Source organism: Manacus vitellinus, unplaced genomic scaffold, assembly GCF_001715985.3.
Source record: "Manacus vitellinus isolate BGI_N305 unplaced genomic scaffold, ASM171598v3 scaffold_0_pilon, whole genome shotgun sequence".
NCBI classification, from domain to species: Eukaryota; Metazoa; Chordata; class Aves; order Passeriformes; family Pipridae; genus Manacus; species Manacus vitellinus.
Genome location: NW_021938789.1, coordinates 31471418 through 32040241, shown reverse-complemented (window position 1 = coordinate 32040241; position 568824 = coordinate 31471418). Strand labels below are relative to the sequence as shown.

At 37.3% G+C, this 568824-nt stretch overlaps 3 protein-coding genes across 4 annotated transcripts in view; 2 read left to right on the top strand and 1 right to left on the bottom strand.

Moving 5' to 3' along the window:
* Positions 1-167519: 167519 nt before the first annotated feature.
* On the top strand, positions 167520-453883 carry GALNTL6 (polypeptide N-acetylgalactosaminyltransferase like 6). The gene is made up of 12 exons (XM_008933115.2): positions 167520-167606; positions 168456-168564; positions 187158-187296; positions 201308-201474; positions 369791-369976; positions 376738-376921; positions 407174-407291; positions 417927-418034; positions 432083-432304; positions 439295-439411; positions 445795-445944; positions 451800-453883. The coding sequence occupies exons 1-12, from the start codon at positions 167520-167522 to the stop codon at positions 451965-451967; spliced, it is 1755 nt and encodes a 584-aa protein (XP_008931363.2). The 3' UTR covers positions 451968-453883.
* A 26832-nt stretch (positions 453884-480715) lies between these two features.
* GALNT7 (polypeptide N-acetylgalactosaminyltransferase 7) lies at positions 480716-557332 on the top strand. 2 transcript variants are annotated; one of them, XM_018070841.1, is made up of 12 exons: positions 480716-480813; positions 515316-515770; positions 532061-532227; positions 538033-538163; positions 538408-538487; positions 540641-540823; positions 544459-544576; positions 546343-546465; positions 548485-548703; positions 550849-550947; positions 552238-552366; positions 555102-557332. In XM_018070841.1, exons 2-12 carry the CDS (start codon positions 515340-515342, stop codon positions 555237-555239), a joined length of 1818 nt encoding a protein of 605 aa, XP_017926330.1. In that variant the 5' UTR covers positions 480716-480813; positions 515316-515339; the 3' UTR covers positions 555240-557332. The 2 variants fall into 2 exon arrangements, with proteins under 2 accessions (XP_017926330.1, XP_017926338.1); XM_018070849.1 differs by lacking the exon at positions 540641-540823 and adding an exon at positions 540293-540475.
* Positions 557333-567101: 9769 nt separating this feature from the next.
* The window catches only part of HMGB2 (high mobility group box 2), a 3372-nt gene continuing 1649 nt past the window's right edge, over positions 567102-568824 (bottom strand). The window contains exons 2-5 of the mRNA XM_029959444.1: positions 568700-568818; positions 568384-568529; positions 568116-568290; positions 567102-567637 (exon numbers count right to left, since the gene is read on the bottom strand). Of these exons, the coding sequence (XP_029815304.1) occupies positions 567482-567637; positions 568116-568290; positions 568384-568529; positions 568700-568818 (596 nt within the window). The 3' untranslated portion in view covers positions 567102-567481. The remainder of the gene's footprint in view (positions 567638-568115; positions 568291-568383; positions 568530-568699; positions 568819-568824) is intronic.

Genomic DNA, 568824 nt, shown 5'->3' with positions numbered 1-568824 from the left:
CGCGCCGGGGAGAGAAAGTTGTGAGCGAACATCTGAGCCCGCCGGGCTGGGCTTCGCCGGCAAGGACGGGGGTGAGCAGTCACACAGGCTGCCTGTGAAATTAGGAGGAATTGGGATTTTGTGTGCTTCGTTGGTGAGCCGAGGGTGATGCTGGGCTCTGATTTTCATTACGAGAAGTGGAGGTCTTACGGCAACTTTCGTTTGCCTGTCTGCAATACTTCTCGAACTGATGTGTGGCTGTAGGTCCGCTGAAATTGCTCGAGATCCATCTAGGTGTCTTACCGCCGAGATTTTTTTTTCTTCTGTTGAAAACTCGACAGAAGTGACTGGCAGTATTTTTCTCTTCTGAATATTACTATTGTGACCTGATACAGCTACGCTGTGTGTAACTACTTGTCAGACTGATGTCACAACAAACTCCCGAATATTTTCAGTTTACTATTTCCTCGATCACTGTTATTAATAAGGGCAGTTGACATAAGCTGGTTTTTTTTCTTGAGTTATTCTTTGACTTGCTGGGTTTGTGTATGGCTCATAAATCACAGTATGACCTGCATTAAATGAAGTTTAGTTTTAAGGAGTTGTTGTAATGCAGTTCTTTATAACCTTGCCTGTAATTTACCAAAGCTTATGTTTGCTCAGTTCAACAGTGCTATGCTCCTACACTATAATTGTCAGTGTAATTTAAATTTAACATGATATTTCATAGATCATTAGTAAGAAATTAAGGAATTGTCTGGTCTTTTAACTTGTTTACCACTTGCATAGCCTTCATGTTAGAATGTATTAGGTGGCATAATTTATAATTTTATTGTATTAATAGTCTTCATTTCAAGGGTCATCACCCATGTATGTGATGCACTTCCTACATACTAAACTTATTTAAATCAATGACTTCAACTGAAGAGTAATATATTTGATTCTTTGTTAGTATAGCTATCCATTACAGAAGTTAGTCCTCCAAAATATCATAACTTTGGTTAATGAAATATCCTGAATATTACTAGAGGAGGAAGTTAGGAATAGCTTCTTAATTTGAAGCTTACTTTATCTGTCCATGGGTTTTAAAATGCAGTAGGTGTCAGGTGCTAGAATTTAGTTAGAATTAATTTCTGCTGAAAGAAAATTATACACAATCATAAGTGTCTGTCATTAGTTTACAAGGTGCACACTGCAGTCTTTTCAGTTTCCAATGCAAATAATGATTTCCATGTGTTGCATGGCTCTTAAGAACACACATGCCTTGACATAAGTTGATATTTCTAATGTTCAAGACTACCCTCTTAAGTAGAGCATGATTGGTTAGCAGTCAAAGGGAGATAACTTTTTTTTTAAAATAAAAAAAAAGAAAAAAGGGTTCTGGATAAAGTGGTAGAAGAAAACCTTGGAAATAAGCAGCTGAGCATACGTGAAGGGCTAGTGAGACTTGCTAATGAGACCCCAGAAAATTTTAAATTCTACATTTTCTAAAGAGGTCTTTTTACTAGCTTCCTTTTTTCTCTTTTTTTTTCTTTTTCCCCTTCCCTTTTCTCCCAACCTGAATACTAATTGAGGAGTAATGGGACTGTTTAATGGGAAAACAGTAAAAATGAGCAGTGCAACTTTGAACCTTACAACTGACTCTGGTGTTATTCTGTTATCACAGTAAGTATTGAAATCATGTTGGCAATGTCATTTACCCAGTGGGGAAAACAGGTTGAAGTACAGGTGAGTAATGCAGTTAGGTTACTTGTGTCTTTAACTGTGCACATTATAACCCAAAATACTTAGAAGGAACAAGAGTTGAAATACAAGTTTGAGTTCAACTCCCTTAAATACAAAGGAAATGGTAAGACTTCCTTGACACTTCACTAAAAATGAGGTCACGTGAGAAGATACTGCATTAGAAATAGTATCATAGTAGAACTGTTAACTTTCTTTTTCCCTAGTAATTTAGTAAGGCATGCAAGAATTTACACACTCAGCGCAGTCATTCTTTGCCCTTGAGGTGTTCAGTTACTTTATACTTAGTGTAAACTTAACACAAGTTTAGATGTCAGTTGTACTGAAACTGCAGCAGACTTTTCTTATGTATTCTAAGATTGTGTTAGGTTACATAGTGATGTGATAGTGATGTATAGTCAGTCTGCTGTGGTGTATCCTGACCAGGGAAGAGAGGTAGAGCTGTCTGTGACTTCAATAATTTGATTACAGGCTGAAGTGGTTTTGCCCTCATGGGTAAAATGTGTGTCTAGTGGTATTCTGATATTGACAGTAACGTTTATAAATGTGCCATCTTGTTTTAAGAACAATTAAATTCATGTTATTGATCATCAGGTGTTTTTGAAGAGATGGCATAGGGAAATGATGTTTTGCCTAGTTATAAATTAAATTTCCCAATTCATTGCTAAAACAGACATCCCCAGACTTCCCTGTGAATGAGGGCTCTGTCAGCCTCTCCTATCACTTCAGCTGCTTGCTACAGCACCAGAGCAAAGGAGGGATAGCAGGCTGATGGAGGAGGCATTGATACCCTGACAGCAGTAAGCATAGGAGCTGTTTGAAAGCAGTCCACAGTGCAAAAATAGGCTGTTTCTATCAATGGTAGAACAGTGTCCCCTGGGGACTGTGTCATTCCCAGTGCCTAGAAGAGGTACTTGTGTTCTTTAGTGCTATCTAGAAATTCTAATATGACAAAATAAGTTGACTTTTTTAATGCATTAAAATAGTGCCACAGTAAGTTACATAAGAGTATTTTTTGTCACTGTGCAAATTCTGTTTCTGAGCAGAGAAGCTCTTCTGTAGGAAAAACTAAAAGACGAGAAAATGGTATTGACAACTGTGATTTCAGACAACATTAACGATTTTGTTCACTTTCCATGAATTCTGTAAACATTATTAGTCTCTATGAATCTCTGTTTCACAGAAACATTCTATAAGCCTTTGTGATTTCGTAGGTTTTTCTCTTGAGAACTTAATAGGCTTGATCTTTATATTTTGATAATTGTTATTTACTTTTGGTTTCTCACACTATTTAAAGTGGAGCTTCAAGAGTAAAGGTACATATGTTAGGTTCTGAGTTACATGGTGCAGCAAGATCTTCATAAAATATAGTTTGATAGTAAAGTGGCACACATGAGGAAAAAAAAAAGATAATTTCTGGTTTAAATCTTTCTAAGTCAGTCTTCCTTGCTATATTGTGGGAATAAGGGAAGTCAAATAGGATATTTTTATTGCCTTTTTAAAAAAGTCTTATTCCTTAACACGTGTCCTTGAGTTTTGGTTAAAAAACTCTTTACAGGTAGTTTAATTTGGGGTATGTGTGTTCGTTTGTTTTTGTTTTGTGATTGAGATATTTTTTATATATATATATAAAGTCCTGTCTGATCTTTTGATAAGATTCTAAAGCCAGGTGTTTTTTTAATACTAAGTTATGCTAATAAAACTTAATTTCAGTTTCGTTTTCTGTGGAAGAAAAGCAATAATGCAGTACAACCAGTAGGATGTAATCTCGGTCCAAATCTGGGTGTTTCACACTATCTAAAGTCAGTGCTACTTTGTTTGGCTACAGTAAGGTTTTATCCTTGTCTGTTTATACACTTTCAGTATATGAAACATAACTTCATGTAAAAGAACCAACTTTCTTGCGGCAGCTTTCTAGTGTCTGTAGTGTAGGTATTTGGTGAAAAGTGTTGTGAGATATGTTTCTTTTGGTTTATATGGGATGCCAGTGTGGGTGACTGAAAGGAAGGCAGTCTAATGAAGTAACCCCTGATATAGTTCAACTTCATTTTGTACTTTTTTTCATTGATTTGTCATCTTCCTGCTGCCCAGTGTCAAATCTCCTCACTTAAAGTTGGATTAAACAACAGCATCTCTTAGTCACAGATGCTCTGTAATACATACTCAGTGTATTAATGAAATGCTTTATGATGTGTAAAGTAAGGAAGAAAGGTAGATTTCTGGCTTCATTTCACTTATACTTTGGTGCAGTGAGGCATGCAACTTTAACCCCCTGGTTAAGGCACTTCTGCTGGAAAAACTACTGATGATTTTGGCCCTTTTTATTTTGGTGCATGCATGGTGTCCAGAACAAAGAGCAAAATATAGCTATGCTGTGAGGGGAAAGCATTGTTCCATGGGATAGAGTCACACTCTCTTTCCTTTGTCCTGTGAAGTCCTTATTTCTATGTGGTTAGCCTCAGTTAGCCTCTTTCTCATGGGATACGTGAGGTATGGATTTAAATGAACTCCTTAGCATAAGGAGAACTTAGTCCTTGCAAATCATGTGGCCTTGTGTTATAGTTGGCAAATAGGCACAAAATTAACCTTCCACTGGCTGTGAAAGTACTGACTTTGCCTTCTGAATCCAGGAAGCGGTTTCGGCCTGAAATCTGTCTTGCAAACAGTCATTAGTTTCTGAAGTCTGTGAAAGAGGTGAAAATTTAAATTTACCCCAATAATGTTTAGCACACAAGTTCTGGTAATCATAAATTTTCCAGGACAGTTAACTCTGTTAACTTACTGTTGATTGCAGTGAAGTACAAAGTTTGGGTTGGTGAATTCTCTTTCTGGAGCTGCATAAAAGCTGTATCTTGAGAGAAAAATTTTCTTGCCCCCTTCCTCCCCCCCCACAACTTAGCTGTATTTCTCTTATTTCCTAGTTGATTTCAACAGCTGCAAAATGTTGTACAAATTATCATTGATTTAGGATACAAATACACACCTATTTTCTCTTATTACACTGTCAGGACTCTGTCAGTTACTTATGGATTTAGTTCCACTGTCTCACCTTTGCTTTCATTGCAAACTTATGAGGTGGGAGTTTGGTTTCTCTTTAGCAGAGGAGCAAATAAAGTATAGAATGACAAACAGTCTCAACTTTACAAAAGTAGCTGCTTGACTGTTGCTAACATTCATTTGTACTATTTTTGGAGAGTACCTGTCAGACCATAAGAAATACTGATAATATGAAGCCTCACTTTCTCTGCTCAGTTTCTATGCATGTGCTGTTGTTCTAAGCAAGTCCTCATTTCTCTCCCCAGAGCGGCAGCTGGGACCTGGTGTTTTCAATGCTCTTTTATACTACAGCCCTCTTCATTGCTGTGCTGGTGTGTCAGCTCCCAGAGCCCCTATACGTGGCATGACAAAACAGTGTCTTAAAATGCAGTGCATTGGCAATGTCAGTTTGCCTTTTAGGTGTTTAAGCCATACAGTTAACACTTCTGTAAGTCACTTCTTTATCTAAATTGTTCAAATATAATTTTATTCCCCTGTATATATTGGAGCCTGTGGAGGAAAATATAATTTGAGGTCTAAAATCTTTGTTACTTTTAAAATACAATATTATTTTTGGCAATAAACAGTATGCTGCTGTTGTATTCAGTATGCCAGAGGGAGCCCTCCTGTGGTTAATTTAATACGTATCAATTTTCAGGAATGTTACTAAACAGAGTATATCTTACAGGATAAAATGGACTGTTTTCTATATTTAATTTTCTTTCCATTTAACTCCAAATTTGTAATGCATTTCAGCTAATGTGTGTAGTCATTTTGGATTAATCTAAAATAAAACACAGGGTCAAGAAACCTCTGTGCATGCCAGCGGTTGGACTTGTAGAAAGACTACTGCGATGAGGGGGACTGCAGTGGAGTGCAAGGTTGCTCACTGACTAGGGGGGCACACCCCTCATTGGGACATGATGCTCATCAGTTCTTTCCTGAAATTCCGTATCTCCCTGTGCTGGGCATTTTTCTCTTTTGTTTGGCCCTGGAGAATTGCAGTGGCACTGTAGGTGCATCCTGGTCAGAAGCCAGACTGCACCGTGTGTACCATTCAGTGGAGATGCTACTGTGTGTGTAGGCAGATGTCTGTTCACATAAAGAAAGAACAATTCAGCTTTTCTTGTGTTTTTAATGCTTAGACGGGTAACTTATGGTCTTTGTCTAGCAATATGCTGATGCACACATTTATAGCAATTGACTTCAGCAAAACTGAGTGTATAGTAACTATTTTGATGGATTTGGGCCAAGAGTAGGCACATTTGGCTACTTTAAATAAAAAAATTAACTCAGAGATCAATGAGTCAGATACGATGCAACTTGGGAATCCCAAGCTAAAACTCCTGCATGTATTGTAAATGTTCCTCGTGGTGAAGAGACCAAATTACACTGACCGAAAGAAATAGCAGTTTTTAATGTTTCTTTAAAATATGTAAAGGCTTTATGAGGGCATGGCAACTTTCTGAACCAACTTTTTTTGAGAATTCCAGTGTGTTGTGGTATAACCCTGGCAGGCAACTAAGCATCATACCACTGCTTGTTCACTGCCGTCTTGGTGGGGTGGGGGAGAGAATCCAAAGGGTAGAAATGAGAAAACTCATGAGTTGAGGTAAATTCAGTTTAATAGGTAAAGTCCCCCACGAAAGGAAAAAAAAAAGGAAATAATTCACCACTTCCCAAGGGCAAACAGGTGTTCTTAGTGTCCCCCCTTCCTTCTTCCCTGAGTTTTATTGCCGAGTCTGATGTCAAATGGTTTGGCATGTCCTGTTGGTCAGATGGTTTCAGCTGTCCTAGCTGTGTCTCCTCCCAACTTCTTTTTTTTTTTTTGCACTGCCAGCCTCCTTGCTGGCAGGGCAGCACAGAAGCAAAAAAGGCCTTGACCATGTATAAACGCTGCTCAGCAACAACAAAAACATCCCTGTGTTACCAACACTGTTTCTAGCATAAATTCCAAACAAACCCTATACCAGCTACTGTGAAGAAAATTAATTCTATCCCTTTCACAATCAGCACACAATGTAAACTGGTTTTTAAGGTCAAGCTCTATAGTGATTCATTGGTTTCAAGCTGATTTTGACAATTGTCACATTTGGAGGAGTTTCACTGCGTGATATGCTTGTCCGGGTAATTTTTTCTTTCAAAATTTGTCTTCAACAGAGAAATCTTTCCCTCTTCTTTATGAAAAAACACCGTGGGAGACACCTGCTTCCGGAGCTTTGCTCAAGAGGTAAAGAAGAGGAAGAAAATCTATTGCAGGAATTTAACTACTTCTGAATTTGTCTTTCAAATTCTTTACTTTCATTTCCATGATTTTCACATATTTTTCTTCATCGAGAAGGTGACATGGCTCCAAGTCTATGCAGACACTTGGTGATTCAAGTCATGTATTTAATCACTGAACTAAGAAAAATATACTAAGAGAATATCAGGAAAAAAAAATGATGAAGTGTATGTCCTGCTAACATAGAAACTTGTAGGCTACAATATCCCACTCTTTTCTGGATGCTTGTACTCTGAAGGGTCACAACTGTCATGTTTCTGTTCAAGGCTGTGTTTCACAGGGACAGTTGTATCTTATGCTGTCGTTTTAAGATCTCTTGGAAGATCCTATTGAAGGAATTTCCTATAATCTCTTTCTTTTGGTCAAATCCTGTTTATTGAAAACCTCTGCCCTTAGGAAGCAGTCACTAGCTGGAATACGAGACTCATCTAGCCACATGTGGATTTAACAGATAACTACAGCATCCCTATCCCCACCATCACCTCCAGCTGTTGGTTACCCTCAGATGTCTGAGTTTTTCAGCCCTATCTCTGATGACAGGACACAATGGTCTTTGACAGATTCTTCATTAGATCACTGGAAACCACCTCCACAACAGTTCAAGCCTATCAGACAGACTTCTCCCTGAAGAAGTTGAAGAACATTTACGTGTTGTTTTCAGGGCCATATGAGTAGTATGCTCATATGAGAGCTGCAGCAGCAAGGAGTTTGGAGTTTGGTGCCATCTGGCAGTAGGGTAAACGTGCAGTGCCGTGACAGTTGTGTCAGGTTTGTGCCATCTAAGAGCTACCATATCCAGTGCAGTTTGCTGTGCTTTGCCATTTGTTGTTTTTTGTTTGTTCCTTTTAATGCCAAATTTACAGTGCAGATTTGACATAGTAGACTAGAAAATTTGGCCTATACAACCTAAATGTTTCATCAGTCAGCAATAGACCATTGATTCTGTGCTTAAGAAGCAGTGGCAATTTAACAGTTTACTTCTTCGCTACACAGCAGTTTATGACAGCATACGATACTGCTAAGAGATTTAGCTAGGCAGAGTAATTATCTGAACTAGAATTTTGTCAGGACACCAGTGCTTTAGAAATTGGATTGCTCACTGAAGTGTATAAGTGTAGATTTATCAGACTAACTTAAGGTGCTCATTTGCTTAAAGAAGCATAATTTTTCATACTTGTACTTAAAATAGAAAACCAGATGAATTTATTTAGAAAATTTTAGTGTGTTTACTTATTGTTGCTCTCTGAAAATAGTTTTCTAGGAGAATGCAAACAAATACTTAGGACAAGTAAGAACATATTATAGCTGCCTATGACAAGTTCTGTTTATAGATAAGGGTGGGGAAGAAGAAGGACTCCTTGTGTCTCTGTTCAGAGCCAGTGCCTGGGAAATACAGGCCCTGCAATGTTAACGTCTCTACTACTGTGAGATAAATATTTTATCCTCTGTGTTTTTGTCTCACTGTGATTAAAATCTTCCAATTTTGCATTAGATAAAATAATTTTCTGTCACCAGCAGTTTGTCTTTCTGTTTTGTCATCCAAACAGATGGGCTAAAAGTTGCACTTGTAATGTATCTTTTGGTTAGTGCTGCTGAAACTTCGTGTGGTTGTGTCCAAGAAGACAGGGTCAAACAGTGTGCAAGGGAGGTCTGAGACATTCCCACCCACAAGAGTTAACTCCAGCAGATACTGGCAACTGAAATCTCTTCTGCATAAATTAACTTCACCCTTGCAAAATTTTGCTGGTCCCTGACAAAGCCTGCACAGATGCAGCAGTAGTTTGCCAGAGCTAGATAACTTGAGAAGAGACTGTAAATCATACCAAATCTTGTGTTTAACTACCATCCTTCAATGGTTCTCCAGTTCTGAATCATCTGTCTTGCACAGAGTGTAATACACGGTTTAATGCAACAGTTGACTTTTTGAAATATATGTATATTCTTTTATATAAGAGCAAAATGCCTAATGTGTTCTCTCTGTGGGGAAAACCCTTTCATTTTAAACATAGCAGCACACCTCCATCTCTTGATTATTTTTCTCCTTTTTATTTGCTTTTTCTGGGGAAACCCCCTCACATTTCAGATTCTTTAATGTTTTTGGTATCTCACTTGGCTGCTGGGTAAATTAATATATTGGATTGAATCACGGAAATTTTTAGATTGCTTTTTCTATAGAGAGGTAGCTTCACATTAGCACAGAGAACACATGTAAAAGACACGTTAATGCCATCCTACAAGCAATAAATTTCTGTTTTTCTCAGACTCTGATAAATGACTACACTTTAAGTTGCATTTGTTATGGGTACAAAATGAATGACAGGCTTGAATGGATGTTGTTTTTTCAAAATTGCTCAATATAAACTAAAGTGACAGTCAAATTGCTAATCAAATTTTGCAATTATAACACTAGTGTAAAAATGTAAATTCAGAACTTTTATGATATTGAGTAACAAATTCTCCACTAAAGTTACTAAAGGATCATTAAAGATACAACATACAAGGGCATAAAAAATACTTGGGATGACTGTAAAAGGTAGCAGAAAACTAAAAAAATTACATGCAAAAGCCTCACAGCAAAATATTCCTGCAGTATATTTAACCTGTGTTTCACATCAGATTACATCTTTTTCAGCATAAGGGCATCCTTGACATAATTCCTAATAACGGTGAAGCAATAGGAATTTCTCCAGCTACATGGAGACACTCCTAACAATGGTTAGATTTTATTTTGAGCTATATTACTCGAACTTTATAGCCTGAGAAGAGTGTGGGTTTTTCTCTCCATTCTTCCTAAAGTAGTCCATTTAAGAAATACAAGCTCAATGAAAGTCCAGCCAGAATATATATATTAGCTTATGCTTTGCTAACATGAAAGTGAAGTTACATTCACCTCCACCAGCTGCCTCTACTGATGGAATTTAAAAGCAAAATTGAAAGCTGCCATCTTCAGCAATGCAAATAGATATGCCATGTGAGCAGGAATGGCTGCAGAGGAGGACAGGAAACTTCTGGGACTCCATCAGGGAAAAGCAGCAAAGCTGCAGAGGGGTGGGAAATAAATTTGACTGGAAACACAGTCTACAACTTTGTGTGATCTTTCCTCATCTTCCCTTTCTTCTTGCTCCATGAGGAGAGGGTGCACCTAGAGCAGTATAAATGGAGATGCTGAGATGTTGTTCAAACCATTCGTACACAAAGCGTTGAGAGAAACTGCTTGACAAAGAGTTGTTATTAATGTGAGACTTACTTTCTATAAAACTGAGGTGGTGTCTCGACACAATACTACTCAGAAATTCCAAGTACCGTAGTGTGTGCAGTCATGATTAACGTATTTTCTTTGAAGCAACTTCAGTATGAAAATGTGAGAGATATTTTTCTTTAAATACTCTAGACTCACAACAGATGTCTCCTTCAGAAGCAATGAAGAAAAATTGTATTTTATATTGGGAACAAGGAAATGGAGATGGGATCATGCTAAGCAGCAACCTGCTTCTGCATCTGGAATAGATGTGAATGACAAATGAACATGGGAGATCAAGGCCAGGACACATGTATTTACTATCTGTGCACTTTGTAACATCTTCCAAGATATAGACCTTGAAAAAATTTGCCACTTTCTTGTGTCATAGTAATGTTGGTTCTTTGACATACAAGAGTAAAATCTTACTGATAAAGCTTAAAACTAAAATTCCATCAGAATTGAAACTCTCATTCAATGAATTTTAAAGAAATCGTTAGTAGAAGAGATTCTTCAGAGGTCCTTATTAGTGTGGGCTATGAGTTTTTCCTTTTATTTATATATGTACGCATATACCTACGGACGTGTATGTTTGTTTATGGGCAGAAGGAGGTGAGGGGACCGTCTTTGCTTCCTACAGGGAGAGGGAATTTATTTTTCTTAATGTAACATGCCAACAATCTTGCAAGGAACGGAACAATTTTGTGAGACACCATGTAAATACATGGAGAAGCATATATTAATGGGTATGAATTCGGTACAATCTACAGCGTCTTTGGCATTTTCAAGGGTTTTTTTAATAAATATGGATTTTTTTCTTTTTGTGTCTTGTCCCTCTTTAAGCACAGATTGTATGTGAGCTGACCTTTGTTTTTGAACAGTGATAACTTTTTTCCCTCTCTGCTTCAAAGTCCTGAAGTATGTAGGAAATAATGATGTTGGCTCATTTAATTTATGCCTTTGTTTCTTTCCAATCTTTCCTGTGAGTCATTTCTACTCTTTAGACAGTGGACTTCCGTACAGATTTTTTAGGAGAACATACACAAGTTTGTTCAAAAACACTTGCCCAGCGCTGCCGTCCTTACAATACACTTTGCTAACCTGCTGTTCTCCTGACATATGTGATCTAAAATAAACAACTGACCTTCTCTTCATTTAGTAACCTCCTTTGTATTGCAGATTAATATCCACTTTACTGATCTGGTTGTTTGAAAGACTGGCTACTCTCTTTTAATGATAGTGGAGAGTGAGAAGCTGCCAGAATGCTAGGATGGAAGTGACGGGAAGGAAACATGAAAGTCAGACAAATGTGTACCCAGGAGAATAATAAGGAAAATACATCCCATCAAATATATTTCTTGAACTTCTGAGTCATGTTGCTATTGTGCCTTCTTTTTCATGTTGCTCTAATCTGCATGTCTGGCATATTTTGTTATCATATTATTATTTTTTTAAATGCATGCTAACTGCAACCTCGCTTCTCTGTTCTAATTTATTATAGCATATTAGTAAAGCTGCTTTAGAATACGCTGGATTAATGATGCATTTAAACTGTTTTAAAATGACCCTGGGCTAGGTCAATTATTGAAGTAATGCCAGTAAGGAATATTTTATTTTGATTGCGGTAAGCTCTTAGTTTTATGTTAACTGCATCATACAAACATGACCTGTGGGCTTTTTATGTTGTAGTGAATTGAAAATGTGTGAATAAAGCATGCTTTATATTTTTATGTAGCAAACTCAGGCTGTTTCTTGAGAGGAGACTCTATAATCGTGTTTTCTTCTGTTGTATATGGGGTCACCTTTTGTGCAAGTGCTCTGAGAAAACAGGGTTACCTTTTTGATATAAAAGGAAGACATAGTGAGGTGTGGGTGCTGCTTATAGCATGTTAGGTGTCAGTGCAATCGCCCCTTCTGTATCCCAAGTTTACACAGACCCATGCTATTACTCCTGTACTCTCCCTTTCTCTGCAGCATGAAGGTTGGAAGACCTGAGTAGTGCAGCATATTATTGTTATTTGTGGTGCAGGGTGGGAGAATTCTGTGATACCATTTATTTCTCAAAACTTCATTTGTAAAGGCAGTGCTTTTATATTTTTTTCTTGTAAAATTCACATTCTTAATTATTGCAATATTCCTTTCCTTTTTGGAAGTGTAAAGTATTACTTGCTCTGTTCTTTAAAATTGAGCTGGAATGAGGGGTTATTATATGTTTCTCAAAATGCAGGGATATGTTTTTTTGCATCCCAAATATATGTTTTAATGTAATCTGCTTTTCTGTGCAAAACTGCGCTATAGTTGCTGTATTAGTCTAAGATTACAGGCAGCTCATACTGCAAATTTAAAAAGCAAACAAAAATCAGCTCAGTATAACAAAATTTAGTAACACAGTCTTATGTCAGTAAAACTGGAATTGACCATTCTTCAGTGACATTGGACTTAACAAACTTGGCAGTGCTTTGGAAGCTTGAGTAACTTGTTACGTTTTACAAGTAGCTTTAGGCTGTGGCTGTAGTTTTTTGTTAAAAAAGTCTTCTGGAAGAGGAGCTGAAAACGGACTCCAGTCATAACCTTAAAGTGCACCTATATAGAACTTGTAGAAATTTGCTTAAAATAAACAGAATATGCACTTTGGCAGAACAATGTTTTCAAATAATTTAGAGGTCTATTAACTATCTAAAGAGGGGTAAAAACAGTTTTTAAAATAAAGGTGATTTGGCAGTGACTGCTCAAGGGATCAGCAGAGATCTTCAAAATCAAGCCACTTGCAAGACGAAAGAAAATGTAAAACAAGACCAGAAAGATTAATTCCAATTGCTTCTGAAGAATCATGGGAAAGAAAATAAAAACCTTTTTATGTTTTGGGGTTGTTATTAATCTGAGGTATGTCCCAGGTGCTTGAAAACTAAGATGTTCCATGCCTAGGAAACAGAAGCATAAACAAATGATCTGTGTATTCAGTGGCTGGTGTTTGGAAGATTCATTGTAATGGACAGAGTTTGTGTAATGGAATAGAGAGAAAATAAGGAAATGGGAAATTTGGGGTAGAATACAAGCAGAATTTTGCTGCTGTATTTCAGGATCTCTCCATGTAATCTTCTGTCTTTGTCTAGCCCTCTAAAGAAAAATGTGGATAAATTATAAAATAATGTATATGGGGAAGTAAATAATCCTAGGTTTATGTATGCCGCGATAACTTTTGACACGGTAATTGCTACTCAGGAAGGAGCTCTTGATGGCTATATTAGTTTTATGAAAATGTTAGCTTTCATTTCAAAGAGAATAACATTATTATGACTACTGCGTAAATTCATTGTGTACTCTCAAATACTGTATGCAGTTCTTGTGCAATCATAATCATTACAGATGGCATAGAAAAGATACCTATTAAGGGTGAGTGAATTAAGTAAAGCCTTCATTGTTGAGTGACTGATGAGAAGACTGAGAGTGTGATAGAGGTAACTTAGAAGAGAGTAACATGGAAAAGATATGCAGGGATCAGTTTATTGACTCTCTCTTTCATTAGACATAATAGCATCAAATTAAATACTGTACCAGTTTCAAAACAAATGGCAAGTACAGGTGTGTGTGCAATATGTTATTAAGCTGTGGAGCTTTCTGAACCAGGCATTGTGGATATTAAAAGCTTGCATGGCTTCAAGAAACAATTGAATATGTTCATGGAGGAAAAATACATTAGGGATAAAATCAGTGTGTCTGGTTTGCAATGTCCTTGAACCATCAGTTGCTGGAGACTGGAAGGGTATTGTAGGGAAGTGAAGTTGTTTGTTTGCTGTGTATTATATCTGTCCTTATGATTTGCTGTTGTTTGCTGTCAGAAACAAATAGTTAGCTAGATGGACCTTTTTGTGTGATTTATAAAAGTAATTCTTAAACTAATAATGTGTAAGATAAAGTCTTAGTATTTGCTGATACAAAATCAAGTTCTGGGGCAGGAGATGATTTTGAATCAGTTTCTTGATGACAGAGACTGTTCTGGTGAGCCAGAAAGAGTAATATTGCCAGATGAATTTGATGTTGCTACTCCACAATGAATTTGAGAGGTGGCACATGGAGAAAGCAGGTGCCCTAGACTAAGTATAACTGTAACAGTATGCGTTTTTCTATTATAAATGCACATCTTGGTGTATGAATTAATGTTTGAGGGAGACTAAAGACACAATTTCAGGATTCTAAATCGATACTTACAGGGGCACTGATCCTCCTACTCTCCATCCTCTATTTAGGTGCTAGTAGTAGGATCCTAGAGTCTTCTGTGTAGTTAGTTTGCTTTTAATTTTTATGTAACTTTTTCTTTATCTTAAATAATGTTAAATTTTTCCTCCTCAGGATAGAATATTGAACATGGACATATTGAATATGATAAAATATCATAAGGAACATCTTCAGTCTGAGATGATGGTGTTGTTCAATATATGTGAAACAGCTGGGAGGGGTTGTGGTTTTTGATGTAAGGGTTTTTTTAATATTGAAGGAAAATATTTTCTTAAATTGATACATTGCATATAAAGAGGAGATAATGACCTTAAAATATTCAAATTACTCTGTGGAATATCTGCAAAGCTGTACATTCATTACCCTGTAATCTGAACTCTTGAGTACATATAGATATGAAGATGGTGGTTTGCTATTTCCAAATGGTATTGAACTTTGTTTGATATCCAGGCTGTATTTTTGATTTCAACATGAATAAAATCTACCACAGGAATATGTGTCTTAACCATCTAGGACTAAAGAAAATTATCTTTTCTCCCCCTGCCTCAGCAGAGGTTGCTTACAGGAAACTTTATTCATTAGGATTGGCTGTGGTCCTCAGGGATTTGCCAGGTACTTACCAGAACATCACTTAATAGTTTGCTGACAGTAACTGGTGAAGATAAAAGCTCATCTCTTTTTTCCTTTTTTTTTTCTTTTTTTGTGGATAGCATAATGTGAAGTTGCTAATGCAAAGCAGCACATCTAAGAGGGAAAAGGTATTTTTAAAGAATCATAGTATCGTTTAGGTTGGAAAAGACCTTTAAGATCATTGACACTGCCAAGTCCACCACTAAGCCATGTCCCTAAGTGCCACATCTACATGTCTTAAATACCTCCAGGGATGGTGACTCCACATGTCCCTGAGCAGCCTGTTCCAATGCTTGACGACCCTTTAAGAAATTTTTCCTAATATCCAATCTAAACCTTCCCTGGTGCAACTTGAGGTTGTTTCCTTTTGTCATAGGAAAAGACTGTAACTCCCACTTGTTAGCTGGGAGAAGAGGCTGAACTCCTCTTGTCTACAGCCTCCTTTCAGGGAGTTGTAGAGGCGATAAGGTATCCTCTCAACCTCCTATTCTCCAGGCTAAACAACCCCAGCTTCCTCAGCTGCTCCTCAGAAGACCTGTGCACCAGACCCTTCACCAGCTACATTGCCCGTCTCCCCACACTTCAGCCCCTCAGTTCTGGTGTGGAAGGTGCAGCCTCATCAATACCCTGGTCCTACTGGTCACACTGTTTCTAATACAAACCAGATGCCATTGGCTTTCTTGGCCACCTGGCCACAGTGCTGGCTCATGTTCAGCCAGCTGTTGACCAGCACCCTCAGATCCTTTTCTGCTGGGCAGCTTTTCAGACACTTTTCCCCAAGCCTCTAGCGATGCATGGGGTATTTGTGACCCAAGTGAAGTACTCTGCAATCTCCTGGAATTTAGTTTTAGAATCATAGAAAGGAATGGGTCAGAAGGGATCTTAAAGATCATCTAGTTCCAATCCCACTACCATGGGCAGGGACACCTTCCACTAGACAAGGTTGCTCAAAGCCCCATCCAAGCTGACCTTGAACACGTCCAGGGATGGAGCATCCTCACTGTGGAGAATTTCTTCCTCATGTCTGTTGTGGTTTAACAATAGTCAGCAACTAAGAACCACACAGCTGCTTGCTCACTCCCCTCTTGGTGGGATGGGGAAGAGAATTGGATGAATAAACAGGAGAAAATTCAAGAGTTGAGCCAAAGATAGTTTATGAAATAAAGCAAAAGCTGTGCATGCAAACAAAGCAAAACAAAGAATTAATTTACTACTTCCCATGGGCAGGCAGGTGTTCAGTCAGGAACAGCCCAGGAAAAAAAGGGCTCCATCTCACATCGTTACTTGAGAAGGCAAATACCATCACTCCAAATGTCCCCCTTCCTTCTTCTTCCCCACCTTTATATGCTGAGCATGGTGCCATATGGTATGGAATATCCCTTTGGTTAGTAGGGGTTAGCTGTCCCAGCTGTGTCTCCTCCCTGTTTCTTGTGTACCCCCTTCACTGATGGGGCAGTATGAGAAGCAGAAAAGACCTTGGCTCTATGTAAGCACTGCTCAGCAATAATGAAAACATCCCTGTGTTATCAACACTATTTCCAGCACAAATCCAAAACTTAGCTCCATACCAGCTACTATGAAGAAAGTTAACTCTATCCCAGCTGAAACCAGGACATACCTAAACTCAAATCTACCCTCTTTGAGTCTGTAATCATTAGGACACTGCATGTCCTTTCAAAAGTCCCCTTTTGGCTTTCTTGTAGGCCCCCTTTAGATACTGGAAAGTGCTGTAAGGTCTCCCTGGAGACTTCTCGAGGCTGAACAACCTCAGTTCTCATCCTGTCTTCATAGGAGAGGTACTCCAGCCTGTGATCGTCTTTATGCCCCTCCTTTGGACTCCAACACGTTTACGTCCTTCTTGTGTTGGGGGCCTCAGGCTCAGTACTCCAGGTGGGGCTTCACGAGAGTAGAGTAGATGGGCAGAATTGCCTGTGTTGACCTGCTGGCCACGTTTCCTGTGATGGAGCCCAGAATGTGGTTGGCTTGTTAGGCTGCAAGGGCACATTGCTGGGTCATATCAAGCTTCTTGTCAACCAACATCTCCAGGGCTACTGTCAACTGATTCTCTGCCTCACCTGTATTTGTACTTGGGATTGCTTTCAAGAGTCCCTCTGGATGGCAGGGTCCCTTCCTTCCAGTGTGTCAACTGCACCACACAGGTGGTTGGTGGTGACAAACTTGCTGAGGGTGCACTCAGTCCCACTGTCCATGTTGCATACAAAGATGTTAAATGGCACCTGTCCTGATACTGACCCCTGAGGAACACTGCTCATCACCAGTCTCTGCTCAAACATTGAACTATTGACCACAACTCTTTGAATGCATCCAATTCCTTATGTGCTGAGTGGTCCATCCATCGAATCTATATCTCTCCAGTTTAGAGCCAAAAATTTCATGCAGGACAATGTGAAATGCTTTGCACAAGTCTGGGTCTTCCTGAACCATTGCATAGTTATTTGCTAAAGCCGGCTCCTGCACTGCACATTTACGTATGATGTAGAAATTTGTTTAATTTCTCTCTCTCTTAAATACATGATTGCTACGTAGTCCTAGATTTTATATACAAAGTTGCAATATGATCCAGTCAACTATACTGTTGACCAGGTGTTAGAACTGCAATTTAAGAATTCTTGTAAAGTATTTCATAGCAAAACAATAGGATTTTCAAAAAGATAGACTTCATTGCCATAATCCCCACTACTGGAGTAAAGCTCCTGTTGCCTTCAATGGGAACTGAGTTTTGTAATCAGTGCTGTCAGTCACCATCTGTACTGACAGAATCTTGCCATAACGAGAGTCCGTCCTTTCTGGGATACCATCTGTCAGGCAGTTTCTTTTGACTTGTTTCTAGCATCAACCTTTATGTTCTCTTTTGTGCTCCAAGCAACCTCTCAAATCTTCATTCTCCCCACTGTTTTCAAAATATGTTTTTGAACACTGATGAACACCATGAAGTACCCTAGCAATAATGTCTATTACCAAACTCTGGGCAAAATCACAGTCATCTAAAGAAAATTTGTCAGTAGGCTAAGGTGTAGAAGGAGTTGATCCCAAACCCTTTTCTCATCCCTACAAGTCGTATTTCAAAGTGGTGGCTGAGTGAGAAGTTTGAACCACTGAGTACTTTGAGTCTTTGCTGTGGATAAAAGAAATTGGTTAGTGTGACAGTTAACCTAATAATAGCTTACAAAAGTATCAGCTCTTACAGGTTTAAAAATAAGATTAAGTAGCATTAATCTAATGGTATAACTGTTTTTGAAGGGCTTTTACTGAGTAAAACTAGATTTATGAACTCTTAAATAAAATGTAGTTTTGAGCTGTTGGTTGCTAACAGTCTTGCACACAGTGCTTTCACCCAGTTATAGTTCAATGCCATCAATTTATTTGGCACTTCATAAGCAAACAGAATGAAAAGTGTGAACCTAAAACCTTCCAGTTTGAAAGGGAGAACAAAGCATAAGAATATATTAGAAATATTAATTACATAAGGGGTGCATGTTCTTAATAAAGGAGTTAGCATGTGGTTTAATGAATTTTAAATATAATTCACGCATAATATTCACTGTAACTCATGCATGGAGGAGATATGAATGTATCTGAACAGCAGCCTTTCTTCCAAGTGGTTTCAGAGGTGTGATTTTTCCAGACAAAATTTGAGTGAGCCTTCTTGGTTGATGAATTTGATTTTAACTGTAAACAGGGATGATTTAGAGTTTCAAAGAGATAAAAGAAGCAGTTACTTTTATAGTCATAACCTTTTTTTAGTGAATATATATATATATATATATATAAACCCTGTTCATACTGTATTTGTTCTCAGAGGAATAGTTCAGAGGTCAGAAAATGTGCAACAGATAATTATGTAACAGATAATTCAAGTAGATTTTACAGGATCAAGGCTTGCCAAAGCCTTACGATGCTATATTTGCTCATGGTTATTTTGCATAAAAATTAAGAGTAGAATACTGTGTTGCAAAAGTGTAACTACATTGCAGACTGATTAAAAACTGACATGCAATATCCGTAGATACTTTCATTTGTTTAAATGTATTGAAACAAGAATAAGCAATATGCTTTCTGAGAAGCCAAGATGGCATAAAGCACCTTCCTTTTGCCAAATATGAAATCCATTCCTTGCTGGGAAGTGGCGTGGATGACCAAATATTGTCCTATCCGCAGGTGACTATCTCCATGACTCTTCAGTCCTTCCATTTGCAGTGTCCAGCTTATTACTTTGTGTGATTAGGTTACCTTATTTTTAAGATGCGGCTAGGAAATCTTCCTCTGGAAAACAGTTCTCAATTGACAGATGACCAATAATTACTGTGTGACTGATGTTACTGCTCAGCTTTACCTTACAATGGTTTCTTGAAGGCTCTTTCCTCTCTGGTAGATGCTGAAGAGAGCTGACTGTGTCCTAGGATAAGATAGTTGTGTTTATCTTTCACCTCTAGCTGTAGGGTCTTATTCTTGTACTATTTCTCCTTGAGAGGAAAATAAAGAAATTAGTCTGACAGAAAACTTAGAGAGGTTTTTCACCCAGATTAATGACGCACTGAAGTATTTTTCAGTCTTAGAATAAACCTTCAAAGTCTCCAAGCAATCAGTTTGAACTACTTCTGTCTTGGAAAACTGTCCATTTCCTTCATTACCCTCTTTCTTCTAGGCAGACAAATAGATATGGGAGGGGAAAAAGTATCATTTAAACTTTGCCACCAGATTTACTTGGGATATGTTTCTGTGGAATAATAGTAGGTGGGAGCAAGCGTGAGAAATCTGGCTGCAGAACATCAGCTTTCACCAGCTCTGATAGGTCCCCACACTCATATTTTTCAATGTAAAGCTCTGGAAGCTCCTAATTTGGCTTTTTTGCAGTCCGTCTTGGAATTTTTCTGATTCAGTTCAAGCACTCTTAGCTGAAATTAAGTCTGTGAAACAACCGTTGTCCGATTGTCACCTAACTACCTCCCTATGCCCAATTAAATTCCACAGTGTGACGACAGCCCGCCCTCAAGTGGCCTGTGAGCTTGTAATGTCATAAGCTATGCAGAAGGAGCACATATATGGCTAGATTTTCTTTCCAGGCAGTGAAATGTATACAGTTAAAATCCTGCTTGAAATTGTAATAGGGCAATGCATGGGAGTTTTTCACGTGCACCACAAATATTTGGAGTCACTTCAGACTTTGCTGGATGTCTCTGTCTTGAGTGATCTCTTGAAATGCATTTTATCAGTGTGGGGGCTTTCATTATACTTACTTGGGGGCACAATTCCATCATTTTATCAGTTCTCCTGGAGGAGGCACTAAGCGGTTAAAAACCATGAATCAGTCTTCCCAAAAAAGCAGCTGATTTCAAACACCTTCTATTGGTTATCTTTTGTTTGTAAATATTTGCCTTTTTCACTTTTTTTACAAAGAATAATCACAGTATGTTTGCAAAATATGAACTTCTGTGTTGGGTACACTGGTTTTTGTATCTGTATCATCAGTATCAGCCCCTCTCCAGCCCTGTCTAATAAGAGGTGTTAGAGAGGATTATTTTTTTTTCTTGTGGTGGATGGTTATGGAATATCATGTTCACAGAGAAAATTATTTCTTTCTAATCCTTGTCAGTTGGCTTATTTCCTGTAGTCTAAAGACGTATATCCCATATTCTAGTTCATACAGTACTTAATTTCAGCTGACTTCAAATTTTGTTCATTACTGACTCCCCAGCTTGGGAATCTTATTATTCCTCATTGTCTGCACTTCTACAAGATCAGTCAAGATACTATCATTCTAACAGAAAACTGTGACTGATTGCTTTAAAAATAAATGATACTTGCACTGGCACAAGAGAGCAAAAAAGATTCATTTAAACTCATGTTGGAGAGCTCTCATCACTCTTTTCCCATTGCATTTGACATTGCCTGAAAGATTGTTATATATTACATTTATTTTAGGAGACTATTGTTCTCTTTATACCTGCTCTACAACTTGAGGAAAGCAATAATGCTTTCAAACAGAACTTAAATTTACAGAAGCAAGACATTGCATCTTTCTGTAATAATAAGTGGCTATTTCAGGAAATATCTCTTTTAAAAAAGTTTGAGTTTGGCAGGGAACAGAAAACACCAAAACATAAGGAGAATCACAGGCTGCTTTAGGGCATACAGATTGAAAACTTGTGTGCCTTTTTTCAAGCAGGTGATAACATTTGTGAGACTTTCAGCACCTCATGCTCATCCTAATAATTTCTTTTGAAGTGCTGAAAAGGCAAACTAGTTTCATTTAGTTTACTTTTTACCCCAAGATTGACCTACTCTGTTACTCAATGTCCTGCTAAGGTACAGAGCTCATACAAAACTAACATGTTGTATAACACAAAAAAGATGGACTGTTGGAAGGAGTCCAGAGGAGGGCCACTAAGTTGATCACCTCTCCTGAGAAGACAGGATGTTCAGCCTGTTCACCTGGAGAAGAGAAAGCTTCTGGGAAACCTTAGAGCAGCCTCCAGAGCTGGAGAGGGACTTTTCACAAGGATGTGTAACAATAGGACCAGGGGGAATGGTTTTTAACTGAATATTAGATATTAGGAAGAAATTCTTTCATATAAGGGTGGTTACACACTGGAACAGGTTGCCCAGAGGAGCTGTGAACTCTCCATCCCTGGAGGTGTTTAACGTCAGGCTGGATGTGGCTTTGAGGAACCTGGTGTAGTGGGAGATGTCCCTGCCCTTGGCAGGGGGGTTGGAACTTTAAGGTCCCTTCCAACCCAAACTATTCTATGATTCTATGAGAATCATACAGTTGGAAAGGCAAATACCCTTTCACAGTTAAATGGTTAGAATAAATGAATATTTCGGTTCCTTTTTTGAGACATTTAATATAAACCAGTAAGAAAATGACAGATTATTTTGGTTATATCGTAGACCAAAGCTAAAATACAACTAGTTTCCATTAAAGCATATTTAGATACACAGGAAAAAGAATATCGTTTGACCAGACAAATTGTAAAATGACAGATTTCTTGTATTTTCCAAATTGGTAAACAGATTTCAGGGAAAGTCACACATTTTGCATGTGTTTGCCTTGATTTCTTTGTCTTCTATGTTTTAATAACTAGTTACTTTGTGGGGAAAATATACTAGTTTAAAAAATGCATTAGCTATTACAGTGGCCTTGTTTCTCTTTTCAAGTACCTTGTGGGTTTGTCTCATACAGTAAACTTGAAATGGACTACAGGGTTGTGGTTTCCAGGGGCTGCCACTTCATCTTCGCAATCCCTTCATTTCAGCCCTCACAACTGACTTTTGGTCGGATGAACAGAACACATCATCCCTAAAATTTACCTGTAAAACACACTATGCTTCTCCTCTTTCCTGTTAGTACCGGGGCATCATGACTTTGCTTTCACCTGAAATGAACGTTTGGAGGGAGAAAGAGATTGGTAAGTAAATAAAAATTCAGTAAGTAAAGCTGTCATTATGTATTCTACATCGCTGAAACAGCTAACACATTAGAACAGCTGCCAAATTACCTGTAATGAACATCCACACAATAGAAAGCACTCTGCATACTGATGAATTTGTGATTAACACCCATTAACAGCATGGAATTTGTCAATGAAAAAGTAAAGATGATTCAGTGCAATATTCAGAAATAATTGCTGTCTCTGAACTTCACTGATTTGGGGCATAGTATTTTTAGATTGTTGTTGGAAAACTGCTAATGGTTTAAAAACATGCCTTGAAAAACTGTGTTCATAACTACTAAGAAAAGGAAATGTGTTGCAAAATGATGCTTTAATGGAAAAAATAGTGGGTCTGTCTGGTTCTTTCTCCCACTCGCACCCTGTCCCCACTTCTGACTATATTAAACAATCAGAAATTTTTTTGGGCATGTCAGTTCTCAAGTTTCCTTGGAACTTCTGTCCAGATTGTTTCTTTCTCCTTTTCCATATTTTATTCTGCATCCAAACTCTATAAAATTTGCTGTGGTAACCTGAGATAGAACGATACATTATTTACTGTAATACCAACATTGTTAATCCCCCTGGAATAATGTAGGGATCACATGAGCATCTCTATAGAATAATTAGTAGAAGCAGCATGTCAAGAAGATGTGATTTGCTTATGCTCTTTTTTTAATGCCCCCAAAATCTCAGGAGATAAGTAGGGCCACTGAATAGTGTATTTTAATTATTTCTCAAGTTGAACTTGTCTTGGGACTTTGTGACAGAAAAGTCAGCTTTGAAACCTGTTTTTGGGTTTTAACCAGCTTGGAACCCTAGAGTGGTGTCTCAACTTCAGTAATGCTGTAGAAATCTATGATTCTATGATGATGACTCTGTGAAATCCACCTTTGGAATTTGAGTTTGTGCTTTGACTTGTTTGACTGAAGGCTAGATCTGAAAAGAGGTCTGAATGTCAGAAGTGCTGGACTTTTCAACACTTCGTGCTTAAGGCAAGTGCAAAGTGATCCAGAAATCTGTTTGGCCTTGAGGATTAAATCTCTTGATCATATGCTTATTTGTGACCTGCATAACTTAAAGATGGGGGGAATGGGCTGTTATTCGCTGCTCCAGAAGTTCCACGTTTTTACTGTTTGTACACTTTAATTTCAGACTTCGAGAGATTTTGCCCACACAAACCCTTGCAAAGCCTTTGATTTTTTGATACCTTGAGTTCATGTCCAGAGAAAAACTACACATTTTTCTCTAGGAGATTTCTTTTAATCTGGTGAGAAAATAGGCATTTTGGCAAAAAGGGTTTTACAGAAATAACATGTAACTTTCCAAAAGCATTACAACAGATTACTGAGACTAGCAAGCATTACTATAGTGAGGGAACCTTTGTTACACCCAGCAAACACAAACTTCAATGAAATACAGAAAACAGGTGTTTAAGTTGCCCATAGGAGTAAAGGAAGGGAGATTAGGAGAAGAAAGAATTAAGAGAGAAAAAGAGGAGAGAGAGACGTATTTACCACTCTGGAGGTCACATGTTGGTAGGTTAGGAGGGCAGAGGCCAAGGGGGGATGGAGGCCACATGTGTGTCTTTTTATAGACTCTGGCCATTCCTCTTAGGTGGAGCTTTTGGCTCCCTGCCATTCGGTGTCCCCTCAGCCAAAGTGAGGGGTGCCACAGCCACTTAGAGGCTCCAGGGGATGTGGTGTGTGTGGGCCACCAGGCGGACCTTGAGAGACCAGCCGCATGGCTGTCCCTGCTATGTGCTCTTCATGGGCACAGCCTTGTTGGCTACAGACCTAGGCCTAGCCCTTCCCCTCCCCACCCCCACACCCCCACAGGGGGATTCTGACCCAGTGATCACTGATCTGGTGGCTAACGTGGACCGGCATGGAAGTAGCTGGAAAAAAGTACTGCGCAATGCTGCTCAACATGTAGTTCCTTCATGGCATCCTTCTTAAGAAGCCAAACTGATGGGAGATGTAGACACCTTTCATCAGTGGTGACCCTGGAGCCGTATTTTAACATTCTTTATCTAAAGGAGATGCAGTGGCAGTCTGTTTTTGTGTTCCCCCCCCCCCTTAGCATTTTTCTCTCAGAGGTAGCAATGAGAGCATGTGTAGGCTCAGGTTCAGTTCCCTCCTTTGCCTGAAGGGAGCTAAGGGTCCGTTTCCATCTCTCTGGAGAAAGAAACTACCTTAATTTTCAGTCAATTTTAAAGTAAGAATACTCGCTTTTCTCCCTTCTGAAGGTACACCTGAAGAGAATTCAACATTTGTTGGTTATCATCAGTCTTATCTCTCAAGTGGCTTAACTTTCAGGTATGCTCAGCATCCGTGTCGCTTAACTGGCAGAAGAAATAGGGGCTACTGGTCAACTTCCACCCTGTGTCTGGGAGTAAGAGGTTCAATGCAGCTGGGTTGGCTTCTGAGTAGTCAAGAGGTAGGTAGATTTCTGAACTAAGGAAAGCCTGCAAGTGAGGTCAGCACATTCAACATGAGTTCTACAAATATAGGATCAAATGTCTTTGTTTGGCAGCAAAAAAAATAGCTTATTTACAGGTATTTGTGCAACAGTAGGTATCGACAAAACCTGTCTTAAAACACCTTCATTGCATTCTACTGAGACATCTTGTGTCAAGAGTTCCTGGTTCGTTCTCTTTCTGCAGTGTATTTTGTCAGATATTATTTAGACTAATTCATTGACAAAATGGGCTTGTCAAATCACATCATGATTTAGAAAAGGAATAAATTTAGTAATTGTTCAGTTATTTCAAGATTAGTCGGTTTCTGTGATAGTCTGTGTTCTGCCAGCAGAGTAGGACCATTAGCCAATATTGGTCTTTGTTTCATCTGTGTAATCCCACTGATGCTAACAGAGGCATACAGCTGTAGCTAGGAAGAACAACTTGAGCCAGAAAATATAAAACCAGAAGTCATATGCAGAGAACTCTAATGGCAATGCTTTTTTTCGTCATTAAAGACTATGTAAATTTTAAACAGTTGTGAGGGGTTCAGTTGATTTAAGAATGCGGCAATTGAGATGGAAAATTTGCAGTGCTGTGCCTTTTTTTTCTGGTGACATGACAACTGGCAGAACTCATGTGCAGCTCTGATAAGACATTGCAGATAATTAACTTGGGATTTTGGGCTTTTTTAGTGGATATATCTGTCACTAACATTGAAGCTCGGAAACTGGAAAAATGTGGTTTATTAGTTTGGAAATATCTGAAATGTTTGCAAGGGACAGGGAAGAGCTGAGACTGAGGCTAAGTTATTAGATAAAATTGTATTGATGTAGTCCTTATATTTTTTTATAGATAGATATTTCAAAGGTACAAAGGAAAATTATTCCATGAAGTCAATAGGCACCCACATTAAAGGAAGATCACTTGAGGTTTTTATGTGTCCAGAGTTGTTCTATGAAAATGAAGGCTGATGTTTTTAGGACCACAAGAATTCTTTAAGCCTTGAAGGTCTGTATTTCATATGTGTACAACTTCTTAAAGAGACAAAAAGCATAATGTGGGGCACTTAAGAGCATCTAGCACTGTAACTGATGTTTTCAATGCTACCAGGACATAACACATAGTCTGAAATACATAGAATCTGCTGCCTCTTGTTTGTATGAGATTTGGTTCCCTTGCACCAGGTGCAAGGTCCTGTCATTGGACCTTGATGACCCCTAAGGCCTCAGTAACTTGAACCCCTTGGAGATATTTTGGGGTTATGCAGGGAGAAAATTTGAAGAGCACTGGTGAGGCCACACCTTGAATCCTGTGTTCAGTTTTGGGCCCCTCACTACAAAAAGAAGATGTTGAGTCACTGGAGTGTGTACAGAAAAGGGCAACAGAGCTGGTGAAGTGTCTTAGGTGGAATGGGTGAGGGAGCTGAAGAAGAGGAGACTGAGAGGAGACCACACTGTTTGGTGGGTATGGTGAGCACCTGCAGAGTTGCAAGGCTCTTGACTGTAGCTAAGCCTGCCTCTCTCCTCAGAGGCAGATTAATCTCTGAGCAGTGCCCTGTGCTTTAGCTGCTATGCTTATATGATTAACCTACAGTGGGAACAGTTTTGGAAACGGAATAGGCGTGATTCATATCTTCTGCATAACTGTTTTGGTGGTACTTGAATGAACAACCTTAAAGTGTCATGATTTCTACAATTATATACATTGATGTGTAGTAAAGTTTCAGACCTTGCATTGAAAGCTAATGTCTCAACAAGGTTACTGTTTAAGTTTACTGTTTTCTGCTCAGAATCAGAATTACATGCAATAAAGTAATGTACTTGTTTGGAAAATAATGTAAAACAGTGAAATATGAGATTCATCCAGCAAATGGAGGTAAGTGTATTGCAGAGAAGGTGATTGATTTGTTTGTTTTTTTTTTTTTTTAGTGCTTCCAAGCTTGGTTTTCAAGGTGATTTGACATTATTGAAAATTTTCTACCTATTTTTCAAGGACTAAAGGATTCAGTATTATTGTGCTGTGGGTGCCTTTCCCCCTTCCACCCCCCCCCGATTTTTTATATTGTTGTTGTTTTATTTTTGCTTTAATCTGCATTTTAAACCTAAGAGACCAGTTTTCTTATGTGTTGTCTGGATTTTGGTTTGATTTGGTTTTTAGCCTTGTGTTGTCACTTGTGTGCTTTTAAAGTAGGAATAAAATGCTATCAAAATAGAACAGCAGCATCTCACATCTGCTTTGCACCTGGTTCAGAAGGTATAAATCTTAACGCACAGTGCATATCATGCTTTTACTCTTCATTCTTGACCAGAATTTTTACTTTTTTTTTTTAATGGAAAATAGAGGAACCTTAAATATTTTTCTGTTTATTGCTGCAGGGGTTTTGCCAGATAAATATTTAGTTGTTTATAGCTGTAGTGGCAGGCCCTTGCTTTTGCTCAAATGAAAGTTCATATACTTTAAAATAAAACAAAACCAATCTGACCTAAGCATAGTATCTCACGTTTATTTTTGTAAAGAAATAAACATGACATGGAAATAAACACAATCAACACTTAAGTTTTATGTCATGATTTGATATATAGAACATACTGTCAGTTTGCACTGTGTGCTGACAAAACCAGAGCTATTAAAGATCATGTATAGACTGAACATCTGGGGCTTTTATGAAATTTGAGAAATTCTGTAAATTCGAATATTGCTGTCTGAACCCAGTGCAACAGTGTTACTTTTAATTTTTTAATCCTCTTGTAAGGATGATATGGGAGGATTGAAATCGTCTTTCTTCTTGTAATATCTGACTGTCTAGGTAGACTAACCATGAAATGATACTCACGGCATTACCTTTTGAAAGACAGCAGCTGGTATTTTCTTCTCTCTTAAAAGCTATGCCAGTCTCTTGCCAGATTGGGGTATTGTGCCTCTTCCTTTCAGGCAAATTTGGCTAGTTCATGAGTTTTCAGCTCTGGCGTCCATCACCTTTTTTAGTGGTAATCCCTCTACATCCATCTGTGCAGAAGTAAGAGGCTATTCAGGTATTGAAGTTAAAAGGAAACAAAATAGCAAGTTGGATTAAATGCAATTCACAAATTAATGTGAAATGAAAAAATCTACCTGATAAAGAAACCTCTCTGGTGGAGAAGAGCAGGAGGGAAATGAAGTTGTTGAAAGAGCACGAAAGGGTAGGGGTGGTAACTGCTAGGAGCAGACATGGATAGATTTTAATTTTGGTCCCTAACACCTCAGTAACTTACCAAAAAAAGAATGGGAGGAATGCCATCTCTGTTTACAGCCAGATATACTCCTTGTTTTTGTTTTTTTTTAATGGAAAAAAAAATGTATCATTCTGTAGACATCCTAGAACAAAATGTAATAATCCATTTCTGCTTTGAAGGGCAGCTTTTGAGCTGTATGCAAGTCCATGGCTTATAGAAATCTTAAACAAAATTCACATATTTCGGGAAATGTGAGTGGATTCACTCCATTGCTATTGGTGATTAACTAGAAATAGTGTGAAGGATGCAGAAAATTCATTATTTTAGGCTTTTTGTATCACCACGCAATGCAAGACAATAAATTAATCAAAATAATCCTGAGGAAAGTCTGAGACCTACATTTACCTTTTGGAATGTATTTTCTGAGGTAATTCTGTGTTGCTCATTATACTGGATTCTCATGTGAAGAAATTAGTAATTTTTTCTTGAGCTAGATATGATATTAACTACAACCCCCCACCCATTAGTTTCACTTACTTTATAATTTTGTGTTTTCATAAAAAGTTAGAATTTATGCAACTGATGTTCATAATTCAAGTTTTGCTTATCCTTAGCGATTTTCTCTGCTTGTTTCTTTGTTCTTTTTTTTCCTCTTCTAATTTTATAAAGAACTTGCACCTTTAAAGAAAGGTGCACCATTATGTAGCCTACAAGGTTCAGATGGTTTCTGTGTCTTTTTAATAAAGTTCTTTTAACCTCTGTTTTTATATTATTAGTATTAGTACTGTGTAGTACCTGAAGAATTTTAGTGTCCTTTATCATGATAACTCTAGATTAATTAAGAGTGATAAGCAAAAAGTATTTTGTCTTGCAGATCTTCAGTTGATTTAAAAAATTAACTTGTTTGTAGCAGTATTTTCGTGTATTTCATCTCTTTCTTTTGTGGATTCTTTAATTACAGCAATACGTCAAAGATGATTCTTTTTTTAAATGCAGTGGCAGACTACAGTGGTAGGAAGAGTGGTCAGCATCACAACTACCTGCCTTCTATGCCTCTGACATTACTTTCAGAAATATATCATAATCACAGAATCATAGAATGGCTTGGGTTGGAAAGGACCTTAAAGATCATCTAGTTTCAGCCCCCCCACCATCTTTCACTAGACCAGGTTGCTTACAGCCCCATCCATCCTGGCCTTGAACTAGGGAAGGGGTATCCACAGCTTCTCTGAGCAACCTGTTTCAGTGCCTCACCACCCTCACAGTAAAGAATATATTACTAATATCTGATCAAAACCTATTCTATTTCAGTTTCTATTTTTAGGCCATTCCCCATTGTCCTATCACTACACACGCTTTTGAAAAGTCCCCCTCCAGGTCTCTTGTAGGCTCCCTTTAGGTACTGGAAGGTTGTAATTAGGTCACCCCTAAGCCTTCTCCTCTCCAGGCTGAACAAACCCAAGTCTCGCAGCCTTTTCTTATAGGAGAGGTGCTCCATCCCTCTAATCATCTTGTTGGCCCTCCTCTGGACTTCCTCCAACAGGTCCTCTCTGTGTTGGGGACCCCAGAATTGGATGCAGTGTTCCATGTGGGGTCTCATGAGAGACCTGCTAGCCATACTTCTTTTGATGCAGCCCTGGATACACATTTGGCTTTCTGAGCTCCGTGCACACATTGCCAGGTCATGTCCAGCCTCTCACCCACCAGCACCCCCGAGTCCTTCTCAGCAGGGCTGATCTGGATTTGTTCATCCCCTAGCCTGTAATGATATGTAGAAATATATGCATATACACATAAATATAGATGTAAAAATATTTCTATATAAAAATATATATAAATAGATATACATATAGATACATATAAATATATTCATCAATTCCTATAGAAATGGAATTCAGTGGCTCTACAAACACTTAAGCATATGCATGGGTTTCCATATGATCAGTCTAAGGACTTCTTATGTTGAGTCTGTGACTTGAATGAAATATGGATCAAAAGGCGTATAAAGACAGATAAACCCTGTTGAAAGTCAATTGCAACAAAACAGTTCAGAGACATTTTATGTCATATTTTCTCAGAGTTTAAAATAATAATAATGAAAAAGCAATTAAGATGTCTGTCTCCCTCCCTTCAATCTAACTGAAATTTCTGAACTCGAGGTCTGTTTGCTCAGCTTGGCTCACTGGTCATTAAATCTCCATGAAACATCAAAAGCATTTGGGAAAGGTCTCAGTGGGGCAGTTTGAAATTAACCTATGCCAAGTACAGTTTGCTTATTCTATATTGTAGATTTTTTGGGTTTTACTGATTATGAGGCTGCAGGGTTGTTGTTGCATTTATAGTTCTGAGTTAATATATACTTTGGAAATATGCTTAATATAATTATTAACTGCTTAAAATAATTTATCAACTTATACAAGTTTTTTATTGCTTTAACGTTGAATATTAAATTCTTCTGCACCTGCCCATGTTTTAATATGTTTTGCTTGCCTCAGAAAATTATTTCCTGTTACTTGCATATTGGAGTGGCAGAAAAAGGCATTTTAAAAACAGTTTTCAGAGTACTTCACAACTACTTCTAGGAAAAAATCTAAAATACTTTAGGTTAAATTCAGTGATGTTTTACTGAGTTTTTGAAAATAAGTTTCATAGGATCTGCACAGATAGATCCCTACACCATTTCAACAACTCCTCCAATTATTTTTTTTCCTGTGTTTTAACAAAATGACTTGCCAGCGTTGAATCCTAGATTTAATAGTCCGAGCTTCTAGTGTTTGGCTGAGAATTAATTAATTTGGTCAGTGTCTGACAACTCAGTGTAATCACTGAGATTTTTAAGTATTAATCTTTTTAGTCATCACAAAGGTAGCCCTGCCTGTGGTACCTAGCTGTGGATAATTTCCTATACTGTTCTAATGGAAATAGTTGTGCTAACAGTGTTTCAGTGCAAGCCGAAGTCAATCCTATAGTTATGGGCTGTCCTGAAGATAGAAGGTCTCTTTTACAAGCAGAAAGTCAGCTGTCAGGAACATGGCTTTGATGAGAAAGTGTTGAGTCAAGAACTTCAGGCTGTTGACCAGCTCCTGGGGAAACACAGAGGGAATGGGTGTCTTGTGTTCTCCCCGTTACACCCTACCAGCTGGTGGAGGTGACAAGGAGGGAAGTGTTAAGGAGTAGTAAAATCCACAGCATGTCACCAACCATGCAAATCTGGTGGAAAGCAGGATCTGTGCCTGGTGCTATCCACAAAGCTGTTTGGACTATGCGCAGTGGTGTGCCAAGCAAAAGAAGCACCTGAAGTTACACACACACAGACCAACCAAGATCATTTAAATCAGGTGTGAACTATCAAAACCCATTTCAATAATCAGCAAGATGTGAATTACCTTTCTGCAGGCAAGACAATAGCTGGTGATACATAAAGCCCATTTCAAATAAAACAAACTCTTTTTCTAAAAGGTAGGAGCTTGAATTAGTCCATAAGTGCACTTCTGTTGAAAGGCAGTAAGTATTTGTATAGAAGTATTTCATTAAATGACTTTTTCATTAAATGAGTATTGACTGGGTTAAATTTGCAGTTTCTTAACCCTTTTACAGGTTTCTCCTATTTTAAGAATGACAGCAGTGACTGCATTTTGCACAGCTATCGACATGTTGTCACTGCACGTTTACTTTTAAACAAAACCTTTTTCCCTAAAGTTACTCAATGTTAGGGACTAAGTCTTTAACTCTGCTCTATAGCTTGTAATCATCCTGGCATTAGAAAGTAATTTTTAAATTGCCTTAACTGGAGCCATGGGATTTTTTTTTTTTCTGTGGTTGTACATTAGTGCTTAAGGGCTCATTACTGGTGTGGTCCTCACCTGCTGGAGAGTGGTAGTGTGACATAGCGGTTTGATCACTGTCAACAGTGCTTTAATTTGAGGATGCAAATTATGTGTTTTACCAGTTAGGGCAGAATAATGAGTCAGTTCCCTGATCACGCAGACAGTAGCAGCACCGTTGACTTCAACAGACCTGTGCTGTTATACATCAAGTGAGAATTTGACTCAAACCCTGACTAATGAACTCATTTAACTCCTGTGACTCAGAAATATGACTGTTTTTTCCAACTGTAGCTTAAAGCGTGAGGTATGTTTAAGCAAGTTTAATTAAGTTTAATTAAGTTGTCTAAATTTGATCATCAGACTAATAGGTGTTCCTGTTCATTTAGGGATGAGACAGAATTGTTGTATTTTCTAATTAAGGACTAAACTTAAGGTTCTGTGCCCATTTGAAATATGTAGTGTTTGGATTGGAAGGGGAGATTTGGAAAGAAAAAGCAAGTCATCTGAACACTTAATAGAAAGAAACTTGGCCAGGAAGGAAACATAACATTGCTGGTCCTTACTCCAAGATAACAAAAAATATATTAGGTACTGTGCTTTTTTTGTCATGTATTTTGCGATGGTCCTGTGTGAGGGCTTGCACACCCTGGTGTTTTACTTCTCTTTCAGACTTAGATCTCATTCGATTTCCTTTGTTCTCTCTGCAAGAACTGAGCTGTGGGAAGACTGAGTTTAAGTTTGTTTCTTTCAAGAGAGCTCTGATTCATCCCATCTATGAGTCCAGCTTAAATAAAACATTTGTGGTGCTTTATTAAAACACATGTGATTTTTGTCCCCATCCTTCTTGCTGCTCTTTGTTTTCCTTCCCTGTTCTCCCCAGTTCTTTGTGCCTGACAGCTCAAGGTCTCCTTGTCTCCTCTGCTGAACTTACCACATGCTTCCATGTCCTTACTTGTTTTACCAATTTCAGAGCTTCCATGGTATCTCTTGGAATCATGGGAAAATTATCTCTTTACTTCTCTCCCCTAGGGCATCTTCATTTTCCCTTCAATTCCATCTGTACTGCTCTTTTCCTCCCCCTGCTTCCAAAAACATCATCTTCTCCTCTGTGAGCTGAAGTGACTTTGTAAATGCTGTCTGTGTCTTGCTCCTGGTTGTTCTTGGTTCCCTCTTGTTACAGCTACTCTTCTTCCTACTGTTAATTCTCTCCAGGATGCTCTAGAACTATGAGGAAGGATACTTAGGACAACACAAATTAGGCATATGAACAAATCTTGATGGTGCTGTTCCATTATAAGCTGATCATGACCACCCTGATCAGAAAAATAAACTATCTCTGGCCTCTACAGACATTATGTGGTATGTTTGCATTTTTGTTACATAAAACCGATCTGAATTTCTACTTCTTAGAGCCACTTTTGCTTTGGATCCTTGTTTGCCATGCAGCAGTGGGAGGACTTTTCTGTTCTCTTTATTTGTCTCAGTTGGTGAAATTGATCTTATTGTACTGAAATTTGCTGTATTGAGTGCTTTATAGAGAATGGATTTTTCCAGTTTGTAGTGAATAATCCTCATTTTCCATATTGTTAATGATTTTTAGAGATTTTCAACATCTATCATGTTTTCTCCTCAGTCATTATCTTTCCAAGCTGGAGAATCCCAGGCTATTTAATCTTGCTTTTAAGAAGGCAGGTTGTGTGCTCGTGATCATTTGTTCCCAGTGGTACTATAGCTTATGAAATTTGGAAGAACTAAAATATCATGCATCCTTCAAAGCGTAGGTACACCGTGACTTACATAGCAGCACAGTAATGTTCCTTTATTACCTTTCTAATAATTCTTGGCATTCTGTGTTTTTGAATATCTGCTTGGCACTGTCTGTAGTATGTACTTTACTCTTCCCTATCACATATGATTTGTAATTCTGGGCAATAACTGAAGAGAATGTGTTCTTGCAATGACAATTGCAGGTAGGTAAAAATGCAAACCATGGAAATTGGGTAAAATACTGCAAATAATAGACTAGTATAACTGAGTTTGAGTATATATATATCAGCTAAGGAATTAGAGATGGCTGTGATGAGAAGTGTTTAGAAGACTGATGTGTCAGGCCAGTCCTAAACTTTAAAATTAAACTTTACTAAACTAGGCAAACACTAACAGCACACTTCCTGTTAATAGTTTCTTGTACATGATGAATCACTGTCACTATGTTTGAAGTAGTCAGCCCTTGAAGCTTGTATCGTGCGTAAGTTGGCAGTATACGATACGACAGAGCTGGTGCACTAGTAGATGACAAATGCTGGTTTCACAAACATCGTTAGTGTGAGCCAAGACAGCTTTAGGTTTTCTCACCTTCCCATTCTACTCTGACTTTTCACAGCAGGTGTGGAGGAATTTTTCGTTTTTCACTCTGAGTCATAAAGAGGTGCTCATCAGAGGGAAATACTCGGAGAAGCTGGGTGGCTCAGAAGAGCACTCAGGAATTCAGATAGGGTTGATCTTTGGATCCTTGTGACCTGACCCTACTCATAGCAACATGAGTAGAAAGATTCTTTTCCTTGGTGTCATGTGGGTCTTTACAGAGCTCTGCTGTTTTAGTGGTAGATCATATGAATCAATGCACCCAAAACCACAAGAGAGAAGTTCTCTTTCTCTTGGGAACTGTAAATCTCAACTCAGATAGCACTCATTCAAGGCCATCAGGCACTGGCTGTATGGTTTGTGGAGGTCAATATTAAATTTCTCTACAGTAATGACTGTGAACTCTGGAAAATCCTGCTAATTTTGAATTTGTCTCTGTACTAAACAAGTGAAACCTGTTCAGTGGGAATTCTGGATGTGATGAGAACTTTAGAATAAAAATCATATTTAGGCACTTGAGACATGAAATTAAAATAATCTGGCTATGTTCTTTGCCCCCCTCTCTCACATCTAATTCAGTTGCATCGGTCTAACTGCAGGATTTGACCAAAATTGCATGGTTTGCATTTACAAAATTAAAACTGTCAGATGGTATTCCTTTAATTGTATAATTCGTATAATATTAATATATCCACATATATGTAGAAATAGATGTTTTTAAGTAAAAGTGCAAAGCTGTGTTATACATTCTTAGTGAAGTCTTACCAGAACACTAGAATTACTGTATAGAGAATTTTACATATGCCCTGGAGAAATGAAGCCTTCAAAGTTAAAAGAAAAAAAGATGGTAGGGGAAGAGAAAAAGAAAGCATCAGCAGCTTGTCAATAATCCTTAATAAAGTACTTCAAATTTTTGCGAAATTTGTATTGGAAAAAATGGTACTTCTTCGTTCAAAATAGGGAGGATTCAAAAAGTGAGTTTAAAGTGTCAGCTAATGGTCTGTGGTATCTGGCAATAGTTGCTGTGACTTCAGACAAAATATTTCAGGTTGCTTGGTGGTCTAAAATATTTGCGTTTAGTTTAAAACAATTGTTAAGAAAAAATGCTGTAAATTTTCCATTTTCTAAAGCATCAACATAAAATATTCCCCAAAGGATAAAAAAATCAGCTTCTTGGAAAGCATTTTGAAAGCTTCCATTTACATTTAAATTTTTTTGTATCTCTGTTTCATTATGCATATTTACAAACCCATTTTGATACTGATATGCGGCCATTTTGAAACTCCTTTAATACTGTCAAATTGGTATTAGAGACTTTGACTTGAGTATAGAGCTCACCTGTAGCTTATTCTGAGTATACTGTAACTTTTGTTATTGGCCTCAGAATTGTTGTGGGGAGGGAGCCATCTGATTTCTACAAATACTATGAATTCTGCTTATACTGTTTTAGTTTTCCATGTTTTTTTCCTGTAGTCACACAGCACAAGCTCTACAGCATCTGTACATTGTAATCAAAAATGTTTACAAAATGGATAATATGGATGTACCTCTGAAAATTACTTGAACAAATTTTTCTATTCATGATACTGATAAACCACTAGAACTGTATCATATTAAAAATCTCATTGCAAAAATTGTAATGCTTCATCACTATGAAGAACTTAATTTTCTTGTGAAGTAAGGGGCTAGGAATTGAAATGAAATCATACTCTACAAAGATGCATAAGGTGTTTTATCTAAAACTTAAGAATTTCTTCTTTCAAAAAAGAGCTCATTGCCTGGAAGTGGCAGCTGAAAAAAGAACAAACCTAGTCTCATCAGATCATTAAATAATTGCAATCTACTAATGTGATTCAGTAGGAAAAAGGCATATGTAACTAATTTTATAAGGAAAGAGTAATGAAAGTGCTACCAGAACTCTGCTAATTGCTGTTAGAACTGTGTTCCCAAATGATGAATTTAAACACATGTGTAGAGGGACCTCCTGGGTGACCAGACTAGGGGAGATAGAGCATGCGAGAGGAGATCAAAAAAATCCTTTTGTGTTTTTCATTCTTGAAAAAAAAATAAATCAAACAACAGCAAAAAACCACAACCTATTTGCAAATATCCAGCACAACTGCAGACTCCAAAAATTTAAAAACTGCTCAGGAACACATTAAGTTGGAAATGTAAAGGGGGTCATTAAATGTAAAAATCATGCAGAAATAGTCTGTCAGAGCAGTAATAAATGGGTGAAGAATCCTTGAAGACAATGTTTGACTAGTTTATGAAGTAGATTAAGCAGTTTTTGAGGTAGTGAGCAGCAAGAAGTCAGTATCTTGGGGGATTTCCTTGCTGTTTCTACTCTACAGAATCTAAGTTTTATTGAAGACACACTCAAAATATATTCCAAAAAGTAGAGATATCCCAAAAATTCTAAAGGGCTAATCTATTTTAATATTAAAAAACTGAGTTGGACAACTTAGTTCAAAATACAAATGAGTTGTATTTTTAAAAGACTTTCTAAATCAGTGTTTTGGACCTTTGTATTGCAATATGCTGGATGCTTCTAATGCAGTTTTGTGGAAGTTCAGAGTGTCAGCCCCATGCATGGTTGTGCTTTCTTTCATTTCTTATTTGGCTTGATTTAATTATATTAGATTTCTTTGAAACTGCCAAGTTACTCTGTGTGATAATACAGGTCTCTTATGCGTAGGGGGTTGCAGACTTTGCATAAATATTCAGAAAGGGAATTTTAATAAGCAGATTTACTATGTGTACCATGAACAATAATTTACAACCTAATACCAACCAACTGTGTTTCAGGACACAGTTAGTGAATTAGATGTCAGTACTTGCATATTTCATTGATAGTTATGTACTTTTAAGAAGTCTTCTAAGCTCCTACATGCTGTTTAAATACCTAATTATTACAGGAAATCTGCCTCCTGATTTTTAAATCTATTCACTGACATTAGGAAATTCAGAAAAGGAATTAATTTATAAGAAATAGTCTAAGGTGTTTTTATGATAAAAGATTCAACTTGGTATGCATGCATGATTTTTGAAGCTCACAATGTCATTCTGACAGAACTACCTCATTAAAATGTATTATGTGAAGGATACCTCATACACGTTTCAGGTCTCTTAGACCCTCTAAAGCCTCCAAAGATGGCTGTTTCGACTTTGTTTGGACAGGAGAAGCAATGACAGCACTACAACATAGCTTCCACAGTGGCTGCAGAGGCTTCCTTACCGTGTGGGCGTTGCACCACCAGCGAGGCTTGGGCTCCCGGGGCAGTCGATCCTAAACATTGGTATCCTTGTACGCTGTAAGGGTTGAAACGTTTTTGTACTCAGAAGATACAAGGTTGTCTGTGGTAATAAATGTGCCTCATTTGAACAGGCGTTTGTGCTAACAGTGCAGGGCCCAGCCCTGGCCTTTTATTAGGCTCATTATCAACTAATTATGAGGACTTGCTCTGCGGTCAGTGTCCTGGTGCCCGTTGCTGTGAGGATGATGTACAGCCTAGGGACTGTGATAACAGCAAAGGCATGAGCATGGCGTGCCAGCAGAGGCCTTGCGGCTACTGTGCCCTGCTGATGGGAAACGAAAAGGCCACCCTGGAGATCCAGGAAATGGTTCGTTTTGTCTTAGCCAACCCAACAGGGTGAGGCAGCTTCTGTGGCCTGAGAAAGAAACCCCTGGCGAGCACCTTGCAGCAGGCAGTGCAGACCAGGGGGTGGCAGTTTACTGCAAAATCAGTTGTCTGACAAAAGGACAAGATCCCAAGTGCAAGAGGGGCACATCCCCCCTCTTGACTCTATCTCTCCTTCTGGATGAGCTCTCTTGAGTCTGTTTGCTTTGCCCTTGAGGGCTGAGACCACCAAAAGTGAGGTGACCATCATCTCAGTGGAATCAGAAGATCGGAACAGAAAAAAATACCCACCCCAAACCCTTTCTTCTGTGGTGTTAAAATGAATGTGTGATTTAATATGGATTCATTGATAGCGTCATGTTTGTGTAAGCTCTGTAATACATCAGTGTGGTGCCTTACTGAAACAATATCTTTAGCTCATATGTTGTGAGTTGTGGTTGGCACATTTCTGTTTGCATCAAGCCCTGGGTTGCAGAGTAGCAGCAGAATTATCTGAAATTCAACAGCAGCAAATGCAGGGTCCTGCACCTGGGGAGGAATAACCCAAGACACCAGTAAAGGCTGGGGGCTGACCTGCTTGGAAAGCAGCTCTGCAAAGAAGGACCTGGGGGTTCTCGTGGATGACAATCTGTCCAAGAGGCAGCAGTGTGCCCTTGTGGCTAAGAAGGCCAATGATATCCTGGAGTACATTAGGAAGAGCATTGCCACAGGTTAAGGGAGATGATTCTGCCCTTCTACTCAGCCCTAGTGAGGCCACATCTAGAGTGCTGTGTCCAGTTCTGGGCTCCTCAGGACAAACAAGAGGGATATGGAGCTCCTGGAGCAGATCCAAGGAAAAGGCAGCAAAGTTGATAAAGGGACTGGAGCATCTCTCCTTTGAGGAAAGGCTGAGGGAGTTGGGCCTGTTCAGCCTCGAGGAGAGATGACTGAGAGGGGACCTCATCTGAAAGGAGGGTGCCAAGAGGATGGATTCAGACTCTTCTAAGGGTGACAAGCAATAGATAAGAGGCAATGGGCAGAAACTGATATACAGGAAGTTCCACCTGAACATGAGGAAGAGCTTCTTTACTGTGCAGGTGACAGAGCACTGGAACAGATTGCTCAGAGAGGTTGTGGAGTCTCCCTCACTGGAGATATTCAAGAACCATCTGGATGCAATCCTGTGCAATGTGGTCTGGGATAATCCTGCTTGAGCAAGGAGATTGGACCAGATAACCCACTGTGTCCTTTCCAGCCTTACCCACTCTGTGATTCTGTGACTGTGGGGAACACAGACACATCTGTTAGAGCAACCTACACTATAGTAGTCTGTAACAGGCACACTAGTATACTGGTGAGTTATGAGAAATGTGTAACTGAGGAATAGCATACTGTAGCAGTTTGAGCCACATTAGAAATCTAAAATCCAATTTCCAGGCCTCCCCCCACCCCTTCCCACAATTATCCTAACACCAGAGAGAAACTTTCAGGCTAGAGACTTCTGTAGGGGAACGGGGAAGTATGTACATTTATTTACACAAATAAATACTATACAAACTAAAGGCAACTATATATATATATAACATTTCTATCAGTCAGTCCTTTCAAGCCCCTCCTTTAACTTTAGTCCAGGAGCAGCTTTTCAAGGCTGATACGTAACACAGTCTTTTGCTGTGGGAGTGTTCTGGGCTCCTGAACACTCCCCCCTCACCAAGTTCCAGTTGTTTGTTGCAGTTTCTCTCCTCACGAAGTCCAAGAAGATAGCTTTGAGTCCTTGCTCTTCTGCTGCTGGTGATTTCTCCCTCTCGGTGTCTCACCTCAGTTCGTAGGCTGCTGCAGTGTAGTTCAGCTTACCAAGCGTCCACATCCTGGAATGTTGATTTCTCCTCAGGTTTTTGGTTGTCCTGCATTTTACTTCATGGCAGAGATATCCTCCGGGCCCCTCTCTCTCTCTCTCTGGGAGTCCGTCTCCAATTCTTGCCTGGGAATTTTCTCCCTAGCAATCGAGCCTCCTCTGACCCGTCCACTTGGCTCTGCTCCAACGCTGAGCCTTGCATCCACTCACTAAACAGAGAGAGGGAAAAACACAGCCCTCCTCTACTAGAGGTGGAAAGGGGGGGAAGGTTGGCTGCAAAGGTGGGGGGGAAGAAGAAGAGGGCCTGGCCCCCCGGAGGGGGAGAGAGGGAGCCCAGCCAGCCCCTGGCCTTCAACACCTACACGCAGCAGACACCAACAGCAAAACAACCAAGACAGAACTGCCAACCGCTTCCGGTGCTGTGGTATATGATTTTGAGCAGAAGTGAACAACATGGACAGTGACTGGCTCTCCAGGGAACACTGCCCTGGCACCCAATCACCTCTGAGTCCCCCCCGGCCTCTCAGGGGGGCCAATTTCAAACTATGACACATACACAAAATGCAGTATATACAGGTGAGCCATAGGGCTGACTTTAAAATTCTGCAAAGTGCTTTGTTGTGGTCTAATACTAGTAATTCCAATGTGGAACCTTTTACCTGTAGGGCATTGAGTATTGGTCATTGCTTGCTGGCTACTAGCTGCAGGATGTACTGGATCCAGTTCGGCTTCCAAGGAACAAAACCTAGTTTGTGTAGAGAGAATTCCGAAGGTGTAGATACTCAAAATCACTAAAAATTACTCAACAACTTTCTTCTTTTTTTTTTTTAAGCGTAGTTTGTGCTATTTTCAATCATTTTCCTGTCCTAGATCATAGAAGAGAAGCTTATTTTTCAGCATGACTGAGAACCAGTTCATATTACTATAGGGAGTCTGACTAATAATTTGCAAGTGAGAAGCTGGAGAGATCTGAAAGGTTCAAGAAATGAGAGTACTTTTTCTTTATGAGTTACTGAATATAAAAGACTGATTATGTCTTTTGTTTTTGTGAGGGACAAAACTCATCATCACAACACTGCCAACACCATCAATCTGAACAACTCGACAATTTAAAAATATTCTGTCATAGCTTCTGGTTGCGTATTGTTCAGCTCCTTTCTCTAGAGTGAAATAATCTGGTGTAGTATTGAAACTGCCACTAAGAATTGTTAATGTATAATTTATCTTTGCAATTAAAAAGCATTTTTAACCAAGTGTCACAACACAGTGACAAGTAAATTAGGCGGTGATTTACATTACAGTGCTTTGCAACTTGATTTAGTGTCACCCTGGAGGAACTGACAAACAGCCCCAGTGGAGTAAGACAGTGCTTTCAGTTAAGAATGAATTCATTTCCTGTGTGTTAGCAAGGATTGAAAGATAGTTGCTACTTGATACTGGAACAATGATTCATATTTTTTTGTTTGTTTTCTAACATGTTAAGCAAAACTTTCCAGACAGAAAGAATACAGTCAGACACAGTGATTGATAACTCAGTGTTTTTATAAAATAAAACTTAATTTAATACTTTAAGGCTTTTTTTTTTCCTTGTTATAGTAAGAAAGGAAGATGGATCTGCGTATTTTATATTTTCCTTAGTTGTCTTATATTAGAAGCTTTGGAATGTCAGAATATGAAAACCATGAAGAAGTCAAGTTAAATATTGCTAACTGTAGCTCACCAAAGGTAACTTAGATGAAACACTGTTACCACTGAATTTAGAAAAAAATACAGTCCCTTAAATATCATTAGTAATATCAAATATTCACTACATTAGTATTTTGGGATATCATTCACTCTTGGTTTTGAATGATTCCATGTTTTCTTGTCTTATCTTCTTTCCAATGAGACAACAGCATTATCGAAAATAAGTGTGAAGCTATAATGATGATGAGATTTTTGCTGAGAAAAAAAAAATCTTACGCAATGAGATAAATGAGTAATTTATCAACTATAGTTAGCAGTTTCTAGGGAAACTATATGAACAGGGATAGAGTGAGGTTTACCAATTTGTTTACCACTTGCTTTGCTCCAGTTACTGGAAGTAGTTGAATGTACTTCTCGTTGTCCTGGCAATGTGAGAAATGTTCTTGAGTCTATAGGATGACTTGGTAGTTGCAGTCACTAGAGATGGCTAAGCAAAGACCAGTTCTGCAGTGGGAAGGAATCATAGAATCACAGAATATTCTGAGTTGGAAGGGATAAAGGGATCCACAAGGATCCACATCATAAAGAGATCCACAAGGAACTTGCATTACTGTGAGGTGTTCATAAGGGTCAGTCCTTCAATCCACAGTTACAGAGATTTTTCTCCTCAGGTTCCTTTAGATACCTGAGAAAGATGATGGAAAATTGACAAAAAATCAGTCTCATCCAAGCAGTTGCAAACAAGTTTAAAAAGGTAACACTAGTTCTGCATTCTAAGCACATTATCTGCCTTTTACAGTGACTCATCACAGTGGATATTCATACACAAATACACAAAGTCAGATATAAATCAGTAAGTATGAGCTCTGCAAGGCATGCTGTGACCTGCTTACTCTAAGGTCGTAAACTCACAAGAGTCTGCAAGGAAAGAAGTATTTCTCACAGTTTACAAAAGTTAATTTCCCCACCATTTTTTCAAATCAGAGTCTGAGCATATGATGTCAATTTTGACAAAAAGAGTAACCTTTGTATCACAAAGTGATTTGGCATTGCTGTGACTTAGTCTCAAGTGCCAGCTATTGCTGTACAAAACATAGGTAAAAAGAAGACAGGTCTAAGATCATTTTCTTCTTGGTGGGTTATTCCTGTTATTCTTGTTCATCTGCTGTAGCCTTAGTACCTTAATAAAGTGTACTCAAAGATATTGAAAAAAATAAACTAAATTTGGAAGAAATTGCGTGGCAGTTTTTTTTCCCCCATGGATTATTAATTCAGCCTTAAATACAAATTCTTAGCTGTGACTTATTATGTAAGGTTTTGTTAGACAAACGTCTGCAAGAAGAAGTACAGCAGGAAGAAGGCAAGATTATCTTTTGGTAAAGCTCAGCTTTGTTTCCTGATTTCTCAGAGTGAAGACTTGAGTACTTCGCACACGTGAGGTGATGTGTGCCTTGGTGGGGTCTGCTCCAGAACGCTGTAAAGCCAGTAATAAAAGCATCATAAAGTGAATTTATGTTCTTGAGGAAATTTGCTTCTGTTCTTCTCCTGCTATTAGTGAATTCAATAACAAGACTGAGTTCAGAGCTGAAAGTTCAGTCATTCTTTGGTCTCTCCTATACAAAAGTCAAGGAGCAGAAGAGCGATAAGACTGGAGCAAGAGGTATTTGTTATATACTGACATGTCTTTGTCAGGAGAGCTATGCACTCCTAACAGTCACAGTGAAGAAGGAAAACACTTCAGTGACCTGCCCAACATGAAAAACATTAATCTTGTTCACTTTTTGAAGCTCTTAAACGTTGCTAGGAATTTTCAAAAAGTGATTTTTTGGTTTTTAGATTTTTCCCCTCCTTTGAGTTCTCATAGGATTCTTATTTGTATGTTGATGGTAGAATAAATATATTGAAAAGATGCTTAACAGAAATTGAACAATGCCCCTTCAGTGCCTTTTTTTCTCACTGATCCAATTAAAGTACGAGAGGTATAAATCCAGATGTGAGGCAAGCTTTGCAAAGGGAGACCGTCATACTGAAAAGCTGAGTGGACCAATAACTGTTCTTTCCCAGTTTTGGTATTTTAAAGATATATTTTCTATTAAGAAAAAAAGTAGATAAGTCCTCTTTTCAAAAGGTGTGAATTACTGTTGAGAGCACAGGAGCTAAGTTTGATACTGCTGATTTTTATAGATATGACTTGAAAGGTAGCCAGACTTTTGGATTTTTTCTGCTTAAATTAATGAGTAACCTGCACTCATCTTGACTTGTGCCCTCCTTTCTTTCTCTCCATGGCATAGGTCAGCATTACAGAAAACCTCTTTTATGTCTGTCTAAAATGATTGTATTGTGCTATTGATTTATGCATGAAATATGTCTGTGTTATTGTCCAGTGTAAGCTATATAAGGAACATTACCTGAATGTACATTGTTTTCTCAAGGTACCTAATGATGTTGTTGCAGTGTTAAGACATCAGAACATGAAAAAGCAGAATATGGGTAGCAAGAACTATAGGGAGAAGGAAAATCTTGTAGTTTGTCTAAAGGAAAGAGGAGCTGCTGGAAAACCATAGCAAGGGAAAGGACTTACTTATTTATCTTTTTTCTGTGTGTGACATAGAGACAGAGATATTTGTGGACTTACATTTAGTACTGTACTTACAAAAATAAAATATATGAAATGTTGAAAGATAATCTGGTTGAAACTAGCTGGAGGCACAAATGTGTGTCTCTATTCCTTTCTCCAAAGATCTGAGAACTGTGTGGCATTTAGTAAGAATTAACTGCTTGGGCATGGGCTTCATACTTTCCATAAGAATGTGGGGGGTTTACATGTTTATATACAAAAATAATAACCAGGTTATCTACTGTGATTTACTTGAACTTATTTTTGGGTGCAGTTAGGATGGATTAAAAATAGAAAAGAGGTAGAGGGAAAGGGAAAAAAAGCAAAAGTGGTGGGGCAGAAGGCTTCAGGAGAAAGGTGGTGTGACAGTAGCAGGAAAGAATTCTTCCTAAAAAAAAGAACACATATTTATTACCAATGAAAGGCTAAAGATGCCGGGGACTGAAGAAGAGTGTTAAAAAAAAAAAGAAAATCAGAGTGGCTTTGAGTTTTTTGCTACAAAGGCAGTTACAGCACCTTTGTCACAGGACATGGTCAATGAAAAAGGAAGCATAAGGAAAGTGAAGCAATTTTCTCTCAGGATTGTTTTACTTTTTCTGGTTAGTGTTTTAAAATACACACCAAATACGCTAATTGAACTGTTACAAATATTGTTATAAGCAAGAAAAATCAAGAAGGTTTCTGTGATGCTTCTTTCCCAAACCAATTTGGGTAGGTGATAGAGGAAACAGGCATTTAAGAATTAATGAACAAAATGTTTTACAAAATATCTTAAATTACATATAATTTCCAAGCCAGCTTAACTTTAAATATTTGCACATTGATAATTTTTACCTAACCTCAGCTCAAGCAACCTAGAGTGCATAAACTTCCTAAAAAATTGTTAGATTATTCTTAAATTATAGTTTGCAATACTGTTTCGTGTGATAGGAGCTTAACTTACAGAAGACATACTGTGAATATCTTGTTACTTTATGAAATGATGTATCCTTGGACCTGCTTCATATGTGGGTAATGACAGAAATTTGAAGGCATTTAAGTTCATGCAATGTAAAGATAGACAAAAAAAGAATAAGGTTTGCATTATTAGTATGTGTATTTTAATAAGAAACAGCCTAACAATAGTCATTTGTAGGGAATAAAAAATTGATAAATCTTGTGATCAATTGTGGAATAATTTTTTTAACTCAGAAATTGGTATTGATTGGGATGAAATTGTGCTTCTTTACTCTCAAATCCTATGTTCTGGTCTTTCAGTCTTATCCAAGTAAACCTCTTCTATTCTAAAATTTCGCTGCATCCCCTTATGGCATGCAATAGAAGTCTTCAGGACTGCGTCATAAATGTTGCACCACAAGTTACACCACAGTCTTCACAGCGCTTCAAGTACATTAAATTGAAAAGCACAAAATTATGTCTTGCGCCATAGAGGGCTCCCAGTTGGGACCAACAACCATGTCATGAAGGTCCTTTGGTGAGCAGTGTGCATGTGAGCCACCCTGGCCTGGGAAGTCCCTTAGTTCTACTACCGGAGATTGTTACCAAGTGTGAAAACATGTGACAGGGTAGATACACCTTCAGAAAATCTTTGATGTAATCAGTTTGACTTTACACTGAAAGTGGAGAATTGTTTTCAAAGCCAAGAGCTGGTGTTCAGCATGGAGTTGGAAACTACCAGCACAGTGGAGCCTAAGTGAAATGTCTGCTGTGTCTCAGCTGATAGCAGTGCCTCTCTGGATGAGCTTTTTTTTTTCATCTACAGACAGTGTAAGTTAAAACAATTTGACATTTTTTAGAGCAGAGTAGAACTGGAAAAGGCAGAAAATAAGAGTTGCTTTTTGTGGGAAAATATGAAAGTATACAAATGTGCATTCAGGGACTCATCTTACTGAGAAACTAACTACAAGTAATAACATACAGAAAATGTTTACCTGTGTGAAAGAGCAATATTGTATGTTTTCAAGACCCAAGCTTACAATTACATTTGTTATGCAATCAAAATTGTGCCTTTTTAACTGCCATTCTTTCTAATTGTTCAAAATTTATAGTTTTGTTAGGTTTTAATAGTGTATCTGAACTCTCAGTGGTATTTTCAGCATTTGCCAGCTTATATTAAGGAGTAAGTGCAGTGTTTCATTCCCTTTTTTGTCCCCCTTTATGCATTTCCTTTATCTTCATTTATCTTTTTGAGAAAAACCATGGTAGGTTTTTTATTTATGTACTAAGTATTGTTCAGCTGTGATCAGAACATCTCAATCAAAAGAATCTGTAATATCTAATGCCACAGAGAAGTAATGAGTCAGGGATGGTTCTGTCTGTTGTGGAACTGAAACCCAAAAGATAGAAACAATTCATGTGTGGAATGTCTGTGATAGATATTTATGTTGGTATGTATAAGTGTGGTAATTATTTGGTTTATAAATAAATTTTTTTTTTTAGCTAAAAGAGAGAAATAAGTGCTAATAGGAACTACATCATAAAAATATCTGATCTTGAATTCCTATTTTTTAAATATACTCTTAATAATCTACTAGTTGTATTTTGGTTGCAAAATTGCAAATTCCAGCCATGTAAAAGAATATGACAGCCTGAACAGTTTTACACTGTTCACTTTCAATTAAAAAAAATCTTCCAAAGAGATACAAAATTGCAGACTAACACTTAAAACACCTGTATCAGATTTTAAGTGGCATAAAGTGCTGTAATTTTACTGACTTTAGCATTAATTCAAATTGTTTAGAAACTGTCTCTTTTCTTTGAATCTTCAGTAATTTATCACAATAGCTGAGTTTGTGGAAAATTGCTGTTAGATTCCACAAACCTGAAAGAAAATGAAAAAATTTCAAAATTATGTTTACAATAATTGATGTTTAATCTCCTGTTCATGAGCAAAAATGTTTATTGATGCAGTTTATATAATGGAAAAAGCTTTCTATTTTAAAACACAGAAGGACTCCAGAAACTGCCAAAGGAGACACTGAGCAGTTTATGGTGAACCTTCTTAGGAGGAGAAATTCTTAAATATTTGGTCTTTCAGTAGCATAAATCTTCTTCAAAGATTTATGTGCTGTTGCAATATAGTTTTTGATACACCATATTGAAAAAGCTATGGTGTATAGAGCATTTCATGCACTTTTGTAATTTATATAGTGTTATAGTCAGTGGCTAAGCAATATGGTCCCTGGAGCCTTTAGAGTGATTTAACTTATCCTAAGAATGATTAGGTCTGATAATCAACAGGAGAAAACAAAACAGGCAGAATAATGCAGTTGTAATTTGTGATCTGGATTATGTAGCAACTCCAGAGAGGAAATAAGTATGTTCTTCATAAGACACTTAGAAGTGAGTCAGTGCTACTCGTAGTAAAATCTAGTACACTGTAGAACTATTTTTAAAAATTGTCAGAAGAAAGAAAAAAAAAGAACTTTGCAGATAGGGCAGTTATTCTGTATGCTGTGATAATAAAAGATGATCGGCAGTGCATTAATGAGTTCTGAAGGGGAGAGAATGGCAAAGAAAAGCATTAACTTGTAGTTGCTACATGTGTAGGACTTTAATTGGGGCTTCATTCTTTACTTTCAAGGGTAATGAGTAAGGATTTAGTTCCTGGTTTTATAAAGACATCAGCTGGGATGCCTCGGCAATTTTATTTTGAATATTGTCTCTGCAGTTTTGTGCAATTGATTGCATTCTGTCTTTTCTCTTTTGATCTTTTTGTGGTCATGTCACTTCTTTCAGAGAGTAGAAGGACAATTAGGGGAGACAGGCACTCAGTGTAATGAAACTATCATTAACAAAGGTACAAATATTGAAAGGTTATAAACTAATACTTAGTATTTAAGTATTTTTGCTATGTGATTTTCCTCTTCTCCACCTTCCCCTCACAACGCCAATGGAATACTTTACTGAAGCCTATTCAGTAAATAAAGGTTACTTCATTTCTCTTTTAAAGTAAAAATAAATTTTTCAGTTTGAGATGGTCTGTACCTCATTAATACTCTGGCACACAAGCATGTGCTTTTTTTCTGTGTACAGATAATGTTGCAGTTCTGTGAGAATATGAAGTGTTCATTGTTGCACTGATTGCAAAACCAAACAAATAAAAAACCCAATCCGGACAGTAGCCTACATGATGATAGTAAAGGAATAGAGTTCTGAAACTGTAATACATAAATTTGATCTTCTCATTCTTAAAGATGTATTGATACTCCTGATTTGACTTTAAGGTCAGTGGGAGATCTGAATGGGAATCCCAATAAGAATCGGCTTCCTTATTTCTAGTGGCTAAGATTTTATAGGTTTTTGGAGAAAATCAGCAGAGACAATTTCACAGTGCTTTCAGTAAAAATTAAAAATACAACCTTTATATTTGGAGAGAGAAGGAAAAATAAAATCTCTGCAAACCACAATCTTTATTCCAAAGGAGTATAAGAGATTTGCATGCTGTGAATATATTAACTATGATGCTAATGCAGCACTATCAGTACAGTGATCTCTAGCATTATTGAAGTATGTTCCTCAGTTTGGGCTTATCTAAATTTGTTAATTAAATACTGCATTTAATATTTGAAAAATTATGTTTTCTGTGCATAAAGGTCTAACAGTTGTGACATACTGCTTATCTTCTAGTCATCAGCAATTTGTCTTAAACTAAATTGTGATGGAAGCCTCTGCTTTTCCCTGAATACTTTGGAAGGGGACTTTAAAGGTATAACTAGAAGCTGTAGCTAGAGCAACTGCTAAAATCAGCAAGGACCACCTGAAGAATTCTTGTCAATTCTGATATTCGAAAGTAGTTTGTATTCGTTATCATAATTAGGAATGTTAGATTTTTGACTTTTCTTAATAGTAGCAGCTGCAGAGACTTGGACTAGTAACAGTACATTTTTCTTTCATAATAAGCTTCTGTAAACAAGCATACTTTTTTTCACTTGAATAAAATCTCAGTGAATCCACTAGCATACAGCTAGTCCGTCTGTGTGCCATTTGGAGGCATGAGTTCTTTGAGATTCATATTTTATGAATCATTTCAAAACCTACTTACCTCTAAGCAAAGGATTTTCAACAGGTGTCTGAGTTTCTGCCAAGGACAGGGTTGATTTTTTCACAGTAGCTGTGAGGGGGTGGAGCCTGAAGCCATGTGGGTGTGACCAAGACATTGTGTTATTAGATACCATCTTACATCATGGCCAGGGGTGGGGGAAAGGGACTGTCACACTTCCAAGAAGTGTTGTGGTTTCTGGATGTGGACAAATGTGGTGCATGTAAGGTCCATTTGCCATTGTTCATTGTCTCAGCTTGGCGAGTATTTTGCATGTAAATCACACTCTTTTCTGTACACTGTTGCTATTATTGTTGTTGCAGTTACTGTTCCTTCTCTTATCCCATTGCTATTTCCAGTAAATTGTTCTTGTCTCAACACGTGACCTCTGCCTTTTGTGTCTCCCACCAGAGGATAGGGGAGGGGGAGCAAGTGGCATCCAGTTTGGGAGAGTCTCAGTGGAGGGGGCACTAAATTAGGGAGTGCGGTTCCAAAACCACAACACCAGGTGATTTCAAAGGGAGACAGCATGTCACTTCCAATAATAAAATGAGGTGTGAGAAATTTTAAGTTAAAAAAAAAAAAAAGGAGAAAACAAAAATTTATCTACTATTAAGATTCTGAAAGTGGCTCCTTTCTGAGCGTTGGTCTGGACATGAGCACTGCACCCTTGCTGCAGCTGAGTGGGATCCAAAATTGTACTTGCTCTATATTGCAATGAAACCAAAACCTTTTGCATGTTGTTTGTAAAATGCCATAATCTTTCTCCAGTCTTTTTATTTTAGCCTAGTGATAAGGGCAAATGTGTACCACAGAAGTGCTACAACTTGAACAAGTTCAAGGCAATGTCCTACTTGATTAAGATAAGAATTATTTACCTCAGCAGCTCGCCAAAAATGTAAGAGGTATTTGAGTTGATACTGCCCAGGTAACTAAGTATAACTGGCATCAGTAGAGATGATTGGAGATTCCTAATGATGTGTAACAGAAATTGCTTATGCTTCTGGTTTTGAAATTGCATCTGCTCTGCTTGTTTATGGTGTCACTTGGAGCCACCAGGTCACTTAGCTCTGATATTTTGGGACCATACTGTGTAAACTTTATTTGAGTGGGAATAGCAAAGAACAAAGTCTTCTCCAGCTGCACAACCATGATCATTGACGTTAAGGACAAAAAGCATTGTTTCAGGCACAACACTGAATAATTGCATGAGGCATTATGACTGTAACCTGTTAGTTTGTAGCAGGATGCATATAGTGTGTACGTTTTCCAAGGTAGTTGGAGAGAACACCGTTACACAAAATCTGTGATAGTGGAAACACTTTCTGAGTGCCACTGAACGTGATGGATGTTTTCCACGAATGGAGTTCTTGTCTCTGTATTGTAATGAACTTACCCTACCAACACTGAAATTATGTACCCAACTACTCTAAAGCGACCATTAATATGCCTTGTTAATTAAAATCAATGGAGATACACAAAAGAACACAGTTATTCATGTATGGGAGGATTTACATATCAAATATTCAACATAAATGTTGTGTTTTTTCTGAAAAAGTAGCAAAACTTCCCTGGTTTATGTGTACTTTAAAAGGAGGAAAAAGTGATTATGCCAAGTCTGGTGAAGTTTTTTGGTACTGAAGTACCATAGTAAAATCTGATCTCATCAGACGAAGTAATTGGTGGCATAAGGCATTTTGTCTCCACAAAAGAAAATCTGTTTAAAAGGTGTTACTTCCTTTAATATAGTTTAAAAAGAAACCCCATACACACCACAGTTACCTAGTGAAATTTTAGAAATACAAAGCCAAATTTTCATATACTTTTCAGTATCACTCTGATGTCCCTGATGATGAAATGGGTGTCTATGCCAAACAGCCAGCAGTTACCCAGATGGATGCACGCAGCTGTTTTCTCTGTAGGTAGCGACCTTCGGCAGAGAGGTATTTCAGACCCTCACAGATGTTTGTTTCATGACCCTGCTGTGGAAATAAAAGGTGCAAAAGGCAGATTTTGAAGAAGAAAGTACCATTCTTACAGAGTTCCAGAGTAAACTTTGTAAGTCATTGCTCCGCCATTTTAAACCATTATTTAATTAATCCATTAATTCAGCTAATTGAAATTATATTGAATTGTTTCTTAATAAGTTTATTTAATTCAATTTAGTGGAAAAAATGCGGTGTGGAAAAAGTATGTCTAATTAGGGAATGCCACTGCAGTTAAAATCCTCTCTTCGGATAGGATACCCTATACGTTGTGAAACAAGTTTTATTATCAAGAAAATTTCTGCCTTTTCTGACATAGGATAGGATTGTTCTTGTAATTTCTTAGATCTGTCATTTTTATAACTAAGTAACTTTAATGGACTTTAGCATTTTTGTTGTAAATTGATACATATGCATATCAGCCATCTTCTAAAATGTTTGAAGCACCAAGAACATCAGCTCTGAAATACCAGGGACAGATCAGTGTATAAAGTATGAATCTATGCAGTCCTTTCTAGTGTAGTCTTTAAAATCATTCATAATGCTTCTTGTGTATTATCAGCTATTGTCTGTAAAAGCACAACTCTGGCAAAGTTTTAAAATGTTTTTACAAATGACCCTCTTCTATATACACATATATCTGTGTATGTACATTCAGTGGTAGGTGGGGTTTGCACTAAGTTATTGCTTTTAGACACAAGGAAGTCACATTTTAAAAAGGTTATCTATGCCTAAATGAAAGTAATATGTATCCCTTATTCACAGGTGATTTAAACACAAAAGGTTCACATCCTTAGAGAACTAAATATTAATTTTTGGATTCAACTTGGTAATCTAAGTTCTATAAAGATCTGAATAATGAAAACCAAGAACTTATGTAAATCAGTTGGACTTACGATTTCAAGTGCTTTTGTTTATATAGATATAAAAATATTTTCTATATTTTATATAAATAATATAAATTTATTTTATCTTTAAACTTACTGAAAGATTGAGTACATTTGGTAGCACATAAATAAAGCTCTGCAAATCTTAAATCATGTTAATAAGTAATTAAATATAAGAGGGTTTTTTGCAGTTCTTGTTAATAAATGGTTAATACAGTATGTTAAGAAACCTCATCATTCTAACTGTATAAAACTATGCCATGCAATTTACAGTGTGGGAGTTTAAATTATGAATTCCGTCAATTGATTACCAATTATTACTAAAATGATTTTTTATAACTATCTATTTCTTACATTTCTAATTTTCTCAAATTGCTAGGTTTTTTCAAGAAATTTCATAGGAGTCTTAAGTGCCAATTGAAGCAGCTGTTCTTCCAGGGTACTAACACTCCTTCTTGTAAGTTTAATTTATTTTAGTTTGTGCTTAAAATTGTCTGTAGCCCAGTCCAATTATTTTAAAGGAATATTGCAAAGACCACAACTTTAAAATTGGAAATTTTCCAAATGTGTCTGTTGTTGAGGAAAATAATGGAGAAATGACATTATAATGTCTCTTATTGGTTTTATATTGGATAAGCAGAAAGATAAAATAAAGTTTTCCTACTGGTACCAACTTTTATCATTAGGACAAGATCAGTGTGGCTGATATTTTATATGCAGGTGTACAAGATTTGTTATTTAAGAAGCATTGTTGCCAAATGAGGGCTAAGATATAATGAGGGCATTACCAGTGTTGTCATTCATTTCCAGGTATAAGATGTTGTGTTCAATCTTAACTGACAGTAATTTAAATTAAACTTGAGATTTCATTGCATAAGTGGCAAAATCTTCACTAGAGAGAGACATCAAGTAGCAAAGGGTTTTCTGTTCTGCATTCAGACGCTCTTCTTTTCTCATGTACGGGTCTCTTAATTTTCAGCAGTAGTAATTATCAGGTGAGAAAAAGTGACCATTTTAGTTTATTTGTAATGTGGATATGTGTTCATAATTATCTGTGTGAAATGTATGTGTTTATGTACGTACACATTATTTAGCATAACACATATTTTCGTATACATAGAAGTAAATTTTTCCTTTATTGATCTATCACATTTCTGTGCTACCCACACACTTTATGGTTGATAGTATAATAATTTCACAAAAAAGCCAATTCAGTATAGCAGATACCCAACACAGGAAAATATGCTAATCAAAATGATAGAGTTTATGAATTAGAGTAACTGCACATTTTATTATATGATACATTTTACATTTTATTATAATACACATTTTAACGTTATTACAAATTTTACAACTCCTGAAATAATTGAAATGTTGATTTGCTACTGGTACTGAATTGCTCCTTACTTTTAGCTGATACAGCTACAGTTGTTACCTGTTCTATTGCCTGGTGGGAAAAGAATGAATAAAATAAATGCAAACAAAAGATTCTCAGACCCAGGCTAAGTTTTATATGTTCAGAATGCAGTGAAGTCAAAGTGAATAACGTTGTTTCCTGGCAGCGTAATGGCAACCTGGATATAGTTTGGTGGAGACTCCTGCAGCAAAGAAATCCAGAGATCTGAAGTGCCAGATTACCTAGTAAGTAGAGTAGTGAAGGGTCATAAACCTGTTGCTTAAAAGTCATCTTGGACTCATAATATTGAGTGTCAATATAGGAGAAAGTGTGATATTCTTCATTATTTGGTTTGAGCACAACTATGTGTGATGAATGTTTTAAGAGGAGACTGGGCTATTGCATACTGTCGATGTTCAAGCAAGAGTATCATTCTAGGAGTTAAACTCAGAATTTCTGTGTAAATAATTAATGTTTTCTACTGTTTCGAAGAATACTTGTATAGCTTTTTGTTTTCAGCAGAGACAGAGTGTCTCTAGTCACACTACTTTAATGAAATGCACTCTGATTTCTCCCTTTTGTGAGGATGATAGGTTCATATTTTTAAGAATATATTTAAATTTGGGGAGTCCTGATAAACAGTGTTCACTTTATCTCTCTGACTTACATAGCAGTCCTGTTTGTATCCCACTGCCACTGGATCCAACAAATACTTATGTTTGGTACTTGATGAAAGAATGTTCAAGAACTTTAAATTTAGATTAAATAATGTGAGATGAAAACTGAAGAGCAAGCAGGATGGAGCTTCTGCTTCTTAAATTATTTAACAAACAGGGTGGAAATTTGCTCTGGTGAAGTGTGAATCTGCTTTAATGCCACCTGCACCCATTGGCTTTCATGTCTTTATTAATATGGCATAGGATTCTCCCATTTCTAATCAGTGCAACATTTGTACAGTGAGCCCAGCGCTTCTGGTTTATTGTGAGTGAGCACATAGCTGCTAAATTCAGTGTGATCTGGGTTTGCAGGTTGAGCCTGCAAGTCTAAGGAGTTGTGATGGTGTTGGATTCAATATACAGGTGTCAGTTTTACTGCACAGTAAAGTCTTCTTGGATATGTTGGACTTGCTGTTAGCACACAGCTTCTGTAAATTGTGGCTTTATCTTCTCTACTCTGGACAAATTTCCGAGGGGAATAAAAGCAGACTGCATATTACACTTGTGACTTCAAACCCTTGGTGTAGTTGCATACATTTTTGTATTGTGAGCAAAACGCTCCTTTGTTGCAGAAATGAACTGGTAAAATGATACTCGATTTGATAATTGTAGACTATCAAAGAAAGTTGAGATGGCTTGTTGTGAACTTTTTGTTTAGAAACAAAGTTATGAATTGTTTCAGTCTTCATTCATGTAAAAATCTGGTCGAATGGTTTGCTTTATGACTTCAAGGATTAGTTGGCAATCCAGGACACTGAATATTTCTGATCAATGAAGATTTTTCTTATAAGAGGAAAATGTTTCTCATGCTCTCTCTAGATTTATGCATAACTTTATTTCCAGGTAGATTGCATAATACAAAGAGCATACGTATTAGGGAGAGTTCGAACATACTGAAAACTGTAAACTATACCACCATTGAAGCTCAACAAAAACCAATATTTATTCCAAAGAAGTGGCCAAAGTAAACGGGAACCCAGAGAAAGAGAAAACAAAGAAGGAATACGACACCCTACTCACTCAGATGTCATTTATGAGCTGATCTTACCAACTCTGAATGCCATAAAATCCTCTGCAGCAACTGTGTTTTTCGGAGGGTCAGAAGGCTCACACGTAGCAGGCATCCCCGCTAAAGACAACTTGGTCCTTTGTGTGGAGCAAGCTCATCCCAAAAAACAAGCTGTCTGCTTTTATACAATCAACTGAGTACGTCTGCCTAGGCAGGTGTGGCCACCACCGCCCCACCAGAGGTTCTCAGTCCCACCCCCTTGGTTATTCAAGTCCATCACTTCAGTGCATGCGTGAGTGTTTTGGAATTTCTTTCCACATGCGAAGTCTGCTTCGAGGGTCTTTCTTAATAGAGTTGGAGGTCATTACTTCATCCCCTCCTCTTCAGTTTCTCCTTCAAATGTCCTTGGCAGACAATGAACCAATCACAGAACACCAATTAATATAGTTTATACAAGAAACTCTCTTTCCAAGGACAAAGTTACCGTTTTATCAGTGAACTTGGCAGGGAAAATATAAACTCTTACAGGTGGCTGGGCGGAACACAGGCCAAAAGTATCAACATCCCTGAAACAGCATAACAAAGTAGTCTTTTGAAAGACTTATGCATAGGGTTTTTTTAGTGTATGTGAAGCGTTAGCATTACTGTATAAGGAATTAATGGGCCCAGATATTTGAATTTTCTAGAACTGGAAATGTATTTGAAAGGAGACAATCATAAGAGTGATACAGCTTAATGTCATAACAGTGAAAGAGGAGAATGTATCAAACCATAAATTGCCTGTGGGGTGGAATGTAAAAGAGGCTGCAAGGGAAATGTACTCTAGTTCTTTGGACCTATCCAGGTGTCAGAGAAAAGAGAAAGAAACAGGTGGGCAATAGATTGATTCCCCCTCAGTGAGTTTAGTGGGGACTGATTGTGGAACTGATAAATCTGGAGGAATTTCTGATATTCATTCATAAATAATTAATCTTTTTATAAAGTTAGGCCCTATAGTTAGTTTTATTTAAACTCTGCACCTGACATGATTTCATTAGTCATCTGATAACTCTAATCAGGGTCACAGTACTATGCAAAAAATGCGTATCCTTAAAGAAAATGAAGTTCTAGTCAGAACCAACAGTCACTGGGAGGTTTTTTGAATTATACAGACTTCTAATATTAAATGTCATCTCTGAGGGCCACTGAGCAGGGGAATAGTTTGTGCTTGACTTAGTGTATCTGTGGTTGTGCTGTGTATCCTCAGATGGTATTCCCTGGAGCTGAACAACTGTACCGCTCTGTTTCTGAAACGGGTAGAAACTGTGGCCATTTCTGACATCAGATGTAGTTCTTTATTTTAATTTTAAAACATGCCTTTCTAATTCACAAATGGAAAACATGAGGGAACATAGGATTAAAATATCAGGATCATTCCTGACTAGGATAATGGCTTGATGAAAAGAACTCCTGAGCCTGATGAAGTTACACTTTTGCATCTCTAGAAGAATGCATCAAAAAATTAGAATTTTAAATCGTGCAGGATAACTTCAGGTAGTTTCTTTCATCTTTCTGGAAGCGGCCAGAGAGATATTCAGGACCTCTCTTCTGGCTCTCCAAGTGCTTAGGGAGATTCAGAATGTCATGCTGACCCAGTTCTCTTAAGGCAGTTTGTAGCTTCAAAGGAGATGTGCCTCACTGCTTTTCCTTTTGAAGCACAGCTGAGCTGAGGTCAACTGTCTTTGAAGCCCCACAGTTACGAAGAACCCAAACTCCTGTCTGCCTGATCCGGCCTTTTCTGACCACTACCAAGCACTCCTGCCCATATTTGTGAATATGCATTTGCAAGTGGTCCTTGTGTAATGTCTGTTAATTCAATGTGTGTTAATATGTTAAATTGTTAAGCAATAAATTGTTGTTTTCTTTTGCTCTCCTTCCTTGCCCAGTATCTGAAGATATATATCCATCAAGACCATACTACTCTCCTGAGCAGTTAAGTGCTGGACAGTAACTCCACTTAAACATAAACATATAAACCTATCAACAATGTTTCCTGTCTTAAATAGAGAATTTATTTCCCCAGTGTTACATTTTGATTTAGAGTTAGAAGTCTTTGTGACTAGGTTATTAATTTCTTTAGGCCCTAGGTTGAAATGAGCGAGAAGCCTTTTTTTACAGTTTGAAAAAAATGGAGTTGTATTGTACAATTTAAAAAAAAAAAAGAAATTCTATTAAATATTTTGCTATAATTCCTGACCTTAAAATTATATTATATAAATTATATCAAAATCAGAGAGTTAAAAAAAAGAATTCCAATCAATACTGTATGCAAATTGTGTAGCAGATTGTTGAGCATTTTTTAGATAGTGTATGACTATGTCACTGAGTAATCTTCAAGAGATATTGGTGGGGAAGAGAAGCAAACAGTGTGAAAGTAACTTTACCACACAGTCAAGTGTCCTCTCCCCAGAGATCAGTGCCAAGTATTTGATTAGTAGTGGAAGTTTCATTTTTGTGGTAGATCACTTGTTTACACGTTGATGAAACAGTCATGTCCTTGAGCTTGTTCCATTCAGTCAGAGTTCTCAAAGTCAGCAAGCAGAGTCACAACACCTTGCAGAAGTGGGATGTTATGTGTAAATCCAAGTGACCTAAATTCTACCTAGATTCCTACTTCATCTTTTTTTTCTTTATTGACTGCCTGTAAAACTCCAGAACCAAAGGTCTCGGGAACATAAATAGAATTCAGACTATCTGGATCTGAGCTTGTGTCCTCCAGATAAAATGAGATTGATTGTGTGCACCAATTGGTGTTTGTGTCCTTTATCTGGTGTTCCATACACAAGTGAACTTCACCTTTTAAAAATGTATTAGTATATTTAGTTCTTAAAAGAGAGGTTTTCATCCTGAATTTTTGGGTTTTCTTTAAAAGCTGAATGGTAAACTTGTAGTAAGTAGGGAAAATTCTGCTTTCATCCAGTCTCATGTGACTTTTTTGTTGGTAAATAAGTAGACAGCATTGGCAGAACACCAAGGCTGTGCCCAAAACAGAGCACATTTAACAGGGAAACTTGGGATATCTAATCTTTCTACATATCACTTTTATAATTCCTTTATGGTTTTGGGGTTTTTTTTGGAGAGTTTTGTGATAACCTATTTAAGAAATGTATTTGTTTTGCATAGTCATGCCTGTGAATTCTCTCTTGAAAAGAACAGAGGAGTCATTATTCTGTTTTATATTTTAACTTACAGTGATCTTTTGAAAGGAGTTTAGAGTCTTCGACTTTTGCATCAGGAGTAAACTATTTTATTCTTGGTTCAGAATTTTGCACCAATTAAGTTTAGAGCCTGAACCAGCTAGGAAGAAGACATTGGAGTTGGAAGTAGAATATCATATGTTATCATATGATAGTAGACATACATATAAATATCTCAAAGGCAGTTGTCAGGAGGATGGTGCCAGACTCTTTTTGTTGGTGCCCAGAGAAAGGATGAGGATTAATGGCTATAAGCTAAAACACAAGAAGATTCACCTGAATCCCAGGGAGGTTGTGGAGTCTCCCCTTTTTGGAGACACTCAAAACCCACCTGGATGTGTTCCTGTGTAACCTTCTCTTGGTGACCCTGCTTTGGCAGGAGGGTTGGACTAGGTGTTCTCCAGAGGTCCTTTCCAATCCTAAAAGTTCTGTGATTCTGGGATCATTTCTGCTTTTTTCCTCTCTCCATACTCTTGTAAAACAAAACTCCATGTGGTATCTTTTTTTTCCTATAAAGTCTCTGTGCCTATCCCTTTTTTTCAGTAGTTTATCTGTGTCCTTTCCCACAGGCTCAGTCAGTGAAAATGACCATATGGAATAGCCTTTGAAAGAGAAATGATGGCGATGTCTTATATCACCTGACAGATGAAAAAGGAACAATAGAGAAATGGAATATTCTCCTACCCTACATCTTGGATCCTTACAGAAAAACCAAGCAGAAATCAGTCCTATGCTAGTATTTAATTTCTCTTTTATGTTATGTTATGTAGTGGATAGCTGCAGATGTTTCTTGACTGAATACAGGTGAAAGGAAAAAATACCTTTTTTTTCCTACATTTGCAGTAAATATTGCCTTAGTCTGCCTTCGGACTGCTGACATTAAAGAAATCTATTTTGCTTATCACATATCAACTGTGACAAAGTATGCCAGAATCTGTTCCGGAGATTCCAATGAATGAAAGGCTTTCATACGTAGTTATTTTTAAAACTATAGAGCTCTAGAACATTAGTAATAGCATTAGAAAACCATTTTATTTCCTTCTTCATCTTGCAGAATGTTTCCTTCTAAAGTGGGGAGATAAAGTACTTATAAAATGAGTTACTGTATTTTTTACAAGCAATAATGTGTAATTTTAGGTATATGTGTAGTGAATGCTGCAAGGAGGTTACCTGTATGTTCATAAAAAACTAGCAGGGAAACAAACATGTCTTGCCTTCCAAAGGTGCATAGGGACCTTTTTCTGAAAATCCCCAGTAAAAATCTTTGATCCTCAAATAGAAAGAAGAGGGAGATTTATATCCAGTATCTGTGTAATCTTTACTGTAAGATCAGCAAAGATCAAGAGTACAAAAATTACAGCATGGTTAATAACCAAAGAGAAATGTAATGAATTGACAGCAAGGAAGCAAAGACTGATAATGTGAATAAAGTTGAGTTATTGTAAAAGAGAGGCCTAAAATGCTGCATTGATTATAAATTGCTTAATCTCACTTTCGACCTAACTTATTCAGACTTAAATTCTATTCTTACACCTCAATAGTAATGATGAAACAAGGTGTAAAATTTAAGCTTTGTTAATATGGTTGGATGATTGACTATAAATGGAAAGGGAATGATGAGAAGTTTATTAATCTCCCATTATCTTTTCTACTATTATAATGAATTGACTTTGCCTCATAGTATGCCTAACAGTAAAGGATTATTAATACATTCTGAGTGAATAGAGGTGAAAATTGGTCATGTGCTTTTATTTTGCTATTGAATACTTATTTCCAAATAAATCTGCTGCAGAAAGACAATCGCTGTGAGTCAGCAGTTGCTGTTATTAATAAATAGAGACTGTTAGTGACTCTGAAGATAGAGGTTTCTGGTCTTTGTGAGATTTGCATAAATGTTTTTCTCAACAGGGTGAACATTTAGAATCTAGACATTTGTTGTTTTCATTGTCATCTTCCAGTCCCTTTCCCTTCTGCTAGACCTTTCACAAATCTACACAAATAAGTAAGAACAAGTCTTTTTCTTCAGCAGCTTGCATATAGGATCTGGTCTTTCTTATTGAAGTCACTGGCTATGCTTAGAGGTAAAAAAAGAAAAAACCCAAACCAGTAACAAATATGGAATTTAAATTCATGTCTTTTGTTCTTGTTGCTTTAGTGAGTTTGTTACACGAAAAGATGCATGGTCTGTGCTCTCAGCTGGTGTCAGCTTTCATAAAGAAGCTCCGGCTAAGACTCATATAATTGGAGCTTTTACAAGAGGATTTGCTTTTCTGTCGGTGTGGCAACCCCACAATAACTTGTAGCAGGTAGAGAGCGCCCTGGGAAGGTTCATGATCAATGGAGAGCAGCTGAACAAGGCAGCCCAGAGCCAGCAGGCTTGCTAAAACCTTTCAAAGGCAAAATCTGTCCTGCATGGGAAACAGCTGGTAAATGGAATGTCTCGTTTGTATGAAGGTCTCCTGTTTTACAGCTTTTCAAAGAAAGGGAAATGTTTTGGAGGCAAAATGGTTGTGGTGAATTTTTTAGCATTATCTATGGGTTAAAACTCATGAAAAGCTGAAGAAAATGAAATTAATATTGAAAAAAGAAATGAGATTTAAAGAATATTTTATTAATGTGAGGTATATAAGAATAATATGTGAAATATTCTTAGGTGTCTTTCTGCTGTGCCTTTTGTAATCAGACATGTCTACCTCGTATTGGCCTTATTAGCCACCAGTGTGCTTGTAAGAAATGTGGATAGAGCCTTTCCCAAATCTTCGTTCGCAAAGCCCAGCCATGATGATGATGCGAAATATAATTTGATCTTACTTTAATGTGTAGTAAAGCATAGATATTTAAAAATAATTAAATTAATCGTGTTTATTACAACAACACTTATGTCTTAGTGAGTTGCATGGTTTCATAGCTCTATAATCCTCATCCCACCATAACTGTAAACACAATAGTATACATAGAGAAAGATGTGGAGTATAGGAGGCTATATAACGTGCAGTAGAGTGATTATTACACATTTGAGGACTGTTGTCTCCTAAAGAGACTAGAAAAGCCTATTATAAGTTGTCACACAGGGCTTTTAAGGATGAGAGGCTGTGATTCACACCAGTGATAAGGGTGCAAAATACTCTCCCTTTATCTTCAAAGTACTTCCATGACAGATATCAACAATATTAAAGAGTACTATGTAATTTCAAAGTGAAAAATAGAATATTAAATAAATGTGTGGCTCAACTGAACATATTAAAGGATTATATTTATAATAAAATTATTTTTTATTATTTATTATATTTATAATAAAATTCCAGTATTAGCTTCAATTTTGTCTTGTCCCCTGTTGGTTAGCTGAATGATGATTTTTCTTCTCTTTGAAAGAATGTGTGTGTTCACAAACAGTTCAGGAAGGAATCATAAGACTTTTTTGTAATTTATTCTCTTCAGAATTTGGACTGCTACATTTTCATATATTCTTCACTAAGAATAAGTTATTTATGAAACTTATGCACATTACATATTTTATGTCTACATATATATACATACACACATATTAACTCCCTCTTAATTCTTGCACCTCTAACTGCAGTGCTTTCTTTGTTCATTGCACTGCTATTTTTGCAGAGCCAAGCCTGTAATTCTGATTAACTTCAATGTTATAATAAAAGGTATAGCTTTTTGTTGTTAGGTGTTTTTGTTAGTAGTATTCTTTCCCTTCCAAATGTAGAAGCGCTGCAGAAAAAAAATAGAACTGTGGATTTTTGTTTTTCTTGCTTACTTTTTTCTTTCTTTTACATTTCCATTTCCCTGCCACTGCAGTGTCTGTTACTTGTAGAATCAGAGCTTGAATTAATCATTGACTGAAATTGGTTTGTCTTTCCTAAGAAAATAAGAATTTTTTTTTTTTACTGCTCCAACTTTCAGTGACACTTGGGTAGGTAGGTCAATGTTTGTTTCATAGTCTTGTTTTTCCTAAACTCAGATAAAAAGTTTTCCAAGCAAATTATTTTTTCACAGAAGCAATGGATTAAAAGAGAGAAAAAAAGGACACCCTAAAATATGCAGTAGATAATATATATACTTTGCAACTTGTATCTTTTTTTTGCATGTAACTCTTTGCATGGTTTTGTGTGTATATAATTGCAAATGTGATATAAATAAGTGCTACATGCATACTGGAAAAAATACAATAATACTAGTAGAGTGATTGCAAACATTATTTTGCAGAGAAGAATTAGATATCTCCTTTTTCCTTTATGCTCCCAAGTATTTCATTACTTTGAATAACTAAAATTTGAATGAAACCATTTTGACAAGCTAAAATAAATCATAGTCTCTTCCTCTTTCTGTTCTTTTGTTGTATCTCAAAACTTCTACCTAACTAGGTCAGAAATTTCTGTCATATTCACTCTGATTTCTCCATGCAGTAAACTTTCTTTGTAGCTGTTGAGAATTTGAACAAAGAACAGCTGTAAGATCAGCCTACCTCTGTAGAAAGATTTTGCATCATGGAAGCAAAATAGCTGAGGATGTGGCTCACAGTTATTTAGAGGTTTTGTTGTGTTTTTTTGGTTTCAGGCAGCTCCACCACACTGTTTATTATAAATGAACACACCATGTTTAGTAGTAATAAAACAGATGGATGTAGAACTGTTATCAAAATGGACTATGTCAGAATGGAAGTTGTGTAGAACACCTTAGGCTAAGTACCTTTTTGTTCATTTGTAACTGAATATGCAAATATATTTTTCTTTTCCTGCAGCTGGCTTTTTTTGCTTTATCTACAAATCATTAACTAAGAAAATGTCAAAATCCTGAGATAAAAAGGCTTGATGGAAAAAATACTGTGTACTGCAAACATCTGTACTGACAAGATTTATGTATACTCACTGCAGGAAATTTTCTTTGTATTTTTTAAGGAGTAGCATTTGAGCAATTTGTTTACCTACTGGAGTAAATCAAAAAATGTGTTACTTCTATGAACAGATTTTGAAGTGTTCCCTGAACATAAAAAAATCTCATAGGTATTAAAAACCATTATGTTCTTAAACCATAACATATCTTGAACTTATTACACAAAAAAGTTATTAATGTAATCAGAGATGTTTGCTGTAGTCACAAAAAATTGTAATGTTAATTTAAAGATATTTTAAATTTTCCATGAAATATCTGTAAGTGGTTGAGGTTGCATTTATAATTACATAAAGTTTTTGGAAGCAAGTTTGTTTGTGTAACTTTGGCTCAGTTCTGTGCATGTCTGGGTTATATTCTTTAAAACATGATTTTCTGCTTTGTATTTTATGAATGATTGGTGTTCTATCTGCTCTCCCCTGCCCCTGCCCCACATGTCTCTATGCTGTTAACCTGTGATTACAAATCAAATACAAAGAATACTGCACTATAATCAGGTTAAAAAGGGAAACCAATATCAAGAGCTGTTGTAATTCAGTACCACCCCCTCTGATGCGAAAAGTGAAGTTTTCCATGTGAGAATGCAAAATTATACATTCTAATGTCACAAAACCAAGCAGTTATCTCTTAATACCCTATGAATTAAGAAGCTCCCTGTTTACTAATTAGTTGTGATTGATCCGTTTGACTTTCCCGTTAGTCACAAGTGGCAAAAGCAGCTGCTGTCCTGGTCAGGTTTTCTCTGTGCACACATATGGGTGCAGATGTGCATCTGATTCTGTGGAATGATTCCACTTCTGCTGTGGTGAAAAAAGTTATCTAGATTACTATCCTAAACATATTGCTTGACTGTTGTACCTTACACCTTTCCTGACTGGCTCCAAGATTGCTATAGAAATGCTTATGGGATTACTTACCATCCAGCTGCATGACATTGGATTGCAGTTCTCTTAGCACTAGTCTGAGTTTAAGGAACATGTTAAGTTGTCTTAGTTTTGTTGACTGCAATTGTCTATTTTAATGTGGGATGTTGGAATACTTTATTAGAGCATGTCCACAGAAGGGTAACAAAGCTGGTGAAGGGTCTGGAACATAAATCCTACAAGGAGTGGCCGAGGGAACTCGGCTTGTTTAGCCTGAAGAAGGCTTGTGAGACCTTATTGCTCTCTACAAGTACGTGAAAGGAGGTTGTGACGAGGTGGGTGTCTGCCTCTTCTACTGAGCAACCAGCGACAGGACAAGGGGAAATGGCCTGAAGATGCACCCAGGGAAGTTCAGATTGCATATTAGGAAAATTTCTCCAGTGAAAGAGTGGTTAAGCATTGGAACAGGCTCCCCAGGGATGGAGGAGTCAGTATTTCTGGAAGTGTTCAGAAAAAGAGTAGACATGGCACTTGGTGATATTGTTTAGTTGACACAGTGGTATTTGGTCAAAGGTTGGACTCGATCCTCACATAAAAAATCTATGCTGTTCCACATATATGCATCCTAGGCTATAACATTTGATTTCTTGTTGTGGAACTAATTTATTGGAAAAAGAAAGTCAAGCTTCATATTTAATGTTATTCCTGGTGAAATGCTATGCATTTGACAAAGACAGTAATCTTGGAGAATCAGAATTAGTATTCTTTTTCATTTTCCTAGACCTTGTAGCATTCTGTTTTCTGAATTATGGATAGCAGTGTCTTTTTATCACTAGCATTAGTTCTTTATTGCAAAACAGGTTGCACAAGGTGAAGCAGTCATTATAGCAACTCAAAGTCCCTATATAGTAACAAAATCTGCTTTCATGTTGGCTATGATCTCATCTGGCAGACAAGATAGAGACAGGAGCAAGACTCCTATGTGATGCTAAACTGTGTTAACAAATCCCAGCTTGGAGTTTAAAAGAAAGTGTAAATGTGTGTATTCATAAAAGTCATATGTGTACTTTAGAAAGTGATATAGGAATAAGTAACCTCCAAAATACGGTGCCATCTGCACACTCTAAAACGTTAAAGTGAAGATTGTATGAATTACAAGATGTGTAGATTTCAACATGTATTTAGGCTATGCCAAATTATTTTTTTTTTTCATAAATTTGCCAAATTACAAGAAATACCTTAGACAATTTTTTCAAAAACAATGAGCTGTTAACTAATCCCTCTATTCCCTATTGTGAATGCCAATGATGTGTCATTTTGTTTTAAAAGTTTTTCCCTCTGTTGTCTGGGAATTCTCCACAAGAAAATTTTTCCAGTGCTGCAGTAATATAAGCAGGTAGGTGTATTTTCATTTAATCATTCTGTAAAGAGACTTTACTGAATTATGCAGAGCATTGGGTAGAATGCCAGGGAACTGATTACAAAAATATCCATAAAAGAAAAATACCAGTCTCATAATTCTGTATTGATTACCTAAGCATTAATGACTGCTGCACACCATGTCTCATCACTGGATATGAAATGTGAATACTTTTAAAAATTTTGTTGGCTTCAACCTAATGGTTTTATTCTTGCATTAGTAAATTGTCTCAATAGTGCTGCCTTTTTTATGTGGAATGTCTAGAAACTCAGTTATTATTAACAGAACAAATGCTACATTGCAAATGTACTCTTAACAACAACTAATAAAAACATTATCTCCAAATGTCTAAAGCTGTGTAGGAGCCTGTGTGCCTGGCTGCTGAATAACTGCAAATGCTTTCTTGTAAATATTTCAGTATTGTTTATGAGGGTAAATGAAATCAGTTTCCCTTATTCCTCACACTCACCCACGCCCCAGAATCCTGTGGTGTGTGGTTTCCAAATGACAAATTATTATTATCAGTTTGTAGCTGCAGATCAAGTTTCCTCAACTGATTTCTGCTGATTTTCATTCTTGACTTCTGTTTGCTTCTATGGCTGCCAGATCGGTATGTAAGCTCTGGTTCATTCTGATGAACCAAATGCCATAATGTTCATTCTGATGAACCAAATGCCATCCCTCTTTTTGTGGTGAAGGCTTAGCTCTTTTCAAAGTAGCGCAGCTTTCTCACAATTTATGCCTTAAAAAGGTCTCCAGAAATGGCAAAATACTACTCCTGGTTTTCCTGCTCTCCTCTGTTGGTGGGTACCTGTCTCTTTCAGCTGAGAGCAGCCTACAACTACCCAGCTTCCTATTAACTCCCAGATACTTTGTATTTCAGTGTCAGGATAAAAATCGGTTCTTTTGCATGGCAGAAAAAGGTTCAAGTGAAACATGATTTATTTTTATTTGTGGTATCTGTTACTACAACACAGCTCAATAGGATTATAGTCAGTTCCTTTTATCCTAAACCAAAACCAATGCACCAGCATTATTGTTAGTAGAGATTTTGATCTAGATATGACCAGTAAAATGCACAAACCTAGTAAACAATTAAAAAAACCAGCATATCTGAAATCTCTGTGAGACTATGCAGCTAGACTTTAGCCTTGTAATTTTTATTAATTTTTAAGTACCACTTTTTTTTTCTTTTTTGTGTATGTGGTTAAGGAGATTGTTGGATTTTTCCTGGTGGTGGTGGTGGTTCTTTTTTTAAGCTGGGGGAAGAAGTTTCTCCATGGGGAAGAACTTACAAAAGAATATTTCCTTTTTCTCATCTTGTTTGGGAAGGCATTACAAGGAAAGGAAGGTTAAAAAATAAAATATAATTTCCTATGAAAGTGACAGTAAATGAGAAAGATATTTTGTTTATTTCTTTTGAACCAGTAGGAAACAGAAACAAAAAAGTAAGTATTACTTTGAATCAGTGTGTGGTAGTTGTCTTATGAAATAAAACTTTTCTGTAAGGTCTTTTTATTTGTTCTGACATTACAGAATTCTTCAATTTGAAACTAAAACAAGTAGCATATACAGTAATTTGTATATGCCAGTGGCTTCAATATTGAAAAACTGAAAAATTAAGAATGAGGTCAGAAAATGTATATTAGCAATGGTTAACTCTTTAATGAGTTTGCTAACATACACAATTTTTTCTTTGAATAAAGGAGTTTAAAAATTTTTCATTTAATTTTGTTGAGAATATTCATTCAGAATGCCTTAGTCTTTCATTTACATGGAAGAATGCATAAGAATAATAATTTTGAAATGCACTTTTTTTTTAAACCATGCTCAATTTCTAAATGTACTTACCTTGACGTGGTATCCACAGTGATTAAAGCCTTCATGTCATGAGTGTGTGTGTATTCCTTTGCACCTAGGGAGCAGTTATCCAGAATTTCAAAATGTGTGTCTGGAGCAGCAACGTTCTTCTCTTCTGTACTTGTAGAAGAAACTGGTTTACCTTCTCCATAAACTGCTTTTACCTTTGAAGGCTTTGTTTTTTTTTTTGTTGTGAGTTGCTGCCTGTGCCAGAACTGCTGTGCAAAGAGAGGATCCTTCCCCAAGTGCCTGCACTGGTGTGAATGTTCGCTTTTTGGATGAAGTGTGCTGCTTCAATGACACTCATTACTACCTCAGGTTCAGTGGGCTATCCAAGCATCTGTGTATTTTCAACTACAAATTTTTGTGCTTAAAATAAAATTGAGTGTTTGTTTTAACTGTTTTCTAAATATCACTGTGCGAGGTGATAAAAGGAGAGAGGAACCCAGGCCTATAATACAAGGTTAGTCCTTAGATCTTAGGAGTCTGGGGTGTGCAGGACCCTTGCAATTCTTTGGTTATAGGCATGATGGATCCTTGGAGTTTTCTGTTCACTCTAGCTGTGAGAGTGTGAAGAGTTTCATGAAGTTAGGGTTTGCTCAGAAGATTTATTTTCTGATTATTTTTTTTTTATTACTACTTCTGTGGATGTTGATATTTGAAAATGGTATCTGTTTCTTACAGATGTGTTTACTTCAAAGATAAGCACACTGATTTAATATCATTGGCATGTCATAGACAGAAGTATTTTATATTACCATTATTTGTGTTACAGGCAAAGCTTTTTGAGAATTAAAGTGTCATAATGCCTTTAAAATAGATAATGAAGAGAACATAGATGAAGCAAATTGTTTTCACTGTTGTTTCAAAAATAAATTAGATTGTGATCTCTGAATCAAGATTTCAAGGCTTGTTCATGTTATCTTATGGTATGTTCTTTTTTACAGACCTTTGTAAATCCTATAACTTTATATCATATATCATAAGCCAGATAATTTAGCTACTGTGCACTTGTGTGCTAGTATTGCAAAATGAGGAATACTCTGCCAAAATATCTAAGGATATTTTTACTCTATATTTTTTAACTGACAAAATAGATATAATTTAGGATAGACTGATTTCCTGGATGTTTTTGAAAGTCTTTACAGAAAACTAGTAGTGTTTTTTTTCTAAATAAAACAACTCTAAATGCTTCATTGCTGTTGTGTTTAGTTGGCAGACGTGAAGTGGAACAGATCTGTCCACATCTGTAGTCAAGTTCTGCTCTAGAGGCTGCAGTTTGCTGATTTCTTTTACTAGTGGAAGTAAGCAAGGCTGTTGGTTCAAAATTTTATTCTCCAGAGTCATCTTATTTAATGACATCATTGTTATGGTTCGAGTTTACCACTATTTCAGAATATTGTCAAATGGTGTTGGTTACTTGGTAACTTAGATTAATCCCTTACCAAAGCAGTGTTTAGGTTGGAGATAGAAATTTTTGGGGGTTTCATAATTTTTTTTATGATGGCCCAAGTACTTATTTTTTTCCCTGCAATTTTAGTAAACTCTAAATGGCAGCAGATTAGCAGTTAAGATCCTAACTAAAATGTGCTATACAAGATGACATTGATGATTTACAGTTGACTTCTTATTTAGTAAATGTAGTGATATATGTGCTGGGTCTTTTGTCTCCCTAAAAGTGAAGATGTGCTAACATGAAGGGATAAATTCACTTATTTTATGTTAGCTTTTTTTTATTTGTTTGGGGTTTTTTGTTTGTTTGTTTTTTTGTAAACAATTAACTTTTTCCAATTTAATGTTGAAGTTTCTCTCTATTCACCTTTACTTACTTCACTCCTTTATGTGAAGTAGGATCATCTTTTGCCCTCTACACATTAAGGTGCCCATATTGAAAGTCAGAGAAATCTTTTATGAGAAATTGTTCCCTTTTCATTGAAGGAAAAACACCTGGTAAAAACACTTAAAAGTAGAAAATAAAGTCAAGTTTCTTACATGGGAATATTGCACTTGGAGAGTCCTAGAGTAATGTTCTGTAATCTGAAAGCTTTTGCTTTTTAGAATATCTCAAAAAATAGAAGTTTCTACAAAACATAAGGTTTCTGCCTTCTAATACATTTTTACTGCTATCCAATATTTAGTAACCTTTTAATATATCTGGCTTCTACAGCATCCTACACTGACTGATTGGAAATACACTGCCTTTTGTTGCATGGTGCCTTGAAAGAGGGCCTTATAGGAATCTTTTCTCCAAACTAAACTTTTTAGGAACAGGCACCATCCTCGTCTTTAGCTCAGTGGCAAAAAAGAAATAGTATTTACCTTCTTTACTGAGAAGACCTTTAACTGTAATGTTCATTGATTAATGTCTATTCAGTGGTGCTTCTCCCGAGATTTCCAGAAGCACTTTGAATCTACAAAATAGAGTGGGTTCCACAGTTCATGTGATGTCTGAGAAAGAATTTTATCATTTCTGGTTGTATTTTTCTGTTACTTTAAGGGTGCTTGCATTATGAGAAACAGTAAATAATGTTTCCTCATTCAGCTTTTTTATACGATTCATGATCTCTGTAGCCAGCTAAGCTGAAGAATTCTGAAGCTTTCTCAGCAGCTTTTCATGTCGTTGATCACCTTTGTTGCCTTCCATTGTACAAGATTTTTAACTTTAGTTTAATATTACATTTTTGAGATGGGGTGAACAATCTGCAGTACTCAAGGTACTCAGCCACCACAGTTATGTAGTTAGTGACATAACGCTTCATTCTCTATAATAATTCCAGAAGTTTTTTTTATCCTATTGGCTTCTGCTGAAAAGAGGCTCCAATTCCTGTTTTTTCCTAAGCAATAATAACAAATTTAAAACTCGTTATCATAATATTAATGTAAGTTACTTTTTTATCAGCACTCAATTTCATTTCTTGTTTTATCAACTTGTCCCGCTTTTCCATTTAGCTTTACTTTTCATTATTATTAATAATTTCAAAGCATTATTAAACTTTGATATAACATTACACTTTTCCTCTTCATATCATTTGTTGAACATACTGAAGAATACAGAGCTCAAGACAGATACTGTAAAACTTAAGAATACAGTTTATTGTGGAAAGGATCATAAATTCTCTTAGGTTTCCCATCTCTAATACATAATCTTCCATGAGAATATTTTTGAATTTATTTCATGATAAGTTGGTTTCTTTAATAAATTTTAAAAAACTGAAAGCATTTTGGGAATTCAGATAGTCAGTAAGACCAGCTTATTTCTTTCTATAAATGTTTTACTTTTAAGAATACAAATATATTTGTCAAATACAACTTTCTTCAAGCCAGTACTTACTATACACCATGGCATGGAATGCTAACTGAAGTGCTTTTCTGATGGATGAAATTTACTTTTATGAGTACTTTATTAATTTTGTTTAGAATGTATGTAATAAATTGTTATTTGGTGCTACATAATATGTAAATGGAGTAATGATTATTAAAGATGATACTGTATGTCCACTTTCTAGAGGTTTCTGTCTGCTGGCCATGTATTTGCCTCACAAGGACAAGAACCAACATTATGACTTGACAGTTCTAGATAAATGTTGCGGTGAGGTCTCTTATTTCATCAGTGTCTCCAGTGAATTACACCAATGCCAATATAATCATTCCCATCTTCCGTAGTTCAGTCAGGACAAATAGGTTCTCAGAGCTTACCTGCAAAAATGTATGTCATGCACATTCTCTTGTGTGACTGAGTGTCTTTCATGGTCCTGATGTTGTGTTGCTGAAACATTGTTTGAACTCATTTGGGTTTATATGTTTGTTATATTATCAGGTGTTAAAGGACAGTGACTATAACCAGTCATTACAACAAAATCCTCCACAGGATGCAAAAGACTGTGAATGGTAAAGAAATGCTTTTTAAAATATGAAAACACTTTAACAGGATATAAATAAGGAATTGTCAGGCTCATAGTTAGATTTGTCTGCAGAAATAAACTCCTTTAACCTAATAAAACATTAATATCTCCTTCTCATTAACATTAAAGCAATACTGTAAATAATTAAAAACTGTAGATTGTCATCATCCTGTAACATGAAAATATTTTCTGTTTCTTTATTAGTAAATAGCAGTATAATAATCTTTTTACTTTTTTTTTCATTTCTGTCCGGCTAAAGTGCTCAGCATAGTTCTCTCCTGTCTCCGTGCAGTATTTTTGTTTTGATGGGTAAATAGGAGCTCTAAACCAGTGCAATTAAGGCCATAGCTCTAAGCTTACAGTTTCTGTAGCTCATTACTATTCTTTAGCAGCAAACATGCATATAACTGAAAGCAGGTATATTGCCTGTTTCACTGCATCTCTGCTTTATCTGGTGTCTTACTGTTAAGGACAGCTTCAAAGAAAAGACTATTTAGTGGATATATTTGGAAATGTATCATTTAAATTATTATTCTGGATATCATAAATATGTAGATCAGAACAAATAATTTTCCTATATAATCTATTTATGAGGGAGGGTTTTACATACAGATGGTCGGATATTTTAATCACTTAGGGCTACATTCAGTCAAAAATGTAGACAGACTATGCCATATTTGGTTAGCAGATTAAGGCGAGCTTCCTAACTTTTTCAGGTGGCTATAGCAAGAGAGTGAAGCACTGTGCCTTGCATGCCAGAGAGCAAAACAGGGAAATCGGCTCTGTTTGCCAGAACTTGTGAGAATCATCTTTAATTTTGTAATTCATAACAATATTGCTCATCCTGAAATATCTGAAACCATTGTACATAGAGTTGCTAAAGTTCAGGCCGTGGAAATGTCACACAGACACTGAATTTCTGATTTTCTTATAAGCAAAGTCTTGTGTAATTAAAATTGCGAACTTGTTTTACAATGCTGTTGTTCTAGTTCAGCATTTTTCACTGCTAAGAGCACTTGCTGTCTTTATAGCTTTCATTTTTTGGCATACTTCAACAAGTGTTGTATGAGTCTCAGCAAACTATATCAAATGTATATATCATTACCAGCTGAAAATCCTTTAACTTAATTAACTTCTGTGCAGAATACACAGAGCTTTTCACTTTTTGTTGCTCATTGTATGAGGCAGGTTAAATGCTACCTCTGTATGTACAGAGGCACAGTAAAGTTGTAATCTGGGAAGAATCTCTTTCCAGCCCATACTGTATGGCTGTTGTTTCAGGATCCTAGTTACTAACTGATGAGTCAAAATATACTGCTTATGGTGATCCTGGAAATCTCCAGGTTCACATCACTGTGATGTGTACAGAAATTCAGACACTGCAACAGAAATCTTGAGGTCACAGAGGATCACATGGTATTTGGGATGATAATCAGATCAAGATAAATCTGGGGAAGGAAGGAAAGTTTATGTTTCTGAGAGACGTAGGAGTAGTGACATTTTGTGTGGGGATAATTTACTCAGGTTAGCAGACTTAAAATCACAGATCTGAGGGAATTTTCGAAAGTGTTTTACTAAACCTGTGTCAAGAAGATAACAAAGTAAAAATAGGTGTTTTTTTAAATTATGATTTTTAATATATTTTACTCACATTTCAAGACCTGTAGAGGGTAGTAATTCTGATGATTGGGGGTGGGGCCTGTGTGTGTGTTTTGGAGTTTTTTTTCTTTGGGTTGTGAGTGTTTTGATGTATATCTTGGATAATCCAGAAAGTACATTTTTGTATCTGGCTATTGTAATACTATATGAGAAATTAGTTCTGCATTGACATTACAGGCATTTTAAATACATATGCTTTAAATGCTGATGCAAAAGTAGTACAGTTTTTGCTTTATGGGTGTTTTTTCTCCCTGTTCAAAAGAAACTATAATACATAATACTATTCATAATATTTGGTACTTGAAGCAGCTTGGAATAGAAGCAGAAGGGAGATTGGTACTCTTGCTGCTGATAATTAACAGTAAATAAAATAATGTGACAGGGTAAAACACATGGAAGCAGGACAAGAGTATTAGCATGGGATTCAGTGTGCTTGCAGTTTTTACCCGCCCAAATGGTCCAAGAGGGAAATCTGCCTACCTGAATTGAACTGCAGCAGTGACAGAGAACAGATAGAACTGCGTATAAATACACACCTTTGAAATAAGTTGGTTGTGTATAATGGAGGCCAGAGAAACAAGAACTATGTAAAACATTTCTTTACTGTGCTAAAACCGGAGTGATTGGTAGAATAATTAACTAGCAAAGGGTGGTGAAATGAGCACTGAGGAAACAGATGTTGTAGCAATAATCTGTTGGGAATCCAGAAACTCTTTAGAGTGTGTGCAATAATCCATTGGAAATGATTGAGAATAAAATGTAAATGTATTGCAGCACTCACTAGAGAACCACACACAGATTTTCCAGTTATTTTATCAAGTGTTGTCAAAATTTAGCAGTACAGTATCTTCTCTATGAGGTGTATTTAAGTTTGGTAATGAGCTGCTAGTTTATCTAAATGACCCCAATAGAGAATGCTGTGCTGAGTATCAGTAAGTGAACTAGTTTCAGGATTTGACAAAGCAATGTATGATATTCTAGATCACAGCGGTAATTAAGCGGAAAACCAACAATTAGACTGTTTGTGAGGGGGTAATTTTAATGCAGATTTTCAGAGATTTTTGAAGCTTTGGTCCTCTGTAACTAGGGCAAAAATTTAGAACAACTTAAAATTTTGCTCAGAAATTAGTTCATTATTATATCAGGACTGGAGACCTAGGCTTCAGAGAGCATCTTGCAGACCCTAAAACAGAACTCAGTTGTGCTGCAACACTGGATTAACTTCTCTTTTATCTGAACTACTGTTTAGCAGTAACAATAACAAATTGAAAAATATTTTTACTACTTGATGTGACAGAATAATCCAAAATAATTGTTACTTGGTTAATTCTAATCTGTTGCTCAGTTTAGGTGTTTTCCTGCTTTTTAACATGCTCAATAATTACTGAAAACCATAAGCAGAAGTTGTGTATGAACTGGTCTGCGTTATGTGCAATAAGCTTCCACAGTCTTGACAGATACAGTCCTCTCTGTCTTCTTTTCCCACTTAAATAGATTTATAATTAATAATAATCAATATTTGCATGTCAAAGGCTTTTCAGACCTTAGTTTGAAAGTCCGAAGCCTGCAACCCTCTACGAACTTTCAGGACTCCCTTAAACATTAGTCCCTGTTGGTGAATGCCAATTATTCTAGTAATTTTCCTTGTTGTGTTAGAGTTGTTGCTAATCTGAGGGAGATCTGTTGAAAAACAGCCAGTTTCTTGATTTCCTTCTCTGCTGTTCATGGAACTAGATAATTGTTTTGTAATTCTTCATGGTAGATGTCTGCATGAGTGAGAACTGCATGTCTGTGGCACGTTTGCAGCCGTGGTATTGAAATGGGACAGTGACATATTTTTAGCACTTGGTAGCAGTTACTGGCACCTTAATTCATATATATATAATATATATAATATATATATCCACAAATAAAAATAATAGAACAAAACTTCTCATTCTCCCTCTGCTGCATTCAAGTCCTCGGTGGTAGAAATTTCACAGTTTTCCATTTTTTTGTGTATCTTTTGTTTCAAACAAATGCTACCTTAGTAAGATTATTATGAGTTCTTAATAAATCTGCTTGCCCATGGCTATTCACTTGCTGCTGGTATTGCTGCCCTTGGCACATAAGGGCCTCTGTGTCACTGTCTAACCTGAAAATAATAAATTCCTCATATGCCTTTGCACTGATAAACTGATAGTTTTCTGTTCCAGTCCTCCTATGAAGAACTTAATTGGACTAATGTTACTTTTTTTATACTTTTTGGCAATGCTGTACTTGCTTTCTTGTGTTTTCATGTTCAGTTTTTAATCCTTGCAAAAACCGGCAAAGACAAGAACATATTGCCATTTTTTTGCACTTACTCCCAAATTGGAGCACTGTCTAGACTTGTATCACTTGCTGCAGTTTGTCTGTTGCAAAGGGGTGGAAGGTGGATTGTATTTTGTTTCATTTTCCAGACACAGTTTTAGACTTTGCTTATTTGTATGTTATTACTCCAGAACAGGTTTTTTTTACAACTCTTTTGCCCATAGCCTTCTCTTATCTCACAGGGTCTTGGGTTGCTTATGAGATTAGAAAATGTCGACACACTTGCCTGCACATTCTGGTGATTTTTGTCAGGATGACACTCAGGATGTGTCTTTCTGAGTGTTTTGGTCCAGGGCAGTCTAGTCATGTTTCATGTACTTCATAGTATTGAAGACTTTCAGGCAGATGGTAGTAATTCTGAAATTTGACACATTCTTTACATGTTGCTTTGAGTTAACTGATACCTTCCTATTGCCCATTAACAAAAAAAAAAAAAAAGAACCAGTTCTATGTTCATTGAGAAGAAGCATTATTTGTTTACTAGTGCTGAATAATAATTTGAAGTCCTATGTGAAATTGCTTTTTTTCCTACAAATATCTGGTTTTTTAAAGACTCTTATTTCATATTTTAGTGAATACTGTTTCAGCTTTCTATTTCCAGAAATTGCATAGAGTCATGAAGCTTGACTTAATAGTGCCTGTAACCTAATCTGTGTATCATAATTTCTGTGTAAGACAGGAACAAGTTCCGACAACTAGTTTAAATGTCCTAAGCCTTGTAATACACTTCTTGCCTTATATTCTAAGTGATCACAGGGTCAAAAGTATAAATTGTTTTGGTTTGCAGTGAGATTGTTGCTTAGACACATGCCAGTTTATGCATGGTAATAAGGCAATTTGTTATTGTATGTTAATCTGTTATTTTTCTATTTTAAAAGTATAATGAATGCTTGATAGGTTGAAATAAATTTGCATAAACTATTATGGGTCAAATTCATGGATCTTCTCTTTCAGAGTTTGTATTGAGACATGAAAATTTTAATGAGACATTCCAAAAGAAATAGGTTCTTAATATGTTTCTGTGAATCTGTCTGTAAAATGTGTTATGAGAAATGGAACAAAAAGAGAACAAGGCTCTCTATAGTGTTTTCTCTCATAAGAGATTTTTAAAAACAACCAAAAAACCTTTCATGACAGCTTCTTACACTGTATCTTCTCTGACTCAATCCAAACACCATTGAAGTGACCTTCGGAAAAAGATAAGAAAGGGAGAAACAAATTGGAAATTTACAAAATTTTATTAGTTTATGATGTGAGACAGGGAAGATATCTACAGGATCTCAGTCAACAGACAAAGGGATTTGCTGACTTAATGTAAAGAAAGGGCTAAGGCATGGCTCAGAGCACTAGCACCCAGAATATGGTGTTGCTTATGTCAGCTACCACTCTTAAACACTGCATGAACAAGATTCAGGTCTGGTCACCACTGCCAAGTTTGCCAAATTTACTGATTTGAGGACTTGGAGAGTTTGGCCTGTGTATCACTTAGTTTTGGAGGCAGAGAATGGTGTCTGACCAGATTTACTTAACAGTGTCGATACAGGTTAAATGACTGACTGAAATGAAATAATCAGCTCATCTTTGTTCATCTTTGTTAGCTAATGGTGAATTTATGTACTACTTATTCTAGCTCAGTGTACACAATGTAAATACTGGCTTCTTTGAACAGAATTTAAAACTAGGACCTGCTTGTGAATTTAGCTGATAATTTCCAAAAGTTATTGCTTACAGAATTATGTGCTTATGCAACCCATAGTAACAGAGAGAGAAAGAAAATTTAGGTATAGAGTATTTTTTAAAGTGCTGAGCAATAGCACAAAAGATAATAATTTCTTTTATAAAAGACTTGCAATTATAAGATATCAATCAAATTCCATGTTATAAATATTGATAGAGCAGTAATTTATTTTAAAATTAAGACATTTTGAAAGATTATACAAAATGACTGATAATATCAGAAAACCTGAGTTACTGGACAATTTTCCAGAAGCTTACCTGAAAAAAGAACTGATGAATCCATGCTGTCATCTCGTCTCAATGATGCCTGGTGTGCCAGCACAGCTAAAAGAGTACATTTATCTCCCTACACCTCATTTGAATCCTTTATTAATGCTGACATCTGTTCAAATCTTAATTACCACATTACCACAAATAGTCCCTTGTCAAATCTAACCTAATTTAAAAATAGCTCAAAACCAGAAGTGCAAAATGTGTCTCTATGTAATACAATGATGTTTTATTAATAAAGTAAATGGATACATCATTTGCATAGTATTAAAAACAACATTACAAAGATTTTTATTCAGTTTATGGCAATTTTTTGGCATGGAAATTTATATTGTTGATAACTTCTGAATATGTTAAAACTGACTCTAATGCGTTATGCTTGGAAATATGATCCATAATCTGCCTAGAAAAACTGTTTTGTATGACTCACAGTCATTTTCCAGTTATATGTCCCTTACTGATACTTTTTACAGAACAACTGCAAACATTATTATTTAAAAAAAAAGAGGAAAAAATACCCAGACTAAAGTATTTTTGTGCCTTTTTGATACCTAAATATTGAGCACATTATCAAGTGTTTGAGTATTTGGGTAGCAGAACCAGGATGTTAGAATATTTCCCCTCATCCAAAATAATAAGAGTAAATCAATGGCCTTTCTTTCTTGATGATCATGTTTCCAGAGGCATTGAAAGACCCTTAAAGGTCATTACCAGGTGTGTGTAGCTCCAGATGTGTTTGCCAAAAGTTATTACACTGTTTATCTTTCTTAATTATATTGTTCAAGCCTTTGCACAGTTATCGTGGCCTTTGACTGTCAGGTGAAGTGGCAAAATCTTGGAGAGTGAAAATCACAGCAAAAGTCAAAATTTGCCCCTTAGGCTTATGTAGATAAATTGTAGTGCTCTCAGGTGCATCTAAACCCTTGATCAGCTGTAAAAGCAATGTAAAAAATCTCAAAGATGTGTTAGGCTAAGAATAAAGGATGCCTTCTGGTATACTGCTCATCTGCTTGTAACTAAAAAAAAAACAAAAAAATGTGAAATGGACAGAAGAAAAGTATATATGTACATCTGGACCTTCTACCTGGGCATTTGAGCCTAGAGCTTGACTGCCAAGGCTAGTATCCAAAATGGGATTGTCAAGTATCATTTCACCACAGCTGTTTACAAAATAAGAACTATGTCTGAAGCTTATAAATTGGCCTTACTACATGGGTCATTGCTTTTGTGAGAAGTTATGAGGCAAAATCTACCAGATTGGGTTTGAGACTTTGATAATCCATAGGGTTTTCCTTGGGTATAGCTCATCTGTGCAAAGGGACTTTGTTAATAGTTATATCAGACCTAAGAGTAAAAAAAAAAAAAAAAATCACTTTGTAGACTGTAACGTTACAAAAAATCAGTTAGTCGTTCTTCTATCAAGATGAATGAAATTGCTTTAGAGTGGGAAATAAAGCTCTTCTGAGGTCTTGAAGGAATGCCAGAGGTTAAGCCTGAGAAGCAGTATCACCAAGCACTTCTGGACAGTGTGCTGAGGGAGTAGTTTGTGTTGAAATAATTCAGAAATTGTTTGACCTAGTGTGGGGGGCTGACCCTAGTAGGATACCAGGTGCCCAGGAAAGCTTCTCTGTCACTTCTCAGCTGGACAGGGGAGAGAAAACATAACGAAAGGCTCAAGTATCAAGATAAGGGCAGGGAGAGATCACTCAACAATTACTGTTATGGGCAAACCAGACTCAACTCAGAGAAATTACTTTATTACCAAAATAATCCCTTCCACAGGCTCCCATGTGGGCTCCTCTGTCCATGGGACCACAGGTCCTGACAGAAGCTTGTTCAAGCATGGGTTTACCGTGGAGTCACAGCATACTTTGGGCATCCGTCTGCTCTGGCATGGGGTCCTGCAGGTGGATACCTGCTCTACTGTAGAACTCTACAGGCTGCAGGGGCCACAGCCTGCCTCACCGTGGTCTTTGCCACAGGCTGAAGGGGAATTTCTGTTCCTGTACCTGGAGCACTACTCCACTTCCTTCTTTACTGACCTTGGTGTCTTCAGAGCTGTTGGTCTCAGATATTTTCACTCATCTTTCTGGCTGCAATTTTAACTTTTCCCCTCTTGCTACATCCCCTGTCCCAGAGGCGCCCCACCATCGCTGATAGGCTTAGCCTTGGCCAGTGGCAGGTCTGTCTTGGATCCAGCTGTAACTGACGCTGTCAGACTTGGGTGAGCTTCTGGCATCTTCTCACAGAAGCCACCCCTCTAACCCCTCCACTACCAAAACCTTGCTACACAAACCCAAATACATCCAGTCAGAAACAAAGATGTGAAGTATTTGCTCCTTCCCTTTCTGAAAAATCCCCATAATACAGAAAAGCAGTGGTCATTTAGTATGGGCACTGGAGGAGAAAATGAGGCTTCACACACAGATTTCTATTTCGGGACTTCTCCACTGACACTTTTCAGTGTTCCCCCTTTTTCATATTCTCTCGTAAACAGCACCCGGTGTTTTTCTTTTAGTCCACCAGAATTCCCAGGATCATTCCAAACCAGTGCTGTGATCCCATACATTCACACTCGCATCATGTGGTGGCTGTCTTCAGCCACAAGAGAAAAACACACGCTTATCATGCAGGCTGTTTAAAATGGTTTTCCACTTTGAGAAATAACATTCTTTCTCTCAAAGCACTTAGCCAAGATCAATCCTCCCTTTTGATTCCTATTAACTAAATGCAGGTGCAGAATAACTCAGTTCTCACAGTCTAGCAGTGTTGTTACTTCCATGCATTATGATGTCATTTTGTGCTTCTCCAGATAAGGCCCAGCTGTCTCACCTGGGCAGCAAATTTCTGTGGTGATCTATATGAGATTCAGAGCACTTGTAAGGTGGGGGATCTAAACCTTTGTGAGATGGGGGATTTTATACTCTGTTCTCTGAGTTGTTTTCAATCTGTAAAAAGCAATTAGTTTTTAGATACTTTTCTTGTACTGTTTTTGGTGAATTATATGATTGTGGTCATCAAGAGAAAGACAATGTTGTAAATCTGTTAGTGATGTAATCAGTAAGAATTGTTCACTTAGTATATTTGTGCTTTAAGAGCTCAGGCCAACACATGGTAAAAACTTTTGTGATTTTAAATATGTAAGCAGTCTTAATAACTTTTCTGATTATTTAATCTTTCCGCATAAATGCATTCAGTATTTGTATCTTGCCACTGGATAAGTTTCTAAATGCCCCCTTTTTTTTTTTTGTGAAAACAGTGTACAGGAAGCAATATAGGTACTGTAAAGAGGTAGATAGTGGTAACATTTATTGTGCAGTTTGAAATATAACAAGCTGTTCTGACATTAAAAGTTGTGCCCTCTGATTGCTCAGATGTTATTCCCCCAAAATGCAAGTTTTAATTGTTGTGCTTTAATTTAAATGTAAAGCACAAATAGAGTGTTATGTTCCAAGTTTGTGCATACTTGTGTATTTAGTTTGCTGATAAGACTCATGTGTTCCTATAAAGACTTAGGTAAAAAATATCATTAGGTGCGCTTGTGAAGAAAAGGAAAATCTAAACTTAGGTCTTACATTTTCAGTTCTCTGCAAAATGTTTTAACTTCATCTACCAGCTGACTATTAGAAGACTCAGATGATGATGTTCTCTTGGAAGGTTTATAAAACCAAAATCATGTATTTCAAGAGATCTGATGAATGTTGATATTTCAATAATCTCTTATGTATTGGAAATGCTGGCTTGTCATACATCAATAACACTGATTTTTTTTCAGTAATGCCTTTTGTGAATAAAAACTTGTAAGAATCTTTGGAAGTTTTGAATGAGAAACTCAATGAGCTGAGAAATCAAATAATGCCTTCCACCTAAAAATTACGTTCTCTTGAGGCATTAAGAATATGAAATTGTGACTAAAGCAGGCAGCTGAATTTGCTATTTTCTCATCTGTCAGTAGAAAAAGAAAGGATACATTCTCCTAATTTTTTCAAACTCTTGAGTTACCGGACATCAATGATTTTAAAAGACCTAAAGGAATGCAAATCTGCTGAATGTAAGGTGATGTATCTCAAACAGCTTTTGTTTATTCTAAAGGAGTAGCAAACAAGCATTTGCTTTTATTTTTTTCTGTCTTTTTGTTATGCAGAAATTAATTTAGGCTTGTGATCCAATGCATGTGAGATTCCTTCCTCCAAAACCAATACAAAACTCTGCTTTTTCACATCCAGATTAAGGTACTGAAGGGTGGTGCATGCAAGACAAGCAAGGTATCCTTATCCTTGGGAACCCTGATCCATACTCAGTAAAATTCTTTAGCTTAACATTACTCTGTTCTAGACTACTTGTGTAAAAATGATACCGGGCTATTGAATACTTTCTGGTTCTGGGTATTGCGTTACATTTAGTGATGAACTTTGTTTTATTGTTTTTGCTTATTCTAGCACAGTTTAACACCACAATACAGCATCATGTGAGTGGAATTCTTTTCTAGTGCAGGATAGCTTAACCAAAGCTAATGAGTAACATCTGTGAGGCTCAAGCAAAAGCAGCTGATGCTTAGAGTCCATTTTGGATTACCAAGCCTTTATTGTGTATAATCTCAGGATATCAAAAATTCCACTGATCTCTCCAGCCCACAGCTAGCTGCTGGGGGGAAATAATCTGGTTTTGTGTTTAAATGCAGCAGATATTTGAATAGCCAGTGGAAATAGAATGTTCAGTGATGGCATAGTTTAAGAGTTTAAACTTTCTAATGGGTATCTAGGTAATTGCTTGCTTTTCCCTCTCGGAAGCAAATGAATGACACGAGAATCAGGCAATGCTTTGCAAAACTGTTTTCTAATTAGTGAGCCAACTACCTCAAAATATACCCACAACTCTCAATCCCTTCCAATTTCTGTCACCTTGCATCTACTTTCTTAGTCCTGTCGACAGCATTTAAGAACAATTCTTTTTATCAGTTGCAATTTGATGTCTGTATCAGGAGTGCTCAAATCAATGTCATAGACAATACTTCCAGAAGAGATCAATGTATTTTATGCTTAAAACTTAGTGTGCCATCAGCGCTTTTATTTGAGAAATGGTATAAGCCTGTAGCTCCGAGGACCTGGCTGAAGGCTTACACACTTGAAACCAGCAGCAAGTCTGTTGCTGTAATTGTAGTGTGTTGTTGCTGATTGTTATGCCTCTTGAGTGGGTTGCTTTAAATGTGTGTTTTCTTTTCCATCTTTTTATTTATCAGTCTCTGAGAAGTTTGGAGAAACTTGAAAAACAAAGTGGGATTCAGTAAATGTGTAGATGACATTCAGTGACTTTTGATGTGTTAAAAAGGAGGTAAAGTTCTGAAATGGAATACGAAGCTTTAGATTTTCTTTCCCAGCAGTGAAGTATTTTGGTATCCTGGTCCTATTTACTCACTTTTACAAATACCGTACAAAGTCTCATATCATTATTTTGAGAAATACATTCTATATGTCTCAGCAACTAGTTGTTGAATTATCTTTTCATCTGCAGTGATAAAAATTGACGATGTGTAAAGTCAGGTTCTGGATATATGTTCAAGACTGGCTATCCAGAAGTTTTCTGAAATAGATGAGCTGACCATTGCAGTCCCTTGAACAAGAACAGGTTGCAGAGAGTGTTTTCCTGAGGAGCAAGCACTTTTTCAGGAGATTGTCTTAGATCTATCTCATTTTCCTTAGGTCTTAAAAATTAGAATGTCTAGGTGGTAAATAGTAAAGCTTCCTATTTCATTAACAAATTAGCACAGTAATTATATGGTCTGCGCATGCTTTAGGGAGATGAATTTTCTATGTTTGTGAGTATAACGCATCTCCTTGGTCATGACTGTCCTGTAGAGGTGTCCTCAGTGCTTATGTGACTCAGTTGATTGATTTCTGAGACAGTATCTGTACTGGGGCATGAAATATCTCTTGCTCCTCATTCTTTGATTGTGGTCACCTCTGTCTACTATACTAAAAAGGCTGTTTGATTTTAGTCCTGGCAATGATTTGTTTCCTATAAATTTATGTTCCACCCTGGTATCTTGGGTAATGTAACAGCACACACTCCCAGCTCAGTCTTCAACCATGTATCTTGTGTTCCTGGAATCACATTTCTGAAATGGCTGCTCATTCAGCATTGTGCACTGCTAAAGTAAGAGCAGTTCAAACTAATTATTCTTTGTTATTTGACTGTTATTTTGATTTGATACCACCTGCCCATGTTTATCATTACTCCATATTTGGCTTCTTTTCTACAGATACTCATTACCTTTCTTTCCGATTCAGTGCTTTCCCAGTGCCGGTGAATGTTCAGTCTCTTCGTTCTCTTCTAATTCTCATTCTTTCCTGAAGGGGAATGTCTATTCATTCATCACAAAGGCACAGTTGTCTTTGGCTTCTCAAAGGGGTATTGCTTTTCTTTGAATACAGAAAATGTGCATTCTAAATTCTTGTTCGCTGATGGAATCATACGTTTTTTGCTTGCGTATGTTCATTGGATCCCATCATCTTTGCTTCAGATTTTTTTTCTGAGTATCTACCTACCTGTGCACATGCATAATTGTAATTTATAGATGTTCCTACATAAAATATCTACACACATGTATTTTTTTTCCCAGTGCAAAACAGTGCCCTGTTATTCATCTTTGCTTTACCACTGTATATTCTTTGACTGCCTCTGGTCCCATCACTCTTGGCACTTTCTTTTAGCCTTTAAAGAGCATCCTTGTTGCCCAGACATAGATATGGACAGAGATCCATGAATTTCCATGAGTTCAGCTTATATTTATCTAATGGGGCATCTTTTTATTGTTGCTGTTCCTGAATTTTTTGTCTGTCCTTAAAAGGGTAGATTTTCTTTTCTTTTATCTCTGAAAGATGTGCATCTTTGACATTACAGTAAACAAATAACCTCAGGTTGGAAAGCATCATGAGATTTATATCCCAAAAAGAAATTTTCCACTCTAGGCATCAGATTCCTATTTGTTGCTGTCAAAGACAAAGTACTGCTCTTCAGGCAGTTGTATATATAAGCTTATTTCTCAAAAAAAAAGATGGAATTATGTTTTTTAGAATATTCTTAATAATGCAGTAATAATACTTGTTTGACCAGTTTTGTCAAAAGAATCAGTTTTTGGTGTCTCTGGAAGCTGGGGATACCATGCTTTCAGTTTAGATTAAATCCAGGTTTGGTTTTTCACTTCTGAGAAAAAAATCCTCCATTATATAACCAAAACCAATTAGCTCTATATTCTCTTTCCATATGTAGAACACCAGTTTTAAGTCATTATTTTTAACACAAAACATTAAATGTCAAGTATTACTATTCTTGAGTAGGTGTACAAATATTTAAAAAAAATGTGAAAGCAATAGCTTAAGCAAAAATGCTTTTACTTAGGGAAAAATAGGTGCACCAAAGCATCTTTACAAGCAACATTTTTCTCCCACCTATTAAAAAAATACGATTTTTGATTGCTGCAATGTATGTATTTTTTATTTCATGTAGTATATAATAGAATTATTGGTAAGGGGAAGCATATATTGCAGTTAGCTTATCAAGATTACTGTTTAAATTTCTGTAACTTTCAATGTGCAAACAGCACCATCCAACTAATGTTCTTTTCATTTCATTAGTGAAATGAGTAAAACTTATTTATGTTAAAATGTAAACAGTTTGCTAGAACAGTACCACTATATGAGCAGAATAAACTTAATTATATGCAAACATTTTTAGTTTTCATGCCCTTCTGAGTGGTATGAAATATTTTCTGAATTCTGTTTTATTTTAGAGATTATTTAGTTTTCATATTAAGGATCCATTTGCTATGTTTCTCTCTTCTGTTTGGCCATGATTAAGCAGTTCTGCATCCAGTACAACCATTGTTAGTTTTCTGTATGCAAAAAATTGCTTTTTACTGACTTGATTGATCGATGATGACTGATACTCTACAAGAAAATTTCTGTAGTTGTCAGCATTCACAAGCAGATTCAAATATCTGTGTATCTCCTTCCTCCTTTGTCCAGAGTGTTCTGGCTCACTGGAAGTCACAAAATAGTTTTCAACAGTTTAGAATGTAAGAAGAGAGTTTTTTGTGCAGCCTGCAAGTAATATGTGCTCTTTTCAAGGTAATTGATGTGCTTGTCTGTGTCCCTAAGCACATCATTTTAGTTCCACTTTAAAACTCTTTTTGTCCATCATAGCAAGCTTTTTTCTTCTGTTGAGAGTAATTTTGCTAAGTGTACTTCACTGAACATAAATGCAGTAAATCCCAAACAAGTGTTAGGAAGCTTTCCTTCTGATCTGTAATTTATGCTGATTTGTTTTTCTGGTGTGCAGAATGTTCTTTCATTGCAATATTGCAATAGGTTCTCCTTCATGGCAAGAAGTACACAATTCTGGATGTAAACTTATATTTGTGATTTTGGGAAATAGCAACTCCTAATTTCTTTTGGACATTAAGTTTATGAAAAATTTACTTGTCCATGACATAGACAAATAGAATGCCCATGGTATAGCACATGGTGGCTGTGGTTGTGTGGGTGCACAGTTTCCCATTTAGATTTGCATCCATTCTTTACAGTAAGCATATTTAATTCAGGTAGATAACATCATTTTATAGATCAGGGCAATGAAGTTGATGAAAGGTCTCAAGAGGAAGTCATATGAGGAGCTTCTGAGGGAACTGGGATTGTTTAACCTGGAGAAAAGGAGTCGCAGGGGGGACCTTATCACTCTCTGCAACTACTCGAAAGGAGATTGTAGCGAGGTGGGGGCCAGCCTCTTCTCCCAGGTAACTAGTGACAGGATGAGAGGAAATGGCCTCAAGTTGCACCAGGGCAGGTTCAGGATGGACATCAGGAAAAATTTCTTCACCAGAGAATTGTCAAGCATTGAAACAGACTGTCCAGAGAGGTGGTGGAGTCACCCATCCCTGGAGATGTTGAAGAAATGACTGGATGTGGCACTTAGTGCTGTGGTCTAGTTGACAAGGTAGAGATTGTTTAAAGGTTGGACTTGATGATCTTGGAAGTCTCTTCAAACCTGAATGATTCTGTGATGATTCTGTATTCTTACCTTTTTATGGCCGTTGCATTTGACATTATTACTGCATTGCCCAAATAAAAAGAACCATTTCTGTTATTCTTTGCTTTCATCACTTGAGTTATTTTAAAGAGTAAATGTAAATTGTTGTTGGAGTGTGCCACAGTTGACAGCCTTTAATTCTGCTCTCTTGTTTTTTCCTCAGATAAGCAGGAGCTGAATTATTTTGTTGACATTCTCTTTGTATTACATTTATTTAAAAATCAGTAAAGAGGCCATATTAAATAAATATTAAATAAATAAATAAATATTTTTTAAACTGTGTGCTTTGTTTTTTTTCTGTATTCTGTCTATGCTGACATTTTTTTCTAGGAAAACAAACAAACAACAACAAAAATGCTGTCTGTCCATTGCTACTTTGCAGTCATGTTGGTTAAGGAATTTGTTAGGAAGGCTTTCATGTAGGTGATAGAATTTCTGATACAGTAAAAGTCAGTTAAGTCTGAAGCCTTGTGAGATGGGAGAACTTTTTGAACTTTTATGTAAGCTGTACTCACAACTGTTTTGTAATAACTGAAACAGTGTGGGGATTATATGAGAGAGTTTTGTTTTAAAACTCTAAAACCTGAATAATATTTTTAGCTAACACACACTGTACTGTCAAAAGAAGGTTTTTTTTTCCTCTTAACAGCAACTGTATATTTTTAATTAAGCTTTTTCTTAAGCTAATTTATTTTTATAGAATAACATTAAAATGTAATGACAAATTCTTTTTTTAACTTATACTTTGATTCCATTAGCTGGCAACAGAATTTGGTCACTGGTGTTTCAAAAACATGTATCACAATTAAATGCTTTGTCTCAGGGCGATGTGTTTTCAGGAAATTGATTTTTGAGTTAAACAGTGAACATGGTAAATCTGGAAAGCTGTTATATGCTACTAGTGCTATTTATTATCTGTCAGATAGGGAATGGACTTCCTGGTTTTGGAATGAAGTCAACCTTTGCTTCCTGAGTGAAGAAAACCTGGATACAGTGATTTGAAAGCATAGTAGTAATCACATTGGGGTAAATCTTTCAAGCTGGTGCTTATGCTCGTGTATGGCTAAGAAACACCAGAGGAAAATTGCTTTCTCTTTTTTGTCTTGATCAATAGGAATGGGCTAAGAGACAGTGCATTAACCCCTTTCTCCATTGTATCTAAGAAATGGCATAGAACGTTACTGTTTGTTTTGGCAGCTGTTTTGAGTCTTTAATTCTGCATGGGTCTATGAATAACCTCCCTGGGCACTACTTGCTGATTTTAGGTGGTTTAGGTCACATAGGAACTGGCATTTTTTGAGCTCATTTTATTCTGTTAATTATACCGATTATATCATGACCAGTAAGCAAGAATACAAAGAAAGCAAAGTCTGTTCTGTTGAATCAACTGGAGGATTCAGCACCATGTTACTTGTTCACATTTTCAACTACCAAGAAAAAAATTGACATCTTCTGGTTTGAAATGTTTTTGACAATATTTTCTTGTGTATAGGAAGCAGAAGGACTTCAGATAATCACTATTTTAGATGTTTAACTTGAAAACAAAATTAAGTAAGAATATATGATTGTTTGTCTATGCTTTTGGATTAAAACATATTTCACTCAAAGTTCTTCACAGTGTGTCTGTTTGGATTTTTTTCCTGTCTTTCACACATTTTTTTATCATTGTGGGTTGTTTGTTTGTTTTTGTTGTTTTTGTTTTGTTGTTGTTTGATTTTGTGGCTTGTTTTGTTTTTTTGGTTTTGGTTTTTTTTTCTGATTGCCAGCTGCATTTGCTAACCAACCTATCAGGCTTCAGCTATTCATTAATTTCTGCAGATTTTTTAATTTTTTTTTTAATTAGGAAGAAACTTTCTTGTATTGATATTGAATTGATTTTAAAAAGTTCCCTGAAAGTATCCAATTTGTTTTACACTGAATCTCACAGTGTCTTAGGCTTACTGGTTTCTCATGATACTGTCACCTTTTAACAAAGGTCTCTACTTATGGGATGTAAGTAAATGTTCTGATTTTTTCCTGTGGGCAGCCTTATGTACCACAGTAAGTTGTCAAGCTGTTCAGATAATGGTCCATTTACTCTGGAAGTGGTAGCGAATGTGATACTTCATACACAGGAACTATTTTAAATGCACTATAAGCCCTTATCATAAGGTGTGGTAAAGAAAGGTGAGAGAGGAGCCTGGAATGGTTAGCAGGATTTCCGTACGGGAATTTCAGATGTTAGTCTGGACCTCTGAAGGCAGTAGATTGACTGTGAAGGGCTAGAGATGGCTTATTGAATGAATAGGGTCAACGTGCAGTGGAGCCTGTGAAGTCCTGAGCTGAATTCTCAGTAGTGATAATCCAAAACATTAAAACTCTGTTTATTAATTGTTCTAGAACTAATTTGACTTAAACACTGCTGCATGGAGGAACACCAGCAAAGTGACTTAGCTAGATTAAACCCAAGTGCAGTCATTCAGTTTAAATCTTATCACATTTCTGGTTTCGAGTTATGTATTGCTTTTTGTCTGCTTATACATCTTGTTCCTAATTACAGCCAGCTAGTAAGATTAATGCTTACCTTGAACAAGCAGTATTTGCCAGGTTTACCTTTTGTTTTGTCTGCCTGATGGATGTGCTGAAAAGACAAGGCTTACAGGATTCCCCCTCAGAAACAGGGAAGATTGATCAACTGTAATGATAAGAACAGCAGCATGTTTTTGGCTTTACCATGGGGTAAAAGCTTATCAAAATGATATAGCTAAACAAAAGTGAAAAACAGTTAGTCAGTGACTGTAGTTTTTCTGTAGGGATTTTGTTAACCTTTTATCACCTGATTAAATTCTGTTTCATACAGCTGCAGAAAACAGAAGGATTAAGGCAAAATGGCAAAAAAGCAGAAAGTTGTCAGGGCACTTTTTGAATATTAGACTTGTGAAATTTGGTGTTTCATTACTTTTCTGCGTTCTGCTTGTGTACAGAGGTTTGCCTTTCCTCCTTTCTTGTGAAGAGGTATGTATTGTGTAACAGGACAGTAATGCTGGTTTGTTCAGTTAGGCCATATTTGACTTTAATTATGGTGTCAGAAGTTAAGCTAAACTGATTAAAAATCTGTTGCTAGTGTATTCTTCAAGCTGAGAGACAGCTTGATCTTTAAAAAAATAACTGTAGTTAAAGAATCTGATTAAGTAATGATGTAGTCATAGATCTCCCTTACTCCCTTTTTAAAAAATGTTTTTATTGATAGGACTGAAAGAGTGAAATGAAGTAATGACTCAATCCTATTGAAAAGCTGCATCATTAACCCCATTGCCTATAAAGTTTAATGAGTAGGTGCAGTTGTCATGCTGATGCATGTGGGTAGCACTCCAGTGTTCATGACAGGTTTTTTTAGGGTTTGGCTGCTCATGGCCGGTGTGAGATACCTGTATCAGAGAGACCAGCAGCTCCTCTGGGGACAGGCAGTCTGATACTGCAGCATAGAGATGGCCATGCTAGAAATATCAAAAAAACTGCCTGTGGAAAGGTTTGAAGGAGAGGTTATAACTGTGGTGGTGTGTTGCTCGTCAGCCTGATGCAAGTGCGGAGGTACTTGGGATGCTCCAGGCAAAGATATTCTGAAAGGTGGCCCCTGCAGGAGGCAGCAAAGGTCAGTTGATTTTAATACTTCATGATATATCAAACATGGCTTATCAGTTCATAAACTCTTAGCTCTCAAGAAGAAATACTCTACTGTGTGGAATAGGAGACTGCTTACTACTGCTAAAGTAGTTCTTCTCTCATCTTCTTTATTGAAAAGTGGACACTCCCAAAAATCTTGCAGTTGTCCTGATCTAATATCCCATTTAATTAATTTTCTTGATTTGTTTAAAAATATTTTCTATTCTTCTATTGGATCACAAAGCATTTACTCCCCTAAAACTTGACATTGCCTACAAATTTAATAAGTTATAAATAAAAGCACTAAATAACATACCATCTTATTTCATAAGGAAACATTTTCAATGAGTTTTCAGGTACGTTTCCCACACTACATACGTGAAAGAGTTTGTTAATTGATTGCCCACCTCATTTTCTAAAGGTGATTCCTAACACATCTCAAGAACTTGTTGGGCAGCTGTTTTCAGCTGTGTGCTGTATCAAACACATACCTGGGTAGCTGACGCTTCCTATTCACACTAAGTCTGGAATTTTGTGTGCTTCTCTTTTATCATTTCAAAAGAAACTCCCACTCATGCTACCTTTTTAGATGATCTGTAATAAAACCTTATTATGAATTGTATGTATGTATTTATATATGGTGTATTTATATGTGCTTTGATAGAAAGAACAAACATAACACATCTGTAGGACAGGAAAAGTTTATTTTTGTGATTGTTGCCACCTCAAATTGATATGCACTTCGGAGATTATATTTTAAAAACACTCGTTTGTTGAAACTATAGTAGTTGAAATTCTGAATATTTAAAAAACGTTCCATCTGGAAAGTAAATACAGAAAAGAGTAAAACAAGTCCCCAGTTTTTCCTCTATAAATAATCTGCAAATAAAGCTTTTATCCATTTGAACACTTTTTAAATTTCTTTCAATACTTCATATTAAACAGGTATATTTGTATTGTAGTGGGGATGCTCAAATAACACTCTTGTTTCCTGAAATCCGGGCAAATCGGAAGTACTATATTGATATAATCTGTTAAAAGGAAACCTACCTGTTGGTTTGATGACAGGACCCTATTTTATTTAATCCACTTTTCTATAAATATTATATATGCATATGTTAAAACTAAAACGAGTTATGTAATAAACTACTAAAAAAAAAGATATTTTGGAAAAAGCTGAAATAAGCTTTTGAAAATTTATTCCAGCAACTATTCTTGCAGCAAATGTTCTTAATAAAAATCTAATCTGTATTGTTCCTTTTTATTGTCCTTTGTTTTTTCTCCCAAAGCTAAATGTGCCAGGCATTGTAATTAATTGATTACGCATAGATGTCAGAATTGGCTCTGACTCTGCACATTTGCTAACAGGTAATGAACTAGAACAACTGACAATCTATGCAGATTTCTTACTGCGAAGGCAGTTTCTTTAATTTGAACAGATTACCTGAGTACAGGGTCCATTAGGATAACCATAGATGGTGTGCAAGGGGTATTTAGCAAGAAGAGTTTCTTAGTATTTTTTCTTTTCTTTCTTTTGACAGAAATAGATGACGTTTAATTTTACAATTACTTAAAGCCAAGAACACTTTTGTCAAGGACAGTGCTTTGCTAACAGGAAACCCTAAATAATCTTGACACCAAAATCTAGAAGTATGAATTTTTCATGTGGAATATCTTTACTGATAAACTGTATAATGATCATCCAACAATATACCACGAATCAATTGTTTTTTGACTTAAAATAGGAAACACAAATTACAGAGCATAGGGATCAGAACTGGGAGTGTGACACCATCTTTTATATATAATTCTGTAGGAAACATAGAGATTTGTATCCTTCTCAGGCATTGTTTCCCTCCTTTCATCTGCAATCATCTTCATAATTTTCTATTTCTTTTTCATTGTTATGTAAGTGTAAGGATTTTCTTCCTACAATTCCAATCTATCCAATTTTATTTTGTTGAGATTGAATACAATTTTTTAAATATCAGTGAAAATATATGAAGTCATGTTTTGTACTTATAGGGTCAAAACTTGATGTGTGAATTGCACACTGAAAGGAAGATAAACATGACTATTAGAGTAAGTTTTTGAGTGCTGACAACATGATATAAAACAGGAAGACATGGCCCATGTTGTAAAACAGCTTGTAAGGGTTAATTGTTGCCTCTGACTAAGCAGGAATGCAAATGGAGAAAAAACCCTACAATTCACAGTTTGTAGTTAAAACTCTCTTTTGGTATTAGACGTCAAGCTTCTGTATAAGTGTTTGGGTAATACAAAGGTAAATGGAGGAAAAAAAAAGGAGGAATTGGAAGGAAAATAACAGAACAACAATCACCTAAAGGATTGTGGAGTTTCTGTGCCAAACCCTGTTTGTATTTCCCTGTTTCTAGGTGCCTTACATAAGTTCCTGACCTCTGTCTGTAAGCTGTGATACTGCTTCTATTGCCTTGTCCTTTTTTAAGTAGAAAAGTAAAACAATGAAAGCAAGTCAATACATTTTATTTCCCATGTTGTATAAATGCTAGGATCATAGGTGCCATCCTGTCCATGCTAGCCTCCAAGCTTTGGTGTCCAAAAGAGTTTAAAAAAGGGGGATTCTGCCTTTGCTATCCTATTCAAGATCTCAGAACCTTTTGCTAAATGAGGATGAGTGAGTACATTGTAAAGCTGAAAATCATTATGAGAAGACAAACTGGTTGTCTTCAATTAGTTCCTCTATTGGTGAAGTACTAATGTTGAAAATGATGGAAGAGGGCCTAAGTCACTAACACAAGCATGAAACTTACGGCTGAAGACATTTTGATAAAGGCTGGCTATTTTCAGTTCTTAAAAAGTGCTACCTGTGGGGAAAAATGACCACCCTCTTCATAAGCAGGCATATTTGAAGCCTGATGAAATATATTTTAAAGTGGAAGCAAAAAATTTCCATAAACACAATTTGAAATCCAGTAAACTGAATCTCCTTCCATTATTCAACTTTTTCTCATATTCCTTTGACCTATAATGAGTTTTTCTTCTCAGGTAGAATTTTGAGTGGTCTCTATGCTCCCTCTGGTGTTTTGCACCCAGCAAATAACTCCAAGTTTCCATTTTGTTCCCTTTCTTGCCCACATGAAGCAAAAAATCCATTCTCATACCCATGTGCACGTTAAAGTTCAAAAGGAACAAAAGCCTTTGCTTGCATCTCTTTCTGTCCTGAATTATCTAATTTTTCTGCTTTCCAGAACTGTTCTTTTTATCAATTTATTTCTGATTTTAAAAGTTCCTGGATATGCTGGAACAACAGAAGACATTTATTTTTATTAAACAAAACCTTGAATTATGTATGCTGCAGGTGGAATGCCTGATTTAAAACTCCATCTCATTCAAACATCTTGGTTTAGCAAACCTTAAGATTAAATGAAGTCTAAAGTAGAGATAGGTGCTAACTAACCATTCATCTCCTCAAACATAGTGGATAAACTGGAAAAAATTACTAGATGTAGGCTTTTCTATTCCTAACTCTGTGTTCCAGTTCTGAACAAATTGAGACTCAAGTAAAACACTCAACTTCATCAGTGTTAGTAATCAATTGATAAAAGAACTGAAACTTTCAGCAAAAACCACCAAAGAAATCAATAAGGAAGTAATTGTGGTAAAATTGAACTCTGCATTTATCTGTGGTTTGGGTCTTTCCATTTGTTTGTTTGTTTTTGTTTTAACTGTGTCCCCGTTGTATTTTTTCCAGTCTAAATGGATCACTACTGTTAAAAAAATATGACTTATTTGTTTCTTAATTTGTGGTTTACCCAGTTCCATTTCATCTGACAGTATAGTGTTTCCTATGTGGTGATGGGTGTTGAAGATTTTTCCTTGGCTCATTAATCACAGATAAAATAACAAAAGGGATCTTGTAATCTCTGTTTGACTCTGGAGCATACAATGGTTAAAACACATTACCAGTAAGGTGATAGTCTAAGTGTGCTTTTCTGTATATAGCCTTTGCAAATTTTCTGGTAACACTGTTCAAAAATATGCATTGTGATTCTCTACTATCCCTGATGGTGATGAGATGGTGCAATGATGTTCTTTTTACTGAGATAGGCTGAGACAGCTGCTTCAGTAAACTGTGGACTACTTATTTGTTCGAGTTTTTATCAACTTATAAATGGAGAAAGATTACTGCTGATAAATTGTTTAGATACACATTCGGAGAGGCTTCTTGGAAGCTCAGATCTTGCTAGCAATATTCTTGGGAATATAGAATTTATTAAGAAAAAAGCAGAGACTATTTATTTGTTATTTATTTAGCCTTAAGGTCTTATGAGCTGCAATAATTGCTTATCTCAACCCAAAGTTTAAATCCAGAGTTTATGTTCAAAGCAGGTGAAGCAGTTACACTGCTTTTGTGCTGCTGGTGGTAATAGAATTATGCTGTCAACAAACTGAGGACAGATAGCAGTAGTTAGGTGTGAAAACAAGCTGTCATTTCTCCAGGTCTTTATTTAGTACATAGTCACAGAAGGTCTGTTGTCAGGAGATTACAGAACTCTGTAAATGAAGCTAGAGAACGTGCCAAAAAAATTGCCATCTCTACACCAAATGTTAAAAGAAGTTTAAGGCTGTTTGTCTTGCATATTTTTCAAGGACTGAAATGAACATAAGAAAATCTTAAAAAGATTATTAATCCAGTTGGTGCAAGATTTGCTGAAAAAAATCATTGGGTTGCTAATTCATCTGCAGGTTAATTTTGTAACCCATATCCCATGGAAATGATTGGTCTACCTTACCAGTTTTTTAAAAGCAAACTGCATCAGGAAGCATTCATGAGTAATGCAAAATGGTGTAGCAAAACTATGAAAATTTTTCTTTTTTTAACATGGAGATAACTAGAGTAGTCATGCCAAAGTGCACTGCATGGAATTGACTCATGGTGGTAATTAACAAATGCAGTAACTAAGTGTGTGGACATCAATCATCCCAAAGAATTAAAGAAAAATCAATTAACAATTTAATTAAAAGTCATTTGATGACCTCAGTTATTCTGTTTAAATAAGATCATAATTTCACTTCCCAGTTTAGAATTTAGACCAATTATTTAATTAAAATGCCAATGAAATACTGACCTAGTGAAACCTTTGTTCTAGGTGTTTTAAATATAGATTATCAAATTATCTTTACAGCTACATATCCCATGAGATATGGTAGTGTTCCTTTTATTTTATGAAATACTTTTACTGCTGGGGAATTCTTATGCTCTAATATAGACACGTTTTCTGGAAGAAGGGCATTCAGACTATTTTTATCTGTTCCTCAAATTTTTAGCTGTCATCTGAAGGCTATTTTTCTTTTAGTCTCCTATAGTCCTTGTCAATTTTCTTTGACTTTCCTCTGATGAGAAGGCACACTGGGAGAGAATTTACTAGTTTTCGTTAATTCTTTTCCAAATATCTTTGCTGCTGTGGTTTGCCCCTTCCTTATACACAAGAGGAATCTCAGTCCTGGACTGACTTCTGTCTCTTGTCTGTGGAAATTTCTGTTTTCCTAGACTCATATTTTGCATATGCAACATGATGTTAACACTCAGTCATTTAGGTTATTTTTTTAGAGGCAACTGGATGAATTTTAAATAGAATATTGTACTCTTTAAGAAATGTAAATTAGTCAACTAGTGTGTTTTTGTTTGATTGTTTTTTAACTTTTTTTAATTCTGCAGAGGTGTAAACTTTCCTCTTGCACTTTCATCTACTAATATTTCTACTAGTAAAGGTTTAAAAAAAATATTAAGTTTTAAAAGAAACATTGAAACAATATTCTTTGAATGCTTTCATGTCTTGAGCAAAGAAAATGGAGGCGAAAAATACCGACTATAAAACAAAACAGTATATTAGCACTCCTGTCTTGCCAGTGATATAATTAAGATAGCGGGGGACCTAATATGAAAGAAATAATTACCACCCTCCCTGCCTTTGCATTTTGCTCTGGCACACACATCTGTGACAATGAACATGTCACTGCTGAAGTACAAGTTCCTGACAACAGATTATCAGCATTATCACTAGTTGTCATGGTTGGGAAGAGAGGAACTTGATCTTATTAATTTCCTAGGTGTCACTTGGTGCTAGGACAAGCACAAACATATCAAGCAGAAACGGGGCTGCTAGTTAATATAGGTCACTGCCACTGTAAAATGTATTACAAAACTTGGAGCAATCTTTATTCATTTCTCTTGAGTAAATTTTGGTAAATCTTCCTTGTTGAGATGTGTTGAGATATTTCTAATAGGCCCTGCTCATCAAATTCATGTGTGGGGGAAATAGACCATTTGGTAAACTTAGACTCAGGATGATCTACATTTTAAGTGTCCTTTTATGCTAGCGAAACCCATATGAAGGTTCTGTTTTTGTCGGTGGTCACCAGTAGGATATTGGAGGACACAGACTCAGTGTAACGCTTACTAAATTACTTGGAAAAATCACTGAATCAGTAATACAAATAGACCATCAAGTTCAGTGCCCTGTCTTCCCCTGTGCCTCTTGAAGGTGACAGTAGTATGCAGCCTTTCTATGTAAAGGCACTCTGTCCCTCCCCATTGTTCTATGCATAGCATGTTTTAGTAAGTGAAAAAAAGGCAGTTTACAGAATGTCAGTTTTATAACTCTCTTTGCTGACACAAGAAAGTGCAGATTTACTTTTTTTTCCAGATTAATATTGCAAAGCATGCTTGAACTATTTTTACAAAGCTCTAAAAGCAGCAACTGGTATCTGTGAGGACTTACATTAGAAAATGAAAAATTTGAATAGTGTTAGGGTTTTTTTTTAACATGGAAGTTATTCATTAAACTGACTTTTGAGTTTAGACTGTTAAAAATGGGAAAGATGCATAATGTGGTGTCTTAGTGACTGACATATTGAAAGTTGCATTAAATGTTTTCTGTGAACAAATTTTAAACGTTACTGAATGAGTGTCTTGGTCTTTCGGGACTAGGGTCTGTAACAGTTCGTTTGGATACCTGTCCAGAATAAAGACAAGTGCCAGAAACATTCAAACACACAAAGTATCTTTTATTACAGTGAGAATAATAATAATAATAAACTACAAAATAAATAATAAATACAAAATAACTACCTTATCAGGTGGCATTAAAACAAATACTACAAACAGCATTTAATACAATATTAACTAGTAAAAAGGGTGTAAAAGGGATACCAAAAAGGATCTTAACACGATATTATGGATGGATTTTAACACAATATTGGTTAGTAAAAAGGGAAATTAAAGGGAAATACTAAGAACAACTTATTTATATAACAATATTCAGTAATAAAAAGGGGAATTAAAGGGACACTAAAAGGATATTAAAAAAAAAATTGCTTTCTTGGTTGCTTCCTATCAATAAACTGTGCTTACCTACACAGACAGGCCAGAGCTGCCAGGACTTGCAGTAGCTGGTCGGTACCCATGCTTAGCGGGCATCCCCCGGAGCAACACAGTCTCGGTGGCAGGATGAGTATCGCTCAACTCAGCAGTCCCGACACCCCATTTTTATCAGTTCCACATTACACTACGTAGGGCCAGTACGCAGTATAAGGTGATGCCTGAATGGCAGCCAGACACTGCCTAGTCATTACGTAATGGCAACAGTCTGCGCATGCCCTACTTGTGGGACAAGGGGCGAGCGACCCCTGCCCACATAATCTTCCTCTCACCATCATCTTTCTCACCCCTATGTATGACCTCTACCACTGTGTTTCAAAGGTAGATGTATCTATCTTGCAATATGTAGCAAAACCAAGGAAGAACTCAGCTCTGATAATAGGGGATATCAAGCTGACTTGCTAAAAAGCACAATGGACCTTACAATTAGCTTGTGCCATGAAGTTACATTGTACCATACTCTAGCTGGTTTCACATCCTAATATGATTTCTTTCTCACGCCTCTATGCTCCATTGATCATCTAATTCAAAAGTACCCTCCTTACATGGGCCTCCATCCTTCAATCCACGAAAGCAAGCTCAACATCTAGAGCTCACCTTTCTTACATTGCAATAATATATAAAAATCCAACAGATACTAGAATATACAGCCAGAGAGCTAATGATTTTTTTTTTTAAATAAAAGTCAATAAGAGTGTAAAATTTATGTGAAAGCTATATGTACATACACAGTGCAATCAGTAGCTGGTACTACAGGGTGTATAAAACATCTATGCCATGGTAGATTTGGTACTTTGTATCAGGTGCTGTGTCCTAACTAAATCTTGCCCCCAGTATATGTAGTATTAATGTACAAAAATATACTTGAAATGTGATTAAATTGGTTGTCATGTGCTTTGAAACATTTTACATCCTCTTGTCTGTCAGTATGTCTTCTGGATATCCTCACCTTTGAACACTTTTAAGCATCTTGTTTCTCTTAAGCAATCATAGTCAACTGTTATATGTCCATTTTTATTTCACTTGTAGACCTTTATATTGCACCTTGTCATTATGTGCTGCTTCACAATTTATTTTATAACACTCAACTATAAGACAAGGACTGTATCTTTCAGTCTTTTACACTAATCCAAAATGATGTACTGCCTGATTTAATAGACTAGGTCATGAGCCAGGCTTGATTCTGCTAGCTGGAGTTTATTTATACTGCTTTAAAATGGGCATTTACCTGCGTCATTTTTTTTTCTACCTCTAAATGTAATGATTTTGTTAAGTTTAAAGCTAATCTTACTATAAGAATGAAAACTCAGTTTTTCTTTTATGATTTTTTAACTTCAATTCTATCCTACTCTTGGATGATTGAAATGTGATTTATTTGGGTTTTTTTTTTTCTTTGTTTTTTTCTGTCTAGATCTTGACTTTCTAAGTTGTTTTAATAAGCGTCTGGTCATGTTAAACTTGACTAAAGATATTTTTACGGTGTTGTATGTGATTTTTATAATGGTAATTTGCTGGTTGTTTCTGTTGTTTTGTTTGGTTGTAAATGTATTTTTACTTGTTTCTTTTAGTTTTGTGTTAACTCTTTCACAGTGAATTTTCACAAACACTGGAGATTGGTTTAGGTTCGTCTGGCAGAGGCATCAGCAGCACTAAAGACTGCAACTTACTTATCAGTTCTGCTGACAGTGAATGATTTTGACTAGTTTCTCTGTCATCTAGATTCATAACAGTACTGTGTGTAAAATATAGCAGTAGTTTATCATTGGAAGAACACAATCTTCTTGTTGATGCATGTCAGTTGCCCATGTAGTCCAGCCTCGGCCCTGTTTCCTGCTTCACCCCCTCCTATTTTGAGGCAGTTTGTGTATTATACTTCTCAAAATGACATGAATATTCTTTTTGTTTGTTTGTTTTTGCCAAACAAATTTATTCCAAATACAGTTTTAAATCCTCTTTTTTCTGCAATTTACTTAAATTTTTTTGTAACTTTGTTGTATACGACTAAGCATCTTTTCTTCATGGTTTCCTGAATTTGTGAAAGTAATGTCTGCTTCTACACCATGTCCAAACACAGAGTTTAAAATTTTTAGGTTTCCACGGGCCACAATATTGTGCTCTTTTTTCCCTTCAAGAAACTATAGATATATTTAGCAAAGTGAATGGTAGGTTTTTCATAAAACTGAATGATTCTAGGAGCCAGAGATTAATACATTCTTTGAAAAAGAATCACTAAAATTTTAGTGATTTTCCATGCCATTCCTTACTCTTGAACCTTTTCTATCACTTCTAATGGAGTCTGAATGTATCTCCTTTTATTTTGAACAGTTTTTATTCTGTATTAAGCTTAAACTTAGCCATTTATGCGTATTCATACTTTTTTTCATCATCTTAAAATATAAAAGGAGGGGATTTATTTGTAACCTGATCTTTTACATTCTTTATATTCCTTTTACCACTGCTATAAACGTTGATTTTGTGAAGTATTTTAGTATATGTTCTCTGTGAAAGATATAATATTGTATGAAATTTTATTGTTCTCCTTAAGATTGCGGAGACATCCTGTTAAGTGTAGTAAATTGTTTTAACGTATGGCAATGACTATTAAGACTAATATGGGAACATAAACCACCAGGAACATATATTTATAGTGGAAAGTTTGGTGATAATTATCTTTCATACGGTGTGATGAATGTTTCAGTATGTAAGTGATGGCAATTTCTGAGTGATAAATCTCTCAGGTATTATAAAGGCTAAGAGCAAAACTTTTGCATCAAAAGCTGTCATTCTCTTCTGGAACACCTATTTATTAAGGCACCCTGGAAAATAAGTCTTACTTTATAATGACATCTGAAGTTTCACAGCGTATTTTTATCAGTATTTCATTTTCTGAACAGACCATACCAAAGCTAGTTTATCTAACTTTAGCCTTATGTGAAGATCATTAGTGTGGAAAAAAAATGATAATGTGGCAAAGGTATCTGAGCTGTGGATTGTACTTTCAACACATAATGAGGGGTGACAACAGCTTTACCTTCTCACTACAGTTCTCCTTGAAGTGCATGTGAATTTTATTAATCCGAAGTTTTATGATACTCTTTTTGTATCGTCCTTCCTATAAGACAATACACATGACAATTTGGACATATTTAAAGTACATTTAACATAGGCAGAACTTTTCTGCATGAAGTCTTGACCTTGAAAACGTCTAGAACCAGTAGGGCTTTGTTACACAAAGGCCACTGCTTTTGCCATTAATCATAATAGACTGTGCCTACAGCTATTGTTGGCTGAATTATTAAAGATATAGGAACATGAGAAGTATTTATTGCAGATCATTTTATCAAGCCAAAAGGTCAGGAATCATTTTGTATGGAGTGCAGCAAAAGGGATGTTTTTCCTGTCTGCATTTATGATAGGCCTCTAACTTAGTGCTTTTAGGATATGTCAGCTTAAAATCAACGTAAGGAGTACATTTACAAGGAGTAAGGATTTGATAAACCAATTGCTAAATATTAGTGTCTTTATTCACAAAAGTATCTTCAGGGTTCTTTATTCCAATCCGTGTCATCTGAAATCTCCTTGCATATTTAAGCAACTCTCTCTTCTGTTTTTGTGTATTTTTGGTAACATACAGGATGTCATCACAAAGTCCTAGGGGCTGTTTGTTAGATAAAGGAACAAATACTTGATTGCCTTTTTATCTTAATTAAATCATCATTGATGAAATGATGTATTGATTTATAGCTCACAGACATGCCAGGAACTTGGGGGTTTAAGCTCAAATAACAATGCTGAAAATACTTTTTAAAAACAAAATTAAATGGTAATATTACTTTTCCAAAAAGCTCATTGTTCTCTTGCTGTTTGGTTTAATCAATTGAACTAAAGCCAGAAGAAAAAGAAACACAGTATAATCATCAATCGTAAGAAATACATCATTTATGTGTCAGATAAATACAGATAACAAAAAACCGCTGAGACAAGTCCAACTGTGGCCCCTTAATATGCATGCTCAACTTACTGAACAGGTGGACAGGATTTTCCTGGGAAAGGTATGCGTGCGAATGTTGGATGCTGTACCAGGATGCATCAGTTAGGAATTTCCAGTAAATTTCCAAAGTTCCGTTTACTGGAAATTCCTGATTGGTGCATCCAGTGGCCATGGCCATTCAGAATGGAGCACTGTAATTTAACGTTGACTTAACAGGATTTCCTGTGAAACAGCAGCTTGTTATAGGTATATCTGAAGATGTATATTTGCTTATTCAACTTCAGGTACTTCAGAGTTAGGCTTAGTAAAACTACATTGTAGGGCCAAGGGAAGACAGGTTCGTTCAGAAATTTCCAAATTATGGTGGTACCACAGAGGTGAGTTGATTTCTACAGAGAAGACTGGAGAAATTGTGAAAACCATTGCCGCCGGTGATACTCTAAATTCCGTTTCTTTGAGTTTGAAGAGTCAAGAGGTAAATTAGTGCAAGCACTAATTACATCATTTCTTTGTGCATCCATTGAATATGCTCAGATGACCTGTTGTGGTCACTTTATTATTTATATGTGTATAAAAATATATAGTTGTATGTTATATTTATATTATTACTATCTAATCTTTGTTCTTCATTGGTCGAATGCCATCAGTTCCACAATTAGATGCTGTTTCTGTTAGTTAATCCTTGTTATCAGGCTATGGATGCAAATGTTCCCCAAAAAAAGTTTATAATGCACTTTTTGCCAATGTCAAATCAGAAAGGTTTAAATTTATCATATATACTAAACAGTTAATTGCATAGATACTCGGAGATTATCTGCATGCAAGGATGCACCAATGGTATGATTGTGCAGAGAAAGATAGGAGCAAGGTGTACTCTTGTAGCATGGCAGGTTAAGTTTTTAGAATTTTTGTGTCACAACTACCAACTTTATTTGACCATCTGAAATTCACCTCTTGGGTCTAAAAGTTGATTGCAAGTGAGAATGTATGATTCATCTTTGGAATGAACTTTGAAAAAAGAATATTACAATATTCATAGTACTTAGCAGCTGCTAAGGCATAGATGCTCTACTTTCTTTGTGTCAGAGTAGAACTTGAGTTTGAAAAGTTTGTTGTGAACATAAGTTCAGTCCATTTTTTAAGATGTCTTTAATCTCAGTGTTTGGCTAATTTAAGAAGTTTCTTTTCACTTTGTTGGTGTGAAATCAAAGCTCATTTCTGTGGGATGTTGCTACTAATGTGTTTCAGGAAAAGCAGATTTTTTTCCCCCTGGAACAAGTAAAAAACTTAGTTTTCTTTCTTTTCAAGGTGATAATTTATACACAAGGTGTTGTAAACAGATACTTATATTGAATATAATAACTTGTAGATTTTTTTTTAATCTGAAAACCCAATTAAGCATTGGCCAGATAAGCTGCCAAACCCTCTTATGGATAAATATGATTTAAATTATTGCATACCTTCCTCTGAGAAGAAAAATCAGGAAAATAAATTTATTTATTTGTATTTATACAAATATGTACCTAATTTATTTGTACCTAGAAAGAGGACTGAAACGAAACATTGTAATACAGACATTGAAAGGAGATAGTAATGATTTTATACATTTGTTGTATTTTAAGCTGGATTTTAGCAATTGTTCAGTATTTAATTTTTGCAGTTTTTATGGGATTCCAGTGAATACTTTTGCTTAATAAGGACAGTGCACAGTGTTGAATGAAAATGAGAACACTGTTTTTCTGAGGGGAAAAACAAAAGAACATTAGAGAACCTTAGTTTTTCATACAGTATTAGCTTAGGAGCCCCTCTTCCAAAGGAGTCTAAATACACTGAACTTGACTGCTTAATTCCTGAGCTTGTGTAGTCTATTCCAGAATTTTATTAGAAGACCTTTCTCAAGGTCTAATGAATCGGTTTAAGGCCATTTCTTCTTGACCTGTTCATCAAAGATGTGTTTCTGCTTTACATGCTTTAAAATTGCTATGGAATTGCAGCTCAACTCTTATTTGTATATTAGAACTTTAATTTGGATATGAGAATAATTTAGTGAAGTTATCCAAAATAATGAACAGTAGCACAAAGATGGTGATGATGGTTAGAGACAGTATTTTGAAGCCTTGTCTCGGGCCCTTGGTGGGAAGGTCTGAGGTCTCTTGGAAGCATTACTGTTTTCTAGGATGCTTCCAGGTGTGTGTGAAGTCCAGGATATAATGTCAGTCTTCGTTTGTATTTCAGGTTTAAGTAAGTAAATTTAGAATACACAAGCTACTGGGACTGTGTGGGCATGGGCAGCAGGGCTCTGCCAAGTGGGGCACTGTTGCTTTCTGGGCCAGGCACATGCGTTACATGCTTTTAAATGTGAATTTGATAGGATATTTAGAATGTATTAAACGTGTGAGTGACAAAGCAGACATCCAGATTGTTTGCAAATTGCTTGCTAGTAGATAGATCAGATAACTACGTCAGAAGTCCTGTTATTGTGTTTAACCTATGTTATAAATTAGGTGACATGTTCAGGTACATAAACCAGGCAGAACCAGGCAGACTTGATTAATATATTTTTTATATCCTTAGAATTTGTATTTCTGAAATATTTTGCAGGTTGGAGCCAGCAAATATGTTCTGTGATGAGAATTTAAATTTTCTGAGAATTTTGCTGATTAAAAATGTGAGAACCAAAACACAGATAAAGTTGAGTCTGAACTTTAAAGAAGTCCCCTCTCCTTGTTGTATTCTGTGGTGTATTTTAATTGTAAAAAGAAATTAGGGGTTTTTTTAGAGCTAATCTAATTACTTAGTGTTAGAAGATATGAAAAGGAGCTGCATTAGAATTCTCTCTCAGCAGAGAATTTCCTAATAAATAAAAATATTCACTGGTCTTAGATAAGTGTATATATCAATATTAACAGGCATTTAAAATCTTGACTTTAATATGTTTCATAAATTTCTTTCAGCCAAAGACGGAAGTCTGTAAGCCACTAGTAATGCTTTTGGGGCAAAGTAGTACAGAAAATATAGTACAGCACTCCATGATGATGAAGGTGTGAATTTTCCCATACATCATCTTAATGGCAACATTTTCTACAAAATGACATGGGGCACTCCTTTCATATTTCATGACTTCTATTTGCCCAGCTTCAAAATGCCAAATGTGCCAGTGAACAGCACTTTAATATTCATGGGTTTCTGGGATGGCTTTGACAGTTGTCAGCTAGAAAAATGGCTTAATTAGAAGGAATATGACTTGTGATTTCTTCTTCATACTCAGCCACATACACAAACATGCAACATATATCTCCACGTCTGTCTTCTACAGAAAATAAAATATAATTCACAAGTGAGTATTCCTTTTCCCATCCCACTTGACTATGTTGATTGAAAATGCATTTTCATTTATAATAATTACTGGAATAATCCTTTAATGGAAAATATACTCTAATGCAAGGGAGGAAAAAATCCTGATCAACACTGAAACTGATGATTTAAAATTGTAAATATGATTAAAATAACATTATTATTAATTTCTGTTATCAAAGAGACAAACAGAAAGCTAAACTACAGGCAGCCATTTTCCAGATAGCTGAGCTATTTGTGTGAGAAACAGATTTTTGGAGAGATGAGAGGAAGTCAGAGTATTTTGAAAAAACAGAGGTTCTGGTGGGAGATCATGTTCATACTGAATTATTAACAGCAGGAGAAGATAAGCTAAACAAAAGCTTCAGAAATTAATTGGACTAATCTGTAAGGAAAATCAAAGGTAGTGGCAGAACATGTTGTTCTGAGAGGAAGAAACAGAGTGGGCTTAAGACTTACTGTAGTGGGTGAAGTCCTGTGAGGTCTGGAGTTTTTATAACTTCACACACACTTTAAAGAATAGGAAGCAGAGTATCAGTATGAAAACTTGGAAAGTATGTATAATATAACTCCTTCTAGTTCATCAGTTACTCATTAAGAGTGAGATCAAGTGCAGATTTTGTGATACAAATTGCATTGAAAATAATGAAATATATACATTTTAAAGTTATTCTCAACCCAGGTTGTTATTCCATTTCACCAGTACCTCTAACAGTGTATTTTCGCTGTACAGAGGTGGCTTTTTTGCTGCATTTTATTCAGTGCTTTATTTGGTCCTCATATCACTTATGGTAGATTCCTTAAGGAATTCTGTGAAATGATGTGTGTAAACTGCAGATGCTGTACGCTTTAGGCAAATTGCAAAACGGGACATGATCATCAGTTCTTGACCAAAAATAGTGCCCCGACTAAATTCACAATGAAATTTCTATAGTTGGAAATATACTATCCTTATGTTTCACTAGTAGTAGTAGACGATCTGAAGGCAATACAAATGTAAATTTATTGTATAGAAAGTTCTTCATCATTTCTTGTCCTTCACTGCTGTGTAAATATTGTTATTTGGTGGTAGATTCTGATGACTAAGTGCTTTGCTACGCTGAGTAGTCATATAGCTGAGAGAGTAGCTCTGTGGAGCTAATTTTATGCAAGACCCATTTCTGAAAAAGAAATAACATTTTCTTCAAATCCATCTGTAGTCAGGGAAGCACTTAAAAGTTTGTTTAAAATACCCAACTTCCTTAGTATTACCCAACTTCCTTAGCATTCAGTGAAAAGGTATGGCTCTTAAATTCTTAAATTCTGAACACAAGGTTTAGACTTGATGCGATGAGGGTCAATCCTGAACTTTCTCTTCAGTTGCAAAATCTGCAAAACAAAAATCTGATCTTTTCATTATATCGGGAGTGAAATCTGTGACAGTGGACATTAATCTATACAGTAATTCAGGCTTGTCTGGGTTACTTCATGATAATTTATTTGGATTTTAGTTACTCTAGGATTCTAATACATGCTTTTGTAACTTTTAGAAATGTTTTGGCTTTTTATTATGTGTATTCCCTGTAAAAATGTCTTTTTGAAGAAAGACATGTTTGATTTGTTTCATGTTTTGCCACAGGAGAACCTTTACTTGAATGCATGCGTTGTGGTCAGTGCTGCAAATAATTAAATCTGAGAGAGAGGAACAGCAGGGGATTAATTGTCTTTATTAAGAAATGAACATGAAGTTTGATAAATAATGATGAGGGTAACCATGAAATGTTACTATACTGACTTACTGTTTCCATTCATCAGTAATTACTGTTTTTTTCTGGTCTTAAATACTGATCCCCTGTATACTTTTGTTCATGTATATATAAATTCAAATGAACTTCCATTAACTTCTGAAGAGTTCTCTTAAAATTATATATTCATAAGCTTTGCAGAAGTGGCATTTCAGACTATTAATATTCTAGATAGAAACCAGAGAATTAACTTCCACCCAGCATTTGCTGAAATAAAACTATAGCTTTCCTTGAAACTGAAGTGATTTATGTCTCCTGAATTTTTTTCCTTAAAAGATTTTAGATTTGATGATTATAAAAAATTGGATTTAGTCAATCACTATTAGCAATATTCAAGGTCAGCTTTGCCACACACAGACATGGGAAGTCACAGAGAATATAAAGATACTGAGGTAACTGTATTTATTTTGGGATCACAAGTACGCAAGTACCCTGCCTTTTTCACATAACATAGCATTATGTTACGTAAGTAATACGTTATATACCAGAGTAATATATTACTTTTTTTTTAAATTTCAATTCTGTAGGTCTTGTTGTCTGATGTGAGATAATCAAGACATTTTTCAGTGCTATGGGTCTTTTAAATAAGGAATACTAATTGGACACTTTCATCATCTGGATGAGGAATAAGTCATGAAAGAATATAACATTCTCAGGTGACATGCCATTATACAACATGGACATCTCTGAGAAATTCTTAGACATGGCAGTATTTCTTAACATGATTTGCCCACAGTTGAAGTCAAATTTATTGTAGTCCTGCACAGCTAGTAAATCTGCCATCAGCCTGTCAGTTACATCAGTAAAGCTACCTTTTCCCAGGTGTCAGTCCGTAAATCCTTCATTGTTTTTATTGATTGAGTCACAGATTATTTCACTTCTGGCCTTCAGTTTCTGGTGAAAGAACAGCAAGGATTCGTTTCTTCCTCAAAAAGGATGTTAAATTTAAATTATGGATAGTATATGAAGAAAAAAAATCTATATCCTGTTCACACATATTGTCCTTGCTGTAATTCATCATATTTACTTCCCTTGCGAATAGAATTTAGCAAACTGTGGGAATTTTTCTTGAATTGACAAGTGATTTTGTGAAAAGAAGTAGTATACTTCAGTGGAAACTCTTGAAGTTTAAATTATAATCTGGTATGTTATATTTAGAGCACTTAATACTTTCTGCGTGTTCAGAAAACAGCATGAAAGTGAGAGAAGGAAAGATGGGACTTACTGCTGTTATGTGATGTATACAACAAAAAGTTATGAAAGTAATTACGGAAGTAGTGTAAAATGCACTGGACTTTTGCTCATTTTCAATTCACTATAAACTAATTTCAGTGTATCTAGAATCAGTTACAATAATCATGAATTGAAGGAGGGGTGAAAAAGACTGTACCAGTTAGCTGTGAAACAAAAATATAAAAAAGCTGTACTTTGAGAGCAGTTGCTCAGAGGGGTAACATTTTTAGTAATGTACATTTCCCATATGTAATTTTTCTCCAGGCTTTTGTCTGCCTTCATACTACTGCATCATAGACTTGATCAAGTTTGACATTATAGGATTTTGAACAGATCCTAAATTTTAGCTTATTTTACAGTGAAGTACAACTTGTGAATGGAGGGGATTTGATTTTTCAAGGACAGACAGTTAAATTACTGTTTAGCTATTCTTGGGTCATTCTCATGTTGTTTATATAAGTAATAATATATTATGGCACTAATTTTGTAAAGAATAAGAAACTGAAATGCATAGGAAACGTGAAATTTTAGGGAAAATATACCATGGAAACATCCTTTTAATCTTCTATATTATTAGGAAAAAGACATTTGTTTGAATATATTAATTTGAATATTAGCCAGCAGTGATAGATAACGATTCATGCTTGTGAATGGAGCACTAACATTACAGTGAGACAAGTCATCAGGTACAGCCTTCACCAGGGGCAGTTTTTGACCTTTTGTCAATAATGATGAGTTTGTTAAAACTGGATGGACGTGAGAATGCAGATTGCAAAAAAACAATTACAGTTTGCATATTTTCTTTCTCTCTGTCTTGGCAGCACCAGGAAGGGCTCTCGAAAAGTATCTAGGATGTTAGTAGCTCTGAAGTTAATGAAGATGAGAAGATGGACTTTGGTAATTGGGGTGAAGATGTAAATCCAAGCCAACACCTGCAGTGTGCTGAATTTAATATTGACAGACTCAACAGAATAGCACAAAAATATTGAAGTTTCAGTTTATGATGCTTGAGAAGGTTGTGCTGAAGACTCATCAAAAAACTGAATTCTAAATTTGGAGTAGTCCTGTATATACAATATACTGAAATATATGCCTTCTAGAAAGATGTGGTACAGGTTAATACGTGCTATGAGTCAGTAAAGAACTATACCATTTCAATTATTTATTGAGGTCCTCAGTCTTGATGGACTCCTCAAAGCCACATCTCTTGGCTCTTATTTCACCAGCTCTTCAGTCCTTATCCCCACCTCAACCATCTCTGGTCCCCATTGTACCACCCTTTGATGTCTTGCGTCCGTTCAGAACCTCCTGCTCACCCTTGATTATTTATTGCTTTTCAGTGTCCACTTATTGCTGTCGATCTCTGGCACAGTAATCCAAAGCAGTCTGCCAGGTTTTCCCCTTTTCTAACCGGAGTTCTTCAAAAGTTACATTGGCCTTTCCTAGCTGTTTCAGCATTTCCTGAAGCAGTTGGGACATCCCCATTACTGTAGAAGATGTATCATCCCTATTGCAAGGACACTCTGTGTCACCTACATGCAGAGATGTTTTTATGTGGCTGTGACCAAATTAGATTCATAGCAATTGGCAGAAAATCAGTAGAAAATAGAAAAAAAAATCCAATAAGCTGTTATCTTATGGCATCTCTCCTTTCTTGCCTTACCTGTGTGACTATTTTTAATTACTTCAGTATGAAAAAGTTTCTAGTACATTCTGACTTAATTTCTTTCTTTCAGGTTGTATCCTAATATTGTAGCTGGCTTGATACTACTAAATCTTCAAAATACCTTCTACCTTTCTACTTACTTAACTTTTTGTATCTCTGTATTTTCAGTTAATTCAGCTAGACTATTCATGATTATTAAGGGGCTTTACTTGTTAGCAGGGCAAAAGTTAAGCAATAAGTAATAAGCAAAGAGAGATGCAATAAAGAAGTTAGGAGAAGAAGTATAATTTAGAAATTTATCATAAAACCCAGATCCTGACATTATGCTGCTGAATTAAACTGAAAGGTCAATACTTTAATATTCTCTTTGCCTCATCAGATATGCTTTTAAATGTCAAGACTTTACTAAGGTGCATACTAAATTCGTCTCCAGTATGTTGGTCTCTCAGTCTTTGTCAAGGCTTGTTGTTTTTCCAAAGTGGGAGAAGACAGACCATTGTTTTAACAGTTCCAATAGAAATTTACTCAGAATTTTGGAGGAGAAAATGACGCATGGGTTTTATGTGGTTGTAAAAACCTCACTAGGGATGGTGTTTCGGAACATCCTTACGCTGAGCTTAAGCGTGGAAAGGGTACCTGCTGTCGTCCTCTGTTACTTAATTGACTGACCCATCATCTGCTGTTTTTCAATTGTGTTCCCTGCAGCTTTCTATTGATTTGCTGGTAAAAAAGGTTCACTGAGACAGCAGCACGTGAATTTAACATGATTTTTTTTTTGGTTTTGGACTTTGCTTTTGATTAATTTGAATTCGTCTGTTTAAACAAGGCAAGTCTGTGGGCCTCTCTTACAATGGATATATAGTATATAAATATATTAAACAATTGTGGTGGCCTAAAACATTAAAATCCAGGAGATATTTATTATATGAGCAATAGGAAGGTGCACACCACTGGGTAAATAACAAATGTGTCAAAAAGATGTACTAGTAGAATTTTATTTAGCTTTTTTCCTTGCCCTATAACCTGGAAAAGAAATTGCAAATCTCAAAATACTGGTTAGGAAAGCACCTGAGATAGACAGTGAATTGTTGAATGAATTATATTAAAAAAAGTATCTGTTGACTTCATAAGAATAAATTGCTAGAGTTTTTTTTCATTTATGGATTGCAGCCCGATGGTTTTATAACCAAAAATGAAATAATATTTTTCATTAATTTGTAGATTCCTTGGTAAAGGAAGTTCTATACAGTATTACCCTTCTTTTTGTTAAAATTATTAATAGTTTTTCAGAAAATAAAAGCATTTTGAACAGTTGGATTTTAATTTTAGTAGTTGAGTGATTGACCTCCCTTGGTCCATGGAATGGAAAAGTGGGTGTCTGACTTTGGCTCTGTAATTATCTCTTTGTACATGCCTAGCACCTCTGATCTAGATCAAGATGGCATTCAGGGTTAGACATGTCCATTTGGCATGTGTGAAAGAATTTGCTCTTTATCTGTCCACGTGTCCAATTTTTCCAAATTGCTAAGGCTTTGGAAAAGTACAAATCCAGTTCATTACGGGGCTGCAGAAAACCTCCCTCTGCCATCTCACAAATACTTTATTCTAGTCAGGACTGGAACACATGATCTCTCAAACCAGCATTACAACATTATCTCCTGGTGTAAAATCAGTTGTGTATCTAGGCCTTTGGATCAATAGAGAGTGTGAGCAGGGCAGTAAAGTTACTGATAGAGGGCAACCCAGATTAAATTAAATCAGGAGCCATTCAATTACGTTTAGCAGAGACATTTGGAGAGAACATGGCGTGGAAAAGAGCAAGAGAATTGTGATAACATCACATTGCTGCTGGCAGCTGATGTACACCATGACTGTCTTTTAGGTCTGCCTACAGAAATATTATTTATTGGTGCCTGGGCTGTGGTTTTGATGTGTATATGGGATGCAGTAGTAGTATAATTGCATATAAAAGCAAACAGTAATCTAACATTGGTAGAGTAGCTGTACGTAAAACACTCGGTTGTTTCAAAGCTGTAAGTTTATGAAGCCTGTCGAACAGTTCGGCCTTTCTCAAGCATAAAACCCTAAGGAATGTTACAGAATTATTTTTTCTGGAACTCTAAAACTTCATGCCAAATATAATATTTCAAAATAAATGAACAGAACAAAATGTAGCAATTGAAGTGTTTGTCTGTTTGAATAGAGGGTTGGAGTCTAGCCAAGAGCTTTTTCTTGATATGAGAGCGTGTGACAAAATTGCTCCATTGGCACTGGAGTGATTCTAACAAGAATTCCTGGTCCCTTGTATCCATTTAAAATTGTGCACTCCCTGCTATAAATTCTGATTTGATTAAAAAAAGTCATGTCATATTAATTTAAAGTGTAGCACATTGGAAGGAGAGAGAGAGAGACAGAATACCAACACATGATGATTCTCCTTTTTTCAGTTTATTTTGTTTTGGTGTTTTTCGTTTTGTGTTTTGGTTTGGTTTTTTGGTACTTGAATAGTAAAGCTTGGATTCGTTTAGAAGAAATGTTGAGGTCACAGATAATTCTATTCCTTTATGTAAAGAAGACTTTACAAAACTTTACTTACTACCGTCAAATAAGAATCAAATAAATCTCTTCAGTAGCTTCAAAAGGTTTTTGAAATATCTTTAGTATTTTAGAATAAAACTATCATAATGCACATTTATTTGTTGTCATTCACCACTACCTGTGGCCTCTGCAGCTAATTTTAACTAGTTGATGTCTGTATTTTGTATGAATATTATAAAATGTGACATCCTGACTAAACTCTTCAAATTGAGTTAAAATGTTTCTGCTTCCTCAGCTGTTGAATGACTAAAGTTGCATGAGGTCTTGAAACAGGCATAACCCTTGCTAAAGATTGTGTTATTTTGTAAAAGGATTGCCATGTTTTTTTATTAATTTTGTTTTTGTTTTTTTTTAAGATTGAGTTACATTATCATTACCTGCATTAAGTTTTACTACAATGTGGAGATAATTATGTCTCTACATTGCAGTATCAAAAAGTAGAAAGGCCACAGGCAGTTTTAAGGCTGGTAACACAGCACTGTACCAGCATCCTCCAGGGCACAATTGGCTCTGTCAAAAGGTTCTCCCTTGAGTTTTTCAAGGCTTGTAAACTAAGCTACTACATTATGTTATCATGTGTTTAAAGCCGTTGAGTCCTCAGCATGGGATATTCAGTGGAATTAAATACCAGCTCACTGGTGGACTGAAATTTGGGGTTGGGCTCCCAGCCTGGTCTGAGTTCCAGTCCCAGGAGTGCTTGCTACTTCAGTCTCCCAAAACATACTGATGTGTTTTCCCTTTGTACTCTTTCACACCCTTACTCTTCCCTGGTCTGAATGGTAAGGCAGTCTTGCTCTCGGTGGCACGCTGCAATAGGCGAGCTAGACACTGCATAATGATTCTGCAATAAATACTGTCGTAGAGTTTCATACGGATTAATTTCAATCCCATCTGTTTTTCTCAAAGAGTGTGTTTCTGAAAATGTTGAAGGTAAAAATCAAAATCCAAAAGAATTAGAATGATACAAAGTAATCATCTTTCATCCTCTTTGCTGCTGGAAGAGAGAGCTCTGATCCTGTCCTCCAGCTGCTGCATAACCCACTGCTGTCAGCTGGAAATGAGGATACAGTCTGTAGTTTATGTATTAGTATCCTATATGTAACACTTAACCCTTAGTATGTTGCCAAGACTCTCCTGAGCCTCTTGTTTCCCTACCTGGTTTATCAGACTTTGTTTTTTAACAGACCTCTTGGAAAACAGTTAATGCAGATCAGCAATCAGCTACATCTATAAACTCTGTGGACAGTAAGAGCCGGAAGCTTGGAGTTTGGATTTTCATTTCAGAAGTTTTATTCTGTAATTGGTAATGCACAGAGTTGCTTCTTTTTTACAGGGTAATTTTTAAGCAACTTCTTTAAAGAAGTAGAGGTTAAACGTTTGTAAGAGTCTTCATTATCTATAGAATTTTTGATTGGAGCCTCACTACCCTACACAACATGTGAAAATACTGAAAAATTGGCTGGACATTTTTAAATTATTAGTTCAACAAGAGAAAAAAGCCCTGATGTCCGAAGTGTACCCTGATCACAGCTAGAAACCATTTCAGTGTGATAAGTGTGTGAAATGAATAAGAAAAGATTAATGAAAAGAACGGAAAAGTTTTGGAGCAGCATTGATTTTAAATTTGTTCTGGGTACCAAATATGTAATTACAAGTACTGTAATCTTTTTTGCTATATTACATTCTAAAAATTAGAGGATAATTAGTGCTAAGGAACATTCCTTTTTATTTATTTCTTACTATATGCTTTTTACAACACTGAATTTAAAATGTGTAATCTATTCTATACTAACCTCAAGGTGCTTTTCATGAGCTGAAAACAAGGAAGGACATTCTTTCTGCCAAAAGGAAAAAAGCCAAAATGGGGTCTTGCATTGTATGTTTTCTTTCTTGGGGGAGTCTGTATGTAAAGTTCTGTAGTGGCTCCAAGGTGAGGAATTGTCGACATTCTGAAATGTAGCCAGGTCCTTTGTGAATCCTGCTTACCCAAAAATGTACCTATAAGGTACCATCTCCGTTATTGGCAGGAGAAAAGATCATTCAAAGTTAATTCTTCATTGAACTTGAAAACTGAAATCTCCTTATCCTGTATCCTTAGTTTGAATTGGAACACTTGCCCTGGTTGTCCAGTTCTATGAAAGAAAATTATCAATCACAACTGAGTTTTCTTCTGAAGAGTTATAGTCAGACATAGAAAATTTAGACCCAGATGCATAGGAATGCTACATGCTTCACTTCTAGTGACATCAACAGCAACGCCTTTTGAGAATGTGCCAGAGTGGAAGTTATGACATAAAATATTTTAAATACTAGAAGGTTTAGAACAATTTAGAAATACTTTAAATTATACAGTCACATTATTCAATATATTACTTTGAATTAGGTTATACTGTATTAATATAGTGTGATTAGTACACAGGAGTTGGTAACTGATGTCTCTTAGAAGAAAAAAGTTAAGCAGACTGGTTAAAGCATCAAGAAGAAAAATGTGTGCTTGTTGCTGATCAGGAAAAAAAGCACATATTAGAAGAATATCGTCTTCCAAATTTGGAAACTAATGTGCTTTACTTACTACATTCCATAATAGCTTAGACATTTAAGTATCTATAACTTTTTTTTTCCTAAGTTAGAACGGAGCTGGAATTTATGCTCTTCTTTGTTACTGTTTTCTGGGCATGTCTGGCAACTGAGCTGTTTGCTTGATCATAAGATCCAGAAGTCTGATGAAGAAAGAGGACAATTCATCTCTCAACCCCAAATTAAAGTCTTTCTGACATTTTGATGTAATACTTTGTGCCTCACTAAGTGAGTGTCGAGTGGAGGCATTGACACCTTGACACTAAAAAGACTAAAATATTCATGCATATTAAAAATAAATAATATAAGAAATAATGCTTTATATCCATGTTCACTGCTAGGAGTTAAGGCAAATATATTAATCTTCTCTTTGGCATCCCTCTGTACCTTCATTCACTTGCCCAAAAAACCAAAAATATGACATGCAGCTTTTCAGCAAGTTTTCATCTTTCAATGTTTTGAAAGCTGATCATGTTGGAAAAAGAAGGCAGAAAATCTCCATTTAAAATTTCAAGTATTTCATCCTTTATAGAATTCTCTTCAAGAATAACCTTTTAAAAGAAGGAAAAAGAAATTAAGTTTGTATTCTTTATTGTTTTAAAGTAATTATCATAATCACTTTTCTCTCTTAGTTTTGGCGAATTAGAAAATCTCACACAATGTAATGATTAGATGGAGGCATTCAGCATTGGCATATCCACTCCTCAAAAAATTTGTACACAGAGGAATTGTATCAATCTGAAGAATAGCTCTTGCGCAAGGGAAATTTTATTCCTTCTTTTCTGCTTTCTTATTTCTGGCACCTTTTAGTTTATCTTTGGAAATAAAGAGCCAATATTTGTTCTGTCTCTTCCTTTACTTTTGAACAGGTGGTGGGATAAGCAAGTCAACGTGCAGCACAAACTGTACTAGAGCTATAATTTTTACTACCCGTGGTTTCACTGCTCCAATAAAAATCTTCTGTGAATATTTCTCTAACGTGATAATACTTTTGTTCTGGCAACTCTTGTACTGCCTTTGAAATGCTTTACTATTTAGTATGCTTGTGGGAAGGAGCTGGAGTAAAGGGGAAGAGAAGGAAAGACATTGTTCTGCCCTCACTTGTGAATCTGTGTTTTTAGCTTAATGAGAGAACAGACAAAGCCTGTGATCCACAAAGACAAGAAGCATTCATTTGAAATGGTATTTCAAATATAAAGAAAATGCGAATTAATTTTTGTTTGTTTGTTTACTTCAGAAAGTTATATTTCTTTGCCGTATCTGTGATTGAAAAGAGAGGCTTTTTATAAAACTAATATTTTTTTTCATTTCTGGTTTCTGAATTCAGTTATCTGGTAGGTTTGTGCAAATGTCATGTTTCAGAATTAATTATATGTGAATGATTTAGATTTACCAAAGAAATTGATGAATTGAGCTGTATTGAATATTTCTCATGTAGTTCAACTCACTCACTGCCCAGTCAGTTGTTTTATGAATTTTTTTATGTTTTAACCATAGGTAATAAGGTGTCATTCTTTGTCTCAGTGTAAGGATTTAAACAGTTATGAAAGGGAAGCAGAGGAAGATAAATTCAGTTAGTTCAGAAAAGTATATTTTCCAGCTTGTGCTGGTTTTGTCTATTGTAGGGTTAATTTTCTTACTAGTAGCTAGTATGGGACTATATTTTGGATTTGTTCTGGAAACAGTGTTGATAGTTCAGGAATGTTTTAATTATTGCTGACCAGTGTTTACATGGCCTTTTCTGCCTCTCACCCCAACCTGCTAACAAGGAGGCTGGTGGCACACAAGGAGTTGGGAGGGAACACAGGAAGGACAGCTGATCCCAACTGGCCAAAGGGATATCCCATATCATAGGGTGTTGTGCATTGGTCATTGTTTTTCTGTTATATCATAAGTCTCTCTTGGGTCTTATTTCTCTCTCTTTTTTTGTTGTTCTTTTCCATTCCATTTAAATTTTTATTATCATCAGCATTACTATTATCATTATTTCAGTTATTAAACTGTTCTTATTTTAACCCATGAATTTTCTCACTTTAACCCTTTGATTCTTTATGGGGTGGGAAGTGAGCAAGTGGCTGCATGGTGCTTAGTTGCCATCTGGGTTTAAACCATGACACAGTTATGCACATAACTGAATCCCAACAAATTTAACGAGATGTTAATTTTTATTTGTTTTGTGCAGAACTGAAAGATGCTGAGCTTGCCAACATGATAAATTCCTTGATGCTCTTCCCTTTTTTTGATGATTCCTTGAAAACTGGTACCTAGATTTAGTGTTGTTGACATCAAGTTAGACTAATAATAAAAAAAACCAAAACAAACAAAACAAACAAACAAAAACTACAACAACAACAACAACAACAACAACAACAAAAAACAAACAAAAAAAACACCAAAAAAAACCCCAAAAAACCCCCACCTATACAAGTAATTTACTGTAATTCTGAAAACCTGAAAGAACATTTATAGTCAGTCAAAATCTGGATGACTAACTATAAAACTTCTGGATGACTTAAATATAAGAAGATTCCATTTTCCTAGAAAACTAGAAAAATAAATTAATTACACAGTGGAGTAAAAAAAAATCAATAAGTTTAAATAAAGAAGTATCAAAACGAATGACACTCAGTAAAGAACAACAGTCATGGCTGTTCTGCCACAAATTAAAAGAAAAAGTAATAAATTCACTCTGCATTTTTCAATAGAACCTTGATGTAAGCATACAAATCTAGAAATGTATTTGTAAGAACCATCTGTTTTGTCCCCGTGCCTACTCTAAAATTGTCTCTCTCTCAACTTCATTTTAAATACAAAAGGAAACCAATACCGTTCTCAGCTGGAACATCATCTTTGTATTCTCACCATATTTTTTTTCTTTCTTTGCCAAATGTCCTTATTATTTTCTTGTTTTATTATTCAAGGAATCATAAAAGTATGTTATCACTGTTAAGGGTTAGGGATATTTTTAAATTGTCTGCTGTTCTTTTGCATTGAATTTCTGTTCCACCAAGTAGGAAGATTTTCAAAATATTAAGCAGTTTCTGCTACTTTGAGACTAGCAGAGGAGCTCTGAGAGAGGAATAGGAATAGTAGCAAAGCCTAGATTACAATGATGAGATTGGTAAAACTATATAAATGAGACTTGTAAAAAACAGATTCTAGTGTTACCAGTTGACATTACAGTTTTAAAAAATTACTTTTCAACTTCGGATATTTAAGGGTCATAAAAATACTTATTTTGGTATACATGATTTTTGCTAGATAGTTTTGTAGTGCTCTTCGCCATGTGTCAAATTGACATTCCCAAAGAAGTTTAAATTGTAGCTTGAAAGTTATCTGTTGAAAAGTTAAATCAATACTTGAGAAATAAAAGACAATTATAACTAATATTATCTGTGCAGCTAATTATTTAAATTTCTAATTGTGCTTCTAAGATGGTTTCAGGAGTAATTATAGTCTCTCAACCAGTTACATTGTGAGCAGTACCATCTCTTATGGAAATGGGCTGAAATTCCAGAGACTGGGTATGATATAAACCTTTTGTTTCATGCTATCTCTGAAAGTGATTATCTTTCTGTGATCTGACATAGTGTTACAGAAAATACTTGCAGTGAATGGAGTGTGAAAGTAATTGAAAAACAAAGAAAAAACCCAAGAGGTTGTATTATTTCCACTGCTGAAATAGTTACTATACTTTAAGTTTGCTAAGACTCAGATAACAATGATAGCATATTATGTAATAACCTTCCTAAGAATGAGAAGTGCAGTTTCTTTACGGTATGTGCGCTGTCAGTGTAGTCATTTCATGGACTTCTCCCTTATAAATCCACTCCAAAACCACTTGTCTTGATTGGCAAACTGATTTGTTAGAGTGAACTTAAGATGTAAGTTTGTGACCGTTGGTAAATGTCACGTAAGGAAAACCCTAAATATTCTTTAACTAGAACATTGCTTTGAATGGCACAGCAGTTTTTATAGGGTTATTTCCATTTTTTGTTTTTAAGTTATTTAAACTATCGAAAGTTATTCTTTTTGTTGTTGCTATTTCTTTTGTCTGTATGACCAGTACAAGAAAATGTGTGGGTTTTTTTCATTTTGTAGGTGATCTTTAAGAACAAGCATTATGTTGTTTGATCTCTGTGTTGTGCAAAAAGTTACAAGCCAAGATTTATAACTATGAAATTTTGACTCTTCCCCCAAAATGTGTATACACTCAAGATGAAGTGATGGCATAGTGACTATGGTTCCATGGCACCATTTTCCTCATTCTTATATTTTAAGTTGGAGCAAAAAGAGCGGGAGGAGGGACTAGATCCTCAAAGATATTTAGAAACCTGTTTCCCTTTTAAGTTACCTGCCTCCTGGATTGAACTCTGAGCCTGAAATTCCTAGTCAAAATATGACCAGTGTCAGAAAATTAATTAAGGCCAGATGCAGAGTCTGACTAACCTTCTAAATAATGCTTCATTCACTTTAAAGAGTCACAGACATTTGGCTGTGAATATTTCTATAATTCAATTAAAAGATTCAACATGGGTATTTACATTTATTTCTAGATAGAACTTGTTACCTCATTTCACGTTACTGAAAACAGTTTCATGATTAATGTTACTGTGCTCTTTTCTTCATATTTTGCCTGTCCTGTTTTCATGCTACCATAGCCCATAGCAGCAGGACTGACCCTGTGTATTGTTTACCCCATGTTTATGACAACTTCACCTGTCTTTGAAGAGCCCTTTTTATCTTCATCCTCTGTAATTCAGTACTTGCATTTGTGGATGATGGGGTTGGAAGGAGAGTCTGGTTCAATGACTCCATTCCAATTCTTTGACGTTATTTATGACTTTCTACAGAATACTCATTAGACTCCCCCGCTGCCTCTTTCCAGATCTTTTGTGAACACTTTCCAAGATGGTGACCCTGTTGCCTTTCTTTCAACAAAATTAGCCAATTAGCTCCACTAAATATGCTTGCATTTAATTATGCTTGCATTTTATTTATGCTTGTTTTTCTCATACTTCAAGGGCCATTTCTTCATGTTCTGACAGTAACTACTATATATATATATTTTCATCATTTTCATTAGCTCTCTTTACATATTTATAAGAAGGTACTATACTCTTTAAATAGTATTTTTTAATCTAGTGTATATTAACTAATTTCCCCACCTGTTTCTTTATACCGTATGCCTTATAATTTTTATCACACTTGCTGCTCTTGCATTACAGCATAACTCTTTACTTTTCTGCATTCTTGTTATCACTATTTTAAATATACAGATTAACAGCATATTTACAGTACTTTGAGTTTATCTATATCAATACAATCAGAAAGATAATTGTCCCACTAAAAATCTCTGCACAGCCTCCCTATGTACAATCTTTAGCATATACTACTAGTTTTGTAATTTTGTTCACATTCAGTATATTTTATTTTTTTTCCTCATATCTTTTCCTGCAGTTAACACTGCAGTATTTTCTGTGGTTTATATTTATATAGTCAGTATTTTCTGTGGTTTGTATTTGTCCCTTAGAGCTTTTCTTCTCCAAGTGTATCTTGATAAAGTCTCACTGAAATTATTTTAATATATACATGTTATAGATGGTGTGTCTCCAGACCTCCTGACTGGAGGCCAGAGTAGACCAGTTATGTTGATCAATATGGCCAAGGCTGAGATGTTGTTTCGGGGAGTCCTTGTATCTCTTCTTCAGGGCTCCTCTCATGCAGCAGCCGGTGGCAAGTTCACCATAAAGCAAGATCTTAGGGAGGCGGTGGTCCTTCATCCTTGAGATGTGCCCTGCCCAGCGCAGCTGTGTTCTCAGCAACATGGCCTCAATACTTGTGACTGCTGCTTGCTCTAGAACAGATGTATTGGTCACATAATCTGACCAGTGGATGTTTAGGATTGTACAGAGGCAGCGTTGATGGAAGCGTTCTAGGAGTCGCAGGTGGTGGCGGTAGATGACCCATGATTCAGATCCGTATAACAGAGTAGAGAGCACAGTGGCTTTGTAAGCACTGATCTTTTTACTTCAAGTGAAACACTATGAGATGGTATGCAGAGGACCCAATTGCTGTACTTTTGTTGTATGAGATATTTCTTCTTGAATCATTAATTGACAGTTATAATATTGCAACATGAACTTGGACAAGAAATGGTAAGCTACAGAAAAACTTCAGAATAGTTTGTTTGCTGAAAAAAAATAAAGCATTATGTTGTTATAGTGAATTATTAATGCATAATTGATTCATAACTGACCCTTTCATTAATTATTTTTTTTCTCTTTTAGAATTTGGGAAGGTAACAGCTCTCCTTTGATGATTATATTATAGAATCATCATAAAATGGCTTGGATTGGAAGCAACCTTAAAGATAATCTAGTTCCAAACCCCTGCCATGGGCAGGGATACCACCCTGATGCTAGGTCAGGTTGCCCAGGGCCCCTTCCAGCCTGGTCTAGATCTATTCCAGGGATGGGGCATCCACAGCTTCTCTAGACAGTCTGTTCCATTGTCTCACTACCCTCTGAGTGAAGAATGTCCTCCTAATATCAATCTAAATCTTCTCTCATTTAGTTTAAAACCATTTGCCCATGTCCTATCGCATGTTGTGTCACACACTATATAACACAGAAAGTAAATATAAAAGTAGCTCTCTCTCTGTAATTTGCTAAGTGTAAGGAATATAGATGCAGAATCCCCATATTCATGTTTCTCATAGAGTTTATGTCAAGGATTCAATTATTCCTGTTATTTCCAGTAGAATAATATATGAAGAAGTATTTAGTCTTAAAAAAGTAATGAATTATATTACTACTTAATATAATGTGACATAGATTACAGTGGGGCAATAAATCATATGCATCCTTAGATGGGCTTTGAAACATTTTATGGCCAAGATCAGGATGTAAATTGAAAAACTGACATACCATTTTAGAATAATGGTATGGCTGCAGCAGGGAGAGAGATGGCCAAGGATAAAGAGGCAGCCTCATTTTCCGAAGTAATTGCACCTGTACTTCTCTTATGGTTTTTGACATTGCAGGAATGAGGCCTCAGAAAGTGATTTCAGTTTATTGCCAGTGGTTCTGTTCTTGTCTGGGACAGGAAAACTGTAAACCTGAGGTCACATGTCTGATGAAGTAACTTTTATTATAAAAAATATTTTAATGAATAAATTTGGATTTGTGGTGTGCCAAGAAGCTGTAGGCAGTAGAAAAGAAATATTTTAGTCTAATTATACAACTCTTTTTTGCTAATCGTTTTTTGTGCTTTTGGCTGTTCAGGTGGTTTCTTTCTCGCACACTCATTTTCTTTCTCTTTCCTCTGTTCTTGAGGTTAGGTAAATGAGGTTCATGTTGTTATATGACATTACAGATTATCTGTAGATTCAGATATTTTGATCAAGACCTACCAAAGTTTTTGCTTTAGGAAACTCGTAACTTTTAATTTTTTCATTTTGGGGGAATAGACTACTTGTCTTTCATTTTCTAGCTAACTGCAGTAACTGTGAATCAGTCGAACGAGTATTAAATAAGAACATCTATTGAGACCTTTTATCTTTTTTTTTAGTCCTAAGAAAATTTTAATCATTGAGTATGTCACCAAACACGATATATGAGATTACTATGGAGCTATGAGCCATTTTAAAAGTACCAATATTGTAAGAGATATTAATGATAATCATTGTGTTTAACAAGATGTCCATGTAAAGTTAACGCGTGTACGGTTTTATTTGCCTTGGAGAACAGTTTAAATGCAGATGAGCAACACAACCAACTTGCATTTGAAATATGTAAGTGGAGTTGCACTATATTCAGACTTAGGAGAAGACATCAATGCAGCATGACTCTTAGTATCTAATTTAGCAGGCTAAATTACCTCACTAATCTCCCTAGGATCTCTTCAAAGTATATGAGAGAACATGGCTTCTCCAGAGAGCAACTCTTGAGCAGAATCCTAATTTAAGGTGCTGAATTGTACTCTGGAGAAGTATATTGTTCTCCTTTGAATAAACCAGGAGCTTGATTAAAAATGCTAAGGTAAATATCAGAACAGGAATTCAAAATATATATGAAAAGTTGGCCTAGTTATGGAAATTTGTGAGAGTCTGTAATTTTAGGCAAAATGGTCCACCTTGGTCTCTGGAGTTTCTATAGCTCCAGACTTCTTGTTGAAGGAAAAAAAAATGCTTACCATTATATTTACCAAAACAGAAGATATGAAAACAGACCTCCTACCAAGAAATCACAAGAGAACTTCGCAAAGATGTTGAGCTAAATGCATGGAGAAAGACGAGAAGTATATTGAAAGAGGCTATTTAAAAGAACTCATCAATGCACAAATTCTTGGGCGTTACTAAGATGTATCTTACAAAGCCTGATTGGTCTGCCGCTGCCCCTCCCCCTCCATTGTCTTTCAAAGACAGTCTCTGCAAGAGATGCAGAGGTAGCAGCACAGTCATGAATATTACCTTCCTGAAGGTGTCTTTCCTGAGACCCCATAAATTGCCAAGTTGCAGCCAGAGAACTCATTTTGGGAGTTCTGCAACTATTACCTTGTAACGAGCAGAGACACTGTAGTGTTGGTGTGGAGATTTTGTTGATTTGCCTTAAAATTGCATCATGGTTGCATTAATTGAAATGAAATGTTTTCAGAAAGTCTTTAAATCGATGTAATAATTATAGGTCATTTTCTGCTTGATAGGTGTTTGTTCGCTGAACATATGCAAGGTCATATAGATGCAACATATGCATGTATATACAAGTGAATGAGCTCATCAAGCAAACCTCTGAGGTGAGTTCAGTTTCTAGGCTAGAAGAAACTTTAAGCAGCACTGAGCTTCCAAAAGCCAGAATAAGTGTCTTGAGATTGAGCCAGTTTATGGCCTTGTAGGACCTCCTAAATTGAATTTGATTGAATTTGAGCTAGCTCAACCTTCTGCTTAGACTGTTTGCTAAATTGGAGTAATTGCATTAGAACTGTGAAGAGATTTATTATCCCTTCAGTTCTTCCATCTAATTAATTCTGGCCTAATTGTATCCACCAGACTCAAAAAGATTTAAAAAAAAAAATAGAGACAATAAGTGGAATTACAATTAAGGGGAATTGCAATACTAGAGAAGTCTATTTTTTGTTGCTGATGTTTCATTCATTTGGGGTTTTTTTTTGAGTGGGTGAAAATGGGAATAGCTTTATGAAAACATTTAAAATATCACCTAGGCTTTACTGACTGTTGTGAGTATTTCTGTACTGCTGTCACAATGTATGACTACCAGATTAGTTAGGCATACCTGTTCTACCTTGAATTGACCTGTCCTGGATCATCAGTGATGTCATGGCTTTACAGATTTCTATGTGAGTTATACTGTCTTTATTAGACCTTGTATATCAATTTGTATGTATTCTCTGCTATTGCTCCTCATAATCATGGGATATCCCTGATGTGTCGGTGAAGTAATTAGATAAAACCTCCACTGGTGAATTTTTGGTATGTTGATTTGATGTAGAGATTTTTTTAGTGGATATTTAGTATGTTAAATGTTGGCATGTTCTGTTCATTCTCTAAAAAGTGAGAAACTTCTTGAATAAAGTTCGTTTAGGTTTGCATAACACAACAGAGAAGAGGTACTGAAGCTGGCTCAGCCTGGTGGAGCACTGTTTTCAGACAGCACATGGTAAGTGCACATAGCTGCAAGTTAGCAGCTAACACAGTACTCCATCTGGGTATATATTGCTCTGCTTGTAGCGTAGGTAATGAAATAAAGAAGAAAAGACTGAATAAAATTTCGTTCTTTTATATCTATAGGTTAATCTAAGTTCTTAGTATCCTGTTAAGTAAATACACTTTAAGTTGAAGTATTGGGAGCAATGAAACAAAAAATTGTCTAATAATGATATAATTAGTGCTATTATACATTGCTTTATGAGAAGATGCTCTTTTTGATGAAGATGAATAATTTTGACATTGTTATTTTGGCATGTTTTGTCACAAATAGCTGTGTTTTGTAATAAATTTAGTTTCATTTTCCTAATAAATCAAATATCACAATTTTCCTATTCTCTAACAGTTATAATTTCAGTTAGTATGCTCCAGTTCCTTATCACAATGCTTTCATTTACAGTTCTAACATGACCAATGCCAGTAAAATGTTCTAGTATATTATCTGGCAGTAAGTAAAACCTGTCAAAAAATCAATAAAAAGAACAGTGCTTAACAAAAGACATATGCCTCATAAATAACATGTCATGACAACTGGCAGCCCTAGTAACGTATTTGAAGGAAAATGCTGAAAGAAGTAACCAACCATAAGGAGCTAATGGGTTATTTTTGCTAGGAATCTGCCGTAGACTTTTCCTGTCACAATATTATTGCATAAAGCAAAAGGATTTGTACTCTGATTTTTCTAGCGTACTAGAGAAATTTCACTTAGCAAATGTCATCTCACATTTATTTTTATAAAAGGCAAATCTGTTACCCTATCACTTCTTCCTTTTATATATCAGTATTCAATTAATATTACTGCTCTGTTTTATCCCCAGATCTGGCTCATTGTTTCCCAAAAATATATGATACATTTATGTGAAAGGCACATTTAACGTTTTGGAAGAAACACATTCTGATAGTTTAGAAATGACAGTTGATGGATTTGAGAGAAATCTGTATATTTCATTTGAATTGACAAACTAACTAACTTTCAAATTTCTTGATACTAATCTGGGGATTTTTTGTGAGTTTTTTTTGGTTGGTTGGTTTTTTTAAATGAATATGCTGAAAATGTTTGTAGTGAAGGGGCATATTTGCTTTAATGCATCATACGATGGTGAAGTGTAATATTACAGTAATAGCATCAAAGAGCCACACGACCACCATGACCCCTCAGAAAAAAGCCACCCAAAACTGCACAATCCTGTCTCCCCAAAACAAGATATAAAGGTATCATGAAACACTAGAACTAAAAGTAAGCTTTTAGGGAGATTTCACAGCCCGATTTGATGTCATAGAAAACTTTGAATATGAAGGCCAAGTAGTTTTTAGAAGATGGAGAAGACATAATACAGGGGATAGGGTATAATGCAGTAGAAAACAGCTGTAAAATAGTAATAAAATAGAATTACAAAGGAAAGCAATTTTTGGAACCGTCATCTTGAATTGATTTAAAATTAGTAATTTAATTAAGACAGCCAAGGAGGAGGAGAGAAAGTAAGAGGAGACATGGTGTGGCATTAGTAGTTGCAGGAAGGGGAATGAATCATGACACTGGTGATTGCAAAGAATTTTTGTGCTTTACTCTTTGTTTTTATTTTTGTATCAGCCTTGCACTTAGCTGATAAATTTAAATGTAAGTCTTCCAGGTGTTCTCTGATGCAAAGAAAGTGTAAAGAAAGCTGTAACATAGATACACACGAGTTCTTTGAGTACTTAGTGGGCTGGTTTATTAAAAGTTCAGTACTTGTCTGATATATCCGCATTTACTCTGTGGGTGGCAGAACAGCTATTATGAAGTATTGTCTTCCAGTATTAACATTTAAAAAAAAACAACATGACATCTCAGTTAAGTCTGAGGCTTCGCTAATCTTAATACATTCATAGTTTTCTTTTTTTTCATTTGTGATTTTGCTGTACTAATAATTCAGTGCTCCTATTACTGCTGGTGAATTGAAAGTGTGTTATTACCACATCAGCCTACAGAAGCTGGTATGTGAAATAATGGTAGGAGCGTGACATCACAGCGCTCCTGATGTGTGATATGCAGAAGTCATGCTATTTGCTAATTATGTACCTTTTCTATTCTTCTGTGAGCAGAGATACTGAATAAGACCAGAAGTGATAAAGTGGCATTGACTACTTGTAGCATACTTTCATGAGAGCAGTGGATCACAGTTCAAACAGCAAAAGAGATCTCTTCTTCTTAAATTAGAAATTCTCCTTTAAGAATGAGAAACATTATTTCTGTTATTTCAGAAGAGAGGCAAAATGACCCAGTAGCTTCATAGGTTGTTTTGGATACTTTTCAAATGTGACTGCTTCAAAAATGCTGTCTGATGCTTTTGGTGGATAGGGTGGTATTGGACATGATTTCAGTGCTTCTGTTTATTTACCTAGTGAGGAGCATAGTGAAGAGAAATATATATAGAGAGAAAAAAACAGTTTGGGTCATGTGAATAATATAAAGAGGATCATCTCAACACTCAAACAGTCTGGTCTCCTGTGTCATTTAGGAAAAAACTCCAAGTAAAAAGGAATTTGGAAGGTTTTAGTATATTTCTCTTTTAATTCTCCATTGATGAGAAGATATATGATGAGTGGAAAAATATTTCTGGTAAAATATTACCAAGCATTACTTTGTGGTGTTACTAGATCTAAGGACGGATCTCACACTGCTTAGGATTTTCTGCTGTTATGAATACAGACATTTGTCCTACTCAAAACACTCTGTAGATCAGAGGGAAATATTAATTGTCTCTCTCGGAGTGGGACTGAGATTAATTATCTTCATTTCGACTTGTACTAGGTCTGCATGTGTCTAATGTCACATCTTGTGAGTGCTTACTAGCACCTTCCACTGTTATGAATGCAAAAACCCTTGCACACTTGTCTGTGCCAGTATTGGAAATCTAAATTAAAATATACTCTCAGCAAGCAGTGCTGTAGAGGTCAATATGAGAAAGAATATTCTGTCTGCAATTTGGGCAGCATGAATGATAGCCAAAGAAACCAGCTGTAGAAAACAAAAGAAAATATAAGCACATATTAAACCCCACAAAAATCATATTTGGGAACCTCAAAGCACAGAGTGGAACCATAAAAAGGGATTTATGATGTATCACTTTTAATTCTGATTTGCAGTCTGTTATTATGATATAATCTGTGGTTCTCTTCGGGGAACAGCAAACAGCATCTGGTAGCTCTTTGGATTCCCTCCAAACTGCTTTGAAATAGATGTGAATATAGTAAAGTAGTGTGAAGCATAGGCAGCTGGTGCACGTATCTGAACAATGAGAAGTTCTTGTTTTTCAGGATATTCTGTTCTTTACATTCTGGTAAGGTTTATTGTTACAAATACTGAGTTTAAAACTTAAGTAAGCTTCTTATTTCAAGTGCTGTAATACTGTTTTGCAGTGTGAATGTGTTCACAGCTGTCATTGAAGGTTTCTGTAAATTGGATAACAGAACTGCGGAGGCCAGCTGAGCTTACCAGTCAGTCTTGAGCACTGCACTGGAGTGATGGAACCATTCTGAGGCTGTGTGTCCTTTAGGTTCACTCTCTCTTCAAAGTGCCATTCATGCCATAGCATCACAGCCAGGGAAGTCTGTCTGGGGATGAGGCATCATAGGGAAAGCCCACCACAGCTGGCTGACTTCTGCAGCTACAGCAGCCTTTAAAGCCAATAACTCAAACTCTACTGACAGAAAATCCACATAACCTTTTACAGATTGATGTGAACTGACTCTGTCAGTAGTTTAGGCTGATGCAAATCAGTTTGCTCCTGAGAATAAAATAAAACTCTTTGGTTGTGTTTTCACAGTGCAGAATGCAAGCTTACATATGCCATTTTTTAGTTTTGGCTTTGATAGGTGGCCATTGGTGGCTAAGTTAACATCAACAAACAGTGTTGATAGCACAATAGATGCTGCTGAGCACTCAGTATCTAGTTACATGTGCTCCGAGGGGTTCACTCTGGAGTAGCTCTAAACTGGTCCCATGGACTGAATGCTCACTAACTTTTAGCTAGTAGAAGATCTGGAAAAGCTCAGATCTGTGAGCCTAGGCAGTTAGTTCTTGTCTCTCTCCACAAGCCCAAGCAGAGGAATACTACTGCGTAGATATACACATATACCACATTTTCCTTCCTTGCCTCCCTTGGTATTTTAAAAAATATAATCACTTCCTTTGGAAAATTATATTATAGTTTAATTAACCTAAGTGTTATGAAATGCCTTTTAGTGTCCTGTCCAATTTCTTTAAATTGTGTCATACCTTTAATTATTTCTTACTTACAATAATCACATACAAGTAATTATTCTCTGCTTTCTGTAAGATGACAGTGCTTAAATCTGTATAAAAGATTTATCTTCTGCACCATATGTGATTATTTTCAGTTTATAGTTATTTACTTTAAAAATATGAATAATGAATAAGTGATAAACAAGTATATAAGATATGTAATTATGTAGCAAGTAAAAACTTCACATAGAGTTTCTTATATTTTCCCTTCCAGGAAGTCTCATCTCATGCTTGCAGCATTTTTATTTTTGTTTAATGGTTTATTAATAGTTGCCTCACATAACAATCCTAATTGCCATTTATTTGGCTCACTCACTGTGCTGATCTCCAAAGATGCTGATGCCTATTCAGTGACTTGATGTCAGTGAGTGCCCAGTATTGGAAATAAGATTCTTTATAATGAAATCCCTATACCTTATGATTTGTTTTTACATTTATAACTTCCAACCTGCATGCTTAGATGATAAGTGCCATATAATGCAAATCAAAGATTCATGATAAAATCCATGATAAGAAGGATGTATAGGATTTTTCAAGCCTCTTAGTGATATCTCTGTTCTCCAAAAGTCACATTAATCATGAGCATGAATAGAACAGTTAAACTGGTTTTTGCCACATATGTCTTGTGAAAACACTTATAAGTATAGAAAATGTTACATTCGCGCTCATAGTGAAAAAATGCAAAGTGGTTATTTAATTATATGAAATGTTACAGAGCTGAAATAGCAAAAGACATCAAGAAAGAGCTATATTCTTTCTATATATTCTGTATAATGTTTTCGTCAGTCAACTGTTTCACAGATTTATAAAGAACTTTCCCATCAGCAGAATTATTTGATTATTTTTTGGTAAGGAGTTGGAGTCCCAAGCATGGCATGCAAACTAAAGATTTCATGAAATCAGGAAACGTTTTCTATGTCTCTACTATACAAATAGTTTGCTCTGAAATGTTTGTGGTTTTTTTTCCCCTCTCTTTCATTGCAGGACATTTAATCTATTAATGGTAGGGTCAAATCATTGAGAACTTCAGTCTCTCAGCCTTTGTGATTTGGAGTGTACTGAACAAGAGATTCACTTAATTATTTTTAAAAGCAAAGATATACACAGTGATTGGGAATATTTGTCTATATAACATAAGTCTGCTTTAAAGTAATTTGACAACAGAACACAGATCCCTGTTTGAAACGAAGGGATTTTTATCAGTGCCTGAATGTGTGAGAACGTGCATATAGCACTCCCCTCACAGAAGAAAAGAGAATAAGCCTTTGAAAAGCACAGTCATTAGTGTGGTCAAAAGTTTAACTTTCCAAAAATAGATGAGTGTATTTGTTGTCTCTTATTAGGGAAGCAGAGTGACAGAATCCCAGCTTATGTCTTCCACAGTGCTCTTGTAGGAACAAGACATTTTTAGTTACGTTTTTACTCTTAAAACCCACCCACCCATGTGTGAGTGAAAACTAGACTACTTCACTTTAATGCAGTGGAAGGCTATCTGTTCCTAAAAATCTTTAAAAATATATCAGAGATCATTAATAAAGGATTTCTATTTCAACTCTGCATTCAGAGCATTAGCAGTAAGCACTATCTGGATCAGTACCTTTGCAGTTTGCCCAGTGACACAAGCAGAACTGGTCCTAAAATGTGTCGGAATATCTTGGGTGGAGACTTCTGTAGGATTGTTTTTCTTCTTTGAAGCTTGTTGTTTTGGGGTTTGTTTTTTTGTTTTTGTTTCCTACATATAAAACATGCCTGCTTATAGTGTGCTATTATTAATTATATAACACCAGGCTGAAATGGAAGCTAGTAAATCTTACTTGTGACAAAAAAAGAAATTGCTTATTCTTTGTAAAATTGTGTTTATGTTTGTGGCACACAAGCAGTATAAGACATGATAGACTGAGCAAATTATTTTCTTCCTTTGAGAACTGTGAATATAGCAGGAACATTTGTGGGTTTAGCAATCTTTACCCAATTTTTAAGTTAAGTGTTTTAGGTTTTTGCAGCCCAGAAAGCCAACCAAATCCTGGACTGCATCAAAAGCAGTGTGACCAGCAGTTCAAAGGAGGTGATTCTATACCTGTAGTTTGCTCTTGTGAGACTCCACCTGGAGTACTGCATACGGTTCTGTTGTTTCCAGCATAAGAAGGACATTGACGTCCTTGTTGGAGCAAGTCCAGAAGTGAGCCACGAAGTTGGTAAGAGGACTGGAACACCCCCACTGTGAAGACACGCTGAGAAAGTTGGGCCTGTTCAGCGTGGAGAAGTGAAGGTTGTGTGGATACCTCATATCAACCTCCAGGGGCCTACAGGGAAGCCAGAGAGTTACTCTTCACAAGGAGCTGTGGTGACAGGACGAGGAGTAATGGGTACAAATTGGAAGATATTAGGAGTAATTTCTTTACTGTAAGAGTGGTTAGACACTGGAACAGGTTGCCCAGGGAGGTCGTGGATGCCCCAACCCTGGCAGTGTTCAAGGCTGGGTTGGATAAGGCCTTGAGCAACCTCGTCTAAAGGGAGGTGTCCGTGTCCGTGGTGGGGGGAGTTGGGGCTAGATGATCTCTGACATCCATTCCAACCCCTTAACATTCTCTGAATCTATGACTTTTTGAGAGTTAATAGCAACATATTTATTCAGGTTAGCTGAAGTAACTTAGATAATTTAAACAGATTAATTGATGACATTATTATTAAACTCTTCAGATTCATTATTACAAGTATTGTTTTTCTGTAAATCTTAAAGTGTTTAAGAGACAAATTTGCAAAAGGGATGCTGTTACCTAAATGTCCCTGCAGGCATCTAAATCAAGCATTTAAATGTCAATGTATTCATACCTCACCTGTCAAGTACTGACAAGAAAACTGCTTTGGATTTTTAGTTTCAAATTCCATAGCTGTATAAGGTGATAATTTGCTACTTCTCAGTTTTTGCATGTCTTACAAAATGTGGCCAGTGAGTTGAGCTGCAGGGAACCTTTGCACTGGCAACCTTGTTTGTGAAAAGAGTGGAAACTCAACGTGGATGCTCACATCTCTTTTTCCATGGCTATATGCAGACAATGTTGTAAAATGAGCTGATGAGAAAAGAGCTACCAGAAAGATGATGTAAAATGGTTTTGCTGAAAATATTTTGCTGAAATATTTGAGAGACTGGAGTCACTCTTCCTCCCTTTCTCTGAGGGTTTTGCATTCAGGTTTTCATGTTAAACAATTGACTAGTCCTTTCAGAGGCTTTCATGATGGAGCTGTTCTCTTACAATTAAGTACTTAAATGTCTTTTAAGCTAGAGAGAAGAACTCTGTAACCTAGTGATTAAGGCAGCCCTTTGGGATGGGAGAACAGGCCTGCAGATTCCGCAACAATGAACATTTCAGTATTCTAAATTAAGCATTCATTATAGCAGGGTCTTGAACTCAGTTCTCCATCCTCCCAAATGAATAACCTAATCGTGGAGCTATGGCAATTCCTGTGTGTTCACTGTGACCGGGGGGTATCTCAGGATTGCTTGTGGTGCCAGGGAGATGTGCTTCGAGGGTATGAGAATGAATGCAGAGTCTGTTACCACGAGCTCGCTGAGGCTGTCTTCTCAAAGTGGAGAGCAAGTATTCAAATGCCCTTATTTAGTGGGGTTTTGAACCCTGTGCTTTCTGTGATCTCACATGTACCTTGCAACTAGCAAGTGACCAGGTAAAACAGCATCACCGTCAAACCTATTTTGAAAGAATCTATGCTGATTAGAATTGTTGCTGCTTCCATGTGCTTAATTTTCAGATGGAAGCTCAGGACCCTGTTTCAGAGAATTTCAGAGTTAAAAATCAGGATAAAGGCCACCTTCTGCCAGAAGTGAGCTGCCTGAGCCTGTAGAAGGGAAAGAACTCAGCTTTCTTGTCAGCCTTTTATAGTGACTAGCAGAGATACTCTGTGCTGAGTGTGTTGACTGTAGTAAACTCCTTTCCTAGACATGTGCTTCTCCTTATACATCATGAAAGTGTAATAGTCATATATATATATACACATAAATTTGTCAGCCTTGTCTAAAAATAGAGGTACATTTTGCAATGTTTTTTTAAGAAAAATTATTCATTATTTTATATAACCTTCATGTTTTAAAATACCACACAAAAAAACCTCTGTATGTAATTTTCCCTATCATTCAGACCAGTAAATTAGTTAACTGAAGTAATGATAATTGAAAGCGATTTGTATGGCATAAGTGTATGCTGCTTTGTGAAAACAATTGCAGTTCTTGTGCCAAATACTTTTAAATCTCCACTTGATTTTTAATATTTTTGACAGAAGGTTCCTTTTGTCAGCTTTAACAATTAATATTGTAATAGAGCAACCTAGGAACTTACATAATTTAGCTCAAACACTTTAATACATTGTAGAATTTTGCATTCAATTAGTATAAGTAGAACTGATGAAATATCTGTTAAGTTTGTTCAGTATTTCTCAATATAATTTTCGATTTTAAGTGGCTTATGACACTACTGAGTATAGGGCATAATGGTTGGAATTCCTAATGTGAGGTATCTGCATCAGGTTGAATATTTGGAGAGACATTTTCAAGCAAAATGCATATTTCAGAAACCTCAAGTAGAGAAAACAGTATTTTGCTTATTTGTACATATTATTTTACTTTAAATAGTCTTACTGTCCTAGTTTGAAACAGGAAGGTAAATTACTTGGAGAAGGAGATTTTATCAAATCCATCCTTGTTGTCTGCTTCATAGGCCCAAATTTGGACAAGTTTTAAAACTTTTATTAATACCTCTTTTTGCATTCCCAGTGACAGTGTTTCAGTTCTTCCTAGGTAGCTAGATCTGTTTGTCACTTAGCATCAGTAACCTTGACCACTGTGGAACATTAGAGCAGAATCCTGTGGACTAGTATGTTGGAAACATGTCATGATGTCTGCTGAGGCAAACTTAGAATTGAAAATGTGGCACACAAGATTTGAGTCATAAATGACATGGGAAAAGGAAGGAAGAAAAATGGGTACAAAATCTGATAACATTAGGAGATAGGTATGGGGGATAGAAGCTAGGACTAAGCTGACAAAGGAAAGGTACCAGAACAAATCAAAATAAGGAGTGGGAAGAAAATATGTACAGTTTTTTCTGGTGATGATCACTGGGCTAGGTGAGGTGTTTTGGAAACAGGGAAGTGAAAGTGGGATGAAGTACAAATAAGAAAAGAGGCAGATGACTTTGTGGAGTCTTGATTTCACCTACATTGCTGGAGATTAGATTTGGAAGGTATTGTGGATTAATTCCCTTCTCTCCCTTACAAGATCTGATCCAAAGAATAGTCATTATGCACTGAAGATCGTTTGCATTCCAGACAGTATGAAAGAACATGTTTAAAGTTCAAGAATAATGTTGCCTCGTAATCAGGGCCACAGTAGACATGGAAAGGAAAAGACAGAAGTGAAATTACTTTAACTTGATGAAATTTATCATCAGTCCCTCCAGTCCTGTCCTTGTCTCTGGAGAGGTTAGGAACCATTAATATTAGGTATATATTCAAATGCGTGAATGGTACTTTATTGGCTGATGGTTTATTTGATTGCAGATGAGGATGTAAATATATTTACATGACAGAGATAATAGCTACAAGGTGTAGCTCTTTCAGCATGAATTTTAATTTGGTAGAGATATCTATTTTCTTATTTGATTTTAGAGATACACACTTGAAATTGATTATTTGGAATGTTAATGCTAGAGGAATCTCAAAATAGTTTAAAATAGGAAATAACATCTGTCTGTGTTTGTGATTTCCCAGCGGATGCAACCATCTCTTTTTCTTGCCTAATTTCAGGGGTAAGTTCTAGCAAAATTTCATCAGTAATAATTATTCATTATCTTTAAATGTAGTGAGGGCTTTGACAACCAATTTGACATCTAATCTTCAGATTCAGCGAATATGATTCCTTAAGATTTCCTTGAAATACAGGATTTGGAGGGGTGAGTGAGTTCATCTTGTTCATTTGGGAATGCTGGGAATGCTTACCTGACAGAAGGTAAACAATACCTTGATAAACCCATACTGCCATCACCTGGAAGCAAAACTGCACATTCCCTTGCTATGAAGAGCTGTGTGGGAGTTGGGCCACTTCCCCTTTCCTCACCTCCTCCTCCTCGCTTAAGTGGTGAAGTTGTTTTTATTTGATGTGTATCTGAAGCTATACTTGATAAGGTACCTAAGATACATTTAAAATGGTGCCTTTTCTGAAGTCATAGAACCTAATTTTATTTAAAAAAAAAGATACTTAATATATGTTCATAAAAATCTCATTGCTAATGAGGAGGCTTTAACCGTGATTGATAATTAGCACTACTGACTTGTTGTGGTGCCCTACATAATGTTTCCTGCCAAGACATCACAATCACCTTCTCTGAATGTTTAGTGTATAGTCTTGTTTCTTGGTTAAGTTTTCTGTAGAGGTTTCTTTTCCATAGAAGAGGTAGGAATTGTTTCTTTTCATTGTTCCTGTCTGTTCCCTGTAAGTCTTTAGAAGATACTAATTTTGCAAGTGTTGAAAGTTAGGCCAAAATTGGTGCCTTTTGCATTGTAACATAAAATCTATTGTAAATATAAATTAGCTAAACTGCTAATTTTCAATTAGTTCGTCATCAGGCAATTTAATAATGTTACTTTTGTTTGCTGTTTACAGCTTTAGACAGATTCTCTTTTTCTCCATTATTTTTGAGCCCTGAAAACTAGAAACTTTTTATAAATAAGCTTTTGAAAATGAGCTGGAATATTTTTTTTAAATGTGAAGGAAGCATTTCATAGTTGATTTAATAAACACAATTAATTTGTTATAGGGTTTTTTTTAAAGATAAAATGAAAGAGATCTGTGCATTCAAAATCAATACATATGGGACAGTATGTCAGTGGGCATTAATTCAGGTCCTGGAAGACAATTTAAGGAAAAATTACACTAAGGATGAAAAAAACTGAGTCCTTAAAAGAAAACTGCATCAGTGTTCCAAAGCATGGAGTACAGGTTTCCCAGGAAAGCTATGAAATACCCACCTTTGGAGGTGGTCCTGGGCACCTTGCTCTAGGTGGCACTGCTTGAGCAAGGGTTTGGACCAGATGACCTTCAGAGGTCCCTTCCAACATCAGCCATTCGGTGAATCTGTGATAACCATGTGTTACCTGTATTGCTTAGTGGCTTGATTTTTGACTGGATAAGGTCCTTGAAAGTGAAAAAGACAGCTACAAAACCCCACTACATTTAATTTTATTTATTTTTAATGACCTAGCTTAACAAATATTCATGGCTTTTATTTCCTTTTGCAAGAGTTCAGAGCACATATGAATCTAATTCCACATAAGGAGTTAATCTCTCTACTCTTGTTAGTCTCGATTTTCTCAGTGTCTTGCAAGTGAAGCAAATACACCTGCAGCCAGATCTTGGTATAATTTGGAAAAAGATTTAGTTTACTTTATGATTTATTTATTTGGGGGAATTGCATAGCTCAAGAGAATGGTAATGGGATGTATAATCTATCACCGTGAAATAACCAATGTGAATAAAGTCACCATGATTAGTGATCAGAGCGTTTTTGGCATTCCAGGGGATCAGTGAATACCTTTGTGAAATGATATTGGTCTCAGTCCAGTTCACAGAGTTTCAATATTGTTTTTTTACCTCAGGAGGCATCAGCTTTTGCTGACAGTTTCTACCAACAGATCAGGGACATGTGCAGTCAGTCTGTTTGAGAGAAGAGTTACAGATGTGACGTAGGTATGTTTTGGTGCTGTCTGATGCTGTATCTGTATAAAGTTGGTTGCTTCAGGGTCACCAGGTTAGATGTCTGTGGATTTTGTTTGTTTTTAAAAGTAAGAGTGGTACTAATTTTAAGCAAATATGTATAATTTTTAATGATGCCTTATCTTAAGGTTTTCTATTATAACAAATCAATTCAATTTGAAACAATTTAGTTACAACTTTCTTGCTAAGAATGTTTAATTACACACCCAAAGCTGATCAGTATTCCAAGCTTCTCTTTTATATGGTAAGTATCAGATATTTTTAAACTCCATGTTGCTGGTTCCACAACAATATACTGTCCAAACAAGATACTGTTTGCATTGTTTTGGACTGTGCACAAAGAGAATTTCAAGGATCAGTGGAAGCTCCTCCATTATGTCTTTCTCCTCATTCTCAATGAATTTATGCCTACTTCCCTGGTCTGTCCCCACTCTCTTTTTCATGCTTCACTTTCAGAGATCTTAGACTGACTTTATTACCACTAAAAAGTTCTAAAATGATCTTAATAAAATGTTTGATAACCATACTAAAGAGAGTACCTTGAATATTACTTGTACATTTCTTTAGCATGGTGTGTATCAAAAACACGCAGTATGTGAAGATTTTTCGTATTTCCACCATTGTGTGCTCAAAGAGAAAGAGGAAATAATAGAAATTTTAAAGTTTTTCTGCAGAGATTTTTGTGATGTAAACAAAAAGTGTAAGGTTAAGCTCCCTGTATTTTTCTACCCTCTGTGATATATACATAGTCGTGCACTTATCAGTTGCACTTCTTAGTTTCTATCTTGTTTTGTACTTTCCTTACACTAATTCTTTGCTAGTGTGTTGGCCAATAGAGCTTTGTTCCTAGGTTGATTCAGGCCTATGTAGAAGCAGACAGTTAAAAAACATTGCTTTGATCACTTTCTTTTAAAAAGAAATTGTCATTAAACTCCGTGTGCCCCAAAGTTCCATAATATCCAGGATAGTAATTTGATTTTTTTCAAGCATCCATGCCATTTCATTTTGTGCCAATACAAACTTGCCTTCATACTTGTAATCATAGAACAATAACATGGCTTGGGTTGGAAGGGACCTTAGAGAACATCTAGTTCCAACCCCTCCTTTTTTTGCAGCTGATACCTTCTACTTGCTGGGGGATGGATGGAAGTTCCTCTTGATCTTGTATTATTTCTGGTGGCTGCTCCTGTCTCAGAGAAACCAGAGCTTGTCTCCCTTTTTGATTCTCTAGTACTGCTTAACCTTTCTACCTCATCCTGTAGCTCTGCTACCAGGCTAAGCAGAGCCAGGTCATCCACCTGGTCACATATGATATAACTGCTGTCTCCGCTACAATCCAGTGAAAGGCATAGGCACTCCCTTCAGCCTGAAACATGGATGGCCTCACATGTTATTGGGAGCTCTGTCAGGATCACTACATCCTTTTTGGCAAGTGTAGATGACTTGGCTTCCTGCTGAATGGATACCATACCAGCGCTCCTCCCAGGAGGACAATGACACCAGTTGAGCTCTGGAGCCAGTAGGGTATCCACACCCTGCCTGTACAAACTGCCTACAGGAACTGTTGCATGCCGGGTCTCTCACGCTCCCTGGGGTTGGCTTATCTATGGATGAGGGTGGATGCTGTCCCTGCTGGCACCACCCACACTGCCATCTTCTGGGTCAGAGCTGCCTCTGAGTCCCAACTGCACTGCTTGCTGCTCAAGCGTGTGGGATTGGGGCATCTCTCTCTGTTCTAGTACCAAAGTCTTGCTGGGTAGGAAAGCTCACCTCCTTCCCTTGGTGGTATCCTCAGCTCCAGAGCATGTTTGTCTGTGCAGATCGCCTCAGAGTCTTCACTAAAGAAGATTTCTATTTGAGTAATAAATATACCAACTGTAATAAGTTCAACATTTTTGGGATAAAAGGAAGAAATCATGCATACCTGCCAAAACATGTAAGTCTTTATACACAGAACTCAAGCAAATTAAAGTACTTCAAATCTATTGGCACCACAGGTAGAAACGTTAATCCACCTCTCCATGTAGTACTCTGTCTCCTTGCTGCTATTATCCTACGATACAATTATCCAAATTTTCAATGTAGTGTATAGGTGTGAAATAAAGTTTATTTAACCCATCAAGGCAGACTACTCATAATTTATTTTTTTTGTGAATTAAGTTACAGCTCATATTATATGATATTTGTGATTCAGTCATCATAGATCTGAAAAAAGGTATGGTGCTCTTCATTTTCTTAAAGCGTTTGTTCATTTCTTTGGCAAGATAAAGCTTTTCTTTTAAGTCCTTAATGTGTGACAGTGTTGCAACTGTTGAACTTTGAAAAGAGAAAGTCAATGCCATGCAGAATGAAGAACTAAAAGGTCCTTGAGAAAAACTTACTGTGTCTTCTTTGCCTAACTAGAATACAGGAACCTGCGGGAATTGCTAGTTTCAAATATCTTCTGTGGATAAACTTCCTTTGTGTTGCAATAGAATGCAAAATAATGCCTATTAAAGGGACATTGAAGTGAAATTCATTCCTGATAGTTTTAATTATTTTCTTATTACTCTAATATTGGATTTGAAGAAAAGACTAACTAAAAGGTGAGAGTAATGCTTCAATCTGTCTGTCTACTCACAGTTTTCTAGTGAGTAAAAAAAGGGAAGAACTGTCAAAGTCACCTTGGTGGCATCTCTTTCTTATATAATTTTAAATAAATTCTCTGTATCAACTAAGTGTACCTAATTAAGATAAAGCAGTTACTATACTTTTAGACATAAACCCCACACTTACGTAAGCCCACAGATACAGACAGTCCTCTCCTAATCAATGTCAGAAGCAGGGGAGGATGAAAAGCAAGACAGGTTTTTGTGGTAGTGGAAATAGGATGAGTAATAGCAAGATTACTATTGAGAGAAACAGCTTATGCTATGGGGGATCAGTCTGTGGGAGACAGAAGCAGCTCTGAGAAAAACTCCTCTTTATATTACTTTTATGTATACCTAACTACAGTGCAGCTGCACAGATTTTTTTAATGTATAACCTCCAAACTCTAAATATGAAAATAGTCTAAAGTGAAAGGTAAGTCTGAAGGATAAAATCACCTTTAAAAAAGTGTGTATAGCTTTTCATTCATAAGATAACATAATGATCTAATTTACAACATGCACTAGAATAAAACAGTAAAGTGGGTATTGAAATTATGAAGAGTAGTTCTGCTCTTAACAGTTACCAGAGCACAGTTGCACACAATTCACCTACCAAGTGCCTCATGTCTTTTTTTGTGCTTTCATCATAACTATTTCTGATCTGCCTTTCAAACTGACCCTTTTGTGGAGTCACATGTTTAATGGACATTGTAGGCATTTCACAAATGAATTACTTTGTCACTGGAGTCTGTGCTACTGTTCTTCTAATATCCGTACTTTTATGTTGTATCCATGGCTGTGAACTACTTGTGTTCTGGAAAGTCTCCATGTTAATAAAACAAAATGGAATACAGACTAAGCAATTGAATATCCTACTAAGAAGCACTTTGTGGTGTTGGGAATAGTGTTTTTAATTGAAAAAGGAATGCTGAATAAAAGCTGCAGCTCTGTTTCTTAGAGGTGCTTTGAAGTGTCATCTCTAACGTTGTCTTTCAAAAGCCTTGACATCCAGCTTATGAATGTCAGACTTCACCATTACAGCAGGCTCATCTCTCTACACCTCAGTCTTTGCACTCAGTCATTTGTTGAGGGGTCTTCTAGCTTATTGGTCTTGTTTTGCTCCTGGTGGTCCATTTGGACTCCATTCTGCAAAGAAACATACCATTTGAAAAGCAAAATGGGATATGTCCCTGTTGCTCTGCTGCTGACATTTATCCAGTTTCCTATCATCAACTCCTGAGTAAATGGCTGTTCAGAGTTAATGGCCATGCTGGTAGGAAACATATTATTCCTGTACATTGGAACTGTTAAGTGTAGAAAGCTCTTGATTCTTCTGTCACAGATTCCCAGACAGAGAATGTCTGCTACTCATCAAGTTTTTGATCCAAGATGGGTACTATAATTTGCAGAGAGGGTTGCAGTCATAAATAGCTCTCTTGTATCAAAATCAAATTCATAACCTGAGACACGATATCATGAAAACTCCCATGAAAATTATGCTTGTTTGAATATAGGCAATTAAGATTGTAGAACTCAGTTAAGTTGTTGCCTTTGGCAGTGTAGTTTCTGTTATATTTTGTGGCTTTAGTTGTGTGTTGTTTTTTTTATTTTAGGCTTGCCATAGTGCCCAGAAGTCACTATATTCTTGAAGCATATATTCTTGAAGCATATATTTCTGTTGTAGGTAGAATAATGGTCCAAGGGCAGGTCTTGTGTCCTGTTGTATAATCTTCAGTAAAAATGATAAAACCTTTGTAATGATGTTATCCTATTTTCTTCTTGTTTTCTACCGTGATGCAATGTTTAGAACAATTCTCGGCTGTTCATCAAGGCATTAATAACTGATTTTAAGTAATTTTGTTATTGTTGCAGAAAAAGTAATATACGTTATTGCTCATAAGACCCTGCAAGTAGTATTCTTAATAAAATTTGGTAGTCATAACTATTGCAGTAAGCAATCACAGCTCTAATTATAATCCAAAAGCTATATTTTGTCGTAAGAAGTTGATGTTGTAACACATAAAATTTTTAGAGTTGAACCATACAAAGATTACTAAGATCTAAACAATTGCATTAGTAGTCCCTATAACAGATTTACAGTTAAGGAAATGATTGAAACCTGTTCCTCACAGAAAACCCAGTGTCACATGAAAAGGGGTGATTTCCCTTCATAATTTATTTGTCTGTCAGTACTCCAGGAAAGCCAAGACCCCTATGCCCGACCAGTCTGTCAGTGTCCTGTTGTGGGGACCCCTCACTGAACAGTCCTGCTGGATTGACCAACAGCATAAGGGAGATCCCTCAGTGGGTCTTTCCACTGTATTCGAGTGTGTTATCTGCTGCTGGTGAAGGATGCTCCAGTGCCCATGGAGGACTCACACTAACAGTTTGTGAAATAACACTCTTCATTAATAGAAAATTGTGACAGGTTAAGGTTTGAGGGCTGCTGGTGATAGTATCTGACTGCAAAAACAGATTCAAAGCAATACACAGACAAGCTCTAGTGCCCAATAAAAGTATTCAGTGAGCTTAGAGTACAATTCTTGCCCAAAGGCGTACCCATGGGGGAGAAGACAGGTTCAGCCCTGACTGATCCCAGCAGTTACAATGGAGTTTTTCCTAACTTTCCCCCCATTGTCAACTTACTTTTATGCTATTTCTTAATGTTTAAGTGGAGCTTGAGTGACTATAGTCGTGAACACCTTTGTTACTGATTGGTGTAAAATTTTCTCAGTTTGCTTTTAAAGACACAGTCAAAAATACAGGGTGTATGCTCAGTGGGGTGTGGTTCTACCTTGGAGGTGGGTAACTTTGGATTGGAGGTGTGCATTAGTGTTATGATTAAGCTTTAATGAACCAAGTTCATCCCCAGAGAGAGGTTTTGCCACAGTTGTTGGCTCAGCAGCAGGGCATCTTCTCTTATTTCCCTTGGCTGACAGGTGCTGTGCAGTTTATCAGCTGAAAAGTACCATTGAGTTCCCCTCCCTGCAAGGATTTCCACAGAGCCTGGTCATGGTGTCTCTGCTTTGCTCCACTCTCCGTTCCATCCCTCTTAGTAGGTACTTACTGTTGTATGGGAAATTGTCGTGGAGCTGCCAACCACATTCCATCCAGGGAGTAGCAGCTGCATTTTACTCTGTAATTTCCATACTGTTGTGGACAGTTATTAACGTCTGTTAGGATGTGAATCTAATTTCTCAATTTCTTCTAATTTTACCCCTAGCCATCTTTCTACACCCAGTCCAATATCCATTTTCAGTAGGTTTATGGTATCATTGTCTTATTTTATTTGTTATATAAGCCCTTAAAATTACTAGTCTTTTTTTTTTCTCAGTTTGATAGACTGACATTTCTTGCTGCTAATGTTAATAGGAATTAGGTGTAAGAGTTTAAACCAGTGTCTTATCCACTACAGGATGGGCTGAAAAGATCAGGGAAAATACCGAGTGAAAGAATCTATCATGAACTTCTAATACTAATATAAGGGAGTTCTTTCTCAGCATAGAGGTCTTGAAACATTGGATTTTGCAGTTCTTACTGTTTTCATTCTAGCAGATGTAACTTTTGAGACTGTCCTGAATTTTTAATATAAAGTTTTTAGATAGAAATATGAAAAACATCTTGATGATCATAAAATCACTTTGAGATAAACAATGGAATTTTTAAGTCAAAAGACTCCAAGGTGCAAAACTTAGAGGTTCCACAATACTTACAGAAAGGCATAATTTATTTTCATTACCTAAAATCTGCATTAGATAAAATGGTGTGGATCATTCTGGAATGTGACAGCTGAGGATAGAAGTATTTTCTCATGAGAGTATAGTAATGCTATCAGAGAAGGAAATAAGGCACCTGCAGAATTCTGATAAAGAAAATGGTGTATATTGATGATTTTAAGTCTATGGGAAAAGCTTGTCTAATCTATCTCAACAGCCGCTACAACAACTGAACTCATTATTGAAAGGTTGACCTATCTGCTGTACAGGCTATTCAGTTCTCTGTCTTTCAGGAATGGTTTTTAAAGGACCATCAGCATCACTGAGTTTTTGGTACAGTGATTATTACCAAAAGACCTAAACCAAAAAAATTCAAGTGCAATTCATCTCCTTCTGTGAAATTCTTCAGACACTATAGAAAAAAGTTACTCACTATTTGTATTTGCTCTATCTACAGTTCTTATTACAACTACTAATATATGTTATTTACATGTTATTTAATGTACATGCAAATAATAATATCAATATTATGGTGTATGAAGCTGGTAAGTTTTTCATTTAAACTATACTAGAGGTTATTTCGGTCAGATCACATTCTGTCAGCCAAACACAATGCATTTTCTCTTGTTATTTACTTATCTTCTTAGGTATAAGCCTGTGGGAATTTAGTCAACCTCAGATAGGATCATGACATCTAGGTCTTATCTGGGGATCATATGAATTAAATTAAGACAATTTGAATTACAGTTTCAACTTTGGAATCCCCTCGACTAAATATATTTCAATTTTATTTTTCAGATTCCAGTGTAAGTAGTATGATATACAGCATCAGAACAGAGCTGAACAAAATTGGTTTTGAAAGGTTAAAATGGTTCATTTTGACACCCCTGAACTCAAAGCGCTTTTCTTTATAATTATTTTTTTTTATTTCAAGCAATCTGGAATTTCTTTTGTGTTGTTTCGGGAAATGAACAGTGGAAAAAATGGTCACCATGTTTACATGCATAGTCATGTGTATTTTCACATCACATTGGTTGGAATATTCCTAATGATGATATCAGGAGTAGGAATAAGAATTTCTAGGTCAATGACAGAAAAATCTCAATTGGAAATAACTTTTCTGTATGTTCTTCTGTACTGTCAACACATGTAGGGCATATTCTTTTCTCTTCTTTTTTTTTGTCCCCCTTTACTTCCTGGAGCATCCACTGCATTTGGACTCCACTTTGGAACCTGATCTGCTCACTACTCTTATCACTGAGGGTGTCCCTTCACTTTCTGTGACACTGTTAGCTGCTAGGTCCTGGTGCAGCTGAGAACTAGACAGAACATCAGTGCTGAAACCTGAATGCATCCAGTGAACTGTATTCTGCTGCATGAATTCACCGTACTTGCAATAATAATTCGCTGTGCCCTGTTTATACTATATAAAAATAAACATCTGTGACATAATGAAGGAATATGTTATTTAACCTGTCTGTTTAGACAAAAGCACATACACAGAAATTAAACATGGACATATAATGCAAAGTGGTAGTGCAATTAATATGTCTTATTGTCAAAGAATATATTTATGATTGCTTGCTATTCTAGAAATACACATTCTTTGCATCAGCAATATTCACACTTTGTTATCTTTCCGCTGCAGGACTTTTTACAAGGGCAAGTAATGTCAGGAGAAGAGTTAATGACTTTACAGTGACAGAGGATAAGTTTAGATGAGGTATTAGGAAGAAATTGCTTCTTGTTAGGGTGGTCAGGTACTCAAACAGGTTACCCAGAGAAGCTGTGGATGTCCTGTCACTGGAAGTGTTCAGGGCTGGGTTAGATGAGGTTTTGAACAATCTGATCTAGTGGAAGGTGTCCCTGCCCATGGCAGAGAGGTTGGAACTAAATGATCTTTAAGGTCCCTTCCAACACAAACCATTCTGTAATCTTAGAAAGGTCATTTACTTGTCACAGTGTATAAGATTTTTTAATAACACCGGAAAGCTATTGTGCTTCAGTTTAAACTGTAGTGGTGCATCATCTCTTCTTGCTGAACTATAATATGTATTTTATAGTTCCATAAGCATTGATCATGTGTAGATTTTTGTTAGTTTACAGTTTAATATGCACCCCTGTAACAAAATCTACCAACACTCAACTTGATACTCTATAACAAGTAATTCACCATAAGCAAAGGTCAAACATAACTGACCTTTGTTAATAAAATATTTATCAATACTATATATATTATATATGCATATTATATGTATGTATAATCCATCTATGTAACAATCTGAATAATTTATTACATTAGAGTAATGTAGGTCTGTTACATAATACAATTTTTAAAGTAAGAAGATGTTTTAATAAAAAAACACAGTGGTCATGTCAAATAAAGCTTTTGACCATAACCGTCATGTTTCAGTAAACATCCTTTGAATTTTGCTCTGTCTTTATATATTACCAAATCCTCTGAAAGTGAGAGCATAAGTTTAGTCGTCCTGAAGTCTGCATAGGAATCCTGTGCTGCAATAAGCTTTAGACACTCAGAGGTGTTCAAGACAGTTTGGAGGAAGAGCAGGCAGAGAGGACAAGATCTGCTAATTAGGGTTGTCACAGCACAAAGTGGTATTATTAGCAGCTAAGTTATTTACATGGCTCCTGTTTAAAAGCTCCAAATCCACTGTCTCTCTATTCCTTACTCATTTGCTTGGCACATCTGAAAAGTAAATATAAGTAAATTCTTTTGACTCTAGTTTAATTCAAACAGAAAGAGTGGATTTAGTGATATGATGTGATGTAGTGTTGCACAATTATAAGTAAAAGAAACGTCTCAGAGCTGAAATTTAACCTAACTTGAGCAAAGACAAAAGTGATAAAAATCAAACTTTGACCAGAACTCCAGAGGCTGTGTGAGGGAAGCAGCAATAATATATGACAATTTGAAATTCATAATTCAAAACATGTCCATAGGTGTTACAGCCTGGCCTACAACCGTGTGGTCACGGGGCTGTTGGTCTGAAGTGTTCCAAAATCCTCAGCCTAAGGAGAGAAGCATTAGATGTTTCTGCTCTGAGTTTTTGGCTCTTGTAGTCTTGTGACTCTGGTCCAACATCCTTCCTTTAAACAAGGTGACTGCAATGTTTCATCTCTGAAATCCATGTCTTGGGTCTCCCACGTGTCTATCCAATGGTCACTCATGCACATGTTCCCTCAGCATTTGACAGCACTCAGGCGTCAAGTTTAACTCACTTCTGGATACAACAGATAGCAAATAGAATAGGCACAGCAGAGAAACCTTTTAGCAATAGTTAATTTTAAAAGCACTTGGAGAAAGATACTTAAAAAATATCCTTACAGTTTAAGTTGAGCGTTTGGATTGGGCAGAGAGGGCACCTTGCCTCATTATTTTTCAATATATGACATCAATAAATGACATATGGTGTCAGTAAAAAACATCCTCTTCCTTTAAAAGGAATCTATTTCCACAAGTTCAGCTGGAAATTCAACTCTCTTTCCTTAGTCCCACTCATGCCATCTGTGCTGCTCCAGGGAACAGATGGAGTCAGTGTGGCTGTACTTCGTTGTGCTGTGGACTTCACATTCTGGATTAGTCACGTTTCTTGAGTAGGGTACTCTTCTACAGTATAAGACAGTAAGCCCTGTTATGTAAGTTTATTAGATACTCTACATAAAAAAAAAAGAAATAGATTTCAGAGTACTATTCATCAGTCTCCATTCTGCCCCACCAGAGTTTCTGTTTCTGGATGCATTTGAAATGTCATGGTATCTGCTTCAATGCTATACCTGTGTCTGTGATCATAATTTTCCTTAGTTTTGCTTTTTAATTATATATCTGCCCTGGAAAAACAGTCAACAACTGTTCTAAAAATAAAAAAAAAAACACCACTTGCAATTTGGCTTTAAAAATATTTGCAGTCTCATAAAGCACAGTATTCACCATGCAGAAATCAGTTTCAAGAGAGATTTGTGATCAAAAGAGTCCTTTTCAGCTTCTTGAACAAGGATATATACAAAAGTTGTAGGGACAAATGCATAAGTATAGTGTGGATGGTATGACAGATGTAGCATTCATCCCTTGGGTGCAGTTGAAGTTTTTGTGAGAGTTTGCTATAAGACTTGATCAAAATTTGCTGTTTAGAGCAGCCACAAAGGAAATATGAAAAAAACTTTCAAGAGCATGTGAGTCATCAATACCTACATTCCAGTACTACTACTGTCTAGAGAAGACTTAGCCTTTCTTATTGCAGCTGAGAAATTATTTTAAGATAAAATTCTACATCTTCTGAGTTTAGGTTAAGTATTATATTAAATTTAAAACATTAGCAAAGATATCTCTTTTTTGTAGAAAAAATGCATTTATTCGTTCAGTGGAATAAGCTTTCACCTTTTTTAGAGCAGATGGCTTTATTTTTCTTCTAAGAAAGGTGAAAATAATGTATCGCATATGTTATTGAAATTGAAGTCTATGTAAATGAGTTATTAAATAGCAAATTTTCAAAAGTAAACTCAGAATATGTAAAAATAAATTTCAAAAGACATTTAGTTTTTTATCCCAAAGTATAACCCATTTAATTTTCCTAACCCTAACCCTCCCTCCTTTAAAATCATACATTTATTATTCTCTGGAATAACTGGTTTTTGACATTTGGAAAATGTTGAGGCTTTTTGATGGTACTTGTCTTCTGTAATAATCATAGATGAACACACAAACAGATTTCTGCAGCATGCCAACATATTTTAAAATAATGTGTTGTTACTCCATAATTGTTTCTATATAAAAAATTTAAAAAGCTGATAAAAATTCTAGGTGGCAGCTTTGCACGAGAACAGACAGTCACAAAACCACTAATAATGTAAAGATAACACTGCTTTTGTACCATCTAAGTAAAATACTTTTTAAGGTACTTTACAATGTTATATAAAACCATGTTTTCCATGCTGCTTGAATTAAGCTCCAATGCACTATCCATATTTGTTTCTGAAAACCACATTTATGGATAGTGTGCTTTGAGATTGTAGTCTGGGCTTTTCCTACATTTTCGTTCTGTGTAGGCTTTATTTCTATGTCTGCAAAGACTGTTTTGTAGATTTCATTCTTTTTACAATCTTAGATAATATTACTGTGTCTCTTATGTGTGTTTACTGTATCTAAACTGAAATGTACCAAGAGAGTGAAAGAGTGTTATGCTCACATGGGCATCTCCTAGATCTTCCCCACCAAAGCTACTGCACCATACTGGGAGTGTATCATTGACATGGGATAATATATTTCCTCCTTGAACAGCATTTCAGGTATTAGACTGCACAGACTCTGTTGGGAGGAAAGGGTTAAAAGTGGGAAAATGATGAGGAGGATGGTAGATTTGCTCAAGTGACCTGGCAGCTCGGAATGCCAAGGTCTGGAGAATAACAGTGTGGGAAGCCCCACATATATTATGCCTACTGCTGTTTATCCTCTGTCTGTTTTCGGAAGTGGTATTTCTGTGTAGAAATAAGGTGTTTTGAGAGACTTAGAGGCACTCTCATGGACATGCTTGAGATCCCTGTTTTGGGAGAGAGAAAATCAAAGTTCAGAGATCATAAAAAGCACAGAGAAGATTAGAGCATGGTGGTAAACTACACATGCATGGACCCTTGATAAATGGGTGCAAACAGGAGGCCTGCCACCTGCTAGGATGAACTGAGCCTACTGGTGTCTGTGTTCCTGCTTGCCTGTCTCCGTCTGGGTGGTGCTTTGGGATCCTCAGCTTAGCAAGGTAATGAAATAAAATTACTCTTTGCGTTTCAGCCATGGTTTTGTGTTTTTTCTGGCTGCCTGCCCATGTTGACTTACGTAGGATCTGAAATACTTGTCCCCACCATCAGTTCTGTGTTCACCAACAGAACACTATGCCCATAAGCAGTTATTATGTGCCCTAGTACTTTACAGACAATATACCAGATAAAATAAGGAACATGGGCTTTGCACAGTATACAAGGTCAGGGGCTCAGGCCATATGAAAGTTTTAGATCTTCAGGAAAAGTGAGAAAACACAGCAATGTCTCCTATCTGTCCTCTGTCCTCACTTCCTTAGACCAGATGTCTTTTCAGGCAGATCTTTTCTTGCATGTACAGATCCTCTTTGGTAATGATGGTTAACAAAGAAAAGTATTTTTTATGATTGTCAAATGTCAATGTTAGAACAGAGAAATTGGATGATGGAATGTGACAGCTGATACTTGACTGCGTTGCATTAACACTTTGTCCAAGCAGTGCTTTTATTGCATGTGATTCCCCAAATTATTAACACTTCCATGAATGGTAGCCAGTTGTCACAGAGTGACCACCATCCTCACTGTGTAGCTCCTGGTCTCCAAAACAAGATGTCTCAATGAAAAACACCAATATGAATTGACACTTAGGATATTATCATTGCAAAAATTTATGTGGACTAGTTGGTAAGGGACAAAAGAATGGTAGGGATTGTTCTAATGGTTCTCAGTTATAAAAAACCACGTTCCCTTGCCCCAAATTACTCCCAAGCACTTTTCAAAGTGTTAGTGCAGGTATAGCCTGTCGCCTTTCGTAGGCTGCAATCCACTCTGTCAGATTATTAACCTTTTTAAAAGCAAAAAATTACATCATTTGTCAGTGCTTTTATGTAGTGCCTCATTTAGTAATATCTCTGATATCTAGACCAGATAGATGACAGGTTTTTTCAATATTTATTTGACTTACATGCAGTGCAAATGATTTTCCTTCATGACTTTCCCTTCCCTTGTTGATTTTATTTTTACCTTATGCTCCCTTTTTATGACTGAGATATGTTTTGGCAAGTATATTCTGTCGTGTCTGGTCTTCCTTTTGCTTTTTAGCAGATAGTACTGCTTGACTGTAGCCTTGTATTTTCCTTAAAGACTGCTGTTTATGGCATTTGTTTTCAGGTATGTTAATTTATTCAAGTGCATTATAGCCTGAGCAGCGTGGTGTTTCTCTTGTAAATGATTCATGTTGGGTCCAGAAGTCAGCTGCCTCTGTGGTTTCACCAGAAGTGCTTTGAAGAAGCCCCTAGGTCACTGTAAACTCAGGTGCATTATGAGCCACAGAAAATTGACCTCCGTCTATTGTTGCCCTGATTTAGTTCACCCCAGGCTTGGTGCATTTCTTAGGTAATGTTTAACAACCAGTTTGAGCAGATGGTTTGCTATGGGCCTTGCAGGGTGTTGGGTTTGTATTGCAGATCCCCATGTGATGGATGGCTCTCAGGCTTCAAGAACAACTTTCTGGAGAGAAGTTGTGACCTTTCCTTAGTTTCCAGGTCACAAGGGTGATCCGATGGTGGTGGCTGGGTGGCTGCAGTTGTTGACTTTTTAGCCGACTTTATGATATTCTTTCTTCACATTATGTAACAATTAATTAATGCAGTCATTTTTATGCTAAGTATTAATTAGCATTATATAAAGATCCCACTTAGTGATTTATATTTCTGTGGATAATGTACCTCTAGCTTTCTGGTGAGTTATGTATTTTTTAAAGGTACTCTCAGGCCTTTTGAACTTGGGAAAGTGAGTAATATTTTCAGTGTAGGACTGGTCAGGAGCAGCAAGTACCCAGCTGTAGGGCTGGGCCACTCCTTAGGGTCTGGTGGCAGGGCACAAGCAGGGCAGCGGATGAGCAGACAGCCTGTGGGTTGGGGACTGGCTTCCAGGCCCGTGGATGGGCCCGATTTGGCAGCAGCAGCCACTCAGGTAAGGTCTGGATCTCCCCAACAAGACCCTAGAGGGGGAGCTGCAGCAACCTGACAAGAATATTGTATTAAAAATACCTTATATAATGCAGCTTTTTAATATATTGATTCATTTTAACAACGGTGAAACATTTAAAGATGACTGTAATGTGATTATTTGCCACCAAGTTACACCTTAGTAACTAAGATAACAGTGTTTGTGAAAAATATTTCAGTATAACATTCATAATGATTACATATTATCTAATTTCTGTTTCGAGAGCCACAGTTTTTCAGATAATATGAAGTAATTGACAGAAAGAAAAAAGCTATATGTAAATACAAATTCAAGTTAAATGCTTCCAAAAGATTTTTTTTCTACAGTGAGTTTTCCCTTTCCACGTGTATGTTAGCTAAGGCAACTGGTGATTGACCCAAGGACGATCCTTCCTTTAAAGAGATGTAGAAAACATTATTGGATGAAAAAGAAGTTACAGCCAGTTTCTGAAGAAATTGAATGAGTCTTGAGTTGAATAAATTACTTTAGTTGAATTTCTTATTGAATGAATTGCTTAAGTTGCACTTGCTAGAGATATTGATAGTAGACGTAGATCAGAGATTATTTTTCATCTCCGAAGAGACTGTTAGCAATAACTGAAGGGGGTTTTGCCCCCCCGTGGTATGAGGAGGACTGGGTTATAGCTTCTCTTGAAGCTCTTAATTCCTCTTCAGGTCAACTTAAGGAGAACTATTCTCACTCATAGTGAGAATTGTGTGTTGAACTGAAATTGGGAGGCAGAAACATTAAAAGCAACTGGTTTTACATTATTTATGTATGGTGCTAAATACAGATGATCTGACAGATGAGTACCTGAACAGATAAATTGCAAGTACTGCCTTAATTAGTATTGAATGACAGTGAATACAGAGCAGCTTATGAAAATGAAACTGTGGGCACAGGACTGATGCATATTGGCATACCTGGAGGTGTGATGAAGGGGGAACTGTTGCAATGCCCAAGTGATGCACTTTCTGTAGGGTTTGCATGTGCAGTGTGGTCTTGATACAAGTAATCAGTGAAATATAGACCTGATCAAGGGTCATACACATATTCTCCAGGAAGAGCAGTGATATGAGGCCTTTACTGACAGTCCAGTTTCGAGTCACCACCTTTCTCAGTGCCATGTCTGTATGAAAGAAACACGGGGCGGGGGGAGCAGGAATGCATGGATCTAGTTGACTGTGTAAAACCCAACAGGCATGCTTAATGTATAAAAGGATGTGGATGGAGAAAATTGTGTCTTACAAAATTTCCAGACCAATTACAAGAAAAATCAGAAAGCTAAAGGGTTAATTCTGGTTTAAGGACGCTATATGATATCTTGTTTGAAGACAAATTGAAAACATAAGGCTTTTCTTTCCGTATCTTTAGGGACATGCAGGCTTGCCTGTTGATCCAGTATTTGTTCAGGCGTCACCATCTCGATTACTGTTGTATCTTTCTCTCTGGAATTGACGAAGAACAAGGAGAAGACTACTGCCTTGCCTATGACACATTGTTGTCCCTAATATAAAATATGAAACATTCTCTTCTTGATTTTAATCTCCAAATGACTTGGAAATTACCCCAGCTCTTTCATTAGGTCGTGTAATACCGACTCTCATCAGCCCATGGAATTCAGGCGAAACCTGAAATTTTTGTAGGTACCTGAGAGGAGCACAAGGTAAACTCCTATGAAATAATTCCTTAAGTAAAAAGAAAAATCTTTTGTTGTGATAACTGATTATTGAATTTAGCACTAGTTAGGGTCACAGTGCACTGAAAACTTAATTTTCCATGCTGAACAATCCTGTCTCATTGCTTGTATATCTCTCCTCATCTTCTTAGGCTTTGATTATAAACACATTTGGGCAAAAACTAGGTTTTGCTGCTGAGCACAGCAGGCTTATGATTCTTAACTAGGGATGTTAGGCACTGTCCTATTGAAGGCTCTATAATAAAATTTTAATTGCAACTGTTCTTGATACCATTGCTAAAACTTTGTCTATGGTAAAAGCTTAATAAGATTTGCTTGCACTCTGAAATTTTATTTAAAAAGAAATTTTCTATTCAATAGATTTCCAGTTAGTATGAATGCAGAGGTGAGGGTGTTCAATTTAGTTGCAAAACTAGATCCTTTTGTTTTCCTTCTGTTAACATTGTTCATGCTGAGCACAGCTAAAAGCATAACTTCAGTTTATTCCTTCTCCTTCACCCTGACTGAGTTTGATAATTCACCTGTAATTAGAGGTTGAACAGGCTTCACAGCTGTAAACTCAGGGAGGCACATGACTGTGCGCAGGTGGCTCTGGGGGCTCAGATTTTGCTGCTCAGAAAATTACTTGGAGGAAAATACTGTCAGAGCTTTGTTTCATTTAGGGTTCATGGTGACCTGATCAACTTTCCGTAAGTGATGGGCTTCTTCAAATGGCTTTTATTCCAAGATCTAACAGTACAGGTACTGATACTGCTCTTTTCAAGGTACACGTATTGGCGACTCTTAATATGGTGGTAGATGCTGTAAAATAATAAAAAGACCTTATTTTATATCTATCTCTAAATATATTTCTGAGATATTTTACAAATTGCAATTGAGCTATTCATATTTCATTGTATGTTATGTGTGCCAAGGCACTGTGTATCAGACTGATAATGGAACATTTAGAAGTGAAAATTTTCAGTTAAATTTATACTGTTGATAGCATTCAGAATATGCTGTGCTAGGTATCATGTGCTTGTAAGTCTGATTTTACAGAATTACATCTTTAAAAAAAACCTAGAAACATGGTTCTAGTTCATATAAAGTTAGGGAGATCTGTGACTTCCAGTTTTGTATTTTGTCTATGGAACATCTGGTATTGAATTTTGCCTCACTGTGTTTCTGTCAAATGTGCTAGACTATGCCTCCAAGTACTGGATATCTCCCAGGTTGGTTTTTATGTTGTAACCAGAAATTTTTGTCTTCAGGGTGGAGGAAAGGAATATCTGCTTTTATACCTCTAGAGAGGGGTTGTGTGTATGAATAAACAATAGAGGAAAAAAGGTAAATTACCAATGCACAAAAAATAAGCTGTTGCTTGGTTGGCCTATGGTATTTTGCTTTTCTATTTATTTGTAGATATTTCTTTCCTTGTATTTTGTGTATGCTGTCATGCAATCAGGGAATATTACTTTATCTTTTTGTGTAATCCCTGTGTGTCTTGGTTTTTTAATTACTACGTTTATAGCTGTAGACATTGAAGTCTCCAGAACAGGAGGCATGGGAGGAACAAGAGAGATCTGAATGCAGCTATTACTATGATTTTTGTTTGTGCTTATGAATTCTTCAGTTGAAGGTTTGGCATCTTGCTCTACAAGTTATTCTCAAGTCACCTAAGAAATGTCTGTGGGCTCTCAGTTTGGATATTATACATGAACAGAACTATGTATTTAATTATTTCCCATTTCTTCGTGTTTTACATGAAAATTCTGCTTCTGGAAATGAATATCCATTTCTTAATGGTCTCTTTAAAATCAGGTTTACTTGGATCTCTCTTTTTCATCTACTGTATGTTCTGGTTTTATGGTAGTTCTGTGGTTCTGACCTTTATTAACTTCCCTTGTGAACTTTCTTTCTCTGTATACGATCTAAGTCATAGCTCTCTGATGTTTCACTAATGTCTTTTTGTACCTGAGACCTCATTAATGTTTAATATTCATAGATGAAAAGCAAAATTTAATGTCTCCATGGATTCTAATACATATTAAACTGACAATTTAATGTGTTTCCTTTTTGACTCCTCCCCAGATCCAAGACATTTTAAAGTTCAGGGTTTTTGGGTATTGAAATATCCAGCTAAGAGAAAAAGGGGACTAATAATATTAATCTCTGTAATTGTAACAGTCATCAGTAAAAAGTTGTTTTTTAAAAAAGAGCTACTTTATGGAGCTAGCTGTGATAATAAATTTTTTTTATCTGTGTCTACATGGTAGTAGTGGCCCTGCTTGTAGAGAGAACTGGTCTTTAAGGGAGCCCTGGAGTTTGCTTTAAAGCCATTGAAGCGTAGCTGGATATCAGATCTGCTGGGGAACATAAGGATACTGAGTTCAGCCAAGGTAGTGTGAAGGGAATAAGAGCATTTTATGTTTATGCATAGAGACTTTGCAAAGCCAGAATGGATACACTCCTAAGCTCTTAACCAGAAGGCCTGGTGAAAGCCAGCCCGCAGGCAGACGTAGGCCTGCTGGGATGAAAGCCTCCACAAGGGCCAGGGTTAACTGGTACCACAGCTGTGACCCAGCAGGAGGCTGGCAGGAAGGTCTGTTGCCTTGAGTTTACTGGAAACCTGCCCTCAGAGAGGGGGGCATTATTGAAAGGGTCAGTAAGACCTTGCTGCAGCACCTTTTCTCAAGGGCGAGGGCTATGGAAAGTGCAGTACCATTTCTCTGCTATGGTTTTTGTGCAATTAAAAGGCTCTTGAGCACAAACTTTTCATGAATTTCTCAGTGCAATGCCACAGGAAGATCCAAAGTACAAGATGTTTAGATATAGTAACTAACACTAACATTTTCAAACTTAAAAGCTGACATCATTATGAGCTGTGGGTACCAATGAAAATTAGGCTACCTGTATTAATATATGAAAACACAAACTCCCTAGCTTTGGACATGGGATGGGTTCTAGTTCTTAGAAGACTGAAGGTCTTATTTAATTAGCTCAAGTAGTGAACCTGATCTGGAAAATAATTATCTTGCATTTTAAGGAAGACTTATTCACAATCTAAAAAATTAGTCTGTAGCAAAGATTGATAGAGAGTCTTCTGCCAAAAGAGCTATGATAATTAATTTTAATGCTCATCCTGGTTTGTTGTGGGTGTTTTTAAATAAGGATTTTATGTTTAAAAACTTTTCACATAGCTCCAGACCTATCAATTTGGTGTTTATACACCACTGGGGGAAAAAAAAAAAGATCTGAGAAAAATTGAAGGTCAGATCTTTAAAGCTACATTTGAGTTACAGGAGCTTACCCTGTTCAATGATGTGTAACCTTCAATTCCTACCAAAAGAGTGGGAGACAAGAAATTAGAAATTAAAACTCAGTGTATCAATCAAAGCTTACTTTCATCTTTCTTTAATATGCTATTCACATTCTGGCTGTTGATAAAATTAGATTTGACTAATCAGAGTACTCCTTTTAGTGAAATATGCTGTGATTGGTTTTTTAATTGAAAACTATTGGCATAAAATGGAAAGGTCATTCTAAATGGCATTGGGCATAGGAGATCATTATTTTGTCCAATATCAATATTTTTGGTTCAGAGGAAAAAAAAAAGAAGTCATTGTTTGAATTTGAACCTCTTATAAGTCTTCCCTCCTTCCACTCCTGTTCCTATTTTCCCACTTGGGAATGACTTTCTTTGTATATGTGAATTCTTTAAATATGCTCTCACTGCTATGGGAAAATCTGGCATTGATTCAGGTACAACCAGAAGTACAAGACCTGTTAGATCATTATTGCTAGTAGTTTGGTAATTTTAAGTACAAACATCATGACTGCCTAATTATGTCTAAACATTTCAGTCATTTGTCCACTTTAATTAGGAGAATTCACTGTTACTTTATAAAATAGTGTGAAGTTGGGTTGGAAGTATAAAGTATATGAATGCCCAACATGGGTGTGCTAGGCTATTTTATTCACGGACAGGGAAAAAGAATGTTACAGTAAATAATTTAATCTCTGTTATTTTTAGGAAATGCTAGCCTCCAGACACTTGTCTTAGTTCTTTGTCCATTTAGTAATCATGTTTCTTGTCAATTTGTTTGGGGTTTTTAATAAGGAGTTTATACTTGTTATTCTTAGCCTTATCCAATTACTAACACAGTAATGCTGTTCTCCTCAAAGTTTCATATACTCCCAGGGTCAGCAACAAGAACTGAGAAGAAGCTGAAAAAATAAGAGCATTTAGTCTAGGGGAGAAAATTATTTTCATGTCTGTGAAATGAAGCTACTGGAAAGGAAATATGTTATTCCTGTCCCTGGTGAAAAGAACAAAGAAATAAAAGGCTTAAATTACAGTGAGTAGTGCAGGTTAGATGAAAGGGGAAGTTTTGTAATTGCAAGAATAATGAGGTATTGAAGGAGATTGCCTTGAGTGATTGTGCAATCTCAGCTATTGGAAATCTGCAAGGGCAGATGTGATTTAGGCATACCCAGTCCAGATTTGAGGTGGGGCAAGATTATGTCTCAAAGGAACTTTCAGATATGTTTTTATAATTCTGTGCCTGATTGTGGAATTCCACACAAAAAACCTTAAAACTTACTGTAGTAGTCAATTTAGTTTGGTATTTCAACAAAAATGGACATGACAGTGTAGCAACAGGAGCTGATGTAATATCTTAGTATTACGATACTTCAGTATTAATTTGCCTGTTCTTGCAGGTAACTGGATTCAGTTAAAAGTGAGCAAAATCTATTCTGTTTTAATATATTAAGGTATTCATTATATTCTTGTGTTATTGTTCTGTTGGTAAACCGTAAGAGTGAAAACTTTTTTCTCAAATGAAAGTATTATATTAAACAGTGCTGTTTTGTCAAATCTCCCTCAATTTACTTAGTTTTTAGACAGTTACCTATAAGAAAGGTATATGCATGGGAATAGCTTGACTTAAAACCACTTAGAAGAAAGGAGATGATTGTGGGAATGAGTATGATATTGAGAACAAAACAAGCATTGGAGTCAGTATGAGAAAGCATTATTAGACTTAAAAAAAAAAAAAAAACCAAAACCTCAAAAACTTAAAACCAATTTATTAATAGTAGGAAGAAGAATTATAGTGCAGACTGAAAAAAAAAAGCAGTATAAATGCAATCTGGCTTTACATAGGGAAGTGAAACCAAGTCTTTAGCTCAGAGCTTAGGAACTGTTTTAAGTGGATAAGTCTCTGACTTCACTGTGAAAATGTACAACCAAATGTACCCAAAATTTTAGTTCCTTTGGTTGCAGACTTCATCATGCTGGAAGCAGTAGGAAGACTGTCTTTGATCCCAGGAAACCTGCATTGAGTTCATACAAAGCACAGAAATTGTCATGTTTCCAAAGACCTTGCAAGAGGTCTCCTTATCAGCTTTGGGCTCTCTTAAAAAGGCTGAACAAGAATGTAAACCTATCAGTTATGTTTAATTGGCTTGCTTTCTGCAGCAGTCTGTGGAATTTGAAAATCTCTAAGACAATGGAAATTACTATCCAATGCCCACATAAGAAGAGAATTCTTTGAAAGATCGTGTAATAATGCATATGCTACAGCATCAGAAGCCTGCTGATGAGTTGTCTCTCTCATTGGACAGATTAATTAGTTGATTTAAGGTCTTCTTTAAAGTGCAAGATAATAATTCTTTTCCAACATGGGTTCACTACTTTAGTTAACTAAACATTGAGGTTTTTTTCTTAAATCTAGTGTAACCTAAACTGCAAATTACAGAATCAGTTATTAATGCCAAAAGCTCTAGTATTTTGCAAATCGGTACCCATGGAACACGAATTCTGTTGTGTCATGGATGATCAAGAAACTTCAAAAATACTGTTCAAAGAACTCAGTATTTTCCTTTTGCTGCTTCTAAAAATGTGCATGTAATTGCATAAAATAAAAAGTCACTGTATTTCACCTGTATGCAGAGCTGTTTCATTGTCAGCTAATTTAACTGTAGAGATTGTAATTTAAAGCTCATTAAAATACTTGTTAAAAAATCTATTACTTTTCTATTGTAAAAATTAAAAAACGTACTCATAGAAGGCAATTATCATTTACAAATATTCAGAGAGGTCAAATTAAATTTTACCTTATACCACAGTCAAAAATACAGAATATGCTATCTCACTGTTGCAGAAACTGATGTTTTGTACCAAATTTTTTATTTGTGCTCTAACATTCCAGGTAGCAAATTTGGCTAAAGTTAGTTTCTGTATCTGACTTTTCTCTTAAAATGTTTCTATTACAACAGAATATGCAAACAAAAGACAAAAACCCATTTCTGTTGAAAAGATTGGTCAACTTGGGTTACTTAAGAAAAGTAATCATAAATGGTAGTTATCTTTTTTCTAATATTGCTGTGTCTGCTGGATCAGTGGTTTGAGATTTGCTGCAAAGCTGTTACCATTTGTACCGGAGAGATTTTAAAAACATTACGCTCATGAAGCAAATCGTATTTTTATAAGTGAGAGGTACACCAAAGGAGAAGAAAAAATAGAAAATGCTTCTGAAATTATTGTTGTTCTCTCATGAAGCAACAAATAAGTTGAATTTTACTCGTAAAGGATAACCTAACTGTAGTGAACATTTTGTACTGTTTATAAAATCTGTTCTCTAAGAGAGAATGGGCTTTTAGTAAAAGAAATTCAAAAGCAAATTACTTTAGGAGTAAGTTATCATAAGAAAATAGGATTTTTAATCACCATCACATCGAACAGGCATCTCAAAGTAAGAAATGTATTCCTGCTTAAAACATCTGACACTTGAATCAAACAAAAGCACTTTTTGTGTTAAATTGGTACTGTGGCAAATGTGAAACAGCAAAACACTTAGCATAGTAAAAACCTAAAGACATTTTTCTTAACTTGAGGAAAAACATGTATATGAAAAGTCTATTAGCAACAAGCTCTATCATATCTTTATTATACAGCCTTGCAATGTTGCACACTGCAGGTAGTCAAAAAATTAATTAGTCTGCAGACTGTAAATAGATTCTCTCTTGGTTTTTTTTAATTAACTTTCAGAATTTTGGAATTACTAACAATTTGATTCTTTGCCATGAACAGAGGGTTCTGTTTTGGTTTGGGGGATTTGGTGTTTTAGGGGTTTTTTTTTTGGTGTGTTTGTTTGTTTGTTTGTAAGGAGAAGAAGACTGTTCATATAAAAGAACATACTTAAAATTTTCTGTGACTGGGTAGCAAATGGTTAAAAACCCCATAAACCTAGCATATAATAAATTCTTTCAGGAGTCACTCAAAGCTATTTTTTATATTGTTCATTAGAAGGGTCTTAGAGAATTTTTTTTGTTCAAAGACCAACCAGTAGCCATACTGGCAAAAATCCTGCTGAGTCTCTTCAAACCCCTTTCATGTCTTTTGATGTTAAAAATAATTTCTGAAAAAAGGACTCATTAAAAATATGCAGCATTAACACATCATCAGGTATGGTTTTTAAACTTGCTGAAAATGAATAGTTGAATATGGATGCAGGCTCTTCTGCAAGTTTACACTGTTGTGCTGCCAAAGCACTCTTCATTTGAAAGAGAAGACCTGGAGAAGCAGTACATTGTCAGCATGTGTTCATTTAGATCTGTCATAGATGCTTATGTTACTTGAGTTTGATTTCTTTTCATCAAATTGAAAATGAGACAAATGAAAATAAAAAAAAAAAGATGGGGTGAAGTGTTTTAGTTATTTAGCAGATCTATCAGCAGCTTAGACCAGCATCCAAAGAGATGGGAGTTGCTTGCTATATTTTTTTTTATTATCCTTTCAGTCTAGACCCTATCTCCTCTCTTACAGTCAGACCAGATAGTGTCGTTTAGGAAGCCAAGGTTCACTCCTAGACTTCGTAGGTCACCTTTGGCAACTCATGGTATTTCACATTTTGCTGATGTGGAGTCCAATCTCCTCTGGAGTTCCATGCATTTTATTTCCTGTCAATAGTAATACCATCATCCCTCTCCAAGGGATGGAGCATCTGTCTTCTGGGGAGAAGCTCAGGGGGCAGGCTCTACTTAACCTTAACAAGAGCAGATGTTTATATGCATCGTATCAGTGGATATAAATACCTGACCATGGAGTAAAGAAGACTGAGCCAGACCTTTTTCAGTGGTGCCGAGGGAAAGAGTAAAAGACAATGGGTACTGACTGAAACACAGAAGAATCCATTTAGACATACTGTGATGTTCCCAGGATAGCTACTTGATGCTATTCATTTCCATTCTGCAGTCTTCTTTGGGGATTTAGAATCCTTTTGCCTATGTTGTCCAAGTCATCCTTGTCAGTCAAGAAATACAACTTTCTTGTTGCTTCTCCTTTATGGTAATAAGAGATGCAATCATTGTTCATGTGATAAATTAACTGATAAATTGTTCTGGTTCTTTCGTCAAGGTGACAATGGATGTTTTGAAGATGTTAGATATTAAAAGAAATAAGAAATAATTTTTGAGGATAGTTTCAATAGTTTTGAGGATAGATACAGCAGAGCTGTGAAGCTCAGAACTTTCCTTGGTGAATACCTGATGTAGTCAACACAGGAGTCCATGAACGTTTTTCCTGATAAGTGTAAAATACACGTGTTTAAAATTCTACATCCTGAATGGCAGTACATACTGCAAGATCTTAATCGTGTATGATGGATGCAAGACAGTATCTGTGCTAAAGAAGCTGTTAGTCTTCTCGTACCGATGTATATTGTTAAATATCCATGATCTTCATAACTTGACATGATAAATCACAACTTTCCAGCTTGCAAATGCATCGTTAGAGAGTTCTCATTCACCCTGTGCTCAGGCACTCATACATGGGTCAGTAGGAAATGCTGAAGTTTTTAAAACTTATGTTTTAAGTTAGTTTTTTGGCTGCAGTTTTGTGACTTTAAATATATAACTCTCATACAGCAATAACAACTTTTATACCTGTCTATAAAAAATCTCAGTAAAGAAATGCTTGGGAGCTTGGCATTTTCTAAATAACTTTATTAACAGCTTTGATTTGGAATTGATGGCATGATGCCACTGGGTTGTCCATGATATTCTAAAATCTAACAGCACAGAAAATCTGATGTAAGCATTTCAAAAGTGAAATAAACTTGAGTCATTCAGATGTCGCAGACTAAATCAAGTGATGCCCTTTTTTTGATGTGCTGGACTAATTATTTCTACTAATGTAAATGTCAGTGCAATGAACACTTATTTGCTGTGGCATAACAAATACATGACACAGGAAATCGGAGCATATGAAAAAATTTATCATGTCCTAAAGTTCCTATTATACAGCTTCAAGCCAAAGATTTAGAAAATAATTTGGGTTCATATTTTTAAAAATGTTTTAAAAGTACATAAAAATGAAGTAAAGATAAAAATAAAAGGCAGTAATTATATCTTAATGGATTCTTTTTCTTTCTTTTTTGAAGATTCTAGATTTAGAGCCTTTACTACCTTCTATTGATAGCAAATAGTAGTTCTTTACATTTTACTGAACAGCCTTTGCTTTATCATCAGTGTCTCCCAACCCAATGAGGATCCATCCAAATCTGCAGCAGTCATTTGTTTGAAGTGTGTGGGAGCGACACTGTAGGATGAGGTCCCTCAAATGTTCCTCTGGTTCTCCTTTCTCTTCAGTTCTCTCTGGGGATGTCTTGTATGTCCCTGAAGTCCCTCTCTGATGGGCAGCAGTTCTGGCAGGCAGTGGCTGCTGAGCAGCAGTGCAGGACTGACTGGAACTGTCTGTGAATGGCATCAAGAGGTGGGTACCTGGTGTGCAGGGCAGCTGCCCCCCTCAAAGCCTGCAACTCCAGGGACAGAATTCCAGAGAAGGACCCTGACAGGGAACATGGCACCTGGGGGTTCAGAACTACTGGCTGATATTTTTAGCCTATGTAATGCCTTGTTCCTGTTATATTTAGGAAAGGTTCGTGATGGATCCAAATTACTACATGTGATACTCTCATTTTATGGTTGTGGGAACTTCACAGGTGCTTAAGGACTGTATTGTACCTTTTCACTGTTTATAATACTTGTATGCAGATCTCAGTTCAGATACAGGGTCTTTTTTGTTTTTCAGTGTTATACTGAGGAGTTACAGGAAAGGAGGGCCACCCAGGCAGTGTACAGAGCTTAAGCTTAAAGGCATAGAGATGAGATAGTGTGATGCTTGGATTTTATACCTTTTCTGTAGATCAGGCTGCATTATATCAAGCACATCCTTAGGGGAAATAATATTGTTTTACATCTCTAATATCCTCAGCCAATCACTGGCACCAGAACAGATTTTGCTTGAGTGTAGAAGTGAGAGAGCACTTGACTTCAGATTTGAGTGCCCTAGTGCTAAGATTTCACTTTGATGTTCCTGTGCTAAAATGTAGCATAATCAGAAAAAGGGGAAATCTTTTAAAATTAGTAGTTTTCAGGACTGATCCAGCTACAGGGGAGGAAGCTTCATGAGGATGTCTGTGTTCATATACTTGTGATAATACCAGAACAGAAATTTAGGAAATTAAGATGTTGTGATTTTGCAGCTGATTTATAATAAATATATGATCATAATATCCAGTGACACCACTCTTTAAAAACTTATCCTTAATTTTATTCTGATAAAGGAATGAATTTAATTGTTCAGCGTGTTCTGATTTTGTTTTATTATTGTCTTGTTTGATCAGAGGACTTGGTCGGAGCTTAGAGTCCTGAGAAAGATCAGTGTTACAAGTATAGAAAAAAAAGTAGTGAATTATCTGTTTTACACAACACTGTTTACAAACACTATACAGAATCTTTTATTCCAAGAACAAACAAGAATAAAACAGTGGTTGTTTTTATGCTTCTCTTGAAACATCCCTGAAGGTGTCTATGCTCAGTACTTCTCTGTGCCTTTATTTCCCATGTGCATCTTTTCCTGAGTGTGAACAAGTGCTTATGTTCTAAGTAGGATTATTTCCTAAAATTCATTAAACAATTGGAAGTGGTTATGCTGATCAACATACGCTGTTTTGTTAATGCAGTATTCAGTTGTATATTAGTGTTTAGTAAAATAACCCTAGAGCTAGTGAACAAAGCTTCCGGCTCAAAGTGAATCTGTAATTATATCTTATTTTTTTTTAATGTTTCTAGAAAGGTGCATTTCCATTGATGTATCCTCTTCCCTTGCCTGAGTCGCCTCTAATTGTCTGCCTCCACTGAGTGAAATTAAAAATAAATGAATTATTCAATGAAGGCACTTATTTCTGAGTTGGAGCTTTCAAATGTCACAGCAGAGAAGCTTTTTTCCCTCTCTGAGGGATCTAACAGTCTGTGAGTGAGTTTTTGGTAATTGTGCTATTTTTGGGGCTTATCATATTCTCCGTAATTGAACCAGATGTTGAGTCTTCTCTGGAGGAAAAGGGTCTTCTGAGTCTATGTAGTAGTGTATCAGTCTTGTATCCCAAAAGGTTTGAGGTTAATGTGAAAATGAAATAGTAAGGCAGATGCTGTATGTAATGTTCCTGTAGATGGGTAATCCCTTTTGGACTGAAACACTTAAAAATGTGCAACTCACAGGTGCATACTACATGTAAAAAGTGGTTGGATGATAAATTGTTGTAGGATGTTTTTGACAGTCAGTCAAAATCCAATACTTTGTATGCAGTGGGATATTTGCTATTGTAATTGTTCTGAAATGGTGAAAATAGTTCATGAGTTCAAGAGGCTAAGGGCTGTAGAGGCAGACTGCATATTTGTGCGGGACTTACACCCTGAGTATGTTTCAGATGATCAGTTGAGCTCATTTCTCATCCCTAGGTATTAATATGTCACTAAAGAATACATATAAGCATTGCTTTTGTGTTAGGGTGAGATACTGAGAGGAAGCAGGGGCAGGTGTGCCTGAGTCTTCTCCTTTCTCATGTCTTGGTTTCCACCAGAAAGAAGCTTTGCTTTGTATGTTAGAAAGAGCCAAAGTGTTCCGAAGCCATGCTTCCCATTTCTAAGGCCCTCATGTATACCAAAGGAGTATTATTGCTCTTACAGTTACAGGTACATGTAGAACTAACACTTCACACTAGTCAGTGTTGCTGCCATTTAAGTATATAAGAACCCAGGCTGTGCAAATAGCAAATGTGTATTTCCAGAACAATTTGTCTCCCACGATCTATGGTAGAATAATTTGCTTAGCCACAAATTAATAACCTTTGATAAATTTTTCTTTTATGATTTGGAACCTAACCTTATTTGGTTATTTGTTTGAATGCCTAAACTTTTTTTTTTGTGCTGAATTCATAAGGTATTTTATGGCATGAATTTATTAATTTTTTACCTACCCAGTTTATACATTATCCCTGAAATGAAGAATTGCTTTTATTGCCATCTTTAGTATTTCTACTTGTGCAATGTGATTAATTTTATTTGAGTTTAGTCCATCAGCTTGTGGTTAAATATGTGTTCAGCAAAAATTCAGAATCAGAATCCATTAGCACGTTCCATCTTTTGGTGTCACATTCACCTACTCACTTACCTTTCCGAGCTGGACTGTAGAGGTTTATGGGCTTTTCGTGTGTACTTACAAGTAGCACCACTTCGTTATTATCTGGTCATTATGCCAGAGAGCCAGCCTGTGTATAGCTAAACTAGAGTTGTAGTTTGACCACAGAATCATAGAATCATAGATTCAGCCGGGTTGGAAGGGACCTCTGAGATCATCAAGTCCAACCCTCGATCCACTACCACCGTGGTTACTAGACCATGGCACTAAGTGCCACATACAGTCTCATCCTAAAAACCTCCAGGGACAGAGAATCCACCACTTCCCTGAGCAGTCCATTCTAATGTCTGATTACCCTCTCTGTAAAGAATTTCTTCCAAATACCTAACCTAAACTTCCCTTGGCAGAGTTTAAGACCATGCCCTCTTGTCTTACTGATAGTTGCCTGGGAAAAGAGACCAACCCCCACCTGGCTACAACCTCCTTTCAGGGAGTTGTAGAGAGTGATGAGGTCTCCCTTGAGCCTCCTCTTCTCCAGGCTAAACAACCCCAGCTCCCTCAGCCTCTCCTTATAGGACTTGAGTCTCTTCACCAGCCTCGTTGCTCTTCCCTGGACCTGCTCCAGCACCTCGACATCCTTCCTGAACTGAGAGGCCCAGAACTGGACACAGTACTCGAGGTGTGGCCTCACCAGTGCTGAGTACAGGGGAAGAATCACTTCCCTGGTCCTGTTGGCCACACTGTTCCTGCTACAGACCAGGATGCCATTGGCCTTCTTGACCACCTGGGCACACTGCTGGCTCATGTTCAGCTTCCTGTCAATCCAAACCCCCAGGTCCCTTTCTGCCTGGCTGCTCTCCAGCCACTCTGTCCCCAGCCTGTAGCGCTGCATGGGGTTGTTGTGGCCAAAGTGCAGGACCCGGCACTTGGCCTTGTTGAACCTCATCCCATTGGAATCAGCCCAACTCTCCAGCCTGTCCAGGTCCCTCTGCAGAGCCCTCCTACCTTCCAGCTGATCACATTCCCCCCCAAATTAGTGTCATCTGCAAATTTGCTGATGGTGGACTGAATCCCCTTATCTAAATCATTGATAAAGATATGAAACAGAACTGGGCCCAACATTGATCCCTGGGGGACACCACTAGTGACCGGCCGCCAACTGGATGCAACACTGTTCTGCTCTCTGGGCCTGGCTATCAGCCAATTCCTAACCCAGCACAGGGTGCCCCTGTCCAAGCCATGGGCTGACAGCTTTTCCAGGAATATGCTGTGGGAGATGGTGTCATAGGCTTTGCTGAAGTCCAGGTAGACACATCCACAGCCTTCCCCTCATCCACCAGGTGGGTCACCTGATCATAAAAGGAGATCAGGTTGGTCAGAGAGGACCTGCCCCTCCTAAACCCATGCTGGCTTGGTCTGATCCCTTGTCCATCCTGTAGATGCTGTGTGATTGCACTTAGGATGATCTGCTCCATAACCTTGCCAGGCACTGAGGTCAGGCTGACAGGCCTGTAGTTTTCCAGGTGCTCCTTCTGGCTCTTTTTGTGGATTGGCATGACATTTACCGACTTCCAGTCATCTGGGACCTCCCCAGATGACCTTCCTCATCTTTGATAACTATATTCCCACCCATGTCCAATAAAGAATGGAGGTTTTCATTGCCCCTCCTTTTGCTATTGATGTACTTGTAGAAAGACTTTTTGTTATCCTTCACAGAAGTGGCAAGATTAAGTTCAAATTATGCCTTCATCTCTCTAATTTTCTTTCTACATGACCTAACTCTATTCCTAAACTCTTCCTGAGTAGCCAGCCCTTTTTTCCATAATCGGTAGACTCTCCTTTTCCCCCTAATTTCCTTCAAAATCTCCCTGTTCAGCCAGACCGGTCGTCTTCCCCGACCACTTGCCTTTTGGCAGACTGGGACAGCCTGCTCCTGTGTGTTCAAGACTTCCTCCTTGAAGCATGTCCATCCCTCCTGAACCCCTTTGTTTTCAAGGGTTGTTTCCCAGGGTACACTCTGGACTAGTCTTCTGAATAGGCTGAAATCTGCCATCCGGAAGTCCAGCATAGAGGTTTTATTGATGGCCCTCTTTGCATCCCTGAGTATTGAAAACTCTATTATTTCATGGTCACTGTGCCCCAGAAGGCCTCCAACCACCACATCTCCCACCAGCCCCTCCCTGTTTGTGAACACAAGGCCTAGCGAGGCCCCATCCCTGGTAGGCTCATTTACCAGCTGGAGCAGGAAATTATCCTCTATATACTCTAGGAATCTCCTAGACTGCCTCTTCTCCACTGTGTGGAGTTCCCAGCAGACATACAGCAGGTTAAAGTCACCCACAAGAACAAGGGCTGGCGATTTTGAGACATCCGCCAGCTGCTTGTAGAACAATTCATCACCCTCATCTTCCTGATTGGGTGGCCTATAACAGACTCCCACCAGGATACCAGCCTTGTTGGCCTTCCCCCTGATTCTGATCCACAGGCACTCAACCTTATTGTTACTGACTTGAAGTTCCACAGAGTCAAGAGACTCTCTAACATATAAAGCCACCCCTCCACCTCTCCTACCTTGCCTATCCCTTCTGAAGAGCTCCATGGCAGCACTCCGGTCATGCGAGTCATCCCACCACGTTTCCGTGACGGCAACTACATCATAGCTTTCCTGCTGCACATGGCTTTCAGCTCCTCTTGTTACTGTGTGCACTGATGTACATGCATTTCAGCTGGGCTGCTTATTTCACTCTTAACTCAGGCTTTTCACCCTTAGGCTCCTCTCTGGACAGCCCGGTTTCAATCCCTTACCCCTTCAAACCTAGTTTAAAGCCCTCCTGATCAGTCCCACCAACTTGATGCAAGATAGAATATAGTTTAAATTGTCAATGTATCCAAAACGTTGGAGAACTAGAATAAGAATATTACATGTTTTTATTAGGTTTTTTTTCTTTTCCTTACTTGACAGCTAGAAATGCTTTAGAAATGGGAGCTCTTCTAGTCATTATCATCTGGAAAAGAGGCATGTGAACATACTTAGAGTTTTACAATGGAGCCTTTTAGCAGTTTTAAAACATTCCAGAAACTGTGTTTTAGGGTCTTTGAAAATGCAATTTGTTTACCCTTAGGCAGAAATGAAATGGAGGAATCCGTTTTCTGAAGTGCATTTGTATTTTGTTAAATAATACAGCAACGTCACTTATCACTTATCATGAAGAAAGATCGACTAGATTTGAAAGTGTTTGGGGGATCTCTTTGCTCTGTGCCTTTGATTTAGTCCTTTGACCTTGTGTAAATACCAATAACTCAACAGCAAGTATTGAAAAAATAAAAAAAATTAAAGGGAAACATTGAAAGGTACAGAGTAAATATAACTCCAATTTTGCATGAGTGGTAGTTTAAGGAAAAAATCAAGGTACTTCATTTACCACAGTAAAGTTTCAATATTTGTACTGAATAAGCTGAATGTTTTATTTGCTTGACTGTTCCTCTGTAATAATGCGAGACACATATGTATGTATATATTTATTTGTTTGTTTATTTACTGTTTCCACAGACACTTCCATTGGGGCTGGGAGATGGACAGCTCTTTACCTGGACTGATGGCTTAAAAAGGAAGGATTGGCATGATTATGAAAGCATTCAAAAAGATGCTATGCGTTCAGGTATATGTGAGTTCAGAACAAATTAAAGTGGTTTACTCATTCTATATCTACATGGTTATTTTTTCTTTTAAGTCATCTAAAAGGCATTCCCAACAACCTTTTTTTTTTACTGCAATGCTACAAGGACATAATGTTCTGAATTTAGGGGTCGGACCAAGCATAAATACCTTATCTCTGAAAACAGCTGGGTGACAATAAAAATAATGTGTTTCATGCTAATAACTATATAATGATTTTGTAATGGGAAAAAATGTTGTCAACAAAATACTTTCCATGTTGAAATCAGTTGTTAGACTGTGACCAAATTGAAACAAAGTGTTGGTTTCCAAATGGACATACATTACAATTAAAGCCAAGTTGTCCTTAGATCAATAAATAAAACCTGAGTTCAGGGAGTTCAGTACCTATAGCTGCCAAAAATATCTAAGGTTATCTTGGAAGAAAACTTTTGACACTTTTACCCTTGTCAAACTTAAACCCTAGAAGCTAAAGCTACTTCACTTCACTCTGACAGTCTAAAAGTATTTGAAAATGGGAGAAAATTGTATTTGCAGATATGCTGAAGGACACTTTGTTACAGTAGGTAATGCAATTTTAATGTACCTTCTCGTGGTGCATGCCCTAATTGCAGAGGATGGTTTGTATTCCTTTTTCTGTCATCAGAGCATGTTCAGATTGGAATTCTTCTTTTATAATATAATGGACAACTCTTCAACATAAGATGAATTAAATTAGAAAGAAGGGAAACAGCAGTTGAATTGCACCTTAATCAGTGTTTCAAGTCATTATTTTACAAAGGCCAATCTGCTATTGTAAAATAAATTATGTTGTCTTGATCCTACTGTCTTGAGACAGCAAACACCTCCCCCAGAATTCCTCTACAGCTGAATCTAGTTGACAAATTCATAAGACGTAGTAAGTACTTAGTTTTGCAGTAAGTACAACAAGTAAAATATTGCAAATGTAGGTTAATTTTGTAAACTGTTTCTCCCTTTCTCTTTTGAATCTTGATCACTAACTAAAAAAGTTATCCTTTCCTCTCACATGTGCTTAGGAAGTATAAAAGGTGGGGAGGAGGAGGAAGTTATTCTGTGCAACTTAGGAGTTGTCAGATCAATAATTATTGTGTTCCAAATTTCTAACTGAAAAATGACAAATATCTAAGAGAAGGTACAAAATAGTAGCAGCATGTATGTAGAAACTTGCACATATATAGAGAATATCACATCTGCTGGCTAGAATGGACTTTTTCAAGAGATGTGCACTGATGCTTTGTACTTTTAATGTGTACTTGATGCACTGTACTTTTAATTCCTAAATGTGTAATATGGTCCCCATATGTTTTAGGTAAAATAACAGTAATACTTAGGATTATCTGATGGATAGCTATAGCACTGCCAACATAATGCAAGCCATTGCATGGAGTCAACTAAGAAATTTACAGAACGTGTTATGTAGCTTTGTTATTTCCAGTCCTGATCCTAACATTATAACTGTAGTAGTATGTGAATATTTTTTCCAGTAAACTTTGATTCTTGGTAATGATAGTACTTCAAATATTTTGACTTATTTATATTTTTAAATTTTTTTATTTTACTGTTTGCTGAGTTTGCCCTTTTAAGAAATCCCTTTTAAATTATTTTTGTCATCATCATTCATAGATCAAAATAACTTCTAATGCTTTTTTTTTTGTGAAAATCACAGTATAGTAATAAAATACAAAGGTGGATTATCTCAGTGCACTCTTTTGGGACATACTATGTGATTTCTTTTCCTAATAACAAAACAAAATATATCTGAAATGAACTTTTAGTTAAAAATCTGTCTGAAAGCATGAAATAACACCAATGAAAAGGCTTCTTGGGACATTTCAGGAGAGGTAGTCAATGGTCCTTGCACTGAAAAAAAAGGAGTGAAGTATTTATTTTAATTCAGTCTAGCTGTTGATCTGTAAAGCTTACAATTTCTTAAGCACTGGGAATGTGAATTTCATAATTTCTAATTATGGAGAGGTACTAGTTTCTCCATGACTACTTCTTCCGTTTCACGGCCAAATATTTTGATCCCTTTTCATTCCATGAAATAAAAAATCTATGTTCCTGGATTTGTGTAGTCTCTCCTCCTATTTATAAAGCCATTTGCATTATAAATATACTACTTATCAGTACAGAATAGATGTAGTGAAATGAAGATTATGTCATTCAGTCAACACAATCACTTCCATTTTTCTCTGAATATTATTTTGTCATTAGCTCAAAACCAGTGACTGAAGTATAGGAATAGGAATGCAAAAATTAACGTTAACAAGAAATAATTCCTAACTAAACAGTTGTGATAGATACTTTGGAAAGAAAAAAAAAGAAGTTTAATTGCTTCCATTTTCTTAAGTGAGCCATTAAGTCAATCAGATATTACAATGGAGGGGGAGGGAACAAAATAAGCTGAAACTGACTTTGTTGGAGTTGATAAGTCATGCCATCTTTTTGACAAGAAATCAGCATTTAAAATAAGAACTGTTTCTATTAATTTATTTTCCTCTGGGAATACAACTGATGGCATACCTTGATGAAGGATATGTTTAATTTGCACTAAAAATATGAGAACTGTAAACAAATGCAAATTGCGCATCTGTCAATTTTTGTTTCATTAAGTAATAAACAGTGTCCTAAGTATATCAGAAGAATGCTCTTGCACTGAAGTTCAGAGTTGTGAGTGCAACTTACTCAGCTTGCGTAGTAATAACCTAGGTAGCTGCTGTTGTGTATATTAACCCAGGTACAGAAGCACTGATTGTGTCATGGCAGTGTAAACCTACCTGCATCCCTAGATAGAGTGGAGATCCTGGATGCTGAAGCCCCTGATATTGCCATTAATCAGCTACTGTAGTTGTCATTTCTTCATTTCATCAGAGATTTCCCTACTTACCTTCAGTTGTCTGGGGAGGACTCTGAGGGCTTTTCTACCAAGACATTAATTTCAGGAGCGTGGCAGCTTCTGTGGCATCAATGGCCACTGATTTTCCAAGCTTTCTGTGCAGAACTAGGAATGTGAGGTCCCTGAATGCTCCCGTGTGGGATGAGATTCACAGGAGAGAGCCACGTGAACCTAAGGTAGTAATTCAAAAGCATCCACGAGAAGAAATTATGTTGATTTCACCTCTATCTTTATGTCCTGGGTAGTGAGAATAAAAGTCCTCGACAATCAGTCAATGTCATTGTTCCTCCATTTCTGAAAGTTATTTTATCTATTTCACTCAAGAAATTCTCAACTCTACCATCAGATACAAGTAGGACCAGTAATGATGAATTACAGCCCTTTTCAGATAAGAGGAAGGATTCATATGTGTAATTCTTGGGCTTTTAAAGAAGTATAGATTGAATGTTTATTTTTTAATATGGTGCTATTTCTGATCATGAAAAGCTATTCCTAGCTACAAGTGATAGCTTTCCCAATGTAAATTACTAGAAAAGGAGAACTGAAGGATTAGAAAAACGGAAAATTTCCAGCTGAGCAGAACTGGAAAACAAAAAATAAGGTTTAATTACTGAAAACTTTTTATCAATTCTAATAATTATATTAAGAGCTGTGGTGGGTCTGGCTGAACCGGAATTTATTTCTCCATAGTAGCCCTCACAATGCTGTGGTCTGCATTGGTAACTTCATGGCTCGACTTCGCAAACGAAGATTTGAGAAGGATTCTACACACATTTGCTACAAGCTCACTGATGGCTAAAAAGACCAATGTGAGATAGAGGAGTCTAGTTGCAAAAGGTACAGCGGAAAGTCTCCTTAGGCGGTATTGGCAAGACACGATTCTTTCTGCATTGTCTTTTCTCCTCAAGAATGATTCTGCGTGTGTTCTCAAAAGAAGCAGCAGCATTATATATAGTGTATCTCCATGTCTCCTGATTGGAGGCCAGAGTAGACCAATGATGATGATCAGTATGGCCAAAGCTGAGATATTGTTTCAGGGAGTCCTTGTATCTTCTCTTCGGGGCTCCTCTCTTGCGGCAGCCAGTGACAAGTTTGCCATAGAGCACAATCTTAGGGAGGTAGTAGTCCTTCATCCTGGAGATGTGTCCTGCCCAGCGCAACTGTGTTCTCGGCGACACGGCCTCAATACTTGTAACTGCTACCTGTTCAAGAACAGACGCATTAGTCACGTAATCAGTCCAGTGGATGTTTAGGATTGTACAGAGACAGCGCTGATGGAAGTGTTCTAAGAGTCACAAGTGGTGGAGGTAAATGACCCGTGATTCAGACCCATATAAAAGAGTAGACAGCACAGTGGCTCTGTAAACACTAATCTTTGTACTTTTCTTCAGGTGTTTATTACACCAAACTCTTTTATGGAGTTTTCTAAAAGCTCTATATGCCTTTGCTAACCTGTTGTCTGTCTCTTTGTCAATCTTACCATCCGAGAAGATGATGCTTCCCAGATAATTAAACTGCTGGACTGACTTGAGCTCTGATTCGCCAGTGATGATGTGAGGATGATGGAAGACTTCCTGAGGTGCAGGTTGGTAGAAAACTTCTGTCTTCTTCAAGCTGACTTCCAGCCCAAAAAGCTCAGCAGCCTCTGCAAAGCAGGATGTTAAATGCTGCAGAGCTGCTTCTGTGTGGGCAACGAGGGTGGCATCATCAGCATAAAGCAACTCCCGGACGAGATGGTTTAAGGTCTTGGTGTGGGCCTTCAGTCGCCTTAGGTTGAATAGGCTTCCATCAGTACGATATCGGATGTAGATACCATCCTGATCATCGAGGTCTGCCGTGGCCCTTTGGAGCACCATGCTGAAAAAGACTGTGAATAGAGTTGGTGCAAGAACCCAGCCTTGTTTCACACCACTGGTAATTAGAAAGGGCTTAGAAAGTGCATCACCATATCTGACTTGGCCGCGCTGATCCTCATGAAGCAAAATGATCATTTTGAGGAACTTGAGGGGACATCCTAATCATTCCAAAATCTGCCACAGACCTTTTCTGCTCACAGTATGAAAAGCTTTGGAAAATCAGCAAAAGTTACATAGAGTCCTTTGTTCTGTTCCCTACACTACTCTTGCAGTTGTCTGTGGTACTCCTGTTGGCTCTGAAACCACATTGGCTTTCAGGTAGAAGTTCTTCTGCAATAGCGAGTATTAATCTGTTCAAAAGTATTCTTCCAAGGATTTTACCAGCAATGGAGAGCAGAGTAGTACCTCAGTAATTTGAACAGTCTGATTTATCTCCTTTCTTCTTATACAAAGTGATGATGACTGGTAGCTAGAGGAGTGTTGATAACACACCAATGTTTTGGCTACTGCTGAGCACAGCACTGTAACATTCCTTCTTCAGTCAAGGGCAAGATCCTGAGAGGGGACACAGGTAGGCCAGCTGACCCACACTGACCAAGGTGATGTTCCAGACCACATGATGTCTACCCAGAAATAAAAGCTGAGGCAAGGAGCAGGACCTCAGGCACTCATTGTCTCTGATGGCTGCCTGCTGACAACTGTTACGCATACTGGAGCCCTGCTTCTCAGAGAAGTGACCGACTATTGCTCCTTATGGGAAGTAGAGATTAACTGCTGGCTTCTGCTTTTGCTTTCTTTTTTTTGCATCAATATAAACTGCCTTAACACAACCCATGATTTGTGTTGTTTTCTTTTCCCACCTTACTCTCCCCTGTCTGACTGGGAAGGGTAGGAATAGAGTGACTGGGTGGACACCTGGCATTCAGCCAAGGTGAACCTGCCACAATAACCTGTAAGGTACATGTAGAAATATTGCATACTGCAAGTTTCATAGTGTTTTTTCATTTTCAATTTGTGGGCTTTTTTAATACGGTCTTTTGGGTTTTTTTCCTTTATAATGCTTTGGAGATATTTTTGTCTGATTGCATGTGTATGCTGAAATTATATTCTATGAAGTTTGTTAAAAATTTAGTGTAATAGGCAAATTTCTGAGAGAATGGCAACACGTAAAGAGCTGTGTAAATATAAATATATAAAAGCCTTTGTCTTCAAAAGAAATTGGTTAAGGGATTGATGAAGTGAATTCTGAGATGTAGCTGTCAATACTTTTGTGTTTGACTGTTGAGCCATTTTGCTCCTTTGCTAATAAGTTCTCAGAGGAAAAACCTTTTAGCATGTACCATAACAGCCAATGGCTATTCCAGCAGTTATCGAGCCATTTGCACATTATTTGTTCCTCCTATTCGTATATTTAAATAGTATGTGGAAGCTTGCTGTGGAGGGAAGGAATGAAGGCTTTAATTCTTTCCTATATTTGGTATTGTTTTTACCTTTCTGCTTCTTGAAAATGTTACCTTGACTGGGAGAAGAGGATTTTAAAGATCTTGACCTTTACATGACTCGGTGTAGGCATTTCATAGAGATTAGTTCTATAAACAAACAGACAGTATGTTCTATAGTTCTACAAACAAACATTCATCCTGATTAGTTTTATAAACAAACTAAGCAGAGATGTTGAAAAATAAGTGAACATGTTTGTGATGAAAATGGAAATAGAATGAAGCTCTGTATTCTTGGGGTGGAATGTTAAAGGAAGCAAAAGTCTCAAGTGCTTTTGTACTGCCGTAACAAGTAGTGAACACCTGACATTTGACTTCAGTGTGACCTAAAGACATTGTGCAGTGGTGATTGTTTTCCATCACTTCTGTTCAAGTATTTTTGAGAATAAAATGTGTAAAATAATTCCCTCAAACTTCTGTGGTTAAACCTTATAATTTTGAACAGTACCTGTTCTTAAATTCAGATCAACTTGTCAAGGCAAAGCCCAGTGCCAAAGTGCCTCTAGAAGATTTGAGGCAGCAGGATACAAAAGCAGCATTAAATGCAATTCCCCATTGGTTATGAAATAAATTAGTTCTGTGATACTTATACAGGTAAATGTAATAAAAGTTGTGCAGGAAAAGACACGTATACTGAAATATTGATTTACTTATCCTGTATTTTGTATGGGATTATACACTAGGGGTTTTGGCAGCATTATATATTAAACAAATTTACTAGACTTAATTTAGGCCTCTGAACTTGCAATTCTTTCCAAGAGAATTTGAGAACTTCCAGTATAATTGGAGCTGTAGTGATAGCCAAGGTCTCAATAAACATTCCTAACCTGATTTTTCATAGCATTAATCACGAATATGCTTCATGCAGTTTGCAATGTATTGTCTTTTAAAAGAGAAAAATGTTTATCAGTTTATCTTAATGCAAGTCTGACATGATTAAAAAATTCTAAACTGTAATGTTAATCATGGCTTGTCAAACAGACAGCACATAAAGGATATATAATATGAAAGATGTTTGCAATCTACTGCAGTTACATAAAGTGTTTCACATATTAAAATGCATTTGCTCTGTAAATAAAGTGCTGTAGACTGAGATGTGATTCTACCACTCTTATTCTTAATGTTCAGGATATCCTGTTGAAAACAGTGAGAGTGTTTTGGGTTTGGGGCACTGTTAGTTGTCTTTCTTCCTGTGCTTAAACTTTTCCAGGACTTTTTAAGTGTTTGTTATTTATTAGGAGTCCATGTGTAGATATTTGGCTGTTTGGGTTTTCTATTTGATGTTGTTTTTTTTTAAAGAGAGATGTAGCTTGTAGTAATTCTGGAAAATTAATTTCATCTGGATACTCTTATGAAACGTGTCTCATTTGCAGGGAGAGTTTGGAGTGAACAGTTTAGAGACCTTCAGGCTAGACCTGTCTATGTGTAAGAAGGAGGAGAGCTCTATAGACCATTTTAATTGAGGTTGTTCTCTCTTTTGATAGATGTAAAAATGATCAAGTTTGTCAGTTCGGGGCAGTTACTGCTTGACTCAGTGGAACAAAGAACCATTGCTTGGTTTACTATGAAAACTCAAATTCAGAGAAGAAGGAAATGAATCCTGACTAAACTGTAGTGAAAGAGCTTGAACAAGTGATTGGCAGCAATTATAGTACATCAAGACCATACTTTTCAATTCAGTTGCAATGGGAAAATGAAATTTTTCCTTACTACTTCTCTGTCATCTTTTAATTTTAAAACACGGAACAAACTGCTGACAGCCACCTTTAAAGTCTACTTCTTTTAAAGACTTAAGAAAGACATTCCTTTAATCGGAATCCAGGTCAAAAGATCCATAAGAAGAACTTCAATTTTAAAAGCATGCCAAATGAACAAGGCTCTTTTTTGGTCTAAGCTACATGATATATGAAGGAATTTGCTATCAGCATTGTATGCCAGTGCCAGATACTGCTTGCACACTGGTCAGTAACCTTGCATGTTACAGACTCCATCGTCTAGAGTAATCATGATAATAATCACAAGCACACCATTCCAAAGACGTTAGAAAGCTCTTTACACTCTAAAAGTCACCACTTGCTTTCCTTAATGTTGCAATTGACTTGATACTGTAAACTTAATTATTTTCATGTTTATTTCATAAAAATACAGTTTAGCAGAGGATGTAGTTAAATTTGCCAACACATTTTTAAAGTATTATTTTAGCCTTTTGGCCTTCAAAACACCAACGAGATGTTTGGATTCCTGAAAAAAAACCCCAATGAATTGTGCCTATTTTTCTGTCATAGCTTTTTTACTTTTGAGGATATGAATTAAGTTTGCAAGTACAAAAGTCTAGTATACTTATCTCAGTGCAGTTTGTGAAATGAAATATGTGTAAGGTGACTTTCTTTTCCTTCCTGTTTTCATTAAACAAGCTGACAGAGGAAAATTATTGGACTGGTGAAACAATTTGTCTGACATCGATTGAATATATGTGAAAAGGCAGAGATGTATGATTGTTTTGCTATAATTTGCTTTTTAGACACTAGCTCATCAAATGATGCCCTGTAATCACTGCTTCTCAAGGAACACAGCTACCTTTTGGATGTTATTATGTGACACAAAGTTGTCCGCCCTCCATGCTTTCAGTGAAGTGGTGTCTGAGAGAATCTGTCCTCCTAACAAAAAGGAAGTAAAAAAAGGAGTGGCATTCTAGGAGTGGCATTTTGTTCTGCCAACCTGTGTGAAAGTTCTGCTGTCTACAGGCTGAAAATAAACTTATTTTGAGGTAATTCTGACTAAAGGTTCTGTAGGTGATGGTTAAATGTGAACTGTAAAACTTGCCAGGAAATTCAGAGGACAAATTCTTAGATTTAAAAAAAAAAGAAATCAAGATACGCATTTAAATTGCATTATAGGTATTCTTAAAACATAGAAAAAGTCTTTAGTAGGCATTTTGGTTTACGGTTTTATATTTTTTAATGATAGCTAAAGTCATTTCAGGTTATCCTGACTATTGCTTCTATTTTAGATGTTAATCAGAGAGCTCATATATATTTTGGAAACTACTGTCAAAGTATATGAGGCTACCGATACTTCTTAGTTGCTCCTTGCGTTTTTATTCCATGGCAGCTTACAAAAGGTGAGACTGATCCTGAAACAGAGTGAGTACTGGTGTATAAAGCAGGGAAGGAGTTGTCTCCAGTGGGCAAGTTAGAGACACAAAAGAGATACTTATTCTGTTGTCCTTCCAGGTCTTCTTTCCACTCTAGAGCAACACTGAATACTTCAAGGATTTCTTAGTTGAGAGACTAATCTATTTCTAGTATTGTCACATGAAAAGAAGCCTCTAAATAACATGTTAATATATTTTGGGGGTTTTTTTATGTATTTTTTCCCCAGCTTTTACTGAAGCAGTTATACTGGGAAGAAATCCAAACTTCGAGTATGTCACAAAAAGACTGAAAGCTGTGAGTGGTTAAAGTTCTAGAGGGCTGACATTTAAATTAGCTGCTATTAATGAATAAGTTAAGCAAGTTACTAACATACTGCCACTTTAGTATGGTATTTAAATGACTTTTTCCCTCCAGTTTATCCAGTGATCAACTTTATAAAATTTGTAATAAACTGTGTTTTCATCTGTTCTGTTTATTTTTTGGAGATGTCTGAAGACATACATAGAAGTTATGAGACCCTGAGCATTTCTTGGCAGTAAATTAATCTTTCCCTAAGTCGAGTCTGCTTTGCCCATGACAGTAATTGATGAGGGATCTCTCCCTGCCCTTATCTCAACCCACAAGCCTTTCGTTATATATCCTCTTCTCTGTCCAGCTGAGGAGGGGAGTGGCTTTGGTGGGTACCTGGTGCCTGCTCAGCACAGTGGAACAGGAATTCTTAATCCAATCCAAGTCCTTTGTTATAATTTCTCTCACTATTGTAAAGATACTGATTTACTATTTAAACAAGTACAGGAACAATTAAATTAAACATATTCAGAAGCACTTTTTCTAAGTTAAATCATATCACATGAATTAATAGCAACAAAATAGACAAACTAAGTGTTTTTCACCTCCCCTGGAAAATATAAGGAATGAAGATTTCTTTCCATGTTTCTAGTTTCAGATACACTGGACAAATTAAATGGTGGAATTTTTGGTAATGCTTTTAAAGCAAAGCCTTCAATTAAAGTAAATCTCTGCTGTCTGTCCTATTCCTCTGTTACCTGTGGTTATGGAGGGCTAGGGAAGTGTGTATGCTTGCTCTCTTTAATGTGGTTGCTAAAGATTGCTTCCCTTCTCCTCAAAAACTGGATTTATTGAGGGGCTTTTTATCATACAGCCAAAAGTAGAACTCAGAATTCCTGTGTGCTGCATAAATACATAAAGAATCTGCATAATGGAATTTAAATTTTTTAAAATTTTTCTCAGTGAGTAAGAAATTTTTATGGACTTTTTTTATTTCAAGCTGTGTTGATACGCGAAACCTTTTTCTGTCTATGATAGAATTAGAAAGTATTGTTTTGGTTCACAAACAGAATTTTCAACTTGAATGTCTATCCATTAATAATGTTAGTTAAGTTGTGTAATTTATATAAAATTTTGAAAAACGAAGACTGTAGTTTTAAAATTCTGATTTTTAAAATATATTTTTCATTTGCTTATTTTAACGCTGGTATCAACAAAATAAAAAAAAACAAACAACAAAAAAACCACCAAAACAGCAAATACTTCTGGCTGAATCCAAGCATCAGTTTTCAGCAAGTTAACTTTTTCAAAAAAGTTCCCAATGGGCATACCAGTTTTGTGCTGAATTATGTGTTAATATGGCTTTGGGATAAATATTTAGTTGTATTCTGTAAGTGATGACTTGTGTTTTTTAATAGAAGATATTTTAAACTAATTAGTTGAAAATCTGTTCAGTTCATGGCTGAAGGTGATTCTTTGAGTCTCTACTTCTCCCTCTGCCTGATTCCACAGCATGTATTGACTGGCAGTTTCAGTTGACTTTAATACAGGGAGTTTACTCAAATTTGTGTCAGGCATTTGAAAAACAGTTGGCTTTAATTAGACTTGTGTTATTCAGAAAGACACGAATCAATGTCAAGGGAGGAAAAGTGCTGTGCAGAGCTGTGCTCATAGCAGGTCAAGCATTAAATTTAGCTTTCCTTACCACAATAGTGTCAGTCAGTTGTAAGGCTCTTTAAAATAAAGAATGCATTTTAAACCACAAAATTAATTATAAAAGGCAATATTAATGATTGCAGCATTAGTGGTGTCTTTTTAAGAAGAGGGAAAGGCAGTCACTGGGAAATGCAGCAGTAGTGAGTATATGCAGCAGTTATGTAGTATCAAAACAGTTTTCACAGGATTAATGTGTCTGATTTTTCTAAAGAAAACATGAAAAGAAGACCGAGATTAAAAGTGTTACTTTGGGTGTGGTAGGTAATATACATTATGTTTCAAGTAAACAGAAGGACTCTGGAAGGCCAGTCCCAAGAACATGATATGATTTGTTTCACTTGTATCTGCTAGAACTGCACCTTGTTACATCTTAACATGTTAGTACACTTCTTGGGCTTATATTGTTTGCCTTGAGGATAATTCTTGTATGTCTGAATTTGAAGAGGTCCCTGTTTCGTTCATTAACCCAGGTAATTATTTGCATACCCAGCTTCAGTTTTGTATTAAACTCATTGTCATCTGAGAAATATGGCACTGTATTGTATAATGGATAGATCCAAAGGGACCTGAAAAGGCAATAAACCACTTATATACTACATGAGGAGGTTGTCCTGATTGCAAACTCTGATTGCTTGTAGGCATTTACAGAAGGAATAAGTTTGACCTTGTCACCGAGTCACCATGTGGGGAATCACATGGCATAGTTCTACTTCCTGGGTCTACCTCAAACTTTAGCTGTGAATATTTACTATCTTCATATACAGGAATGGAATTTTTTTTCTATAGGAGTCTTACAGGCTAAATCTAAATTTACTGGGAGCTGTGACAGCTCATGTGTTCTTTATAGAATATACATCATGGAATAGTGCTTCAGGTACAAGAGTGACTACACTATTTGCACACTGTTGACTCACAGTACGCTGTTGCACATTGTTGACTCACGCGTAGCTAAATTCATTTTTACAGGTTATTCCATCTTCTTTGTGTGACAGCCGCAAAGCCAGCTTATGGAGCTAGTTTAGGTTGAATTCATGGAAAAAAAAAAAAAAGAAAAAATAAAGAGTTCATAGTAGTAAGTTTGTTGCATGGAACATCCTGTTTGTTTTCCTGTAATAGTATATGGTAAATGGCACATGGTTCTACTATGTCTTAAAATGAAGAAAAACAGAGGAGGAGGGATAGGTCTTATGTTAACTACAGCTATTAGAACCCTGTTATTTTGTATTTTTGGGTTTTCTGAAACACTACCTTTGCAACCATAATTTTGCATTAAATTTGTGTAACTGTTTAGTTCCTATATAAAATCATGTTAGGAACACTTCAGTTTGAGCTTTTTCAAGATATCAGCTTGACCATAGACATTAATAGTCTCTAGACCCACTGGTACTAGAGACTATTAGAATACCATTATTGATGTAGTTTGTGTGAATTAATTTACATAAGTACTGAAACAAACATCTTACCATTATTAGTAGATTATTTTTTAAGGTAATCTTGTTCTGTAGTAGAGACTTTTTATTCTAGCAGGTCGTTCAGTTACTAAACGAAACCATGAAGCCTTTTTTGTGGTTGAATTCTGTTTCTCATATGCTTGCTCATTCAGTATTTGGCTCTGATTAATGGTCTACAGCCAGTCTGTTCTAATGTTAAATGAAAAAAACATGCCGGTGGCTGTGGCATTTGGTGATAAGTAGTTAGACTAAATAGAAGAGGTACTGTGCATCCCTTGGCTACAGAGTTATGATTAGATTCAGCTCAGCCTGCAGAATACTACTGAGGATATTGCTGCTCTGTTGTAGTGATAGAGCAACTCATATCAAAACAGCATGTGTTGCTGCTTATCTTGCAGTGTACACTGTGGCATTCTAAATACACTGGACAAACCAAATAGTATGGTCTATTTTTTTTCTTCCTTTTTTTTTTTTTGCTAGAGTTATTAAAATGGGAAAGGGGGATAGAATGAGTCTTTCTACCCATCAAGACACTGTAGTACTTGCAGCAAGTTTTAAAAGCCATAGATTTTTTTTAATTGTAGTACTTATTTTAGTGAAGTGTTTATTCAAGCCTTCAGACAATTTACATCTCAGAGTTCATATGCAGTCACCTTTCTGCTAAAACAAAACAATGCCACTGGTTAACCTCATGATTTATTTTAAAACAATCACTTGCCCCACATACACACTGTATTTTTACTCTGCAGTGTATATGTTGGAAATTTAGAGGCTGCATTTTTAATGTTTCAAATAAATGAAAAAGGTAAAGGATACACTAGTCTAATAGTATCCCTTAGTTCCATAAAGCACAGGCTATAAGATATAGCAACTAATTATCAATTGAAAAAATGCACATATTTAAAATAAACCACACTGTCATTTCATGATAGTTATTTGGAAGTTGTAAGATGCAGAGTTGGATTGTTCCAGTGGTTAGCTGTATAATGCACTTTTCTGCTAGGACACCACTGTCAACAGCAAAGGCCAGGGTGAAATTTAAAGTGACATCTAGTAAAATGCCTAGATACCTGCAGGAATTAATCTCAAGAGCAGTGATCTATTTTTATTCTTGCAAATTAATTGACTCAGTAAACAATATTTTATTAAATATAAACAGGTAACGTATAAGAGCTAATTCCTGAAGTATAACAACAATAATTTTACAGTGCTCTTTGCCAAGGTAACAGCTAGGCCAGCTGATTGTTCTCCACTCCTAAAATAAAGCCTTCCTTACTTTTTTGGGAACTGTGGAGTCCTGGGAGTCAACAAGCCCCAGCTGAAGTTGCTAGAGCTTTGTGCTGCAATCTGGGGCTTTTGACACTGCCAGATGTTGCTGTTGCTTGCTCCACTTGCTCCACTGATTCATTCTTCTACTGACTGCTGCTACTGCTCCTCATTTTTGAGCTGTCCTGCCTCACCACTGTCATTTTGTAGCATTTTGTCTTGCTTCAGCTTTTAAGAAGTGCATATGAAGTACTGCCATGTCCTTGATGTATACAGAATATTGGTAATCAGCTTCTCCCACTTCATGGACTCCTAAAAAAAAAAATCTTGTGCCATTTTTTCCTTGCAGTCCTACACAGAAGTTATGATCTCTCTAGATTAACATGAAGAGTTGGCCTAGTAGATCTCTGGAAATCTAGAAACTTTGTCTAAGGCAGTTACAAAGCTGTAATTTTTTTTCCACTTTGATATTAATTTCTTTTTACAGAAATGCTTCTCAAACATCTGTAAAATAAGTACGTTTCAGAGGTTCCCATTTGTCTCTCTCATCTCCTTACTCTCCAGGAAATGCTCTTCCTACCCACTATGAGTTGGGGAATGGGGGAACACATTACTACATTTTATGTTAGCAAAAGTTCCTTTAATTTTTATCTCACGTGAATCATAAGCAAACAATACTCCAAAGATTCAACTACAGTACAATATGAATGTACCCTTTTAAAATTTTTAAGGAACATGTTCTCCTTTCTTCTCTATGTTTTTGTTTGTTTGTTTGTTTGGGTTTTTGTTCTTGTGGTTTGGTTGTTTTGTTGAGGTTTTGTGGGTTTTTTTTAGTTCTGGATGTGAGCAGGCAGTCAAATAATGAAATTTAAAGTTGTATATTTTTTCTTCCCTTTTCTCTCAACCTATGCTATTTGTATAAAGCCATTCCTGAAGAGAGATGCAATTTACTTCATATTTCTCCTGTCAACCATCATGTTACTGTAGCAGGAATCTGGAGGCCAAAGCCTCATATTTGCTCCCAGTGACATCTCTATACCACTTACCAAGGACTACATAGTCTTTGAACTAAAAATCAGTTTTCCTCCTGTTTCTCATGGTGTTCATAGGAATTTAAGGTTTGGATCAACCTCAGTAGACGACCAAAGGCAATCATCTCTCTGAGGCATGATATCATTTCTTGCCTGCATGGATTCCGCAGTTCCCTGGATTTCCTATTCCATTGTTTCACTACTCACACAGTTAGAAAAATGTTCCTTATTTTCAATCTGAAAAGCCATTTTATATATATATGTGTATATATATATATATGTACACACACATTTTTTGCAATTTGGATAGTTCCATTTGATATGAAGGCAATTACATTAATGTGAGACGTGCAGTTTTAATTTCCTGTCTCCATAAAAAATTGGCAAAGATCCTTCACTAATTTGTTAAAGTGTTCATCATTTTTATTGGAAATTAACATAAATGTGCAAAACCACAGAAGGCGTTCACTCAAAACAACCAATTCCTTTCTTAGTATGAAAGGAGAAAGTGATTTGATATAGCAACTTCCTTTTTCTTCTTTTTTCCCCAAAGACTAGTCTATACTAATCCCTGATTTGCCCCTTAAACTAAAAAATTATTCTCCTGTATGTCTTTCCAAGGGTTCAAAATACAAAATTTGTGAACAGGATGAGAACTTCACCAAGTGTAGATACTGTTGATACAAGGTGAAGATGAGATGTATAGTGTCAGGAAACAAAAATCCTTTTTTTTGTGCTTATATCAAGTTACCTCTCTGTTCAAGGTAATTTAATCAGTTTTTTAGCAGATATACTGCACCTTGCCTTTATTTTTGTGAGGAAAAGTAAGGAATACAATTATTTTGTTTGTACTCAAATGAAAATTCACTTCCTAAAAAAAGCAGAATGTGCTGGCAGTTTGAATTGCTAATCTGTTATTAATCCAAGTAATATGAAATTGATCTCCACAGCGCAAGATGATGAGTTGTATACAGCTGTGCATTAGAGAAATTCAGAAATTATGTAAAAGATGCTACAATTGCTTTAAACAGAGTTTTTGCCCTCTCGACTTGGCCAGTTCCCATATCAGCGATCAAAAAGGTTATTGTGTAAAAGTTTATGTAGCAAGAGGATGTAAGATGTCTGATTCAATGTTCTTATTTTGTTGCTGATCTTTATTGTCCATTTTACTTCCCACACTCTTTTTATGAAGCTGATGTGTGACTGTATTCATTTGGAATTTGTGTTTCTCTGTTTAAGAAATACAGTCACTCCCCCCCCATGGGACTTCAATTTTGTATTGACATATTGCTCTAGGATAAGATTAAATAACTGTCCTCACTGTGAGAACTTTCATGAGGGAGCATGGACTTGAACTTTATGTGTGATAAGCGCTGTGTTATTATATTCTGAATGGAATATAATAGACAAAATTCATAATATATTTTTTAAAAATGGCAGAATTAACTTATCCAAAATAAAAAAATGCACTATAAGTAAGAAGACTTACTTATTTGTAGATTCATGTATTAAAGTAAACTCCTTGTATTTACTAAAGCTTTTGCCACATGGAGAATTCTTGTTCCCTAGTACAGATGTTATTGGATTAAAGGATGTTTGAATGCCTGAATTAAAGGGTATGCTTAAATACTTTTGTGAATTATAGTCTTGACTTGGTATAGCTGTAGTCATGCCTGAGTAAACTAATAGCATTGAGTATAAGCAGTAAATAATTCAGATTTGTACATAGTTCTTCCCCACAGACACTGAGTGGTTTATGTTCTTTATCCACTTGGTTTCCTGTGTTAAGATGTCAAGCAATTGCTTAACTTCTTGAACTTATCTGGCAAAGCCAATCTTTTTTACCATGCCTATTGAATTATAAATAACGCTCATCTGAATTATAAAAACAAAACTCAGAAAGGAAACCCAAAAGACCCTGAAAAGAGAACCTGTTGCCAGATGTTTTGTTGGTTATAGTTTTAAACAAGGTTTCCTTTCCATTGAATATGGAAGTAGTACAGAACTCCACTTCTGTTGCACGTTCAAATTTATTTACAGCTGATCTATTTTGCCAACAATTTCCCTGCTTTAAAAGTACTTGTCTTCAGTTTCACTGGCAGGGGACAATATGAGGAAACTCTAGTATTATGAAAAATATTATGCTAGCTGAAAAAAATCTGAGCACCTTAAGTTGCGTATTCTGTGTTTTTATTATCATTTGCTTTTGCAGTATGAAATAGAGTATTGACAGAGGCTCACGAGCTTTAAGGATACCACTAGATGTTTCTTTCAGCTCCCGGTTACTTTCTTCTTGATGGCCTCCTATAGCTGCTCCTGATTAGCTGAGGATCAGGACCCAGCTGGTCACCTATTGAATCCAGCTGGCAAGTTGATTATTTTCTCTATAAGAGCCCAGGTTAAAGGAGGTATTTTCTTGTAAGTGGGCCCGGAGGGAGAAGGACAGAGAGGTTATATATAAACTGATCAATTAGATATAGAGGAAAGCATATCTTCTTGAGAACATGAGTAGGCATGAAGGGCTTTGAAACTCTGAAGGGTACATCCTCTGCAAGAATGAAAGAATAAAAATGGTTGATAAAAAGTGAAGGTTCTTATGTTCTGATTTTCTTTGAAGTGGTTTTTTTTGTTCTCTGCTCTCTGACTGGAACAGATAGAGGTACAGTTGCCTGAGGTAGGTACTAAGCAAGTCTAGTGACTGATGATGAGAACTAACTTGGAAATAAAAAGCTGGAATAGAAAGTCTGTAGTTTGCCAGGGAACAAGCAGATGATTTCTTTGGGGAAGCACAAAGTGACCAGTTGCTGAAAACAGATCAGCAGTGCTCTGACATTAGAAGCACTGAGCACATCTGGCTTGTCCCTAGGAGTGCAAGCATGTTCAAGGAGCCTAGAGCAAAGCATTTAGATTCCTTTCTGTTTCTTCTGGAAAGTTAGACACCCTAAACTTCAATAATAAAGTTGCTTTCTGAAAAGATGAGTGGGTGGTGGGGGTGTTCTGACTACTAAAATGTAAAGGAACTCCATAACCCGGTTCCTCATATTAATTAAAAGGAGTATTTCTGGAACTGGAATTTGTTCATAATTTTGCTATGAAAACTTGATTCTGATGCAAAAAGGTCTTAGCTTAATCTACAATTCAATTTTTTCTGTATAAGATGGCTTTAAACTGATTGTGTATCTGGAAAGAGAAAGCTGGATGAATTGGGTGAATTCAGAGGGACTTAGTCTCATTATTTGTCCCTACTTTGTGTTTTTGTGTTTGAAGTGACAGAAGTGTTGCTAGAGATACTGGAAGATGTTTCTTTGAGATGTTCCAGGCACAGCATTTTAGTTGAAGTTCTTGTTTTTCTTTTTGTAGTAAATTTGAGGCAAATAATTGTTTTGTTTTGTTATAGGGAAAGGTGAACATGGAAAGCCATACCCTCTTACAGAGGAAGACCACGATGATTCTGCTTATAGGGAAAACGGCTTCAACATATTCGTTAGCAACAATATAGCACTGGAACGATCACTGCCAGACATCCGACATCCTAAGTATGTAAATTGTCTCCTGGACTATTTAGTTTTTAAGTTTTTAATCTTTGTATGTCTCTAAATAACCTGTTTTCCTGGAAGGTCAAACATGAACCCCCAGACAACAAAAAATGATAATTTCATTAAATAGGAAATGGAAACTTTATCACCATTGCTATATCATTTGCTCTGTATTTTAAACTGACTTCTTATCTTATTAGTAACATATTAAGACTATAGAAGGCCTCTTTTCATTACAGAATGATTTTCATTAAATTCCTGGGTAGTGATTTCTGCAAAAAAAAAAAGAAAATCATATAGTTTTTCATGTTCTTAGTTGGTTAATACCTGCAGATTTTTGGTCTGGGGTGTGGAGTAACAAGTTGCATACAGTTTTTGGCTAAAGGTTTTGACACTACAGCTTGTCAGATGCTGATACTACAGTTGATTTATGCAGTATAAAATTATGTAAGAACAGAACATGCATGATGCACATGCAGAACTTGGGGACGCTGGATGATGGTATTGTTCCCTAACAGCACTAATATAACACAGAGAAATAGGATAAAGATTATCTTGGAAAATAATCACTGAGCTAAAAATGGTCATACAGTTCTTAGCAAACATAACTTCCTTTTATATTCTTTAATTTTTGCCTCCTTTATATCTGAAGAGTAAAGCTTCCTATCTGTAACAGGGAAAAGGGCACTTTTACCTTTCTAGTCTCCAAGTTCCAGTCCTCTAGAGTCATTCTGAGCTCTGAAGAGAGGACTGATTCGAGCTGTCTTTTACCTGGCATTTTTCCCCTCTTTTAATTAGATGTTATGCAGCTGGGGGAAAGATACAGGAGCGAGACAAAACAAATTGTCTCCATGACTATATTTGTATTTTCTTTCAGATATAATTCTCTTCTTTAGGAAACATTTCATGTTGAGGTACCTACTCCTTAATTTATAAAATTTTGGTGTGTGATTAGTTTAAAAATTTTCAAGGACCAAGGCAGAACTGTTTGCATAGTAAGAGTTTAAAAAAAGTAACTCACATGAAGGAACTAACCTTTTGTTAGAGCTGTCTCTAATTTAATGTTAAACATTAATTGTCTAATTGTATTGTTTTGAGAAAAAATGTTGCTCCTAATTTGTATATATTAGTATTTTTTGCATAGAATTAAGTCAAAAGAAATGTTTTTATAACAAGTTGTATGTTTTATATACTTTTTTTGCTTTCTGCTTTGCCAAGTTACTTGAAATTACTCATAGAAAAAGTGCTTCCAAGAAGTTTGAGTTCTAACATACAGCTTTACTGCATCAAATCTGTGGTAAATTACATTGCTGGTATAATGAATATGTTCATTAAGCATCCTCCTGTGTTAGCAAAACTGCAGAGGACAATTACTAAATATAAAAGGAAGCTGTCAGGTTTATCATCTCTTTGTTTTTTTGTAAATTGATCTTTTGGCAACTTGTTCCTCACCTGCTGCTTTTGCACAGTCAATGACATTTCCACACGTGTCCCCAGAAGCAATGTGAGTGGTGTGTTGTCAGAAGTGACATATTAGGAATGAGTCAGTGCTAAACCAGCCTTTGTCTGCCCTCCTTCTCCCAGCACAAATCCTTTTGTGACTTTCACCTAAGTGTCTCACTTGGGAAGCTTGTATCCTTAGGTATTGGCATTGTTTCCATGTTTCAATTCAGCTAGATTCCTGTGGTCTTCAGTGAAATGGCTGTTTTAGTAGTGCTCTGCGTAAACTGACTTCTGCCATGTGCTTCTAACCTTCCTTATGTTAGACGCTCATAACACAAGAAGTCCATTGGTTAATTGACTGTATTGCATACCATTTAAATGCGAAGAAAAAAATGTTCTTGTCTTGTGCTAAAATTGCTTACTAATTAATATGCTGATTAAGGAGACAAAGCTGGGCTCTATACTTCTGATGGTTACGCCTTGAAGAAAGTGTATTTCTTCAACTTCCAAGAGACACAGAAGTCTGACAGTGCTTTCTGACCTACTGTCAGAAACAAACCCCTCTCTTGGCTGCCGTGTGTTAAATATGGCCAGTCTCAAATTGCACTTCACTTTTGGAAATGTGTCCTCTCTTCAGAAGTGCATGAAATGTGAAGTAGGTCATACCTCATTGTGCTGGTTTTGACTGGGGTAAGGTTAATTTGCTTCATAAATTTGCATGTCACCCTTGTGAAGGGACCATGTTAGAGGCTGGAGTTAAAACACGACACTCATAAAGTTGCTTTCAGAGAAACTAATTGGAAAATTATGTAATTTCTGTGCCAGAAAAGGATGCTCTTATTTCAATAGCATTAGAGTAGATAAATCAGGTGAGGTATAGCAGGCAAGATCTAGTTTGTTCAGCTTCTGAACATTATAAAGGGCTTTGGCTTGGTGTAACTTCAAACTACTTCGAGGCTTTTAACTGTTTTCTGCACATTTGTGGGAGATGGTATTACTCTAGACTTTAAGTCTTTGATCCTTTGTCTCTGTGTATACCATTTGCACAGGGGCTCATCTGCGAAAGACTAACTTCCTGAAAGTACTGTCTATGACACATTTTATAGAACCAAATAGAATGGTTTTATTGCCATCAGTAGAGAAAATTCACAAAATGGAGTTTCAAATACAACAAAAAACTGGTGAATCCTGTAATTTGAATCAAAACTTATTAAATCAAAAGAGCAGCTACAGTAGTTTCAACACTTATCTGAAATAACTTCAAAAATATCTTGGTCTGAAGTCAGACCAAGGAAATTTCAAGTACCCCTTCCAAGTGTTTGGTTTTATGGGAAGTATGAAAAGATAGCAGATAACCCAAACTTGCTCTTTTTAATCCAAATAAATTTTCTCCTTCTGAGTCTCTTAGCAAACTGAGCTCAGAATTTGCAAATAACACCTTCTAGCAGGGGGCCAGGTAGAACTAAACAAATGCTTAGCTGATTGACCTCTGAGAAATTCAGGTTTTCAATTTTTTTTATACTATTCTTGTGTTTTTCCTGTGATTTTTTAAAAAAACACTTCAGCAAAATGTGTTATGATTGATTTTTTTTTTTCTTTCCTTTTTAAGACATTAAAATATGTGTACTATAAAAATCCCTAGAGAAATTCTATTTTAAGGCTGACTTAACAGCTTTCCTGTGTCCTTAATATGTTTCTATTGCGTCCCTTTAATATCTCCCATGTTTTTTTTTTCTCTCTTTCAAATGCTCAAATATTTTTGCCATTTCTGAGTGGTCTTTGTCCTGCTTCTGTCCCACTCGTGTGAAAGTCTTCACACAGTGGGTGCTCTTGCCAAGCTATATTAGCTAATTCTCTGTTCTTTGCCCACAATCACCCCCTGGTTTTAAGTTTAAACAAACAAACAAAACTTTTTTTCCCCCCTTAATTGTAGATTTAAGTCTGAAACAAGATTATCATCTCAGTTCATTGTGCTTCAGGACCAATTCAGTGAAAATAAGAGTTTGGTCACCTAAAGTAGAAGGCAGCATAATAACCTTTAGGTTGTATTGAACAAAAGTAATGGAGTTAATGTTTAGGAGGTAGAAATTCTGTACCAGTATAAAAAAATATTTCAAAACATGCAAGAAGAGTGTTTTCATGTTTTCCTTTTCACCTGCCTTGTGCCACTTTCTGTAGTCTGGAATACAACAAACATGCTAATGCTAGGGAAAGTGTTGGCAGTATTATTTTCTATTGTTGAAAGAGAAATGCTACTTATTCAAACTATTGAATGTACCAGTTATAATTAATTCTTATCTTCTCCACACTATTAAATATTCTGCCATTCATACCAGTTTTGTTCAAACAAACAAAACTGAATCTGATTCACATTTTGAATAGCATTCTAAATGTGATTTTAATGAGGCTTTGGGGAGTGATTACAATCATCTAGTCTGAACAGTGAATATAAATTTTGTGATCTGTCGTGTTTCAAACTCTTAAGTCCTTGTAAACTACAGAATCCATTTTTTAGCCTTTTGTTCTTGAATCAAGGAATTTGAGTTTGTTCCTGATACCAGTAGAGTTGAGACCTTTAAAATCTTTGGGTTTGGTATATTTGTATAGCTTCATTTTAGGACCAGGTCTCCTTTTATCTAAAATTTTTGGATTAATTGCTGATAACTGTATCCTGGGGTCATCGAGCACAGCATTGTGAGCCAGTTGAGGGAGGTGATTGCTCTGCTCTACTCTGTGCTTGTGCAGCCTCACCTTAAGCCCCGTGTGTGGTTTTGAATGCCACAGCACCAACCCTGACAGAGTTCAGAAAGTGTTTGGACAATACTCTCATGCAAACACTGTGATTCTGAAGATCCTGATGGGTCCTTTCCAACTCAGGATATTCTGTGATTCTATGTGACTTGTGTAATCACAGATCAGGTGCACAAATCCTTCTTAGCTTGCCTGAGTAATCTATCACGAGAAATCCCATCCTTTTAAGGTTTTCCTGGGCATAGATAGATTAATTTTGTACTGAAAGTCTTAATGTTCTTATTGTACATTAAGGATGCCAAAGCTGATTCTTGTGATGCTTGTTTTTTAGGGCTGCAGTCAGTGTTTCCAAGCAATGTCTGCTGGTCTTGCTGTTGCTGAGTGAAGTGCTGGCCCTTCACTGTCACTCTCACCAGTATTCCTTTTTAGAAGTCTCACCTATGCTCATTTCTCTTACACATTAAATTTTTCATAGCCCTCAGAAGAAATGCATTTTCATATTCAAAGAAATACGAGTGTTTAGCCAAGAGCTGTGAGATCTTCTGTGTCCTGAACACTAATGAGATTTTATTTAATAATAAAACCAAATTTCACTTTATGGGTTCTGCATAACTGAAACTCTTCTTTTTAGTAGCAGAAGCTGAGAGAATGCCTGAATGGTTCTCTCTCAAAATATTTGAATGCAGTGTGGTTGCTCTCTACTGTATTTTTAAAAGATGCTAAAATGAATATGCAGTGGGATTTCTCAGGGGAGCACTTTTTTGATTGATTGTATTTTTATGTGTCTTTAGAGTAGTTGCAGAGTTAACAGAGTTGGAGTTACTGTTAATCACTATGTTTTAGTAAAAAACATAGTGTGTTTGCAAAAACACTAGTATTAAGACTCACGTGGGAAAGGGATATATAGTTATACAGTCATGCAGTAGTTCATATCTGAATTCCCTAAAAAAGTAGTCATTGCATTGTATTTGTTAATTTCTTTTTATAAATACAGTTGTCACAATCTAAGGTATATTAAAAATAAAATTTAAAAATTCATCTTTAATCTACTAGTCTCCAAATCTACTCCAAGATAAATTCCAATTAAGTCCCTCAGCATTCTGTGATCTTAAAGACTGACTTAGGTTGTCCTGCTTCACTAAAAGAAGATGATTTAATCTAATTTAAGTATGCAGAACTTCACAATATTTAATAAGGCACATGAAAGTAATTAATTGTTTGGATCGATCTTCCATTGAATTTTTGATTAGATGTTGGAAGAAACAAAGATGGTAGAAGATTTCTTTCTAGTTCTCATTCACTTTGGGAAATCAGAAATGTTGTCAGACATGCTGCATTCTCTCATATTGCTAATTGCTAGAATTAGCTTAACCTTTCCGGGCTATGGACCAGCTGCTTAAACTCCAAGTGTGCTTTTAGTGGGTAGCGAAAAAGCTGGAGTTTATTACTGTGACTGTTTTTCAAAGTGTTTTGTGTAGTTACTGAATAACGTAGTGGAAGTGAAAAGTCATGCGGTCCAAAACATGATAGGCAATGTCCCCATTTCCAAGCCTCATCAGATTTTCTCTGCAGTTGCTTCAGGGCATCCCACTCGAAGTACAACTACTTAAAACAGGATCAGGAATGTTTTCTACTCAAGAAAATATATAGCTTTCTGTCTCTATCATGCCTGGTGTCAGTTCCTCTGCAGGATATGTATTGATAGTAACAAATAACATGGAATAATTCCCAAGTGCTTTCTGGATGCTCTGTGTGTCTTCTTCTTTTATGGCAGCAACAACTAAAACATGGCAGAAGATTGATGATTCCTTTTGCATCCTTTTGGTGAAAAACAAGCTGCATTGTTAAATAGACCAGTGCAGAGAGTCCAAACCTGATGGGTCTCTTTCTGTTTACTGAAAATTATTTGATAAACGAAATAATCTGCTTATAAAAGTAGGGGAATGCCCTGCATGTTGCTTATAATCCAGTAAAACCTCCCATGCTGCTAAGAAAATAGCAAGCTGCAGTTAACATAACTGTGAAATTTAAACTTAATGGGGACAGGAATTCTGAAGCATATTTACCCTCCAGCCAGTTCTGTACATCTGGGATAGCCAAGTCTATTAGCATTTGACAAGGATTAAAGCTTGAACTTTTAACTGTCAGATAATACAGTAGTAAAATTGGAAAGTACATCTATCTTTGCTAAGATCTGTGAGAAATGTGGGATGTTCTGGTGGTTTGTATCTGAAGTTCATAGGTGAAAATGATGATATATATTGTTTCATGAAAAGCCTTGGTCTACCTTACTTTTTCTCATATAATGCTTCTTACCTCCTTTTCAAATATTTTTTCATACAGTTAGGTATGTATCTGATGTGAATTTGTATAGACTGGATACTTAAGCAAATGAAATTCAAACTCTAATATTAACAAAAAAAAAAACAAGTGCCAGCTGTACATTTTCAGTAGCAATGCAATTGGCTGTTACACCTCATGCATAAGGAGAGCAAATGTGCAGCAATGCTGGAAAGGAAAAGCAACTTCTATTTTGCCTGATTTGATTATTAATAACCTTATGGAGCTCCAATTTTCTGAAGGCTGTGCTGGCCACAGGATGCGGTAATAGATGTGAGAACTTGCCAGCCTTGTTGGCATATGTGCAGCTGTTGGGCCTCATGGACCACTTTTACAGCATTTGCTCCCAAGTCTACAGATGTGATTTTGGTGTTATAGACACTGGTCAGACCTTGTAATATCTTGCCCATTATTTTATCTCTTTTATTGTGTACAGGCAGTGTTGTTGAGTGATATATGCTGACCATGTATTGCTATGAAAGGGAGTGGAGAAGAGATGTAGGTAGATCACAGAAAAACTATCTTTGAAAATTAAGTATCTTATACTTAATCAAACTGGACATAGTAAGTCCAGTGCCCCTGATGGGATGTACCCATGAATGCTGAAGGAACTGACATCTATTTGAGGCCACTCTCAATGGTCTTTGAACAAACACTGAAGACTGTCATGAGAGAAGTGGCTAATAAGCTAGAGGATTCCTAGAAACCTACAGGGTATCTTTGGAATATAAGGGCAAGTGGTAAAAGGATAATTAGGATTTCTGAAACAGAAGTTAAAGGGTAGTTGAATGTCACAGGTTGGTTTGTTCCTGAAGTCGTGTGCTTAAAATGCACTTTGAAGTGACAAAAACCTTAATTCTAATCCTGTTTCTTCTTCAGCCAGGAAAATGACCCTAGACTCACAATAGAGGCTTTTTATTGATCATGTTAAGGTCTGCCTTACTTTTGAGAGACAATCAGATAAGTATGCTAGGTTTGAATGAAATAATTTTAAGTACATTGATATTTCTGTGATCTTCTCTCACAAAGAAAAAAGTAGTTTTGGGGTGTTTATGTATATATTATATAAAGTGGTCTGCTAACTGTTACTTTGGAATTCATAGTTAACAAAGTGCAAGGTTTAAGCTAAAAAATAATTGGAGTACTAAGATGCCTCCTGGTGTCAACTTGCTTGTGAGGAATTTTGAAAGGGTATAAAATTATTATATGTATTTTTTTTCTCCAAGCCTCCTAGATTTAATACATATGGGTGAATGGATAAATTTTATGTTAATTATTTTTAATCTTTTTAGTAAAATCTTTCCAGAAATGATGATGATTTTATAACTAACTGTTTTGTAAAAGAAAACTTTGCAAACATAAACATGCTTTGTGTTGATATGGTTTATCTGACTCAGACTCTTCCCTTGGTTAGAGAAACCTTTTGGTTTAAAAGACAAAGTGAGGTGAACTCACTGACTTTGGTTTCTACAAAGACAGGCAATGCTGCTGGAGACTGTACATGACAGGCCAAAATGATGCAATTTGACATAAAGTAACAAGCACCTAATTCAGCTCCATAAGTTTTGGTGAAGTCCATACTGAAGGAAGCCTATGTAAAGAGCACAGGGCTTTGCCTCCTTAGTTTCCAAGACATGTTGTTTGCTAGTGCATTTAATAGCAATAGCACAAACAATTTCTACTGTACAGTTTAATCTTTTTTCTTTTTCATGAAAATAGCACTAGTGTTTTGGAGAAGATTTATTTGTTCTAGTAAAATGTTGTGACATTTATTGAGGTCCATACGCAGTAATGCCTGCTTGTTTCCCAGCTGTGAGCCACCGTGAAAATAAAGATTACTTTCCCTGCCGTCAGCTCACACACAAGCTAATTTTACAGCCTTGTCAAATGGCAACAGAAATTACTAGTTATCACTACTTAATCAGGCTCAGTTGACAAGGCTAGATTGAAATAGAAACATGATGTGACTGAAGCTTGTTGCTGTAAATTGAATACTTTGACATGCTAAGACAATTACTATGTAAATCTTCACTGGAAAATGTTTTGTCCTGGTAGCTTATAGGAGTCTTGTCAGTAGCTGGGAGCCCAGTTGGTGCTGTAGTTTCTTTTAATAAAGGGAAAGAAAAGGTCAGATCTGAAAATGCAGTTCAGTGAAGAGAGCGTGAGCTGACAAAGCCAATGGGGGGAAAAAAAGGTTGAAATCTTTCTGTTTTGCTTAAACTGGCACTTCTGGAAGAGGAGAAAATCAGATATGGGTGACTTCTATGATCCAGAAACTGCCATAGTAGGCTGCTGCCTTGCTTCCTAAATGCAGCAAAGGGGTGTCTGTGAGACGCTTAACTTCTTTTATGTTATTATCTCTCCGAAAGGGCAGTTTACAAAGTTGTTGATGTGTCTGGAAGGCACGGAGCCTGGTAACTGACCACAGCATTTCTACTGGTATCCCTCAATGTGCAAAAAATATTGTTTATATATCCACAGGGTCAAGCAAATTCCTGCTTTTATGAATTGGCTTTTACTGTCAAGTGCCTGAAGTGGTGCTAAGCCCTGCTCTCCTTTCTCATCATTTTAGAAGCCTATTGTCTTTAGTTTTGTCTTCTGTAGAATTCTGCATGTTTCTCTTAGCAAAGAAGCTGTAAAGATGGAGAATTTGGAAGTTCTGCGTCTTTTCTTAAGCTGGTATGATGGTTTAGGACATTTTTTTTTCCCACATGTAAGCTCATCAGGGAATTAAACAGAACTATCCCTATTCCTTGAAGTCAAAGGATGCTGTTTTGTTATTTCTGTGCAGTAGAGTAGGCTAACCTACAAAATTAAATCACAATAGTCTTAGGACTCTTAGTAGTGAATAAGAAAGAAGTGTAATTGTAATCCTTTTCACTACTTCTCTTTTTATAAGTAGTCTTCTTCTCTTTTTATAAGCAGTCTTCTTCAAGCTGTATTTTATTAGTGCTTGCTGCAGATAGCTTCACGGTGTTTTTGTGACAGTTTTTTTTTCTTCCTTAGGCAGGTTAATATTTCAGGAATACGGGAACCTATTGCTATTCTCTTAACCTTCTAAAAGTCTCCCTACAACTTTGAAGCCAACTCTAAAATTGTTTTGTTTAGAAACTCAGACACTCAGTTTTGATTCTTGTTTCAATTCAGTTGAAAAAATCTGTATCTTAAAAGAATAATTAAGTAAATATTAAGTGTTTTAAGGCAGGTTAAGGAGTATGACAGTGTATCACTTCTGTCAATAAGCCTTGAACTCTGGAGCCAAGTGCCCAGCTCCAATGGGAGCAGCATGCCAAATACAAAGCCAGTGGAAAGTTTCACTTTGTCAGTAATGTATATTTAATGGTTTTTACTGTAGAACTTACTTACAAATAAATTCTACCTTACCTTTTTGTGAAAAATCACTGGTTTCCTAGGAAGACGTTTCCTGGTGACTCTGTGGCAGATGTGCATAATAACCAGTATTGTGCAGCTTTCCAAGTTCAGTTTTTCAAAACATTAATAAATTACATACTTGACTCGTTCATTTTATTAGTGCTTAGTATCTGTAAGGTAAAACATATGCAGATATGCTTCCCAAGAATGCCAAGGCAGTGGAAGGGTTAAAAAAATGTTTATTTCGGATGCATGGACCACTTCTTAACTATGGCATCGGGTGCCAGGGCAAAAGGCAATGCCCCGCCTTCTCCAAGGTCTTTTGTATCTTCTCTCTCTCCTCCCCCACTTTCTCTGGCCCACGACAGCCTTGTACCTGTCTGCAAACATGTTATCTCTCTGCGTACCAAGGAAATAGCTTGCTCACAGCTTCTCCCTGTGACTTTCTCTGAAATGCAGAAGGAAGAAAAAAACCACCTCATTTGAGAAGGCATTTTGCAGTCTTCCTGAGTGAAGCAAGTTCTAGCTTTCTGTTACAAATTCTTGCACAGTTGCACCTATCCCTACAGTATCTAATAATGGAAGGGAGAGAGGAAGGAGATTCTTTGGACAGAGACAGTGAAGTTGTACTTACTGCTTTGAAAACTATTGTGGAAACAGCTCACAGACTGATGGATAGGTCCCTTGTTTTTAAAAATCTCATCTGAAAGTCTCTGTGGGAGAAATTTAATGATATGGTCTTATTCTTTGCTAAGAAATACCAGATACTAAGTTTTGAAATATCATGGAAATACAGACAAAATTAATCAAGTATAGCAATATTTGAGAGCATAATTCAAGGTTCATAACTTCTGATTCATTATAATCTTGAAGATGTCTCTTCATAAAGATGTATCTGAATCATCAGCAAATTCATCATTTCATGCCAATTTTTCATAGATACACAAGTGTTGGCATTTACAGATTTTTATTTTTTTTTGCTAAGTCCACATTGCTGGTGTTATTTCCTAATTCTGAATATTTGTGCAGAGGCAATGCATAATGCCTCTTGCATGTTCTCTTATGAACTCCCATTGTTCTGAGTGGTAAGGTAATAACTTCAGTAAGAAAATAGAGGTGTGAGCTACTTACCTAGTAGGATGACAGTTGCTTATCATGGTTATTTTCTTCCTAGATGTATCTACCAAGACATTTCAGACCTAACTCAAAAATTATTCTGATATTTAAGACTTAATAAATAAACTTGAAGTAATTTATTATTTGTGCTAAGAAATTATCCTTTTTATAACCTTAGCTACTGAACCCATTATTTAGCATTGTTCCATGAATAAGTGCTGGTGTGCTGCACTAAAATATGTTATGTTTAAATGCAGGAAAAGACATATCTTCAGGAAAGCACCTGTTATACATTATTAAGGCCAATCTGTAGTATTCTGCTAAGGTTATGGGGAAAAAAAAGGCATCTGCTGAGTAGGAGTCCATTTCTAATTTCAGTTGTCACTTTCTTCACCCCTTGAATAGTATTCCTGCCATGAAGCTTAGATATATACTGTTGTTTCTTCATCCCCTTATGCCCTCCTAACTTATTGATTCAGGCATTTGGATATTGCACTCTAGAAGTACATGACTGCTTTCCAAAGGCTTAAAATCATCTCTTTTGGTGGCAACCATTTATTTGTTTTGAAAAGTACAACTGAAAGACTAGTAGTTATTTGACTAAACTCCGTCTGAAAAGTTCTGCATTTTTAATGTCTAGGCTGAGTGCATGGCTAAAAGTACAAAAATTTAAACTGCATACCTTGTTTAAATTTAAAGGAAAAAAGTCACCTAGAGAACACCTAGAGGACATCAACTTCGCAATTAGCCTTTTTAACCAACATGCAGTAGGATTAGACTAAAGAAGTAATTTATTTGGATTTAATAGCTAACTTGCCATATGGAGTAATGGTAAGCTAGTTTTTTCCACTTCTTCTGCGTGGTCTCCTCTGACTGAGTGCAAACAGTTATTTTGTGTGTGTGTGTATATTTAGGGGTGGAGGAGATATCCCTAGGAATAACTTATTTATTAGTTATATCTTCAGATTACTAGGAGGAAGGAGAATAGGCATATCAGTACAGCATGCATGTCTGGTAAGAAACACTCCTGCAATTACAGAGTAACTAGAAACAATAACAAAGATCAAATGTGTCACTGTGAAAGTCAGCAATAAGATGTAGTCTCCAGGAAAGAAAGTATTGTTAAGGGATTCTGTGAGATGAAGATGATCAGCTTGGTTTTGTGTGGTGTTTTGGGTTCTTTGGCTTAGGCTTTTATGGAGATGAAAACTTACTAGTTTTAAAATCATATTTACTGGGATTTGAAAATGCTGAAGAAAAAACTTTCCAGAATAGTGTGAGAGTTACATGTATGTATGGTAGGTGCATTTGTTCTAGTTCAAGAAGCATCAGTGTTGGCAAAGTGTTTGTTTTTTGTAGGTGTTGTTTTTTGTAGTTGGTTTTCTTAATTTGCCAACTGAAAGAGCTACATATTAATTGGCTGCATTTGTTGTAATTGTTCCTACTGATAAGAAAAAGAATTTTTTCTAAATTATATTGCTGCAGTGGATTTTCTTTTTCTGAGAAAATGTTTGAATATATACCTAGACCTTTCCATCACTAGGTAATGAGCACTGTTTTCTCCAGAATTTTTGCAAAGCACCTGTCCTTTTTCCAGTGTGCATATATGTTCTACCTACAAGCTGCTTATTAAAAAGTTTCAGAAATTGTTATTTCTGAAAATGACTTGTCATTAAATTGTCACCATGTTTTAGAAAGAAAAGTCTGAATTAGAAATTTAAATCTTATTTTTTTTGGAAAGCATCTAAGAACTAGATAGTTTAGCTACATAACAGTTAATATTTTCCAAATAAAACTGTAGGAGCTATGAGTTTTTATTATATCTTTGGAACATTTCATCAGTGTGGTACCTGTACAATAAATTGGTAAATATTGATTTCTAAGTGACATTTAAAAAGAGGAAATGCAAACTAAACTGCAAATATATGTAAATCAAAATTATAACCTACAGCAATGTTTATGCATAGTTATTCTTTCTGACAAGGAGCAAAGATATCTCTACTTTTTTTAAACCTAGAAGTTGCAGGTCTAAACTTTTTTCCTTTTTTTTTTTTGGTAATATTATTTTGGTTGTTTATTGTAAAGCTGATATGTTCCTGCTTGTAGGGATACCTTTATCAGGGTATGACTTAGTTTTTTGGGTGAGAAATCATTCAGTTACTTTGTCCCCAATAGGTGAAAATGCCAGGCTTTGTTAATAACAGAGGAATGTGTCCCTTTTTTTTCCCTTTTTCAATAAAACTTGAAAGATGAGGTCCTATAAGTTGCAGTAACCTAAACTTTAGTCATAAAATATTTTTGGATATTAGGAGAAAACAAATTGCAATTAAGATGCTGAATGCACAGTGCTTTCCTTTGAAAAATAAAGGGAATGTAAACAACCTTTCTTTGAATCTGTGTTTTCAGGATTGTGTTTTATCTCTATATTTAATACCAGTAATCATTTTGGATATCAAGATGTGAAGTTGGAGTTGTATTTGTGGATGTTGTTGTTTTTCATATTGTAAGCACGTATCATCCAGGATAATACTGAATTGTTTTCTCAAGTTTTATCTCCTGCTATAATAGCCTGTTTTTAAAATCTTTGCTATGGACAAAAAAAGGATCACTTCAGATTTTCGTTTACTTCATATTATGTTTTGGAATTCTTTCTGATAAGAGGGTGGGTTTTTTTCTGGAAATGATTTTGTAGAAGATACATCCTCTGTCATTTTGCATGAAAAAGTTTCCAGCAAAGGAAAAGAATTCCAGCCAGTTAAATACTTCACTCATTGTGCTTAAAGTTTTTGTCAGTGTTCCAATTTATTCTATATTGTAAGCAATATAAATGTTTTAAATTAACTAGTTATTGTCACGTGAAAGTACTGCTTGATTGTACTGTTGAATTTTTATGGCAGAAACCATGATGGTTGAATGGCCCAAATGGATGACACTGTATGCCAACTCAGATTTTTGTTATGCTTATACAATTGTTTTCTTGCCTCTCCAGCTGTAAGCACAAGGTGTACTTGGAAACACTACCAAATACTAGCATAATTATCCCATTTCATAATGAAGGCTGGACTTCACTCTTGAGAACAATACACAGTATTATCAACCGCACCCCAGACAGCCTGATAGCAGAAATCATTCTTGTGGATGACTTCAGTGACAGAGGTAAGGCCCAACTGGTTTTGTTTTAACTTGAAATTTATAATGCTGTGTGATCTATACAGAAACTAAAGGGAAGCAAAAGGAGAGGAGACCAGACCTAGTGGAATGCTTGCCTTGAAGTACTGTTTCATTGTTAGTGGGAATAAATATTTATAAGTGGCTTTTGTTTTACTTGGCATGAATACTGAATTCCATGTCAAAGGGAAGAGTCTGTGAGCTGTTCATTAGCTCTCATTAATATAGTATTTTGAATATATTATTTCTGAAATACTGCAAATTTTAATGTTTCCACATCTTTTCCTTATGCTTCCCTTTTATTTGAAAATGTATTATGTTTGACCATTTGGGATGCAACCAAATGATTAGATTTTGTTCCTGGAATTTTTTTGAGCTAGGCAGCTTCAAAAATACTAATACAAAATAACCATACAGAGAAATGTGACTCTTTTTGAATGGAATGTGAAAAAAGTGCTTTAGAATAGTTGATCCAAGTTTGTCATTTACATGTACTGAAATTAAGAAAACTGCAATCACTTAATGGCTTCTGCCATTATCGTTTCTCAGATGCAACACAAAAAGTGAATGCCTCCAGTTTCTTAAATGAATTTTAACAATTCCTTAGGTAAAATTCATCTGTGAAAGGATATGGAACTGGGAAATAGTTTTTCTTTCGAATTCCAGGACCTCTCATGGAAGTTTAAGCATGAAGACCTTTGACTTTTCTTTGGTGTTTGAGGGGTGGGTTTTCTGTTTCTGTTGAAACATCAATTGCTGGTGTATATGTGAGCTTTGTTCTGAGTTGATTGATAGACAGCAAAAGAGAGAATTGTACCCTTTATAATATTTTACCTAAAACCTTTGTCTCAGCTAGGGCCTTAGAGGAGCAAATTTCTGACCTACTGTTGTGAGAAGCCCCTGGATGAGTGAGGGGAATAATAGTAGAGCACTGCAGCAGTAGAATCATTTTTGTAAGATTTTTAACTTGATATTTCAGGGTTTAGAAAGATTAATGCTACACACATCTATGTTGCCCTCTCATATCTGCTGATTTACTTGCAATGTCCTTTGATGAACTGCCTCTCAGTCTGTAATGCAATTTAAGAGAAATTGTAAAGTGAGTACAGTTCTGAGTATTCTATGTTGATGAAATCTAGACCTTGGATGAAAGTTTCCAAAACAAGAACTGCAAAACAGCATGACCATTTTTCTGCAGGCTAACAATTTCCTAGTAGTAAACAACTTACGGGGAGGTCTGTAAGTTGGTTTTATGAGGTACCTGACAAGTAAAAAATACTTTTTTTTATTGAGATGGTAGCTGTTGAGGCTGTGCTTTCTCAATATGGTAATACTGTAGCATTTTTTTGATGAAGATTATAATGACTGTCATTGATGCCCTTTTAAATATGTTAATGTTTTGTAAAGCTTATCTACTTCCTGGTTATTAGAAAAAGAACTAATGAGCGTGTTTGGTGTACTGTATGTTTTAAGAAGAGAAAGCATACAAGAAAAATGTGCTGGAGTCTCTACTCGGAATTTAGTAATATTGAATTTCAGGTCAGGTGAATCATTTGGTTTAATTCTTGTATTTGTGATCCTCTAAACTATACTTAACTGAGATTATATTGTGTTTTCTTGTGTTCTTTTTTCTTTTTCATGAGGTGACCACTGTAATAGAGTTGGATTATTTTATGTTGAAAAAATGCTGACTGATATCTATCCGTGTCTCCTCCCAGTTCATAGCATAATCTTTTTTAAAAGTAGCAGATGTCTAGTTTACTGCTGTTATTCATTCACCCTTTCACTGCATTTTCCTGGACTGATGAGAGAAGTAAAGCAGCGTAAAATATTTTTTGGCCTGATCTGGCTTTGGTCTAAGTGTGGTCAGATCTTGTCAAAACTCGTAGAATCATTGCAAGCAAAGTTTGCTGCAGTGTTGAGGCAGTACAGTAATTAGTGATAAATCTATGTCACTTTTTCTTATTGTATATTTTTTTCATGAAGCTTCATATGTGAAATAGCTGACAAATGGCTATTACTTTGTTTTGTGAAATCAATTATATACTATTTAAGGGATATTGTGTATGTTATTCTTATTTCCTAACTTGATATTATAAGGAGAGTTTTCTGTTAGGAACCTGAACATCACTTGTAGGTAGTCAAAAGTGAAAATGGGATATTTCAATAGCACCAGTATTTTAAAAGTAGTGATTAAATAACCTTTTTCTCTAAAGTGTTCTACTAATCAAACTCTTCCTTTTTTGTGAACATCGAGGAAGTTATGAAAAGTCAGTTTCTATTAGAAATAGAGTAAATAAGAAAAATTAGGAACTTGAAAGCTGGGTAAAAGATGGAGGTGTTTTTTTTAACTAATACAAATATAAATAGAGAAATGCACTTAAGGAACTTTTGATAACGTATGATGAAAATGTTTTAGTGAACAGCTAGGTACTGAGCAGTTTGCTGGTTTGTCTGCAGAATTACTTGGCATGCTCTTATATTATTCATATTCACTCCTTTGGCTTTTATGATCAAGCCCAAAAACTTTAGATAATTCATGCATAATATTCACCATAAATTATGACATTTAGATGTTATAGAAGTAAAAGGACAGCTGCACCTTTTTAAATATCAATATAATGCAGACTAGAGGCTTGGTATTAAGAGGGAGGTAAGCAAATGTTATAAAATTTGGAAGTGCAATATTTGGTCAGATTTAATGGACAGATTTAATATAAAAGACTACATGAATACAGAAAGTCATCTGTGATAGTCAGAAGGAAATGTAGATTTTAAATATATGTACACAAAGTTGCAAAATTTCTTTGTTCATATAAAAGTGATGAAACAATGGGATGGAAAAATATGACCATGAGGCAAATAATTAGACTTAAACTTAGTTTACCTTATCCCTATGGATAGGGGAGCTAGCTATGACATGTACTGTTGGACACTTAAAATTTAAGAATGTTTTTACTCTTCCCCACTGATACAGCAATCAGGTCTTCACTAGAGACTTCCACTGAATAACTTAGGTCCAAGTACTGTGGCTTTTTAACAAATTGAATTTGTTAAATTTAATTTAACAACTGAATGATGAACATGCTTTTGCATACTAAAGCGTGCAAAATATTTCTACTTTGTGATGGATTTGGGGTTGCAATCCCAATACCTCATTCATGTAAACTTTGTATTCTAAACTCTGTAAGTTAAAGACTTACCAGTTTCAGAAAGTGTCACCTACCACAAAAATGAACCCTTATATTGAAGGTACTTTGTGTCAGGTATCTGCAGTGGCTTTTTGTGCAGGTCTGGTTTTGTGATCCTGGTTCCTGGAAAAGTGAGCCTTGTGAAAAGTGGGGTTTTTTTCTGGGAGAGTTTGACCCTGAGATTAGCTCATGGGGTTAGAGCATGGTGCTAATAACACCAAGGTTGTGGGTTTGATCTCTGTTGGGCCATTCACTTAAGAGTTGGACTTGATGACTCTTGTGGGTCCCTTCCAACTCAGAATATTCTGTGATTCTGTGTGACGGGTGTTTGAAATGGGAGGAGGGTGGGAGGGGATTGATTTGCAGGTTTGACTTTGGGGATGAGGTGTTTCTTGTTGAAATAGTCTGTCAACAGATATCTCTGAAAAGGTGGCAAGAAGCAGATGTGGGCAACAGTTTTAAAGGAAAGAGCAAAATGAAAAAGACAGCATATTTTTATTGGTTCTGTTATGGAATATCTTGCATTTACAAAGGAGTACTAAAAATTCTAATTAATGTTCTAAAACTTTGGGGGAACATAGATTTGCATAATTAATTAGTTAAACAGTTCATGTGGGTTGCCAACGTGTGATAGATTTGTGCATCAACCTTTATTTCTTTTGTGTTTTAATTACTTTATTAGCATAGTCAGACCTGTGAACTGTTACTAACACAGCATGTGCCCGTGAATGTAAAATTAACTTACCAAGCATTTTTACTTTACTCTGTAGTTCTTGAATGGGTGTAGCACCTATTATAAGAAAAAATAAACAAAGCCACAGCCAACAAGTAAACTTACGAGCAGTAACAATTCTAGGGTTGTATTTTAGTTTGGAAAAAGATTATCAGATTTGCCACCAAAAAAAATTGAGAACTTAGTAGTCAGCAGCTTCTTGCAGGACAGGACTAGTTTCTGTCACTGGCATTGAACTGGTTCAAGGCAACAGTGGTGGCAAATGGAGGGGTTGAGGACCATGCTTACTCTTGACCTTGATGGTGCCTGACTGTGTATGACTTCTCAGAAAGGTGAGAAACAATTTATTACAAATACAGACAAATAATTCTATCCAAGGGATTTCATGGCAATATTTTGTGACAGATCACTGGGTTTTTATTTGATGGCGAGGGGTTTGTTTCAGTGGTTTTGTTGCTGTTCTCCGTGTTGTGTTGATCTGGAACATTGTGTGTTGTTTGTGATTAGAATACCCCTCTGTAGCAGACAGGGAAAAAAACCCCAAAAAACAGCAGTGGGAGGAGAAAGGCAGAAGCAGGAGCATACATCCTTCTGCAGGTATTAATATGCTAACAGTGAGTGTTCCCGGTGACATTACAAGTAAACAATTGTGCTGAGTAAGGTTAATAAGCTTGGGGGAAGTGCTGTGTTTCTGAGATTTGCTTCTGGGACTGATGCTAGCTTGACTGTCACTCTGGCATTGTGTTGGACAGCATAAATATCTATTGTAAGAGAGCTGTGCTGATGGAACTTTCTGCTATCCACCTAAGATGTCCCATGGCTGGAAGTTTATACAATAGGAAAAACTTTAGAAATCAGCGGCTGCCAGTCCCATAGTTAAAAGTTTATCCAATAGTAAAAACTTCTGAAATCACATACTGTACTGTAGGATAGACTGTAGCAATTGATAGCAGTTAAAAAGGAATGGAATAATGGTGCACAGAAATCTGTTTCCTTGACTTAACTGAGTACTAAACTGAAATAATTCAATTGAACAATCAAGCCTTATTCTGTTTTTGCTATATTGATGAAAACAATTTGTTACTGCTGTCGTAGGCATACATCAATATTTACACTTAAGTCAAGCTGACTTTAGTATACAACAGTCCTCTGGAGAACATTAGTAATTTGGTTCAGACTAGAGACATCTGCTTCATTTTGAAACAGCTATGAAACAATATAAAACTAAGTGATGAACATTGAATATGAAGCACACTTAGTGTAATAGAAGACATGAGGAGTTGCCTTATCTTTTTCATTAATGTTTTTTGTGTATTGAATTGGCAAGAACTTTGAGAAATGGCCATTGTTATTTCTATACCAACAGTGGAACCTGAGGGTCGTGTTACAACTTTCTGAAGTAACTGCTGGGTACTGTTAATAAAAAGAAACATTGAGTAATAGGAAAAGAAATGCTAATAAAAGTCCTTGTATAAGGCTTGGTATTTGATTTAGTTAGGAAACAATTGAATTTTTATTTATTTTTTTTTTTGTTAAGAACAAACTGTGAGTACCTGAGTGAAACTTTAATGAAAACAGTGATTAAACAAGCATAAGCTTATGCATATGTTATTTTATTATTCCTTCCCCTTGCCACCTTCCATCCTAAATTTTGGATGTCCCAAAATACAGCTCTGTCAGAGAAGTTTGTGGTGAAAAGCCTTGTTGTATCAGTAGAGAGTGGTTCACTGAAGCAAGTTTCCAATCAGCTGAAAGTCGTAGGCCAGATATTGCTGTCTTTTAAAGTAGCTGGAGACTGGGGAACCTGGAAGTGATTTGCAAGGAGTAAGCTGTGCTGCGATGTAAAACAAGCTTTCAATGAAGTTTTAAGCAGGTAGACTCATCTTGTCACAGAAGAGCACTCTTAGTGTTTACCATTCCTGTCCCCTTGAAGTATCTATACTTGTGATGTAGCATAGACAGAAGGGAGACTGCTGAGAACAAGAGGCAATATTGTATCTAAGACCAGCCCAGGTTTTGCCTCTTCACCTGGGAAGGATTAGTATTCTGTTAGTAATAAGGCTGCTTGGTGACCCTATCAATTACAGTATAATTCCTACAGTAGACAGAATACCTAGAAGGAGGACTTGCATGTGAATCAGTGTCATCCAAAAGCCATCTCAAATGTAGATGCTGACACCTCAGGTATTTGAAAGCTGTAAACTTGAGAGAGCTAACACTGCTATCTTGAAAATACTGCTATCTTGAACTGTCAAGTTCAGTGTGCTCTCACCAACCACAGTGTTGGCAGGTATTTGCAATGCTAGACATAACTGACATAAGACATTATTTGTAAGAAAGTAAGTGTGAATCCACATACCTGTTAGGTTTATAGATGAATAGTTAGACCTGAAACGCACAGCCTTACCAGCTGGGAAACCTATTGCTGCAGTCAAGTAGTTATACAAAGGTAAAGATAGATGTTTTCTACTTCCTAAAGAATTTGCAGTGGCTTCACACTTGCTTAATACAATGTCCTGGAACCCAGAGTGATCCCAGCAACTTGAGTTCTGCTGTTCTTGTCACTGACAGGGTAAGCAAACCTTTACAGGAGGAGAGTTTAATGCAGCAAAGTTTTGAAGTAATGTTTGACCTTAACATTAGCATATTACTGCATATGCACTACATAAGAAAAAAATATCTTAACTTTTAAATCTACATGAGGGTCAGTCTCATATTTTAAAGGAGATTTAAAAAAAAAAAAAAGAAAAAGGCCAAATAGAAAACCAAAACTAATTCAATTTCAGAATGTCTATGTTGACGAGAGATCTAACTAAACAGAGGATTTCCATTTTTGTACTTGGAATCTTGAGCTATAAAATTACTCTTTAATTTCCTCTACAGTGCACTCACATAGTTGTTATTTGAATTTCATGAAACTTGGATTTGCCTCTGGTCAAAATAAAATACACTGTAACAAGTACAATTTAAAAGATATCTGAGTGTGAGTTGGAATAAACTGATTTGAATCTGTAATACTAACTTCCTGTTCTTTACTGCACATTCTTGATTTGGATTACTTAACATTATAAATTCTGTTATGAGGGTTTTATTCTGAAATTACAGATTACAAAATTTTTCCTTCAGCTCCTTGATGTACCTTGCAATAGCAGTTTCATTACTGAAGGCATTCCAACTTGACAGAATGGCTTTACCAATGGGAAAAAAAAAGGTTGCCCTGAGATTGGGGGTTATCTTGAAGTCAGCTGCAGCCCATCTCAAAATGCATTGCATTTGCTGGAGTAAAAGAATATTGCCATATTGAGAAAAAAGGGAAAGGTGGGAAGAACTTCAAATAGTTGAAATTTTACACTTTACATAGACAGAATTAATTGGAAATGCATCTGCTGTGGGAGAAAGTTAGGAGTTACCCCCACCTCCCAGTGCTGTCTGCACTTGGGCAACTCAAATACAACTCAGCTGTAAAAATGAAAACCCCAGTCGTGAAATATCATTATGAAAACTAATTCTTACTTTTCACATAGTTCATTGAATTGCTTATAATGCATAAGTAATTTTACTTTTGAGTACTTGTAGAGTCTGAATACAAAGTTTGTATTTACACAGACTATATGGGTCAGCCTTTCTTTACTTGCCCACTCGAAGAAATACTTGCTGGCTGTGCACCATGCCTACAGCTTGCATCCCTTTCGTGTGTGAACATGCAAAGAATTTTTGACATGGGAACCAGTGGGCAGCCTGTACTTAGCAAGACTGTGTTCTCTGTGTGTCAGCTTCTAAAAATGTTGTGCCATACTTGTATCAAGTGATACAAGGTTCATGAGATACCTGAAGTAAATTTGGATGTAAAACAGTATGGTCACTCTGAGTAATCTTAAAATGTTGGAAGCACGTTTATTCTTGTGGCAAATCAAATGCATTCTAGTTGTGTTGGGGTTTTGTTTTGTATTTTCTACTATGCATCTCAGCTTCGATTTACATTTCCTTAGGGTTAATTTGAATTATGGCTGAAATTAAATTATTTTAAAATTCCTCATGTGGAATACAGAAATTTGATCTCATAAACAGGAGAGAAAATTTCTAAACATGAGTAAACATTGGTTTCTACATGGGCTTTTCTCTGAAATATCAGTTGTTTACTTTCCACTTGAAAAAGCATTATTATATTACAGTAATACACTAAACAACTTGACAAGAGACTTGAACAATTAGCTCAGGATTATCTTCTTCAGCTTCAGTTAATGAACTATGGAAAAGATGCACATTAGTTTCTGAAAAATTGGAAAATATGTGGTTCTTACGTGACATTTCCCTACATTTCTTTTTGTCTTTTATAAGTTTCTTCTTAAGTTTTAATTTTTCTTCATACGTTTCAAGATTTTTTTTTTAATGTCAAAATTGGTGGTATGAATGAGATGATATTGGGAATCTCATTTGCATTAGGAAGTTCTTAACTAGTATTCCACATGTATTACTTCCACAACTTCACTGAGTAGTATAATGGAGATATGAATTTTTAAATCCTTGGATGATGTGTCTCCTGAATATTCAGAATGAAAACCCACAGTCAGCTGATGTAGGATAGCAGCTGAAGTTTGTTGCTTTGGACTTCTTGCAAGCATTCCATCTAAACTGATCATATTTTCTTTTCTGAGTAGTTCTTTGTTATTAGGTGTCAGGAGAAAAAGCCTGAGATCCTACATGTTATTATTTTTCATAAGCTGATCAACTAGGTTTTGCCATAGTATCAACAAAAAGGGTTCTTGCCAAATATCGGTTGTCTGTTACTTAGAAACTTTCTTTTCATTTAAAATTGACATTAATTCATGATCGTTTTCATTGAAACTGTTGTTTCAGTGTTATCCTTATGTTAAATAACTATCTTCTCATTGTACACAGAAAGAGATAGCAACTTTAAGTTTTCAAAGTTAATTGCAGTTTAATAAGGTATGATAAGCTTTGAATTGATATCCTAATAGTCTTTCCAGAGATGGTAGTTTGTTACAGTCAAGGTTGCCTTAATTACAACATTTGAGTTCACCTAAGCAGACTTGAAAGATATATTTCCTGAACGTAGACTTTGAAGTAGGCTCGTAATCACCAAACAAAATTACATCTTTAAAGAATAGGTAATAGCATTGTGCATCTGATGAGTTACATTTTATACATTTTAAACAAAATAACTTCAGAAAACCTTTTACCTTATTTACTGTATTATAAATGTCTAGTATTTTGTTTTGTTCGCTTTTCTTTTGTCCTGTTTGCAAATCATGGTTGAGCCCGAGATCTGTTAATATTATTCCAAATACATTGCCAGTAACATAAAAGAGAGGTTATTTTCCTGTTCATGTACTGCTACTGAACTTCATATGAGATTTAAAAAAAAGTGGCTTGTATCAGGAAAGCTGTGAGATGACCAAAGAAGGAAATTGATTGCAACTTGTAAGAGAATTTTAAACCCAAAGTTCTGGTGGTAAAACAGTGTTTTACTAAAAGGCCGGTAAAAGCCCTTACAGTCAGAAGTGGGATGCAGACAGTATCTAAAAATAATTTCCTTGTCAGATGACTGGGCGAATGTTGATTTGGTTGCTAACTATATACTTTTTCCTTTCCCCCAACTAAATGCTGATGTCTTTTCTAGGCTGGTTCTTTCATGTAGGATTGATAGCAAGTGTTTAGTTTTCAAATCTGAACACAGACTAGAGAAGGGAATGAGGTTAGGAAATGAATGCCTTCAAAGCTTTGTACATGAAGAGCAAAGGTTTATCCTGTCCTGTTAGTTTGGTAACCCTGACAAAATCAGGAATGTTTAAGGAGTTTTAATAGGTATTCTGACCTTGCTTCACTGATGGAGTAAAACAGATAATATTTTCCATTGAAGTTCTCGTATGTTCTATTTCTATGAAAACAAACAAAGCCTACAGAATATTTTCTATGAATATTAAGAGAGATGCAATTCATCTATCATAATTTCATCTTGATACTTCTATGTTGAGATAACACAGTACATAATATGACAGCATTTGTTTCTGATGATTCTTTCCTGGATAATGGCAAGCAGTTCTGCCATCATTAGTGTTTATTTAATTTAGTTATTCTACATAAATGAAGGCCCTCTTGCCAAAAGCATCTATTTGTTTAGCGTTGTATATGTTTATGCAGATTTTTATTTTGTGCAGTCAAAAATCAGAAGTCTACTTGTGTGTTCATTGCTCTCAACACCTTGAGTGTCTCACAGGAAGCATTCATGGCATATGGAATTGTCATTACAAATCTTCTTGTACAAAAATACAATTATAATTTTGATTAACTTGAAAAGGAATGTTTTGTTTTCGGAAATCACTATCCAGACATTCAGTCAATTTTGGGGGCCTTTCCCTATGTGCTAATTTCCCAAATTGAGCTCATACATCTTTCAGACAGATGGGGAATTTTATGAAGTTTATAAATAGCTGAATGCTTTAATAGCTCTGTCATGCACAGTTTGTTTTTTAAATGTTACTGATTTGTGAGCAAAACATTAATAATTTATATAGAGCAAGTGTAAAGGATTTATTTTAATAGGACTGGGTCAAACCAGGTTTTGTGAGTTAGAAGTTCCACATGCAGTGGAAGATTTTGATGAAGAAGAGTATACCAGAAGCAAAGTGATTTGATATGTGCAAAGAGCTTTTAGTATTCCCCTCTGCCTTCCCAAGTCACAGGTATAAAATAATTTTTTTCCTCTTTTTATCCAGCCGTGTGCTTATGCTCTGTGAGAGTACATGCTTCAGTCTTTTCAGCTTCACAGGGCTGCTGCATAATTCCGTTGAGACATGCAGCACAAAGAGGCAAACAAATATGTTGATTTCATTTATGGTCAGTGACTTAGCAGCCTTTGTTCACCTGCTGTAGGAACCCCCATAACTGCCCTCCCTTACAAGTTCAAGAAATATGCAGTAGGACAAATAAAAAAGGCCATATGCCTGCAGTGTTCTAGCAAAGCAGAATGCACGACACAGTGTGGAAAATCCTAGCCATTTAGAACAGGTGATTACTGGGGATTTTGTTTTTATGGAATGGAGAAGACCCTTCTAATTACACCAGTAAAATGTACTGCAAATATGTGTATGGCATTCCGGAATGAAGACTTGCCAGTCTCTGCTGATATCTGGCAATCAAAGCTTGATTAAGTGTTGCTATCATCAAAGAGGTGTGTGGGGTTTTGGGGGATTTTGGTTTTGTTTGTTCCATTTTTTTGGTATGTAATTTAATTTCTACTACTATTACATCAGGATACCTTTACAGAATATTTTCTGTCTCTGAAAAAATAATCACAGAGAATGCATAGTATTAATTTGCAGGCAAAATATTGATTCTTTACTAGAGACTTCCTAATTCTTTAATAGGTAGAAATCTCTCAACAACTCTAGAAGAGGATGTGTGCCTAAGATCTTTTACCCCTTCATTTGAAGGGCAACATACTGAATTTAAAAAAGAGAGTTGACTTTCTTTGTAAAGGTACTGTTTGTGCACATCTATCAAAATAGCAAACCTACTGCTTTAGATTTAGAAGGATAGACGTGAGTTTATTGTCTTACTCAATTTCTGCCTCATTTAATCACAGAAGATACCCAAATTAATTTACTTACATTTTTGCAGGTCTTTTGTGAAAGTCTTTTGAAGTGAGACCTCCCATATCTCCTGGATTTTTGATGTCCTCTGGCTATACTGAGTACAGTGGTTGCTTGTTCAGTATTTCACTGTAAGAAGGCTAGGTTGCTTTTTCCTTAAGAATTTCTAAATGTTCTGATCAACTAATTAATTATCATTACCTGTAGGAATGCAGCCTGTACAACAGCTAAGTGAGAAGGGAGTGTTTTGTAAGAGCTGGGAACCTTTCTGAGTATCATATGTATCCAGTAATCTTAAAGGCCAAATTACCATTAAAGTTTTATTTCTGATAAAAATGAAATTATATGTCTTCCATTTTAAAGTCTACGTAATAAACCATGCCTCATATTGAAATCAGTACTGATGTAGAAGGTGAGTTAAATGACAGTTAACAAGGTGTAAGATTCCTCACTTGATGTTTGAGTAGCAGTTGTCTCTGCTGCAGCTCCGCAGAGTAGCTGTGAGCAACTTTCCTTTGCCTATTTGTATCATTTTGTGTATTTGTGGTACACTATTTTTAGTCAAAAAGGAAATCTGCTTATGTTTAAGACAAATTTGTAAATGTTCTAACTTCACAAAGTTTCTTTTTAAATATATGTTACACAGTTCTAGTGGAAAGTGATGATGTGTTAAAATGTTTCGAGTACAACTGATTCATTTAGATGAGAATTGAGAAAAAATTACTCAAGGATTTTACTCCCATAGTACGTTGTATAAAGCTGTTCCAGGTGTGTAGAAAGGCACACTATGTACAAACAAAAGTGATAATATTGAAGTCAATATCCTTTAGCACTACAAAGCAGTACAGAACAGATGTTAGTTTTGTTCTTGAGTGGTTTACCTATTGCAGTATTTTACTGCAGAAAGCAATGACAGATTGTGCTAATGAATGGAAAAAATGAAAATAATTCATACTTACGTTTGAGTCTAAAATTATTGTAGTTCTTGAATGTGTTTGAAAAAACTAACTGAAGTGCTGACTTCTCATTTGCAAACTTCATTCTTTTATTTTAGTATTGGCAGTTTGATATTAATTATAGGAAATAAGTTTTATGCTACAAATTGTAATAATACATGAACATAGCATTGAAGTGTACTACATAACAAATTCAAATACGTGCATCTAGTCAGAGTGTATTTACAGAACCTCAAATATCCTTTTTTTAATGCACTCTCTGGTAGTTTTTTTCTTTGAAGGAAAGTTAAACATGTCTTAACCAATGAATGACAATCTGGATGCCAGCTGTGAATGTAAGGGCATGAAATGTAAAATAGGATAATGGTACCAATTATGCTGGAGCCCTTTTTTTTTTTTATGTGTACTCCTGAAGTACAGGTGATTAAATTTTGAAGGTAATTAATGATTATTACTTCTGAACTAAATGGATTATTTCTGTAGAGTCTTGTAAGTGTTGCTAGTAGAGGTAATTTAACTGAATTTAGAGCTTCACAAAGAACTGAACTAATTTCTTCTTCCCCTTTCTCATGTTGCCCTATTCATTTTAGTTTTATGAAGTATTATATATTTCAACTTTGTTTCCTTCATGGAGTGAGCAACTTATGCTGTACCTGACAAATACCATAAATTCTAAAATGCTATGTCTTGATTATGAATGACAGTGAAATTACAGTACTTATAAAATTTCAATTAAAAGCAAATTTCCTTTATTTCAATGGGATGGAGTTTAGGAGCCCTTCGAAGAGGTGTGAAATTCTGTAAAGTATATGCAATTATCATATAGCAAACTATTCTAGCACAGTTGTTGGTCATGGTGTCATCTTCATTTTATAGATAGACAATCACTTGCATTCCTCTGTGCTGTAGGGGGTTTTGTGGTTTTGTTTGTCCTCTTTAGGTAATAGAAGGCATGAGCTTCACAGAATCACAGAGTATGCTGAACTGGAAGGGACCCACAAGGATCATTGAGTCCAACCCTTAGCCCTGCACAGGACCATCCCCAAGAGTCACACCATGTGCCTGAGAGTATCATCCAAATACTTCCTGAACTCTGTCAGGTTTGGTGCTGTGACCACTTCCCTGGGGAACCTGTTCCATGCTCTGAGTGAAGAATCTCTTTCTAATATCCAATCTAAACCTCCCATGACACAACTTCAGGCCATTCCCTCAGGTCCTGTGACTGGTCACCACAGAGAAGAGATCAGTACCTCCTCTTCCCCTCAGGAGGAAATCATAGACTGCAATGATATCTCCCCTCAGTCTCCTCTTCTCCAGGCTCCTCATAGAGCTTCCCCTCAAGGCCCTTTGCCATCTTTGTTGCCCTCCCTTGAACGCTCTCTAATAGCTTAATATCTTTCTTATATTGCATTGACCAAAACTGCACATAATATTCAAGGTGAGGCCACCCCAGTGCAGAGCAGAGAGGGACAATCCCCTCCCTCAACCAGCTGGCGATGCTTTGCCTGCTGCCCCCCAGGACACGGTTGGCCTTCCTGGCTACCAGGGCACTGCTGACTCATATTCAGCTTGCCATCAACTGGGCTTTTTACATGGGTCTGTAGTGATAGGACAAGAGGGAATGGCTTTGAACTGAAAGAGGGTAGTTTTAGATGTTCTGTTGGGAAGAAATTCCTTCCTGTGAGCGTGGAGAAGCACAGCTTGCCCAAAGCTGTGCGTGCCCCATCCTTGGAATTGTTTAAGGCCAGGTCAGATGGGGCTGGGAGCAACCTGGTATAGTGGAAGATATCCCTGCTCATGGCAGGAGGGTTGGAACTAGATGATCTTTAAGGTCCCTTCCAGTCCAAACCATTATATGATTAATCAGGTATCAATCAGACATATAAAAGCAAGTTTCCATTTGCTGTAAAGGTAAAAGCTGGTTTTCTGAGTATATTTATATACAAATACAATATATAATTAGAATTCTTCCTGTCTGCTTTAGATAGCTGGACAGAGCTTTGGAATGATATAGTTATACTAGTTTTCTGATTAGTAAGTGATGTATACATGTTGTTGATACAATATATTTAACATATTTGTGAATGTAAATTGAATTATTTAAGTATTAGATATAAATACAAATAATCTAGTAAATTTAGTATTCCCAGAGACATATTTCAGAAAAACAAGCCCAGAACTATGAGCAAGGTTGATTGTCTCACAGTAGCATGCTCATTTATTTAATTGTCTGTTTTATTCAAAGCCATGTTGTGAAAAGTATGATAATAATGCTTTTTAAGTCATTCAAAAAGTATCTTGCCAGAAAAAGATTCTTATGGAATGTTCAAATACTTTGTGGAGTGCTGCCAAATAAGTATGTAATTTTAACTCTGTTGCTCTTAGAATTATTGCACAAGGAAACAAGTAATATTAGGTTTATGGAAGCTGTCCTTGAATTCAGTTACTCTTCTGTTGTTTTGTCAATGTATAAAATAAAAAAGATGTTTAGTATGTATGTTTTTTGAAAGAATAAGTTGTTCTAAAATTACCGAAGTGAGCATGCCTCTTCTGTGGCATGCCAGTTCTCTGCTTTAAATTAGCTACAGAAATGCACTGTGTGAAGAAACACATTAAGGCTTTTATGAGTAGTATGATTCACAGAATCACGGAATGGGTAAGGTGGGAAGGGACCACAGTGGCTCGTCTGGTCCAACCTCCCTGCTCAAGCCTGGTTATCCTAGAGCACCATAGTTCTTGAATATTTCCAGTGAGGGAGACTCCACAACCTCTCAGGGCAACTTGTTCCAGTAAAGAAATTCTGCCTTATATTCACTTCCTGTGCATCAGTTTCTGCCTATTGCCTCTTGTCCTATTGCTGAGAAGAGACACCTAAGAAGAGACTACTGAGAAGAGCCTGGCTCCATCCTCTTGGCACTTCCTTCAGATACTTATGGACATTAATGAGATCCCCCCACAGCCATCTCTTCTTGAGGCTGAACAGGCCCAGCTACCTTTACCTGCCTTCATAAGAAATATTACTGAAGAGTACTGAATAGGGCATTTTGTGTTTTCTTTCATATTTGTACTTGGGTTTGTGTGGCAAGGTTTTGGTAGGGGGGGGGTAGCTATAGGGGTGTCTTCTGCCAGAAGCTTCTCCCTGATTCAACAGAGCCAATGCCAGCCAACTCCAACTTGTGACCCTGTGGGGGTACCCACACTTGGAGCAGTCTGTTCCTGAAGGACTGTACCTCATGGAAGGGACCTCCACTGGAGTAGTTTGTGAAGAACTGCAGCCTATGGGGAGGACTCACGCTGGGGAAGTTGATGGAGTACTGTCTTCTGTGGGAGGAACCCCCCACTGGAGTAGGGGAAGAGTGTGAAGAATCCTTCCCTGAGCAGGAAGGAGTGAGTGGCTGAGACATGTGATAAGCTGATTGCAGCCCCCATTCCCTGTCTCCCTGTGCTGTTTGAGGGAAGGAGGTAGAGAAAATCAGAAGTGAAGTTGAGCCTGGGAAAAAGGGAGGAGTGGGGGACAGGTATTTGAGATTTGGTTTTATTTTCTTATTATCCTATTCTGACTTGCTTGGCAATAAATTTAATTTCTCCAAGTTGAGTCAGTTTTACCTGTGACAGTAATTGGTAAGTAATCTCTCCTTGTCCTCATCTTGACCCATAGGCCTTTTATTATATTTTCTCTCCCCTGTCCAGCTAAGGAGGGGAATGATAAAGTGTCTGTGATGGGCATATGCTGTCCAGCCACAGTCAGCCCCCTATTATTTAAATAGAACGAAGTTACTTCAGTTTCAAGGTCAGTACCTTTGACCAGGAGATAACAGCTGCCTTGCTGAGTGTCACAAAAGAGATGGTTGGCTGTCTGGCATCCCCGAACTGGCCAAGCATAATGAATGCAGAAGGAAATCAAGTAAAGTGATTCATAATAATGACCTATATGATTTTTGTTCTTTGTGTAAGACTCAGAAAATGGAGAAGATATTTAAAATATTTAGTTTAAGCCATGAGAAATCAAAGACTTGAAAAACTGCTCATTTCTGTGTCTCTCATGAAGCAGCTCTGGGATGATATAAAATGTTATTCTTCACTGTTTTTCTGCATGGCTTTAGGGGACTAGTAGTTGTCAAGGAGAATTGAAGTAGAGTGATTGATGTGTTAAGGTAAAAAGTCAGTGATGTAATCTTTGTCCCAGAAGGCATGTTGTTCCTTGGTATATCTCTTGTTTTACAGGGGAAGGCTTAACATAGATTGATTATGTATGAGAAAGAGTAAGCTAGAAGAATTAGCCAAGCAGTATTCATAGTATTCATCTAGACAGTTTCCTTTTTAACTTGAACAAAAAAAAATCTATTCAAGTGATGATAATGAAAAGCAAATAACCTTAGGGTGAAACATAATTTATTGTGTGGAAAGAAAAAGAAATAAACTGTCTTTGTTGTCATTGCAACAGGAATATGTGTTTCCAGCTACATGAACCTATCTAGTACTGTTTTCTGTTGGGTAACTTTTTAGGAAACACTTGGATAAGATTGCACCTAGAAAAAAAGCATTAAGATGATTTTGTTGCTTTCATGTATATTTCTAGTGAAAATTTTCATTTTAATTCTAACTTCATAAACCCTAGGTATATGCAAAAGTGTCTAATGCGGCATCATGATTTTCCTTCTGTGTTCTTTAAGTTTGTGGCTGTATTCCAAGATTTATTTGGGAGTTAAAAAAATTAAAGAAAAATTTGATATTTAAAGAAAAAATTAGGGAATAATATATCTTATTTATTCTTATGTTGATTACATTGCTTTTTCCTGTTTATGTCAGTGGACTTCTGTTGTATAAAGGATTTTAATTTTATGCTGAAAGCTAGTTAGAGGTGGGTGCTTTTGGTGTCTGATAAACAACTAAGCACTGTGGCTTTTGCTGGTTTAGGAAAGATAGAGTTGACCAAAAAGTGAATTAGAAGAGAAAATGAAATGTAATTAATTTTTGGGAAACCAATTTAGAATTTCTCTTAGTGGTTGCAAGTTATGCCTTTTCCACTGAGAAATCTGGTATAAGAAACTTACTTTTAATTGGAGCATGTCTTAGAGGCAGGGAGAATGTTTATACCTTAGTCCTGTTTCCAGCTTTTTTAATTGTCTTTAAGATCTGTCTTGATTTTCTTTTCTTGATGTTGGACATCTGTGAGCATACTTAACTCCAAGTCATTCTTGTCTGCTTGGTGCTTGATATCGTGCACTAAATTTGCTTTGCTAATGTAATAATCTAACTTTATTTTGTCTGTTCTGCAATCAGTTTTCAACAGGGAAACCGATGTCTTATCTAATTGAGCAGAATGAACTTAGCCTCCTTAAAATTTCTGTGGATTTGTATAACAGTCTTATACCAGGGAAAGCATCTCATTCACTAGTTTGCTCAGAAGTACCCCTAGCCAGCTGGAATGCTAACCCAGCAGATAAGATTATGCATTTGAGAAGCTTCATGCCAAGCGAGTATCGCTGCTGTTGGTATCCAACTATATTCCACAGGCACAGAACATCTTATGTTAACATCTTATTGTTAACATAATATGAACAGGAAAAGGAGATTTGCCGTGGGAACATTCTCAGGTGGGCCTCAAGATTTGCATACATTTATGCTTGGTTCGTGTTTTAAACTTCCATGTGGTTCCCTGGCGCTCTGATCAGATCGCTTGCCTTGCCAGCAACTGAATACATTCAGTTTGTGGTGCCTCAAAGCACATGGTAATGACTCCAATGTTTGAAGAGTAAGACAAATGTTTGTTGGCTGTGGGATGCAGTGAAAACAAGATGTGTGTAAAGCGTGGCGTACTCTAGTGGCACAACACAAACAATAATGAGTAAAGTTTAAATTGCTTTTTGCACAATTTGTTGTAGAAGGTTAGTGTCTTCCCCTTATGCTTGTGTTCTATTACTGTTGAATACCCACTATCTTGGGAATACAGCTCTTAGGTGGATGGCCATGTATTTCTCTGTTCCTTGTGTTTTAATGGCCACTGCAATTTTAATGTCTGTTTTAATCTTTGTTCTGTGGAGGTTGCAAACCTTAAGAAAATTATTTTGGGTGGCATGCCTCAAGTAGGTCACTACAGGAGCTAAGGCAAGACACACATTTTTCTGAAGCTTACACTGAGTAGAATGGACATCTAGGATTGATATTTTCCTATAGTTTATAAGACCTTGAGGGTCACTAAACTACTGTTACAGTAAGTATGTAAGTACCATGTTTTAGAAAAAAGTTAACAGTATAAATGCTTTTATCCTGATAAAACTGCCCATACTGAAGTAAAACTATCTTCTAAATGGCTTTCTTTAACTGTTTAATGCAGGATAAACACTGAGATGAGTCAATGTAAGGTAAGCAATCCTAACACAAAGTGGAAGGTCAGCAGCTATGTAGAGCAAGTTGCTTCCCTAACTTGGCTGACCTTATTGGGATTACATTAAGGATTTATTTCTGATTTTGTCTAGCCTCAGCATAAAAATTAGGCTTGAAAAGAATTTGATAAATCATTGAAATAGTAGATTATGACTGGAGAGTTAAAATGGTAAAGTTATTTTGGCCACAGAACTGTAGTTGAGCACTGAATTTGGTTGTAATGGAGTTATTCAAATATGTTTAATTTTTTCATAGTGTAAATGTTACAAAGAGTGACACTTCAGCATGTTAGTCAATACATTGCTATTGCAGCATAGCATAAATTACATTATAAAGTAAGAAAGTAAACAAGAGGAATTTCATTTGGTGCACTTGGCCATTAAAACCAATTATCACTTTCAGTGTTTCCTCACTCATTATGAAAATCCCTTTAACTCTTTTTTTTCTTCTGAAAAGTTGTGCATTGTAAGCAGAATATAAAATGCAGATGGTGAATATTAACAGAAAGGAGTTATCTGTGGTAGAAAGAAGGGAACCAATTATTCCAAATGCTTTCCTGTTTCCTCATGCCCTGAGAGCTTCACCTTGGGCTCTGCTCACTTCTCCTCTCCTTGCTATCACTTTCTGGGTTTTGTTTCTTGTTGCTAAGACTGTCTTGTGATGTGATGAACTCCAGAGTCTTTTAGTAACAGGCACAAATTGCTTCCAGGGTGACAAATTATTTTAGTGTTTTCCTAATTGCTGCTTTTGCAGCCTTTCCAGGGGGTTGTCAGGTGAGACTTAAGATGATTGTAGGTCATGACTGAAGCAAGAAAGACAGTGAAGAATTAAAGGACACAAAGATGTAACAAATTCCTGACATTTCTAGATTTTCATCTCAGACCAGTATGGTTACTTAAAACATCTTAACTTTTAAAGCACATACTTACATAATAATTAATTATATGTAGTGGACGATATTGTATAAATTATACTGTAATTTGTAATGTATTACTATTTTAAACACTGAACAAGAAACTATACATGCATTTCTTATCCATACAGCATCTACCAGACTTAGAAGCTGCAGATCAGGTGTAATTTCTACTTTAAAAGTGGTTACACATCTTGAATATGCTGATAGACAGATGATCATGAACAATCCCATTGCCTTGGGAGGTGAATGTTGATTTTAGCTGTTCAGACACTAGTCTTTTGCTGTTAACCTGTTTTCCTTTTTTCTTGAAATGCTCTATATGCAGTTTCTAAAGCTTTGTACTTATATCCAAGAATATCCTCGCTTTGGTTCGTGGTTGGGTTTGTTTGTTTTTAAGTGCATCTGTAATTATCTTACAATGTTGCATGTGAAAATTAAATGGTAGGAGCTTCTGACCTGACCAAATTTCAGAGGAGAAGAAAGTAGTCTTTTGAAAAAAAATACAGGTTTTGTTCCTTTTTGCTCCTGTATGCTCCTTAACACTTCTGCAATAATGCTAGAGACAGTCTTTAACTCATATGTTTGCACAGATATTATGACAACTAAGCAGGGTATGTAAGAGAAATTAAAGAAGATAATCTTCTCAGACGTCTGTCTGAGCACATACATGGGCACAGTTGTCTTAGCTACTTCTGACTTAGCTAAAGCTAATTGCACTTGTATCTCAGAAGTGCTTGTTATTCTAGGGATTAACTCAAATTTGGCTGTTAATGTTTTTAATGTAATGTAAAGTTAATGTAAAACTTGGAGCATGGCATCTGTATTCACTTCATATTTTTGGAGACATTTTGTGTTCTAGGGAGTTCTTAGCTGCCCATTAATAACAGCAGCAAAAATCTTTCAATTCTTTCAGTAAGGGCAGAAATTATAAGTGACATGTTTTTTAGAAACACACTGTTAAACTATTGTTGATATTATATATAATATTTCTCCAAAAAAGTTTCTCAGTGCACTCAAGCATCTAGCCAGTGAACAGATTCACATCCTGCAGCAGCAAGGTAAAATAAGAAAGAAAATAAATGCCAATGGCCCCTTTAGGGCTGACTTTCTTCAGTTGTCATTTTATCCTGTTGTCTGATTCTGCAGTGAGCTGCAGGCTCTCTGAAGCAAGAGCTATTTTGGGGAGAATGTGTGTCTGTGTCTGTCTGGCATGGTCCCAATCTCAAGTGATACATGTAGGAATTACTAGAAAATACATTGAAAATATAAAGAAATGTATTGCCTCAAACAATTAATATTAATTGTGTCTTTTAAAGGTAAGTAGTAGCAATGGCATGAACATTAAAGAACGGCTCAGTCTGAATGAAGCTTGCCATTATTTGAGGCAGGTATGCCTTTCTCTTTATGAATTATTTAATTCCTTTCTCATTTTGTGTGACAGGTGGTACCTTCTTGGAAATGCATATAGTTTTTCATGGAAATAGCTTGCAAAATTTTCTAGTGCTATATATCCAAAACTATGGTATTCCAAGTACTAAATGATCATTTAAAGCAGTAAACTGTTCCTGTTTCATGCCTGTGTGTGCTATTAACCCCATGCTTTTGACTCAGTTCCTAGAGTTTTCTTCTAGAGCATGAATGTCAATGTGAATACCATCAGTACTTCTTAGAACACTTTTGTTAGAGTTGGATCATGGTTTGGAAACTTCATTTAGTTGCAATTAATTTCCCATTCAGCAATGTACAGACTTTAATTCCTGGACTCCTTAAATCAATAAGTTTTGCTCATTTTGTTTTGTCATTTCCTAGGATAAATCATCATGACCCAAGCAACCAAATTTATTCCAGTTATGAAATATGAGTCAAACTTAATTTTTGGAGGTGGAAACCAGTAGTGCATCATAAATCATACTGCCACCTTCCTCCTTAGTTAGCAGTTTTGTTTGCACTGCTAAGATGACAGCTGAAAGCGTTAACACAAATTACTTGCTATATGATATGAAACTGGGAGAGAATGACTTTATTTCTGACATGAAACTGGGAGAGATAAGGAGTGGAAACGTAGTAGCACATTGATGACATTTTGCAAAAGAACTCAGAGAAATTTCTGTATGTTTGAAAAACAAAACCAACTTAAATCTTCTAGGTGAATTTACCCAGAAAGTCAAAATTGGAAAAATGTAGGCAGCTTTCTTCAAAACCACAGTTGCAGTTTAAAAAAAAAAAAAAGAAAAAAAAAGGCAAAGATGAAATGCAGTTATAATGTAGTATCCCTGTTATTTGATAAAAAATACAGTACAAAGTAAAAACAGAATTTAAGATATTGTATGTGTTTGTATTTTTTTTTTTACTACTTCTACACCTCTCCTTGCGTAGTCAGCATTCTCATGAGAAGTACACAATATACACACATTATTTTTTTATATATAAAGCTCTTAGCACTGTAACATTTTTTGCTATCCTTTGCATTTCCCTAGGTCCACTCAGCAGCATTTATGTTTCTACTTGGCCTCATTTATTGAGACATAAACCAAATCTGTGGGCAGCAAACTGTTCTCTTTAAATAGGTGTACTAGGATTGCATCCCCGGAGATGCTTTTTACTGTTTTTAAAAGTATTTGATTGTGAAGGTAGTAATATCTTTATTGGTCTTCATAATGATTTATGTAACTTATATATGTCTCTGTATATATTAAACAAGCTTATTATCTCGATTTTAAAGTACTTTATCATCCCTTCTAATCTGCATGCTTTAGTTCTATTTGAAAGCAAAATAAACAAACCCTCTGCCCCCCCCTCCCTCCCCCCCCCCCCCCGCTATTTTTTATCTTTTGTCAATCTCAAATATGCAAATTTAAGATCTGCGAGAGCTGGTTGGTTTGCCTAAACACAGCTGAATGTTTTTCACTGTGGATATTCTAATGTATTACTGACCTAAATAATTCCTTAAAGTTTTCTTTAAAAAGTCTATAGACTGTACTTCTACAAAACACCTTTAGTAGGACATTACTTCTCTGAAACACTTAAAATGTTTTTTTAAGTTTTGTCAGGAACTCAATAGTATTACAGGTGGGTGTTAATGAAAGCATACTCTTACACAGGTATTAAGTTGATTCTCTTTCCTACTGGGTTTTTTAAAAGTTCTAAAATATTTGCTTCTTACCTGAGGAATGTAATAACCTGTTTTATTGTAGTGAAGTGAATCTATCAAGAGCTGTTATATTTGTGACAAGCATACAAAAATAGCAAAGACAAATATGGATTTTTAAGTAGTGTAAACCACTCAGTAAAGAAGAATTCATATCCTTAAAAGTACCTAGAATTAAATTTCTAAATGCTAATGACATGAAAAGAATAGAAATTTTCTCAATACCTCTATGTAATAATCACCAGACGGCATAATACTAATAGTGTAAGCTTATGTTATCACCATCGTCTTCATTATAGTATTCTTCTCAAATTTTCTAAAATATTTGTCCCAAAAAAAGTGATCTTTTATAGTGCTGTCAAGGTCAGCAGTTCCCTATAGTTTGTACTAATCTGGACAGTATAGTCAGAACTTGAATTTTGCACAAAACAGGTTGTCATACACATCAGACCTTAAATTAACACATTAAAATAATCAGTGACTTCACTTTTCTACTTGCTTGTATTCTTTACAGTACAACACTGTGATAAATGAGGCTCTCTTCAGTGCTAGATTCACTGTTCAATTTGACTTTCTTGTGATTATCTAATCTAAAACTTAGAAAAGTACTAGCCAGATTTATAGGTAGCAAAATGTATTATTACTTGCAGTTGATCTTTCAGTTATGCTGAAGTAACTGGAAAACCAACAGAATCTATGCTTTCCCATTTTGAATATCCACAGAAAGCCAGCAATCTTCATACAGTTTCTTGTTTTGTTTTTGCTGTTGAGGTGATGATATGATCCAATTAGCGAGAGATGCCTCTACCTGAATTAAGGTGCAAAAGAATATGCTAAAGTCAATAATACAGATTTTATTTAACAATAAATGTGATGTAGAGAGATAGAAAGAAATAGAAGAAAGTCGGGGGGAGAGAAGGTAGGAGATAAAGCAGAAGATAGTCACCACCTGTGGATCCAGCAGCGTCCCATTGGTCCTTCTTCACCCTGGGCTTTCTTGGTGATGGGGATCCCAGAGTCATTCTTCTGGAGGTACCACCTTTATACAGTCACAGTCCAAGTTCTGGGTGTCAACAGGGTGGTTGCAAATGTTCCCATGACTTGGGGTGGCACATGTATGAGCAGTTCCTTCCTTTCCCACAGTTTGCCACAGTGGAGAATTTTTGTCTAGATGCGTTTACCAGGATGTGCTAACCAGATTTATCCTCTGCCAGGCCTGGAATTAGCACCTTCCTGTTGTAAATTTCTCACAGCTGTGCTTATCTCAAGTTCCCATTGTGGTGGCTTATCATACAGCAAGTTCCTTCTGTGTTTGATAGCGTTTTGACACAGGCAACTGTGCTCTTTAAGTCCTTACAAGTGACTGGATGCCATTGGCCAAAAGTAAGTGTTATCTATCTTTGAAGTGGTAGTGGATGTCTGGGGCAGTTATTTCTTCATTCTGGTGGAATATAGGGGTTACTGTAGAGAGTCAGAGCAATGCTCTGCATCCCATTCCCGTGAGGCTGATAACACATACTTCAGAATGAGTAGAACAGGTAAAAAAGTAGTGATGCTTACATGAAATACTGGTTCAGTTATCTGTGGCTTAATAACTCTTTGAGGCTGAAGTGCTAATTTTTTTATTTTTAGAACTTGGTAGCTTCTCCTTCCAGGAATTTTTGTCATTATTTTGAACAATGCTTTGTGGCACCGAGTTCTGTTTTTTAAAATGCATGTAGTGTAAAACAAGTACCTGTTTAGTTCACTTGTGTTTACTTTCCTACTTGCTAGTTCTTCCAGTACAAGAATCAGTAAATGAAAAAAAGTAGGGTTATCACTGTGTCTCTTCTCTGTCATTCATGATTTCACACACAGTGCTTGACTTCAGTCATCAGTCACTTCTTTTCTACTCTGAAGACTCTTGGTTTGCCTACCACTTCTATCAGTCCTTGTTCAGAAATACTAATTTCTACCATTGCTTTTGTTTTTTGCTTTCACTGTTTTTACCTGTTCTATATCTTGTGTGACATCAGAGAGAGCACTGTAGATAACACTGAAGATCTGAGCACACAGCCGATTTGAGTGGGTTTATATTTTCTTTGCATTCTGTTTCTTATTTTACTCATGAACATTAAACTGCCATTTCCACTGAGATGTCTATATTTATATCTATTGTCAGCATTTTTTTCTGTGTAGTAGTTGTCAGCTCAGTCCATCACATATTTGAAGTTAGCCTTTTCTTTCCCATGTGAGTTATTTTGTTGATCTACATTGAAATTCATCTGCCATCCAGTTACTGATGAATTTAGTCTTTTTTGCTAGCTTTTTTGTCAGGAAAAAAAATAGTCATTTCACTATTAACTCCTTCCTGATTTATATATATGTATAAGCTGAAAAGCAGTCCTTAAATAGATCTTTGAGTATCGTCTTTCCTCTGATGTGAAAATTCAGCATTTGCCTGCCATTAATCTTATGATTAGGCATTAATCCTTTCTTGAAAGGAATTTTCCCTCTATCATTTCAGTTGTTTTCTATTTTTATGTTTGGTAAAAACAACACAGATTCTGTAGGATTATATATTATCCATATGTACATTAATTCTGCATAAGTCTAATACGGATATATGTGCATTGATTCTAATAATTAATTTTCTACTTTCTGTCAGTTTTCTTCTCTGGTATCAGACTTCAGGAGCTGTAGTTTGCCAGATCCTGCAAACATATTCTTACTGAGTAGTGAGGCTATATTTACCACCTACTGTTTCTCTAGTGTCTAAATGCTAATTGATAGTTATGGGCTGGAGTTGCAATTCAACCATTTCATGCTAGGGTTTCCTTAAATTTCAAATGGGATAGCCTCTGCTTTTGACATTCTGATACTGATCATATTATGAATTTGTTTTGTAGCTTCTTCTACTAATAACTAATTTTGAGACAGACATTCCACCATAAGCAGAAGTTGTGTTAAGCAGAAGTTGTTATGTGAAAATCACTGCAAACTCTTTTACAGTGGATGCAGATGCCAGTTAATGTGCAAAGACTTCTGCTCTGTTCATGTCTGATTGGTTTTATACAGTAGTCTTACTTTTTGGCAAGTTTCTCTCTTTAGGAAAGAATTTATTAGGCATGTATACTTTTGCAAGCTGTTCCTCAGCATCTACTTTCTTTTTTGTCCTACCTTTGTGAGGTAGGACACTCAGTTTTCTAGCCATGAGGGGTTTTTTTAATAATTTAGATTTGACTTAGAGTATGACCTTATTTTAAACAGGCTTTGATACTGTGCTGTTTGACCAGGTGAACTTCTTCTCTGTCTTTTTCTAAACTGCTGTACATTTATTGCTCAGAGGCAAGTGTAGATGGTTTCAAACAGTACAATGATTATGGAACCCAAAAATCCTTCATTGCTTCAGGAATGTTTTTTACCCTTTCAGCTGGTCCTCTAACATTATCTTACTGAACTTTATTATTTTGATGTAATTCTTGTTTGACGATCTTAGTTCAATCTTCTGCAAAAATGTAGAATATAGGAAATTTCAAAATCTGCATGGAAGTTGTGTTAAATTATTCAAAATATCTTGAGTATTGCTTAGGATAAAGTGAAAACTCATTTTTCTTTATGTAGTTTACTGCAGTGAGGGCTAATGTATTTTTTGCATTATCATGAGTAAGTCTTTGAAATTGTCTTGACCTGAACTTTAGACAAATTGGATTGGTTATGAAGTCATTGCTGTTTTAATAATATTTCCTACTTACCAATATTTCTGATATCCATTAGCTTGTCAGTCATTAAGATCATCATTTAATGTTGCACAGTACTATTTTTCCTGATCAGACCAGAAGTGTCAGTCCATATCTACTGTCTGCCAAACACCCCAGCCAAAAGAAAAACAAAACAAAACACAAAATAGGTCCAACCAATCAACCAACCAAAAAAAGAATCCAAAAAAACCCCAACGAAACTAACTAAGAAAACAAACCCCAAAGCAAACAAACAGACCAGCATGATAAGGGAATTTTTGCTGCACTGTTGGATGCTAGATTGATGAATACTGAGAAAAGTGTCACTGTCCAGTTAAACTGATAAAGGACTTATCCCAATCTTTTAATATTAATGAAAAATGAACATTTAATGGTGCTCAACAGCTCAAATGACTGTTGTTACACTTTGATTTGGGTTTTTTTTCAAGTAGGTTATTTATGCATATTATCTTTAAGTTTTGAGCTACTCAACATCTCTCCTGGCAAACCAACAGAATCCCAAACCCAGAGGATTTAGTAATCCTGCTGTGTAAAGGAGGATGACTGGTAAAGTCTTGCCAAAACAAAGTGGAAGAGCTGGTTATTCCTCATTGCTGCAATGAATATATCAATCTGGCTCATACTAGCAAATATTGGACTTGTTATTGTGTTTGCCTCTTCAGTGTCAGTCAGTATAGTATCTTCTAGACATTTGGATTTGTATCTCATCTATTAGAGTAGCCTAATATAAATAATTACACCTGGTTGTTCCTCTTTTCACACATTGTCATCCATCTCTCCTTTCTGACATTTGTTGTATGGATTTGCTTTTTGACATTAACGTGCTTCTTAGAAACAACTGAATGTAAACCCAGCACTGTGTTTTCCTGTATCCTGTTACAGACTAGCCCCAAGTGATTATGTAAGGGAAGAACTTGTGTTAATTAACCACTCCATTGAAGCATTTTTGTGACATGGAAACAGTTGAATTCATATTGATACAGTTGAATTTGTGCTCTGTTACTTTTACTCATCTGAGAGATTGACATGAAACCATATACCTATAAAGGAGAAATGTTTCTACAATGTTTTATGAAATGTAAAAAGCAAAAATTGTTACATTTACTTTTATTAAGAATGTACACAAACAAAGGCACAGTTAATAACTCCCTACTCCTTTTGATCAGAATAGACTTACTCTGCAGTCAGCACTGAAGATTTAAGTCATGATGAAGCAAAGGTGCTTTGACTCCCTTTGACTATATCCTCACTGCAATTTTAAGAGATTTCTGTATGTATTGTTAGATATTATCAACATTGCAACTTAAGGTTATGGAGTGTGGCATATAAATTTTGGCTCCTTTTTTAATTGCAAAGAATTGTGACTATTATGTAGCTGATCTTGCAAATTCAAAAATATTCAGTACTTTAATTATGCTTACTTTATTTAAGTGCTAAAGGCCACAGCAGGCCTGCAATTGCTAGCATGCTAACAGCATATAATACAGCCAATTGGAAACAGCAGTCTAATTTGTTGATTTCAACTGAGGTGTAATTATATTGCTTCATTTGCTGAGCAAATCATATGAGAGCTTCTCTAAATCAGCCTGATTGTGTAATGAAGAGCTAATTACAAACAGCAGTGTTCTTGCAGTAAATTTATGGTGACTGCTAATGCCAGGTTGGCACCACTATGACAATGGCTCATTAGTACATTTACAAAAGCAACAGTGGAACTCTGCCCAAAGCACAGCAACTATTCTCTATTTTGGGAGATGAGAGTGATTAACTCTCTCCCTTCCATTGTTACTACTTCAGACAACAAAGAAAAGCCCCACATTTTTGTCACTCCTTGGAAGGAATTAAATAGTACTTCTAGAAAAGCCCACCATAAGACAGAATGACTTCAAAACAATTCTTCCTACCATTTAAAGCATAGAGACTTTGAAAATGTTGTTTGACCAGAGCCTGTGCATTAGTGACAAGTAGAGGTCTGGTATGTCTTTTTGCAATTTCTCCCTTTCTACCTTTGCTGCATGCAGTCAAGGATAGTCTTGGCAGTCACAAGGCTGAAAGAGAATTTCTGACAAGTATTTTTATGTCATCCCCGTAATGATTAAAGACTTAGAGGTTTCTGCATTTTAATATTTGTTTTCTGTTTAAGTTATAATTGGTGGTGACCGATACAGCTTCTGTTATTTAATTCTAAGTTGTTTACTGTCAGATCAACCAACTCAAGTGGAAATATGAACTGGTCACTTGACAAATTCACAGCAGGATAAATTCTCTAGTCTTTTTGAAATTTCCATTAATCTTTTGGGTTTTATTAATTTCTTTGAGTTCCATGAAGCATACTTTCTTATAGGTACTTTCAAGCAATCGGAATAATTTATTACTGAATTAGATGTGTGTAATTGCCTGTTCAATTTTAAGCCTGACACCCACAGTAGATTGAATGCTATTTTACACAAAGGCTTCTAATCTGTTAAATGGTGCACTGGGACTGATTTCCTATGAAATTGTCTAAATCACTTTCTCTCTTGGCACAGTAAAACAGAATAAATTTCTTCCTGTGTATCTCCATCTTGCTTTTTTCTCCTGTAACACCGAATAATGAAGCTGTGGCCTCTTTTTATTTCCTCTCTAATCCTGCTTAGTTACAGGTGACCCTTCATGAGTGGTTTGAATTGGACAACTACCCTGAATACAAAAATGCTTATTCATTAGATCAAGATCACTTGAGTTTATGGGAATTTACAGGAAGCAGACTTCTTTGAAAAATATTTGATATTTAACTCAAAAAAAGTAGTGTATTTTTTCTCTACAAGCTCCAAAGTAGCTGTTTGCTTTGGTGCCTTTGAGTTTTGACTGGTTTTGGAGATTGTATGTAACATGAAGACAGTCCAGGCTAAATTTCTAGATCAACACTTTGTGGCCAGTAGTGAATTTGTGGAGAAAGGATATAAAAAAGTCACTGTTATATAAAAGTCATTGGTAGTTATTGACTCCATCTAGGCATGCATGTGCAGTGTTATTTTTAAATTCCAGAGAGGAAATGAATACATGCAAATTTCATCTAATTATACATTATTTAGGCATGGGGAACACTTTGTAAATAGTGATTTTTATTTTTTTTTTTAAATGGTGGTTTGCCTCAGTCTTGTGAAGTATACATTCTCAGTGAAATATTATACATGCTCTCTATTTTAGCACTATATTTTACGACGAAATCTGTTTCACTAAACAAATCTTCTGCTCCAAAGCTAATATATTAATAGCTGTTAGTAAGACTATCAAAGGAACCGTATTTTTATGTTTCATGAGACACAGCCAAAATATTGCAGTAGAGAATATCATAGTTATGTTTATATTTCCGCAGTTGCTTCTTTGTTCTCTGGAGAATATGGGAAGAGGAGGTCTCAAAGGCATAAAAAATTATTTCCCAGATTTATTCTCCCAGTTTTCAGGCTAATATACAAAGTAATTTTAACAGGATCCTGTCATGTTCGGGGAAGTTTGCACTTTGGATGAAGATTGGTCTCTAATTTAGATGTGGCTCATGGCTTTCTCTTTTTGATTTTGGATTTGCAGGCTGGTCTCCTGAACCACACTTTAAAAGAGCACACAATCACCTACTTCTTTTCTTGATCTCCCTAACCAAGATTGGTGTTAGAGAGAGACCTTCCACAAGTTATTTTCTTACTTTGATTTCCCATTAATATTAATTTTAAAGTTGAGTGCAAAACAAATTATTCCTTTGGGTGGGATGGGAGAATGGAACAGAAGAGCAAACCACCTCAAAATTTGCTGATGCCTGAAGAATTTACATGAATTTTAGTCTAGTTTCTCATAAACATCAGCATCAACACACTTTGGTATTTGCACTTACCACTTTTTGTTATTGTCCTATATGAACTCCTGATCATGTTTCCTCTGAGGAAAGAATATGGGTGTTCTGTGGCTTTTGAAAGATAACATGTAAAGATATCTCTCTGTCACGCTTTCTCTTTCTTCCTCCCTTTTTTTATTTAAAAGAACCAAAATCAAACCACAAAAAATATACACACAAAGAAAAGCTCCAACAATAAATAGAAGTTTGTTGCCTATAAAATTAGTAAAAACTGGTTTAAGTTGGAGCAAATGTAAAACAAATTCAAACACAAGCCTATAGCTTTAAGAACTGTCTGAAAATCATTGTGTAGGATGAGATGGCATTATATGGGGGGTGGAGAAAATACTGTCTTTGTGAAATTCTCATGTAAACCAACTCAGATAAATTTTATCTCGCAGAAGTTAAGATGAAAATATTGTTGAGAGTCAGAATGCTTATTATAGTACTCTAGTTTCCATATGCCTTACCTGTCCCGTATCTTATTTTTCTGTTTTCTATTATTTGCTTTTAAAAAAGTCTTGTTATGCTTATGATACCCTCTTGGATGTAGTTTACAAACTTGGTGTTTAGGGTTTGGTTTGCTACTGAAGGAAAAATGGAATGACATGGCAAGATTGATTAATGATTTGGCCCACAGAGCAGGCTTCATTTACTCCAAAATCATAATGACTCAGTTGACTGGAGATGATGAACAGATATAAGGTGCAGGATTATTCATTCATGTTTCTGGGGCAACAATACCATTTTAAAAATATTAATCTAGATTATGGATAAATATGGATTTGTTTTTTAGGAATGCTGATGCTATTTTTTGGTGTTGCAACACTTCACTAATTCAGTTATGTCTGATGTTTGATTGGGTTTTTTTTTGTAAATAGCATGAGAAATAATTTGTAAGAGTGTTTGAAATGTATTTGGGGCATAAGAAGCAGAAGATATGACTGCTACTCTGATTGTAGAAGTTTGTATGTTTGGATTTGGTTTGCATTTGAACGTGTATGTATGCATGCGTGATGCGTGCATTTGTACATATTCTGGATTGTACAATACCATTTAATCCCAACTGTCTTTCTAAGTATTAAGTAACTATCTTGTTTAGTGCTTTCATTTAAACAGTGATTTTCACTGATAGAAGAGTGTCTCAGTTTGGTTAAGAGATTGCTAATCATTCTGACTGAAAACTTCTTGCACTCATAATCCTTTCATGAAACTGTTTGGTTTGAGGTCTTCTGAAGCCAGCTGTACTTGAGTCTTGTCTTCATGTGTTCAAGTTTATGTCTATCCTTTAATTGTGCATTTGACAACTGGTGTATTAAAGGATAAGAGTTAACTATTTATTTCTGTTTATCACTTTGTCACTTATTTCTATCCAAAATCATCCCAATTACACTGATTTCATGCTACTACTGTCCTGTTTCAGTAACACTTACTGCTATTCCATATTGTCAGCTGAATCAGTTTCCTGGGATGACTTAATAAAGGAGCTGTCCCAGTTCGGCATATCCTAATCAAGCCAAGTATTTTGTAGCAATGTATTACACTTGTGCAGCAGTTCTTTTAAAGCCTTTTACAATCACATATTGAACAGCTTCTGAAGTGGTAGAGGGAAACTATTAACTGAGATTTTAGACAATGCAGGTTAATGGCAAGAGGAGAAAGTTCAAAGAGTTATGTTAGGGCAAACATATGTTATTTTAGCATGCAGTACAGGCTCTTCAACATCAGTTCAGTTCAGTCACTGCTGAAGTTTTAGAGCCTACCTGAAAGCCCTTAGAATAAATGATGTCAGACTTCGTCATTAAAAGACTGACTCATTTTCCTGTTCCATTTACCAAACCTTGTACTGGTCTCCCTTGAAGGAGAGGAAATTTCATTTTTTTTGAGAAGCTGCTTTACTTTGAGACTTTTTTGCAATATTGCAAATACACTAATAGTGGTATTGAAGTACTAAAAGCACCACTGAAGTACTAATAGCTTTTCACTTGGTTCAAGTTGCCATCTTCAAAAGGAATATTGACTGGATTTTGTTCCACAAACCTCCCTCTTTCTCAAATACTGGCAATAAACCTGGCAACTGGCTGTTTCTTGTCTTCATTTCTTTAAAAGAGTGCTGATATATTTCCTCCATCTAGAACAAACTACAAATGAATATTAATAATAATTGGATATGGAAATATGTTCATACAACGTCTTGGAAAATAAAATTGTTTATATTTGTCCCAATTTCTGATTGAACATAGTAGAGACTTCCATCATCAAGGCTTTTCTGCTGCCTTGAATCTTAACGTAAGGACTTTTTTCTTCATAAGGTGACAAAAGACAGGGTTTTGAGATTGCTTCAGGTCTAAGTATAAAGATCACATATAGACTCCAAAGAGCAAGCCCATCGCATAAGTTTTGATATCCTGATAATCATTTGAGGGGGTTTTTTGCATAATAAATATACCACTAGTTGTACTAAAGCTTTCTTCCTGTTCCACAAGTGGTAATGGGTCACTCACACCAAAATGTCTCCACTGAAAACTGTCACTGAAATAAGGAGCTGAAAGCAATCTGAATGTGTCCAATTTTCACCATTTAGGAAACTTAGGATTTCATAGTTAGTGAAAACTAATATTGGCAGAAGAGAATAAAGGAGAAAAAAAGAGGAGGAAATTAGGGTTTTCCTTATCAGTTTGCGTTGCAGCTGGAATTAAATTAAGTTCTCCAAGGAAATCTGAGAGCTGTAAGCAGAATTCAAGTAGGGCCGATTCTTCTCTGAGGAGACAAAAAAGACAGTTATTGTCAACTATCATTTTCTCTCAGAATATATGTATTGCAACCAAAATGATGGTATACATGGAGAAAATATTAACTAGAAAGTGATGGTTTTTCTTTTTTTTAATGAGTAGTAGTTTATTAAAGGATTTGGATTAAGGGTTTGTAGATGATAAACAGAGAAACATTATAATGGGTTTCAAGTGTTAAAAAGATTATACTCTTTAGTCACAATTCCATGTGGTTAAGTGGTTTTGCTATTTTGCTGTGTTTTCAATGCTGGCTCCAGAGCATAAATATTAAAACATGTCTAAACTTCAATAAGAAACTGTCTGAATTATGTAAAATATATTTTGAGCATGCTTTTCATGCATTTTCTAGTAAATTTGTTTACTGATGAAGATAGTTATAAAAAAATTGAGTTTCTTTAAAAATATTGCTTGATTTATCTTCTTAAAAGTTTCTTAAACTGTAATTCTGGGAAAACTAAAAGCTGTACTTGCATCACTTCAGATTTGAAGCTCGTTATTTCTGCTCAAGTTTTGACATTGAGTATTTCAATGAAACCATTGCTAAGCACAAACTACTTGTGTAAGTTAATTGGGCAATTGTTATTAGAAATTCATACATGTGAGTCTTGATAAGTTCACAAACACTACATGAACAGACTGAGGGAAATTGCAGAGATCAGTTACAACCTTTCAGAACATTTTTGGCGTTAGTTTGATGGCATGCGTAAAAATAATAAATTATATCTCTAACTATGCCAAAGGACCGCATTCCTTAATTGAAGAGAGATTGCAGTCAAATGTTATAAAGTCAAATGGCCAATATTTATGAATGTATTAGTTGTCCTCTAGTATCTTCCAGTCATTCCTTATAGCCTTGAAGTCTGACTTTATGCCACTATGTATTATTTTTTCATCGAACTTCACCAGAATCAGATCATGGGCAAAAACCATTTTCTGAAACCAGACACATTCTAAATTGGTGAACATCAGTTCTTTTCAACAGGAAATCAGTGCAGCACTGTCTAAATGTTTCTTTTAAAGAGGCTAGCATGGTACAAGCTGTTGAAATGGAAATCAGTTTTTTATTTTTCATTTGTTTGGAAGTGGTGTTGGTCAGAGAGATCCCCCGTGTTTGTTCTACATTTGTGCACGTTTTTCATGGTGTGCTTGTAATACTTGACTCTGGCACAATGGACTTCAAACTGTTGGTGAGAAGTACTTTTCTGGGGAGGCCAGCATTACTGTCTCAATTCTGCAGATTGGGATTGGGAGGCGCAAACATAGTCACTGTTTCTCTGAGATCACTATAAATATCAGTTACAGGAGAGGGAATAGAAGTCTGGTTCTCCATTCTTAAAACTTAAAGAAAAAAAAAGTCCAATCTTGTTTTACAAATTGCTTCGTTTGGAATCTTCTCATGGCAAATTGCTGGCTTAAAAGCCTTGGTATCTGATTTTACAGTATAGGCAAACTCTTCCTAGAAATGGTACACTTCCTATCTTTTCATTTCTCCTGATTACAGTATTCTATAAAATAAACTGTAAAATTTCTCATTTCATGTTTTGCCATTAGTGAACATAATATTTTCTTTAGTGATAGAAATTAAGTAGGCCTTTATATCCAGGTAAATTCAAATGCTACACTATTTTAATATAACTAAAGGAGGTGTTTTTCCATTTTACTAGTCCTACTCAGTGCCTGTCAGTATGCAGCTCTGTTCATTGGAGCCTTGGGAAAATCTCACTTAAAAGTCTCAGGAAGTATTGATGCAGACTGTTTTCTGCAAACAGACTTGGTTTGGCAAGCATTTGTTTGAAACATGAAAAGTTTCAGTTCTTTGCAGCATTCAACTTTTGTGCAAGTTAGCTGGAGACAGATAAATCTCTGCATCTAGAACAGGAGATACACAGTACTGTGTGTCAGTATCACCTGTTTTCTGCTTCCAAGACTCACAGCAGATTGTGTTACATCTTTGGAAATATCATTCAATTTGTTTTTCTCATCTGTACAATAGGATAGTATTTACTTTTAAAGCCCTTGGAGGGCAAGTGAGCTGTTTGCAGAAAATACTCAAGGCATTTGAATTCATGCTCTTTTCTCATAGGTCACTCTAACAAGTATTTCTTTACTTGTCTTCAAAATTTAGGTTTACATTTTGAAGATTAATTTAGCTCACAGCAGAATTACAATGGCAGATAAATGTGACAACACGTGAATGTTCTCATATAAGAAACTCTGCCCTTGACTCTCACGTTTCTTAAACTACGTGATAGTTTGGTGGTGAACACTTAAAACCATCTGTGAAGATGGCATGTAGCCCATTTCTAGTAGGTGCCAAATAAACATGTTCTTAGATGGTAATAATATGCAATATTGCAAATGCTGTCTTAGCCACAGAAAGGTCATGCGTTGTGAAAGTTTTGCCAGGCGTCTCTTTACACTTCATGATACTTTTTGACACTAACAAGCCAGAAAAAGATGATTTTCCTTTAAAAGTAGGCACCTGTGCCTGCCCACAAGGAAATATAACTGTAGGAGTGACCTTGAATAACAGACTTTGTCAGAAAATTAATATCCAAAGTTCCTGTAGCAATTCTCTATTATTAATCTAATTCCAGAGTGCATTAGTAAATTAAAAAACAGGGCACAAATTTCAAACTTTACAAAGAAATTGGTAACTGGTAATGAAAACAGAAAGTGCTTCCTCCCACAAACTGTTGGGTTTTTTGTTGGGTTTTGACATTGCAGTTAGATGAAAAGGGATATTACAGATTTGGCATTTGTCATGATGGCTAGTCATCTTTCTTACAGCCAGCTTAATTAGGCCCTTATTTCAGCTCAGAAAAGTTGTAACCTTTGGAAAATATCTAATTGATAAAGTGAAACTTTCTTCTTTTTGTTTTGTTGTCACTTTTTTTCCTCTTTAAATGCCTGCCTGCCTGCCTGCCTGCCTTTTAACATTTCTTAAGGAATTCCGTATGAAGTCATCTGCTGTAGTTTTCAGCACAGTTCAGTGCACAAACTTGCTAACAAGGTGTATTTAAAACATTGAATTATCACCACATAGAAGCCTTTGAAGAAATTTTGTATCCTAAATAGATATATTTTTTAATAGCTAAAAACCCATACTGATTGTGGTTAGTATTTGGAAATTGTGCTTACATGACAAAATAATGTATGTTTGAGCAACCATATCTATAATTTCAACCATGTTTTGTCATTTCAGAACTCATCAAAAAGTTTTTGATGCTAATTCCCTCTTTCAAATCTTAATAAAAATTCAGACATGTTTTTACCCAGAAATTATCTTAGGTGGAGTTACTCTTAAGAGTACCATTTGAACTGATTATTTCATTCTGCAATGTTGACATCATCAGTCTTGCATTAGGGTTCTATTCTTTTCTCTTTTTTTCTTCTCTATTGTAAAAGAATATAAGATTTGAGAGAAGAATCAGGGGCATTAAAAAAAAGTTAATAAAAACATAAATAATTCACTCATGATCTTCCTGTTCCCCACTCCATATGCACATTTTACCATGGCTGAAGTACCAGAAGAAAAGAATAATTTATCTAACCTGATTATCCTGAAGAAAGTGACCTAACTCACACAATGATGGAATTGGTAGAATAATTCAAATCCAACTTGTGCAATTTACTCATAAATCTGAGTGAATGATAAATTCATTTTTGTCTTGGACAGGAAAATATGTATTATTTCTTCCAAAAGGGTTCTGTTTTGAGTAGTGAAAATTTACAGTATCAAAATGAAAGAACTCATTCATTATTTGTGAAAGTTTCTGCCTTGACTATACTGATGATCCCAAGTTGTGTTTTCATAGCTGGAAGGTATTTGTACACGTCCTGTAAGATCTACTCTTATTTTTCAACTGAGGACATGATTATGGTGCAATATAATCAGTGGTACTAGTGTCATAAACTGCAAGGGCATAATCTGTACCATCTGTTGAATATCAGCAGCTATAGCACAGTATCTCTGCATTGGTATGCAGTTGGAGCTAAGGTATTGTTTTCAGTATTTAGTACAAAATTGTGTTATTTGTCCTCAGTTATGACAACAGTTATGGTACTGAAATACAGGAAGTAGAATTGGTGCAAATTGACTTCAGAGAAAGCCTGTGACTAGCACAGAGGTGGTAGATGCTGATGAAACACAGAAGTATAAAAGAGGCCTAAAATGCAGATTTTTTGTGGACTGTCTCTTGCTACAGCATTTGATGTGTGAGAAGGGTGGTCCTTGCAAACAGCACTGAGCTTGCATTCAGGTGACTGCAGTTTTGACTTCTGCCACTGACCTGCTGTGTATATTTTGGTAACAATATTTTATCTTTTCAATAGCCATTCTTTTCTGATGAAATTGCATATTATGGGCAGGGAATGTTTGTTACTATGTACAGAGCCTGATATAACACATTCTCAAACTTGATTAGCTCCATCTTATATTTTTACTTTTAGGTTACTTTAATGGACCCTCCCTACCCCCCAAATAAAGTTTTGTAAGTGTAACTAATTTTTTGTTAGTCATCTTTCATTACTGTCCAATGTTGGTTGTTGGAACCACATCATTCAAGGATTTAAGTTCAGAGAATTTATTTTTGAAACAGTGTTTCTGTTCTGTTTTTTCATACTGATTTTTACATATAAGTTGGAAACAACCTTTTATTCTTATATGTATAATGAAAGTTATAGTAATATGTGGTATGATTATAATAAATTTTAAAACACCTAAGTGCTATTAGTTACATAAGGAATGAAACATGGTGAAAACTGATATTTAAACTTGATTTGTTTCTTTAAAGTGTTGTTGGTGGTATGTTTCTATGTTTGTGGCTCTATCCACATTCTATTTAATGGAATCTTCAATCTAGGACTGTTAAAATACACTTGTCCTTTTCAAAAAGGAATAGTCAGTCATAGGTTGTGATGTAGACTTTGATAGTCTCTAAGTATATGATCAGAATTAAAGCCAATTTCACTTAATGTTGCTTCTGTTTGTCTTCACTTTCATTGATTTCACCACCACTATATCATGGTTGGGAGCTCTGAATCATAATTTTGTTTCCATCTCTGACACATTTTTTTCCCCCCAAGGAGATGCTACATTTAAAAGTTAATTAGTTTCCTCACAAATGTACAAGTCAATAAAATTGAGTTATAATTATTAAAATCATAAAAATTACATCAGTCTTACAGATCTGGAATATTTCTGAACATGTGTTCATCACATGCAAATTTCATTGGGATACAGGTCATCTGCCCTTCAGGCTCTGACAAGACAATATACTAAGACAGGGATGATCTCCAAAAAAAAATAAAAAGAGGAAAAAAAAGACGGCATGATTAACAAAACAAAAAAGTGAAATGTTAACTGGTACCAGCCTGCAGAGCTCTTCTGCTTTTTGGGTTCTCCTTTTCTTCTTTCACTCTTCTTTCATGGTTCTAGTTTTCATTTGGGTAATTTTGGAAGTACAATTAAATTTTGTGCCTGTATAAGTGTGCCGGTAGTAACAGGAAGGTAAATGCCTCATCTGTAGTGAATAACTTAGCTACAAGTAGAATATCTGAAGGAAGAAAAACAACAACAGGAAGCAAGCAGCAAATTACTGGAAATTTTTATATGTCAAAAAAATTTAAGTTCCAAATTTTATTTTTGGCAAACATAATTTTTCAGGAAATTCAGGGTTGTACGTGGAAAAATGTCATTCATTGTGTGTGTCCTACTACGCAATTAGCCTAAGTCTACAATATATCCAGTGGTGGGGACTATTAATCCTTACTCTCCGTAGTGCAAAAGTGTTGTAATATTTAGACTTTAAAAATAGGTTTAGAAATTGAATAAGCGTGTTTTCTGTAAGGAATGCTGACTCTTTGTTTTCTATATGCTACTTTCTTTTGCATGGGATTAAGCTATTTTATTTTCCTTTCTTATTCCTGGTCTAAATATTTCTGAAGCTGATGCTGCTGTCAGTTCACAGTTTGCTACACTTTTAGTAGTTTTAGAAATGGATCATTTTCATTGGGGCTGAGAATGTCAAGATATGATTTTCGGTTTAAAAACTCATAAATGATACTTGCATAAATTAGTAGCTCATACGTGAAACTACTCTTGTATGTGCAACTCTACTTACAATAATTCTCAGTGACTACTGTATGTAGGTATCTATAAGCCTATCACTTACATGTGATATATGAGACATATAATGAAACTAAAGCAACCAATGAGTCCCAAAAAAAAGTACAAAAAATGGAGCAAAATAATTTTTCCTCAATTCAGTTGTACTCTTCACAAACCTTCACAAAAAAAGGAAACTTGCAAATTTCTCCCTACTTTTATGTCAAAGGGGTTTTTCCGCTCTCGACTGAATGTAAATGGACACCATTTCACAAGGGTTGCCCTTTCTTCTGCCATGAAAGACAATGAAGATTGAAAGGATCCATAGTGGTCTGGAAGTACAAGAAACGTCCATTTGTCTACAGTGTATGTCTATGTTTTTCCTGAAGTACTTGCAGTGCGGACTTTAAAATTAACATTAAGAAAGAGCCAACTCTCATTCTATAATTTTTAGACTAAATATTTTAACACAAACACTGAAAATAAGGCTGTTCTGAAACATGTCACACCTATTCAAAGCTTACTTCCCTTAATTTATTTTATCTTCCTGATAGCATAATCCTCTATTTCTGTGCAGTTGCTATTAAATAATACTGAGAAAACAATTTTGTAATATAACAGGGAAAAAAAACCTATTCATAAAAGTTCATATGTTCAGAAGAAACAGGTTTTGTTTTCATGAGAAAAGCTTTATGCTTTTGCAGGAAATAAGGATTTTAAATCTAGTATAGTAGTACTTGAAAACCTCACTGAGATACAAGCATCTGTACTAAAAGTAATAAAGGTCAAAGAAGGGACTTGGACAAAATGTGACGAATCAACATAGCTTCCACATGTTTTTTCAGGCTTTCCCCAAGAGGAATAGCAGTCTTGTAACTAGTGACAGTGTGTCCTGATATGTTTTTTTGTGAGTTATTGCTTAAATAATCTCCTTTTCCTGAAACTACAGTGTGTAATTTTGAGTTCAGTTTGAAAGACATTTTTCATAAAAGAAATATTTCTCATTCAAAGAAATTGTATTTTCTGAACTTTCCACGAGAATGGATCTTCAGTGATTATGTAGTTGATAGTAGAAGTCAACAGGAACAAGACTTTTCATTTTGTTTTAAAAAAATAGTTGTCCATTTTTTTCTGAAGAAAGAAAAAGCATATCTTTCACTGGTCTTTCAGTTCTAAATTGTAACAGTTGAGATATAATAAAAATGCATTCCTCTGCACACGGACAAAGGCATTAGAAAATCTCTAATTGTGTGTTGGATTTTTTTTTTCTTTTCAAATTGAAACCCTATGGGGGATCTTTTATGTCACTGATTTTCTAAATGAAACCTGTAAAATTATGCAACTTTAGTGTATATGTGTCTATATATAAAAAATTTTAATTTAATTTTTTAAGCTTTAACTGCCAAATACTTTCAGCATATAATTTATTAGGTGTATTTAAGCAGTTATATATTTGTTCTAAATTCTTTAAAGGAGAGGTGACTGAATGCTATGGGCTTTTTCCCAGTATTTTTACTGAATACTCTGGAATACTTTATTTCTGTTTCACTTTCAATGAGAAGTTTCCCTGGCAGTTCAGTAGCATCTCTTGGACAGCAGAGCTGGCCAGACACCCCTCATAATTATGTCATAGTCACGTGTGCCAAAAATCCTAGTCACATTATAACTATGTACTTCGGAAATAGATAACTTAGTGGTATCAGTTCATAGCTGTGTAAGTTAAATTAATGTAAGAGGAAAATCAAATACTTAGAGTTTAAATATTTTATGTTTGTAAACATGCACACTTCCCTTTTATGAAGTGAGTTTCTGAGATCTATTCTAGCTTTTTTTAAAGTTTTAGTCTTAATTTTCAGTTTTATTAACAAGAAAGCAAGGTAATGCAACAGCAGTCCAAAGGATGTAACTGCTGTTATAAATCTGTAATCCTAGATTTGTGATTATGGTACAGACTTGTACTTCAGCCTCACAGAGTTTTTTTCCTGCAGCAACACTTAAAAGAAGTGGTGGGGCATTCTTCAACAGCAGCAAGAGTTTTTAATTTTTTGCTAAGAATATATCAATTTATTTGGATATTTGTCTTATCTGTTCAAATCACTGTAGCTTTTAAAGTTTAACTCGCATTTCTGGCTGACATATGTCCTGGTTTCAGCCGGGACAGGTTAATTTTTTGCAGTAGCTGGGAGGGGCCGTAGCTAAGGCCCAGATGTTATTCTGTCACCTCAGGTCATTGCCAGGGACAGGGGAAAGGGGCATTCTCTTCTGAGGAGAAGGGCATCCCTTCCAGTTGAGAAAACATGGTGGGGAAGAGCTGATTGGTATTTGTTTATTGTCACAGGCTTTCCGTAGAAATAATTTCCTTGTCTTATACCTTTTGTTATTAATACTGTTGCTATTACTGTTCGTATCCTTATCTCATTGCTGTTTCCAGCAAATTGTTCCTATGTCAACCTGAGCTCTTTGCCTTTTGTGCCTCCGATTCTCAACTCCATCTTGCCACAGCAGGAAGGGAGAGCAAGAGAGTGGCAGAGTGGTTTGGGAGAGTGTCGGTGGGGGCACTGAACTGGGGAGTACCATTTCTAAATCATGACAACATATTTGGTTAGAATTCTCCTTTAGGACAACTGCTGTACTATTCCCTATTCTAACTGAATTTCTGTAATTTCTTATGCATTATTTTTTTTAATGTGCTGAAACATAATTTGGCATTCTTCTCTTTGAAATGTACTGTTATAAGCAGATCTTGATGATAAATAGGTATCACAAAGTCCAAGTTTACCTGCCAGTAATTAAGCGTACTTGCATATCTCCACATGAGTGCGATGGGAATATATATTTAGCACCCATTCTTTAATAAGCTTTATCTATTTTGTACAATAGAAAATATCAGTTGAATTTGGTAGAAGCTGATTTCTAAGCAAACCAAAGGAAGGGAGTTTTTTTATGAAACATAGATCATGCAGCTGCAGAATTCAGTGGGCAATTCTGTGTTTGCTACAGTGTAGACGGGTTCAAGGTAAAATTGGAAAATTCATCCAGAAATACATAGAAGCCAGATGACTCTGAAAACACCTTTAACAAAAATTGTTAAAGTCTCAAAGAAGTACTGTGTACATTTGCCCTTATTTTTTCTTTACTTTTTCCTGGCTTTTAGAGGCAGGATGGATGAATCAAGTGATTGATTAGTCTAATCCTGTATACCCGTTATTACATTGCATCATGAACCATAGCAGAGCTTGCTTTTTAAAAGAAAATTGTTGTTGCCTTCTTCCTTGCTCCCTAGATTTATTCACAGTCTAAAGTATTTGAAAAAGGCTCTTTGCACCAAAAATGCTTGTAAAAGTTCAGCATTTGATTTCAATCTGAATGAAAATGTTGTATTAAAAGGAAGTTGATTAGAAAATCAAGTTTCTTGTTATATCTGTTGGGAAACAGTAAGAAACTTACAAATAAGATTTGAAACACATATACAATATGCTTTACTCCTAGTGTATAGTGTATGTCTGAATGTTGCTTGACTAAACTTTCAGTGGAGTCCAGAAGCTTATTCCTGACTCCCTAGTAAAGCATAAATGTCAAGTTACAAAGTTAAAACCCCTTTAAATAGACCAATTAAAAGTAATGAAAATTAAATCTGTTTAGATATAGAATGGCAGATATTCCTTTAAGTCCACTGAAAGAGTAATATGTAAAATGTTCATTTAATTGTAAAATTATGTGTTTGTGCACCTATATTTTGCTTTTTTTGTGTACAAGATTCCAACAACCTATATCTTCATACTACTTATGATTTACACTGTGATTGTAGTTGTTAAGCATGTTCAGGCTTAATGAATATGATGAACCTCATGGAATAAGTAATGTAGCTCTTAAGAAAAGAAGGTACCCTTCTGAGTAATATAAATCGGAGTTAATTTGAAGAAAAGCGTCAGTCCTCTCTGTGCTTCCTGGGAGTACAAGACATTCTTCTGGAATTGATGGTGAAAGAAAGTGATCATTTTATATCCTTTTAAAAGTTGGGGTAATATTTTTTCAGTATAAAACAGGTAATTTTTAAGGGCTTTTCCCCCTCATTTTAAAAGAGATTCAACATCAGAAATAAGTGTATTAGACTTTAGTGAGGAAGGCTTTTATGTTGCAATAACTGTGTGGTGCATAACAAGGCTTATAAGGATCCCAGCAAAAAACTTTTAAGAGAACTGCTTTGGGCAAATGTTTCATGGTACATTACCTAAACATATATAATTTTGGATCTGATGGCCTGAGTTACTGGAGAAACACTGGATTTAGAGTCAGTAATGTAGACAACTTCCAAAATATAGAAGGTACACTGCTTTCATGCTATTCATATCTTCACATTATGGCAAAAAAGTTATTAGACTTGATCTTACATATGTGGAATTGGTTTTGATTGCTAAATAAGTGATATGCAATTAAAAGCAAAACAAAACAAAAAACCCTGTAGCAGATATTGCTGATTTTTATTCATGCATACATATATGTGTGTGTACATGAGCAGAGGCCTGTTTTAATGTAGACCTGAACTCAGAGATGGTTTACTTTTAGCTAAGCCTGCTTGTAGTAAAGAGCAATTTCTATGTGACTGCTAGTAGCCAGTTAGTTTCTTCTTATTTATTTTGCTTTTATTCAAATCTTAAAATGTGAATTTTATTGAAAGTGTTCTAATGATAAGTAAATCTGAATGGGTAGTTGCTGATTTTTTACTAAATCAAGGATTTGGAAAAACAGCTTGAAAAGATTGTTTTTTTTAAACATGACTAAAACAATACATAAAATTTTCTTTTTTACATAAAACATTTAATTCCACTGGAAGGAAAATACTCCTTTTTGCGCTTAAAGTAACAAAAGTAAACTCCAAATCATGATAACTTTGGATTTCAAGTATTTTAAATGAAAATTGTGACTTCAATTTTTGTTTAATCAGAACAATTTACTAAATTTCACATGAACTTCTGTTCAACCACAATACATTGCTCAGCAAAGAAATTACTTTCTAAACGTGTTTGAGATGTGATATTGAGTGATTTAGTTATGAGTGCTGACATGTTAACAGCTACCATCTGCTATATGTAAACTGAAAAAGAGAAATAAATAATAGAAATAATTAATGATATACTCTTGGCATATCACAGGCTATGCATTAATTTGTTTATTCCACAGTTTGATGGAAAAGAAATTCAGATCACAGGTATAAAAATTGTTCATGTTTCTCACACCCCAAGTTTGACATACCATACTGTCTCCTGCCAATGCCAGTTGCTCTATTAATAATATGTCCTTATTAAGGGTTGTTTCTAATTTATATGTGTAATTACAGTAGCAAATTACTGGATATACCTGCCTAACTAATTACTTCTTTTTAAATTCTATTATCTATGCCTTCAATTGATTGTGAGTAAAAATAAATTTAAGTACCCAGACAGTCACTGAAAAATTAGAAATTGAGGTTTAAAACATTTTTAAACGTGTTCTTTCCCATCTGAAGCATTGTTATTCGTGTTATGCCACTTAAGTTAATTATGGACTACACTCCAAAATAAGAATAGAGGGGAAAATCTTTACTGTCTAGAGATATGCAGGCTGTGGGACTGACAAGCTGCTTGTGTCCAGTAGGTGTGAGTCTGCTTTTGTCAGACCTACAGATGCTCTTGAACCAGAGCTGTGCATGAATCTTTGAGAACAAAAGAGCATAAATCCAAAGGACAGAGTAGTGTACTCGGGATTTAGTGGCCCGTTTTACTGTACATATACTTAATCCAGTGTATTGGACTTGTATTATATAAGTTTATAAAATTTGAGAGGTACATTTGGATTTCTAGTCTTCCGGCTGCTTTAGGTAGGCCTGTCAATAAACTGCATCACTGTTATTGATACCTTAAGATCAAGATCTTAAGATACTAGATCTTAAGATACTCAAGATATAAGATACTAGGATCTTATATCAAGATCCTAGTATATAGAATTTTAATGTAGCTTTTAACACTTTATAATAGCGGTAATAACCACCCTTTGTCACCCTTCATGCCAAATTCTTGAAATTCTGCTTAATGTTCTTTTTCAAGGAAAGATTTTAGCAAGAACAGCTAGTGTATAGGGAATGTACCTAAAAGAACATAATTTATGTATTGTTTGATATAACTTTAGACAAAATTATCCAGAAGGCCCAGAAGCCCTGAAATGGTTCCAAGCAGGACTAGAGGTGTTGACCAAGAGGAAGATATGGAGGAAGGAGGGGTTGTAGAACCTCTGACTCATACTGAGGAGGCCTGGGGAAGGGCCTGAGAGAGGTCCAGGGAACGGACAGTTTTTGGGCTAGACATAACCATGATATAATGGCTAGATATGGTAATTAACCAGTATTATAAAATTGTAACAGCCATTCTGTGTGCTTGTGCTAAATGTATTTTATGCACCTTAAGGCCTTAATTGAAGACCTGCTCTCTACCTTACTTTGCTAAATTGTCCAGAGAATTTTCCTTTGATTTTAGGCAACATTATAATGACTGATATCACTAACATTACTAAATTTTTCTGATTTCTTCCTTTCTCTGTTTGCACATGACCTGCATCATATAAGGCTATTTCCTCTGCCCAGCTCATGGTCACAAGAATCTGCAAAGGAAAGGAGTTGACAGTAACTCATAATTTAAACATTTATTTCCCCACAATTAAAGATGAATTGAAAACATGGTGTGGAAGTCAGAACAATTATACCACCTAAGTGCTTTCTTTGCAGTTGTATTTAATGCTTTTGGACTAACACCATGGGTTAAAGCTTTCTCAAAATAAGACTATTCAAATCTCACTTGAACAGTTATGTGAATTGCAATTATACCAGTGACTATTGAACAACCATCATTTATAAAACATCCAAATCAGAAATGTTGCTGATGGTAAAATTAAAGAAAATTAATGAAAGAGTTTCCAGATTTTAAATTTGAAGTAAAATTGAGTACTTGAATTAGTCAAAATAATGGTCTAATTTGAACTGTGAGTTCTCGGTTTTGATATTTGTCTTAAATAGATATCTTCATTGGTAGGCAAAGGATAGTGATTTCTAACTATTTGTTATAAACATTATTTTTATGTGTTTATTGGATGTCAGTGGATTAAATCTTATTGAATTTTGATTACCTAGCAGATCTGTAATGGATTGCATAGCAAGAGCCATTGGCTTATATTTACAGCTCTAATATACTGCTTAAAATTCAGTCTCCTCATAAACAATTTCATTTAATGATTCTGTTTGGCATATGAGTCAGCAATGAAATGCAAGACCTTACCTATTGCCTTTCATAAGTATGCTTTTATAGAACAAGAAAATAAAAATGTGACGTTTTTCTCTATTTGGGTGAAGAGCAAAATCTAATTTCATTATGACTGACTTATACTGTTAAATAAAGAACATGTCATACTGGGAAAATGGCAAGGCCAGATAAACAAGAATTTAATTTGGATTTTTTTTATCTTGTTACACTGTGTGACTAAACTTGAAGGAAAGCTCTCCCCTTATTTTAGATTGGCTTTTGATCTATGTGTATAATAGCCTTTTCTCAACAATAACTTTTTCAGCAAACTTTTAGTTAGCACAAAATTTGGTAGCCTCATTGGCTTCTGACCAAATATACTGCATAAGTGTTGCTACTAAATCTTTCAGTGATAATTTTTCAGTGGGTAAAAATACATCAGGCAAATGTACATTCTGGGAACTTTTCAGAGAGTTCCTGTTTGTGCAAAAAAGGTAGAAAAACCAAGGCAGCACGTGGAAAAGGAAGGGAGTTGACAACTGCAGTAACAAACCTGGAGAGAGACCACTGTGTGTAACACGCATTTGCATAGGAGGAGAAAAGCGGCTAACCTCCTGGTTTGGTAGCCAAAATGCCTTGGTAGCCAGATCTGCCCACACTTGCTCTTTTTTTTAGTCAGTGCAGACCTCACCCAGCAGTTAGAGTCAATGCTAAAAAATAAGAGTATTATCTCATGATATTATATATATGTCATATAATCATATATGTCATTATGTTATAGGGTCTCTCTTACTAAGCTCTGAAATAAAATAAAAGAACTCATTGTCACAAGCTGATAGTTTTACCAGGAAATATTTTGTCAGCATGGTATTGATTCTGAATTCTAGTTTATCTGCCTTCTCTTTGACTTGAAGAAGGAATTTTGCTGCACCTTTCAGGTCTTGCAAATTTGCTTCCTGTTGATGTATGTATTCTGATTTTTCAACTGTGTAATAAGCAGTAGCAACGGGCTACTCATTGACCTTGAAAAACAGTGTCTTAGTGTTTTGCTCTATCTGTAAATATTCTTTAAAAATTCCTTTTCTTTTTTATGTTAGTATTACTAACATAATAATGAAAAAAAAAGAAACAACTTTATTTTTTCGATTACCACTTCTTTCCTTTGTAATGTGTTAAGGAAATTTCCCCTCCATCCATCCAGGAGCCACTCCAGCAGTCACTATCACACCACCTGAGCTGGTACCGAGGTCCCTCCTCAGCTACACCCCCCCACATTCACACAACCAGACAAGGTTTCCTTATTTAATATAGTATGCATTGTGCTTCTTTTTCCATGCTGGAGGTTCTTCACAGGAGTGATTTAATGAAAGCTTCTTCAGATGTGCTGTGGCTTATTTCAGTACTTTTTAGTCACCTGGTCAGACAGTGTAGAGGTTTATGGCGTTACCTGTATGTGCTATCTGAGCATTGTATTTACCAGATTCTCTTTAATTGGGGCAGGAGGCCAGATTCTGAACTAAAAATTTGATGCACATTAGTTTCGACATTCTGACATCTGAGTCCTCATTTTTAGATCTGTGCTTATCTGTTAACAACTGACTGGTTCATTTGAATCAAATTTCCTAAATGCTAAATTCTGGCAATTCTTTCTTTCCCAGTCCTTGGGGAGTAAAGAAGAAACTTTATTTTCCTATTGGGTCTGTCCCTCCAGTTTCTTACACATAAAATTCTAGTAAATAGAGCTCAGTTTAATATACTTGCTCAAGCTAACCCTTCTGAGAGAGTGTTTCATGTCAAATGGAATTAGAGATGCATCAGACTCTTAATTTGAGGCCTAGGTTTGGCACAGGAATTATACTTTCATCCTTTCACGTGTGAAATTGAAGGTTCCCTGCTGGCTTAACACAGCCCTTAACAGCTGAGCACTTGGCCACAGTGCTCGAGCTGTGAGTATCTTTCCACAAATACTCCCCTCTCCCTGCCTATTAATCTGGGATGACTATGAGCAAGGCAGCCCAGCGTGTGCCTATTGCACATTTCTATACAGTTCCACTTGGCACTTAAGGAAGAAACTGAGCACAATTGAATACAATTTAGTAATGATTAATTGTACCAGAGGGCTGTATTCAAAGGTTTCAGAATATTTCCAAATATGTCTGTTTGCTAAAGATTTTAAAATGAGAAAGTAAGTAAACTAATTATTGTAGTTATATCTGAGTACCATAAAATTCTCCAGTTGTCAACAATAGCTGCAACTGACAGTCTGTATGTGAAAATCTTTTTGTGCTGTGTTATTTGCATCAGTGTGATAGATCAGTAGGCACAATTGCTTAATACTATGATTATATATTTAATGAATCAAGAAATATTTATTCACAGTAGCAAAATCACAGAATTGTTAGGGTTGGAAGAGACCTCTGGGGATCATCTAGTCCAAACCCCATACTAAAGCAGGTTTATCTAGAACAGGTTACCTAGGATCTCTGGGCAGCCTGTTCCAATGATCTGTCTCCCTCAAAGTAAGGAAGTTTTCCTCATATTGAGGTAGAACTTCCGGTGTTTCACTTTTTGTCCATTGCCCCTTATCTTGTTGCTGGGAACCACTAACCCCTGCACTTAAGATATTTGTGTGCACTGATAAGATCTCCTCTCAGTTGTCTCTTCTCTAGGCTCAACAGGAACTACTCTCTCAGCTTTTCCTCTTAAGAGAGATGCTCCAGTCTCCTAGTAATATTTGTAGCCCTCCTTTATAAGAATTGAATGTTTTTCCAGTGTGTCTGTTCCTTCTGTGAAATTTTTAGATGATGATTGCCAACTATTATCAGTTCAGTTGGTTCAATCAGCTATTTTTTTATGTGTGATCTAAATCAAAATCCTGTGTGCTGCTGGGAAGGGTAAGTTCTCACAAAAGAAAACACAGTTTGCCAGCTCTGATGGTACTACAGCAAAGACATTCCTTTAAAGCATTGGTACAGCTAAATGATTCTTTCTTCGTATTCATGTACTTTCATTGACACGTTCTGAGATACTTATAGACCATAATGTTCTATTTGAAACTATTTCATAAATAACTCTTTTACCTTTCGATGGAGACGATCTGTGCTCTCTCCATCTTGTTTCTTCTGTTTAAATGTGGTGTTGGCTGCAAAGCCAAAGACTACTCTATTTGTCTCAGATTTTCTACATACAAGTAATAGTCTAAGAGGCTTTAGAAAAATGTAAGCAACAATCTTACATAGTAATATGCAGTGACCATAGTTGAGGGAGCATCTGTTTGTCTAAAACTACTGTCGTCATAAAATACATTCATGTCTTTCATGCGAATACCCAAAGTAGCAAAATACATTAAGGTCAAAGGTAAGATTTTGAAAACTTTAAATCAGAATACTCCCTGGCTAACTGACTGTTTTATCAAATCCTTAGAATTTGATAGTACATACCCCTTTTGGAGAAAAATACTTTGTGTAGCACAGTTCTGCAAGGTGTGAAGAATTCACTAATTATAGGATTGGCTCAATTGTGAAGAGGTTTTATTCAAGTTTTAATAACTGTGTAAAGAAACAGGAAACTACATATGACTGTTAAAACACTTTACATTTTTAGGGAGGTCTTGTGGGGTTTTTTACAGCAGACAAATATTAAAAGAGCATCAAAACATAAGAATTAACTGCTGTCATCCATGGTCTTTGAGATTAACAATGTAATGAGCCTCAAGATGAAATCCGAACTATTATTCTGGTTTAACTGTATTAGAATATACCATTAATTATAAAGAAAATGTTCTACTAAAGCTAATAAATGTAAATGGTAGTTTTATGAAGTCAGTCGTAGTATACAAAATATGTTTTAGAATAAGTAATAAATTGCAAGAATAAAATTCTATGCAGGGCAATTTCTTGAGCCTTGGAGGCCATATTTTACCTGTATCATTTTTTCATTATTAAAATTTTAAAAGTACCTATTACTTGATGTGGGTCAGTGCATACTCAACATGTGAAGTGCATTTCAGTGATCAGTGAATAGCCAGAATTCTAAGAATTAACAAAGTCCACTAACATGTGACGGCTTTTATTGATTACACTATTGTCCTTACTTGGGACCGTGTTGAAGCATGAATTTTGTTCTGAAAGGTTGACAGATGAATTCTCAAGATAGTAGTTCAATGCAATTTTCATTCAATTTTAAAAATTAGTCCATTTTATTTGAGGTAAGCAGTTGTCCATCTTGAAGCCTTGTTATAGACTTAAAAATATATTAACTCCTTCAGATTGAAATTTCTTGGCTCACCTTCATGTATGTGCCACTTTAATGATTCCTTAGGTGCTTTTATTGGATGAAGGTGTTAGTGTTGCAGCTTTATTTGACCTGCATCTAAATAGGCAGTAAAGGGGAGTAAATGAGAGGTTGTTCTCTTTGTACATATGTCCAGTCTGGTTTTTCATTTTCAGACTAACTGCAGCATGAGTTCAGACAAAATGAGCATGAGTTCCACTCCTAATTAAAGGAATGTTTTAGGATTTGGAATTTGGGGGGGGGGGGGTTGGTTGGTTTTTTGTGTTTTAATCACATCCTTGAAGTGAATTGAATATTAGTCCAGATGTAAATTAATGTCTTGTTTATTTACACTTCTTTAGATGTTTAAATCCCCAACTGGTACAGATTTTTGTGGCAATAGGCTTTTTTATCAGTCTTCAATGCAATTTTTCTAAGTGGAAGTTAGACCTTCAGAATCCCTGTCGTAGACTTGCATTAGCTAAAAAAAAAAAAGGTATTTATAAAGTGTGTAAAAAGTGTATGAGGAAATATGAAGAGTTCCTTTTACTTAAAATCTCTGAGATCCTTACTATGTGCTTCATGCTTGAGATTTTTAGTCTTTATTCTAGAAAAAGCCTTCCACTCTTACACTTCTAGGAGCAGTTTCATAATACTATTCATGGGCCTGAAATGACATCTGTGCTTCAAGGATTTCTGGGTCAATGAAATGATCAAAGATACAAGCAATTGCTTCATTGTTATTTTGTTTTCTCCTTTTCCCTTCTGTTCACTGGAACCCAGTGTAAATCATTTTACTGAAGCTGATAATGGAGGTAGAGATGACAAAAAGTGATATATTCCTGCACTGAGAAGCTTATAGTGAAAGAAAAACAGTTGTCTGTGTCCATCAAGTTCTTCTTCTACAGATATTAATGACTTTGAAAACTTTTCTTTCTGAAAAGACCAGACTACTGAATGCACAATGGTTAGGAAAAAAAAAATAGATCTCACACATCTCCTAATTCTAAAATATGAACACTAGAATAGAATAGAATCATGGAATAGAATAGAATAGAACTGGGTTGGAAAAGACCTCTGAGATCATCAAGTCCAACACCACCGTGGTTACTAGACCATGGCACTAAGTGTCACATCCAGTTTCATCCTAAAAACCTCCAGGGATGGAGAATCCACCACCTCCCTGGGCAGCCCATTCCAATGTCTGATTACTCTCTCTGTAAAAAGTTTCTTCCTAATATCCAACCTAAACCTCTCCTGGCAGAGTTTAAGACCATGCCGTCTTGTCTTACTGATAGTTGCCTGGGAGAAGAGACTGATGCCCACCTGGCTACAACCTCCTTTCAGGTAGTTGTAGAGAGTGATGAGGTCTCCCCTGAGCCTCCTCTTCTCTAGCCTGAACAACCCCAGCTCCCTCAGCTGCTCCTCATAGGACACTACATTTTTTTAAAATGCAGATGTCCCAGATATTCATGTTATTATTTCAGCATTTCTATAAATTGTGGCACTGTACAAACATACTTTGTAAGAAAGGAAGGAGATCTTCTGTTACCTATGTGACCATATATGCTTTCTTGTGTATCGATATATTTGTGTTTTTATTGGTTTCTGTCACTGTGATGACAAAGGAGTAAATCCATCAGTCTTAGTGACTGCAAAGAGTGTCACAAAACTTGTCATGGTACCACATCTGATTGGAAGTTTGATCTGTTGGAATTATATGAGTGTGACTTGAGCCTGGTGTTTAGTGTGTGTACTTCACAGAATCACAGGGGACCCACCAGGATCATGGAATACAACTCCTGACCCTGAACAGAACCATCTTCAGGAGTCACACCATGGGCCTGCATGTATTGTCCAAATATTTCTTGAGCTCTGACAGAGTTGGTGCTGTGACCACTTCCCTGGGAAACCTGTTCCAGCACCCAACCACTCTCTGGGTGAAGAACCTCTTTCTAATATCCAACCTAAACCTCCCCTGACACGACTTCAAGCTGTTCCCTTGGGTTCTGTCACTGGTCACCAAGAGATCAGTGCCTGCCCCTCCTCTTCCCCTCATGAGGAAGTTGTAACTGCAATGAGGTCTCCCCTCAGTCTCCTCTTCTCCAGGCTGAACAGACCGAGTGACCTCAGCCATTCCTCATAAGGCTTCCCCTCAAAGCCCTTCATGATCTTCGTTGCCCTCCTTTGGATACTCTCTCATACCTTAATATCTTTCTTATATTGTGGTGCCCAAAACTGCACACAATATTCAAGGTGAGGCTGCACCAGTGCAGAGCAGAGTGGGGCAGTCACCTCCCTCGACCTGCTGGCGATGCTGTGCATGATGCATTTCAGGATACTTATTCCTTGTTTAAATATAGTAACTAAAAAACTGTTTAAACTTTAGTATCAACAGTTTTGTACATTTATGTAAGTATCACAGGCTCCACTTAAAATTGTGTGTCTGTTTGGAGCAGGTTCCTTCTTGTATTTGACTATATTCTAATGTTTTGATGTGTGTGAGTTAAACAATCTTTTCTTATGGCGTAGAACTGCAATGGAAAAGAATGAAGCTTAAGGTAATGCTGAAAAAAGTTGGGTTTTTTTAGAAAGTCCATCAACTCCCTTTTTTGTTTGTTTCTTTGTAAATATAGGTACGTGCACTGTAATCATCAATACTTTTTTTTTGTTTTTTCTCTGTAAGAGACTAATAAGGCAGAATGATGTTTGAAGGAAGTAGAGATTTTCACTTATTACTTTTATATGCATTTTATGTCTTTTTTTTCATTGCTCACTTTGAATTGTCTGAACAATTTATAACAATAACTAAACGATTAGCTGGCCAGCCTGCAGACTCTGAATTTCTGCTATTCAAAGGTGGCAGAATTTTTCAAATCTGTTTCTTTGTTTTGTGTGCTTTCATAAAGACACACTTTCCATTACCACAGTGATAAGTTTGCAGAAGTAATTTGGAAACTTTTTTTCTTTTCAAAAATTATCTTAAAATGTAATGACATTTCTGTCTTCAATACATTTTACTGATTTATTTTATGTATATTAAATGCCAGTATGTTGCAGTTAATTTTTGGAGGGGTTCACTGGGATTTATTTTTTTAGCTCCTGAAGACTGCAGTGAGTGTGACTGAGAAGAATCTGGCAGACATCCAGAGACCTTTTGAATAATTAGTCTTCCAATTAAGTTCAGCCCTCTTAGCCCTCTTCATTCTCCTTGGAAAGCATGTTTTCTTTCTTAAAGCAAGAAAATTATTAGCTGCACAGGGGAATGTAAGAGACTGAAAACCAGGCAGTAAGCATTCAGAATTTGAATGGTTTTTTTTCTTCCTGTTAGAAGTTCTAATTTTTAACTTCTGTGTGTCCTAAACAATTGGAAACTATTCTCACTTGACAGTAAGGATGGAAGGTGTTCGCTGACTTAATGAGCAGACATCTCAGTTTTGCACTGTGAGCATTCATCTGTTATTAGTTGCATGTGTAATATAAAAACATCTCAGTGACCAAAACAAAGATTCTGTTAGTGTGAAGATGCTGGCAGGAACAGAACCACACTGTTGGAATGGTTCCAAAGCTTTTAGAAATACTGTTTCATTGGACTGATATAGAAGACTTGTAAAGCCTTTACCAGAGTCTCATCTGGCATGCTGAAGGGTGAGAGGCACTTGAATACTGAAACGAGTACTTCTCACTCCTGTTCAGTGAGAAATGGATAAAAGAGTAATTGATGGACTGACCTGAGCTAAAACTGCTTTGCAGTTTTTAACACAGTTTGCAGAACAAATGATACTACTGGTAAACATTTTTGGCTTAAACTTAATTGTGTAGGAGGAAAAAGTTGTGAAAGACCCTTGCTTTCATCATTTATGTGAAAGCAGCCGGAAGAAATGATGCTATCGGAATCTCTAGACTAATGGAACTGTCTGAATAGGTAGGCCATCCTTCTTCCTTTATCTAGTGAGTTGATATTTGGGATACTGAACCTTATGGTGCATTTTGTCAGTTTTACTGCTTGTGGTTCCCTGTGGAAAAAATAAATCAGTAAATATTTTCTATTCAACAGTCACAAAACTGTGAAGAAAATAATGAATTGAAGGAGTAAATACCTCTTCTCAATAAATGCTCTTGTTTTATGTTTTTCCTTCTACTTCTCTTTCCAAATTCACGTGCTTCCTATTGTTTGCTGTTCTTTTTTTGTTAATCGCTGTGATTCCATTTCTTTTATTCTTGTTGGTTAATGATTCCACCTGTGTGCCACAGAAAGCAGGACAGGCAAGCGCTTTTGGCTTCTAATGTCTTTAATAATTAATGTAGTTCTTAAAATGTAATCAACATAATTAGTTAAAAGCAATTCAAGTAAGATCTTTGGTTTTAATCGAAATAAATTTTGAATTAAATAAGGAGAAAGATATTGTTAAAGCATTTATGTCAACTTTTATGTGCATTTCCATAGATCTTAAACAATCAGGTGATAATAATCCTAGTACTTCAATTATGTGAAGAATGGTCACCATTAAAATCTTTTCTTTCTTGATGCTTTGAGTTATTTACCTTTCGGATTTGTAGGTATCAGGGTCCAGGCAGGCAGGATTTGGTCTGTTGGTGCCAGCCTAGGTATTTGAATCACTGGGGATATGCTGATTGCTTGACAATGCTCAGCCACTTTTTCAGACACCTTTGTCATGAGCAGGTCTGTTTAGAACTTCTTTGCATCATCAGACTTGTAGGTGATGTATCTGAATCAAGAAGACCCGAGAGAACTTTCCAACATGGTCACAGCCAGGTTCTTGATTTCCAGCTTTGATTTCCTTGCACCTGATAAGACTGATTGGGTCAGCATCATCTAACAGGATGTATATTTTAGCAATATTGTCAAGCAGAAGATAACCTCAATGAATTATCTTGATTCCTAGTGAACAGTGCTAATGAAATTCTGCATAGTGCATACACTTGTAAAGGGAAAGGAACTCATGATTTGGGAATGCTGGTGGGTCTTCTGTCTGATCAGACCAACAGGCCAGATGTTACCTGATACATCTGTCACACTAGATAAAGCCTACAGTTGTTTTGTTTCTATATTAGATCCTTTAGCACATTCACAGTCTGCTATGAGGAGGGGAGTTCCATTGCCCAACCTGCGGTGCAGTGTGCATCCCTGAGGTTATGCTGAACGAACCAGACAGTGGACTAAAGGACTAAAACGGTGACATTTCAACAAGGAAATGGGCCATTTTACATGCCTTTTGACAATTTCAGCTATTTTGTTCATTTAATCTGTTATATGTATTCAAAGAGAAGATGAGGAATTCCTTTCGCATATGTTCTATCGTTTTACTCAGTTTAAACTGCAGAATTTTAGCATTTTTTCTGCATGTTTGCAGTAAATGTGAGACATAGTCAATGCAGCATGAACATGCCAATACAGAGAAAATGTGAAATCAGAAATGATTCTTAAGAAGCGAGAGGCAGTTCTGACTCTAATCTCTTCTCAGGCTTTAAATTGTTCATTTAGTCAACTCTGATACTCTGGAATTATATGGAAGCTGCATGGAAGGATTGAGGAAGATATAAAAATAATGCAGAGGAAATTTTTTCTGCTTTACAGTCTCACCTGTGTTGCTTACAGAAGACCAGGTCTTTGTGAATTGAAATCTCCCTGCCTGTACATCTGTGCAGTCTAAGACAGAAACTCAGGACAGAGAGGTAGCTTAAAAATGAGTACAGCAACATGTCCTCAATTTCCCTGCTTCTGACTTTTTCCTCTTCTGTTGATATTACTCCTGATGTGCCACATTTGATGAAAATATGTATGGCTCAAATGAGGGAGAGTCCAATGGTGGATTGTGGAATTTATTTCCAAATGCAGTGCATCTCTGCAAATTCACATCTTTATATGAAAATAATGTTTACACACAGTGCATAAACTAATATGTTGCCAAAGGCAGTCACATTTCTATATGCAGAGGAATAAGAAGTATCCAATGAATGCATCCTGTGAGAGGATTGTCAACATTTAATTCTGACAAGTCTGTATGTTTGTATGTGTTTCCATATGTATGTCCGTACTAACTTATTTTTCAAATACGAACTAAATTCTTTCCACTGAATCATCAGTTAGTTTTGCCATTCTAAGAAGATAGTGGATAGAGTTTTACCATGTAATGTCTGGGTGAATTTACCTGACGTGCACATATTCAACACATCTAGGAGCAAGTCCTCACCTGATATACTACTTAATTCTAGTGAGTCAGTGGAGCTATAGCAGTACTTATATATCATCTTCAAATAAGCTATAAAATGGCTGTTCTTCCTTTCCTGAGAATTTTTGTGCCATTGTTCCGTGCCTCTTTCTTCTAGTTAGGCAATAGAGAATCCTTGTCTTAAAATATTTGCAGACATTATTTTTTTTAGAAGTTTATATAAATGGTTTGCTCTAGGTGTTACTTTCTGAATATCCAGTAAGTCCACAGAACTTTTAAAGCAAATTTGGGAAGAGGGATCTGTTTTGATATACTTTGCTGTTCAAGGCTGCCTTGAATTATTATGTTCCTCTATTCCAAGTGGAGCCTCTTCTGATGTATTGTCACCATTTTTTATTAGCATTATTTCATCATTGGTGTTCCATCTGGATTTAGTTTATTACAACTGCGAATGGAATTCAGCCTCATTACTGTGGGTGTCAGAGCAAAATTATTGCATTTTTTCATGATTTTTTAATTATTAGGGCCAATCCTCTGTTAACTCTGAGTGAAATACCTTGACTTTTACTCACTGAAATGCAACAGAATAATCCAATATTTCTAGAGATTTTGCAGTTGAGGTTTAAAATTTCTTTTCTGTCTTCTTTTGTGAAAGTAATTCTAACACACATAAGAAAGCAACCTACTCTTAGTTAAGACAGTAGCATAATTGTGAATACAGATGTCCTCAAAAATAAATGAGGGACCAGTGAAAGAGGTAAAACCCCTTGAATATAAATATTTACTTCAATTTCTTGATTTAAAAAGTAAACCACCTCAGAAAATTATATTGTTTATTGCATTTGCCTCAATACCTTTGCCTCAATACTTGTAAGAAGGTGGGAGGGATGGGTCCAAAGAAAGCCACCTGTGGAGAGAGTACATGGAAGCAAATCAAGCTTACACACTTGGAAATGAGGAACTATTAACGCATGTGAAAAAGGTGTTTTCCAAAGGTGAATGAGATGTAGGCCACATTTTGTGCTTTTGTTGTGCTTGCTTGCTGCTTCCCTCAGTGGGCTGCTCCATTGCAGGAGTTTCACAAACAGCCAGACAGAAAGCAGCAGCAGAAAACCTCTGATATGAAAGTCACCACTGTTGATGGCAAACTTACTGCACAAAACTCCTTAGTGACATATTTTAATGTTCTTATCCATCTGCTTATGCTCCAGAAATAACTGGAAAAATAAGTAAAGTGCTGTACTACTGCTATTCTGTGCAAGAGAATCCCATGACAATGGAGCCCACCTGTGGTTTTTTGGGTTAAGGAAGTTGAAACAATGTAGAAACCCATGCTAGTTGTGAAAGCAGGCTTTTCAAAGAAATTAAAAGAAAATTTGTAGCTACAAAAATAAAAGAAGAAAAAATCCTAAAACAGAAATGAAAAGCACTGCTAGCTACTTACAGCTGAGAATAAGAACCATTTTCTGTCTAAAATTAGGATATTTATTTGTTCCTAATAATTCACTTAAAGGATTTGTGTGCTGTTAATGCATGCTGCTGTGTTGAACTGTCCAGTCCAGGGGCTTTTTGCTATTTCCTTTTCCCTGGAAGCCAACCTTTAGTATCTAGAAATTCAGCAACAGAGAGGGGAAAAGTAGAAAAGTCAGATTGCATACAGTTTACGTTTTCCCATAGGCCAACAAAGGTAGTCAGTTTTCAGTTTCTGTTACAGAAAATGAGAAGGCACCATACGTTCTCTTGAGCAGAAGATCCTTCCAGGAGTCACCGGAGTCGGAGCTGACAGCCTATCCTGCTGTTTTCCTGCATTGCCTCCTCTCTGGAGTGAATGTGCATGTCCTCCTAAAGCAGAACAGACACATGGCTCTCCCACTGGGAGTCTATTACCATATTGCCCTATATTGTCTTTGTTTCTGATAATGTTCTGTTCAGACAAACACTGCCTACTGTGAAAGAAGGTGCTGTGTTCTCCACAACACCTTTCCCATGGGATTCCCATCTTCACAAGTATAATGTTCCAGGAGGTGATATTCCCCTGTTTCTGATGGGTTCTGGTTTTCACTTTAAAGTGCCTGCAGCTTGTTACTGCTTCATCTTCTGAAGTGTACATATATCTGAAGGAAAACAGCTTTAGCCCTTTTTTTTTTCCCACCTGTGTCTAAACTATTCATCATTAATATTCTGTATAAATCTTGTAAGGTTAGTCACCAAAGCAAGAAAGCCCCAATCTATGTTTTATACCTCATTACAGTAACTCACTTCACTGTTTTTCTCATAAAAGCCCTTTTATATATGTTCTAGTAGATTTGCGGTAGTATTTGTGTGTATTTATGGGGAGGTTCTGATTTCTTTACAGATTTTCTTCTCCCCTTCTTGCTCTTGCATGCTTTTTAAAATTTTTTTTATCTTTGTGGATTCTTCATCCCTTTCCTATGATAATCCAACTCTTTTTCTTCTTGGACTTTTATTATTGCAGCCTTCACCATAACTATATTATTTCGTGAAACCAAAGGAGAGATCAAATGTGTTTCAGTGCCTAGCAGAATTTGCAAGTATTTACATTTGCTCTTGAGAGTGCTAATATTTGTGGGAAAAAAGAAAAGTTGCTGAAGTGATTCTAGGGATCGAATAGATTTGAATTAGTCTCTAAATTCTCAGGTTTTCAGTTGTTCTTCCATTCTATAAAAGTAGGTACCATGTTTGCCCTCTTCCAGTCTTTTGGGATTCTTGTCCTCCTTCAGTTCACAATGGTGGTGTAGAGATTGCTTCAGATCCTCACTTAATTACTCTAGGATGAGTTCTATCAAGTGCTGTAGGCTGGGCTGGGCCTTTTATCCTTAAGATTAATCTTTTTGAGTAGCTATACATGATTTATTGCTCTTACAAATATTCTTTTTTGATTCAAGTCTCCTTGTGTCATGGAGATCTCCTTAAAGCAGTTACATTATGTTGCTAATATCACAGTGTCTTTCTACCACATCAGGTTACTTTTCCAGGAAGGCACTGAATGTTCTTTTCTAGCAACTTTCACATTTACCTAAAGTCTGTGGTTTTCTCAGCACCCCTATTTTGTAACACTGTGCTGCGATGTTTCTCTTGATGCTGTCTCCAGTGCTGTGCTTTTGCCTCTGGTGATGTTTGAATGAATGCCCACGTAGTGAAGGGATCTGAGTCTGCAGTAAATAATGCAGTGCAGCAGGAAATTCAGAAGGAAACAGTAGGTGCTGATGAGCCAAAATCTATATTGTTATTATTATGGTTTGGGTTGGGAGGGACCTTAAATATTGTCTAATTTCAAGCCCACTGCCATAGGCAAGAACACCTCCCACTAGACCAGGTTGCCCAATTCCCCGTCCAACTTGGCCTTGAATACTGCCAGGGATGGGACATCCACAACTTCTCTGGGCAACCTGTTCCAGTGTCTCACCACCCTCACAGTAAGAGAATTAAAAACTACCTAACTAGTCCTGGTCTACATAGGTATGTGAAAAAGAAGATGGTAAAAAAACCCACTGATGATATTTCTTATTGTCTTGATATAACGGTGGAGAGTTATTTGAATTATTAGGCTGAGAACATAAAAGGAAAAAAATTGCACTTTATCCTGTGAAGTATAACTGCAACGTGAAAGTCATTCTTTCAAGATATTATGGATATGCAAAAATTTCATCAGGTGAAGTTATACAGGCCAGATTTAATTATTACTGAGAAAAATGATGTTCCAGATACAACTTAGCCTATAGTTCCCCCCCAGCTAGGGACACATTACTGCAGAGGGATCTCTCTATATCAACAGTTTCCTTCTGACTTTCTGCTACTGAGCGACAGAGGAAGCTTGGCAGTGGACCATTATGCTTTCCTCTGGTCATGGATTGGAGTAGTTTTGCCTTCTGTGAAACCTGGATGAATGTGAGCAAGTTCTGGTCCCTGGCAGATGGCTATGTCCATCTGCGGTATCAAGCCTGGCCTTTCAGCACCACAGTCAGGCACCTCTGGGGCTTTCCAGAAAGGCTTAGAACCACCAGACTCTAAAGTCAGTTCTGTAACACATTTCTACCTAAATTTGTGCATTTGCTATTTGAGAGATGCAACACAAATTTCCTTATCAGGAACCATTTTTATGGTAAAGGTGATCTGTCTGTCTGGGCAGTACCAGACTTAATATTCGGAATTCAGAGGAGTTGAGATAAAAGAATTACACTCTAGCAAACCCATTGGTGTTTAGAGGGGTTGAGCATGTAGGTGAATATATCTTATATTTTCATTCTTAAGTGATTCTTTACTTTTTTTAAGAGGTATCATATGGATAGCTAACATTTTGTCTGTCTGCACTGAAACTTTGCAAAGGCAACATCAACGGGCATGGTGTTGTAAACATAATACACACAAAATGGATTATTTTTTAAGTCTTTAGATTTAGACATAAAATGCTTTTCCACACTCAAAATGTGTCCTAATAGGCCTGTAGAATGTTTTTACTGCTTTTCCTCCACTCCCCAACCTCTCCCCCAATTCAGATACAGTTGTTAGTGGTGAAAATTTTATGTGTTCTGATATATATTATAGTGCAGAAAATTTTTTTGCATGCTGTAGGAAGAACAGCTTTTGTTTTAAATGAAACATGAAGGCCTCAAAGAAGGACAAACACAGTATGTTGATGCCAAAGTCGTGCTGGCTTCAAAACGTTAATATCATCTTAATACATTGAAGGAATTACAAAAGTAATTCCTGCAGAAGATAGCTAAGACATTTCAGCAGTGCCATCTTACAACTATTTTTCTTTGACTCTGTTTAGGAGGACCATTAACTTTGATTGTAATTCCATTGTCATCTCTCATAAACATTTTTCCCAATGAAAAGACCGAAAGGCATCATTACTGTATAACTGTAGTTACCTTTTGTAATCAATAATATCATTAGACTGTATAAACTTTCTTACTACAACCTATAATGCTATTACAGTGATTTAATGCAGGGTCTCTTACATCCGTCAAGCCAACCATAAACTATAGAATACATTCTTGATTATGAATTCAAAATAATGTCACCACTGATGGTTAATTTTTATCCTTTAAAGTAACATAGGAAAGATGTAAAGATTTATAGAGGTCAGCCCATGTTATTTAGCAATTGTTAATGCAATTGTTATTATTTTACTGTCATGTTGATTTCCAGATATATTTTTAATTCTGGAAAGAAGTACTCTAGTCTTGCCTTCCAAATGCATACCAAGTCCATGTAAAAATCCATACCAGATTACTGTTATTTTACCACCTGTTATAAAAATGCAGTATTCTGTATATTTATTCCATGTGCTTTGATGTTGTTTGCTTTATTTCTGTTTTCCCTCAACAAATATGTTCAGAAATAGGCCTTGTTCAAAGGGGCTTGAGACACAACTACAGTAAACGGAAATCTCATAAAGTTGCCTTTTATTGTAATTGTTTCATGTTCCCAGTCCTCCTGGGATTATTTTGCTTATGCATTTCTTGTAGTCGTAAATTTGATTATTCTACTACAGTGATTTACTCTAAGAAAATTAATATAATCTCTTCAAAACTCTCAGCTGTGAGCTGTAACTCCCTGAACTGCTGTTTTACTTTCCAGGCATTATAAATGCATTTCCATAGTTGCTCCATGTGGAAGTCATCTCACAGTGAAGTGTCATTTTTCCAGTGGACTGATGACATAGAGTAATAATAAGTGCAAATAGTAAATATTTTTAAGACTTGTGGTACAACAATCACAGAATGCCACCCCATTACATTCAAATAGTAGGTTTGTACTTTAAACTTAAATACTGTCCTGAGCGTGAGGTGTGATGTGTCAGATGGGTTCAGAGCTATGTAACCTGCTGATAGAACCTCATGAATATAAACTCGGTAACTTTGTGGATAGCTTTTTGGACCATAAAATTCAGTTATGAATATGTAGGGAAAGTATGTAAAAGAGAGATCACTCCATCAGAGAATGTTCTAAATTTTAATGAAAAATACAGCTATGTTGAATACTTTAAGTGCAAAAGAACAACATTTAACAGTCAAAAAATGTATACGTATTTTGTTGTATATACCTCATCAGATAAAGTGCTTTAAATAGCAGGTGCTTCAAATATTAATTTGTATTTGCTTCAAATATTGTATTTCTGAGCATTATGTGGCTTATCTCAATTGTTTGATTACAGTATTTTCAATTTATATGTAGTTGTTTTTTTCATCATACGTGTAGGGAGGATTCTTTACGTAACTCTGTAAAAACACTGCATCACAATTTACAGAGTATAAAAATTCTATAAAGGAGAAGATTTCTTATAAATGGTAAATGTGTGCATGTGCATAGACACACATATATATGCATTTCTGTGTATAAAGACCACATGTTTTTTTTTATACCAATGCAGAAAAATGGTACTGTTTTTATTTTTATTGGATTGAGTTTAAGCATCTTAAATTAATTTGATTTCTGAGTTAATATGTGGATGTGAGAACAGAAATATCGGAGAGGGAATGCTCTTTATAGTAGGAGGCACTGAATTCTCATCACCTTGTGGTCAGCCCTTGTGACTATAAACATTTTGAAGATGGTTAATGTAATTAATCTGTATAGGATTATATTTTGCTAAGTGTTCCCTCCAAATGTGAATTGAGAAAAGAATAGACATCTTAGCTAGAAAAACAATGCATCTATTCTCTCCAGATCTGAAATGAAGACTTTTCAAGAGGAGTTTCTGAAAACTCAATGCTCTTTTGGAAGAGGAAGTCAAAAAGATAGAAAACTCTTACTTGTTTGAACAAAGTAGAAGAAAAAAGGTATCAGTTATCGCATGGCTGAAGATTTTAGTTTCTGTACAAAGACTGTTTTACCTTACTTTAAGACTACCTGTGACAGCAAGGACTGGGGCCCAAAATATTTCTTCCAGATTAGTGGTGGTAAGCATGAGGAGTGATATATATTCATGTTAAACTGAGATAACCTGGGAGAAGAAATTAGATTTTCCAGTGTTCAGGGAAGGGGGATTCTGTTATTTAAGCCATCACAAGATGCTGTTGTATGTAAGATATTCTGCTAGCACGGGCATGCAGGCTAAGGGGAAGAATAGGAAAAAGCAAGGCAGTTCCATGTTCTTACTTGCATTTCATAGAAAGTACACCTCTTTCTCACAAAGTGTTATAACCAACAATTCGTGGTTATTACCAACAATTCTTGTCTGTTATTGCTAACGATATTTGGTTGGCTTCACAGCCATCCAGCTACTGGTGTTTGAGGCATGCACATTAGCCCCTTATCTTCTGGGATTCTACAATGATAAAAAAAGATATTCTCCAACTGTTATTTGTAATGGTTTGGCTTAGACAGAAGTTTCTAGTACCTGCTGGTAAGATTTCTTGAAAGCATTTTATAACTTCATAATTCATGCTTAGGATTGCAAGAATTGTTTATATTAGCTTTCTTCTATTATTGCTACATTATTTCAGTATGTACATTTGGGCAGGTATAAATGCATACCCAACATATGTTGCCTTGGAATACATTGCTGGTAACAAACGTGTTCTTCAGTTTTCCTAATGGGGCAAGTGTGCATCTACCATGGTTTTTTTTTCTGTTGCTAAAATAACACCACAAGGTTCCTTTTCTGTCTCTTGTGTTTCTGTATTCAGATAAACTTGTATATCATACCCATATTTCCTCTGTCAGATGTAATATCTCCTGTAAGAGAAGTGTCCACCTTTTTGGTGAGCACTGTGAGGTTGAGCTCCTCTCCAATGAAAGGCAGAGTGATGGCTGCAGTGAGTAGAAGAGTCTGGAATGAAGGTAGTTCTTAGCAACTTGTTATACAGTTAAAACAATCAGCCAGGCTTCGTTAAAAATGTGAAATTCAATAATGGTAAGCAGAACTCAATAATCTATGAAGCCAGCCTTACCTTAGACTTTCTAAAGGATGTTATAAAACCTTTAATTATCATTGTGATGTTACACTACTGATAAGGGTCATAAATGCCTTTTTTCCTTTAGTGGTCACTGTGATGTCTTTATTTTCATAGAAATTTGCCATTATTTGTAATTTTACTGTGATGGTTTTTAACAGTATTTCATCAATAGAAATGCTACATTTTAATGGTTTTGTGAATACTACAGGAATTTATTAGTGTTCCCATTGTCCCATCTCTACATAGAACACTTACTGATGTGATAACTTAAAAAGCACAGCTTCATTCACATCATGGAATTACTCAACAGCTGAGCTATAATAATTTACATACCAGTGATGAGGAAAAGCCATATACAAGGGTGGAGCTTGGTTGAGCTTTACAACTCCCTATACATTATTTAACAATTATCAGGTAAATGGTACATGCTGTCATAATTCTAAAATGAGTAGCAGTACATCTATGACCACTGGTAAAGGCTGTGTAAATGAATTTTGTTTTGGAGCAAACCATTGTAATATTAACTCCAAATTAGGTTAGGCTGGTTCTCTAGTCTAGAACACTGTTGCTTTATTCTTTTATATTTGCCCTTGCCTACTGAGGTTCAGTGAACAAACTCATTACAGGTGTAAGAATGTGCATAAGCAAGTACCACAAAACCATTGCCGCATTAGTTTGTTTCAAGGTTGCTTTACTGTGGGCAGTGATAGTGGTGTTATATGTTCTCTGAGCTACTGCCCAAATTTTTATTTTATTCTTTAGTCATGTGTGATTATTCAGAAGATGCCGTCTTGACAGCTTTTCTTATAACTGGCCAAAACTTTATGTCCATAATTCTTTTGCCTACTGGCTCAATGGTAGTGGTGAGAAATCTGTTGGCACTTGCAATCAGGAAGCAGCAGTTGGTCCTTTTGTCTCCCCCATCTCATCCTGAAGGCCTACACCTGACTTCTGATGTTACGCTGCTTCATCGTTTGTGACAAAACTTGGTTTCAATCCAAGTAGGTTGTGTTTTATCCATCTTACTTCTTTTTATTACCTAGCGTACTCATCTTGTTATCTTTAGCATTACATACCCAGTTTAGTTTTTATTTTCACTGTTCTTGAGGAGACACGTCTGTCTACTGTGATCGCTAGTCTTCGCTGCTTCTAGCATGAGTAGCATCTGATTTCATGTCACGTAGTTGTTTTGCACACCTGGATGTGCCTAGGGTACAAATTTATGGCACTAGGGTACAAATTGTATCAGTTGCTTCTGACTGACCTTGATGTCAAAGAACAACTCTAGTCTAAATGAACTTAATTAGTTTGTCAGCTTTGAACTGTTGCATTTCAACTCTGTACAATATGACAGTTGAGGGAAACAAAGGGTATTGGGGGAGACTTAGAAAAAAGAGCAGTGATACTATACAGGCTACAGGCTACCCTGCTGTACTGTAGGGAACCCTGAAGATAGGTCAAAATAAGACAGAAAGGAGAAAGGGCTGTTAGATGAATAACTGATGTCAGCATCTTTTGCAGTTATAAATTAAATTATCATTAATAATTTCCATGCTGAGCATTTAAACAGTGCTCACAAGTAAGATGTCCTGAAAACTAATCTCCTTTGGGTTTTAGTGTTCTTGGAAAAAGAAATATTAAAGTGCTTATTATTCAGAGTTTATAGGAGTTCAAGGAAATGCAGAGATTGACCATCCAAGTTTAGAACAAAATTATTTTAGTCCTGCTTTGAGGACTGTTTCAGTGAATTGCAAAAATGCCCATTTTAGAGTCATACTGAAATAAAGATTTAAACAATGTTATAGTTTTACTGTTTCAAATGCCAAATGAACTTTTGCTGCGCATACCTGCATCTTCTCAGGGTATGTTAATACAGAATGATTCCTGCTCAGCTTTTCACTCTTAGCCTCCTGTTTATGTGTATTGTGGAAACATTAAAGCAATCGATAGTTTTGCTGCCAGCATACACTGTTGTGGATAGATTGCTCAGCTACATCACATATTTATTGAATAATACAGTGATTACTTCATTTGAAAATTTTTATGCTGTTGTGTTAGCCACATAAATTGTAGCTCAATGCACATGAGTTTGTGAATAATTAGGTACTGTTGGAGCTGGCTGAAAATGTGGGTGAGCAGTCAGTGTTGTTCCTTTAAACATACGCAGCTTGAAAAGCAGATGGAATTGTGTTCTCATGATGTTTAAGGACTTTTAGAGCACTGCATATCACCAGCATCTGGAGACCAATTACTGAAGAGTCTCCATAGGGGTCCTGCCTCAGGGTTTTTAGTTGGATGAATAATATATAAACTCTGTAGTTTCCCACAGAGAGCAACTGGAGCAGTATCAGAAGGAAATAAGCCTTTTAGGAGTTGAACTGAAAATGAAATAGCAGCACAGGATTTAAAATGAAGCAGTTTTGCTTTTACTTGCAAAGTCGAACACTGCATATTAGTTACATGAATTCTGATTTTTTTTTAGCCTTTATCATTTTGAAATCTTTCTAATTTTGGTACACATCTATTTGAAAGCCTTAGCAAAATGCTGTAAGGCTTATTCAATTATTCTAAGAACTATCATGCTAAATTTCCTTTTTAAGAAGTGGTGGAAATTATCGTTTATATGTACATCATTCATTTTACAACGCAGGTTCAGCATTATAATACTCAAACCATAACCCAAACCAACCAACCAAAAAAACCCTCCAGCATTGTCATTGTTGCTATGCATGTTTTAGTTTGCAACTCCCTACTAGATGCTTTGGGTAAATTTGGAAGCTCAGTCCCTTGACTTTTTAACTGTGGTAGTAATCTTCATGAGGGAAATGTTCCTACCAACTTTGGCATAACTATTCAGCTGAACAGACAGCAGAATTGCAGAATGGTTAAGGTTAGAAGGCACCACTGGAGGTCATCTGGTTCAGCCTCTGCTCAAGCTGAGTCATCCTAGAACATGTTACTCACGATTGTGTCCAAATGGCTTTTGAGGATCTGCAGTGACTGAGACAACATAACCTCTCCGGGCAACCTGTTCAAGTCACTTGCACAGTAAAGTTCTTCCTCATGTTCAGGTGGAACTTCTTGTGCATCAGTTTCTGCCCATTACCTCTCATCCTATTGCTTGAGACCGCTGAGAAGGGCCTGGCTCCATCTTCTTGACACCCACCCTTCAGATACTTACAGACATTGATAAGGTCCCCTCTTGGTCTTCTCCAAGCTCCCTCAGCCTTTCTTGTATGTGAGGAAATAAACTGAAGCATTTGCAAGTTTGATCGTGGCAAAAAAATCTCTGAAATGAAATTAAAATTGAAGGAAAAAAGGTAGCAGTAGAATCATGTTTCTGGGAGAAAAGGATCAAAATGTATGTGGAAGCTATGTGTTTTATTATGTCAATCAATTTGATATTTAAAGCTTCAGAAAAACAAATCCAGCTTACCTCCAAAAGAATAGGAAGTGCTATATTATTAATAAAGTTATTACTGGCATGCAGTGGAATGCTACTGCCACAAGAAAAAGCAGGATATAGTTGTGCTAGATTACATATTAAACTGTATTGAAGGTATGTAAATTATTCTGCTTTTTTGCATGCAAAACTACCTGTCTAGTAAAGAGAAAGAAAAGTAGCTACCAGGACTAAGTATCAGGATAAACTGAACCTGGCTAATATCACAGAGCTCAAGTTGGACTTTAATGAGATTAAAACAGTCTCTTGGCTTTGACTGTTCCAAAACCTGTGTCCTTTTTTGAATAGTCTTGAGTTGTTCATGTGCATCACTGCTCTCTAGGTCTGGTACTCTGTTTCTGATGATATTTGAAAAAGTCATTCATCACCTGTCCTCTGTTCCCTGTTTTTTCTTTCCAGCCTCTGTTTTCATTCATGAACATTGTATCTAGTGTGAGTTAGTGGTACCAAATCATCCTTTGTCTAGTTATAGCTGGTGTACTGGGCCACTGCTTCTTTGTGAAAACAGTATCAAGGTTATTGACCTTGAAGTGTAATGTCTAATGCTAAACTTTGTGCTTCCAAGTTTACTATGGGAGTTTGAAAGGCAAGGGTAAAGTTTGATTGGTCACAGCAATAGAAATGAAAAAGGATTTAGACTGCATAGGGATAGTCAGAGTAGCAAGGGAAAAAATTAGTGTATGTGTTGGAGGAGGATACTGACAAATGGTGAAAAAGAGAAAAGGCTTGCAACTGTCACCTCAAAAAAAATTCTTTTCTTTTTAAATTCTTGCTTTCATTACAGAGACAGCTTAAGGAGTATAAGTCAAGCTCCAATTATTTTTTTTTGTATCTGTTCTTCAGCTCTTAGTTCTGAGTGTCCAATACTGCTTGCCCTAAAGCTATGGAAACCATTATGAACTGGCTAGGATATCTAAGATGATTCAGGAAAATCTAATGGACCAGTAAAGTTATTACGAAGTCAGTTATGATATCATAGCTGTCGTTATGAGGGAATAAAAACAATGGAGGAGAGCATTTGGGGTGTTCAAGTGTTGTGTTCTTGGGTTGTGGTTTGTTGATTTTTTTTTTTAACTGAGAAAACTGAAGACTTTAAAATAACCAAAACTTGATTTATATAGAAATATGTATGTGCTTCAGGTATAAACTGCCTCCATAACGTGGCTTCTGAGCCTGCAGTCTCAAGTTGATGCTGCTACAAAGCAATAAAACAGCTTTAGGAGCATTTCTGCTTCTTCGGATGCAGAAGAACACAGAGACACTGCAAACGGTCCCTGTATGAGGATCACTGTTCAATGTCTCTGCAGAGCCCTGGCTTAGATCAGGCCAGGACTGGGGGAACTGCTTGTTCCTGCTGCCTGCAGGCAGGGACTTACTGTTCCCTCTCAGGGAGGATTCTACCTAAGATGTTTCTTTTCCTTATCCCATGGTCAACCTCAGAGGTTGCAGTTGAATGTGCCACCTCTCTTCTGAGCATCTTTATAACAAGATGAAAGCTCTGTGGGCTCAGCCTAGTAAGTACATAAAATGAGAAGTCTGTAAAAATAGTCAGCAGTAAGGCATATTTGATCCCTCAAGGCACAAAGGCATAGGTCTCTTACGCTGCTGGAGCGAATCCTTCCACTCTTTGCTATAATATAGTTACATCTCTTGCAGTAAGGCTTGTTGGACTGGATTCAGCTACATGTGGGACCTGAAATGCATGTAACAAAATAAAAGTAGAAAGAAAAAGGATATAGCACATAATTTTGAATGCTTTTGTTTCTACTTACGATGGCATTTTTGCTATGCCATTACAATTCCTTAGGATGGAAGACAAAATTACACATGGTTTAGGATGTTATCTTAGTAGCTGTTTCTACTGTCTGCCCTTCCATCTGTGAGAACTGGCTTACACTAACTTTGTACAGCAGCTGAATCTAAAAGATGTAAGCTTTACCTCTGCAATGGTCATTTTAGTATCAGATATACTTGAGAAACTAATAATCAATTAAACATAATTCTTATCATAATTTGTCTAATATGATTCTTTTGTTGTCTCTCAGTTTCTGCATAATTGAAATGCATTTCCTGCATTTTGCAGAAAATCATAGCTTATAAACTTTGTAAAGCTGTACTTGACTCAACTAATAAAACTATTAGTTAATTTACAAAAGTAAAAGCTTTTCTAACAGTAGTAGAAAAATTGAACAAACATAATTTGATTTCTCAGCAGCCTGTAGTGTTAGGCAAGGCTGTCAAGACTGATTTCCATCTCCTTTACAGCTTTAGTGCTGGATACTTCATTTGAAAGTTTCACAAAATATTAAAAACTTTCCTCTGGTGTTTTTCATCTAAATCAGCATGTCTCTATGCTTTTCAAATAGATATCACTTTTTCAAATCTCTCTTTAAGCTGGTTCTTCTACGAGTAGTTTTGAGCAGTCTCTAATGGTAAAAGTTTAAAATACAAAGGCAATCTGTAAATACTAATTACAGTAGATGGCTTTTTTTTTTCTTCAAAAGAACTGCATGATTTAATTCCTTTGTTTCTATTATGAATGCAAGAAGAATTTTTGCGTAAAAGGATTTGTATTTGAATGGAGGTATGTATGTATAAATTACAATTTAGATTAGATATTAGGAAAGAATTCTTCACTGAAAGGGTTGTCAAGCACTGGAACAGGCTACCCAGGGAAGTGGTCCAGTCACCATCCTGGAGGTATTTAGAAGATGTGTAGATGTGGCACTTAGGGATATGGTTTACTGGTGGACTAGGTAGTGCTGGGTTGGATTCAATGATCTTAGAGTTCTTTTCCAACCTAAGCAATTCTTTGATCCGATGTTTTCATCTTTTGTAATGGACATAAGGTAGAATTAAGAATCATAGTCATTGCCTTTCATAGCATCATCTGCTATGTTGTAGTTCAAACGACGGGTTGCTTGAAAAAAATGCTTATCAAATTTTTAATGAAAAATTAATTGTATTATAAAATATGCTGTGATTTAGCATCTTCAAGGTTTCTTTAACCTTTTAAAGCTGGTTTAGCATTTTAAAAAAGAAACAAGTGTTTCAACTGCCATATATAGTATATATGTGATTGTACTCCGTAGTCATGCAATGTTTACAAACTGTAGTATTTTATTTAAATATCTATTAAATTGCTTCATCCTTTTTTTTTTTCCTGCTGAATGTTGTGCCAAGAGATGTTTAGTCGAACTCTCATCTTTCCAGCCAACTAGCTCCTTTGTCTGATTTATTCTTTGCTACATTGTGACTGCTCAAGCATTTCCCAGGAGGTGAACTGTGATGTTTCATGCAGTTTCACAGGTCTCTCCTTGGTTTTGGTATTGTAATAAAGCAGACTGGTCACAGAAGGAAAAACTTCCCTTTGACCAGAGATACCCTGAAGGAAAAACTTTGATAAAGAAATTACTTTTTTTTTTTTTTTTTTTCAGTCTACCACAGTGTGGCAGTAGTTGGTTTTGGTTCCCACGTGCTGATCGTGGTCTCTGTTGAACAGCTTAGGCATTTGCTACACAGCATCCATCTGATGCTTTTCAACAAGTTCCAACTTTTGTGCTACTGATAGTGACGAGATTCCAGGAGCGTTACAGTAAAGATACGGTCTTTTAGCATCCAGAGTGTTTTCCTCCTTTGCTTTTCATGGTTATTCAGTACAGAATGGCCTTATTTATTAAATGGGTAACCAAGACTGAGATCTCAGGCAGGATTTTCTTGAGGCACACACCCCTGAATTTCTGCTGGAAGTCACTAGTTTCAGGTTTGAGCTGTGCCCCTCTCTATACTCTTCCTTCAGGCTCTTTGCTGTTGCTTTCTTCATTTCATCATTTTTTCATGGTGTTGGTGACAATGGTCACTCACCAGCATCTCACCCTACCAGCTGATTCAACTTTCATTTTCGATCCATCGAGATAAAAAGAGATATGAGCCATGATGCTTGTGGTAACAAAAAAAGTTTTCCAGACAAAACACAGACTGTACCATTGTAGTGAAAGTAAGGCTGTAGTAATGTAAGTACTAAGAGTAGAGTTAAGTGCGTGATAATGCTATATTGATGTATAGTAGAGAAATTTTGGTTATATTTTAGTTTATTGAAAATTGCATGTTGATTAGAATTTTTTAAATTGTTGTGATATGTTGATATTTCGCAAAAGCGGGGGGTGGACAGTTGTGGTGGGGGGAAACAGTTTTTCCCCCTGCAGTGATAGAATGGTAAAACCCCAGGGGGTGGTGACCCTTGAAGTTTTGAGGTTTTACCCAGTGAGCGCTTCTGCAAAATATAAACATATCACAAGCAGAACGGAAGAGAAGGTAGTTGTTGTAGTGGTTGTAGGAAAGGTAGCCATGTTGTGAAGCCATGAGGAGAAACAGCAGGAGCCCCCACTGGGGGCTGGACCCCCCCAAACCCCAGGCAGGGGGGCTACAGAGACTTGGAACAGTGTAAGACTGGACTAAGTGTCTGTAGCTGAGCCAGGGGATGTTTCTCCACTGTGAACCACAGCAAGAGATACTGAAAAGCAGCGGCAGAACTGCACTGACCGAAGAAACGGTGGTAGAGAGCCAGGAGAGATAAGACCGAGCAGCAACAACAGGCAGGCAGCAACACAGAGAGAACCCCTGGAAGGAGAGAGAGAAAGAGAACAAGAGCCAGCAACAGCAGAGAGAGCAGAACTAGCTCTACAGAGACAGTTTGGGTAAGAACTGAAACCAAAAACCCCCCAAACTCCTTGGAGACCCCTCACGTCCTAGAAGGGAGGGGTGAAGTGCAGGATGCACTACAGAGAAGAGCTGGAAAGCTCCAAGAAGAATGCGGAGGGTGATCTTGGCCCCCCCACTGCTTGAGACAGAGCACAGAGCTCTGCAGAGGGGAATTTGAATCCCCTGAAGATAGGGACCATCACAAAGACCCCTGAGCTTCGTGATATGACGTAGTGAAGTGACCCTTGTCCCGGTGAACACAGCCTACAGAAGAAGACCCTTGCTTAAAGACGAGTAGCCGAGGGGCTTGGATACCCCCTCATGTGTACTGGCAGAGATCCAGCTACAGCTGCTGCATGGAAGAGCAAAACAGAGAGACTGCTGCCCTAGAGAAACTGCTGCTCTGAGAGCAGAAAGGATCTTTTCCTTCTTCCCTCCTGGACTTTTATTTGGAGCAGAGAAGAGATTTGATCCATTGTAAATACTTTTATGTCATGGTAGAGATAGCTAAGATTGTATATAATATATTGTACTATTTATTTGTACAATCATTGTAATATATATTCCCTTTCCCCCATTCTGAGACTCGTGTAGTGTCTGGAAAAACCATCTCTCACTGGGTTGAGATGTGGGAGGGGGTTTGGACTAGGGAATTGGATTTTTGGAGCTCTCAAACCATGACAACTTGTTATTCCAGCCTTATGCAGGTATGAGCTCTAAATGCAGTATTACTGTGTTAAGGGTTCTGTTTAGTCCAACATCATAGTCTGGTCTAAGTCTATAAAGAAAACTTAGCATACAAGGTAGCTCTTTGTGTATGCCCTGTGATTGCAACTATAATCAATGGGTTATATCGCGAAAGTACTAAGAAGGTTGTGCCATCAATAACCTGACTCAGTAGAAATATACTCATTCATAAAACTTTTAAAAGTTCTGTCCCTCTAAGCTTGCGAGAGGCAATAGAGCTTGATAATGTGTTCTCTTAGAAAGAAAGGTCAGTCTGGAGATAGCAGCCTTCTCTGTGCTTCCTACAAGTGTGTGAACACAAGTGACTACGTTCTGATTTTGTTGCATGGAGCATATGCAAGAGATACTTTTGATGTTACATATTAATAGAAATTTTCTCTTATGCTTAGAGAAACCAGAGAAAGGCCAAACAGTTTGTTATGTACTTCTAAATAAACAGTTGAGTGTGTTATGAACTGAATCTTTAAAGCAAATGCTGAGCACTAAACAAAAATGATATATTTATTTTGAGTGAAATATCAGACTCCTTTGTGAATCTGCCTATCTACAAGGTCATCCATATGGAAATTCCTGGTCTGTTGATGGAAAGTGAGTGTATCTGCGGCAGACTTTTTCACTGAGTTTAAAATATGGAAGCTGGAATTGTTTCTTTAATTCCAGCTCTGGTGACAAGGCACAATACACAACATTATATGTTGATGGAAGTAATTAGACTGTTTTGTCAGCAGCCATGAAGATGGTAATACTGCTTTGTCTTTGGAATAGCTAGGGAATATGATACCTGCAAGATGAAAAGATTGGGGGGGGGATTTCTTTTAATTTGGAGAGTTTGGTGTACGCACTGGACCTGATGACTTGAGTGTGTGCCAGTATTACTTGTTAAGTGAGGAAAGTTTATCAAGATGAGGCAGGTTTTATTATAGAGAAGACCTTAAGTGTCTGAAGCCAGGGAGTTCATAGAAGTTGGTGTGCAAAATTCATTAACAGAAAAACTAACAGGAGGTTAGCTGGAGGGTTATGATAGTTTCTCAGGCTATGTAGTAGCTCAGCCTGGAGGGTGAAAGGACAAGATAAGTGCTGATGTCTGGTTGGTGTGAACAACGTAACACCTCAAGCTGTATTAGCAGAGATTAAGGCAAATAATTTCAAGTACGTATGTCAGTAAGATTTGCTGACAGTTCCAGAAATCAAAGGTTTCTTAAAGGGAAAGTAGCAGTAAATTATCTCAGTAAATTTCTGCAAAGCTTTGAAAAGTTCCATTACTCTTTCTCAAAGGGGAGGGAGAGAAAGAAGAGGAAACACGAATTGTTATTTAAGAAGCTGGCAAAGTACAATAGTCAAAGGTCTGATGAATCCTCTTTGTCATCTCTTGTTTTGCTGACTTCTTCAAAGACAAACAGTGTGGTTATTTCCTAGCTATTAAAAATGAACCAGCTACAGAAAGTAGATAGCAATTTAAAAATGCCCTCTGATGTTTTGCTGACTAAAAGATGGAGCTATGCTGAATAAAATTAATTCTGTGCACAGTGCCTGGAGTTTTAGGACGTGTAAAATTTTGATGTAGTCCTTCATATCTACACAGTATTTACCATAAGGATGAAGTTTCCTCAATTCCTTGAGTTATAACATCATAGTTTAGGGATTCTAAGATTTTTTTTTTTACTCCTCAGTGTAGTTTAATGCACTGATACCAGTTTAGAAGTATAACTTAAAGCAGGTAATATTTACTGAAAGGCTAAGTCTGAAATAGTGGCCAAATAGCAAATTAGAAAAGGAGTTGAGTAAAGAAAATGGAGGCATTGTTATGCCATTAATGTATCCTTGATCCAGCTACAAGTTGAATCCTGTGTGGAATGCTCTCGTTTCAAAGATGGCAGTGCAGAATGGGAATAGATTTGTAGAAGAGTAGCATGAACACTCAGCAGTATGAAATTGCTTTGCTACAAGTGTCATGAATGCTAAATGATTGTATTGATTTACAAGACTGGAAAAATTTAAGGCAAATTCATTGAGGCTTCAGAAATACATAGGCAAGCCCTTCACCTCAGGACACTCTGAGGTTCATAGCTGTAGAAGCAGAGAGAGGTGTGGGAAGATATAATGGCAAATTCATCTGTTCTCCTATGCTTTTGAAATTACCTGCTATTGATCACTCAGAAGATACTGGGCTAACTAAACCCACAAAGGACTTCCACTCCAAACTGACTGAAGAGAAAAGTAAAGCAGAGAAATTATGCACATTAACATTTCCATTTACAATAAAATAAGATATGAATAATATACCGTAAAATCCAGGTTTAGAAATTTTGACACAGCTGTGTTAAGCTGGGCATGTAATCCTCCCTTAAAGCACTTATATACCCTTTCTAAAGAACTTATATGCCCTTTTTGAAGTAAATGAATTTTTCCCTAGTTTATGACTGCAGAGTTATTCAACACTTTATTTTTCCAAGGAAAATAATTTCTAAAAGTATGGCCTGAGTAGATGAAATATAGATCAGTGAGTAAATATTTAATATGAGAGGAATATTTATGGGAAAAGAGAAGCTGTTGTTCTAAGAAAGATACTGAGTTTAACAGAAAACCATCTTTGTTTTCCTACTGTTATTGTGGTATCATGATGAAGATTTACTGTTAAATGACCCTTGTATTAATTCTTTATGAGAAGTCTCAAATTTAATGATTCAGGACTGAATTCTGCTGCTCACAAATAGAAATCTGGAGACTTGTCTCAAATTATTGAAGGTTTTCTCCAAGGTAATCAAGGTCCAGTTTTGACCCTCTTTTTTCTTGGGAAAAAGAGATTAATAAAATAATCAAAAATAGAATTTTAGACTATCCAAGTAATCAAAATAATAACTTATTCTTTAAAAGGTAAAAGAAATTTGTAGGATATTGTCTCAGTCTTTCATTGCCACCTTCTTTCTTTCTTATCACAAACAGCAGAAGGAGCATAGACAAATTAGTCTTCAGAAGTCTGGTCTCTTTTCTAGTTCCATGAAATGTGGACCATGTCTCACTTCTGTGAAATAAAAGTATTTTCTTGTCTTGGTAATGTATCCTTTTTGTCTGAGATCTACTGCAAAGGGATAACATCTCAAGAAAACATTACAGCTGGAGGTGTTGGCTTAGCATTCAAAGAATGCAAACTAAAATTATCTGCCAGGGAGTGGAGTTAGTTTGGATATAAAGGAAGCTGAGCTTATGGTGTACTGAAAGCCCATAAAGGAGTAGTAGAAAAATCAAAAAGAAACATTAGATAAACTTTCATAGTTACTTTCTAATTATTGAAATATAAATTATTGTCTCAGTATTTTTTCTGTATTCTCCACATACGATATGAATGTGTATGTCTCATACTAGCTTTGAAAACTGTCAATAATTTGAAACTTTTAGAAAGCCCATATGATTTCCACAGTGCCAAAGTTAAATGTTGAGACCAACTGTAATTTATTTATTACTACTTTTTAGTTCATACTGTAGTTGTATACAGAACATATTGATCATTATAAAAACAGAAAGACTGTTCTTGCCTCAGGAGTTTTCTGTTTGTCTTTCAGATCACATTTTTGACTGGCATTTACAGGTTCTGCAACAAAGCTGTTAATTTAATTTTGACATCTGTTAGCAAAGGGAAGGAAAGTTATTCCTGCTGTGAAGATAACGTAGAAAGTCTTCATAATTTTTTAGTGAAATGTTTCACCCTTGGAAAATAAAGTTTTCCAAAAGTCAGTAATTTCTTCTATGAAGAATCATGGCTTCCATTAAACACCTTAACAGTGTAACAATAGAAAAGAAAAAAAAAAAAAGATGAGTGATTTCAAAACCACTTTCACTTTGCCTTGCATCACAGTTTACTCTTGAACATGAAAACAATTGTGACCTATGCTCAGATTTTAGGATTGCATATGTTTTAATTTTCTTTTAGCTTTGCTAAACAGTTTTGAAGCTATTCAAAGAAGTCAGTCTATAATTACCTCTACATCTCCTTTTTTGTTGTTGCTGCTTTGCTTAGCTTTGCTAGACAGGCAAATATAAATAATAAGCAGTAATAAATTCTGAAGCATCTGAACAAAAACTTGTGCACAGCATAATGCCTTGAAAACTTTGTAACACAGACATATCAAAGAGTAGTTCCATTGTTCTATTTTAAGATTTCGGAAATCTGTTTTTTTTAACAATATGTTAATGGAAGCAGAAATTCCAACTATCTCTTTAAGTCTAATGGAAGTTTAAATAAAGTCTAATTAAAGTTTAATGAATGTAGAAAATTTTAATAAGTGATGTGCAGTATATGCATTCCATGACAGTGCATGCTATTGAGAATTAGTTGGCAGAACGCGGGCTTTTAGAATTTGCATGTACAGCTTTCATAAAACTTTCTTTTGATTTTTCCAGTTCTGCATATCATGGAAAAGCATGAGCTATTTGAAAGGAAGGCATTGTAATCTTGTGCCCAGAGAAAAAAACTGTTCTGCCTTTAGTTGCAGTTTCTTATTTCCTTTGTACTTTCAGTGTTATATTTGTAGCACCTTGGGTCTGCAAATGCATTTTGCTGCAGGTGTTGCTCATTGTTAGTAGTTGATTTTAAACCCATAACAGATCTAAAACTGTTGCACTACTAACAACAAAAACAATACTTTATGAAGAATACTGCAGGCTGTCCTAAGAGTATCTCCTAAAAGGCTGTAAATACCTTAAGATGCAGAAGATAACTAGAGCCTCAGTTAAAGCTCACCTAGATTGTATCAAACCTCACCAACTCTGCTGCTCCTGTTTCCTCTTCTGGAACTTTTTGTCTTCTATCTTTGGAAAATGGGCCAAATAAATTTGGAAAACTGTAGCCATCATAAGCAATTATATTCTATAAAATTATTACTGTTCTTATTTTTTCCCCACAGTTCAAATACCTGTCATTAAAAATATTATTTGTAAAACAATTACTTCCTTATAAAACCATAGTAAGTAGCTAAAAAAAAAATCTAGATAAAAAATAGAATAGGTGTTTTGTTTTATTTACACATTTTGTGGATATTAGATACAATTCAAAAAGTGTAACATTTCCATTTATTACTTAAATATAGAGCTATGAGATGTGTCTGTCTTTTCAAATATACTTAATATGGGGATAAAAAGGAAGATTCAGAAATTTTTTTATCTCTTTTTATCTTCAGTGACATTTGTCTTCCCATTAATTACTCTTTTTCCATTTGTGTCACCCCAGTTACAAACACTTTTTAGGCCTTTGAAGGACTGAAAAACTCAACATTTAGAATTTGGGGGAAAAAAAGCTATCTTTTAGCACAAACAAACCTTTGGCAGGTTTAGCACATCCGTAACAGCTGTTATAATTTGCCATAATTTTTTATGCAACATCATAAAGAAAAGGCCATAACTCCCATCTCTAAATGCAACTGGCATATTTCTTCCTGCTTCCCCTGCTGTGGACTGCCAATTATCAAGAGTGAGTAATGAAAGAGTGAAGCCTTTGGAGCAGCCAATTCTCAGAACCATTAGTTTTCTTTTATACTCAAGCCTAATTCCAGGAATGTGCTAGATGAGAAATAAGACATATCGTGTCATTTCAGGATAATACCATGTAATTTTGGGGTAATAAAGAATTCATTTCTGGAGAGAGAAGTGATCTGATATGGAAAAGTTCAATTTCTTTCTCTCCAGAGAGCTTTATCTCTTCAGATGTGACCTGTATAATTAAATATATTTCAAATATCAAAAGAAATGGCAGCAGAGCAGACAATAGAATTCTCTATTTTATGGAGAAATTAAATGAAATGATATGAAGCAGTCATTGTAATATAAGATGAAGTAGATTGCTGCTATTCGTTGTTTCCAGTGAAATTCCTGCTGTTTGATTTTATTCATTATAGTTTCATGAGAAGGCAGTTGTATCGTGTCTGTATGACTGGAGTTTTAGATTCACACTTAATTGCATTAATTCAGAAAGTACTGGCAAGAATCAGTACTTAATTGCTGTTATTACTTGAATATAAAAGAGAAGAGAGATGGTGTCCACTCTACAAGAAGTTACAGATTTCACACATGAAATATCAGGTGCTCAGAAGGTACAGTTCTGATCCTTAAAATAATATGTGTTTAATCAAAGAGAATCCAAACCCTTTTTTTTATTCCAACAATAAAATAAAAATATTTTTAAAAATTATTTCCAAACCACACATTTTTCCTAAAAATGACTGACTCATTAATCTAAGTCAGAAAGTTTTCACTTTTTAAAGATGACAGGCTCAGACAAAAAAATTCCTATTGCATTAATTTACCTGGTAATATAAAGACAAACTGGAATTAGCTCAACATGTTTTTATGTCTGGTTTTGTAAGTGTCAGTCCTTATACTGAAGGAGAGGGACAAAGATAATTTTTTGTGGTATGCTAACTGCTAAAAATGAGTGAGAATGGCTGAAAGTATTTTTCCTGAAACCAACATGCATCCTCTGATGCATTTTCACATTCAGTCTTTTTGAGCTGTTACTTAACTATAGTGGTTATAGTGCTCAGCAAATAATTTTTGTCATGGTGTTCATGGAGTTACTTTCAGCGTAGAGACATAGGGTTCTTTCTCAAGCTCATATCCAAATCTGGAGAGCCTTGTAACACACCAAGGGGGAAGGAGCATGCTGTGTTCTCATCCTGTGTCTCCCTTGCTTGCAGTGAGGCTGGACTTGCAATGGCAGGCTTGTCCTGGGGCTGCTTAGGTGTGCTGTTCCTGAATTAGCAGGTATTTTGCAGGTGGCAACAGGGGTGCACAAAGTCCGAGTCACAAAATGCCCTGAACTTCAGCCTGCACTCTGACATGCTCTCTGAAAGGCATGGCAAACATAAATTTTGTTAACGTTTTCTTTAGCTCTGATTTTACAGCTTTGGCACTGGTAATGTCAGATGCTATCTAGAAAATATATAATAGATGAAACTCCTTGCAATGGATTGGACCCAAACCTTTCTTTATGAGTGGTGTCATTTTTAAAGCAATAACATAACTTAAAGTAGCATGGCAAATTCTACTGTATAAAATAAACCTGATAGACATTTAGATTTGGATTTCCATTCACTTAGGGTACTTCTGGTTATTGGCATTTCAATACTCACTGAAAAGACAGTTATAGAAGCTTGTGGTCTGAGGTATATTAATAATACAGCAAGTATTGAGATGGACTTCTTGTTTCCTTTCATATGAAATGTTAAGGAATGTAAAGCTTGAGCATAACTATTTTCTAATGGTTTTTTGTGTGATTTGCTGTAAGAAGTAGTGTGCCAGTTTCAGCATAAAATGGGAGAGTGGGCAGGTAGAGTTGTTTTGCGGTTTTTTTTCAGTAGTATTGATTATATATTGTCCTCTACTCTGGGGTGAGGGAATAGTATGTCGAAGTGTCTGTGTCAGAACAGTTTTGTATTGTAAAGATAAATATAAACTCATGTTTTTTGCCAAGCTAAAGGCATGACTTAGAGCTTATTCTTGTTGAAAGCAGCTTCTTGAAGTTCCCCAGGAAGGTGAACCATTAAAATCTCTGAACAAAAAGACTTCTACATGTTCTCTGCTCTGGCACAGTGACCTACTCCACAAAAAAAATGTCGATTTTTTTCATTATGTTACATATTTTGAGAAAGATAGTAGGGTTTAAAATGAAATGCAAAAGAGAAGCATTTTGAGGTGATTTACTTTGCTAGTGTCTCAGCTGTTGCCTTATGCATCTCTGTTAAAAAGAGAGTTTCTTTTATTGTCTCTCCCAAGTGTTCTTTTGCGGGCATGATCTAAATGAAGGTCAGAACAGGAAACAATTTCATTATCCAGGCTCAAATACATGCCAACTATCTTAATTTTTTTCTTGTAATTTCAGAATCTAGTATGTTGTGAAGTCAATGCCAGAGTGAGTTTTGAAACAGATAGGTGGTTTCAATGTAGCCTCAAAAATTAATGTTATATTCATTAACTTTTGAACTATACTTCATCCTTTGTGAAAATCATGCTTTGCCAAGGTTTTAAACCATTTCAAACGTACGCTCTTGCTGGGTTTTTGTAACTAATGTACTTCTCAATTCAATTCATAAAAGTTTATTGTCTTTCTAACTCTAGTAAAAGTTAATTTTATTGGAGTTGCCAATTTATGTGTTTTTATACTACAAAATGTTCATTTTTAATTCTGTAAATTGCAGTTTTACATTTCACTTGGTTCTAAAATTATTTGATTAGTTTACTGTTTATTTTTTCAAAGTGCAAATTGCAACTGAGTATCTGAACATGAATTATGCAAAATCACAGTTTAATATAAAAAGTCTTAGTTTAAGCTTATTAATTTCATTAATATGACTCAGTATCAACTGCACATATAAATTTGTTTGAAATGCTTAAGACTTACCCATTTTAAAGGCCTTAGGAATTTAAGTAGTATTTTCTACTCCCCCAAGGATACCAAATATGTAGAATAAAAACATATGAGATGAATACATCAAGCCACCGTTATTTTGGTGGTTTGTAGTCAAATACTTGGGAACTGGAGGTGAAGAGTTTCATACAAATACATGCATCGTTCCAATTGTTATATTATTTCTTCCAAAGAAAAGGTAGTTGATAATGTGAACCCACATTTCTATAAATGTGGGAGCAAAATAAAAAGATTTTTGAATTATGGCTAATTCAAACCAACAGGATAGGGATCTGATAATGCATGTCAACTGTTTCCCCATCTGTTCCTGTATATTGCCACAAAATGATCTGATGATAGTATCAAGGGACTTGATAAGTTGATGACTGGTGTATTGTTTATTTTTACATCATAGCAGTGCAAATATAGACATGAAATTGTAGTAGTTTTTGCTAGAACAATCTCAATAGCTGACCTTTTCTGGCTTTTCATCCATACCTCTGTGTGAGCCTAATATGCCCTCAATCAGGTTAGTATCTGAAAAAATTGCAATGATTATGAAGAATTTATATTGATAGTGCACTGATGTAGTCCTGCATTGTTATGTGCATATGCAAAAGTAGAATGAAAGTATTTCATTAGAAGAGTTTTAAGTGGTATTATTTTATAAAGAAATATTTAAAATAAGAAAAAAAAAAACCTTTAAATGTAACATTATTTTTTGTATTGCCAGTATCTGAAATAAAGGTAGATACAGGTTTTCAATGGAAGTGTTACGTTTACTCTAAGTATACTTATATTAATCAAAACAGGGTTTTAACTACTTAAAGTTATGAAAAGTTGTTTGTCTGGTCTCTCTCTTTTCCTGTTCCTATTTTCTTTACCAAATAGTGTGTGTGTATGGGAGAGCATTTCTACGTGTGGTGGGGCAATAAATCTCTAGACATATGCATATGTAACTTGTCACTAAGTTTCTTGTGATGTCCTGTGAATGAAAGGCATGGAGACCACACATGAATACGTCAGGCAAGTGTAGCATCTTCTGTGTGGCATCCTGAAAGCTCCCAGATCCAGCTGAGTCCTGCCACTAGTTTGAATTCACACTTTAGAAGTTCTCAAGGGTGAGCACAGCTGACACTGTAAAGAGTATAGCGAAGCTCCAAGGCATTTAGCAGCTAAAATCTACATCTAGGAAATATATGCAAACTTTGTTGAAAAGACTGCCATAGGAATGATAAAAAAGAAAACTCTGCACAAGCTACACCCACATCTGTCAAATTTCAATTACACGTCATGAAACAAAGTTTCTCAACAGGATTTTTCCCTTTTTTTTTTTTCCCTAAGCAAAGATGCTGAGAATTGTTTTTAATCAAAGAAATAATTTTTTCCTAGTTATTCATAAGCTGTTGAGCCATTTTCTGAAGTTACTTTGATGATTAGAAAATGAAAATAAATATTCATCAAGACCATGACGTGGAAGATTCCATACTGATCATTAAGTTTTTGTAAGGCTGACATAGTGAAAGCTGACTTGTAGCAAGGAATTCTTGACAAACATTATTAGTAAATAATACTCCAATTTCCTCTGTACAAAATAATTACAAAGCACCTTCAGTATGTACTACCACTTTTTAACAGCAGTGTACTAGGCCCACTATGAGTTAGTATGATACCTTTTCTTCTTAAAGGTAGATAATTTGTGAAATACAGAATTTAGTGAATTACCATCAAAAGGATTTTGTAAAAATTACTGGTAGAATGGTCAAAATTTTTTAATTCCTTGTACTTTGACTTACCTGTACAGTCATGCTGATGTATTGGGAAAAGAATTAACTTTCTTTTGGAAAGAAAACACTGGGTTTCCATGAAAGTTCATATAAAATTATTAATTTACAAGCACAAAGTAAGACAAGGTTTTATTCCAACTGTTTTTCATTCTATTTAGAAAGCAGCATACAGTCTCTAATATCACAGGAGAAAAAAAAAATTAGTTCAGAATAACTATATGGAGTGCTTGTATTCATGAGCAACCTTAACCTTAAATGAAAATACCTAACCAACAGAAGTGCTGGATCATGCTACTTATAAAAGAACAGAAAAAAAACCCAACAACTTTTCATTTTGATTAATATTTTCCTTTGATCTTCCTTTTGAAAGGAGAAAGAATTTTTCGTGCAATCGTTATTGTTCCCATTACCCACAGTTTTCTACTGATTCTTTTCTCTGGGGTTCCTAAGAAATGCCTTGATATATCATCTCATAAGTTTTCAGATTAGAAGAATAAAAATTAGTAATGTTCTGATCATTTTATGAAATACTGTGTTTTGAAGTGCCTCTCTCTTTGGTCTTTACCTTACAAAGTTATTTTTCAGGGAGTTACAATAAGTCTTAGATACTGAAAATTAGACTCTTCCAACTATATGGTGGTGAATCGTAACATCTGAAAGTTTTTGTTTTAATAATAGTGTTCCAGTAATGACTTAGTAGAAGAGATAATAGAAAAGAACATTTTAATGATAAATAATATACAAGAGAAACCAAATATGTATATTTATACTAACCACTTTAATACCATCTCCAACAGTTTAGGTATGACTTAGTCCTGAAAATATGACCATCAGGATGAACAAGGTTAATAAACTTCAAGGTCTTAAAAATCCTCTGGCCCTGTAAAGACAAGGATTCTTTCATCTCTGTGCACTTCACACGGATAAACCTCATCAAATAATGTAATACTGTAGAGTTGAGCACATCATCTTTTTTAACACAGAGAAGCAAACCAGTCATAGAAAGACAAACACTAGCAATGCTGATGTTTCACAGAGCTACTTACTTGCTTTTTGAAGTGTTTTTCTGCAGTACTTTAGAAGGGAAAAGGAGATGAATCTCTGAATGTTTGGTCTGATTTAAAAAAAAAAACTAATCTAAACAAAACCTTATATTGTTAACCCTGAAGGTTACATGAGAGTACTTTTTCTAGTTTGTAGCACAAGCTACTCGGGTGTCAGTAGGTATCAAAGTTGTCAATCCTGTGTAGATTTGAAGAGCTGCAGGATCTTGGCAAGTTTTTAGAAAGTCTATCATGTTTCAGTCAGGCTTCTAAATTTTTCATAACAAAACTACTTATTGTGAACATCCTTGACTAATGCATTCTTCACACCAGCAAAGAGCTATAGGAATTGGTAAGAGTGGTTGTGCCAGGTTTAAAGCAATCCCCGTGGGCTGTCTTAAAGAAACTGAGAGAAGCCCACTTGAAATTCTAAACTTGTACTCCCTTCTGAATATCATTACTGTGTTCAGACCAAAACATCTCATTATCTCTTTATTTAGACAACCATGCAATGAGGAAGTATTACCAAGTTCTTTCTCTGTTTAGTTGAGACAATTGCCAGATACTGTGTCAGGAGGATAGTTTAAAACCTTGGAGCTGAGTGATTTCTTATTCCCTCTGTTTTGAACTTCAGTGGGGTTTTTTCAGCTTCAGGTGGGTATTTTGAAAGACACAGAAGAGTAGGGAATCACAAATATAAATGTGTATTCATAATATTTTTATATGGAAAAGAATAAAAAACGTCATTTCCATATCAAATATCTACAGCTATTTTTGAGATTTTGAAAGTATTCACCAGTACTAGGTTTTTGGGTTTCTAATAATCAGATTTTATTTCTTGCAATGTAAGATTTTCCCAAGTAGAGGATTACCTGTACTTTTATGTCTTTCTGCATATGTCTGAGTGCTTCTGTAGAGTTTTTTAGACATGAACCTTTATTTTTCATATGGTACTTTCAGCTGGAGATAGTACTGTGACACAGCAACCGTTTGTGTTCAGCAAGTCTGTCCGTCTTTAGTGCGTGTGAGCGCTCACACATGTAACAATCAGACAAGCCTTTTGAAATAACAGTGTTTATAGTCCTCTTAAGAGGAAAAGCATGTTTAAAAGTACTCCACATTTATTTTTCTAAAGGTCTTCCTACTCTGTAATTTCTAGCTGAACATTCTTGCTTTCAGTTAACCTTACGAAATTGTCTGTCTTGCCTTGTTCTCCCTAATCCTAGTTCCCTGCTGTGTCCAGAGAGTGTTACTTTGTAAACCTCTTTGTTCTTTTGATGTCTGTTATGCTTCAAGTGCCACCTAAAAGAAGTCTTTTTCTTTACAGAATTATCTCTTAACACTCCTTTAGAATTTGGAGGGAACTGACTTGTCCTGAACATTTCATTTCTATCTTTGTACCAGACCTCAAACCAAACTAATATATATATTTAGTAACCTGTGCACTAGTATAACATCACCTGGTGTATGGGTTAGCAATTCTATAGTTCTTAACTTTTGTTGAGTATATTTAGGTTAAAATTATTTTATCAACTGTGAACTTTGTGGCTTTGAGCTCATTCTGCACCTTGGCATAATAGTTTGAGCAAAATTGTTTCAGTTTCTAAGGTGAACTAAAGTCCTGCCACGAAGGACCTAGTATGATACAATCAGTATTCTGTGTTGTGTACTGATATCCTGACCTATATTAAATCATAGATTAAATTCTCACTTTACATAAATAAGCATCATTCTGTTTATTTCACTTTATTCCTATGGATTTACTCTAGCTGTGATTCTGTTCCAGTAAATTCCTCTTCACTTGCAAGTATGTAAGATTGGACCACTATAATATACACAATTGTTAGGTATTATTCCAGATGCTCAGATTCCTTGAAATGATGAAACAGAAAAGCTATTCCCTAAAGTATTTTATTAAACCCTTTCTGTAACTTCAATAAATGAGAAAAAAAAAGAACTACATCATTATTAACTTATTATGGCCATTGCTAGAGCACCAAATACAATGATTCTGCTACTTATTTGTACCTTGCTACTTTCCCACCAATTATGATTCATTTGCCGGAGTTGATAAAGTTGATCAGGGAGAGTAATTTGCATTTCTCTGAATTCAGGTAAAGCAGTTTTTAGTGGCTATCTTGGTACCTCTTTAATCTGCCACATATTAAGAAGTTTTCCTGGCTAACACTGGCTCTTGAAGATTTGTCTTCACAGGCTATAATTGCCAACTAAAGAATATTAAGGGGAGTTAACAGTTTGATATTTTCTGATTATTCCACAAAAATAGGTTTTGTGTAATGCAAAACACCCAGGATTTACAAATTGCCACTGTGATGGAATGTTCTGGTATTATTCAATATCCATGAAATTTTATTTAACACAAAATTAAGATGAAAGATGATTATTAAGGTACAAAAACCAAAGTGAGCTGTGCACAGTTTAATGAAGGAGATAAAAATGTATTTAATTCACTTATACCCAAACCAAAACCAAAAACCTGGTGGTCATTTGATCCTTCCTTCATGCAGCTGACAATTAATGTAATCAGGAATTCAACCCTGGAACAATTCTTTTAACTTCTAATTTTTTGGAGGGAAAATTCAAATTCAAGTTTTCCTCCTGAAAAAGAATGTTGATCCTTCAGCGCTCTCCTCTTGTGAAAATATTCCATAAAGTTAAGTGACAAATTAAGCTATAATCTCCAATTTTTCATGTTAGCATTTTACACATTTTGGCATAACTGAGTTAGAAGAAGTAACATATCAGAAGAACATTGCTTACAATTTTCCTCTCTCTTATCCTTCTGAAGTTTTGGGACTTTTGGTTTTTTTCTGACTGTGGTGGATATTTGCAGTCAGAATGAGACAGGTCTACATTTCTTCTTTCCTTCACCTGCACCCTGTAGATTGTACTTGGCAATATTGGTTTTGCTTGAATTCCTTACGCGTTGTCTGCATAAGAAAAAGTAAGATCTCCTTTTCCTTCCACACTGCTCCTGATGTCTAGCACCTCCAATTAAATCAAATACTATAAACCTAGGAGTTTAAAATTATTCTATCTTCTCATCTTCATCAGAAGATACTTTTAGAAATTGCTAATTGGCAAATATTTCAAAGGCTGTCATGACATGTCAAGAGGGAGCTAGGTCTGTAAAGAATTCTGCTGTATTAGGGGATGTGTTTGCTTCTCCTTGCTGGATTTCAGATCTCTTGTCTCCAGTCACTCAGCACCATAGATGGGGACTGTTTCACTGATTTGAGTTACTCACAATCTATATATTTTGTTTGTTGCTACCAAATTCTTTGAAATGCCTCAACTTAAGAATTTTAAAGGTCAGCAATGTGATGTTTGATACGTAACCTAAGAAAACATTCTAATTTGTGCACTGTAAATGAAAAGATTTGCAAATAGGCTAGTACCCAGAGCTTCTCTCATGAAAGACAGTCAGTCTAGTATTATTTACCATCTTGCTTATAAATGCACCTCACTAATGATAAGATGCCACTAATCTTTTTCAGAGGCATCTATTGTTACAAAGCAAGGATATCCTCTGTCAAAATAAAAAAATCTTTTTAATGAGCAAAACTTGAAAGGAGATGTGACAAATTATTTATTTTTCTTAATTCTAAAATAGATGCTAGATATCTTCTGTAACGTAAACAGGAAAAATGAGATTAAGCACTTTTTTGCCCTAATTATTTCTGTTTTCATTTTTTGTCTTCATAATTGGAAGAAAAAAAGAACTACAGGTTTCCAGGATTTTAATTGCTGTTTATTGACTAGTATATCTAGCAGGAAGATTACAGGATTGTGTAAATTCATTCCTGTAAATCTTTGATTGTGAATCAAATGCATTATCCACTCTTGCAAATGATCCAAGATGGCCTTTCAGTGACCAGTTTTAAGGTTTAATGGCAAGGTGGTGTTTGCATTGCAAGACAGATTCTAAAAACTAATTTTATAACACTTAATACTATGAAACTTAAACAGCTACAGAAATTTTAAGTTAGAACATCTTTGGTTCCAGTTCAATTATTTTCTTTACTACTTATTTTTACTTTGTTTTAATAGTCAGAATGTATAAATATTATGATATATTGCTCTATGTTGCATATAGAAGGTGCCTTGATAAAAACAAAGTACTTTTTTTAATAAATTCGTTGGTGAAAGGAAGTGAAGCTACAGAGCTGACTCTAAAGTCTCCTGCAGTTCATAGTAATTAGTGTAACTTAAAGTCCTGCATGTGTAAATGCATATGCACTTCTGCTGAGTATTCCCTGCAAACTAACTGGGGATAAGATCTTTGACCTTATCCCTTTTCATCTTTTTGTGAGTTTGATACATTCTTATTAGTTATAGTTTAAAATACTGAAAGACCATTTGGCTCACATAACTCAAATACATTACACAGGTGCTTTAAAAGTGTTTAAAGTCTACTTACCTCATAAGCTGACTCATTAAGGAGTATTACAGTCTCAATATGTGATTAACATTTGAGTCAGATGTGTGCAGCTGCTTTTTTCACTGGTTTGTGTTTCAGTCTTTGGTTATTTTTCTGGTGTTTTCCAATGCCACTAAGTAAGCAAAAATGCTGCAATAGTTGGAGTTGCGTTTGGACAAATGATGTTTAATGGTAGCCTTGATGTCCAGTCTTAATGTTGTTTAATTAGTATTCGTTTTGAAATGAATAGTTTTGTTTTTTAAATCCTGCCCAAATATTTACGAAATACAGAATTTCCTGAAATTAAAGCTTACAATGAAGAGGATGAAAAGTTCTTTCCAGATGATGAATCACACCTTTACCATGTAGATGATTTTTCAAGAGATGCAAAATAAGTAAGATAAAGAACTTTTAATTATCATGTATGTTTATTTGAAATGTCTTCTCAATATTTAAGCATGCATTTATTATTACAAGCTATTAGTGTTTTTGAGATGGGACCGCTCTTTTGCCAGGTGAAGGAATGCTCCTGTGTGACTTTTTTTTATACAGAAACGCTGCAGAACTATGTTTTCCTGGCAATTATGAAGATTTCCAAAATGATGTTTTAAAAAAGAAACTGAACCCTGAGTACAGGAAGCCAGGCAAATAAACATTTCTCCCCTTCTGAGTCACATGGCTTAAGAATGCTAAGAATTAAGCTGCAATCAGACAAACATGGTAATACTGATGAATTCTATCCTTCAATAACTAGTACAGATAAAATGTTGTGTTCTTGTTGCAAATTATTTTCCTATGATGGAGAATAGCGTAGGATGATCCTCAGCCCAAGAATTTGAGCTGCTTTGTTATGTAGTAGAAAAGCTCATGCTGTTGTTTTGCAGGGAAGAAAGCAATCTCTATTACTTTTTCTGTCTCTTTCCGTGTTTACAATGCCAGTGTTGAGTAACCAAAGTCATCTGGAAGTCAGTGTTCTGACTCTGCAAAAAGGTTTAAGCATTTTCATGACTGATTGTTTAGTCTGAATTCCTTGTGAAATAGCCCTTGTTTGTTTTTCCACCTGAATATTCCATTGTCAACAGGTCTTAATCAAAGGAATTGCTATTACTGAAAATTGACTAATAAGAAGGGTCTAATACCAGCAGTGACTCTGTGTCCTGCCAGTAATCATCAAGCCATATTTGAATCTGGACTTTCTCCATATTTTTAGGTGCATGTAAGTAGCTAGAAGTTAGCTGAAGAAGAAAGAAAAATACTGAAGATAACTTGTCAGGCCAAGTTTAACATACATGATGTAACAGAGCGAGCGTGACATGTGCTTCCTTCAAGGTCAGTTATTGCCACTAACCAGAGTAAATGTTGGATCAGAAGGAAAAAGAGAATATTTCAAGGAACTTTGACTTGAAATTTCAGTGTATGTGGGAGGGAAGAAAATATATCTCATAATGCTTATATCGTAGGCATGGTCATGATACATCATCAGTGCAGCTCTAGTACACAAGTTGCTGTGCATAACTAGTGAATTAGTTTACAAGATAAATGCCAGAATTGCAAATCTAATTACAAACATAAAGACAAAAATATGTTCAAAAGTAATTAATCCAGAAGTGACACAGTAGGAATTTCTCAGTGGAATACGTCTCAGAGTATATTAATAATTTTCTCAATTTTTCACATTAGATCTATATAAGTGCGCTGAATTACAATTCCCTGGGAAGAGATGTTACTAAGTTATCCAAAGGAACCAAGAATCACAGTATCTAAAATTCTCTTAAGTCTGGATATGCAAGTTGACCTCTCTTTTATTTCATAATGGGCAGTAAAAGATGGTTTTTTAATAGAGGTGGAATAATAGAACAAAGGCAAAAAGGATTTATTCTAATTCTTCCTACGCAAAAGTTTTACATTTGACAAACTTTTCAAAGTTTGAAAAGTTCTGTAAAAGTGTGGGTTTTTTTAATTTAAAATTAGAAGTCAATCTTTAAAAGATTTAAAAATCGAATAGCTGAGATGAAACAAAAGGGCACATTTGGTCATGTACCCCAAAGAAAAAAAAGGACCATTGCTTTGTAATTATTCTCTGTACAGGGCTGCTTATGAAATTTATATTGTCAAAATGGCCTTGAGTTCAACCTATGTCTAAGCTCACAGAAACCAGGTTTGATATTATAATTTTCATGTGACAAGATAAAGATGTAAACATGGAGAATACAAGGGAAAGAGAGAAATACTTATTGAGGGAGATAATTACTATAGGAGCCTCTAGTGGTCTGCATAAAGAGTTCTATCAGTAGTCATGGGGAAAGAAAACAAACCCCAAACAGTTTTGCTACTTCCTTCAGGAAAATGGTACTTATCTTCCCCAGAAGGAAACTATGAATATTAAATAGTTAATATATTTGATAAGCTTAGAAGGTGAAAAGGAATTTACTAGGCTTAAAGGATACATTTTAAGATACCTAGTAAAATTGCCTGGTGTCTAACTATTATGTAAAATAAGCAAAAGAACTGTCTTTTGTTGTAGTAATTCAATATTTACCCGTGCATTAGTAATAATTGCTATTGATCATAGATATTTCCATTCACTTCAGTAATATGGGGCACTTGTTTATGATCATTGACTAGATCCTACCAATCTATATAGGATATTTTGAGAATGTGGAGAAGTAACCCCTCTGATAAACTCACTGTGATTCCTTTTGCATTCTTCAAATATGGTGTTATTCTTTATGGTATCTTGACAATGTAGGAAGTCTGTTTGTTGGGTTAATGGTATATAGTTACTCCCATAGTTTAAAAGCAAAAATTATGTGTATTATGTCTGAGTGAAACATTAGCCTTTTTTGAAACTTCAATCCCTATTTGATTTGCTCTGTCCTGCTTCTATAGATTTTGTTATTATTATTTCCCTGAAGGCTTGATGGTAGTTGTATTTGCCCCAGAAAATTTGATACAATGTGATGTTGCAGCTACAACCTACTTAAAGAAGAGGCAAAAAAAAGGCATTAGAGCAGACTGTCAGAAATACTAGTTGATGGGGAAAAAAGGTGGGAAAATGTGACAGCGTCAGGCTGACTCCAACAGGGTAATTTCAAGGATAGAATATTTGCTATGGAAGTATGAGCAGAGTCTGACTGTCCAAGCTGTCTCTCCAGCCCTCTTCTAGTTCCCTGAAGCCTTTTTATTTATGAAAAATGGCCTAGGACTCATCCCTGTGACAGAAAATTCATTTCTGCACATTAAACTGAGGAGTGTTGAAGTACTTCTGGCAGCAACTGAAAGACTTGTATAAGGATCCAGCTTTCAGAATAATCCCTAGCACTCAAACTGAAAACCAGCGTAAGAAATGCACCTCCAACAAGCTGGCTAGCACTGTGCCATACTTTTTTCTTTTAAACATTTGAGGTCCTTTACTGTAGTACTTCTTAAAGTTTGTTTTACAATGTGGATCAGTTGTTTCCATAGTGAATGCATTTGAAAAAAAAGCGATCAAGGAGAGTATGTTGTTTTTGGTGGTGGGGAGAGGGAAGATGCATTTACCAGAAATATTGCTATTGTTTTCCATACCGAAAGAATGTAACTATTATAATAGGTCATTTAGGATTGTGAGGCCCTGGATCACATGTCTTAATTTTGAAATTAAGTATTCCTCTCTCTGGAGAAGAAATATTTAATAGAGTATGTCAGCGTGTGTACAACCTTGTACATTTGTAAGCCTATCATATGTCAGAAAGTGAGTGTTATTTCTTGTTATAGACATACACCATAAGTTTCAAGAAGCAGTAGGAAGTCTCAGGTCTTGATTGCTATTGATCAGCTAGTGACAGAAATTATTATATGTCTAAGCAGTCTCTACTTTTCTTGTGAATTCAGACAGATGTGCTTAGGTCCTTTTCCTTTTTCAACAAGCAGTCTAGTTGTGAGTCTTGCTTAACAGCATCTTTTCTTCAGTAATCTATCTCTGAAGTTGTATATGTAAAAAAAACCCTAAACAAAGCAAAAAAAAAAGACTGTATTTTTAGGGACTGTTTATTAGGACCTGTTTGGTTATAATACTAGCAGTTTGCAGTCAATACTTTTTAACATGGACTTTTCCTACATAAGCCATGTTTTCATGTGAATAGTCATTTTTTTGTGCTGACAGACCACTGTCAGAGACAACTATTCTATTTGAGTATAATTAATGTGGTCTAAGTATATAATCATATAGTATGTATTACTTTGTGAGATCCAAAACATCTAGATTATGCTTTACAACTTTAGAAGACTGTTAACCAGATATCTGTGATAACTTCATTTTTGGTGGATACACCACAGAAACTTAGTTCTTTCAGTATCTTAAATGTCCTCATACTTTTTTTATGTTGATTTCCTGAATTAACTGGAGAACTCTCAGACTGCTTCTGTAGGGCAAGCAAAGTACAAATTTTTCTGTCAGACTCACCTCTGCAAGGAATCGGTCTCCTTGTTATTTTGGGCCACAGTCAGTGTTGTCAGATATTTCTGATCCTTTTTAGAATTGTTCCATGTCTGTAGTCATGTTCTACTATGGACTGTAATCTCCTGAATCTTATAGCACAATGAAAGTGATTATGTGAAGCTTTTTAGGTACGGAATACCATCCATATGGCAAAAAACATCTTTTAGGAACAAAAGCGAATGTTGAGACCTGGTTATAGCACTGACAAAGTCTTGCTGACATCTCAAATATTAAGAATCCATCATGTTTCCCACAGTTTCTCTTCATATATTTGTTCAAAGCACAAAATGTTCCATGCTTAATCTTTAAATACAGAAGCCCATCAACCCTTACTGAGATTTAATTAATCCTTTAACTTGACCATCTAGCAAAACCATATACATATCACATTATTGCTCTCACTGACAATCTCTACTGATTTTAGCCCTAACTTGCTAATTTTAAAAATACTGCTTGATGCAATGTTACCTCAGTACTGAGTTACTCAGCTGTTGAGATTCTTGGGTATAGATAAGGTATTGATACCTCCAAAGGCTAGGGAAGACCTAAATATTATCATCAGTTGTCTTCTCTTTGTCTTTTGGGGATTGTAGTGCTTTGTTTGCGTTAGTGTTTTGCACATTTAACGATACACATATCAACAACTTACAATGAATGTATCCGATTGCCTGAGGAATTGCAAAAGAAATCCATTTTTATCGGTGTATTAGGTATGCTGCCTTGATTTGAGAACTTGTGCCTCATCAACAAGGTATTCCCCAGCAGACAATAAAACAAAACATGTTCCAGAGAGAATCAGAGACAAAAGCAATTCTGTTCATCATGTCTTTAAATGAACTGATTCACAATATGTTTTAGAATATGGAGGGGAGACAGAAGGTGTCATGGTTAACAGGTCAATTGTAATGAAATGGTAAGAGATAAAATGTGGGCATGAATAAGAAACACAGTTCTTCATCCTTTCAAATAAAAGCTGTGTAATTAAATGCAGTTATTTATGAGGGAAAGGATAGGATTAAATTTCTGCTTAGTGTTAAAAATGCAAAATCACAGACTCATGCTCTCAATATCAAAATATGTTTGTTATTCTCTGATAATATTAACATTCTCATATGCTTAACTGTGCTTCAGTAAATTTTATTTTCTACCGTTAGACTACCCTGTCCATCAACTCTCCAAGGTTTTAAGAGATTAATTATATTTCAGTCATGCAGTAGTCTATACTTCTGTGGCCTAATAAAACACATCTTCACTGCTAATCCAGACAGGTAATTAACAATAATATTGACATATAAAAGTAAACTATTCTTTGAACTGTATGTGCAGAACGGGTTGCGTGCAGAGAGTGGAGGCAACAAGTGCTTTACAGGCAACTCCAGCTGATGGATTGACTGAAGCACCGACAGGTGCTTCTGTCAGAGAAAGCTCTTGGTCCAGAAAATGAGAACAAGGCTGCTGCTCTCTGAATTTTAGAAATGGAAAAAATGAGTCCTCAGCATATAGAAAGGCAACTGAGTTGTCAGATGTCTTATGCTAAATATTGGGAGTCTTCTAGTTCTTGGTGAGTTAGTTCTATGTTTGCAAAGCCATATATTTGATGGTGTATCCTGTCAGGAGCTTTCTGAGAGGATCTGCTATGAGGGCAGATCACCTCTGACTCTTCAGCCACTCGTCCTGTAAATGTCTTCTAAAATAACATGTACTGAAATGCCTAAAAAATACCTGTCTTTGCTAGTGACATTGATCGTTTGATTGGTCAAACTAGGTGCACTGTTTTATGAGCTGGCAGTGTACTTTGGTGGCCCAAAAGGCCAGTGGCATCCTGGCTTGTATCAGCAATTGTGTGGCCAGCAGAACCAGGGCAGTGATTGTCCCTCTGTACTCGGCACTGGTGATGCTGCACCTCGAGTACTGTGTCCAGTTTTGGGCCACTCACTGCAAGACAGACATTGAGGTGCTGGAGAGAATCCAGAGAAGGGCACCAAAGGTGGTGAAGGGTCTGGAACACAAGTCTTATGACAAGCGGCTAAGGGATTGTTTAGCCTGGAGAAAAGAAGTCTCAGGAGAGACCTTATCGCTCTGTACAACTACCTGAAAGGGGTCAGCATCTTCTCCCAGGGTAATAAGTGGCAGGGCAAGAGGAAATGGCCTCAAGTTATGCCTGGGGAGGTTTAGACTGGATATTAGGAAAAATTTCTTCACTGAAAGGCTGATCAAGTATTGGAACAGGCTGCCAGGGAAGTGTTTGAGTCTGGAGGTGTTTAAAAGATGTGTAGATGTGGCACTTAGTTTAGTGGTGGACTTGGCAGTGCTGGGTTCATGATTGGACTCTGATCTTAGAGGTGCTTTCCAACCTGAACAGTTCTATGATTCTGTCATTCTGATTATCCTTGTTGCCTTTTTGTCTTATCTGCAAGCTGCAGAGCTTTATATTATGGGTGCTTTTTGTGGCAGTGACTCTGATGTTTGCTGGTGCTTCTAGAGCTGAGTCTCAGTGAAACCCTACCTGTAGATTCATGTTCTTTTGCATACGTTTTGCTTCCTTTCTGTGCTTTCAGAATACTTTGAAGGGTAGAACTGTAACAGTACCGATACTCAGAAAAGTAAGTGTAACCTCAGCTTCACTTAGTACAGCTTTTAAATGTTGGGCACTCCCTTGGACAATCTAGCTCTTACTTGTCAAGGGACAGAGGGCCACATACCTTGATACACATTCTTTATTGAAATGCTGTGTAACTTTCAGGATTTTGTATGAGACTATGAGCAGTAGAAAATTACAGTAAACAAACCTGCTTTGGGTTTTGTTTAGGAATTAATTGAATTTTTTAGGTTTGATTTGCTAGGTCACATACCATTCACTGTGTCTAGCAGCTCTCTGAATCTTCTTAATGGACAGATAATGAAAATATTTCTCCTTTCTTTTCATTTCCAAAGTATTCCTGAGTTTCAGAAAAGGAAAAAGCTGGAGGATCAAGAAACTTGTAAATTAGTTTAGCTTCTCATCAGTTATGTATTCTGCAGGGTATTCATATTTTCCTTTGTAGCCATAAAGATTCTGTTGCTATTCCTCTGTTAAAGCTATTTTTTTCTGAATTCATAGGCTTCTTTTCTCCTTACAAGATTCTTTTTATTGTTTTATTGTCTAGATTTTTCTCTCTGTGTCTCTGCATTGTATTTTAGGCTCCTAAAGTAAATGGTTGCCATTTTGTATTCTTTCTAACTGTTTTTAAAACTTACTATTCTGAGGAGGAATTCACTGACATGCTCAGATCTCTGTGCTCTCCCTAGTCAGTGTATGACAATACTCCCAGTGGCCCTGCTTGTAGTTAGTGTGATATGAGAAACTGGCAAGTAGTGCTCTGCTGGGATGGAGTTATTACACTTTGGATGCTGGATGATTAATGAAATTTGGTTCTAGAAATGAATATTATCATAATCTGATCTCTCTTGTATACTTGTATGCAGTATACCTGTGGTTTTTTAGAAATCATGCTCTCAGCAGCACTAGTGCAGCTAGAATGTAATTCCTCCCTCCCTGCACTGAAAATGTTAATAATTTCAGACTAAAGGGCTTCCTGTGTAACCAGACCTCTACAGAAGACAACAAAACCTGTCTGAAGAGGTAATCTCTGACTGCCAGTGTGTCCTCATTATCATCCTGAGCAGTGATTGATTTTTCTAACAGAACCTGGAGAGGGAATAATGTCAGTATGATTTCTAGTAGTTGCATAACTAGAAAGTGGTGTATAATATTTTGTGACTGCATAACTTTGTATACTCTTCTTTAAAGTTTCTGTGTAGCTGGCATTTTTCATATGTGTTTGTTTAATTAGTCTATTGATTTCTCTGAGTAGGAAAGGTTTTTCTCAGGATAGGGACGACATTTATCTTCTTCTGCTAAACCTGTGTTGCATAAATTTTTGATATCTGGCTTCTCTGACTTTTATAATACTGAGACCTCCATGGGGTTTCTAAAACTGGTCTCTTGTCACTTTCTTTTTCCTCTTTTTAAAGCTACCAAGAGATAGAAGAGAGAATAATTGCTACCATAATTACTGAAATTGTTTACACAGCTACACTATTTGTCAAATTTCACTCTGCTTAAAAATGGTTCTTTATAGATCCAATTCACCAAGCATCAATAAAAAATAAGGACAATTAAAACTGAATTTTAATGCAAATGTGGCCTTTTCCCTATTCTGCATGAACGCACATTTATCAGGCTCATAAACCCTGCTGTTGACAGCGTACCATTGAAATAACCAAGAAACAGCCATACTGTTATTGTTTCATGAGCCTTTGATATCAAGATTCATTTCCCTTCAGAAAAAGATTTCAAAAGGTCACTAGCCTACCACAGAAGTCTGTACCAGAACAGCTTGGGGACATATTTGCCTAAACTTGCGAAGTCTACAACACTGTTAGGCCAGATCCCTGCAGAGTGGCTTGTTTGTACAAGCATTTAATACAAAATTGATCTCATTCTTCACATATTCCCTTATTACTGACCAGTTGTGATTATAGAAGCATGAAGTGGTTGGGGTTGGAAGGGACCTCTCAAGGTAACCTCATTCAGTGCAACTGTCCAGGCATTGGTCAGTGGGTTGCACTTGTTTTCTGTAGTAGTAGTAGTAGTAGTTTCCCTTTTGTTTCTGTCCAATTAAATTCTTTATCTCAAAACATGAATTTGACTTTTTTTTCTCAAATTCTGTGCCTCGTCCCACTGATTCAGATTTTTCAATTTTACACTTAAAGATTCTGCAGTAGGGAAATGTAGATGTTTAAATTTTAAGCTACACTAAATGGACTTCTTACACTTAAAAGCCAAATATTTGTGTACAGTAGATGCCCTAAAATCAGGTTTCAGAAAGGCAAATGATAAGTTACAAGACTCGTTTCAACTCGGGAAAATTCAATCATAGTCTCACAATGAGATGTAATAATAACTTCTGTGAATTCTGAAATCCTAAGTGATATTTAATGCATTGATGTGTGATACACATAGCAAAAAGTAGACAGTATCAGTCTTGTTGAGACTATACCACCAAACAGTTCATTAATGTGCGGGGAGAGTACAGGTTAGAATGAGCAAGACAGTTTGTGACTGAGCGGCTGTTGAGTTCCCAGAACAAGCCTGCAGCTCTAGGTCAACAATTCATGCTGTGCATGTATTAAGGCAGAACTGATAAGAAATTGAATGATGCTTTCACCTTTCCAAAGTATGGATTTATTTTTTTAAAACTTTACTCCCTAATGGCAGTCATGAAAATTATATCACTGTTTTTCCTTTCCTCCGTTATCAGTTAGGGATTGGTACTGACTGTTCATAGTTTGTTGGTGATTTGTTTTTTTTTTTTAACAGGATGGTTTTTTTCACTTGCATCAGAACTTCCTTGATCAAAGACCTCTTATAATTCAGTACTAAAAAGCAATACCATGGCAGTGAATTTAGAGATTTCATCATCAGGAATTTAGACTCCTTTCCATCTAGCAGCCAAATTCAGAATGGAGTTAAGCAGTATCCCATACTTGGAGCTAAACCTGCCCACTACATGCAGTGTTGGATTTGGATTTTTTAAATTTTTGTTAAACTTTGTGATGTAAAGCAAGAAAAACATGACATCAAGAGCAGTTTATTACATCTAATGAACATTTTATATTTTATTATTTTTGTACAGTTAAGTGTAGGCATGTTTCTGTTAGAAGAACAAACATCTTGAGTTTGTCATGTATAGATATGGTATGATCCTTCTAGTAATAATAATAATAATAATAATAATAATAATGTAAAAAAAGTATTAGCATCATTCCAGTAATGATGCTGCTTAATAGATTTGCATGGCAAGCATAAGCATCATCATCATATTTTTACAAGAAGTTTTGAACTATTGTCATCCGAAGTGCTGCGCCCACAGTGACCTGTTGGCCCACAAGATCTGGGTAAGGCTAGATCTGTACAACATATACTTATTACACATGGTGAACTCCATAGTTGATTTTGGAAAGGCAGACTGTGTTCAGTATTCTGAATGTGTTGGCCATGCACAGTCATAATTGTTAGCATTTCTCTGCAATGAGACTCTTTACCAAATCCCAAGTACTAAAGCGAGATGCTCCTTAGAGCTTGAAACAGCATATTTATGCACACACTGAAGCTGGAGAAGGAAGAAGAAAACACCATGTTCCCTAAATTTTCCTATTAAAATAGAGCTATCTCTTTCAGTTGTTTCATAAAGTGGTTATTGCTGTAAAGTAAGTGAGAATGCATCTGCATTTGGGAATTCCAGACATGGGCTCATTTAATTTTGTGTATACTTAAAGGACAAAATTACAAAATCATTTCTCTGCTTTGAGAGAACTTGTAGTTTCCCTCCACTTTTGACAGTTGTTTCATTTATAATAGAAGTTCCTCAGATTAACTTCCTATTCCATTCTTCTTTTGCTTTGTAAACCCTTTGTTTGGATCTACAGAAGCAGCATAAAATTCTACTACTGAGTAAATGCGATAGAGGATAAAGGATCATTTGATCTCAGAAGATGAAAAACATTTGTGAGTCCAGAAGTCTTTGATGTGTTTTGAACATCAAACCGTCACCCTATTACAACATGATATATAATTTAGCCCATTGGGAAGAAAAATCTATAACTTTATTATAGAACTATTGGAACTGTGGATTTTTTCAATGGATTCCAGTGGATTTCAGTGGGATTTTTGTTATTAATAATTGGTCCAACTGCATGAGTGGCAGTTACATAATAAAACCCCAAGCATTCAGGTCAGGCAAATTTTACTTTTTACATCCAAAACCCCTCCAAAGAACAAACCCTATAGTGTGAGAATACACAAGTAAAGTGATGTAGGAAGACGGTTGGGTTTTTTCACCAGTAGATATACAGATGGTAAAAATGTGTGACTGGTAAAAAATAGTGTCAGGAGAAAATTCACACAGATAACTTCAATTAGGTTTCATGGAGATCATGGCGACTGATAACTAGGGCTATATCTAGCTAGCTGTATATATATATAAATATATATACAGCTAGCTAGACCTGCCCCATAGGGCAGGCAATATGGCAAGGACTGGATGTGCTGCTTGGTAGCACTAAGCTGGTTCTTGTTGGCAGGTTAGAATATTTTATGAAGATAGCCTGTGATGTTGAGGAAGCGTAAACTCTTTGTGTTAATTTTGTGATATTTTGTGAACTTTCACTGATGATATGTGCCATAATGTGCTTAAGACTTTTGTTATAGGCTTTAGTAAAAATTCCAAATTGAATTGCTAATGGATCATTGTTGTTCAGTAATATAAATGAAAATACTACTTATATAAGTATTGCCACATGTAGTTATTGCTCCCAGAGTCCTATTTATTTGCATCCTCCTGGATCACAGTTACAAAAGTAATAGATTTGCTACCAGGGGACATCAATTACAGGTGGTACCTACTTTAGTTCTGTGCACATTCCTATTCAGCTGTCTTTATTGTAACTTGATTACTTTTAATTCGATTCTAAAAACTGCATTGTGTCAAATTACCATAGCATAGCTTTTGATGTGATTTTCTCAAAAATTAAAATCTATCAGTATACTTGGGTTAATTTAAATCATTAATCATGCTGGATTTCGGTATTCTCTGGAGGAATGTTACAGGAATCACTAACGGCTCAGTACTGCTTTAGTAACATTAAATATGAGTTACCTGTGCTTTGAGTAATAAGGAAAGAACTGTATTCTCATGTTGGAGGAACTGGATGTCGATACTTAAAATTATGGAAAGTATTTTTTAGTGGATTTTATTTAGTTTGCAAGTTTCCTCTTACTAGCTTACATGGCATAGGAGTAATTGTTGTGATGTTCAATGATTTGATTATTTGTATACCTTAATTTGATCAGCTCTGAGTTGGATGCAGGATTGATTTTTATTTATTTTACCAATAACAAAGAGGCATATAGCACTTCCTAGTCAATACAATCCATATGTCTTAAAGTCTTTAAGCCCAGTAAAACCTTTAGTAGGAAGAATTTTACTTCAGACTGTGACTGTTACTTAATTGCTAACACAACTGCTAACCAGCCCAGAGTGACTCCTTCAGAAACGCTGCTAATGGAGATGTCCCCATGCCATTACACAACACAAACTAATGGGACCTTCATGGCTCCTACTGCTTTTTACAGAGTCAGTCTCTGTCAGTTCATCAGTAAAGGTGCCCAAGCACATCAGCAACTGCAGTATTGTGTGTGATGATCCAAACAGTTGATTTCATGTGAGACAAATACAGCTCCCAGGCCAAGGATGATGCGTGTGACAGCCAGAGATAAAATGGTCATGGATGAGGAGTATTGGTTGCAGAAAATACATTTTATGGAGAGTGGCATACACCTTTTGAATTCAGTTAATGTGGAGGGTATTTTACAGTGCCTTTTATTGATAAAGCTTTCCCATTGTAACAAAAATAACTTGCTTTTGTAAAGGCACAGGGAGAAGAGAATGGTTTTCAACCAGGTTCGCTTGGAACATTTTAGGGCAGATTAACATTGTTTGCATAGTGATTAGTTTTATAGGTGGATTATCCTATAACATAATTTGAAAGCTAAACCATTTTCTCTAAGAAGGTCAAATATACTTCTATTTTGAGTTGTTTGCTTGGCTCATTATCTAGTCATCTTTATGTTCTTCTTCGCAATGTCCTGAGATAGGGAAGTATCCTAGCCCTGTTGTAAGCATGGTGAACATAATTATGAAATGAAGTGAAATCTTACTTTGGTTCAGGACTAGATTTTTCAGACCATAGTGGTTAGTTTTATCTGCCCCAGCCCTCTAAATCTTCTTTTATATTCAGACTACAAACCTTTCTGTTCAATGTAGGTAGAAAATTTGGCAGTTTGCTGAGTAATGGAAAATGCCATACTCATCAGGAAATCCCTTCAGAAAGCTATGAGCCATGACTCACCAACTATTGATGCTTTTTCTACATCTTTGGTGCTATGGATGCCACTTCAGTATTGTTTGAGTAAGAAGCGGACATATGCTTTTAAAGAAAATCTCACTGTCATCCCACTTGACTGTGCTTTGGATCATATTATGAAGTGTTCCTGATCTGTCTGCTTACCTTCCTTTGCAACCTGTTTTTTCTACAAAGCCATCACAGACTCAGGGAACAGTGGAGGTTCAAAGGGGCCTCGAGGTCATCTCATCTGAACTCAAATGAGGGCAGCTAGAGTAAGTTGCCCAAGACTACGTCAGACAGCTTTTAAATATCTCCAAGGATGGTGACTCCAACTAGCTAATCATTGTGGGGAAAAACGGGAGGACAAAAATCAACAAAATAAAAGTATATTAAGCAAAAATTTTCAATGAGTAGCCAGTTCTATGGCAAAAATAGTATCCTAATTATAAAATGAAAATATTTCCTAAAAGTGTGTTCTCTAGAATCAGGGCAAAGAGAAACTACATCACTGCACCACAGAGATTATGACTTTCCCATGAGTTAGTGATATGGTGTTATGACCTGCCCCAGAAGGTGAGGGTAACCCAGGCTCTGTTGATAGGTCCCTTGGGGCAGGTTAGAGTGAAATGATACTGAAGGCTCAGTGTGTGTAAATATGTATATGTAGGGTTTATTTTAGAACAGTTTGGTTGCAAATTTCCTGAGGGTGCACTCAAACCCTTCGTCTGTGTCATTAATGAAGATATTAAATGGCACTGTCCCTTCAGAGACACCACTTGTCACTGATGTCCGTCAAGACTCTGAGCCATTGACCATAGTCATCTGGATGCAACCATCCAACTATTTCCCTATCCATCCAACAGTGCATCTATCAAATTCTTCTCTGTCAAATTTAGAGAGGAAGTTATTGGGGGATGGGGGGGTGTCAAAGGCAGAAGTCCAGGTAAATTACATCTGTAGCCCTTCTCTTGTCCACTGATGTAGTCACTCCATTATAGAAGGCCGCTGGGTTGGTCAGACAGGACTTGCCCTTGGTGAAACTGTACTGGCTGTCTTGAATCATGTTGTCTTCAAGATGAGCACAATGATCCTTCAAATCGTAGTGAGTTATAACAGATGATTTGATAAAATTTTATGTATAATTTCAACTTTTTTTCTCAGTCATAACAGTTTTCAAATATCTTATAAAGACTTCTGATGTAATTAGAAGAGATATGATTTTATTTCTTTTTTTCAGGAAAATAACAAATAATTCAGGTCCACCACCTCTCACTACTCAGAATTCTGATGACTTCTGTGTACTTGATAGATAGCTTCCATGTATTTCTACTGGTCATGTAGTCCTTCTCAATTTCAAAACCAAACCAGTGGTTTTACAGTGAGATTTTCTATTTGAAAGATACATCTACGAGGTGGTCATGAATAAAGCTATTTTGTAAACGAAGTTTCAATACATTTCAATTTACTTTTGAAAGATGGGTAAGAACAACCTCTGATGCTCCAGTTTCAATTCTGAGTTTAGCAGAGGGAGGCCTATGATTAGAACTGTGACTATTCTATTACATGTTTAGCAAAACAGTCTTTTTCACCTCAAATATGTGCTATATATGTAGGGCATTAAGTCCCTTCCCAGGAGCAATGGGCAACAAGGAAGGAAATTCTTACCCAGTCATCAAAATCTTTAGGTTAATGTGGATCTGAACGAAGCTTTTTTCTTACTTTTTGTTAGGCTTTGGTGAGTCACAATGTTCTTGAGATTTTCTTTCATACTACTTTTCATGTATTCAATTTAAAGATATAATTTTAAAGTAATTTTCTTTAAGCAATATTATTCTCACTCCTTTTTTGTGTTCTCTTTGTAGCTTTCTGTCCTCTGTTAATAATTTCTTTCCACGCAACCAGTAAAGCATATAGTAAATCTCTAACTTTTCTGTCTTCTGTTTCCATTCTGAAAAATCACAGAATTTGAGGTTTCTGTTTTATTGCTTTTCCATTCTTCTGCTTGCTATCTAAAACATGACTAATGATGGATCTTTCACTACACTGGGTTTTCAGTACTTACTAAATAGATTCTTTTAGTTTTCTATGTTCATGGCATCGTCTTTCTGCTAGACATGACACAATTATTAACTGCAGATATGCACAAAGATTTCCAAATCAGAAAATTCTGTTGTATATATGACCAATGTGTTGTTCAGTGGTAAAAAAAAAATACTGCCTATGTATTCTAATAGCAGATCAACTCCTATTTCTGCCTCAAATACTGTCTAACTTTTTCTTAAATACATACTTTTTTTAGGGGGGGAATGCAAGTATGTGTGGTGACCAACAGAACAGGTAATCTCCAACTCATTAAGTAATCTTTGTGATATCATAGGCAGGCATTCATCCCTTGATGTGGATGGGTAATGTTTCTTCTTCCTTCTTCAAATTTCTGCTGTGGGATAACAGTATATTCTTTAAGCAGTGATGCTCCAAGGTGGAGCTCCCATCTCCCATCACTGTTTGTGTTGGCTGTGAACTGAGTTGGTAGGTTTGGTTTGGCGCATTTATGTCAACAAAAGATGTTCCAGTCCTCTTAATCAGAGATCTACAAAACACAGAGTAAACTCCATCCCTCCTATATGAGCAACTGTTGTAGCATTGGATCTCAAATTTGGTTGTTGCTGAAATTGCTGTGCAAAGGCAGCATGGGAAGCATTATTTCCAATTTTTATCTTTTTGGAAAAATCTATCTGCTGTTTTGTGAGGCCCATGAAGAACAGAAACGTTGTTTATTACTGTGTCCTCTTTGGCTTTTTTTTGTAAGCTGCACTTTTTAGCATGTCTTTTCAATGCAATGATCATTTGAGCAAAATTTCTATCTATATTTCTGAAGAATGAAAACTGCATGTGATGTCAACTCCATTTTGCCTTCATTTATTTGAACAAAACTATGTGGAAAAGTTGATGTACACTATTTTTAAAAAGTACGTTGAGATGATAGTCTTTAAGACTCATTCATCGGGAGGCTGCTTACAGCTTTCAGGGAAATTTATAAAAGTAACTTTAACTGCCCCTTAATTTTGTACGTGAAGGAAAGAATCTACAACATAGATTTTAAAGGATATATTGCACTGAGACAAAAATCTGTCATCTGGTCCTTTGAGAGTCAGTATGTCAAATAGTTTTAGTCTTAAGCAGTAGTCTTAAAATAACCAGATGGGCTACATTTCTGAGTAAAACTGGGGAAGCATTGTCAGCATTGTAAACTTAATAAGGTGGGTGATGTGGATCAATTTGTTCTGTCCTTGACTTTCTGCTTCTATTAGAATTCTGGAAGATCATTAGTCACCTCTGGGATGTATTTGATTAATAGGCTTGGTTAAACAAAAGAGGTGAGGTCAAGCGTGATCTGAAATTATGAAAAATGTGTATCCCAAAGGGACTTTTCACTTTCCAAATTACGAATGAGGAAAAGTACCTCCTCTCTTCTGATTCTGATTAATTTAGCTGGTTTTCATCATAGTGATAACCTGCAAGAGCTTATTTTGCCTATTTTATGCTATACTGCACTGTTTAAAAGCAGCACGTTAAAGTGTGTACTATTAGTATGCATGTTAGGGAATAATAAACTTAAATGACAGTTCTAGGGAACTATTGTACAATACAGATTCTTTAACCTAGAATAAGACAGGGAAGTGGGCATCTTTCTGATAACCACTTTTCCTCTGAAGATTGGTGTATCTACATAATTTCAACAGAAGACAATCCAGCCAATTCACATGCCATTATCTGTGTGCACATGTTTATTTGTGCCAGAGAAGATGCTATTGGCTGGTAGTTACAAATTATGATATTATGTTGGTTTAAAAAGAGTGAAAATGAAAATGTATTTCAGCCATTATTAATGTCTATATTTTTCTACTCTCCTTCCTCCTCAGTCCTTGCTCTTCCAAAATTTGTCAAACAGATCATTTATTTCAAGCAATTATGTAAAGCAGAAATTACATAGACGTGTGTAATACTATAGTTTGCTTATGAGTGGCTTTGAGCGTTTTTTTTCTGTTGCTCTTATTTTCTTCTTCAGGTCCATTGGTTTGTGCAGATTAAGCATGTTTTATAGCTTAAAGATGCTATTTCTGTCTATTTAGTTCCCCGTGAGGTGAAAGCAATGAGTTTCATTGTCTTTATTTCTGTGCAATTCATAATTAGTTCAACGATAATATACCAAGCATGTCTATATCTTATAAATCCAATCCATAACTCACTTTTTTGATGATGGCAGTGAGTTCTCTAGAGATAGAATATGACTTAATTTCCTTATTATAACATCCTTTTCATCTTCTAAATTACTGCTGTCCTAAAAAATGTTTCCAACACATGTAGCAGGTTTGCACTAGCTGGATATTAATCTGGAGCATTGGTATCATTACCTTTAATTAATAACATGAGTCATTTTCTGTTTATTAGGCACGAAAGGCATGATTTTGTCTTGTAAAATAGGTAGTTTTGTCTTTTTTATGCAATTTTTATTTACAAAACTTTCACAGTTACATCAAATACTTTACCAAGAAAGTAAAACTTACTTGATTTTCATCTTTTTAGAACCAATATTACTCAGTCATCATGTGCTTGCTCAGATCTTAAAGATCTTTACCAATTTTTCAATAGGAAGAACTTATTACTGAGATCATTTTTCTGTGTTTGTCTTGGTTACCCCTAAAAAAAATTTAATTTTCATTAGGTACAAATGAAATTCAGTGTAATTATACATGTTTACAACAGGTGTTTCTTTTACTGATAGACTTTACAGAATATTCTATTTCCAATTCTATCTGCTGCTTCTGACACAAAAACAATTACATACTTTCTCTTAAACACATCAGTGAAGGAAGATATGCAATAAACTATTTAAAGCCAAGTGTAGGGATTTTATTCAGTCGATACCAGATTTCTCAGAGTTGTTCAAATATTATGGACTTATGGACAAATACTGTGCATATATTATGGACAGTCTGACATGTTCAGACATTGAGTCATTGTACAGTCAGATTTACAAAAACAGAATGTAGATTCTGAGTGCCACCAAAGGATAAAAAACTTGGAACATAATAATAAGTGGCCATATAAGGTCTTATTCTAATGGATATGGGAAAGTTTTTCATCTGAGTTGTATTACTGGCTTACATTTAGATACTAATAATTTAGTAACTAAATTATTATAAACTTAAGCAATTACCACTTTTAGTATTTTTCTTGGTTTCATACATGGAGAATCATATGGGGCAAAATCCTGATGAAGGCAAATCACCCATTCATTTGGGAAAAGGGCTGTTTTCCAACTGTCACCTCAATGAATAGAGAATTTAAAGTTACTTATGAGAAAATAATGTTACAGGAGAAGAAACAATAGATTTCTCATAGAAACTTTTTAAGAAAATGTTTTTCAAATATATAATATAACAGTGGTTTTCAGACTGGCTGCAGCAGATGGGTGCTGGTTCATCAGGCCCAGGTATTGTTCAGGCTCCTCTTACAGATTCTTCTGCGATTCTTCACAACTAACCATTGACTTGACTTTGTATCATCAGCAAAATAATGTCATCTTGCATTTTACTCCTTGGTTTTCAGGTTATTTTTTAATATATTGAATGTTATAGTTCCTAGTACACACTATGGTAAAACTTCACTGTAAGAAATAAGCATTTTATTTTACCCTCTACACCACATATTTCAGTCACAGCATTTCTGTGTACACTGTCTCTGTTTCCCAGAAAGCACTGATCTATATGTGTCTGAAAGGGCACTATGACATTAGATGTTGAGCAGTTCATCTGCATGGTGCATATAAAATATTGGAAGTGATAATTTTGTAAGGCCATACTTTTAACAAGTTTTGGTTGGTTTAATTCTTTTTAATGCAGGATATCTCTTTAGAATATGTTTTGCTTCTTGGTTGTAGAAAAAAGGATTTAATGACTTCACACTCAGGAAGCCTGCTTCTTGTGCTTTTGCAGAGAGCAGCAAGCTTGGAGGGCTTGCAGAGACATGGAGGAACAAGTAAAAAAAGAAATATATATATATACACGCACATACATATATACATATATACATATAAAACTGACAGTTATTCTGACAAATAAGTAAATTGATCTAATAAGAAGATGCTATTCAGTAAGGGCAAGTGCAATGTTTTTACACTTTGAAACAGAATATTATAATTATCTATAAATAGATATAATAAGACAACTAGAAATAAAGAGAAATGGAAACAATTAGCAAGTAGAGAATAGGGAAGCTTCCTCTGTAGCAATTATTTAGAATAGGAACTTGCTGTTGTGGTGCTTCACAAGCAGAGTGGCTTAATAGTCTTTTTCTGCTGCCAAAACTTAAAAAGCTTGCAAGTCATATTTCTGTACATACATTCTGTATTTCACAGAAATGTCACTACCTCCATTGATGTACACTGTTCAAGTTTTGTTTCCACATTGTAAAAGTTTCTGGAATTAATGTTTTAAAAAAGATGTGGAAAAATCAAATCTGTAAGTCTGCATTCTGTTATTTGTTCCATTTATTGACAAATCTCTTACAATCTGGTAACACTGGAAAAACACGAGACAAGTAAATTAATATAGTTTCATTACACAAGATCTCAAATAAAAGGTTTTATCCACAGGCCCTGTAAGGACAGACTCTTAATTTTCTAAGCAAATCTACATTATCTGCCATAAAAAAAGTAGATTTAACCACTTTAAACAGTAGATGCTTTGAAATTATAAAGAAATAATCTTAAGTCCTACAACAGTTTCCTTTATTCTACAACTATTATTAAAATGATTGTGAGGAATTATTTCTGACCATTACAAAATCCTTTTGCATGATGAAATGTGAGATTTAATCTCCATTGCTAAAATAGCTGGAAGTCAAAAAACTGCCAGGCAGTTCTTCCAGGCAAGAACCAGCAGCTTCTTCCACTGTTCTCCCTGAGGTTAACTGCCAGCTATCTTAAAACCTCTTGTTTAGACTGGGCTGTCCATCATATGGTGCTTTGTTCCTAAATTGGCTCTTGACTAGATTTACATGGAAAAGTGTTTCCAGGTGGTTGCAGGAATAGGTGCTTTCTTTAATAGCGTATAATAGAAATTCAGTTAATGGTTTACATGTGTCTCTTTTGAGCCTGAATATAAAGGCATGGTTTCCAAGTCATTACCTTAAAAATTTATTTTAAGACTTTTTATGCCTGCACCTGGATGCAGGTACTTTTTTATATAGAAAGTAATTTCACTTCAGGTAGAGCCTAGAGCATTATAGCCATTTAACTTGCATTTAAAACTGATAATTGAGATGCTGTAATTTAGAATACAAAAAGTAAGTATTACACTTTAAGTGGATTAAGGTTTCATGTAAGTAAGAATCTAATTTTTAATATAAAATCATGTTATATTTCTGCTGTGTAAGGTGATGTGATCATATATTGATAAATAATCTAATTTGACACTTCATAGAATGGCCATTCCCTTGGGTCCTGTCACTGGTCACCACAGACAAGAGGTCAGTGTCTGCCTCTCCTCTTCCCCTCATGAGAAAGTTGTAGACTGCCATGAGGTCTCCCCTCAGTCTCCTCTTCTCCAGGCTGAACAGACCAAGTGACCTCAGCCGCTCCTCATACGGCTTCCCCTCAAGGCCCTTCACAATCCTCACTGCCCTCCTTTGGACACTCTCTCATACCTTAATATCTTTCTTATATTGTGGTGCCCAAAACTGCACACAATATTCAAGGTGAGGCTGCACCAGTGCAGAGCAGAGTGGGACAATCCCCTCCCTCGACTGGCTGGCGATGCTTTGCCTGATGCCCCCCAGGACACAGTTGGCCCTCCTGGCTGCCAGGGCACTGCTGACTCATATTCAATTTGCCATCAACCAGGACCCCCAGGTCCCTTTCTGTGGCACTGCTTTCCAGCTTCTCATTCCCCAATCTGTCTGTACATTTGTGGTTGCCCCATCCCAGGCGCAGAATCCGTCACTTTCCCCTGTTGAACTTCCTATGGTGGGTGATTGCCCAGTCCTCTGATTTGTCGAGGTCTCTTTGCAGGGCCTCTCTGCCTTTGAGGGAGTCAACAGCTCCTCCCAGTTTTGTGTCATCTGCAGACTTGTTTAGTATCCTTTCCAATCCTGTGTCCAAGTCATTTAAGAAGATGTTGAAGAGCACAGGGCCCAAGATGGAGCCCTGTGGAACCCCACTAGTGACAGGTCACCAGTCTGATGTTACCTCATCCACTATTACCCTCTGTGCTCGACCCATGAGCTAGTTGCCCAAACCACCACACTCACCCACCTCATGATGTGTTTATCCAGCTGTTTGCTGAACAGTTTGTCCAGAAGGATCCTGTGAGAGACTTGTGCTTAAAGAAGTTTTTATTGACTTTCTCCTAGTCTCTAAGATTCTTGAAGAGAAAGGTGGTGCAGTCTGCAAACCAAGTAGTTAATTTGGAATGTTGTTTCTGGCCTTTTCACTTAGCCTAGAAATATGATTAGGAGTTTCCTCTCTGCTAGCACACAGCATTAATGGGAAATCATATATGTAAAGTTCTTTAGTTTATATGTTATATGAAACTTTTTTGAGAGTTTTAGACCATCTTATAGACACAGAAAACAGACATATTTTTATCCATTTTTAAAAAGAAATAGGACAGATGGAAAAATGGAGAGTGAAAGATGATCAACATAAATATATAGTCTTACTCTGTATACCATTGTTAAATGTAGGAATTAAAATTGTAGATATTTGTGTTCTTCTATGTAGTTAGTTGTTTTGTACTAGGGCATACCACAGACGATTACTGCTCTTCTTAATCTCAGAAAACTTCTGTAGTTTGACATAATCAGTTAAATCTCCCTTCATGGTAATGGTTGCCTTCTAAATTATCTGGTTATAATGTTATTAGAGCAGTAACTCAAGTAACAATAATTAAAATATTAATAATTGTAACCTTTTTAGTTTGATAAATTTTATTGAATATCTTGCTCTGATATGTCTAAACTTATAAAGAGAAGAATATTGGGTCTGGTTTTTTTTTTTAAACCTAAATTGTTTCCTTTCCCAAATAGACCAAAATAGTGTGAAATATATTAGCAATAATATATAAAAAAGTATGCCATATTTCTCATACTGTTACATCTTTAACCATAAATTCCATGGCATGCTGAATAGCTGAAACCATACAGTGCCAGGATTTTATCCACAGCCTATAGCTAGGAATTTTTTAAGATAAATTACTCATAAATTAACACGTATAGAAGAATCAGTCTTGACCATGATGATATCACTTTTGGATATATTGATTATGAATACAGTATGTTACTCTGCATTCGTTGCTTACAGTTCACATGCCAATCTGTTTCATAAATTTTGGAAACCACGTACCTTTCTGCAGAAGTTATCAGTGACAAATAGTGTTCACTTGTTAAATGTTGATAAATGGTGTAACATTTCATTGTCGTACATTTATGAAGGATTTTTCCAGTAAGAATGAAGGCTATGGGCAGCGTATCTTAAGGAGAATATGCTTATAGGTTCTCAATCAGTAGATTTGTGAGGTGATGGAATTTCTGTTAAAAGATACATACAGCCCACTCTTTATGGTGCTTTCATATTTCTCTAGAATTTGTTCTCCAGTGCCTCATGGCGGTGAAACTGAACTTCAGCTTGTAGACATAGGATTCACTCCTCCTCTAAAAGTGAAAAGATTTTCATGGTAAAACATGTCAAATTACTTACACAAGAGAAATTTTACTAAATATGTATTAATAACAGAGAAGTTACAGTCATTAAAAGAGAAGCTTATATAATTACTGTGGTTTACCATTTCTTGTGAGGTGAACCATTACTGGTATTAAGAGGCATCATTCCACAGGTTTCTTGTTTCACAGAAATAGTCAGAGCTTAACCATCTGGTTTAAAACTTGCACAACCTGTTACTGTTCTAAATTTTGTTGACATATGTGACAGACACAATGCTTCCCGTTAGAAAGAAGTTTCATAGAAACACTGTAGTGGAATTGGGAAATATTTCCTTACCAAGTAGAATATGTATTCCTTACCTATATTAGGGAATATAGTCCTTACTAGTAGAATATCTATGGTCTTATCATGTCTAGTATTTAATAAACCTGTGATATTTGAGATAATCAGGTATATTTCTCATTTTCATATATAGGCTAAACTTTCATGCATTAACATGCCTACAGTTTGGGATGTTTTCTATGGGCAGGTTATTTTGTTGTCATGTTACAGTGTTTTTACAAGTCCTGATTTTTGCCTGTCGTTCCCTAAGAATGAGCTCTACCATTTAATATCATCATCTTTACTGTAGGTACAGTAATTACAGGGTTTTTTCCTGGCTGAGGATATGCCTGTTGAGCAGATATTGATAAAGAAATGGCAGGGGTTCTGAGTAAAGTTCCTCAGTATAATTTTATTAAGAATGAATGAGATGTATGCTTTTTGCAATGCAGTGTTCAGAACAGTTCTGAGCAGTTGCAATCTGACACTGTCTTCATGCCTTATTATGCTGATTCACCACTCACATCAGACAGTGCTGTCATTTATTTTATAAAAATGGAAAACTCTTCAATAAAACATGCTTAGTTTTAGAAAGAGCAATAGAAAACCCCTTTCTGTTTTTTTTTTTTACTCAGTTAATTGGATTGCAAATAAATTCCTTAGAGGAGATGCTATGAATTTCTGTATGCATAATCTCAATTTGTAATTTTACATCTGCAGTTATTAGTGAAAAAGTACAAGAATATATTATACCTACTAAAGATGTTGCTTATGATGTAAGGAGCATTTATCTATATAGGGAGCACTTAGAGTTGTTACTCCTGATTGACCTGTTTGAGTTGGGTCGTTGAATGGCAGGTCCATTTTGTAACCAAGTCCAAGTTCATCTTAATGCTATAGGAAAATTATCCAAAGTCATCCTTCCTTTTTTTTTTCCCCTTTGAAATCTGTCTCATTTCAGCCTGCCACTCTCATGTGATTAAGTTTCAACTTATGACTCGGTGGCATGCAGCTACTGGGTCTGTCATTATATATCACGAAAGAGTATCCATACACAGCTTTCCCTGCAGCAGAATTTTTCCTTTAGAACTCCACCATTCTCATTTGTCCTTAAATATTTATATTTCTGTTAAAAAAAAAAATTGCTATAGGAGAACAGGAGAATAAAAGGTGATGCTTTGAAGGGCCAATTCATTAGGTGAAAACAAATATACCTATCTTCGTTATCTGGTTATAGCTGACCAAATAGAGCTGAATACCTCTGGCTCTCTCTTCCATACAGCAAGTACATCTGTTTTTAACAGAAATGAATCCACAAGGGACATGAATAGGAGTATTTTCTGAACAACCAAATTATTGTCTTCTTCAGATGCCTGTTGCCTCTACCTGCTTTCCTTTGAAGTAATGCAAGAGAAAGAGGTAGGTTCAGGAGGCAACGGTCTCCTCAAATTATTGGAGAAGGCCACTGAAGAGTCAAGAGTGGAAACACAAGCCTGATAGCAGCCTTTAAATATCAGACTTATGAGAATCTTACTTTGTGTGACTGAATTTGCTGTAGACTACTGAAGGGTGAAATAGTAGATAGTGTGTAGCCCCAGTAGGTGTCCTATTGTTCACTTGCTGACTTCAGTTTTAAATTCTGAGACTAAAGCTTCCACGTAAATATAAAGTAATGCTTAGAAGTTTTACGATATATCATAGTTCAGAATCTAATTTTTCTTTGTCATCCTAAGAAGAAAGCCACAGTTACTGTAAAAGTTTCAAAGTTTTCAAGGGGTTATATGATCGTGACTATAGTTAATTCCCTCAAGGATCATAAAAAGAGACTTGATTTTTAGAAATGATTAAGCAACACTCAGATTCTAGTGTTGGATATTACAGAGTCTATAGACTTATCATCTAAAGATGCTGCATTTCCTAAATGATTTGTTGTGAATTATTCACTCTGCTGTCAGCTATCTGTTGTTCCCTAAAGCTGAGGGATTATACTAACTCCGTTGATGGGTCTTCCTTTTTCTAATTGCATTTCTTTGCCCTTTCCTACGAAGTATTTTCATTCACCTCTCAATTCTACTGGTTGGTTGCTCCAGTAACAAGGACTGTCAATAACTGTGGTTAGTAATTATGCTGATGTGGGCAGACAATCCATCATAGTGGATTTTGCATGTGGCGCCTTATAATTAATCCTGGGGCCATGGTGCAGAAACCACATAGCAGAGTAGAAATTTGTCTTGTAAAGGCCATTTAGGGTTGGAGCATAAAGAATAATGAGCCCATAGCTGGTAACTCTTGTTTACTAATCAGTCTTCCTATTTTGTCTTTTACACTCTTCTGTAGGGTTTCATGAAATCATCCATGGAAGTGATAATAATAGCTTAATGGAAAAAAAAATGCACATTTGAAGATTTCACTTTTGGATACTCTGGGATGATACTTTTTTTATGTTTCCATCTGGTTTACAATAAGAGGAGTTAAGTAATTGGTAAATTAGAAACTGGCTATATTAGTTTTAGCACCAGGTAAAGAGGGAGAAGATGGTGCAAGATTGGAAGATCTTGTTGCTATAGCCATGACAGACATGAAGTATCCCCAATAAGATCAACAGAAAATGCCTGAAAATAACATGAGTATTTGTGACCTTGCTTTGGCAGTGTATCTGGAGGGAACTGGGATTCCGCTGATGCATGTCCACTCAGATTCATTGCAAATGTTCTTGCTTCTAAGGATTCAGTATCTTGGCTGTAGTTTATTGTATGAAAACCATTAAAAAGCATGAAGTTCTTTCAGGCTTGTACCATGAACTTGCTTAGTATTGACTAAAGTGGCGTTGTTCCCACAGATGTAGTACCCCAGTGTTTCTATAAGCATAGAATCCCTCAGCCTCACTGTATGTAGTTGAGGAGAACAGATTCTATTTACCTGCAATAATAAAGGTTTACGTAGATTCAGAAGAGAAAAGTAGCAAGCCACATTCATTTTTTTCACTTCACAATACCATCTCACAGCTTCTATGAAAATTTTGTCAGTTTCTTCTCATTTTTTGTTTTACTGCTAAGTTTCATTTTCCTTTCAGGCTTTCTCAACCCTTGCTGATAATAATTCTTTTACTGTCTGCCATGACCAGCACTGGTTAGTGATATCAGCTACAGTGTGTACCCTACCTCATGGTGTTTAAAGATAATCCTACAAGATATGTCTTGCCTATAATTGCCAATATTAGAGCTACTCAGTTTTATCCATTTAGTCCAGAATCCAGCACTCCAGCACGTAAGACAAAAATTTGGCCCAGTAACCAATAAGGAAGAGCAGGCAACACTGATTTCGCTATTGCGATCTATGGTTTTTCTATGTAAAAGAGTTTTATCACAAAAGGCAGTTAAGCTAGGATTCCACTCCTTTTCCCTTCCTGGTGAACACTCCTGCTGAAGCTAGACTGTCAGAAAGCCTGTGTGAAAGATCAATTTTTGATTTCTTTTTTCAAAGAAAAATATTAAAAAAACACCCCAGTCTATAAAAGGTAGCACTTTAGAAAATCATTAAATTGATTGTATTTTTGAGGTGTTTTAAAAGTCATTGTCTGTCTGACAGCAATAGGATATTGAGTGAGATATGGCTATCTTATTAATAAGAATATGATCCACATTTCTTTGAAAGCTTCATGCCACTTAACGTTCTTTAAACCCAAAGCTGTAGTGAATCACTTATATACAGTGTACCTTGAACTAGTTCCCAAATATACCCCAGATAAGCCTTGTCTGTCAGCCCAGTGGGTTGAGCAGGTGACTTTTGAGTAGGTGGTATATGACTATACAGTGAATACTTAAATACCCCCTTGATTTCTCCCAAAATGAGAGGTGATTGTTTTCAACCTGAACTCCTAACGTTCAGGTGACATTTCCACCCTGAGTACTTTTAAGTATACTTGAAATGTCTGCCATAAAAATGAAGTTACAGTTCCTCTTGCCTTAAAGTAGAGGGATTGATTAGGTAACTCTTAAGGACTCTTTCAGCTCTCTGTATTATATTTTGGTTAATTTTTACATAAAAACACAACAGCTTCTCAGTAGTGCTTTTGGACAAAATTCGATGTATGCATTTGTGTGTTAATTATTAACACAATATTGTTTAAAAGGATTGTCTACTCTGCTTCTTAGACAACTTCTAAACGTGCACATTTTGTGTCATGTAGTTTATTGAACGCAAAGCACTGAGTTCATTGTTTAAATCCCCCCTTTAATTGTCAGAGTTTACACAATGTGTATGAACCTTTCCATCTCTGTTTTGTGTGATAACTGTATAATTCTGATAAATTTATTTTCATATACTGTTTTTTCTGTTCCAGTGAAATCTTTTGTGATCTCGACACATTACACCAGAACATCATTTACTCTCTGGGATGCGTCTTTACCTTTCTGTTACAACCATTCTCAAACTTTTTTATTCAGATTCTACATACTTGAAATTCATGCTGTTTATTGATAACACCTCTGTGATACTGACCTATCCTATATTAAACAGTAATTTTAATCTCTTTTCAGAGATATTGCCTGATGATGAGAAAATGGTGAATTTTGTCCAGAGGACTCTGGATAAAATTTTGCTTCTGAATTTTTGTGCAGCTGCTGCCTTATGATGAGCAAGTCACTTTCCTCTGTTTGTCTCGCGCTCTGTGAAGTGTGGCAAGGTTACCCTCATCTTTGACAATGCTAAAAATTAAAACTGTTCTGGATTTTGCTATTATTTTCCATTAAAATGATTTAGCATAGGAAAGATCCTAATTAAAGATCTCTCATAAAGAGGATGAAAGATTAGAGAGGGGTGCCTGTTTTACTTTTATGTCAGAAAAGTAAGGATCTGTGATTTAGCCTGAGAGCATAATCAGATCAAAAGCACTGCACAGTCAGCAGGAAGCTCTTTGAGACTATACAGGAACAAACAGGGAAAAGTGAAATCAGGGTTTGCTCCAATGAAGAGGTGCACACATCTGGACTTGATTGTAAAAATGGAACTTTTAATATTGAAAACTTAAGTGATGCACATAGCTTTGTCATTCTACATAGTGAGAGTCTGTGCAACAGAACATGAAGAAATAGTTCTCTTCGGTAATATGAACTGAGGTAGGTTCTCTGCTGTTTTTTCTTCTACGTCCTAAACTTCGCATAAAGAATTCAAGGAGGAAAAAGAGATCGTCTTCTCTCCCAGTGATTTCTTCTTCCTTTACTTCTCAGTTGCACTTCACAGCTTCTCAATAAACCAATGTTTTTTTTAGTTTGTTTAGTGCTACTATTACCTAATCTCTTTCATGTCACCCTGTTTCCTGATCTGCTCACTTTCCCCCACCACTGTATTGTAATGTTAAATATATTGAAGGGTAGGAGTACAACTCACTGCCCAAGGTCAACTTATCTTGGAATTATCACATTTTTGGCTCTTTTTCTATTAGTTAATAATTTTTCTGTATCTAAAGTCTTATTATCATCTCCTGAAATTACTTTTATTTTACAACAGAAAGGTTTTCAGATTTAGGTTTTATAAAATTTCAGTTTTCCCCAGCAATTAAAAAAGTTCTGATAGTTACTAAAACAATGTCAAAATGGGCTAATCCAGTGGTCTGAGTTCACTTACTGCTTCCCTTGCAGCTGTTACACTATATGTTTATTCCTTCCTTCTGCATTTTCCTTTGCTTTGCCTGTAGCACCAGTCCACCTCTCCATACAGCCAGTCTCTCCATTGTATCTTTTCACAAACCTACAGCTGTCTAAAAAAGGCCTCTCTCCTTTTCTGTTTTCTCTGCTTCGCCTTGGATTGTTTCCTCATTTAGGTCATTAGGACCACCATAAGACAAATAATACTAGTGACTCTCAAATAGTATAAAAAATACTATTTGTCTTACTGTTTTAAAAGTGAGAGCAAGGAGATGGGTAAGTATCACAAGGTGAAGTACAGGAAATGTATTTAGAAGCATCACAGCTTGGCACAAGTATCAGAGGTTGTCTGGTTTACATCAGTAAGAGTTTTATAGATTGCTAAAACTTCTTTTAAATTTCTGTGTGTGCCACTTACGTGCTATTAGGCAAAAATGTTGAAATAGTTGCCATAGTTTGAGGGGTACAGGTGTCACCCAAGAAGATTGTTTCCTGACCCTTCATATGGTTGCATTGTAAAAGTTACCATCATATATTTCAGTACTTGAGCAGATGCCAAGAGGTGACTCTATCACAGGCAGCAGTATAGCAACAGGATTTAAAATGCATCAGACTGACATGTGTGAAGCTGCACTAATTGAAGTTGGTACACTGTAAAATGGCAAACAGAATGACACTAATGAAATGCTGAGGTTAAAAATGTATAAGTTGGCATAGCAGTTACCATTAAACCATAATGAAGACAAAAGCCTTGGAATATTTTGAGACTATCAAACAACTGTTTTGGCTGTACTGTTAGAGTAAGATTTGTAAAGACCTAGCAAGATTCTGTAGCCTTGTGTATTGTAGGATTTAAAAATTTGTATGATGACACTAAACATAAAGAGTAGAGATTGGCTTAATAATGCTTCATAACATCATACCTTCCTTTTTTTTTTTTAAATATATATCCTGTTTGAAATATGACCCCCAAAAATTCTACATTTCTCCTAAGTCACTGAAGTGCTGCCTGCCACTGTGCTAAAACTATTAGCACAAATGAGAGATCAGTGTAAAATGATCTGTAAAAACAAAACTCTCAGCTGCATTTGCCATGGCTAAACAGTTATTCTCTGGGTGTATCAGAAAGGTCTAATACCCCTTGCTTAGTATTTCTCATTGATAATTTACATAGTGTCAGTTTTTAAAGGTCTGCTGTATCATTTACCTGTGGGGGAGTTTTTCCCACAGTATATGCTGTAAATCAGTGCTATCCACTTAACTATGGCAGTTCTGTTTACACAAATTTTTTCTTTTAAGAGCTGTTTCCATATTTTTTGAAAGAGGTGATGCTGGATTTATAGATGTGTAAGATGAGGATATGGTAATAAGTGAGAAGGGCTTTGGAGCTAGACACTGTCAGAGTGGCTGAAGGGGATTAGCAAGTTGATGCAGCAATAAGAGAGGCGTCATCTAGTTTCAAAGGTCCCTGAAGTGTGTAGGCTTTTAAGGGTGGTTTCCAAGCTTCAGTAACACTTGTACTTGATGAGAAGGTCTAAAGGAGAGCAAACAATATGCTTTTGAGTTGAATCAAAAGAAAACTGGTTTAAACAGAACAGCTCCTGCAACCACTGCAGGATTCAAAGGTAGAAATACTGTGTGTTTCTGGAAACTGTGTTGCAGGAAGGGGGAAAAAAAAGGAATTTTATTCATGCTTTAGGTTGAGAAAAGTGGCAGCATATCAGTTGTAGGAAGAATGTTGTGATGAATAACTTCTGCAGACAGGAACAGACAGACAGATTGAAAACTGAACCCATTACTGCTTCTGCTCCTTACCCTAGGCAGTTTCTAGGACTTGAGCATGAAACTTAGTGAGAGGTACAGGCTGAGAGTTGGTTAAGAGCTGGCTTCTGATCTTTAAGTCAGTTCCTAAGAATTTAGGAAGAATGAGATGGAGATCAAATGTTTGAAAGGGACATTTGACCTGTTTTTTCTCTTCTTTATTTCTTCCAAGTCAAATCCACTGCACATGATTTCTGAAGATTTTTAGGTAACAATAGTACAGTCCAAGTCAAGAGAAATTGGAGGGGGTATTTTTTTTTCATAACGGAGTATTGGGCAACAACTATTTCAGCAGCAAACTTGGAAAGGGAATGATATTTCCAGGATAAAGAAAATTAAGTGCTTCAGGGGAGAAAGACCTGCTCATGTTTTCTACACCTTGCATTACTGCATCCCTATTTAGGGACATTTCTGACAGTAATATTCACATTTATGCCATATTTCTCATGCTTATCAAAGTTTTACAGAAAATTGGCATGGGTGTTGCTCTGGGGCAGTAAAAGTATGTTCTTTATCTATCAAGATTTGTGCTAGTTTCTTGGGAAATATTTTAGAGGAGTCATGATTGCACGTGACACCTCCATCTGGAGAAGTCAGGGAAAGATTGCTGTATTGATTGCCCTGTAAAAACATGGTTGAAATGTTAAAATGTGTCTCTAGAAGTTTTTACTGAGGCAGAAAATACTTTTCTAAAAAATATCAATAAAAAGAAAAGTATAGGGCCAAGTATAACTTCAGATGTAGCTCTATTTCAATCACTGCTAAAAATATGCGAAAGAAAGAAAAAAATATAAAAATAAAAAGAGATAAAAACTCTTACTAGATTTCTTCCTGAAAGCCTACAAAATGTGGGGCAGGGAGTGGTGGTACTGTATGTATCCAGTTTTCAAGTTGCATCAAAATTCCAGCTACATAGAATCAAAAAATTCTTTAGGTTGGAAAAGACCTTTAAGGTTATTGAGTCCAGCTGTGAATTGGAACTGCAAAGTCCACAACTAAACTATGTCACTAAGTGCCACATCTACACATCTTTACTTCCAGGGATGGTGACTCAACCTCTTTCCTGGGCAGCCTGTTCCAGTGCTTGACGACCTTTCCAAAGAAATTTTTTCTAGCATCCTGACATAACTTGAGGCCATTTCCTCCTGTCCTATCACTTGTTACATAAGGAAAAGATACCAACCCCCACCTCACCACAACCACCTTGTTGTAGAGAGTGATAAGGTCTTCCCTCAGCCTCCTTACTCCAGGCTAAACCACCCCACCTTTCTCATCCACTCCTCATAAGACTTGTGTTCCAGACCCTTCACCACCTTCTCTAGGATCTCTCCAGCACCTTAATGTCCCTGTGAGGGGCCCAAAACTGAACACAGAACTCGAGGTGCAGCCTCATCAGTGCCCAGTGCAGGGGGACAATCACTGCCTTGGTCCACACTATTTTGGATACAGGGCAGGATGCCATTGACCTTCTTAGCCACCAGGGCACACTCCAGGCTCATATTCAGCCAGTTGTCGACCAGGTCCTTTTCCTCTGGGCAGCTTTCCAACCACTCTGCCACAAGCCTGTAGCAATGCATGGAGTTGTTGTGACTGGCAAGACCTGGCACCTCATCTTATTGAACCTCATTCCGCTGGCCTCAGCCCATCGATCCAGTCTCCTCAGATCCCACTCCAAAGCCTTCTGACCCTCCAGTAGATCAACACTCCCACACAACTTAGTGTCTTCTGCAGTCTTACTGAGGGTGTACTCAATCCCCTCATCCAGATCATTGATTACAGTATTACCAGTGCTCTTTAGGATCAACCATCCAGCCAATTTTGAACCCAGCAAACAGTGCACCCATCCAAGCCATGGTCTGCCAGTTTCTCCAGGAGCATACTGTGGGAAATGCTGTCAAAGGATTTACTAAAGTCCAGGCAGAAAACAGGCTTTCAGTCATATGCTAACCAGGCCAACCTTGTCATGGAAGGAGATCAGGTTAAGTCAGGCAGAACCCGACTTTTATAAACCCATCCTGGCTCAGCCTGATCTCCTGGTTATCCTGCATGTGGCCAGTGACAGCATGCAAGATAATCTTTTCATGACCTTCCCCAGCACCACGGTCAGGCTGACAGGCCTGTAATTCCCCAGATTCACCTTCTGGCCCTTCTTGTAGATGTCACATTTGCCAGCCTCCAGTAAACTGTGACCTCCCCATTTAGCCTGGACTGCTTGTAAATGATTGAAAGTGGCTCAGTTAGCACTTCCACCAGCTCCCTCAGTAGCTTTGGGTGGATTCTGTTCAGCCCCATAGACCTGTGTGTGTGTGTCTAAATAACGTAGCAGGTCACTGACAATTTCCACTTGGATTATGGGGTGTCTACTCTGCTCTTTGTCCCTATCTTCTGTCTCAGGTGGCTGATTACCCAGAGAACAACTGGTCTTGCTGTTAAAGACTGAGACAAAGAAGATATTAAGTACCTCAGCCTTTGTCACTTTGCTTCTTCTGCATCCAATAAAGGATGAAGATTCTCCTTAGCTCTCTTTTTGTTGCTAATGAATATATAGAAACATTTTTTCATGTCTTTTATGACAGTAGCCAGATTAAGTTCTACTTGGGGTTTGGCACTTCTAATTTTCTCCCTGCATAACCCCATGACATCCTTGCAGTTCTCCTAAGATGCCTGCCCCTTCTTCCAAAGCTGATAAATTCTCTCTTTTTTCCCTGAATTCCAGCTAAAGCTGTCAGTTCAGCCAGGCCAATCTTCCCTGCCAGCTCGTCTTTTGGCACATGGAGATGGCCTGCTTCTGTGCCTTTAAGCTTTCCTTCTTGAAGAATGTCCAGCTTTCCTGGACTCCTTTGCCCCTGAGGACTACCTCCCAAAGAACTCTGTCCACCAGCCTCCTAAACAGGCCTAAGTCTACCCTCCAGAAGTCTGAGGTAGCATTTCTGCTGATCCCCCTCCTTACTTGTCCAAGAATCAAAAAGTCTATAATTTCACAGTCATTGTGCCCAAGATGACCTCCAACCATCACTTCACCCACAAGTCCTTCTTTGTCATGAACAAAATGTCCAGTGAGGCATCTTCCTTTGGTGCTGACTGGGGTTAAACCACAACTATAAAATTAAAAGGTTTCTATTGTTAAGTGCACATTTTTAGAGGAAAACTATTTTACTGATATTTCGTTTTCTGTAATTGTATAGTACTATATATAGAATCATAGAATGGCTTGGGTTGGAAGGGACCTTAAAGATCATCTAGTTCCAGTCCCCCTGCCGGGGGCAGGGACACCTTCCACTAGACCAGGTTGCTCAGAGCCCCATCCAACCTGATCTTGAACAGTTCCAGGCGTGGGGCATCCACAGGTTCTCTGGACAACCTGTGCCAGTGTCTCATCACAGTAAAGAATTTCTTCCTAATACCTAATCCAGTTTAAAGCCATTCCCCCTTGTAATATCACTCCATGCCCTTGTAAAAAGTCTCTCTTCATCTTTTTTGTAGTCTCTCTTCAGGGAGTGACCACAATTAGGTCATCCCTAAGCCTTCTATTCTGCAGGCTGAACAATCACATTTCTCTTAGCTTCTCCTTGTAGAAGAGGTGCTCCATCCCTCTAATCATCTTGGTGGCCCTTCTCTGGACTGGCTCCAACAGGTCAATGTCCTTCCTGTGCTGGGGACCCCAGAGCTGGATGCAGTTCTACAGGTGGGGTCACATGAGAACAGAGTAGAGAGGCAGAATCCCCTCCCTCACCCTTCTGGCCATGCTGCTCTTGATGCAGCCCAGGATACAATTGGCTTTCTGGGCTTCAAGGACACATTGCCAGGTCATGTCCAACCTCTCATCATCCAGCACCCCTAAGTCCTTCTCAGCAGGGCTGCTCTCCATCTGTTCATCCCCCCAGCCTAGACTGATACTGGGGATTGCCCCGACCCAGGTGCAGCACCTTGCGCTTCATCTTGTCAAACCTCTTGAGATTCCCATGGACCCACTTCTAAAGCTTGTCCAGGTTTATATTTTTCATCTGTTGTGTCAACTGTGCTCCTTTTGGCTGCAGTTCAGAAAGGAATAGGAAGATGAAATGAAAGGAGACAGTTGCTCTCCATTCTGACATGGACCTATTGAATCCAGTGAAAGAATAGCAAAATTTGAGACAACAGCAGGATCAAGTCTTCATGTTTCTGGGCCTTGTTTAATCCTCTACATCATTACAAAATCAATGTGAAGCATAAGCATGCTGATTTTTGTAGCATGCCTGCTTTTCACTCAGTTTTCACAGAATGAATTACAATGAATTTGTCCTTTGGGCTATCAGAGCACAGCATACTTTGACTCTCTTCTAATAAATAGTAGTACTGTGCATATAATTTTTTCTGCAGTCTATAAGAGCTTGTTAGACTGTTTGCCATTTTAAATAATGTTTTTAGTGGCAATGTCTATGTTATGACCCAGAAGTTAGTTTAATTAGCCTTTGTCCAGCAGGTTCATTCAAAGCTTAAAATTACGGCATTATCCAGTACACTTAAACTAAACAAACTAAGTGCATACAAATGGCTTTATAATCAAATAATTAATTGAAGACTCTCAAAGACGTTGTTTAAGTGCGATGGGTGCACAGAGAGCACAGGCAAATGCCAGAGAGGAGTCTGTAATCAGCACTCCAAATCTTTGGGGAATTTTTTGAGTTTTCCATTAACTCAAAGTAAACTTGATGATTACTTGGGAAGCCCTTAATTTGATATCATATCAGGCTGGAGGGAAGTCCACTAAATAAACTGGGCTTGAGTGAATCTGTGGAAGGTATTGACCATGAGTTTTCAAGATGCCAAAACAATGGTACAAAGATCTGCGACTGCTGTCCTTCATAAAAAGTAACATGTTTTTGTATGCACACATGTAGTCACGCTTGTAAAACATTTGAGTACAAAGTCACTATGCTGAAGGCACTAGACTGAAGAAAATTCCACACATGATGTGATCTCAGCCATTACATACTGGGATTCTGTTGTCGTGTTACAGATGTTTATTTTGTTGGAACACTTTCAGTTACAGGCTGCAAAGAAAGTAATTGATTTTGTATGGAAGTCAAAAATAATTGAGCTTTGGAAAAGTTTCTTCGACAGAATTTTGTTTCTTTTTTCTGAAACAGAATGAAGCGCAAGTATTTTCTGAACTCACTAATACTATGTGTCACAGATCTAGTCACTTAACCTTGCTAGGTTCTTGCCATTGTCAGGTGGGCTTACTGCTTTGTGTTTAAAAAATCAACTGAGATCAATCTAATGATGCATTATCCCTCAGACTCAAATAAATATTTGTAAAGAGGAAAGAGAAAATCTGACCTGTGCTCAGAAAAAAAAATTGCCATTCATTTTGAATTATTAAGACAGAGTAAAGCAAATTTTTGTTTGCAAATATTGATATGTTCTTCTGGAAATTGTTTAGTACAATTTAATTAATAAAATATAGTAGTTATTAAACAGAATACCTTTCAAGTTCTGATTGAATTAATGGATAACTGAGTTAATTACAGTTTTCTGTGAAGAAAATACTGCTGAAAGAGAGGAATTTTGGGCATCTGATTAAATTCTTGACTCAACAGCTTTCTTGCCTAATTTTGGCACATTTCAGATAGTATATGCATCATTCCCTTTTCTTCACTAAAAAATCACCAGCTTCCCTGATCTCCAGCCATGCTGTCAGAAGTAATTCACTAATGCCTATAAAAGCAAAAAGGCATAAAAATAAATAAATAAACAAAATAGTTTTGACCTGGATTTCCCTATTCTGATTTACAACAAAGCTGCATAAATGCTTGTGCTAGCGTAAGAGTAACAAGATCAAGTAGTAGGGTAAAAGGGTGGGAAAATTGCTTCTTATGAAGCTACCAGCTTAAAATGTTCATGAAACATCATCTTTTAATGGATCTTAAGGTCCCTGAATACACAAAGAGGAGTAGCAATGTGTTTTAATCATACATGAGCAGTTCTAGCTGAAGGTAAAAGGAAAACTTGCCATGACTTCAAAACAAACAAGGTTTTAACTCACCTGAAAAAATATAATTGTTTCAGCTATTCCCCATCACAATTATGTTAGTCAGGCTTGAATATGCTTAATAATATACAAACTCTGAACAAGTACTAATTAATTCCCAGATTTGGAAGCTTTTTCTTTTTTTGTTTTTTTTTTTTTTTTCCCCTAAGAATCAAATCAAAAACTGGTTGAGGTTGGAAGGGACTGACCTTGGAGGTAAAGCAGGTTACTCAGGGCCTTGTCCAGTTCAGTTTTGAATACTTCGAATTGTGAAGATTCTGCAATCTGTGTGGTCAAGTGTTTGATCCCTGGAAAACTACTTTGACAGAAACAACACTGATAATCAAGTGTAAGGTTTATGTATCTTGGTAAATATTTCCAGGCTTATCATGTCAGTGATTTAGAGAATTGCTTCAGATCATTTTTATACGGTCTGGCTTGTTCCCATTCCTCATCTTTGTTTGAAAATAACATCTTTTCCAGGGTTGATGGCTTTGCCTGCAGGCTGTTGTGTCTGAGGATATAGCAATGTTCAGCAGTTACCATGAAGGAAAGCTAGAGTTGGCTTCATGCAATCAGTTCTGTAACTGTGTTACTGAATGGTCAGCCTGCAATAAAAATAGTAGTGTAATAATGGTTCATTCACTAGAAAAAAAAACCAACATGTAAACACTACAATAAATTTCTTGTAAAATATGCAGGATTTAGAAGAGACAAATTGTTCAAAAGCCATTTAATTAAATAAGAATTTAGAATTTAATTTAACTAGTGTCTCTTCATCCACTCATTGAATTTTCACATTAAATTCCTTATGTTAATGTACACTTTCTTTTGTCTCTGTCAACTGAATCAAAATGGAATGGAAGTCTGTCTTTACTTCTAAAATATTCCAAGTGAAATCCTGCAGGTGCCGAATCTTTTTTGACAAGCATCCCAGTATGAAGAGTTGTCTTGTGTTAAGTTGCAGCAAGCTGGGTGTTCAAGAAGTTTGAGAACAACTCTTGTAATTAAGACAGCTGAAATGTGTTACTTGTGCTGTAGTAGTAGCTACACTGAGAGGGATTAAGGAAATACGTCAGACGGGAATGTGATTCTCCAAGCTTGAGCGCTGCACAGAAAGTCTGGATGTAAGCTCAGACACTTGCACCTTAGCTTGCTCTGAATTCTGCAGATCCTGAATGTGGTCTGACAATGCATTAGTACTTTGCTTTGTAATATTTACACATGGGCATGGCTTACAAAAACTCTCTTAAATATTCTGTATTTTTGTGCACTGAAGATGGGTGTATGATAGCTATTGCCTTTGCTTCCAGACTATATTAAGATACATTGCTTTTTCTATTTTTCTGTGGTACTTTCTTTTTATAGAGGATAAAAAGTATTCTCACTTTTCTTAGTGTTTTGGAGGAGGAATTTGTGTCTACTTTTGTAGGCAGTTATTGACAAAATTATTACACTCTTCCTTCATTATAAAAAATATTCTCTACCCATGTGTCATAGCAGAAGAAGTTGTAAATAGTCTCATCGTAAGACATTAGAATTTTGAAAGAGAATAAACATTATTAATGAGCTTCTTACTTTTGTTAATGAGTAGGTACATTCAGAAGATCAGGAAAGGTTTTACAGGAATGTGCAGCTAACAGTGTTTTCCACTTACTAATTCCAAGTTTGATTATATGCAACCTAAGCTTCATTACATGTGGAAAAAATGGATTTTTGTCTTATAAATTGTGGAATTGACACCATTTTGTATTAAGCAGGGCAGAAAACCCAAAATCATTTGAACCACTGGCAAAAGATCTATTGCTGTAGATGCCTGTTTTAATTTTTCTTATAAAGTGATACTTGAAGTATTTGTGGCAGGGGATGTAGCTGTAAGCTGAACAGTACCAGACACTTGTATGAATACTTAAGCTCAGTGGTCTAGATGGCTAAACACTTTACATTTGTAGAAGTGTTTGTGGTACAGCTTTAGCCTGAGACAACCAACCATATGAAACAGTTCCCAGGCATGGTTTGGGAGGGTCCAAGACTATTACTGTTACACAGTTTGAGGGTTGTTGTGATGGTGTTAGAGGTTCAAAGAGTTTAATTGAGACTTCTTTGTAAATTATGTAAGTCTCAAAGAGAGGAACTGATATGGGAGAATTTGATCTAAGAAAGCAAGGAGATAAAATCAGAACATAAATCTGTAGTACAACAAAGGGGTTTAGAGCAAGTTAAGTCTAACTATAGTATACACACTATAAAGTGTGGGTTGTACCTAGATATTCTAATAGAAAGTAAAATATTCCAATAGAACTTAGAACAGATTGGCTCAAGAGATTGGAAAATTACACATACTTGTCGTAACTGTGCATTGTACACGTGAAATAAAAAGGGAAGGATTTTTCTCTGATGGCATGCATGGCATACATCCCCCATGCATCTGCTCTGTCAACTAAGAATGCCTGCCTTCTGAATAACCACATCACTGTCAGAGGGTTCTCTTTATTTTCTGAGATTTCAGTACCATCAGCTTACCCTGGAAGTGGAACATTCTTATCATTTTAGATGTTAAAGAGGAAATCACTGAGTAAAATTCTGTGATCTGTATTATGCAAAGCATCTTGTTTCTGATCTGCTATAAATAAGGGAATCGCTTTGAGGAACTACTTGATGAAGGAAAATGTTTCCCATCCAGTCTTTGTACAACTGCTTATTTGCCCCTGAATGTTAGAGGCTTTCCTTTGTTGAATGAAATCTTTTTCTTCAGATCATCTCTCCAGTTTGACCAGGTCATTTTGAATTCTAACACCATAATTATATATATATATATGCATTTTTCAGCTCTCTGTCATGTGGAAACTTACCTGATTTGCTATTGAATAAATCATATTATCTTTTCCAGATCTTAATGGAAAGAAATAGAGCAGATTCAGGACAGATTGCATCAAATCCACATATGATACCTCTTTCTATTTTAGAAACTGAATGATTGACAATGAAGAAAAAATAATTAGTTATACTGTGTATAATTTTCAGTGGCTGAGAAAAAGAAGACAGCATGCAAAATGAATAAAAGGTGCGTGTTTCAAGTTCAGTTCATTTAACCTCCCTTAACTTAAGTATTCTGTATGAATTTGAAAGGTGTGATGGGAATCAATGACAAGTATTTGGCTCTAAGATTCAAGTTTTGTTAGTTCACTGTTTGTATATAGCTTGAGTTTGTCATCCTTCCCTGATAGAATTTAATTTTTTAATTTTTCATCCCACTTGCTTTCTGAGGCCTGATTTTAGGCTACAGAAGTAGTATATTGTAAACTGGAGGGAAATGGGTAGGTAGTGGAGCATCTTTCTGATCTCTAGTATCAGGAACCCAGTACAGACCATGAAGTCATCTGAAAACTAAAGCTATACAGAGGAGCTTGAATAGGATAAAGGTAATATTCCATTAACTAGTCTAGTGAAAGTCTCATTTCCTCTGCTAATCATTTTTTAGTATATTCCAGTATTATCCTGGAATCATTTGTGGTCAAAGAAACACCTTGTGAATTTTTCATATTAAAAACAAGCAAATGGTACCAGGTAGACCAAAAGAAAAATAATCCTGGTGCAGGTTTTAAGATGACAAAAAGCAAAAGAACTCCTAAAGTATTTGTTCCTTTATCTCAAGACTCCATTACCTCTGAAGGCTGATTATGTACTGTGTTACCTGCTCAATTGGAGAAAGGCACAGTGGTTTTAATCATTCCTCTGATAGACTCGTTGAGCTCTTCTATCATATATCAGTTCCTCCTGCAGACTGGACAAACTGCCTGAGAGAGTGGGAACGGTTTTTTTCTTTGGGTAGCAGCTGCCAGATACCACAGAATGTCAGATTTTGTTCCTTTCCTTAGGCTGTGGGGAAGCATCTGAGGACAACAAATTCTGTCACATATTCACAACCTCACAAATATTGAAATCCCTGGGTTTCTCTGTAAAGACAGCAATGTATATTTTCATATCCATAAATAGAGCTGTGAGTATATTCAACAGGAGCTTTTTCTGATTGCTGTCTTTAGACTATATCTGGGGGGGGAAAAAAAACCATAAGAATCTGGCATTAAAACAGAGTAGTTAAAATGTCTTTTGATATTTCTATGTAGAGAGAATTATGAAATGGCACTCTCAGGCACAGAATATCTTGCTGCTGTTTTCTCTGTACCTACTACTTTCACTTGCATTCAGTCAATTGTAGAGAGATCCCATTTAAATTCAGTAGAAGGATGTGGAGGCAGGTGTACCACAGGAAGCCTGCACAACTTCCCAAGCTGCAGAGCAGCCACTGAGGACTTGTGTGTAGCAAGTAGGACTTGGGTTTTACTTAGTGGCTCATGGGGAATACAGAAGATGACTGTTCTGATCTGCAAATTAGTTTTCTAATGCAAAACCTTGCCCAATGAGAGGTCTGCTAAAACTGGGAAGAATCAGGACATTACAGAACGAAGGGTTTATTCTATCCCACTGAGCTCATGAAAAGAGCTTGTAGTGGCTCCTGAATCACCACTTGCTGCCTACAGTGTTTTTCCCCTGTAAACTGCAAGAAATGGACACTGTTTTTTCTCTTTAAAAGGTTTACTATCCAAATTACAGTAATTGTGAAATCTCTTATGCAGCCTTCTGGGAAGATAAGCAGCTTTAAATCTTAAATCTGTAAACCTTTACACATTTTTTAGGCTGACCAAGCACAAAGCGAATCACTGATGCATGAGAAGTTGTTGAATACCTATACAGACATAATTCATGATGTATTTTTGTCTGATCTTGTTCTGTGAAGAAAATGTCTTCACTTTCCCTAGACATCTATTCCATTGCTTTATGTCTCCTGCAGTGAGAAGGTTTTTGCTACAGTCTAATGTCAGTCTGTGCTGCAAGCAGTTAGGCCCATTTTGTTCTGCCATGAATTTGAGATGGTCTTTTCCTCTACAAACAGCTTTTTATTTACATGGAAACTTGTCACTCCCTTCAGTGCAGGCATCTAAGAAAGCTCATGACCTCTTCAAACAATCTCCACACGTCTGAAACCTTGCAAAATTCTGGAAGGACTTCTTGCTCAACTCTTGGCTGCCTGTTGCTGATGAGTGAACATGATTGGGTTTCACTCTTCCCAGTGCTTTACTTTCCCCTCACAATACCGCAATGTACATATGAATGATAAATCCTTCCATTTGAATAACCCTTGCATAATTTCTTTCATGAACTATTGAACTATAAAAGGACTTGCATATATTAGATGCTGAATCTCAGTTTCTAAGTGCGAGCATACTCTTCTCTCCCACTCCAGTACCTGTTACAAAGATGATTTTCAGCTTTAGAATCTGTGGAATTATCAACCCTTTTCCAGAGAATTCATCTGGAAAAATATGAGTGTGAAACATTAAATTTTAAGGAAAATAAAATATTTTAAAATATCACCAAGAAAAATTTCCTGCATCATTATAATCCCTTCCCAGCCAGAAAAAGATCACTTCTTTTCTGATATATGAGGTTTTACAAGATTTCCCTTATTTTTCATCCAATGCTGTTGAAGTTCTGAATCATAAATCCAGCTTATTGGAGTATTGAGGGACTTTCTGTATTCAATTACTCTGAAGATTCCTTGCCTGCATTTGAGCCTCTCCTCAAGACCTAAATGAGCAGAAAGGGCTAAAAGCAAGTGTGCTACAGAAACAGTAATGGCAATTTCACTGTTTCATTCGAACACAAATCAGAACAAATAGTCCTTTCCTTCATCTTCTCTGAAAATAGAAACCGTTTCCCCCTTAATGTTGCATTGTCATTAAATCTTTCTCTGTGTGTTTTTGCAAAGTTGCAAAAGTGGAGACACAAACCTTCAGTTCACTGCAACAACAGAGAAAAGCCTTTACTCTTTAACAAGAAATTGTTACAAAAGGTTGAAGAAAGTACAGAAACAGCTGTACAGATCATAGAACTAGCTGGGGAAGAGCTGCCAGCAGTCTGTGAGCTTCTAGTTTTGTTCTCAAACAACTACAACTTGCAAGCTAAAGATAATTAAAAAAATGAAAAAGAGACGTGGAGAGAACTGGTTGAAAAAATCCTATATTTCACACAGCCCTGCATGCATCATAATGCTCCCTTTACCCCTTCCTTTAGCATTGAAATCCTTGGGAGATTTTTATGGGTTAAGCTTCTATAAAACTTGCCAGACTGCTTTGCACTGAGTTTTCACTTTGATTTGAGAAATACTTGTGGTGTAATATACATTGTAGGAAAGTGAGCTGTGTTAAAAATTGAGATTAAACTTGTAATGTTTACCAGCAAAAAGAACAAAATTCAAAATGCTGCCAATCAATGTTTGCTGCAGTTAATCTACCTTAAACTCATGAGATGTGGGCAAAGTTACTTCCAAAGTCTTGATGGCACTTTCAAGAGATGATGGCATTTCAAAAGCAGTTTAGAGGTTCACCGTAATATGAAACCTTTTTTAAGGGATTTTTTTGAGGGCAAAATCATTTTTGGTAAAAACTGTGATTTTGAGCTGAATTTTAGCAACCAGTTTCCACTTCAGTGCCACTATTTGAAAAAAATTGCACTTGGAAAACAGAAAACACTTGGAAGCAAGTCCTCTAAAAACACACAGGTGATGGCAGAAGTAAAGCCAACAGCCTTCTGCAGTGCAGATATAGTGTGCTATGTTGCAAGTTCTGACATTTTTCAACAATACTTCAAAACTGAATTCTCACTATGAGTCTGCTTAAATGCCACTTTTGTCCCCACACCCACCTACCACCTACTGATACAGTTTGTGAGGTAACTAAACTTTCTTTGTTCAATTCTGTTGTAAGAATTGCTTGCATAAGAATGACAATTAGCTTCAACTGACTATGGCTCTGGGAGCTTTTTCGTACTTTTTCATCTCCAGTTACTGTGATATTGTTTGTTTTGCTCTTGACTTTGGTAACAGATTTTTGTTTGTGAAGAGTTTATCTTTTGAAATGAGATTGAAACTCAGTCAACTGAAGGATCTGTCTGTTTACTCAATGTCTGTTTACTCCTACGTGGAGCAGGAACATGAGATGCCTTCTTATATAGACTAGAATGATGTTAAGGATGAGAAATTGCTTTTGCTGCAGATGACAAGCTGAAATTAAAAAAATAATTATTAAAGAAAGGTAAAATGCAGATTCAAGGGCTAAAAAAACAAAAACAAAAATAAAGCAAAACCTGAACATTTATAAAAAGAGAAAAGTAAAAAATGCATATACTATTACATACTGAAATTATCTCTGTTGTAATTATGTCTGCCAGCAATGTACTCTGCAAATATGAAACAATATGTCATTCTAGAGTTTATAAAAAATTTGTATCCAAATAATGATGTATAGGACATATTTAATTAAGATATTGTCTACTGTCATTGATAGTAAAGATGATACACCTATTGTGGTGAGACAGTTTTAATACAGCTATTTATAGCCAAATATCTTGTAACATGTCAAGTTCAACCTTCAACCGTATCACAGTGGAAGGTCCTCTGTATTCAAGCGTTAATGTCAGCATATCTCTTCTTGTAGGTCATGTTAACAACACTGTGATAAGGGTCATCACTTTTTGAAGGGGAAAAAAATTGTTTCATAAAGTAAAACTTTTGGCATACTTCAAAAACTTGTGACTTCTTGAGAAATCTACATAATTTATAATATTTGCTTTTTCTTGGGCAGTCAAGTATTGCAACTCAAGCCTGACATATTAATGTATTGGAAGAAAGTTGAAGAGCAGATCTATAACTCTAGGTTATGTATCTATTTAGGTTATTAAAATCTTCAGATGGATGTAAAGTATTTTGAAAGAAAATTCAGGCTGTGATAATATTCTCTAAGGCACTCTGGTGCCCACAGTCCTCTAATTTGTCAAGGTCTCTCTGCAGGGCCTGCCTGCCTTTGAGGGAGTCAACAGCTCCTCCCAGTTTTGTGTCATCTGCACACTTGTTTACTCTCCCTTCCAGTCCTGCGTCCAAGTCAATCACGCAAGAAGAGTACCAAGAGGGTGGATCCAGGCTCTTCTTGGTGCTGCTAAAAAGTAGGACAAGAGGCAATGGGGAGAAACTGAAGTACAGGAAGTCCCACCTGAATATGAGGCAGAATTTCTTTACTGTGCAGGTAATTGTGCACTGAAACAGATTACCCAGAGAGGTTGTGGAGTCTCCCTCACTGGCGATATTCTAGAACCATCTGAATGCAATCCTGTGCTCTCTGCTTGAGAGGTTGGATGAGATGACCCACTGTGGTCCCTTCCAACCTTACCCATTCTGTGATTCCGTAATGGCTAAAATGTAATTTAAGCTGTTCCTTGCCATTGGCCACTGTTGGTGCCTTGATTCTGAGATTAAATAATTAGCATTCATGCATCATATTGTGCCATCACCTAACTCATCAGTGTCTTTTACCCTGAAATTGTCAGATTATTACAGGCAGAACAAACAAATGTTTGTTTTCTAGCAAAGTGACGTTTTTGTATTAGAGACATTAAATCTCTCTAGTTGAACTTGAATATGTACTTATTACTTAGTTTTAGTAATGCTATGTCGTACTCTTAAAAGAGGGATATTTTCTTCTTGGAGTTACCAGAAACTTTATCATAGATTATTTTTTCACTGTACTCATTCAGACCCTAAGGGTCTGAGCTTTTGGATTCATGGGAGATTACAAAGTTAGACTTCAAAGTTATCAGATTTCAGGTGTTTATCATCTTTGTATAAATCATATCAATCCATGAACTTCAGTAAATTTCATTTAAAGGTTCCATATAAGAGTTCTGAGCCAAAGCAAGTGACATCCTCATGGATTTGTATTTATTTGCATATACTTCATAAGGTTCATGTCACAATGTCTGTGCTATTAGCTTTTGTGGGAATTTTCACAGCCAGTTCCTTTAACAGGCTTTATGGCTCTATGTTGTGTAGGAAGAATCAGGAAAACTATTTTAAGAGAGTGATGTCCAGAAAATGTGTTTGACAGTACTTTATAACTATCATTTTCTTACTTCTTTTTGTCCTATATTGCTGGTCTTGCATCATTGGCACAAAGTACTTTCTTGTTTTCAGAGTGATCTATTACAGATTAAAAGGGATGAGCCAAAGTGAATGGCAGGAAAAATGAAATTTTTTATTAACTCTGAGCTGTTTTCTTTAAAGTGAGATCTGGAGCTGCTGCCACTTGGTAGCTTCCACAGTGTTCCTTTTGCATCACAAAGTTTTGATAAAAGCATGGAGTTTATTGTTACATAAAAGTCAGGTTTTAGCTAAGTAGCAACCAGTAAAACAGGGGGAAAGGGCTACCAGGTACATTATCGAAGCTAATTGTTCATTTGTTTAGAACTCAGTGTTGAAAACACCATGACAGACTCTTAATTACTGGTGGACTTAATGGAGCGATGAGTATAAATGGTTACTAGAATAACCGGTTTTCTGTATCACACTGTTATTTCTTGTGACAATGTAGTCTGATCAGTACGATGTAAAATAATTCAGAAAAAAAGTCGTATTCTAAAACAGAACTACTTTCTTTTGTGTGGTTGGTCACATAGCTGATGATTTCATCCATTCACTCCTGCTAGCCACGAAAAGCCAAGGCATCTATGAATGATTGAACAGTATTGTACTGCAATTCAGCAGAACTGCTTCTCGAAACAAAGCCAGCCCAGTGAATAAGTTAGTAGAGATCCTTTGGCTCGTATCTGCAGAATGCATTAATAAATATTTTGGGGGGTATAAACAAGGATGAAAATGTACAGTACTCCTTACTGTAGGATAGAACCTCTCCAGTGGTGAGTATGATAATTTAAAAAGATGCTCTATGGCTGAACTATCCCTCCTGAGGGAAAAGCCCTTTAAGATAGATGGAGACACAAAGACTCTGTCAGCATCCCTTTTAGATGCTTGGAGAGTGCTTCCTCTGTCCCTACTGAGACATTTAATGACTGTAATGTTCATACGTATGCATTTCTGCAGAGTTAGAGATTACTGCTGTTAAGTGGCATTCCAAAGAATCAGCATACAGCCCTTTGCTTCTGGTAGGAAACTTGTATTTAAGGGATTTATGTAATACCCCTTCATTATCTTGGGCAGGCTACAAGTGCCTGTTTGCATGCCTTTGGCAAGAACTGCTCCGATCTGTCTCCTGCAGTTGCCTACTTTCTTCCAAACAATAGGAAAGGCCATTCTTTTAATGTGTGGTAAATGTGGAAGTGAAAATTATGCCATATATACTTGCCAGGGGAAGGGAAATTTAATGAGTTATCCAGAGGTAGCATAGTTTCCCTATGGAAGTGGAAGTTTTTATTCCACAGACTATTTACATATTTTATCCAGTGGTTATTTTATTATGCAATATTGGCAGCAGGGTGTGAAATAGAGACCCTTTATCAGACAAGGTGGATCTTTTCCATAAAACTGGATATATGCGTGTACAGGCTCACACAGATGCACACAGATATGCACAACGCTGGGAGCGTTGAAAAGTGTGTTACTACCTACTTAGGTGCTGCAAAGATTTAGGTGGATTCCAAGGACTGCAGTCCTAGGCACAGCCACAACATACTTTTCAGAGAAGTTTTTGTGGATCTCTTTTTAATGTTTACTTTAATAAGTCAAGACCAAAGATTTTTTTTTGTACGTCAGTTGTCTAAAAGTGATAGTAGCTTGTTCAATTAACTATTATGTGTTGTTCACTGGAATATTTGACAAGTATCCATATATTCAGTATTCTTTAGTCTTTTATGATTTTTAAGCAATATGGTGGCCCATGCTATCAAAATTAATTTTTTCTTCAATAAGTACTTCTAAAGAATGATTTCTGTGCAGTTAAATCATTCTAAAATTCAAATTACTGTCATAAAAGCAATGCATTAAAAGACTTGCAATTTTTTTTCAAAAACTACTCTCACAGGATAAAAATGGATGTAAGCCAGTATTTCTCCCTTTGAAAGGCCTCTTGGCACAAGTCTCGCGAATTTCTTGAACACTATATAAATATAACATAAAGCCAAGTGTATTTTACAGCTTTGAAAGCTAACTAAAGTAGATTTATTGGACTGGGATACAACATTAGTTTATAGCCAAAATGTTGTTGTCTATGGTTTTCAACAGTTTATATTTTTATTTATGGGAAGGAGACTTCATGCTATGCAAGGTCTCAGTCTGAAGCTTGTGAGATCATCTCACTACAGTGCATGAAGCCAGGAGCACCAGACACCAGATCTTTTCCACCACCCAGAGGGCAGCTGGACTTTTGAGGTTTCGTTTCCTTTTTGAAACCCTGATTCTTGGCTCTTAGGTTCATAACTCAAGTATCTCCTAATTATCAGCAGCTGAATTTTTGACAGGAAGTTGCAGACTTACCTTCACTGCTATGTTGAGCATCCCCCTCAGGAGACATCACAAGGAGGGTTTGATGTTTCCTGTCTTCCCAGCAAGATAACAGTTGTTTCCCTAGTGTAACTCAAAATTATGTTAAATCCCTGGCTAGTACTTTTGCTATGTCAACAGAGGAAAGTTTAGAAGGTCCCTGTCCTAACTCCTGCTAGTGATTTCAGGCCAAATTATGATGAACTGTGCTGGTTTGCCTTATTAAAAAATACCAAATCATTTCACAGAAAATTAATAAAATCTGCTTGCTATTTCCCTAACCAGCAAAAAATATTACAGGATATAAACTGCTGTCAGACTGCTTCTCCCACCACACCTTTTTATCACACCATTGATGGTATCAGAGAGTCACCAGGGGAACTCCTAGATGACTCTGCTGCGTTCAAAGTGCCTACTACTGGAACTGTACACCAGCCAGAATAGTACTGCCTTTGGGTCTCCACTGAAGGACTCTCATGCATGAGGTGTGTTTTAGTGACTGAGTTCAACCTTATCTGGCACTGCCCAAATTCTAAAAAAATTCCAAACTAACAATCGAAGAATCCTTGTATTTTAACCACCTTCTTAAAATAAACACACACAAACAGATCTGTGGCATCCACACTGTACAAAAGAATCTTGTCCTCAGCTTTCTGCCCTGAAAATCCTTCATTTCCTTTTCTCTTCTTCTTTTCCTGACTCTGTTTTTGTCAGAATCAAAATAAGCCTATTGCTCCAAAAGTCACTAGCCCCTGTGCTCTGAAACCCTAGCAGTGCTTTCAGATTGCTACTTCTAAGGATGTTGGTGACAGAAAAAGCACATATTCTCTCCCTGATGCCACTGATAAATCTCTTGCAGGATATACAGTAAGACTGAAGCATATCCATAGTAAGTTTCCCTGGAGCCTCTACTGCCTTGAGTTTGCTACTCCATCATAGACCAAAATTCCACTCATGACATGCACTGATCATCTTCTTGTGTTGAAAGGTATAGTGCCTGATGAGAGATCACAGTGCGCCAGTAATGCAGTATATTGAGATCTACTCTTTTGACCGTTAGGCAGTTGAGGTCCGTGCTCATCTAGAAATACATGGGCTAAGTATAATGCTTAAGGAACTGAGGAGTTCTGGTGTTCCTGAACTCTGCAGTGGTCTGAGGTGTATGCTTAAGACACTTGTGTTTCAGATAGGCCAGATACCATCCGGTGTGAACCAAAAGCTGTACAGCAATTATGGTCATAGTGTTAAGTCCAAACAAGCACAATTCTGTTGTGCAGAAATGATGTCTGTTTTGGTGTAAGTCCTGTTTGCAAAGTGGCCTGAGCAAATGCGCACGCAGTCTCCCATGTAGACACATAAACGTTATGAGTGAACCTCATTTTAAAAAGCCATTGTATTTTTCGGCTTTCAGTTTAACTTCCAGTAGCTGGTCTTGAATCTTGTCCGCTAGAATGAGGATGCACCAGGCTCACTGCTACTAATTTTCAGTACATTATTTTTCTTGTCTTTGCCCTTTAGTTTTTGGATGAGTAATGAGGTCTTGACCACTCAGGAGAATTGGATATGATCTCATTTATATTGCTGTATCTTCTGTCTTGAATTCAAAGAAGTTATTAGACTTGTGGACACTGTGGTTGATCTAGATTTGCATTAAAGTATGGTGTGTGAAAATCTGATGTTTAATTTAAGAGTCATAAAATTATGGACATTAGCCTTACTATCTTGGGAATGTTTGAGTTCATGTGATTTTTTTGATAAAAATAGTGTCTATACTCTCAATTATGCTTAGTAGTCTTCCCTTTCTCCTCTGTACCTCTTCGCTGAGTAATGTGCAGTGAAATATTTCTTAAGCTGCTCGAAAGAACCAGATTTTAATCCTGAGAAGCCAATTCCTCTGGAGTTTTAAGAAGAAAATGCAACACTAAGTTACATGAATATGAATGCAGGTTAACTCCACTAGTTTCTGTTACCTGTGTTGTAATGATATTACCAAAGGCAAAAATGTTTATAAAAACATTTTTGAAAGTCAGTTTTAACCTCTCCCAGAACATAATTTATATACAGTTGTGGGCACATAATTCATTAGCCAAAAATAAATAACACTCTGATAGGGACATCACAGATTTTACCTAGCTTGCACACTATTTCCTTCTCCAATATTAAAACATATACATGATTTATGCTAGAAAACATCTTGAGAAATGCTACATGCCGCAGGTGGGGGTACATGTTGGAAAGGCAACTTGCCTTATTTTCTCCCTTTCATCCTACCTCAGAAAGCAGGTTGTATGTAAAGCTACCCTGGTGAGCTTTCCTTCAACCTTCACACTTGTTCTACATTGTTTAATTGTGTTTAATAACCATGAATGCTATGCAGTGTCATAAAGGCTGAACATCGTTTCCTCAGCCAGAATTCGGAATACATGTAACAACATATTGAGAGTGAAGTCATATCAATTCAAATGTTTAATAGCTATGCATATTAAATGGTTGTTAGTGGAATCATCAAAATCAATAGTTCATTTGTGTCTCAGGATGTGATTGCACTGGAGTTTCATTCATTCCTAGTCTAATTATCCCTAATCTGCTGCTCCACATGCTCAGCAAGTGAAGCAATTGAGATAATAAAGTTGTATTAAGGCGACTCTGGCAATAATGCAAGTGTTTTGGATAATAGAAGAATTTTGTTTATTTTGTTGCTTAGTAACAAAAATACTGCAAATAAGTTATGTGAAAAAAATGGAATTTTTAGTCAGGTGTTCATATTCTGCATATTTATAGAACATGATTAATGTTGCTGCTCAGTTTTGACAAGACGTATTTAAGTTTTGAATCTACAGTAAATAAGCAAATAGAAAAGTCACTTGGCTTGAAATTACATTTTTATATTCCTTCATTAAGATCCCAAAATAAGTGGCAAATAGGATTTTGTCTGAGGACTAAATTATTTTAAATTTTATATATATGTTTTTTTCTTCCCTGTAGACAACCCCAGACATGGTTTTAAAAATTTTTGCTGCTGTTTTCTTAGGCTAGGCAAGAGGCTTGTCTAGTTGGTGTGAGTGCTGTCAAGAAAGGACTGCAGAGCATGATAGAGCAGGTACCTATGCATATATGTAGCTTTCTGTACCATGAGAACATCCATGTGCAGTGAGAGCACCTTTATTTGTCCTTGAGTTTCTCATGCTGCATAGAGAGTAGGCACAGGAGTTTGTAGCTTTATGCCAGTGGATTCTTCTACTTTGTTTGTATAATGGGAGAGGTTTTTTTTAACCTAGACCCAGTGAGAAACTTGGAAATTACTGTTGGATCTCAGCAACAGTTTTGTTGAGAAGAGCCCAGCACAGAGCTTCAGTAAAAGAGTTGAGCAGCCAGTACGAATTTCCATAGAATAAAACAATTACATACATAATAAGCATAATATTTTTTTAGAATACTACTATCCCATTTTGCATATGAGCTTAATGTATGTATTCTACTGCCTTGGCCTTAAGAGGCAAAATCAATTTCTGAACTGTAAACCTGACTTCTGTACTTAGTGGGATGGCCACAGGTACCACAGAGCCTATAAGCTCGACCCATAAGAATTACTGCAGGGTATGTTTGTATAACAGATCTGAATATAAATAAGGAGGTAGAAGTCTTTGTCTCAATGTGTAGGAGGTTTGCTGTTGACTTAGGTGAGATGACTTTACCTGAGATTTGAGAGTTTTGGACAATTTCCCACACTTAATAGCATGATGAAAGACTTATAGTGGATGTTACGAATTGTGAATAAAAAAGTGTGTTGAATTAATGTGTTACTTGAAATATCACTAAAAGAGTGGTATTTGTGAATTTTTCCATTATGAGTGACGAGGCTGGAGGTAATTTTCAGTATATGCATTTCTTCTGATGTGAGTCTTGGGGTGGTCCTCTGCAGGGCCAGAAGTTGGATTTCAATGGTCCTTGTAGTTCCCTTCCAACTCAGGATATTCTATGTCTCTGTAATTCTTACTTTGTTTACTAAATGTATAAATCATTTGCTATTGTTACTCATCCCGAGTGATTAGCTTAGTGTAAGATATTTTCAAGTTGTTTCACTCAGTAACCACAGAATCTTCAAGTTTGGAAGAGATGTTCAAGACCATCTAGTCCAACCACCAACCCAGCACTACCGTAATCACCCCTAAATGATATCCCCAAGTGCCACATCCAGACACCTCTTGAACAACTCCAGAGAAAGTGACTCCACCATCTCTCTGAGTAACTTATTCCAATGCCTAACCACTCCTTCAGTGAATGGGGTTTTTTTCTAATATCTAATTTGAACCTCCTGTGGTGCACCTTAAGGTCATTTCCTCTCACCCTTTCACTTGAGACATGGCAGAAGAGACCAACTCCCACCTCACTACAACCTCCTTTCAGGTAATTGTAGAGATCAGTGGAGTTCTTCTTGAACTTCCTCTTCTCCAGACTAAACAACCTCAGCCACTCCTCACAGGACATGTTTTCTAGACCCTCCACCATTGAGGGGGCAACCCCTTCGTTGCCCTTCTTTGGACAGACTACAGCAACTCAATGTACTTTTTGCATTGAGGGCCCCAAAACTGAACACAGGATTCAAGGTGCAGTCTCACCAGTGCCAAGTATAATGGGACAATCACTTCTCTAGTCTTGTTGGCCACAGTATTTCTGATACAAGCCAAAATCCCACTGGCCTTCTTGTCCACCCGGGCACACAGCTGGCTCACTTCCACCTGGCTGTCAAAGAGCACCGACAAGTCCCTCTGAGCAGCTTTCCAGCCATTCTTCCCCCAGCCAGTAGCACTGCATGGGGTTTTTGCAATCCAAGTGCAGGACCTGGCACTTGGCCTTGTTGAACCTTATGCCGTTGTCCTCAGCCCATTGATCCAGTCTGTACAGATCTCTCTGTAGAACCTTCCTGCCCTCCAGCGGGTAAAGAGATTGATAATAACTTAGTCCACTTATTATAGTGTCTGGCAAAGAGTGGAATTACTACTCTTAATAGCAGAATTATGATCATCAGAAAACATGAAAATCTAACCCCTGAATATTCTAATAATATGCCCTTCTAATGAACAGTCAGTATTTTGAGAGCAGCATTCACTCTTTCTAAATGCTGTTGACTAATGAAGCATGTGTTTAAGTATGCTACAAATCTGAGTGTAAGTTTTGGGGTTTTTTATAAATAATTCACTTTTGAATTGTAGTTATTTGTGATATTATTTTAAATAATATTATTTATTTTCTGTGTTATTTCTCATGAACATTAAATATTCATAGTACAAAAATGCAATAGGAAAAAAGCAAGCTTCAGATTATTGTCTTCAAGACACCCAGTGTTAATTATGACAGCAAAGTATAGGTAGTATTGATTTTGAATGTTAACTGTCTATCAGTAAAAGGCAAAACATTTCAAAGATGCTGAGTTCCTTCAGCATTTCTGGGAAGCCCAGATTGTTAGTGCCTGCAGTAAAAGATATGAAGTGTTTACTTTTTCCTAAAGGTCAGTCAAAATAATTATTATAGACAAACTATTGCTACTGAAGTAAAGACATTCATTTTTGTAGAATAAGCATTATCAGCATTATTCCAGGGCTTCCCACCTTATCAAGAATTCAGTTGTGCTAAACATTGCAGTTTTAGAGAAAAATCCTTAATTATGAAACGGTATGGTCCTTGGACTAAATTGTTGAAACTTCATATTTTCTTTGAGAGGTCCATTTCTGTAGGATTAAAACTCATGGTTTCACACGTGAGTAAATCTTAAGTGTTCAAAGTGAATCATAAAAGCCACGTTCTTTGATTTTCAAATCAATTTGCTTTGAGGCAAACTTTTCTTTCTTTCTTTCTCTTTCTTTCTTTCTTCCTCTTTCTTTCCTTTCTTTCTTTTCTTTCTTTCTTTCTTTTTTTTTTTTTGTAATTATGCTATGTCTTTGCATTTTGCTTCTTTAAAATATGCTATGAAGGTAGGATTTAAGTAGTAATTTCAGTAGCTTGTAACATGTGTAAATGTTCACATGTGACATGGTTTGTGTAGTAAGATGCTGAATTTCTTTTATTTCCAGTTAGTTGGGAGGTGGAATAACTGTGAAAAACCTATTATAATGACAAATACAGAAAAAGCTAAGATGTACTGCTTCAAAGGTTTGGAAGAAGGGGCATCAATGTTTGTGTAACTACAAGAGGATATTTCCTTTTTGGTAGTTGGCAGTATTCAGTAGTGATTGTGTTGTTTATGCTGAATGTGTGGTTTACGACCATTCTTGAAACAAACTTGCGTTGTATTTATTTTGTCTGTAAAATATTGTTAACCCAATATCTATACCAGAGTCTTCATAAACCTGGATCACCAGCCCATCTGTTCAAAGACTTGTTTTACTTCTGTATATTTCAATTTCTATTTATTTTAACTTACTCGAGGGTGAAACTTCCATTGCTAACATTAGTAGCATAAAATCTTTTCATCTAATAGGTCTGTATTCAATCCTTGAAATTTTTGTGTGATGCCTAAATTATTCATGAGAAGTCTTTCACATCTGTAAATGTGTAAGCTATTGTGATTCAGCAAGCATTGAATTTTTCTTCATTATTTTTCTATTTTTTCAATGTATAAGGAAAGGATTACATTGATTTAATGCAAGAATCATGAATTATCTTCTACAGGTCACTTCACAACTAAGTTACCTAAGAAATTAAAAATACAGTATTTTGATGGCTTTGAAACTTAGGGGGGTTTTTTGCAAGTATGTGTTGCAAAATGCCTTGGACAGATATCACTTCAAATTACAGACTGCTAACTTGAATTCATCCTGCTCACTTCCTTAAAGTGAGATTACTTTTCATTAACATTTATTTGTGTAACATCCTCTATTACACCTGATGACCTAATTGAAAGAAAGCTATATTTATTATATTACCTACTTTAGTGAGAGATTTGATCTCTACTGCAAACCTTTGTTTCCCCTTTACTCTTAGTCTGTCACAAGTACATAACACTGATATTAGTAATTCTCATGCAAACATAATTTTCCTAAAGCATCAGAGAATCTCTTCCCATGAGTGGCATCAGGTAACTAAATTAAAAGAATTCACATGAAGAGAATGAAAAGAAAGGAGACTACCACCACCACCATTTTATTTAACTTTAACCATTTTATTCCTTTTTCTCATTTTTGGGTTTTATCTTGTGTCTTTTGTGTCCAATATCTTCAAAAATCTGCTTTAGCGTAAAATAATGGTTAGTAGGAACTTGGTGAAACTTGCTCTCAGCTCCTCAGGAGTCCTCTTCTCATAAATTAGAAATTAATCTGTATCTCTGATCTTTTGGAATACCATTAAATATTTCCTAACATTGTATATGCTACGTATTTTAAATTACCAATTCTTGTAGAAACATACTGAAAGAGCTTCTCAGAATCGATTTCTCATGATGTTCAATCAATATCTGACTCAAGTGCCTATCAGCCTGTTCTCTAATCACTCACCTGAGCAGTGGACTATGAAATTCTACAGCTAACTTAAAAATGTTTGGGGAATATCTCTGAAAACTTAATATTGGAAGTTTGATTTTGTTTGTTTTCTTGGTCTGACTGGAAGCTTACAAAAATCATTTTAACTTGAAACAATAAAGTCCCATTTACCAGAATGAAACTATCCAGCTTCCTAAGGCAAAAATTGAACAGAAATATCTGCAGCATTAAGTCTCTATGGTTGTCTGAACATAGACGAGCCTGAAAGATCACACCGTATTTTTCAAGTATTGTCTTAATGGAAAATGTTTGATATACTCTGCCTTTCTTGGAAATTAACATTTTATTCATCTCCTGTAAGACATTATTAGGTGTAGTTGGACATAATTTGTAGTGTTGTAGTACACAAATGAGCATGTAGATAATTATGTGAGATCTATAGTATGGAGTGCAAATATGGGGATGTGGTGAAGTGTAAAGGTTTTAATTAGCAAGAGAAAACCACCAAACTTTCTGTTAATCTCAAGTTAATCTGTTACTAAAGCTTCTAGTTCACACATTCACATTTGTGTATGCTATATATATGTGTATATATCATATATATGATATATATGTATCACATGTATATGATATATACAAACTACTTAAGAAATTTTTCAAACTTTGAAGGATATATGGTTTGGGCATTTTGACTCAATGCAAGAGATTGCTGCTGGGGTAAATATAGTATTCCCTAAAGTGATTGATATCTTCTGCAATTATTATGGATTGTGTAAGACTTTATGTTCATTATAAGCAACATTACAGTAATCATCCTGTATGATCATCATTATCATCATTTTCGTTACTTACATCCAGCTCAAATGTCATAGATCTCTGCCCTCTAGGGTCTAAGTTTTCCCCTTTCAGATCCATATTGTGTCTGAAATTATCAACTCTATTTGTTCAGAGCACAAACTAATCTTATTTTGCAAATGTGAAGAGGGAAATAAATAATTATGGAACTAAATATATAGGGGGAGGGGGAGAAAAGAAATGAGTCTCTGTAGGAGACTATTGGCAGATTTGGGCTGGAATAAACTCCAAATCACATCCCAAAAGAGCCTTACATGGGAAAGAAAGTTTACCACAATCAAATTTGCAGATAAATCAGTATTTCAGCCCACAACATGAATAACTACCTACCATGTAAGTGCTTAAGTAACTGCATCATGATGGAATTTTTAAGGGTAATGCCTCTATTATAAATACCCTTACTATAGGCATTATATCAGTGCCAAGATTTATTCTTATTTCACGATTTCTTTCTTATTCTGATCCTTCTTTCCAAAACTGACCTTCTAATGCATGAGGCATAATATGACAGTGAAGGTTGTGCCTCAAATCATTAGACTCACAAGTTTTCGTAAATGCACATCAGTAATTTGAGGAACCAATCTAAACTGTCAAATAGGAATCCAAATTCTACATTTATTAAGCTTAGTCCAGTTCAGACTTGGAGTACTACTTTATTTGTTTACTTGTTTTTTCCCAGCAGAATGACAAATGCAAAATGCAAATGCATATTAATATTTAGAATTCTTCATGGGCCAAATTCAGAGATAATAACCACTGGAATTTTTATTAGTTAAAACGGTTTTCATTTTCTAGACTCAGTGTGATCTTAGGTTCAGCCTTCACAGCCAGCCAGGATCAATTCACCTCTAAACAGACTGCAGAGTTCAAGGCATCCCTAGACTCATACAGATACAAGTGCATGACTGGCTTCATCCAGATTTCACAGCCTGGACATACAGCTACTTCTCCCTGGGCTCTGGTTTCCACCTATCCAGGTAGGGACTACAGAAGGCTGGCTCAAAATAGTGAAGAGGGTAGGATGGACCAGAATTGGAGTCATCCTTCACGCAATCTGACTTTCAGCAACCTGACTATCAGTGAGCCACAAATGCTTATATAGCATGGTAATTACTTAACAAAGGCTAAATTGGCCAGAAGAGCTTACTTTTTTTGCAAGTCTGATAATGCCTAATGACAAAAAGCCATTTCGCTACTTAAATTGCTTTGTACTACATTAGGTACATCAATAGGAACTTTCTCAGAGTTAAAGCTGTTGGATCAAATTGTTAATTTGTGCAGATATTGAGACAACTTTGCTTACAGTACACTAACTTCTACCAAAGAGTTTCTTCAATGTGCACATGTAAGTTTAGTTTGACAATAAGATGTTTTAAAACAGAGGTAAAATGTATAGTTGTGCACTGCAAACACCAGAGGCTATAAAAACATCCTTTCTGTGGCATAGGAAATCCAGCTATGTAACATTTCATTCATCTTTGTCTTAAAACCTGCTAAATACTTTTTGGTCACCACAACTTGGTTATGGTCAGAGAAAAAGGAAATATTTCTGTTAATTTTCCACCTCTCTTCCCCCCTGTTTTTACCACTGAATAAGTGCCAACAAAATACACTTTACTGGCTGGTGTAGTAACAATTTGTAAACAGTTCCATGGAAACATTTTCGCAGTGTCAATCAGACTGATAATAATCACAATAACACATGCAATGAGCTTGTAAGTTGATGATAAATTCTGAATGCTGTGAATCATGGAGTGATAATTATCACTTCTAATGAAGGGCAGCTTCTGAGACTTTGCTTGAGATGTACATATTAACATTATTCTTTTTGAGATTTGTCAAGATCATGGATCAAGTCTCCTTCTGTGTTTTTTGCCGGCGATGAACTGCTTCCATATTATTAGTATTACTGGATTATATTATTCAGTAACATCATCAAACCTATTTGAAAAATTAAAAAGCCTTTTCTGAACATGCTGAACATTCTGAATATTTCTGAGTGTAGCAAAGATATGTCCTCACTGTCTTCATCTTCCTCAAGCTGTTGGAGTACAAGCTTCATTTCTACTCGTTATTCTGTCAATCTGCATTTGTCTTGGCTTCATGTCCTTGTCCATGTGCAAGTGTTGCCACTTGCACTAGTAAATGTGCTTTGGGATTTTTGGTTTCTGACATTCAGACTGTTTGAAATAAGCTAAGCCTCACTTTTTGCCAGATCCATCAGCACTGTGAACATGTGTTCTAGAACATGTGTTCATGCATCTGTTTTTCAGCATGCACTTTGCACTTCAGTCTCCCCAGCCCATTGCAATGCTCTGCTCCACTTGCAGCACTGCTACCCATGGCAAAGCAGATTGCATGTGAAGGAACATGAGATTTTTAGTAGCTACTGATGAAGGAAGATAATTCTAAAGCATAGATGGTTCAGAATGTCATAATGCAATCAGTTATGTTAGTATCAATACTCAAAACTCTGGTTTTGCTCACCACTTTCCTACTTATATGAATTGCAGTGCTTTGATTATTAAATACACATGCACTACTTTTAAGTTATCGTACAGTGATAAATATTGGTCACTAATTATATCCAATTCCATTTTTTAGGTAGCTTTTATAAATGATTTTGCTGTAGAAAAATAGCAGGAAGTCAGGTCAGAATATTTTTACCTTTGTACTTTTTTGTTATTAATGAGAGTTTTAAAAGTACTTAAATACTTATCTCTCATTGTTACCAAGGATTGCTGAATGCTTTAGCATTCTGGCCATTACTTACCAATTAGTTTATCTGACATGGTTATTGCTTGTTAAAAGATTTTCTGTACTTAGTTTAGCCGTATTGCTTAATGAGAACTTACAAATATAAGGAAGGAAACTTTTCTGAAAGCACTTGACTAAATACCATTAATTCCTCTCACTTCAGATAAAGAAGCAAAGTGATCTGCAGAGATTAAATAAATGGCAGCTCTTTTCCTAATGCTCTGCAACATATGGCTGAACTGTGAAAATTTTGTATTATGTAGAAAAATCTTCCTGCCTAATGTGTGCAATTCATAGCTGTCTGAAAGTGTTAATATGAGGAATTGTTGTTAAAGCATATATTCATAAGTTATCCTTGTAGGGATGAATTGTGCAAAGTAAAAAGAACATGAATCTTTCAGTGAGGTCTTTTGTAAAGCAGTCTTTGCAGTTTCATTTCAGCAAGAACGTTTATAGGATCTAGATTATACTTGGGGAGAAATTTTCAGTTCCACAAGACAGTCATTTAATTGCTGCCACAGGATCTATCAATCCATGCTTCCAGTAAGCATCGATCTATGGTAACAGCAGCAGCAATTTTCCAACTGTGTGTTGTCCTGGACAGTTCAGATTCAAGAGCAGCTGTTCATGTGGCAATTACAGGGGAAAATGCAGCAACCAGGTAGAAGGCAAGTCGTTTAAATGACATGCAAAATGAGGAAATATAGACTAGTGATTTAGAAAAAAAAATAAAATTAAAAAAAAAAATCTAGAGCCATGCATGTCATTCTGATTGGTCATATACTGTGTTGTTTCGAACTGAGGTGTATAACAGAAAGAAAACAAAGAAACAGGTTGTTCTTTATATGGAATTTTCATGACTGATGACAGAAAAATCTGATAGAAATTATACTGTGGATCAGATGACTGTTTCTGCTTTGCTATATTAGCTGAAGTTTTCCAGGAGAAATTTAGTGCAAGGTAACTATTTTTAAAACACGCATATATTCACCTTGGGTTTGTTTTCAGAAAAATTCAGAACATTCATAAAAATTAATTGGGTGTTTAAAAGTGCATGTGGCAGTATTATGAAATATTAAAAGAAAAAAAATGTCCTGCCGAGTCTTTTTAGTTTGGGCAGTTTAGCAAGTCATACATGACATGAAATACATTATGTCATTCTAGTGCAGAATAACTGAGAGTGTTTCACAAAGTTACCAGTAGTAACCATTCTCCATTTTTGCTGAGGTAATCACCTTTTTCACTCAGAAATATGAAAAGGAAATTAACTTTAGGTTATAATAATGAAAAATAACAAGTGATGTCTATCTTTTCCCCTAAAACAGTGCCCACAGTCTAGTTTTATTTTTTAATTTCATGTAACTATAATGTTACATAAAGAGTGTGAGACAATTTATGAACACATAATTAACTGACTTTAAAAATCTCTTTTTTTGCTTTTTTTTGCAATACATCCATTATTTTTACCCAAGAAGAGAGACTGTGAAGGAATGTAAAAACTATGGGGGGGGAATTACTCAGAAGCGTACAATAGATTCAGAGTTCCAGTTGTTCTGCACAGATATGTTCAAAACATAGGTGAAGTTTGGGGCAAACAAACAAACTGGGCTTTATTGAAAAAAAAGAAATAAAAGTTTCTGTAACCTGACAATTAATTTGGTGAAAAATCCAAAGCAAACGGAAATACTTGTAAAAATTAAATTGACTCCTACAAAATAAATAGCCCTAAGTTTGCGTAGAATTATTTGTTCTCAGCTTTAGCCACCTGACATGGTAATTTGTTCGCTTTTGCTGTCTAACCAGTCACCAGAGTGAGACAGGAGCTTGACGGAGAGTGAATTTCCCATCTGCTGTCACCTCCTGTCCTCACGTGTGTACATACACAAGTAGAATGTTCCGTGTTACTACTTGGAGACAATGTCCTAAAGACTTGGTGCTGCCTTTTGCAGTCCTTAGGCTACACTGGCTCATTCCCCAGCAGTTCTTAGAGCTCCTCTTGGTAGTGACCTTGAGCCCTTCACACTCCCCAGAAACGAAACTTAGGAAAAATGAAATAAAACAGGGACTGAACTGAAGTCACACAGTACCCTAGTGGCTCTGGTGAACAGCAGCTCCCGGAGAGTTTGTGCCTGGCTGGCTGAGGTTTAGTGAAGTTCACCTGAGGTGTCAAATACAGAGATGGCAGCATAAATTCTACCTCCTGTTCTTTTGTATATGCTGAAGTTTTCCCTGTATACTTCACAAATTATTAATGTTATCTAAAAGTCCTTTCAGAAGATCTTGGCTTTAAAACAAAGTGCATTTTCATAAACTTGCTAGATATGTAAAGCAATTGCTTGTGTGTGTGCCTCAGTCTTACGGCAGATACTGAATCATTACACTAACAAGTGCTAAGTCCCATGGTAAACCATTGTCTGATGAAACAGATAGCTCTGGTGTTCAGAGGCTGCAAAAGGCCTTAAAAGTAAAAACAATATTGACATTGACGAATAGATGAAATACTGCCTTGCTGATTTAGTTGCTTTAAAGGTATTCTGCAGAGTTTTGCTAGAGTAGTTGCTAAAGGAAACATACAGTAGAGTTATTGCAACTCTATTGAAACTCTATTGAAAATATTGTGAAAAATTTCTGGGACATATTCAATGGAAACTGAAGTATTTTTGATTTTCTCACATTTGGTGAGATCCTTCTAAAAGCATGATATAAGTGTGCTGCTATATATACAATTTTGTCATGGTAAACAAAAGAGCACATGTTTGTATCCAAGAATCAAAATGTACTGTTGATCTAATGTTTTAATTGCCTAATCAAGATATCACAGTCACTTAATTTAGTGCAATTGAACTTGTATTTACACTTATGCAAATTGTCTAATTATTCCTTGTTCTTATTAATGATGCAATTAAAATAGTTTTAAGGCAGCATCCTGTGATCTACCCTCTTCATGGCGTTATGCTCACCCTCCCTGTTTGTTGCTCCATTGAGTTGAGTTCTTTGCCAACAGGAATATGAAGTAGAGGGTGAGGGTTTCTTCCTCCTGGGGTTAATAACTTACGGGTTTTTATCCTTCTCTGTAGATGCTATGATTTCATTGTAGGGGGAGAACCATGCAACTACACAAAGCAAAATGAAACAGAAAAAAAATCAGATAATGTAACTAAAGCTTAGAAACACAGAATGAACAGCAGCCAATTTCCCACCAGTAATTGTGTTGTTACAGCTAGGGAAAGCTAGACAATAATCATCGGCTCTTTAAACAAGCTGCAGGTATGGTCTGTGTTTCTCATGTATTTTTACAGATACAGCAAATCAAAATAGAGCAAGTTTAATACACAGCACAAATACCATATCCTGATGTGTTTAATTTTTTTTATAAAGACTGAGACCTATTGCTACTGCTTGGCCATGCCAAAATGAGTGGTCCACAGAGCTACAATGTAAATGAGCCCTTCAATCCTTAATTCCCTTGAAACTGAAATTTACACTTGTGTAAAGCTCTTACTTTAAAACATTGTCTCATAATCTTAACAAATGGAGCACGTCACCTTCATACTGAGGGAAATTTCCTGTTAAGGGAGTCTCTTATCCTAAATAGAATTTCCTCTCTGCAAAGTGAAGTGTGTGTGTCAGTGAAAAAAAACAGGTAGCATACTGTTTCCTTCTTCTGAACATCTCCAGCTGTTCATTTGGAAATCAGGTTCATTTGCCTGTGAGTTTTAAGTATTTTCCCTTTGACTCCAAGCCACAAAGTGAACCAAATTACAATATGTATTGCTAAAATGCAGTGTGCTCATTACAGCAGAACGAAAAGACCAACATTTTCTACAGCAGAATGATAGGCTGGTATGAATAGAATTCATATCCATATCAGAATATTGTATTCATTTACACCTTGCCTTTTACTTATGTACTCTGCTGGTTTGGGCATTATAGTTTTCCCATATTTAGCTTTGCCCACCGTAGGTTTTATTAACTCCCCTGTTATTTTTCTGTTGCTCTTACTTTCTTTCAGCTGCATCCAAGAAAATATGAACACAGAAACCTATCTCTAGAAAGAATTCAGAGCTCCAGCTCTCAGGTAGCTTTGAAATTAAGCTGTCACAGTTTACTTTCCAGACTGTGATAAGCATCTGCCACTCCAACTGATGATAAGTAAATCTAGGAATGTCTTAGCTAATCAGAGAATTTGAGATAATTTTTTCCCCCCATTTCTTTCATTTCTAAACAATTCACTAAATAAGAACAGTTACGAAATTGGTATGTAGGTCACGGGTGGTACTGTTTCTGTTTGCTTGTACATACTTTTGCCTACACCTGTTCTACTTGGTTGCTACCTGTTTTACTTGGGCCTAAGTTATGCCCTTACTAAAAGCGGAAATTAAACAAACCAGAGAAACAAAACAAGGAGTAAGTTATAAAAAATTAAACAAAACCTAAAAAAAAAAAAAAAAAGGAGAGAGAGAGGTGGTTACAAACATTTCCATGGAAAAAAAACTACCAACTCTACAGGTCAAACTGCAGCTAAAATGCAAAAATACTTGTATATTTTCCAGAAAAGTCCTTGCCAGAGCCTCCATGGCGATGAGTAAGTTGATTGTTGGAAAGGTACAGCTACTCGTGTGATTCTGAGTAGCTGGAGGAGATTATTTGTCTTGATATGTATCTCAGACAATGAAAAGTTTTTGCAGGGAGAGTATTTTCTGCCTTGATTTATTTTTGCATTGCACTTAACATGCTTACCGCAGTATATCTTCACATGGCTGGTTTTCAACCTAGAGTGCAGAGAACACATAGATTAAAAAAATAAATTCTTGCAGCAAATGGCAGTAACTTTCCCACTCCCTTTGTTAGACATTTCTTTAAAAAGACTTGTTTTGTTAAAGGTGGGAAAGCTCACACCAGCACAAGACTGGGGGGAAGTGTAGAGTCACACACACTGTGTGAACCACAACACTTCCAGTTTAGTGAAAAGATGGTGGTGAGGGGAAGATTCATGTAGTTCTGGTCAGGACCAGTGGGACTTCTTGGATCAGTCAAGATATTGAAAGTCCACTGAATACTCAATAAAAAGTGCTTTAAAATGAAAATGACACCATCTTTTGTTTTTCTGTTCATATATTTTTTAAATTCAGGCATTTCTAATATAGATTTAAAATGTTATTTTTCATGTATCAAGGAAATTTGAAAGGAAATAAGAAACACAAAGATTATGTCCTCTATTGATTCTATAATCTGTAGTTTTTACAGTAATAAAGGTATGAAAATTGTATTCAGAATTACAGCACTTTGTCTATCTTTAAAGATTGGTAAAATACTGTAAAGCAGATATGTCCATTCTGATTTTGAAATAGTTTAAACTTTTTAAGAGCAGTAAGACATGTTCATGACAATGATTTATTTTTCACTTGATACCAGCTAGTCCATTAATCCTTTACTTATGAAAGATTTGAAAAGATCACTAGGAACAATGCTGTGTTTATACAAGTAAAGGCCAGATGTAACAAATTCTTGTGTTAGGATCTGGATGCATGTGTCTGTCCATATGAAAGTGGAACAAGCCTAAGGCTCAGTTTTCCAAGGGAATTTAGAACAGTCCATGCCATCCTTATTTCTTATATCCAGAGATGACCATGTTACCATAAAATAAAAAATACTAGATTATATTCTATGTCACATCCTCTGTCTTCTGATCTTGCAAGGCAGACAGCAATTTGGGTGAGGGTAGGTTTTGGAGGAGCGTTCAAAATAAGCTGCATAGAAATGTATGGGCATAGTCTAAGCCTAATTCCATTGTCATCATATGAAAGCTGCTAGGAGCTTGGATGTGCTAGTTAATATTCAATATAATAATTATTTATTTAATTATTTAAACTTTAGGTCTTATCTGTTCATTTAATATTCAGTATGTCGTTCTGTTTCTTATCCTTAATGAGGCAACCTGCAAAACTAAAAAGGATGTGAAGAGCATTAGTGATACTGCAGAACAGCTTGTGACAACTGAGAGATAGGAAAAGAAAGATTGATTCAATGTTTAAAACAAAGGGAGAAAAACATAGCAAAGAAAAGAAAGAACTCGATGTCTCCTCTTCCAAAGCTTGATTTATGTAGCAGCTCATTTATTTATTCTTTTTCTTGTTTTAAATAAAAAGTGAAAAGCGGATTATCTATCCATGAAAAAACGTGTTATTGTTTGATTAATAGCTCATACTGGTGTTAGGAGATGCCTAATTATGCATCAGTGTTTGCCTCATTATGTAGAGGAACATCATCATAGCAGATTAGTCTATGAACAGAGAATAGTTTCTTTTTTGATAATTAATTCTCATGCTTCAAAGTATGTAACCCAGGCAGCAGTCTAACTCTTTCATGATAAGATTTCTGTCTACCTAATTTTGGAAGCAAACTGTTTGTTGCAAATATTGAAAGGGGGTAAAAAAGATACCTGACCTAATCTAAAAAACATGGCTTAAACTGATTGTTTTTCTTTGCCAGGAGGTTGTCAGAGAATTCCCATGGACTGCAGCTTTCTGAAAACCTCTTCAGTAATATTAACCCCACCTTCTTTCACTGTGCTCCTTGACATAGCAGTGAGTGCAAAGGTTATGCTAACAACACAGCTAACTTTTGCAATTAAATGAGTGAAACAGTTTTGAGAACTACAGTTCTAGCTTAGTAAAAACAAAAACTTTCTAGTATCAAAGTATGAGAAGAAGGATTGTGTTTCCACTCTAGACAAAGTTGAAAAGGGGAAAACTCTCAAAATAACAACTAAGAAAAGAAAATATTTGGGTGATGGAATGCAGCAATTGAGAGAAGGAACTGGATATTTGCTTCAACAATCAATGTTCTTATAGCTTATAAAGGCCTGCATTCCAGCTGTAAAAAGTCCAGTAACACCAGGTGCTTTGTTATAGGAAATAAAAGTCATGAGATACGTAGATAATTAGAAGTTTATGGCTCCATACTTAGTTCTAACATTTGCACTGCTAGGCATTTAGGGCCTCTTTCAGTAGATTAGAGAAACCTCATTGAGTATCTTCATGTTTTATCTTGTTGCACTATGCAGAGCATTGGTAAATTCATCACTCCATAGGAGAGACTTTGTGCCTCAGAACTCCAGTTCCTGTATCAGAGAGGGCATTTTTAAAAGTAAAAATGTTGGTACAAAAGTTGGAAGGCAAGAGCAACCTCTTGATATAATATCAAATTTCAAGGAGAATAAGGATGTTGCCCATGCTCTCTTTCATACTTTGAAATCTCAGTTTCAAAGCATATTTCAAGGACTTATCTACAAGAACAAACCTGTGCAATAGGAAAAAACACCCACTGAATTCTTCAGGAACAAGATTAATTGGAACCTCTCTTTAGGACCTGACCATTTACCTGGGATGGCTATCACATACAATGCAAAAGAACTACAGAAGTGTAGCCCTTTCAGTTAGGCAGAAAATTATTCAAAGATTTTGTTAGTAGATGGCTATATTACAATACCTTGTTAGTAGAGCCTAAGGTTTACAATGAGTTAGAATGTCAGTAGAATTACTCTTGTAGAATTAGATGCCACTTAAAAAGTAGTTACATGAGTTCTGAGACTTCTATTTTCCCTGTTCCCAAAGACAAGTGTTACAGTCCTCTGCAAATGTAAGGTCAGTGCTACCCTCACAGTGGTGGTTTACTAGTTCTCCAATATAATCTGTCCTTGGCATTTGAGAGGTTAAAAAGAGCAGAATGAGAGAAAAACAGCACCTATTGCAAAAGTCAGTGATATATTTTGGAGGAAGAATTAAGAGTATATCAAAGATAGTTTCAGGCAAAAGAGAGAAAATGTCAGTCTAAAAACAAGTCTCAAAATCTGCAAGGCTTTTTGCAGTGTTAGAAATATGTTACAAAAGGTAGAAGGAAGTGTTGCTTGACAGGTCATCATTTACAATTTTAAACAATCGATATTGTCAGGATGCAAAATTGTGACTGAAAGCAAGAGGATAGCATTTGTGAGTAATGTATTGATCTTAAGGAAAGTTATACTTCCCTGGATTCGCTTAACATTCTTCTAATTGGTCTTGGAACCTGGAAGGAATCTCACAATATGCTTCCTTTGGGGGCAAATTACTGTATAAATGCCTGTGTAGTAAACAGACCTGTTAAAAAGAATCAAATTTTAATGCAGCAAGGTCACTCTTTTGGCAGATCTGTACTACATAATTGCATCCAGAGAATGATCTGTAAAGGCAGCTGTACATTTCTTCATTATCTTACTGTATACTTATTATAGTTTCCCTGATAGCTAATGCAGTTGCCCAGATCCTTGTTCGAGCTGTAGCCACGGTTATATTTGTTGAATTAGTGGTGTAATGAAGTACCAAAGCAATTGTGTGCATACACATCGCAGGTGAGAGTGGGGCTTTAGACAAAGTTTGTTAGAGAAGCCCTCCCATTGAATCATGAGGTGCAGAAAGAACCCCTTTGCTTTCTGAACTTCTCAGAAATGAACCTGGGTTGGCTGGATCCAACCTTAGCCCCAGACTTTGTCAAGGGTTTTAAATACAACTTTGTCCTTGCAGGGTTAAAGATGGCAAACCAGGTATAGTTATATAAAATTAATTATTTATTATGACAAATGATTAGACAAAGGATCTTAGAATTATTTACTACACAACATAAAAGGTAAAACTACTAGAAGTGTATAGTATAGTGCACTATATCAAAGCATTTATATCAAAGCAATTGTATTAAAGTTAGCAAAAAGAAACAATCATTAGAGATCAGTGTAACGTACCATACCAACACGTGTGAACAGATGTCTTTCTCCTAAGCTCAAGGAGAATCCTTGAAGGGGCGTCCCCACTTCAAGGGAGGATCTTTGCACACTCCAAGAAGAGTATGTTAGAAGACTCTGATTGTATAAAAGTGGACTAGACTTTTATAGTATAAAGTGATTGACTTTCAGTCACATGTCTCCAGGTCAGCTTAGCAGCTTATCTTTCAAATCTTCACCTCACTACCAGCATGTTGATTTGGGGTTGATGAGCCAGACTGCTTTTAGCATAATTCAATACCAAAATCAGTATGTGGGCCTCCTCGCAGCCCACCACCTAGATTTGCAAATAGGACATTGTCCTTTTGAGTTGATTGACCACATTCCAGGATGAAGAGCCCTGCTACACCACAGTAAAGTCTTTGTTGTAAAAAAATTGTCTCATAAAAAAGCTTTTTCAACCTCTTCTGCCTTCTTTCTCATCACCCAAGTGGGCATACCTGAGTATGCTCGTATGCATAACAGGAATTTCAGGACTACCAAAATTATACTGGGAACAAATTCTTCCCAGTTTGGTTGAATTTATTCCATGACCCATGCTGCTGTTGTGGTAAAGTTATTCCAGGGCATGAAATGTTCTGCAAAGTGCCATTCAAAGTGAGTTGTATGGTTTCTTTTCACCCTTGAGGTCAGTCACTGGACTTTCAGTGCTCTCAGCCTATATAGTTAACTGGAGGACAAGCAGAGAAGAATGTAGCTTTTGTTTCCTGTTTGTGCACTAAGAGCTCTCTCCTGTTTAATCTGCTGTGTCATTAATTGGTTCAGTTTCTTGATCACATTCCAAATCAGGCAATTATTATGTTTACCTTGCAGCAAAAATAATTTCCTGTTAATTAATTTTTCCTTCTCATTTAAGACTGCTTTGCTGTATCTTCTTAACCAACCTCCTTATCCAGCATAAGGTGGTTGTATTTTATAATGTGTCCTTCCTCTGGTGAACAAAATTATTCATCCATGTATTATAAATGGCAAACTACTTGCATACAAAGAGTGGAACAGAGCTAAAAAAATAACATATTTCCTCACTTTTTTCAAAGTTAATATTGGGGAAGCATTAAAAAATAGGTAGGGGCACATATAGGAAGAAGCAGGTCTTAGTTATAAGAAGCAGGTCATAGTTTTTTTCAGGCAGTTCCAAAATCCTTTTCTGAACACAAACATTGAAAGTATGTGAACAGCCTGAGACATATAAAAGATAATTGCTACAAAATTAGATAAAAAGAAAATTCAAAGAAATAACAATAGTCTTTATTTTAAATATTTTAATTTACAAGATTTATTTCTTCTGGGGAGATACATTAATTGTCCTGGCTGCAAAAGACAGAGCAAAAAGCTGAGGTGGATACCAAGGTTTGTTTTTGTTTTTTTTTTAATTTGTTTAATTTTGTGCATTAACCACATAGGATCAATTAATAAGGAGTAAGTGCTTATTTCTGTCTCCATTTTAATGTATAAAATACATTAAGCATTGCTTAATACCTGGACGAGTCGAACTGTCATATGAAAAATAAGATTTTGGTAATTTTCTTACTTTGGAGGCTTTCAGATGATAAATAACGATTAGATCATTTAGTCTGTGGGTAAAAGGTAGCCCCACCTTTTTCCCAGCTGGAGACCCCTTTCTCTGAGCTAGACTGATGCAAATGAAGGAGTCTGCTATCAACTGCATAAAAGACATGTTACCACACCACAACACCACTGAGAGTATCAAGAACCACCTCCTGCAACTGGCAGTTGAAATAAAATAAAAAGAAAAATCTTTCATTATTCCTTATTAAAAAGGAAAACTTGGAGTGTGTCAGCACTACTGACAAACTAGCAAGCCTTAGTTGCTTATGGTTTGGTCTAACTTACTGTGCTAAATTGCTGCAACCTAAAAATGAAGTGTTTCACTCCTTTCCCTGTTCACAAAATCTGGAATGGAAAATTACCTCAAGAGTTTAATAATGCTTCAGTGGCATCTGTGTAAGCAGTCACCACACCCTATATCTGAGTAACGTGTGTGTAATCACCTGGACACTCATCTTGTTGACAAAGAGGTCCCAGGTGCTTCTGGGACAGAACAACAGAACAACTGTGGTAAGTCACAATTACCTGGGCTCAGGGAAGTGGAATAAGGAGATACCAGGACCTCTGCATGTATCTGTTGAGTGGAACTATAGGCTGAAAAAGTCTCAGCAAATCCAGCTAGTCTTACAGATTCTGCAGTCCCAGTTGCTCTTTTTTTATGACTATATGAGACACACAACAAAAGAGATTTGTTCAGAGAAACTTATATTAAGTCTATCATGAAGGAAATCAAGCTTAACTATGTATTTATCTGCTCTGTTCAGCCTCCTGCTCTTAGTAATTCTGACCTTTTCAGACCGTGGCAGAAGAACGTGTATTTACAATTGATTCTGGAGATTCTTTCAACTTTAACAGGCTGAAGTTGAAATTCAACATCAAAATGAAGGTGATATCTGGAAGTTTATAGTCATTGATTTGCAAGCAGTGAACAGAACTATTACACATTCAGGATACTCTCCATAGACTTATAGTATATCATCCAAGGACTTTGACTTATTATTAAGATCAGAAAAAGAAACTGCATTTTAGCTTGGCTCGCTATTAATATCAGAATAAAGAGACTGCTTTTTAGCTTGCCTCAAGCCAGCTAACTCAAACATCACAGCCAAAACAAGTTTCCAAGTGATTGGCACAAATATCTCTCAAAACAATGCTACTTCAGATCAGCAGTAAGTACACAGGTTTTCTCAAGTGATCTTACTCTTAGGTGTGCAAAACCATCTGGAAAGAATGGGTTATCTAGCACTAAAATGAGATGAATCTTGTTGCTATTTTACCAAGTAGTTATAAATTTTGCTCCTATTTATCAGTCTGTATTAACCTTACCATATCCAGTAGTTTCCACGCTACCTGTCTGCTTCTGGAACTTGCTGTAATCTGGAATGGCTACGGATGAGGTGCTCGAGTCTGTTTGGCAGAAAACTTCCCCATCTTTCCACCAGGTTTCCTTAGTCAGGATTATTTGACAGAATATCTTAGGTCAGTAGTGGAGTCAGTGTTAGTCACCAATAACTTGCACGATGAGACAGAATACCCTCAGCAAATCTGGGGATGATACTAAAATGGAGAAAGTGATTGACACATCAAGTATTATAGGAAGTTCTACAGTTGGGCAAAATAAATCTCATGAAGTTCAACAAGGAGTGCTAGATTCTGTACCTAGGTGAATAACCCCATATACCAATAAAGGTACAAACTGGATAGCTGGTGTGCTGTAAAGGCCCTGCAAACATCACAGTGGATACCAAGTGAATAGGAGAAAGTGGTGGCCTTTAATCACCAAGAAGGCAGATTGGATTGGGGTATGCTAGAATGAGAGTAAGCAGATAAAATTCAATTATGCTTTTAACAAAGTTGGTTCTCCATACAACTCTAATTCTGCATCCAGTTTTGGGCTCTGTGATTCAAGAAGGATGACAGCTGGAGTTAGCTTAGCTGAGGACTGGCAGGAATGTCATGGGCCAAAAGTATGTGACCTTTGAGAAGAGGCTGAGAAACCTGGGCTTGTTTAGTCTGGCAAACCAGCAGCTAAGTGGTGATCTAGTAGCTGCCCACAGCAGCTTGAATGGGAATTGCACAGGTGACAGAACCAAATTCTGCCTGATACTGGCGGATTGTACAATAACCCCAGAATGCAGCTTGGAAGGATTCAGTTTGGATTTTAGGAAAGATTTATTCGCAAAAAGGGTAGTGCAACAGTGGATTAGTTTATCCAGAGCTGTAAACAGGGGAATTGTCCTTGTAGAGTTTGACTTGGCTAGAAAAAGTGGCAGCTTACTGTGTAACCTTTCTATGTTCAACTAACACGTCCAACCAACCTTCTGCAAATAAGAAATTTGAAAGGAAACTGAGAGAAAAAAAAAATGTACCCAAATTCACGGAATCATCTTGTATTCTCTCTACGGTCTGATTTGCTTTTATGGTAGCATATATACAGGCAGGGAAAGTAAAAATAATGACACTGCACTGGAGAGGGCTATTTTGACAATTGCAGCAGAAAACAAATAATAACAGAAAAACCATGGGCCACTAAGTTTCCTTTATGTATTTTTTATCGAGCTTAAGTCGGTCACCAAAAGATTAAGCTGATTTGTTTGAGGAAAAAGATATGCTCAAGGCTTCAGGAAAGGAATGGAGGATATCCTTGATAATTTTACCTGGGAAGATAATCCCAACTTGCAGAAAGGACCCAGTAAGGTGATGGAGGTCCTTCTCACTATGAGAGCCAGGGATAGTGCATAAATGTACTTGCAGGTTTTTCTGTGCTTATGGGGCACAAAGCTCTTTGCTGCTGGCCAAAGAATAAAAAAGATTGAGGAAAATCTTGAGCCTCAAAGAAGCTGACCTCATGGCTGTTGCATGTCAGAATAGCCATTTGACAGCTTTCATTTTCACGAACAAAAATAGTTGTTTGTATATCGTTTTACTGACCTAAGATCACAGACTGCTATGGTTTTAGCAGCATTGCTTCCTCACATATGCATGTGCTGAGATAGCAGGAGAGGCCAGCATACCTTTTCTGGTATTAAGGTTAGAAATAAACAGATTAAGTTCAGATTGTTTATCTGGGCATTTAGCAGACTCTGTTGCTGCTCTTAATTGTTTGATAATTTGCAAGTCACTGATACTTTAACAGAAATTGTCAATACTTTTGGACAGAAATTTGAGGTGGTGGAGAGGGGCTGTGTTACAGGCAGAGATTTTGGTAGACCTGCCTGGCTGTCCAGAAGCAGGGCTCAACAAAAGGCTTTATTTTCCTTCCTTTTTCATGGACCATACTTCAGTCAAGCAAGTCCTGAAGACCAGGTCTAGCTTTCATATGATCTTTTAAGTCTCTTTAATGCCTTCTCAATAACCTTATAAACCTGGGGGAACATTTCTTGTCACATAGCACATGTTGCCATGTGGTTCTAATGTGATAATGAAATTCTTCCTGTGTGCATCCCAGCAAGACAGAAGAATTGCAGTTCTGCGTTTTGCTACTATGCAATTTTTTCCTGACAAAGGCAGAACCTTGATTTCCAATTTATTTCTGGGCACCAAATTAAGTAAATGGATACTCCGCTTGAGTAGATCTTTAATTACTATGACCAGGCAACTGTGTGTCTGCTATTATTCTAGAAAAACTTCTCCAGACTTTAAATGAAGACAGAGGAGGCCCATACAGAATAATTACAATGGAGAATTTGTTTACAGGATGTCACAAGAAGAGACATAATGCTTCCCTTTATCATCACTTGTCAGAGTAGTGACAGCCTGTAAACCTCCTGCCCATGCATTATCCTTTATTTGTCACCGCTTGTGCCAACTCTTACCCTGGCAGGTGACTGGCATGTGTCAAACTTCTGATTCATGGGTTCATTTGATCAACACTGTAAAGAAAAGTATGATGTATTTTCTTTTAAATTACAAATTAGACATTTGCTCACCATATCCACTGACAGGGGCTTTGACTACTTTATATGCAAAAGGTACCACTTAGAACTCACTGTAGAATTTAAATACTGGCTTCTCTCTCATGCCCAGCTCTGAAAGTGGAATTTATGTAATATTACAGCATATAAATTAAACCATCCTACGTCCCTGTTCTGTTGTCATGGCAAACCTGTTTGAACTGCTTCCTTTGGTAATAAATGGGCAAAATGTGTTCTCCCTTGGACATTTAAAGGTCTTTTTATTACAGGTTGTTTTCTATTTTACACACTGCATTATCATTTCTTTCAAAGAATTTGTTTAGAATTACAGGTTTGCGCTGACATTGATTCATGCGTGTTTACTTGTGCACTTGAGTTTACTTGTAAATGTATGTGTGTAATATACAGGGTTTGTGTGTGAGATGCTTCTTCTGGAGATAATATTAGCAACAAGATAATTGGAATCTGTGAGAAAATGCAGTTGTATTGTAGGAAATAAAATATCATTTGGTGTTCTGTAAAGGAAATTTATGGAATTCTGTGAAAAGGGGCAGTATATTTTAATATATTTGGCATAATACTAGACTAAAAAAATCCAAATTTGTCAGTGATCACAAACACTGAGATCATTTTTTAATCACAATTATTCCCATACAGAGAATTAAAAAATCTTGTCTTGTCTGTTTTAAGCAACAGTTGAGCTGTGAGATTCCCAGTTATTGTCTGTCAGAGCAGGTATGTCTTCATGACCCTTGGCTCAAACACGGGCTCTTGCATTAAGTAGTTAGCCTTTAAAGCCAGCTGCTGACTGAAGGTCCTTAAGACTTACCATTTTGCTTTAAAGAGTCTTAAGTAAAGCAGGAGTACATTTAATGAGTGGTTCAACATGAAAGATACGCTTTTACTACTTATATAAATAGTAAAAAACACTGCAGTTTTCTTTAAAACTCCTATGGTCTACATACTGTTCTACTGTTGCTGGCTGTTACTCTGTCTTTATTTATGCTTTTAGAGGTTGATAAGATTCAAAACAGATATTGCTACAAGACATTACAGGAGAAAATAGAGCATGAGAGCACTTTCATATTGATTTAAGTTTAAAAAATCATTACTTATGGATCCAAAAGGGAATTTTTTTCCTTCACTTTAAGATCTTTTAATTCTGACAACCATATTGGAGTTGGTCATTGAACTTAAATACTTTGCAGTGTTTTTATAGTTATCTGTAGCTATTGTGATTTTTTTCCCAAATAAATTCCTAAACTGCCTTCCTTGCCATATCTCAAAGCTAAAGATACAGTAGGTATTGCTACAGGCATCTCTTTGACTATGTTGTGACTTAACGGTTAGGATATTACTAACATGTAATTGTTTTATAAAATTTTAATACCTTATGTATCTCTAGTAATCTATATATGTTGATTTGTATGCAGACTTGATTTTTTAATGTCATTTTTCTAAATAAGCTCTATAAAATTTACCACTTATTAGTTTTGTTTTCTTCCTGACTACTTCCAGATATGTCTAAATGAGGATGCGTTTAGAATTCTGTGTAAACAAGGTGTGCAAATTATGTTTGTATACTGCTTTTTTTCAACTTGTTCTTTGAGCAACAGAGAGAAAATAATAAAATTATTCAGTTATGGAACTAATTGACTAGATGAAAACAATTTTGGGATATGTGATTCTGGCATCAAAAGATTTGCTGGATGTTTTAATGCAGTTCTTCACAAATCAGGTGACCTGCTGTCTGAAATGTGTGAAGAGCTATGTGAGAGAGAGGGAGGAAGGTGGTACAGAGCTCTTGTTTGCTCCACAGAATTTCATATATTATTCTCACATAAAAAAAAAAAAAGTTTAAAATTTGAGAGACCTTTTTCCTGAGTTTGCGGGGAATATGAAGCAATGAAAGAACAGTGTGAACTACCATTGATTTCATGGAGTTCAAGGTCCAGTACAACTGATGACAATCAAATCATATTATTCAACTCCATTGTTATTTAGCAATTGATATAAGAACAGAAAAGAATGTATCATAATATGAGAGTTTACATCATCTCTCTCTGAAGTGTTTTCCTGAAAAGATAGGCACTCAAGCTTTCAGAATTTGCTCACTGCAAGATGTGAAAGGAATGAAATTAAGTCCTTTGTAAAAGACTGAATTTCACTGAATTAATTTGGCCCAAGACAAATGTTAACAGTCAGAATACATGAAAAGAATGCATTTGTATTAGTTCATTTAAACACCAGTGGTGGCCATATTCAAAACTGCCTGTTGAAAGGGCCTTACCTTAACCATTGTGACACCTAACTAGTGAATGTCCAATTCAGGTGTGCCTACAGGCAGCAGAGAGCCTAGCAATACCACAAACAATTTGGGTTGTTCGAGTAAGGCTCCTGCTTCTCTCCATCAGAGAGTTTCGGTGCTTTCTTGGTAGCTGCCTTCACATACAAGGAGGGAAACTGCATAGAACCAGCTCACAAGGAAGACTAAAGTAATTGTATCTGATACATAATCAAATTCAGAGCTATACTCTGATCAACTGGAGTCTCTAAGGGTAGGCAGGTGATGATGGGAGATTTGCACTATAACCAAGGCATTTAATGCTTGCTTCCACAATTGGAGAGCTGTGTTCAGGCTGAGTAACCTGATTCTTTTTATTACTTATCTGTATAGTGCACAGCAATGTGGTCTTGCTCTTGGTGCTGGGTCTCTATGCACTATTCAGTGCAAACTTATGGGTGCAAGAGGTCAAAGGAAAAGGGTTAGGTGACCTTAGAGAAATACAGGAAATTTCTGGTGTCTGAGGACTAACAGAAGCTATGGTACCTAACAGATTAGGTTTGATTTACTCTGGAAATATGTAATAACCTGTCACTTTGGAGCTGTTTCATTTTTCCTGGCTATTAGATGATACGACTTACAATATAGAAAAAAATCCAGACTGACAACCCTAACAGACTTTCTTATATTACCTGCAAGGTCTTTGTATCTTTGTTTTTAAACTCTGTTTCCCTTCTTCTGTGTTCCAGCACCAAGGGAATAGTCTCAATGGAGCTCATAAAAACAGGAAAACAGTTCAATAAATACACACTTTAAAGTGTCTTACCTGTGGACACAAAATGATCCAAGACTTGAATGAACCTCAGTTCAGTCACAATACTGAATTGTAGCTGGTACCTAAAATGAGTCAGAGTAGCACACAAGCTTTGTCTTGTGAATATGGTTGGTCATACAAAAGCCCACCATTCAGGACACAAAACATCTCTTGACATTGTGACTTTTGAGGGATTGTGTCAGTTTTTTATTGAGTATGTAAGTAGTGAAATGGGATGGATAAAGGGATACCTCTTTCCTTCTTATTTCAGAATTTAAATGTATATTCTACAGTCAACCACAGAGTAGAAAACAAAAACCATTTTCTATATATCTGAATGTCATTCTTTCTCCCACCCTCCCAATCTTGGCTTTCCTCACTTGCTCTAATACTTCTCCTGAGCAGTACTATGAACACAAACCACTCTCTTGACTCAGCACATCTCCAAAGTGTCGAGTTTCTCCTCCCAAAAGCCCCATCCTGTTCTGTAATCCTTGCAAGCTGATGTTCCCAGATCCCTCTTCTGTGCCAGCATGCATCAGGATTCCTCAGTGCAGAGGAGCATCCAGTGTAGCACTCTCCCACTGAATACACATAACTACACATCAGTGTTCTACTTCCTCCTAATTTACAGGTAAATTTGGAGAGTCTTATGTGTTTGCTAACTAGATCTTTCACACAAGATCCTTTATTGTCTGCACTGTGACTTATTTGCTCATTGCCTGTAGTCTGTGTGTCAGCAGGTACTCCAGTACTCCAGAGTACTGCTAAATGGCAGTCCTTTTGCATTTCTTGCAATCTATTATGATGTAATGTCTGAATCAAGGCCTGTGCTGTCCCTAAAAGTCCAAAGAATCAGTAACTAATGTAAGAAACAATCATAACCTGGGAAAACCATTTCACTGAGACTTAGCTTGCAACCCCTAGCATCACTAAATGTGGCTTATCAACAGTTTTAATTATCAGAGACTAAGCTTTTCTCTCCCTTTTTCCTTTACAAATGAAGTTATCATATTTTTCTGAAGTAATGAGTCTGGAAAGCTGAGGGTTTACAGCAAAGACCAAAGATCAGGATTTGTGTTGTAGATGTATTTAGGAAGCAGTTAAACTATAGGGTGTTTTTTGTTGTTGGGTTTTTTTATGATTTTTAGTGTGCATTTCTAGTCAGAAGAAAAAATGTTAACAAAGATGATGTTTTGTGATACAAACAGAGACGGATTTTGCAGATCAGAGAACCTATCAACTATTCTACATCTACAGCTTGATTTTACTAGGAAGTCAACTGTCTGTCTATATGCTTCATGCTGGTATCCAGCTATTAAGATCTTTCTTCATATCTGTTTCCCTTCCCATTGCAAAAACAACATAATCATTCTAGTTTTATTTTTTAAAATTTATTTCCATGCATAGTTCTTCATAATTAGTTGATATAGGAGACCCATTTGGAAAGGACACTGTTTCTAAAACAGCATGCCAGAATGTTTATATGGCCTTGGGCTGCAGGAACCAGAGGATGGATGAATATCCTGCAGTTGTTTTGGCTATTATATTGTGGATGGCAGGTTGCCAGTAGCAACTGCAGCAGAGTGTCAGTGTCTTCCTCTGTGTGATAAAACAGAGAATATTTGCACTTTCTGAACCACTTCAGGGAGGATTTATGGCAGTTTGAAGGACTTGAAGTGACAAGAGATGGAAGTAGATAAGCTGCTTGCAGGTTATATGCCAACCTGTCCTTCTGTTGGTTCCTCCAGCCCTGGTACCACTGACGCTTTTTTTGCCCTTCCTTCTAGAACATTTAAAAGAGAAGCTGGAGGAATACATGGTCCGTTTTGCCAAAGTGAGGATTGTACGAACCAAGAAACGAGAAGGGCTCATTCGAACCAGACTGCTAGGAGCCTCACTGGCTAGAGGAGAAGTCTTGACATTTCTGGATTCCCATTGCGAAGTCAACGTGAATTGGCTGCCTCCCTTGCTTAGTAAGTGTATGAGCATTCATCAGACATTAAAATTAGAACATAGAGCAAACAACTGAAGCTGTGTCCCACAATAAGCAGGACATACACTTTATCAAAGTGTTTGAAGTTCTGCTGCAGTGTCTGAAGTGTCATCATGAGAGAGAACTCTGAGAAGTGTAAGCAGCTCCATTTTGTTTCTTATGACTAAAGAATTAGTAAAATTTTGAAGTATCTCTTTGGCCTAATATAGTTACAATGTGTTTTATTATTAATACTACGAAATACAGTACTAAATCTAGTATTATGCTATGTCCTCATTATATACCAGGAAAGTTTTCTTATGTAGGTATTGTACTCCTTCCTAGTCTTCCACATTTCATTAAAACAGTTTTTACTGTAAATGTATCCAAGGCCTTAGTGTTTAAGCCAGTAGCAACTGCATTCACAACAGGAAGCTCAGAAAGAATGATATGCTATTGACTGCTTTGCTGGATTCCAGCTGCAGCCAGCAAAGCTCCATTAGTCAAAGGAATGGAAAGAATCGATTGTAGCCTAGGATTTCACTTTAGGAAACAATGTCCACTTTTCTACACACCTGACCACATGCAAAGTGTATATGCTTTGTAGAGTGCTTCTTTTGCTACCGTAACCAAAGAAAATTTCTGAGTTTCCTATTAAAGAAATTTGTATTAATTTAAAAAGCCTGTTGTAAGTGGAGAACAGGTTATGGTTTCACCAATTAATGGTTATTATTTCTTGAATTTTGTTGTTTGGACTGTTGGGCCACACAGTAAGCTGATAAAGCATTTCCAGGCAAGATGTGCTGTTCTGCTAATGAACTATCACTAGAGACAAAAAAAAAATACTAGTTTCTCTTCAGATCAATAACAAGATAATGCACAAAATTCTAAATTTTATACTTTCTAGTTTCTGTATCAAATTATGCATACAGTCTTTCCCCTTGTTACCCCTTTGCCCTTAGTCACAACATCCGCATTTTTAAAAATAACCTCCATGACTTCATGTGAAGCACAAATGGTATAAAGGAGCAGAGAAAAATACAAGTTTTAACAAACCTTCAACAAGCATCCCCAACAAGTAGCTGTTAAACCCTCCAGAGCACTCTACATATACAACCACCTTTCGTTTGTTTTCTGGTTTTGCCTCACTTCTCATAATACATTGCCACAAATTAAAAAAATCTCAAGAAGTTTCTCACTCTTGTTCCTCCGAAGTCTTTTGCTAAGTTACAGCAGTAACCCTTCTATTTTGCAAACTGTAACATGAGAAAACTGCAAGTTGCAAAAACAGTTCCTTTTCTTACTTTCTTCTCCGAAATGAGCCATAGAGTCATTAAGACTGGAAAAGACCTGCAAGATCATCGAGTCCAACCTTTCACCTGATACCACCATGTCCACTAACAATATCATGAAGTGCCAAGTCCATGCATTTTATGAACACTTCCAGGGATGTTGAACCCACCACTTCCCTGGGTTGCCTGTTCTGATGCTTAACTAGTGAAGAAATTTTTCCTAATATCCAATCTGAACCTCCCCTGGTACAACTTGAGGCCATTTCCCCTTATCCTATCACTAGTTGCCTGGGAAAAGAGACTGACCCCCACCTCATCACAACCTATTTTCAGGTAGTTATAAAGCATAATAAGGTCTCCTCTAAGTCTCCTTTTGTCCAGACTGAACAACCCTAGTACTCTCAGCCACTTCTCAGCAGACTTGTGCTCCAGACCTTTACCAGCTTTGCTGACCTTCTCTGGACTCTCTCCAGCACCTCAATGTCTTTCCTGTAGTGAGGGGTCCAAAACTGAACACAGGACTTGAGGTGCAGCCTCACCAGTGCCTGGTACAGGAGTGTGATCACTGCCCTGGTCCTGCTGGCCGTACTTTGCTGATATAGGCCTGGATACCACTGGCCTTCTTGACCACCTGGGCACTGCTGGCTCATGTTCAGCCACCTGTCAGCCAGCACCCCCGGGTCCTTTTCCTCTAGACAGCTTTCCAGCCATGCATCTGCAAACTTGTAGCACTGCATGGAGTTGTTGTGACCCCCGGGCCTCAGCTCATTGATCCAGCCTGTCCAGATCCCTCTGCAGAACCTTCCTACCTTCCAGCATATTGACACTCTCACCCATCTTGGTGTCATCTGCAAACTGACTAAGGTTGTGCTTGATCCCCTCATCTAGATCGTTGGTAAGGATGTTAAAGAGAAGTGGCCCCAGTACTGAGCCCTGGAGAACATCACTTGTGACCTTCTGCAAGCTGAATTTAACTCCATTCACCACCACTCTCTGGGCCTGGTCATCCAGCCAGTTTTTTACCCAGTGAAGAGTGCACCCATCTAAACTGCCAGCTTCTCCAGGAGAATGCTGTGGGAGACAGTATCAAGGGCTTTACTGAAGTCCAGGTAGACAACATCCACAGATTTCACTCATCCACTAGTCAGGTCACCTGCTTATAGGAGGAAATAGGTTAGTCAGGCAAGACCAGACTTTAATAAACCTATGCTGGCTGGACCTGGTCCCCTGGTTGTCCTGCACATACGTTATCTCACTCCAGATAGTCTATTCCATACATCTAGCCAGGTTTCACCCTATAAAAATGGAAAAATAATAGAATGGTGACACAGGATTCATAATTGCAGTTAGGTTGCGGTTGGGTATTCAACTCTCATCCTCAAACCATAAAACTGGAAAGATGAGAGAAACTTCATTAGTGACAAAGTCCTTAGTTCTCAAGTGGAATGAGATCTTTCTCATTCCACATGTAGTAGAATTTCCATAGATAACCAACCAACCAGAGGATCTAAAAATGAATCTTGGGGAATACTGGGATATTTTGAAAGAAAAAGTAGAGCATTACATGAAGAAGGACAAATAGAGAATGAACACACATTTAGTATATTTAAGGATACCCTGTTTTCCTAAAGGGATGAGAGAACTTTCTTATAAACATTAGATGGCAAATATTTACTATACTGAAATCAGATGACACCTGGCTTCTAATAATAGTAAAGTTAATGTATATTTTCAAGTGTTTATCTGAAGATCTAATGATTCACTCAGCACTGCATGTGACTGAAAGTCATTCAGGGAAACCACAACAGAGGATATGTTGGGTGTTTATTGCTTTGAAACTAACCTACTTTAGCTCTGATTGTTTCTGCCATGTGTAGTGAAAAATCCTAAACAAGAACACAGTTCAGCCCTGCTCTGGGCTGGCAGCCTTCACTGAGAGGGGCAGTGGTTTCCACTGTTCCAGCTCAGCTTTTGTTCAAAACAAGACCTTGAAAGTTAGAGGACAAAGGGGGTGGTGAAGAAACTGAGAGCTATCACTTAAAGATGGTTCTTACATTTAAGTATCTAACTTATATTTTCAGAATTGACTGTCAGCTTTTAGACCAAAGGAAAACTGAGTTATTTTATTACTTGTAGGGTGTCTAATTGGCTTTGTAGAGCTGAGCCACAGTTGTTTGCAGTTACAGTCCTTTGTTTTACTTTCTTAAAAACTGGTGTAAAATGACTTTATTTTCTTTAAGCTTTATTTAGTTTATTTAGCTTAAAAGGGCTGTTAAACTTAGATAAGACACTGAGATACCAGATACTCATATTCACTGAGTGGGCAGCTGTAGTGATGTAAAAAGGCTGGCAAATACAGCTGTTTGTTGTCACTCCTTGGTGGTATAAAGTCAGCAGAAGGAAAGGTGTAACTTGGGCTCTAGATGCTGTAGTTGGCAGTTTAGTGCAGTGTGAAGTCACAGTTATTGCAGATAAGAAACTGAATGGTGAACCAGCTGAAAGGTGCAGGCACATATTTCCTTCTCCTGATGTTGCTGCAGGAGAAGTAAGCGGAGAGATGGGCAATAGATCAGTAGTCCCATAGGGTACCAGAACTAGGTTTGTTAAAATGTGTTTTTTTCCTGACCAAAAATTAAAATTGTATCATGATTAGATTATGCTTAGCAAGTTATCAAAACACTCACTCACTACAACCATCCATCTCCACAACATGTATATGATGTATTGCTTGTCAGTGGGGAAACTGAGGATACAAGCACTTATGGCAACTCAGATAGCAAGACGTAATTTGCTGAACCACTCAAATGTTGTCACTATCTGTAATCTCATATTTAAGCAGGACAGTAATAGTATTTCCAATGAAAAATTGCAAAAATAAGAGTATTTGCAACTTGGCATTGTTACTTTATCCAGGTCAATTTGAAACAACCACTTGAAATTAAAGAGGTGCATCTTTCTCATAAAGATAAAGCTTACTGAAATAGTGACTCATCCAATATTGAAAACTTCTTGTTTATTGCCATGTATGCACACTCTGTTTGATACTGAAAGTGCGGAATTCAAATATGTGTTTATATATTGCTTTAAATTGCTAGGGAGAAAGCTCTGAGCAATGTTCTCTCTTGTTCCCAGGCTTTCCCTGAAGTCTGCGAGATTTTTGCATGTACGGTGATGCTTATCTGTCTGTTCTTCCCTTTAACTGCAGCATAGATGCATTGAAACAATGCATGGATATTTTCGGACCAGTAGGAGTTCGTGAGAGGATGATGAATAAAGGCAACGGAAAAGAAATTGTGAAGCATTTATGCAGTGTTTTTGGGTGTCTTGCACTAGGAGCAGGTGGGGTAAAGAGCAGTAGGTGACAAAGGCAGCAGCATGTTTACATCTCTAAAGCTATGATACCAGCACACTTGTGAAATGTGAAAGCTAGCCCTACAGACTTTTTTTCTGTTTCCTAAATTCTTAATCACGGTACATTTAAGCCTAAGTAGTATATATGCAAAATACATTATTTTAGGCATATGAAAGAAACATTGAGGCTGCAACTTTGGTTACTCTGCTTTTTGGTGTGCATAGCTAAACACCCTGGTTTCATCAAAAGTCAAGATCTTCCCATGGTTCCTCATCTCTAAAACATTTTGGGGGCTGAGAAGTAAGTTCTGCAGAAATACACAAAAGCAGGCAGGTAAGCATCATCATACTTACAAAATTCTTGAGAGTTGCAAAATGAAGACTGGTATCGAGTTTGAGCATTGCTCAAATAAATTTCTCCGTGACTATCTCTGCATGTGACTTGGAGACTTCAAATCCCTCGGTGTGTTTAAAGACAGCAGCTTTTAAAGATGAAGAGAGGGATGCTAAAGCATTATGAGTCTACCTTTGACCTGCTCCAGCCAAATCAATCCCACTTAGTTTCTCTCTTCCAATCAATTTAGAAGGGGGGGAACAGAGTCAGACTGTTATGAGTCCTATAACTATTAGCAGGACCATCACCGGAAAGATACTATGTAGAAGTGACTTTATATAATGATCACAGATAACACTACACAGTATACTAGTGAATGTAATTATGTTTGGAATAGCAACAGTAATGCAGCCATTATCTCTGAGATGAGTTTCCTAGAATTTTGTAAGAGCCCGTGCTTTAAATTTATTTCACTATTAAAGGATAAGGATGTAAAAACCTGCTGAACTTCCAGTCACAGTAATTTCTCACTAGCAGTCAGCATTGATTTGGACAGCCTCTTAACAGCAACTTAGAATAAATATAAAAACTCAGATGCTTTGCTAAAATAATCTATTTTTCTTAATTTCAGTCCCTCAGAAGCAAGGAAGAAGAATCTGTATTATTAATCATTGCACAAGTATTGGTCTACGCCTGACTGGTGTACACCTTCCTATCTAAGTGTTCAATCCATACTGAGCCCTCTGATTATTTTTAGGGTATTATCAAGCACCAGGGAAACCTAAGCCTTAAAAACAAAAACCAAGTTTTCCACGTAGGCCCTAACATATACTAAATAATTTAAAGGATCTAGGCTGCCATTCAGAGAAAAAGCTTTATTATTCTTGGAATGTTGAGATTTTAGTTTTTTCAGGGGTTTGTAGGTAGTTTTTCTACTGTCCTTTTATGTCAATCCTTTTGGATTTTCTCTGTATTTCCTAATTTCAAGCCATTCTTCTGCCTAGTTCTTGCAGTTGGCATATCTTATTTTTTTGCCTTTTTTTTCGGAGGAGTTCTGTAGGATTAAATAATAGGATTCACCAAAGCAGACTGAAGGCCACTTTGAGCTTATACTAGACCTGGGAATTTGATTTAACCTCACAGTTCTAACATTTTTTTTCTTTAAAAAAAAGCAAACCCAAACTGCTTTCTTTAGAAAGCAGGTAAGAATAATACTGTGGAACCTTCTTTATATCTCAAAGATTGGTACAAGAAAAGGACACAAGCTCTGTTTTGCTCTTCATGTTGGAGTTTGCCTTTAATTTAGAGCATTTGATCTCAAAGCTGATGCACACTACAGCCGTAGGAACAGTGGCTGAATGGTTGCAAGGGCTGAGTTTCACATTTAGGAACACAAATCCCTCTTGCAGGAGCTTGCCATACACACTCCCCACAGCTGAAGGAGTATTTTTACAGTTTGCTTGCTGGTTTGTTTCATAGCTGACAGATTGGGGACAGCTAAGAGTAGCAAAGTGGCAGAGATATACATGACTGGACTCATGTGGGTCTCACAGGGATATGCCTCCCTTTAAAGAACTGTAAATACTTCTAATCATTTCCCAACTGCATTAATTCCACTTTAGATAAAAGTTTGATACAGATTTGAAAATGAAATTATTTGGGGGGCCATAGGGCACAAAGCAAGCAATCTTCAAACATCAGAAACCCGTGGGATTCACTTTGCAGTAATATGATAGATGGCCTGACTAGACATGCCGTTTCCTATTTTCTACTTTCATTTTTCAGACCAGATTGCACTTAACCACAAAACCATCGTGTGTCCTATGATCGATGTCATTGACCACAATCACTTTGGCTACGAGGCACAGGCGGGGGATGCCATGCGAGGAGCTTTTGACTGGGAAATGTACTACAAAAGAATACCGATTCCTCCAGAGCTCCAGAGAGCTGATCCCAGCGACCCCTTTGAGTAAGTAGTGATAAAGGGGAGAGTGGGAACATGAAGAAGAGCAAGGAGAAAAGGTAACTGTAGCAGAATTGAAGCCCAGACATTTCCATGTAGGCCACTTCCTACTAGTGAAAGGTAGTAGAATTAAACAGCTTCTATACAGGTTTATCCCAAATCTTCGTTCGCGAAGCCTAACCATGATGATGATGATACAGGTTTATAAAACCTCAAAACTAGGAAAAAGATCAGGGCAACAATTTGCAAAATTCACAAACTGTGCCTGGAAACACAACCTGGCTCAGTGGTTATAAATAAAAGAAACAGGCACATACTTGTAGTTCACTTATTGGCATTGGACAAGAAGTGAATGCGATTACAGGTATTCTGTTTATTCCGCAGAAGACTTTCTGAACAGACTTCATTTAATGTTTCATTTGCTGAAGGTTGATGCAATATATGCATCAGTAGTTGAGTCCACATTATGCCAGTAGATGCTTTGTTTATAACTGGTGATATTGCTACCGTATATATATTGCTGTAACTTAAACACAGAGCTCTCAAACCTGAACAGTCTCAAGATCATTTGTAGATAGTTTAAAATAAGCCAGACTCTAATCCCAGTATTGTACAGATCAGTTCATTCACAGGAATGATCTCCTACTTTTCACAAAGGTAGTTCGTTTCTTCTTATATTTTCTTTATTTTCTCATGTAAGGATCAACTAGGATTAGTGCGCATCAACAGAGAAAGGACAGACAGACAGATATGGTTCAAGTCTCTTACACAGCTGTATTCCAGCAGTGCTGGCAACGGAGGGGGCTCTGATGCTTTAGCCCTGGCTGAAACTCTACACTGTAGGTTTTGGCAGTTTAAAAGCTCAGCATTTTCCCCTTCCCAAAGCAAAACCTGGAAACAATAGCAACAGAAAACCTGTGTCTCTGCCCCAGACTCTGCACTGTCTTGAAGTAATAGATCTAATTCATGCAGAAATTTACCCTAATATCCAGAGACTGACCAGCTCTGTATAGGGAAGAGTAGGTAATTGTGATATTTGTGAGCTTATTTTCATTATTCTACTTGTTCGTTTTTACTTATCTCCATCCAGGTCTCTCAGTCTTCATCTTGTATTAGTGTAAGTGCTGATGAAGTACTTTTCTTCAGCTGCTAATGTGACCACTCCACAACATAGATGCAGCTATTGCGATCACATACATAACATTCCGGAGTTGCTAGAGCCTCCACTGCTCTTCCACGAGTCTTCTTGGTCCTCTGAGCAGTTGTAATTTCTTGACACTTACTGAAGGTCACCTAGTACATTGTATAATTTGGTTCAGCATTCAGAGTTTGTGTATAAGTTCTATATTACCATATGGGGCAATATGGAGCTGCTTATCGGCCATTTTACACATTTGTAATATGCATCTCTCAAATGCAAGACAGGCCGGAAAAGGAGGCACTCTTAGGAAACTTTCTAGAAAGATGAGGCTTTCTGCAGTGCAGAATAGATATGGTGGTTTTGCATGAACTGCTGTTCCAATCAGCATGGCAGCAGTTGGTACCCACCTTGCCCTGACAGCATTCGTAACACATGGGCAGATAAATGGGTTCACAAGGAACAAGATACAGGACAATGCAGCCTATAAATCCCTTGTAATCTGAGTAGATGTTAGGTGGAAAGACTTCCCAGTTCTTACACAAATCAGTGAGAGTCTTCCTTTGTTTTCGCTGTCACAGGATCTGCATCAGAGCGATGCAGGAGGCAAAGCAGCATTGCACATGGAACCACCATGTCTGTCCCCACACAAGCCAGCAGGACTGGAGGCTGGCTGAGCTAGGACAATATGCTTGCTTTAAAGTACCCTCTGCCTAGAATGGCAAGGGAATGGAAGTTGTTTAAATAATCAGTATGAATTTTGCTTAGGGGAGAAATTATTTTCTAATTTGAAGTCAGTACTACTTTTCTCCTAGGGCCTTCTCTGCTGAGACCTCAAGCTTTTAGTACCTTGCTTACAACAAATACAGTAAACGTTACAAACTATTTTAGCTATCAGTAACTTAATTGACCAAGACAGCTTCTACGGAATTAAAGAGACAGAACAGTTTTCCCTTAGATGCATATACATTAAAACTAGAAATTACTTGAGCCAGCTTCAACCACAATTATTATGTTACTATTTTGCAAGCAGTAGGGATTTTATTTTTTTTTAATTTAGGTTAAATGTTTTACTATTGGCATCCTAATAGCTTTATTTCTTGCCAGAAGAGCCAGATCTGAGATGAACCTTAATGAACTGGAAAATTGCCAGCATTTTTAGTAAAACACCAGCAAATAATGGAGACATGATCCAAAAATTTTGCTGATGACTTTTTCCCCTCACTTAAAATGCCAATGCAGTACATGTGTGAAGCAGAAAAGGTCACATCAGCCTAAAAAATAATGTACATAAAACCAGATCAATGTACAGAAGACCTAAGAACAGTTGTTGTGTTATCTGTGTGGTACACTCGCTTTCCATCTGCACATGATCGAAATACTGCTGCAGCAGACATCAGCAGCATATTTGCAGTTGACTCAGCCAACTGAAATGTTGTCAGGTAGGCTTTTGGTGTGACAGTAGCACAGACCTTACTAAGCTACAGTGCCAGCTGAGCTAGTGTTTCTGGAATTAATCTTTTCCCACTTTTTAAGGTCTTTTTAATTGTGTTCCACAGTGCTCAGTGCTTGACTGGTGTTCTCTTATTGGATGCCATTTATCTGGACACAGTCTTTCAGTTCAGAATCCCTCTTGTGAAGAAGACACATCCCCATCCATTTGTGGTGTGAGTGTAGTCATGGTTTATTATTCCTACACCTGCAGTTCTACTTGGGCAGCATCTCTACCTTTCGCTGTGACAGAATTTGGAGCTTCATCTCAGCTTTTCCTGATGTACAGTCTCACCCATTCTCAGATGTTCTGCAGTTGTTCACAACAAGTAGCTTTGCAGCAAGTTATGGCTTGATGTTTAGGTCTGTAAAACACTCTTGAAATCTTCCAGTGTCAAATTCAGGTACAGATGATGTACTAGCACCAACCTGGGATCACGTGACAAATTTGAAATTTGCATTTGGATCAGGCTTCATCAATCCATAAATTTTATCAGTTTGGTTCACGTGTGCTTTGTCACTGGCCATGCCAAGTTTCCCATAGGTTTCACTGAACCAAACTACAGACGTATAAAATGTATTTTCAATCAAAGCTCCCATGTTAATTATTGGATATTGTTCTATGCTCATTTGCAACATTTAGGAAAGTTTAACATTATTCCAAAAATGAATCTTATGTAACTTTTAAGATAGCTACTTTTCTGAAAGATCTCTGCGGCTTTTTTTCAGGATACACTGAATTTTTAGATGCATGGAAATTGGACTTTGCCCCTTATAATGTTGTCTTCTCATCCAGAGACTAAATCTCTCAACTCCTTGATTTCCCTTTTTCATGTGCCAAGAAACAACAGAAGTTTTATATTGTTTTATATTCAACTGATCTGTCACAGTTGCAACTCATCCCAGTGACTCTTGCAATTCATATACAACTACCCTAATACACTTTGAAAAGGGCTTCATGCTATTTTCTTGTGATTCATTTAAGGTTGTGTAAACGACATAAGACAAATTGGTGTTCTGATGTATGGCGGGAAATTGTCAGACAATTGTGAAATCCTCATCATGTCATGGTGATGCTCACTGTCTTGATCCCAGGGTCAGTGATCATTCAACAGAATTGGAGATGACTTGGGGAATTTTCTTCTAGTCTATTAGCAGGGAGGACCAGAGATAAACATTTGCCTTTGTGGCAAAGGTCACCTTGGCCTGTTATCTTTTGCTGGTTTGTTCCTCTGTCATGGTAGAGGTTTGAGAGTATGCCCTTACAGGACACACAGATTTGGGACATAAGAGCATGCTTTTCTGTGGCTGTTTCTTTCTGTGGTGCAAGCACCCTGGTGTCAGGAGGAGTTTGCCGAACCCGAGCCATCACCACTTTAATAGGGCAACTTTGTTACTATGATGGACTGTGATATACAGCATGTCAGTTTATATGATTTAGTAGCCTGTCTGGGCTAAAAGCTCTGTGGAAGTTTAAAGCAGAGGTTTGATATGCTGAAGCCTGCTGGGGATGACTGCTCTTTATTTCCTGGCAGCACTTACATTACATCAATTCATGTTATCACATGCCTGATCTGTAAACTGGCATCAGTGTCCATTCATGCCAGCAGAAACATATTTTTAACCAGACAAGAAAACATCAATTCAATTCAAAAAACTATTTGGAAAATCCACAAACTAATTGAGAATATTAACATAGCACAGATCAATTAGGGTAGAAATGGACTTCACAGCTCCTTGGAGAAGTTTTATGATAGTGTAACTTTATGATGCAGGAGGGAAGGAAAGGTGCAGGTGAGACCTAACAACATTGCTTTTGAATTGCAACTCAGATGGAAATTCTGACCGATGAGAGAAGTGTTATGCTACTTTCTGGATGCCAAGACTTCTAACACCTGTCTGAGAAAGTTAGAAGTGTTTTGGTGTATGAGCACTCCTTACTCTTCAAGAGTTCTTTGTTTGCCTTCCGGTGTAGAGCTGTGATCTCCAGCCCTCCCTGAGGGCAGACAAAGCCGAAGAGTCATGTAATTCTAGCAAAGGACTAGGACGATAGTTTGGCAAATATGAGCTTATTCAAGTAAGTAGAAGCAACTTTGTAACGTCTGACAAGACATTTTAGTTTCTGTACTCATATTCCCATTTATAAAACAGAACTAGAATCACTCCACCATCACGAGGTTCTCACAGTAATAAGGACCACTTATGTTTAATGGATGTACTTTTGGGTAAAATTTTGGACATGCTCAAGAGGTGAAATCGGGTGATCAGTACATGTTTCTTTTCCCTTGCATCACAGGCTCTCAACCTTGAATGTAATGTATGACCTTAATGTAGTCAGTTCTATGTAAGACTGGAAGGTTACTTGGCATTTTCTGTTGAATTGTGTATCTAAAATCATATCATTATTTTGCACGCTCTCATCAGGATGCTCTTTTATTCGAATTTGACATCCTCTCAGAAATACTTTTTCTGCAGCTCCTTACTTTCACTGTTTAAATATATACTTTTTACAACATGTTGGTGTAAAGAAAGCCTTTGCTAAGACTGCATTTCAAATCTGACAAGTACTTTTACAATTTTATTATCATTTTCTGAAGTTCAGAAAGTGCTTTGGACAATGATTTCTGTTCTGTAGCTTCCAGTGCTTTATAGGAGCTTTATGTCTTTTATGGCTGATTTCTGCCTATGAACATATTCATAAAACCTCTCACAACCAGAAACAATCATCTATTTCTTTAAAGACTAAGTATAATCGTCTATTTTGAACTGTGCTATAGGAATGTTTTACACAAAGGCATTATTCTACAGAGAAGCAGTTTCTAACCAGTGTGAGTTTGCGTAACATACAGTCTTGATTTATTGTTTTGACAAGCTATGGTCTGTAAAAGACTGTTAGTGGAGTTAACAATAGTGGATATAACAATAGCTTTTACAAACTGTCATCTACCCATGGCCCCATGAAATCTCAGAATTTTTTTCAATGAAAAATGTCAACACTGCACACAGTCTGTGAGAATGCATTTGCTCATATTGGATCATACTGTCCTGCCTTTGACAGGATTTCAGTGTAGAGGTTCTGTACAACTGGTACATTTTCTCTGAGGACCAGTTCAGAAGAGAGATAATGTAACCTGTCAGACTAAAAGAAATAAAAATCAAGGATAAAAAGCTGCTACTGGTTACATTTTAATTAAGTATTTAGTCAAGGAATTAGTTAATTCTACATGCTAGTTGAATTGGGTAGATTGAGATTTGATATACAACTTTTCAGTGAAATGTTCATAGCAGCTTATGCCACCCAAGACAAAGGGCACTAATTTTGTTCCTAATGCCTTTATGCTGCAGTGCCAAAGTATCTATGTTGTTCTGTTTCTGTGGAAACTCATATTTCCGATTTTCTTTAACACTTGGAGCATCATGGCTGGCATAAAAATGTAAACATCTAGAATGTAATGTTTCTAGAGCTGTTAGCCTGCTGCTTCACACAGATATTAACTTTAGAGCTTGACAGCCTATATACCCACATTCTGGGGCACATTCATAGAATGGGTCACCAAAACTACCAGTAATTAGAAAAATAAGAAGTTTCTGGGCATTGTTTTAATATGCCTTTACATAAAAAAGACTAGGATGGTGTACAAGAAAAAGACAGAGATATGTTGCTCAGTGCATACAGGCGAGCTATTTAACACTGTCAACATGCTATTGATAGAGAGGACTTAGCTTTCAAAATTATTTAAATCATGTCTGAACAATTTTCCACAAAGAAAATCACCTTTTTAAAGCAATTATTTTTATTTTTAATTATATATTTTTAAGTCATTTTCTCTAGGAGGTTCATATAGAATTTGGTGACACCTATTGGTACTAATAAACAGAAAACCAACACCCTTCTATTATATTCTGTAGTGTTTATTGGCATAAAGTTGGGAGCAACGGCTGTATTCACTTCCATTTCTATTTGGTTGTTGCAGTTTATTTAGTGATCTATTGCTATCTGAAACCTCAATCTAGTGCTGCATTTGCTTCCAACAGAAGAAAGAACAAAGACTGAACCAGTTCATTTTATCAGAACACTCTGTGCCAAACCACTTTCAAATCTGTAAACTGATGCAAGTTCCATACATGCTCATCTGCCCAAGTTTACTAATACTCTTCAGCATCTGTCCAGTATGAGCACTGGGGTTGGGCGGGATTGTGTGTGTGTCATTTACCCCTTGCTCTGCGGGGTCTGCAGGAACTCTGCAGTGTCACAGTGCTTTTCCTCCACTGCTCGGGGTTCTTTTTTCAGAGGCAGTGATCAACTAAGCATGACATAGAAGCATCTTAACCTGCCAATACCTTCTGATTTTTTGTCTGCATAGAATAATTCTGACTGTCCAGCTATCTTGGTGTAGGATCTCCTTAGCCCTGAGGTGAAGAGATTTTTCTTTCTTCTACTCTGAAGAACTTAACCTGCCAATGCAGCGTGTGCTGGAAGCATGAAGAGAGGAGCTGAAAAGAAATTTATATATAGACAGTATTTCAGTACTATTCTTACAATATCCAATCAGAAACTTTCTTACCTCATTTTAACCCTTTTAAATTTTGTCATATACACTGGGACCAGACCTTTTAAGTACTTGAGGACTCATTTCAGATCAGTTCATTGTTCATTTTCAAGTAAATTGTATTCTTTTCTTAAGTTTCTCTTAGTAAGTAGTGTTTAATAAATCTCTGATGGTTATCCTTACTCTTCTCTGGACTATTTCCATACTGAAAGCATACTGCACCAGCCAAAGTCTTATCATTTCCTAGTAGAATAGGCAGGTGATTTTGCCTGTCTCAGAGACTATGTTCCTGTTTATATTTCCTTAACGGTATTGATTCATGCCAGGCTTGTGCTGTGGTGTAATCTCCACATCATTTTCTGCAGAACTGGTATCTAGCCAAGTGTTCATCATCCTCCTCTTGCAATTCAGATTTTACATGTCTAAAGGCAAGGCATTTATCTTCATATCTGTTTCAAGTGCCGTGTCCAAAAGGGTGATCTGTCTTCATTATCCCTAGATCCATGTGATATTTTGTAGCTGAACATTTAGAATTTTGTCTTTTTTTCTTTGTTTACTTCACTTCTTCAATTTGGTAAGATTTTTTAATTCTGATTAACCCTCCAATTTTTTACAGCCTATTGCAGTGTTATTTGTGCTTTACTTGAGGTTTATGCAAATGGAAAATTCTGTTCTAAATCCTGATTTCAATAATGTCTGTTTGGTCCATGCCAGAAATCAAGATATGTGAAGTCCCTGGCTTTCCAACTATCCATTTTTTCAGCCAAAAATGCAACATGTACCACACTGTGGCCCTTGAAAATTTGTCAGATTTGGACACCTTGCTTCCAGCCAAGCAAACCTTTTTGAAATGGTACAGAAGAATTGCTCCACATCCTGTAAATGGCATCAGATTTATAGCACAATGGCAGCTGGCTCTTCAGGTCCCTTTCCAGCCCTGAGATCAAGATCTAGGATCTCATGGGCACATGTTCCAATCTGATACAGTTATGCATAAAGCCCTTTTTAAAGCTCCAGGGAATAGAGTTGCTGAATTGCACCATGCAGATTTTTAATGCAACACTGAAATGAATCAGATGCAGGACAATGTTTGTAGATAATCTCAAGACAATTTCCATTTTGGTGTCGGACTATAGGCTATTAGCACTTTTGCATCTCTGACAGCAATTACATGTCTTCCATATTTCTGCAGTTGTTAACCCTGGCAGTTTATCTGTGAATCAGATCTTTTATCTGAGACTTGAGTGAGAAAAGAAGAGTGAATGCATATTTTTTTTTACAATCTTAGGAGAGTTCAGTATAGGCATTGACATGATGAGGACCTTAGAAGTAAGACATGAGGGATCACATTCTGAATTATCCCCAGACAAACTAGCACCTGCTTTCTTTTCATGTAAGCAACCAAAATATCATTTTTCTAGCTGGAAGACAACTTTTGTCAAGAGGCAAGGTAAATGCCTCCTGCAACCTGTGAGGTGAAAATTACAATAAACACTCGGAATTTTGCTATGTTTGTTTATTTATAAAATGCTATGCATATCTTTTGAGAGACAAGGAACAAATGAGGCTTAAAACAGTTGACATTAGCTCTTCCATAAACTGCCAAGACAGTGTCCTTTGTTAGGGAACAAGATTCATGTATCAGCTTTGCCCATTTCTAAATATACCTCTTTTGTTTTCGGCAAAACAGCAGAGAAATACCTCTTCAAGTGAATTATTTGGAAAATCAACCCTTCTGATATTTTCTGTTGTTGAGGTGGTGTATCAGTGCTATTTTCAGTGCTGGAAAGTCACTGTAGGCATGAAATTTCATAAGTCCATTTGCCCCCTACAGAGAATGAGATGCCTGCAAGGAGAGAGGAGACTCCACTCCCTCCACTCTCCTAGTTCTTCAGCAGAAAGTTTAGCTGATGCCGCAGAAATTCCCTGGCTTTTTTGTGCTAGGGCAAATAACCACTCTGTTTTCCCATGAGTGCAAATGACCTGTGGACATGCAGTGAATTAGGAGTGGAAGAGTTGGTGATAAGCCAGGAGGAGCACAGTGGGAGAACAGTAACAACATTTTTCCCTTTCAAAGCACTGCAGACATGCGAAGGACCTCTCGGAGTACCTGAGGAAAAGGTAAATAACGGGAAGAAAGTAGTTTGGAGCAATTTTTTCAGACCATTGTCTGGGGAGCACTGGGTAGTGGTTTTGAAGAGACTCCAAAGGCTATGAAGGAGAGCAAACCCTAAGCTGTCAGCCCATAGGAAAAGTTTCGAGTCCCCAGCGTTCTGCTTTGCAGTAGGTTTTAATGCCTAGCCCATCATGTAGTTATTTTTTTGACAGAATGACAGTTTAAACAGCAAAACTGTTCAAAGCACAATCTTTGTTCCTGATTTGTTCAAAGGGCATTCAGAGAAGACGAATAGTCCTTTGTTAGTTGTATATATATATAATTAGTTGATACATCTAATTCATATGGGCCCTGTTATTTCAGGGGTGTTTTCATTTGACCTTAAACCAAACAGCATAACCAAAACAAAGATGTTGTTATAAATGTTCAACTATATTGCCTTAATTTTTACACTTTATCTTATATTGCTACTTTTGTTTGCATTTCCATTTCTGCTACAGATAGGGATATTATTATTCTATAGCAGAGTGATGTTAAGAGACATGATTGTCTGTTTTGTATATCACAAGATATTATTGCTATTGCAACCAATTTCCAGTATGAGTTCCTGTAATGGTAATTTAATAGATTCATAAATTTTTAATGCCAAAACAGAGTATTGTGACTGTCTCAATGGAAGTAGTAATACTTTGTATATGTACTGAAGGGTAATACCATACTCATAATTTCTGTAGGCATGAAAGGACTCAAAACTTGTCAAAATGTGAGTAGTGGATACCTGAAACTATACTTTTTTTTGATGTGGTGTAACAAGATACTGATCAAGCTTTTTAAAAATACTTGATTTTACATATTCATGTATTAGAAATTATGGGTTTTGATCACCTATTTAGCTTTTTGCCTTATTACGTTCATTAATACTTTGTTGGATACGAAAGTTTCCTAAGCTCTGCAGGCACAGCTGACCATAGGCTGTAAGAATGTCTGTGGCAAGGAAGGCTGGTAGATGGGCTTTAACTGCAGGCAGATTTCATCTGTCTCATCTAATGCTTATTAAGAAATCTAACCTCTGATAAATTGTATTATACAAACCTTCAATTGCATCAAGGACTGCCAAGTAGCTGTTTTCTCCTTTTCTTGGACTTACATCTCCACCTACTGGATGATATGACAAAGTCCCATCAAAACGTTAGTTTAAATGAAGCGCAAGTAGTGTTTTGCCTGTAAAAGCTTTTCTTATGATATTAAAATAATGTATAGCCACGATTTTCAGGAGAGGTTTGTTCAAAGTTTTTTGGCCACATATGTAATGAAGCCACTGATTTCAAACTCACTGACATATGCATATTAGCCTAGGTCTTAATATGGAAAGTACAAAAAAAATTTTAAATCAGAAAAAAGTACCTATCTAAAGCCACCTATGGAGCCTTTAAGTGGGAATGCATGAGCACATCCAATAGCCAAGTACACAGCAGACCTATAGAAAGTTATTCCTGTGCAACTCAAAGATGAATAGTATGACAGGAATGATGTCAGTAGAGAAATAATTTTTTAAAAGAGAAACTGAAAAATGTGTTGTAACAAAGAACTCAGATGACCTGTCAGATGATTATCAGTTTTAGTGCTGCATCCAGAATGCAAAAAAAGGGGAAAGAAAAAAAATCCCAATGTCGGTTTAGAAGTTAGCAAAGAGAAAAGGCTGAATTTTGGTAACAAAAAGTTCAAAGTGAACTGAATTTCTTTCAGAATAGTATCATCCATTGGTAGCAGCAGAAGAAGAGAAAAGCTGTTTGTAGAAGCTGATGATCATAGATAAGGATGACTCTCCAGTGTGAAAACAGCTGTGAAAAGGGCAAATGCAATCCTGAAACTTATTTTGCCTATAGCCTTTGGCCCTGATTACAGAATATTTCAAGATCCCAGCTGCCCTCTTCTCCTTTTCCTCACAAGTCAGGATATCATCTCCTCTCATTCTCGCATAGATTCTGTCATGCTTCTGTTGTCTTTAAGACACTATAACTTTTTCCTCATATCCCGAGGGAGAAGGGGAGAACATTAAACAGGCACAAAATTAGAGAACAGAGTGTTCTTTCATACCTTAATTTTCTCCAAAGATTTTACTTTCTCATTCTTTATGATGGGGAAATCACCTGTTAGAGATGATGTCACATCCTGTCTACCTGCACCTTAAAATCTTTTGTCTGGCATTTCTACTTAATTAGCAAGTTGCTAGCTTCAGAAAGCTTCCTACTAAAGACACATTGGTAAAATCTTAACTATTGTGAGGAATATAAAGTACACAATCTCCCTAGTAGTCATATAAAGAATAAATACAGTACAGTGCCTGGTGAAACTAGAAATCTACTCCTTGGGCTGAGTAATAGTAACTCTCTCCCATTCACACATACACAGAGTTAGTTTTACAGGGGTCAGTTTAGATTAGATACCACATCAGATACCTATACAAAAAAAATCATATGAGCCACTTAGAATTAAATACCTTTTTCTGCAGAGGTTTGTGTTAAGCAGTGCTAGAATTCAGATGCTAAATGATGTAGGTTTCTTCTGAATAATTTTTTTTGTCTGAGCAATTCCTTCAAATAGTTGCAAAAATAACACAAACTAGGATCATGCACTGCTCGGAAAAGCAACTATTCCCCAGCTGGAACAGGATTTTTCAAAAAATGTGGAAGATAACTGAAAGAAGTTCGAAAGGTACTTTGCTATGTATCTGTAAACAATAGGTACAAGCAGAAACATAAATTACCTAATGAGACAATCACTGTAGTTTTTAAGATAGCTGATTTTTGAAAGGTTTCATTTGATGCAAATAGGGAAAGTTAATTATAAAACTTAATTAAGTGAATTTGTGAGTTTCTGCATGTTGTGACATTCCGGACATAATAGAGAATCCAGAATACCCCAAGATTGGAACCGAAGCAGAATAATGTGGAGTTCAACCCATAAAACTGTAACACCAACAGGACTAGAGAGCTTCCTGCAATTTGACAGCAGCAGAGATGATGCTTCAGATTTCTGAAAATGCTGGTCTTTCTGGAAATTAATTGAACACACCTAAACAGTCAGGTTGTTTAAAAATATTTGATCTGTCAAATAATTCCTGGTCTGTTGCTAAAGAGAGATCACATCCTGTTTCAGTCTTCACTTCATTGGCCTTCTTCGGCCTCTTCTCATAAAATACCAGCTCCATATTCCTCTGGTTGTTCTGGCACAGCTCTAAGTTTATTTTCATTTCTCTGTTTTTGGAAAACGCAGGCCAGATTTGTATGCAGCATTATACTGCATGCAGTCCTCAGGAGTTGACCTATCTATATCTGCTGGAACGATCTCTACTCATAGATCTTAAAGTTGTCTTTGCCCTTTCCAAGGCTTATCTGCTACTTGTTTCTTCCATTCCTGAACAATCTGACCTTGTATATCTCGGATCCTTGGGACAACTATTCTTGCAAATGTTCAATTGATCCAGTTGTGGCTCTCATAAGGTAGTCTTTTTTATTGCTGGATGTCACTGCTAATGCATATGTGTCTTGCAGCTATGTGCATTTGAATTTGCAAAGAATTTTTCAGCCATCCAATTTTCTATCTAGTCTTTCTCATACTAAACTTAAAACACTCTGGTGCTGAAGTGTTAAGACAGAAGCATCCACAGAGGACTGCTGAGGCCAGGTTTTGCCACAACATATTAGGCTTTCTTCCCCCATTTTCTCCAGCTGTTACCCTTCTTTACAATTTATCTAATTTCAATTAACTAGTTTATTATTTCTTTGGCAGAAATAATAGTAATAAAAAAATCTAACATTTCCTAAAATATTTTTTGACATTTAGTTATCATGTTTTAATTTAAGGAAATAACACAAAAATAAATGTCACCAATACTTAATGTCAACTTGAATCCCTTTTGCTGGGTCTTCAGTTGATGCATACGTACCTTTATTATCTTTAAAACATGTGGAAAACATATTTCAGCTTTCTGTGTACAGGCCTTATTGGAAAGCGAATGGGCAGCAGTATATTCACACAAGCCAGGAGAAAGGGCACTACCATACAAGTTGATTCAGTTGACTGGTCACAATAAATACAGCTCAGAATGTGGAACTTTTGATCCATGCAGATAAATTTCAAAATATTGTTCATGAAATAATTTTGAGTCACAGCTATGCTCAGAGAAAAGTGCATGCAAGTATTTTATAAGATTTAAAAAAGAAACTGATTTCAACAAGGAAAATGTTTTGAATTTGAGATTTCTGAGTGCAAATGTCAGTGTTATGGAAAATAAATGAGAAAAACCAGAAATGCCAGCATAAAGCCAAGTGTTTTGCTAGAATTGTTAGGTTTTCTCATTATCAGAAGTAAACTTGATTACTGAGTAGAACATCCTGGAGGACAGGCTTAAAGCCAAATTAGCCATCCATCCATGTTAGTTACCTGCAGGAGTGATGTCAGAGTTGGCTCCAGGGACACTCCAGCTGGTGTTCTCCAAGTGAAATACTGAATGTCATCAGTCTGAGTGCACCTTGCAGACACACTTTCCTGTCCTGAAGGTAGGGTCAACACGCTCTGATAACAACAAGCGGAGGAAGTGAGCCAGGGAAAAGTTGTTTGAGACAAAGGTTGTGATGTCTGTGGCTTCCCCAGGTTCTTCCAAAATTGGAGTGATTGTGTGATTCTCATGTCAAGCACCCAGAAACCTGCAGATCTGGGGCATCATTGCTGGTGCAAATGATCCTACTGGATACAGCATAACTGAAAAGGGTGGGCATATTCTTCTGGGTCTCAGAAGCAGCTTAAAATTCAGAATGCTCCCAGGAGTGCTCTACTGGGTACAACAACTGCTGTGTTTTGCAAATCTGATCTAGAGTGAGAAGGAGGAGCATTTGTGTGGTATGCAAGATTATGTATGCCTACTATGAAATTTTGGACAGGCAAGAGACAGGTTTATTGACTGACTCTGGATGAGGGAAGAAGGGAAAAGAAAAGGATGATGGTAGATATTATAGAATACTTAATCTGTGTTTAAACCACGAAATTTAGGGCTGATTATGGTGGTGCTCGGTTGATGGTTGGACTAGATGATCTTGGAGATCTCTTCTAAATTTGATGATTCTGTAATCATAAAGAAGTGAATAAGGCTGTCTTTGATCACAGATCAAAAATTTGTAAAAAATACTAAATAATCCACTTTAAGTTATCTTAAATATAATAAAAAATATTAATATGGGCTTTTCAGGAACTGAACCTGTCATAAAACTTTAATTACCTTCTTTGACAGGGGATGTGGTGCCATGAGACATGGGGAGAAAATGAGCTCTCTGCCACTGGATTGCGGAGACAGTGCTCTTGCTGTGGAACAGTCTGTCACACTGGTGACTTGGTGCTGCCTCTTTTGCTTTACAATACCCACCTCCAGGAGCCATGTAAACTCAAAAAACCCCTTCATGATGAGGAAGAAAATGTTTAGTTTTCTACCATTTGAGTGAATTCAGCAGTTTGAGGAGCATAAAGCTGCTGTTCCATGGGGATCAGACCACACACCTGCAAGCTATAACAGGGAGGATTCGAGGAGTGAGCAGAGGATGGGTTCTCTCTGGTAGCAGAATGACATTAGATCTGTTAAGCCATATGAGGAACTTGGTTACTTAAAGAATAGGGAGGCAGCGAATGTGGTCTTCCTTCTAAGGCTTTTGGTGCTGCCATAGTTACTTTCTCATAAGGTTTACAGAGTGTGGATACGTCTTTATTTTTCATCAGATGACCACATGACAAGTTGAAAAGAAATTGTTGTCAAAGAGTAGCTGTGAATGGTTTGAGGTTAAACTCTGAAATACTGATGCAGGTCCTTGAGGCAAATGTCTCTGCAGAACCCCACATCCTAGTTCTGTTCAGTGTCTTCATTAATTGTCTGAGCAATCAATATTTTAAAAACAAGTAAGCTGGCATTAGCAGGGGCTTACAGGTCTTTACGAAGAGAGAGTCAAAATGGTCCTGGCAAATTGAAGAAATAATTAGAAAAAAATAATGTGAAATTCGGCATTAAAAAGCAAAGAGCGCCACAGCTGAGGAGAAATTTAAAGCATAAGTGCAAATAGCTAGTTAATCAGCACTGTGACAGGAAAGGATGAGAGTGTCATATTATTAAATGAAGTTCCATTTTCATTGTGTGATGTGTTAACATCCATAAAAGTTGCAGGTAAATATTCCAGTTCGTATATCTGTGAAATCACAGGTGCATTGCTGTGTCCAGATTTGACCACCATACCTGGGAACCATGGAATAGTCATTTGGAGACTCTAGATGAACTTCAGAACAGAGAGGACTGAGAGACAGAACATTGTATCTGTCTTCTGATATGAAAAAAAGTCATTAAAAAGAGGATAGTTTTGAGTTGTTCCCATGGAGACTGGGGCAGGTTTTCACAGTGGTATCATTGTTTCCCCATTGTTTATTTACTGAAGTTTGCATCAGGCGAGAGGCAGTGTGTGACATGGAGAAGACAATGTGGTGGTTCATTAGCCCTCAATGTTGTATGAAACTTCAGTGGCAGTGGTACTTGTGCACAACTAATTGTTTTGCTATGCAAATTGCTTTTCCACAGACAAAGAAACAGTGCTTAGTGATTTGTTGAACTCTCCAGCTCAGTCAAGAGACTTAATTTAGTAACTGAGATGTAGGGAGGAGTGTTCTTAATTCACTGATGTACTTAATTTATGTATTTGTTTCCTAGGAGGGAATTATAACATAATAATTAAACCTTTTGTGATCAAGTCAGTTTGCAAGGCTACAATAACAGGGAATGTTTAACTTGAAAAAGTTTTAAGATTTTTATTACTGTAAAGTAATTAAAGGAAAAATTCAAATAATACTTGAAGTTAACATTAGGGGAATGTGTGAAATCATATTTCAAAGGATTTTTTTTAGTGTAGCTTCCTGCATAGTAGCCCTGAAAACATTCTATTTGGTATTATAGATCAGTATAGAAGAGGCCCAGCTAGAGTGGTTTAGTGACTGAGGAAAGCCTTCCTCATGTATCAGTTTCTGAACAAATATGGTTTTTTGCAAAAACTGATATTTCAAAGGATTGTTTACATCAGTAGACAAGCCATGCATTTGCTGAAAATAGATTATTTCTATGTTTTACTACTTACTGCAATAGATCATATGCTGACTTCTTATTAGAAAATATATTTAAAAGATCTTATATTAATATCCATCTAGAGTATAAATTAGCTGTGCTGCATCGATAAACCATAGCTGGAAAACTAAAGTCAAAACCTTTCATGCAAGAAAAAAAAAATGTTCTATATTCCTTCCTCTGAAACAGGAGCTTTTTATTACATACATTATTTGTCAAGAATATGATACATATTTCTTTCTGCATACTTGGCTGTTGGATTTTGTCTTGATAATGAAATACATACACACATGCTCTGAATGTATCTTGACAGTGGAGTGAACTTCATTATTCCACAGAGATGTGAAGATCTATTGTGAGAATACTGGCTTGGTTGCATAGTGTTCATCATGTGGATGCCATTGCTCATGGCAATAGGAGTTTGTGGAGGATGACATTATTCATTTGGAGTTTTGCCTGGCACCCATCTTTATTATTAGCACACAGCAAATCATGTGGTGATATTGAAGAACTACCAGGATTGCATACATGGATCTTTTGCTCACATCCACTGTGTACTTTCAGAGTTGTTCAAGTGACTGAAATAAAAACAGGAAGACTCTTTTCTTAATTTTCTTCTTAGTCATGACTTCAGATGACACTTGTCTGTAATGAGAGTCTGTGTCCTATAGCAGTTGTCTTTAAAAGCTGAGCCCCAAACAGATGGTGCATCTCTTCCATCAATTGATCTCTGACCTAATGAATCCCACAGGAAGTGAAATCAAGTCTCAAGGTGAATCTCTCGCCTGTGGTGCAGGAAGAGGAAGGTTGCTTTCTATATTGCTTCTGCACAGGGAGTTGAAGTATGCTGAGTTTTCTTCTTGGAAAACACAGGTGTATGAACCACTCCCAGATTAATGGGAAGGTATTGGTACAGACAGGCTGATGTATGGAGGAAGAAAACCACTAACACAGAGCATGCTGTGTCAGATTTGCTTGAAGCTGTTCTCCCTGCTCTGGAAAGAGAAGCAATGAAGACAAAATGCTGACCTCTGTGAAGCTCATTCTTCTTTTAAGAAAATGTACTTAGTCTTTCTTTCTTGCCATTACTCTCTGTCAAGAAATCGTATCTTCCAGGTATAGCAGGTTTTGGCCTCCAGGAATAGTTGCACTTGCAAGTAATGGAAAGATGTTGTCAGGAATCCAGTTCACCTGACCTCAAAACACAGTTTAGTTGTGACTGTATCGCTTTTCTGCCTCCATTGAGAGATTAAGCCTCATCACTAAACAGCAAACTCAGTTATGAATGGGGTTCTTTTAACAGTACTTGAAAGCAGATTTTTTTCCCTTTGGCTTGTTTGCTTTCCCACTCACTCCTAATAATAATTGTTAATGGAATAGCATCTTATGTAATTACAGTTGAAGCATGGTTCTGCTTTTAAAGTATAGTTATGAAGAGAAAATATTTGTAGTGTTCTGTTTCGTTTTATTTTTATTTATAAGCATAGCATTTAGAAGAATAGCATCCTGTGTATAGCTGGATAAGGAAAGCTTTAAAAGCAATTCTGTCAGTGCTAATAATTTCAATCTTTGGCCTGCAGTTCTGCATTTTATAATGTACTTATTTGTGTTTTGCAATTTGTATTTAATTGCATGTCTCAAGAAGGCTCATGCATAACATTCTTCCGTTAAATCTTTCATTAATTTTATTTTCTTGCCAGCAGAATATGGTTGAATGCTGCAGCAACTGCTTTACAGCTATAACTCTTCTCCCTTATTACTGGTTATGACAGCCGACAATTTACTGTGTGTATTAAGTTAGGTTCTGTGTTGTTGTGTAGCTGAAATTTTTAGCAAAATATTTTCACAAACATAGAACTGACCTAATTACTGTTTTTCTCTACAGTTTCTATGGACTCTCTTCAGCTAGCTGGAGATAAGCAGTTTGAAAATGTATTCTCAAGCAGAGTATTCAGATTTATTAGCTTGTGGGTTATGGCATCATAGCTCTCATTTCTGTTTAGCTGGTAGTGAGGAATTATTTTTACCTACGAAAGCAAGGGAAGAACTGCCCTAAGTGGCAGGAGTGAAACCTGCTGGTGAGATCCATGCTCCCCAGCTCACACCAGCCGCAGAGAGAAGCATCCACTGAGAATTCTCCCCTTTCAGGGGAGCTGGCAAAGCTACCCAAGTGGAGAGTTGGGGAACGAGCTAGAACAGGGTCACAGCCAAGTATTCAGGGGACTCACATCAAGAGATCAAAAAGAAAGGAGGTTGTAGTGACAATGTAGACACAAGCAGTCCTCTCCTCAGAGGATTTCTGTCCTTTGGAAGCATACAGGTTTTATTCAGTTAGCATAATCCATGCTGACCCTGGCCACCAAATAACAGATTATAATCTCAAAGATTAAGGGTAGGTTACTTTATCACAAACAGAGGTGATGTAAGTACCTGTAGAGATAAAGTGATGTCCCATGGCGAGAAGTTTTTGTGCAGGTGGAGCAGTTTGACTCCTTTGGGGAAACAGGTGATTTAAGGCATGAAGCCCATTGATGTGCGGACACCAAGCCGGGGTAACAGCAGCACCTCAACCTCTCACTGAGATTCATTTCACACTCCCAAGGACAGCCTCCATGTTTGAGGCCAAGAAGCTGGGGAAAACTGGAAACATCTTGATGTGGACTCAGGGCCTTAGAGCAGAGTCCTCTTTGAATCTGCATTTGAAGTATTTCTCAGAGGAGCTAAGAAATCCATTGAATCAGAAGCACTGAGCAGTCTTTGTGTAGTTTGTAAAATGATAACAGTATTACCAATTCCCTCCAATGAATATCATCTACTTAATGAGACTATCTGTCAGTAACCATCTACATGATATAGAGCCCATTTGTTTGTGGTGGTGAATGTGGCCATGATGGAGGAGATCAAATGAAACGACAGTTTCAGTGGGGCCAGTAGCTGCCATTTCTAACAAAGATTATTCTGATTATTTGTTATTAAGGATTTACTTTTTCTCGTGGTTTTTTTGTGTTGGTTTTTGATGGGTTTGGTGGTTGGTTTTTTGTAACCTCTTAACAATAAAGCCTTTATAGGTCAGTTACAGGAGTCCTTATTACTGTTCAGTTTACCTTCCAGCCAGTTCAGGATTTGAAACACCATTTTTTGTGCTTTCTAATGTAATTATGAAGTGATAAGACTATCATTAGCAAATTTCTGTGAATGATTCAGGGACAACTGATTGCCCCCGATTTCTCCAACTCTTCAGATTTTTTCCATGTAGTATTAGTCTAGATAAATGGAAAAGAATAATTTTTCCTGAAAGCAAATTCAGACAGGAGTCTTGGCATTTGAGTTAATGCAGTTGCAGTGTGTATATGTTATTGTTTTCAGTTGTCAATTTTTTCTTGCAGTATTTTCATTATAGTTACATATAGGTTAGGGTGACCCCTCCTGATCCATGTGCTGTTATGTGGCGGGCAGTAGGACAATGCTGGCACAAGAGTAGCTGGGCTGTGTGAGACTCTGGATCTAGGAGGAAAAAAGCATGCAAGGCAGCTGCAGTCTCTGTTGGTGAGTCTCCCAAAAGCCATCTGTGTACCCAGTCCAGCCCTGATCTCGCATCAGTCAGGATTACTTCTGGGATCTCCCCTTATCCTGCTTTTGATCTACTCCCAAAGGTCCCCTTCTGCATGCTGTTCTCAGAAATTTATCTTGTACATCTTCCAGCTAGATAAAACTTTTAGTATTAAACTCCTGGGGTGAGGGAGGTTGGCTATCTCACTGGTGGAGATACTCTTCTGTGTGTGAGCACTTACACTACATAGGGATTCCTGTTTCCAACTCTGAGACCGGTATGGTTTGCTCAGCAGAGTTTCCACTATGACCTGTGCAAATTAGCAGAACTTTATGCCAAATTCATTATCCTTATTTGCCTTCAAGGTCAGGTCCAGAGTTCACATACACAGCTTAATTTCACTGCAAATGATAATGAATCAGAAAGGTTCATTTCTCTGGTTTTCCACAGCCTTGCCTGTCCATCTTTACAACAACATCACATTAAAAGCAGATGTTGTTATGGGACAATCAAGTGCTCAAACTCATCAGCTTTCAACTGCTTTATCCTTCACTGAGAAGTACTTTCCAGTGTTTTTTCTGTCAGTTCCATTTTTGGAAAACTGCTTTCACTGCTTTGAAGTTTTTACAAGAAAATATTGTTGTGCCTCTGGTGCAGACTAGGAGAAATCTAATTTTGTTGTAGTAAAGTACCTGCCTCCCCATTACCCTCCATAATGTGGTAACACAGCAAATTAGAGAGCTTTAATAAATGGCAATGATGCATCTAGGAGTACATTTCCAGAATACCTTTGGTTGCATATTTGCCTCTTCAGGCATAATTTTTTTTGCCTTCTTAAAACTTAGTGCCAATGTCCTTGAAATCTTTGACCACTGGCAAATGGATGACCTCCTTTTTGTAATAATGGTTAAGCTACTCAGGCTTCAGTCTCCCTCTCTGTCATCATGGAATCATTTCAGGCTTCTGCATTAATCCTCAAGAACAGACATAAATGAAACATTAAAATTACCTTTTGTCCCCATTTCCTGCCTGCATTTGAAGCAGTGTGCACGCATGAGGGTAGAGTGGGGACAGTTGCTGACAGTACTACTGAAGAACTGATCAAAGGAATAACATTCATCCACATCCTCAGCTCCATGGCAGATCACAGCCATATCATTAACTGTGTGTCTCATCCACTTAGCCTGGTGTGACAGCTCTGTCTCCTTGAGTCGCCAGGGGCAGTTGTGGGACCCTGAAAAGAAGCCAATTCCATCAGCTTGCTAGGCAGCAATATTTTTAGAGACTTTGCTAAAAAATAAGGAACAGGTTATTGTAACTATACTTCCACTTATTTAAAATCTTTCCAACTCAGAAATGTTCTGGAAATGGCCTTCACTAACGATTTAGTCTGATCTGGTGTGTGAACAGAGACATGAACAAAAAAGAAAACCCACTGAAACACCAGGTGCAATTTCCTTGCAGTGCTTCAATACTAACTCTTCTCATTTGCCGACCTAAATCATTCAGTGTTGCACAAACAACGCTTCAGCCTGAAATACTGCAGGAAATCCAGAGCAAGCAAAGGCTTCTCTTTTGTGTGGAGTTTATGGTGGTGATTGTAATTCAGCTACCTTTTTGGTCTTTTTTCAAAGTTCTCAGCTGTTAGAAATATGCACGTCGTGCTATACAGTAGCACAATGTGCTACTATATAGCTACTGCTATACAGTAGATTTATGAGAATGACCTCTTTTCCTCACCTGCAATTTATAAAAAGACCCAAGCTGCAGTTTTGCACTCCCTGTGGAGTTCATATGGCACAGGAAACAACACAGGCCCAATGGACACAGCCCCGCTGGTCCTGCCCACAGACACTACAGGGAACAGTGCTGCCAGAGCACACTGTGGTTGTACTGCCTTGGTCTGCTTGTGAGCTCATGCTGGAGGGTGTGAGCAGTGCAGAAAAGGCTGTTCCTGTTGCACTTTTTAATCCACAGTTGTGATGTCACTTTTACACGTTATGTGCAAAGCTATTTTGGGAGGGCTGTGATGTCTTTAAATCTACTTTAATCTGCAATAAGTAGTTTTAGAGTTCTAGGAACCACAGAGTTATAGTAATCTAAATAATTTATTCAGAGTTACCTGTAACTTTTGATAGCAGACTGCTAAGTGGTTGAATTTGTAATCATTATTCATCTAGGAATCTCTCATGGAAGGACAAAGTCTGAATTAAAGGACTATTTTGGAAATAAGAACCTGTAGTTGGACCATTGGTTATGTTTCAAAGGAATCATTTATTATCTTTAATGAAATTGAAAATTTCTCCTTGAATTTAAACTTTGCTTATGATGCTATACTAGGCTTAAGTAAATCAATAAAGATAGTTCTCTGGTTTACACCTCTCCATCTAAAGAGGGGAAGAAAATGTTGGGATAGTAATTCTGTTCATCTCCTGCCCCCGTATGTTCTGAGAGAACTTCCTTGAAGATAGTGATAGGATTTGATGAACTGTTATCTATTCAGAGAACCATAGGCTAGGCTGAGTTGGAAGGGACCCATTAGGAACATCAAGTTCCAGCTCCTGGCCTTGCACAAAACATCCCAAGAATCACACCATGTGCCTGACAGCGTTGTCCAAAGGCTTCTTGAACTCAGACATGCTTGGTACTGTGACCACTACCCTAGGGAGCCTGTTCCAGTGCTCAATCACCCTCTGGGTGAAGAACTTTTTCCTGATATCTAAACTAAACCTCACCTGACACAGCTTCATGCTGATTCCCTAATGCTTGGGAGGTTGTGATGGAGTTACTGTGCAACTGGGATGGATAATCTAAAGATATGCATCTGGCCTTGTTCCTTGTTTGAAAACAGAAGATTAATCTCAAATGACATGTCCATTTACCTGAGTGTTATTTTCCATTGACATGGATTTCCTTCTTAGCTTGAACAGATTTTTCCTGTTTAAAAGTAGGGTGTACACTCAGGTTACAGTATTAGCATTGTCTTAAAATTCCAGCTTTGTGTTTCATAATAACCCAGAGGGAAAAGATGATTATAGAAAGTTTATTGTGCCTTCATAGTCAAAATAATTGGATTTTCACAAGAACCAGAAGCAGAATGGCTTCTGTGCAAAATACTACTTGTCTGTTTGAATCTTGACCTTGGTTAGAATCTAGGCAAGTTGAGATACACTATATATATCCTTTTTAAAATAAAAAGAAAAATTATTTTTTGTGTTTAGTTTTGGATGGGCTTCAACAAAAGCCAGGAAGGCTAAAGTAAGTTCCTATTTTAGGGACAGTTGGTAGTATTTTGCCTCCAGTCGATCTTTATTTCTACATTTAATTTTCAAAGATTACATTTTCAAGGAACAATCCTGCATGCAAATAATACCCATCAATATGGAAAGGAACTGAAATGACAGAGTTGTTTCAAATTGTGTTTTCTCCAGCAGTTCTTACTTCCTACTAAAAGGCCAAAGGTTTTTTTGCTGCTGTTGAATTCCATATGTGCAAGATCCATCTCTCATGAAATGAATGTGGCTCAGCTGAAGTGCTGCTCTCACCTCTGCTTTCTTGCTTTTACAGCACCCAAGCCTCAATCTTGTGAGACTGCCCGTGTGTTGGATTTGTCTCTTTAGTATGACATGCAGCTGTTCTTTTGTTCTTTAGTTTAACTTGCTGAACACCTTTGCATGCAGGGCATTTCCAGAAGCTTTCTTTTACTTTTTGCTTCAGGATGCTCATTTCTACTGACCCACACCCTTAGTTTGAGTGCTGTAGATCTCCTCTAACAGTAATTCAGATAGATTTCCCTTGGGTTATGAGTGGTAATTATGAGAAAAGGAAGCTTTATCCTCAGAGTCTTCCATCTCTACCCAACTCACCTCTTCTACAGCTTCTTTAATTTTCTAAATAGGAGAGGAAAGGCTAAATGGGCCTCAGCATCATCACCCATATAAGGGCTCATCACTCTTTTACAATACAGTTTTTTCAGAGAAGTTTATTGATGTGGTAAGCAAAATAAGCATGTATGATGAAATCACAGTGGAAACTTTTACAAACTGAACATCAATTGCTTTTAGAGCTTTCTTTGTGGCTGACTCTCCACAGCTTTCTGACTCACCATTTGAAGAAAGAGGTTTTATCTTAATATTTCACAAACAAAAGTCTAGTTTAAAGATGAAATGTGATTATAGAGAGACTTGGGAGTTAATTTTAAATAATACAACTTGGCTGCTACATGTTTCAGCATAATGATAATTTGAACTGGTAGTTTACAAAAAACTAAACCCGATGCTTTTTTCTTTCTCTTTCATAATTGTAAGAATATTTAGTTTAATGCAATAAAATTGCACTTTTAAGCTTCAAGTGAGTGAGATGTGTATAGTCCCATTTACACAAGTTTCACGTAATGAAACTAACTGGTCATAATCTCTAAAAAAATTCATTACATAAGAATAGAATTACTTATCAAAACTTTCTGAACTCTGCTGGTCAGGAAAAATGAAGTCTCATTGCAGTTTTAGTAGAGAGACTGTTGACTATGCAGGGATGCAGGCTACAAAAGTAAAAATAGGTTGGCTTTGCTCTGCATCCTACATAATAGTGCTTTCTGCACTGGGAAGTAATGGAGAGTCAGGAAAAGCTTGTGTGACTTTGTCACAGCCTGTCACAAGCAGCTGCGATCACTAGTGGGTACCGCTGGGTACATACCCACTCTTCTGCCACATTAGCATTTCACATGTTTGAATTGTCCAGGAAAGATTTTGGCTAAAGTTAAAACACAGTAGAACTCTGCTAAATCTGAATGCAACTCTGCTCCACGAAAAGGAATTATTTTGTTGTCGACATAGAATAAAATTAGAATGGAACTGCTTAAAAAGCAAGACATTTATTATTGCAAAGTTAGTCATCTTATGCTAGCTTAAGTGTGAGTGGTCTCTTAGACTTCTGAATTTGATTTTGGGAAAAAAGATCAGGAGAACATTTAGCAGGAGTGAAATTTTAGTGCTGTGCCTCTTAAAGGACTGACAGTTCACAATTTAATTGTCCAGATACCACTGAGTAGAAAAGTATGAAACATACATGCATATACACAGGTATTTATTGTAGGTAAGATGAAGACAGTGTGCAACTATGTTAAATTTGTCAATGTATGACTAATTTTGCAAACAACTCATTAGAAAAATACTATGAAGGAAAATTAAAATAAGAACATCCTAACTGCTTAAGAATGACAGTAAAATTATACAGTGGTTTAATAAGAGAATACAGATTACTGAAACCACCTGGATATGCAGAAGGAGTCTGCACAGTGGGATACAGCTCTACAAATTTGAATTTGTGTGAGAGTGGGTTCAGTTTGCTTCATGAAAATTTCTGGTGTCCATTACTATAAATAGTCGGGACTTCAGAGTTACAGACATTAACTGGAGAAACATCAGCTGGCAATTTACAGTGTACTGTGGTGACAACTCTGAATGTACAGTGAACGAACTGGGTGGAGGCAGTTATGGGGAGCAAACCAACTTTAAGGTAGGCCTTTTTCTTACATATAGACCTTTTCCTTACGTGGTTGATCTGATGTGTATTGTGAGATGCTGCTTCTAGACTCTAGGGAGATAATGATGATCAGGAATGCAGTGGTTTCAAAACCTGTGTGACTGTTTGGTATGGACAGGGGCACAAATTCATGTAGAGTAAACGTTGTTCAGAAAACTGGATACTTGAGGAAAAAAAGAAAGAGTAACTTCCATAGGCTAATGTCACAGATACAAGTTTTACTTTCTAAGTCTTGGTGGTTTTATAAACATGGAGATGACTCATGTTGTTAGAATAGATAAAAGATAAAACAATGTCTTACAGAAATATTAAATGTAAAATAGTCCATACATTTTAATTATATTTGATTAGACAATTAATTATATAAAATATTCCACTTTTTTTTACTTCTTGAGAAATTCAGTAAGTCTTATCCATATTCATTCCAGCTACATCACTGTCTTTTTTTGTGCACAGTATAGAATGTGTCTTTATCTTTAGCTAGAGCAACCTCTAAGTTCACATTTTTGTCATTTATTTTATTAATATATATCACTTTCTTGCCATTTGATTAACTCATCTTAATTTCAGTTTGTTTAATTTCTGCATTCACTTCTTTCGAGTGGACAAGTCTGTCTCTTACATTAACCCTACACAGATTTTAATTTTTGGTTTTATTAGAACTTTTATTATCTAGGATTAGTATCAGCTTCTGCTGTTTGCTATCAGGAATTGCTGCAGAGAGCACCTGGAGCAGTCAACAGTGAAACAAGGTGACTTGAATTTATGCCCTCTCCTGAGGTGCCTTCATGTGGTATCACTAGGGTGAAGGAACACTCTTCTTGTTTAACAAGACCTTGAAATTCATTTTAAAAAGTGCAGAAGCCTAGCTCAAAGCTGCATTCAGGAGGTCACCAGTCATTTCTGTGACTGCTGCTGTGCCAGCAGCAACATGGCCCCCTTCCTCCTTGTCCATTACATCCCTGTCTCCACAAGGTCAACAGGATCTGGTCCTGATTCCTGTTGTGGGCTATTTACCTCAGTATTTATACAACATGTCAGTGGGTTTGGCACTGAAGGTCAGCTTGTCCAATGTATCCTGCATGAGGTGGGCTCCTCTTTCCAGCATTCATCCTTTTCTGTTTAGTAGTTCAATACAGAGCCTTTAGTCAGTCTGGATGATACAGAGAGAGGCATAGTGCAGTATGCCATTCAGTGTATACAATTATAATGGCCAAGTTTCAGGTGATTTGTACCTACTGCACATGTACCTACTGCACAAATGCTTTCCCATTTTCATTTCCCTCATTTTCTTTCCATGTGCTGTCAAAGTTTCTCTTCCCTTCTCACAAATCCTTTAGCTCCACTGTATATATCACTCTTGCAGTGATTCCAAAACCTGCTATGCAGTTCACTTGTTTGCAATATACCACAGTTGTTTCTAATGCAAGTAGCTTCACACTCCTTTTAAATCCATGTCATTTTTCTCTTACCTTGAAAATTCATAGGTGAGATTATCTCTTTCCTGCCTCTCCATTTAAATTGCAAGCAGTTATAAAATTCTTTGCTGGCTACAATTTGAGCTACTGCTACACTTCTTTTAGTGCACTTTTTTAATTTGTTTCTGAGCTGTCTTTTCACATTAAGCATTTGCCTGCCTTTTTCTCAGTCTATCTTTTTTTGCAAAACAATTTTCTTGGCCTTTTTTTTTTTCTTTTTGGTACTCTCACTAAATCAAACTCGTTTTCTGTCTCAGCTCAGCAGTCTTTGACCGCTTGGGACATTTTTGGATCAACTAACTTTTACTTCCAATATTGTTCTTTTAGGTATCGTCAGTGAGTCTGTGCAGTAGTTCTCATGTGGAAGGTTTTTACAACTATTTTTTAAGTTTAGCAACCTTCCAGCTTCCCTGATGTTTGGGGAGTCTTTGTCCTTCTAAGTTTTAGACTATAAGCATTTTACAGCTTCCCACTGTAATTACTCACATAATATTATGCTACTGTAGCTCAGGTCTGATTATTTAAGCACCTGAGTTGGACATTTCATGGAAAAATTACTTCTACAAACATAGTTTGACATTTCTACACAGAAGCCATTAAATAAGAGATTAATTCCTTTCCTTTGGACTCAGTGCAGTTCGTTTATCTATGTAAGTGATCCTATTAACTACATAAAGACTTTTTATATAAATCATGATTGCAAGACTGAACTCATCTTCATATTTTGGAGATAATTTAAGACCTGTTCAGCAGTAGCTGCTTGTGGCATGGAGTGCAATACTGTGCCAACCAGTCACTTTAACACAGCTTATTATTCATCCCATTCCAATGAAAACCAAAGGGCCATCCTGGTTTTCCTCTCCATCGCTATTCCTACAAAACAACAAATGTCAGATCATCTTGTGGAATATGAATTAAGGGGGCAATTACATTCAATTTCTTCTTTTTTTTTTTTTATTAAGGAAGTGGAAAAACTATGAGTTTGCTACTGTCCCAGTCATTGGGTAGTTTTGTTAGTTGTAATAAATGTTTTGAACTTTCACATCTGATTAACAAGGGGTTTCTTTATTCATTATTTATCACTGGAAAGATCTGTAGATTCAAATATAATTTGTAAGTGTTTGCCAATTATTTTGCAATTTTAAGTCTGATTTCTTTTATCTTCCATCTGATTCACCTGCATGGATTACCTTTTTTATAGGCCATTCACTACGTTAAGAGAAATGCTCAGGAAAAATATTGTATCTGTGAGAATTAGAGTAATCCTACATTTTCCCAGGGATTTCTGGGACTACATTTCTTCTGCCAGTAGCAATTTAGTTATAAGCATTCTCCATGCAAGTCCATCTTTATAAAAGTACATTGTGTTTTGATTATTTAAAACCTGAAGTCACAAAGGACATTGTTGTAATTAGATTTACTTTGGTAGAAATTGAAAATGTATTGTAGTAGTCAGAATCCCCAGGGGAAGGTTTCTAATAAAATCTCCATTGAATGTATTCATATATGGAAATACAGTCAATATTTGAGATATGAAATGTCAGTAAAAGTAAAAAAGTATTAGCATTCAGTGTATGTGACAAACTGGCAAAGCCTTGCCAGTCTGAATATTTTTTTCACAAAGCTTTGTTTCACAAAGCTTCTATGTGCTTTTAAAAATATAATCTCTTAAGGAAAATGCAATTAGTCTGTTAGAGCTCCCTAGTCCTGAAAATGGGAAGTATAATTTTTTTTTTATTTTTTTTAAACTACCTCATAGAAGTGAAAGGAAGAATATCCATGATGTTTCTCTTTACTGTGAATGCAAATGAGAGGATCATTTTCTATCATTCAGGCATGAGGATTCACTGGTCTCCTAACGGTAGCAGAGACTACTCAGCTGTCTGCTTGCTGTTTTATTGTCTCCACTGGCTTGGATAAAAGACAGCAACATAAAAAAGTGTTCAGGCAGAGATAATATGGCAGAATGTTCCATTAACGTGATGTCCTCTTAACAAACTTGTAACTTATGCATGGATTCCTGAAATACCTACGAGTGCTGAGTTCAGTGCCAAATCTTAAATCAGTGGCAAAGGGGGAAGTTTTTATTTTCCAGTCAGGTCTTCAGGGATGATACCATCTGCTTTCATAGCCCCATGATGGAATAATTTTCCCTTGGGACTTCAGTGTTAGAGGGCACATGGCATAGGATCCAGTTTCATGTCTATTCTCTGGTAAGGAAGCATTGCCTGGAAGCCATCCAGGTCTCCATGTACTGTCTTTTCTCCCTCTGATCAGCCATCAGCATGAATGTGTTCCTTCTAGCCTCTTGCTCTAAAACTCGTAAGGCTGCATTGATTGAATTGCATAGTTGGCTTGGACTCTCTTCAGCCTGCTGTTTCCCTCCTGTTCAGTGTAGATTCCTTTGTATTCCCTTCCTACCGCAATTTCAAGAAATCAGTGAGCAACATTTGAATCCCGAGAGCTATTGGTGTATTTACTGCATTAGAAACATGAGTTTATTGGTAATGAAAAAAAAAGAGAAAATGCTTATTTTCCTGTACAAAATTCCTGCTTATAAATTTACAGTGCACTTTTCATCAATATTTTCTAACACTAACTTTAAATATCTCATTTGTTTTCTATATTGTCTGTGAAAGACTGAGTTAAAGTAAATTCCACGTGTTTATTCATGGAATAAATGGAAACATGGGAAACATAGCAAATTATTTGCCTATAAGTTAAATTACCACTGTGAGACACACATGAGGAGTTTTAAATGCTTAGAAAAGCAGATGTTTAACTCCCAACTGCTGCTCTGTAGCCATGTTCTGTCACGTTTCTGCCTTTCTCTCACCAGCACCTATGAGACTGAAATGAATTGAAAACTTTTGCTACCCTTCAGATGCAAGTTACTTCTCATGGAGTACTGAGATCATTACGTATTTTGGCAGGTTTCCAGAGTCCCTTTCTTTCTCTGCTACATGGGTTTATTTAGTAATGAACAGAACTTTTTTTTTTTTTTAAATACAAGGAGTTTGTGCATGACTGTCTATCATGCTCAAGATCTATCATATTGCCTATTTCTCATCTAGAGACCATTCTGGGGTGAATAGAGATAAATGTTGTTTGGTTACACTGCTGTTTGTCTATGCCTGCCATAGCTCCACAGTTCAAAAAACTTTCACTCACACACAGAGGCACATACACACGTGGTCCAAACATCATCATTATTGCTTGTGTTGCTTTATTCATCCTTCAGGTCTCCTGTAATGGCTGGAGGTCTATTTGCTGTTAATCGGAAATGGTTCTGGGAGCTGGGAGGCTATGATCCAGGATTAGAAATATGGGGAGGAGAGCAGTATGAAATCTCCTTTAAGGTAAGTCATCAAGTCACCTTACAGAATACTTCATTTCTGATGTTATAATGATGCTTTTATTCATACTGGCTTTGTCTTTTAACTAAAATTAATTTAATACAATTCTTTTTTTTGTTAGAAACTCCCAATAGTTTCACAAAGAATTATGCCATAAACGTGTGCTCCAGAAGCCATACAAAAATCACACTGAGTGCAAAACTTGATATTTGCCTCCAAAAATGTGGTAGTTTGCCACCATCAAAGTCCTACCTTGTTCCTTTCATCAAGTCTTCTCCACTTACCTTCTCTCAGGTGCTGTGTTTACTTTATACTCAAGCATTGAGCATAAATAAGCCAAGAGAGAACTATTACAGCAAAAAAGAAAAGGACATAATTTTCTGCCCAAATCAACAAGTTTAATCATCTCTGGGGATAGGGTCCCATGGAGTCAGCTCAGGGAAATGTATGGAAATGGAAAGCGAAAGTCATAGGAAGAAAGACCCCTTTCAGTAGCAGTGGATCACTAGAGCAGCTCAGCTACTGTGAGCTGTTAGCTGCAGGCCAACTGTTCAAGAGCAGATATTTTTAATTGCATTTAAATTATTATAATGACACATGGGGAATTGTCAAGTGCTCAGGTTAAGTACAACAAGCCATAGTATACCCTCATATCCTCTATGTAGACATGGGTATTCAAATCAGTTACATCTCAAAAGTCTTGTTACTTTCTGCATGTAAAACAGGCATTTGTATTAGTTTGATGAGGACTAACATGTCTAGTTTTGAAAACTGAGTTAATTTTGTTCCAGTATACCCAAAGACAAAAACACTTTGCCTCACAGTCTCTACATGCAAAGTTTTCCAATGATTTGATAGAATTTCATGACATAGATGAACTGAGTCAAACGTGTTTGAATATAGCTTGGAACTGAAATTAGAATTCAAATTTACCTTCAGGTACTTCCAGATTCTGTCAGTTTAAAGCTCTGTAAATAAATTCAGTGTGTCAGCCGTGACACTAATATCATAGTGAGTTTCAACAGCAATTAAAACAACAGTGCTGAGGCAAACCATAAGTGTGAGCCAACACTGGGCTTCCAGGCTGCCTTTACAGGAGTTACCAAGAACAGCAAAATGTTTTGCATTAACTGGCTTACTCTCATATTTCTCCAAATCATTTTTATACCTCAGCAAAATAAAACAAGAAGGCAGGGAAAACCCAATAGCTAGACCATATATTTAGAATATATTGATTTACCTTCTGTCTGTTTAGATTGTTTCAGAGGCAAATGTAAGTAGTTACCTGTAGCTGTCATAATGGTCTCTGAACCCATGATTTTATTATCCTATTTCAAATACTCCTTTTATTTATCATCACAAAGAATATACGTGTAGTGCTCTCTAGACTTTGTATAGAAACCATGGTAACACAACTGGAAATTGAGATACCAGATTGTCCCAGTGTGTTTTGTTCAACTGACAAATTTTTTTTGGAGGCAGCTGTGTCACATTTGGTCTCATTTCAGTCATATCTCTGGATCCATCTCATCAATATAAAAATGACATTAGGACCCCGTCCTTTCTTACTAGTGTTAAAAGAAAAAAAAATAGTCTTTAATGATGATTGCCAAATAGGAGTAGCTTCCCATTGGAAAAATTTAATAGATGTAAGTTTTAAAAAGACTGCTGTTTTTCTCCTAAAAAAAAAGGAGAAAAATCATGGAGGTGGAAGGGAGAAACAGAAAGGACTGGGGTTTATTATGTCAGAATCACCACTGTCACCTTGGGAAAGGTTTCTGCTTCAACAGTTTTTACTGTAGCTATAGATTCAGTCATCTTAAAACTTATTTAACTGAGGACAAGTTAGCTAGACAGTTCAATTTACCAGATTTATTCGCAAAACTTGGTAAGGTGGTGGACTTGCAAACTGTTACAAAGTCAGTGAAAAAGCCAAAGAACCATACTGGTTCAATTTTTGTGGCTACTTGAGTGAATCTGAAACTACAATTTACTTTTTCTTAGAGTGTTACATCTATGGCCTGTGGAATTGTTGTAGGATGAGTGCCATGTGTCAATGCCACGTCTTACATTAATTTGCCTGGCAAATAATTATTTCGAGTATCCTGCCACAAGAACATCTGTAACCACCAGATAGTTAGCTATTTTCACACATTTCTTCTTTGATTCAACTAATTCTTAAGTATTTTGTAAAAATATGATTGGTTTTCATTAAGAAATTGCAAAGAGAAGCTGATTCAAAATGTCCCACAATTGCGTGAAGTTTGCATATAGAGGACTGTTTCAGACTGGTCTTTAATCTCAGAGATAGACACAGTGTTCCTTTTACATTCTTCATATGTCTTGTTTTTAACTTTGAGATTCATTTGCACAAGAGCTGCATTATAAGAGTAAATCAGTAAACAGTATATCTGCTATAAATGGAGACTGTGCTGATGACATGACCTTCCTCATGTCAGATGGAAGATTGTTGTGTTTAATTCAAATACAGTGATGCAGTTATGGAGGAATGAATGTCAGAGCAAAAGCTCTGTGCTTCCTGAAATGAAGTAGTGTGTGATTCATCTTGAACTCATTGCTCTGCTCTGTGAGCTGGAGTGAGGAGTGTTTGCAAACCATTTCCCAGCCTCAGTGATGCATTTTAAATTCTGTGGATTGATGTACAACTGTAACCATTCTGTTTAACATTTTAACATTATGTCCAGGTACTATAGAATCCAGGTAGGCTGTGGCATGTTGTTAATTAGCACTGCCAATGTTTTGCTGCAAAGGAAGGCTTTCAGGTATATTCAGGAAGGTTTTTCACAAGTGTGTGTGTCAAGTATCAAATATCAAGTTTATATGTTCAAATTCAGTGGTGGCAGACATAGAATAAGTTATTTGGAGAATTGCCCAACCAAATGTTGGAATGAACTTGACTCCACAGAAACATTCACACATTATGCAGGAAAAAGATCACTTAACAATCAAGATCCTCTTAAAGAAAAGCATCTTCTCAAACAAGAGCCTCTGCATTTCTATACCAGAGACATTCACAGTCATCCCCACGAGTCAAGTTACAGGAGTGTTTGCTACAAAGCAAATGAGACACCATGAATGCAAAGTGTGGCCCATCATGGGGGGAGTGGAAGGCTTTTTGGCAAAGTTTATTAAAGAAGCCCTGCCATTGAGTCATGAGGATTCCCTTGCTTTCTAAACTCCTTCTCAGAGAGGAGCCTGGGTGCAGCTGGATCCAGTCTTAGCCTCAGTTTTATCAACAGTTTAAATTTAAGGAATTATACATGTGCAAGCTCAAAGGAATTACTAATAGTAGCCATATTACTTTACGAGTTCAACATGCTAAGACAGAGTTCAAGGACCAATTAAAAATTAGATTAGTAGGACAAGTGGAGGTTGAACCAGACTGAGGAAAGGTACTCAGGGCTGGGAAGCTTGGAGGGAAAGTATCCATTTTGATTTTTGTCTCCAGCTGTTTCACTAGGTATGACCTGATGTGACAGATGCCAAACTTCTTTTTATGGGGGGGAGGTTGCATTATCTCATTGTACATTCAATAACTTCCTCCAAAATACAGTAAGTACATTCAATAACTTCCTCCAAAATACATATTGTAATGTTTCCGTGACGTTTGGAATTGTGCCACAGCAGAAAAAGGAGCTTCCTCAAACTTCAGGCATGTCTATTCCAGGTGCTGAGTGGTCAGGAACACACAGAGGCAGGTAAAAAAAAGAGTTGCTGCTTAAAAATTTGCTTGACCTTTATTTCCACACTACAAAACCAAACATATTTCTCTTTTGTTCTCTTCTTGCTTGCAAACATCACTGCAGAGGACAGCAGCAAGCATAGCATAGGGTGCCATTCTGATTAACTCATGTTTCCAAATCAGAGCACACACATACACATTCAGTGGATGGTTTCACAGTCACAAACCATGTGTTTATTAAATTTGCATTAATTTTTATTAATAGTTTATTAAATAGTCTTTATTAAATAGTTTCTTAGATTAATTGTTACATAGGAAAATGTGCAGGATTTTATTTTTTTGGCAGCATCAGAATCATTTTTTTTCTTAATTAAAAAGACGTATGACATCTTGCTGACGATACGTGTGCTGGACTTGTGAAAGCTGGCACAACACTGGAACTCACCTGATTAATAACATCTCTTCTCAATAACAAGGGAATAATAATTTCTTAGACAGATGCAGCTTATGTAGTAATCACTAAAACATAGAGTAGTGAAAGATACTAACTTCCTGTGTTTCTTGAAGTTCCTTGTGGTGGGTTGACCTTGGCTGTATGCCAGGTATGCAGCAAAGCTGCTCTGTCAGTCCTCTCCTCACCTGGACAGGGGAGAGAAAATATAACAAAAGGCTCATCAGTGAAGGTAAGGGCAGGGAGAGATCACTCACCTGCCACAGTCTGGTGGGTGGGGGAGTAGGACCACAACACTGCACAGAGGAGTCCGACAAGATGGAAGGTCGGGGTGCAATGGCCGTTTATTGAGGTAGAGCAGGGACTTATGTTGGGTCTGGTTCAGGGGGGCTTGGTAACAGGGGAGGAACAAGAGATTGGCATCTCAGGGTAAAACAGGATAGGGGAACACAGGAAAGGAGGAAGAACTTGGGAGGAGTTGGACATTAGGAACTGCAGTACTTCTCAGCTAATCAATGCAGGATTAGCGGGAAAGTGAGAGGATAAACAGCTTTTGGTGGGAAGACAGCTCTGGGCAAGCCCGGGCAAGTCCATACAAACAAATGGAATTAATACAACCAAGTGGGGAAAGTACATCAAACGGTGCCTAAAACCAGGTATAAACGAGCAAGTCCATGAAATGGAGTCCCTTCGTGTGCCATAAATGTCCCTCCATGCTTTAAAGCATTCCCATTCGGACACAGGCTCCTCAGCACTCACCAGTTACTATCATGGGCAAAATTGACTTGACTTGGGGAAAAATTAATTTATTACCAATCAAATCAGAGTAGTGCAATGAGAAATAAACCCAAATCTTAAAACACCTTCTCCCCACCCCTCTTCTATTCCCTGGCTCAACTTCACTCATTTTCTCTACCTCCGTGCCCTCAGGGGGATGGGGAGTGGAGGCTAAAGTCAGTTCATCATATGTTGTCTCTGCTGCTTCTTCCTTCTCAGGAGGAAGACTCCTCACACTCTTCCTCTGCTCCAGCATGGGGTCCTCCAGGAGCTGCCAGTGGATATTTGCTCCACCACAGAACTCCATGGGCTACAGGGAGACAGTTACCTCACTATGGTCTGCACTACAGGCTGCAAGGGAATCTCAGCTCTAGTGCCTGGAGCACCCTGCCCCTTTTTCTGCACTGACCTTGGTGTCTGCAGGGCTGTTGATCTCACATATTCTCACTCCTCTCTCTGGCTAAAATTGCACAGTAACTTTTCCCCTTCTTAAATCTGTTATCCTGGAGGTGCTATCACTGTCATGATGGCCTTGGACAGCAGTTGGTCCATCTTGGAGCCAATTGGCATTGGCTCTGTTGGACATGGGGGAAGCTTCTGGTATTTTCTCACAGAAGCCGCTCCTGTAGCCCCCCTGCTACCAAAACTTTGCCACACAAACCCAATCAATCTTTTACACTGGACATTCCTTAGGCATCATACGTCATACCTTAACAAAAACGCCAGTGGAGATCCCTCCTCTTGAAGCTAGTCACCTGTATCTAGAGTTGTTTTATCCTTATCCATGCCAACACATCTTCCAGATTCTCTTCATCCCTGTTTTCCAAAACACACCTCCAAGTTCATTAATCCCTTTCTTTATCACTATTATCATAATCATTATTCTTTCCCTCCACAGCTGTCAATCTTGGCAGGAGATAGGGAGTAGGGGAGCATTACCACTTGTCAATGCAGTTGTAATCTATATAAAGAACTGACAAATGTGGAATACTGTGAGTTTTCTCAGAATTTTAGAGGTGCCAGTGAGTATTGTTGAAATACCCAGTCATCAGTTCCCAGTTTACACAGTACAATTTTAATATCCCTGGCAGGAAATCCCACTGTACCCCCAGTAAATGGTTTTGCAGTTTGTGAACCCGTTTGCAGTCAGTGATCCTATTTTTCAAATTTTTTTTCAGTTAGCTGAACATTCTCACTACATATAAAAGTTCACAGGAAAATATTCTTCTTTTTCCTTTTCTTCTACTGCCAAATCTGTTCCTTTGGCTTCTATTTCAATAAGAGTGACTGAAAAATCCCAAAAGGTTTCTATAATCTTATTTTCTACAACTTTTTCAGCCTCACTGTTGTAATACCTTTCTCCTGTTTGTAGTCCATCCCTCTTGCACAAATGTGGAGAGCAGCAAGCCGTCACCTTAGTACGAAATACTTTATATTCCTCTTCCACCAGTTTACTGGTTTGGTTTGGTTTGTTTTTTTTCTGTTTGTTTTTTTCTGTCCGTTTCAGTGTCTCTCACTGTTGTCTGTCTTGTTGCTCTCAGCAGCAGTATATTTCTCAATTAGTTTTGAAGCCTGATCCAAAGTCCATTCAATACCATTTAAATCCTTTACGTAATTTGCTGTATGTTCATGTTCCGCAGTGAGACATCCTCCACTGCTCAAAAATCATGAGTCTCTTGCTACAGTAATTATGATTACAGTGTATGATATGGATTGGAGTCTCAGTCTTGTATGCACAGTATTTACATTTTCCAGATAGTCTCCTGGCTGGATCACTCATAAAACAGAGAGATAAGGCAGCAGGAGGGGAAACCACAAGAGAAGGCAGAATTCAATTTTAAAGACAAAGATGTCTTTAAAAGTGATGTGAAAAGAGGGTGATTCACTCAAAATCCCACAGGAGCTGTAGAACAGATCCAAAAAATGCATCTGTGACATCTGAGCTCCAGTCAGGAACAAAGCCACATAACCACAGCTTAATTTCTTTTAAAGCTTGTGTTAATGCCTGTCTTTTGCTTTCAGCCATCCCTATAAAGTGTTTTGCAACGTTCTGTTGGAAGGAGCTATATAAAGATAAATTGTGAGATAGTATTTAGTTGACACATAAACTACTCTTATTTTGATCTTTCCAAGCTGGAATTGCATTATTTTGGTTTCATCTTCAATTTTTATGTCAGCTGCAGACCAGATTCATTGCTTTTATAAGAAGGAGACATTTGCGATCCTGAGAATTTCATTGCTTCTGATATCATTTTGCCAAATGTCCCACACCACCTGAATTCCTTGCATGGTACACTGGAGGTCTGTAATATTTAACACAGAAGTCATTCTCCAATTTCTTGCATTTAGCACATGTGACATAAAAATGCACATTTTAAAGGTGAAGTTGCCAGAATTGATCTTCCCAGGAAAATATAAAAAATGCTTTTGATATCACTCTGAAGCTGAAAGATAAACAGGAACAGCTGCTAAATGTCCTTCAAGGCAACCCAAGATTCATTTCAATTACCCTGCACGGCATACCTCAGGTGCAGCACAGCATTTTCAGGTTTTATGTCTATCAAATATAAGCCTAACGCTGTGTTATTTCCTCCCACTTGTTATTGCCTCAACATATCTGACTTTTGGGGTTTTTTTTTAATTTCTTTTCTCCTGTTTTTTTAACTGCTATGCTACTGCTTTAGAGGAAATGTAGTATATGTCTGCTTCAGCTCTCGTTGCCTCAGTTAAAGTAATACTTACCTGTATATATATTTTTTTTTCTGCTTTCTTGTCTTTTAAATTTATTCAGGCATTGACCTTTGAGTCAAACTGCTATGCTGCCCACTTTATAAAGGCTAAGAAGCCTTGATTAATCACTGTAATAACTTGTCTAGCCTTTGAAATGACACCTTCATTTAAAAAACAAGAACAAATCCTAAGTATAGGTCTGTACTTTCGTTGGTGCAGTGGATTGTTTGAAGATAACCAGCGAGGAGGTTCCCACTAAAAAAGGTACAAGTGATGTAACATACAAATGAAGTATTGTTAGAAAGGTGAACATTATTTTAGCACTATAATTTTTGTGATATTTTACTATGTTTATGCACATGTTTTCCAGTGAATTAGCCGACATGAGATGAAACAGGTGAAGATTTCAAGATTTATTTAAGAGGCACATTTTACAAAATGGTTTTTTTTAAAAACAAATGATCTTCATGTCCACATGCCTTGACTACATGTAAGATTACTCTAGATACTAATGAGCTATTTTGGCATGGAGGCAGAGCATTCATTTGGGTCTCCATTCCCACCAATAAATCTCCTCCCTGAGGACTGTGCTCACTAGGAGACCAGATGACATGTCCTCAACGCAGAAATAGGTACCAAAATAGGTACTTCATTTCATCAGTGTACAGGCTTCCATTTGGCAGTGATACCCAGGACAGCTGTCTTTGCTATGCCATACTACTAACATGCAAAATTTGTCTCCTCAGCTGAGATGCTACCATGTACCAGAAGCACCTACCCAGAGCTCCTATGCCTTAGTTAATTCTGTGATGGGAAGTAGTAAGCAGCAGCTCCTACCTGACTGCACATGGGTGTCCATGGAACTTAAGGACAAAGCCCCACTTTTACTGGTTTCAAGCCTTCCTTCAACATTTACACTAGTGTATTTAGGTTTGTTAGATCCTAAAGCATTTCTTTACCAGGTCTCAGCTGGATACCATGGCTAACAGCTAAGGGCTAATACACAAATGAACCATAAGAAGCAGCTACCTAAATCACTTTGCAACTCAAATCTTCACTCTAACCCATTTTTCTCCATTCACAGTATGAATAGCACAGTCAGTCTGAGAGGCTGAATTCCAGGAGCAAGCAGATATTATACCCACTGTAACACAATCAGGCAAGCGCAGTGAAAGAGGCCAAACTCTTGCCCATTTTCACTAATGTTTTAAATGAATGGAATTAATAATTTTGTTTTCCCATGATTTCAAAAAGCCAGTAGCTACAGCCAGCTGGTGGGCAGGACAAAAGAGATGGAATATGAAATGTAAAAAAAGTGCAGAGATGCACATTGTTCTCTGCAGGCTTCATGCAGAATGTCAAGTATACGTGATCGCGTCATGTTTTCCAGTACCTTTTTTTAAGGGTCTGGTTACTATTGTTTCAATTCAGAGCATGTTAACTTATGATTTAATTCTTTTCTGTATGAAACATGTTGGTGAAACTTTCAGTTCCTTTCAGTTGCTCCTGTTCTACTCTGCTTTGGTCTCAGTCACAAACTTATTTCACGTCATTTTGCTCCAGAGTGCATCAAATACAGCTAAAATTCCCTCATATATGTAGTGCACGGACCTAAATTCTCATCCAAATTCATGGAGATGTTTAGTGAAGCATCATTATGTATGTCCACATGAAGAGATATAGAAAGGAAAAGCCCTCTCTCTTTCTCAGCTTTGGTTTGATTATTGTTTTAATTGGGTGGGAGGGGATTGAGATATTTTTTGTTTTCAGTCGAAAGGCTGAAAGCTGAGACCAAGTGTCTCTTACGTGGAATAACAGTCATTCTGTTCTGAATTTGTGAGGGGAAAAAAATTAGTTATCCAGGATTAGGAAACAATTTTTATAATACTGATGTTTTCATTCTGAATTAATTTCAAATTCTTGTTGTGTGGTTTTAGGATACTTAAAAGGTTCTGCTTGGGGGGTTATTGTTTTACATTTCCCTGATTTGCAAAGTCAAATTGATTTTCTTTATAAAGTTATGAATGTTGTTAGGGTGCTACATAAGTCATCTAATAGCCATGTTAGAGCTCTGCATTGCTGGAGCATAGAAAATCATTTCCATTGGTTAGCATGATTGCCATAGTTCTTCTGACATGGCACATGACCTTGCTATCACATACACTTGATAAAGCCTAGGCATCCTAGGTGAAGAATTGTGAAAAATTCACTACTTGCTACCCATCAGGATACAGCTTGATTTTTAGGACTGCGAAGTACTTGCTTACAGCTCCACCAGTTTTGACTGAGCTTTGGTTGCTCAAACCTGAAACATCAGACCTGTGTACTCCAGATAGTTCTGTCTCTTTCGGTTTTAAAGTGTTAATGATGAAACGTAGTAGCATGTTCTTTCTCTGCCTGCATAAATTAGATCAGAAGGAAATTGATTTTTGTTCCCTTTTCTATACAAAATGAAAAGCATCTTCATATAATGAAGAGCATCTTAATATTTGAGCTCTGTACTCACTACTCAAAATATAAGCTATGTGTTTCAGAAAAAAAATATTTCTTCTGATTGATGGTTTGCTTTAATCACATAGCCTTCTTTTAAAATTTTGATCTCGTAGGTTTTAAACAACAGACGCAATAATGCCTTGATTGTGTTGCAGGAAGATCATTGTTAGATACTGGATTGGGTTGGAACTAGATGATCTTTAAAGACCATTCCAACCCAACCCAAACCATTCTATTCTAATCCAAGTATGTTTTATAATTTTATTTTGAACATACTCTGCTTTTTACAGTGAGATTCAGGTTAGGACAGTCTGCCATGTTACCACATCCCACCTACCAGCATGCCAAGAAGGCCACCATGACTGTGGGAGGGGTCAGTACAGAATGATGTGTCATTTTCACATACACATTACTTAAAATGCCTTTTTTTGCCTCATTTTTTTCCAGGAATCATTCTTTCACTTGCTTTCTGTCTCCTTTTCAGGTGTGGATGTGTGGAGGTGGCATGTATGATGTTCCATGCTCTCGAGTTGGACATATCTACAGGAAGTATGTCCCATATAAAGTCCCTTCTGGAACCAGCCTAGCACGGGTGAGTAATTGGGTGTTGCTGGTTTTCAATTTCATTCATCATCAGTCTCTTCATTTCCTGTGAAGCAGTTTCCAGTAAACCATTACAATGGAAAATGAACGTTTTATTTTTCTGAAATGAGATGTGCAATTACTGCAGTTATTCTGCCTTTCAGAGATAAGATTGCCAGGAATAAAATAGAAGCTTAAAATTATGGGGTTGGACGTCTCAGCACAGAAGGACGTTTCATGCTGATTCAAAAGAACCTAGGAATAACCTAAGGCTTGCAGTTCTCAGACTGCAGAGTGTTGTCAGTCATAGTTTTTATAAGCAGGACCCATTTGAATGCACATTTTCTTATCAGTCAGCAGAACAGGCTGAATCTCATGGAAGGGATGTTTTCTGAGGCAAAAGGACTGAGTAACAATGATTTGAGTGACTGTTTGATTATTGTGTAAAACTTGATTGTGGAATACAGCCAGCTTGGAACTGTGAGAGTGAGAAATTACAAGACCTCTAGACATTTCTCAAAGACTACTGAACACATCCATATCCATGAGGGACTTTTTGCTCAAGAGAAAATGTTCTGTAACTTTCTGGAGATGTTCATGGGATGTCAAAAGATGGGAGATGAAGGGCACAGATGTAGCTTCCAGGCAGATACTCGTATTTTTTCATGCTTGAGTTTAATCTTTTCTGTTTTAGAGGAATTTTTTTTAATAAAATAGCATTAATATTAAAGTCTGCATATTGCCATAGGGTAATATTTTATGAATCATATTTTTTCTTAATAATGAAAATGTGGTATGAATAAAAGAATGAATTTCTTGCTTTAAGGGGGAGATATCCATGATTTCAGCACCACAGGACAAGGCTTGCTGTACTAACTGCAGCAGAAAAAGGAGACCACCTGTGCTGCTTGCCTGACAGCTGGCTAGACAGAAAGAAGGATTTGCCTTAAAAGAGCATCACACAATTGAGTAATGGGATTAATGGTGGGGATAAAAACTGTATTGACTAAATTGTGAGATTAGTATCTTCCCTCAGTATAGCTTTGTGTACTGAGTTGCACCATCCAGATTTTTGGACTGCCTGAATTAAACTGCTTTATTTATGGTATCCCCTGCAAAAATCATACACAGCTCAAAATAAGAAATTCAAACCTCATTCTCTGGGGTTTTTTTATTACAGCACATAGTATCTCATTAGAAAATATGCTGTCTCATGCATTACCTGTAGGAGCAAAATGCAATAATTTCTATTTGGACGACTAGCATCTTGTGTGGTTCAGCACTTAAGTGCCTTTCATAGTGGCACTGTGAGTGCTTAGAACCATCGGGTAGCCACAGTTTGCAGCCTCCCTGTACTATTTATTTTACTTGATTTCAATAAATCACTCATGAAATATTACTGAAAAACATTCCCAGTTATAAAAATTATATCTCTGCCCAGGCAGACTGACCACCCTCTGTCTTGTGGGGGAAGATCTAGTGGTGGGTCTTACCCTTCCCATTCAAATAATGGGTAGTTTTTTCTGTCTTGTGGCAGTCCAAAACATGATGCTTCAGTAAATTTATGTAAATTTATCACTAAAAGAAACTTTGAATTCAGATTCACAGCTTCTTTCCAGTACAATATTCTTTACATTGTATTGAGGCTGCCTAGGGAACAAGAGCATCTGTATGTTTTCATGTTTGGGGCTGTCTCAATAAGAAGACAAGGCAGAGACTTTTGTCTCTGAACCATCAAATTGTGTGTAGTTTTAAGCCTAAAAATATTGTCTTTTTTTTATCCAAAGCAGCAAAAGAAAATCAAGGACAGATTAATCTTCAGTGTGTCAATCCCTTTGATAAATACCATTTGTGTTCTAAATAAAATGCCCCAAATGGAGCTGTTAGCCAAAATAATATTAGGGAAATATGCACAGGAGCGGCCTGGATATTTCAGCTGTCTACACCTTATGAGTATTTTATCTAAAACTTCCCTCTAGTTCAAATATATAATGAGTAACACACTCAAGAATATCTGGAAGTATTATCCCCACTGCCAAAAGCAGTACTTTTCACTACTAAATACTTTCCACAAAGGTTTTTACTAATCCTTTTCCATGCTGTTTAAAAGAGCATGCAGGAGATGCAGGAATAAGCCCTAGAAAGCCCCACTGTGATTGCATCAATGATTGCAAATGCCGTTCTTTAATCAAGGGAGAATTTCCCCTTGTACAGCTTCTGCATTAAATATGTACAGATTTTCCCATCCTATCCTACAACACCAGCATGAGGGATATGGAGACTGGAATTAGGAAGAGCTTCTACACAAATTCAGACATAGCCAAATCATCCATGGGTTTCCTTTCAAGCTGTTTCAGCTTATGTTTGCCCTTAACAAATAATCCTTAAGTGAGCATTTTACCTTCCCTTGGGATTTCACCTGTCTTTGTCTTTTAGCAGCAAGTTTCAACACACAGTTTCAGCTAGCTATGTAACACTTGACTAACCTAGATATCTTTTTAGCGAGCTGTGGCCTGGCGTGAGGATCACATATGCTTTATGAGAGAGCTGTCAAAACCTTTGTTCTGCCTCCCCATCACTAAATAGCCATTAGGGTACCACACACTATGTATCATGTTATCTTTTTTCTATGTCCTTCTTATCTATTGTTCAAGATCTGCAAAGGTTATCCATATTTGTTGCTGCAACACCCCCCATAAATTGAAAAGCGTACACATACGAAACACTCTGTTAGTGAAGTTGTTTGGTGGTGCAGAGCAAAAGTAAAGCAAGCTGTAAACATGCATAGCAGATTTATAAAACAGATTCTGACAATCAAATGCAGAAAAAAATATGAATATTTTTTTCTGGAGATATCTTAGGATGTTGTTGCTTGCCAAAAGCAGTCAATGTTCCATTTACATGCAATTGCAAATAAAGAAATATAAATAGACACACAGATGTCAAAATCGATTCCACTTTATAACCTGGAAGCACCACATAATTATTCATTCATTTCAAACCTCTTCACAAAACTGCAGTGACTAATAACTAATTTTACCTGTTTGTTTTAGGAAAGGCATGTTTAGAAAGCAAATCCTCCAAGTTTCAAAGTCCTAAAAACTTGTGAATTGTTGTACTGGATTATTTTAGTTGCTTTGTGGTATTTCTAACTATTGCTTCCCTTTTAACGATTCTAACTAAGCCATTTTCTCTTAGCTAGTTACCTATGAAATTAGACTTCAGAATATTATTTACATTTTCTTTTAGGTGTATCTCAGTTTATTATTTGTTTTCTTTAGTTTCCTATTTGCTTTTTGGTTGTTTTTTTGCTATTTGTGGTTCTCTAAAGGCCATAAGAAATACATCAATAAAATCTCACTCTTCTGTAGGATATGCAGAGATGAACTCAGTTTCAAAATATATCCACAGAATTTTTTTGCAGATTTTTTTACACAGCATTTTAGCATTAATTACAAAACATTAGCACATTAGGCCTTTCTGAAGGGAAGGGCAATCCCACTGAATTTCAAGCTGAATGCTAGCCCAGCACCATAGTGAATCTTAACCTTAAGCTGAATTCCTCCCTGCATGCCAGGACGTGGGATCCCAGAACACAGTGGTCCTCTGACTTAACAGGCACAAGCACAGCAACATTTCTGTCATTACACAGTGTCACTAAATTGGAACTTGCATGAGTTTGGGTTCAGGAATTCAGCTGATAAAAGTGGTTTCAGACTCCTACCTGAACCATTTGTTCAGCCTTTTTGTGTGGATTCAGAAGGGATCTTCAAAGAAAAATCACTGTAGCTACACCATCTGGTGCTCTGACCATATTTGCATTTTTGACAGAGCTTCCCTTAATACTGTGACTAGTGTGGTTTGATTTTTTCCAGCTGCAAACAGTATTTTGGAGTTTCTTAGAATGGTCCATGAACGTTTTATATTCAGTTTGCAGGCAGGTTAAAGAACCAAGGAGAATCAGTTAGGTAATGGCTATGTTTTGTCGTGACCGGAGTGCAAATGGATAGGTGTGGCATGCAGTTCAGAGAGCACTGCTGGCACTTTAGCAATCACCTCTGTAGCACAAAGGACTGTAACAAAAAGTCAGTTATGATTCAGCAGTCGCAGTAAGCAGCTGCAACGTCAACTTGGGACAAGCAAATTATTTCGGAATCAAGCAAGTATCACTTTCTTGCAACAGCACATATATAATATATCATAACTGTGATTCACAGTGAAGCTTCTAAGTTTCCATTCTAACCTTTTTCATTTAAGAGATTTAAAAATTCATCATTAAAATTAGTTAAACCAAGTTCTCAAGCAAAGAACTTACCAAAGAAAATATTTAAATTAATATCCTTGAGTCCAGTAAGGCTTTCAACACTGTCTCTCACAATATTCTCAAAGGCAAACTCAGGAGGTGTGGACTGGATGAGCGGACAGTGAGGTGGATGGCATGCTGGCTGAATGGCAGATCCTAGAGGATTGTAATCAGTGACACAGGGTCTACTTGGAAGCCTGTCACTAGTGGTGTCCCCCAAGTTTCAGTACTAGGCCCAATATTATTTAACTTATTTGTCAATGACTTTGATGAAGGGGCAGATGCCTCCTCAGCAATTTCACTGACGACACAAAGCTGGGAGGAGCGTCCAAAACCCCAGAGGGCTGTGCAGACCTTCAGAGGGACCTCAACACGTTGGAGAGATGGGCAGAGAATTGTCTGAAATTCAGTAAAGGCAAAGGCAGGGTCCTGCACCTGGGGAGGAATAATCCCAGGTACCAGTATAGGCTGGGGGCTGATCTACTGGTGAGCAGCACTGTGCAGAAGGGGGTCCTGGTGGACAACAAGCTGTCCATGAGCCAGCAGTGCCCTTTTGGCCAAAAAGGCCAATGGTATCCTGGGACCCATTTGGAAGAGCATTGCCAGCAGGTAGAGGAGGGTGATCCTGCCCCTCTACTCAGCCCTGGAGTGGTCACACCTGCAGTGCTTTGTCCAGTTCTGGGCTCCTCAGTACAAGAGAGACATGGAGCTCTGGAGCAGGTCCAGTGGAGGGTGACAAAGATGATTAAGGGACCAGAGCATCTCTCTTACAAGGAAAGGCTGAGGGAGCTGGGCCTGCTCAGCCTTGAGAAGAGACAACTGAGAGGGGACCTCATCAATGTCTGTCAGTATCTGAAGGGAGGGTGTCAAGAGAATGGACCAGGCTCTTCTAGGTGGTGCCAAGCAATAGGATGAGAAACAATGGGCAGAAACAGATGTACAGGAAGTTCCACCTGAATATGAGGAAGCATTTCTGTACTGTGTGGGTGACCGAGCACTGGAAGAGATTGCCCAGAGAGGTTGTGGAATCTCCCTCGCTGGAGATACTCAAGAACCATCTGGACAAGAACCTGTGCAATGTGCTCTAGGATGACCCTGCATGAGGGAGGTTGGACCAGATGACCACTGTGGTCCCTGCCAATCTTACCCATTATGTGATTCTGTGATCATCTAGTCCTTGAAAACAAAAAATCAAACCAATTTTTTGTGCTTTTTTTTTATGTTTTCTCTAGTCTGAATAGAAGTTTTACTTTTAAATTAATAAATGCAATGGGACAGACAGCTCAGCTATCCAAAAGGAACACAAAGAAGATGGACAACTAGACATTTTTGGACAATAACAGTATCAAAGTGGTGGTAGCTACTTTTCAGAATTTGTTCTGTAGGCCGCAGGTGAAGTGAAACCCAAGTTACAAGACTAGAGGAATCTGTTTGGCGTCAAGCCCCTAAACTCTTCCAGGCTTAGCTGCAGGGATGGACTATGGTCTGTATGTGCCCACAGGGTATGGGTCTGTAAAGCAAGCATGGCAGCAACCAGAAAATTTGCAGAGATGTTCTTACAGCATCACCGTTTTCCACAGCTTTCCCACAGACACAGAGCTAGAGTCAGGCAGTGTCTTCACCAGTACCAGGACCATCCCTGCCCTCCAAGTCCCTCAGGCTGGCCTCAGGTGAGCCAGAGGTGCAACCTTTAGTTAGTGGACTGGGGGGTTTTGTATTTTTTCCCTTTTTTCCAGCACATAGATCTTAAATTATTATTTGTGTGTGTGGTGGAAATGCAAACCTTTATAGAGAGAATGAAATCTTGGATGTTTTCAGATGACATCTGTGGAATTTCAGTTCTAGGTATTTGCAGACTATAGGCTGAGAATAAACACTCTCTTGCTTCTCTGCCAGCTGTGCTAATTCTTAGAAGACTTATTTATATACATCACCTAGTTAGAATACTGTCTTCCCTGCAGAAGCATTTCTTTTATGCCTGCAGACATTTCTTTATTTAGTAGGGATTTTGTTGTTGATTTGGGGTTTTTTTACAGAAACACAAATGACTGCTGGAATGAAACTCAGTTAAGTTATAGACATAATTAAGTGCAAAGGACCAAAAATAAGATACCCAAGATGGGGAAATACTGACAAACAGTAGCACTGCCTAAGTTAAAAGGGAGTTAGGTAAGAAGGGAAATGGTATTGAGAGTTAAATGATGTGAACAGCTTAGGTATTGAGTCCTGAACATCACAAGGCTGTAATTAGTGTCCAGGAACTGTTTTATTGTTTTCCGCTGAAAAAATACACAGAAATGATAAACAGTTGTATTCTGACACTGATGGAAAGACCTTTGCATGAAATTGAGGGGACCATTTTTCTCCCTGTGAGCGCTCTGGAGTTTTTACCCTGTTGCATCTGGCATATTAATCCATACTTGTTGGATGAGTTCCTTCAGCCATACTTTGTTCTCCTCCTCTGTGATGATTTATTGTAACATTATGCTACCAGTATTCCAGAGGAGCATGAAGTATAGTTGTCTTGGCTGGATGGATCCCAATGCACTTTTAAATACATTTTATGTAAAACAAACTGTGTATTATATTATTTCCAGCCAAATTAAATACAACTGCTTCCAGAGGTAAGCAGGGCACCCATTTTGAAGTAGCAACAACACTGTGTTTCGCAAAACAAAAACAGAAGACATTTATATTAGGAAGATGATGTAGGTGGAGTGAAAATAACCCCACAGGAATTTTACTAGAAAGGAAAAGAGATTAATATGTCAGTTGTTGCTGAGATTGTTATGTTATTCTTAGCAAATAAGCAGTCATATCCCATCTTGTATTTCACAACTGAAATACAGTTGGGCCTCAGACATGCTGTGGTGATTCATATTTGATTGGCGTAATTGTAAGTGATTTTTGATGTCCTGGCTGATGAGAGAAGTGACTAACATGACACATAAGACTACAGCAGCTGGTGACATCCCACTTCCTGGAAAATGTTCAGATTAAATGCAGGACAACAGGAACTCATTACAGGATTCAAATGTTCCTGTAGTAGGTTAATATTGACAAAAGTAAAGTCTGTTCATTGGGATCAGGGTCAGTTTCATGCAGTGAGATAGACACAAAAGAAGAAAAAACAGGTTATGCAGGTGAAGTGAAACAAATAGTAGAACCATTGTGCTCCTTTAGTGACACCTGATCTACTTTAGAACATCTGGAGAAACTAAGAACAAGAATTATATTTTTATATTAGCCTAACTGCTGCATCTAGAATACAAATTGGAAAAGATGCAACTAGAGGATGGAGGTGTGCTGGCTCGCAGTACAGCTAGGTAGCTCTCTTATAAGTGCTGTCATTGCAAGCCAGTTCACCAGCCACTGCTCCAAACTGTGGAACTACCCCTCCCATATTAGGGACTAATCTAGTTAAACCTTGGTTAGAGGTAATATTTATGAACCTGTCCTTTGGCATGTCCCTGCCTCACTCTGCTTTTCCATTCAACCTGTGTCTACTTTCTTCTCACTGTGTTTATTTGAGTAATATCACATCTCTTGAAACTGACAGGTGATCTTACACACTTAAAAAGAAGGGACAGTCATTTGATCAGAGAGATGTATCTTCCTTACTCACTGAACAAAATGACCCATGAAAAATTTTCTTTTTTTTCAAGTGCAGAAGTCCTTATTTCACTTTCTCTAATCAAGTTGATTTAAACTCCTTTATTAAAGTCTAATGTGCTGGCTTTGGCTGGGATAGAGTTCATTTTCAGGAGAGTAGTTAGTATGGGACTGTGTTTTGGATTTGTGCTGGAAACTGTTATCCGTGTAGAGATGTCTTCCTTGCTGCTTAGCAGTGCTTGCACAGTGTCAAAGACTTTTCTGCTCCTCACCCCACCCCACCAGCAAGCAGCCTGGGTGTGCACAGGAAGCTGGGAGGGGACATGGCCAGGACAGCTGATCCCCGCTCACCAAAAGGATATTCCATATCATATGGCATCAGGCTCAGTATATGAAGCTGGGGGAAGAAGTAGGAAGGGGGGACGTTTGAAGGGATGGTTTTTGTCCTCCCAACTAACCATTACACGTGATGGACCCTGGCTTTCCTGGGAATCGCTGAACACCTACCTGGTCATGGGAAGTGGTGAATCAATTCCTTGTTTTGCTTTGCTTGTATGCAGAGCTTTTCCTTTCCCTATTAAACTGTCTTTATCTCAACTCATGAGTTTTCTCACTTTTACTCTTCTGATTCTCTCTCCCATTCCTTTGAGGGAGACTGAGTGAGTGCTTAGATGTCAGCTGAGGTTGAACCATTACATACACGTATCAGTGACATTGTAACTTACTGTCTTGTAGACAACTGTTGAATGAAAATACAAAGCAAAGGCACAGTCTTAAGTGTGTGAGTTCATGCAAACTTAAATAAAACTTGTCTAAATGTCTTTACAGTGGTAAAGAATTATGAGTGATTAAAATTATATCAAGAATGTGTAAATGAGCAACTGATGACAGCTGATGACTCAGTGTGGTTGCCATTACTGTTGTATTCATCTCACAGCTTCTTGGTGACAGCTGCCACAATCTTACATATAGAAACATGCATCTACTGAAATATCACTGTGCCTTATTTATTCTCATATAGAAATTTTTCACTGAAAATGACAAAACAGAGAACGAATTATTATTGGTCTTCTTGGATAGGTTCTGAGAAACTCCTCAGATGTCCATCTAGAGTCTCTATGACTTCCTTATATTGTGTGTCAATTCATGTGACTAATTAATATTTAATTGATCTTCATTTAATTGCCTTTTTTTCCCCTTTTTTTTCCTATTAAGAGTAACCAATCTGGACATCTGTAGCCTTGCAATGAATTTGTCAATTAATCTAAGCTACATCATTTTCTGCTGTAGAAACATGTTGTCAAGCATTGGAACAGGCTGCCCAGAGAACTGGTTGAGTCACCATCCCTGGAGGTATTTAAAAGACATATAGATGATGCACTTAGGGACATGGTTTAGTGGTGGACTTGGTAGTGCTGGATTGCTCTTTGAGGTGCTCTTTGAGGTCATTTCCAGTATAATGACTCTATGATTCTATGTTTCATTTTTCCTTTCTGCATGCATTTACATGAAGTGTTCAGACTTAATTCAAACAAGAGTGATGTAGCAAAAAGATATGCCACAGCTGATTCTTCTTATTTTGATAAAGATATTTAATGCCATTTGCAAAACTAGCATTTAAAGTAGTTTTCTTTAGAAGATTGCAGGAAGAGTAACAGGAGACAGAAATCAAGAAGATTCAAATACAACTCTTAATTTGTTTGTTCTAAATTCTTTGTAGATTAGTTTCACTGTGAGACTTAACTATCTCATGATGATGAAAAAGAGATGAGTGCTTAAATGATGCTAGAAGACGTTCACAAAATGCTGCTTTGTCTGGTAGACTCTTAAACTCCTTTGTAAGTTCTGCAGCAGTATACACACACACACAGTAAAATCCTATCAAACTCCTTAGCACCTGTTTTACAAGTAGAGTCTGTCAAAATTGGGTATCTATTCAAAACCATTTCCACTTGTAGGGCTTAATATGTTGACATCCATCACCTAGGGCTCAGGCAAGAAGGAAGTGACCATCCTCCTTTCTTCATCCACTATATCAGACATTCACCCAGATTATGGGAAGGGCAGCTCTGGAAGACTTGTAAAGGACTTGATATCACATCCTTGCCTTACAGTAAGTCACTTGATTGGTGGGCCTTAAACTGTTCAGAGATGAGGGCTCTCATTTTGGTTGTGCTCCTCAAACTTGTGCTCCTTTCTGTTATGATAAGGTGAGTAAAAGCCCAGCAACTCACTGCCATAATTTCCAGAGAAAAGTTATGATCCTAAGAGGTTCTTCACATAGGGCAATTTATCATGCTTCTAAACAGCCACAAAATGGGCATTTTCAGCTTACACGAGTTCACCCATCTCATCTTGCACAGCCTGCGATTTTGCTCCAGGGACATGCAGGGTTAGTGCATTCTGGATAGGAATGTAAATTATGTTTACCTTTTTTGTGCAAGGTTACACCAGACCAACTTTCAGAACAGCAAGTCTTCCTGACTTTATTCAATTCATGGGGAGTAACTGCAATTTGAAGTTTTACTGCTAGTCTGGACATGTTTATGTTATAAGAAAGCGTGATGGTTACTGAGTTTGCATAGTGGTAATAAGGATAGGAAACCCATGCTAACTGAGTGTTATGACCCACTCTACCAGGCAGGAGTAACTTCTGTTTTATTATTAAATCCCTTGGAGTGATTTAAAGTAAAACAATACTAGATGATCAGTGTTTGCAGATATATAGGATTTATTTTAGAACAATTTGGTTGCAAAGGAAGACAGGTATGTAGCTGTTTTGATTGTTATTATCTATAGTAACATGGCAATATAAAGAATAAGGGTATGGCAGAGTAAAACAGATATTTAACCATTTTGGTTGTAGTATAGCCACCCAAGAAAAATGTGTAAGGAAAAAGAAAGAAAAAGAGAGAGAGAAAAGAATAAAGATTCATAGTCACCAGGTAGAAGTCTTCAATGAACTTGGTGTTTGTTGTCCCTGGTGTCTTGGTCCATTGGGGAGTGGTGGGGGAGAGAAGCCCGTGAAACATTCGATGGGTTTATATACCTTCAGAAAGCCCCCTGGTGCCATCCTATGGAGGGAGGGGGGAAACCACTTTTGCAGAGTCTGGAAGCTCTGGTTTTTGCAGTCATTTAGGTTTGGGGAGGGGGTGCTAAGAGGTCTTCTCCAGGGTAGTCGTGGATGTGCACATAGGGGCCTCCTTTGACACAGCCTGGCCCACAGGAGATAAACATCACACACCCGGAGAGTGCCACTGATCTTCTTTAGATAAACATCGCACACACCTAAAAAGCATCACACACCCAAGACTTTGCCCCTAGGGCCTCACAAATCTAACAGCTTGTGGGCTATGACCTCCTCCCTTCAGCAGTATCTTCAATCCCCTGGCAGGTGGCTTGCACAGCTCGCTCCAGTAGCAATGTTTTAAGGCAATTAAAAGAGTCTAGTTCCTCACACTGAGGTGAACAAACATCTTTAAATTGTTTGGATGCTGAGTGCTTGCTTCCTAGTAACTGGCATCTTTAGAAAGAGCTTCCCACTATTCTGGAACAGAGTTCCTTGCAGTCATAGTCATAAACAGTCTGGAGATTTAGACCTAGCAAATCAAGCACTTGTATTTTTAAAAAGGAAACTATTGAAATTCAAAGGGCTGCCTCATAAGAGTTTGGCTTATGACAGCAATATATAAACGTACTAAGAATAATATACAAGTTCATTACAGGCAATTTTTAGCATACAATGGAATAGTCCTGGAAGAACTGAGAAACAAAGTTTTAAATAGATTTGTGTAAAGTGTACTACCTAATACTTGGGGAGTTGTGTTTTGGTGGGTCCCAAAGCGGTGACAAATGTCTTATTGGAAAACAAAGAGTTTTTGACTGGTGAATGAGAATTTTCAGTTATTGACCAGCTATAATATCAAGATTTTTGTTTTATCAGTTGCAATCATCTAAAGCAAAATGCAGTTCTTTCACTGCAGCCAAATAACTAAAGAAGAAACACTATCAGAGACTATTCTTAATATTGGTGAGGCAATTTGCTGCAAGAGTTACCTTGAATTTTTCTTTCCTAAGAGAAGGGGTTTTTTACTGTACTTTTACTGTATGGCTCTCTTTACAGTATGTTTTTAAATATGAAAATAGCCTATCGGATAAAGTGTTTGCAAAAAGTAATTTCTAGAACAGTTTTAAACTGCATTTGCATTGTAGCAAAAGAAGTGCAAGGCATTACAGTGAAAGATATGCTAGAAAATACACATATTTGCATTATTTTGGCTTCTTGTTTAACATTCTTAATCATATTTTTGCCTCACCTGCAAAATCTCATCACACAGTATTTTTACTTGTCAGGAGATTTCTGTGTTTTCTTCCAGAAAGGTGAGATTGTCATTTAGATGTTGTTCTTGAATTTGTTCTGGTTTCCTTTGTTGTACCCAGTTCCTGTATTCTTGAATTTTAATTTCTTGTGAAGTTATTTAGGTTTTCATGAAATTTCAATAAAAGTCAACCTTATGTGGGACACAAGCCATTTTTGAATAGGAATATGAGTGTTGTGAATTCTCATACTACTTTAATGTTACTTGCTTTGTCCCTGCAGGTTTCAACATATTTGCTTCATGAAGAGAAAGCACATAGAAACTTATCTTGCAGTGTCAGCTAAAAGTACTTCTTTTGTTCTGTATCTTGCTGTCTTTGTATTCAGATAAGCATTATTAGTTCAGAGGCATTTAGTTTATGTGGATTAATAAAATTCAGGAAAGGAACTTTCAAATGAATCTTGAAAGCAAGTCAGAGTATGAATCAGACTTACTTAGATGCAAAGAATGTTCTGAAAAGAAACATTACCTTATGTTGATAATAATCAGATGTATGTTGTCCTCCAGCTTATTACAGAGTGAATCTCAGCATTTTGCAGTTAGTGTTCTATAAAAAGAATATTATAAAACTTGATTATCTTGTTTTTACAAACAAAGCAATAAGAACACCCTAGTGTCTTGATGTTTTCCAGTGAGATTTTGCTTTGTTAGTGGGATAAAAGGTTATTGGGCAGCTGTGGCAATACAAAATAGACTAAGCCTGTGTTCCACTACAACATCTGCATATAAATTTATGTGGATTGGGTTGCAGGAGGAATTTTAAAAACAAACAAAAATACAGAAAAATTTGCCCCCAGCCTATTTAGACTCCTTGATGGTAAATAACAATAAAATATATCCAGAATTTTTCCTTACAATTATATTTGTTTTATTTTATAATTTGAGTCAGGTAATTTAATTAGTTATAATTTGAATACATTCTTATGCAACAAAATAAGTAATTCTGTTCCCTATGAAATGCCAACAAAAATAAACTTTGTGGAATACAGGCCAGAGCTGGGTTTCATGGAACCTGAATAGCCTTAGATATGTTCATAGAATGAGCACAGAAAGCCAAAAGTTGTCATATCTATCCCACAAGGTGTTTTGCTTCAGGTCAGCTCCCCTTCAGGGTTATGTGCTATGCCTTTGCACAGACTTACTAGCACGGTGACACAGCAAAGCTTCCAGTCCAGGAGTTGTGCAAAAACAGCTGTGAGATGGGGCAGGTCCCCCCACATGCACATGTAAGACCTGGTCCCTAAAATTTAGGTAGGAAGTGCTAGGTGTTTGAGAAGTATGATGACAGATTAAAATTCAGGTGCCTTTCAAATGCAAAGTGAAATACTTCAGAAGGAATAATTTGAACCATTCTTGCACGCTAGCAGGTCCTGAACTGACAGGGAAAAAAAACAGGTACCAATGTGAGCAACTGAAAGAAAATTTCTGTTCAACATCCATCATTAGTCAAAAACCAATGTGAAGAATATGCATGAAGAATATGAAGGAAAATATGATATTCAACAGATATAAGCCTGTATCATACAGTGTCAGCAGGAAAGCAGAGTACTTTGTACTACTATTCTGTTGTGTTTGCTCAATAATGTAATAAAGATAGCATATGAGTACTTTTCCATGTTTTAAGACTGAGAAATTAGACTGCCTAAGCTTAAAAGTTGTGTGGAATACTGATTTTTTGGTTTGCTTTGTTTAGTTCTCCCTGTTATGAATATCATTCACTCAAAGCATGAAGAAATTAATGTTTGGTTTTTTTCTGCTGCACAGAACCTGAAGCGTGTGGCAGAGACATGGATGGATGAGTTTGCAGAGTACATTTACCAGCGACGGCCTGAGTACAGACATCTCTCAACTGGTGATATCTCTGCCCAGAAGGAGCTGCGCAAGCACCTGAAGTGTAAAGATTTCAAGTGGTTCATGGCTGCAGTGGCTTGGGACGTCCCAAAATATTACCCACCTGTGGAACCTCCACCTGCTGCCTGGGGCGAGGTGAGGAATACACAAATTAGATCAAATTTAAATGAGTCTAATATTTTAGATTGTGGGAAATGAAGATTATTACTTCAGACTTAAGCCAGTGATCAGTAGTGTTATTATAGGAGTTCACAGTGGTTGGAACAATCCCTGAGCTGTCCATTAAAATGAAAAACTCTCATGTCTTAGAACTATCACTGTCTCCTTTATAATTCATTACAATTTTGTGTCTACAGAGCATAAGATGTATGCACAGTGAGGACAAGAATGAGGAAAAGAGTATGTAACACCCATTATTGCATGTCAGAGGAAGATTTTAGGTTCAGAGAATCACCTTAGTAGAAAGCAGATCCAAAGTCAATGCTCGTGGTTTTTTGCATATCTATCTATATACCTCGTCCTGTCCTTACAAGGACAATTGTATGCCGGTGGAGTTAGGTTTACTCTGTTTTGCTCACATGTGCAAGTGTGACAAGTGAGGCCTGGATACTTTTCTTTTAAAAAGACTGATTTTGCTTAGCTGTTGTCTGCATTCTGTAGGTGCTGTCATGACTGAGTACCAGTAGCAGACAAATGCAGTTTCTCCTTTGATGGATGAGGGGAGGGAGAGACCACTAAAGAGAGGCCAGTATTTGAGCATCACTCCAGAGCAGGGGGTGAGCAAACAGCTGGCTGGAACTCTCCACCTGTGATCAAAGATATTCTGCATTCAGACCTCTCTGAAGAGCAGAGCTGTAGCACACTTTGCTTTGACAGTTTGTTTTGTGCAGAAGAAATAAGAACACAAAGAATGCAGGGACAGGAAATTATTTCCTTATCTTCACTGAAAAATTGCTGTGGCCTTTACCCCCGGGAACTACAGTGGCTTCACGCCATGGGAAGGTGGCATGCAGAGGGCTCTTTTCCTCTCAGATCATTAAGATCTATAAAGAAGGCTTTGCTCTTTCAGTGTATTGTGCTACCTTTTTTAAAACAGTAATATCTGTACTGCAAGCTCTAGCCTTCTCTGATTTTGCTGGAGATGTTCTTAGGGCTCTCAGACAATTATCATTCATATTGTAAACCAAAGGATGAAGTTGAAGTTTTGACTAAAACATTTGGTAAGACCAGACACACCCCTGCATTCCCAGTGGTTAAGACTGGACCATAGACTCCTAAATGCTTCTACTATTCTCTATAACTTCCTTTTAAAAAAGCAAATTACCTAATAGTGAGATTTTTAAAATAACTTTCTGTGATAGTAGCAGTCCTTAATTTTTCTTTATAAGCTATCAGTTACAGATGTTCAAAAGAACTTCAATTTATATGTGTCTAACTGTTTGCTACTTCTTGGCAGTAATGAATTCCTTTGTTGTTAAAGTTTCTTCTATCTTTGATGCTGCTGTCCACACTTTGTGAGTTTAATGTGTGCTAGGAAGTAAAGAGTTTATCAGTAGAAGTCAGGCGGGATCAGGTTGCTGTGACTGCTACTGTGATCTTCCTTTACCATCTTCCACATGTGTCCTTAGAGGACCATCATCATGAAATGTGGCAATCCTTAACTCAGTCAAGAGAGGAGGAAATTGTGATTCAGATATTCATTATTTTCACAGCAATATTAATATAATCTTTGCATAAGAACAAGTATTTTTAAAAGTAAATCAAAGTTCGTAGCAGTGATATCAAATCTGTACTTTAAAAGCGCTTATTAAGTTCTTAGGAAGGATGTGAAGACCAAAGACTCTTTTTCCTCTAAAATGTGCTTTCTATAAAACAACAATAAGACAAGTTTCAACCCTACTGCTCTGTTTTCTCCTGAGACTGTCACATTCCTGTGCAGTTTTAATTAATTTGTTGGCACTTGCAAGGAACTTGAAAAAACTTGAAGGTTAATGGCTGTCAGAAGCTGAAAGAGGGAAACAGACTGTAATGTTACTGCTTTGTAAGAGTCAAGCAGCTCTAGAAAACTTGCTGATTATACACAGCAAAAGTCTGTGCCAAGACTGACTGTCATTTAGTACCCTCTCTGCTTCCATTTGGAAATATGTTATATCTGCCAGTCTGAGAAAGGGTAAACAATGAGGTACTCAGACAATTTTGGCTCCAGTATTTTGATATTTAGCTAGTAAAAGCATGTGGTGTGAAAGCAGACAGTCTCATAGACAGCCTCTGCTCCACTCCTCTTTTTTTGCAAATGCATTTGTTTAAAATCTGACTCATACATTTCTTGACAAAATCTGTTTATAATGGAAAAGAAGGACATTTGGAAAAAAAAAGCAATCTTTCTTGCTACTCTTGTCATGGCCTTATCTCTTCTGTGTGTTTGTGCCTTTTGTCCTTTGTAGCTGGCAGGGTGTAGGTTCCCTTGATACTCTGCTCTGCCTTGTAACATCTGAGATATGTGCAGTGAAGCAATGTAACAGTGAATCCAGACAGATTAAGGTTAGTGAGGCTATCAGTTCTGTGTTTGAGTGAGGTAACTGTACTCTTTTCCACAGTGGAAAAAAGAAAAGTTTTCAATTACGTTTTGTTCTTATCCTTTTGAATATATTGGGAAGTGTGCTACCAATTGAAAAACAATAATACCCATCCCATTCTCTTTCTAAGACAGAATTTACTGTGTATTTGAAATCCTAATGAAGTTGAAACAATAGGTGAGAATTAAACACCAACTGTAGGAAGTACTAATGGATGTACAACCTGAGATCCAGCATGAATATATTGTGCAGATATCACAGCTTTCAATGTCTTTAAAAACACATTTTACAGTAAATCAATCATATAATCTCAGACATTGTCATTTATTTTAGATTTCATGAGTCCTATAATCAAAGTGATATGAAATATTTTTCTTTGTTTTACTCAGTCAAAAGGGAGTTATTTAAACTTGGTTTCATTTACTGTTACATAAACTTATTATTCAGTGATTTAATGAGGAAGTGTCTCAGTCACTGCAGCAGTGCTAAGCTATAGGACCTGAAGGTACTCCTTTCTTAGTCCCAAGCTCATGGATTTTACAGAACAATTTTACAGCACTGACATGAAAATGTCCCCTATGAAGTTAAGTCAAGTAGCACATTTGAAAAAAGATGAAAGCCTAAGAACTCACTAACTTCTCTTTTTATTATTTTCTTTTTTTTAAAGTATGTCATCCTCATACCCTTAATGAGTCAATCTCAGCCCACCGAGTGTCACACATCTGTTGTACAAAAGCGATATAACCCCACCCTGCACAGATCGGGTGCTGCACAGCTGGACTGTTCAAATTCTTTCATCAAGATCAGTGTCGCACTGAATAAGAGTCCACTGTTTCTTCAGTGAGGTCTTTGGCAGTGCTTGGCTTCCTTTACCTTTGACTTTTCCTTTTTTATGGCTAACACAAAGGATAAATACTCTAACATTACTATGTATCAGTTGACAAGAGAAAGGGCTCATTCTTCCATGCTTGATCCATTGATGCTGATGGCCCTAGGGTTGTCTGAGAATGTAAGCAGTGCATTAAAACTGGCTCCAAGAGCTGCTCAAACAAAAAATAAGCAACATAAATGAACACTGATAATATCTTCTAAGAACCACAGCCACTTTCTTATTTAAGGGATTAAATCTCTTAAATGGAAAGTATTATATAAACTGATACCATCAAGGTACCTCTCTTGTTGCTGTATTAGAGCACCCTAGGGATTGTCCCAACCCCATCTCCACACTCATCATTCACAGATTACCATACTGAACACAGAGTTGTCTTTAGGTTGCTACACTTTCCCACTTTTTGCTTTTGGCACAGACAGTTTCATGTTATGATGAGCATGCAGGGTAGCTTCCAGAACCCCTGGACTTTCCTCTCCCTGTCCAGCTCACCCCTCCTTTTCCCCAGGAAGGCTGAAGTGTATCTGGGTGATAGCCTGTCTCTGGTGCAGGCAGAGCCAGGACATCACCTACTACCTCAACAGCAAGTGTTGAAGGAACTCATTTGCCTGTGAACAAAGTTGTAGAGTTTTAGAATTATCAAAGAATATTGGTCAGTATAACTGCCGGGTCCTGGGAAGCTGTGTTCTCTCTGCTTCTACCCCTCATCTGTTCTCTGTAAGGACTGCAGTGCCCATGGTCTTAATATCTATGTCCCAAAGTGAGTTAGGATGCCATTTCAAGAACAAAATATGTATAAGGACTTACAGATAGTGTCCTGTGCTTTTTTCAGAATGTGTTTAATTCGGAAACAGCCTTTAATATCACCACTATCTGTTCCTGTTAGTCCATACAGGGTCCTCAAAAGCATGCTTTTCTTGTACATTTATCTGTGTGTACAAATGATGGCATTTAAGGTTAAGCAAATCAGTTTTTTATGTAGCAACTCAATGCCCTACCTGCATGGCTGATAAAATCTGTCTCCTGTTCATCCCCAGCCTCTACAATTGCACAAATATGAATGTTGGAAATGTAAGTATTAGGATCACTAGCTATTTGTTTGCTAGTTGTAACTCATAACCTCAAAAACCCTTAATCCATTGTACTGTGTGACTGGAAACAAGGCACTTTCAATGCATATTGGTGTATACATAAGAAAAAAGCATCTGAGCTTCTGCTTTCCTTCCTTTGTTCATGGAAACATCTCAGGGGATTTGCAGGCTGTGTGGTGCTGATGCTTGGCAGAATGTTCCCTGTGGCTCTGGCTCTGACTTGATCGCTCCGTTCAGTTTCTAGCAACTGCCAAGGCCACACAGAAGCACCAGAGAACAAAAGCACAGACTTGACTGAAATGCCTGTGTTACAAAAAAAAACCAAAAAACAAACAGCGACCCCTCTGCAGCTGAAAGGATGAAACATAAAAAGGATGAGCTGCAACAAACCAGAGGAAAAACTAACTCAAGCAAACCTTTCAGGAGCAGAGGGAAGAGGAGAGGAAATAAAGAACGTGAGATGGATTCCAGCAGTGAAGGAACTAAATGTAGCTTTAGCTCAAGCCTTTTCCAGAAATGGACTGAACACATTTCCTGCACAGTCCAAATGACTGAGAATGGGATGGAGTGATGCCATCAAAACAAAATTATGAAAGCCCTTTAATCCAATAAGTATTCACTGGACATGGAGTGTATTCACCGTCATTTTAAATTCTGAATCACATAAATATACCTCAATTACTAATGGCAATTGTTAGCAGCTCCATTTTAATTAACTTGTTTGCTCTAAGAATAGACCTGATGTATCATTTTATTTTCTATTAGACCAGAGATCTTTATCTCTACAATGGAAATTTAAGTGCATTCAGAAATTATTGAACATTCTCAAAAAAAATTTTACTCGGAGTAGGTATTTCACATGAAACCTTAAAAATATTATATTAAAATCCGTGCCACTCATTATTCTTTCCTGCCTCTTTTTCTGATATGAAAAAGAAGGCAGGGTTGTTGAGAACTAATTACCTTTCATCTTTTTTACCGTGGGGCTTCTCAGTGCCAGGTTTCTGGATCTGGTCGTGTGTATGAACTGCTAGTGTTTTGCCTCATCTTTAGCAATTTTTATTGTATTAAAAAAAGAAAAAATATCCTAGAACTGGGTTTATCCAACTTTTAGAAGAATGCTTCTCTGAGCTCTGGTGAAGGATCAAAGGTCCTTGTAGTCAGTTGCTCAAACTGATGCTCCTCCATCTTTCCCCAGTCTGCTCTTTTCTAGGCTAAACAAATGCAGCTTTTAAAACCTTTCCTGAAGGTGACGGGTTTTACATTTTTTCCACTACTTGTTGATTTCCCATCTGTCTAAATCTTTCTTGATCATGGTGAATAGACTCTATGCCACTCCTCCAGAGTCAGAAAAAGAGCAGAGTAACTCTGGCCTGTGTCTTGTATGCATGAGGATTTCTCCTCCTTGCAATGTTTTGTGCTATGCTGACAAGTTTTCCGTCCTTTGGATGTGAATGAGGTATGCAGTGACAATATTTACATTTGTCTAGCATATTATGGCAACAATAGTGACTTTAAAGTATTTTTCATGAAAAAACCACAAATGCTAACTCAACTGTATCTCCATTCAGCATCTAGCTTTTTTTAAAATAAGAATCAAAGTAGCATCCAGAATGTCAAAATATGCACCTGCTTTATTTATGGAATTTGTGCATGTGTCCATGCTTGTACGTGCACTTTGATTACTCAATCTCTGTTTATCTCATTGACAGGGTAAGTTTTTTTAAGAAATCCTTTTCATTATGGAGGTGTGTAAAGGATTTTGAACTAGATCGACTAAGGTACTCAGAGAAATGTCCATGTATTTGCAAAATAAATCAAGGATTCTGCCTCTTTTTGGTGGCAGTGGGCAACCTACTCCTTTTCAAACCAGTGTTTCAAAGAAAATATACATGGCAGCAGTGGTACATAACTGGTATGATTGATAGTCACAGATTAATTGTTACTCAGTTGCTTCAGTCTCAAGAATGAGATTTTCCTTTTAAGAGTAAGTTACACTGTAGTGTTTGAAGCAGGCATGCAGAAGGAACCTCCATGGGTAAGCATAAGTTCCAGTAAAGATTTGTTAAGTACTTTTTAATTTTATGCACTTCAGGCACTAAGTGACCTTATCTGCAATGGTGTTATTGTGTCAAAGTAAGAGCAAGGACTGGAAGAGGGTGTGCCTGAGTTTTTAATGCGTACTGCTCCAAAGGCTGGGAGAGACTCATACAGAAATCAGTTCCTTCTGCAGCTGATCTCTCTTGCTCTTGTAGGATGGAAGAAGCAGTCAGACCAAGCTTTAAACTACTCAGACTTTTTTTCTCTTAGTTTCTTTGCATGAGCACATTTCTTAAGACCTACCTTTCATTTGTTAAGCAGCATATTTCAAACTTGGCTGCTTCTGAAGCTGCTCCTTAAAAGAGCATTCCAGAACATGGCTTTCTATCCTGTAAAAATAACTCCTACCAGTTTTACATAATTAACAGTGAGTCTCAAGCCCTTCAGAGTTAAACTCCTAACCCCCTAATGTTGGAAGCTCTATTCTGCAGCCCGATATAATGTGAAATGTTGCTGCTTGGTTTTGCAGATTCGAAACGTGGCAGCCAACCTCTGTGTGGACAGTAAACATGGAGCCACAGGGACTGAGCTGAGGCTAGACATCTGTGTGAAGGATGGCTCAGAACGAACGTGGTCACATGAACAGGTATTTTAACAGCAGAAAATCAGGGTAAAATTGTTGCTTCCTTTTTCCAGTTTTTAAACATTTCTCTGGGGGCTTCTCCCTTTCCTAAGGCAAAACAGAGTGTAGAAATAATTTGTGCATTGTTACTGACCTTAATGGCTTTAATGGCTTTTACAAAGTACTCCTTAACAAAACCTCAGAAATTCCAGCTGCCATCTAAGCTGTATATTAGTCTTCATTTCCAAAAGGAATTACAATGCCCAAAGAGCTTTTTGATACCCCATACTCCCTCAATGTGTAATGAAACATGTAGATTTTGGTTCAGTTACCTGAAAGTATTTTAAATATAGTACCTGGGCTTGTAAAGCTCTAGTTTTTGTCTACTTTTATTCTTTCATCTCAATAAGCTCAATAAGTGGTTCTATTTTAAATAAATATGAGGTATAAGCGAGGTAAATGGGGAAAAGCAAGGGGAAAAGCGTTTCAGAAAGACAAGGAATTATAAAGACTCAAAAAAGCTCTTATCTAGGTTGGTTAGGTAGAAAAATATTAGCTCTCAAAAATACGTAGGAAAAGAGCTCTGATTTGTACTCACTGTGAGTGCCATAGGAAAAGACCCACAGGCCATGGGTCTGGCCAATGTGAGCAAAGACAATCTAGATGGAAAGTACAACCTAACCATTTATTAGCAATTTTAGTGAGCGTGCCTTTCACAGCGAAAGGTCCCATATTAGAAAAAAATTTCCAATGCTGAAGAGAAAAATTGACCTGGCAGTCATACATGGCACTTTGTAAAAACTTAAAAGCTCAGGAGAGAGGAGTTCTGAGGGGTATTTGAAGTGCTTAGGTCAAGAAACCATTCTCTGAGAGTACTGAGAAATGCAGGGGGAGAGGTGCATGAAGCTGAGAATCTGAAGGATTATCGCAATTTAGGTAAGTGCCAACATGGCAAAAAAGGAAGTTGCTGAAAGAAGACTTCTTCAGATAGCTACCAAAGATACTGCACAGGGATAGAATGCTAAGACTAGATAAATATAATCCTCGTTTTTTTATGAAAGACATCCAGTAATTCAAGCAGTTAATGGAAGGAAGTTGTATGGCCCAGACTAGACCATCTCAGTGTTCTCCAGCTTTAAAATCTGCGAACGAAAGAAGCTCCAAACCCTCCTCAGGAAGGGAGGGAGGGAGTCCTGAGGCTGCCAGAGATGAGAAAGGAGGGAAGAAAATTGGATGAAAGGGTGAGACAAGGAAAAAAGTTAGCAGAGAAATGGGAAACTTGAAATATCCTTTGAAAGAGTAAGAGCTTGGGTGAAGGGGAAGGGACACAAAGGGAGAAGGATGCTAGGGAGGAATCCGTGTTACAGCGTACTCCAGTGCAGAGACATTTGGGATCAGACTGGATATGGTCTCATTCTATATTAAGAACGAAAAATGACCTCATCAGAATCAATAAGACAAAGCTAGCACGAAGGGAATTCAACCAGCCAGCTCCTCAGATTCCAGAACCAGAGGCAAGAAGCCTCAAGCCCTTCGGTGCTCGACTTGTGCCCCAGGGACAGCACAACTCGTTTCTAACGGGTTGATGGGGAACAGCGCATCCCCTCGCACTGCCGGAGGGCATGGACAGGACTGCCCGGGAGCGCTGCTCCCATGCGGCGGTGCAGTGTCCCAGGGGAGGTGTGCCGAGCCCCGGGCCGGCCGTGCCGGCCGGTTCGGTGCCGATTCCCGGGCCGTCCCGTTCGGTGCCGATTCCCGTGCCAACCATCCCGTCCCGTTCGGTGCCGATTCCCGTGCCAACCATCCCGTCCCGTTCGGTGCTCGGGCGGGGGCGGCGGGCGGCCGCTGCGCGGGCGGCCCGGCAGGGGGCAGCACTGGCCAGCGCAAGGCGCGTCCCCCCGGCCGCTCAGGGACCCGGCGGCGGGTGCGCGTCCCACGCCCAAAGCCATCCTTTCGCTCTTGATTCCTCTCGTTTGCCGCGGGGAGGGGAGGGTGTTGTGTCAAAATCTGTGTTTGTGCAGGTGACAGTTGTTGCAAGTGAAAAAATTCCCTCAAAAGTGTGTTTTAGATTGGTATATTGTGGTGGGCGTTTCTTGAGTGGTTCTCCATACTCAATCCCAATTCCCATCCTGTTAGCGGTGATGTAAGACCATGGTCTAATGAAACATCCACTGAGGAGAAGGAATGTGATCTTCCACTTGCACCACAACAAGCTGTGAAGATTATCTTTGTTAGAGAGTGGGGATAGCTGCCAAACACCTGACCAACCTGAGAGATCTTCTCTTTCACCCTTCTGGAGTTTGTTGCCTACATGAGTTCTGCATATGCGTGTAGAAACTAACAGTATTAATGAAAATATCGAGTATTATATTATCATATTTCAAATAGCATGAATTGACACTGAACTGGACTTGTAACTTCTGGTATAAATTTCCATGGAATTCAGTGGTAAACTCTAGTAGCTTGATGTGACCAGTGCAGCAGGTGTCAGTGCTGCTGCTGCACAGAGATGATCCTTTGTGCCACTTGGTTCATGTCATGTTACCAGGGCAGGAATTAAAAGCTAATAGTCTCAGCCACTGTGCTGGGGGGTGCAGCCATTTGGCAGACCCAAGGAGAGGAAGACAACCTTCCACCCTAGGGCTATACAAACAGGCTGGGCAAACAGCAGTCAAAAGGTTTGTGGGGCTCTTACAGGCTTTCTGGTGAACATGAGATGGGTGGAAAGCGAGGGTGAATGTCACTGTGGTTCCTAGAAGCTTTCCCAAAATTAAGAACCAGAGAGGAAGAAAAGGGGCAGAAGGATGTCAGGGCACTGTGTTCTTCCACCTCTGTCTTTCCAGAGCTAACTTCTGGCTTCAGGGAAAACTGGGGCTCTGCTGGGCTGATAGCCAATAGCAAAGGAAGATGACAGGCATCACTGTGTCCTATCAAGTCCCCAGCCTTGCCAGGGAATAGATGGACAGGCACCATCTCTAACATGGCACAGCAAGTAGCCATGGAGCCTGCCTAGCTCTTTCTTTTCTGCTTGAAGGTATAATTCAAGTCAGAGTCCAGTCTGAAACATGATGTTTCATCTTTGCACAGGGTACATGTTGTCCTCTCAAGTCTAATGCCGTAGTCAGAGCACAATGCCAGCTGACAGACCCCGGCCAGACAGCGAATAATTGAGCAATGTTGTCAGGCTGGAAAGTATTAATGGTATCAAAAGGGCTTTTGTCCTATAGACAGTCCCAAGCCAGTGGCTGTATCAGGCAATCATTCTTCAGGCCCTGTGCCAATTATAAGTGAAGCTGGAAAGCTGTATTTTCCCCAGTTACTGCATGACAGGGCTAGGCTACATGAAAAGGCAAAGCATAAGGGCCAAAAGGTTGCTTGATTGCAAATGCAGAGGATAGTGCCGTGTTTTACAGACTCTGATATGAGAGAAGGCAAAGGAGGAGAATGAGCATCCACTGAGCCAGGACACAGGGTTTCTTGGGTCCAGCAGGGAGCAGTTAACAGCAGCCCTGTGTGTTGCAGGTGAAGAATCAACCTGCTGTTTGTTAATAATGTGCCTGGGAATTTAGGTGCAGCCTTGTTTCAAATCAACAAGCAGTCAGAAATGAATGAAGTACAAAAAGAGTACAAAAGGGTTCAGCCATTTATTGTAAAATCTGACACAGTTGGTTCCTAACAAAGGAACAACAAAATCCAAAGTGACAAGTGGTGGCAAAGCAGAGCGTTATATACTCAGGGCTCCAGCTAATAACATGTAGCATTGTTGCACATTATGCAGTGGAGAGATAATATTTATATTGGCCAGATTCAGTGTTAACTAGAGAAAAATTGCTGTTTAAAGTAGGATAGCTTAGATTTATGAGATTGGAAGGACTGTAGGCCTTCATATTTTGTCTGTAATTGCAACATCTTAATATCAATTGGGTGTATAGAGAAGTATAACTTTTTTTCTGCTCATTTTTTTCTCTTCTCTCTCTTAGTCCTAAAACTGAGTTCCTGTCCCTAACAAGGTTGGTTTTATAATAGTATCACTAGGAGGAAGACATACTTGTTTATTTAAAAATAAAACTGTTTTAAAAAACAGAAGGCTAAAGAAGAAGGAAAAAGAATCTGTCCTAGTCTAAATATTGAGATCTAGTATGCACAGATCCTGGTTTTCGGTGGAAGGGAATAAAAAACACCATTGTGTTACCATGTCTTGACTTGCAAACAGGACACAGCCCTGATAGCCTTCAGAAACCACACAGGAGTGGAAAGAGCAAAGGTATAATCTAGATCAGAATGATCTGATTTAAAGGCTAGCTCATGCTCTTTCATGTGTACTGATGCATTCAGTGGGTAGTAGTCCTCAAGCCAAGGTCCAGAGAGCAGCAAGAATTGGCCCCTCAGCTCACCAGTCCTGTACAGAATGAGAAATTTGGAGAGCCACTCACTATGAAAGATGAGGATGGTCCTGCAATAGGATCTCTCTCTAACTGTAGTGATGAGAGTGAGAATATCGCAGAACTACTGTTCCATACCATTCATCGAAGTATTTGTTATTCATCACTTTCAGCTGTAGGTATATTACATGTCTGTTAAAAGATAAAGGATAAGATAAAGAAAATGGATTCTGTAGTTTTTTAATTAAAGGAAAATTGTCTCAGGCATCTCTTTTTCAAAAGAAACAGCAGCATAGTTTTTTCTGTGCCAAATCTTAGCTTCTGTCTTTGCTTGTGAAATGATAAGTTATCGTTGTAGGAGGTCCATAATGCTTCCTCAAAGAAATATAAAGAAAAGTGGAAATAGATTTAACCTTTTGAAAAGCAGAAATTGCTTTGAAAATAAAGTTAAGGCTGTCCACTGCATTTTACTGCAGATGAATGTAAAACGCATTCTGGGAGAAAGAAGAAATAAGCAAGACACAGGGGCAGATTAAGAAAACACACTCTAGGAAACCTATAATACAGAAGAAATAGGGAGTAACAGAAATAGCAGCTCACAGAGAGAACAAGGGCTTACAATAAGAAACACAACAAAAAAGGAAAATATTCAGATATATGCTTGTATTTTGGGCCTGCAGGCCAAGAGAGACAGTAACACCTCTCAAATGTGGTATTTGGATGATGGTACAGCATTGAAGGTGCAGAATTTTTAAAAGTTGTATCTTTTAGGAAGACCATGGAAAGAAGATAACCATAGCAATGAAAGGGTTAAAACCTGGGAACTACCACATAATGATTCAGACCCATGTGATATTAAGCTTCAATTTATAGCTGTTTCCATCAGGGAATGTACACATTACAGGGTGTAGGATGCTAGATGAGGACGAAAGGGACCCTGAGAGGGGGTGCTGGAGGAAGTCTGAGCTCAGTATGGGGAGCTGCTTCTCCGGACAAAAAGCTTGCATGCAGTTCCACATGAACCGTCTCAGCTAAAGAGTTTCTACTAGCAAAGTTTGCTCATTTAAAGAGGATGTCACTTTCTCAGCGTTACATTTTTATTTTTTTTCCTACAGAAAATCAAAAGTCATGTAGAAAGCCAAAGAATAGCACTCACACAAAAGGGAAAAAAAAAAGGAAAGAAAATAAAAGAAAAGAACCTCACAGCTCTTGGCAGAGTTTCTAGGTAGTAATTTACAACCTGAAGCCTCTTTTCTGCAAGAATTGGTCCATGGGAAAGGAAAATTCACTCCACATCTTTAAACTTGATGCTGTCAGACCTGTCACCTTCATCTGATGATTGAAAGACTGCAGTGTCACAGCATCACTTCAGACGGCTGCTGTCTAATTGAGAAGGATTCCTCTATTAACTGTGACCCTCCATGACTCCTCTCAGGCAGTGAGAAAAGGGATTTTGACAAGCTGCCTGTAGCTCACAGGTTTCACAGTGGAAAGATTAAGATCATTTAACATGTGTTGTTTCGGGGGAAAAAAGACAGTCAAGAGGTTATAGTAACAGTGTCCTATATAAACAAAAGGAAACTGTTCACTGAACATAGGAAAGATGCTGTGATGGGAAGATATCTCTAGGCACCTTCTTCAGACCCAAATGAGAGCTAAAGGAACATCACTGGCAGAAGCTTTCTGAGTCTTAGGCAGCTGAAGTCCTAGAGCATACAAATACTGCTTTAACCAGGGTAACTAAAGGCTTTAATACAGCATATCCCCTCTCCTCTCCACAGTACTGTGTCACCAGAGATTCTTTCCTTCCCTGACACAGGGATTGAGCCTTCCTGGGGTATATTCCACATCACTGCTGATGCACTATAATTGAGGTAGTTGGCATCACTGAATTGTACACAGGCAGGATCTTGGTTAACCAGCACCTAGAGTGTGTGAAAAGGAAATCATGCATCAAGCTTTTTGTGTTGTTTTAAATGTTTTTCACTATTAATATATCATTATATTGCCTGTCTGTTTTTCTAGCTCTTCACCTTTGGTTGGAGAGAAGACATCCGCCCTGGGGAGCCACTTCACACCAGGAAGTTCTGCTTCGATGCCATTTCGCACAGTAGCCCTGTCACACTGTATGATTGTCATGGGATGAAGGGAAACCAGCACTGGAGCTATAGGAAGGTCAGAGTCACTGTGGGGCATCTCAGAGGCTCAGACTGTCTTGAACGTATATTCAGTTTAGCACAGGCTTGTGTTTTCCCATCAGAGAAGTTTGTTTTAAAATCCACCCCGTCCTATTCCAATTTAATTTTGAGGTAATCTCTCTAGAATATGTTCCTTTCGAACATTCTGCTATTTAGGTCAAATTTAAATGAAAATGGATGTGATCCAGATCAGAGGGTGTCTGTGTTGGATCTGTTCCCTGAAAGGTGTTTTACCATTCTGGCGCTTCAAGTTACTTGTGTCATTTTAACAGAGGCACTGTTGGAAATATTTTCATCCAATGTTACAGCAGCAAGAAATGCTGCTCATGAGTTAAATGTTATTATTTTACTTCATTTTCAAGATTACAAGTGGCAGAAAAATCTCCCTCAAAAAAAACCAACAAAAAACCAACAAAAAACCCCCCAATCCAACATTAAAAGCAGAGCTGTAAGCCCAAAGAAGGCAGGAGTTTATAAACTAAAGATAAGCAGCTTAGACACTACTTTGATCTGCTGAGTTTCAGCCCGTTTTTATAAATCACTGGAAACAGGAGGTCAAGCTAGAAACTGTCAGAGCCTCATTTATGCTAAAGTCCTGGTAATGCTCTTGAGTTGTTGTTGTTGTTAGGTTTTTTTAATGGTTAATCAGCAAGTTGCCTTGATTAAAGATTTTGCTAATAAGCTCTGTATTCCATTCAGGATAAGGATATACATTTATCTGAAGCACTGAGGATTCCTCTCACACATGCTTCAGTTTTCTTTGACCATTGTGCCTTGCCCTCCACCTTGCTTAAGCTGAGGGCAAAGTGCCAGGAATTGGTCTTTTCCAGATAAACCTCAATACTGCTTTCTAGTTGAAAGTATATATAGTAGAAAACTGATTCAGAACCATTAAAACAGGTTTGCCCTGACCCTTTTTCTGAGTGCCTACTTATTACAGACACTGTACCTTTTTACCTTATTTATGTTGCAAGTGGAGGACTACCACAAGATTTTCTAGAAATGTAATCCCTTTGAAACTGAAATATTACCTGTAAAAAAACTAGAATGTATGTGCCAGATATTTAGAGGAGATAAGCTGTGATGGCTGTATTGCTGCCTCTCTGACATTATAATGCCATAATAATACCTTCTTGCTTCAAAACCCTTCTGATTTATCTTTTTATCTACCGGAGCTGCAAGAAAGCAGCTTTCATACATTTAACACTTCATTGTTGCTTAATATAGCCAGTCTATAAGACAAAATGTGGGTCTGGAGCTGCCCTCTATAAGGCGCATCACCTTTGAGGAGGACAGAATATAGTAGATAACTAAAAAAAAATGACATTTGAAAAAAATATGCAGTGTGAGTTCTATTAAATTCTCTGTACAGCTTCCTTTCTAATTTATAGAAGGTTGACAGGGCTTATATAAAAATTCTCAATGCAAGACAGGCATTTCCATCTCAGCAAGAAACACTGTAAAGTTTTGTTATGGTAGAAGTACTGGCACAGTCTTAACTATAATACAAACCTTCAGTTTGCATAAACCTTCAAATTAGGAAACTGCATTGGAATAATAGAAATACGTATACATGGTTTTCTTTAGGCTTAGTTTTTGTTTGGCTACACCATAGGTAGTTTCCCATGGTCTATTTCCTCAGATACAGGGTAGATTTATTTTAGAGACTTTTGGTAGTATATCTATGCCTCCAAAATCGTAATGATATAATCCTTACCTAGTTTTGAAAGCATCTTGGTAATAGGATTTTGGGTGTTCTCCCCACAAACAAACAAAAAACGTACAAGAAAAGGATGTTATATTGTTTAACTGCATCTGTACTAGAGCCCTTTACCTAGAGGATGGTATGCTACTAAATCTGCACCCTATAAGAATAATAGTCTGGTTAAGCAAGAAGTGTGTCTTTTTAAAAAAACAGAGGGAAGGTCAGCAGCTCTCTTTTGTTCTCTGCACCGCTTACAGACACTGAAGCTTCCTAATGGTAATGTACCCATCCTGCCAGTAATTCTCATGCTTTAGGAAAAATGACCGTGCTTGTCAGTGTCTTATAACATGCTTAATGTGAAGCATTTCTTACCACGTTGCCATAGTACTTCTATAAAACTAGAAAATAAGAGTTTAAAGATGAGACTTTTCTCATGATCCTTTGCATCCTTGAGCCAATGGTTAGAAGTTAGGGCTGTGAAGTGATTACAAAGTGCTGCAAATGTAATTTGAAGCCAGGCACTGTTTTCAGATTCTGTATTCTTATAGCATAAAAACCATAACAACCTGGGTTTGGATACTGGCAAATAAAAACAGCTTGAATATTTCAGTGGCAAATAGAATACCTTAGTATTTTACGTTGGGTAAGGATTGGTCTTCTGACAAAAATTTAGAGCTTAGGCCCATTACAGGCACTTTGCTTCTCATTGCAGTGCAGTCGCAGTGTTCAAACCGCATTCTTTTCAGATGAATGAAATCAAAACCACCACTAATAAAGATGTGTCAAAAAACTGTTCGTATTCCCATACTGTTTGAACTACATCTGAGTAGCTATTTGAAATTCTACTAAGTTTGAGATATTAAGTAATCAATTTTCTTAGGACTAATCCAAAATACTGGTCTATAGCCAAATATACCTTTAAGAAAAGCCTGTAAGAAGAAGAAGAAAGCCAAGTAGCACTGCAAACATTGCTATGGGTTGCAAGTAGAAGAATAGAATTTAATACCAGGAAAAAAAATATTGAAACCATATTGGAGCAATGTAAGAAATTAGGTAGATAAATGTAAATAACCTGTAATTACTAGTGATTTGGGAGAATGGCTTTAGCTTCCCAAGCCTAAAGCCATTTTCTTGAATCTGTTTGAGACTCCCAAGCATGCCAAGCCAATGATCAGTAGTGCCTACAAATTTCTGTTCCTCACAATGAAGGAGTACGCCTCTGGTTTTCAATGTAGCATCATTCTGGGCTGACAGGTAATACATTGGTTCTGATAAAGTATGATTCAATTTATGTGCCGTAGGCCCACTAGTGCTATTTGTAGAGCACAAGTATCCAAGAGAGGACTGATTTAGTAGGTCTTTAAAAAGGAACTATTGTGCAAAATCAATTACACCATAATTTTACCCTGAGTCTAGTGCTTATGATAGATGCTAAACTGACAATGTCAAAAACTGTGCCCAGAAGACAGTGGTTTGCTCATAGTCTCCTGACAGCTTCAGGGACAAACTGTAAGAATAAGTTCACTCTTGACACAGTAGGTGCTTAGATTATTTCTTCAGACAGCTGAAGACATGTCATTGTGATAGTACCTTTTATAATATGGGCATCTGTCCTGCTGAAACTGCACTGGGGCTACCAACTAATTTCAGATAAACTACTGCAGCCACCAGCTGATAATGACTTCCAGTTGCTCTTGAGATTGGCTATAGTTACAGCAGTGACCTAGAAGAAATGAAAGGCTCTGTGTCTCATTACCAACCCCCTGAACTGTCAAGACCCATTATCTTATGGAGGAGTTCCTCCTTCTGCAAATAATCTTCAGGCTAGCCATCATGCAGAAGGAAAAAAAAAATCCCTCTGCTGTTTTCAGATGTCAGCAATGTCTCCAAAATAGCGTTTGTGGTTTCTCAGTATTGGTGTAAAGAGGAATTTATGTATTTCTCTTGTAAAGTTCTTTGCTAGGGTTCATGCAACTGTGACTCCTTAAAGTCCTGAGCCTGTTTCTGTAAGAGCAGTAGGCTTTGACCTTAGGTCAGCATAAGCTTGAGATTATAAATTAATAGGCCTTTATATATAGCTAAGTCAGCCAGAAGTTTTTCCAGAGTGGTAACTCTGTCCCTATTCTTAAAAGACACTCTTCTCTCCTAATAGCCAGACTCTGAAAGAAAGCACAATACTTCACTCAAAAATTGCATCCCTGGGATATTTCTGTGAGAAGAAAAACTGCCCGCTTTCTGGAAAGGCTGGAGTGTTTTTCATAGCAAACTTTTTGTGCCGAAGCTGTTTCCTTTCTTCTTGTACCAGCTATCTTATTAAAGCTTCTAGTATTCCAACTTTGGCCTCCTAATAGCTTGGCTGACCTTCACGCCCAGCTATAATGCAAGGAAAACCAGATGCCCCCTTCCTCCAGGGCCCCACATCAGGCCAAGTGGCCATGGCACAGTCACTGTGTCCTGACTTTGGGCAGTGCCACTCCATCAATCTCTTTTTAGAAGACAGGAGGACCTGGCAAGGTGCAGATAGGTGCCTGTACCACCCCATAGGGTGCTTGGGAGTTCTTGCAGGCCCACCTCCTAGTAGGGACACAATAGTCCTTGGTACACATTACAGTTACCCCCTTCTTGCAAGCTAAAGTATCCTCCCTGCTTGCTTTGTAGAATATGAGGGAAAGGCCTCTACTCATTTGATTTAGTCCTGTCAGCTGTGATGGTATCCCTCTGAATTACAGTGTTGGGTGTGGGTGTGTGGGTCTGTGTGTTCAACCACTGTTTTTGGGGAAGGGCAGATGCTAGAAGGAAAAAGTGGAGTTTGTGAAAGGCAGATCTAACACCATCACCCACAGCCAGAGAACAAGATGCTTTTGCCTTTGTTCTTTCTTGCATATATTAATTATGAAAAGAGGCATTGTACTTTACCAGAGTTTCACAACCCCCAAAATCAATCAATTTCATCTTTCCTAAATTAAAAAAAAAAAAACTTTCTTTTTCAAACTGGTTTTAAATAGCTGCTATTTCTTTTTGTCTTCATACTTTTTTTTTTTTGGAACGTAGGCTATTTGTAGTTAAAGAGAAGTTTCCGTGATTGTTGCTCAGCACCCACAGCAGTTGTGTGAGTTTTTAATCAATTTCAATTTGACAAGTAGATCTTTTTTCCCTTTCGCAAACTAGGCAAGCAGGCACATCTTGGATTAGTATTAAAATACTAATCAGGGCATGTTTGGTGTGGAGGGGAAAAGCTTGGATGTGGTTTACCAAGAGTAATCTGAAATTTATTTCAACAGATGCAGTATAGTCCCTGGAAACTTTCAAACCATTTAATCACTCCCGCATCTGTCTCTCTCAAAACACTTGCTATATGAACTAAGTATGTTGAAACTACCCAACTCACACTACCAGCTGTTCAACTGAATAGTTTCTGCTTTAACAAAGATTCACAGTCAGGTTATGTAACATTCACTCTAGTTTATTAAGTAAAATTAATAAAACTAATCATCATAAATATGCTTTTTAAAGCAACTTAATCCATGCTTACCCTCCCAAAATCTCCATATGGAGCTAAATCAGTATTATGATTTCCATCTTATTAGGAGAGAGAGCATTTCAGTGGCTGGTCTTATCGAGGCCAAGTCTGCATTGCATGGGGTGAGAACTGAGAACATCATTCCTGTGTCCATCTGTCCACCACTTCAGTTAATAATTCATTTTTAACGTCTTCACCAAGTTGAAGATTGTTACAGCTCCTCCTGCCCAGAAACATGCAACTGTCAAGAATAAATCTAAAAAAACCACCCAAAAACACTTCAGACATTTAAATGGGCTCCAGGCAAATACATGATGTGCAAAGATGTTAGAGACATTCTATTTTTTCATTATATTATGCAGTTTTTAGTAAAAGACCAGATGATGTCTCCTCCTTCTTTCTTGAACTCCCAGTTTTATGAAGGATGATAACCCAAGGGAAGAAAACACTCCATTGTCTACAGCTTCCTAATAATAGATGTGATTATTACACAGGGTTAGTGCACAGAGACCACAAAATCATTTCATATAGGGCTGTGTTAATCAATGTGAATACTTCCAATGCTTTGGCATTTGCTACCTAATTCTGTTTTTTTTCATTCCTCTAGGACAAAACTTTATTCCATCCGGTAAGCAGCAGCTGCATAGATTGCAACCCAGCTGAGAAGAAGATTTTCATGAGCAGATGCGATCCTTTATCTGAAACTCAACAGTGGATTTTTGAACATATTAATATGACTGTTTTAGAAAAATTTAACAGCAAGGCCAGTTCCTAGAAAGAAAAAAAAAAGAGAAAAAATGAACACACCTATTTACGTACAGACTGCAGACTACGTTTTCGCCAGCATCTGGGTCAAAGGAGTCAGGAATTAAGTTTCCTAGATCCAGGAAATCTGTTCTGAGGATTAAGAAAATGCCACAGCAAGAGCCAGCAGGCTGTCCTTGTGGATGTACAGTATCTGGAGAACTTGGCCAAGAGCCTCACCGGATGCTGCTGAGAACTTCAGGCTGAAAATTCCCTTGCTGGTCAAGGGAAAAACTTTGTTTAAAAACTGTTTAAAAGTACTCCAAGTTAATAAAGTAAAACAAAACTCTAGTTTCTCAGGTCAAATCCTGCTGTAGTGAGTAGCTCAGAACAGGCGCTATAATTTGGGATGGGTATATGGTGTGCATGACAGCTACAGGAACCTGAAGAAATCCCAGGTTTTAGAACTAAACATGCTAGTGGAAGAATAATGATGTCCCAGCACTCCCTAAACAAGATATATGCTCTGTTGACATTCTCTTAATAAAAAGTTGGGTTAAGCAGGTTTAACCCTCAGAACTGCTGCAATTAATTTTAAATACCTCCCTTTTACATTCCATTCATTACCAAAATAGGAATGGTAGAAATTTTAGGGTCTAGAATTACACTGTAGTGAAGCATGGAATAAACTGTAAGGTTTTGCTCTCATATTTTCCCCTTCAGGAAAAAAAGTAAAGCAATCAAATCTCTATATATGATATATTTAGCCATTGTGATTCAAATCCCATTGTCACATAAGGTGAGAGGGTTTTTTAAGTGACAAATATAACAGCAGCAGCTGCAGCATAGTGGAAGGCTTGTGGACTAGCTATCTTTTCTAAAGGTAGAATCCTTGCCAACGTATAAATTAAATTGAAAATAGGCTGGGAAAAAAAATCGGGAGAGTAGGAAATAATTGCATACTGCATGCTGAACTAGATTAGTCAAATTAACAATGGTATGTTGCCATCACCTAAAAGTATGTTGACTCCCTGCAGTGCAACTTGAAAGATCTTGCAGTGCTCTTGACAGATAGGAATGGAGAGAAAAATTGACATGAAATCAGTTAGGTGGTTTCAAAGTTTTTGAAATCTGTGATGGAAATCATGTGAACTTTGCAGAGTTAGCAAGTGAATGGTATTGTAGATATCAGGAGGGAGGAAACTAGATGTGCAAACAAGTTAAATGTTGCAATATTTTGACACTTTAGGCACAGGCACAATTCACGGTAACACAGACTTCTGTCACCCAGATGATCATTATGGTGTCTCTCAGACTCATCAAGCCATTGGAGTGAGAGGCCTCTCAAACTTCTTTGGGAGGGTGTCTGTGGTTCTCCTCAGTTAATACTGATGTGTGGAACATGACTAATAGCTTTGAGATTGTTCAAGGTAAGAGCAAGTATAAATTTATATCAAATATGTGGCCTGCTTTTACTTGAAAGATGAATTCACAGATGAAAGCACCATAAATGCAGATAGATCACATGCTCTGTGCTGTAACTCCTTTCAGGTTCCAAATATAACATTTATAGTTAAGTTGCTTATTCTGATTGCTGAAGAGGTGGCCGACTAACCAAAATACTGATGTGCAATCTACACTGTTTTGAGGGAGTGGAGTGACTGTTTTGTTTATTTCTCTTTAAGCTGTGTTTATGCACAAGAGCATTGATTGCATCCAGAGGATGGTTCTAATACCAATAACTGTGCTATTTTATGGCAGCACCTTGTAGTTGCAGGTCATAGGAAATTTTTAGGAGGGAAATGAGATCGTGTAGCATTCAAGATGCATGCACTTGGAAAATTGTGAAATGCGTCCATGTATTTAGCAATTGCTGCAAGTTAGTGAAGAAATCTTTCAAATAATTTGAAAGAAAAATATCTACAGAGATAAATTTCTCATTTTATAATTTTAAAATAAGTGAGATTGTTCAAGTATTGTTTAAATTTGATTTGAAGATATGGTGCACTCGGGAACAGAAGCAGTAATGCTGCGGTGTGCGGATACTTCAGATTTGTTTAGCCATCAGTACACAGAACCAGTCTAGCAATGCAAACTGTCAGCCTTTCCAGGTGCAGTGCTCACAGCAGCATATATTTGCAGCTTGAACATGAAGAAAGACGGTTTGGGAAAAAGAAGAAAATGGCTGCCTCAAATGCAAATGCAGCCCTCAAGCTGCTGATTGTTACTGGCCCCAAACTGTCAAAGTCCTGGAAGCAACACTGTATGCCCAAAATAGAGAGGCAAAGGTTGGATTGCTAAACCGGAACAGATTGGTAGGGTTATATCATTCAGTGTCTGACTGCATCTCAGTGGTCTGATTTTGAGATGTCTAATGGGAACTAGACTGCTGTTGGGGCAAAGAACTTCTGTGCCTTTTACAGCCCTCGTTGAGTAATATTGCACAGTGCCTTGCACTGCCAAAGGAAACCTTCCCCTTACTTGTAGCTGATCTCTGCTTGTAAACTCTAGCAGTCCTTGTCAGAAAACATAACTAATTTTCAGGTGTTCTGGGGAAAGATAATAGTCCTTGCACAGGATTCCTGCAACAAAATTTTATTAATAATAAATGATCATCGCTACCTCTCAAATTCTGTCTTGGGTGTTCTCCGAAGGTTTCCACTGTAAGAATATTTCATTACTAATTTATCATTCTGAATTTCTTTGATTCTTTCTACAACCATATCTTTTCCACCCAGCAAACTTATGAACAACTTGGTAGGATGGACAGATGTATCTTCCTCTCTTATTTCAGCAGGAGAATTTAACTCTAATATGTGTTTCTTCAAAAGACTGAAGTTTCTTCCCAAAATTTTTTTTGAATGCCAGATAGTTCTGAACATATTTTAAGTGTAGAGCACAGGCAACATTAAGTAATGTGGGCTCATCATTTCAGTGAAGTTATACTGATTTCCCCAACTAATGACTTGCTTCAGTTTTTTTCAATTCATTACTTTTTAGCTGAGAGGGCTTTAATCAACACGCCTTAAAAGAAGATCTTTGTATTGTAAGAGTTCATCAGCACCTACTCTAAATTTTTTCCAGTTAGAGTTATCTGACCTTTTTTTGTGGCCAGCAAACTACTGTGATAGGATAGAGCAACTGGAAAAGCTGGAATGAACTCCAAGTGCAACTAAAACTCTAAAATCACACATTTCCCTGCATGTATTCTAGAATCTAAACTAAACAGAGGCCTTGAGGGACAGGGCTTAAAGGAGAGAGGAGGAGCTACGAAACAAAATGTTTCATGTGTGGGAGAGCAGCCTTGTTGCAGAGGCATAAGGCATCACTTTTCACTGGCCACAGTCTTATTTCAGAAAAATGAGACTGCTTTAGAACAAATGTTTCTGCAACAGTATGGATATTTTCATGATAATAATGCATTATTCCTGGGTTTCATCTGTTTATGAATAAATGGTCTGTAGCTGCTGAACTAAGTCTGCCTCACGATAAAGATAGACTAAGTTTGAAAGGAAGCTGACAACCACTTAACAACCTTTGATTACTGGCTATTTACCAGGCATCAATGTCTCCATGACCTCAGTGAAATCAGATGCCACAGAAGATCATAGAAGAATAGTATATAAATAGCTTGACCAAATTGATTAGATGGGTTGCACTTCTGCAAGAGTGGATGTTACCTTTGTTTAAAAAAACAAACTCATAATCACAATTTATTTGCATTTTTACTGATAATTTCTGCAAGGGAGTGAGTGAGAGGGACTGTTTTAACCTACCCAGATGGACTGGGGATGGAGCATTTTAGGAAGGCAGCACTGGGAGGCTTTCAGTGTGGCTGACAGCAGGGGTGCATCCATTTTCTATTTAAAGAGCATCTATAATGCTGTTAACCTAGCATTTTTTGAAAGAATGCAGGATGTACATTAAAAAAAAAAAAGATAATTATTTTATTTTTCTTTTTAATCCATCAAGGTAGTTTGGGAAATAATTTCAAAACCTTTGAAAACAGAAGAGGCTGATCAGAAGTAACTTTTATTATAGCTGGTATTAGTATTATAATGTTCATTAATTCATTTGTTTAACCCCCTTCCAAATCCATTTCATATCATGTTAGAAAGAGCACAAGAGTCCAAGAGTGCTTTTACATAATGTTTTCAGGATCTTACCCTGTCTGAAAGTTTTGAAAGGCCTTTTAAAAATTAGCAAATATAAACCAAATGGTAACAAGGAAAAACACTAGGCTATTATGTCTAGTCTACCAAAATATTTTGCTAAACTTGTGCAAAAATAATATATTTTAACTGGAAATTTTTAGATTAATAAGTAATATAGTTTAGTAAGTCTTTAGTGTGTAGTGCTTTCTATCGAAGAATTTTAATTTTAAAAATAATGAATTTGTGCGGTTAGTTGCTGACAGAGTTTTTTTAACCACATTTAATACATAAATCTGTCCTGAGGTCTCCTGTAATCTCATATTTCCTTTTCATAATTCCTAATGCACTGAATTTAAGAAAATGTGAACATAGGAAAAAAAACTCAAAAAAGTAGGAAACTTGTGTAAAAACAAATAGTGAGAATGTGTAGCTAGAGATGTTGAGAAAAATGCATCACATTTCCAAAGCTTCAGCTGCATTCGGAAAATACATGTGCTTTGTGTGGTGGCTTTCTATTCTTTCAGTGTATCATTAATATTAGTGCTACTACTCCTGAGGCAGGCCTTCTGAAAATGGTGTTGCTAGCATTTGGTACAATAGGTGGACAGCATGGTGCTAGAGGAAAAAATCTAGGAACCGCTCCTGAAAAAATTGCATTCAAACATTGCAATCTGATATGCCTTAAGATCTTAGCTGTTTTTGAGATTTCTTTTATCTTAGTATTTTTTTACAGGACCTGGTAGTGCAGTAGGTGCTTCAGTGGCCCTTATGAAAACAATGCAGACAACGGGAACAAAGAGGACACAGGTGATTACCTAAAGGTGTGGTTACTGCAGCAATGTCAAGGTTAATTATACACAAAGAGAAGTTTATTTTGTGTGGCCACTGTAGTAAATGCCCAGCTTAACAGAACAGATGAATGAGAAGGAACCTTGCAAAGTGGGCCAGCAGAAAAGCTTGTAGTCAATAGAAGATGTAGAAAAAGTCCCAATGGTCCATTTAGAGAAGCAGATGAACAGGGTGTTGAGATAGATATCATAGACAGTGTAAGGGATATGAGGGGAGCTGCAAGTGAGGCAAGTCTGGTAAGTAAGGCTACTAACTAAAAGATATTAAGACATAGGAAAGGAAAACTTGGTCCTCATTAACCTTAGCCCTCATTAACCTTGGCAGGATCCCTAACACTTTGTCAAAGTATTAGTTGATTTAATTAAGTTAATCCTTCATCTCTCCCAGTAAATGACTCAACCTGGAAGAAACCACAGTTCAAGCAAATTTCTGTTTACCAGTCTAGAGCATCTAATCGGCAAAATATGCCACTAGCAACAGTTTAGTCAAAAATCTCAACTGGCACTAGAAATAAAACAATATTATCAGACTGAAAGATCAGTAGACCTCTGGCATCCCTCTGTGAAAAAAAGATTTCACTTGCCTAAAGAACTGATTGATGGTAATGATCCTAGATTAAGAAGATCAGGAATTGTGAGCTTTCAAGGAGGTGAAAGGCCAAATGGTGAGATTAGGACTTGGCAGTTTAATTGAGAGAGGAAGGAGGAAATAGGTGGTAAAAGGGAAGAAGCAGGAATCAGGTTTAATTCTGTATATGAAGGAAGTATGACCTACAAAGGTCAGTCACTGATAATTTTGGATATTTCTTCATAGCAGAGCTTGCATGTTTATTTCCATCACAAATATTCAGTAATTGAGAGGCAATAAAGTCCTCTTGCAAGGACTTAAATTTAGAATAGAAACTGGATAATCTGAAATGTATTGATTGTGAAATACATGATGGCAACTAGAGAAAAGCTTTGCTGGACCCCAGGTTTGTTCTGAGTTTTTCACCAAAGGTATGTGTGGACGCTCCTGAGGATACTTTGTGGGTAGTATGTAGAAGCAGAACATTACGGTCACTGTTTTACCTCAGATTAATATCTCTCTATATCTCAGGCTTTTTTGAAAGAGGAAAAGTGTTTAGCTAAATTTTTCAGGAAATGTCAACTCGGATCAGTGCAAAATAGCTCTGCCTACTCCCTGTGTGGATCAAGATAATAAGTGTTTCTCTTCAGACATCAAATACAGCTCTCAAAAAAAAAAAAAAGAATGGTATGGCTCTGCCTTCATGGCTCCTTGCAATTCAGTTATTTTATTTATTTTTTTCCTATTTGGTGTTTCTTCCCTTCTGCTGGCTTCCCATCTGCAGGATTCTGCCAGAATGCTGTTTCTCTTTCTTCCCACCTTTCTGGTTTGTGCCAAAGGTGTTTCTGCTGTTGCAGATCCCCTCCTCAAGATAAAAGTGACTAAAACTGCTTTGATCTTGACTGGGCAGAGCCACAAGCCTTTCTACCTCAGGGTACATGGTTTACAGTGGCTTGTGCTAACAGTGGGATAGGGAGGAGAAATGCATTTGAGAAGTTCTGTCCTTATGGGCCAGTCTCACTACAGATTTCGTTCATGGAAAAGTTGTAGCTCATAGCACAGAGAGTCAAACATCCTTGAGGGAGAAAACTGCATTGGTGATCTACTTTCTCACCCATCTTCAATATTCAGAACTGCCCAGAGAAGGATGTAAGAACAGGAAGCATCTTAGTCAGTGGATATAGTTTGTACTAATGTATAGAAGCAGCCAAACTTAGTCTGGACATCAGGTTTTCATCTTTTGATTATCCATATTGAGCTAACATAGATACAAGAAACTGAGCAGAATTATATTAAATTGTGGTTTGTGAAAGCCACCAAGGGATTATAATAACTTTAACTGAAGGCATTATTGCAAATCTAAAATGGATGCATAATCTGTGATGAATGCATGATACAGGTTAACTTCTAGTCAAGCTGCAAAGAGTCAGAGGGGTTGGGTTTTTTTACAAAAACACAAAAAGAGAGAGATTATCCAACATGCAGCAGCTTTTGCTTACAGATGTACAGGGCTCCAGTTTATTCCCCAGCATGTCAGCAAAGTTAATATCTATAATGATTCCCATTATCAAAGCAACATTTGCAGAGATGGCAGTAAAACATCACCTTTTCTTTCCTACTAGACAGGAATCCTTTCACTGGTTTCCTATTTGGTTTTATGCACTTCCAGAGTCATTTATTTGTAACCAGAACATATGGATAGAAGTTGTACCGTGTCCCTTCACTAAACAAGTTCCTAGGAAATCAGAGTACCAGTGTAAAGGCTGTACAAATGCACTTTTAAAAGAATTGTCAGCCAAGGAAGGGGGATTTCATACAAAAGAAAAGTAAGTCCCCCTAAATGGACATGAGCTGGCAATGTGTGGTCACAATGTGCACTTGCAGCCCAGAAAGCCAGTTGTATCCTGGGCTGCATCAAAAGCAGCGTGGTCAGCAGGTCAAAGGAAGCGATTCTCCCCCTCTCCTCCACTCTCGTGAGACTCCATCTGGAGTGCTGCATCCAGCTCTGGGGCCCCCAGCACAGGAAGAACGTGGACCTGTTGGAGCGAATCCAGAGGAGAGCCACCAGGATGATTAGAGGGACAAAGTACTTCTCCAGTGAGGAAAGACTAACACAATTGGGTTTGTGGAGTCTGGAAAAGAGAAGGCTAAATTCTTTACTGTGATGCTGGTGAGGCACTGGAACAGGTTGTCCAAAGAAGTTGTGGATGTCCCATCCTTGGAAATGTTTAAGGCGAGGTTGGATGGAGTTCTGAGCAACCTGGTATAGTGGAAGATGTCCCTGGCCATGGCAGAGGGATTGGAACTAGGTGATCTTTAAGGTCATTTCCAACCTAAACCGTTCTGTGATTCTAAAACTTGTTTTCCTTTATTCCTGTCATATCAGCCTCCCTATTGCAGCTACTGCTCTGCATCAAAACATGTAATGTTAATCTATACCTAGAAGAGTAATGATGCTTCATCAGGGCTCTGCTGCCAGTTTTTCTTACAAATCTGCACCATAGCTGTATAAACCCATTCTTGGGGGTTGTTCTCCACAGTTGTTGTCCTGGCAAGGGGTACATTCCTTCCAACTTTGGCCTGACCTGCAGTTTTCCACCTCAAACTCTGTTGGCTGAAGTAGCTCGATATTGCCCAGCTCTCCAGGTGATGTGGTTCACAGCACATGGATCAACACTTCGCAGCAGTCCAGTATACATAAACACACACACACATGCACACACACACGCACGCACGGTTTACCAAGCGTTAGGTGGCAAAATAGAAACATGTGGTCCCTTCTGAGTCTCTGAGTTGCTTCTGTTTATCAACTAGCTTTTCTGATGGTCAGAGTATTTTCCAGGCATCTTTGTGAATACCCTTTCCTGCAGGTGTCCTGCAAAACATCCATTTCTCTCACTTTTCTGAGAGTCTGGAATTAAAGCCTTCACTTGCTATTAAACAACATTCAAGACAAAACATTCCCTGGCAATTAAACTATTATAAATTATATATAAAGGGCCAAGAAGAGCTGAAGACAACTTTGTGTAATCCCTGTCCAATATCCCAGAAGGCAAGAGACCCAGTAATGATCTGGGCTGATAGGCAGCTGGTAGAGCTCAACAAGTAAAATGGAGTTGTCTAATTTTCTGTGAATCAAGATCAGATTCTTTGGTTATTGTAATTTAGGAAATATAGCTTTCTGAAAAAAATGGGGAAAATATTTTCAGGTGTGTGCATTTGAAGTATAATACAATAGACTACAATTAGTAATATATAAATTATAATAAGTAAAGGAAAATATACACTTCTGTGCTGACTGGTCTAAGATAGTTGGTTTAGATGTTATTAAACAACAGCTGTAGAAGCTTTGACCAACTTACTAATGCATAAAATAAAGTTTTCAAGACATGCTTAAAGGGTTTACAGAGAGCACATGCCTGTAAATTTCTGGACTGTAATTAAGAAGCTCAACTATGGAATAAAAATTGTACGCCTGTCCTATTTTATATTTGGATGTATTATGTTACAGAATACAAAGTAAAAGATTGCTAAAGAGCAGTTTCAAAAAGATTACCATGATGTGAATGAATAAATACCTCTCAGAAGCTACAGCATTAATTTTTCAGTTTGTGGTACATCTACTGCTGCTAAAATAACCTGCTGTGGGTGGGCGAAGAACCAGACAAGCCCAGCCAAGCTGCAGGGCTGCCCAGGGCCATATGGCTGCTCATGTTCCCACAGCCCCCAGCCATGCCAGCTGTGTAATATCAACAGAAAGAGAAGCCAAAGTCCTCTTCTTTAACAAAGAGCACTGTTAGCTCTGGCAACACCTTAAATCATATCTTGAATGGCCACTTAAATAAGAGGCAAATACCGAAGTGAGGACAAAACAGATGTACTGGTGTAATAGTCCTCGAGTGACAAGTAAGGAAGCATTGAAAAAGTTCGTGAGAACTTGATTCCAGTAAAAAGTCATGTAAGTCAAGATTTACTTGTTCCACTTCCATGCCAAATTTTAAAAAAAAAGCAACAACAACAACAAAAAAAACCCCAACCTAGAAATTCACAGCTCCGCTGGTTCTTTTTCTGCCTACAACTAATAAGACATAAAATACATCATCTTCCTCAGGAGGATTAACTGCAGAAGTTTAAGAGTCATACAGAAGAGCATGATTAGTCAATCAATCACCTTCAAAGACTAGGGAAGGAAGAGTTGCTTATTACATATTATTTATCTTAAAGGAATTATTTTTCTTTTTCTTTTTTATTTTTGTCTCTTTGCCTTAAGCCCTGTAACTAAATTTTATGCATACCCACACGCTTCAGTTCTTCAGTGCTGTACCTCTATCCTAAAAGCTTCTAATCTAAATTAGTTATTAAATTCATCCTTGACATCCACTACATATGGCATAGTTGAGGTAGGTTTTAACTGGACACAATCTAATTTTTGTTTATTCAGGCAGCTTTCTGAGGGAGCAGTTAAAGTGAACATTGCTTCCAAAGACCTCTGAACACCAAAAATAGCAAAACTAAGAAAACTGTAAGCATGCATTGAAAACATGTGAGCGTTCCTTGTCTAGAGAACTTAAAAGGGTACTGTAGTCCGATGCAAACTGAAGACATTCACAATCAGGAAAAAAAATAGTTATTTTCTACTTAACCTTTCTACTTAAGCTGTTTGGGACTAATTTCTTACAGGCAGTTCTACTGAACAAACCTGGTAAATATCTTCCAATAGTGATGACAGACTGAAACAGTGATTATAACAACAAAACAAATTATAAGTGAGGGGGATGTACAAATAAGAAAAACTTCTATCAAGTCCTTAATGAGACTGGAGTCATTAACATTACAGGCACTACCCTTAGTTAGGGAACAACTAGGAACAAAGAAAAATTATTATTAAAAGAACAGTAAAGTGCTTTAGATACATCAAAATCAATTAGGCATTAGTTTTAATGTAGCCTAAATTTAAAAGCTGTAAAACAACAGAGAATTTTCCCATTTGTATCATTTAGAGTTCACAGCCGTAGGAAAACACCATGTATAAAGAAACCAGAGAGCCTTGTGTGAATTGTGTGTCAATTATCTAATTATCTTTGATAACATCAGGTGCAAACCTTCAAGGAAAAAGCTTTAAAGAGCTCTTGCAGGTAAGAGTGCAGCAGGAGGGTAATAAGACTTTAAACAGGAGGAAAAGAAAGTAGAAGGAACTGCATCTTGCTCTGAAATGAGTGTGCTGTCTCTGCAAGGATCAGTGATAGACAAGAGTTGCATGGTAGTTACTGGAGCATGTTTATTAACTCCAAATGCAGCTTTTTGGTGTGGGAAGAGGGACAAGAAGACTGGACGCGTTTCTGCTTTGTCTTTTCTTTTACTTCAAGGCTGAGATGCTGCCACATATATTCCTGCTAGTCAAGAAAGGGAGGATCCAAGTCTGGCTCCTACCTTCTGGCCTCCCTTTGTCCTCTGAGATGCCTGTGGATCGGGAAGGGTGAGGGCAGTTTGTGATCCTCCCAGGTGGGCAGCTCCTTGCAGAGGCAGGAGTTTTCTCTGACAGAGGAGGTCAGCAGCAGCTACGAGATCTCACCCTACAGATACAGCTCTACCATAGCAGCAGCCATTTGTAAGTGCTTGAATAGGGCAGCTGCCCTTGAATTTCCATCATGAAAAGCCATCAGTCTGTGAAGTATTTCTGTACATTAGCTACCTAGTGATGGTGCTTACATCCCTACTTCTGACTGGTAATTCTGTGCACCGGCTGGAGATGTGTTGCTATTCTGCACAATGGGTAATGCTATGAGCTCTGGACAACAAGCTGTCCCAGCTGGGTGAGAAGGAGATGGGTCTATGTACTCCTGGTCAGCAGCAGCATCTCCTCTTTGGTATTGAAGGGGAATTTTAGTGACCTCTTCAACTGGAGGCCTTGGTAAGTGGATTCAGAAGATGGTATCTGGTGGGGTGTTTGTATGTGGATGATTACTCCAACTAGCTTATTTCTTTTTGGCTTTCAAGATGAGGGGGGGAAATGGGTGTTTTTAATACTGTTTTTAATTCTGCCAGACTAAGTGATTCTCAAGTGACATTTACTACTGTCTTAGTTAAACATGTCTCCTGATTTAGAACTAATGAGCTTCTACATCAAGGAAATGCCAAGGTAACCTTAATTTTGGCAGGGGGGAAGCAAAACTGACAAGTAGAAGGACAATGTCTCCCAACAGTGTCTCTCAACTTCCCAGAGAAGTGGGAAGAGTTGAGAAAGTGCCACTGGGGGACTAACCCCAGTAGCAGCACCTTCAAGGTAATTACTTGCAGCCCTTTGCCAGAGGTTGGCTCTGTAGCTACTGCCTGAACTAGAGGAGAAAATGCCCCCTATATCTGGATTACTTGGTTATTCTTATCTCCTCGGTGCTTCCCAGTACCCAAATTGAGAGCAGGAAACCAGTCATCATTGGACATCCCCCTGAAGTGCTTCTTTAGGCCACCCCACATGCTTCAGGTGACCCAACAGGGTCCATGCTGGCACCACCAGGACAGGAGAGTGCAGTCAGAGGGGGAACTGCTAGCTTCTCATCGTCCCACACAGCAACAGACTATACCAAAGATTACTTAAAGTCTTTTGCAGATTCATGCTCAGGGTTTGGTTGTATGAGGTTTTTTTAGCTGTCTCACTCAGGGGTTCCTGTTTGTACCTCCTACTTAGTGACCAGCTGTGGCTTCACCATTTTCATGCCAAGAAACCTACATTTGCAGCCCTCTCAGAAGATATGACCCTGACTCTCCAAAGACTGGGACACACAACTGAAAAAAGACCACATCAACCCAAAATCAGGTCAGTGATTAAACTTCTTCATATTGGCATGTCAAGTGTCAGTATCATAAGGGTGCTCATGAAGTCATTTGCTGTTGTAGACCTGAGAGCAAGAACTGTCTATTTAACTGTTTCTGAAATAGCAGCTTGGGGGAGGAGAAGGTGGGGAGGCAAAGCTCTTCTGTTAAGAAATGCAAGATACTAGAAGTGTGAGTGTTGTTTCCGGAGCTGCCACATTCCGATTTCCAGTAAATGAAAAGCAACAACCATAAATTTTGTGTCCTTTATGCTAGCTGCTTTTGGTGTAGGGAATGTTGCTGAATTTTTGTTCCATGCAAAAAATTTTTCTCTTGCATTAGACCTTCACCTGACTCATTATTAGATAATCTTCAGTGAGCTTACACCTGAAAGGCTGAAGCTGTGGTGATTCTTAGAACAGTCTTGTCAATGCATGTGTGATGAAATTAAGGGAAGTCTAGCTATGAATGAGGTCTGTAACATTTTCAGTTCCCCTGAGAGCTTCCATCAAAGTAAATCTAAAGTAAAATATTTCCCTTCTTAAAGCACATTTGAAGCAAGGGAAACTAAATATTTATCTATTGTTTGCCTGCCATGATATTCTTTACTTGGTATCTGAGCACAGTGGTTGGCATATACAAATACAGCAGCTCATTTTTTAAAAAAGCATTGTCTTTTATGATTAATAAAGATAACAGTTTGCATTTCAGATGAAGAGACAACAGTTTATCACAAAATATTTACTCTGCCCAGAAGAGCAGCAATTTACAGACCATTTAACAGCAGTGTGTGTATACATTTAAAAATTACATCTTTTTTTTAAAGTAAGGGTTTTGTTTGTGTGCTAAGCAGTTTCCTGTAAGTAAAAGGATTAGATTTTGTCTGGCATCTTTGAATTTATATTCTGTGAAAAGCTGTAGTGATTTAGATCTTAGTTTTTATAGTATGTGGCATGTAAGGCGTGTTTAACTTCTTGTGGGGACTTTTTGGAATTTTTTTTTTTAGTAGATTATAGTCTTTATTTCCTTCTCTGGGAAGGGTCAGCACAAACTCATAAGTGTTCTACTCTTAAGCAACATAGGAAACTTAACCTCTTTGCCTTTTTTAGATTAGTAGTCTTACACTATTCACTAACATTCACCAAACAAGAACATTTTCACTGAGAATGGATCTTAGTCACACTCTTTTCTCTGGCTTTAAAAAAACCCACAAAACAAAACAAACAAAAAACCCCAAACAAACAAATCCAAACCACAAAACCCCAACTAACCAAACAACCAAAAAAACCCACATGATCTCAAATTTCCTCATCAGTTGACTGGAGGACAAAAAAAACTCCACACAGCACCTATTTTTTCAAAAATTATGGAGAAGGGGAGGAATCAGAAGGGAGCAAGAGGGGCTAGGAAGAGTCGAGTTAGTGCATAGCCCTTGGGCAGACTCTTGCCATCTCTTGCTCCATGTCCCATGAGCTGAGGGAACTGGCACAAGGGAATTTTGTACTGCTGTCATTAGAGTGCATCTGGTCACAAAACTGTATGGCAGGCCTCTCTTTAAGCTTTATTGATTGTAACAGTGACAGCTGTGTGCAAGGACCAAATATGAACTTACTTGCACGGAGATGTTCCCATCTGAAAAGCCAAATGCCAGCGAAGGTTCTTGGGCTCCACAATGCTTGATGGCTTGTGAATCTGACTGTGAACAGCAGCTGCTTATGGGCTGGGGGCAAGAAGTCTGATCGTTCTTAATGAAATAGAGTTTGCGAGGAGAATATCTATTGGTACTTGGCTTATGCCCAACAAGATGGAGCTGCTGTTTTTCTCCTTACAGAGTACACTACCACTCACTGTTCTGAAGCACATGCTCTCAGGCCAAGGGGAAGTTGATTAAGAGTAGAAGAGCTCCCAAAATGAACTTTTTGCATTACCAAATTCACAAAAAAATAATTTGCTCCATAAATGACATCTGCAGCAAGATATACCATATCAGATAACTCAGGCAACATCTATATATCCTTACCTAGTTTCTGTATTACTTGTGGTAATGATGCGTCAGAAGAAAGTCCCCAACCCTTCTGACTGGAGTTGGGGCCCTGGCTCCCACTACCATGGCAACAGAAGTACTGCCTGCTGAAAAAGCCAGCTGAGTCTGTAAAGGTCACTGGAGTCCTTTAGAAACCCTGGGGAGCTTTATCCTCAAAGAAAGAGGAAGAGGCACAAGTCTGAAGCTGGAAAGGAAAAATAGTTTGCCAATGGCAAGCATACCAAATTTCTAGTTTATCTCATAAAGTGTATTTTTAATGTGCTTATATTGACTTTAGGGCTATTTGAGTTCTTGTCATGTTTTGTGGGGGAGTGGAGGGTGACAGGGTTTGGGGAACAAGGATGGGAAGATTCTGTTTTTCTTTAGTTGTCACAGTTAGAATTTATTCGTAAGCTGCAAGGACTGAAACCTTACAGAAAAAGCCCTAGAACTGCAAAAGCTAGTGTCAAAAAGGAGAAAATATCTTTTCTTTGGCTTATTTTCTGCGGTGTTCCACTCCAGCACTTGGCAGACCAGATGTAAAACACTGCTTTTGGGGATGCTTCTTACAGTACCAGATCTGGGGACATCAGAGACAGCTTAGTCCCACCACTTATGACATGCTGAAGTTGTGGGAACTGTTGGGTCCATTTACTAGATCCAGGCCGGATCATCCTCTGATTGGAAGGCTTTTTAAAGAATTAAAATTCTTGAAGCATTCTTTCATGTTTAAGGCTGTATATGATTGCAGGAGTTCTCTCTTGCATGCTTTAAGCATTTGTGCAATTCTTCCTTAAACCTGTATAAACTATATCTGGCAACAACTTGGTTGAGAAGAAAAACATTTTTCCTCCCCCTAAGAAGGTGTATTGAGGCTGCTGGGGTTAATACGGGGGAGAAGCTGAATGTGCAGCAGCAAATGCAGCCTGGCTCACTGACCTGAAACGCTGTGCTGGCCAAGGAACAAAAGCCTGACTCTGGTCTCCTTTCCTTTGCCTGCCCTAAAACAGCTATGCAAAGTCACATCACTGAGCAGCAAAATGAAGCAAAAAGATGCCAACACCACCACCCTCCCCAAAGCCTCTGTATTTAAAGAAAATAAACTCAAAGGTGCTGGATGGGCATATGTAATTGAGGATTCAGACACATTCTTAGTACTGCAACCTCCTCTACTCCCAGAGCATGCTAAGCAAGTAGGTGATTCTGAATGCAGGAAACTTTTTTCCTTTGAAATGAAAACACTTTAAGATACCTACAACATATTTGGTGTTACAGTTGTATTACTGAGAAGTGAGGGATTTAAAAAATAAGTATAAAAGCACGGTTGTTATAAGGAATAGATACGAATGAAGCCTTCTAAACACCTTAGGGTGTGGAAATACTCAACAGTCTTTACTTTTTTTTATGCTTTAATTTTCAACCTGTCTTTCAGCTTTTCATGTCTGTGCATGTCATTCTTGTATCCCTAACATGTTCCAAGGTCTTTAGGAGTCTGCAGCAAAAGAGTTTCGGCGTTTTTTTGTTTTTTTTTTCCTTCGGTGAACAGTTAAATCCAATCAGTGGGTGTTGCTGTCTTAATTATGGAAAAGTCAATACATTTCTACAGCTTTGGGCAGTGTGACAGTCACAACACAAGCACCAGTACCTGGGTTATAAAATGACTTAGGCATATGTGTAACTTCATGATAACAGGGTCATTGTAAAGTGACTATCCCATAATCCCTGAAGAAAGTGGAGGGCAAATGAGGCTGTGTGTAAAAACCTATATAAGTACTAGAGAGCTTTTTTCCTTCCCTCAGTTCCAAGAGGCTTGCATAGCATTCTTATTCTCCAATTATTTGTAAATATGTTTCCCATACCTCATTATTAACAGAATCAGCTAGTTAACCAAAAGCTGCTGCTGAGGCAAAAACTTGGAACTCAAAATGTGGTATATGGAGGAAGCAGTAGAATAATATGCTTTTGGGGGATGAAAAGGGCTTCGGCACGTGCTTTGACTAGCTCTGAAGAAAACAGCAGGATGAGATGTGGTTTCATTGTGCTAGAGGAGGTAGGTGAAAGAAATAAAAAATCAATAATACATGGCTGCATCCTGGATTGCATCAGGAGCATCAGGAAGTTGGATTTCAGATTGACGACTACCCTGCAGCACCCAGAGCACACACAGTGGCAGGTGTGGATGGAGGAGTGCTGGGCTGACCTCAGACAATGCAAATACTCCAGCACCGACAGGCATAATCAGTGAAGCCAACCCACCTTGTTTGGCACGCTGGCATACCTGTGCCACAGTATCAGTGCAAGAGCAAACAAAGGCACACAAGGTCAGACTCGGCAAACCCAGCCCGAATCACGTGAAACATACTGCAGGCAACAGTTGCGTGTGAGGTCATGAAACTTCATGTGAAATAATAATATGAAATGTCAGAACAATTGTAGCAACCAAACCAGTCTGCAAAATCCAGGAATTTTAGATCAACATTTTAGGCGTTGCTAACTTGAAAATGTGGCACATGAATCTACTGTTTTCAGTTGAACTGAAACTTTACCTAAGATATCTACAAGTTATTCCACTTATCAGTGGAAATGTGGTCAGGCAAGGAAAGAGAATGAGTCGCCCATTAACGAAATGTGTAGTGCAAATATTTCATGCACATAAATGCTACGTGCAAAGTGGAGGCAAATTGGGCAAAAGCTGCTGCTAAAGACGATGCACCCTCGAGTTATAAAATTGCATGTTAAGGGTAGATGTTCACAAGCTCCTCAGGCATGATAAGTAACTTGAAAGAGAAAAGGGTAACTGTGCTGTAAAGGATGCATGCTCCAAGCACAGTGTTTACAAGCCAGCAGCACAAAGAAACTGATTTTTTGAAAATCTTTTAGCTCTAAAGAGTAAACCTTTATAGCAGTGCAAGGGAGTCATGCCCACAAATCTCATTATTCTGAAAGCTGCTTAGAAACTTTAGCCCTTAGAGTCAACATACCACAATGCATTCGGAAGTACAATTTCAAAGAGTTACAAATGCTCCTAACAATCAGCCAATTTATTAAAAAAAAAAAAGAGGAAGAAGAAAAATCAAGATTTAAAAGAATTTACAAGGAAATATTATGGAGTGGTTGTTATATGTTAAGAAGGAGGTAATTGAAAGGGATTGAGAGGAGTACAGTAGGAATTGGATGTGGTTAAGGCATTTGCAAGATTAGTTAAAGAAAAGCCTGGTAAAACTGGAAGTAAGAAGCCAAATCCTGGGACAAATGAACATATTTTCTTTGATGTATTTGGAGCTGCATGATTTATACATACTCATCATCTAGCCTGTGGGCCTTGAGAATGATTGGTTAAAAGTAGTGATGAAAGCTTATTAAAATACTATCCAGAAAAGCAGTATATAGTATTTGATGCACAAAAGGTACTTGTATTTTCAGAGATTAAATACTGAGTCATTGGTACTGAACAGCTGCAGATATTTCAGCATCAGGGGTCTTAGAGAATTAAGCAACTTAACAGTAATAAAAGCTGTAACTTGTCACAGAATTCATTACTGCTTTAGATATGGATTTTGAATTTGAATTTTCAAATACGTTCTCAAAGAAGCAAGATGATATGAATGTTAAAATGAGAGTAGGTAAGGGATGTTTGAGGTGATGAGTAAAGCTCTGGCATGCAAATGATACAGATTCTAATTAGTGCAGATACACCTTTTGAAATTCCTGAGGAGTTTTTGTATCTATTGAAACATATTGAAACTCCTGAATAAGTTGTGTGTGTGTGCTTGAGGTCTCAACTTCGTCCAGGATTAAGAAACTGCACATACATGCACTATGCTTTAGGTGCTCTAACAGCCTGGAGGCACTTAGTAAACACAGGACAAGGATACGCAATAGACAGTGTACTAAGCAAAAAGACAACAGAGAAAGATAAAGAAAGAGGTGAACCAGGTCAGCATGACAGTACCCGAACTTTGTACTCCTTGCCAAGCCTGCAGAGCTCCTAGGATCTTTTTTCATTTTGCATATTGAAATTTAGAAACCAGAAGGCAGGGGAATCTCTCTCTTGATGTTAAGCAGAACGATTCCTAGGATGGCCCCTATTTAATTTTTCTAGCTTCAGAGAGCCAGTACCATGATGAGAACACTGTCAGCATTCAGGAACAATAGACGAGCACTGAGAGTTTCATGCTCTTAAAAATAAACACTGTCAGCAAGATGCATAGAGTAATGTATTGAATTTGAAAATATCACAGGCGAATGAAGAAAACCAGATGCATCTGCTAAGGATTTCTGGATAGATCAACTTACATAATGATGTTCTTTAACTATGCAACTTTATTTTAGAAGTTGGACAGGACAGTGGTAAGAAAGCACTATCTTTTTTTACCTTGATTCAAAGCTCATCACGATGCTCATCTCCAGAACACCTGAGCTTATACTTGGTGGAAAGTTGTGTGTGTTCAGACAAACTATGTGACGATTTTTCAGCTTGATTTCTGCTACTTCTTTAGAGCTCAGGTGTTGGAACACTTAATACCAGGACTGTTGTAATGAAGGCATGTGTTGTTGTGCAGAGCTGAGGAACCTCAAAGTCATAAGCTTAGGCAGGGTTACAGGTATTTGTTAAGGACTTTAACCATCAGAAGCTCTTGAACCATGACAGCCATTTGCTGAATGATTCTGCTTATTGTTTGCTTTTTATACCAGGTCACAGGTTTCATCAGCAACAGACTGGTATTACCCTGAAGTGCTGGAGGCTTGTTTGATCACTCTGAGAAGCTTCTCCTACACCTGCAAGTAGCAGGGAGAAGGCTGCAACACCAGAAACTTTAAAAAGGTCTAGCTTTTTCTTAGTCTATGTAGTGAGTGTAGATGCTGATGCTGTTGCTGGCCCTTTCCATGCACCATGGTGCAGGGTGAAACGCTTGTCTTCCTAATAACTATTGAATTGAGTAATTTAACTCTACCCAGATAACTGACCAGGAAACTGGAAATCCTGGTATTAGGAGCATGATGAGAATTTATAATGTATAAAACAATATTTCCTTTTTTTATTTATTTGTTTTTGGTTTTGAGGGAGCAAAAAGAATGACAGACTAACAAGAGGGCAATAGAAGGAAAGGAAGAATTAGGTGAAACTTTGAATGATCAGAGAGGATCATTCATCTCAGATGAAGCAACTTTAGCATTCAAGGCATACAATGAACTGTTTTAATTTTTCAACAACAGTGCAGGTTGTGCAGGCACTCATAAAAACTTAAAAGCTCTTTTTAAAATAATTGCATGTATTTTCCATGTATTACATGCTCTTCCTCTTTCAGACAGTGCAAGTTATTTCTCCCTCTTGCCTAAGTTAATAGTGCATCTTTGTCTGCAAAGCAATAACTACCAGTTTAACTTTTTTGTTATAAGAAATTTTATATAAGGTGTTATAAGGAAAATTATGCCTTACAGAATCTAAAATCCATAATCTTGAATGTAGGGAATTTTTAAATTAACATGACTGATACACTTCTTACTAATAATTTTGTGGTTTTCTGTTGATATAGGGCAGTAACACTCCAAGTTCAGAGCCTGTAGAATCCACACAAATAGTCCACCTTTTTCTCTCCTCTCTCTCTCTTTCTCTCTCTTTCATCAAGATGCTCCCACAAAGATTATAGGTAACTGCAACAACTGTAACTTTTGCTCAGCTACTTGAAACTGATGAGTTTGAGAGGCTGATCATAAAAACAGGTGGTGAAAATTTAGTAGCCTAGTCAGCATTGAACATGATGGGAAATGGCAAGATTAGAGATCACTTTGGTGTATTCATCTTGCTACCACCACCAAACCACAGTTTGCACAGTGTTTGAGTGATGAAGCGTAAGAAGGGGTAAGATCTCTAAAGCAAAAGGACAAATATGACATAATCTCTCAGTAATGGTACTCGGCCCTGCACCATTATGCTTATTTTGCTATTTTACTTAATACACAGCATCAGGAAGCCCATCACTGTTAAAAACACTTGTATAAATCTAGTTCATCCTTCAGCTCAGAATTGAGCTGCATGACCAAAATTTAGGCAGAGCCTACCTGCCACATATGCTTATAGGACTCTCAGATACAGCCAGAAATGTAGGCCACAACAAAAAGGTGAGAGTTCCTCTCCTATGGTGAAGTCCAGTATAGTGGTAGGGGACCTTGGTGGAATAGCAATGTGAGTTGTGAGGGCTTACGCTAACTTAGAATGTTTTTAGTATCACATCACCAGCCTGTGTGCATTTTTCACCTGTCAAAACATTATTTTTTTACCTATCTGTGAGTTCATCCTAAGACATTAAGTGCAAGACAGTGGGATTTGTCACTTTCACAGCATTGGCTATGGAATCCAATACACCTATATGTACTTTTTCTGCAGGTGGACTCATCCTGCATCTCATAAAATCTGCTTTTCTTCTTCTGATATGAGCAAAAACATAAGATGACTTCTCAAACCCAGATGTGAAACATGTTAATGCAGGTATCAGCTGCACATTTGAAGGACAGGTAAATCTCAACACAGGCAAAATTCATGATTGATACTGATTTGACTATTTCTCAAGTGATCTTAAAAAAAAAAGAAGTCTTTCAATATGGATTTTTTTTTTTAGTGTGTTGGTACTGAGCATTTATGAATAGCATTTCCTGCTTTAGTAATCAACTCGCATAAGAAAGAAACAAGTATGTGAAAAATCTGCATCTTATTTACATTTGTAATATTACATAATTCTGAAGGTATTAGTAGAAGCATTTAAACGAAGGTTTTGACAACAGTACTGTGTGAAATGCAGGGAAAATCCTTTTGATGTTTAACTAAAGGAGATTGTAAGGATATAATTTGAAAAGTGGAGGGCGGAGTTAAAAAACACACCTCACCCACTGCAAAAATGTCTAGGCTGTTCTTGGTCTATGTTTTGAAGTACATATTAATAGATCTCCAATAACAGGTATTTCTGGTTCTGCAAGTAGTAAGCTGTCTTATTATCTAGTACTTTATCATCAGGTATAAGAAAAAATCAACTGGCTTTTTGCATATTAGATGATTACATATTTATAGAGCATTAATTTCAAAAGTCACGATACTTTGCCCTCAAGATACAAATATGGTACTGTTCAAGACACTCAGCACTTTGCATAATTGCATATAAATGTAGCATTGCTAATTAATGCTCTATTTTTAGTACTGTGATTCTGTGCTTCACTATTGTGATACACAGAAGATGGATGCAGTGTATCCTTAGTTCACCGGGTTATTTTTTAGTGGTCACCAATTGCATATCTGCAATGTGAGTTGTGAGGGCTTACGCTAACTTAGAATGTTTTTAGTATCACAGTGCTAGTTGAATCTTGATTTAACTATCACCTGGAGCGGCTGAGTGTCTTTGCAAATTGTTTATGTAATTCTAGTAATGACCATGGCAGACTGTAGACTGCAGCCTAAAGTAGACAAATACAATTTAGTTTTTTAACTTTTTCTGATTTCCAGTAGGCTTTTAGATGGAATTCTTATTTTTCAGATCTTCTTTATTTTCTGATCTTACTTTGATCAAACACTTTGTATTCACATTTGGCTTAGAAAAAGAAAAAATATGTAATTCTTTTGAACAGCAGCATCAAACTTAGAGCTGAGAAAGCTGGTAAATTTTATCCTAAACACAATCGTGGGTGAAATCTTGGCTCTGTTTAAATCTGTGGCAACATTCCAGTAATTTCAAGTGAAGGTATTCACCTCTACTAAATACTTTACATCCTAAGGGCTCTGTAAATTGTTGCATAAACATTATGTAGTTAGATGATGAAACAAACCACTCCCATTTGCCTTTAGAAAAGGGAAATTCCTCACCTAAGGTAAAAAATCTTTGCTGCCAGGTTTCTGAGTAAGAAGCTGACAGAGGTAATCTAGCAGTGATGGAATATTCTGGGATTAATTAGATGTGGCCTAGATACATGCCAGAGAGTATCAGAGCTGACCTAAATGTTTTGAGGAACAGTGCCTCTGTCTCCTGCTTTCAGCCCTGACACCAAAGACTTAGAAGGGCAATTTTGGAAAGACTGTTTGGATATAAACCTGAAAGCAAGGCAAATTATTACATTAATTCTCATTCATATTGTAAGCCTGCTTATTTAAATCTAAAATGTTTTGAAGACATGTTTGCTTCTTGTATCTTGTAGGTTAGTCAGAAGTCAACCAGGTTTTTCAGGCAGTTAGCCAAGAGTCTACAAAAGTTCAGCTGTGAATTCCCATGCTTTAACAGATTGTGGTTTTCCTATCACTTCTACTTTGTCCCATAGCACCATTTGAGCATGAAAATAAAAAGAAAAATCTGTTAATTACACAGATGCTCTGTTTATTTTTATATATATACAAATATGCCAGAGTTGTTGATAGTAAATCAGGAATGGAATAAACTTCATTTTGGCCTAAGATTTACAGGACCAGCTTTCATTACTCAAAGGGTCAATGAATGGAAATTAGAATAAATTGGTGATTTTTCAGTTTAATTTGAAATAATGTTAATTGAAATACTCTTCTCCTCCTTAAGTATGCTTTTCAAGTTGAAACTGGTAATTTTTTAATTTTTTTTTTAAGGATAAAACTTTAAATCAATCTTTCCCCACTTTGTAAACTCCAACTAATGTCTAAATCTAAAGGGTGTCCCTAAATTGAGCAAACTACTCAGAAGAAAGAGTTTGTTAAGCCAGACTTAAAGTACAGTCTAGAGATTTGCTTTCTGGTAATTGCACATAGCTGGGAATTTAGAGAAGTTTTAGTTTAAGTGGAATATTCAGCCAACTAGTTTTTAAATCACTGCAGTTTGCCATGGTTTAACTCCAGCCAGCATCCAAGCTCCACTCAGCCACTTGCTCACTACCCCACCAGCGGGATCAGGGACAGAATCATAAGGGTTAACGCTAGAAAAGTCGTGGTTTGAGATAAATACAGTTCAATAGAGAAAGCAAAAGCCACACACACAAGCAGAGCAAACCAAGGAATTAATTCACTGCTTCTCATGTTCAGCCATCTCCAGGAGAGCAGAGCTCCATCATATGTGATGGTTACTTGGAAGACAAACACCATCACTCAAAACGTCCCCCCCTTCCTTCTTCTCCCCCCCACTTTATATACTGAACATGATATCATATGGTATGGAATATCCCTTTTGGTCAGTTTGGGTCACTTGTCCTGAGTGTGCCTCCAATTTCCCATACACCCCCAGTCTCCTCGCCAGTGTGGCAGTACGTGGCTCTGTGTAAGTATTGCTCAGCAGTAAAAAAAGTCTCTATATTACCAACCCTGTGTTAAGCACAGTTCCAAAACACAGCCCCATGCCAGCCACTGCAAAGAAAATTAACTCTACCCCAGCCAAAACCAGCACAGCATCATACATTAGAAAAAGGAAGTTGAATGGCAGTGAGCTGAGAGATCTGGAAACCTGCAAGGATTTGAAGATGGATGAGATTCTGCCATTGTCACTCTTACTTGTCACAGATGACTAAAAAGCAGTGGAGCTCATCTTGCCAAGATGATGACTTTATTACAGTTCTTCACCTTTATTTCAAAGTCTTCTTGACAGGTCTAATAATTTTTTCTCTTAAGTTGTTTAAATTTGAGTTTTTGGGGGTTTGGTTTTTTTGTTGGGGGGGTGGTTTTTTTAGTTGTTGGTTGGTTGGTTTAGCTTTCAGTTTTGGCAAAAAATGGAAAACATAATAAAAAAATGAAAGAAATATCTATTGATACCTGAGCTAAAACTGTACGAGTTGGAAATCATTTACTTCATATCAAGTAGGGATATCTGTGTGTAACTGGACCTGAGAAAAGTGAGAGGCTTCCACAAAATGATGCATCTATGTGGTGTACTAAAGCCCTTATGAAATCTTTTTTATTATGATTGCATTTAGTAGAAGACTTGAATGTGTGTAGTGTTATGATAAAACAGCTGCTATTGCCTGCAATTTCCAGAAAACATGCATTTTATAATAGAATCATTTCATTGAATTACTAATCAATACAACTTTGTGTCAGACACTACATAATAGAAATAATCTACTGTTTAAGAATTTCTGTCCAAATGGCAGCTCACTAAGAAAAGAGGCTGCACAACATTGTGGTGTTTGTTTCCAGCCATCAATAACATCAAACTCACAGCTTATGAAATCTGTAAAGAATTAAGAAAGCTCAGAGCTGCCTAACAGTTCTTTTATGATTTATTGCTACGAAGACTCTTAACTACCAGTTATCAGTTTGTGATACATGCCACAAACTTTATATGACTAGCTGCAGTAGTCTTGCTGTCATTCTCTGTTGCAGACACCATTCCCATTCCCCAGGCATCTAGGGACCCCAGTTTGAAAATCTGAGTGCAGCAGATTTCTGTGATGTTATTCAGTTTCTATTATTTCAATGTTATTTTATGAATCTATTTACTGGACCATTTTTCCCCAGTAATTATTAATTGACCTTTTCTGTATTAATGAGGCAGGCCAAACTTTCTGAAACAGTATTTTGCTTACTTACCCTGTGATTAAGCTAGGGACCAAAAAAACTCTACGGTTTTAGCATCTATTAACCTTTGTACCTCCACACATACACTTATTTGTTACATTGTGTAACAAATTTTGACTACTTTTTTTTATTTGTCTATGAAACTTCATAGGTCTTCTTCTTGTGCAGATTTGACATGTTGGCTTTAACTTATCTAGTGCTTTACAAATGTTTCTTATCTTCAGTAGTAAGGTTTTGTTTAATTTTGAACAACATAGCAGAATATATCCTGAAGAGAAATCTGTTAAATGTATTGAAGATTTGTTGCTGATAAATGATACTGAATTGATAATACCCAAGTTGACAGTTATTTGCTAAACTGTCAACAGTTCATCACTAAATAGCAAAATTCCAAAGAAATACGAAAATCTAATTAATTTCCAGTTGTAAATTTTTCCATTTTTTCCCTCAAAGGTACTGTGGATCTTGTTCAGACTGACAATTTCACCAAACTAACTCCACTTATTTACTATATTTGAAAAGTCTATTAGAAAAGTACATCAGCATCTGAAATGTGGGTGTTTACACCGTTCATTTTTTCAGCATAACAGAAATTGCAGCAACCTATTTCAATTTTCTCTGCCCTAGATTCAGGAAATGATGCAAGTTAATTTCTGTTTGAAGTGCTCAGAAATGTGGTGCCTTGGAAAGGGAAATTTTCTGGACCTGAGATATATTACTACTCACATTTACGTCTGGCTCAAAAAACAGGTGAGAGTTTATTTGAAAAGTAATTTAAATACATATTTTATTTTTTAAATGGCATAACTATGCTTAGAATCATTTAAATTCTTTTCAAACTTAAATGAAACACCCACATAACTATCCCATCCACTATTTTAATGAGATCTAAATCTGTCAAGGATTGTCAACACTCATCCGAGTGTGGATATTTTGAGGACTTGTAAGTGCAAAAGAAGTTAAATTTCTTTAGACAAAAGCAGTATTAACAATACAACATAGTTCATAAACATTGATCGGTACTCATTAACAGAAAGGGCAGCTGGAATAAAAAGTATTCTTACATTCCAGTCTTCAGAACATTGGTAGCATCTAGATCAGTACAAAATAATGAGATTGCTTACTGTTGCTGTGTGGGAAAAGAGAAGAAGAGCTAGAGGTGATACTGTAGGAGAAAAACAGACTAAGTAGGCATGACAGGAGTATGGGGGCTAAATGTAATGACAGGAACTTCATAACATGTTCTTCAAAAAAGTGACAGGAAAAGCAAAGGAGGCAAACAGCACTCTGCCAGAAGCATCCATTCAAATCCTGAAATACTGAAGAAGAATTTTTTGGTAGGATATGCATGGCTAAACCTCTAGCTTAAAAAAAGAAGGATAGTTTAGAATTACAGGAAAAATGGTACTGAAGACTGGAAATCATGAACACTAAACAATGAAGATTAAGCACATCCTAGTCTAAGTTGCAAAACCATGTGTTAGATACTACTGAGAGGCACTTACTTGAATGAAAGTACTTTTAAAACAATCTCAGAAATTAGGAAGAATTTAAAATGCTGTACTTCAGTTTCCTTTTTATCAACTCTGAGGTTAAATATACACACATTGTAAATATTTAGGGCATAGATTTATCTTCATCGTAACATATGCCAAACTCTGCCCTTCTGGATTATTCCAAGCAGCGACCACCTTATTAATCCAGAATCTTACTGCAAACCCCTCGATACTGGGAATGGTGTCAGAAAGGAGTATGAGCCTTTTTAATACTAATTAAGGTAGATCTGGCAAGGCTTCTCCAGCCACACATTGAGTGTGCAATCCCTCAGATGCAAACTAGGGAAGGTATGTCTTGGATTCCACATGGACATCCCAAGACTTCAATATGCAGCACTAATAGATCTGCTGTAGGGGTAATACACTACACAGGTTTTCCATATGTGTCAATGGCCAGCTCACCTTAGGTCCAAATTAGCAATATGGAAAACAGCATAGGCTTTGTTCATAGATGACTATCTACATGCAAATGATCTTAAAAGTGAAGAAAGTGAAGCAGGGGAGGTTGGAAAGGATGGGAAAAGGAATTACATGGAGCTGAAAGGTTTCTCTAGAGCAGAGGTGTTGCTTGTGTTGAGAGTATTCAGTTTAGGAAAGCAAGTTACTGTCTGCCAGCTGGCATTTTCCAACGCTTTCTTTAATCAAAGCATGACCAAGTTTGCTGTTATATGAAGGCTAGAGTATATCACATAGTGAAATACTGCACTAAATAAAGTGTTGGTAGTTATATCTGGAAACATCTAAGGAAAGTGAAATTTCTTGAAGTCTACAATCCATTTGTCATGGTTTAACCCCAGCTGTCAACTAAGCACCACATCACCTCTCACTCAATCCCAGCAGGATGGGAGAAAGAACCGGAAGGGTACAAGTGAGAAAACCTTTGGGTCGAGATAAAGACAGTTAAATAAGTAGTCATGCACACAAGCAAAGCAAAACAAGGAATTAATTTACCTCTTCCCTTGGGCAGGCAGGTGTTCAGCCATCCCCAGAAGAAAAGGGCTCCATCATGTGTAACAGTGACTTGGGAAGACAAATATCATCACTCCAAATGTCCCCTCTTCCTCCTTCTTCCCCCAGCTTCATATGCTGAGCATGACACCATATGGTATGGAATATCCCTTTGGTCAGTTGGGATCAGCTGTCCCAGCTGTGTCCCCTACCAACTCCTTGTGCACATACAGGCTGCTTGCTTATGGGGTGGGGTGAGGAGCGGCAGAGGCCTTGACTCTGCAAGCGCTGCTCAGGAATAACCAAAACATCCCGGTGTTATCAACATTGTTTCCAGCACAAATCCAAAATGTATCCCCATACAGCTACTATGAAGATAAACTCTATCCTAGCCCAAACCAGTACACCAATGCTAATTTCAAAGAACCTGTTTACATGGGAAAAACCCCACTTGTGTTTTGTGCTCACCAAACTGAACAGAAAGAAAAGGTGGTCTCTGACTTGTAGATTTTACAAAGACCACCTATGTTTTGACAGAAAAATCCCCCTCAGATGAGTAAAATGGGGGGGTTATGTACAGTCAAGCCTTTACAGCAGCTTGTTGCATTATGAACTTTGTAATACATTACTTTCATCTTGATAGGTACAAAAGTCTATAGGAATTTCCTTTCAGACGTTGTGTTGAAGCAGTTTGTTTTATTGTGGCCAAATATTCAGGACAAGAGTTAAGAGGCACATCCAAATCCAGACGCTTCTCCCATGTGAGCAACTGCATGAGATTTTGACATTTGTTAGTGACCCTGCTTCAGACACCATCCCCCAAATCCCCAGCAATAAGGCAACTGCATGGCTTAGGGGATTGGTAATCGGATACCTCACCTCCAGGTCTCTGGTTCAAGAGCAGCAAGACTTTGTAATGACTTATATGCCATTGGATATTTATTTGGAGGCATAGCTGGAGAAGTGAACATAACGATTTCTGTCCAACAAGCAGTAGACATCCACATATAAATACAAACATTATGACAGTTGCCAATATATTTGAAACATTTGAATGACTGAATATCAGTCTAAAAGAGGTTGATTAACTCCCTAATAACAGTCAGAATTGTGTCATGTTTTAGTGCTGCCTGGATAGTACAAGTGTCATGATTTTTATTTATATATATACTCATATTTTGTAACTGAGAGAGGCAAAAATTTGTGCTTAACTCTCTCTCTTTTCCCCTCCAGGCCATAAAAGACTTTGAAAAGTGGTTTTGAATGTTACTGCAGGCAATTCAAAGCCAACTTTAATTTGCATTTTCTGTCTTAGGTGGTACGAATTCAACAAGAGTGAAAATATGTTCTGCAGGTCTTCTTAGGCACTTTACTACACAGGAGAAACTGTAAGCTCAGAATTTGAAACTTCAGCGTATCCTTAATGAGGATACGACTGAAATAAAACTACTTCCAAGGTCAGTATTAATCTAATACTTCTGGAGTCAGACTGCCTGGCCAGTACATGAGCAGGTGGTTCTCCCTGCTGTGAAGGCACCAGGGCAGGCAGGTGTAATAGTCAAGCAGAAACATGATGCCTTCTCCAGTCTCCTGTCATTGGCGGTTCTGGAAGAGAGAGGGGCTGGCTGGTATGAACACCCTCTCCGTTGCCCCGTACTGCCTCCCAGTGGTCTTCAACTTCTTCTCTTTCAGGGTAAAATGCAGAGTTTTTAAAATGCCCTGTACAGAAGCCACTGTCCTCAGACAACTAATGGGGGAATACACTGACAGCAAGACTTTGGGTATCTAAAACCAAACCAACAAAACTCTTGGTCATTGTCTAGCGTGCAGCTGTCTGTGATAATGATAGATATGTGGCTTGCCTGTGGGTTTCAACAGAACATACACCTTCATATAAAAAAACCCTCAAACCCAGTTTTGGCAGGCAGCCTTACAAATGTGAGTTTTCATCGTATCAACTTGGCATGCAGAGAGCTCTGTCCCTGTCACTCTCAGCTCTGAGAAGCAGCAGCAGTGGTATCACATCCCATGGCTGTAGCGAGTTTTACTGTACCCTCAATGCAGTGCTAAGTGTAACTTCTTTTTTTGTTTTACTCTTCTTGAATGTGCTGAGAGCAACAGCACAGGAGACTAAAAAGGGATCCCAAACATGGAGAATGAAACAACATGAGGAAAGAGCACTGTTTGCTGCCATAAGGTCTCCAGAAAGGAATGAAACAAGACATGGGGAAAACACTTCATACTTCTTTGAGAGCCTACAGAGCTCCACAGTTTACAGCCCCAGCTTGCCTTTTCCTTCCAGGCTCAGGAAGCCGAGGGATCTGTTCAGAGCTGAGCACCCCAACTCATGTCTTTCCCAGCAAAAAACCCCGATCCCTCCCAGCCCTGTGCAGATGCTGTTACCTACGTGAAAACAGTCACCTAAACCTTTGTGTTGGGATGTTTGTCTAATTACTGCAACTGCAAACAGGGAGGGGGTTTGGGGAAAACAGTTCTGAGGACCTGTGGAAGTCACAAGGCTGTGCAAACACCTGTAAGGATTAGGGCTGTTGCACATGCCTTAAACATCACATTTGTCTACGTCTCATACCTTGATCTTATGGAATGGGGAAGAAAAAAAAAGCACACAGTGCTATAGCACAAGTTATATGAATAAACAAAGACTTCTGTGTTTAGGTGTGTCCAGCTACAAAGGTCACTTAGGTGTGGGGATTTTTTTTCCTCCAAAGTGATCCTGTTCAGGGTGTAATATCCTGTTTCATTTCTATACTCCTTATCATTGAAAGTTAATATTCAGAATCCTTGGATCTGATATCCTTCCAGCGCGCACAAGAATTAGAACTAAAAATCATCAAAGCAAGAGGATAATACTGAATACACAGAAAAGGCAAAAGTATTAAATTGTATTGTTCTTGCATCACTCTGCTTTGTGGAGAGCTTACATTATCATGTTTGTGTGTGTGCGTGCACGTGTCAGATTTCTCCAAAGGAGGAAATAGGATGCCTAACTTTTAGTGCAGAAAATTAGTAACAAAACACACAAGCTATGGGGCTGATAGCATCTCTGTAATCTTGTACTTAATTTGCTATCCGCAAGAAAAATCTGTTGCCTTTCCAGTGCTACTCTGCCCAGGCTGCACGCAATTAACGGGCCTGTGTTACGCCTATGACAACCCTTCGAGTTAAGCGTTTGCACCTTAATTTTTAATAGTCGGTGCCCGAGCAGCGCTGCCCACCCAGCTGGGAAAGCCCAAGCCCCACTCGAGCTCTCCCCCTCCCCCTTGCGGCGGGGTGCAGGCGCGCGTGCGGCGCAGCAGTGCGCGGAGCGCACTCGCCGCGGGGCGGCCGGGCGGCGGCAGGCAGCGGCGCGGCCCCGGCGGCGAGGCGCCCCCCGTCCCGCGGTTGGCGGGTCGGCCACGTGGAACCGCGGCTGCCGCGGCGGCCACTTCCTGCTCCGCATCAACCCGGCCGCTGCGCCGGGGGGAGGCAGGCGCGCGCCCGCAGCGGGGAGCCCTGCCGGGGCGGAGGCGGGGGAGGGAGGAAAAAAAAGGGGAAAACAGAGAAGAAAAAAAAAAAAAAAGAAAAAAAGAAAGTTTGTAGTCGTGCGTCGGCGGGAGGACAGCCTCCAGGGCGGGCGGCTGGCCTGGAGAGCAGCGCGGCCGGGGGAGGCGGGGGAGCGGCGGCGGCGGCCGTGCCGTGCCGCGGGGGCGGAAGGCGGCCGGTGCGGCGGGGCCGGGCGCTGGCGTGCGCGGCGGCGGGAGGCAGAGGGCCGGGCGAGGAGATGCGGCTGAAGCTGCTTCCTGCACTGCGGCGCGGTGCTGCTGGGCGGGCAGCTTCTTGGGGCTGCTGCTGCTCTGGTCCTCGCTGGTCGCCCCGCGCCGAGAGACAGCATCTCCGGTACGGACGCGGGGTTGAGTGGCGCGCGGCGGCGGGGCCGTGGCGCGACGGAGCGGGTGGCGGGGACGCGCGCACCGGGCTGTGACGCGGGGACGGCTGTCGGACGAGCTGGGGGCGGCTGCGCGGCTGCGCCTGCGGAGCCTTGCAAGGCCCTGAGAGGGAGCGCGAAGCGGGCGAGGCGGCGCTCATCCGGCCCCGAGCCGGGCGGCGCCGCGCCGTGGAGCTGCCCGCGGCGGGGATCGGGGAAGCCGTGTTCCGGGGCGACACCGGGGTCCCAGCCGCGGCGATGTCCCATCCCGACGGTGTCCCCTCCCGGTGGTCGATCGCGCTGCCACCCGGGCGGGGCGCACTGCCCCCGCCCACCGTGCCCGCCGCCGGCGCGGTGTTGCGGGCAGTGTCCCGCCGGGGCCCTTCCCTCACTCCCCGGGACTTCCCCGCCGGCGGTGCCCTGGGCACCCGAAACCTGTGGGTTCGTCTCCCCTTTGGGGCTTTTCCATCCCTAAATACCTGCGCCGATGTCCGCTGCGTGTAAGTGTCCTGCAAAGGTCTCCCTAGAGGTTCAGCAAAGGGCGCAGGTGTTCCCTCGCCAACTCACCTAGGCGCCACGGATCGGCTTCCTGGCGCTTTTCTAACCAAACGGCAGGCTTTGCCAAGGAGAAGCAGCAGATCAGGTGATTTAAAAACAGCGCACGGAAAGCCAAAAGGCTTTATCCAGCTGGCGGTGCAGATCTTCCAACCCGAAATGGTGAGGTGTTAGGTGGGCAGCGCATCCAGAAAAGCTTCAGGATGTCAGAACAAATCTGCAGAGCGAGTCTTGCCGTGGCCTTGTATTAGTCAGGTGAGAATAATCTGACCCTTTGACACCAGGGTCTCAGAAGAAGTCAAAGTGCTTCTTCCGTTTTCACCAGATGTTTTAGAGCTCAGGAATGTAACTGGACTTAAGGAGATCTGCTTGAAGTAAGATTAGCCAAGATTAAAATAATCTTGGAAAAGTCATAAAATTTTCAAGTGATTATCTTAAAAAGGGATCTTTTAAGATGTGTTTGCTAATGATCATTGGCCCTCTCTAGTGTGCTGCTTTCAATAATTGTGGAAGGCAAGTGAACTGACAGAACTCTTGCTTTCAAAAACTGGAAATGACTCCAAACTCCTTCAGCAAATGTTCTGTCTTCTGAAGCTGTTACAGTTTGCTGTATCTTGGCAGTTACTGCTGAGGTAATAGGCCACAGTGGTTCTTTTGGAGATAAGCAGTTTACTAAATAGTGAAGTTTCTGTAGTCTGGTTTTCTAGACACGACATGAGCTTTTCTGTGTGCAGAAAAACCTTCAGGAATTTATTTGCATACCTCCCAAGAAAATGTCAGGGAGAAGACATTTTGCATCAAAAGCAGTCAGGTTACTTTTTGTGCTCAGGAAAGGGCTGTAAACGGACCTGCAAAGTGACAATCTCTGGGGAAAAAAAGTAGTTGTGATTGCATTGCTGTGTAGGGCAGTGACCATCTTCAGATGCTTATTCTGGGGTGCCAACTGCCCTATAGTGCATATGCTTTATCAGCTTACTCAGGTGCTGTAATGAATCATGCTGTCCTTTCTTATGAGCCTAAATGCTTTTACTTGGAGACTTTTGGTCTGAACCATTGTATCTACTTCCATTCCCATGTGAGGTCTAATTCAGAAATATTTCTATCTGGTGTGTATGCCAGTAAAGGGATTGGAAGAGTTTTTACGGTCCAGCCCCTGATGAAGCAGCATTCTGTCTTGATTACCCTCTCTTGACTGGAGGAGGAAATATCCATGACAGCCATCTCAGGAAATAATTCAGTCTTTGTTGAGAACAAATATAATCATATTGAGTAAACACTGACAATGATGAAATCTAAACAGAATATCTGGTTCATTAGCTAGATCAGCTATTTACTTGCTGTTGTGATATATATGAGAGTGGGTAACACATGCTGCTTCATCATTTTCTGGGAAACAGTATCGTTATTACTAAATCTGTGTTTTGGTTTGGAGTGCCTTCCACCTCAGAAGCTGCTCAGGTAAGGAATAGTAGTTAAGCAGTAATGACTGCATTCCCTGCTAGCAGTGCTTCACAGCATATTTCTGGGGAGCTGTCAGAGCCCAATATGTTCAGAGATTAGGACCTACATGCCCTGCACTATGCTAGGAGAGGCAGAGCTGATCCCAAGAGGTGGTCTTGTATCTTGTGGTGTGCTCCCTGCAACACCTGGAAACAGACTGTGCGTTGGTACAGCTTCAGGATGTGGGAAGTAGCTTAATCTTAACTGTTTCTTTAAAATGTAGTGCTGTGCATGTTGTTCAGTTATACAAATGTGTGTGTTTGCTCTGTTGTTAGTTGCCCGAAAGTTTGTTAAGCCAAAGATGACAGATTAATTCTTCTTCCTGTACAACACCCTCCTCCCTTTGCTCGTGTTGAAAGCTCTAGCTAACAAGTATAAAATTCCTCCTCAGTCAGTGCCAGTTTAAAATAGAATTTAGCTTTTTTTAGCTAACCTCAGCAGTACCCTTTCCCTCTCTGCACTGTAACCCTTGTCACTTTTTAATAACACCGAAACATTAAAGATCAAAAGATCTGCCGTGTTATTCTTTTTTAGTTGTAACCTTGAATCTTTTCCTGCTTACAGCAGCAGACAATAGGTAATATTGAAGACCTTGTAGTGTTATGACTATGTACCTTTAAAAAATTATTCCTTCGAATACTGTTATGTTTTTTTCTACTGATAAAAGATTTCAGAGTTCTTTTGGAGAATTAAAAAGATTAATGTACAGAGAGTATTCAAAATAAAAATGAAAGTGGAGAAGTGGCTGTTTAGGAAGGAAATGAGAGAACAAAGAAGTAATAACAGTAATACAGACAGTTGGAGATAAGACCTTTCTTTCTCATGGAAGATTCCCACAGATGCTATGTTCATTGAAAGCATATATAGAAGTTGGGAGGACAAAAGTCTTCTCCAGGTAACCCGACTGTGGAACCTTCTCCAGGAATCCATTTGAGGAAAAAGTACTGTGGGATTTGGAGGGAGAGGTAAAGTATTTATTTGCATTATCAGAAATATCCAAAGACAATAAAATCACTCTTATCCATATGAGCTTTCAGTTTTCAATCTAAACCAAACAGAAACATTGAAAATATATTAACATCTGTCCTCAGAGTCTTTAAATGAACATCAGCTTTTTTGTAAGTAAGGTTGCCTGCTTAGTAAGGACTGCAAAGTTACTGAATATTTAGGCAAGGATTCTATTGTTTATGGCTGTGGTAAAAGATTAGGTAGAATCATTGATTTAATTAGCATGTTGTGGTGTTTCTTGGATGTTTTCTGATACCTTCTGCTCTTCTGGTCAAGGGGTCACAGTTTTGGAGGCAGCAGGAAGTGACTGAGAATCATAGATTCAGCAAATATGCTGAGTTGGAAGGGACCCATCAGGATTGTCAAGTCCAGCTCCTGGCCCTGCACCATAAGCCAATCACACCTTTGAGGCCATTCATCAGAAGAAGACTGCTGTAGAGATCCCAGCTATAGTACTTGCTGGTCTCCAGCAAGGTGTGTCACTAATGATCAGCCTCAGAGGCACAGCCTTAAAAGCTGGTGTTGTCAAGGAGTAGGTAGTACAGCAGGCAGAACCATAGGACCAAAACAGTAAAGAAAGATTCATTACTGAAAAATTGAAAGCATATTTGGAGTAAATGTACTATAAGTCAACTTTAACTCTCTGAATCTGATCAAATACAAATTACTCTGTTCATTTGTCGATATGAAGGACTTAGTAAGGAAGAGTGTCCAGTGTGTTCCTATGCTCCGGAAGGGGATTAGTAAGGTAGTAAAAGATTTGCTGGAAGTATGTGGCTGACCTTGCACAAGTCAGAAATGTGGTGGTGAGATTGATAAACCCACAAAATAAATTCCATGTTCTGTCCTGTTCATGTGTACAATGAGGAGAACTTCCTGAAAATTTGGCATGGGCTGCTTGGCCTCATATCTGGGAACATGGTGCTTCAGATTTGAAGCATTACAGTATTTTCAGTATTTCCCATAGCCACTGCACCTGAGCCACTGATGGGCTTCTTGTATATTGAAGGTATTTAATTTTTTGTGTCTGTAAGCGGCATGTTTTTAATGGGCTTTTGTTCCCATCATATTTGTTTGTCAACAGTTCTCAGACTTTCTGTACTGTGTTCCCAGGGCTTTTTTTGGGTGGCTTAAAAAGTTGGACAACTGTCTCCTTCCTCCTACCACCCCTTGACAGCATGCATATCTCCTATACCAGATGTGCTTTCAGTGCTCTATAACTTAATAGGAGCTTTTGAGGTCAGTTTCCCACCCTTAGACATTTATACTCTCATCTCCCAGCCAGGACAGTTAGCTGTTAGCTGTCCTTGCTGCCAGATGTCACAGCAGCCATGCCAGAGTGAGGGATGAGTGGTTGCCCTTGGAGCAGGAGAGGAGGCTTTGCTGAGTGCCCTACTGCAGGTGGCGATTCTAGCACGTCCTTCTGGTTCAGGAAACCAGATGATGGGCTTGCAGCTGGGGCTATGGGCCTTCACTGACTGCCAAGTTTAAACATTATAATTCCCACATGGACAATAGAAGGTGGAGAATTTATGATGTGGAGGCAGAAGCATTAGAAAAAAAAGAGAAAAAAGCTGAACGGACATTTTTGAGCTTTCTGGTGACACCTCTTCTGCCCCACTTTAAGAACTGCTAATATCCTGTATAGCTTGGCTGGACTGTCACTGAGATCTTAATGACAAGTTGCAGACTGAACTTGAAGTGTTATTGCGGTTTAAATTAGATACTTTGTGGTGTATATCCCAGAGGAAATTCTTCACTTTCCCTTCAGGAATAATGGCAAGTGTGTTTAGAAGAGAAACTGAGACATAGGAATTTGAAGTTGATACAATTACTGGTGGAAAGGCAGGAGTCAAAATAGGATGGTAAATCTGATGTAACAGGGAGAGTGGTGTTCAGTAGTGAAGGTATTCAAGTTGTCTGAACTTGCTAAAAACATGGTGGTACACGGGTGATTAAATAACAAAATAATCTCTCTCCAGTTGCTTTGTATCTGTATGTTGGTCACTTTTGAGTTGTTTGCCTTTCCATAATTGCATGAGACCTAACACAAAGGGCACTGCATCGGTTCTGCCGCTCTGGTATTATCTGGAAGCTCAACACCATCATGCGTCACCTGGGTATGAAAAGCTCCATACAGGTGCAGGGTTAGATGTAGCCACGCTGCCTTCTCCAATCAAAGCTATAATAAGTCACTACTTGTCATAGAACATTCAGCAGAAATTAACACCTTGGCAAATTTTTTGTGCTCAACAAGTTCTGTTTGAAATCTGTGCACAGTGAGCTAGTGAGCTTGCTATAGCCAAACTACTGCCGTTGTGGAAAGTAAGCATCACTTATTAGAGTAATCTTCAGTGTTGCTAGCAACAGTAATAGGCAAAATGTTTTGAGATATTAAATGCTAATTTTTTTAATGTGTGCTTTCATCTAAATTGGCTTTGAAAAAACTTGTAAAAATCTATCACCCTTGGGATAGTGTAAAAACCCCAATCCCTATCATATTAAAAGCGAAATAATTTGACAAATGCTTTGAGTTATGTTGCAGAATCAATGACCACAAAGCAAACAATGTGAAGAAATGGAAAAAAAGAGAACCTTCATAATACCTACAATTTATGTATACATATATAGATTGCATTAAAAGTTTCTTGAACTCTCTTGTCATTAAGATCGCTTGTATTAAGTTAGGTAAAGAACTCATTATTATCTCAAGTCTATTCATTATGTAAATGTCTACTCCTCTATAAAGAGCAGGTTTGCACCATTTTTTTATGAATGTGACAAGATTCCTTTTGTCCTGTTTTTGCCCCAAGCGTTACCATTTGTGAGTAATGTAAAACAACTGAACAAATGAAAAATCAAAGATCTTAAGCTAGACCTGGCATTTGCTTTTCAGGAATCCCACTGCAGAAGAAGAGGGACCTAGAGTATCCAGGGAACCTTTGTCAGGGTCCTTAGCCTAGGATGAAAGGTGACGCTGCACGCTTAGGTAACATAATGTAACAAAAGCCAGTAATTGTGTCTGTTTTGGGAATCATACAGGCAAAACTATTCATCTGTTGCAGTATCTAATGAAGAAAACATTAGTAAGACCACAGAAATTGGAACTAATGCCATAGACTGGGTAGGCTGTAATTTGTTTTTGGAGGGAAAAAAAACAAAACAAAACATAAGTGGTAGTTTGTGCTGCTTAGTGGCCAAATGGTGGGATATTAAAAATAGCATGTAATAAATTCCTCTTTAAAATCAAAATCTAGGAAATAATTAACTCTCAATTTTAAATGTGGTGAAATAAGATATGGGTAGCTAAACTGAAGTAGTAGGAATTCTGGTGCTAGTAAATTTAGTCATTGGAAAAGACTCAGTGGGTCATCAGGATGACAGCCTTGAGAGAAAGACATATCCAGAAGCAGATACGTGGATTTTTTGCCACATGGCCAAGCAGCAATTCACCTTCCCTAACCCAAGCTCAGCAGAGTCAAAATTGCTTGTATTAAGCTGACTTTCTCTAATGAAAAATGACAGCGTCTTTGTCCTATTTTTGTCAGATATTAAATCAGCATTACGGGAGACTGCCAAGTGGAAATAGGGCAGGCTAAGCTGTTACATTAATAGGTTTGACTTCTACCTTGTGGGGGGGTAGGAGTGGGATGCTTTTTGCAGTAACTAGGCCATATAATCTGAGAGAAGGACTCCAAGTCTGGTAACAGTTATATTTAATTACTAGATTTCCTCCTTAAGTATGGAAAACAAATGTCTACTGCAGATGATTAGTGTAAAAATAGCAACATAGAATCACAGAGTATTCTGAGTTGGAAGGGACCCAGAAAGATCATCAAAGTCCAGGTCCTGACCCTGCACAGGAGAGGCCCAGAAGTCACATCATGTGCCTGAGAGCATTGTCCAAATGCTTGAACCCTATCAGGCTTGGTGCTGTAACCACTTCCCTGGGGAGGCTGTTTCAGTGCCCAACCACCCTCTGGGTGAAGAACCTTATTCTAATATCCAACCTAAACCTCCCCTGACACAACTTCAGGCCATTCCCTTGGGTTCTGTCACTGGTCACCACAGAGAAGACATCAGTGTCTGCCCCTCCTTTCCCCTCACGAGGAAGTTTTAGACTGTGATGAGGTCTCCCCTCAGTTTCCTCCAGGCTGAACAGACCAAATGACCTCAGCTGCTCCTCATATGGCTCTCCCTCAAGGCCCTTCACCATCTTTGTTACCCTCCTTTGGACACTCTCTAATAGCTGAATATCTTTCTTATATTCCAGTGCCCAAAACAATATTCAAGGTGAGGCTGCACCAGTGCAGAGCAGAGCAGAACAATCCCCTCCCTCAACTGGCTTGCGATGCTTTGCCTCATGTACCCCCAGAGACAGTGTTAATGAATATGCAGCTGCAGTCCAAGCTGCAGATTGAGCTCTGTGTGGCAGGTGCCACAGGCAAGAGGCCATGAACTGAACTGCAGACCCTTTGCATAGCAAAGGGCATGGGGACACTCGGAGGCACAAGCACAGAAGACAGCAGCCCAGACTTTCCCAAGTTTAGACTCTGAGGGTATAAAAGCCCAGAGTTTCCTTTGTTCAGGGTCCCTCCCTCGGAGGCCTCCAAGTTGAGCTGTTATTTTATTATTTACTTATTGCACCAAGATTAAACTATTTGAAGGATCCAAATGTCTGAGAGTGTTGTGAGAAACCTAGGACTGAGCCAGTAAGGAAACCTGGTCTGAATGTGTGAGTGGGGGGTGTGCAGGGAGTCAAGTGGGGCACCTGTCAACTCACTGGAGCTGCCCACTGCAAAGGGGCTGCAGTCTGCAGGTAGCACGGATGTGACTGCCAGAGTGTCTACTGGGTGGTTGGACAGGGAAATTTTCTTACTAACAGTTGATCCTCCTGCCTGCCAGGGCACTGCTGATTCATATTCTGCTTGCCATCAACCAGGACCCCCAGATCCCTTTCTATGGCACTGCTTTCCAACATCTCATTCCCCAGTCTGTACGTACATCCAGGGTTGCCCCATCCCAGGTGCAGAATCCAGCACTTTCCCTTGTTAAACTTCATATGGTTGGTGATTGCCTAGCCCTCTAATTTGTCAAGGCCTCTCTGCAGGGCCTCCCTGCCTTCGAGGGAGTCAACAGCGCCTCCCAATTTTGTATCATCTGCAAACTTACTTAGTATCCCTTCCAGTCCTGCATCCAAGTCATTTACGAAGATGTTGAAGAGCACAAGGCCCAAGAGGGAGCCCTGTGGAACCCCACTAGTGACAGGTCACCAGTCTGATGTCACCCCATTCACTATTACCCTCTGTGCTCGACCCATGAGCCAATTGCTCACCCACCACATGATGTGTTTATCCAGCTGTGTGCTGGACATTTTGTCCAGAAGGATCCTGTGAGAGTCAGCATTGATAGCTTTACTGAAATCCTGAAAGATTACATTGACTGGCTTCCCTTGATCAATTTCTTGGGTTACCTTATTATAAAAGGAAATCAAATTTGACAAGCGGGATTTTCCCCTCATGAACCTGTGCTGACTGTGACTAATGACTGCGTTGTCTTTTAGATGTTTTTGAACACCTCTCAGAATAATCTTCTTCATAACTTGACCAGGCACTGAAGTGAGACTGACAGGCCTGTAGTTTCCAGGGTCATCCTTCTTACCCTTTTGAAAATTGGAACAGTGTTAGCCAGCTTGCAGTCAACTGGGACCTCTCCAGCTTTCCAAGACCTTTTAAAAAATCACCAAGAGAGGCCCTGTGATGACCTTAGCCAGCTCTTTAAGCATTGTCAGATGAATTCCATTGGGCCCCATAGATTTTTAGGGATCCAGCTGGAGAAGCAAATCCCATACAGCTTCAGGGTCAACCAGTTGATCATTGGAACCCCCTTAGTCCATCATCGGTGTTGAAGACAAAGAAAGCATTAAACATCTCTGCCTAGTCAAGGTCCCTGTTTCTGAGGTAACCATCATCATCCTGTAACAGCCCGGTGTCATTTCTGCAATGCCTTTTGCTGTTAATGTATTTTTAAAAAAATCTTTCAGTTGTCCCCTACAGTTCTGGCCAGCTTCAACTCCAGCTGAGCTTTGACCACAAAGCCATGCTGCTCAAAAGGCCACCTTGTCCATCAGTTCTCTTTAGTATTTTTGTGAATTAAAGGGAATTTATCTTGCTTGAATTTGCCTTTATCTGTCCATCTCTGTCCCACAGTGTGCTAGGTTTAGACACTGTTTTGGTGAGTGAGGTTTTTCCCCCTATGACTAATCACAGTGTCAAGGTAACATTCAGGAAGTAAGATGTTGCCAGCATGGCTCAACAAAGGGGAGCAGTTAGGAGCCACCAATATGCATGTGCTCACAACCTGTGATACTGTTTAGGCTTGGATTTGGGGGTGTTTTGGCCTTTCACCTAACATAGGTTGTAAGAGAAAAAATTAAACTTAGTGGGTTTCTGTAAACTTAAACAAAAGGTTAAGGTTGTGCTTTATGGGAGATTAGGATTTATCTGTTTAATTATAGCATCCTCCTCTTTGAAAGAGCTTGCAGGGAAAGTATGTGCTTTGGTGGAAATAACTGTAAAAAGATCTAGAGGAGAATGCTAATACTTGTATTCTACCTTTGTTTTTCAAATAAGCATCCTTATTGTGTTCCCTCTGCTTGGGATTGAACAATTTTGAACTGTTTGCTTACTCACTGGAATATCTTTGCATTGATAGGTCTGAAATTTGAAAAAAAAACCAAATTCTTTGCTTAGTGTGAGCTGATTTTGAAGCAGGTTGGTGCTTTCCTACAGGTGCATTTATAGCACAGAACTCCTATTTTCTGAAAACCCATGGACTTCCCATGTGGGAATAAAAATATTTTTCTTACCAGGCTACATATATACATTATTACTGAAACAAAAATGGCTACTTTTTGAAATGAAGAGATGATGTTTTAAAAAGAATTGTATTAACCATGAATTAAACATCCTTCTGCATAAGCATGCTTCCTTGCAAAAGAACAAATTGCTTTTTTATTTTTTCTCTCTATTATGATAAACTATATAATAAACTATTATAAACTATTATAACAAACAGTTTGCTGCTCTAGAGTGGTCTGTATTTCTTTTAAGTTTCTCTCTGACCATGTCTTTTTGAATCCCTTGTTGCAATCCTTGACTCCAGTAAGATTTTTTTGCATTGCTCTTGCTTTCCTAAGCTGCAACGTATTTTCCTTTTATTTCCTTGTGGAACATTCAGTTGCAAATAGCAGCAGTCAGCAGTGATGTGTGGTAAACCTCTGAGCAGCAGAAGAGGAGGAAGGAATAAGGTAAAAGCAATAATACTGGTTTACATGCTGTTTACATTTGGAAAACTTGCTTTACAGTTGACAATCTCAAAATATAAGTGTTAATGAAATTAAAGCATAAGCAGATGGTTCTCAGCCCACAAAGTTTCTTACTTATTTTGCTGCATTTTAAAAAATTGACAATGAAAACAGCTCAGCAAGAACTGTTCTGACTTGAGTAAATACAGTTCATTTTTTTTAATAATGCAGAAAATTATTATTTAAATACTGTGTTTTGGAAAAAATACCATATTTTTGAAACCAAATATAATTTTTTCCATATTCAGATATTTTTGTAACAAGCTTAGGATTAAAATTTGTTTGATTTTAATCTGTAGTAAAAGATTTTCCTTTTAAGCATGACTAAGTGAACAAAGGGCCAAAGTATAGCAGCACCCCATTTTATTTCTCAGTTCCTGCCTTTATGGATTTGAGATATTTAAGCAATGTCTTTGTTTTGAGCTATTTAATAAGAATTCTAGATATGTCAAAGAAAGAAGTATTTAATGTTTTAGGTTGGGTGCAGAAAATGCCTCATCTGTATTCATGTTTTGAAACAAAACCGAAAAAAATAACCAAGATACCTCATAAATGAAGTTTCTGTTTTTCCGATTGAGGAAGGAAGATCAAGAAAGACAATATTAAGATAATGTGTTCTTCAGAGAAAATTAATTGTTCTCTGTATGGTTCTCTCTGAAACAAGATTTGCTACACTCACTTAAATGAGGCCTTGAAGTCAGCTCTTCAAGGCTCATAATATATGGCTTTTATAAGACCGCTTCACCTGCTCTGGCTCTGCTAATCCATCTCCCACAGTGTTATTCTAACATTTCAAAGTCTCTGAGAAGCTTTAAACTGCAGCTATGAAATATGTTGGGTTTTTTTCTCATTTCTTCCATTTGCCTCCCATCTATGAAATACGTTCCTCCTGCACCAAGAACCAAGACCTTCACTAGTGATAGTGTAAAAACAGTATCTTGGTAAACTGCAGAGATGGAAAAGCGTGGTAGGTGGGTTTTCTGTTGTTTATTTCTTTTGATGGAATATGAAATTTTAGTGATTGTAAATTAATCGATTACCTCTGATTTCAGAGCTCTTAACCAAGGGCCCTCAAGTCCAGAAGGATGCTGCATGGGTTTCCTGTGTCTCAGCTCCTGTTGGTGAGGGAGAAGAATGTCCTGCTGCCTTTTGTCTAGCTTTTTGGAGATCCTCAACTCCAAATTCTGATATTTCAATCAGTGTAAAATACTCCTACAGCATGAGATTTACCAAATGAGTAAAGTGGTCTTGAGTACTCTCGGTGGAGATATTTCAGCCCTGGGTGTCTAAAATAAAACTGCTAATTAGTTCCTTGGATACATTTGTGTGATCTTGGCGAGTCTTCTGTCCCTCTGTGTTTTCCAATACCAGTCTAAAATACTCATCTTGAACTTTTGCTTAGTTTTCATTTACATGAATAGTACAGGAAAGTTTGGGCTAAGGAACACCAGGAAGTGTTGACTTGAGAGTGAGGTCATGAAGCATTTTGTGCAAGTCCAGGCATAATGCCCTCTTTCAGGGTCATCTACAGAAAAAAAAAATCCTCAAGGAGAACAGTTATCCATAATTCTGGAATCAAGACTAGGAGAAGTCTTTGATGTCAAACTTAGGGCAAACAGTTACTCTGGCCCAACTTTAACAGTGGATGATGAGCCCCTCGAGTGCTTATTGACAGAGCAGTGAGTAGGTGTCCAAAATGTCAAAGCCATTGCCATTATTTCACATAGACAAACAGGGGGTCAAATTTTTGAAAGATGCAGAGTGGCTGTAGTGGAGAGCAGGCTTACCCTTTCCATGAATAGTCACGTCAGTCACCTCTTGGGAAGTTAACAAGTTTTGCTCCCATTATTATCTTCTACCAAGGCTGGTGATGACAGGGGAGTTGTCAAGCTGTTGTGATAAAAGGGAGCAGACTGCCAGGATAGTTCATGTAGCTTTTAATCTTTGTGTATGCCTGAGGGGCCTTGGGAAAAGAGGATGGCAGGGAGCAGGCTGGATTAATTTTTCTGGATGAAATGGATATATCCTGGGGGTTGGCCTACTTTAAAAATAATTAGAATTCTTTGAAATCTGCTGTCCTTGAGCACACTTCATCTGCCCTATGTCCTCTTTCTCTGATTCCCATATGCCTAGATCATGTGTTTGAGAGATGTCTTGTGCCTCTTTGGGAGGTATTTGTTTTGGTAATATTTCTCAGGGTGCATAATTTCAAAATCAAAGCTTGTATGTGTGTGGTGAAATGCACACAGGAACTGCAGGTAATCAGAGGTACCTAGTTATGGTTTTGCTCTTAAGCTGAGAACAGAGAGGCTGCTGTACTTACAGCAAGACATGAAAGACACTGATTCTCAGTTTTTAACATAAGTTTTATATTTACTGGAAACAATGATGTGTTTTTTCCGTTTAAAATGAACTTTAAAAATAATCCTTTATGTTTGCATTGTGTGACAAAAGTATGATTGGATCCTTACAAGGGGGCTTGATGGTGATCATTGATTGCAGCCAGCATAAGCCCATGTTAGTGTAATGAGATGCATTGATCTTGGTTATTTCAGGTTCTTATTCAAATCTCATCCTCAGCTGAAGGATGAATACCTCACTTAATCTGTTTTTTCTTCCTGACCATTTTTTTTTCTGTTGTTCATTCTTTGTGGGAATCTGGGGAGTTAATTAGGCATATTCTCACGACCCACTGTTCAACAGCTTCAGAGTTTTCTTGCATTGTAGTAATGTATTAAGTGATATGGATATCTAGAAGTAAATGGTCAGACTACTCTTGATTTTATCCCTTGTAATAGCTTGGACAATCTATCTTCCAACAAGTTTGTCACGGTATATAAAATGCTAAGGCTTTTATGAGGGGAAAAAAAGAAAAGTTTCATTTTAAACTCTAAAATTCATGTCTATGATCAAAGAAGTCTTCACAGCCTTTAACACTAAGCACCAGTGTTAGACTAAGCACCAAGTGATAGACTTGGCCAGTTAGCATTGCTGCAAAGGAGAGGCAAATTGAACAGGTTTTATCTTGTACGATATTTGAAAGAATTTATTCTGTACTGATAACTGGTCAAAATACTGTTTGCAGTCCCAGCAATCATAATTTTCATAATTTTCAGGAATGGCTTCACAGCTGTTAATTTCTAAGAAATGGACATAATTTTATCTATAATTTGGCTTATCTAACAACCATAATGTACTACTTAATGTTACCAAAGGCATTATGTTGCAGAATTCATTATAGTTTTTAAGCCGATGCTTTAAAAATATATTTTATTAGCTTAAGTGAATAATCTTGACTCTGATGCCTTAAAATGTTCACTGGCAAGAATACTTTTGCATATCAAAGTCATTGTATTTTATCATCTTCCTTTTTTTATTCTCCAACCTGAGATTTCTTTATTGCAGAGCATTGTATTTTTTTACATGTTTACTAAAATACATGGACATTTCTTTTCAAGCCCTGTTTTACTGATGAGGAAATTAAGGTTTCAGATACAGAATCAATGTCTTATAGCTGAACCCACTAAATATCTGTGTATGTAGTTGTATGTAGCTGATGTTCTGTAAGTCACTTTGGCTTTACAAATGGAAACTTTTCAGCAGTATATATTTAGGAGATCTATTCATAGTCTAACACCAAAACCCAACAACTTTCCTGTAGGAAGTCTGTTTTCTGCCCTGTATGCAGTTGTTAATTTTGTCAGACCTTAAATTGTTCCTTATCTGGTTTTATACTGCATTGGCTATTGCACTCAAAGAAACTTTAAACTGCATGAAAAAGACCAGTTATGGCAACTCAAAAATTTTATAACCAGTGCTGGTTTTATCCCAATGAATGTTAACCTCTATGATCTTCCTTTACCTTAATATATTTGCTTTTAAAATTTTGGTTTCTTAACTCATTTTATTTTATTTTTAGACTGAAGACATGCCAACACTAGACTGGCACATTCCCTAATACCCTTTTTATTTAGCTGTAGTGGCATAAAAGATTGAATACAAGAGTGAGAAAATACTTATGTGGAAGGGAGTTCTGCCTGATATTTTGGTGTGTTTTCTAAGGAAAGGAGACCTAGAAATACATGTTCAAATTATAATGCTCTGGAAAGTCACTAGTTCCATATATTTTTTAATGAGAACTCTATTGAGACTTGGAGCTTTCCTGAAAAGGGAGAAGTGCCCTCACCTAGAGAAGGGCAACTGCTGGTTACTCACATCTTTCCTCTTCTCCATGAATTTAGGAACATGCAGCCATCTCCTTAATGCTGTAGTAAGAGAGAAAATAATATTGGGTTTGTAGCTTTGGTTTGAAAGAAGAAAGAGGCATTCATATTGCTAAGAATATTTAACAGAAACATGTTTTTATTTAGAGCATAACATGTTCCTGCATTACCATTAACACTACAGGAACCCCTGGGAGAGCAGTCATGGGCTCCTGGGGAAGAGGAACAGCTGCCATCACCCAGGCCACCTGAAATAATTTATCTGTCTTACTGTTATGGGCTTTTCCTGCTTGGATTATTTCCACTTGGATTATTTCTGATACAGGATCTGGGTGTGGAGACTCAGTAAACTACATGACTGGGCGAGTCTACTTTGTTTTTTTTTGATCCTCTTAATACACCACAAGTGTATGGCCCTAAATGTAGTAGGGACATCAGTGTGCTACCTTTTGTGTCTCTGCTTTCTCAGCACAGCAAATCAGTCTCCTCAAAGGGAGAAGAAATGTTTAGAGAGAAGAACTCCGGGTTGGTGGTTTTTTTGTGGTGTTTGTTTGTTTTGTTTAATTCATAGAATCATGGAATGGTTTGGATTTGAAGTGACTTTAAAAATCATCTTGCTCCAACCCTCCTGCCATGGGCATTTTCCACTAGACCAGGTTGCTCAAAGCCCCATCCAACCCAGCCTTGAACACTTCCTGGGATGGGGCGTCCACAACTTCTCTGGGCAACCTGTTCTAGTGCCTCACCACCCTCACGGTAAAGAATTTCTTCCCAGTATCTAAACTAAACCTACCCTCTTTCAGTTTAAAGCCATTCACCTCTGTCCTATTACTACATGCCCTTGTAAAAAGTCCCTCTCCAGCTCTCTTGTAGGCCCCCTTTAGGTACTGGAAGGCTGCTCCAAGACAACCTCGAAGCCTTCTGTTTTCCAGGCTGAACAACCTCAACTCACTCAGACTGTCTTCATAGGAGAGGTGCTTCAGCCCTCTGACCCTTCTGTGGACTCAAGTGTTAAGGTGTAGTTGGATTGTGTTGTTTTGTTTTAAAGTACAAAAGAAGCAAACCCTATCAAGTCAAGCAGCTGCTGTGCTGCCATGCTGCATGTACTTGTTCTCTCTGGAGTCCCGCAGAGGTGCTAAGGAGGGCTCTGAGGATGGCTCTGAGGATGGCTAGGCATTGCTGAGGGGAGCAGGGCTGCACAGCCCTTGTGTCTCTGCTGTATGCCTGTGCACAAGTAATGGTTGTAGACAACCTGGGGACGCAGCTGTGTTCTGTGTGTTTTGCTACTAGGCTCTCTGTGTTTTCCAGCTACCCCTCGCTTCCAGCAGCTTTCCCTCCGCCCCGCTCCTGTTTTGAACTACCTCGGCGCTGGTGTTCACCCTACTTAGGGATGCCAAATTCATTTGGCTTGCTAATCCAGCTGGCTGTGGGGAGTCCTTGATCAAGCTCAGTGTGCGGGTGTAAAGGTGCTTGTGTTGGCACACAGACAGGACAAAAAATATGTGGCACAGAAGTAAACTGACTGTAGAAATGTATTCATCCCACTCTATAACACCAGCTTGAAAAATCCAGCACTTATCAGACAGAGGTTTAAGTCCAAATTAGCAAAAACAAAACCTTAAAGGCAGCTCATCTGCAGTGGCTAAAAAATGCAGTTTTCATAAATCTTCTGCAAGAACTAGGTGCATTTTGTAAGTCATATTTCTGCTGTTCCATAGTTCTCCTTAGTGCAGAGCTGGAAAATATCCCCTTCAGGTTTTGCTGTATATCTGCATCTTGGGAGGGCAAACGTCCATGTAATACATCATAGTACTGACATTCAGAAGTCTTACAGACTATGCTTTTTAAATAGAATGGGGAAGTTCACTTTGAGTCTCTTCACTCAGTAGGAAGAGTGGGCAAGTGATTTTTTTTTTGCTGCATCTTTTATAAATTTGACATCCTTTACAAATCTACAGTTGCCCTACTGTCAAGAACTGTAGAACTGTAAGTGCTATACTAAACAAAAGGAATATATGCTGTTTCCAGGTCAAGTACTATGTCTGAAGCAACAGCTAAAGAGATGCATAGAGTTATGCTGTTCATGTTCTGTTGAAATTATTGAACATTGAAAGCTGAGTAGCAACTTACTTTAAAGCTGTTATATTTTTTTAATGGAAGTAAGTCAAAATGTCAAAAGTTCCAGCTTTTGGTGGAATTTTTGCATTGTTTGTTTGTTTGTTTGTTTTGCTTTTTTATTGTTTACTGAAACTGTTTAGCAGGTTAGGGAATCAGGCTGGTTTTCTTTATCTTAATTTACAGGATTTGTCCAAGTCTACATCGGATGATAATGTATTGAAAAAAATGCTGATTTGTGTAACTTGCATATGACAGTTTCAAACAGAGCATATACCTCTTACGTTGTGCTGTTGTCACTTGTGTGCAAGAACATTTGAAAAGAAAACAAACGCCACATCCCAAACGGTGACTGATTAATGACAGCAATAATATTGGCTTGGTTGACAAGCATGGGAATGTATTGTTTCTTACAGAATGGGCTCTTTTATTGGCGTTTCCTTATAATTTTTAATATAATAGTTTTGCAGGTTATTGAATGGTGACAAAACACAGTGGATTTAATTTATTTTGTATTTTGATTAAAATATCATCCTTGTGGATTTTGGTTTCTTTTGCTGATTCTGTTTTGATGTACAGTAAGCAATTCTATATTGTTTACTGTCCTGTCCTTGTACATCTGCCAGTTCATCCTTCTGTGATATTTGATGGTTTGTGTATGTAGCTTCTCTTTCATGGGAAACTGAAATACTGGCAACTTTCTTCTTTTGCAGCTTTTCCTCTTGGGAGGCGCTATCTTTCCCCAGTGAGGCTAAACTATGAACTGCCTTACTGACTCTTCTTTCTCCAGCTGCTGGCCAGATTTTTGTGTTAGAGACAATAGACTGTCTTTCTCAGGGACTGCAGAGGGCTTTTGAAATGAGTTTTCTGACAGGCTGTAACAAAATTGTCTTTGTTAGAAGTTAAAGTGCAAGGCTAGCACGTAAAGGTCCTGATTCAGCGAACTGAGTTCCGATTTAAACACTCCTTTAATGAATTGGATAGATCATAAGTAGACTTTGCTAATGTCTCTTCTGTGTTAGAAGCAGTAAATGAAAAGCACACTTTTCATAAATGCAGTTATTAGCAGCCCTATTTGAAGCCCACTAGGCATGGGCTTAGGGCTTGTGGAAATTGCTTCAGCTGGAAACAGCATTACTGGGGTAAGTGTAACCTGAGGAGAGGCTCTCTGTCATTTTAAGATCAATATTTAACCAATATTCCATTCTCAGTATTTACGTAGAGAATCTGAGTTGCCAAGACTTCTGATTTCATAACAAAAATGTTTACAAGGAGTGAACATCTGTTGAAAAGGTTACAGTGCTTCAGAGAAATGCCTGTTGCTATGCTGTTTAGATGGTGAGGGTATCCTGCAGACAGAGACCTGGTGATGAGAATGCTGACTACCATTTGTTCCAAGCAAGAAGGAACCTCCTGCATGTTTCTTTGTGTGTGTTGTACACTCATTATTCTAAACAGTAGAATGCTACAGTCCCATTCCTGAGGAATCAGTGCACATGGCAGGATGATGTTCATTTGTATCTTCTCCAGAGAGGTGATCAGAAATGCCGGCCATAGTGTACCTGAGCTGGAAACACAAACGTCATGTTAAAACTGTCTTCAGGATCTGACAGATGTAGGAAGGTCCCTCAAAAGATGTTCAGGGCTAGAAGCTGATCCTTAGTGCCTTGTTAAGAGAAGGCAGTAGGATGTCAATACCCAAAGTTGGCTTTAAGAATAATGTTTTGATCATTAGTCTTGTGCTGCTTCAAGTTTATATTGAGGCATCACCATGGATCATCTGCACTAACAAACTAAATGTCAAGGCAATCCATTACTTGAAGTCAGATGCAGCATGTTTGCCTCTCTGATGGGTCCTGTGGTCTTAAGGTGACCATGGTGGCTTCCATACTCAAAATAAAAGATATTGCATGGTGAGTGCAGAGCAGAGTGCAAATCTGGAAGCATGGTGGAGAGCAGACCAGTTTAGCGGAGTCCATTTGAAGAGGTTTGTGGATTATATTATAGTATTATTGCTGGCTGTCTAAAAGATGCAGATAATCTGGCTGTGCTCACACATTATATGATTTCTAAAGCAAAGGTATAAATTAGGTTTTGATATTAATGCAGGTAAGAACTTACCTTACCTCAACAGTTCAATAGACTATAACTCACTTATTGGCAAATACCATACAGATTCTCCTATGTAAAAAGAGCAGGAATGAAGGGTCAAGGAAAGGTGGGACAGAGAACACAATTTATCACAAGTTATTTCCCCTTTCTTATCTAGTCAAGTAGTATACAAGGTAATTACACAGATACTCTGAATTTCTGAAAGCTTTTGGTAGTTCAGATGAAACTTGCAGAAATGGATTTTAGACTGTATGTATAATTTGCATACAATGTAGCTTTTGGCTTCAGGTGTTCCATTGAAAAATCTTTCAAAATGGTAGGGTAGATCAAATTCTAAAATGCAATTTAAAAAAAAAGGACAGAAATAGATTGTTGTAAAGCTTGAGAATGGTGACAATATTTCAAGATAAATGAAAATCTAATCATGCAGTTTGCTTCTTAATAGCAAGGAAAATGAAATGAGATTGACGCATCTGTCTTTAAAAATTGAGGGAGACAAGCTATAGCACAGAAACCTGCATCCCTTCATCAAACATATACATCAGTGATGGATTTATTGTATTGTAAATGTCATTTACTCACTGAGTTATTTAGAAGAAATGCAGGATTTTAGATATCCATCTGTCTTACATGATTGAGAAACAAGGATGAAGCTCCTCTGTACGCTTGAATCAGTACAATGTTTATAGCTGATGCCTGGAGGCCAGAAAAGCTGTCCTCAGTCACTTATAACATGAGGATTCATGATAGCTTTTGTTTCTTTCTGAGGTTTTTTATGAAAAATAATAGAAGTTGGATATTTTCAATAGCAAAATTATGGACTATAAGATATAACTCTTTGGTCCCTTACTTTTTTAATTGGAAGTCTGTACTTCTTTTTACCTGCCTATCTCTACATTTTAAACCACAATTTCTTAAATTTTGACGATTTAAATCCAAAAGAACCAGCTTTATCTTTTTTTTCTTCAGTCTGCAGAGAACATTCCTAAAACGGGCTTGGTCTTAGTAAAATGAAAAGCCTTTCCCCACATAGTCCAGTTTGTAACCCGGTACTACACAGGAAAAGGAGAATAATTCTTCCTTCATGGAAGGAAATGAGGCTGGACAGAGGATATCTTAGAAGTTCTTAAGAATCTACTTTCCATATGAATAAACATGAGTTCTATTTTTAAGATCTCATTCAAACATATGCATGAAGTGAAGGGTATTCCTAGACTGAAACAGAATGTGGAAGGAGCAATGACTCAACTAGAAAGGTCACAAGCTTCATTTAATGTTGAAATGTAGTGACAAGAACAGATCTTGTACTGAAGCTCTTGAATGATGCTGTGATTTAAGTCTTTCACCTTGGAGGGCACAGCTTCCCAGGAAAAAAGATGAAAGCGATATCTGGGATGTGAAGGAGATAGGTTGTTATTGCTGAACTATGAAGGGCTGTGGAATAAAGTTCTTAGCATTTGTAGCAATGCCTTGAGTGTAAGTGTAGGACTGGATGAGAACAATTAGAGGGCAGAGAAGACAAGGTGGTGTGGTGCAGCTGAAGATCACAGAGTGCAGGAGTGAAATGAGAAATTACCAGAGAGAAGGTCTGAGTGATAGAGGTATTGGTGTTCTGGATTATGGAAATATTGCAGTGAAATAATTCATTCTCATGTCTGTTTTCTCTGTTTATCTTCCATTTAATTGCAAAAACTATAGGAATTGTTTGCCAAGCACTTCAAAGCATGTGGCAGTAGTGGAATACTACTGTAGAAATAGTTAAACTGCATGGATCAACATATACTATATTGATAAGTCTTCAACGCAACACTATTTTCAGGTATTCAGGCTTATTTTCTCTTAATTTTTATTAATTGTTAAAGTTGCATAGTCTTTGGGGTTCTACAAAGGGAGGAGGTCATTTAAGCTTCTAAGAAATGGGACCTGCTTTACTGTGTGAATACCATTTTACTAATCTACTTTATTAACAGAATATCTGTTCTTCTGCTAGCCTCTAATGGGCAATGTAGAGAAAGATAGTAAAGGTCAGATGAAAAATCAATGTATTTTTTAGTGAAGAGGGGAACAAATACTCCAAGTCATGAAGGCCTGAAATCTGAAGGCCCTTTTGCATCTTGCAGTCAGCTCTGATAGAGATGGTGTGATAAGCAATTGTCCATTTTGTCCTTAATACTCATGATTTTTCCAGTTATGCATTTGTAAAATCACTTTAGAGAGAAAAGTTGTGTATAGTTTTCTAATTATGGCCAGTAAGGTATTAGTTATTCAAAGCATTATGAAGCAATTTCTTATTGCCCAAGTATGCTTCTGATTAAGCATTGTTTTCAAAATCTGATTGAATTACTCCAAGCCACATAGCCATGTGCAAATGTGGTACTCCTGATCACTTGCAGGAGGGAGAAGGATAGAAAAATCCTGCATTTTCTACCATCCATTTCTGCAGTCCATTTTTCAAAAGAGATTTCCTGCTATTCAGCTTTTGCCTGGAAGAAAGAGTTGGAAAAATTTCTTGCCTCCACCTTCTGCCATTTTAAAATAGGGTAAGCAATGGCATCATCTTCATCAGAACTGCAAACAATGCAAATTTGAGAAAAATTAAAAAGAGAATGGAAGATTGCATTTGAGCAAAAATTGTAGTAAGTGTTTTCAGAAATGAGAGATGTTGATATCAATTAGAACCACCAGAATTCTGAGCATTTGGAGACATCCCACAGCTATCATCTGCTTAAATGTTGTTCTGGGGTTGACTGTCCTTAGAAGCCAGTTTCATGTGCTTTTTGTTTATAAATGCATCCATTCATCTACTGCTTTGCTCTTCCTGTGATATCTACCGCTGCTGGCACATTAACTTAAGGAACAAGTCACCTTGCTGAACCTCTTAGGAGCACAGGTCCTATGAGGAGAGGCTGAGAGGGCTGGGATTGTTTAGGCTGGAGAGGAGGAGGCTCAGGGGAGACCTCATCACTCTCTACAGCTCCCTGAAAGGAGGTTGTAGCCAGGTGGGCGTCCGTTTCTTCTCCCAGGCAACCAGCAGTAGGACAAGAGGGCAACAATCTTAAGCTGCCCCAGAGGAGGTTTAGGTTAGACATTAGGAAGAAGTTCTTTACAGAGAGAGTTATTGGACATTGGAATGGGCTGCCCAGAGAGGTGATGGTGTCACTGTCCCTGGAGGTGTTTAAGAAGAGACTGGATGTGGCACTTAGTGCCATTGTCTAGTGGTGGTGTTAGGTCAAAGGTTGGACTTGATGACCTCAGAGGTCTTTTCCAACCTAGTTCATCCTGTGATTCTGTATCCTCCAGGTTGGGAAGTTGAAAAAGAATTATTTTCATTATGTTTCTTAAGAGAAAACAAGGTTTAGCTTTCTGGGCAATAAGTGTTGGCCTTTCTGTAAGTAGATACCACTTTACATCCCCTAAGACTTGGGGTGGAGAGTTACGTCAGGAAAAGAAGGAAAACTGAAAGTGATTGGGTTCCTAATGTCTCTCCTCTCAAAACTAGATAAGAAACTAAGCTTTATTTTGGTAAGACAGGGTTCAGGGTCTGATGGGCTTTGCTTACCTGGGACAGATTTTCTCCCTGGTCCCACAGTAGAAAAACTGCCCCAGGGCTTGGTGCTCCTTGGCCTCTTCATGGGACTTGACTGTTACCATAACAGCATTCTGAACAACTAAATTACAATAAAATATGTTAAATGGCTGTGTTTACCATGGAATGAGTCAACTGGCATAAAAATTAGATTTTTTTTTTAAATTTATTTGGAGTCTCATCTGTAGTATAGTAACCCATATGGTGCAATTGAGGGTAAATATAATGAACAGGTGCTTTTTTGTTGGCTTGGAGGTCTGAGTCACTGCAGTCTCTGTTTAAGAATGACTTAATGTGGATGATACTCTACAGAAGTTTGTAGTTGAAATACAATGCTAAACACACGGTAATTACAATGTAGGCTGCATCACGTAATAATCTATCTGTTGTGCAGAGAAAGAAGGAACATTTGGACATTTGAAAAGCAGTTGATGGCAGACTATTCTACAGTCAGTGGCTCAGCTGGTGGTTGATTAGATCAGTCTTAAGTGCTTAACCTAAACCGACTTACCTTGTGTGTTGTACAGTATTTGGCTTTTCTCAATTTGTGTCAAGACGACAGGGCCAGGATCAGTGCAGGCAGGGAAAGTGTGTGGTCTCTTGTGGTCTCTGATTCCCTGGAGAGCAGATGAATTGCACTCTGATGCAACTGAGGAAGCCACTTAATTCAAGGGGCAAAAACACCTGAAAAGATGCAGTGTGTAGGGTATATGCTTGCTTTTATGCTCTTTTATTTATGTTCTGTTCCACTTGATCAAGGCCAGGTTGGGTAGGGCTTTGAGCAACCTAGTCTAGTGGAAAGTGTCCCTGCCTATGGCAAGGGGGTTGGCACTAGATGATCTTTGAGGTTCCTTCCAACCTCAACCATTCTATGGTTCTATGATCACTTTGGCTTTCTTCTACTGAAAATGTTGATTGGCCTAGTTGTGATAAACTTTTAATTGATTCTTGCTATTCTGAGTTTAAAAGTCTTTCTGTCATCTTTGGTGTGCTGTCTGTAAGGAGAGGATTTCAGAGGCTTTGGATCATACTTCTGTCTTATCAAGGGTCCTTTAACAACTTTTCTGTTATTCTGCAGCAAGCAGCTGCAGATATATTTTTTTGTTCTTTTTATTGCACAGGCTACTAGTGCCAACATGTTTACATTTCTAGAACATGGGAGCGACTAAAATACATCCCCTTAGGTAATGCAGCAGCTTAATTTATGATTCAGTTTAAGAATACTTGTGTTACTTGAAAGTGATTGTAATCTTAATGATAACAGACTATTTTGCCTGCTTTGGAAGTAGCCTTAAGTTACAAAATCAAGCAGAGATTTCTTTACTATCAGTTTATTCAGGTATTTATCTGAGTCTTTCTGTTTTAGATTTCATTAATTACTACCCCAGATTACATGGTACTCTCCAGAGCCATAAGGAGAGGTATACTGAGAGGTACAAAGAGAGTAGGGTTAGGTTAGATATTAGGAAAAAAAATCTTTATTGTGAAGGTGGTGAGGCACTGGAACAGGTTGCCCAGGGAAGTTGAGGATGTCCCAGCCCTGGTAGTGTTCAAGGCCAGGTTGGATATGGCTCTAAGCAACCTGGTCTAGTTGCAGGTGGCAGGGGGGTTGGAACTAGATGAACTTCAAGATCCCTTCCAACCCAAGCCATTCTATGATTCTATGATTGCTTGTAGTTAACTCCACAAAGGTGTTCTTGGGCATCTCTTAAGTGGAGGCTTTGAGTGAAGTGGATCTCTGTCAAGGCTTCTTTGACACACCATGACTATTGAACTGCAGATGGGACCAGGGGCAGTATGACAGCAGCAGGAGTGGAAGGATGTAAAAAGCTGAGTAAGAGCTGAATCTCAGGCAACAAGGAAGGCGGTCTGGTAGGTTTAAGAGCTGGTTCAGTATTCCCCAAGCATTGAGTGCTGGTGAAAGCAAGGACAGTAAGACTGCTATTTGTTACAGCTATTTGTTCTGAAGCACTCAGTGTCTTTATTTTTACTTGTTTTCAGTCAGGCATAGGCTAATTGTGAAACTACTTGTCGCACAGGAATTCAAGAAGTGCTGCACCTCTCCTAAAGAGGCACCCTGTAAGATAGGTAAGGTACAGGGTTACCATAAATCTTAAATCTCCCTGAGGGTGATAGAGAGAGAGAAGTTTACAGGTTTTGGGTGGCCAATGGCATGCTCTGTAAGAGACTGAGTCTGGCACAAAGCACTCTGGCCAGGTCTCCTGGTGGTCTCTGCTTTTGATGAAGGTAACTGAACTTCCCAAAGGAACTTGGTCAGTCTGGACCAGATGCATATGAGTGTGACCAATGCATTTATAGAAAATCCATACTCCAGGAGAGACATATATAGCAGAAAGTTATGGAGGGGATGTGTCATGGGAAAAGGGAGTGAGGAGCAAGGACAGGGGGTAAAGCAGTGCACATCGACAGAGCACTTGGGACAGGATTGCATTACCCTGCAGGAATTTTAAGTGATACACGCAGAGCAAGGCCAAAGAGGATGACAGAAGTATCATTAGCTTGCAAGTGAAAGATAATATCACAACAGAACAATTTCATCTAAAAGGGATGCTTAGATGGGTATCATACTGACATCCAAATGTGGATACGTATCTTTAAACAAGGTACTGTGCGGTAAACAGGTAAAACTTGGGATTAGTTATGTTCCCCTCTGTTAGGCAAATAATTGGGCAATCAGGTTATTTCCACTGAAAATAAGTATTCTTCCTTCTTCCATAAGATTTGTTACCCGAGGGCTTCCATAGCCTCATACAACTTTGTATGCAATGACCTTTGAAATGTTGGCTGCAGACCGTGGCAGTATGCAGCATTAGCCTAAAGTCACTGTCCTAGATGAATGCTTCTGCTGCGACAAAGTAGATGGTATCCAAGAAGACAGGAAGAGCCTCTTTTTGCCAAGAGAACTCTTGGAGCAACCATGTAAAGCATAAAATAAAGTTGAAGAACTGAGCCTTATCTTCCTCAGTGTCTTACTTGAACTCACAGGTTCAAACACCAGCAGAGATGACCTCAGATGTTAGTGAATATTGTTAGTTTTTAGACTCATTACTAGATAACAAGTTGTTTTTACCCATTATTTGGAATCAGTGATACAGAGACTCAAGTAGATTATTGCAAGTCACTCAAAACTTGAATGCTAAATTCTTTTTAACTCCTTCATTATAGCAGAACATTGAGCTGTTGCCAAATTGACATATTTATAAACAGTTCCTCTCCTTTATTACATGCCCTTCCTATTTTTGAACATGCCACTTACTTTTCCATAAGCAGTGCTCTCAAATCTCAGAAATGTCAACCATAAAATAGAATAAAATTGTTGATCTTAATCCCCTGAGTTGTTTTACCTTGGCTCAAAGGGACTGCTGCTTTATTTTTTTTTTTCTCAATGGGCTGAGTGAATATCAATGACTGTGGTCTGCTGGTATCTATTGAAAACTCAGTAACTTCTGTACTGTAGAAGTGTATGTACTAGTGATTGCCCTGTTCTGCCTTATCAGATAAGACATAAGGAATGGGGGGGAAGGGGATTTTACTGCTGATGACTAGCAGCTTATTGCTGTTCCTTGCAAAACTCTTTCAGGGAGCTACTTGGGACCTGAGAGAAAAAAGGCAAGAAATAACAAGCTGGATAAATTCTCATGATCCAACTTCAGTCCTAATTTGAGTCAATATGGTTGTCTTGTGATGATATTGTTTGATGGAAGGTTTTGCCTAATATGTCTTAGAGGCAGTATTGCATGTGGAACTTAAAACAGACTTTTTTAGTGCAAAAAGTTGTAATGTTTGAAAAGACTTTATAACTATTTATGTATTTTCCGAAATGATGCTAGTTGTGCCATAGATTTTTATCCTTGTTTGAGAAGATAGGTTTTTTCATTTGTGTGTGCTCTTGGTTTTGTTTTCTCTGTCTGCAGCTGGTCTTGCAGTAGGTGGAATTTCTAATTGCTTGGATGGAGGCTACCATGGCAGGGGTGAAAGTGGAAGGTGTGCAATCTTATGGAATGGATCCCTTTGATAGTCAGACAACTGTGTTGTGGGAATTATTGCTTATTTTATTTATTCTGGGGTTAGTGGATATCTAGAGTGAAATCTATTCAGAAATACATTGTTGGATGTGTTGATTTTCCCTTTTGTCTGTATTTCATCCTATATACTGAAAAGTTATCCTTTTTTTGCTCATAAGAGTGTTGTGGAGTCTTTCTACGCTGCAGTGCAAAAATATTTGCAAGACTAGGTAATGCAGTGTGAGACTTTATTTATTCTATCTATGCCCTGCACTATAACCTGGTATGTAAGACTCACACATAATGATTCAAAGCAAACAAAAATATACTACATGCTGGGTTTTTTCGTCTCTCTCATTAACTGGTAGAGCAGAATCATGCCAGAAGCTTGGCTGAGAACAGGCATTATTTTAGTATCTTCCCAGCATGAGTCTAGTCAATAATGAAATCTGTGAATCCAACTTGTAGTCCTTTTTTCTTCTCTTTTTCCCCCCCCTACCAAGGTAACTGAATAAGTCAAAACAACCCCCTCTTGTTTAGTGAAATAATTGAAAACACTAGACTCTGCATCATTTCTCTGAAGTGACTTTTTTCTTCCAATAAACTTTGGTCAACTGCATTAAGTTGATGCAAACAAAGCAAAATACTTTAAATATGTTGAGATCCTTACTAAAGTGATAGTTGTGTGGGTCTGTATCAGAGTACCTGTGACAGAAGTGCTATTAAAAATGCTCCTTTTTTGCATAGAGGGATCAGGTGAGCTCTGAATGCCATTAATTTGTCCTCAGTTAAAAGTCCTTGAACCCTTCCTTATGATATAAGAACACACATTATACTTGTGTATCATGGTAGTTGCGGAAGTGTAGATTCAGCCAAGAGGTAAGAAAGGTAAAAGATGACTGGATATTAAACTGTATCAGTTTTCATAGTTTTTTCATGAGGAACACCAGGATATTGCAATGAGCAGTATCTGTCTTTATTGAACTGGATAGGAACATGTATACTCTAAGAATGTAAGGTTTTTTTAATTTCCTTTTGCATCCCTGGGTAATGAGAATGCTGCTGGATTCTACTTAATTATTTCCCTTTTAATTTTTTTTTGTATCACTGATTTTTTTCTAGATGAGGAAATTGCTTTTGTAGTCATTGCTTTTAATTAGCAACCTTTTTTCAGTATGATAATCTTTCATTTTAGAAATCAAGCAAATCCACTTTTCTAACATAAATTTGTATTCAGACATTATTTCACAAAGTTTTAGGGAGTTGCCAGTGTTGAACTAGTTGACTGAAGAAAAGCAGATTACACAACTTTCACATTTGCAGTTTTATTGCCAGCTACAACTCCAACCCTCCTACCAGCTGACTGATCTCACAGCTCTATTAAGTCCTCTCCCAGTTTTTCCTTTTACTTGGTGTAATTTATAAGCATGTTTCCAAAGGAAAACAGTTATGTTTCCTATACGTTTAACTGCATTCTTGTCTTCCGCAAAAAGGCACCTAATTTGCAAAATAAAGTGACACTGAATAACCCTTTTTTTTTTTTTTCCAAGTCAGGTAGTGACAGTATTTATATCATCTCACTGTTTTGGAAACACCTATTGCAGTGACTGAGACATAATTCCCTTAGGAGGGAAAAGAACATCTAAAAAATAAAGAAGCATGCACCAAACTGTAGCTAGAAAGCTCACAGCAAGTTCTAGCTTCAGCCCTATAGAAAAAGACAATGATCTCTATAGAAAAAGACAACTTTTTTCCACATTATGTGTCCTTTTTATAAATATGTAATGAGATTTTATTGTTGTTGTTTGTCTTCAGATGTGAGAGAATTCACAGTTTTTGGACAACCTAGAAGTGCAGAGTCCAGATGTATGTTGTGCTTACTTCTTCCAACCCCTCCACCTTGCTATTATTAACTCTTCTGAAGTTTTTAAAATAACTTTCAGACCATCTTGTTTTTCCACTTTAGAAAGGTTTTTGGGGTTTGTTTTTTTTGGGGGGGGGTTGTTTTTTTTTTAATGTGCGCACCTTCCAGTTTGGCTCTTGTTGTATGAATCTTTAGGTTTAATACTTTCACCTAAGCCAAACCCATAATCAGTGAACAACACTTAATAAAAATTACTTCAGATTTTTGATATGTCATTAATTTTTTTTTTAAAGGAGTGTAGAGTAATAATTCATAAAAGAGAGAAGAAGCTCTAGAAGTTCCTAACTAAGGCATTGTGGCTTATATGATGGCCAGAGGAGTGCTTTGATTGTGGTTTGACTTTGCTTCTTTTCCACACAGTATTTGGAAAACCTTTGTCTCAGTTATCTCTGGAGGAATGAATAACCTCCAGGAGTTGTGGTCTGCACTATGCACTTAAACACTGCTAGTTTCTCTTCTTTTTTCCCTTTTTTTTTTAATCCCATAAAATGCTGAGAGGAAGTTAATTTTCTTCATAGCATCCCATATGATGCCATGTTTTAGATTCATGTCCAGGCATGGGGAGGGAGGAGTAAGCAGCTGTGTCATGCTGAGCTGCTTGCAGGAATTAACCCACAACAGATGCCTTCTATCTTGTTTGTCCTCAGTGCATAAAAATTGGAGGAATGGGGTGAATGAGTGTGCCTATGTGTTTGTGTATAATTTTCTTAGTTTATGAAATACTTTCCTATGCCTACTAATGCGGAATATATTTAGTGTGTAGAAGGGAACTACAAATAAATGCAAAATAATGCAAATTGTGCATAACAGTTATAATGAGGCTAAATGTAATAATGGATAAGTCATAGTTCTGACGGCAGGAAAATAAACAAATTTCTTTCAGAAATGTTATGTTTCAGTCGAAGAATTGGCTAAGTGAAAGCTCATAACTGTTTTATAGGTAGTGGAAATGAAATGAAAGGCTATTAAATTCCACACAGACCAGAGGATTAAGAAATTCCTGCCTGATGGGGACTAATGATCCAGGGCGCTTACTGAGAATGGCAGTGTGTAAACCTGTCTTCTTTCTGTGCTGCCTTCCCTTTGGATGCTTCCAGTATCCATGGATATTTAATTCGAGTTTTTAGAAGGTACTTCCCTGCCCAGCGCTTTTACATCTCCCTATGGACCTGTCATCCATCAAGGTAAACAGTGGATTTCCATTGAATTTATCCATCACCTTCATGATTTTTTAAACTTCTGTTGTATGCCCCTCAGCCATCACATCTCCAAATTGCAGAGCCTTAGAGATGAAAGGCCAAATGCCTTTCTAGTCTTTCATCTCTAGATACCTATCTACCTTCTCCTTCATTCTGGTTACCCTTCTCTGTACCTTCTCAAATTCCTTTTAGATATGGAGATATGGAGACCAGAACTACATATTACTGAATACATGAATGCTTCAAAATTTTATGTAGTCAAAATGCTCTTTAGCATCCTTCCTGATGATGCCCACCATTTTTTTTGGCTTCTGTAGCTGCTTCTCCACTCAGAGATGGGGTTAAGATTTCAGTTGGTAAGAGCTGAGAGCTCAGCAGTGTTCTGACAGTAGTGGCAAAGCCTTCCTTTTGATTTCTAGGGTGTTAGATTATGCTCTCTTCAAAGTCCTCTCAGGGCTTTATTTAGATCCATGGCAGCCTTCTACTTCCTTGAAAAATGTACCTTTTCACATGCCCTTATACTTCCCTTTTTTCACTCTGGCTTTTGAGTTCCTAAAAAAATGTTGATGTAAGAAAAGAATAATGTAACACTTTTCCATGTTATATGTCTTCCCTGTTTAACCTATAACAAGCAGAGCGCTCAGGAAGTTTCTTGAATAAATTTTATTTTGAATTGGAGCCTGACTCCCACTGTTATCCTAGAAATATACTGGTTTTCTTCTTAATTTCTGAAGATTTTTTTATGCAGAATGATGCACAGGAAAGTACTGTGATGTAGTGTTAAGTATTGTGTAGTTTTGTTAAACACGGACATGAGTCAGCATTGTGCCCTTGTCTCAGTAAAGGCAGAGTGCATAATGGATGGATACGCTAGAAAGAGCTTAGCTGTCTGGAGCACTGTGTTTGGCTTCTCCTCCCACACTGCCCAAGCTCAGGGGAGATGTTAACACGTGCAGAGGACCTGGAAAAGACCTGCTAAGGAGACTGCATTTGGCCAGAGAAAAGTCTAATGGGTAATCTAATTGCATCTTTTCCCCCTGAAAAGTGAGGTTACAGAGAAAATGGAAATAAAACCTTCTGACAGGTGCAGACAGAAAGGACAAGAGGCAATCACCGTAAGATGCAACATGAGAAACTTCTACCAAGTTGTGAGGAAAAGTACCTTCACTGTGAGCTGGGTCAAGTAACTGGAACAGGTTGTCCAGAGAAACTGAGTGTTTTCAGGGTATGACTGGACAAACCTCTCAGAAATTGCATATAACTGTGAACCTGCCTTCAGCAGGTTTAAGTAGGTGGCATCCTTCTGATCTCAATTTTTTGTCTGATTCTGTATTTATGAATAGATAGTGAGAAATTGCTAAAATATGTGTGTTGATTCCTGCAGGTTTCAGTAACATTTGTCCTGCTTACAAATAAATAATGTGAGCAGGAAATCTGAACTTTCAGCGATGTTTGCCTTCATCATCTTGGACAGTAGTATTGGAAAAAGCAATAACTGGGTTTTGGAGTGCATTTGTGGGTGGGGCTGTTGCACTCTGGAGACTTCACACTCAGACACTTCAGAGCTTTTCTGTCTAGTTTCTTCCAAAATCACTCAGCCTTGTTCTAACCCCATCAACCTCACTAATCACTGAAAATATCAAATGGGGAGACAGGGAGGAGTGCTGTAAAATTGTTTCAAACAAGGAGGCTTGTTTCAAACAAGCTGCCGGTGCCTGTGGCAGCTCTCTTCAGCCCCAGCACTGCCTCCTCAGGTAGGAATCTCATTTCTGTTGCACTGCGGTTGTAGCAGAGGGAGTAATGCTTGGTGGGAGCAAGTTGGGTGGGTAGATGTGGAGTGTGAAGGGTGGGGATTATATGTGGCTCACAGCTGCCACAGATGTGTGCCAGACTGCATGTAGTCAAAGATCTTTTTCCCAGTACAGGAGCATCTTGAGGCTATATCTAGCAACCACTGAGACCTTATACAGATCTGAGCCACCAGCAGGCATACCTCAGAAACACCCAGTGTCCAAGAGTGGGCCCAAGAATGCCATGCTCTGGACTGTGGCATTGTTTGCCTCCATACTACCTTTTCCTTCATAAAATGCTCTGTCAGTGCACCCTGCACATCACTTTGGTGTGCAACTTGAAAACCACATTCAAGTTAACATGTCCTGCACGGGTATTTGGTCTTTGGAAATGCTTTGGGCATTAATTGATTTCCAGGATCAGTGCACCAAGGTAAGTGTGGACAACAGCTAGTGATGTTCTCCAGCAGTCAGTAGCTTTAGTAAAACGTGTTCATTGAGCCTCTCAACACAGGTTTCTCTCCTCTTGCTTAACATATATTTAGTGCCAACTCTCAGTGCATTAACTACTGGATGTAAATAAAGGGTCATCAATTCATATGGTCTGCTGTTTCTCTGTGTGTGTATATAGGATGACAAAGAAGACAACAGACCCATGCCAAACAAAGGAGACCATGGACTAGGAAATGAGAAGTTCAAACCCGTGGTACCTTGGCCTCATGTTGAAGGTGTGGAAGTGGACTTGGAATCCATTCGAAGGAAAAATAAGGCCAAAAATGAACTAAATCATCATGGTGGTGATAACAAACAGCAGAACATCATCCAGAGGCAGTATCTCACATTTAAACCTCAGACATTTGTATACCCAGATCCTGTTTTACGACCTGGAGTCCTTGGTAATTTTGAACCCAAAGAGCCTGAGCCTCACGGAGTTGTTGGTGGCCCTGGAGAGGAAGCAAAGCCATATGTTTTAGGACCAGATTACAAAGAATCCATTCAAGCCAGCATTAAAGAGTTTGGGTTTAATATGGTGGCAAGTGATATGATCTCACTAGATCGGAGCGTTAATGACTTGCGTCAAGAAGAGTAAGCAAACCTTTTGTTTTCTTGTAGTTCTGTTTTTATGTTATTTTCTTTCCATATATCTTAATTGATGCTTAAAATAATATTATTTATTAGGCCAAATACTTAAGGCTTCTTGTACTGACAGGCAAGAGTACTGTACTATACCAAATGTTTCCATATATTCTTCTTAATGCTGTTGCAATGATTCCTTTCATGAAGAGTTAATCTACAGTGATTTATCTCTGAAGTAATTTGTTTTAGTGTCTAATTGCATGTATTTGCATGTTCCGTGTCTAGCCACAGTCTTCATTGTCATATCTTTCCTTAATCTATAATTTAAGATTTGTTTTTAAGAAAGAAGGATTGCCTTTATTAGGCATTCCCATTCTAGTTAGTTTATTCAGTTTTGGTTTACCCCAATGTTTTTAAAATTAAATGTAAATAAATAAATAAAGAGAGAACAGAAACAAAGAAATACTGTTCTCTTTAAATAACACTGCTCTAATTACCTGCAGTAACAGAAATATAGATCTGCCATAGTGATGGTTGGAGTAGTCTTCTAGTAGTTTCTCACAGCATTTGTCATAAAGAAGGAAGCAAACTTAGACAAAATATTTTTTTACTTGCTGGGTGTCTACTTTGTTGTGGGAAAATTCTCATAGTTTACTAACATTTGCTCAATGATTAGTAACAGGTTTACACAGTTTGTTCTGACCTTTGATATATGTTGGAGCCAATTTTACTCTTAGGCTAATCTGCATTTGATATAATTTTCCTTCTTAAATATCAGCTAAGGACAGGTCTCTGAGCTAACTGATTGATTGGTAAGGCATTTTTTAGTCTGTTTTTTTGGTTGGGGTTTTGTGGAGGGTGTATGAATTTAGATATGAAATTAAGTACTTTGCAATTTTCACTTCCCCCTCATCTCTAGCAATGGATCGATGCTGATCCCTGGACTGGGTGCCAAGCTCTGGGCTTGTGTTTCCAGCTGTGATAGCTGATCTGTTTAGCTGGTCACTCTCTGGTTACTGGGCCTCTGCTCTGGCCTTTTGTGGTGGGTGTTTTTTCCGTTTCAGGGCAGGAGAGAACTGGCCAGCTGCGCGTCTGACTCATACCCATGCATGGACAGCTGCTTGAATTTACTACCTGGTGTGTGCTCACTGAAAGCAAATGAAGTACACCGAGCACAGCATTTCCCTTCCTTAGTGCTGTGTTCCTCAGATGACTTACTAAAGGTTTCCACTTGCTGGCAGTCAGAGGAGAGGACTGTGCCTGTCTGCTACTGGTGGCAATGAAGTGCCAGCTGTCCTGGGTGTTCTCTTTGTTTTTCTTTCTTTGCTGTGGTCAGCAGTTGGTCCTCTGAAGAGATTTTTCTGAAGAGGAAGAAATGATCTGGCTAACCTGTGTAGGTCAGCATTTTCTTTTTAGGAGGTTATTCCCTAGACACTGCTGCTTCCCATTTGCAACCACTGGGATCCCTTTTGTAGGAGGCAACAGGACTAAGGAAACTCAAAGAAAAAGCATTTCCCCATCAAGTGTTGTGATTAACTGAGCAGGGGGGCTTGCTGTCTGCTGTTGCCAGGAGTTCATTTTAGCGGAACACGGCTTTGGCCCTACCTTCCTTAGAGAGAGAAGGGGAGGAGGTGGAAGCACTCTCCCCTCCTGCCCTCCACTCTGGAAGTACAGCAGCGTGTCATGTGTGGGTGGGACTGGGCTGACTCTGCCCAGGCTAGTTGCCATATCTTTGGCAGCAGAACTCAAGTATTCCCTCCCCTCAATTTTTACCCAAGGTGAAGGGCATCAGAGAAGATATGTATCTGCCAAATAGTTCCACACCTGTAGCTTCCTGAAGTATTTTTGGCATAATCTCAGAATTTGTCTTTACTTCTGTTCTGAAGGACATTAATAAATAGAAATTCCCAAAGATGATTAAATACTTTGGGGAAGAGGAGGGACAGCTATGGAAAGATGAATCTCAGAAACAGTTTCCTTCAAGCACAGTTGCAGATAAGTCTTCTCGGAGGTCAAAGCCAGTAGCTCAAATCAAAGTTATGTTTTATTATTTAATGTTCTAAGCAAGTAAACAAAACAGCATGAAAAAACCATGGGAACAAAAGGCATCTTTTAGATATAATTTTATTTATTGAATACTTGGGATGGTTGCAATTGCCTTAAATAAGTTAAAGGTATATAGCTTCCATGTGTCTCCTGGGAACAGCAGAAGAGAGGGGAAGCAAGCGAGATTGACTGATATTGATATATGATTTTAGGTATCCACATCCTCACTCTCTAGCATATCCCCCAAGATGAGCAAGAAATGCAGCAAAAGGTAGCACATTGCCTATTGGATGCACCATTTATTTTCCTCCCACTGATCTGCTTAAAAAGAGTAGAAGCCTTTGTGGTTAATAAGTCTGGTCAAATTCAGTTTAATCCTACCAAAGAGCAATATAGTAATATTTTTATAGTTAATGCTATATTGGCATTTCTAATTGAGGAAGATCTTTCTGGTAAAGACCAGGTTATTTGTTCGTAGACAGGCAGACCTCACCTCACCCTCTCTTCCTTCAAGCATCAGAATTTTTAAGCGTCACCCTATGCAGTCAGGTTTTTTCAGTGAAGTATGTCAAATGCTTTCCCAGGCTCTGCTAGCAAGTGAAATAGTGCTACAAGAGTTGTCTCTCCCAGCTTAAAAGTCTTGTAGCCTTAGGGCTTGTCCCTGCTGGAGGGGGAAGAGGGAAGAAATGACAATAAAGGGGGATTCAATTCTTCTCTGTTTAGATTTGACTTTGTAGTCTGACATGTTATCAAGATGATTTGCTATCTGCCTTTATTGATTCAGTAGGAATTTTGCTGGTGATTCTTGGCTGTTTCAGCTGCTGTAAAAAGCCTTAACCCTTGCTGTGTGCTGTAGACAGGAATAATGCTGGACGGTGTGTTGAAATTTTTTGTCAGGTACATCAGAATATTTCTGTTTTGCCAGTACCATATACTCTTGGCTTATAGATTTTAACCAGTATATTTCAATGTTGAAGCCCAGCACTTCTGTTGACATACAGAAAGTCATAAGTTTGGTTAAACAAAAGCAAAAATATATGGGGATATAAAAAAGTCAGTGTGGAAACTTCCAAAGATGGCTCATCTCACTGCAGCCTTTTCAGCATCCTGTAGGAGGGCCAGGGGAGACATAAACAGGGTTTAGGTGAACCTGTTTGCCACCTTATTTTGTGTTGCAAAGAAGTAGAGCAGGCTTAGCAGGCCCTGTCAAAACATCTGTACAGTAGCTGGAAGAAAACTTTTTCTTAAAACTCGGTGATTTTTACCTTTTTTGGATCTATTTTTATCGTCCTGGTAGGTGGCAGCCTTTTAAGAGCAGTCATTTATATTGGATTTTACATGTTGTACCTGCTTCCTAGCAGACCTGTGATAAAACTAATGTTTCGGGAAGAAGGATATTAATTTGATTGCTCCCTGGACTATTTTTTTTGTAATCAGAAGTCTCCACAGAGGTAGAGCTGAAGTAAAACTAGAGTGATAAAGTTTCTGGGCTACTTTGGATCCAAGATAAACACACCATGCTAGAGAAATAAAAAATGGACCTGGGTCTGAGGATAGATGCTGTGGGGTAACAAGGTGTGTCCTCTCAAAAAAAAAAAGTCTGAAGAGATAACTTCAGAGAATTCTAGCTAGGAATAACAAGAACTTAGTTGTTTACCCTGCATAATGATCCACTTGTCTAGAGAAGTTTAAAATAAAATTGAATTTAAAAAATCCATCTATACTGGGTCTAACTAGTGATTGTTCTTGTTGACAACCTTATCTCTAGCTCTGGCCAATAACATATACTAGTGAGAAAACATACAAGAATGGATAAGCTTCATTCCTGGCAATCAGTGGGCTGGAACACTTGAGCCAAAAATTGCAACAGGATTGTCATGCTTCATAGACCTCTTTCTCTGCACAGACTTGTCTTTTAAATGCATATATACACCTGAAATTAATGACATCCTGAGTCAGTGACTGCAGAATGTGGTGTTTGTTTTAACCTCTCCTCCCAAATAACTGGCATGTACTTCTGTTACTCTGCTGCTCCACAGTATGGGAATATCAATAGATATCACCATGAAGCTACTATATAAATGTTTCATGTTCCTTCCTTATTATTCTTACCATTTTATTTCCCCTGAGCTAAAATCCTTGAAGAGCTATCCACATTTGACTCCAAGATTTTTTTTAAATTATTTTTTTTCCAGTGGTGATACAGAGTTCAGGGTTTGTCGCTGAGCGTACGCACTGAGTGGCCTAACACTTCATATACAGTCATTGCACTTGCAATGAGCTCTCCTGCCAGCTCATTTCCTTGGTAGTGTCCTTGAATTGTTCTGCAGCTGTTTATAGTCATTTTAATTGCAACTACCAAGAACTTTTTATTGTTCAGTAATGACCTGGAAGAGGAGGTGAACTGCTTGGCTGCCAGCACAGACATTTATGCTGCTACAGTCACAAACTCACTTAAAATTGAATAAAATAAGTCTGTTGAATGAATGGACTTTGGCAGTTATTAATCTAAGAGATCTGCCATATTTGATTAAGAACTGTGCCTGTAAAGCAAGCAAAGATCCTCATCAAATGCTTTAGAAATTCAGTTACTATATTAATACCCTGACCCATCTTCACATAATCTTTGATTTCTTCAAAAGATGATAATATTTTTCCATGGCATGGCTTTTTTCCGCCAAAGTTGTGTCTATGGTTTACTAATTTTGTTATTTATTACTAACTTCTATTCAACATGGAAGTCAGATTGAGTGGTCTGCAATTCTTTAGCTCCCCAGGGCCCTTTGGTAAAAATTGGTTTTGTGTTTTCCTCCTCTGTTTGTTTGATAACAGGGCTGGAATCAGCAATAGTTATACACCACAATTGTTTGTCTATTTATGTTGAACATTGTTTGGGAAATACTGGGTTTATTAAATGAAAAAAAAGTCAATAGGCTACTAATGGCAGAAAATAGAGAATTCCAGTAGAAGCTATCAGGCAGATTATCTCTGATGTCCGAATTACGAAGTCCCTAAGCTTTAGGTAGCTGAAGATAGGAATAGGGAATATAGTGGAAAGTATCACTGTGCACTTGCCCTCGTTTTGATCTCTTCTCTGGTTATGTGCTGTTGGTCACTGCTGAGAGTTCAATGGAAATCCTTAATTTAGCTCTCCTGCTTCTGAAGTGGTGTCTTTTCATTTTGATCATGTATCAGCCTGACAGACTTTGTGGCAAGCATCCTACTTCTGGTGTTTGAAAGAAATATTTGAATAGCAGCTCTTACACTTCAGTAAGCTATTTCTCAAACTTGAGTTTTGGGGTTTTGTTTGGGTTTTTTTGTGGGTTTTGTTTTTTTTTAATCTCTTCTTATTTACATGCACTTGGCCTGAATTAGTACTCGTTTCTGTTTCCCTAGTGTGGACACCACCCTGTACATTTAAAGAATGTATGTCTTACTGCTAACAGCATCTGGGGTTTTATTTGATTAAAAATAAAATTTCCCTTCTTCATAGTTCCCTTTTTTAAAAGGAAGTGTCTCCTGCCTGTGTCTTCTGTCCTGTCAGATGCTCCGATTCTTCCGTACTCATCACAGGTGCTGTCTGAGTCTTTCTTGGGCAGCCAGTACTTCTGTGTGGTTCTATTCATGGCTTTCCCTTGTCCTTCTGCTAGACAATCCCTGGCACATTTAAGCTCCAATAAACTGGTTCTCATTTATTTTAGCAGAAGGCAGTCCTTCATGGATAAAGTTAATCAGTTCCAAAAATTTCACCCATTGCTAATGAATTCCAGGTCATAGTTTCCTGGATCCTGCTTCTTGAAGGTGGGCAAGAATTCGTCTTTGTCAGTCCTCAGGAACCACTATTAAGCACCAGGACCTTGTAAATATTGGTGAGTGTGACCTCACAATGACATCACAAGCTTCCTCAGTGCCCTCTGGTGTGATCCATCCAAATCCCATGGGCTCATGCTGTGTTTATCCCATTTGCTGTAATATGTCCACTTAAGTGGTCCCTGACTCACCTCTGTGGTGGATATTTCTTCTCTTCTGCAGACTTTGCCCCTTGACTCAGGGACCTGGGAGGTGTGAGAGCAAACCTTGCAAGTAAAGACTGAAGGAAATTATATGTTGAGTGTCTTAGTCTTTTCTGTGTCCTTTGACAACAAATTGCATCTCTTTTATCAGTTTAGTCTTCCTCTAGCCTACAAGCTCTTCTCACCCTTCCTGTCTTATGGATTTCAACTCCATAAAGCTTTGCCTTTAATTCTCTCTGCATGGCTTCAGGCAATATTTCTGAACTCCTCCTAGGTAGCCAGTCCATGCATCTACCTTCCCTGTTCTTCCTTCTGGAGTTCTTGGTGGAGCCAGGTGGGTTGTCTTCCATGGATCTTTGACTGACTGCATGTGGCAATGGACGATTCCTGTGTTTTGGGGAGGTTGTCCTGGAGGATGCCATTCCCGAACCCTTTTTGACGAAGTTGTAGCACCTGAAATCATTAACTTCTTATGACAGATATTAGGAAACACATAAATAATGTGTGAAAGAGCCAAAAGGGAAATAAAACTGCCTGATGGACAAAACCATTGATGACTACATGTGTAGAGCTCTGAGAAGAGGCTGTTTGGTGTACGGCTCAGTGGAGCTGCACCTGGTATACAAGACCAAAGCAGTGTGAGTTGTTAAAAAAAATCTGTATTCAGTATTTCTAAAAAATACATATCTATGATGCATTACTTGCAGTAGTCTCTTTTTATACTTTTAACTCAAAACCACTAAGAATCAATGCAGGTTTTGCTTTTTGAAGTTACTTTCACAGTAGAACACTCCAAATCGTCATCTACCATTTCTATTCCTGTACTTTTCTGCATTTGGGTTGTGCTTAGTGCCCTTCAGACTGAGACTGAAGTCAAGTAGCATTCTCTTAAAGTGTATTTTAAGTGATGCACTGTGAAACCCCCTATCTTTCCTATTAACCAACTTGCAGTACTGTAGAGCCCTTAAGCCAGAGATGTTGGTAGTGCTGGTCAGATTTCATGCCAGGGTAATTAACGGTGATGGCTGTAAGAAAGGATCAGAGCTCAACATGCTTTGCTCAGCCTTGATGTGCTGTTGTTATCCACCCCATGGAAGAGTTGCTTACAAATGATTCTTACTGACCCAGAAGATTTTAGTCTTATTACTCTATTTAAACTAGATTTTTTTTTTGACAACTTCTTTCAAAAAATGTCTCAGGAATTTTATCCTGACTAGTTTAACTGGGAGAGGAAACATCGTTAATGTTTAGGGCATGAGACAAATTAATCTCTTGCTGGATTTTTTTTTCAATATGACAATAGATAGCTGCTGTCTGCTCGCCAGTGTGAGCCAGAATTTCAGCTGTATCACCCACACACATCTGTCAGTATGATCATAGCAGAATAAATATTTTTAAGTGTTTTTTTCCTTCTGTGGATTATCCAGTTTGAGTTTTCCTTTTTAAGGACATCGTTGCTGTTACAGGGCATACCCCCTGGGCCATACAAATTTGTACTGGAATAATTGCATCTGTTGCCATGGGTCACCTTTTGACTTCAAACAGAACTGGCAATAAGCTTTTATTGAAAAACCTGAAAAAACCTCCTTGCTTGAGTACAATGCTGCTTGTATTTTTGGACAATTGTTTTTGCATCTCATTTTATAGAACAAAAGTGAATGAGGATTGGCTCGTTTTTAAAAATTGTACATGCAGGTTTGAAGGGTGCTTGTTTTATTTTTCAATTATTTTTAGTAAAAAAAGAAGAGGGAATTCTTGCCAAAAATAAAGACTTCTAACTTTACTAAGAATACACACATGCAGAGCTGTGTGATAGTAAGGCAGAGCTGTTAGAAAAAATATTTTTCCTATCATAGTTTGGTGGTGACAGCTTGGACCCTTTGTATGGTCCAAGTGCTATTAAAAATGTTGAATTGTGTAGAAAATATTTGGTGCTGGACTGGAGTCAAAAAATACCGAAATCTTTAGTTGTAACTAATTACTCAGGGTATGAAATAAGGCAGATAAGTCTTGGCTGCTCATTTGAAATGGACAGTCTTATTAGTCTGGGCAAATAACATGAATTTAATATGTTCTCTTACACTGAGTAGTTACTTGTCCAGTCAATCTTGTTGTAGCTAAGAAGATTGAATAGAAAGGCTCTGGAGTAAAGCCTGCTTTCTTCAGGAATGTGATTAGTTCCTTTAATTATAGCACTGACCAAATTACGTATTTGATAAGAAAATGGATTTCAGTAATTATTGTTGATATCTATGTCATTGGAAGTGGAGCATTAGGGACTTGATTTCATTTCACATGGTACCTTGGGAAAATCTTTTATTCAAGTGCCACATAGTACACTGGAACTGTTCTGTAATGAAGAAAACTAATTTTATAGTGTGCACATAAATCTTTGTGCACCTCAATGAGAGCTGGGATTGAGAATGAGGTGAATTATAGTGGTCACACTAAATCAGGAAGGCTTTCCGCTGCAGATTATCAGCTGCCTTACTGCTGGTAAGAGTCCTGGAGGGGAAAAGAATGCATTTAAATTCTAATTAGCCACAGATTGTGAGAGCATCTCCTTGTGGTCAGGAAAGATTTGAATTCTGAGCATTAAAGCAAAACCCAGCATTTTCTGTTAACATTTCAGGTCCCAGTAGTGAAAACTACAGAGAAAATGGATCCTTCATCTCTTTAGTGTTGGCTGCTAGCATTTCAAACGTTAAGTTTTGAGGGAGAAATAATTCACCCAAAGAGTACAGGGAAGTTGACAGAGGCACCAGGTGTGTTATCTGTAGCTGGATTTACTTACTTCTTTATGTGTGCATTTGAAAAGAGATGACCAAGTTCTGAACATGACCTCTTACTCAACAAAAATGTACAGCGCAGCACCTGGAGTATATTTAAATTCTGTCTTAAACCTTGACTTCAGTGGAGGGGCAGTCTGAGCGATTTCCTGCAGCTGTTTGTGTAACCCTTCAGGTGCTGACTTGCAGCATAGAAATTCTGAGGCAGATGGAGGAAACATTCTGTCAAATGAGTTGTAATCTGAATGTGAGACTAAAATTAAATAGACTTCTTACACTCTGTCTTGTTCCTGTTAACCAGGACATACTGTGCTAGAGCATTCAAATAAGTGTGCCTGATACAAGCTATAATGCAGTCCAGCTAAGCATGGGCAAGAATTTCAAGGTTTAATACCTGATGAGCAAAGCATGGTGGAAATACAGTATTTCTGTGGGACTGAGCTCACTGCCTCAAGCTTCTTTCTAGTCGCTTGATTATTACATTAGGTAAAGCTTGTCAATGTTTGATAAACCCGAAGTTATGCACAGCCTGGACTGTTTGAAGCAAATATATCAAGCCATAACTTCCTCAACTGGTGCTCACTCAATGGAGAAATAAGAAGAATTGCCATATGGTGGCTGCTTAATTCTGAAGATGCAGTGCTCGACACCTCAAGGGGGAGAGGGTAGTGCATCCCATCCAAACTGCTTTTGTGCTGCCGGCCCACAGCACTGCCCTACCCTGGTCCTGAGGAAGCCGCTTGCCCCCTCTACTCCCTGTGACGTGCACAGTGTGTCACCAGACTGCAGAAGGCCTAGAGACCTGGGAGGACTTTACCACTTTAAACCAAAACAGGAAAGAGGAGGGCTTTGGCTTCATCTCCCTGTATGGGAGCTTCCCCTTCCCTGGGAAAGGCAATTTATTTTAGCCACCTAGCTGCCCTAGCTTTCCTGCCCTGTGATGTTTATTGATTCAACTTTTTCAATATTGGATAAGTGATAATACGGGCAAGAATCTTGTGATTAAAAAAAAATGTAAAGGCTATTCCTTTAATTCTCCTGTTATCCCTAGTGTTGGGTCCTTGTGCAAACCTTGCCCTGAATTTGGATTTTGATGCTTTCAGAAGTATGGTAGATGTATCTTGTGCTCCCAAGGGCATTAATGATACAATGTAGTTGCATAGCATTGCAGACTACTTCAGGAATGGAAATGGGTAAAGCTTGTAGCTACTGTAAAAATAGAAAATGCTGTTTCAGCGTAGGTTTAAGCTGTTTGGTAGTGTATAATAAAGGTTTTGCTGCTGTCTGCTAAAGGGAAAAAGAAAACAACTTAGCTGATCAATTTGTCTTTCTTAGGTTGGCTGTTCACTTCTCTTCCAGAACCCCTGTTTTGTAAGTCAGCTGCTGTAATCTTATGTTGATGTTGATGGTGCATAAAAAATAAGGCTTCATAGGTAACAAATCTAGTATTAGCATTAGATTTACTTAGTTGTATATTAAAAAAGAAATGCCCAGTTTTGCAATCTGTTTATTCTGTCTACTCTAGACTTAGTAGCCAGTCTCAGCTATTACCTTGATGATGTCAGCCATACACATGAGCAAACAGTTGATGGTGTTTTATGAAAAAAAAATTCTCATTCATCTTCCTAGGGGTTAGATTCAGTTTACTGCAGTAGTCATAATAAATTGATGATTTAAAATAAGGAGCAGCCCTAAATTTAATATTGAAAGTCTGTAAACACCATGCTATCATCTGAAGGACTGTCTCCTTGTAAGAAAAGAACAGGACTTACTAGAAAAGGAAGGTGCAAATGAAAATAGAGCTCCTAACTTATTTCTGGGCTTTGCTAGTGCTGGACCCTCTCAAATAATGAGAAAAATGCATGCACTATAAAGCAATTATAGTAGATGATAATACAACTGTGAGCTTCATACCACTTTAAACATGAAATAAAATTTAAAATACAATTTATGAACAATTTTATATTAATGGAGAAGAGAGATTCTGTTTTTTGTTTAACCGTCAGTTTCGGTTTCAGGATAAATACTAAACTGAGACCTTCAGCTTTGTACTGGTTCAGGTCCTTCATCTTGCAACAGCTGATTAGCTTCTTAGGAGCTGGCTGTTGGAGGGCTTACAGGAATGCGATGGCAGCTGCCTTCTCTCTTAGGGGAATCAGTGCTGCTACATTTTGGTCTGAGCACACAAGTACAGTGCTTAAAATCCAGAGGGTACTGATGTGTCCTTGGTAAATGCAGGTGCAAGATAGTTGACCTAGGGAAACTAATATCAAGATAAGAGTGTCACAATATGCAGCCATAAGACCTCTTACTTTTTCTGGAGCTTAGGTGCTGGTATGCTGGGTGAGTTAGGGATTCAGGATGACATGAGAAGCACTTCTGTTGGCTCAAGGTCTTAAATTGCCCTCTTAAGTATCTTTCTGTCGAGGTGCAATCCTTTTTCAGTTCTCGCATTTTTGTTTGGTGGCTGGATTACTCTTCCAGGAGAAGGAGACTCCAGTCTTGGCTCTTTTTAGCCTGAGGAAATTCAAGTCTGTGTCTGCATCTTCAGCAGTTACTAACAGGGAGTCTGTACGGTCATCCCATCCTTGGACCATGTACCCATGATCACGACTGTGGGGCCCCAGGACATCTGTAAGAGCAAGCCAATGAACAGAGTCCAAAGCTGTAAGAGCAGAAATTTCCTCAAGCCAAGGAGCACTTTAGCCCAGATGCCCAGGTTGTTGTCCAGAGGGGTCCCCCATAAAAGAGCTCCTCTCTGATATGGCTGGTGCACAGCTTTATGATTGAGGGATAAGGGATCCTGACATGGCACAGGCTTCAACAGTGCTATTCCTCTAGGGGTGGAGAGGGAGTAGAACTAATTCACATCCCAAGTATGCAGGCTAATAGTCAGAAGAAACATTACTCACCCTGTTCCTCAGTTAGATCACTACTGTGCCTTTTGACTTGCTCCAGTGATGAGTCACTTCTGGTTTTGCTCAATAATGCTGGTGCTGATTTGGGAATGGAAAGTTTTTATTCACGGACTGATCTGAAGGTGTTGTTTCCTTTCAGTCATGAGTCCCTCAAGGAAAGGGGAAACAAACAGAGCTGCTCTTCCCTGCAGCACTGCCCAGATAAGGTGTTGCCAGCCCTTCACAGATCTGTGCAAGCTTGTTACTCTTGCCGATACAGTAACTCTTTACAGGATTCAGGAAAAGTGATGTGACTGTCTAGAGGCAAAACTTGCTTGAGGATGCTACCCTGTTATTCCTGCAAATCTGCTGCAGTGTGCCGTCCTCTCAGCTATACCAATAAGAATTCAAAATATTTTTTTAAGTGACTTTGTTAACTAACTTGGTGCACGGTGTATTGCCACAGCTGGCCTGCAGGCTACACATGAATGGGCATTGTGCTAGTATGTGGGTAGGACTGCACCCAGCAGATGAAGCTAGAGGCTGAAACATATTTAAATCCTCTTTGTCACAAACCCTTTTGTACTTTGAATCTGCTCATGCCAGTTTTCAATAGCTTGCAGCTTTTGCCTGAACATTGACCCTCTCTTTTAAAACTGAAGAAAGTTCTTGGAAATTCAGGCATATTATTTTCCTTTTTTGGTGCCTAAAATCTGGAGGGAAAACAGTACTCTAAAATTTAGCTTCAAACACAAGGAAAATGCATTTATGGTTTCTTGGTATGTGGTTTGCCCACCACTGGATGTCAGTGCTGCTCCACTGAGGAAAGGCTGTTCCCTGCTTCCTTCCCTGAAGATGTGAAGGAAATAAGAGCTGAGGCTCCTGACTTTTGTTGCTCAGATCCCTGAGCAACCATCACATTTATTGGGAAGAAACTACCACAGAGATTAAAAAATGTATTAATTGCACATATCTGAAACAACTACTATATTTCAAACCTCTAGTTCTCAGTGTAAGATGAGAGAGAAGATTGTGCATAAGAGTTACTGCAGTCTATCAGAGTTTATGGGCTTGATGATTCCATCTATGGACTGTCTAATGAGTGAAATAAAATCTCTGGAAAAAACTAAAAGCATGCTCTTACTAGAGATATAAATTTAGTGCTTCACTGCTTGCAAATAGCACATTTAGCAACACATGATTTTTCAACTTTAAAAAGTAAAGCGTGTTGACAGATTTGAAGAGATTAAGTCAGATGTATAGCAAAAAGCCTTTCTAGACCTTTGGTTTTATGTTTTAAAAATTTATTAAATACAGATCAAAAATTGCTTAAGTGTTATAAATTGCTCACAGATGTATTGTTAAATTCAGGGGGTTGTACTTGGTTCGGCTTTTTAAAATTACATAAAGCTACATACTGTCATTCATTCTTATGCTCTTCACCATTTTGTTGCTAAATATGACTAACCTATACTGCAGGAAGTGGAAGAAATAAGCAACCAAAAGATTTGAGTTCTTTTTCAGTGTTTGCTTTGGTTTTGCCCTTGAAGGCAGTCTGAAACTGTGGTCTTTTTATTTGGAGAGCAAAACAGTTTCCTGGCTAAACTGCTGAAGGTGCAGGTCAGGGGCACAGTGCAAGATGCATCAGATACTGCTTTCTCCTTTGAGGCAAAAAGTGCTATTCTACTGCCTCTTAAACAGAGCTCTTGAACAACATTCAGCTGGTATGCTTTTTTTTGAATGTATGACACCTCACTTTCCTCTATTTTAACATAACGGTATCACCAAAATTAATATATATGCGTAAAGCAACACAGTTCTGTTATAAATCTGTTATTAAACATATTAAATATTCCTTTTACACACCCCACTTAACACACCTAGGTAGGATATCAATTTTATCTCTGCAGATGGCTAAGTAAGTTGTTGACAGCTTAAATGCTTGTGCTACAAATGGTAGCACTGCATTCTGTAATCAGCTGAAATCTTTGAGAAGGATCTGTGTAAGGAAGGCATCTGTGGCCTGACCCTTTTAAACAGCCAGTCTAGCACTTGTATGTTAGTAATTTGTAACTATGATTAGCTGCATTTACTTCAGGCATAAAAGCAATTGAGCTGGAGGACTTCAGTCAGTAAGTCGTACTTTTAGTGATCGTGCTGTTTCTGACGTTGCTTACAGCTCACCTAAGAAAAGAAATGCCTTATTAGATACCATTTTGTTGTAGTCTGTTTTGATTCTGTAAATTTTTTTTCCCACAGGACCAAAATTAATAGCATGTTTCTACCAAATGTCTTTCATTTTCTGTGAGGTGAGAAATAAATATTTATGCTGTTCCCTGACAATAAGTGAAATGTGTCCTTCTTCACCAAAGACACACTCTTTAAATACCTGTAGATCTGTTAAGTGAGTTCTTTCCATGTTTAACTGAATGTAGTTTCAGAAACTCTGGTGATTTCTGATGATTAAGGCCATTCTTTTCAAACACAGGAATGTTTCTGTGCACTTAAGCTTCTTATTGTATATAGAGAACTATAACTATGGAAGTTTGTGCATCTGTAAGTTTAAAAGTTTTTATTTGTCACTAATAATTTCTTAATACATGATAGATGTCTTTGAAAAGTCAGACTTTCTCTGTTAAAGACTTTACTTGCTGAAAGATGAAAAAAGGAAGGATTTTGCTCATTGAAATCAAAAATGCTAAGTCTTTATGTTTGGTGATAGGAATTGAATTATTATAGTTGGAAAAGGGGCTAGTGATCAGCTGGGGAAACTTCCAGTTAAGGAAATACTTGGACTGATTGTAATTAGGGAGACTGTGAGCAGTCTCACTTTGAGATGCTGTTGGAGAAATGAACATTATAGTTGCAAATTAAATCCATTGTTTATAAATGTGATTAATAGGTATTGGAAAATGTGGATTGAAATACTCATATTGCTTGTTTTCTAACAGGAAAAAACACCCGAGTCCAGGTCCACAGAGAAATAGAAATGCAAAATGTTTTAAGTGAATACAGAGTTTCATGGCTCACCAAGCTAGAACCCATTGATACAGATACTTCAATTGAAAAAGTTTAATAGAGATGAACATAGGCAATAGTTACGTTTCCTATGTCACTCTTTCTGACATTGGGTAGTCTTGCACACTCTGTTGATGCAATTGTGATCTGTCATGTTGGCTACTAGAAAGATGTATATTATAGCCAGATGCATGCTAAATTGAACCTGTTACTTGAATTCCCATTTAATGCATTTGTAGAGTTAGAAACTGTTAACTTTGATCAAAATGTGTGTTCTTTGTTATTGTGATAGCGTTTTTGTCAAATTTTATGTAGACATTACACTTTCAAATGATTTATGAATTCTTGTCTTTTTCTAAAATTTGGCAGCACTTCAGTGTTCAGTTTCTCACTTTATTCCTTTGAGTTTTCTGCAGTATTTTTGTTTGGTTTCTTCTCTCTTGTCTTGTATTTTTTTTATCCATGTGTTTTCATATCTTTCAAGGAAGGAGCCCATTGAAATTAGGCCAGATTTGAAACTTGTGTTTGGCAGTCTTTTTTTTTTTTTTAATTTTTGTTTGTATTTTGTTTAAAAGAGAAATGTATGATTGCAAAAATTTAGCCAAAACTGTTAACTTCCTGCATATGGTGAAACACATGACTTAGCATTTTGAGTAAGGGAATGGAGGGCTGAATGGATTTGGTAAGGTTGGGGTTTTTTAGCTACTTAACCTAAAAGTTTAACCATGTATAATGGACAGTAAAAATCACATTTTCTCTGACATGGGATTACATGTTTCCCATGAGTAACTATGCTTTTCTGATGGTTTTTGCAAAAGGAAATAGTTTCATGTAGGGCAGATGACATGAGCTTTTCATGTGCTGCTGCTGTACTTCTAGCAAGTTTACTTACTATGTTTAAATTTATTTTATTGTGAAAGAGCAGAGTTTTGCCTTGCCACAACAATGTAACTTTGCTAATTATGCAGATTCTGCATGTGGACTGTATAAAGCAAACAGAAATATTTTATAGAGTCCTTCTACTGGGTAAATAGGATTCAAAGAGCCTTAGGAAGAAACAGCACTTCCTTATTGCGTACGTGATGCAGTTGGTGAGCCAAATATGCAGCCCATCCTGAAGTGTGATGTTTTGAAGAGGACACTCATCACAGCTGCAGTCTGGGTCTTTTCTTCCACTGTTCTCTACTGGCTGCACAAGCAGCAAAGTGGTGGTGGTGGTGGTGACAGGGGTCTCTCGGTGGGGTCTGTGCAATACCAGCCACCTACACAGGAGGAAGCATATAAATGTTGAGGCAAAAGTCATCATTTACCAGCTGCATCACACCTCTTTCAGGAGGAAAAAAGGCTCTAGGTGGGAAGGAAGTTGCTCTTTGGGCCTCATACCTCTGTCATGCACTTAAGCTGTATTACCTTTTAAATCCTCTTCCTCTTAAATTTGAAGGATAGCCATGAGTGAAGATGTCATTTGCACAAAGGTGTGGTTAAGCAGTTCTGTAATCACATTGTGAAAACTAATAAAATCAAATCTTTTTACAGATGCAAATACTGGCATTATGACGATAACCTGCTCACCTCCAGCGTTGTCATTGTCTTCCATAATGAAGGATGGTCCACGCTCATGAGGACAGTCCACAGTGTCATTAAGAGAACACCAAGGAAATACTTGGCAGAAATTGTGCTGATTGATGATTTTAGCAACAAAGGTATATTTAGAATATTAACACACTACTTTTAGAAAAGGAAACTTTTATTTTCTTAAAATAGTTTTCTTTTGATTTATTACCTGCCGTGTTTACTCTGGAAGGAAAGTAGGTTGCTTCTTCACAGTCCTTTGAGTTTTCAGTGAAGGGAAAGCTCTTCCAATGAACTGCTCTTGTAAAGGTGGCAATCCTTTGTATTCATTGTTTGAAATACAGGATTTGTAGCAAGTTCTCTACCACAGTTGTTGAGTAGTATATAGAAGAAAGCTGGGATACCTAGTACCCCTCATAGCTCTTGTGAAGGCAAGTAGCTTGAACAGTATCAAAGGCATTTGAGCTAAGCCTGTTAGGAATAATTCCTTTCTTTATTCCATATAGGAATATAGATGTCTCTTTTTTGTTTGGTTTTTAACTGTAATTAAAAGGTATCTAAGGATATCAAATTATCTGATTCATTTTCAACATCCTTTTAGATTCTGACATCCTTTTTAAATTAAACATTATATTAAGCTGTTTATTGTTTCTTATTTAGGGAAGGAGCTTATAAGAACTTAAGTATGTTTTAATTTCTGCCTTTCTTTGAGTCCTACATATCAACAAAAGTCCAGAAATTTTCTTCATCCTTTGTGATTTACATTCCAGTCTTGGTTTTATAGTCAGGATGCAGGTACTTATATGTGATTCATATAAATATAAATGTAAACTGATTTTTTTTCCTTTAATGGTGATAACTTCAGTGTTAATGCAGCTCAAGGCTGAATACAGAGAAGAACTGAAAATGGTATCCTAGAGATATAAGTTGACTGATATAGAGGAAATCTGACTGATTTTAAACTTTAAACAAATTTCAAAAGAGTGCATCAGAGCTGCACATTCTGTAGGATTTTATTGCAGCATAATTCTTGAATAGAAGTCAAAGAGAAAAAGAGTAGACCCATAAATAAAATCATAATTTTGAATGTGTGGAGTAACAGTCTCTTCTAGACAATGATGATGACTTTAGGAGCACAGGCAAGTTTGGTCAGCAGCACAGGATACCCTCCTCTTTGTTTTTATAATAGCTGAATTGTGCAGCAGCATAGAAAACAGATGACTGTTCTGAAACTCTCGTTTTTATTAAGTGATCTGGGCTTCTCCCAGTTCCAGCCTTGTGGGAGTTGTTTTCTGTGGGTATATCCACTATAAATTTTAAAACTGAACTCATCACGTAGCTGAGTTTACCTTTTTTTGAGTATAAGTCACTATTAAAAATAGTTATTTTGTGTCAATTCTCACATTGTACCTGTAGATAGGTAGATATCATTTTCTGTTTGTTTTAACAGGAGAGGAAACATTCCCTGTATTGTAAACTTGACTGTGTTTAGCTTAGTCTAATAAAGATTCTGAATGCTAAATTATAGTCTCCTGTATCCTTTAACAGCTGTTAAGAATTTGGCTTAGATATACGCACATGCTATAAAATAAAAATATATTCTCTCGTAAGGGATATAATTTTAATAATTCATCCAGCAGACATATACTGTGTTTTGCTTTTCAGCTGGTATCACAGCTTTCCTTCAGAGCTATTCAAGGACTGAGTTAGCTGTATAAAGTAACTATGACACTGACTGTCTCTAGAAAACTTAGCAGATTTTTTACTAATGATAGGGCTCAGTATTTGGATTTCACGTGAGTTGTAGCTGACTCTGCAGTGTATATGTAGTTCATGTAATGAGTTTGTCTGGCATAACAACTCATACTAGTTTTCCAATAGATGATGTTTGTTAAATAAAAGCAGTATTTTTCAAGAATTTACTTTGAAATATAGAACTTTCTAGCTTTCTGCTCATAAATGAATGGTTAGCAGGTATAGCTAGCCTGGACCTAACATCCAGTAGACTTTTGCCTCTATATTTGCCAAACTTCAGTTTCCCAAGTAACTTTTTTGAATCAGAAAATTTAATACAGAAAGCTCAAGGTGCAGTTTTCCCAGGTATGAGTGACTAGAAGACAATCACAGGCTGGAATTGCTCTGAACACCTTGCTGCAACTGCACTATTTAACTATAATAATTCTTCAAACTGCTTTAGGCTATTACTTGGTAAATATAATTAACTTAATTTCAATAATTCAAATTGTGTTCTAGATGAAAAATGACCAAGAGAGTAGAATCTCACTCCACTTCTTTCTCCCCAGAGAGAAAGATGAACTAGTATGGGCTGCAAAGCATGCCAAGCTGCCTGAAGACATCTCCAGTTGTTAGGAGAGCTGCAAAACACAAACTCTCTTAATCACAGCAGAGCTGCTGGCAGCTTTTTGCTTTTCCAGCCGGAAGAAAAGCCATGCTGATAGCACAGATACAAGATTTTCTCTTTCCCCACCTACTTTCAGGCTGCACACTTCATATCTGCCTTTCCACTCAGCAAAGACCATCTTATGCTCTTGGAGCCCAGTGTTGGACTGGGTAGATGTTTGCTCACACTCAGTGTGACTGTCCTTATTTCTTAGCTGCTGCCTTCTCCAGCGATATAAAATTAAAATGGAATATAGTGGATGCAAACACTTCTAAAGACTGGCTCATAAAAACCCTGCCTGTCCTTCCTTTTGAGAAATCCTCTTTTATCAGAAGGGAGTTGCAGCTGCGTAGAAGCTTATATATGTTATGCCTTACAGGGAGGAACAGTTGCAATGCTTGGAAAATGTTCTTTGCATTGTAATTCTTTGTATAAAGTCAGTTGGGAGCAGTCTTTTTTGCTGAATGACACTCTTTCCTTAATCTCTTCTGCAAACAGCGGGATTTGACTGTGGAGAACTGTGCAGAGATATGTGCTGAATTCTACTCTGGCGTTTTTTTCCTTTGTCAGAGCACAAAGGGAACAGTAACAAGAAGATGATGCCTAGCTAAGTAAATGATGCTACCTCCATTTTCAATGGAGACCTCTGTATTAGAGTCTGAGAAGTGTTGCAGCAGTGTCAGTGAGGCCACACTGTTGCACATGGGGTTTTTTCCCAGTTTTTCTTGTGTTTCTTCATAGAAACAGTTTGTTTTTCTGTGAGTATTAGCTGTGTGAAGGAAACAGCTGTTATGGAAGGGCAAAGAGAAATCATAAAACTGTATTTTCTAAGGCTCCCTACAATTACGGTTGTGTATTAGGTCTTCAACCACTTGTTACCTATTTGGGTACCAGCTTACTTTCTTTCTGGAGCATAGAGGTCAATATCTCAGCTGGTGCAGCTTTTGTAGTCTGTGCACCTGTAAAGAGTGACTGCGAGGTCAGTACCAGTGTTCCTAGTAGCATTTAAAGGCTTTGTCTACCTTTTGTGTTTACTTATTTTTTTTCTTTACTACTATCTGTATTTTCCACTGATGTAACATCCTGTGAGATAACCCGAAGGGAAGTAATGAGAATAGACAGGTAACAGTACTTTTATTAACCTGTTTAATGGTGCTTGCCTTGGGAAAGCTGAAGCACTGATCAGGGTTTGTGTTAGAGCTGAGAGCCCCACATTAGTAGTATTACAGCTCAGGGTAGTCAAAGGCAGCTGCTTTAGGGAGGACTTCTGATACCATTTTTCTAGTTCTCAAACTAATGTCCATGAGTCACAGGGAAAAAAACTGCTTTCCTCCTCCTCCCTCCTTCTAATCTGTAACGCCTAAGATCTTTGGAGAAATGATGTGTTTTTAAAAGACACTGATTCATGCTTTAATCATGCGGTCAAACATGAGAGAGGAACTCAAACAGGAGAAGGCCAGATTGGTGGTTATAATATTTTGAAAGATAAAATATACATTTTTGAACAAAAAACAGATTTCTGTAAGGCTGTTGACAGATGTCATAAATACATATTCTAGGTGAACAAAATGTAATGCTGGCCAAACAGTATTTTTATCTGTAAAAGTATTGGGATTTTATACACTGCTGTCATGCAGGCTTTGTAGTATGGGAAGGAGGAAAAATTCAGGTTTCCTATGGGAAATAGCACTTGCTGCTAACCCTGGCATGGTTTCAGATAATGGACTGCACAGTCCTGAGACTTCTACTGTAGAAAAGCTTTACACAATCAATATGACAGGTTTTTACAGCTCCCTGTGAGCCTTACATAGTTGAACATTTGATAACTAAAACATTTGGCTTTATAGGCAGGAGAGCTGGAAATAACTTAAGGTTTTAAATCTTTAAAACATTCCTGACAGTCCTTCTGTAACACATACTTGGAATTTGCAGCATAAATAATGGTGTGGTATAAAGATTCTCTTCGTACCACTTCAGTATGATCTCAAAACTCTGTTGATTTTATCCTATAAAAATTTATATCACAGCTATCATATCATATATTCTCTATTTATTACATGGTATGTTATTCTATTCAGCATATGTGATAAAATTGTTCTTTCTATAATTTGACATTTGTGTATCCTTGAGGTTTTCCTAATGCACCAGGATTTACAAAAGAAATTGTAAATGTGTGTGAGAAGAGAATACATAAAACTCAGTTGAGAAAACTTATTCTTTTATAAAGATGGAGAGGAAGGATAATAAGTGTATCAAAAGATAGTGATTTCAGAAGATTGTTCTTTGATAAAATTGCTGAATTTTCAATTTTGGAAGCTTCACTTCAAAAAAACACCATTTCCACTACAATTACATGTAGCTTTTGTTTAAACTAGAATAAAATATAAATATAAAATATAAACTAGAATAAAATATAAAATACACTGAAACTAAGTTGCAGAAGTCTCCGGACTTCATCGTTTTCATTCATTTTGCAAGAAATGTTGCTACTGAAGTAACCTGACGGCCCGTTGCAGTTGAAAGGGACATCCTTCTTCTTCCACCTCCACATGTCCCCTCTCCTGGTTAGATCAGCACAGGCATCTATCAACCCCTTGAAGCTGATGCAAACCAGTGCATGGATGCCTCGGCTGTAGCTAAAGTGGCTTATTTTGGTTCCTGACTGAGAGAAACTGAAGCTGTAGGCAATTCTTTTGAGCCTTTCAGAACAAAAATAGATTTTAAATGAACACCAGTAGCTAAATCAGCGTAGCCTCAAACAGGAGGTGCTTGATTATCAGCCCTGCTGCCTTCATGAGTTTTCTCAACAGAATCATCTGGGCAAAATATTATGCAACATTAGGATCCTTTTTTCACATTGTGTGACAGGAATTTCCAGAGTAGTTTGGCAAAGACCAATGTGCAAATACAAATCCGAAGCCATTTAAGCATAGCTCATCTTGATTGTTACGTGGTTACTTGTCCCTTTACTGACAAAGGTCCCATTTCCACTTCTGGCCCTCCAATTATTCTTATTAATTTCATTAGAAGACTAGTGGAAGACCTCCCCAGGAGGGAACAGGTCTGTATGAGGAAGGGCAATAATCTGAGCATGGTGGGTTCCTGCCTCAGGTTTCTAGATTTAATAGACTGACAGAAAATTTTATGAGGCAGAAAGTGAAGGAAAAGTTTAACTGAGAAATGGTGCCTTCAACTGTACATGTGACATTATCTGAACAGGAAAGTCTGTATGCTAAAATGTAGAAACTTCTCTGCCCTCTTGGAATATAGATGAAAACCTGTAAGCTACTATGTCATATATTGAAGTGATTGGGAATTGTCGACCCAGCTCCCTGTGGTGTGGCCAGCTACTTCAGATGCTTTTTCTTCTGATGTGCTAGAGATAAACCTCTGTGCCATGAGGTTTTAGTGTTTGTGAGTGGTTGCAATAAAGGTTCTTGTAAAGGTCTGTAGATATTTTGGGGTTGTATTAAGAGTACAAAACTGTTTATTATTAAAACTCACCAAAATAATTTTTTTCTTTGTTATTTGATAGCACACTTACAAGAGAGGCTGGATGACTATATTAAGCAGTGGAATGGCCTTGTAAAGGTATTTCGAAATGAGAGGAGAGAAGGTTTGATCCAAGCTAGAAGTATTGGAGCCCAGAAGGCTAAACTTGGACAGGTAGGAGCCAGTTCACACACAAGTCTGTCTTTTTTATCTTTTTTGGGGGGAGAGGTTTTGGTGGTTCCAATAGATATGTGGAAATGTAGTATTATATTATTATATTATTGATACTGTTTTAATAATAGATCAGTTTTACTCAATCTTCATTTTCATGTTTATATGTCTGTATCTCAATGTAAGTAAGCATAATTAAATCACTGCAATCTTGTATGCAGAAATATATTTTTTTTTTCTTTTGAAGGTTTTGGTTTACCTTGATGCCCATTGTGAGGTGGGAATTAATTGGTATGCACCACTTATAGCTCCTATATCTAAGGACAGGTAATGTTCTGCCGTTATTTCCAGTGTCTGAACCTTTAGGGGAAAAAAAGCACAGTAACAATCTTCACTTTTCAAACTATAGTCAATATGTTTTATATCTATATCAAACTGTATAAATATTTTCTGTATGATGTTATCCCACAGCATAAAAGATACATAAAGAGGAAGGAAAACAGTCGGGCAAGTTAATCTCTAGATAGTTTGTTTTAATAGGCATACTGAATATTTTGCATAGTGTAGATTGCATGTAAGACAACTCTTGTTTTTTACAACTATCTGAGGCACTGTTATAAAATGTTCTGTTATAGCTGAATAAGGAGCCTGACTAAACAAAATAACTAAACAAAAACCTGATTTTTGATAGAGGAAAAGTAGCAATAAATGTTTTGATTTAATGGGGATTTAAAGCCTCTGTGATCTCAAGAGTTTTATAACTTTCTCATCTTTGGTCTTGATATATGGCCTTATTTGTTCGCTCTGAAGTACTTTGGAGTGTTGTTTGTAACAAAGCGAGGTCAGGGCTTGAGCCTGTCTCTGCCACAAGCCCAGGCACTTGCTAGGAGTTTCTGGTTGAAGTGCCTGCATTGTGAGAGGGAGATCTGTGAGAGGTGACAGAAGAGAGAGATGTCTGGGGGTTTCATTTCTTCCAACTGTTAAAATGCTGTTGTTGCTGTGTGCCACCACACTCTTAGCTTGTGTAGTCAAGGGTATATGTGTTTAGGAAACCATGTTTAAACTCCTTAATACCATGAAATAGCTGCTTAATCCTAAAAACTATTTGTTAACCTGTTGTGCTTCCAGAATTCGCTTGAAGAATTGGGTTTTGTGTGTTTTAAAGGCCGTAACTCAACTTCAAAACTATATTTGATTCAAGATACTAGAGAGAAGATGAAAATGCTTGTGGGCTTCCATTGAGTGTGTATTACTGTTTGACACAAGAAAGGCTGGTGAGATCAGGCAGCTTTAGAGGCATCCTCCAGCATTGCCCACAGAGGTGGAGGTTACACATGGTGCCAGAGGGCAGTGCTTGGCAGCCTTCTTCCAAGCCCTGGATGCAGCATGCTGCTGCTGCTGCCTCAAAGAGGAGCATGGTGTTAACATTTCTTTTTCCACCACTCTTTTATCTCATAAGATTTCACTTAAAAACATGGAAGTGCTCCAAGTTTGGTCACTAGGAAACTCATTTAGAAAGTGTGGGGAGATAATGTCTTTTCCTTGGTGAATGTCGTATATGATCAATCACAATGAGGATTGTATTGCAAAGCAAACAGGAAAAATTCTACTGAAGACTGCTGCTAGGAGAGCACTAGTAATGTTTTTTTATCCTGAGAGGCTGTATTTTCAGGGCAGTTGAATAGGACAGAATAATGAATATCCATGTTAACGCTAGTAAAAGCCAAGAATTCATCATACTTCTTGAGAGCTAAGATCTAATATGAATAGAAATAGCAGAAATAGCAGAATATGAGAACCCTAGCCCTCTGAGGGCTCCTCTGTTGCCTTCAGCAGTGCTTTATTAGAAGACCAATGTCAAGAAGTACACGTAACAGAAAAAGTGCTGATAAACAAATTGATATATTTGCATCTCAGACCTAACTTTTTTGTTTTCAGAACCTCTTAAACCAGCATAAAGAAAAAACTATATCTTTTTTTTCTAATGATGCTTCATTTTTTTAATATGTTTACAAGTGACTTTTTATATACACTGCTCTATAATTTTAATTAATGGTGTAAATTTCAGATTAGATAGATTGCTCTTCTGAAATTGTATTTTGCTCTTTCTTTCCCTTCTATAAATGTTTCAGAACTACATGTACTGTACCTCTAATAGATTACATAGATGGGAATGATTATTCCATTGAGCCACAACAAGGTGGGGATGAAGATGGTTTTGCCAGAGGGGCCTGGGACTGGAGTTTGCTATGGAAACGAATTCCGTTAAACCACAAGGAAAAGTCCAAACGAAAGCATAAAACTGAGCCTTATCGGTAAAGAGAGCTGTTTACATACTGTGAATCATTATGAATAATTTTCTAAACCCTTTCGTTTTTCCCTCCCCCCCTGTTTCCCCATGAACTACGGTCGGTGCACGTGTGCCATGCGGGTCCTTGCACATACCTGCATCTTCCCTGCCACCACCCGCCACCCTGCAGAACCACATGCACTGTGCCGCTTATAGATGTCATAGATGGCAACACTTATAAGATTGTGCCCCAAGGGGGTGGTGACGAAGATGGGTTTGCTAGAGGAGCGTGGGATTGGAGTATGCTATGGAAGAGGGTTCCCTTGACCAAGAAAGAGAAGGAAAGCAGAAAGACAAAAACTGAACCGTATCGGTAATCACTAAATCACTTACCCGTTACTTTTTTTTCTGAAGTCAATATTGATCCACTAAAACTTGCATGTACTTCCAGCCTGAAAACCTTCACATTTCTAACCACACTAACTGCTTTGTTTAGTTGGATCTGTTTACCACAACTGCCTATTTGCACAAAATGTCTCTGCTACCTTGTATTGCCTCTCTATTCCTGCTCTTATATGGTTAATAGGGTGCACATTAGAATGACCGGGTTTTGTTTGGCAAAATAAAATATTGTATAACTTCATTGCCAGGGAAACTCTATTTAGCTATGATATTTTTTTTGAAGTAGTGTTGGAAACAACAGTGCTTGTTTAACCATTTGATTTGAAATAACAAGCATGCTGTAAGTATTTATAATAGAAGGTAATGCATAAAATCTGTAGCCTACTGTCATGGCCTGATGCATGCATACAGCTGGTGGATTATGCATGTGTATCAAAAAAATCCCTTTTGTCATATTTCTCCCACTTGCTTCATAATAGATCACATCTGACAAAGAAGCATACTGTTTAAGAATCTTGGCTGGATATTTTCAAAAAATTTTAATATAATACATATAACATTAAAAATAAAAAGGAATAAAGATTAAAACAGCACCTTATATTATGAGAAAACTCCAATAATTTCCACAGAAGTTCTGCTTTTTCATTACACTTTGTAGCGGGGTACGGTTTCTTCCCAAAAAAATCAAAACTGGCTAGAAACCCTAGCTTAGAAACTAGGGTTTCTGATTGGCTTTTCAAGACTGGGAGACTGAGGTTCTGCTGGTTTTTATTACTTTCTACTTCACACTTAACTAATTGTATTACTACATTTGAAAGCAATCCTCACATCTTCAGAATCTGATGTCTTCTATTGCTTGTATATATGATTTAAACATTGTTAGAACTGATGTTGGTAATTCCCTATCCTCACCCATGATTGTTCTTTGCTAAAATGGCAACACATGCAAGCAAGTTATGAAGGTTTGATCTGTTTTGTATACAGTATAAATAATACCATTTTCTGGTGAGGCTGTCCACATTGGAACTTTAATATTCGCTTAGAGGGGGATAAACTATTTCAAAAATCACTGTTGTGTTCTGTGTTTACCATCCAAACAGGTCTTAAAATCCTTTAAACAGTTCCCAGCAACACAAAACACATGTTCTCAGAATGGTTTAAAAGATGACTTTATTTTAAATAATACTTTCAGAGAAATGCCCTGCATCTGTTTATGTTCAGGCTGTGTGCATTTTCTTGCAGCAGAACCAAGGCAAGTAAGACCAAGTATAAGTCTTGCTGAAACCATAGCCAGGATTGCTTAATTTAAAAGGAAAACAGACAAAATATCCTCAACATCTTAAAGCACAGAGACTTTTGTAATGTGAGAATTGCCCGAGGACTGAATCCTTCTTTCAGTAACATTATGCTTACCTCTTCATATCCTATAAAGTAAACTACTGAGCTTATGTAGATTTTACTGTGTTCTTTAATACACTTGACAGCACGTTGGAGGCCCCGACTGAAACTTCAGTATCTGCACTTGCCAAGTCTTTATGGTGCTGAGGAAAACCAAAAGTGCAGGAAAGCCATGGGGCTGTGCTGTGCGATGTGCTTCCCCCTGCTGTGCCTGCTGGTTTCCTACCCTTTGAACCACTGGGATACAAAAGCAGTGTTGGAGGAAAATACAATAGGCAGCAAGTAGAAAGGGACGTTTAGCAGTAACTTGGCATCTGATCAGCTGATTTGGACAGCAACTAAACTGATAACCATAATACTTACAGTCAGTGGCTCTGTTTCTGTTGCCTTGCCTCTGCTATGCAGAGAGGGATATATGTTAACCCTAAGGGGTTACTTTTTCTTATGTCTTTCTCCAGACATTTATGTGTGGAAAGGCAATACATTAACATTGCTGTTAAAAGGAACACCACTAAGCTAGAAATCTAATAGAATGAAGAGACTATGAATAGTGCTAGAAATGGATGAATAGTGCTTGAAATGACCCATCTCAATAATTTGGTGATGCAGGAGTATTTCACTTACGTTTTATTTGGCTCACCAGGGTGATCTGGAGTCTCGGATCCTCCTTTCAGCACTGCAGATCATTTGAAGTCAGAAAGAATTCACTTTATCCTTTTTTTTTTTAAATTGTCAACTTACTAAGGACTCTAGATTGTATACATTAGGGGTTTTTATGTATTTATAGATCCTCAGGTGAAAAATGCTTACTATGTGCACTGGAAATGGCTTAACATATCCTACTCTCTATTTCAGTGTGACTAAGCTACCAAAGAATTTTGCTTAGAGCTGTTCTGCAAAAATGCTCTGTCGTGGTTTAACCTCAGCCAGCAACCAAGCACCATGCAGCTGCTTGCTCATGCTCCCACCAGTAGGATCAGGGAGAGAATCCAAAGGGTAAAAGTTAGAAAATTCATGGGTTGAGATAAAAACACACAAGCAAAGCAAAACAAGGAATTCACTCACTGCTTCCCATGAGCACGCAGGTGTTCAGCCATCCCCAGGAGATCAGAGCCCCATCACATATAACCGTTACTTGGGAAGACAAACACCATCACTCCAAACACTCTCCCTTCTTCCCCCCAGTTTTATATGTTGAGCATGATGTCATATGGTATGGAATATCCCTTGGGTCCGTTGGGGTCACCTGTCCTGGCTGTGTCTCCTCCCAGCCCCCCATGCACCCCCAACTTCCTTGCCAATGTGGCAGTATAAGAAGCAGAAAAGGCCTTGTCTCTGTGCAAGCACTGCTCAGCAGTAACAAAAACATCTCTATATTATCAACACTGTGTTCAACATAAATCCAAAATATAGCCCCATACCAGACACTGTGAAGATAATTAACTCTACCCCAGCCAAAACCAGCACATGCTCTAATCCAAACCACAGCATCTTTTTGACACATTAAAACTTGCTAATTGAATCTTGCCATATGGGAAGGGATTTACAAAGCCATTAAAGGCAAAAAAAAAGAAGAAAAAAAAAAAAAGACTAAACCGAAATGGAAACCTTGTACAACTTTATCCACATCCTCTTAAAAATTTTACTGAGTATAATGCAAAGTGTCTCCTATGGCAGCAGTAGAAAAAGAGCTAGAGGAAGAAGATAAGAAAGGTATCATTCAGCTGGGAAAACTGTTGCTTGTTTAATAGACAATATATTTCAATGTGGCAACTCCTCAGAACATAAGCCTAAGTCTGCTTTGCAGTCTCATATGTTATCTCAAAAACTTGAAAAACTTTCAAGAGAGAAACATCTCATGACACTGATTCTTATCTCCTTTTTTTAAAAAATTTATATTAATAGAAGCATACTGACTGGCCGAATGGATAATTTGGACCAAAATTTTGTATCATCAAATTCATTAATTAAATAAATTAATTTTAGAAGAAAACCTACAACATAATAAAAACTATGACTTAAGTAAAAGTTATATAGATGTCACTTCAAAAAATTGCTGCAATCTGGTGACAAAGCTTCATGATTTTTCAGTGTATTGCCATTTACTTGATCTTTACTATATGTTAACTGTGAATTGCTTCTTTAACTATTGCTTTCTCTGAAAGTGAGACTTTTGACAGAAAGGGTTACACTGTCTTTCTCTTTCAGATCCCCTGCAATGGCTGGTGGATTGTTTGCCATTGAACGTGATTTCTTCTTTGAACTAGGTCTCTATGATCCAGGGCTTCAAATTTGGGGTGGTGAAAATTTTGAAATTTCTTACAAGGTAACATCAATATTTGAAACTTAATTCAATTTAATAGATTTTTTTTCTGTAAATACTTCTGTTTGGAGTTCAGGCAGACCTACCTCTGACTCATGAAGCCCAGAAGGTTTTGTTGTGAGCAGATATTATGTCAGAGATGTGTCTCCTCAGTGTTTACTTGTGGGCTTTGGGACAGAAGTGTTCAGAGAGGTGGCCTAGTGCTGAGACACAAATGATGCATAATCTAGATATTGTTAGTGGTTTGGGATTGCAACCCCCCCTCAAATATCTAATGTCAAACACTGTCAAATTTGATGAGGGGAAACTAAGTGCTCTCATAGTGAGTATAGAAAAATGCTGTTACTAATGAAAGCAATGATAGAGAACTTCTTTACAGGAGAAGTCTTCATAACTGAAACGATAACTGCATAATTCATAATCACTGCAGAGGATTTTATTTTCACTCCTAGGCGTATGCATGCTCTTCAGTTAGCAGGAAATGTAAGATTATCGTCATTAGCTTCTTGTAGCTTCAGTATTCATAATGACACAAGTGGCAGACAGCAGGAATCTGTCCCAATTAACAAACAAAAGTGGAGATGTCTGATATCCTCAGCAGCAATCTGAGAAATCATAGCTGAATTTTAGTAAAAGTACATTCAGAGCTCCTCTAGCTACTCTTGCTCTTCTTGATTTAGAGGAAGGCTCTGAGTGCACTTGCTCAGCTGTAAATGCATATGCAAAAGGTAGTTATTGAGGATGTTAAATACACAGGGTCTTTATCCATATAATTCTCCATCTTCCTTAGAGCAAAATCATGATTGAAATTACATACAGTAGTTTTGTAATTTAAAAGCTTATTATGTAGAGACCTCCAAATTTGTTTCACGTAGGTCACAACCAATCTTCAGAAGAACTAAGCATTTATCAGTCTTGTATGCTGGCTCCTAGATAGCAAATGTTATGAATGGCCTTGCATATATGAGGAGGTTTTTTGATGAAACTTAAGAAAATTAATATCATGATGCAATGAAGAAAGTAAACTATTCTGCCCATTTTTCCTAATACTGGTGAGTCATATTTTTGATCTGGAATTTGGAACATCCCCAAAGTTAGCTTGAATTTGGATTTGTTGCTACAACTAAACTTGTGCAAACTATGAGCAATTAAATTCAGATTTAGGTATGTTTTCTTTTTCCCATGAAGGGATTATCCAAAGATGTGTGGGAGAGGGGGAATTTCAAATGGTAATATATTTTACCCATTTTTTATTTTCAGCTACTATAGTTAACAAAAAATCTGTTTCTCCTTGGAGCAATGGGTTACCTAAGACATCCTTATCTCCTACTAGTCTTTATTAAGAAAAACTTAAATGTGAATGGGCATCTAACCAAAACCCACTTTAGTGATGGCATGTGAGGTACCTAAATGAAATCAAAATATCATTTATTCTGCCATAATAAAAATTACCCTGTTCCAGATTTTGTGCACTCATTTGTTACTGTTGTTTTAAAATAATAATGGAATGAGATGGCCAACCTTTTAAAAAGCTTTTTAACAAAGTATTTTAGTTGAGTAGCTTCATGGCTGAGTTGGAGATGTATTCAGTGCAGCCTTTCATTTCAGAGACCTATTTTCTTTATGCTTACAAATGAAGCAAAAAATATGTAAATATATCACAGTCAATATAGTAAGAAAAGTAGCTGACATTTCTTCCATAATTTATTATCTATCTGTCTTAAATTCCTGTGCATATATATTAATAATACCTATGCTTTAACTTGTAGATCTGGCAGTGTGGGGGAAAATTGCTGTTTGTTCCCTGTTCTCGTGTTGGACACATCTATCGTCTTCAGGGCTGGCAAGGAAATCCACCCCCTGTGTATGTTGGGTCTTCTCCTACATTAAAGGTACAGTTTTGATATAACCTTGAAGGTGGTTTTGATTTCAGATAAGAACAGTTTTAGATAAATCTGCTGAAATTATCAGTAATAATTTAGAAAGCACTTCATCAAAGCTGTTTAGTATCCAAAGCTAAGATGGTCATCCTCGTGGGAGAAAAATCTTTGTGTTAATCCCACAGTTATTAAGGGTAGAATTTCCTGGAACTCATCGTCTTGGTCTAAAGCCTTCCTCCACCATCTTTGAGGTACAAATCACATCTCATATTACTTAATGTCAGCCCTTCAAGCCTTTTCTGGGCTGTCCCCAACTATGTATGAACAACTCCAGTAACTATAGCACACTCCTGGAGATGATGATCATGGGTTTGAAATCCCCCTTTATCTTGATAGGGTGTGATCCTAGGCTGAGTTAGCAAATTCTGTAATCTAGCGTTTCTCAGACTTTTGTGACTGCATTTGTTAGCTAAGAAGCAGTAAATGACACCTGAGAAAATGGCATGCTTTGCATTTCACCATAAAGGTTGGTAACTCCTCAGGTACCTTGCAGGTTCTAGAAATGTTACTCAAGATGTGATATTAAAATTAGACTCCACCTCAAGAAAAGATTGAGCCAGCTGTCTATATTTGAAGAGATAATTTGAATCAAGAAAAACTGTTCCATATCAGCTTGCATCTACCAACAGGAAGAGAGGAAACCCTTCTGCTAAGATTTCCCATAGCCTAGTTTAAGCTTTCTCTTGTGTACTGTTTTGGCATTGGTAAATCCCATTCCCAAAGACACAGTTCCTTGTAAATTCCAATCCCAGAGCAATCTTCCAAGACATTACCTTTGACAATGACTACTGGTAGGGTTTTAGAGTACGGCTTGAGCCAAGATAGCAGTTAGTTGAAAAGGAAATGTCCCAGCCTAGTATAATGGTAGAAAACTAACCTGGCACCACCCCCCGCAAAAAGTCTCTTATTACTAACATGAATTGATTAACATTTTGATGAAACAAGGACTAGGACCAGTACAAGGGAGGCCAAGGGGACACACCTGGGAGTAGAAACAGAGCAACGGATGGCAGGATAGCAAATGATAGCTCCATTGCTCAGTGCAGGCAAGATATATGTTTGCCTTGTCGGAAATGATAAAAACCATTTCAGTCTTCTGAAAATCTGATAAAAAATATTTACTGCATATATAAACACCTTACATGACTCTGCCGATCTGCTTACTGAATGCAACAAAACACTGCTGAATGTTTTTAAATATTAAGTTACTTCTCTGTCCAAGACAAGATGTAGAAATAGCTTTTTTTCCTCTTCAGGTACTCTCCTATCCCCCATAGTAAATGTCCTTTTTTTATAGCTTTGTTCAATTTGTGCTGGATGTGGGTTAAAGTCACAATAATTTGTGCCTTTAGTCAGATTTTAAGACTGTTTTAACACCAGGTCATTAATGGTAAAGAATTGTACAAAGCAAGGTGTGCATCTAGAATTTGTATAGGTAATGTAGAGGTAGGAACCAACAAAGAGAATGAGAAGAAAGATGTGAGAGAGAGGCTTGTTCACCAAGTGAGCTATCCAGTTTTCCCCCTTCTCCAAATAGTTGACCCATTTAAGACTGAATTTTTCCCCATTAGTGGACTAATGTGTATCATTCTCTGTATTAAAACTGTAGAAGTTGAATAGAAACCCTGAATTGCAGTTCTGGTAACAGCAAATGAATGCAACATTTTATTGCACACAAAACTGAAAAGGCTTTATTTCAAATAAACATTTTCTAACCTTAGAAAAAGACTTTGCACTCTCATTAAGCAACCCAGTTTAATTTACTGGCTTCAGTCCTAAACAGCAATTTGAAAATAATATTCGCGCATCTTGTATAATCTACTGATGGCGACAATTTATTAGTGCTATATAATAATTTCAAACTGCTACTTTTTAAGAGGATAAATCCTTAAATTTCAGTTATTAACGTGGAGTTGTGCCTGACCTGTTACGTGTACTTTGAGGTCACAGCAGTGTCTTTGTTCTTCACAGAACTACGTCAGAGTTGTAGAGGTATGGTGGGACGAATACAAAGATTACTTCTACGCCAGTCGGCCGGAGACAAAAGCGCTACCCTATGGAGATATCTCTGAGCTGAAAAAATTCCGTGAAGATCACAACTGCAAAAGTTTTAAGTGGTTTATGGAAGAAATAGCATACGATATAACTTCATATTATCCCTTACCACCTAAAAACGTGGACTGGGGAGAGGTAAGTACAGCACATAACCTCTGTGTATTTTAGAGTTTTTTTAAAAATTAGGAATTCAAAAGGAAGCAATTTATTACTTGACATCACTCTGTAAACAAGATGTTTGATTACTGCTGTGCTAAGCTATGTGGTACTAACCAGAGAGCTATAGAAATATAACCCCAGGAAAAAATTATATCTACTTTCACTGGTGTGATTTTTTTAATTAGCTCCACAGGTCATTGACGGATGATTTATGCCTAGCTCTGCCTTCAGTTATATGTAAAGCTCTTTTTTCTGTAATTGGAATTTAGGTTTTCTAAAAAGAAAAAATGTGAATCCTGCATGTAGGAGTATTGGTGAAGATTAATAGGTGAAAATATTTTTCTGGGAAGGACTAGAAAATAGATTATGAAATCAAGGTGGAGTACATTCTGCCCACGCTTGCTAGACTGGGGTGTACTCATACAATTACAGCCTCAGTGAATCCCTTATCTGCATGTAATAATTTGATATGATTCTGTAACTGTCATCTCCAGCATTACTGTATATGAGTATGACTTCACTAAATTAAGAAAGTGGTTATAAATATGGCATTTTCAGGTGGTTGGCAGAGAGAGGTAGCATATCACCAGGTGAATGCAGGACACCTCACTGAACCCTGCTTGTCTCATTCTAGCATTTAGCCCACACCTTGGAGAGCACTTACTACAGGTCCTCTGCCTGCTTTTAGATTTTATTTTTTTTCCCCTCTGCAGTTGGTTCCAGCCTTGCCCTCTCGTATTAATTTCACTTTTGCAGATTGTTGAGGCAAAATCAGAAAATCTTCTTGCTAACTGAGAAGAACTCCTGTGTCCCACCAAATTAACAGCCTTCTTTCCCAAGATATGATGGACCTGTTTTTGTAATTTCAGAAGTGGATTAAAAAGTACTGATCTGTGCTGTTTCTTATGGCTAAGGAAGTGTCATCTCTAATTTCTCAGAAGAATTAGCAATACAGAGCATGCGCATGAAAATCTTTTATCTGAAGGACCAAGTGAACAATGCTACCTTGATTTCTTACCTGAAAGCTAGCACAAAGCATCAGCTACTTATATTAGCCTTAGACCTTCTTTTGAATCTACATAAAGGGTTATGAAGGCACATTTTATAAAACTAATCACCAAGGTGAAAGCATTGAAGAGAATAAAATAATAATGGCGACCTTGCGGGAAACCATCTCTGGTAAAAGTGAGCAGGTCTTGTGAAGCAACAGGAAAGTTCTAAGTTCAGAGACTTCTCTGAAGTTTTCTTCAACTCTTCTTCACAGGGTGCTAGTTATCCTACGTCTGATAAATCCCTCCTTCCCCCTCCCTATTTGTAACACCACACTGATTGCATTTCCAAACCATAAGAGATGAAAGGGGTTCATCTTCCCTAATGCTCTCTGGAAGTCAGGTCTAAGCCTAGTCCTCCAGATTTTCTGTGCCATTACGAAGGGGAAAGAGGTTCTGGCAAAGAAAATAGATCTGGGGAAAATGTTATTTGTGTCATAAAGTCTTTGTAAATCTGCTTGTTGGCCCTTCTGAGAAGGGAGTGAGATAATCAGCAGTTGAGGCATGCTTTATGACAGGACTTCTGTTCTTTATTCCTATGTCTGTGCCTGCCTCTCGTCAATTTTATTTCTTTTTTTTTTTCCATGTAATTGCTGCTGCAGAAGGTACATCTGAGCAGCAGGGCCAGTGGGCTGTGCCTGGCTGTGAGTAATAGCTGCTGTGCATAACTTCTCTGCATCCCGCTTCTCTTCATCCACAAGATGAGAGAGAGCAACTTAGCTGAGCTCCTGCTTTATTTATGAAGACATGGGAGATGGAACATGCTCTAATAGCAGATTGAATAAATTAAAATACTTGATATTTTGGTGCTATTAATTTGGAACTAAGCTCTGCAACTCTAACTTATCAGTGTACTCCAACTCACATAAGAGCCTGCAAATTAGCATGGGCAGCTTGAAGCTCCATCTTCCAGAATGGTTAGCATCAGTATTTAAATTTCATACACAGATTTGTCTCATCTCTCTCTGTCAGATACCTGTTTCTGGTTTGAAAAATAAATGGGAATTTTATGAACTCCTTGTCACTTATTTTTTCCTTGAGAGTAACACAGACTGCAAAACCTCTTTTCCAGATCAGAGGCTTTGAAACCTCTTACTGCATCGACAGCATGGGGCACACCAACGGTGGCTTTGTTGAGCTTGGCCCATGCCACAGAATGGGAGGAAATCAGGTAAGGAGGTTGGAGGCAAGTCTGAAGGTGAATTGATTGCTCTGGATTGATAATAGGCTGGTTTTCTGTTAAGCCTGTACATAAAGTCACTTAGGTGCCTGCTACAAAGATGGGAGTTAGGGTTTTACATAAGCATAATGACATTGCTAAAGTATGGCAATCTGAGAATACCATTTCAAACATTTTGGTGCAAAACTGAAGGCAAATTCTTAGTCTCTTCTCCAAGGCATGAGGAAGCAATCATATCACTGCATTAGAATAACTATGGCTCTTAGCATTGCTCCTGATTCATCACTTATCTTCACTTAATAATTTATCCTTCAGGATAACCCTTTTATTCACTCTATCTCAATTACTTCACAAAGTTGTTTTGCTCTAATGGAAGTATAAAACGCTTTTGTGCAATAACTCATCTTCCACCACACGAGAGAAGAAATTGAATAGAAATTTGTCTGCTCCATTTACAAATTAATTGACAGAACATAATTACTATCAGATGATTGCAACCCAAGCTTATCTTGTATTTGACCTGTATCTTCACAAACCTTCACATTACCACACAAACCTGCTGTTCTCTCTCTACACCTCCTTTTTCGGTTGGAAATTTTTTCAGAATTTAAAGTCCTTATTTAAGCCGTTGTAAACTTAAACCAGGCAGTTTTGTGATGACAGTCATCAGACAGAAATCACATGCAGGATGATGTTTTTACAAATCATATATGGATTAGCTCTTAGTAGCCCTGGAAATGTCTCTTTTATTTTGATATTTAATGAAAAGGTTCCCTAAACTATGATATGATATGATACCCAAAACCTCCTGTAATAATTATTTCATAAGAAGTAGCTAAGATATTTTATATCTAGATGCATGGGTTTGATTTCCTCCATGGGTAAAATGCCGAAGTTTTACTGTTGTCACGTGAAATTACTGTCCAGGACTAAGGACTTGCTACCAGACTTTTACAAAGATAGTGGACTGTTTGGCCATCAAATCATACAAAGGTTTTTAATCAAACACTTCAGAATTCTGCCCGATAGGAATCCCTTCACCATTTTTGTCTTGCTGATTAAGTTTCTTAGCCTTCTAAATCCTACAGGAAAGTTATCCATGAAATTTACTGTTGTGATAGTAAAGGTGTGTTACATTGTATAAAATAAAGAACCCTCCTGAAAGACAGGTGTAATAAAACCAGAGACTTTTTTGAATGTAGCAGTTTCCTTGCATTTTCAGTGTTTCTAAAATACTCCTTGAGTCAACTGTTATAAAAATGGCTTCTTTTTTTCTGTTAGCTTTTCCGAATCAACGAAGCTAATCAACTCATGCAGTATGATCAGTGCTTAACTAAAGGACCAGATGGATCCAAAATTATGATTACACACTGTAATCAGAATGAATACAAGGACTGGCAATTCTTCAAGGTATGCAACAGATATGTATAAGAAAAATTTTTAGATTTTATCCTGTTTTTTGCACCTTTTAAAATTATTTTATGTATATTTAAAATTAAAGATTTATGACAAGGCTAACTGAATCAAGTGGAGTAAATTTTAATGGTATGTTTTTGGAAATACATGCTTGCCAGAAAAACTTCCTCTAGGGAAAGGTGCTTTTGTGTAGCGGTTCTAGTTGCTGTCTTCTGTAGCTGTCTTCTGTCCTTTCTGTAAGGAAAATCTTATGAGATTATGAGTCATTATGAGAAATCTTATGAGGCTACATGTGCTGCCACGGGTTTGTTAGGAGTTAGCACTTGTCTCACAGGAAGAAAAGAGCATGTCCACTACCAGTGACAAAGTTAATAAAAGCTTTTAGTGCCATCACCCTCTCTGCTTGCATGCTTTCTATCAAGAAAGTTTCTTTATCTCATGTATGCTGTGAGAAGATTGCTCAAATGCTGGAGTGCATTTAGCAGCTAGAGTCAGTATTAGGTCTAATTTTGGGCAGTCTAAATTGAAGTGTTTCTCTGTTTAAAGACAAAGTAATTTTAAGCCTGCATAGCAGTAGGTAAACATAACATACTCTGCATTTCTGTGTTGTCTTCTTCAGTATTTCTTTTTCCTCTTCATTAGCCATTCTCTAATACCAAAAATATGCTCTGTTGTTAATTCTGGGTGTGGTGGTGTTATAATGCTATTGCGAAATCTGTAAATTTTTAATAAGGACTTGGAATGTTAGCTGATATACATATGAAGGCTGCTATAGTCTATTTATTCACTACATCTGTGAGTTCTCTATTCATAGTAGTTTTGTAAGTGTTACTTTTAAAAAAGTCTAAGGTTCTATTTCTGTTTGTCTCTTAAAAAATTAGACTGAATAGTCTAAGGGTGACATTATCCCTGGATATAGCCACACCTAACTTGGTTCTGTATCTAAGAAACTATTCTGTGTCAACTTTTCTTCAGTCTAACTAGCATATTGCATATTTAATAATTTGTTAGCTGGTTATCTGGATTTTTTGTTGTTTGTCTGAAAGATGCGAGCACTGAGTGCAGGGAAATCTGTTTGCTATCCTTTAAGCCACTTGACTCTTTCTAGTGTTTGCATATAGCTAGGAAATACCAGGCACTGTAGTGCCATTTCTGCCTAGATCAGTTTTCTTGTGCCATATAGACAGACAAAATTCTTTAAATCTGAAATGTAAAAATCAATAAGCAGTGTTTCAGTGCCTGCTGACTTTAGTTTTAATATTGGAATAATACATAGCAGTTGTTAACTCTCCAGCCATTCTACTGCATCCCAGCATGTTACTTGGCTTCTCCCTAAGCATTTCTTTTATGCAAGAAGATCCATTTTGTCTACACTGGTACCAAGTTGTGCAATTGTTTGCTTATTACCACGTTATAAGGAAGCCCAGTAGGCATGGTCTGGGCTGTAGAACAAAACACTGACTGGCTTCTAAAAGGAAAAAGAAGGGAGGGTGAGAGTGAAAGGACCACCAAGAGTGTGCAACCAAGCAAATAGTACAAATTTGGCACACTCTGCTGTGCAGTACAGAGCGTATGAGGAAGGTGTAAGGAATTCAATGCTTATGAACTGCTGAAAAATGTTGTGGCCTTGTGTAAATGAAAGCTGCTGGGAGATTTTGTCTGGTTGGTTGGTTGGTTCTGGAATGAAAGCTTGTGTGTCAGTTTGGTGGTGTAATGTGTGCTGCTTGAGCGCTGAGCAGTAGTGGGGCTTCAGTGCCCATAAGCAAGCATCTTAACAGGGCTAGCAGTGGTCTGCCTATTGCTTTTGTTCAGACATCCATTTACCTTGCCAAGTAGAGGACCCCCATGCTGGCCACACAGAAGGAGCAAGTATTGAGCTGAACCAACATTTGGCCATGCACATGTGTGTGGGGGTGGCAGAGGGTGTCCTCATGTCCGGGGGAGATGGGCACCGTTGGCCCCGCTGCAGTGCCTTGGGTTTGCTTCTGTTCCCTTCCCCTCCACAGTCAGTGAGTTAGGGAATCAGTCAGTGAGTCAGGGCTGCATCTGGCACAGTGGGTCAGCAAGCAGGGCAACAGGCCACTTTGCAAATGCAGGACACTTGAGCAAGGGAGCACAGGGGGTATGGAAAGAGACAAATGTGCCATTCAGCCTGAATGTGCCTGGCACAATAGGTTTGCAGTTTCTTAGGCAGCCTCCTGTTGCTCCAGAAGCCAGACTTAACTCTTATACTTTCTACTCTGCCAGCCAAACAGGGAGACAAGTTAGTACTTCCTTTCCCCCCTGTGTTGTTAATATTATTGTTGTGCAGTTGCATTCTGTGAGGGCTAACTAGAGGAGGATCTGCCCAGGGAAATCCTCATAGAGCTGACTTCAAAAATTAATCTTTCATTTTGGTTTCAGGATGGATGAAAAGGCTAGAAGCATTTTAGATAGATAGATAGAAGCATTTAGTTTTGCTCATTTTCTTAGCAGTTTGTTGCCTAAGAGAAACAGGAGGCATCTCAAGTGGACCTACATGAACCAAAAGGCTACAAAGGCTATGAAACTCTAGTTTTAACAAATAGTAAAATGAGTATAGAACTGATCTGTTCTGGGACCCTGAAACCTGGTTTTGTAAATAGTTATATTGCAGTTGTAAAAAAAATGTAACAAAAAAACCCCAAACAAAAGAAAAATAAACCAAACACAAAAGCCCAACACATTTTCCTGATGGTTTTGTTTTTCAGAATCTGCACAGATTTACTCACATTCCGTCAGGGAAGTGCTTGGATCGCTCCGAAGTCCTCCATCAAGTTTTCATTTCAGAGTGTGACTCCAGTAAAGCAACACAAAAATGGGAAATGAACAACATTCTTAGTGTGTAGACAGACAAAACCTACCTACTGACGCATTCATTTGTACAGGACTGAAAATAGCCTGAAAACTGCTGCAGTTATTAATTTGGACAGCTGTGAGCCTCCTGGCTTGGATGAAGGACATAGAGGAACTGTGATTATTACAATAACATTATCATCCGCAGTTAATGTTTACAAACTGCTTTACCTTAAACTCTGTAGATGTTTACATCTTTTTGTTTTAAGATGTTGGTAAATTAATGTGCTGTTAGCTATGTTTCATAGGAACATAGTTAAAAGCGTTGTCGTCTTCTTTGGGATTACACTCAGGGGTCTGAAGGCAGTTTTTTTACACACACTTGAAAAGGTTGGAGTAACCAGATTTTCATAGAACTTGGTGATTATCAACCTGTTGTATATTTTTATTTAATTTTACATCTTACTAAGCACTGCCACAGGTTATTAGCCAGGGTGGCCTTCTCTCACAGTCATGCTGCTTTTTTGGAAGATGAATTTCAGCATATTTAGTGCCTCTTTCCTTTCTCTCTTTCACAAGAAAAGCATTTGTTGAAAATTATACAGTGGATTTTTCTGAGCTGTCACCAGGGGTAGGGACCAACTGTATCACCCTGTGTAATTACTGTGTTAGCAAAACCAAATTCCTATTGCCAGTTTGGCTGCTCTACTTCGACTGAATGGTTTGTACGGTGGAAGGAAGAGTGTCAAGTTTAGTGCTAATGCGGTACATTTTAATGGAGGTAAGCACCCTCACAATTCCAGTTAAGAATTTATAAGCACTAACTTGCTTGTTTAAACCATGCCTTACATAAAAATATTTAAAATAAACAAAAAAAAAAGCTGCACGATTATGTAAAACTTGGAAATAATCAAATGCTTCATTTATATTATTATTTTGAATGGAAATCAATTAGAGGTGGACTAAAACTTTTAATTTGGAAAAAGCATCCAGCTTTTAACACATCCGCATAGTTCATTACAAAGACATCTGTCAACCAGTTTGGATGCCAGATTTAGATTCGAAAAAAGAAATGGAAATCCTGAAACCACATTTATTCATACTAATTTTCCTCTTATTTTTGTCATTTGCAACTTCTCCGGAGGGATTACAAACACAAAAAACAACTGTTCGGTGCTATAGTGTACAGAGTAGAATGTGAAGAAGTTGTTTCTTAATATATTCTGGAAAGGAGTTGATGCAAACTCCCTTAGGAGTATAAATATTTACTCTGAATGAATAGAGAGGTGGAGGAGAAATGACTTATCCTCACTTCCTTTGTCCAGATTTTGTGACTTAAATGTTGACATCAGTGTACTGAATTTATAACAGTTATCCCTATAACATGTCACACAATCAAGTATGACTAAATACTTCCCTGAAGTCTAGAATAGCACTGCATGCAGCTCCCATTGATGTTAACAAGGGTTATGTATCATATTTGGTGACAGAGTTTGATCTTTATAGGGCTGTCTGCACTGATCTATTAGTCTGGGATCTTTCCTAGTTTCTTTAAACTTCTCATCTATCCTTTCAGAGCTATGAAAAAATAGAAAATAAAGGAGGGAGAAACTGGAAAAAAAAAAAGGAAAATAAGGTTGTGTGCCGGTACTTGTTAAATGTGTGTATGAAAACTGACTCCATTTGTGTGTTGGGTAGATTAATTTAATCATACAACTATGCATAAAAGAAAGAATGGTGGCACATAAATTGTGTGGGTGTGCATTTTAAATGGGTATTATGTGCAATTCATTGAAAGCTGATGCTGTATGTGAATATGAATCTGTATGTGAGACTGAAACCTTACAAAACATGAGATCATAAGAAGCTGTTGCTGTAATGACTTTTTCCTACTATAGCTGGCTTGGAAAAAAATAATTCCCATATTCTTGCTTTGTAAGTTGATGATAATATCACTATGCATTTCTACATATTTTATAAATTTGATTTATGCAGATTTTGATACACTGTATGTTTCTGTAGAAATTGTATAAATCTTAAAAAATTTATTAGGGATAAATCTGGGAAACCTATGTATATCTTACTCATGGGTTGCTTGTTTTTTAGGTGAAGTAAATAAAATATTTGAATTTTTCGGTTTACTATACTTTTACAAAGTAAAAATGAATTATTATCTTTATAGAAACCCCATATCTCAAAATCTAGACAACTTCAATATTACAAACTTGCAAATATTAAAAGTGGTTTATTTTAATTTTTATATAGGTACCTTTTGTCGCATCTGTGGGGACTCAGATTATTTTTCCAGTGAAATGAAAAATTCTCACTGAGAGCTGTCACATAGACATATTTGGATTTTCATATCACCTGTCCTGATCTAATTAGGTAGATTTAATATACTTATAGAAAATGAACTTGAGAATTATTTCTAAAGTAGAACCAAGCATCATGACTAGCTTGTAGTGTTTTGACTATATTTTATCTCGGTTCATTGATGTTTTTGCCAGCAAACGTTTCAATCAAACTTTATTTTTTCCTGAGAAGTTTCTTTAGCAAAAGAGTATGCAATTAAACTGGGACATGACAGACACAAGTTCTGGCCTAAGAGCAAACCTAAATGCTGAAATCTACAGAGCTTTTTTACGGATGGGATTCTTGCTTCCCGGCCATATCTGTCAGTGCACTTTTGCGTATTCAGATTTCGAAAGGCTCCTTTGACAAAATCATGGAAGTATAGGAAGAGACAATTCATGTAGGCAATACCCTTTTATGTATGAAAACAGGGAGTGATAGGAAGGAGGGGACATCTTTCTTCATTACCAGAGATCCTAGCACACTTTGGGCAGCACCAAAGATGCTGTCCCCACTGGTGGCATCGTAGAATCAGTGCATTCTCTTTCCCTAATGCTAATCAATCTCCTTTACTACTATCTGCTTCCTCCATACCATTTACTTCCAAATTGCAGTCCTTAAAGCCAAAAATTATCAACTTACAGCTCTGAAACTTGATTAAGAAGCTTGAGATCTATTACACCATGCCAGAGGTGTAAGTTTTATGCTTAACTCTAATCTGTGAGCTCTCTCACAAGAAACAGCAAAACATACCACTGCCTATAAAAACACAAAAGGTGCTTTGGTAGATTTTGCTGTGCATCAATTTTCCTTTTACGTTAAAAAAGATCAAATTGAGCAAGATCCATGGAAGCAAAGTAATAAGAAGGGGAATTTAAGAACATGAAGAAGAAATCATCTACACCATTGAACACAAACTTTGTTTCTGTAAAAGCATTTATTGTTTCCTGCTGGTGAGCTTGGATCCATCAATTGTAATAGGTGAAAAGAAACAACTCAAGGAAAAACAAATTGGCCGTGTTTGTGTTTCTGTTTGTTGTTTTCTTCGCTATAAGAAGCATGGGAATACTATGTCTTGCTGTGTTCTGAAATCTTATCTGGCTTACTTTTATGAGAATAATCCTTGAGAAGTGTCAGTGGTTATCTTCCAGGGTAATATGTACTTTCTGGGAACATCAGAACTAGTTGCCAGCATTTAGTCCTCTGGTTGTTGACTTTACATACCGTGCAAGCCTCCTCTGAACTCCTGTAATGTTGGAATAGTAAGTTGTGTAGCTTGGCTGGCACTGTATGGAGGATTCTGTACGTAGAATGTCTAGGTAGAAAAAGTAATAGGCTATCAAAAAATGCAGGTGATTTTGGCTCCCTTGGGGTTTAAAAAAAAAAAAAAAACAAAACATCAACTGTGCATAATCCCTGAAGCCTGAAACCGCTTTGGCCCTCCTTTCACTGTGGGTAGCTTCTGGTCATCTTACCTCACACACTGCTGCCACAAGTGTGTGTATTGATACGTGCTGCCTCCCTCATCGCACCCTCAGCTGTGGTCACTGGTATGGATCCCAGCAAAGTGGGAAGAGGTGCTTTTGTGGATTATACATCTCAGTGACCCAGGCAATGGTTAGTAACCTTTATTTTTTAAAATCTTAAAAATCTAGTCCATTTTTTACAGGGAGAAACAAATGAAGTATTCTCCATTACCACGTAATACGGGTCCTGGTAAAACTAAAACTAAGCTATCTGCACAACTCTTAGAATTTTTACCACATTGCACTGCTCTGTGGCTTTTCTGAACAACAGTATGGGTAGAGAATCTTCAGTGAGGTAGTGGCATAACTGATGGTCTGATGGGTCTGAACTGACTGATGAAAAATGCATGTTTCTTCAGTCAACAGGTCAATGAAGGTGACAAGCATCAAAGTGTGTAAGGAGGAGTTAGAGCTGCGCAAACACCAAGATGAAAAGGTATGTTTGCTTGTTAGATCCTTACTTTTTCTCACAAATATGCTTCACAGAGAAGAAACACGATTCCTTTAGGGTCAAGAAGTGTCCCCCCTGAAGTGGAGGGTGGATAAAGCAGGGCTGAGGGCTGGGTGGGTCCCACAGCTCTCATGAATGTGATCATTCAGTGTGAAAGCAGAACTGCCTCCAGTGGTGTGACAGTTCGAACAACTCCATGATGTTTCCTGCGCAAGTGTTAATGTCTCCTGCACAAGAAAGGAGCAGAAAGGTGGGAGTAGCACTAATTCACAATAAAACCAAAACAAACTAATGCCTGAGATGTGCATGATGGCATCAGCAGCCCTTTGGCTGAGCATCCCAGGGGTCCTGAGAGGGAAAGGGAAAATAATGGAGAGATGATATTTTACTTCCCTGGAAAGAGCTGCTGGTGGCAGTGTGTGTCAGGTAAGGCAACATGCCCAGACAGCTGTTAAACCACAGTCTTCAGATGAAGAAGCACAGTTTAGAATAGGCTTTCTGAATCACTTGAAGGCACTGGGGTGGAAATAGGAATCAAAATACAGCCTTTTTCCTTGAAATGTATGAGAGGATTCCCCAGGAAAATAATGTAGGCCAGTATCTTTCAGCAAGCCCTGACATTAAACAGCAGTGGGTCTTTGAGTATAAAGTCCTCTGGATCTTCTGTGTATGTGAATGTGAGTGCATGTTCTCTGAGTTAGACCTGCCACACGATACAGCATTAATACTTGTGGGTAACAGCTGTGCCACAGCCATGAGGACCGGTACTGTCACTTCTAAGGGTTGTTGGGTGAAAACACCCCTTTGCTTCTATACAGCTCTGCTTCCATACAGCCAGAGATCTTGTTGCACTGGGGAAGCACTGTGTCATTCTGTGGTAGGCACAGGAGAGCCTGAGCCCTGCCTGGCAATGGATGCCTTGCTAGCCTGAGCCTGCCTTTTACCAGAGCCCTCAGGGCCATCGCAGTTGCCCAACAGGCAGCTACTCGTGCAGTTTTCGTATTTTTGTTTCTAAGGCAGGAGAAACTGTGAAAGAAAGTAGAACTGGATGAAAGTAGAAGCCTTCTGGAAGATTCTTGTGAGTTCATAAGGAGGGGAGATTTGGGAAAAGCTGACCAGAAGAAAAAGCACACCCAGCTCTGGAAGCACTTCTAGTCATGCTGCTCTTTCAATTGCACTGAGGAATGCACTGAAGTCCTACCTGTCCTGAAGATGCCGAGGAACCTCTAAAGACCAAGCTAATCAACTTGGCAAAGGAAGGGAAAGCTGTCTGTCCTGCTGTATGTGCGCATGAAGGTAAGATGGTGTGGGGTGTTGCTGAGGAAAACAATTCTGTAACCCTGTAGCAGAGTGGGGTCTGGTTACTACTGATATTAAAGCTATTGAGGATACAGTAATACTGAACTGGGTCATTCCCAGTTGGAAATAGGAAACACTCCTGCTTTTTTTTTTCTTTTCCTGCCATAGTATTGCGTTATCTTCCATGTGATGATTATGAGGAAAATGGAGTTCATTCTCCAACAATGTCAGGACCCTTTGTCTCTGATGGACAAGCTAAAAATGTTTTGAATTAGGATAAGAATTGAATGTAACATTTGAACTTAAAAGCACATGCAAGATCAGATCAAAAGTCCAGGCAACACAGCAGCCTGTCTCACTCAGTGGTCAGAAGGATCAGTATGGTCAAAGAGCATGGGGCAGAGTGAAAGGATGCAGCAAGGATACTTGTCTAAGATTGTCCCTACTTCTGGCATTATATAACTCAAGCACTTTCTGACTAGAAATAGTATTTTCTATTTAATAGTCCAAAATTTGTCCAACTGCTGCTTGAATCTCCACAGACTTTGGTCATGCATCATCTGATTTATGGAAAGAGTTTGAAGGTTTCTGAACAGGCTTTCTGGCTCTGCAGTGCACTCTTCTGCGGTGACAAATCAGTGAGATATAGGTGAATTATGAAGGCTTGTTAAAGGTCTTAATTCCTGAACAAGTGGTCAGTGCTGGGTCCATGCAGGGTTCAGCCAGCCAGGAGCTAGTTTGACTAGAGCTAGCAGCACTGACAATAACATCATCAACAGCTCATTTTTGAAAAGGCCTTTTAGAATGTTGTGATCTTATCCACACAAACATCCCTCCAGCTCTGCTGGAAAACTGATTTATGGGTACAAACTTTACCATTAGATGTTTGGGCCAGGAAATACTTAGAATAGCCATACAATTTATAGACGGAGCACTGGATCTGCTGACTATAAAGATTTTTCTGGTGGTTGACTTCATATTCAGTCCTGGAACATCACAAGTCTCTCCAACATTGAGGCTGAGGGGGATAGATGATCACAGGACAGGATAATCAGAGCAACATACAGGTTCACTCACTAACTGGTGCTGGCCTGTGACAATTGAGTAACTTGAGGAATTTGTGTAGGCAGTCAGCTTTTTGACCAGGTAGATCTGAATTTCATGATATCCCACAGTTAGGAGACTTAATGTTTCCCTGAAGGGCTGTGTCCATTGGAGAATGCAGCAGTGAGCTCGACATCTGGGCTCTGTTATGGGACTCTTTACATTGGATTCAAATGGGATTACGGAAAAGCAGACAGGTTGTGATGCAGCTCATACAAGAGATCCAGCAATTTTGGAAATGCAGAGGTTGCTGGAAAAACACTTATATATTTCAAGATGTGGACAGAAATACAAGCCAAAATGAGAAAATAAACAGAAAAATAAATATATGCTAAGGGTGATAAGGCAAGTGAAGCAGGATCAGTGACAGTCACCACCACAGCAAATAATCCATCTCTGAGCAATATGTACTGAATTATGTACCAGTACTATATACCAGATGGCTATGATACACTCTTATGAAATGGTTCAATAGGTCATTGACTAATCAAAGGTAAAACTCCTATTTGATTTTTTTCTGATTTTCTTTCCACACTCGTTTGCAACTTCATTTGTGTTGTAGGAGTTCTAAAGCCTGTATATACTGCAGTCAGTCCCCAGGTCTGTAGCTGTTCTAAACAAGATGCACTCATGCACATGTACACACACAAACACACACACACACTCATGCAAATTTAGAATTTTCCAGACCATGGGTTTTGCTTTGGAAAAATAAGACCGACTTTGTAAATAGGCTTTGTTCTGAGATGATCTAAGAAAAAGGAAACTTTATATTCCTTTAGGAAGATGATAAGGCAATACTACATATTTGTTTTGTCCTTAACTCTTTTACCTAATAATGCCTAACATGCTATTTGCTTTTCTAGCAAACATTTGTTACATCTTCACAGTTATCTTTTACAGCTCCAGCATCTCCTCCAGAGTAATGTAATGTAGTTTATTGTCTACCCACGTTACCTATGACATGAACATTAAGCCTGCATTTTCCCCTTTACATGTGAGGGGCGAGCACATATCAATACACTGTGTATTAATACCATATTTCACCTGCTTGTTTTACTATGCTGTCACTTCAGGCTGCAGGCTGGCTTTACAGTTCTTCCCTGTTAGCTCTTTTCATTCATGCAAGATCTTAAATGGTGACTTATTTCTTTTATAGGAAGTAGACCAGGCCAAACTCAAGTAGACCAGAACTACTTGATCTCCTTTACCTTCAAGTTCACAATTTCTTTGAAGAATATTTACAGATCTATGGAACAGGATTTCCTCTTGTGAAATCACAAGTTCTATTTAGCCATTTGTCCAGCAGCTCTCGGCTGTACTGTGGCTCCTACCAACTTACCATATGGGCATTATTGGTCTGAATCTCCCTGTATCTCCACAGAATGCTTTCTAAAAATTAGTGTCATATTTGTGACCTTTAATTCCTCTAGCACTAAGGCAGTTAGTTTTAAGTGGAAAAAAATATAAAGTATGGTTCATAGTTCAGCCATTTCAGCATTTGAGTTTCCTTAGAACTCTTGGATGAATACCATCTGTCCTGTCATTTTGTTTCAAGACCTTTTACACTTGGATTTGAGACAGATGCTTCACCATGCCTCTTCCATTATAAAGTTGTGTCATGAAAACTTCCTGAAGCTTCTCTAGAAGGTTAAAAAAGAAGTTTTCTTTTTCTGAAATCTTCTCTAGTCATGCTACTGTATCTTGAGCATCTATTGTCCCTAGGACAGTTTGGCAGCCCTCTTGGTTCTGAGAATGCCCTGGTTTTGGAGGAGTTAGAGTTAATTTTTTTCCTAGTAGCTGGTATAGTGCTGTGTATTGGATTTAGAATGAGAATAATGTTGATTACACACTGATGGTTTAGTTGTTGCTGAGCAGCTGTTTACACTAAGTCAAGGACCTTTCAACTTCTCATGCTGCCCTGCCAGCAAGGAGGCTGGAGGTACATGAGAAGCTGGAAGGGGACACAGCTGGGACAGCTGACATCCACTGACCAAACAGATATTCCATGCTGCCTGGCTCAGCATATAACCAGGATGAAAGCTGGCATAGGGCCAATGCTTGAGAACTGGCCGGTGGTGAGAAATTATCTTTCATTTGCATCACTTGTTTGTCTTGGGATTTATTTCTCTTTTTTGTTATTTTTATTTTCATTATAATTTATTAATTTATTATTATTTTATTTCAGTTATTAAACTGTTTTTATCTCAAGACATGAGTTTTCTTACTTTTATTCTTCCAGTTCTCTCCCCTGTCTCACCATGTGGGGGAGTGAGCAAGTGGCTGTATGGGGCTTGGTTGCCAGAAGGGGTTGAACCGTGACAGATGTATTTGAAAGTTGTTATTAGTCCATCTGTTTTCTCAAGGTGCCCTGATGCTTTTCTTCCTTGCCACATGTTGCTGTGTCTGGCCTGTTGATGTGCTGGTTTTTTCTGGATTATTGATTTAGAAATAATTTGAACTTTCTAAAGACTTGCTTTCCTACATTTGTTATTCTCTCATTCCTGCTCTTTATCAACCTCAGTCTTATTTTTGGTAGTTGTTTGGTCTGCTTTACTGTGTGGGATGCCTTTATGCTGGATCTCTAGTGCAGTGTGAGCATTCTGCATGATGCCTCCAACCACTCGGAGCATCCCTTTTAGTTTTGATTTTAGACAGACCTCCCAGTTCACCTCCAGTGAGCTATTTCACAAGTTTGTCCATATTAAAAAATTATGGGAAGAACTAGTTTAGCTTTTCTTCTATTGCCTTATCTTTCCTGAACGGTCCCATTACACTTTGATCACCTACTAGTCCTTTCCAGTGAATGCTCACAGATGGGGATTATCTGAACCCCCTAACCTGACGTATCACACTTTTTAAAGCTTAATTTGAAAATAGCAATTTTCATGTGCTTTGTTCCATTTGCCTTTATATTCAACATCCTTAGAGAAGGGACAAAATATTATTTTTTAAAAATGCTACTTATCTTTAGTGATGACATCATTCTCAGTTAATAGATCAGCCCAATGCAGAGCTTTGCCGTGACTTGCTGCAGCTCATGCTGACATGGTGTGTGTAAACAAAGAGACTTGTCTCATGATGTGGGGCAGGCTACAGAGCAGTGCAGTAGCCTATTTTTTGCAAAAAAAGATCTCTCCAGCAGTCAGGATATATTTGTGAATGAGATCATAAAGAAAAGTAACCCACAGCTAGTGTTTCATAGAGCATTGTTAGAATGTGGGACAAGAGAGTGGCGACACTAGGCAGCTCTGCACTGATTTGTGCAGAAGTCGTGCTGAAGCTAAATTAGCCAGTTAATGATTAAATGAAATAGAATCCAAAAGCTATTTTACCTCACTGAGGAAAATATTAAAAGAGCTCCCTTATTCTGAATTATCTCAAGATATGCTCTTATTTTGACACAGTATTTAAAATTCTATAACCCGTGCAGCTTCTAGGACACCTGAGGGCTATATTTTGTTTCAATTTAAAAGTGCTTAAGCAGAAGTAAAAAACATTTGCAATAATCAAATTAGTCAATTTACTCTGACACTCCTTCTCCTCCACTGCAGAAGATTATTTAAACCTAAAGACTTCTTGAAGCATCACTGTTCTGCACAGGGAAGGAGCATGAGAACTGAGAGAAGGTGATGGTACATTTCCACAGGGAAATCTGAACAGGATATGCTGACAATGAGTGAGACCAGCATGGTCTTACACTATGACAGGGAATTGCCTTTAGCTGGAAGAATTTTTGATTTAAGGATACAGGTGCTGTAGGACTGCAAATTCTACAGAATATGTTCTTGAGCACTGGAAGTACCACGCACAGAACCACTGCCTCTCACTTCCAGTTTTTGCCTGCGGCTTCCCAAAATATGAGCCCAAAAAATGGAGCCACTGATCCTGCCTGTGCCAAGTATCTCTGGCAAGTCCAATATGTAAAACAGCAGGTAATCCTTCTGATACCACTTTAAGTATTTCAGGGGCATGGTGGGGAGGAAAAAACAACTCTGGGTTTCTAAGGGTCCCAAAGATTAATACCTACTTCAGTATAAAAATGTTTGAATTGCCCTTACAGTTACTTTATTTTCATACTTACAGGAATATACAAAGTATTTTCTGTCAAGACTTGTTTCTGAAAGTGCTAAGCTATCATTGACCTACTACAGTGACATTTACCACAGTTATAGTGCTGAAAACATTTTATCTCACACATGTACAATGATGGGACACAAACATATTGCCTAAGTTGATGGACAATAGAGAGACAGTTTAAACAAAAACCTTGGAACACAGCCCTTTATACCTAATTTTTTAGATATTACACATTTCACTGTTGAGCTTTCAAAGTCTAGTAAAAACTATTTCCTGGTATTTATCTCAAAAAAATTAAACTTTAGCTATTTAGTTTACCTGTACTATCTCCAATTCCCTACTTGCAAATATTGTTAGATATTAGATTTAGGCTTTTAAATATGGTGAAGTAAAAGTGAAAACCAAGAAATGGTGTAACTGGAGAGTGTTACCACCACAAACAGGAACATATCAGGAGCACATGTTCTTTACAAATGCCTTCTCCCCTTTCTGCAGGAATCCACTGGCATGTGTGGAGATAACATTCCAACATTTTTCATGCTGTTCTGCAAGCTGTGTATTTTATGAGAAGCCGCTAATACTGGGGCCAGGGGAAGAGGGAGGGAGTAGGCAACATCTGGGAAGACATGCCTCTAACCATGTCTGTCACACAGCCAACCTTCCTGTCCTGGTATGGACAACAGAAAAGGCCAGTGACCTTGAGCTCTGGGAGAGAAAGCTCTAAAGATTCACTCATTATCAGCTATTACACCAAAACAAAACTATAAGACCTGTGCTTCAGCAGTGTGGGGAAAGAAAACAACCCTGGAATAATTATCAGCAACCTCAGTATTTGAAGAGATTTTTTTTCACTCAGATAGTATAGGCAAATGGTATTGTAAGGAAAGCATCAATTGCAACTAAACGTAGCATATGTGGGAGAGGAAATGGTGGTTAAAAAAGTGTAGACACCTGTGTAAGCTCCAGGAGCCACAAGTTAAGAGACTTGCTAGTTTTGGAGTAACAGCAATAGCCCAAGAACAGCGCAAAGCACTTCCCTGCACAGGACTCCAGCACTCTGCGAGTGGCCAGCCTCTCAGAAAACACCATAAATAAAACAATAATCATGTACAACATTTTATTACAAAACTGTTAAAAAAGTAATACAATGCAACAAAATACTACAAAATACAAGATCAGCTATTAAGCTACCTCCTTTGTACTTAGCTATAAAGAAACACCTGACTATCAGTCACTGAATTTCAACAGAACCATTAAATATGAAGAAACAGCAGAAACATTCAACAACTTTTTCAAACCAAACTGTAGCAGCCCTTGGCTACTACTTACATTATAAATCGAAGTCTCCCTACAAAGAACCACATTACCTATACACAATTCTGTACAGATTTTTATACTGAAGCTAACCATGAGCTGCACTTGAGTTCACATTCTTAGCAAAATATTGGATTTTGAGCATAAATCTTTACAGCAGGACATTCATTTATTCTTCATCCTCATCTTCTTCCTCCTCTTCCTCTTCTTCTTCCTCTTCCTCCTCCTCCTCTTCTGGTTCTGCTTTCTTCTTAGACCCTGCAGGCCTACCTGGGCCCTTTTTTCCTGCATCACTCTTGCTCTTGGCACGATATGCTGCAATATCCTGCAAGAGAAATGCTGTTAAGTTGCTAGCAATATAACTCTTAAGACAAATTTGTACTGCTTCAGAAATTTAATACTATTGTACTATGCAGATCAAATACAGTGTTTGCAAAACGGAGGAAACTGAACCTTAGGACTTTCATGCTTAAACCTTTTGGCAAGAGCACACATGATCCAGGGAGTTTTAAGAATTTTGTGACCGCAGTGCTCTGGAGAACAACTGTGTTTTTATGTTAGCAAGCAGGTGACCTGTTTTCTGGTAGTAAAGCATCTTACTGGTAAAATCTCTAGGCATGCAAAAACCACATTCATGTTCACTGTAAGGGTTCCAGATACCTGCCCCACCACACCTCTCCATGTGTTCTAAAGCCTGACAAAGGTTGATGTAGAATTATGAGTTATATATGGTTCAAGTGCAAAACAGAAGTCACATATTTACATTGAGCTCTACAACTTGAATCGTTATTTTTTTAATGTACCTTTTCATATTTCTCCTTTAGCTTTGCAGCCTTCTGTTCATATGGCTGTTTATCTTTGGCTGACTGTTCAGACCACATTTCACCTAATTTCTTTGCTGTATCTCCAATAGACAAGCCAGGATGATCGTTTTTGATTTTTGGACGGTGTTCCGAACAGAAAAGGAAGAATGCAGATCTACATTGAGAGACAGTGATTAAAGTTATGTATCAAACTATTAGAACTAATACTTTTTTCTGGTTTGGGGGAGGGGGTCATAGAAACACTCACGGCGGTCTTTTAGGAGCATTGGGGTCCTTTTTCTTTCCCTTCTTCTCGCCTTTGGGAGGAACATAATTTTTCATCTCCCTGTCATAACGAGCTTTGTCTCCTTTAGCCATTTCTTCAAACTTTCCTTTTTCCTTGCTCGACATTGTCTGTGGACACAGGGGAGGGAAAGGGGAAGAGTCTGGATGAGATAAAGCGGCTGCTGACCCACTAACGCCTAAGCAGCAGCTGCTACCAGGGATCTTTTCCCAGCAGCCCGCAGCAGGGGCGGGGGCCAGCCCGGCAAGGGCTCAGCACGGCTCGGCCTGGCACCGCTCACCTTCCACCGTTCCGAGCACTTCCGCGAGAACTCGGCGAAGTTGACGGACGAGTCCGGGTGCTTCTTCTTGTGCTCCTCGCGGCAGGTCTGCACGAAGTAGGCGTACGAGGACATCTTGCCCCGCG

Bases quoted from the DNA above. Each gene is read 5' to 3' on its own strand.
- GALNTL6 (XM_008933115.2), top strand. From the start codon at position 167,520: ATGCGAGTCATCCCACCACGTTTCCGTGACGGCAACTACATCATAGCT. The intron at 369,977-376,737 runs GTAAGTGTATGA...TTCATTTTTCAG, and splicing joins TTGGCTGCCTCCCTTGCTTA to ACCAGATTGCACTTAACCAC. The intron at 376,922-407,173 runs GTAAGTAGTGAT...TTCATCCTTCAG, and splicing joins GATCCCAGCGACCCCTTTGA to GTCTCCTGTAATGGCTGGAG.
- GALNT7 (XM_018070841.1), top strand. From the start codon at position 515,340: ATGCCAAACAAAGGAGACCATGGACTAGGAAATGAGAAGTTCAAACCC. The intron at 538,488-540,640 runs GTAATGTTCTGC...GCCACCCTGCAG, and splicing joins GCTCCTATATCTAAGGACAG to AACCACATGCACTGTGCCGC. The intron at 544,577-546,342 runs GTAACATCAATA...TTTAACTTGTAG, and splicing joins ATTTTGAAATTTCTTACAAG to ATCTGGCAGTGTGGGGGAAA.